General features: G+C 41.3%; 4 protein-coding genes and 1 non-coding gene across 7 annotated transcripts; all 5 read right to left on the bottom strand.

Moving 5' to 3' along the window:
- Nucleotides 1-1,420: 1,420 nt before the first annotated feature.
- Nucleotides 1,421-24,197, bottom strand: LOC149461412 (maternal DNA replication licensing factor mcm3). 3 transcript variants are annotated; one of them, XM_089678356.1, is made up of 16 exons: nucleotides 22,432-24,195; nucleotides 21,477-21,685; nucleotides 18,485-18,615; nucleotides 17,623-17,861; nucleotides 14,518-14,626; nucleotides 14,277-14,430; nucleotides 14,069-14,200; nucleotides 13,104-13,312; nucleotides 12,026-12,200; nucleotides 11,724-11,847; nucleotides 10,506-10,659; nucleotides 9,756-9,896; nucleotides 7,279-7,376; nucleotides 7,092-7,183; nucleotides 4,578-4,668; nucleotides 1,421-1,707 (listed from the first exon to the last, which is right to left on the bottom strand). In XM_089678356.1, the coding sequence occupies exons 3-16, from the start codon at nucleotides 18,590-18,592 to the stop codon at nucleotides 1,509-1,511; spliced, it is 2,025 nt and encodes a 674-aa protein (XP_089534482.1). In that variant the 5' UTR covers nucleotides 18,593-18,615; nucleotides 21,477-21,685; nucleotides 22,432-24,195; the 3' UTR covers nucleotides 1,421-1,508. The 3 variants fall into 3 exon arrangements, with proteins under 3 accessions (XP_089534482.1, XP_089534483.1, XP_089534484.1); XM_089678357.1 differs by lacking the exon at nucleotides 21,477-21,685; XM_089678358.1 differs by lacking the exon at nucleotides 4,578-4,668 and having other exon boundaries at nucleotides 1,571-1,707; nucleotides 22,432-24,197.
- A 52,530-nt stretch (nucleotides 24,198-76,727) lies between these two features.
- GAREM1 (GRB2 associated regulator of MAPK1 subtype 1) lies at nucleotides 76,728-275,964 on the bottom strand. Its single transcript, XM_089678355.1, has 6 exons — nucleotides 275,590-275,964; nucleotides 230,005-230,145; nucleotides 147,532-147,662; nucleotides 113,872-115,047; nucleotides 88,511-88,677; nucleotides 76,728-78,857 (listed from the first exon to the last, which is right to left on the bottom strand). The coding sequence occupies exons 1-6, from the start codon at nucleotides 275,699-275,701 to the stop codon at nucleotides 77,948-77,950; spliced, it is 2,637 nt and encodes an 878-aa protein (XP_089534481.1). The 5' UTR covers nucleotides 275,702-275,964; the 3' UTR covers nucleotides 76,728-77,947.
- Nucleotides 275,965-297,149: 21,185 nt separating this feature from the next.
- On the bottom strand, nucleotides 297,150-353,567 carry LOC149461410 (ras-related protein Rab-10-like). The gene is made up of 6 exons (XM_089678354.1): nucleotides 353,219-353,567; nucleotides 330,069-330,129; nucleotides 315,926-316,064; nucleotides 308,865-308,954; nucleotides 300,733-300,834; nucleotides 297,150-297,446 (listed from the first exon to the last, which is right to left on the bottom strand). The coding sequence occupies exons 1-6, from the start codon at nucleotides 353,343-353,345 to the stop codon at nucleotides 297,366-297,368; spliced, it is 600 nt and encodes a 199-aa protein (XP_089534480.1). The 5' UTR covers nucleotides 353,346-353,567; the 3' UTR covers nucleotides 297,150-297,365.
- A 5,712-nt stretch (nucleotides 353,568-359,279) lies between these two features.
- On the bottom strand, nucleotides 359,280-359,386 carry LOC149461409 (U6 spliceosomal RNA). The gene has a single exon (XR_016312871.1). It is a non-coding gene; the product is annotated as a U6 spliceosomal RNA (small nuclear RNA).
- Nucleotides 359,387-431,561: 72,175 nt separating this feature from the next.
- On the bottom strand, nucleotides 431,562-560,943 carry KLHL14 (kelch like family member 14). The gene is made up of 9 exons (XM_089678353.1): nucleotides 560,387-560,943; nucleotides 556,238-557,159; nucleotides 521,270-521,391; nucleotides 466,078-466,167; nucleotides 455,663-455,741; nucleotides 451,214-451,404; nucleotides 443,640-443,798; nucleotides 438,124-438,281; nucleotides 431,562-436,984 (listed from the first exon to the last, which is right to left on the bottom strand). Exons 2-9 carry the CDS (start codon nucleotides 557,125-557,127, stop codon nucleotides 436,844-436,846), a joined length of 1,830 nt encoding a protein of 609 aa, XP_089534479.1. The 5' UTR covers nucleotides 557,128-557,159; nucleotides 560,387-560,943; the 3' UTR covers nucleotides 431,562-436,843.
- Between the last annotated feature and the right edge of the window lie 1,130 nt (nucleotides 560,944-562,073).

The following is a 562,073-nucleotide window of genomic DNA, read 5'->3' as shown; positions in this document are numbered from 1 at the left end:
CCTAGGACGTCGTGACATTACACCGCCGGTGCCACGTGGAGGCCCGGTGGCCATCTTGGAATCTGGTTGGTCAGTCACTTGCACCTATCTAATGCTTACGCTGCTTACAACCCATTTATTTTTATTGTTTTGGCAACTTAATAAACAAGTACAATAATTACTACACTATGGGTACTTTCCTCGGTCTCCCTTGAGGAGCTTTAATATTTCCAGAGCCCTGCTGCTATCCATCCACCAGACCCAGAGATTACCTGTAACCCAGGAATCTTCACCCGCCCATCCCTTAAAGGGGACATCTGGCACATCGGATCCACTTCCATCCTATGAGGGCAGTTCATATACTTGAGATCCTGTCCAGACCCTGCCCAGAGAGAGGGGAGATCTTCATGATATTTACACATCACGTATTTTAAATACGCTTCTGGTTAGTGCACATTTATACCATATGCGCAGGGAGCACCGTCACAGGACTGGAATTTGGTGTTTTCTCACCAGAGATCACCCATTTGTCACTGCTTATTATTCACCATTGTGTATTTATTGCAATATCTATCGGATAGAGTTTTATTGTTTATTTGTGACACAGAAAAGTGATGTCATCCACCTTTGCAGTGTACACAAATGTGTCAGTCACAAATGTATTCAATCTGTTTACTTAACTGCTGGGCCAAAGTTCAGCTTTAAAACTCCAAATAAAGTGAAGATAAATCTAGAATGGTGCAAGATTTTCCATTTGTCGAGTCATAACATAACTGAAAGATGCAGATTATGGAGTTTTATCATTAATAGGTAATTTATGTGAAAGGATATACTGGGCCAAGGCCATCCAGTGCCCAGGATAAAGATGTCAAACTGCACCCCCCCCAATCATGGGTAGTAGTAGTGGATGGGCAGGGCTAATCACAGTGAAACATATGTGATGGTTGTGGCAAACTCCCAGTGCGCAGCCACCTCAACATCAGAACATTGCATCCCGTACACATGCCCTTCCTTACCCGCCTTGTCCTAGCCTTGATTGTACAAGCCTAAAGACATCTCACTGTCGCTATAGGATCTGTACATGGAAAGACACATGGATCAAATTCATCCATTCCTGCTGCTTAGTGTGGATGGAGGAAGTCTCCCACTGTAGGTTGAAGAAAAGAAATCTATGGTTGTATGACCAACTTAGATGCAAACTACCCATTCTTTGCATTGCTGTGTTCATCAGGAACTAAATCTGACAAAATCCTGCTTGGGTATCTTATTCTAGATAATTTGGCTCCCAGACAGCACATCAAAGCAAAACCGGCAGTTAACACCCACATTATATTTACAAATTTACACGATTTATCTGAAATTGCATTTTAAACATTTTTTTCAAAGTATATCTAAATAAACAATTTTCATCTCTACCATAATGAAATAATGAGACAGCACATTAGTATTATGGTTTATTTTATGCTATAAATACACATACAAAAACTAGAATATATTGCACTTTTACAAAAACAAGAAAAAGTTACATTTTAAATTAGGAATACTACATCGTCAGCCACCATCACTTGGTTATCATTCTGCATGTTGTCCAGGGCTTTCTTCACTTCAGATAACTCAAATGGCTCTGGATTTTCTTTATTTATCAATTCCAGTAACTGACCAATGCTAACAGACTGGGAGCGTGTGGTCTTGAAGGTTTTTAACAGGACAGCTTTGAACTGCTTTATCCTGAAAGGGATATTGGAACAAGAATTACATTTTAACATATGGTCTTTGCCACAGTGATACTTAAACCAGAGTTCCAGCCCTCGCCCCCACCCCAAAACCACCCCTGTCCAGGCATCCAATTGATTGATTCTTCAGTAGGTTGCTGGCGAGTTGATCTCGAACTGTCAAAACCAGGTACCCGCTCCCCCCTCCCCCCCCAAAAGGTGCCAAATGTGGCAGGGGAGGAGACAGATAAGCAGGGTTCTAGTTTTGGGTGGAACTCCACTTTAAGAATGCAGTCTATACCTGTTACACAATACGCCTCTTACAGACTTCACATTGTAAGGTTGGCTGTCACAGTTACAAATAGTTGAGGCCACTGACAGCCAGTCAATGTACTGTAGGAGCTCATCAGCCACAGCTAGATGCACAAAGTACCAATCCCACAGCAGGAATCAGAATCTTGACACTGGAATTCATAGCATGGCTAAATGCCTGTGCGAATGTAGTCTAAAGGCCCGTACACATGATAGGAAAATGAAAAATGTCCATATGAGAAACAATCACTCAATTATCTGATCATTGGCATAGTGCTTTTGACAGCCGAACTGAAGGTGCAAGCTAGAAAACCTCAATGTGTACATTAACCATACGTAAATAATCAAATAGAAAAAAACAACCCCACACTTCCTCCTCTACTACACTAGTATATAGCTACATGTGCCTTTGTCGGTTTTTCATACAAGTTAATGCCACAACTACACAACTTCATAGAAAATCGAACGATCATTCGTCTGATTTTCACATAGTGCATACTAGGCATAAGAGTTCATGCAGATGGGTGCAGACACCCATCCTACGTGTACCCATCCCTTTGTTATTGCGTGCCAGCATCCACCCCAGGATGTGAGCAGGCAGCCTATAGAGGTGAATGCAGATGCAGTGGCTGCATAGACACAGCCACAAGTAAAAAATTTGGCATGCAAAGAGGAGCATTTGCACAGATCTGAACTCAGACCGTGTGCATCTGATCGGTGCTCCTGCCAATATGTCAAATTTTGACGTGCGGTTGTGTTTGCTGCATCTGCATTCACCTTTACAGGCTGCTTTCATGTAACTTGGGGCAGATACAGGCACAATAAACAAAGGAAGCCTGAACATAGGAGGGGTGTTAGCACCCTTCTGAACAAATCCTAATACTGATCTTGGTATTTTTAAACTGGAGGTCCTTAATGTTTATATTCACATTCATCTAAGCTTCTAGTAATAGAAACGCATTGTCAATGAAAGATGTCATCAAAAATAAAAAAAAACCCAATTTACTTCTTAATGGGAAATTCAGCTAGATTTCTCATGTAATGTGCTAGATATTGCTGGAGAGGGTGCAAGAGATTATGCATGGCTGTGGGCAGAGCAAGGTGTACCAGCAGTGCCAAAGCAGTTACAGCAGCACAAAGGGGGCATTGCTACAGTGATTTCACTGCACAAGGAGTGTTGTCATGATACCAAAAAGAGTGTCTAGTGGCAGAACAACTGATATTTAAAAAAATACTCCAGTGCAAACTCAGAAAAAAAACAGAACAGACAGACTCAGAAAAGAGCCTAGTCTTACTCCACATACACTATATTGCCAAAAATATTGGGACACCCCTCCAAATCATTGGATTCAGGTGTTCCAATCACCTCCATGGCCACAGATGTATAAAATCAAGCACCTAGGCATGCAGACTACTTCTACAAACATTTGTGAAAGAATGGGTCACTCTCAGGAGCTCATTGAATTCAAGCGTGGTACCGTGATAGGTTGCCACCTGTGCAATAAGTCCATTCATGAAATTCCCTTGCTACTAAATATTCCATGGCCAGCTGTTAGTGGTATTGTAACAAAGTGGAAGCAACTGGGAACAAAAGAAACTCATCCACGTAGTGGTAGGCCACAAAAAAAACCCGACAGAGTGGGGTCAGCGCATGCTGAAGCGCACAGAAGTCGCCAACTGTCTGCAGAGTCAATAGCTAAAGACTTCCAAACTGTGTGGCCTTCAGATTAGCACAACAGTGCATAGAGAGCTTCAAGGAATGGGTTTCCATTGCTGAGCAGCTGCATCCAAGCCGTACATCAGCAAGTGCAATGCAAAGCGTTGGGTGAATGGTGTAAAGCATGCCACCACTGGACTCTAGAGCAGTGGAGATGTTTTCTCTGGAGTGACCAATCACACTTCTCTGTCTGGCAGTCCGATGGATGTGTCTGGGTTTTGCAGGTCGCCAGGAGACAAGTACTTGCCTGACTTCATTGTGCCAAGTGTAAAGTTTGTTGGAGGGGGCATTATGGTTTCAGGTTGTTTCAGTGGTTGGGCATAGCACCTCAGTTCCAGTGAAGGGAACTCTTAGGGTGTCAACATACCAAGACATTATGGAAAATTTTTTGCTCCCAACTTTGTGGGAACAGTTTGTGGATGGATTGCCACTTGCAGCTTCTGGTTCCAACATGACTACACACCAGTCCACAAAGCAAGGTCCATAAAGACATCGATGAGCGAGTTTGGGATGGAGGAGCTGGACTGGCCTACACAGAGTCCTGACCTCAACCCGATAGAACACCTATGGGATGAATTCGAGTGGAGACTGAGCCAGGCCCCCTCACCGACATCAATGCCTGACCTCACATTTGAGCTTCTGGAAGAATGGTCAAACATTCTCAGAGACACTCCTAAACCTTGTGGACAGCCTTCCTAGAAGAGTTGAAGCTGTTATAGCTGCACAGGGTTGGCCAACTCAATATTGAACCCTACAGACTAAGACTGGGGTGCCATCAAGATGGGGACTAAAAGTATAATGCTGAATCTTAATCTGAAACAATCTTTATAAAATGAGGCAAATAAAATGTTATCTACCTGCTCAGACTTAATGAACTCTTGGGGAAGAGTTCGCCTTGACTTTCAGACATCTTTCTGGGAGTCCTCACACGCTGAGACAGCGCTACAGCTAAAAAAGGAATTTATTTAGAAATTAAATGCAGACATTTGTTTGGGTTTAAAAATCACTTGTAGAATGCCATGGTTTATTAATATACAAGTGGATTTTTTAATATGAAAGCAAACCAGATTTTTAGCGGTCTGCATATGCATCATTTTCACTCTTGGCCATCTAGTATCTACACAGCAAGCATGGCCAGATCTAGGGGGGTGCTGGGGAGGGCTGTGCCCCCCCCCCCCAGCTGCCCGAGTTTCTTCCTCATCCCAACTTGAATGTGCAACCTGGTGCAGTGAACTGTGATTAGTAAAGCTCAGACAGCAGCAGTGATAGACAGGACGGAGGATATGTGCTATTAGGTGGAATAAGGGGGATATGTGCGGGGGGAAGAGGAAATATGCTAGGACTAGGAGGGGGTATTGGGATGTGTTTGGGGGGGGGGGAATGTATTAGGTGGGGGGAGGACGCATTAGGAGGGGGATTGGGGCAATATGTTCGAGGTGGGGGATTGGAGAGGGGGAATATCCTAGGACTAAGATGGGAGATTGGGGGAGATATGGGCTTGTTGGGGGGAATTGGTGAGAGGGAATATGCTAGGACTAGGAGGGGAGATTGGGGGAGATAAGAGTTAGGAACAGGGGAGGGGGGATTTGGAAGGAATATGTGCAAGGAGGGAGTTTGGTTGGGTAGGTGCTAGGAGGGGAGATTGGGGCTAGGAGGTATTTGGGCTAGGAGGGGGAATTTGGGTTAGGAGGAGAGAGCTGGGGAGGATTTGTGTTAGGAAGGGGGAATTTTGGGGGGACTTGGGTGAGGGTGGATTTGGGCTGGGAAGAGTAATTTGGAGGGGGTTGTGCTAGGAGGGGGAATGGGAAGGGATCATGCCAGGAGGAGGGATTTGGGAGATAGGATTTGTGCTGGGAGGGGGATTTGGCAGGGAGGATTTCTGCAAAGATGAGAAATTTGAAGATATTATGACGTGTGCTAGGAGGGATGATTTTTTTTTTTTGGGTGAGACGTGAAATGAGGGCACTCAACAGATCATATCCTCCCCTCATAGCACATAGCTGAGATTTGCTTGAATTTCCCTACAGACAGTTTCAATCTGTAGCCAGCTGCACAGTGCAGATAGATGCTGTGTCTGTAAGGGAATCCAATCTCAGGTATGTGCTGTGGAAGAGCTCTGAGTACAGAAGGCTGTTTGCAGAGTGGAGGAGGGGGGAGGATATCTGCCAAGTGCTCTGCCAGCAGTGACCCTGTCCTCTTCTCTGCTGATCAAGGTCTTCTGCCCTGCTGACCCCTGCTTTCTGCACTGCTGAACCCCGTCCTCCATCCTGTTGACCTGATAACCTTTTTTTTCCACCCTGCTGTTCCCCGTCATATGCTCTGTTGACCATTGTTGTCTACACTGCTCACCCCCTGTACACTACCCTACTATTTACACTGTCCAGCTGCACACTGTCCTCTTCTCTGATAATCCCATATAAAAACGGTCATACAAACTAATGGCTTCTGTAGTCTGCCATATAAACTGCTTACTCTATTCCTCTGCCCTGCTGACCCCCTGTATACTAACCCTACTGACCTCATATTCTCTGCCCCCCCGACATTTTTTACTGCACCCCACATCAGACAGGCTAGATCCGGCCCTGACAGCAAGCTACATACAGCTCTTTAATTTGGTGCATTAAAGCTCACGACCAAAATAAACGCTCCTAAGATGTTTAAACGTGTGTAAGTAGCATCATTTACAGAGAAGGGGTGTAGCTGGCTTTTGTTGCTTTAATATGTGTTCTATGATAACGTCACAAAGCCAGGAATTCCACATGTCACCTTAAAAGTTACCACCCTAGGTGTGGAGGGTGAGCTTTCATTTCCAGTACCCCCACGGGGAATGAGCATAGCAGGACAGATCCAAACAGATAATATAGGAATATCATACTTTTCAGAAAATAGAACCAATTGGAAAAGATATACATGAAAATTGCATTGAAGCTGCTGAAAATAGAAAGTTTATGTACAGTTCTGGTCAGTTTAGAACAGTGTGTATAGTTTGGGCATAAATACGGTCAGTAGAGTTTAGGTCTTTCTTGAAAAGATGTGTGTAGCATTAGTCAGTACATACTACTTGTAGTTAATGCAGGTTGAAGGTCTCCTACTTGTGGCTAATCCTGCACCAACAAAGTGTCCCACCACAATGATGGAAATCCTCCTCTACAGCCACTGGCTAAGTCTGCTTGTACATTGTTCACATTTAAATTATAGGGGCACATGATTCATAGTGACTGCGGTAACAGAATATGAAGACCCATGTGAAAGACTGAATGTGGAGCAACAGAAATACAGACCAAACTAAACACTTGTTTCTACTCTGAGCAGCTTTACTTGCAGCAGATTTAAATAGATACAACATATGTCAAAACTCAAATTAAACTTACACTCATTTAGACCGCTATCTTCTTGACTAAAACTATAGGGGTCCATTGATTCCTGAGAATCTGAAGTCTTTCCTGCACGCCTAGAGCTTTTCCTGTAAAACAAAAGTGTACCAACAACACAAGCCATCAATCTGCTGCACCACATGCTGCATATGAAGATAAAAAGATCTCCACTTAGTTTACAAACCTTATGCCCTCCTGACTTGGCTTTATGCCCTCCTGACTTGATGCTTCTTGGCTTAAGTCAATATCCTTCTCAACATTTCTCTTCTCCTTTGGCAAGATCTTAAGAACCAGGTTTAAACATCAGATACTCCAGAATTACCTCAATTTTAAAATGGCTTTACAATGGTAAACACTAAAGCATATATAAAAAAGCAATTTCTAAATATGGGGGCAGATATACAATTGACTATTACAAATAGAACACTTACCTGCACTAGCCATATAATGCATTAACGCACTGAGTGAAATGTCAGTCTAAATGGTTTATATATATATATATATATATATATATATAAAAAAAAAAGGTCCATGTCTGCCTCTTATATGGCAGCTTCATACTATGCATGGAAACCTGGCCCTTCATTTAACACAGGGCTTAAAATTTCTAGTCCTGAGCTACTAGCCAGGCCTTAGGAGTTACTCAGCACCAGTTGCTCCACCCAACTGCTACCCTGCCATGCCCCTAATTCCTCCCCTAAACATGCCCTCGTAAATTATCTCATTAAATGACAAAGGTTTTATGCAGAATACAGTTACAGAAATATATACCCTCCTTCACCCCCCCCCCCCATAGCCATGTCCTCTACCCACTTTTCAAAAAAAAAAAAAAAAAGGAGGGGGGAAGCGGGCAAAAAAAGGGGGTGATTGGTATTTCTGCTACTCACAATTATGGCACCATCCCCCCATAATTTGAAGTTATAATGAGCACACAACCCCCCTCTTAGAACACATGGTCTCCATTATGGTACAATGCGCCCCCCCAGAATACACACAGGCCCCCCTACTACATAAAGTGAGTACAGAGCCCCTCACCACACACACACACACACACACACACACACGCACACACGCACACGCACACACACGCACACGCGCCTCCCCTCTCTCAGCCTGTCACACTTTGTTTCTCAGCACTCCTCCCACTCCTCACAGACAGTTCTCCCCCTTCCTCCCACTGTTACATGCTGAGTTTTCACCAGTCTGTGGATTCTCCTCCTCCTTGGGCTCTGTCAGTCACTCTCCTCTCACCAGACTGGACTTGTAGCATGCTTGCAAAATCTACCCTGCGGCCCTCCCCATCCTTTTAGGAGCCTGTCATAGGACCTCCTAAAGACTCTGGGCCCTTGGGTAGTGTGTGAGTGCCTAAATGCCTGAAAGATTATTCCGCCTCCGGTGCCGGCACCCCACTCCATATCCATCGGCTGTTTGATAGATCTGGCCCTCGCCCCCATGTTATTTCCACTCGCGAAATGCGAGCAGGCAAGTGGAAATTTCAAGGCCTGATTTAGCATATATGTTAAATCTATATCAATGGTGTCCCGGGGGGGGGGGGGTGCGGGCCGCACCGGGTGACACCATCACAGGGGGTGCAGGAGCAGGATGCCAGTAGAGCTTCTGGGCTCTGTGAAGGTCCTGGCCAGATTGGGGTAATCCCAGATTCCTGGCAGTGACAGCTGCCCCTGGTGTAGCGGTAAAATGTGTATCCCGTGAAGATATGTATCCCCTGAAGCAACTGCGCATGTGACGGTTTTGAGCCGAAGAACCCAATCGCAGATCTCCTACTTTAGCACAGAGCTGCCACAGTTAACACCTTACAGGCTTTAAACCGCTGAAGCTGATCCCGTGGATCACTATGGGTTGCAAGATCAGTTAACCCAGTATAAGTTCAACCTATACGGGGTTGACTGATCTTGCAACCCATAGTGATCTGTGGGATCAGCTTCAGCAGTTTGCAGTCTGTAAGGGGTTAACTGTCGCAGCTCTGTGATAAAGTCAGAGATCGACTTCTTCGGCCTAGAACCGGCACATGCGCAGTTGCTTCAGGAGATACATATCTTCACGGGATACTCCTTTTACCACTACACCGGCACCACGTGTTACTGCACTGGGTGACACCAACCCTAGGGACGCCTCTGAGCTACACATCCATCAAGCCTGAAAGTGTTAGTGGTAGTAAACCTACCTTGTTTACTTGTACCTACAATAAGCACAAAGTAAGGCTTACCTGTAGGTACAGTAAATATCTTCTAAACATGCAAAGTTTAGGAGATATTTACTTTAGTGGCAGCCAGTAATATCACCAGAGCATGTGCACTGTCCTCTCAATGGACAGCGTGCCATGCCACAGCGCAGGAGCAACGTCATCGCAGCTGGGCCAGTCAAACAGCCAAAGCCCGCAAACCCGGAAGGAAGACCGGGTGAAGATGGAAGCCCTGTCAGTGGCGACAGCACACTACTGGAGGGCTCCGTTCTAAGGCAAGTCTTTCACAATGCGATGCATACAATGCGATGCATACTAGCACATTATATTTTGCAAGGGACCATTTTCTGTGAATTTTTTTAAAACTTTTTTCAACATACGCTAGAACACCAAGCAATCATCAAATATGGTGACTGACTCCCAATATTTAGGTAGGAAGTTGGCCACATTATACATACCTTCTTAAAATAAGCAAACTGGACAAGCTCAAGAGCCATTTCAGCATCCTGGAGATCAATGGTTTTGCTCATTCTAACTTTAGCATGAGCAGTGGCCAGTCTGATCATGGTTTCAAGTGCTCTAGCAGTAACAGGCATAGTCTGTTGAAGAGAACAAAATTAATTTTCTTTAAAATCCCTGAATACCAGTAAACGCCTGTGGGCAAGAATATGCGTGAAAAAGGACTATACTGACTAAAATCACCCCCCGTAGGAAAACAAAACACAAGTTGAGCACTAAGGGAGCTTGCAGTACATTTGCAGGCGGCAGATTAACTGCTAAAAAGCAGCTGCAATAATCAGCTACATTTACCATATTAATGAGAGTGTAAGCAAATTCAGAGCAGCATATGTATGTGCCTAGGCAGCTTTATACATAGGTCTCATAGCATTCTTGCATGTGCAAAGTCCTGAGAAAGAATTTAGGTTTTCAAAATCCTTGGGAAAAAAAAAAATGCAACCCTGAACAGTGGTCCAAATTGCAGCCTACTCCTACTGACTACAGGGGTGCTACGCAATTGTATTACTACCACTGCCAACCAAGCCTGAGGCATTATGTACTCCCATTGGCTAGTCTGACCCCTTAATGCCTAAAGGACGAAAAAAACAGGCTCTTTGTTTAGGTGGTTTGGAGACCCCTGGCTTAAGGCAATAGTGAAAAAATAAAATCATAAGTGGTGTAAAAAGTATACTCTAGCGATATCAACATACCCTCGCACGGTCATTATTCATTTCATCATGACTTCTGATTTTTGCATATTCATGAGAGATGAAATCTGCAGCCTCATGTGTCAGAGCAGGCTTTATCAACTTCGCAACATGGATATATTTCCGTATAAACTGCATGCTAACAATCTTTGCTTTGCTGAAAGATCAGAACAAAAATAATAAGATGCATGAACGTTACAAAAAAATTTAAAAAGGGAAAAAATCATCTGGCCCTAAATGTACACAACTATCAAAACCCCATATGAAAATAAAGTGTGAGGGGGCAATTTTTACAGGGTAGCACCTGCCATTGTAGTTTGCATAATTGGGCTTTGCTTCCCAGTTCCAAGTTAATGCTTGTACAATACAAAAGTCAGATAAGGGTGCAAACAAGTGTCTTTTGTAGGCAAGCATGCACAGTTATAATAATTTAATTGAAACCTGCACTAAGAGAAGTCTTTCATGGTTGCCAAACACTTTCTAAAGTCTTTTTTAGCTTTAAAGTATAAGATAACTTTTTTGTTTTGGACAAAGTAGAGATGGATTAGAGCACCTGTCAGGTTTTTATTGCCATCTCTGCCCCCATTAAAGATATTAACCCTCTCCATTTATCCTGTTTACCAGTATCAAAAGTAAAAAAAATCCCAAATCTTCGGTTGTCCCCAAAACAGTAATAAGAGGGTGAAATATTCCAATGGGGACTCTAGCTCTGGTGACCTGAAGGGCCCTAATGCATTCCCTTAATTTAGTTACTAAATTGAGGTACTAGAGCGAACAAGTGTTCAGCTTCTGATGATCGGCATACTTCCAGACTGGTAACTATTATTAAAGCCAGAGGATCAGGATCAAAGCCAAGGAACCACCCTTTATTAGGAGAAGTTGGCAGTGCAGGTTCTATACCAATAGCAGTTAAGGCTGCTCTTTGAAGCTTAATATGCAGTGCTGCAAAGTTCACTAGTCATCGTGATTTCATGTGTAAACATGTCTACAAACTGGAGGGAAATGGGCAGAAAAGCAGCAAATTTTGCCTTACTTGAACAATTGTGTCAGAAAATTGCAATGATTGTAAATTTCCCTAGCCCCCACAGAAAACAAAAAATTCTAAAAATGACTAAGCCTGTTTGACAAATTTTGAAATCTCGTAATGTTTAAGGAACAGCCCAGCTCAAACAATGAACCAAAACTACAGATAATACAAACTTTATCATCTAATCTACAAACTTTTTACGTGGTCCATGAAGGAGATGATCATGTTTTTCATAGATCTGCAACTCCTGATCTGTCACGTCACTGGCATTTGGGTCATCTGTAGCAAACATCTCAACACTGCACCCAAGAGGCATTGCTGTTAAAATATAAAAAAAAGGACTTTTTGCTTTCAGCACAAAAAAAAAAAAAAAAAAAAAAAAAAAAAAAAAAGGATTTAAAGCCAGGATCTATGCTATTTTTTACAATAAAGTGATTGCACAACAGAACACAGCAAATGCATTATCAATTATGCTATGAAATAATTTAAAACATACCATAACCATCCTGTTCCCCAGGAGTTCTGTATCTGTGTATTCGCAGTACATGGTCTGCAATTTCACGGTCATTGTCTGCATCCATTTGATCCAGAACAATAAAAAGCAAATCAAATCTTGACAGCAGTGAATCTTGTAAGCCAATGTTTTCCATAGGAGTCCTGTACTGATCATACTGGAGAATATATAGAACAGAAAAGTGTTAGAAAAGCAAAAAAATATTTGGTTAGCAGTATTCTCCTATTTTTATTTTGTAAATGTAGGAAAAAAAACTACATCACTACATAGACCAATACAACAAAAATGTTAAAAGCTGAACTCTGGGAACGAAAAACCATTTAGCCTTGTAGTGGGTCACCCCCTCCATTGCGAGAGTTAAAATATTTATAAAGGGTTTTTTATTTATTTTTTATTTTTTTTAACACACAAACTGGTCATACTTACCTGGACTGTGCAATGGTTTGACCAGAGAAGCCCTGTTCCTCCTTTTCTCAGGGTGCCCTGTCAGCATTTTTGGCCCCTGCCAAGTGTCCCCATAGCAAGCCGCTTGCTATGGGGGCTCTCGTACAGGCTCACTCCCAAGCCAGCGTTGTGTCCATAGACCGAGCATTACACAACTCTGCCCCTCATTCCCTCCTTAGTGGCTGTTATTGACAGCAGTGGGAGTCAATGGCTTCTGCTGCGGTCTCTGAGCCAGTGAGGAGGGAGAGAGCAGACAGAGCCTCAACCCTTGTGCACATCGCTGTATCAAGAGCGGGCTCAGATAAGTATAAAGCGGAGTTCCATGCAGAAAATGTTTCATCCCTTAATGCATGGAATGCATTAAGGAAAAAAAGCCCCCAAAAAACTAAAAAACTTGCTGCTTTCAGAACCACTTTAACAGCTCCTTTTGCCTAGAGAAGAATAAGTTAAATTCCTTACCCTGGAATTCAGCTTCAACACTGCAAAGCTGGAAAGCCACTTGCAGAAATCCTTTTACATAAGTGAGTTCTGAGCATATGAAAACATGTTCCCAACAATATAGTAATGGGGGAATTTTTTCAGTAAACCATTTGGAAGACTGTCCCATGGAACCTACCCTTCCATAGACTGGATTTGCAGCAGCCAAGACACTGCACCGAGCGTTTAGCCTTGCTTGAATTCCTGCTTTTGCTATGGTTACCCGTCCTTGTTCCATCACTTCATGGATGGCAGTTCTATCCATGTCAGACATTTTATCAAACTCATCAATACAAACGACACCCCTGTCAGCCAGAACCATGGCACCAGCCTCCAAACGCCTCTCTCCTAGAAAGCCAGAAAAAAAAAAATATTCACTCTAGGATATAGCATAATTAATTTTTTAGCCCAAGAAGATCTTATTCTATAAAAATGTTTTAAAAACTTGACTTATATTGAAAGCCAGATAAAGTTACAAAATAGATAGTGTTTGTATGTACATGATTTTCACATTTTTAACATTACTTTAATGTCAAACTGCAGAGTGTCCACATATGACTCAGTCCAAAAAGCAGCAGACGTTCCACAATGCCCAGTATAAGTTATCAAACCGTGTCAGATATCCATTCGCAAGACAATTCTGTCCAAAGGTTTGTGATAGGGGATGCCAGTATGCCTATGCCAGCATAAAGCACTGTAGCAGGAGGTCAAAAAGCACATTTCTAAAAGGAAAAAGGGGTATTTGAAAGCTCTTTTTTTTTTTTTTTTAACCAAAATCATTTACAAATATATGGTGGGTAAAGAATTATAAAGAGAAAATGCATGAGACTTTAACCTTCAACCTACCTGTGTGTTCTCTTTCCCAGAGCTGCTATACTGTGTTTAAAAGGGCAAATTATCCCACGTGTTGATGCAGGGAGTCAGAGTTTGGGGTAAAGACTCTTTCTTCCCTAGCTCTTTCACCAACGCCACAGCGATATTAACTCTTCCAAACTGGCATACGTCCCCTCTTGTTACTATAGCCTTCCATTTGCTTTCCCCAGCCTCTGCTCAGTGTTTAACAAACATCAGTTTAATATGTGAAGAGAAACTACAGTCACTTGCCGGTTTCCTGGTCGGTTGTCACTGCTGCGGTCAATCCCACTCCAGAGGATCCTCTACCAGTGGTGGGAATTGCTCTAGGAGCGGTGTGCAAGACATATCGTAAAAGCTGAGATTTGGCAACAGAAGGATCTCCTAGAATGTTGAAATGAACTTTACCATGGCTAACATTTTCCAGAAACATGTGTAATCATTTCTATTGTGCTTTTACCTATTAGTAGAACATTGATGTCTCCTCTTATACGTGTTCCATTTTCAAGAACCTTTTCATTTCCTCCAAGCAGCATGCATAAAATGGCTTTCTTAATATACTCATGACCATGAATGCTGGGAGCTAAGGATTTGCTCAACTGGTCAAAAATGTCCTGCAATAAGAACATGAGTAAAAAAAAAAAAACAGAAAAAAACATTGCTATCACTAGCTGAAAGGGTAAGATCTGATCTTCTATTACCTTAGAATGAGCTTTACAAAACTTCTTGATCTTCCCTACATCATTAGCTGAAAAGGTTGGGGCAATTTCTTTGCTCATCAGTTTGATGTTGTTGGCTAACAAGATTGTCCTAAAATAGCAAAAAAAAAAAAAAATCTAGCATTTAAAGTGGAACTTTACCCATAAAAACTTGATAAATGTTCTTTGGCAAAGAACATACATTCCATTAATTATGCTACCAAAATTAGTGTGTGCTGTAAATTGTCTCCAGCATTGTTCCGGTTTCTTCTTGCTGGAGGCTGCCATTTTGCTGAAGCCTAGAGCCCCTGAACAGCATTAAATCTTTAGGCTGTCACCAGACTGGCCTCTAAAAATTGGATACAGTGCCGGAAAATAGAGTGCACTTGAGCATGTGTATTACTGGATTTTAAACCATATAGGCACTTATTTTTAATGTTTTACATAGCTGTACCTGCAAAAGAGGCCAGCCTGAAGTTATCTAGCAGGACTTAATTATCTGACTAAAATTCCACTTTAAAGCGGTTATAAAGGCATATTTTTTCTAAAAACAACATAGTATACTTGCTCTGTGCAATGATATTGCACAGAGTGACCCTTTACCTCCTCTTTTGGGGTCCACCACTGGTGCTATCCACCGTGCTATGGAGGCACTAATGTGGGCAAGCTTCCAAGCCAGGCTGTGTGTCCATAGACACAGGGTGGCTTGGCCCCACCCACTCCCCCACAGAACTTTGTTCACAGCAGCAGAAAGCTAATGGCTCTCAGTGCTGCCTCTGTGTCCTGTGAGAAAAAGGAGAGAGCAATGCTGCTGAAGATGGTCAGAGCACAGGATTGAGGGAGGAGCTAGGTAAGTATTTAAAGGGGGACGGATCATGGAAGGTTTTGCAGAGAATGCAGTAAAGGTAAAAAACCTTATGCCTTTAGAACCACTTTAAAAACAAAAAGGCCTAACAAACGGGATAAAATGACAAGTTGTACAAGGTGTCCAGTTTATTAAAATGTTAAAGTGTCACTAAACCCACAACAGTACAATCAGTCTGCATATGCAGTAAAGCATGCTTGTTATGCTTACTGTGGAACCTAAGGGCTTAATCCTCTGCATTGTGTAAAAAAGTTGTTTGATTCGGTCTTCTCTGATTCTTCCCTTCTACACTGCCCAACCCATCTACTGATGTTAGGGAGCCTTGTGGGCAAGCTGCACAAGCTCAGTTTGGTGTGTATTGCTAGAATTTTCTTTTGGGAGAGTACATGTGATCACTATAGGGCCAATAAGCGCTGTCTAAACAGAACACTGAGGGTCCTGCAGCATTATAGGACAATCAGAGGAGAATTAAACCTTCTCCTACAAGCTTTAACCTGTGCTCTGCTGGACACTGATAGAAGTCACAAAACTTCTCTAACTGCTGATGAGAAAAGGTATTAAGCAGTTTATATGTACTAAAATAATTGCATTTCCACGTTGTGTGTACTGTGGGAGACCAGATATAGTGAATGCAGGGTCCTGGGCTAAGTAACACTAAGTGATGTTTGCATTTTTATTATGGCCAGGCCTAAAAAAATGTTTTAACATTGGCTTTTTTTGTCAGGTAATAATGAATAACTGAATATGAATTTTCTGCATGGTTATGTTTAGCCAGCAGTTAGAAGCCTTTTGTTTCTTACCTCAAATAAGTTGCCTACGAAGCTCAATAGTACATGCTGAACATTTACTCAGAGTAAACTAGTCAGCAGAGCTTATCCCACTCTCACCATACCATTCCAAGCCAGCTTGCTAGCCAAGATGAAGTTCTACAGCTTTAACAATTATTTGGACTAGTCATTAGAAAGTTGGACTTCTCAGACTTTCATTTTACCATGATTTTTTGCCTTTAGTATTGAACTAGACAAATAGCACTATTAACGGGTGGCCAGCAATGAGGGTAGGTCAGGACCACTGCAGAGAATTAAGAGTGCCAATGAAAATGCTGGCCTTGGTAATCCAGAGAACAGCTCATTTCTATAGCCTGCACTCTCCATGGAAAACAGTTACACTTAGGTAAGCAGAGCTGTAAAACGTATTCATCCACAGAGCAATTGAGGCACCTGATAGCTCAAAGCCTGTATGTAACCTAAATGTACAAACCTGGTTCAAATGTGAGAAGGTTTTTAGAAGCAAAAGTCAGAAGTATGGAAAAAGCATTACAAAAACCACCACACACCTAGATGGCTGCGGCACCAATCCCATGGTATCAGTAGATGGAATGGTGCTTCATCACTGGTGTCAGTTGGTGGAATAATGGCCAAAGGGCCAGATAAAGGCAAGCAAAGGGCCACATCTGGCCCCCAGGCCACAATTTGGAGACCACTGCCCTAAACTCATAACAATAGGCATAAAACATTTAACACAACCTACACCTAAAGCAGTGATCCCAAATATTTTACATTCATAGAAAACACTGATTCATAATATTAGACAAGCATTACCATGCAAGTCTCCAAAATAATGATAAAACAAAAATGTTCTTGCTTTCAAATGTTCTAAAATCACTCCAGACTGACATTCTCAGGACAATATTCTTTGCCAATCTAATCATTCGTCACAAATCAGCATCTTTCTGGCCACTATGGAAAGGCTTTAATACAAGAGGAGCAAGGAAACCGAGAACATTTGTCAACACTGCTGACTAGAGATCATCTTTATTCAATCCAATGAAAGATCTGACTGCCTATGGGCAACTGTTCCACTTCAAGGATCCTTGCTCAAGTTTTATCCATCCACCCCAACATGGACAAAAATAGGAACTGGAATTCCTGAAATCAGATAGTTGCTTGTCCTAATACTGCACATCTTCAGAACCTAGTAACTTCAGAAGAGAAGTATGAATACAGAGAAAAAGTGAATTGCTTTTAAGTGCAGGTAAGCCCATCGCAAAACACTAAAAAGAGCATGAAAATGGTAAAAGCCCAGGTTTGTTAAGTTTATCTGTAAGAGCATATTCACACTTGTCTGTTTTCCTGCAATAAAATATTAGATTTATAATTTATGCTAAAATGGATGATGACCCTAGATGCATCTCATTTTTGTCCTGCAACAAAAAGGTGGCATTTCACGTCAAATCTTTTTACCTGAATGTACCAGATGTGTACCCTCCCTGCTTGGAAGGAAGACAGCGATATATTCCCACTATCTGAATGCGATCACCCGGTTTACACTTGTCCACCAAGTCATCATCAGCAATTATATCTATAGAGCGAGGGAGCTGTCCTGCAGGGGCTTTTTCTGGCATCTCCTGTATAGTCAGAGTCTGGTGATCCTTATAGGTACTCAGCCCATATTCTGTCTCCAGAGGATTATTTTCTTCATCCTATCACAAACAGAGAAGATATTGTTTGTAATCAGCAGAGCATCAGGCTGAGCAGCGGGCACACAACCACTGAGACAGGCTGATAGGCAGAACATGACAGTAAGTCTAGTGACTGTTAGTAAGAATAGGGTGGACATCATATGATGGAAATACCAGGCATTTCCAAGGGCATTGACAGAGGATTGGGGGGAGCACTGCATTGGCAACAGCGGGAGAAGGCAGAGGCGGACTGACAACTCATGGGGCCCTGGGCAATAGGGGATCATGGGGCCCCTGTGTCCTTGCCCAAACTCAAAAAAGCCTATGAAAAAGGTACCAGGGGCATCTCATGGGGCCCCCTACTGACCCTGGGGCCTCGGGCAGTGCCCGAGTTTCTAAATGGTCAGTCCGCCCCTGGGAGAAGGTGGTGGGCTGTCAAGAGAATGCATCACTCTAAAATGTATTATTGTTGTATACTGCAACATGTTTAGAATTTAATCTTACAAGATTAGCAAAAGCTCATTTTAGGCAGTGGTGCCATTTTATTTACACATGCCTTGCTTGAAAGTGTGCCTTACGTGTTTCTTGCACCAACAAAAACAGATGTCGGGAACTCCCATGTACTTGCTCCAACAATGACCTACCTTAGTGGGGTAAATTGCATTAGACGGAAATGCCTCCAAGGTGGTAAGATCAGAGTATTTCCTCTCCAGAGTTTTCTTTGTAGCTGGGCAGTAATGAACACTTCTCATGACTTTAGGTCTTACCAAGGAACCTAGAATAAAACATAAAAAAAGATGAAACTATACAAAGCACACCAAGGAGAACATATGAGGAAATCCCCTCCAGACAATTTATTAAGGACCAGCACGGTACACCAAGCTGCCTTTACTGCTGCACATATTTAGCATATAAAACAGTGTATACTGTAATTACCGTGCAGAGCACTTATATAGCCATTTCTCCAATATTTTACAGCCTTTGGTAAAATGGTTTAGAAATAAAAACTGCATAAGGATAGTACATGACTACTTTATCCATCTAAAGATTTGAAGAATAGAAAATAGAAAACTATTACAAGTTACCATGTTCTATTACATTCCATAGTTTTAAAGCAAACCCTGAAGTCTCAAAACCAGTGCTCCAAAGCAATATAGGCACCTAAAAGGTAGCTATAGCTTCTTTAAGAATCACATTGCTTCTCAGAAAATGTGTTTAAAGACAAACTTTCAACTAGCAGGTCTGTGCTTTGACCCACCTGTTTTCAGCTACTCCACCTTGCTATTGGTCAAAGAGACCAACAATCAGAGATGGGCCAATAATGAGATGTGGAAGAAGCAAAAGTATGTCAAACACTGACTTCCAAGTGCCACAGCTAAAGTATTCATGGCTATGCCAGAATTCACATCAAAGTGAAATGCCAGTATAGCAAGTTCATCATCACTACTTGTCCCAGCCTAGCCACAAAATTTTGATCATCCCTATGATCTCTTGAAACCTCTATGGATAACCATTTTCATGGTGCATGGTATAGGACGTCTTTCCATTTTACAATGTTTTGCTTGGCTTTCACAGATTAAAAGAATCTGAGACATCCACACAAAACAGTCAAGAAAAAAAGGGCAGGATAAACTATGTGCTCCAAAAACAAATTAGCTAGAGGCAAAAAGATTGAAAGCGAGATGGAAAGTACTTTTAAATATGTATATATTCAAAATAATAGAGGTTACCAATATACTGAAGCAGACACCAGCTTTTTAAAGATATATCCCTACATTTTTACACTGTTTTGTTTCTTGAAATTCCAAGCGCTTCCTAAAACTGGCCATACATGGTTCATCTTTTGCTCAGCCAGTGGGTTGTAAAAAAAAAAAAAAAAAAAAAAAAAAAAGGAACCTAACCAATGTCCCCATCCACACAGTTGAGGTGAGTGGGGGAATCCTCCTGACTGTGCCATTGTATTCTGACAGCAGGGAGACTATTCTGCTGTAAGAACAGATCGGCACTGCAGCTGCTGATGGTATGGCTTTTATCCAACAGTGGCCACGCATGGATCAAAATTCATCCGGTCCCTGAAAACCAGGCAAATTTTGATTCATCTATTGCCACCTTAAAGAAGAACGATAGGCAAACTTTAGCCATTGTGGATAGGGATAGTTATAACCCCAGTCAGTTTTTTGCCAGCTGTACCCCATTGGGCCAACTTACCTTCACTTCCTGTCCCATAGCCAAAACAGGAAGTGAGAGGAAGTCCTTTGCCCCTTGTCACAATATAGGTGCTCTGCCAGCCCCAATTATTAATTCTCTCATTAATCCCATGTGCCCAGAAGAAGTACATCCTCAATTAATGTCCCACTCTCTTATGCCAAATGCTCCCAACTTCAATGTACTGCCTCCACTATCATCCTGCTTTATGTTCCCAAATTCAATTAATGCCTTTCCTCCCCTGCAATAATGCATTCCGACCCAAACTTCGTTAGACAATGTTCTCTCTGTCCTGGGGGGGCCAAAGGGGGGACCGCATGCCAGCTCTGCCTGAGACCCCAGCCAAAGGGGAGACCGCACACACCAGCCTGCCTGAGACGCAGCTAAGGGAGAGACCACTCGCCTACTCCGGACACAAACAGGTACCTGTGTCATACTACCTTATCCCTGGGAGACCGGGCACCCTGTCAGATTCGTGAGCGCATGCTTTCCCGTTTTACCTGAACTGTTCCCGTTACCTGAACTGTTCCTGCGCTGCCCCCCTACCCCCCATTGGATTACAATCTGCTACAGAGACTTTTCCTTTGCCCTTGGGGCTGGACTACAAGTGCTTTAGCCCTCTTCTTGCTTTTCCCCTATTGGCGAGATCGCCTTCCCTGCAATCCCCCCATTGGGTGACTTTCATTTTTTGTCTCAATAAAGCTTTGTGTGTTTGCCATTCGCTGTGTGTTCTGTCCTGCCTACCCTCCGTCACACCCCTCCACCCCCAAGTCACCAGAACTAGTTTCCCCATTTTTCTTAAGACAACCCACAATTTGAGATTTTATTTTCATTTTCAATGATAATGGTAAACAGGACAATGAGAATGAATCTCCCTACAGGGCACAGACAGCAATAGAAACCTAATAGTGTTCAAACACATTCTACTCTATCAAACTAAAAAACAACTTTGCCTTCAGTTTACCTTAACTCTAGTTAGGAGGTCCAACCTGCCCCTCTACTCTGACAAATCCGACAACCGCTATGAAAAGATGGACTTCTAACGGCAATCAATCTCAGCTCAGAGCACTTTCCCAGGACAAAAGGAATGCAGAGTGAGGGGGAATAAAAGTCTATGCATGCCTCTTGTGTCAGGAAAGTGCTCTCAGCCGTGTCAAGCTGCTGTTTTTAATGATTCTGTTCCTTCCTAGCTGTTGGATTTGCTGTGAGGGGATTGGGGGCAACTCTGATCCCATAATTACATTTGGGAAACACATAGTAACATTGGACTACATATACTTGGCCCTATGAGGGGCATAGCAGTGTAAAAAATTGTAGTGATAGATCTTTAAATACATCCAGTCCACAATCAGAGAACCAACCTCCTGGGTTGAACACTAATTCTCTGAATTATTCACAGAAAGCAGTAAGAGGAAAGGGGGGGACATTTACATTTTGTTACAATTCCTTCAGCACAGACTAAACTTCCCAAGAAGCCAGATGTCAAAGTACGAGGAGACACATGCTTTCCTCCAAAGCTGCCTTCAAATCCCACACTGAACTCTTCAAACTGCTTGGCATACGTGGCATCAATTGAAGCTACAAGGTCTTTTAACGCTCTTTGAAAGGCGATAACCTCTCCAAACGCATTACTGAGCAATCTGTGTAAAAAAAATAAAATCTTTGAATGCCACAAGTATAAAAAAGTAAAAAAGCAATGTCAGAAATTATATTAAAGTCATTGGTACACCAGTAAAATACAAAATTGTTAGAGATATAGAAATGGATAGATGCACTTTTCATGGCCATTTATGATCGTAGCCTCAGTTATGTTAGCATAAACTTGTCTAATCATTTTACCAATATAGACAGACTGCATTATTCAATAGTCAAACTGAACATTATCCAGAAATTTCCAGTAACAATTCCCAAGAATAACATTTATGCAAAACCTAGATCTTCTGTTTAAGGGGAGCACAACTAAATGTGGAAAGTGAAATACCAGCAATCTGGTATAACCGTATGTAAATGCACTTCGTCTAGTAGTTGGAACATATATTTTGCTAGTGCTTCTTCCTGGAAGCTATATACTCCGGCAAAAAATGTTTCTAATTTTTAGAGACTCTTTAATGACTGGCATTGTCCTGCCTTCTCTGCAGTTATGAAAGGGTTACAGAGGGTAACAGGCAGTATAACCTTTGATGTCCACACAGTAAAGAGTCGATGATTGATAACCGATGATCTTTTACTGATAACATGTGATCATAGTACATGAAATATGAATGAATGTAAATGCGCGTGAATAAATGGTAAAACTGAAATACAAACAGAATAAACAGACATGAGTACATATCTAACTACCTAGCAATATGCACAAAATACTTCAGTACATAGGAGGGATACTTACAGACTTTGGGGGTCTAATCAAGCCCATATATGAAGAGAGAACAGCATCCCACATCTACTTGCATAGTAGAATTTCTTCAGTCTGAAGAGATTAGGTCACTTCCTCCCAAGTTAGCAAACAGGAAGTCTCTGGCCTTAAGGGGACAGACACTGCTGAATGCTAAAGAATGCCTTGTGTAATACAAGGCAGCACACTCCCCACCTGGCATAATAATGATATGCCACTATTAAACTCTTGGAAGGAGTAAAACGACTTCCGTGATGGGTCTAAGGTACACCTTAGGGGTGCCCCGTTTTACTACTCTGACCTCTACTTTCCTGACTCTGCTATCACTACTAGCATCAGTCCCCACAATGAGTCCAATTGGCCACTCGTTCCTGTGGGCCTGAGAGTCTTTTAGTAGAACAACAAATCCAACTTGTAAGTTGGGCTTGTCGGCTTGCCATTTGTTGCGTGGTTGGAGGGTCATCAGGTACTCCTGTCTCCATCTCTTCCAGAAGATATCACATCTGATAATGGTGACATTGGCTTGCTCAAGATAGTCATTGTTACCCTGGTCAACACTGGCTGTTTTGCTGAAGGATCTGGCCAAGCAGATGAGTTTCCCTATGGCACAGATGAGTGACTTCCAGCTGGAAAACCTTTCGAACCTACATGAGCCAAGACCTTCTCTGGTGGTTAGAGTCTTGTAATCTGCAAATAGAGGTCTTACCTCTTTGTCTTGGTCTGGTTCTACAAGCTGAAAAGTTCCTTTCTGATCAGTCTCTTCAGTTTCTGGTCCAGTCAAGAAGGATGGACCTGTGAACCAGTTAGTCTGTTTGAGGACAGCAGCTGGTACCAGTCTAGTCCCATGGTCAGCAGGGTTCTTGTCTGTACTGATGTGATGCCACTGTTCTGGACTTGTACACTGATACGTGTTACTCTGTTTGACACGTATGTGTAGAATCTTCTTGAAGCGTTGTGGATATAACCTAAAACAATCTTGCTGTCTGTGTAGAAGTTCACTGCATGGATCTCGATGTCCAGTTCCGCAATGAGTAAGTCTGCTATCTCCACAGCTAGGACAGCAGCACAAAGTTCTAAGCGTGGGACCGTGTGAGCAGGTCTTGGAGCCAGTTTGGACTTTCCCAAGATGAATCCTGCATGGCTTTGTCCCTGAGTGTCTATGACTCTAAGGTAGGCTACAGCTGCTATAGCCACGGTGGATGCATCTGAAAACACGTGTATCTCTCTTCGTTTTGTAAGAGACAAAGAAACAGAGACGTATGGTCTTTGGATGCTAAATCGCTCAAGCTCCAGCAAAGAGTCTTTCCATAACTTCCACTGCATTTCTTTCTTTTCAGGTAGAGGTGTGTCCCAATCACTTTGTTCTAGCTCAGTTGTAATCTCTCTCAAAAGAGCTTTGCCTTGCATGGTGATGGGTGCTACGAACCCCAAGGGATCGTAAAGACTGTTGACCGTAGACAAGACACCTCGCTTTGTGAAAGGCTTCTCTTCCCTGGATACTCGGAAGGTGAAGCTGTCAGTTTTCAAGTCCCAACTAAGCCCTAAGCTTCTTTGAAGGGGTGGTGAATCTGTACCTAGATCTAGGTCTTTGAGGTCTTTTGCACGGTCTTCTGCTGGGAATGCTTCCATTACTTTGCTGTTGTTGGAAGCCACTTTGTGCAGTCTTATGTTAGAGTCTGCTAGCAAGTCTCTAGTGCTTTTCAAAATGTCAATGGCTTATCCACTACTGGAGAAGGAAGCAAGTCCATCATCTACATAAAAGTTTTTCATAACAAATTGTTTGGCTTCAGGGTTGTGTTTGTCACCTTGCTGCACTGCTCGTCTCAAGTTGTAGATAGCGACAGCTGGTGAGGGACTGTTCCCAAACACATGTACTTTCATCCTATACTCTATGATACCTTTGTTGAGGTCGTTGTCTTCATACCATAGGAACCTCAGGTAGTCTCTGTGGTCTTCACGGACAAGGAAACAGTAGAACATCTGCTGTACATCTGGTGTTACTGCAACAAGTTCTCTTCAGAATCTGATAAGGACTCCAAGAAGTGTGTTGTTCAGGTCTGGTCCGCTGAGAAGTACATCATTAAGGGAAATACCTTCATGCTTTGCACTGGAATCAAATACTACACGTATCTGACCTGGTTTTTGAGGATGGTACACTCCGAATATTGGCAAGTACCAGCGTTCTTGTTTTTCATGCAGTGCTGGTGCTTTTTCAGCTTGATCTTTGTCAAAGATTTTCCGCATGAATTCTTGGAAGTGTTCTTTCATGTCTGGCTTTCTTTCAAGAGTGCGCTGCAATAGCGCAAGGCGTTTCTCTGCTTGCACTCTGTTGTTGGGAAGACGATGCCGTGGTGTACGGAATGGTAGTGGGGCTACCCAACTGCCTGCTTTGTCTTTGAAGACTTCTCTGTCCATGATCTCAAGGAAGAGGTTATCTTCAACAGATGGTGCTAGTTTGTCATCATCTTGAGTTCTCTCAAACACTTTGTGGCCTAGCTAATCTGAATCTTCAGCTGAGGCTGTATCTTCCAGGAACCTCTGGATGTTCTGGGGATGTGTTGGGTTAGATAGTTTCTCTTTAATCTGCATGCTGTTGTTACATGAGCAAAGACATGATGTGCGACCGTTCTGCAGCAGATTTGTTCTGTAGACATTCACCTTTGTGGGTTTGTGAAGTCCGTCCAGACATAGATTTCCAACGATAACCCATCCAAGATCAAGACGTTGAGCAAATGGTGCATTGTGCGGCCCATTGTATTGTTCTCTGACCTTGTGCACGCTCAGTATGTCTCTTCCTAGTAGAAGGACGATTGCAGCATCTGGGTTGAGTGTTGGTATCTTGTCTGCTATTCGCACGAGATGAGGGTAGTGACGTGCCACTTCAGGTGTGGGAATCTCTGACCTGTCATCTGGTATCATGTCACATTCTATGAGGGTAGGAAGAGTCAGCTGCGTCTTTCCATCTAATGACTCGATGGTGTAGTTGTTTGCTCTTCTCCCTGATGTCTCTATAACTCCAGAACATGTCTTCAAGGTGTATGGAGTTGAACTTCCTTTGTCACCGAAGACGTCGAAGAACTCTGTCTTTGCTAGAGACCTGTTGCTTTGTTCGTCTAGGACTGTATACATCTTCACTGCCTTTTCTCTGAGACCGTTGGGATACACTTTGACTAAGCATATCTTGGAGCATGATCTAGAGAGTCCTGGTTCTGTACAGATCTCAGTACACTTTGAAGTTATCGCTGGTGTTGCACTTTCTTTTTGCTCCCCACCATGATCTTCTTGAGTTGCTGGAACTTCTGATCTCCATGGTGGTGGTCCTGGGTGCAGTGCTGACAGATGTCGGTCATTGTTGCATTCTGTGCACCGTATTTCTCTCTTACAGTCTTTTGCAAGATGTTGCATTGAGGCGCAGCATCTGAAACAAATGTGATTGTCTTTAAGGTAAGCCTTGCACTCCTCTGTCTTACTTCTGAAACTGCGACATTTTCTTAGTGGATGAGACTTGTTGTGTATTGGGCACTGTTTGTCTGGATCCTCAACTTCCTTGCTTGTGTTGTCTTCCTGATTGGCTGCAGCCTCAGGGGGGACTTCTGTCTTCCGCACAGACACTGTTGCTCTGCGTTCTTTGTAGTGTACTGGTGGCTGCTTCTCTGTCCTTGGGGAGCTTGCAACTCTCTTGTTCAGGAAGGCGAAGCTTGGGTCATTGCGTGTCTTAGCTTGGTCTACAACGAATTCAGCGAGGAAGACAAACGGTGGAAATGCAACTCGATAGTCTTTCTTGTATCTGGATGCTTGAGAGACCCACCTTTCTTGCAGGTTGAAAGGGAGCTTCTCGATTATGGGCTCTACTCCACGTGCTGTGTCTAAGTATAAGAGACCTGGCAGAGTTCCACTAGTCTTTGCTGCTTCTATCTCTAGGAGTAGGTCTCCAAGCTCTCTCAGCTTCTGATTGTCTTTGTTTGTCATTTTTGGGCAAGTTTCAATTTTCTTTAAAAGTGCTTCTTCTATTACTTCAGGTGACCCATAGCAGTCTTCCATTCTCTGCCAGACCATCGCAAGTCCTGCTGTTGCATCATGGACATGCACTGACCTGATTCTTTTGGCCTGCTCTGATGACTCTGGTCCTAGGTATTTGGCGAGTAGGTCGAGCTTCTCTCTGTCTGTCAGCTCTAAGTTTTGGGTGCTGCTTAGGAAGGATGACCTCCAGGCCCAGTAGTTTTCAGGACGATCGTCGAACTTCAAGAGACCAGTGCTCACCATCTCACGGCGCATCAGGTATTTCGACACGTCTGTAACCCTTGCTGTGTCAGGTGCGTTTGTTCTGGGTACAAACGCGGGACTACTGGCTGATAGTGACTGATTGGTTCGTTGAGGTATTTGACTAAGTCTATTTTGGTCAGATGGTTGCTCTCCTCTATTGTAGTCTAGATCTGGTTTTTCACGAGGAGAGGTTATATCGCCATCTACTTGGTTTCTTAGCGTGTTGGCGGTTTGGTATCTGAGCCCGTGATTGGTTGACTTATCACGTGGCGGTTCAGGTTCAGTCTTGTAGTGATGCGTAACATCAAAGCTGTCTGCTCCCAACTGGGTCCTTGATGGTTTCGGTGCATCACTAGGCTGTTTATCAGGGTACAGGGTTGCTTGTGATTGCACGTACTCACGGGTGCGTTGGAATGTACTGAGAGGTGTTATCAGGGTTTCCAGTACATCGCTTTCTACAAACTGAATATCTGCAGCTCTCGCGAGAACTTCGGCTTCAGCTATGGCTGCTGCAGCTATTTTCTGTTGCTTAAGTATGTGTAAAGAGGCTTGTACTTCTGCCTTTCTCCTAAGCATTTCTGCTTCCCCTTCGGCTTGTCTCTTCTTCTGCTCTTCATCTAGGTAGCCTTGCTCTTTCATAAGCTCTGCTTCCTGTATGGCATAAGAGGCCATGGCGCATGCGGCCTCGGCCTTGGCTTGTGCCCTGGCAGCGATAGCGCTGACTGAAGACAAGTTTGTGACGCTAGAATGTCTGGAACTTGTATGCTTACTCCTGGCTGCCCCAGCACTGACTGACGATAGGTCTGTGACGTTTGAATGCCTGGAACTTGAACGCTTAGATCTGGCGGTTTCTGCTTTGGATGACGACAGATCCGATTTGTTATAAGTTCTCGGCGTGCTGCATTGTGACCTAGTTTCCAGCGTACTGTGCATATTTTCTTCCCGTTTGCACGAGATTTTAGGAAGGGTTAATTTAGTGATATCTTTCATAAAGCGGAGTTAGTTTCACTTTGCTGTGCCTTAGACTGGCTGTGCTGTGGGGATTTCACACACGTGCTGCTGTATTAACAGTTAAGAGTCTTTTCTGTGTTGTGGGGCTTGCTGTAGATTTTTCACACAATGTGCTCTGAAGTAACCGTGTAAGTCTTTTTACTGTCCTGCCTTCTCTGCAGTTATGAAAGGGTTACAGAGGGTAACAGGCAGTATAACCTTTGATGTCCACACAGTAAAGAGTCGATGATTGATAACCGATGATCTTTTACTGATAACATGTGATCATAGTACATGAAATATGAATGTAAATGCGCGTGAATAAATGGTAAAACTGAAATACAAACAGAATAAACAGACATGAGTACATATCTAACTACCTAGCAATATGCACAAAATACTTCAGTACATAGGAGGGGTACTTACAGACTTTGGGGGTCTAATCAAGCCCATATATGAAGAGAGAACAGCATCCCACATCTACTTGCATAGTAGAATTTCTTCAGTCTGAAGAGATGAGGTCACTTCCTCCCAAGTTAGCAAACAGGAAGTCTCTGGCCTTAAGGGGACATACACTGCTGAATGCTAAAGAATGCCTTGTGTAATACAAGGCAGCACAGGCATTGTACCACTGGATTGGCGTAAGGCCAATGTGGTGCCAATATTTAAAAATGGGTCAAAATCTTTATCAAGTAATTATAGACCTGTTAGTTTAACATCTATAGGTGGGAAGATACTGGAGAGTTTAATAAAAGACTACGTAGATAACGTCTTGCTAGAAAAAAATATTTTAAGCAACAGACAGCATGGATTCATGAAAGACAGAAGTTGTCAAACAAATCTGATTTCTTTTTATGAGGCAAGCAAAACCTTGGACAGATGGGTGGCGGCGGACGTAGTATACTTGGATTTTGCAAAAGTGTTTGACACATCTCCACACACGGCTAATGTGTAAGGTAAAGTCTACTGGCTTGGAAAACTCTGTATGTAAATGGATAGATAACTGGCTAAAAGAACGTATTCAAAGTAGCGGTTAAGGATTCATACTCTGAATGGTCTAGGGTTGTCAGTGGCGTACCCCAAGGTTCAGTGTTGGGACCCTTACTTTTTAATATATTTATAAACGATATAGGGTCAAGCTGTGCAGTGGAATACCGATCTTACAGGATACCCACTTTGTGTACCTTTTTAATATGTCCCCTCTACTCTTCCTTTTCATATTACTTTCCTGCGTTCCCAAAAACTCACTTCTTTACCCCTCTGGTCCACCCCAAAACTTGTACATCTCACCCTCACTGCTACCATCTCCATACTACTGCTCTCATCACCTCCTGCTGAGAATTAACTCTCCTGCTGTCCCAAACACCAGGACTGGAAGGCTTGTGCACTCGTGTACATCCCGCTCCCATGTTACTTTCCTCACCCTTCTCCTAGCCTCTGGGGATATCTCCCCAAACCCTGGTCCTCCACTATTTCACCCCCACACCAGGCATCCTCTTTCTTCCGGGAATAGCCGCAATCCCCTCAATTTAATATCGGTCCCTGTGCTCCCAAAAACCCCCCTCCCTTTTTCATGTGCGCTCTGGAATGCCCGCTCTGTCTGTAATAAGCTCACCTCTGTCCATGACCTTTTGTCTCCCGCTCCCTTAACCTACTAGCAATTACAGGCACCTGGCTTCAAGCAGCAGATTCTGCTTCTCCCGCAGCACTTTACTATGGAGGCCTCCTCGGGACCCACTCACCCAGACCCAGTGGTCGGAAAGGTGGTGGAGTTGGTTTGCTTCTATCCCTACTCAGCACCTTTCAAGTCCTCCCTAACCCTCCCTCTCTATCTTTCTCTTCTTTCGAGACTCACTGCATCCGGCTGTTTTCTCCTATTTCTCTGAGGATTGCAGTGATCTATCAGCCTCCTGGACCGGTGTCCCGCTTTCTTGATGATTTCTCCATCTGGCTAACCTACTTTCTCTCCACTGAACTACCCACTATCATTCTCAGAGATTTTAACATCCCTATTAATGTCAACAACCCGGCTACATCCCAACTCTTCAACGTAACCTCATCTTTTGCATTAGCACAATATATACAGCCCTCCACTCCCTCTGATGGGAATACATTAGACCTTATGTTCTCCCATCTTTGCACTCCCTACCTCACAAACACCCCCTTTCCTCTCTCTGATCACAATCCCTCCAAGCAGCAAACAATTACCCACAGAAACCTTCACAACTTGAACCCTGCTCCTTTCCACTCTGCAACTGACCAACTCTATGACAGAATCTCTCCCCTGTCCTGCCCTGACCTGGCTACTGCTGTCTGTAACAGTTCGCTTTCATCCACATTAGACTCACTTGCTCCTCTAACACGAAGCATCAGGCCATGACCATTACAACCTTGGCAGACTGACGACACCAGAAATCTTAAACGACATAGTCGTGCGCTGGAGCGATTGTGGCATAAAACCAAATCTCAACAAGCATTCACCCTATATAAATCTGCTCTCAACATAAAAGTCCTCCCTTCATGCTGCCAAACAAGCCTACTTGGTCACTCTTATTAATACCTTGTCATCCAGTCCTCGTCGTCTCTTCTCTACTTTTAACTCTCTACTTTCTCCACCTCCATCCCCACCCAGTACCTCACTCACTGCTCACGAGATTGCAAATCATTTACTACTACGGTCACTCTCTGTGCGCTTTTTATTTTTCACGCTATAAACAAAAAAAGACCAAAGATTTTGAAGAAAAACGATATTTGTTACTTTCAGCTATAAAAAATATAAAGTTAGTTATAAATTTAGGCCAAAATGTATTCTGCTACATGTTTTTGGTAAAAAAAATCCCAATAAGTGTATATTGATTGCTTTGTGTGAAAGTTATAGCGTCTACAAACTATGGTATAGATACTGCAATTTACGCCATTTTTTGCTATACCGCGCTGCGCTAGTTTGACAATTGCGCGGTCATGCAATAAGGTACATAAATGAAATTTACATCCTTTTTTTCCCACAAATTAAGCTTTCGGTGTTATTTGATCGCCTGTGCGGTTTTTATTTTTTGCGCTATAAAAAAAACGCCTGACAATTTTGAGAAAAAAAAAACAACAAAACTATATTTTGGACTTTTTGCTATAAAAACATGACCAGTAAAAAAAAAAAAAAAAAAATGTGTAAAACATGTAAATGAATTGGTTTACGTGAAAGTTATAGCATCTACAAATGGCGGCGATCAGCGACTTATGGCGGTGATCAGCGATTTATGGCGGGACTGCGGCAGACATTTTGACACTGGGGGGGGAACTGACTTGGGGTCATTGACATCCCCAATGACACCAATACAGTGATCAGTGCAAAAAAAAAAAAAAAACACTGACACTGTACTAATGGCACTGGGGAGGAAGGGGTTCACTTTTTTATTCAATGAAAGGGTTAACTGTGTGAGGGGAGTGTTTTACTAGGTGGCAGGGGTGTGTACTGCACGGGAACACGCTGATCCAGGGAGATAAACTCTTCTCACTGGATCAGCATGTCAGGAGCTGACAGGGAACTGACAGAAAGCAGAGGTGCAGTGTAAACACTGCAGCCGTGCTCTCTGTCAGTGATTGCCGCTAATCGCTGGGACACGGCAGGTAATGACCGATCGTGACCCGGTGACTAACACCCGCGGCCACGATTGGCGGCGCAAGTAGGGCGGTGGCGCGCCTCGCGCGCGCTCCCTACCTGTTTTGCAAAAACACGTTTTAATACGTGGTTTTGCGCAGCCGTGCCGCCCTTCCACCGTATCTCTACAGTGGCTGGTCGGCAAGAAGATAATAATAATAATGTCTTCAACTTACAAGCTGACCTCAATGCACGGTTTAATTTGGCTAACTATGTGGCAAAGGAGGTTTAATGTTGATAAATGTAAGGATATGCACTTGGGGGCCAAGAATATGCATGTATCATACATACTAGGGGGGGTACAACTGGGGGAATCAATAGTGGAGAAGGATCTGAGTTCTGGTAGATCACAAGCTTAATAATGGCATGCAATGCCAAGCTGCGGTTTCTAAAGCGACCAAAATCCTCTCTTGTATTAAAAGAGGTATAGACTCCAGAGAGAGATATCATATTACCCCTGTACAAATCATTAGTAAGACCTCATCTGGAATATGCAGTTCAGTTTTGGGCACCAATTCACAAAAAGAACATTGAGGAACTGGAAAAAGTACAGAGAAGGGCAACCAAACTGATAAGAGGCATGGAGGAGGTCAGCTATGAGGAAAGATCAGAGGAACTGAATTTATTCTCTCTTAAAAAGAGGAAATTAAGGGGGATATGATATAATGTATAAATACATCAGTGGTTCATATAGTGAACTCGGTGTAGAGCTATTCACCCTGTGGTCATCACAGAGGACAAGGGAGCACTATGTCTGGAAGAAAAGAAACTTAATCTCCAAACACTGAAAGGTTTCTTCACAGTAAGAGCTGTGAAAATGTGGAATAGACTCCCTCAAGAGTTGATTCTGGCCACCCCAGTGGATTGATTTAAAGAAAGGCCTGGATTCTGTTAGATACACAGAATATAACTGGATACTAACATTTATAGGTAAAGTTGATACAGGGAATATCTGATTGCCTCTTGGGGGATCAGGAAGGATTTGTTTTCCCTGCAGGAGAAAATTGGATCATGCTTTGCCGGGGTATTTTTTTACCTTCCTCTGGATCAACTGTGGGTATAGGATTATAACTTTTTTTTCTTTAATGGTTGAACTGGATGGACTTGTCTTTTTTTCAGCCAGACTATGTAACTAGGAAACTACAACAGCTAGGTCATTGAATCCCTGCTTGCAGGAAGGAGCACTTTCAAAAGGCCAGTCATGTCCTTTGGTTTCTTGACAAGAGGCCAAAACACCAACCTTGCATTTCTAATAAAGTCTTCAGATTGCACTTCCAAAAAAAGGTTAACCTTTTATGCAACTCCACAGTACTTCTACAGGTTTTATTCCTTTAGGCCTCATGAACATTATCCACTTGGTCTGTGTGCATCATAACACAGTGTTTTTGGGTGCTTGGGAGGCACAGGAACAGCATCCACCCCTCTGCCATAAGCTTGTCAAAATCATTGAAAGGCCGCAATATGTGGCTGAGTACTGTACTGAGCGGTACTCGCGTTTAGAGCTGTATGCGTTCAGAACACATACCTGGAACACAAGAAATTCTGCATTCTGGACATATGTCCCTGAACGCATACAGCCCTAAATGTAAGGACTTCTGCTTGATACAGTGATCAGCTGCCATGTATTTCAGCCTGTCATATCAACAGGCTCCTGTGGGTTGGGTTGAATGCTGAGCCTGTGCCTCCTTAGGACCCACAACCTCTGGGATTTTATACACATAGCCTAAAACTGCTAGAGTAAGTGGTCTTGAAGTTCTGCAAGTATAGAAAAATATTTGTTGAAATGCACTCAACTCCTAAGCCCTCTTGTGGCCTGAAACAAGAGGGACCAATTGCTCTATAGTCCCAGGATAAGGACTAAGCCAGTTACATTCCTTAAAGTGTTACTAAACCTAGGACCCTGCATTCACCCTATCTAGTCTCCCACAGTGCACAGGACATGGAAATGCAATTATTTTAGGAAATATAAACTGCTAAACACAGTGAAGGAAATAAGTATTTGATCCCCTCCTGATTTTGAATTTTTGCCCACTCATAAAGAAATGATCAGTCTAAAAATCGAATGGTAGGTGTATTGTAACACCGATAGAATAGCAACAAAAAATTCAGCAAAAATGCATGTCTAACAAATGATGCACTGATTAGCATGTTCATGAGGGAAATAAGTATTTGATCCACTTCACAAAACATGATTTAGTACTTTGTGGCAAATCCCTTGTTGGCAATCACAGGTCAGACATTTCCTGTAGTTGGCCACCAGGTTTGCACACATGTCAGGAGATTTTGGCCCACTCCTCTTGGCAGACCCTCTCCAAGTCATTAAGGTTTGGTGGCTGGCATTTGGCAACTCGAACTTTCAGCCCCCTCCACAGATTTTCAATCGGATTAAGGTCTGGAGACTAGCTAGGCCACTCTAGGACCTCAATGTGCTTCTTCTTGAGCCACTCCTTTGTTGCCTTGGCTGTGTGTTTTGGGTCATTGTCATGCTGGAACACCCATCCACAACCCATTTTCAATGCCCTGGCTGAGGGAAGAAGGTTCTCCCCCAAGATTTAATGGTACATTGCCCCGTCCATTGTCCCTTTGATGCGGTGCAGTTGTCCCCTTAGCAGAAAAACACCCCCAAAGCAGAATGTTTCCACCACCATGTTTGACAGTTGGGATGCTGTTCTTGGGGTCACAGGCAGCATTCCTCCTCCTCCAAACATGGCAAGTTGAGTTGATGCCAAAGCACACGGATTTTGGTCTCATCTGACCACAACACTTTCAACCAGTCCTCTTTTGCATCATTCAGATATTCAGTGGCAAACTTCAGACGGGCCTGGACATGTGCTTTCTTCAGCAGAGGGACATTGTGGGCACTGCAGTCCTTGTCTGTGTAGTGTGTTACCAATTGTTTTCTTGGTGACTGATCCCAGCTGCCTGGTGATCATTCACAAGATCCTCATGTGTAGTTTTCAGATGATTCCTCACTGTTCTCATGTTCATTGACACTCCACGAGGTGAGATCTTGAATGGTGCACTAGACCTAGGGAGACTTACAGTTTTGTGTTTCTTCTATTTGCGAATGATTGCACTAACTGTTGTCACCTTCTCACCAAGCTGCTTGGCGATAGTTTGGTAGCCCAGTCCAACCTTGTGTAGGTCTACAAACGTGTCCCTGGCATCATTGGACAGCTCTTTGGTCTTTGCCATGGTGGAGAGTTTGGAATCTGATTGTTTGATTGCTCCTGTGGACAGGTGTCTTTTATACAGGTAACAAAATTAGATTAGCAGCACTCCCTTTAAGAGACTGCTTCTAATCTCAGCTTGTTATCTGTATGAAAGACACCTGGTAGCCAGAAATCCTGCTGAATGATAGGGGATTAAAGACTTATTTCCCTCATGAACATGCAAATCAGTGCATAATCTGTTAGACATGCATTTCTTTTGATTTTTGTTGTTGCTATTCTGTCTGTTACAATACACCTATCATCGATTTTCAGACTGATCATTTCTTTGTGAGCGGACAAAGGTTCAAAATCAACAGGGGGTCAAATACTTCTTTCCTTCACTGTAACTTTCCTCATCAGTATATAGCAGTCTTGTGACTTCTATCAATGTCCAGCAGAGCACTGGTTACAGCTTGTAGAAGGAGGTTTCATTCTCCTGTAGGAGGATGCAGGACCCCTGACCTCTGCCTGGACAGCGCTGATTGGCCCTGTGCTAACCACATGCACTCAGCGTGGGAAAAAAAATTCTAGCAATATACACCAAACTGAGAATATTTAGGAGACACTGGAAGGGGAGGATCACAGAAGAGGATGAAGCATCCTTTTTATACAATGTGGAGGATTAACCCCTTAGGTTCCACAGCGAGTATAACAAGCATGCTTTATTACATCTACAGACTGATTTTACTGTTGTGGGTTTAGTAACATTTTAAAGCCGTAGTAAACTCAACAGTTATACTTTCCTCAATTAAAATAATAATTAATGTGCACGGTGGTGTTTTACAAATCTTTCCACCCTGTGCCATTCTGTGAATAAAAAAAAGCAATCCTCAATCCAGTTACATCACCGGCACATGTGCCTTGTTACCACGATTCATAGAATGCTTTGTGTGCTGTTAGTCCTTTCCGTAGTGTGCCGTGCCTGTGTCATCCAGTCTCAGCGGCATTGTAATGCAATCCCCCAAGACTACATCCGATCACGGGACAAGCAGAGAGGAAAGAAAATTATACTCAATGAACTAGTGTGAGATTTTGTGTAGCACAGACAGAAAGGGCCGAAGTTACAGACAGCACAGATGCTAATAGTTAAAATGACACCGTCTTCGGATGGGAAGCAGGGAAACTAAAGTAAGCTGAAAAAAGTAAAAACATGAAGGGGGGGGGGGGGCAATTAACCACTTCAAGTCTGGACACTTCCACCCCCTTCCAGTCCAGGCCACTTTTCATCTTTCTGCGCTATCGCAGTTTAAGTGACAATTACTCAGTCATGCAACACTGTACCCATATGAAATTTTTATTCTTTTTTTTTGAGACAGAAAGAGCTTTCTTTTGATGCCATTTGATTACCACTTGATTTATTTTTTTTTATACAAACAAAAAAAAATACAGCAAATTTTGGAAAAAAATCTCATTTAGTTTTTGTTAAAAAATGTTGCAAATAAATAATTTTTCATCATAAATTTAGGCCACGATGTATTCTGCTACATTTTGGGAGGTAAAAGCCCCAAACAGTGTATATTAGTCTGTGTGAAAGCTATAGAGTCTACAAACTATGGGATATATATTTGAAAATTGATCAGTGGAGACCCTAAAATGCCAGATGCTGGTTTGACATATGGCAGTGATCAGAACGTTAGCATGAGGTATGGCGGTGGTCAGGACACTGGTATGGCAGTTGCCAGGATGCTGGTATGGGGCATGGCGGCGATCAGGACGCTGGTATGGGGGGTGCTTAGTGCACTGGTATGGTATACGGCGGCGATCGGGGCGCTGGTATGGTATACGGCGGTGATCGGGGAGCTGGTATGGTATACGGCGGCGATCGGGGGTGCTGGTATGGTATACGGCAGCGATCGGGGCGCTGGTATGGTATACGGCGGCGATCGGGGCGCTGGTATGGTATACGGCGGCGATCGGGGCGCTGGTATGGTATACGGCGGCGATCGGGGCGCTGGTATGGTATACGGCGGCGATCGGGGAGCTGGTATAGTGTATGGTGGTGAGCAGGGTGCTGGTATGGGGCATGGAGGTGATCAGGATGCTGATATGGGGGTGATCAGAGTGCTGGTATGGTGTATGGCAGTAATCAGGGTGCCGGTATGGTATATGGCAGTAATCAGGGTGTTGGTTTATGGTACGGCAGTGATCAGGACATTGGTATGGTGTAAGGGGGGGGTTTGTGTGCTCTGGGACAGGTGATAGGGGTTAGCTGCATGTTTTATTATGTATGCACTGGGACAGTGATCAGGGACACTGGAGTGGCTGGAACAGCAGTCTGGATGTACAAGCAGCCTGACAGACCGCTGTACACACTGCAGAATTGCTTTTTTCTGCTTTCGCACAGAGCAGAAAGAAGCAATCTTTACTTTCACTTTCTATTGTTTGCTATGAGTGTTGTGATTGGTCACAGCAGTCACATGGTAGAACACCATGTGATTGCTCAGATCAACGTAATGTGATCTGATGTGTTCAGGCGACACACCAATCGCTGGGCTCTGTGGTGCGTGCTCTGTGAGCTGCGCAGGAGCCATCGATGAGGACTGACTTACAGGTGCATTAGCCCGCACCGGCAAAGCTTCCCTTCCGCCGTCTATGTACAAGGGGCAGATGGGAAGAGGTTAATAAGGCGGAATGATACATAAAACTATTCTATAATGGCTATACTGCTTTCCACAAGTTGGATGGCTGCGTTTACTACCAATTTAACCCCTTCATGACAGAGGGTAAAACAAATCCTAATACCTGAACAGTTTTGCAACTTTGACAAGTGTTAGTAAAACCGTACATATGATTGCAACCACTATGTGCATCCAGGTGAATTAGAGTGTGTTTTTTTATTTAGGACAAATTGGGCTTTCATTTGATGGTAAATGGTAATTGATCTCGCCTGATTTTTTATTATCAAATGGAAAACTGGCACAAAATAGTAGAAAATTTTTTTTTTAGGTTTAGCTGTGTATTCCTTGCTATTACCATAACTTACCAAAAAAAAAAAATAAATTCTCCAGCTTCTAACAATTGCAGTAACACCACGTGTGTACATTTGTTTGTATCCACAGTAGAGCCCAAAACCAACAGTGTGCATTTTGCTTGTTTATCCTACTTAAAACACAGTGACACTCATTTTAGAAATTATATTTTTAGGCCCATCTAAAACACACAGACCCTGACCTTTAACCCTGACCTTGCTCAAACCCGGATCTAGTCATTTTATTTTTCTTTCAACACTTATGTATATTTCTCTCCATTCAAAAGGAGAAACCACAGGGGTGGGCTATATAGTGACTGATCCTTGTAATAGCCAATCAGATGCTATCAGTGATCAGGTGATTGAAAAGTGGGCCTCCTGGTTCCCAATCGTTAGTATGCACTCCCAGCACAAACACATATGCATATTTGCAGGCCCCATTTCCGTGAAGCCATATTCATGTGTACAATAGGCGGGAAGGGATTAACAAAAGTGGGCACAGGACAGCTCTGAATTTTTGACAAGATCAACAGTTAGAGTAGCAGTTTTGTTATCTGTTCAAGTACAAACAAATAAAGGGAGCAAATAAAAAGTTCATTGTTGGGGTTTACAAACTTTTTAACTTCCCGACCGCCCTATAGCAGAAGTAATGCTACAGGGCGGCATGGGTGTGCAAAACCTCATATATATTTATACACGTGATTTTGCATTTCTCGGTAAGGGGCGCATGCGAGCCGCACGCACCATACCCGCGCCACCATTCACAGCCGCGGCTGTCAATCACCAGATCCCGGCTGGTGATTACCCGTGATGACCTTCATTGTTTAACCACTTCCCCTCTACCCTATAGCAGAAATACTGCTACAGGGTGGCACGGGTGTGCAAAATCATGTATCTATATGTGATTTTGCCTTTCCAGGTAGGGGGCGTGTACAAGTCGGTCGCATGCCCTACCCACGCCGCCAATTGCGGCTGTCAATCACTGGGTCCCGGGTCGGCGATTACCCACAGACGCCCGATGATTACCAAGCATCTCCGACGGGGAGGAAGACTGTTTTGTTTACTAACAGTTATTCTCCCTGTCAGCTCGGGCACACTGCTCTGGATGGCTGTGCACAGCACAGCCATCCAGAGCAGTGTGACTACAATGAAGCACACTGACACAGCCCCCTAATAAAACACTCCCTGCACACAGTTAACCCTTTGATCACCCCCTCCCCCCTTACTGCCCAGTGTCATTAGTACAGTGTCAGTGCTTTTTAATTTTAGCACTGATCACTGTATTGGGGTCACTGGGGATGTCAGTGACACCTAGTTCCCCCCCCCCCCCAGTGTCAGAATGTCCGCTACAGTCCCACTATCAGTGGCTGATTGCTGCCATTACTAGCAAAACATTTTTTTTTTCAAATCCCAGTATATAAACCGCCATTTGTAAACGCTATAACTTTCACGTAAACCAATTAATTTACACGTATTGGGATTTCTTTTAGCAAAGACATGTAGCAAAATACAGTTTGGCATAAATTTAAAAGGAATTTGATTTTTAAAAAAATTTTTACTGGACGTAGCAAAAAGTAAAAAATATAGTTTTTTTCACAAAATTGTCACAAACAAACCCCACAGGCAATCAAATACCACCAAAAGAAAGCTCAATTTGTGGGAAACAAAGGACGCAAATTTAATTTTGGTGCAGTGTTGCATGACCGTGCAATTGTCAGTTAAAGTAACGCAGCGCCGTAATGCAAAAAATGGCCTTGTTAGGAAGGGGGGTAAATCCTCAGGAGGGCAAGTGGATAAACTGTAGCAACACCCATGTTCTCTACACTTTAAAGTGTTTGTAAACCCCAACAATGAACAAGTAAAGCATCTAAAACATATATGCAGCTTTGATGAAAAAAATGCAAATCAAAACCAAATATATAGCTATATGTGCTTAAAACCTATAATGCACGGAAATGTGCTCTATATGTACATTGCCATTCATTTCAAAAATGCATGTTGGTGTAAGTTTCAAGCTTTCATAAAATGAATGTGCTGCCCTAACACACTTGTCAAAGCATGCCAAGGTGCAGGGGCGGACTGACAACTCATGGGGCCCCCAGGCAATAGGGGATCATGGGGCCCCTGTGTCCTTGCCAAAACTCAAAAAAATCCCATGAAAAAAGGTACCAGGGGCATCGCATGGGGCCCCCTACTGACCCCGGGCCCTCGGGCAGTGCCCGAGTTTCCAAATGGTCAGTCCACCCCTGCCAAGGTGTGAATGGGCCCTCATTGGACTATTGAGCCAACAATGTCATCACATTGGTGCCCAAGATTCTGACCTAAAGGGCAACGTCAACTAAGGAGAGACCAATCAATACAAAATGTACTCACATGTTAGCTCTGCGCTCATTTTTCCGCCTCAGGTCATTCAAGTTAACAATGAGACGATGTTCATTTGCGCTAATCATATCCCTCACTTTACCATGATAAACACCTTGATCTTGCTGCAAGGAACCAGAAACATTTCAATTTTACATAAAACACAATGATCTCAAAAACCGCACACAATTCTGTTAGGCAATCCCCTAGACAGTGCCACAGCCACAATATATCACATTCCCAGTTAGCCCCCCATTCACACTTGAGCATTTTGGTTTCCCTACAACCAGGGGCGGACTGGCAATTCATGGGGCTCCCAGGCAATAGGGGATCAAGGCACCCCTGTGTCCTTGCCCACACTCAAACCACACCCAGAACAGCCTATGAAAGGTACCAGGGGCATCTCATGGGGCCCCCTACTGACTCTGGGCCCTCTAGCAGTGCCCGAGTGCTAGAATGGTCAGTCCGCCCCCACCTACAACTGACTCATTCAACTCAACATATACAATCGCATTTTTTCGAACTGTTCCTATTCAAAGTGATGAGCTCAGTTGCCCTGTGCTCTAGGCCAGGGGTAGGCAAACTATTCAATATTTTAAAACATGGAGAGTGCCCAACAGAAGAATACGAATACTAGTGTATCCTGAGAACTGAAGACGCTGAAATACAATCCAAGACCCAGAGTCTGGCTATACATATTGAGATCTACCAGCTAGTTCATTGTTTTACAACTGAACCAGTGCAACCTACCACTATCTCTGCCACACAGATATAAGGAAGGTGTAAACTTTTGGTAGTAGGTTGCCTTGCTCTGTCCAATTGTTATGAAGTGGGTTTAAACTGACAACATTGCAGAGTGTATGACCACTATAAAGTCAACCTTGGCCTCCAGATGGCATAGTATGCTTTAATGGGACTTTCAAACCTAAATACAGGTCAGCACCCACCACACATTTAGTATAGAAGTCCTCCGTGATACAGGAGTAGGTCTAGAAGTCAGTAGAACTAGGTGATGGGGACTACCTCTAACAGATCTCCCAGCCATGTGTATATGATCACTAAGACTAGGTGATGGTGACTACAACTGTCAGATCTCCTGGGATCCATCCCCTCTGATGTGTATATGATCACTAGGACTAGGTGATGGGGACTAAACCTAACAGATCTCCCAGCCATGTTTATATGATTACTAGGATTAGATGATGGGGACAACACCTATCAGATCTCCTAGGATCCATCCTGTCTGATGTGTATATGATCACTAGGGCTAGGTGATGGTGACTGCACCTATCAGGTCTCCTGGGATCAATTCCCTCTGATGTGTATATGATCACTAGGACTGGTTAATAGTGACTACACCCATCAGATCTCCTGGGATCCATCCCTTCTGATGTGTATATGGTCACTAGGACTAGGTGATAGTGACTACACCTATCATATGCCCTGGGTTCCATCCCATCTGACGTGTACATAATCACTAGGACTAGGTGATGGTGACTACATCAGATCTCCTGGAATCTATCCTACCTGATGTGTATATGACCACTAGGACTGGCTAATGGAGACTACACCTATCAGATCTCTTGGGATCCATCCTTTCTGATGTGTATATGATTGCTAGGACTGGTTAATGGTGACTACACATATCAGATCTCCTGGGATCCATCCTTTCTGATGTGCATATAATCACTGGGACTGGAAGTTAGTGACTACACCTATCAGATCTCCTGGGATCTACCCCCTCTGATGTGTATGTAATCACTAGAACTGGAAGACGGTGACTACACCTATCAGATCTCCTGGGATCTACCCCCTCTGATGTGCATATAATCACTAGGACTGGAAGACGGTGACTACACCTATCAGATCTCCTGGGATCTACCCCCTCTGATGTGCATATGACCACTAGGTCGGTGATGCAGAGAGAAGAACCGCACATCATCATCTATAAAGTCCAGGTATTCCCTCTGCGACTCCCGCAGCTCCTGATCCTCCAGTCCGCCCTGATAGTCCATTTTATGAGAGACGGACCGCTGCACTCTGATTCCTTTTAAAGTGCCGGGATCACATGACCGGCCGCTGACTCCGCCTACCAGTGTGTCCTGGGGTAGACCTCTGCAGGGTGACGGAGGGAGGAGAGCAGCCACCAGCGGTCTATGAGCGAATGAGTTGTAAGTGTGTGGAAGTGGAAAGGGACTTCTCAAATCTTGAATCTCACCTCCAGTCCGAACGTTTCTGTATTGTGGGAGAGATCTATCAGGTTGTATATGATGTGTATCCTGAGGTCTCTTGGTTTCCTATCATGGTATTAGGGGGTGAAGAGTAAGGGGTCATCTCCATATAAGATCCAGCCAATAGGGAAAACGTAAGAAGTTTAAAGAGGGGTTCCAGGTATGGATAGTTTTACAGAGCAACTATGATCCTTCAAGATCAGTCTTTCTCAGTCAGGGTTCTGTGGAATTCTAGGGTTCCTCCAGATATTTCTAGGGTTTCCTTGAGCTGTGGCTTATTGATCTCCTGTTTGATGTTGCCTACAGAATCCTGGGACCAATGCCACTTGGCAGAGCCAGCTGCAGGACGCCGGTGATCTCATTAGCTGTCTGTAATGTGGTCTTCTGACCATCACTGGAATGGGAGCATTACTCCCACTGACCACTAGTGATGGGCTGGACACCCCCATGTTCAGTTCACAGTCGACCGTTTGAACCTAATGTATGTTCAACCATAAATTTCAAAGTCATTGCAAGTCTATTGGACTTGAACTTGTAAATTAAAAAATGCCCATTTTGAAGGCTTATCTGCAAGTTATTGGTCATAACAGGGGTATGCGTACTCAGGTACTGCCCTGAGAGACATGAATCAGTGAAAAGGAAACATTTTTAAAAAGAACAGTTTTTAAAGGGGCAGTCATTTTTCATTGCTTAAAGTAAACATTATTTAAATATCATGTCTGGGGGGTCCCCTTAAACTACCTGCAAAGTTGCACATCTGTACAATGTATAGAACCTGCTGCAGCAGGACTGACATTAACAAAAAAAACAGTGTGGCATCCCCCCCCCCCCCCCATAACCTTTAGGTCTGGTAGGAAGGTAAGGAAGGACCGCACAGTAAAAAATGTTTTTAAAAAAGTGCATGGGGCTCCCCCTAAAAGCCTTACCAGGCCCTTTAGGCCTGATAGGACTTAAAAGGGGAACCCCACCTCCCACAAATGGGAAAAAGTGCGTGGGGTTCCCCGTAAAGGCCATACCATGCCCTTTAGGCCTGGTAGGGCTTTTAAGGGGAACGCAACCCTCAAAAATGGGGAAAGCATGGGGTCCCCCCTAAATTCCTAACGGACCATTGATCCGAGCACAGGCCTGGCAGGGCAGGAAAGGGGGCACCCCTTTAAATAAGGGGAAACTCTGATGCTGCTTCCCCTTGTGAATGAGTAAGAGGTACTTGTACCCCTAACCATTCACTAAAGGGTTACATTTAGAAAAAAATAAAGAGACCAGTCTTTTGAAAAAATAATTTAATTGAACAAAAAAAAAAAATAACGGTTTTTGACAAGTCCTTTAAAAAAAAAAAGCCAAAAAAATGGTTCCATCATTGTTATCCATTGTCAATCACGGCGTCCAGCGTTGTCGGAATGACTCGCCAAAATTTAAAAAAAACCTGACTCCCGCCGTCCTGTCCGCACCCTAAGTCCTCGCTGCAATCTGACATTTGCCAGATGTAAACAATAAGGCGGCACTAGCAGTGCCGTCACCACCAGTTCCGCCCAATTGTGCTGTGATTGGCCAAAGCATTGCACCTGACCTGTGGTCAGGTGCATTGCTTTGGCCAATCATGGCTCTCACAATGCACTGTGAGAGCGCAGTGCATTGTGGGACACAGCAGGCGAATAGCCTGTCAAATGCCGTTACCGTTTGTGTGTTCGGTGAACGCACGAATGCCCGATGTTCAATTCGAACTTATGTTCAGCATGAACATCAAGCCCATCCCTACTGACCACCAGTTAACTGGTTTTCACCAAGACCCGAAAATTATTTCAAGAGTTCCTCTGGGGTCAACAGGTTGGAAAAAGGCTGCTCTTGAAGCTGGACATCAGTGTAATAGACACTGCTACCCCAGTGATCTCCACCAACGTTCAGTCCCATACTGAGCAGATGGCCTGCTACATTGTGAACACGGGAGGTCGGCTGCTCGGCACAGGCACTTTTCATAGAATTCTTTCCATTTTCTCCATCAATGCAAAGTGTTCTCTGATTGGGCAAGGCAGTGCGGCATTGTCACATCACCATTCTACCAATACTTTTCTACAAAGGTACAGTTGTGCTTTAGGAGTGACTTCAGGAATATAGATCCATTTTGAATAAGAACCCAATACACCTAGCCAGAGCACACCAATGTGTGTGTGTTTTAGTGCACGAAGCCTGTGCATTGTGGTGTGCTGTGTTGTGGAAAATGTCTCAGGTCTAGTAGTCTGGTTTGTGGTGAGTTGTAAGCCAATTCAAAATGAATGAGCTGTGTGACATAAATGTACAGATTTGAGTAGCTGAGATGTGACCTGTAGCAATATGTAATTGTAAATGTAGTTTCATTCCTTGTTATTAAAGATGTATTCAGTCATAGGTATTCAGAGACTTCTGGTCACCCATTAGCATCTGAAAAGACAGAGCAGCTTCCTCAGGCTGGAAGTGACACCTATGTTCCAATAAGATTCGTCACCTTCGGGGAAACCTGGAAGGAAATGGCTGGAGACAGTTTGGCTGCAGATGACCACGGGGGCTCCGATCTGTCTGGGGAGCTTTAAAGTATATACATAGATCAAAGGAATATGTTTCATCTCTCATAAAAGCTAAAATATCAGAGAGATGAAAATACTTCCTTCTGATTGGACACTCTGTAGGCTACATCTGCATGTAAAAACTGTATTTGTGGCCTATGTAGAATCCCATGAAAATGCAGGAAATGGTTATGTATCATGACAGCTGAACAGTGATTGGTACTGTCGTGATTGGACTGATGCACTGATGTCGGAAATTCAATCCCCGATTTGGTGATTCAAACTGTTCCGGATCCAATCGAATTTGGGCATTTCAGGACCCAGAACATCCTGTGGGCGGGTACAGGAACACCCCCTAGAGTCAATAGGCCAAGAACTCATGTCCAGCCCACGTCCATATTCCAATAAATTGAGGACCCTGAGGTATGCACGTGGTGATTCGTATGGAGCTAGTTCGATCGACTAACGGATTGCTGACTTTCCCCGACTTGCTCCAGTCGCAGGATAAATCTTGGTAAAAGTTTTATTTCTGTTTTTTTATTCCCTTTTATAGTGAATAGTCAATTGTGAGTCTTCTTGTATTTTTTGTATTTTCTGTAACTTTTTATACTTTGTAAATATTTTATGCACTGCCCACTTTCGGGATATTAAATCTTAAAATTAATAAGTGACTTCTGGGTATTTAAGCACGGGCTCATATCTCCAGAGAGATTAGATTGTATTGTAGTTTAGTGTCTATAAATGCTCGGTCAAGTTCATTGCCTATCTGTATGCAATTGCACTGTGTGTTGGCAGATTGCGTGTAGATTGTAATGGTAGCAGATCTGCCAGACGGAGGATAGCTGAAGGAATCCTAGAAGGGTGTGTGATTGCTAGGCTGCTCCTCAACCCTAGTTAGTGCATCAGATTGTATGTAAGATTTGTATCTGCCAGTGTGTGGTCGGCCGGCTGGATTGAAGTGGAGTCTACCTCCAGTGGTGGCCAAGAGGTAGTGCGGGCTGTGAAAGTGTATTACAGCCGGTCTTATATACTTTATATGTTAGAAGTTAAGTCCTCTTATTCCCTCTTACCCCAAGTCATGGCCGCACGTGCACGCCTCGGATAGCTAGTTGCTGTGGGCGTGGCGCGTGGGTGAACCGTGACAAGCTTCCTTTCTACAACACATTTTAAAGTGAACATGTTACCCTTACCTGCTCTGTGCAATGCTTTTGAACAGAGCAACCCCAATCCTCCTCTTCTGGAGTCGTCCACTGGCAATCCTGGCTCCTTCAGTGAGTGCCCCTTAGGAAGCCACTTCCTATGTGGACACTCATGTGGGCTCGATCCTGAGCCAGGCTGCCTGCATCCATAGACAAAGACAGTGTGGCTCAGCCCCCCCCTCCACTCCCTCAGCACATGATTTGACAGCAACAGGAGCCAGTTAGGAGGGAGAGAAAGAGAGCTGCTGCTCTCAGGCACAAAGCTAGATCGAAATCGGGCTCAGGTAAGTATAAAGGGTGCCTGTGTACAGAAGGTTTTTTTGAAGAGAATGTACTTAAGTGGTTGTAAACCTCATATAGATTGTAAGCTCGAAAGAGCAGGGCCCTCGAACCTCTGGTATATTGTTTTGTTACTGTATTGTCTCATGTACTGTCCCCCACTATATTGTACAGCGCTGAGCAAACTTTTTGGCGCTATATAAACACTGTATAATAATAATAATAATAATATATGAAATCTGAACAGAGCACATATTTCTAGAGTGTTTACTTTCCTCTCCACAAAACGTGTCCTTTCTCTCTGCAGTCTCATTCCTCTGCTATCTGTGCAAGTCACTTCTGAGAAGTTTTTTTAAGGAGGTGATAGGGGAGGGATCTCCAGCACACAACCTGTGATTGACAGCCTCAACTCTGTTCCTGTGAGCTGTGTTCAGAGGGTTGTGTCTCTTCACTGCAGTCAGCTCTCAGAGCAGTGTGTAATTGCAGCTCTCTGCCCCCTGCTTTGTAAGTCTGTAAAAAATCATTTTGTATAGGATGTACAGGACACATTGCTTCAGATAAACAGGTACAACGTATGTAGGAGTTTTTGTTTTATCTCTGTATTAGAGGACTTTAGATTAACTTAACGTACTGTACAACATAGTAACATATCAGAATGGAGCAGACCAGTGTGAATATCTAATTTTTGTTTTTCAATGGACTTTTTACAGAAATTACATAAAAAACCCCCACAATCTTCCATACAGCAAACAGGAGTGACATAGTGGTAGTGATTGAAAATCTTGAGTGCAATGGGGGGGGAGCAGGAACCCTATACTCCTGGAAGTGACAGATTCTGTAAGAAATTCAGTCATCAAATTTTCTTACTGCTGCAAAGATCAGTGGTGCAGCAGGCAGGTGAACGGAGCAGACAATATGTCCTGTGCATGGAATTTTATCAACAGAGTCACTGTAAAGACACAATAAAAAGGTTTTTTTTTTTCAATTAAGTAACTTAGGAACCATTTGTTTTCTTCTGGCCTTCATTGTTTAGTCGCTTCCCGTCCGCCCTATAGCAGAAATACTGCTACAGGGCAGCCCGGGTGCACAAAATCACGCATATATATGGGATATTGCATTTCCAGGTAGAGCGCGCGTGCGAGTTGCGGCCGGCCACTGATTACTCGCCGGCGTCTGGTGATTTCCGACATTCTCCAACGGGGAGGAGAACTGTTTTTTTTACTAACAGTTCTCATTCCTGTCAGCTCGGGCACACTGCTTAGCACAGCCATCCAAAGCAGTGTGCTTACAGTGAAGCACACTGACACAGCACCCTATGTAAAACACTCCCAGCACACAGTTAACCCTTTGATTGCCCCTCATGTTAACCTCTTCCTGCCCAGTGCCATTAGTACAGTGCCAGTGCTTTGTTTTAGTATTTTTTGTCTTATTTTTATTGTGTCTTTACAGTGACTCTGTTGATAAAATTCCGTGACACCAAGTCAGTACCCCAAGTGTCGGAATACCCGCCGCAGTCCTACTACAAGTCACTGATTGCCACCAAGTAAAAATTAAAGGAAAAAAAAATTCCAGTATTTATACCACCATGACTCTATGACTTTCACGTAAACCATTTAATTTACATGTACAGTTGTGACCAAAATTATTCAACCCCCACTGAAATTGAGTGTTTTGGCCAGTTTGACATTGCTTTTGATCATTCAGTCATCTTGCTTACATTTACATTAAAGAGGCACTTGTAGGTCAGACAAATATAACATAACAGTTATAATGAAATAACCACAAATGTCTTTTCTGTGCTCACAGCATTATCAGTTTTATTCAACCCCCAAGTGACATTCAATCTTAGTACTTAGTACAGCATCCTTTTATAGTTATAACAGCTTTTAAACGTGAAGCATAGCTTGACACAAGTGTCTTGCAGCGATCTACGGGTATCTTCGCCCATTCTTCATGGGCAAAGGCCTCCAGTTCAGTCACATTCTTAGGCTTGCGCACTGCAACTGCTTTCTTTAAGTCCCACCAGAGGTTCTCAATCGGATTTAAGTCTGGTGACTGCGATGGCCACTCCAAAATGTTCCAGCCTTTCCTCTGCAACCATGCTCTAGTGGACTTGGAGGTATGCTTGGGATCATTGTCCTGTTGAAAGGTCCAACGTCTCCCAAGCCTCAGGTGTGTGACGGACTGCATCACGTTTCCATCCAATATCTCCTGGTACTGAAGAGAATTCATGGTACCTTGCACACGCTGAAGCTTCCCTGTACCTGCAGAAGCAAAACAGCCCCAAAGCATGATTGACCCTCCACCATGCTTCACAGTAGGCAAGGTGTTCTTTTCATCAAAGGCCTTGTTCTTCCTCCTCCAAACATAGCGTTGATCCATGGGCCCAAACAGTTCTAATTTTGTTTCATCAGTCCACAGAACACTATCCCACAACTTTTGTGGTTTGTCCACATGGCTTTTGGCATACTCTTCTTATTCTTTGGAGACAGCAAGGGGGTACGCCTGGGAGTTCTGGCACGGAGGCCTTCATTACGCAGTGTGCGTCTTATTGTCTGGGCTGAAACTTCTGTACCCACATCTGACAAATCTTTTCTCAGTTCCTCAGCAGTCACACGGGGACTTCTCTCCACTCTACGCTTCAGGTAGCGCACAGCAGTCGAAGTCAGCATCTTCTTTCTGCCACGACCAGGTAGCGTTTCAACAGTGCCCTTTGCCTTGAATTTGCGAATGATGCTTCCTAAGGTGTCTCTTGGTATGTTTAACATCTTTGCAATCTTCTTATAGCCATTGCCCTTCCTGTGAAGAGAAATCACCTCTTCTCTTGTCTTCCTGGACCATTCTCTTGCCTTCACCATGTTTGTAACCACACCAGTAAATGTCTAGAAGGAGCTGAGTATCACAGTCATTTTAAAGCTGCCTAATTGGTGCTTATTATGCTTGATTGCTGCTCGGTGACATCCACAGGTGTTTTCAATACCTGATGGAAAGCACCTGTATGAACCTCTGTTCTTCAGAGTGGTAGTCTTTAAGGGGTTGAATAATTGTGGCAATGAAGAAACCACATAAGAACCATTTACTACTGTATTACATAAACAATTGATGTCATTTTAGTTGCATTTGGGTAGTTACAACGTCCTTGTAGGATTTGATTCTGAATACAATTCCAAATGTACACTATAGTCCCTAAACCCCTTTACAGCATTGGGGGTTGAATAATTTTGGTCACAACTGTATTGGGATTTTTTTTAGCAAAGACATGTAGCAGAATACATGTGGCTTAAATCTATGATGAAATATGATTTTTTTTATGTTTTTACTGGACATGATTAATAGCAAAAAGTCAAAAATATAGTTTTTTTTCTCAAAATTGTCGCTTTTTTTTTTATAACTTATAGTTATAAGTAACGCAGCGCCATAATGCAAAAAATGAACTGGTCAGGAAGGGGGGTAAATCCTCAGGAGGGCAAATGGTTAATAAATAAAAAAGCAAAGAAACACCAAATAACTACATTTAAAAAAATCTACACATTTAGGCTGTGTGCACATGCACAGCTCTGACAGTGTACTGGTCCATAAATTGCTCAATGTGCACATGCAGGTCTGTATCTTTGAGTCAAATGTTAGGGTATGGGCGTTCGGCGGGTCCATGCCCCATAATACACTGCTCCATGATAGTGCATTGGGATTGGCGAAAGCAATGCACCTGACAATAGGTCACACTTTTTACTAAGCTGTCCTAGAACCTGTACTGTGCCCTCCTGATCCCAGTATTGTGCCCTCCTGACTCCCCCTGTACTGTGTCATTCTGCGCCCCCCCCCCCCCCCACCTCCCTCATACTATGCTCTTTGAAATGATTAATCTTTCATTTATGGCATGTTTTCTTATTGTTTAACCACTTGCCCTCCTGAGGATTCACCCCCCTTCCTGACCAGGCATTTTTTGCGTTACGGCACTGCGTTACTTTAACTGAGAATTGTGCGGTCATGCAACGCTGCAACCAAATTACATTTACATTCTTTTTTCCCATTTATTGAGCTTTCTTTCGGTGGTATTTGATTGCCTGTGTGGTGTTTTATTGGTGGTAAGGGACCCAGTGTGGCAGCAGGAGATCACAGCAGGATAAAGCTGGATTCCATGGGAAGGTGAAGATGTTTTCTGATGAAAATCCTGCATAACATGTAAGGGCGGTTCATTATACTGTTTAAAGTCCAGTAAGACTGTCTCACCCTGCTCTGCACACTTGCTCTCCATTTTCAGGCATCTTTAGGCGCCGTGCCAAATTTGTAGAGACCGATCTGATGTAAATCCACGGTCACACTGGATGTAAATTGGCATGTGATCTGCATGCCATGTGACTTGCAAATCACATGCCAAGTTGAACCCTATTGTCCACTATTAGAGCGGTCATATCGGTGTGGTTCTGACTTGGTCGGAGCCGCACCGATTTCTAAAGTAGTGCATGCACTACTTTTGGTGCGATTTGCATAGAAATGATCAGCCTAAAAATGGTAGGTGTATTGTAACACTGACAGACAGAATAGCAACAAAAAATTCAAAACAAATGCATGTCTAACAAATTATGCACTGATTTGCATGTTCATGAGGGAAATAAGTATTTGATCCCCTATCATTCAGCAGGATTTCTGGATACCAGGTGTCTTTCATACAGGTAACAAGCTGAGATTAGAAGCAGTCTCTTAAAGGGAGTGTTGCTAATCTCATTTTGTTACCTGTATAAAAGACACCTGTCCACAGGAGCAATCAAACAATCAGATTCCAAACTCTCCACCATGGCAAAGACCAAAGAGCTGTCCAAGGATGTCAGGGACAAGATTGTAGACCCACACAAGGCTGGACTGGGCTACCAAACTACCGCCAAGCAGCATGGATGGTGTATGCCATGTCTGAGCAGAGGTTGGGTCCATGACCCATCGGAGGCTCTCCTCCGCTCGCCAGCCCCGACTGAGCCACCCCGACTCTGCTGTGCAGTCCCTGGGCGCCCCCTGCTGGCTAGTTCGGGAACCCAGAGTCAGTGCAGCAGGCGCTGTCCAGCCTGACCTGCCCAGAGAGCACCTGTAGTGGAGCTTCAGGGATGGAGGTCATGAGGAGGCAGGGAAGACGGAGAGCATGATGGGGGACAAGTCGCTGCACCATGGGCCTCTGGAACACATACCGTAATGATTACTAAAACAGCAATAGGAAGTGCACTTAAGTTGTAAGTTGGTAAACACAAATGCAATGTGTATATGGGGACACGTCCTTAGATGACTGATTTGAGACAGGCAACGTTTGCCCCCTGGGCCAAACGTTGCCTGTCAGCCCCTGGTAGTAGTACATGTGGAATTTACAGAGGAGTTACTGCTCTAGGAGAAAAATTCCAGCTGGAATGTGCAGAGAAGATGCTGCTGATGGTGTCCTGACCACTGTGCTAACCACTAATCCACCCACCGTATACCCTCCAATGCAGTCAGACTGCTGAACAGTGATATTTGGTAGTTACAGATTAATGCACAATGTTTCTCTTGGGAACATTGTGCTACAATCTGAGCAACATGTCACATGTATAAAAGACTTACAACATGATCAGTACAGTACTGGTATATCTATTGGATGAAGCAATGTGTCATCCAAACTCTGCCACTTGGTGGTGCTGTTTAACAATACTTGATAATCTCAGTTCATTCTGTTAATTCCCTTCTTTGTCCAACAGATGGCAGCAGCTTCTGCACTAACATGGTTACCAGGAATTTATATAACTTCATGATATTTTCATTGGTGTCTCAAATCAGTCATCTAAGGACGTGTCCCCATATACACATTGCATTTGTGTTTACCAACTTACAACTTAAGTGCACTTCCTATTGCTGTTTTAGTAATCATTACGGCATTGATAAATAAATATATATATATTATATGTATACACTGCTCAAAAAAATTAAAGGAACACTTTTTAGTATAGCATCAAATCAATTAAACTCCTGGGATATTGATCTGGTCAGTTAAGTAAGCAGAGGAGGTTGTTAATCAATTTCAGCTGCTTTGGTGTTAATGATATTATCAACAGGCGCACTAGATGGGCAACAATGAGACGACCCCCAAAACAGGAATGGTTTTACAGGTGGAAGCCACTGATATTTTTTTCCCTACTCATCTTTTCTGATTGTTTTTCACTAGTTGTGCATTTGGCTAGGGTCAGTGTCACTTCTGGTAGCATGAGGCGATACCTGAACCCTACAGAGGTTGCACAGGCAGTCCAACTCCTCCAGGATGGCACATCAATATGTGCCATTGCCAGAAGATTTACTGTGTCTCCCAGCAAGAGCATGGAGGAAATTGCAGGAGACAGGCAGTTACTCTAGGAGAGCTGGACAGGACCGTAGAACGTCCTTAACCTCTCAGCAGGACCGGTATGTGTTCCTTTGTGCAAGAAGCAACAGGGTGAGCACTGCCAGAGCCCTACAAAAAGACCTACAGCAGGCCACTGGTGTGAATGTCTCTGACCAAACAATCAGAAACAGACTTCATGAGGGTGGCCTGAGGGCCTGACATCCTCTAGTGGGCCTTGTGCTCATTGCCCGGCACCATAGAGTTCGATTGGCATTTCCCTTTGAACACCAGAATTGACAGGTCTGCCACTGGCGCCCTGTGCTTTTCACAGATGAGAGCAGGTTGACCCTGAGCACATGTGACAGACGTGCAAGGGCTGGAGAAGCCATGGAGAATGTTATGCTGCCTGTCACATCATTCAGCATGACCGTTTTGGTAGTGGGTCAGTGATGGTCTGGGGAGTCATATCCATGGAGGGACGCACATACCTCTACAGGCTAGACAATGGCACCCTGACTGCCATTAGGTATCAGGATGAAATCCTTGGACCCATTGTCAGACTCTACGCTGGTGCAGTGGGTCCTAGGTTTCTCCTGGTGCACAACAATGCCCGGCCTCATGTGGCAAGAGTATGCAGGCAGTTCCTGGAGGATGAAGGAATTAATACCATTGAATGGCCCCCATGATCGCCTGACCTAAATCCAATAAAATACTTCTGGGATATTATGTTTCGGTCCATTCGACGCCACCAAGTTGCACCTCAGACTGTCCAGGAGCTCAGTGATACCCTGGTCCAGATCTGGGAGGAAATACCCCAGGACACCATCCATCATCTCATTAAGAGGATGCCCCGACATTGTCAGGCATGCATAAAAGCACATGGGGGCCATACAAACTACTGAGTACCATTTTGAGTTGCTGCAATGACATTTCAGCAAAATGGACTAGCCTCCTGCATCGTTTTTTCCCTTTGATTTTCGGGGTGTCTTTAAATTCAGTCCCCTGTAGGTTGATAATTTTAATTTTCTTCAATCGATGGGGCATCCTTACGTTCCTAACACATTACCCAGTCCATATCAGTATAGATATCCAGCATGATAATTTTCCCCATTGAAATCTAATGTGTTTTTAAAGTGTTCCTTTAATTTTTTTGAGCAGTGTACAGTATATACATATAAATATAGATTTAGGTATCCTCCAACGTGCTTCCACCCTGCTGTCATCCAACTTGTGTGCTCACAAATTCAGAAGCTCTTTTACTCTCTAGTCATCTCTCGCCTCAAGTACTGCAACTCCTCCGCATTGGCTTACTTTTATGTAGGCTATCCACCCTTCAGTCCATCATGAATGCTGCTGACAGATTCATCCACCTTACCAACTGTTGTTCAGTGTCTGCTACTCCTCTTTGCCATTGGCTGCCACTCACCCAAAAAATGTAATTCAAAATACTAACAATAACTTACAAAACCATCCACAACTTGGCCCCCCTGCTACATCACTAACCTAGTCTCAAAATATCAACCAAACTGTCTTCTTCACTTCTCCCAAGACCTCCTGCTCTCTAGCTCCCTTGTCACTTCCTCCCATGCTTGCCTCCAGGACTTTTCCAGAGCCTCTCCCATCCTATGGAATTCCCTACCCCAATTTGTCTGGCTATCTTCTACTCTGTCCACTTTTAGGGGATCCCTGAAAACCCTTCTCTTCAGAGAAGCCTACTCCGCCTCCACCTAGTAACTGTATTTCCACTTTCTCCATCAGTTCATCCCCCATAGTTATTATCTTTTGTATCACTTGACCCTCCCTTTTAGATTGTGAGCTCTAACAAGCAGGGCCTTCTCTTTCCTCCTGTATTGAATTGTATTGTATCTGTACTGTCTGCCCTTATGTTGGCACTATGTAAATCTTGCATCATAATAACAATATTAATAATTGACTATAGAGGCAGAAACCTATGTTGAGACATTGTTGCATTATTTTAAAATAATCCCGTGGACACTGGACTAATCATGCATGATAGTAATTAAAGTGGTTGTAAAAGCTCAAGGTTTTTTTACCTTCATGCATTCTGTGCATGAAGGTCAAAAACCTTCTGTGTGCAGCAGTCCCCTGCCCCCCTCCCAATACTCAACTGAGCCCCATCGGAATCCAGAAAGCAATGTGCACGAGAGCCTTGGCTCTCCAGAAACTCTTCCACCTCATTGGCTGAGACAGGAGCAGGAGCCATTGAGTCAATGAGGAGAGAGAAGGAGCAGAGCTGAGCCATGGCTCTGTGTGCGAATGGGCTCGCAGAGCAATGGCTCAGGATCTAGCCTGCTTGGGTGTCCCCATAACAAGCTACTGGCTCTGGGGGCATTAGGCCGGGGGGGGCAAAGAGCGCCAGTGGGGGACCCAAGAAAAGGTGGACTGGGGCTGCTCTGTGCAAAGCTACTGCACAGAGCAGGTAAGTATATGACATGTTTGTTATTTACCAAAAAATTGCCTTTAATATCACTTTAAGCCACCATACCGTGCTACATTCTCCACCATACTATCGCTTGAATTCTTTAAAAATACCTCTACTGTATTGTAAACCCTCATCTTAGTTTAGAAATACCACAGACAATGAGGGTGATAAGAAATGAATACAGCAGCCGCGTTCCTGTAAAGCCGGTATTGTGGGAATTTAAAGTGACACTAATCTCTGGTTTTAAAAAAGATAAATTCTCTTCAAGTATGTAAAGTACCTTTTATTGCTTCTTGCTAGATCTGGGGTATCAAACTCAATTTCATCACAGGGTGCATCAGCATTACGGATGCCCTCAAAGGGCCGGTTGTATCTGTAAGAATATATAAATGTATCTACTCTCCATCATAATAAATAATTCCCTCTGCATTCAATGTAACCTAAGACTAAGGCCTGGTTCATACCTATGCGTTTTCAGTTTTGCAGAAAAGCACTACAGTCCATTTAACATGATTTCCTATGGGTTACGTTTCTATCTGTGTGCTTTCCACTGGTGCGTTTTTTTGGAAAGGGTCAGGGACAGCAAAGCGCATCAACTGCAACCTGCATAAGTGTGAACCAGGCCTTAAGATGTGAAGGGAAGCAAGTCTGAAAAGGAGGGTCACCCATCGCTGGTATCACCCATAGTAAACCAAGGCGGAACAATACAGTGTTCTACCCGGGCAGTCTCCAATAAAGTTCCTTGTGGATGATACCAGCGGTGTGTGACCCTCCTTTTCAACTGACTTAGAATTGTATTATTCTCATAATAATTAGAAGCAGATGTCCAGAGCAGCCTTTGTAAAACAGGGTGCCCAGTCACCCTGGGGTGCAATCAGGTTTCTTCAGGAGTGGCTCAACAGAATGCCTACAATTTTCCCAAAAAGTGGATACAGGACAGTGGTTGGATCAAGCTTGCCTTTTAGTGACACAAAGCCACGGGTTTTCATAGTGCACCAATAGAACCTTCCTACAGCCTTAAGAGTCCTAACAACTAATATCGTCATTGGTTGATAAGGGGGACATCGGGTGTCTGCACAGCATCCTTTTTTGTCCCTCCCATGTCCTTCTTTGTCAGCTGAGCCAAGGAGAGAAAGATTTCAATACTAATCAATACCAATATGCAAAGGTGTATTTACTTTGGAAGAATAAATCACCTCTAATGTTGGAGGTCCTACGTTTGTGTGGATGTTGCTGCAATACGTGAAACTATTAGTTTAGGTTTTTTTTACATTTTAGAATGGGGCAACTCAAGATTGTGCATAATTTTAATTGGTGCCTTGACTAAAAGAAGGTTGAGAAACACTGCTCCAGAGCACCCCCCCCCCATACATCAGATGTCAGGAGTCCCTCCACCATCAGATGTCAAGAGTCCCCACCTTCCCTTACATCACAGTGCATCCCCTACCTTCTGCTGCTGCTGGGAAGAAGCTGGGGGCAGAGCTGGGAAGCAGAAAGTGCAGTGTCTGGAGGAGGACCAGAGGAGGGCTGGAGTCAGCTGCCAGAATCTGCTGAATGCTGAGACCAGAGGAGGTGGAGATGAGGGGGTGCTGCAGCTGTACAGGGAAGTGCAGGATCTGTAGGAGGAGTTTTGTCCTCTTCTCTGCTGCCAACTGCTGAGATGGGGGGGGGGGGGGGGGCAGAGATAAGCCTGCACGGAGAATCACAGGATCCGTCCTCCTCTGTGCTGCTGAGACAAGGTGGGGGAGAAGACAATAGGGGGTGCTGCAGCTGCAGTAGAGGAGCAAGGGCTACATAAAATGGTTTGCCAGGCTGGAATCGGGCCACGGGACTTATGTTTGACTCGTGTATTAGAGGGTGGTTGCTGTATGCAGGAACATAGCTACTCTTTCTAGCTCACTCCAAAAATGGACTAGGAACTTATGGGGTGCATAGGGCAGTGCACATGTTGTTAATTAACGTGCACTACTTGTTCCAAACAAACTGGAATGAGAGGGGAAAAGTGAAGTTTGGGAGCTCACGGAGGACGTTACAAGTAGGCAGAAAAACACAGTAAGAAACAATTTCATGAAAAAGAGATTACAGGGTTATTAAGTAGTAGATGTGTATGGATGATGGCTGATTTATGGAGAATAAGGATATTTTTAGTGTCACTTTAAAATAGACCTTTCCTCACTTTTCCTAAATTCCAATTTGCATGCTGATCTGGAATCACCTAACACTTTTTTTTGCTTTACTTACCTTTTTTTTTCTTCTGCTTCCTGGTTTCCCTGAAAGCAGTGGTCACATACCCCCATTGCACAGATGCCACCTGGGAAGCCAGTGACATCATTGCCTTCAGGTAAATCCCATATCTAAACTGCAAACTGCGCATGCATGAGATGGTGTGCATGACATCATGTGCTACAGCTCACGCATGCACCGTACGACACTACAGGCATCTGTTGTAGGGGGACCCCTCCCTGAAATCTTGGGGAAAGTTTTTTTTTGCCCCAACAGATGCTTGTAGTATCATATGGTACATGTGGAAGATGAATTGCATGACATCATGTGCTACATCTCATGCATGCGCAGTATGACAGTCCTACCATTTATTTTTTACAAATCATTCTGCCATATTTTTTTTAGAAATAGAACTGTGACTGTATTGTGGAAAACAATAGTGTCTGCTTATCCCACAGGGCTGAGTTTCCATCTCTCACTCCTAGGTCCATGTCACATGAGTGATTTTGTAGCTTCCACAGAATTGCTCTTCTTAGCATTTTTTGGCTTGAAAAAAAAAATGGCAGTCAATAAAAGGTCTGGATCACAGAAATATCAAGCTGAGTGGTTGACCCCTTTTCCAGGGTATGTAGCTAATTATAGAACTACCAGCTTCACTAGCTGCTCATTTTATCCGATGCAGCTGAGAATGACCATGACACACCAGCAGTTTGTAAGCTGCTTAGAAATGAACTGCTAACTGCTAATTGCTCTAGATCAGTGGTCTCCAAATTACAGCCCTTTGTTTGCCTTTTTCTGGCACATGGGGGAATATTCCTCCCATTGACACTAAAGCCTAGTACATACAACGAGAAAATCAGCCAAAAAAAGCGATCGTCCGATAATTTGATTGTCAGTACACAGCTTTGGTGAGCTGATCAGAACAGTAAATGGTTAGCACTTCTGCCTGGCAGTTCTAGGGTCGTTGGTTCAAATCCCAGCCACAGCGCCTCCTGCCTGGAGTTTGCATGTTCTCCCTGTGCCTGCGTGGGTTTCCTCCCACACTCCAAAGATATGCTGGTAAGTTAATTTGATCTTGTCTAAATTGGCCCTAATATGTGTATGTATGAATGTAAGTTAGGGACCTTAGCTTGTACACCCCTTGAGGGTTAGGGACTGATGGGATTGTACAATATACAGTTGTGTTCAAAATAATAGCAGTGTGTTGAAAAAAGTGAATAAAGCTCAAAATCCTTCAAATAGCTTTTATTTCCATACACACAAATGCATTGGGAACACTACACATTCTATTCCAAATCAAAACATGAAGAAAAATATATCAAATTTGTGTTGTTCCTCTAAAAAAATTGAAGAAAAGTGAATATTAGACTGTTCAACAAAATAGCAGTGTTTGTATTCTTCTTTACAAACTCAAACATTCACTATATAAACTGAAAAATGTTTGAAGATTTTGCTTTCCTTTGAATCACTTAATTAATATTTAGTTGTATAAGCACTGTTTCTGAGAACTGCTGTACATCTGTGTTGCATGGAGTCAACCAACTTCTGGCACCTGTGAACAGGTATTCCAGTCCAGGATGATTGGACTACATTCCACAGTTCTTCTCTATTTCTTGGTTTTGCCTCAGAAACTGCATTTTTGATGTCACCCCACAAGTTTTCTATTGGATTAAGATCCGGGGATTGGGCTGGCCACTCCATAATGTCAATCTTGTTGGTCTGGAACCAAGATGTTGCACGCTTACTGGTGTGTTTGGGGTCGTTGTCTTGTTGGAACACCCATTTCAAGGGCATTTCCTCTTCAGCATAAGGCAGCATGACCTCTTCAAGTATTCTGATGTATTCAAACTGATCCATGATCCCTGGTATGCGATAAATAGGCCCAACACCGTAGTATGAGAAACATCCCCATATCATGATGCTTGCGTAACCATGCTTCACTGTCTTCACAGTGTACTGTGGCTTGAATTCAGTGTTTGGGGGTCGTCTGACAAACTGTCTCCGGCCACTAGATCCAAAAAGAACAATCTTACTTTCATCAGTCCACAAAATGTTGCGCCATTTCTCTTAAGGCCAGTCAATGTGCTCTTTGGCAAATTGTAACCTCTTCAGCACATGTCTTTTTTCCAACAGTGGGACTTTGCGGGGGCTTCTTGCAGATAGCTTGGCTTCACATAGGCGTCTTCTAATTGTAACAGTACTCACAGGTAACTTTAGACCTTCTTTGATCTTCTTGGAGCTGATTGTTGGCTGAGTCCTTGCCATTTTGGCTATTCTTCTATCCATTCGAATGGTAGTTTTTCGCTTTCTTCCACGTCTTTCAGGTTTTGGTTGCCATTTTAAAGCATTTGCGAACATTTTATCTGAGCAGCCTATCATTTTCTGCACTTCTTAATATGTTTTCCCCTCTCCAATCAACTTTTTAATCAAGGTACGCTGTTCTTCTGAAAAATGTCTGGAATGACCCATTTTCCTCAGAATTTCAGAGAGAAATGCACTGTAACCAGCATGTACAACATTTGCTGCCTTCCTTCCTTTAAATAAGGGCAATAATTGCCACCTGATTTTCAAAGAATGAATGACCTCACTAATAGAACTCCACACTGCTATTATTTTGAACATGCCCCTTTCAATTAGTGTTTCAATTACACAGAATCCGCAGCATGCATGTCATGACTGTTGGGTCCGTTGGATTTCTATTACTCTACTACACCTGCTGGTAAATTATTTGCCATGTAGAAATATCATTTCTACCAAAAACAGTGATTGATCAGGTTAGTGATGTCTGACTGCTATTATTTTGAACACAACTGTATATGTGTAAAGCACTGCGTAAATTGATGGCGCTATATAAGTACCTGAAACAAATAAGTTCATTATTTGAAGGGACAAGCATGAAAATTTTTCTCGTATGATACCAAAACGAATTATTTTCAATGAATCAGTACAGTTTTCGTCAAAAAAAATACAGTGCCCAAGAGCGTGCATGCTCGGAAACGAAATAATACATTACAATACAATAGAATACATCACATCACATACAGGAATTTTGGTAACTTTAGTAACTTCTTTGTTTTTGATATGAGACTAGCATGCAAAAAAAAAAAAATATGGACGATCATTTATCCGATTTTCTCATTGTGTTTATGAGGCTTAACAGTGAGACACCATTCTTTTTTATGTCATTGACAGAGCAGCATTTTTCCTTCCACTTCCACTGACACTAGCAAAGGAGCACTATTCCTCCCATTAACACCAACGATGGGGCACTATTCCTCCCACTTATACCAACAACAGGGTCTATTCCTCCTACTGACACCAATGATGGGGTACTACTCTTCCCACTGATAGAAACTATGGGGCAGTATTCCTCCTACTGACACCAACAATGGGGAACTATTCTTCACACTGATACAAATGATGGGGCACTATTCCTCCCACTGATACCAATTATGGGGCACTATTCCTCCCACTGATACCAATTATGGGGCACTATTCCTCTCACTGATACCAATGATGGGGCACTATTCCTCCCACTTATACCAATTATGGGGCACTATTCCTCCCACTGATACCAATGATGGAGCACTATTCCTCCCACTGATACCAATGATGGGGCACTATTCCTCCCACTGATACCAATGATGGGGCACTATTCCTCCCACTGATACCAATTATGGGGCACTATTCCTCCCACTCATACCAATGATGGGGCACTATTCCTCCCACTCATACCAATGATGGGGCACTATTCCTCCCATTGATACCAATGATGGGGCACTATTCCTTCCACTGATACCAACTATGGGACACTATTCCTTCTACTGACACCAACAATGGGGCATTATTCTTCCCACTGATACCAATGATGGGGTACTATTCCTCCCACTGATACCAAGTATGGGACACTATTCCTCCCACTGATATGGGGCACTATTCCTCCCACTGATACCCACTATGGGACACTATTCCTCCCACTGATACCAATCATGGGGCACTATTCCTCCCACTGATACCAATCATGGGGCACTATTCCTCCCACTGATACCAACTATGGGACACGATTCCTCCCACTGATACCAATGGAGGCACACTACTCCTCCCACTGATATGGGGCACTATTCCTGCCATGATACCAACTATGGGACACTATTCTTCCCACTGATTCCAATGATGGGGCGCTATTCCTCCAACTGATATCAACGATTGGGCACTATTCCTCCCGCTGACACCAACGATGGGGCATTATTCCTTCCACTGATACCAATGATGGGGCACTATTCCTCCCACTATACCAATGATGGAGCACTTTTCCTCCCACTGACACCAATGATGGAGTACTATTCCTCCGACTGACATCAGTGATGTGATAGGGCACTATTTCTCCCACTGATACCAAGTATGGGACAATATTCCTCCCACTGATACCAACACTGGAACACTATTCATTCCACTGATACCAACTAAGGTGCACTATTCCTCCCACTGATGCTAACGATGGGGCACTATTCTTCCCACTGATGCTAACGATGGGGCACTATTCTTCCCACTGTTATCAATGATGGAGCACTATTCCTCCCACTGATACCAACGATGTGGCACTGTTCCTCTTAATGACACCAATGATTGTGCACTATTCCTCCTACTGACACCAACGATGGAGCCTTATTCCTCCTACTGATACCAGTGATGAGGCACTATTCCTCCCCCTGATACCAATGATGGGGCACTATTCCTTCTACTGACACCAACAACTGGGGCACTATTCTTCCCACTGATACCAATGAAGGAGTACTATTCTTCCCACTGACACCAACGATGGGGCACTATTCCTCCCACTGATACCAATCATGGGACGCTATTCCTCCCTATCATACCAATGATGGGGCACTATTCCTCCCTCTGATAGCAATGATGAAGCACTTTTCCTCCTACTGACACCAACGATGGGCCACTATTTCTCCCACTGATACAAATGATGGGGCACTATTCCTTCCACTGACACCAACGATGAGGCACTATACCTTCCACTGACACCAATGATGGGGCACTATTTCTCCTACTGACACCAATGATGGGGCACTATTCTTCACTGATAAAAATGATGGAGCACTATTCCTCCCACTGATACCAACTATGGGACACTTTGGTGGGACATTTATGAGGTTAAAACAGACTGTATCCCCACTGTCTCTTGACAGGTCTCTTTTAATCCCATTAGAGTAATCACTTACAAGTAGGCCCAGAAATAATACAAAATTAAAAGCAACAAAATAATTTTTTTTCTAGTTGCCTTGTCAATAAAGTGTGAATTCCCCTTCAGTAGGGTTTTATCCTTTGTACTACATTTCTTGAAAGTTCCCAGTTATGCAATATTGTAGACTGTGCCGTCCGGAAATTCGGGTTTTTTGAAGAGTAAGTGACAACTAAAAAATATAATTTGAAGTGGAAAAATACTTTTTACAAACAAGCAATTACACATAAATTCCTGCATAAGCGGGTTACATCGTATGTGATTTTCTCTGGTGCTGGAAATCCTTTTTACATTTTTCTTTAGATTTTCCATGTCAAAACAAAGAAACTGCAGACAATACAGTTGAGAGTGAAGCAAACAGAAAATGCAGCCTAGTAAGCATGTGCTGATGTTGCCTTGCCTGTTCTTGTTAATGTGAATCAGAGCAATATAAACTGAATGGCTTAAAATACTCTTTCAAGTATCAGGAAACACTTATTTATAAGAAACTTGCCTAGCAGTTCACCCAGTGAAAGTGAATGTAAATTTGTTCTGTGTGAATGGGGTGAAAAAATATCATGATACTTAGCATCATCTAGTGGCCAAATGCAATATTTTCAGATTAAATCTGTAAAAAACATTTGTCTTGTATTGGAAATTGCCTAATAACATTTGTTTTTGCCCATATCAGCAAAGAAGAAATGTACATGCACTTTTACTGAGGACAATACCATGCACATTTTCTTAGAAATACACTCCTTGGTGTGTCCGGAATGTACACTGTGCACTCAGTTGTGATAGTAATGTGTACAGAGCCTATGATAGACAGGAAAACAACCAAATTAAAGCTCTTTAACCACTTAAGCTCTGGAAGATTTTACCCCCTTCATGACCAAGCCATTTTTTGCCATTAGGCACTGCGTGATTTTAACTGGCAATAGCGTGGTCATGCAATACTGTACCCAAATTAAATTTATATACTTTTTTTTCTCATAAATAGAGCTTTATTTCGGTTGTATTGGATCACCACTGTTTCTTTTTTAGTTTTCATTATATAAATGAAAAAAGACCAAACATTTTGAAAAAAAAAAAACAATAATTTTTACTTTCTGCCATAAAACATATTCAATAAAAAAATTTTAAAAACGTCAAATTTCTTTATACATTTAGGCCAAAATGTATTCTGCTACAAATCTATGGTAAAGAAAAAATCGCAAAAGGTGTATAATAATTGGTTTGTGTGAAAGTTGTAGCTTCTACAAACGATGGTATATTATTATTATTATTATTACAGATACTTATATAGCGCCATCAATTTACGCAGCACTTTACATATATATTGTACATTCACATCAGTCCCTAACCCTCAAGGGGCGTACAATCTATGGTCCCTAGTTTACATTCATACATACACATACTAGGGCCAATTTAGACAGGATCCAATTAACCTACCAGCATGTCTTTGGAGTGTGGGAGGAAACCAGAGTACCCGGAGGAAACCCATGCAGGCACAGGGAGAACATGCAAACTCCAGGCAGGAGATGCCGTAGCTGGGATTCGAACCAACGACCCTAGTACTGCCAGGCAGAAGTGCTAACCATTTAGCCACTGTGCTGCCATATATATTCATATATACTTGAATTTTATTTATTTATTTTTTACTAGTAATGGCAGTGATCAGCAACTTATAGTGGGACTGTGACAGTGTGGAGGGCAATCTGACACTAACTTGACACTTTGTGGGAACTAACTGCCTCTGACATCTCCAGTAACACTAATATAATGACCGGTGATAATATTATACACTGTCACTGTACTAATGACACTGGCTGGGAAGGGGGCTAACATCTAGGGATAATCAAAGGGTTAATTGTGTTTAATGTATATAATATGTGCTGCTTTTTACTACAGACCAATTTGTTGGGCTGTGATTTGACACAGCTGATCAGCAGGTCCCAGCCATGAATTCAGTGGCAAGGATCTGCTGCCAAACTCCCACTGTGTCAAATTACAGGGGAGTAGGTGGGTGGGGGTGCACGTGTGCCCAAAAGCCAGATACAGGCAGTGATGTACAGGTGCATCACTGTGCCTGTAGGAACCATCCCGTCTGTAACAGTATATGTATTGCAGCAGGTCGGCAAGCGGTTAAACTGCAATTGCCACATTTTTTAAACACGTATCCTTGTATTATAATACAATCCATATACACTGGAGTTTGGATACCTAAGCTTTTCCCTCCTTGTCCACTGATAATATATGAAAAGCTTATTTTATTTTTTTCATTTTGGTTAGAGTAATAGTTATATAGTTAGTTCGGCAGAAAAAAGACAAAAGTCCATTCAGTTCAACCAAAAAAAAAGGTTATAATCCTCTACCCACAGTTGATCCAGAGGAAGGCAAAAAAAAAACTCAGCAAAGCACTACCCAATTTGCTCCTGCAGGGGAAACAATTCCTTCCTGATCCCCCGAGAGGCAATTGGATATTCCCTAGATCAACTTTACCTATAAATGTTAGTATCCACTTATATTCTGTGTATCGAAGAAAGAATCCAGGCCTTTTTAAAGCAATCCACTGAGCTGGCCAGAACCAACTCTTGAGGGAGTCTATTCCACATTTTCACAGCTCTCACTGTGAAGAAACCTTTCCGTGTTTGGAGATTAAATCTGTTTTCCTCCAGACGTAAAGAGTGCCCCCTTGTCCTCTGTGATGACCTCAGGGTGAATAGCTCTACACCGAGTTCACTATATGAACCACTGATGTATTTATACATGTTGATCATTTCCCCCTTAATCTCCTCTTCTCAAGAGAAAATAAATTCAGTTCCTCTAATCTTTCCTCATAGCTGAGCTCCTCCATGCTTCTTATCAGTTTGGTTGCCCTTCTCTGTACTTTCTCCAGTTCCCCAATGTTCTTTTTGTGAATTGGTGCCCAAAACTGAACTGCATATTCCAGATGAGGTATTACTAATGATTTGTACAGGGGTAATATGATATCTCTCTGTCTATGAAGTCTATACCTCTTTTAATACAAGAGAGGATTTTGCTCTCTTTAGAAACCGCAGCTTGGCATTGCATGCCATTATTAAGCTTGTGATCTACCAGAACTCCCAGATCCTTCTCCACCATTGATTCCCCCAGTTGCCTCCCCCCCCCCCCAGTATGTATGATGCCTATGGCCACTTAACCCTGAATGCACCCGATCTTGTCTTATCTTGGTCACTTGGTCATACACTATACAAAGTGTTTGTACAATCTCCTTTAAATCTACCAACAACTACATAAAGGGTTGTGTGATTAGAAAGAATTTGATTGAATTGTATAGAATTGTTTTCATATTACATAGTGTTGGTGTTGATTGTTCAATCAGATTGGAGTGTCTATGGCCACCCTTAGGTTTTTAATGCTTGATTCAGAAGGTTTGGAAAGAAGGTTCTGGATCCAAAGTTAGTCAAACTTCACAGAGTAGAGTAGGGTCTGTGTGGTGGAGCACAGTGTAGAAAGGCAAGAAAGCCAATGTTTATGGAGTTCTGGAGTATTTATTTAATTATAATCCCCTTTATTAGAGTTTATTTCCAGTGAGATTAAGATGAACTTGAGGAATTTGTTTAATTTCTTTCTGCACTTTGAACAGGTTTCATCAACTGTCTATCCAAAAAATAAATAAAGAAAACTATTTGCATTAGCCATACTTTCAATCCAGAGCAACAAATAGAGCTTTAATTTGGTAAATATTCTTCTGAGGTTTTATTAGGCAGAGATAAGGAAAATATGCACGTTGTTCAGTGCTTAGGAGTCCAGTTCCCCAGGTTAAGGGCCAACAAACATGCCTGTCCCTAATGACTTCAGTGAACAATATACAGTATAAAACAAAAGAAGACTCCTGCGCTACTTATATACAGTTGTGTTCAAAATAATAGTGTGTTGAAAAAAGTGAATAAAGCTCAAAATCCTTCTAATAGCTTTTATTTCCATACACACAAATGCATTGGGAACACTACACAATCTATTCCAAATCAAAACATGAAGAAAAATATATCAAATTTGTGTTGTTCCTCTAAAAAAATCGAAGAAAAGTGAATATTAGACTGTTCAAAAAAATAGCAGTGTTTGTATTCTTCTTTACAAACTCAAACATTCTGTACATCTGTGTTGCATGGAGTCAAACAACTTCTGGCACCTGTGAACAGGTATTCCAGCCCAGGATGATTGGACTACATTCCACAGTTCTTCTCTATTTCTTGGTTTTGCCTCAGAAACTGCATTTGTCACCCCACATGTTTTCTATTGGATTAAGATACGGGGATTGGGCTGGCCACTCCATAACGTCAATCTTGTTGGTCTGGAACCAAGATGTTGCACGTTTACTGGTGTGTTTGGGGTCGTTGTCTTGTTGGAACACCCATTTCAAGGGCATTTCCTCTTCAGCATAAGGCAGCATGACCTCTTCAAGTATTCTGATGTATTCCAACTGATCCATGATCCCTGGTATGCGATAAATAGGCCCAACACCGTAGTATGAGAAACATCCCTATATCATGATGCTTGCACAACCATGCTTCACTGTCTTCACAGTGTACTGTGGCTTGAATTCAGTGTTTGGGGGTCGTCTGACAAACTGTCTCCGGCCACTAGACCCAAAGAACAATCTTACTTTCATCAGTCCACAAAATGTTGCGCCATTTCTCTTTAGGCCAGTCAATGTGCTCTTTGGCAAATTGTAACCTCTTCAGCATGTCTTTTTTCCAACAGTGGGACTTTGCGGGGGCTTCTTGCAGATAGCTTGGCTTCACATAGGCGTCTTCTAATTGTAACAGTACTCACAGGTAACTTTAGACCTTCTTTGATCTTCCTGGAGCTGATTGTTGGCTGAGTCCTTGCCATTTTGGCTATTCTATCCATTCGAATGGTAGTTTTTCTCTTTCTTCCATGTCTTTCAGGTTTTGGTTGCCATTTTAAAGCATTTATGATCATTTTAGCTGAGCAGCCTATCATTTTCTGCACTTCTTTATATGTTTTCCCCTCTCCAATCAACTTTTTAATCAAGGTACGCTGTTCTTCTGAACAATGTCTGGAACGACCCATTTTCCTCAGAATTTCAGAGAGAAATGCATTGTAACCAGCATGTACAACATTTGCTGCCTTCCTTTCTTAAATAAGGGCAATAAGTGCCACTTGTTTTTCAAAGAATGAATGACCTCACTAATAGAACTCCACACTGCTATTGTTTTGAACATGCCCCTTTCAATTAGTGATTCAATTACACAGAATCAGCAGCATGCATGTCATGACTGTTGGATTTCTATTATTCTACTACACCTGCTAGTAAATTATTTGCCATGTAGAAATATCATTTCTACCAAAAACAGTGATTGATCAGGTTAGGGATGTCTGACTGCTATTATTTTGAACACAACTGTATATTTGCTATATAAATGAAAAAGTCCAAAAATTTTGAAAAAAAGTGTTTTTCTTATAAAATTTTGCAAATAATCTTTCTTCATAAATCTTGTCCAAAATGTATTCAGTTATCTTTTTTGAAAAAAATATAACCCAATTAGTTTATGACCAAAAATTAAATTTTTAAAAAAAATTCTTTTCAATTTTTATTTTATTTTTTTATATTATTTATATGTTTTTTTTTTTTTTTTTTACATACTGTCACCCTAGCAGTACAATGCCATCATAGTGACACTGTACTACTTGTAGGGGGTGATGAAGATTTTTTTTTTACACTGATTGCTTTTACACCCATAAAGGCTGTAAAAGCAATTATTTCTCCTTCTCTCTGCCTGCATTCTTGTAGCCATTGAGAAATACTGTGTAAGCTGTGATTGGTCACAACTTGTTACATGGTACAAGGCTGTTGTGAATAGCCTTGTACCATGTGACCTCTGTGATCATTCACAGATTTCACACGTAGTAAGCAATGATGTCAGAAGTGACATCTTGCTTACTACTATTCACGTGATCACTGATTGACCAATCAGTGATCACATGATTGGGACCTCACACAGAGGTCCCGTACAGCGATCAGTGCTCCGCTGTGTCCGGAGGACACAGAGGGCATCAGATCGTGGCGCTGCGTGCTCCCAGGGACCGCGCACAGTCCAAAAGTGGTTAAGACAGCACATGTTCTCCTTCACCATTCCACGTGTACCATATTTTAAATATCAAAAATAACAAGCCAACCGATGGAAAGATAATCCTAGTTCAATCTGCAAATTGATGGTAACATTTATTCTAAGGTTGGTGCTGCCATTTCTCAAACACTCTGTAGTGCAGGCAAGAAGTAAAGATAATCACTACTATGACTACTACAAGGTATACTGCTAAATGCAGTGTATTTATATATTGTGAAAGAAATCTGATTTTCAGATAGAAGCCCTATGAACAAATTCACGTCTCTTTCATGCTGAGTTACCGGTCTCAAATGTCCCCATTAGCGGACAGCCTGCTGCAAAATGAGCCAGCGAGTGGATGCTCTGCGGACCTGTCACTTGGGCTTTGAGACTGGACTGCTTGTTGTAATATAACAGACCACAGAGCCATGTGAATAAACTGATACTGAAAGCATTCAGGGTATGATGTATGAAGAGCATACCAAAGATAACATTTTTGCTACCCATCACCACCAATCAGCTTCTTTGATTTACTCTAAGCCTGGGCTTGATAGCTGGAAGCTGATTGGTTGCTATGGATAACAAGAAATGTTATCTTTAGCACACTCTTCACATAGCACACCTTCAGTGCTTTTATTCTCTGGTCACACAGTGCAAAAGCCAACTGTGTACATCTAAATACAAAATACAGTTCAACTGTATACAATGGACACCTATGAAGTCTTCACTAGCCAAAAACGCAGAGAAGAAAATGATTTGCACCCTCATCTTTGCACTGATATGGGATGCAGGTTCTTTAGGAAAATGATAAAATAACAACTCAAAACAAGTAGCAATGTAGTAGTAGTAGTTTACCCAGTATTGTTGGAGCCCATCGATTACATGGTGACAGAACTTTGAAATGTCGCTGCCTATTCAGCAAAGGGCAGGTAAGCCATGCTTCATTTTTACTCTAACAGTAACTGCTAGGATTTGCACTATTATCTTGCTGTCTCGCCCTTTCCACTTCACAGAAGGACAAGGCAAAGTGCCCCCTTTCCACTGGCTTGTTTGCTTCGGCAGTAGAACCACTTGCCACCCAAATTAGAGCTGCTGATACGATCCGGGGATCTGTGTTGGGATAGTAGAGGAGAAAGTGTCCTTGTATGCAGATGACACTCTCTTGTACTTTGGTGATGTTACCTCCTCCATACCTGATGCATTTCAGATCATAGATGCCTTTGGATCCTATTCTTGGATCAAAATTAACTAGGATAAGTCCCTTTTGTTTTCCCCATCCTATCTTAAAAGTCCTACGCATACTGGTTGTTGGGTAGATGAATTTAAATAAGAACTCCAGGATAGGCAAAACAAATCACCCAACAGTACACCCCACTACACAAAACACTAAATAGTTAATAACATTTTGAAAATTCTTTCCATTTAGAAGAAACATCTAATTGAATTTTAACCTCCCCTCAGTAATTCAAAAGATAATAGCATCTGTTCTGCCAAGGAGGAGGTGAAACAGCCGGGATTACATAAAATGTCTCCTCTCTTTCTACAGTAAAAGGAAACTACAGTTCCCATCATCCATAGGGAATTGTAGTGAATGTGGACGGGTAAACTAGGCCTGTACATGTTGAATGTGTCTGAGAGTCTTGGTCCGCTCATCAATGCAACTGGGGCTGAATTACATCACTGCTTACTGGAGAAAGAACTACAGAAGAGATGTGCTAAGACCAGTAGCTGAGTGAATAGGAGCACCTGTTTTACAAACAGGAAACCAAAAAAGAATTAACAGTTTGATTTTAAAATGAATAAGCTATTTCAGAGAAACTAATGAGGGAACCAGAAGATGGATAACATATTAATTGAAGGTAGGAAATCAGCAACAAGCACTTGTAAGTATCTTTTTACCCAGAGTTCTGCTTTAGGTATATGGGGATCAAAGTGGGTAGCTCCCTAGCTAAATATTATGATTTGAATCTTCCCCTGCTTTAGGAATAGCCTGATCCTTCTTCTGAAATATTTCTTTTTTTTTTTGTAATATTGGACAGTTATTATCACTTTTGTACTGGTGGGGAGGACCCCTTGTTTGGCCTTGTCAACTCTGCAGCTGCCTCTTACTCAAGGTGGGCTATCCCTCCCGAACTTCCAACTGTGGTATTGGGCGGCAGTGTTCGTCACTGTCAGACGGTGGTTCTCTCAATCCAAGGATAATTCAGCTGTAACTTTGGAAGGGTCTGTTGTAGGCTTGTACACCACGCTTAGCAATGTTTTTTTGGGGGGCCCTCGATCACACCCTGACATCATGTGCCTAAAGTGGACTACTGTCCTGACTTGGCATAAAGCTAGGGCTAAGTACCATTCCCCATATCTTTCTCACTGCATATTCCATTGTGGGGTAATCCTGCTCTCCCTCACCTAAATAGAATTCCGGACCCTAAGGTGTGGGCTACATGAGGAGTGGTGGGGGTTTGAAACATAGAGAACCTTTTGTGGACATTCTTTGACCTTAAAGGCCTTTTATAATCTCCATAACTGGATGTTTTTTAGATGCAACTTACGGTCATGCCTACCGTCAACAGTTTCCCTCTCGCTTTCTTTAGAATCCAATCCCAATAATTGGTTGTTGCTCCAGTGCATTGAACAATCCCTTATCCTCCCTCTATCACTTTATTTCTTTGGCTTAGTCTACCAAGACTGCCTGGGCATTTCAGATATGGCATATACTGTAGATTTCCCTGACTCGGCAGAGGACGATTGGGTGGGCTGCCTGAGCTTGTATATTACTGTGATTTGAGCTAGGGATAGGTTCCTTAAACTTAAGTTCCTTTACAGGGCTTATTATACACCCCAGTGCTTAGCTACTATGTATCCCACCATTCCCTCATGTCCTCACTGTCTTATGTCTGAGGCATCCTTTCTTCACATGGTGTGGCCCAGCCCCTCCCTCCAATCCTTTCGGATTGAGGTTGTGGCTGATATTAATAGTGTGTGTGTGAGTTGACCCTCAGATTTGATCCAAAGGTATTACTTCTGAATATTTTTGAAGACTCTACACTGGGGCGATATGTTATTTACAGTGTCTTGACAAAGTATTCATACCCCTTGAAATTTTCCATATTTTGTAATTTTACAACCAAAAATGTAAATGTATTTTATTGGGATTTTATGTGATAGACCAACACAAAGTGGCAAAAAATTGTGAAATAGAAGGAAAATGCTAAACATTTTTCAAAATGTTCTACAAATAAATATCTGAAAAGTGTGACATGCATTTGTATTCAGCCCCTGAATCAATACTTTGTAGAATCATCTTTCGCTGCAATTACAGCTGCAAGTATTTTGGGGATGTCTCTACCAGCTTTGCACATCTAGAAAGTGAAATTTTTGCCCATTCTTCTTTGCAAAATAGCTCAAGCTCTGTCAGATTGAACGGAGAGCATCTGTGAACAGCAGTTTTCAAATCTTGCCACAGATTCTCGATTTAATTTAGGTCTGGACTTTAACTGGGCCATTCTAAAACATGAATATACTTTGATCTAAACCATTCCATTGTAGCTCTGGCTGTATATTTAGGGTCGTTGTCCTGCTGAAAGATGAACCTCTGCCCCAGTCTCAAGTCTTTTGCAGACTCTAACAGGTTTTCTTTTACAATTGCCCTGTATTTGGCTCCATCCATCTTCCCATCAACTCTGACCAGCTTCCCTGTCGAAGAAAAGCATCCCCACAACATGATGCTGCCACCACGTTTCATGGTAAGGATGGTGTGTTCAGGGCAATGTGCAATGTCAGTTTTCCATAACGTTTTTCATTAAGGACAAAAAGTTCAATTTTGGTCTCATCTGACCAGAGCACCTTCTTCCACGTTTGCTGTGTCCCCCACATGGCTTCTCGCAAACATATACAATGCCTTGAAAAAGTATTCATACCCCTTGAAATTTTCCACATTTTGTTATATTACAACCGAAAATGTAATTGTATTTTACTTGGATTGTATGTGATAAACCAACACAAAATGGCACATAATTGTGAAGTGGAAGGAAAATGATAAATGTTCAAAATTGTTTTTAGAAATAAATATCTGAAAAGTGCAGCGTGCATTTGTATTCAGCCCCCTTTACTCTGATAACTAAAATCTAGTGGAACCAATTACCTTCAGAAGTCTCCTAAGCAGTAAATAGAGTCCACCTTTGTGTAATTTAAACTCAGTATTGACAAAACGTTGAACATTTCAAGGGGTATGAATAGTTTTTCAAGGCACTCTATGTGGTCTCCCCTCCTCCCTATATTTCTGTCACTACTCCCCTCCTTCCCTCTGTGCAATCTCTTCCTTCCTCTTCCCATCCTCTCCTTTATGTCCTCCCCCTCAGCCTGCTACTTCCCAATTCACTTCTCTTGTAGTACTTGGAGCTCCTTATGAGTGACTTATTTTTGGTGGTCTGATATCTGAATATGGATTACATCATTATTGTTTGTTGTACCTACTGCCTTTTCAATAAAACCTTTATTGGTAAAAAAAAAAATACTTGTTTCATTTAATATATTGCAGTATTTCGCAAGCTGTATCATTTCATGTTTTTTTTTCCCAACTCTCTCCATAGAATGCAGGTGAAATATGGAGCATTCCTAAACCTATGCATCCCACTAAAAGTCTGAAAGATGTGTATGGTGTTCTTTATAAAAAATGTTTTTGATTTTTTTTTTATTGAATGCATGATTTTTATCTTAAAGTGCTAGTAAAGGCTAATAACAATAATTCTTAAAAGTGTTGCCTCCCCCCTCCCCTTACCTATCCTGAGAAACCTGTATTATTAGAAGCAATGTAAATACATTCTTTTAATCCCATTTGGTTATGTGATCCAGCAGCTCCAGCTCCCCTGTGTAAGGGAGCGCTCAACAACGGCTGTGAATTCCTGGAGCCATGATATCACTCACTGGCTCCCATTGCCCTCCATTGTCAATGCTCTCTCCTCTCCCCTCAGCAGCTGCTGTCTGACACAGGGGAACCAAAGCTTCTGGATCATGTGACCGGACCAGACAGAATTGAATAAAAGGTGTTTCCATTGATTTTTTTTTTACAAGCTATGCAGAATAGGAGGATGGCAGTATTTTTAAGAGTTATTGTTATTAGCCTTATTTTCCACTGTAAAGTGAACTTGAAGCGTAAAAGCAAAGATTAGTTATGTTATGGAATCATTAACAGATATTAATTCTGCTTAAAGTCCAACTTTGCTCGCTCTATCAACATTGATTATTTTACTCCTTATGCTACTAACATTAGTAAATAGATAGTAAATAGATAGGAATGTATATAGTATTTCCTTGTTTTAAACTTTTTTTTAATGTTTCTTCAGTTACTTTCTGGTTTCTTGCCTAGGAAAATGATGTCATACATCCCATGAGCCTTCTGGAGGAAGGTGTTTTCTCAGCTAAGTACATCTTCCTGTTTGTATTCCTGAACTAAGGGCAAATGGATTTCAGGAAGTCAATGCTACATGAATCTGCCCTTACTCAAGATGTCCACGGCCAGAAATGCTAGGGGTCACTTTTCAAAGTGATATCTCAGCAAAATAAAGTATGGCAACAAAGATAGATGAGGAGTTTGCATTTAATGTTAAAAATGAATCAGATAGCATTTTTGCTTTGTGGTGTTCAGATGCAGTGTAGTTACCTTTTGTCTTCAATTCATCCTGAAAAATAGCAGTGTGCTTCCTGTGCCTTGAAACTCATAGCTATATATTTTCAGGGTGAGATCTAAGATACTTTGAATCTGATTCTAGTCTCACATGGTTTGGAGAGGGTTTTAGTAATGCCATTACTGTGCTGCTCAATGTTCTCCTTGCTAGAAAGAAAGATGTACCTGAGGACCTGCAGTGCAAAAGTCTCCCTGCTTCTGCTTCATTCAATTTGTGAATCTGTGCTTCATCCACTTTTCCTGTTGCTTCTTAAATATATCTCCGCTAGTCATAAAATCATAAGGGCAGCTCTCACATGGGGAAGAAAAGCCCTGCCTCTACCAATATTGACAGCAGGGAGCCTACAGGCAATACTGGTGATTTGTTGTTTGTCTTCTGTTTACCCTTTTTGGCACAGCGTCCAGCGTTCAAGTCCTTTTAAAGGGCCAAAATATTTGTACTAGAAAATGCTATAATACCTGAGGCTCTGTGTGTTTTTTTTTTTTGTAAATTTTGGACAGAGTGGAGGAGGATTAAAAATCCTGTCAATTTTTATTGCTGTCTGTGTCTCTGTTAGGAAAATTCACCCTCTTTATTTGTCCTGTTTACCATTATCATCAACAGTGAAAGTTAAAGAAAAATATCCAATTTTGGGTTGACATCAGAACACTAATAGAGGGGCAATCTTCTAATGGGAAAATTAGTTCTGGTGACCCCAGTGGCACACTGAGTTTTCCTCACTTTGGAGAGATTTCTTCTCACTTCCTGTTTAAACTATGGGACAGGAAATAAAGCAAAATCTCCCCAATGGGACACAGATGGGGAAAAAACTGAACCACGAGTTCTGGTGATTCTAGTGACAAACTGGGATTCCCTCACTTTGGAGGAGTTATATCTCAATTCCTGTTTAGGCTATGGGACAAAACGTGAATGGAATACTCCCCAATGGGAAACAGATGGGGGAAAAAAACTGATAGAGGTTGTAACCCTCCCTATCCGCAATGAAAAAAAAAAGTTTTGCCTATAATTCTACTTTAATGTTGCAATAGATAGATCAAAATTGTCCCCGTCAACAGAGACGGATTAATTTTGATCCATGTGTGGCCACTGCAGTTGAATAGAAGTTTATCTATCAATCGACTTCTGTCCAACTGCCCTGTCAGATAAAAGTTGCTCGATGACCAGCTGCAGCGCTGATCCGTGTATTCTGACAGAAAAAAAAATGGATGGAGACTATAACCCTCTCTTACTAAAATGCTTCCCATTTGACCTAAATGGATTCAATTTAATTCACATCTTGGATCACAAATGATACTTATATGATTTTAAGGAACAGCACATAACAGGATCATGGCCTGGAAGTGAGTCATATTGGGCCTTATCCTTAACCACTTGCCTACCAGGCACTTATACCCCCTTCCTGCCCAGGCCAATTTCCAGCTTTCAGCGCTGTCACACTTTGAATGACAATTGCGCGGTCATGCAACACTGTACCCATATGAAATTTTTATCACTTTTTTGAGACAAATAGAGCTTTCTTTTGGTGGTATCACCTCTGGGATTTTTATTTTTTCTTAAACAAACCAAAAACCACTGAAAAGTTTGAAAAAAGACGTTTTTTCTTAGTTTTTGTTATACAATTTTGTAAAGAAGTGATTTTTCTCCTTCACTGATGTGCGCAAATGAGGCTGCAGTGATGGGCACTGATAGGCACTGATGAGGAGGCACTGGTAGGTTGCACTGATGGACATTGACAGGCATCACTGATGGGCACTGAAAGGCAGCACTGATAAATGACACTGATATATGGGGCTGATAGGCGGCACTGACTGGCACTGTTAGGTGGCACTGATTGGCAGCACTGATAGGTGGAACTGATTGGCATTGATAGGTGGCACTGACTGGCAGTGATGGGTGACATTGAAAGGCAGCTCAGATGGGCACTGATATGTGGCATTGATGTGCACTGGTATGCACTGATATGTGGCACTGATGGGCACTGGCACGTGGCAGTGATGAGCACTGACAGGTGCACTTCTGGGGCCACAGTGATCATCAGGGCACACTGATCATCAGTGCCCAGATGATCAGTGTACATGTCCCCTCTGCGGAAAGCCGATTACCGGCTCTCCTTTCGAGCTGTCAGCATGACAGCTCGAGAGGAGAGAAACGCCGATAACTGGCATTTCCGTGTTTACATGTGATCAGCTGTGATCGGACACAGCTGATCATATGACTGAGCCGATATCTTCGGCTCTTTCTGTGACCCGCTGTGTCCGAGGGACACAGCGCACCGGCGATCGCCGCGCTGCGCACTCCCTGAGCCGCGCATGCGCAGTGAAAATAGTAGGACGTCATATGACGTCCTATCAGAACGAGAGAACCACCTTGCGCCCGTCATTGTACTATAGGGCGGGCGGAAGGTGGTTAAAAAGCTGTTCTCAAAATAAGGCCCACACTAACTAACACACTAGTCTTACCACCTTTAAGACCATCTGAGTTGAATTTTCTGTTACACAATGATTTTACTGGCACATTCCCATCATAAAAAAAGTTGGCTGCAAAGATATATGACCACACACATTGAGTGAAAATAAGTTTATATATTATACATATTTATATACACAAAACATGGTATATGAACGTCTATAGCTTTACCACACTTTGAGCTCTTGACATCTCAAGCAGTGGTTTTGTTCTGGGAGTTACACATAGCATTTTATTCAGAAAAATAGGAATTAAAAGAAGCTTCATTTTAAAAACAGCAATTCACCACATGGGGGTTAATCCTTCAAAAGTGAATTGGAATAATAATAATAACAAAAAAAAACAAGTCTTTTGAGAACATGGTTATCCTTCGGTAGGATCAAGTAAGTAAATAATAGTGAGATCACACTGATGGCCACTATCTGTAGCTTACTGCAGGGGGAAGTACCATTCTACAAACATTGGTCAGACCAATGCCCAAATAAGAGAACAGGTCCTCATCTATACAGCACACCTTGAGGCATTTTAATTGCATAAACACTACCAACAACTTTCATGGTCATTTTGTCTCCATTCAAAGCAGTGGAAAAATATTAAAGTGTCATTTATTATAATAATTTTCTGCAAAATGTTTCAAGTCTAATCATACAATACGGTACACAGAGGTCTTACAATTTGTGTAGGGGTAAGGAGTATCCATATGGTTAATAACTGATTAAGCCCTTACTTCCGTACTTGTAATCACCACATGGTTCATCAAGTACACAAATCCATAAGAGTGAATAAAACAAGATCTTCAGAGTGCAGGACTACAAACCTTTCTCAAGTTGAAAGCACTGAAATTGGGATTTTATTCCAACCTAAATACATTAACTATTTTCTCTATATTTACGAAAGCTGAATATAATTAAGTGCTCTTTCGTAACCTTTTAAAAGGGTTTAATTTGTTTCCAAAAAAGATAACTACATTAGTAAGATTTGGCTACCAATATATTACATTTGTAGACACTGAAGCTTATAAACTAAAAATTCCCTTTAACATTTCAAAATGGTTTGTAGCAGCGGCTGAACGTTCAGTGATGCGCAAGGCACACTGTGAGTGTTTTCATAAATGTTTGCATTGACGTACAGTACTAAGTGATACAACTACAACTCGTACCTTTCACTGCATAGTAAGATTTTCTTCTTTTGTAGGACTATATACAGCCAATAATATTGTTTTAGTGCAAAATAACAATTTCAGATTGTACATATATCGGCCTTAGAGTCGAGCTCTTTTATAGCTTTGTTCAGTACCATTTGTAATACTTTATTGTCTACATCTTAGGCCTCCAACCATTAATAAACTGTAATATTTTTTTGACCTGCAGTTTGCTTAATTTGAAGTCTTCTGAAAGAATCTCCTCTGTTAACTGGACCAGTAAATTCCCATCAATCTTTTCGGAAACAAAAAAAGACACAACATCTTCTGACAAACCAATAAATCGAAGCGATTTTGATACCTCTTCAATAGACAGTCCTGAAAGGTCAGAGGGCGGCTGCCAAGGAGAGCCATCTCCGCATGACCTGGGTGCTAGTTGCATGTGTAGAGGAGAAGAGAATGGGTAAGAAATAGAGAAAATATCCTGCATGCCCTTTTTAGCCAAATAATGTTCTTCCGTAACATCTGGCGAGCAAGTCTGGGACTCTTCTTCTGCTCCATCTATTTTCATAGACAGGGAGAGTGGCTCTTGGACTGTGTTAACATCACTTGACTTGGATGCTCGTGGGGGTAATGCTGGACAGGATATACTTTGTGTTGTGCTGTTATCAGGTAGAAATTTCTCAGTAGAACTTTCCAGCGAGTAGCTTGCAGACTTTGGGCACCCTGCAGAGATGTCAGTAAATTCATTTGGTGTCACTTGTGGACACCCAGTTAAAGAATCTCCCACACTAAAATCAAAGGGGGATGGGAAATTTCTCTTTGGTGTGGCTGGGGTCTTTTGTCGAGGATAGCTATAATAACTGCGGCACTGATCTGTGAGCAAGTCATTTGTGTTCATACCTTCAGCCCCACCACAATAACGGTTTGGCCAGGACAGGCGAGAAGGAAGGGTTTCAGATGGTGTTGTCCCACAAGGCAAGGTGCTTTCAAGGTCATTTATCTCATTCTTGATCCAGTTACAGGGATAACACGAAACCTGGGCATTGTCCGGAGAGGTGGCTACTTCATTCTCTGTGACACCTCTGGAAAGAAGAAATGAAAGTTTAGGTATACAAGTCTAAAATTATTATGTATATTCTGTTGGGGGCTTTTCTACTTATCTGCATATATCACTTATGGCTGTGCATGTTGTCTTATTGTAAAGCCATTCCTATGGAGCAATAGTCAACATTTTCTTCCCCATTTATGCTAATGTGAAGATAACCCAATCATTTAAAGATTAGCAAAAAATTGGAAGTGAAATTATGAAATTGCATTACTGATCGTCATCAAATGAAAACCTTGGATTTTACCCAATTTTAAGAGCCCGGAGTAAAATATATATCTGGCTGTGCATTAACACAAAAATAACATTAAGGGCTCCTGAAAATGGCTGTACATTAGGACGTTGGCTGTACAGAGAAACATATGCCTGGTATTGTGGCACCTGGAAGCCACAGCTGCAGTATGAGTCTGTCTATTGACATGCATTACAGAATACACTGTGCATGGCTATAAGGCCATAACCGTCATTTACACATGTACAGTATATGAATGGGCGAGAGCCTGCTGTTACACACACAAAGCATATTCTTTAATGCATGCTAGTGGGCACAATTACATTGCAAATGTGGCACTACAAAGCAACACAGGGTAAACCAGCTTAGCACATTACCGTCAAACTATTTTATTACCAAATATAACCAAGTGATATACAGTGGAACCTCAACTTACAAGTTTAATTCATTCCGTGGCCGAGCTCATAACTCAAAATGCTCGCTCGTTAAATCAATTTTCCCCATAAGAAATAATGGAAACGGCCGTAATCCGTTCCAACCCTCAAAATGGCACCTCATATTTTTCATTTTTCTTGTTATTTCATAAGGAAAAAAGCTTTTTACATAACTAATATTATATAAAAACAAAATAGTAAGAAAATATGAAGATATAATAAGGTTGTATACAATTTACTTACCTTGGAGATGATTTTTGTTTTCGCTTAATTCTCATCACTCTCTTCACTTTCACTAGTTCTTGGCCTTTTTGCCACACTTTGCTCACTTTGAGCTGAAGGCCTTTTCTTAAGAAACATGTCTAAGGAAGTCTGTTTCATTCTCCCTTTGAGAATGTTTCTGAAACGACGTAGGCACGTGTCGTTGAAAAGCTCTGTCGCACGACTCGTTGCAATTTTTTCAGGATGGTTCTTTTCAACAAAACCTGCCACCCTCTCCCACATTGCCAAAATATCCTTGAGGTCTTTTGTACTGATTATCTCTGGCTCTGTCTCCTCTCCCTCCGAAGTAGCTTCAGTTAATGCTTCTGTGTGCCGTTGCTCTTGTAACTCCTTTAACTCGTCAGTCGTAAGTTCCTCGGAGTGCTCCTCAACGAGTTCCTCGATGTCTCTTTCATCCACCTCCAGACCTATAGTCTTGCCAATGGACACGATCTCTTCCTCCACTGGCTCCTCTTCTTCCTCAATCTCAAACCCTTCAAAATCTCTTTCAGCCACATTTTCAGGCCACAGCTTCTTCCAAGCAGAGGTCAAGGTCCTTTTCGTAACCCCCTGCCAGGCAATATCGATGATTTTGAGGCCTATTGCTATGTTAAAATGCTCCTTCCAAAACTCTCGAAGGGTGAGGTTTGTGTTCTCCGTCACCTCAAAGCAACGGCGAAACAGGTGCTTGGTGTAGAGTTTCTTGAAATTTGATATTACCTGTTGGCTGGAGGATAGGGGTGGTGTTTGGAGGAAGGTAGAGAACCTTCACAAAATTATACTCATCAAGTATTTCTTCCTCGATCTCTGGTGGATGTGCAGGAGCATTGTCGAGGACGAGAAGGGCTCGCAGGGGCAGGTTGTTGTTCTTCAAATATTTCTTCACCGAAGGACCAAACACAAGGTTTACCCAGTCGATAAAGAACTGCCTGGTGACCCACGCCTTAGGGTTTGCCCTCCACATAACATGGAGTTTCTCCTTTATTATCTTGTGTGCTTTAAAGGCTCTGGGGTTCTCCGAATGGTATACGAGTAGCGGCTTTATTTTGCAGTCACCACTCGCATTGGCACACAGGGCGAGGGTCAACCTATCCTTCATAGGTTTGTGTCCTGGCATCCTCTTCTCCTCTTCGGTGATGTATGTTCTCCTCGGCATCTTCTTCCAGAACAGCCCTGTCTCGTCACAGTTGAAGATTTGCTGGGGGATGTATCCTTCTTCCTCGACGAATTCTGCGAAAGTTTTCACAAACTCCTCTGCTGCCTTTACATCAGCACTTGCTGCCTCACCATGCCTAACAACGGAGTGAATCCCCGTCCTTTTCTTAAAATTATCAAACCAGCCCCGACTGGCTTTAAAGGATTCCTCCTCCGTTGAAGTGCCTGGGGTTTGCTGTTGTAAATCTGAAAAAATACTGCGCGCCTTCTCGCAGATTATTCCCTCGGTGACGGTATCTCCGGCAAGTTGTTTTTCCGTCAGCCACACCAACAGCAGATTCTCCATCTTCTCATGCACATCTGTACGGCGCTTTGAAATAATCTTGACACCTTTGGCTGGCTTAATTTTCTTTAGGGACTCCTTCTGTTTTAAGATGGTGCAGATCGTTGACATTGTACGGTCGTAGTGCTTGGCCAGTTCCTTTACTCGCATGCCTTGCTCATGCTTCTCGACGATTTCAAGCTTTATTTCGAGGGACATCATCCTCCTCTTCTCGGTACTCGCACTACCACTTGCTTTCTTTGGTGCCATGGTTACAACAAAGTTAGAAGTTGGGATTTCAATCACGTGTAGACAGCGAGAGAGAGAGAAAGGCTCGGAGATGGGATGCTGTGACTCATACCCTCTGAGCTGCGCGCGCCTTGAAAATATACACTTAGAGCTGCGCGCGCCTCGAACTCGTATCTTAAAATTCTGCTCGCGTGCCGAAGCAAAAAAATCGTCCGAGCGACTGCTCGTATCTCGGAAAACTCGCACGTTAGTACGCTCGTAGGTTGAGGTTCCACTGTACTCACAAACACATGTGAAAAGTGAGTGTATCAAAAAAAACAGATGAGACTGCATCCATATTCACATTGCTCAACAGATAGCATGGGAAGACCCTTCAGCGTCCTATGCGGCTTATGCATTTCAAAGGCAAACCCTCTACTTCAGAGGATTTGTTATTTTGTAGTGTTGCAGGAAAGGGTACCCACAAGTCCTGAAGGGAGGCAGCAAGGCATGTCAGTGCTATATGTGGAAGCTGGGGAAGCGGCCAGAGTATTGAGTTCTTAAGCACCACACTCAAGCGCAGGAGGTTGTGTAGTTTTGGTGTCAGTTGCAAATGTGCCTCCTGGGTGCCACAACAACAGGCATACTTTACTCTTTACGGCTAAACACCCTAATGTATGGCTGAATGCAAGAGCACTAACAGGTTCCCTAGAGCATTAAATGTTCACTCGGCAACACATCACTAATGGATTGCCTTTGACTTATTAGTATATGGAGAAACTGCATCTGTGTGACATCTTGGATTGCTAGGCCACTAGTGTTTCTTAGACAGAATGGTTGTGTGGAAGATCATGTATTATAAGTAATGACAGGAGTGCAATGGGGGGGGGGGGGGTGATATTCCTGGAGGTGTTTGTAAAATGGAACATGATTTAGCACTGCTGTAAAATTGGTCACAGCAGTGGAAACTGCAGTTCACTGCTTTGAAATGCAAAATAATGCACATAGGGGAAAAATAATTCAGTGATAGAGCATAATATAGGGGGTACAGTGAATTAAAGAATTTGTGGGAGCTTATTTCAGATGATTGCAAAATTAGAAAACAGAGGGGGAAAGCAAATAAAATTCTGGGATGCATCACTAGAGGAATCACAATGAGAAGGAAGGAGGTCCTGACCCCTATATAGAGTTTTAGTTAGACCTCATTTAGAATATTGTGTCCAATTCTGGAGTCCTTACTTCCAAAAAAAGTAATGGCTCCATAAAAGAGCGAAAAAAACAAAACAAAAAAAAAAAAACGGTGAAAGGTTTGAGGAATAAAATATATCAGGAGAGACTTAATGAACCTTAATAAGCACAGTCCTATAAAAATAGAAGAGAAATGGGGGACATGATTAGACAGAGGAGTAATACTAAAGGCATTAGAATTTAGGAGACTGTGGAGTTGTTAGTTTTGGCTTTAATAGGAGATTACTTAGAATTTTTTTTTCCAAGCATGTGTCCTTTATGAAGTGCAATACATTTATAACATATTTATTACACAGTTATGTGAGGAAATTTGTAAAAGGCATACATTTTTAAAGCACACAAGTTGTCCTGTCTTATTCTATATACTTGCACTAATACAAATGCAGTTTATCTACTAAACCATAAGCCAACCAAATAAAATATTATCATTATTCTAGCCAAAACGGGTGCACTTTTGGTCTCCATAGCTCTCAGCTTGTCTGGAAGAAATATCAACATTCTAATATCTGCTGACCACACTCGTTTGTCTATATGGTAATGTATTAGTGGCCACTTCATATTTAATTTAATGAAGGACGCCATGATCAATAATGCACCAAGACTTAAAACAGCTTTACAAGTTATGAATAAAGCGGATTGGTCTTTAACTAAAAATATGGTTTGAGATGAGCTGTGCTTATAACAATGTACTGTGTGTGGACCTGTGGTTTTATTAAAGGGGCCATGATCTAAAAACATGGGTTGCATCTTTTAAATGTTAAATTACAGCTGTTAAAGATGAATTTGATTTATTTGCCATTTTCTCAAGGCTATTCCTGCTACAAAGCTAAGTGAGGACCATTTATCAGGCCTTTTCTTGGACAGTATGGGACCTGGTAGTAACCTTACTCCCTGTACATTGTAGAGGATAGTGTACAATGATGTCGGAACTATCTAAAGACTTAATACCCATCCTAAGTCATACAGCCCTGACAGCCATTAGTTTCCTCTGCCTAGGTGCAGAATCAGAACTTGTCCTGTGCTTATTAAAGGAGAACTACAGTCCAGGGGCGGACTGACCATTCAAGCACTTGGGCACTGCCCAAGGGCCCGGGGTCAGTAGGGGGCCTCATGAGATGCCCCTGGTACCTTTCATTGGCTTTTTTGGGTGTGGGCGAGGACATAGGGGCCCTATGATCCCCGATTGCCTGGGGGCCCCATGAGTTGTCAGTCCGCCCCTGTTACAGCCAAAGCTTTTTTGGCTGTACTTCTTCTGTGGATCACAGGAGTGTAGTTCATTTTGCACACGTGTAAACCGTTTTCAGCTGACAGAGGGCTTACGTCACTCAGATGGTCCAGGCTTGGGAAAAATCCTGACTTTAAAGTCAGGACCCACCCCCAGAGTCTGGAGTGGCACCTGGCTCAGCCTCTCAAGAGAGTCGCTGAGTGCCTGAGCCAGCCACAGCCCAGCGATCCAGTAAGCACGGGGGGGGGGGGGGGGGAGGCAGAGCAGACAGCGATCTGACAGTCACAGCTCTCTGCTTAGAGCGGCTGTGAGAACTCAGCGATCAGCGGTCACGACTGATGCTGCAACCACCTAGGTAAGTATAATTGGGGGGAAAAAAAAGCCTATATTTCTCTTTTAAGTTACCCTATGGTCCTTCATCATGTGACCTGTGATGTAAGAAGAGCCTAGTCAGGTCCAATGATAAGGAGGTAGTAGAGAAAGCATCATGCCTGCACTGCAACTGCAGCATCATACTAAATCACTCACACAGCCAGAATGGCCACAACACATTGTAGTAGCTGCACTGTCAGAGGTGCAACACTGAGCAGAAGTGCTACATTGTACTACAGTACTTTTACTGCCAGTGGTGCCACATCATACTACCGTACCCTCATCACCAAAGGTGCCACATCATACTACCGTACCCTCACCACCAAAGGTGCCGCATCATACTACCGTACCCTCACCACCAAAGGTGCTGCATAATACTACAGTACCCTGACTGACAGAGGTGCTGCATAATACTACAGTACCCTTACTGACAGAGGTGCTGCATCATAGTACAGTGCCCTCACCACCAGGAGTGCTACATCATACTACCCAACTCTCACCACCAGAGGTGCTGCATCATACCACAGCACCCTCACCACTAGAGGTGCTACATGGTACTAGTCACTTTCTCACCACTAGAGGTGCTACATGGTACTAGTCACTTTCTCACCACTAGAGGTGCTACATGGTACTAGTCACTTTCTCACCACTAGAGGTGCTATATGGTACTAGTCACTTTCTCACCACTAGAGGTGCTATATGGTACTAGTCACTTTCTCACCACTAGAGGTGATACATCATACTACAGTACCTTCACCAGAGGTGCTGCATCACAACTCAGAACCCTCACGACCAAAGGTTCTGCATCATAGTACTGTACCCACACCACCAGAGGAGCTACATCATACTATCCAACTCTCATCACTAAAGATGCTGCATCATACTACAGTACCGTAATGCCAGAGGTCCTGCATCATACTACAGAACCCTCACTGCCAGAAGTGCTGCTTCATACTAGAGAACCTTTACCTCCAGAGGTGCTGCATCATATTACATTACCCTCAAACCCAGAGGTGCTGTATAATACTACTTAACCCCTTACAACCACAGGTGCTGTGTCTTACTAAAGTACACTCTTTGCCAGAGGGTGCTGCATTATACTTCAGTACTATCACCACCAGAGGTTCTACCTTGTGTTACAGTACCTTATTTGCCAGAGGTGCTGCATCACACCACAGTACCCTCACTGTGCAAAGTGCCACATCATACTACAGTACCCTTATTGTCTGAGGTGTTGCATCATACAATGGTGTCCCCACACTCAAACAACCCCAGCTAGAGGTCTTTATATGGTGGTAATGGTAATTTTGTAGGTTGTTCCAATTAAGACTTCAACAAAATGGCAGCTGTCTGCATAAAGACACCAACTTCCTGTTGCATAAATGTGAATGAAATGAGTAAAAGATGGCTTCAGCTCCTGCTCTCCGCCTGTAGAAAATGGCTTGCCCTTTTTGGGGCTAATTAGGGCCTCAGAAAAGTTACGATTTGAGCTCATGTGAAAAGCTCCATTCAAAGCAAACATTGCTGGGAAATGTATGGACCTATTTCAAAACCTCTGTACTATACCTAAAAATTGTCTTTAGTTTACTCGGGGCATTAGCTTGAAATTGCAAGCATGAGCGCTCTAATATCAGATTAAGGCTAACAAATGAATCTAATATTGCTTCGGGAATATGCTAACTGATGGATTCATAATGTATTACTGATGTACTAAAGTCTTCCAAGTATTATTCTTAAATCCTAGGCTATATGCTACAAAAACAATTCAGAAAATCCTACTTTATTTAGATCATTTTGCTCATGAATACAGATATCATCTGGAAATATCTTGTAGTTGAGTCACCAAATTATTTGCAAGTACTCACTAAGAAAGCCTCACCTATCTAAAGCATGAATTAACCTGGCCTGAGAGATTTGCAGAAACTTGTTCAACTCCAGATTATAAACACTGCAACATGTCATAATTTGATGTTCTTAATTAATTACAGGTGCAGTAATTAAAATATCTCATTTTCTGACATGTGGGATTAATTAGAACGATACAAACCATGAAGGCTGCAATTGTGCTGTTCTACGTTATAAACAACTGAAGCCATAGAGACACATGGTTAGTTTTGTACAACCAGGTTGGGAGAGAATTAGAAAAAAAAAGCAAGTTCAAACATTTTTGCTTATTGCTTTCCTCACACAATATATGTAAATGTATGCCAATGCAATCATGACCTACAAATACATAGTAATTCAGAGAAAATATACTGGGAGAGGCCAATATGAGCTCAATGGCTTTACACAGGGATTTCAATCTACCACTTGGAACGTTTACAGTCTGGGAGAGCACCAGGGTGACTACATCAAAGTACTTCTATTCCTTCACTGTTCAATCAGTAAGCTGGGGTAAGAGAGGAAACCAAGGGAGTTCATTTTAGGGTGGCTCTTTTCTCTTGCAGCATCTTATAGAGCCACTTTCGCATGCAGAGACTAGAGTTGTATCTTCCTACATTGTGTGCATCAATAGAAACACACAGCTCCTCCAAGCTAACAAACTAACTCAAGACTGCACTGTCCACTGTTAACTTTTTCCTGTGAAGACCAGATGTTTAGGGAAGCAGCACTAAGAGAAGCCAGCAGTTTATTAGAGAAAGCTTATATTATCGTGCTCAATGTTTTGAGCTAAAAAACACTGATGGTTTAGTACTACTTTAAAGAGGATCTTCAGTATGTTTGACAAAAATAAACGTCAGCAGCTACAAATACTGTAGGGGAGGCTGAACTTCCACCTAGGCGATTTAACCGTAATTTCAGTCAAAACCTAACAAAGCTTAAACCTGCTCCCACTTCCCATTTTAGGCCTATTCTATTCTATCTACCCTGTAAAAGGAAAGATGCCAATACTTTCTTATTCTGAAGTTGCTCCTAACCAATCACATTATCTCCCCAGCTGCAGAGCTTGAACGGTGACGTCATCCATATGCTTACTATGGGGCAGCTGTTCCTCCTCCACACTGAAGATGGTGCTGGGACCCGATCATGTGACTGGACTGGAGCCACTTCAGAATAGGCAAGTTAAGGCATCTTTCCTTTTACACAATAGATAGAATAGGCTTAGAAAGGGACTGGAAGTAGCTTTAGGCTTAGTGGGGTTTTGAATGGAATTACGCTTTAAGATTTTTTTAATTTGGAGCTCCACTTTGAAGGGTAACCCATCAGGACCACTAACCCTGAGCCATCCTTTTAGGGGGTCCTTGCAATGACTCGCTATCCAGTGCTAGATGGTTGATTAGCTGTGAAAGTAACAGCTATCTTGCCAGGATCTATTTAAAACAGCACAGTGGCTTAGTGCTTGGCACTTGCAGCAAGTGTCCCTGGTTCAAATGCTGTCAGGACACTATCTACATGGAGTTTGCAGGTTCTCCCTGTGCTGGTGTGGGTTTCCTCTGGGTACTCCAGTTTCCTCCCACGCTCCAAAGCCATCCTAGTAAGTTAATCAGCTCCTATCCAAAATGGCCCTAGTATGTATGCATGTGAGATGGGGACCTTAAATGCTAAGCTCCTTGAAAGCAAGGGACTGGTGGTAAAATGCTGTGTGTAAAGTCTTGCGGAAATTGTTGGCGGTATATAAATGAATAAAAAACACACACATGCATAAAACGGGTTAAGGGGAAGTTTTATATTGCTGCAGTGCTGCTTCTAACCAGAAGAGGGTTCATTGCAGGAATCAAGCTATAGTGCTGAAGCAGATTTGTCTGAGATAAAGCAATAAAAGCTTTTTCTTTCCCTGCAAGGCAATGCTGCGCATTCTCGGGTGAACCTCTCCGAAGTAAACGGTTTTCAGACTGGAGCAGTTTTCTGACTGTAATTCATTACAATCTCTAGTGAACATTATTTCTATACATTTATTGCTTTTCGTACCATTCTGGTGACCTAATAAAGTCTTTGAAATCTTTTTTGCTGGATAAATAATGCTTTCTGACCTTCTCATGTTGCTTTGGTAATGATACATTTAATGCAAGCCTGACTTCAAAGGCCGTCTTAAATTCACCTCGATTGCTTCATTTCTGCTGAGCTTTACATTATAATGCAGTTCTCAGCTTTCTGGCTGAACTTGGGGAAAGAAAAGAAACAGACAGTGTTTATAGAGACTGGTTGTACTTACATGCTGTGCAGCCCTGAGGAGTAGTAGGAAAGCGTAGGACTGGGAGAGCGCGTTTGCTGCCGTGCTAGTTTTCCTGTTGGTGGTGGAACAGATGGGGTGGGGGACGATGGTTTGGAACTGCGTGGAGGCACAGGTGGAGCATTCAAAAGTCTGCATTCTTCTTTTACCTAGGAGGGGGAGTCCACATTTAAAAAATGATTGAAGCAATTCACTGGAAAAAATAACTTTTTAACTCTGAAAGTAATGTTATACAATGAAAGCATGTTACAGAAAAAGTGGCATTCATTTTAGTAAGTTTCATAAATGTAAGACATGGTGGCTGCCTTTCATGAATTCCTTGTTCAAATTGCTAGCGATCACATTACCTTGAACAAGGATGCAGATCAGGAAAGTGGGAGAAATGTGCAAAGTCCTGCATACCTGGTTTGAGTTAGTGACTCCAAGTGCAGAAACATGACGATCAGCATGACAGCCAGACCATTTGCATTAGCAGAACGAGAAGCCAGCGGTAGCAACCTCCCCGTATCTGCCAAGAAAGGTTTCCTTTAAGGAGGGATGGAGGCTGCCACTGTTGACCTCCTCCAGAAAACGCTAGCTGTTTGGTTTCGGGAATTTCAGACTTAAAGGACCTGTGAATGATTAACTAAAGCCAGCGACTGCGAGATCTATAATGATGTATGTGTATATAAATTATGTTACCGCAGTCTGTGAGACTGAACTGAAACATGTATGCAGCAAGTGACGTCAGGATGTCCTTGAAGCCTTTGATAGACTACAACAGCCATGCAACTATCATTTTCAGAACAAGAGGCCAGCAACGGCTGCCAGAATACACGAACAGCGGCTGCATCTAATTTTATGTGGACACTGTTTGGCCAACAATGTTCCATCTGGCTCCATTATTATTTCAATCAGATGTTCCATGGTTGGGTGACGGAAAGGCCACCCATGGAGAGAATTTCAGGCAGTTCATCAGGAACTAACTGAAGCTTGCATATTGTATGGCCAGCTTTATTACCAGTATCTATTAATACTTCACATTTGTGGTGCCCCTGACCCAGCTAATTAGTCCCACATCCTCTGATGATAACATACAAGTTACAATCTCACTATACAATCTTTGTGCAATGAACTTTAGATTTACCAAAATCATAAAATATGGTTTATTACATAGTTATTCATAGATGATTCCTTTCATTTAGGGTGGTTCTCTTTTCAGTTATGGTAGGTTTTTTTTTTGTATAATCAATTTTTATTAAAGGTATTTCAAAGATAGGAAAAAAATAAAATACATTTACAGTAAAAGAATTGTGTCAATCAATTCAGAATAAGATAAAGGTGAAAAGTCATGCTATACATCCATAACTTTATTACCGCCGGTAATATAATCAGTAGTATAGATTCGTTATAGGTTATCAAAGATCTCAGTTCCAGGATACATGGGGAAACAGAAGATATGCAGTGAAAGCTTACAAACAGTAGTTTGTGTGAGACTGGTCAACCATATAGAACATGTAGTTATATGTAGTGGTGAGTGCCAAAATAGGGTGCATCAATCAGTAGTAAGGGGCAGTGTCTATGAACTCAAGTCTACCAACTGGGGAAGGTGAGCCTGAAGGCAGCAGCCTGCCTGGTTAAAAGATTAGGAATGAGGTGTACTGTGTTGGGAAGGTGTGGGAGGTGATAAAAGGCCTCGTAATGCTCCAAGCTCAGATGGAGAGACTCACTCGCGTCCAAGAGTATCGACCTGGTAGTATTTTTTTTTTCACTCTCTCTCCAGTCTTCGTTTTGTGTGGGTACTTCTCTGTGTGGTTTACTATGAAAGTGGTTCTACCACATCACTCATCAGTGATGGTTTTAACTGCATTGTAATAAGCAACTTATATAACACCGTCAATAGAAGAGACATAGAAATGCCATGTTGTTTGGTGACTATAACCACTGCACCATTCCTTTGATGGTGACCTAATGGGTCACCAACATACTGACACTGCAATTTTGCTGTTTTTTTCAGTTAGTACGGTGTGATCCCAATTATAGATCAGTCTGAAGTAGGTCAACTCAATGAAGCATCGATTTAATACTTAGAATTGCATTCTTGGCTTTCCTCCAAGATGTCCTTTAAGGAGTTGTTCAAGCAGGTCTGTTTGTATTACAGATGAGTCACACGGTACAATTGTCAACCCGATTTACATGTGGGAATTGTGTCCTAATTGTGCATGCTATGAGAATGATTTATCTGTACAATAAGACATTAGTTCAGAATTATCTGTTGCTGACAGTTTAGACTTTAACAAAATTCTATGCATATCAACATATCTTTTGTCCTCTGTTCTGTATGTTCCACGTATGAAAGAGAACTGGTGACAAATAATTGAAATTTCTACTGGGTCACTTTGTATGTTAAAGCATACCTGTGACAGACGAGGTACTATACTTGCCTTTCCAGTCAGCCAGCTTGTTGATTGTCACCTCTTCACCACTCCCCCTCCACACATTTTGGTTTCTCCCACTGGCTCAGATGTCACTACAGCACATATGAGTTAGTGGGAGGTACCATTGATTGTGGTGGGGAAAACAGCTATTCAACCCATCTGTGCAGGTGAATACTTTCAGTGACTGGGGAGAAGTACAGAGGCAGCACATAAACAAAAGAAATTATTATTACAGTGATCTGTTAAGGTAAAGATTTTAGCAGTTGCAATCATGGCCAAAAATATTGGCACCCCTGCATTTCTGTCAGATAATGCACCACTTCGTCCAGAAAATTGTTGCAATTACAAATGTATAGGCATTCTCATGTTTATTTCTTTTGTTTGTATTGGTATGACACAAAAAAGTGGAGAAAAAAAAAGCCAAATCTGACACATTCCACGTAAAACTCCAAAAATGGACTTGACAAAATTATTGGCACCTTCGCAAACTTGTAAGAAATAATTGCATTCCAAGTTTGTGATGCTCCTGGAACCAGTTAAAATGGTGAAAAATTGACTCAACTTTTCTGTTATGTCTCTGTGCGCCACAAGGAGCACGGAGAAGAGGAAGAGCAGCAAAGAATTGTCTGAGGATTTAAGAACAAAAATTGTGGAAAAGCATGGACAATCTCAAGGTTACAAGTCCATCTCCAGGGATCTTAATGTTCCTGTGTCCTCTGTGTGCAACACTGTCAAGTAGTTTACAGCCAATGGAACTGTAGCTAATCTCCCTGGACGTGGACGAAAGAGAAAAATTGATGAAAGATTGCAACAAAGGATTGTTCGAATGGTGGATAAAAAATTTCGATCAACTTCCTGACAAATTCAAGCTGACCTTCAGGCACTGTGTCAGCTCACACTATAGATCGCAATCTGAATGAAAAAGGACGCTATGGTAGAAGACCAAAGAGGACCCCACTGCTGATGCAGAAACATAAAAAAGCCAGATTGCAGTTTGCTAAAACGTACCTAAGGAAGCCAAAATCCTTTTGGGAGAATGTGCTGTGGACAGACGAAACAAAATGACTGCTTTGTGGTAAAGCCCATCATTCTACTGTTTTCAGAAAACGTAATGAGGCCTTTAAAGAAAAGAATACAGTCCCTACAGTCAAACATGGTGGAGGTTCAATGATATTTTGGGGTTGCTTTGCTGCTTCAGGCACTAGATGTCTTGACCGTGTGCATGGCATTATGAAATCTGAAGACTACCAAAGAATTCTGGGATGCAATGTAGGGTCCAGTGCCAGAAAGCTGGGTCTCCGCCAGAGGTCATGGTTCTAACAGCGGGACAATGACCCAAAACCACACATCAAAAAGCACCCAGAAATGGTTTCAGACAAAGCGCTGGAGAGTACTGAACTGGCCAGCAATGAGTCCAGATCTCAATCCCATAGAGCACCTGCGGAGAGATCTCAAAACAGGAAAAGGAACCCTTCTAATCTGAGAGACTTGCAGCAGTTGGCGAAAGAAGAGTGGCCCAAAATTCCAGTACAGAGTTGTAAGAAACTCATTGATGGTTAGAAGAAGCGATTGATTTCAAGTTATTTTTTCCAAGGGGTGTTCTACCAAATATTAAATTGAGGGTGACAATAATTTTGTCCAGTCCATTTTTGGAGTTCTGCATCGAATGTGTCAGATTTGGCTTTTTGTTTCTCCATGTTTTTGTGCCATACAAATACAAACACACACAACAAACATGAGAATGCGAAATGGTGAATTATATGACAGAAATGCAGGGGTGCCAATATTTTTGGCCATGACTGTACCTACCTTTATTGCACTCCCACTTTATGATTTCTTGAGGTATTGGTGGCTTCAACCTCACAGATGCCCCCTGGGCAAGCTACATCAACAGTGCCTTTCAGGAAGAGAGCTCAACTCTTAACTCGGGGGGATCTAGGACTTTTTTATTGCCATTGTTTGGGGATCGTAATGACACTTATGCAGCCATAGCAATGTACAAACAACAGAGCCAGATCTCCTACTGCACATGTGCGAGATCTGCCGTTAACATCATTGGTAAGCAGCAGAGAAAACATGAAGAAGAAGCTAGACACTAATGATAGAGAGGCACATTGGGCAAGTATTCACCATTAAATGTGTTTACTGTACAATAATAATTACAGTATTTGCGGCAATTTTACTAAGGAGGTCTGCTTTACATACAATGTGACTCTGTGCTGCATACAAAGTGCCTAAATAAAGGGAATGTCCAAAAAATTGACACATAAGAAAGGTGTTCTTAAGATAACAGAAACCAGCTTTGGCATCGCCCGCATCCCTGCAAAAGTGCATATTACTAATTACAAGCAGGTCTGTGAGAGGCTTAGAGATGTCTTTTGGAGAAGTGTCACCTTCAGAGAGAGAATACAGCTAAATAACAGGTTCCTGAGCAGTAAAGTTACACTACTATAAAAATATAAAAGCAGTGGTACTTATATAAACAACAGCCCATACACAACTGGTTCTCTTTAAAGTAAATCTGTGCTCCATTTAAACTGGTAAAAGTAAATGTCCCATCTAGGAGCACTACACTACAGGATGCCTGCAACAATCTTTAGAAGTCGAAAAGATTTTGTGTTCCTCTGATTTAGTTTCAGTCTGATACTTGAGCTTGACCTTCCCTTACATCATAGCAAAGCTCTGCCACCTGACATTTCACTGGCCAACAAAAGTCTGCTTCCTGACCACAGAGACAATCTGATTGGACAGAGAAATGGCAGGAGGTAAGGCGCGCCACAGTAACAAAGTAAAACTAAATCGGAGAGGGACACAGGTGAGACTTTTCAGATAACGGTAATACCTGGCATAATGTGGTGTATAAAATGCAGTGCAAATTTACTTTAAAGCGGTGGTCTGCAAAGTGCGGCCCAGGGGCCCTTTGCTTGCTTTTACCTGGCCCTTGGGGCATTATTTCATCCCCTGATACACTGGTTCACATATACTGAACAATGGAACACGAACACACACAGACACACACGAAGGAGCATAATTTCTCTCAATGACATCAACCTTGAAATCTAATGATACTAATGATGTGGTAAAATTCCTCCTAATAGCACCATGAATGGGGCCCAATGATACCAACGATAGGGCACGATTTCTCCCAATGGCACCAAGAAGGGAGCCTAATGACACCAACAATGGGGCCCACTTTCTCCCAATGGCACCAAGTATAGAACCCAGTGACACCAATGATGGGGCACAATTTCTCTCACTGGCACCAACGATGCAGCCCAATTTCTCCCAATAGCACTAAGAATGGAGCCTAATGACACAAACGATGGGGCACAATTTCTCCTAGTGACACCGACAATAGAGCACAATGACACAAACAATGGAGTAAAATTCCTCCCAATGACACCAATGATGGGGCACTATTCCTCCCACTGACACCAACAATGGGGCACTATCCCTCCCACTGACACCAACAATAGGGCACTATTCCTCCCACTGACACCAACAATGGGGCATTGTTTTATCCCACTGATGTTGGGACCTTTTCTACTCCCAATGCCCACAGTCTGGCCCCCCTAAAATCTGAAGGACAGTAAACTGGCCCTTTGTTTGAAAAGTTTGGAGACCCCTGCTTTGAAGGATAAGATAACCTTTGGAACATGTTACATGTTCCAGCATCTGCAACCTCTCCCCCCCTCTCATGACAACAGGTGGGGGATCTTCTCCCTGCACCCGCTGTCACAATTTGAAAACAGAGTGGCTGCGGGGGGCTCCGTCCACACGGATGCTACAAGTACCATCAGCCATTGCTGCTGATGGTTTGAGGTTCTCAATGAACGATGAAGGCGCTGGTTAGAGCTCAGGTAGTCCATTGATAAAAAGGCAAACTTATCCTTTAACTAGTTAAAACAAAAGTATGTATGGTACCACACTATTTCTTCTTCAAAGATTCACTATGAGAGCTCATTCACACCAGACCACCCGGGAAACCAATGTTTCGTGTGCACTACCCATACCGCATTCAAAATGCATTTGGATTTGAGAACTGCTGCGGGTATCAGTGGAACCCTAATGATACCCCAAATGCAAATCACAAACACAGCGGGGGTTATTTACTAGACCTGGAGAATGCAAAATTTGGTGCAGCTCTGCATAGAAACCAATCAGCTTCCAGGTTTTATCACCAAAGCTTAACTGAAGTTTTCCTTTGATAATGAAATAAAGTCATGAGATATCCATATCCGTTCATATTACACCCCACATGCAGGCCAAATTTATCCTGAAAAAAGGTATAATTTACCTGGATACAAGCAGCTGCAAAGATATGTACCGTACAATTCTACTAACGCCTTGTTCACACTTGTGTGTTTTATATACGCTTTAGGAGAGCTGCATTAAAAAAAATCCTGCTTGCTGCATCCTTGATGTGCTTTCATCGAAACACCAGTTATATAGAGTTCAATGGTAACTCATCTAAAATGCATGAAGAACACACCACACAGATGTGAACTGGGCCTAACACGTGCCAAAGCTGCAAAACTGGGTTGGAGCTTTAAGCTCCATTCACACTAGGTTTTTTCAAATTGTGGGCAGAATCGTTGCGATTTTCCCCACAATTTGAATACGTGCTGTAAAAGTGTGAAGATGCACGATCGTGATCCGCACGGCAAAATCGTGGGTTGCGCGACGCCCAAAAAAGGTTTCTGAACCTGTTGTGGGCATGGCACGTCCCATGATTTTGTTTGCACGATTGCAGCTTTTTTGCCGCATGAAAAAATGAGCCACTGCATTTTCAGGTGCCATTGAAATGAATGGTACTTGAAACCGCGATTGCACATTTTCACACTTTTACAGTGCGTTTTCAAATCGTGGGCAGAATTGCGGAGCTTCCACCTGTGTTTTGAAAAAACCTAGTGTGAATGGAGCCTTAGGATTTGCCTAAGCTTTGTCATCAGGGGGTTATAATAAGGTGCTGTTGAAATGGCTAGACATACTCAGTTATCATTTACCTAATTTTCTTGTCATGGGGAAGAAGAAAACAGTCTGGAATCAGTCTTTAAAAATGCTGTCTCTGCACCACCCCCAGCATCATGGCCAACAAACAAACTGGACAATCCCCTGGTGCATTGTGCAAGCTGGACTTTATCCCTTCTAATCCAGGTATGCTCATCCATGACTATGACATGCCAAGGAGGAAAGGCTGACACACCCAGGTTCTAATTATTTAAATCTTCTACATAAGTCAGGAAGGCAAGGCGTAAACAGCACATAATATGCTTTTCCTGGAAACGTTTTTTTAATTTTTCAGGAATTTGTGCTAGAGAAATGTAAGGCAGCCAGTTCGGATGCCAGCAGAGATCAGTGGTGGTCTTCTAGAATACTGATCTATTAGACCTCATGCACACTAGGTTTTTTTTTTTTAACAATTTTCTCCTGACAGGAGAAAAGCAGCTTTATACACGTGGCTAAAGCCACATCTTTTGAAAGCATTTTAGTGGGTTTAAACACGTTCAGGAGCATCGAGCGTTTGCCCATTTAATCATTCCTTTGGCCAGAATATTAACCCCTTAACGCCTGTGCCTCCTGGCCCTGTAGTGTTTTACTAAACCCACAACAGTAAAATCAGTCTGAATATGCAATAAAGCATACTTGTTATACTCACTGTGGAACCTAAGGGGTTAATCCTCTGCATTGTGTAAAAAAGGCTGTTTGATCTTCTCTGATCCTCCCCTTCTTCCAGTGCCCCCCTCTTATCTCCTGATAAGACATAGCATGTGGAGTCATTCTGTACAGAGTGTATACTCAGTTTGGTGTGTATTGCTAGAGAGGGTTTTTTTTTCTTTGAGAGAGTGCATATGATCAACACAAGGCCAATCAGCACTGTCCAGACAGAGGTCAGGGGTTCTGTGTACTCCTAGAGCAAAATGAAAACTCCTGCTGGACACTGATAGAAGTCACAAGACTGCTCTAACTGCTGATGAGAAAAGGTATTTAGTAGTTTAAATTTACGCTCTGCAGTCTGCATTCAGTGCTGCCATACACTGGATGTTACCTCCTGCTACATTAATCCATGTGCTCCCACTCTCTACTTTCCCCCTCCACAGTCTGCATTCACTGCTGCCATACACAGGATATCCCCTCCTGATCCCGCCACGTGCTCACACTATCTGCACTCTTCTCAACATTGGGAAGATATACAGTACCTCCACCACAATATTGATTTCTGGTGGAACCCCATTTCAGAAGTCCTGTGTTAAGCATTTGCAGAGTGGTGCAGGGAAGCTCAGTGACATTTACTCCACTGTTGCCCACAGGTCATCCTCATCTGTCTATCCCAGGCTCTTGTATGTGATATCACCTGGGATAAACAAGAAGAGGGCTAGTGGGTGTCACGGATTCCCCCATACGCACACGCCCACAGCGACTAGCTAACCGAGGCACGCACGTGCAGCCGTGACTGGGGGTAAGAGGGAATAAAGGGGACTTAACTTTGAATATATAACCGTATATAAGACCAGCCGTGATGTACTTTCACAGCCCTCACTACCTTTTGGCCACCACCACAGGGAGATTCCACTCCAATCCAGCTGGCTGACCACACACTGGCAGATACGGTCTTACATACAATCTGGTGCACTGACTAGAGTTGAGGAGCAGTCTAGCAATTACACACCTTTCTAGGATTGCGCCAGCTATCCTACAAGCCAGAATCCCGGTGTTAATCACTCTCCCACTGTCCACACACCCCCACACCAGACACACCACAAAAGGTAGCCTGCCACCACCCAACAGTTTATCCGCAGAACGGTCTGCTAGCACACCCCACACACACAGATCTCCGTCTGGCTGATCTGTTACCTTTTACAATCTGCACGCAATCTGCCCACACATAGTGCAACTGCATACAGATTGGCAATGAGCTTGACCGAGCGTTTAAAGGCACTAAAATACGATACAATCTAATCTAATCCAATCTAATTTCTCCAGTCAAATCTCTCTGCAGATAGGAGACCGTGCTTAAATACACAGAAGTCACTAATTAATTTTAAGATTTAATATCCCGAAAGTGGGCAGTGCATAAAATATGTACAAAATATAAAAGTTACAGAAATACAAAAAATACAGGAAGATACATAAATGACTATTCACTATAAAATAAAAGGGAATAAAAGACAGAAGTAAAACTTTACCGAGATTTACCCTGCGACTGGAGCAAGTCAGAAAAGTCCGTAATCCGTTAGTCCATCGACCAGCTCCATACGAAATACAATGTCCCAATGCCCGGGTACTCAATTTATGGGGATATGGACGTAAACGGGACATTAGTCCTCGGCCAGTTGACCCTGGGGGGTGTTCCTGTACCTGCCCACAGGATGTTCTGGGTGCTGACCTGCCCAAGTTCATTCGGACCAAGACCGGCTTGAAACACCAAGTCGGGGATTAGATTTCTGACACCAGCGCATCAGCCCGATCGTGACAGTACCAAACACTGTTCGACTGTCGCGATCCAGCACCGCCTAACCATTTCCTGCATTTTCCTGGCCTTCTACCTAAGCCACAAATATGATTTTTATATCTTGGTGTGACTCACAGCGTGCCCAAACAGAAGGGAGTATTTTCATCTCTCTGCAACTAATATTTTAGCTTTTATGAGAGATAAAACATACCCCTTTGATGTATGTATATTCTTTTAGCTTCCCAGACAGATTGGAGACCCCCTGCTGTCATGAAGCTGAAATGTCTGTGTTTCTCTTTTCAGCTTCAGGAAGGTGGCCAAGTCTGATTAGGTATAGGTGACAAAATCTTATTAGCAACAAGGTGCCACTTCCAGAGGAAGCCAGGCTTTTCAGGTGCTAATTGATGAGCTAATTGATGACCATTTGTCTGAGTACCTATGACTGAATATTTCTTTAATAACAAGGAATGAGCTAAATTTACATTGTCATATTCTCTAAAGGTCACATCTTATCTACTCAAATCTGTACATTCATGTCACATGTACGTCACAGTGGGGATGAAGGGGAAAAGGCTTGTTACAACAACAGCTTCCCTGTGTTGCTCTGTTGTTATATCTACAGCTCGCTGTTCAGATTCAATGTTTCGTGAGCTGTAGATCTGAAAATTCTTTTCAGGGATTCCCCAAGGTCTCAGACTTTTCGCCAAGGGTTCCTCCATGGTAAAAAGGTTGAGAAACCCTGAATTAGACTGTCAACTGATTCAACCGAAAAAGACTACATTGCTAGAGAGTGAGCTCATGTCTATTGCCAGTTGAAGGCTGCCCTGTATTGTAGCAAAAATCAGACCTTCATGTCACCATTGCCCAGCACTCTGACATTTATTTTCCATTTCCAGGACAATCCTCAATAACACATACAGAGGTCTAGGTGAGGATGCTTTGGTTATAGCTGCTTTCAAATATTCGCTGCAGTCTCTTGACATCAGTGTGGGAGGTTGGTTGAGAACACATTAATATAAATCCCTGTAAGCTACCTGTAATTTGAAGCTTACGAGCATGTATCCACCCAGACTCATTGCAAGAGGTATGAGAACAAGTTATGTTAAAACCATGTATGCCATGAGTTGCAGACACCAAGACTGACTGACTGACTGACATTATATAATGTCATCCACCTATAGAAAATGTACCACAGAAACACACTGAACTCACAGGTGCCTTTAGGCAATTGTGCATCATTTCTTATTAATACACAGTTAGAGGCTTGAGAGTTGCTGATAGAGCAGCTTGGTGATGATGACAGACATGTTGTGGGTGCACACAGGGAAAGCTTTCTGCATGTATAATTGTTACTTTATGGCTCATTCACATTCATGAATGTGTCCTATTCCACAGCTAAAAACAGTGCTATCAGAACATCTGCCATTAAACCGGTGATATTCCATGGACAGAGGGAAAATGCACTCATCCCATCACTGTAAAGGTGCACACAGGTAAATGATGATGAAAACAATGTGACGGTCACTTCTCAGGCTGATTACAGTCCTGGTGGAAATTCACTTTGTATGTAGGTTGGCTTTTAAAATCATGGGTAGGAATAAGGTTGGGGCTCTTTACATGTTGGGTTCATGGTAGAACCAGGGAATTTCAGCCAATTTAAGGAGCTGTTCGATGTTTTGAATTTTAAAAGGACCCATAATGACCTGACCTGTCAGCTGTGGCCAGGAGGGCTATCATGGCCAATAACAGAGGCTTTTTAATGTGACAACCCCAGACTATAAAAGGGTAGGTTCCCAGCAGCAATTTGTCAAGGTTTGTTGAGTAATTTAGGGAGAGTTGAAAGTCTGTGTAGGGAGAGAGTTAGTTGCTATAAGGACATGTTCTATATTGAACACATTACCTGTGGACTGCAGTGTGGTGGGTTACATATTCCTGTGTTCCCCATGTGTAACCCTGTTCTTCAAAATTCAGAGACCCAACCGTCCATTTTAGGACTACCTTTATGTGTGTGTAGTTTCTGTTTTATTTTAAATTTACTTAGGTTAGGGTTTAGTGTTTCATGGTTTAATTTAAACTTTTTCATGCTAGTGCATTTTTTTTTAATTTTATGTTCTGCAACCTTCGACTACCCAGCACTAAAAGAAGTCAGAACTGTCAGGCAGAGTGACCTTCAGCCAACAGTTGAACAAAAGTCCTGGCTCAACTAAGAAAGAGAGCTCGGCCCAGGAGAACATGTTCAAATGCCAATGGCAGTTGGGCAGGGTTATTATTACTGCTGCAACCAACTACTGACCACCAATCCGGGGGTAGGGTGGTGGTTATTATTAAAATGTTAAAAACAAGCCACTGACCATCAATGCTGAGGAATGGGTGGGGGTTCTCACTTTCTGCATCTTCCCCCACTTTTATAACATTCTCCTATTGCATCTGCTGAAACGTATGTGGCCTGTAGTGACAGGGATGGAGTCTTACAAAGTTTTGAGCCTTAGGACACGCCACATCACATGGGAGGAGGGTTATGGGACCACACTGTGGACAGTCATGCATAGGCATGAACCTCTACAGATTTACTTTTTTCTGCTGCTGTGGTTTGTTGTCTTGTACAGTGCAGGGTAGTGGTCACATGACATCCCCCTTCCTCATCCATTCTATTCTCAGAACAAAGCATTCTGTGATTAGACAAGAGGAGAGGCAGGGTATATGAACAACAGGACCACCCCTTGTCCAATGACAGAATGCCTTGTATTCTGTGAATAGAATGCAAGATGTTTTAATAATGGGTGAGGGGGAGGAAGGAGAAGAGTGTAAGACCTCAACCCCTACACTGTACGGCAGGTCAAAGCAGAAGATGTCATGAAGTCAACTAAGATTTTTAGCTTTCCCAGCAGCCCTCTGGAAGTACTCTGGATGTACTACACACAGCTTCAGAGATAACTAAGCAAGACCAACCTAAAGTAAAAAAAAAAAAACTGGATTGAAAGCACTTCAGATTTTTCAACACATTTGTATACTTATAAAAGTCCAGTAAAAACTGATATTTCCTTTGTGGGAGGATGCGGGCAGTTTGAATCCCCCACCATCTTCTTATATTTTTCAAACTGTGTTGACTATTGTTTCCAACATCATTCTCTTTGCTATGCTGAGAGATTCAGTTCGCTGAACTCTACTCAGAACTGATTTATCTGTTTTATGCACTTGGCCTTTAATAATGGCTTTCAGACAATATTATCTGAACAAATAACAAAAATAGCACTAGCCTGATTAGCTCTTAAAAGGAGTTAAAACATAACAAATACCACCCAAAACCATTTACCTTCCAGTGGAGGTTTTTAAAGTATATCTAAAAAATAATCAAACTGATTTTCTTTATTTTTTGGATAGAATAGGTTAGAACCTCGAATGTTTTGGTTCCTGTCAGTATACTATTACAGAGCTTTCCTTTCACTTTCTGTCCTGAAAACAACAGGAAATCTCACTAATCTGAGGGGAAATCATTTTGTAGATAGTTGTCACTGAATAGGGTTCTTCACTAGAAGATTTCCCGTTCACTTCAAGTCCCAACCACCTTCTGTCTAATGACGGGCAGCACAGTGGTTAGGTAGTTCGGCAGCACTAGGGTCGTTGGTTCGAATCTCAATCACAACACTACCTGCATGGAGTTTGCATGTTCTCCCTGTGCCTTTGTGGGTTTCCTCCAGATACGCAAGTTTCCTCCCACACTCTAAAGATATGACGGTATGTTAATTGTCTCCTGTCTAAACTGGCCCTAGTATGTGTATGTATGAATGTGAGTTAGGGACCTTAGACTGTAGGGCAGGGACTGATCTGAACATACAATATAGTGTATATGTAAAGCGTGTGTAAATTGAAAATAATAAGAATCTTACAGGGGTTTTATCACTCCCTCAATTAAAAAAAAAAAAAAAAGGTTTTGGTTTTAGATATAGTTTATGATCAAACGAATGGCAAAATTATGTTTACCCTGACAGTTTCAATGAAAATCTCTCCAGATCAGCTTTGGATTTTTGTGCATACAACATGAAACCCACTGACTAATTTCAAATAACACGTGTCCACTTCCCATGCTGCCTATCATGTAAATGTACTGCGGAATTCAGACATATTTACCTGTTATGTAGAATTGTTTATCCTTCCGCACAGACTGCTGTTTTCTGCCACTAGAGGCCACTCTGTTCCTAACAGCTTGCCAGCAATAGATTTCAGGCTATTCCAAAATGGCTGCTGCACTTTACGTCTATAGGATGGGTACTGAAAAGGGGAATACATGTGTCGGCAACATGAAAAGGAGGTAGGATGTAACACAGCTTGAGAAGAAGGAGATCGGTGAGAATTTTTTCTGGAAGAAGGCAGCTATGAAAGACTTTACAGGGCATCCTGGTAGATTCTTTCAGTCAGATTTTTGTCACCCAGTGACTAGAAGGCAGGGCAGAGAAGCTGGAGCAAATTATATCTGTTCTTCTGTCTGCCTAAGAGGATTGAGGAGAACTGATCTCTGGATAGTAAGTTCCACATGGATCTCACAAGCAGCAAGTTCCTTGCAGGGAGTATCCATTTGTTCCTTTTTTTACTAAAATTCAGGGTTTAAAACAAGGCTGATTAAAATAATGTTACCAATGTACTAATCTACAGTATTAACCTCATTTTGAAGATTAAAGACAAAAAAATGATTACCATCTGGTATGAACAATCAAAGAAACGTTAAAAAAATTATCTAAAACGTTGAATAGTAATCATGATTACATTTTTTTTCATTTTTCCTTTTGAAGTCTTAATTTCTGTACAGACATCACAGTCCTTTGCATGCAGGATGTGGGATGCTACCAGTAAAGAGGCATGTGAGGAATGTACATTTTGATGCACGCATATGCATTTGTGGGGTTTTGGGTGGCACAAAATATGTATGTCCATATTTTCTTACTGGGTGTTCTATTAAATAAAGGATGTACAATTATAACCTTTGGGAGAAAAAGCCCACATAGGCATAAGACAGCAAGGTTATTCCAGTTTCTGGGCTCTAAGATTTTTCCCTGTGGTGTGAAGAATATTATCTATTTTGCCATAACTACAACTTGCAATCTTTGAGGATACTTTTCACATGTATGAGAGGCAAGGATTCTTGCCACCAAATGTTTATCTTTTGGTGCCAACAGCTTTGGTGCTCTATAAAAGGTAGTTAACAATGGTATTCATGGATTATTTTCAGGATGTTTCATTTTAGGGTTAGGCTTCAGGTCGGGGATGGAGTACTGTGTATGTATAATATATATATATATATATATATATATACACACATACATATACACACACACATTTTATATATATATATATATATATATATATACACACATACATACATATATACACACACACACACACACACACACAGTATCTCACAGAAGTGAGTACACCCCTCACATTTTTGTAAATATTTAATTCTATCTTTTCATATGACAACACTGAAGAAATGACACTTTGCTACAATGTGCCGTAGTGAGTGTACAGCTTGTATAAAAGTGTAAATTTGCTGTCCCCTCAAAATAACAACACACAGCCATTAATGTCTAAACCGCTGGCAACAAAAGTGAGTACACCCCTAAGTGAAAATGTCCAAATTGGGCCCAATTAGCAATTTTCCCTCCCGGTGTCATGTGACTCGTTAGTGCTACAAGGTTACAGGTGTGAATGGGGAGCAGGTGTGTTAAATTTGGCATTATCTCTCTCAGTCTCTCATACTGGTCACTGGAAGTTCAACCTGGCACCTCATGGCAAAGAACTCTCTGAGGATCTGAAAAAAAGAATTGTTGCTCTACATAAAGATGGCCTAGGCCAGGGGCAGGCAACCTGTGGCTCTCCAGCTGTTGCAGGACTACAAGTTCCATCATGCCTCTGCAAGTCATAGCTGTAACTGTCAGTTTTGTAATGTTGCAATGCCTCATGGGAAATGTAGTTGCAAAACAGCTAGAGAACCGCAGGTTGCCTACCCCTGGCCTAGGCTATAAGAAGATTGCCAAGACCCTGAAACTGAACTGCAGCAGAGTGGCCAAGACCATACAGCGGTCTAACAGAACAGGTTCCACTTAGAACAGGCCTCGCCATGGTCAACCAAAGAAGTTGAGTGCACGTGCTCAGTGTCATATCCAGAGGTTGTCTTTGGGAAATAGATGTTTGAGTGCTGCCAGAATTGCTGCAGAGGTTGAAGGGGTGGAGGATCAGCCCGTCATTGCTCAGACCATACGGTGCACACTGCATCAAATTGGTATGCATGGCTGTCATCCCAGAAGGAAGCCTCTTCTAAAGATGATGCACCAGAAAGCCCGCAAACAGTTTGCTGAAGACAAGCAGACTAAGGACAGGGATTACTGGAACCATGTCCTGTGGTCTGATGAGACCAAAATAAACTTATTTGGTTCAGATGGTGTCAAGCGTGTGGTGGCAACCAGGTGAGGAGTACAAAGACAAGTGTGTCTTGCCTACAGTCAAGCACGGTGGTGGGAGTGTCATGGTCTGGGGCTGCATGAGTGCTGCCGGCACTGGGGAGCTACAGTTCATTGAGGGAACCATGAATGCCAACATGTACTGTGACATACTGAAGCAGAGCATGATCCCCTCATTTCAGAGACTGGGCCACAGGGCAGTATTCCAACATGATAACGACCTGAAACACACCTCCATGATGACCACTGCCTTGCTAAACAAGCTGAGGGTAAAGGTGATGGACTGGCCAAGCATGTCCTCAGACATAAACCATATTGAGCATCTGTGGAGCATCCTCAAACGGAAGGTGGAGGAGCGCAAGGTCTCTAACATCCACCAGTTCTGTGATGTCGTCATAGAGGAGTGGAAGAGGACTCCAGTGGCAACCTGTGAAGCTCTGGCGAACTCCATGCTCAAGAGGGTTAAGGCAGTGCTGGAAAATAATGGTGGCCACACAAAATATTGACACTTTGGGCCCAATTTGGACATTTTCACTTAGGGGTATACTCATTTTTGTTGCCAGCGGTTTAGACATTAATGGCTGTATGTTGAGTTATTTTGAGGGGACAGCAAATTTACACTGTTATACAAGCTGTACACTCACTACTTAGTAGCGCTTCGCTTTCTGAATGGTCCCGTAGTCTTCTGGGACCTGTCACGCATCCCAGAAGGCTACGGGGAGGACCACTTCTGCTTGCCTAGACAATCATAGTGGAAGTGGGAGTGGGTACCTGTCAATTTCTGGTACCTGCTACCCCCTTATACCCCACAGGTGCCAGTCCTTAATGGTGGGGGACTAGTCCTTAAAGCAGAACTTCCCCTTTTGAGTGGAGCTCCACTTCAACTATCATTCTGTCTCCAAAAAGCAGTAATATAAACTAGGTGTGATCATTGTTTCTCCATAACCTCACCAGAGGCTGGAATGTCAGATAACAGAATGGAAATATGAGTGAAAATAAAAGAAAAACACGGTTTGTCTGCACTTTATGAATGCATAGCAAGTTATTAGGAGGGATAAATGTTTATAAGAGTTGTCTGTGTTTATCTCCACAGACAGACCATGTCACTTGTGGAAGTGTCTACAAGATATACATAGCCTAAGCCCTGGTTGACACTGATGCAAATGGTCATGCAATTTCACCATTCAAATTGTATGAAAAATCACATGCAATGATCGGCAAAGGAGTCGAACCGCTTAGGAAAGTAGTTCCTGAACTACTTTTCCCAATTTGGGGTGTGACTTGCACAGAAATCTGTTCATGAAGTCGTACAAATGTCTATGAAGTTGCACCCAAAGTCGCACTCCCATCTGACTTTGAAAACGTGAGACTTTGAGCGAAGTCAGACAATTTCAAAATCGGATCCAGTGTCAACCAGGGCTAAATATGTCTTTTTTTTACGTTAGGCATATGGAAGAGTTAAAATGCCTTTTGGGTTATTTTCTAATGTTCTCATTGGGAGGGTTCTCTTTAACTTCCTCCAGCTGGAAGCAAAAGAAAGCTCTCCAAATTAAGGCAAATTTCCCAAATAAATAAAATGTGAGAACAAGTGTTCTCACTGGAAGAATTCCCCTCACCTTTTTTGGCGACAGTTCTAAAATACCTAAATCCATTTTGGTGAATAGTCACCAGGACCAACAGAGAGAATGAATCTACCTTGTGATAACACAGCTATAAAAAAACCAAAAACGTCTAACCCTTGTTCACTTACTCAAGTTACATACATTTTAATTCAAGTCAAATTGGTGAACCATGGCACTAACCTCACCAGGGTCTTCTATGATCAGCTTTGATTAAAAGATAGCTAAACCCAAGAACAAAAATTCTTTCAGTCCTTAGATGTGGTGGGTGCATGAAGTTTCTTTTTTTTTTTTAAGCGAATAACTTTTTTCCTTTAAGTGGAGCTCCAGGCTACCCCCAAAAAATTAAAAGTCAGCAGCTGCAAATCCTGTAGCTGCTGATTTTTAATTTGAGGACACATACCTGTCCAGGGATCCAGCGATGTCCTCATCCAAGCCGATGCTTCAATCATCTTTGGGTGCAAGGATGGCATCTTAAATAAGAGAAACCAGCAGTAAAGCCTTGTGGCTACACATCCAGTTTCCAACTGCACATGCATGAGGTGCGCAGCACCTTGTGAATGGGCCCGCAGTCTTCTGGGACCTGTGAAGTGTCCCAGAATTCTGCAGGGGAATGAGGGGGGCCAAACTTATGGCTCAGATTGCTGTGGTGATCTAACCTAGAAGTGGGTACCTGTCCCAAAAAGTGCCAAATGTGGTAATGGATAGGGGGGGGGGGATGGGGAGGATACAAACAAGGAGAACTTTTGCTTTTGAGTGACATTCAGCTTAAAGTACAGAAAATACCTGCTGATCTTGCCAGAAATGCAGTGTCCTTGTCACTTCCTGTGAAATGCACCTTGAAACTATATTTCTTCCTAGCTATCTATTGTGAACTACCACTTGCCCTGCGCCGCCCCCCATGTAATGGAGACAATGAGAAATTAACATGTTTGTAGTTCATATCAGGAGAGCAGCCTAGAGTGATAATTAGAGATGAGCGAATCAAACTTGGCGAAGTGGAATTCGTTTCGAATATTAGGAAAAATTCGATTCGCATCGAATCCGAATTTTAGCAAACTTCGGATGCACGAATCGAATTTTCCCCGATCAGCCGGCAAAAGTGTCACTGCAGAGAGCTCCGCTATTTCTGACAGTTCTCTGACAGTTCTGACAGTTCATTTACAGCGGTTGAAACATTGTATCTATTTGTTTCCATTTAGGATACAGATGTTTTTATTCGGAAATAAATAGATACAATGTTTCAACCGCTGTAAATGAACTGTCAGAACTGTCAGAGAACTGTCAGAAATAGCGGAGCTCTCTGCAGATACACTTTTTGCTGTACTGGAATTCATCTTCTTTTCATTCTTCTTCTTCTTTTCATTCTTCTTCTTCTTTTCATTCTTCTTCTTCTTCTTTTCATTCTTCTTCTTTTCATTCTTCTTCTTCTTCTTTTCATTCTTCTTCTTCTTCTTTTCATTCTTCTCCTTCTTCTTTTCATTCTTCTTCTCATTCTTCTTTTCATTCTTCTTCTTTTCATTCTTCTTCTTCTTTTCATTCTTCTTTTCATTCTTCTTCTTCTTTTCATTCTTCTTCTTCTTTTCATTCTTCTTCTTCTTTTCATTCTTCTTCCTCTTCTTCTTTTCATTCTTCTTCTTCTTTTCATTCTTTTCATTCTTCTTCTTCTTTTCATTCTTCTTTTCATTCTTCTTCTTCTTTTCATTCTTCTTTTCATTCTTCTTCTTTTCATTCTTCTTCTTCTTCTTTTCATTCTTCTCATTCTTCTTTTCATTCTTCTTCTTCTTCTTTTCATTCTTATTTTCATTCTTCTTCTTCTTCTTCTTTTCATTCTTCTTCTTTTCATTCTTCTTCTTCTTTTCATTCTTCTCATTCTTCTTTTCATTCTTCTTTTCATTCTTCTTCTTCTTCTTTTCATTCTTCTTCTTTTCATTCTTCTTCTTCTTCTTTTCATTCTTCTTTTCATTCTTCTTCTTCTTCTTTTCATTCTTCTTCTTCTTCTTCTTCTTCGTCGTGCCCCGTGACTGCCCAAATGAGTGAAGTGTGCGGTGATTCTAAGATCGACGGCACTCATCTGCATGTCATACTGACTGACAGTATTATTTCTCTTCCCCAGCAGACTCCAAGGGCATTTAAATTAAAGGTACAGTGTTCTGCACTAATATAAAGGCTCTCTGAAGCCTAGAAACCCTTTAAATAAGTTAAATTCGCGCAAATAAATTCGCATCGAATCGAATTTCTCCCGCAAATTCGGCGAATCAGCCGAATCGAATTTTTGAATAATTCGCTCATCTCTAGTGATAATCATCGATTCCCCCACAGATACAGTGGAGGAGTGATATAGTCACCCAGGTGAAAGGAGTACTGTATGTTATTTGCAGGATTACTAATAGAGAGAAAGTCCAAAAAAAATGCAGCCACCACTCCAAGGACTAGTAATTGTCAATATATTACATTTTTGGTTTTGGGTTTAGATACAGTTTAACATCCATATCTGCTGCATGAACTTCTAACCGTTTATGCCTTATGCATACAGGACGTTTGCTCTGCTCCTCCGACCGTCAAAACTCCTGGCAGGAGAAAAGCTGCTTAGAAATTGCAGGTAAAGCCGCGCATTGCGTATGCGTTCAGGTGCATCATGTGCTTGAGCGTTAATGGATTCCACTATCTAGAAATGCTAGGTGCATTTAAGAGTGTTTACGCATGCAGAGGCTTCATGCACACGGGTATAAAAAATGCTGCTGCGAAGGACGTCTTTTTTTTTTTATGCCCATGAACGTATCTGCATGTTATTTAATGTGGTCATGCACATGTGGTTGTTTATGTCTGCATTTGTTACCAGCGTTCAGGGCATTAAACATGCCCCAAACCAGAATAATTATAAAGAAATGCCGAGCCCCTAAAATGAATTAATCTAACTGATTAATTATTGACTGTGTCACATGAAATAATAAATCTATATAATCATAAATAAATAAATTATATTTAAATCCACTTTCATAATTATTCTTAAATTAAATAAATACAATTAAATTCAATTATAGGTGGAATAATATGAACCAATATGTGTAATTGTTCAATGGTAATTCAAATAAGAAAAATAAAAAAAATATATAAAAAATGTCCAGAAATTGATTTATGTGTTCAAAACGTTGTTTGGATCTTTGCTTCAGTTATGACACTCCTATGCGCTCACCTTCCTGTAAGCCTAATTCTAGGCAAACAAAGCTTTAGATCCAATAAGATGATGACTTTTACTTGATTCTATGGTTGGATCCTTCAGGATGAGATGGACTGTGGATCTCCCGTGTTCTCCGGGATTACTCGCTGCTTGAGTGCTGGTATAAATATTAGGATCTCTCCCTCCTTACACTACAGGATTTTGCTCCATCCCTCTGCTTCTCTCCTCATTATAGCAGGGAAAAAAAGAACGGCGAGTATAGCCTGTGTGTGGAAGACACACAGAGGAGGCTTGTTGCAACTGCATTGAGCGGCTTTTTATATACAAGGTGCATTATAAATGTATATCATGTGAGTGCATCTATATTAAGGGGCATACAATAAACCTTTTAAAAAATGATAAGGCACTATATACCTTTTCTTTTTTTCACTGCTATTCACATTAATATAATTACGCATACCAATAAGGATGTGATTAAGTGCCAGTGAACCACATAAGAAAAAAAAGTTCATTATTTTATTTGTGGCTCACAAGTAATTCACACACATTTTGTTAGATATGCCCCAAACCTGCATTCGGAGCACAGGATATCAGCAGTTTTTTTATGCATGTACATGCATAAACGCGTCTAAACGTGCATAAATGTTGGCGTAAATTATTTCAATGGCCAGAATAAATTACTAGTCTGGTCAGTAGAATGAATTTACACTGGAAACAATACATGCGTATACACGCATACAAACGCAACATTAGAGGCATTTTTCTGGCAGAAATATTCCGCATATTTGGAGCATCACCATGTGCAGGGAGCCTTAAACGTTGTTACTTAGTTGTAAAATGATGTAACTATGACTCAGTGACTACCATTCTTGCCTGAAACCATTGAAGAGAACGGTTTGATTCCCTCCAGCCCTTCTGTCAGACTGACATGCCATTTGTGTTTGCATTTACAAGCAAGAAAAAAAAAACCTTTGATCTGAAGAAACAAGCTACAGTCTGCGAGATACCATCAGATGACATTGCTGGTGAGTTGTGATATTTTGGCTGATCATCATCATAACACACAGCAGCTAAGAATACCAGCAACCTGTGCGCGCTAAAACGCAGAGGAATATGCTTCATATTGAGTATTGTTACTGGAAACCTCATGTAAGGTATGCTTGTCACAATAGAAATATGGGGGCTGTTTTTGTCAATCTTCTGAAAAGGTTGCATTGACTGTCTCTGTCCTTGATCATTTCTGAGTTGATGACCCAGAACAAGTATGCAGCTATTGATGTCAGCTCCTGATCTACATCATTGATTAAAATGAAAACTGTGGCAGCCCACGTATTTCTCTTATAATTGGTCTTCTTTAAAGGAAAGCTTTCAGGATAGAAAACCATAGAAGCTTTTGTTAACTTGTCTCAAATGTACATGTTTTGTGGCTGCCATCCTGGTTGTGGCTTTACTACCTGGGAAGTCAGTGATCTGGAGCAAGCATGTAGGGCCAAAATTAAGTCTCGTAAGACCTTAATGGGCGCATGCTTAATCCAAAGCAATGAATCAGTAGGTTGTGAAACCAACCTAATAACAACAGCCCCAGACAGAAGGTTCAAAGCAAGAAAGCAATGGCAGCTTTGATATTGATATCCTTAGGCAGCCCATACATTAGTCAGTTGGTTTTTTTTTAGTTCAAGCAGCGGGCTGAAAAAAATAAAAGTGACCGGATTCTCCCCATCCACACATTTGAGGTGGATGGAGGAATCCTCACCGCTGTGCCATTGTATACTGAAGGCGGAAAGACTTTCCCGCTCTCACAATAAGCTGATCAGCGCTGCAGGCTATAGCCTGCAGTGCTGATCGAGCGGCAGATGTCAATTGGTAGATCAACTTCTGTTCAACCACAGTGCTATACATGGATCGAAATTCAGCCAGTCCACTAAAATGACTTAGGCCCCCTTTCACACGGGCGGTTAGATTTCAGCTTTTAGCTGCAGTTAGAGGAACTTACTTACCGCAGCTAAATGCAGTCAATGCATCCCTTTGGCTCCATTCACACACTGTTTAGCAACATTTTCATAACATACAGTTTTATACATTTAAGAAAAATAAAGTTGACTGTGTCCAGGAGCGATGTACTGCAGCTATCTGTACATAAACACAGTTAATCGCAGTACAAAGAAAAAATAAGTAAACAGTTGCATTAGAAAAGGCAAGAATTTACTACCGCAGCTAAAAGCAGCCGCATGTAAACGCAAGTAAACACAATGTACAAACGCAAGTGATCTCTGTGCCAGGAGTGTTGGAATTTCAAAATAAAAAAACCTGCATTTACAAGCGGCAGAACAACTGCCCGTGTGAAAGAGGCCTTAGTCTTGCAGGATGCATGTTTCAGCATCAGAAGTGCAGTGCAGATCATGTATACAAATTTATGTAATCTATCATCATACTTTTCTGATGTTTTTGGGAAGGGATGTCTTGTATAAGCTACAGAACTCTAAGACTGCTTTAAATGATAAGTTCACCTTTTAGACCATGTAACATGTACAAGCAGCTACAGCCTCTCCCCCTCTCACTGTGAAAGCGATCAGGGGATCCTCTCCCTGTGCCCACTGTCACTATTTGAAAATAACGTTGCCGTGTATGGCTCCACCCACATGGCTGCATCATTCAGTTTCCTATGAATGAACAAACTACAACTACCATCAGCCATTGCAGCTTATGGCTTGTAGTTCTGAATGGCCTGAAAGGTCGCTGATGTGTTGTAGGTTATTTCACAAGCCCTGCAGCTTGCAATCAGTCAGCCCATACGAACGTAAAGGCTGAAAGCTGCAGGCCTTGTCTGCAGGAGTCTGACATTGCACCCCTGATCTACTGATCATGGGTGCAATGCTTTCCAGGTTCCTTAGGGAAAAATAATAAATTCACTTTTTTTTTCCCTGCAAAAATGTGTGCATTTTTTATTTTTTCAAAAAAAAGTGAACTTATCCTTTAACAGAATGTAGGTGTAAGGTGAAAAGTGAAGCTTTAAGACACAGCCTCAGAGGACTTACACTTAAAGTGTTACTAAACACAGGATCCTGTATTCACTATATATGGTCTCCCACAGTACACAGTGCATGGAAGTGCAATTATTTTAGTAAATATAAACTGATAAAATACCTTTTCTCATCAGCAATTATAGCACTGTTGAGAATTATATCAGTGTTCAGCAGAGCACATGTTAACGCTTGTAGGAGGAGTTTTCATTTTGCTTTAGGAAAATGTAGGACTCCTGACCTCTGTCTGGACAGTGATAATTGGCCCTGTGCTGATCACATGCACTCTCCCAAGAAAAAAAAACAAACCTCTCTAGCAAATACACACCAAACGGAGCTTGTGCAAAGTGACTCCACACGATATGTCTTATCAGGAGATAAGAGGGTGACACTGGAAGAAGGGGAGGATCAGAGAAGTCAGGATCAAACTGTTTTTACACAATGAAGAGGATTAACCCCTTAGGTTCCAAAGTGAGTATAACAAGCATGCTTTATTGCATATGCAGACTGATTTTACTGTTGTGGGTTTAGTAACACTTCAAGGGCTTCTGTTGATAGGCTTTTGCTCATGTCAGAACTGTTTCTCTATTCAGATCCATGGGAATGCAAAAGCAACTGAATGCAGGTCAGAGGGAGGTCAAACTCACTTGTCATTGATCTTGAACGGTCTCAGAGGCATTGTAAACTGGTGTCAAAACAAGCTGCATTTCCCCATCAACACAGGTTCAAAATTCATTGAAATGGGCCCATATAACTGAAAAAGTTGCATTTCAAATTTTCATTTGTACCAAAGAACAGTAATAATATATTTAAAAATAAAATTGGTACATGCATAGAAGAAATTAGTGTAAATAAGTATATTTTATATTTGCCCGTGTCAAATGGTCTTTGTTTACATCAGAACTGCTTCTCTATCCATACAAGTGTGAAGGAATACAAAAAAAAGCTTAAAAGCAGGTCAAGAGCAGGCAAGAAGGAGGTCAACCACACGTCACTGCAGACTTGGATGATCTCAGAAGGCTCTCAAAGCGACGCTAAACTCATGCGCATCGATACAGCCCAAAGTCTTTCAACTCATTCCTTATTCAGTGTGTAGTATATTAATAACTTCAATTGTTTGCTTGTAAAACTTATAAATACATGTGCAGAGCTGCATAAACTGCTGCCAATTTAGAAATAAAACTCGTAAGGTACTTACAGCTTCTGATTTGGGAGGCACTGGAGGTGGAGGTAAGGGTATATCACAACACTTGCTGGTCAGAAGAGATCCGGGAGATGAGAGGGAGGATGTGCCACACTTGGAATGAAGAGACCCCCGAAAAGGATCACATTTGTTCTTTTCACTTTGTGAACGGGTAAGGGGTTGTCCTCCTCGTTTTACTGTTCCCATTTCTAGCCAGAGCTCCTCATAGGGAAGCTCTGGCTTGGCAGGTAGACTTACAGATTCCTCACCAGTTTCAGGGAAGAGGTAATCACTTCCACTGTCACCAGAGTCCTGGTACTGTGGGGAATCTTGGGGGTACACTGCCCAGTCCCCACAAATATCCCGACAGCCATGCAGGTTCACTTCACTGTTTCCATGCAGGTTGTTTCCATATACACAGACAGAAAGTCGATGGAAAGACTGAGTCAGCTCATCACGGGCATAGCTTAGCGAGTTGGGTATGTGACTATGTCCAGAGCAATAGCTCTTTTTCGGACTCTTACATTCTTCATTCCAGTCTGCTTTAACATCCCTCACCGCCCGAGAATATTCCTCAATATCAAACTGTTCTTGACATACGTTGTACCAATGCTGAACTATGGACTCTTGCCACGCTTCACCTTTCACTACGTTTTCAGGAAGACTAAACTTCGGGACAGACAAATGTAAGGGAAAATGCATGGGAATGATTTTGCTGCCACGCAGCACACAACAAACAACGACAGTCTTGGTTTGGATGTTGACAAACTTATACCGATGTCCCTCCCGAATGAAATGAAGGTCGTAAGGGTTTCGGGGAGGTGGGCTAGGCACAGTCACATTCACAGGCAGCCGTGTTTTCTCTACAATGTTGCGGATTGTGTGTTCCCCGTCTTGCATTTGAATCTCTAGAGGGCTGCGAGTGCTAAACCTTCCTTTACATTGGAATGGAAGGCTAATGCTTTCATTAGTTCTATGATTCATACAGATCAGGCAAGGCATTTTGCCTTTACCCAACTTGCTGATGGAGTTCAATTTTCCAATTTTCTTAAAAATTGTATTCAGACGTGATTTCTCCTTGGATGTTTTTGCATACAGAATTTCAGCCTGGCCCATTAACGTCAGTTCATCTCCCGTACACAGCGTGATGTTATAGACTTCTGTGTCTTCATTGCACTCTCCTGATGCAACCTGAAATTCACAACAAATTATATTACAAGCGTTACTATACACAGAGCATTATCATATAATATAAGCATTACATAAAACCTAACATGTCATAACAAAACAAGCAGCTAAGCTGATCACAAAGAATTCATATACAGAAATAAACTGTTCTAGATGCATAGCTCTGGATATTTATCTCTTGGCTTTAAGGGTTCTTTCCTCTGATAAGCTGCTTTCTTCAAAGATATTAAATGAAATACAGTATTCCTTTGTTGAGTTTGAGCTGTAATGTAGGGTCTTTTTTTTTGTAATCAAGTAAATATGTCTTAGAAATGACTTAAAGTGGTTCTAAAGCTTAAACATTTTTACCTTAATGTTTTCCGTGCATTAAGGTAAAAAAAATGATTAGGCATCGGAATTGCCCCTCTTATACTTACATGACCCCCTATTCGATCTAGAGTTGTGCACTTCTGCAGCTCTTCTCTCTCCTCACTCTTGGGTCTCAAAGGCTTTGCTGAGGCAGCAGGAGCCATTGGTTCCCAGTGCACTCAATCAATATTAGTGTCAAGGGGGCGGGGGGCAGGGCTGAATCCCGCACGAGTGTCCCCATGGGAAGCGTCTTGAAGGTACTTGGTGGAAGAGAGGCCAGCGGGGGGGGGGGGGGGGGCATGAGAAGAGGAGGTTTAGGGCCTCTGTGTGCAATTGTATTGTAAGTATAACATGTCTGTCATTTTTTTTCAATGTTTTCCTTTACAGCCACTTTAAAGATGAACTCCAGCCTTACCTTTCTTCTTACACAGTTGTAAGATTCTCACAATATACACTGGACGTCAAGTAATGTCCGTCTTATAAACAGGCTGGAGGAACATCATTATTATGATAGCATAGATCATTTCCCAGCCTTACTGTCCCATGGCCCAACCTCTTTCATTCCCTGGATTTCAGGTCTTTCAATTATTGCGGCTCAACATCACATGTGGGCGTTACCAATGTTTCTTATTTACAAGAGGCTATGTATAGCACATTGCTGGCCCCTCCCTATTTTTGGGAGGCTATGTAAAGAACATTGTTGGCCCCTCCCCCAGCCATGATCTGCCTGCAAACATACCCAGAGATGATGTGTAAAATTGTGCAATGAAAGCAGAAAGGTTTTATTTATTTCATTAGCTTGTTCATGAGGGGGCTAAGGGAACCAAGGAAGGCAAAGTATAATCAGATTAAACTTCAGCTTTAAAACAAATATATGTTAAAAAAAAAAAAAACATAAAATACCTCCTGACAGTGTTTATCAGCCACCTACCAGTGTTCTAAATACCCTAAGGCTGGGTACACAAGGATCAAAACTCAGCTAGTCCTGTCAAATTTTGATCTGTCAGTAGCTGTCTGTTAGACAGAAGTGGATCACTAGGCAGCACAGTGGCTAAATGGTTAGCACTCTTGCCTGGCAGTACTAGGGTCATCGGTTCGAATCCCAAACACGGCACCACCTGCCTGGAGTTTGCTTGTTCTCCCTGTGTCTGCGTGGGTTTCCTCCGGGTACTACGGTTTCCTCCCACACTCCAAAGACATGCTGGTAGGTTAATCGGCTCCTGTCTAAATTGGCCCCAATATGTGTATATATGAATGTGAGCTAGGGACCTTATATTATACGCCCCTTGAGGATGAATGTACAATACATATGTAAAGCACTGCGTGATTTGACGGCGCTATACAAGTACCTGTAATAATAATAATCAGCTTTTGTTGAACAGGATTGCTGGGAACCCTTCTTTGAGATTTCAAACAGCTGTAGTACTGATCAGTGAATTTTGACAGTAGAGAGTCCCCTCTGTCAGAATACGATGTCCCAGTGAGGGGGGGATTCCTGCATCCAACTTACTTGTGGGGATGCTGGAATTTGTTAATTTGTTTTTTTCAGCCGGCGGGCTGAACGAAACAATCCACATATGTATACCAAGTAAGAATGTAAATAAGGATCAGAAAGGCAACATTTTCAATATGAAGGCAAGATCAGGAAAAAAACACAGGAATATAGCCTCAAACTAATAGGAGGAATGTTCAAAACGAACCGAATAAAATGAACTAATAAATTATTATTTTACTGACAGAGAAGGTAAAGTTTGGAACAGACATCCAGAAGATTAAGTAGTTCAATTATGAGTCAGATAATTTAAACATGCTTGTGATGAAAACATAGGTACAAAAAGGGTAAAAATATTTTTTTGAGAACTCAAAATACTAAAAAAGAAGGGGACAGACTGGTTGGAGCAACTGGTCTTTTTCTGCTGTCACTTTTGAGTTTCTATGACCGAGGTTCTAACTTTTCCCCAATCTATCCCTTTACTCCTATAGCAGTTATACATTGTGTCTATGTACATACCAACAGGCTACAAAACAACAAAAGAGAGGGAGCACCAACCTAGTCAAGTCCTTAAAACGTGTTAGCCGTTTTTGGACGCTATGAAGTCTCCCCATGCCATCAGCTGAGTACTGCAGATTTGTAGACAATCTCATCTGTACCTTTAGAAATGCTTGTGCATGATATGAGTTTCTGAATATTCACTTGTTATTTATTTTTAATAAAATTGAGTTTTGGTAATGCGCTAAATCAGTACGCTCTCTCTTTTGCAGTTTTGTAGTATGCATAAAGATACCCACAGTCCTGAGAGGGCAGCAAAATATTTTTGTGCTGTTTCTGCAGGACAAGTCAAGAGGAACGTTCGTCCAAACTGTGGGCACCAAGCCTGAGCGTAGGAGGTTTTACTTTGGTTCATGGACCAACAGGCATCTGAGTTGGACCTCACTGCCCAGTGCACTCGATAATCTTACAGACCTGGTCAGACACATTCTCTCCTCAGTACTACATCTTGTGTGGGGACACTTGTGATGAAGGTTTGTTGTTACTGATTCTTGCCAGCAAAGAGAATTAGAATGGAACAGCAGGCAAAATATTTTACTAACAGAAAGGGGTATATTATGACATTGGAAAGTAAAATCTTCAGGAGGATTTGAACACTGACAAACATTTATCAGTGACCATCCTGGTATAACCTCCCCCACCCCACAATGGATTTTACAAGTACAGAAATTCTGTTTTCTTTCTTATTCATTGAGGGACACAAGATTCAGAAAGAATTGGGACATCAGAAAGGAGTCCAACTGAGGGGCGGGCAACGACACATTGAAACACACACATAGCATACACTACATTCAGGCAATGAAGGAGATCTCATACACTGGAGGCCTCAACACATCTTGTCCTTATAAAGACCAACAATTGCTCTTTACAGGAGAAAGCCACCGGCTCAGACACATCACATACCTTGCAGAGGTAATGGCAACAAGAAAGGTAACTTTGTGAGTAAGGACAAAAAGGTGAATGGGGCCAACATCAAACTGCAGGGCTCAAAGAAAGAAGAGCTGAATGACTCCTGTGCTGAAGATCAATTCAAACACAAAAGAGGGGGTGACTGTACACCAATGAATTTAAAACAATTCTTTGATGATTTGAAAGCATTACATTAAGGGCTAAAAACAGCCTAAGATTTCTTAAAAGAGAAGTGAAGTTTTTAAAAAGCAAACAATCATACTCACCTAGATGGATACAGCATTGTTCCAATGCTGCACCTGTCCCCCGCTGCCTCTAAGACCAAGACCTGAGCGATCACACTACCGCTTATTGCTCAGTTCTCAGACTTTTTTGAGCATAGAGCGGTGACCGTCAGTCACCGGCTCTCAGCTCTGACCCTCCGGCACTCACTGGAGTGCTGAGCTGTAGAGGGGGTGGGAACAACTTGATCAGGCTTTCAGTGGACTGCCAGTCAGGCATCTGAGTGGATTCCATCATTAAAGTCGGGATCCCTCCAGAGTCTGGACTGGATCAGTGGCGTCAGCCTATAACAGGCTTTAGCCTGCTGTTGGCTAAATGTGGGCCACAGGAGGGTGGAACTAAGTGCACTCCTATGACCCACAGAAGTATGTCCAAAAGTGCTTTGGCCATACTTTTCCTTTAAGTGTTTCATGCTCACAAGAGCTTAGTCAGACTGAAGAATTTGAATGAGTATAATAATAATAATAATAATAATAATAATAATAATAAAAGAAATAGAGGTTCCTCTTGATTTGAGCTTTGTCTAGAATAAGACCCAGATACTCCCTTTTCAAGTTCTCAATTGCCCATGCCACAATGTTGGCCAGAGCCTGTGCTGATTGCTCCCTCTTTAGCAGGTCATCCAGATATCCCTCAATGGGGATACCCTGGGAGCGTAGCCAGAGAAAACAAAGTTTTGGAAAGAATCTCTAAGCATTTGTCAATGGAATCCTTAAAAACAAATGCATCATACAAGGAGATCGTCAGTGCCTTATTAAAATCATGGTGAACACCCCAGCATGGGACCTGGAAGGCACGGAGGATCACTGTAGTAGTGGCGTCTACTACAGTGATTCTCCTATCCCCCAGGTATGGAATATACATAGTTACATTGGTTCAAACTAGATCAATATAACTATGCAAAAGAAAAAAAAACATACCGGAAATTCAGCTTTAAAGCAATATTAAACACAAAACCATAAAATAAATTGTGCAAAATTGCCTGTTGTGCTTGCGGTACCATTCATTGTTAAAGACACTTGAACACGCCACGCAAGACACATGGAGGTTTATTTACTAAAGCTGGAGAGTCCAAAATCAGACTCCCTTCTGCATAGAAACCAATCAGCTTCTAACCTCAGCTTGTTCAATGAAGCTTTGGCAATGAAACCTGGAAGCTGATTGGTTTCTATGCAGAAGTGAGTCTGATTTTGGACTCTCCAGCTTTAGTAAATAAACCCCATGGGCTTCTTTGCCATTTTGTTGCATGTAGGGCAACCCAGTTGAAATGAATGGGCTGCCCTATATGTGAAGTGTGTCAATGCATAGAAAAAACGCACCTATGTGCAATGCCTGACATTATGGGGTTTATTTACTAAAGCTAGAGAGTCCAAAATCAGACTCCCTTCTGCATAGAAACCAATCAGCTTCCAGGTTTCATTGCCAAAGCTTCATTGAACAAGCTGAGGTTAGAAGCTGATTGGTTTCTATGCAGAAGGGAGTCTGATTTTGGACTCTCCAGCTTTAGTAAATAAACCCCTCAGTGTCATAATTTGAAAGGAGGCTAACATGTTACATTACATTCACTGATCCTGCATGCTTGTTCATTTCCCAAGAGAGTGTTGGTACTAAAACTCTTGAAGGCAAATTTCATGTCAACCTCTCTTTCATATGTGATTTCTAGATCAATGGCCTTTCACAAAAAATACATTTTTTTTACATCATTCAGAACTTAAAGTGATGTTTTAGGTCATGCTCAACTTCTGTTTTTACAGTTAATACTGTCACTCTTTTTTGGCATGTGGGAAGATTATGCATCGACAGACGGACGAGCATATTTTCAAGAACAGATGATCACCTAAGAGTCATTACAACTGTCAAGTATTTTCAGTGGGAATACATTTTAATATTTTTTTGCCACTTTAAAATAGCATATAATAACTGAAACATATTAAACAGAATAGGAGAATTATTAAACCAACATGCAAATAGGAACACGAACACACACACTCTATATATCTATATATACACAGTATCTCTCTCTCTCTATATATATATATAAAATATACTGTATATATTTATTAATATTATACATTTGAATGTTAAGCCTTTGGTCAATAAATACTTATTTAACAAACACCCACGTGGTCTTTAAATTTTTGATTGGTGTAAGGGATTGTTACATTTATTTAGGGCCCTAGGGGATATAGATTTTCCAGAAAAAAATTATTCACATGCAAAAGAGCAGGCAGATTGAGTGTTCCTTGTCTACTGAATTATAACAGAGCTTCAAGGCTAGTCATATTATCTTTAATCTACAATATTGACTTTAAACAAGATTGAATCCTTTTAGACTCTTTAGCAGGTGGATCACTCCCTACGGAATTTGTCACTTAGCTTACATCCACACAATGATTACTGATATCGTTACCCACATTATCTCAATCTAAATATCTGGGACTCCACACATCAACTGTTCTCATTAAAATATCAACACACACTGTTAGCCTCTCTTGTTTAACAATCAGTTAAAACACATAATGTATGTATTTCAGTGACAGATAAATAAAAGGTTTATACAAGTCACTTTATGGACTTTAAAGGTATTCTCACAAAAGGTATTCTCACATAGTTATACTATTAAAATGCATGACTGCAAAATGTTTAGGATAAAGCAAATTCTGAAGTTTATACACAGGATTTATGAAATACAATCTCATCTCAGCAATGAAAACTTTTCATATGCTCAATCTACTAAATTGATTTCAGAAGACCATATATGGAACAGTGGGGGTCTGACATCAAGTAACTCCAGATATCAAAGTTTTGCATGAACGGTCTACACAAGCTCATTAGGGAATAATGAATTTCTCTTATTGAAGCAAACTTTGAAGTTATTTCCAGTTGGTATTTAGTTTCTTCTAAATCAGCAAAAATGTTTCCAAACATTTCACCAAAATGTTCCAGACAATACGGCTAACAAGGGACAATGTGTGGTAGATGTGATGGCAGTGTCCCATTATTAACCCCTTCATGCCTAAGGATAAAACAAATCTTAAAGCCCAAGCACAATTTTGCAACTTTGACATGTGTTAGCAAAACTGTACATATCATCACAACTACTTTGTACATCCAGGTGGATTATACCTTGTTTTTTTTAAGGCCAAATTGGGCTTTCATTTGTTGGTAAATGGTAATGGATATCTACTGTTTTTTTTTTTTTTTTTAATTATCAAAGGAAAACTGACCCAAAATAGTACACTTTTTTTTAATTTAATGTTGTAATATATTTATTGCTACTAACATAACCAACCACCAAAGAACAACCCAAAGTAATTTCTCCTGCTCCTGACGTATGCAGCGATACTACATATGTGTATGTTAATTGTAGCTTGTACCCGTAGTACGGCCCAGAAACAATAGTGCGCATTTTGCTTTTTTTTTCATCCTGCCACTAATTGACACCGATACCAATTAAAAAAAAAATCCTGACAAAAAATAAAAATACTGACCCTAACCCAAAAGCTGACCCTGGCATTGACCTAACTCAAACCTTGATCTAGGTATTTTTATTTATTTTTTTATTTTACTTTTTTATTATTTTTATTTATTTATTTATTTTACAAACACTTTTTTTCTCTCTGAAAGGACACATTACAATGCATCTCTCTCCTCCACTCAGAGAGAAAAAACAAGGGGGCAGGCTTCACAGTGACTGATCTCTGTGATATCCACTCAGAGGCGTTCACAGCAATCATGTGACCCGGAATCAGGAGGTCCCGGGTCCCGATTGTTACAACAGGACCCAGGGCTCTCACTGACACCCCGGTCTTTGTGCTGGAAGTGCGTTGTGCAGCACGCTCCCAGCACAAAGACAAGTACACATGTTAGCGGCCCCATGGAAAAAAGCCCAGTCCGGTGGGGCTGCTAATTTGCGTATGCTTGGCGCCATGGGGTTAAACAGTTCTAGAATGGAACACACACTCCTATTTATTGTATTACCAACCTTATTATAGCTAAAAATCCATACATATCGCTCCTTAATGAGAACTTGGAATACAGAGGCACTCTCAAACTCTGATATTCTCTATAGTTTAGGCAGGAAAAATATACATTTCAACTAGGGATGCACTGATACTTTCGGTCAAGTGCTCGCCAATACCAAGCACCAATACTTTGTAAGGATACAAATGGCACTGCAAAGACTGGCATGCAATTTGAACTAGAATGCTATTCCTGTCCAAATCGCATGAGTTCACACAGGAGCGGTGCTGGAAACTTTCCTATACCAATCCCAGGAAATGGAGAGTGGGAGAGAAGGGTGTGAGGGGATCTATACATTGGTGTCAGCCATCAGAGGATGTAGGCAGATGCTCCAGATTCTGTAGGAGAGGAGAGAAAGCCGCGGCAATGCTCCAGATTCTCAGCTGTAGGAGAGGAGAAAAAGCCACGGCAATGCTTCAGATTCTCAGCTGTAGGAGAGGAGAGAAAGCTGCGAGATTTGAAATCCCCGCGGCTTTCTCTCCTCTCCTTGCAGTGATGACAGTATAGGCTACACGACTTTTGATTGGTCAACACCATCACGGAGCTGACCAATGATAAGCCATATAGCCTGTACTGTCATCCCTGCTTGGAGAGGAGAGAAAGCCGCAGGGATTTCAAATCTCACAGCTTTCTCTCCTCTCCTACAGTTGAGAATCCAGAGCATCTGTCTCCATCCTCCGCCTGATAGCTGATACCAGTGAGTACATCCCCACACGCCCTTCTCTCCCACTCTCCGCTCACTCACTCAGCTCTATTGCTGAATTCGGTCTATCTTTATTTACATCACTCTGTAGAGTGTACACTAGCTCCTGTTACCTTTAAATGACCATATTTTTAACACAGAATATGTAAAATATACAAAGCAACACATGTAAACTATTCTTTATCTGAAAACTTCAATAAACATTTTTAAAGGGCCGCTGCCACTGCTAAGGCCATTAGATGGCAGAAGACAACTGAAAGCAGAGTGCAGTGTGTGAGTTCAGGCAGTTGACAGGTGGCAATAGTCAGCCTTCAGGACTCCTCTGACCCCTAACACATTAACCAAAGTGCAGGCTCTCTAACATGGCACATTCCAGAAGGTAAATAGTAATTCTGTCCAAAAGCTTCTCTAACATTTTGCATTCAAATCACCTGAGAGTTAGGCTGGCCATACGTTATACAAATTTCTTGAGAATTTTGCTTTAGATTTACCAAAAACCATATAATAGGAAGTCAAACCTAAACAACACTTTCAATTGTGTCCAATTAGGCAGGCCTTTGCACTACATAGTTGAAGGTAAATCTAAAGGAAATTGGGCAGAAATTTAACAGAAAATTGTATAGTGTATGGCCAGCCTTAATCCTTTGCAAGAGTTTATTGAGAGGCCTTTGGGAGTAAAGTATTTTGTACTTGTGGGTCCTGTATGAAGGAATAAACACGTTAGATTAAAAAAAAAAAAACAGCTTAAAAAAGGGAAATATAAATCTTTCATAAAACTGAACATTTGTAACAATTATTGACCTTTGGGAACATGTTGCATGTTCCACCTGTTTTTAGGATGGAATATATTACACGTTTTTGATCCTGCAGCCTCTCCCCGATCCCCCCTTCCCTGTGACAACAGACCAGGGATCATTTCCCCGCACCTGCTGTCACTATTTAAAAGGAGCGGGCCATGCGGGGCTCCACCCACACGGCTGCGTCGTTAATTTTGTGAAAGAATAAACTACAAGCCTTTTCAGCTGATAGCTTGTAGTTCTCAATGGACTATGAGGATGTTGGTAAGCGCTCTAGTAGTCCATTGATTCCTCCTGTCATTGTGTAACGAGGTACAGGCAGACAGCTAACACTGACAGGAGCCTGACATTGTACCCTCAATCTGTTGATCGTGGGTACAATGCTTTACAGTCTCCTATTAAAAAAAAAAAATAGTGAATGCAAATTTTTTTTCTACCTGCAAAAAAATGTGCATTTAAAGGTGAACGTAGCCTTTAAAGGACAATATTTACATTTTTCCCTAAGCCTAACTGTGAATGGTTCTTTCTCAATGGGTCTTTGAGAAACCTAACTGCAGGTTATAATGTGACACACATAAAACGGCTTTCAGAGTATGACCTTTTGGGCAAAATGGTACTAACAAAAATGACTGTTGCCCTATTTAAAGTGTAACTAAAGGCAAAATTTTTTTTTTTTTTGTGGAGAGTGTAACACCTATTTGGTTTTTATTGTTGTCTGTGCACCCATTAGTGTTCACCAAAAGTAAAGTAAAAGAAACCCCAAATCTTGAGTTGTCCCCAGAAAATTAACAGAGGGGAACTTTTCCAATTATTTATATTTTCCATTATGTTGACCTGGGGGTCCCCAAGGAATTCCTTTCATTTGCAGTGATTTTCTCACTTCCTGTGTTGGCTATGGGACAAGAAGTGAAGGCAAATCTCCCTGATGGGACACAGAGGGCTAAAAATAAATTGACAGGGATTATAACCCTCCCTTACTTTATCCAAAATGAGAAAACAAGTTATTAGCCTATAGTTCTACTTTAAACTGGATTGCTCCTCCATCAATTTGTCTATGCTGGCTAGGGCCATGAGTTTCACAAATTAGAGACTTTCCTACAGCAGCAAAGAAGGTAGAGCCTCAGCGGTTTGCTGAAATAATAATCAGTACCCAGGCTTCTTTATCTCATAGCTCCTTGTCATTACTATCACATCTGTCACTTTTGTGCCTCTGACAACCATTAAACCACAACTTGCTACTGAATATTTTATGAAGTGATGCAGTGTTTTGCAGTAATAATACCTTTTTCCCTGTAAGGCTGGATTTACACTGTTCCATGTGCATGCAGCACGTATTCTAATGCACATGTATAGGTGTGAATGGACCCACAGAGTTTCCCTTTTTATCTTTTATACTATACTGCACTGCATAGATATGATCTAGTCACATAATAAAGTTTGGGATTTCTATATGACATGCATTTTTATCCAGCACAATGCAAGAGTTCGGCTGCATCAAAATGGACAAGTGTTCTCACTGACTTGTGCAAGGCAGAACCTGAGCTTTAGCCAGAGGTCAATTTATGTCTTTATTTATTCTCTTTTTTCCCCTTGGGTTTGCATATGCAGGGGTCTACACAATCTAGATAATTGGAAAAAAATTATTATTATTACTATTATTAACATTATCAATACATGAAGCATTAGCGTCAGGTTGCTTCAAAATTGAAGCCAGTCAGGAGGAGTTGAAGCCTTTCAATGCCTCCCATTCAAGTCTATGGTGATGCTTCTCAAACGCCCTGGCAGGCATTAGCTAGGTGTTTATGGCGCGTTAATACCATAAGACTTTATTATAGGCGTTTGTGGTGCAATTTTAAAACTTGTAAAAAGCTTATAAAAAGCCTCAAAACCACACATAGGTCTTTGAGGGAGAGTTTTTAACGCTTGTGAAACGCCCATACTAAAGCTCATTAACGCCTGTCTAACACCCATACTAATGCTTTAGGGGCATTTTAGAAGAGTTAGAAATTTAGTCAAGTGTGAACAAGCTCTAAGGCTAAGTTCACATCTGTGCGGGTGGTGCCACTGTGGATCCGCACAAAAATAAGTGCAGCCGAATCACCTGTACAGAGGAATGCAGTCCCGCGGGTGGGTGCCATTAATTCTAATGGCACGCCACCCGCACTAGAAATTGCAAGCGTACTGGGAACCGAGGTTCCCGTGTGGGCTGTGTTTTCCAAAGAAGTGCAGGGACTTCTTCCCTGCTTGTCCCAGGGCACGGAAGTCCATTCAAGTGAAAGGGCTCTCGTGCCCGCGCAAAACACGGAGATGTGAACCTAACCTAATGATATGTTACAGAATATACAGTTCTACTTTTTGGTGTTTACAGTCCAAAAAAAAAAATCAAATGAAGTGTCCACGAGTAAGGGCATTACCAATCAACATTCAGAGAGCAGCTAATCTAATTACTTGCTGCAGTCATGATGTAACATTAGTCCACATTTGTAAATCCAGAGATAAAATGCCATAGCTGTGATCAGCCATGACTACATGGATAAGACAAGCAAGCTAATCATCTCTCTGATAATCAGGGTGCAGGAAATAAGTGACACGAGAAAGGCTGCGTCTACCCCATCCACACGAGCTGGTGTCATGGTAAATTGCAGCAGAACACGCAGCACACAAGTGTGGAAGTCTGGATATTAGTTGTGGGGCTTCCTATGAGGAAGTCATTCACATATTGTGCGATCTAAGCACCTTTAATCATTTCCTCTCCAACCATGCAGGAAACAATTGCTGCTTCATTATTTACACTCCAAGCTGCCTAGTGATAACAAGTCCACCAGCATTTCAACACTCATTCAACATGGTTTGTATTTACTCTGTCTGGTTTTCTTAACAGTTTTTTTTTTTTTTTTATTGAAAACCAGACATTAGACTGAAAATGATAAGAACATATCCGTACATAAAAATATCACAAAAAGTGAAATGATTATCAAAGTGAACCATGGACTTAAATTCAAGTTCAAGGAAGCAGGAAAATGACATTCCAGCCTGTGATCACATACTGTATATTGCACAGGTATAAGAGACAAGCAGTGCTGTAATATGTTGCCATCCATTCACCCTGCAGGCTTAGGCTCCATTCACACTTGTGCGTCTTCAAAATCGTGCAATTTTCATTGCAAGTTTACAGTGCGACTTGATGCAACTTTGAATGAGTGCGACCTTGACCAGAGATGATTGATTCGGCTGTACAAAGTCGCACGTATATCATTCAGATTGACGGATGAGGATTTACATTGACGTCTATGGCCCTAAAGTTGCATGTAAGTCAGACTAAAGTAGTGCAGGAACTATTGCACTATTACAAATATGAATGGTACTCACTGAAAAACAAGGGGTGTAACTTGTCATGCGACTTTTACCCATGACAAGTCGCACAAGTGTAAATGGGCACTTAAGCTGATGTTTAGTTACTTTTTGCTACAGCTGCAGTCACATAACTTGCTTGTATTGGAGTATGTTCCATGTCTTACAGACTTTCTGGTGATGCTTGGCCCTCTTCACAGCACTGAATAACTGAAGTGCATTGAAGATGCCCATCTCCTTTGTACTCTCATCCATTCAGAAAAGTCCTTCCATTGATTTCACAAAATGCAGCACCCTCTATGTATAGGAGAGAAGATCCTTTCATTCATTCCACTCTCCCATATTCATGGAGCATGTTGAATTCTGAAAAAAAAAATGCCTAGAGTCAGCACACCCTACGGCATTCTTTAAAAATTAATGGCACCATATTTTATTTCCTCCACTGCAAGATTCATTACAATACACTATCCCAGAGAGTTAAATTAGCCAAAGAAAAATCTAATTTCATCCGATTCAGCAGGGACTAGCCAAATTTCAATCTATGTGTGACGTCCCAGTTTGAAAGAAGTCAGTCATTAGATCAACTTCAGTTGAACAGATAAACTGGAAAACTTTTGTTGAACAGCAGCTGCAGCCATTGATTAACGTATTTATTTCATTTGTTTATTACAGGTACTTACAGTTGTGTTCAAAATAATAGCAGTGTGTTGAAAAAAGTGAATAAAGCTCAAAATCCTTCTAATAGCTTTTATTTCCATACACACAAATGCATTGGGAACACTACACATTCTATTCCAAATCAAAACATGAAGAAAAATATATCAAATTTGTGTTGTTCCTCTAAAAAAATTGAAGAAAAGTGAATATTAGACCATTCAAAAAAAAAAAAAAGCAGTGTTTGCATTCTTTTTGACAAACTCAAACATTCACTGTATAAACTGAAAAATGTTTGAAGATTTTGCTTTCCTTTGAATCACTTAATTAATATTTAGTTGTATAAGCACTGTTTCTGAGAACTGCTGTACATCTGTGTTGCATGGAGTCAACCAACTTCTGGCACCTGTGAACAGGTATTCCAGCCCAGGATGATTGACTACATTCCACAGTTCTCTATTTCTTGGTTTTGCCTCAGAAACTGCATTTTTGATGTCACCCCACAAGTTTTCTATTGAATTAAGATCCGGGGATTGGGCTGGCCACTCCACAACGTCAATCTTGTTGGTCTGGAACCAAGATGTTGCACATTTACTGGTGTGTTTGGGGTCATTGTCTTGTTGGAACACCCATTTCAAGGGCATTTCCTCTTCAGCATAAGGCAGCATGACCTCTTCAAGTATTCTGATGTATTCAAACTGATCCATGATCCCTGGTATGCGATAAATAGGCCCAACACCGTAGTATGAGAAACATCCCCATATCATGATGCTTGCGCAACCATGCTTCACTGTCTTCACAGTGTACTGTGGCTTGAATTCAGTGTTTGGGGGTTGTCTGACAAACTGTCTCCGGCCACTAGACCCAAAAAGAACAATCTTACTTTCATCAGTCCACAAAATGTTGCACCATTTCTCTTTAGGCCAGTCAATGTGCTCTTTGGCAAATTGTAACCTCTTCAGCACGTCTTTTTTTCAACAGTGGGACTTTGCGGGGGCTTCTTGCAGATAGCTTGGCTTCACATAGGCGTCTTCTAATTGTAACAGTACTCACAGGTAACTTTAGACCTTCTTTGATCTTCCTGGAGCTGATTGTTGGCTGAGTCCTTGCCATTTTGGCTATTCTTCTATCCATTTGAATGGCAGTTTTTCGCTTTCTTCCACGTCTTTCAGGTTTTGGTTGCCATTTTAAAGCATTTGCGATCATTTTAGCTGAGCAACCTATCATTTTCTGTACTTCTTTATATGTTTTCCCCTCTCCAATCAACTTTTTAATCAAGGTACACTGTTCTTCTGAACAATGTCTGGAACGACCCATTTTCCTCAGAATTTCAGAGAGAAATGCACTGTAACCAGCATGTACAACATTTGCTGCCTTCCTTCCTTAAATAAGGGCAATAATTGCCACCTGTTTTTCAAAGAATGACTTCAATGCAAAAACACCTGACCCATTGACTTCAATGCAAAAACACCTCCCATTGACTTCAATGCAAACACACCTTCCTTTGAATTCAATGCAAAAACGCCTTCCATTGAATTCAATGCAAAAATGCTTCCCATTGTCTTCAATGCAAAAACACCTCCCATTGACTTCAATGCAAAAACGCCTCCCATTGATTTCAATGCAAAAATGCCCTCCATTGACTTCAATGCAAAAACGCCTTCCATTAACTTCAATACAAAAACTCTTGTCAATAGAAATCCTATGTGAACACTAACCTCCACATGCCACTCTACTCTATCACTTGCGAGTCTGGAATGCACTGCTACAAACTTGCACATGACCCTTTTCGTAATGGCACTCAAAACCCATGGCATGTGGATCGTATCTGTTTGAACCACCTCAATAGGAACACATAATATGTAGCCTGCCATGCGAATCTATGAATTTGAAAACACATCCAGAATCGCATATGTGTGAATCAGGGGGGCTCTATTCACACCTGGCGTTCTGGGATCAAAGCAGAATTGCTGCGATTTTGCCTGCGATTCCAAAACTCAGGTTCAGGTGCCATTATTTTCAATAGCACCTAAAACATGGTGCGGTTTTTCTGTGATTGTCGCACAGTGCTGGAGACAGGAAGGGAGGTGAGTAGGAGATAAATAGCACAATATTAAAAACTTTAAGGGTCTTTTCACACGGGCGTTTTTTTTTTTTCTTCAGTTCAGTCACATTTTTTCAAAGAAAAAACAGATGAGTTTACATTTGTTTTTTCATCCGTTTACATTCGTTTTTTCATCCGTTTATATCCGTTTCTTATCTTTTAGATCCATTTACATCAGTTTTTGATTCGTTTAGATCTGTTATTCATCTGTTCCGTGTTTTTTTGCGAAAGAATAATAGAGTTTTCTTCCGTTCAAAAAAACGGATGTTAACGGATGAGGACATTAATAGACGTAAAAAGATGTTCATCTATTTACATCCGCAAGTCCATAGAAATACATAGGGGTCCATTTTTCATCCGTAAACGGACAGATGAAAAACGGACAGACGGAAGGCCCGTGTGAAAGGACCCAAAACGTTTAAGTCGACATTAAGGCCCTTTCATTTTTCAAAGCCCCAGAGATTCCTCAGATTTAAATAGGGTTTTGGTTACATTTTTTTTTGTATCAGGACAAGTAGCTTGTCATGAGGGACAAGTAGATTGGGACCCTGATTTAGTCCCTGGACAAGTAGGGCAGGTAGTAACCACCTTCAAATGATCAATATGTATATTAGAGATCATTGTAAAACTGGGCTGTTCAGGAAAGTTTAACATAAGAAAGCCATCACTTTGCTTTCGCCAAATTATAAGTATACACACATATCTAAGATCTGCTGAATCAGAATAGAATGTACACTAAATGAAACTCACAATGATTATAATTTACCAGCATTGACAGCTTGTAGCATATGACTGCACCTCCATTTATGCAAAAGGCACACCCTATAAAATGGGTTGTACTTCTATAAGCTGCCAAATTAATGAGCATATCAACATAATTATCCAATAGAAATCTCCAACTGAACAATAATATTACGTTTTGAGGACCACATCTACCTCCAAATAGAAAGTAATGACCTTCGAATCTACAGAAACATTGCACTGCAGTTTTATCACTCGCTTACTGATTACAAAACACTCCTGGCGGATTGAAATACACTGCGCCCTCCATAGACATTTACGCTTGGCTGACACAGCACACAGTATGCATGAATTTATTGATTAATTGGATATTACTGTGACAGTATGTTTGATTGAATCTCTATTTTTAGACTGTAAAAACATCACATTTCTTTTAACTCAATTGTCAATAATCTTGCAAAATTCAAATTGGCTGCTTAATTGTGTGAACCAATGTTCTTCTACAGGATTAACCTTGATATTTTTAACTTCATATATAATACATAGATCAAGAAGAATATGTTCAGCATGGAAGAGAAGATAAAAGAGCAAACTTTGTGATAATGTAGAACATACAAAAAGGTTTTTTTCTATACTCTAAACCAGCCTTTCTCAACCAGGGTGCCCAGGCTCCCTGGGGTGCCTTGAGGCTTCTTCAGGGGTGCCTTGGCAAAATGTATAAAAATTGCCCAAAACTTGTATACAAGCCAGAGGATGGAACAAGCCTGCCTTTTAGTTACACAAAGCCATAGGTTTTCATTGTGCACCATTACGACCGTCTAGCCGCTGGCGTCCTGACAACCAACAATATCATCAGTTGATAAGGATTATGTCAGCTGCCTGCACAGCATCCTAGTCTGACCCTCCCCTGCCCCTCTCCGTAAGTGCTGGGGTCACATTAGTTCAGTGATGGAGAAAAACTGAGGGAGAAGAGAAACAATGGAATACTAGTCAGTACCAGTGTGTGAAAGTGTATTTGCTTTGAAAGAATAAATCACCTCTAATGTTGGGTGTCCTACATGTGTGGATGTTGCTGCGTTATATAAAACTATTGGAATAGTTTTTCACATTTTAGAATGGGGTGCCCTTTTAAAATTATGGACAGTGTAGAGGCACCCCATTTTAGAATGGGGTGCCTCAAGACTGTCAATAATTTTAAAAGGTACCTCGGGACTGTCCATAATTTTAAAGGGTACCTCGAGACTGTCCATAATTTTAAAGGGTGCCTTGACTGAAAAAAGGTTGAGAAACACTGCACTAAACATGAAAATAATTGTATTGTGCAATTTACCCTCTTCCTGACCAGGCCGTTTTTTGTGATACGGCTCTGCGTTACTTTAACTGATAATTGCACAGTCATGCAATGCTGGACCCAAATGAAATGTATGTCCTTTTTTTCCCCACAAATGGAGTTTCCGTTCGGTGGTATTTGATCGTCTCTGCATTATTTATTTTTGGCACTACAAACAAAAAAAGACCGGCAATTTTGAAAAAAAACCAAAAAAAACATTTTTTACTTTTTGCTTTAAAACATGTCCACTAAAAAAAGGTTAAAAAATCAAATTTTGCCATAAATTTAGGCCAAAATGTATTCTGCTACATGTTTTTGCTAAACAAAATCCTAATACGTATAAATTAATTGGTTTCCATGAAAGTTATAGCGTCTACAAATGCTGGTATATATACTGGATTTTTTTGGTTTATACGAGTAATGGCGGCGATCAGCGACTTATAGCGGGACGGCGGAGGCCATTCTGACACTGGGGGGAACTGACGGTCACTGACATCCCCAGTGACACCAATACAGTGATCAGTGCTAATAAAAAGCACTGACACTGTACTAATGATGCTGGGCAGGAAGGGTTAACATCTGGGGTGATCAAAGGGTTAACTGTGTGCATTGCACATTATCTGCTGTTTTACTGTGTAAGAATGCTGCTTTGTATTGCTCTGCTATGCAGAGCAATACACAACAGCATGCTTGTGCTGACAGGGGAGAGATCTGTATTGTTTACATACAGACCTCTCCCCTGTCAGTGTTCCTCGGTGACTGCCAGGTGCCAGTGGGGAATCTCCGTCCAGGATCCGGAGATAAACAGCTGTAGCTGTCAATGGTGGCGCGGGTAGGGCGGCACGCGTGCGCGCCCCCTACCTGGAAATTCAAACTCACGTATATATACACGTGATTTTGTGCAGCCCTGTCACCCTGTAGCAGTAGTTCTGCTATAGGGTGGCCGGTAAGTGGCTAAACTGTATACCTGCCCAAAAATAGTTTTTCCTTTTCTTAATTTTTTTGCTGTCTTTATCCCATTGGGGAAATCTCCCTTTTACTTTCTGTCCCTGAGATACAACAGGAACTGATTAGAAATCCAGACAGTTGTCACCAGGTTGTGACCAGGTGCCTCCACTGGAAGATATCACCTCCCTTACTGTACCAGTGACAGCTGTAGAATTTTGGTTCTCCCGTCACTTACTGTCCCGGTGACTTTCATATATCCTGATAGAGATCTCAATTGTTCTCATTACCAGTAGAAAAAAATATAAAATTGTTGTGATCTCTGTCAAAAATGGAGAGCAATCCTATTACTTAAAAGTAAGTGACAGAAAAACTTCCCAATGGCAACACAACCATAAAATACTTAGAATTGTTAACCCTTCAACCACCCATTTAAAGCTGAATTCTGAGCACAAAAAAATATTCAGATAGAATTCTCAATAGCCACAAAAGGTATAAATCCACTCTGTGTGCACCAAATGCCTTTGCTAACCCATATATTACCTTGTAAAAGTAATGGTGACATTATCACTGTGCTGTACATAACCTGCGCAGAAAGCAGAGCTGTGAAAGGGACCAAACAGGCTCCACCTACTACAGGCTGCGTGCAGGAGGGGGTGGAGACAAGACCAGTCACCCCACACAAGAAAAGAGAGCAGTATTGACCGGTCTTTATAACAGGAGTCTCCTACACAGAAGCAACTTTTCACACTGGATTACTGCACAGATCTGGAATAAAAATATAAAGCACAACAGGATTCCAGTAAGACTTTAAAACTAAAATTTAAACTGTTTCGGCTGGATCTCAGCTTTGAGAAGCAACAATTCATTCAAATCACTGCACCACCTGCCTGGAGTTTGCATGTTCTCCCTGTGCCTGCGTGGGTTTCCTCCAGGTACTCAGGTTTCCTCCCACACTCCAAAGACATACTGGTAGGTTAATTGGTTCCTGTCTAAATTGGCCCTAGTATGTGAATGTATGAACGTAAGTTTGCCAACAACCATGTAAAAGTGAAGAATTAGCTTTTGAACACAAACTTAGAATGTTGTGGAATTTGGTTTCTGACTAGACTTCTGCTTTTAACAAAACAATTTAATAGCTAGCAATTATTTTCTTTCTGCAATGAAGATTAAAGTCTCATTCACATGGGCGCATAGACCCATACATTTATGAAGAGGCGTGTTAAAGATCAAAAAGAGTCCAACAGGCGTAGTGGCTATACAGGCCTTTACGTATATTTGAGCCGGTACTTGCGTACACAAATGGATGAGTGGCCCTGGACACAGACAGACTGCCTCCAGGGCCACTGGTCAAATGTGTGCAAAAATTTGCTGCGCCCGTCGGACTCTCATTGAATTTGAACTGACTTTAGGTTACTGATGTATGCTACTCCAAACGCATAAACAGACGCCTCTTTGCAGATGTATGGGTCTATGCGCCAATGTATATGAATCCTAATACAGAACATTCAAGTGTGCTAACATCAGGGATCTATAATTTTTTTTTGCTTTCCCTTGTAGATTGCTTACTGTATTTTCAGCAAATCATTTTATGTGCAGGCTGTTCTAAACACGAGCAGCAATAAGCAAGGATCTTTTTGTCTCCTATTACCTTGTCGTGAATAAGAAAGTTTACCGAAATACTTAGTCGTTATGGGAACCAGACTGCTTGACGTCAGATGCAAAATTGGTGGCATCTGACCTTTACTATTTAGAGAGCTAATTTCAATTGTTCTGTGCTTTGTTATTCTTTCACTACAACTATTAGTATGATGATTTTCTTCTTAGCTAACTGGATAGACCAGTACAGTGACCTACCACTACTCTCAGATGATTAATCATATACAGAAGGAAGATTTCAACCTATAAAAACAATCCCGGAAATTCATAAAGACGGTTGTAGATTCTCTTTAGAAAATCTAATGTACACTATTGCGACACATTGTGGAACTTGCGAAAGATTCATGTATGTGTCGGTAGGGTGTAAAAAAAATCTGTTGCACCTTTGAAAGAACTGTAGCAAGCATCTCTCCAGAGAATTTAGTTTTTGAGCCACAGAATGTATCTGGAAAAGTTGGGAGAATAATGGAAACTTATCAAATATCAGTTCCAGGGGAAAGTAAAGACAAATTTTATCCCGGATTCGTCTCAAAGACGTGACACAATAATTACATGTAAAACATTCAACAATTTACATCAACATAGAAGAGGTTAAATTTATCTCTATTTTCTTATCACCAGTATCGTGTTTTTTCCCTATTGGTGTTGGATTGGGTTCAGATCAGAAGACATACTACATACACCACTGAATCACTTTCACCCTGTTCTTCAGAAATGCAACAGTGGCCTTTGATATGTGTTTTGGATCATTGTCATGTTGGAAAAATGTATATGACAGCCAAGTACAAGGAGTGATGGTAGCATCTTCTCTTTCCATATAGAGCAGTACATCTGTGAATTCATGTTACCATCAATAAAATGCAGCTCCCCGACACCAGCAGCACTCATGCAGCCCCACAGAAGGACACTGCCACCATGTTTTACAGTAGGCACCATGCATTTTTCTTTGTACTCCTCACCTTTATGACGCCGTACAGTTTTGAAGCCATCAGTTCCAAAAACATTCATCTTGGTCTCATCATTCCAGAGTACAGAGTCCCAATAGTCTTCTTTTTCAGCATGGGCCCTGGCAAATTCTAGGCATTCTTTTTTGTGCATGGGCTTTAGGAGATGCTTCCTTTGTAGACAACACCCATGCATGTCATTCCTCTGCAGTGTACGTCGTATTGTGCCATGGGAAACAATCACCCGAGTCTGGCTTTCTACTTCTTTAGCTAACTGCAGTGAACTTCCATGGCGATTTTCTTCAACCCTTCTCATCAGAAGACACTCCTGTCAAGCTGTTAATTTCCATGGACGGCCTGGACATCTCTGTGAGATGGTTGCAGTTCCATCTTTGTTACATTTTTGTATCATTTTTGCTACAGTATTCTGACTGATAAGTAAAGCTTTGCTGATCTTCTTGTAGCCTTTACCTTTGTTGTGTAAAGAAATTATTTTCTTTCTAAGGCCTTGTGACATTTCTCTTCCGTGTGGTGCCATTGCTGACAGCATGAAATGAGAAGGGGTTTTCTTTGTTAAGTAATTCCCTTTTATAATCAGCTGTCTGTTGGACACCTGTTTAATGAATAATTAGACTCACCTGTTGAATTCCTGTTAATTAGGAGTAAAGCTAAATTTTAGACCACAAAATTCTAAGACTTTCATTGGGGTGTATTCACTTTTGCAACATGGTCTTGAATGAATTTATAAGGAAAAATACTTTTTGTGTGTGCAAATTAACAAATCTTGCATGCAATCAATGGTCCATATTTGTGGGAATATTTTGTAGTATAGTGTCCCATAGAAAATTTTGATTATGAAAGTAAAATAAAGGTTGTCTGAAAAATCTATTGGGGTGTACTCATTTATACTGAGCACTGTATATATTTTTTAAAATAAATGTATTTAATTTGTAAACAACTTTTGAATACTTTGTACCAGAATCATAATTGTAGTGTTATTTTAAACAAGACAAATTACAAAATAAAATGTGCACTTTTAATGTGCAGTAAACACAGGTTCATAGCAGAGATGTAAAAATGTATTTGGTCCACAAGAGGTAAACAGGTGTGGCAGCCAAAGTGGTTAGGAAACAGGGCCATCACATCCTCAATAACCGATCACTCATTCATCTGTCAGAGGGGTTCTCATACTGACAGCTGACGTGTAAACAAAACAGTTGCTGGCAGGTATCAGTAATGGGTATCGGTGAGTTAAAACAAAAAAAAAGTATCTGTATTTGTACTTGCTGTAAAACAAATTGGTATCAGTGCATCCCTACTTGTTAAGGCTTTTCGCAATCCTTGGTTCCAATACCACTGCTATGCAGCTGAACTGACCCCACCATAGGTGGTCAGACGAATCCAATAAGATATCAAGTCACGGACACAAAACAAGTATGCATATCAAGGACAAACTCAGAAGTCCTTTGCAGAGGGAGTTTAGCAATGGCAGCTTCCATGTTGGTGGCAGTACTGTTAAAATCTTTCCTGAAACAAAGATGTGACATGAAAAGGGGACATTTAATAGAGGGTTTTGGTTTTTAGTAATGCTTATAACCATAGTCAAAAAAGAGACATGGCTGAGATATTATAGTCCTGAAACACGGTTTATCAAAAAGTTTCAGGAGAAGGCAGATTTCCCTCATCATATTTGATGTATGATGCCTCTTGAGACTTAAGGCAATATCCTATCACATAATCACTCTGCAGGCTCAACACATGGTATTATTTTATGGATGGGGAACCCTAATACGAAGAGAAGGTTCCAGTGGGAGAAGAGTTAGGTGAAAGGATATAAAGCACACACATTCCTTTGGATGATGTGACTTTTAGCTTTTAGAATTCCCAGAAATTGGCCTCCCTTCATGGTCTCCAATGTGCACAAGAACAGAGACCGAGTGTGACTAGAACAAGAGGAATAATTCTACAGATATACATGTAGCGTGGACTTTGACTCTAGGGGGACCACAGGGTCTATATAAATATGAACAGGAATCTGAAGAAAACATGAGTCCAGCTGAGTCATGGTACTATCCACCTGGTCTGCAATTACATAAACCAACACTCTAATCTTTATTTCACATGTCCAGATTTTACACTACCCGTGCTCTGATTTCAGCAATAAAGCAATCCTTCTTTAAATATATAATATATTAAATATCATTTATATTGCCTTGTGCAGATTTATAGGCATTATTTCAATGGAAGACACCAATCACACAATTTTAACTTAGTTGAGCTTACTATATAATAGATATATCCATTTAAGGATTTCTCTTTCCATATTATGGTCCATTTAGAAAGATCTGAGTCTAGTACAAATCAAGTTCACATGAGGGAAAAAAGAAACAGCTGCCTAGAATGACTACACCAAGCAGATGCTGTAAATGTATCACAGATTTTTCATCCAAGTTGTTTAAAATCCAACATATTATTATTGACCCACCAAAGGAGGCATTTCTGACTAAGAGAAGGGGAGATAACTTTCAGATAAGGTCTTCAACTTTATAATCTGTAGCAGTACTGTAACTGGCATGCACATTGTATGTTAAAGAGGGTGTCTACCTAAAACTGATTGCCTCACTTATGCAAGCCGGTGCATTTACCCACCAGCTTGGAGATTGCAAACAAGAAACCTCCCTCTTATAATCATTAAAGTGGATGTAAACCCTTACATATACCAAAGTGACGTGACTGGCCTCAGGTGATACACGGACATGAAACAAATCCTCCTACATACATTGTATACGTTTATCTTCAGCCCTCTCTTCTACAGCCTTTAAAAGTACAGAATTTATACAGCATGTCTGAGCTTTCAGAAAGCAAGGGGCAGAAAGCTGAAGTTACACACTGCAGAGCTCAGTGAGAGCTGATCAATGGATTGCAGGTGGAATGTTAGGCTCCTGCTGACGCTTTCTCCAGCTCTATGTCTGTGCCAAGATACAGGCTCTCAGCTGGAAAGCTGGAGTAAGTGTCAATAGACTACGAGTGCGCGGATTACCGCAGTCATGTTCCATTGAGAACTACAAATCCGTTTGCTGTAGTGGCAGATGGGACTTGTAATTTATTCACAGATCTCTGTGAAGGAATGACGCAGCTGTACAGCCTGAACTGAAGACTGGTTTTATTCATTATCTACTGGATTCACCATAAAATCTTATAAAAAAGACTGAAATCAGGACTTTCCAATATAAAGCTGAGCTGGGGTCAGAGCTACCCAGTATAAAGCTGAGCTGGGGTCAGAGCTACCCAGTATAAAGCTGAGCTGGGGTCAGAGCTACCCAGTATAAAGCTGAGCTGGGGTCAGAGCTACCCAGTATAAAGCTGAACTGGGGTCAGAGCTACCCAATATGAAGCTGAACTGGGGTCACAGCTACCCATTATAAAGCGGAACTGGGGTCAGAGGTACCCAATATAAAGCTGAACTGGGGTCACAGCTACCCAGCATAAAGCTGAACTGGAGTCGGAGCTACCCAGCATAAAGCTAAACTGGGGTCAGAGCTACCCAGTATAAAGCTGAACTGGGGTCAGAGCTACCCAGTATAAAGCTGAACTGGGGTCAGAGCTACCCACTATAAAGCTGAACTGGGGTCAGAGCTACCCAGTAAAAAGCTGAACTGGGGACAGAGCTACCCACTATAAAGCTGAACTGGGGTCAGAGCTACCCAGTAAAAAGCTGAACTGGGGACAAGCTACCCAATATAAAGCTGAACTGGGGTCGGAGCTACCTAGCATAAAGCTAAACTGAGGTCAGAGCTACCCAGTATAAAGCTGAACTGGAGTCAGAGTTACCCAATATAAAGTTGAACTGGGGTCACAGCTACCCAGTATAAAGCTAAACTGGGGTCAGAGTTACCCAGTATAAAACTGAGCTGGGGTCACAGCTACCCAGCATAAAGCAAAACTATGGTCAGAGCTACCCAGTATAAAGCTGAACTGGAGTCAGAGCTACCCAATATAAATCTGAGCTGGGGTCAGAGCTGCCCAGTATAAATCTGAGCTGGGGTCAGAGCTGCCCAGTATGAATCGTAGCTGGGGTCAGAGCTGCCCAGTATGAATCGTGGCTGGGGTCAGAGCTGCCCAGTATGAATCGTAGCTGGGGTCAGAGCTGCCCAGTATGAATCGTAGCTGGGGTCAGAGCTGCCCAGTATGAATCGTAGCTGGGGTCAGAGCTGCCCAGTATGAATCGTAGCTGGGGTCAGAGCTGCCTAGTATGAATCGTAGCTGGGGTCAGAGCTGCCCAGTATGAATTGTAGCTGGGGTCAGAGCTGCCCAGTATGAATCGTGGCTGGGGTCAGAGCTGCCCAGTATGAATCGTAGCTGGGGTCACAGCTGCCCAGTATGAATCGTAGCTGGGGTCACAGCTGCCCAGTATGAATCGTAGCTGGGGTCAGAGCTGCCCAGTATGAATCGTAGCTGGGGTCACAGCTGCCTAGTATGAATCGTAGCTGGGGTCAGAGCTGCCCAGTGTAAACCCTAGCTGGGGTCAGAGCTGTCCAACATAAATCTGAGCTGGGGTCAGAGCTGCCTAGTATAAAATGCTGTACTGGGGTCAGAGCTTCCCAAAAGGTGAGCTGGACACGATTGGGTATTCAAAGTGACCACAGCTTCACCTTATTTACTAACATTCACGTTACAAAGTGAACACCTTACTAAATGAACATTTACTTTCCTAGAAAAACTTCTATTCCTTTAGAAAATCAACCCCGCTGACATAAAGGCTTGTCTGTATCTATGGAGTCAATGAATGTCTAGAATGTGGAAATTGATTGTAACAATGTACAACCTCATTTCCAAATAAATTGAGATGCTGTATAAAATCTATTTTCCATTTTGAATAAAATATGGGGTTATGAAATTTGCAAATCTTTTCATTCTGTTTTTATGTAGATTTTACACGGTGATTAAACTTTTTTGGAATTGGGGGTTATAATTACCAATGCTATGTTAATTTACAAGACAGTAAGCAATGACAATATATTTGTTCTCTCTTCATCCTCAAAAACCTCTTGTAAAAAAAAACCCAAACAAACAAAAAAAAAAAAAACTACACAAACAGTATGTATACTGGAGTGGGAACAGAGAACATGCAGTGTATTCATTCTCTGCTTTTTCTCCCTTAGCCTGGGTTCACACTGATGCAGTGCAGAATTCGCAGTGGTTTCTGTGAGAATTCTGCACAGCATCACAATAACACCCTGTTCATGTTAACCACTGCAGGTGTGTATGTTAAGATAACAACACCCCGAAATTGGTCCGTAAAATGCGCTGTGATGTGCAGAATCGGATCGAATAGGTGTGAATACCCATGCAATCCGACTCTAGTGTGGACCAAGAAAAGGGTCCTGCACCTTTTTGGTGCAGATGCGGTGCGATTTGAGCCATACAAAATGTAGTATGGCTCAAATCGTACCGCACAGAATTCGCATGTGGTTTGCACAGAAATGCGGTGCGGTTCCTGTGTGAATCACATGCAATATGCTGCACTGCACAAGTGTGAACCCAGGCATATGGCTCAAATTGCACCGCACAGAATTCGTATGTGATTTGCACAGGCATGCGGTGCAATTCCTATGTGAATCACATGTGATATGCCGCACTGTACAAGTGTGAACCCAGGCGTATGGCTCAAATTGCACCGCACAGAATTCGTATGTGATTTGCACAAGAATGCGGTGCAATTCCTGTGCGAATCACATGCGATATACCGTACCTTACAAGTGTGAACCCAGGCTAAAGCTCTTTCCTGAAAACTGCACTACGTTAAAAAACTACATTTGTCAGTAACAAATCGTTAGAAATATACAAACGTCTCTGTAATTAGGGGGAAAATCCCTGTAATTCTTAAGGTGTTGCAGTTTAGTTCCCTTTCAGGTCATACAAAGGAATAACAAAACACTGTCCTCCTCGTATGTCTACCAATTAAGCAAGTACAATTTTGTTCTAAATGTTTACAATTATTTTAAAGTGGTTCTATAGGCTATTTTTTTTTGTTTAATTAAAAGAATAAACAAGTTATACTTTCCTGCTCTGTGAAATGATATTGCACAGAGCAGCCCAATTTCTCCTCTTCTGGGGTCCCCCGCTGCAGAGTTGACATGGAAAGGTTTTTTTCCTTGTTTACCTTCATGCATTAACCACTTCAAAACTGGGCCAATTCTAACACTTCTCACATATGAAATAATCTACAATTTTTTAACTACAATTAAATTAACTAGAACCCCCATAACATTATATATGTTTGATATTATATATTTCATCAGCAGAGGCCCTAGAGAATAAAACGGTGGGTTTGTTTTTCAAATGCAATTTAAAAAAAAACAAATACTGTACACTTAAATTAATTTTATTGCACACAAACACTATATAATACCCCCTTTTTTTTGTGGAATATATAAAAGACGATGTTACTCTAAGTAAATAGATACCTAACATTTCACGCTTTAAAACTACGTATGCCTGGTGCCATACAGGTGCTTTTACAAGTTACCAGTTTACACAGGAGGTCTGGAGCTAAAATTATTACTCTCTCTCTGACAACAGCTCACATGTGTGGTGTGTTCAGCATTTACATCTGTGTGCAGGGCTTACATATGATTTTGCATTTGTACGTGAGCACAGGTGGCCAGCGGCCGCTTTAAATTTTTTTTATTATTATTATTTATTTTAGTAAAACTTTTTTTACACTGTCTTTTTAAACAACTTTATTGATATCACAATAAATGAACAAGAACCCCTTCAGACGCCCGCAGAAGTAATCAAGTGGCTATTCAGTCGAATCACTTCAGCTGTAAATTTTGATACCATGATGATGCTGCAGCTGCACGCATCATCCGAGTATAACCACTTCACTCCCATGATATATGATAAAAAACATTTTACCTTTACAACCACTTCATGGTAAAGAAAATGTTTTAGCTTTAACACCTCTTTAGGGCCAGTTCACACTATATGCGTTTCAGTGTGCTTTTTTTTCTGCATCCAAAATGCACACAAAGTAGACTGTAAGGTTGTGAATGTCATAGTTTACATCAGCGCTTGCACTTCCAGCGTGTTCCAGTTGCAGACAAAAAAGAAGAACATGCTGCATTTTTCCTGTACAGAACTGTACTGGAACACGGTAAAACGCATTAGAAACGCGCTGGAACGCGAATGTCCCTATTTAAATTGCAGAAAAAGAGAGGGGAGAAATGAACTGGAAAGCATCAAAAATGCACCGGAACGTGGCAAAAATGCATCAAAAAAGCACCGGAATGCATCAAAACTGCACATGCAGAAACACATCTGGACTGCATTTCTATAGTTTGAACCAGCCCTAAAGCTTATGCAACCCAAGCCAAGTAAATTCCCCCAAAAATGCATCAATCTGGAATATAAACAGATGACTCAATAAAATATTGGTAGGAAGAGGGTCAGGATGTTTCACAAATACAAGCCTACTACATAATAAGGCAGCTTTTGTACAGGCTGACAGAATCTACTGCCAATGTTGTGCAATTATGAGCCTTGCTCATTAAACGATCTAAATTATTTTTCTAAAGTCAAAAAATACAAATAATACAAAAATGTTGTTGATTAGAATGGGCAAAAGTTTTACTGAGTCAGAACGATTCCCAAGCCATCCTTGGACAGAGTACACAATTATTGGTATTGTTAGTGCCTAGACTACACAGTGTGTATTGTGACACTGAAGTATAAAGGAAAAGCCTTGCTTTGTAAAGCGTAGCAGTGCTTTGCCTTGGCTTTGTTATAGATCGTAAATACATGACCAAAAGAATAAAGTGAAATATTCCACCCCGACTCACAGAACCTGGTGGCTCAAATAATTTTGATGTTGTGATTAATGAAGTAAATTTAATAACAGTGAAGACTTGTCTGGCACATTGGTGTCAGTCCTATCCAATAACTCCCACTGTTCTATTACTGAAAGTCCTATTGGTGGCCTGCATCATTAGGCACTAGATGTTTGGATGAATTAACAACTGACACGGCCCCTCTTTATTGTTTAACTCTTTCTGTTTAAGCCTTTTACAACTACTGACAATGTGCACAAAGCTCTGACTGAAGATTTGTGGCAGCATAGTGGTTCCTACTTCTGCCTTGCACAACTGCGGTCCTTTCAAATCTTGGTCAGGAAACTGTCTGCATGGAGTTTGCATGTTCTCCCTGTGCTACGGTTTAATCACACACTCCAAAGACATGCTTGGTAGGTAAATTGGCTGTCTAGTGATGCATGGGAAATAATCTGCCCTTCCAAATAGATTGCAGGGCTGAATTCACTGCAAATCCAGCAAAGCAAATGCTCACTCTTCACTCAATATCTTCTGATTGAGGGCAACCATTATAATATATATGATTATCATATACATATGTTTTACGTTTTTACTTGTTTCTTGCTGAATAGAGTTTAAATTAGGGAAGGCAAGTTTCCCTGTGACAGATGGCTGTTATGTACTGCAGGCTATTGCCAATTGGCTACAGGGATCACCATGAGCTCACCTTCAGCTAAAAATAAATCAGCCAACCACCGATAAGCATGGAAGACTGAAAAGCACATAGCAATACAGAAGGGGAGGATTCACTTACATCTGTTTCATATGCTGCTGTTTCTAGGTATCACAGGAACTTGAGTTCTTTCCTAAAAATCATGTACTTCTGGGAGAAGCCCCTGAATCCAGGGGGAACAATATACTGTTTTTTTTAAAGCAGAATGAAAATCTCCTATCCTTAAACACTTCCCGACCGGCTGTTGTATATAAACGGCCGGAGGGTGGCACTGCAGGGTCGGTTGGCCATTTATAAACGGCCTCCCAGCACCCTGCTTGTGCACGCTCCCCGGGAGCTTGCAGCACCGCGAACCGGTGCTCGCTGTGTCCTCCGGACACAGTGGAACACCGAACGTTGGACAGAACCTCTGTACGAGGTCCCGATCATGTGATCACTGATTGGCCAATCAGTGATCACATGCAAAGTAGTAAGCAAGATGTCACTTCTGACATCATTGCTTACTACGTGTGAAATCTGTGAATGATCACAGAGGTCACATGGTACAAGGCTATTCACAACAGCCTTGTACCATGTGACAAGCTGTGACCAATCACAGCTCACTCAGTAGTTCTCAATGGGTGCAAGAATGCAGACAGAGAGAAAGAGAAATGATTGCTTTTACATCCTATATGGGTGTAAAAGCAATCAGTGTAAAAAAAAAAAAAATCTTCATCACCCCCCAAAAGTAGTACAATGTCACCATGGTGACACTGTATTGCTAGGGTGACAGTTTGTAAAAAAAAATAAAAATAAAATAAAAAAAAAAAATGTAAAAAAAAATGTTTAAAAATAATAATTTTTGGTTATAAACTAATTTGGCTTATTTTTTTTTTTTTTACTAAAAAGATAACGGAATACATTTTGGCCAAGATTTATGATGAAATATTATTTATTTATAAATAAGAAAAACACTTTTTTTCAAAATTTTTGGACATTTTCATTTACATAGCAATAAAAAATAAAAATCCCAGCGGTGAATAAATACCACCAAAACAAAGTTTATCTGTCTCAAACAAATGGTAAAAAATTCATATGGGTACAGTGTTGCATGACCGCGCAATTGTCATTCAAAGTGTGATAACGCTGAAAGCTGAAAATTGCCCTGGTCAGGAAGGGGGTAAAAGTGTCCGGACTGGAAGTGGTTAAGGGCCCATTCACGCAAGAAACTGCAATGGAATCACATGCAGTTCTGTGCAATCCAATTTCAGCCCATTCATTTTGAATGAACTGAAATCACACCACCCCAAATGTAGTGCATACACTACTGTTTTAAATGCACTGCAACCGAATCACATGGTACTTATGTACCATGCGATCTGGTACGGGCAAACGCACAGCATTTACAACTTTCATTTATTTATCACTTCAGTCCCTAATCCTCAAGGGGTGTACAATTTAAGGTCCCTAACTTATATTCATACATATACATACTAAGGCCAATTTAGACAGGATCCAATTCACCTACCAGCATGTCTTTGGAGTGTGGAAGGAAACCAGGGTACCCGGAGGAAACCCACGCAGGCACAGGTAGAACATGCAAGGCAGGTGGTGCCATGGTTGGGATTTGAACTTTGGGATTGGCATTTGGGGTGTCATTAACTTTGCACTGAAATCTGCTGCAGATTGCAAGGGCAATGCAATTGGAGTGTGGTGAGGAAAACCGCAAGAGAGTGTGGGTTTCCTGAATTGCATTGTAGTGTGAATGGGCCCTTAAAACCAAGGAAGCTGCCATCTTAGCCTCTGTCTGATCCGCAGTTACCATGGGTCCAAACATGTAGTCAGTTATGACACGAGCCATTTGATGGCTTCACTATTCAGTTGACAGCACAAACCACTGTGACAGTTATCATCTACAGCATGTAATTAAATCAATGGGTTTAGATCCCCTTTAAGAAGATAGTTGGATCCCGGAATTACAATACTGTGGGGGAGATTTACTAAAACTGGAACACTCAGAATCTGGTGCAGATGTGCATGACAGCCAATCACCTTCTTTGGCTTGTTCAATTAAGCTTTGACAACAAAACCTGGAAGCTGATTGGTTTTTATGCAGAGCTACACCGGATTTTGCATTCTCCAGTTTTAGTAAATCTCCCCCTGTATGTTCTTTAGCCATTCAACAGACTACTAGTTCTTATTTATCCCACTGCTGCCTGTACACATATATGCGGCCTCACTGAAGTGGGTCTTCTTCTGTGAGGTTGCATATATGCATACGTCTTTGTGCTGGGAGTGCGCTATACATTGCGCTCCCCAGCACAGGGACTGGGAGCTCACCGAAAACCCCAGGGTCCCACTTATGATCAGGAAACTGAACGCCCAGTTCCTGATCACTTGGCTATCATACTGATCAATCACTGTAAAGCCTGCTCCTGCGTATGCTTTCTCCCCTTGCTAGAGGAGAAAAATGTAAATAGACAAAAGTGTGTGTAATAAATAAATATTAAGAAAAAATAAAGAGATCAAGGTTTGATCTATTTCAGTGTCAGAGTTAGGGTCAATGTCGGGCTCAGAGTTAAAGGTCGAGGCCCAAGGTCAGGGTCAGTATATTTTAGGATGGATTAAAAAGAATTTCTATTAAATAAGTAATACGTATCAGTGTCAGTTAATGTCAGTGTGTTTTAGGTAGGACTAAAAAGCAAAATGTGCACTGTCGTTTCTGTCCCTTAATACAGGCACAAACAACAGATAACAAACATGTGGTATCAATGCGATCGTCAGGAGTAGGAAAATGTATTTTAGGTTGTTCTGAAAGGTTATGACAGTAGAAGAAAAATACAGCTACATTTAAAAAAAACAATTTTTTTAATTACTATTTAGGGCCAGTTATCCTTGGATAATAAAAAAAAAATCTGGCAATATCGATTACCATTTAGCACCCAATTTGCCCTGAAAAAAGCAAGGTTGCAATGATATGTACAGTTTCACTAAAACATGTCAAAGTTTCAAAATTGTTTTCAGGCATTAGGATTTGTTTTACCTTCGTCATGAAGAGGCTAAACTAAAACTAAATTAAATTAGTTATTACAGCTATGATAAATATTTTTCGGTAAAAGGATACCTTGACGTTGAATGTTATGTCCTCCATAACATAGACCCGCTCAGGAAATGCCTTAGCCACCTCCTCCACGCTGTTGAAATACTGCACTGGCTCCTTGATATCCCGGTCTTGCTCAAGCAACTTGAATTGCCCTGAAAACAAATCAAACAAAATCTTGTAAGATGTTTATGCTGGAATTATGTCAGTGTGGAAACTGAAGAGTATTTTCAGGATCTCCCACTCTCTATTGAGTAACTCCAAGTAGTGTATTGTGGGGCATTGTGCAAAGGAATAACCCTCTTTACAGTATCACTGCACATAACATACATACTGTGTATACATAACAATACATTAAAACAAACAAACCTTTCCTAATCCTATTATCTGTTGATACAAAACAGTTTAGTGTGTAAGCACATAAAACTCACTTGAGTTGTGTGCAGTAGCTCAGACATCCAGTGCATGAAACTTCAGTCACAATCAAGCACTCCGCCTTTTGGCTCTAGATCCCTTTTTATTTCAATAGATAGAAGGCCTAAATCTTTTACAAATGTACATTGTGATAAAATAAACTTGAGGAACGGAGTTATGGCTATTTGTCTTTAAGTGGTTCTAAAGGTTTAAGGGTTTTTATTTTTTTTTTACCTTAATGCATTCTATGCATTGAGATAAAAAAAACTTTCCAATATCAGTTCCCCCATCCCCTCCCCCCTTCCAAATACTTACCTGGCTCCTCTTTCCTGCATAGAACATCGAAACAAGGCTAAACAACTCAACTACTGTATGCATAAAAACATAGGAACTGGGGTGCAGTAAAATAGCAGCAGGTGCTCTGGACTGATGAATTAAAATTTGAAATATTTGGCTGTAACAAAAAGCAGTTTGTTCCCAAAGGGCTGGAGAGCGGTACATAAATGAGTTTCTGCAGGCAACAGTGAAACATGGTGGAGGTTCCTTGTAAGTTTGCATTTCTGCAAATGGAGTTGGAGATTTCATCAGGATCAATGGTGTCCCTCAATGCTGAGAGATATAGGCAAATACTCATCCATCATGCCATACCATCAGGGAGGCATGTGATTGGCCCCAAATTTATTCTGCAGCAGGACAGCGATCCCAAACATGCAGCCAATGTCATTAAGAACTATCTTCAATGTAAAGAACAAAGAATCCTGGAAGTGATGGTTTGGCTTCCATAGTACCCTGATCTCAATATCATTGAGTCTGTCTGAGATTACATGAAGAGACAGAAGAATTCGAGTCTACATCCACAAAGGATCTGTGGTTAGTTCTTCAAGATGTTTGGAACAACCTATCTGCCGAGTTGCTTCAAAAACTGTGTGCAAGTGTATCTAGAAAAATTGTTTTTGTTTTGAAGGCAAAGGGTGGTCACACTAAATATTGATTTGATTTGGATTTCTCTGCTGTTCATTTACTTTCCATTTTGTTCATTGATAAAAAATAAACTATTAATGGTCCTATTTCTAAAGCGCAGTAATTAATATATATATATATATATATATATATATATATATATATAAATAAAGCGCTGAGCAAACTGTTGCTGCTTTATAAATCCATTATAATAATAAATATATATATATATATATATATATATATATATAAATACACACACACAGTATGTGTATAAATACAATCTCCAAGTGTCCATAAACAAAACAAACTTCTTGTGCACCAAACTGTCACTTGTGCTCTTCCACCACTTAAGCTGCCACCTTACAAACAGATCCCCATATATTACAGGAAGTCTGTAAGTGATATATAAGGGTTTAAGCTGTATCAATCCACCTCCAAGTTCGGTTGTTAGAAAGGTACAAGAAATACGTATGCAGGGTTAAATCAAAATCCACTTCACAGGTAACAAAAGCTCAAAGAAAGAAGAAAGAACGATGGAAGAAATGGCCATAGTGCTCATTGTATCTCTTTAATAAAATCACCTCATTACAGTCAAACGCTCACATGTAAAAACAATTCATGGAGACATCAATTATACAGGTGAAACTCGAAAAATTAGAATATCGTGCAAAAGTTCATTTATTTCAGTAATGCAACTTAAAAGGTGAAACTAATATATGAGATAGACTCATTACATGCAAAGCAAGATAGTTCAAGCTGTGATATGTCATAATTGTGATGATTATGGCTTACAGCTCATGAAAACCACAAATCCACAATCTCAGAAAATTAGAATATTGTGAAAAGGCGCAATATTCTAGGCTCAAAGTGTCCCACTATAATCAGCTAATTAAGCCATAACACCTGCAAAGGGATCCTGAGCCTTTAAATGGTCTCTCAGTCTGGTTCAGTAGGAATCACAATCATGTTAAAGACTGCTGACCTGAGAGTTGTGCAGAAAACCATCATTGACACCTTCCATAGGGAGGGAAAGCCTCAAAAGGTAATTGCAAAAGAAGTTGGATGTTCCCAAAGTGCTGTATCAAAGCACATTAATAGAAAGTTATGTGGAAGGGAAAAGTGTGGAAGAAAAAAGGTGCACAAGCAGCAGGGATGACCACAGCCTGGAGAGGATTGTCAGGAAAAGGCACCATACAGCATCACCAGGGATGAAACCCAGCGTCTGGTGATGTCTATGCGTTCCAGACTTCAGGCTGTAATTGACTGCAAAGGATTTGCAACCAAGTATTAAAAAGTGAAAGTTTGATTTATGATTATTATTCTGTCCCATTACTTTTGGTCCCTTAACAAGTGGGAGGCACATATGCAAAACTGTTGTAATTCCTGATTTGAATGTAAATACCCTCAAATTAAAGCTGACAGTCTGCAGTTAAAGTACATCTTGTTCATTTCATTTCAAATCCATTGTGGTGGTTTATAGAGCCAAAAATGTTAGAATTTGGTCGATGTCCCAATATTTATGGACCTGACTGTATGTCCAGGCCTGACTGAAGTTTGCCACTGAACATCTGAATGATGCAGAGGAGGACTGGTTGAAAGTGTTGTGGTCAGATGAGACCAAAATCGAGCTCTTTGGCATCAACTCAACTCGCCGTGTTTGGAGGAGGAGGAATGCTGCTTATGACCCCAAGAACACCATCCCAACTGTCAAACATGGTGGTGGAAACATTCTGCTTTGGGGGTGTTTTTCTGCTAAGGGAACAGGACAACTGCACCGCATCAAAGGGACGATGGACAGGGCAATGTATCATCAAATCTTGGGTAAGAACCTTCTTCCCTCAGTCAGGGCATTGAAAATGGGTCGTGGAGGGGTGTTTCAGCATGACAATGACCCAAAACACACAGCCAAAGCCACAAAGGAGTGGCTCAAGAAGAAGCGCATTAAGGCCCTGGAGTGGCCTAGCCAGTCTCCAGACCTTAATTTGATTGGAAATCTGTGGAGGGAGCTGAAAGTTCAAGTTGCCAAATGTCAGCCACAAAACCTTAATGACTTGGAGAGGATTTGCCAAGAGGAGTGGGCCAAAATCCCTCCTGAGATGTGTACAAACGTGGTGGCCAACTGCAGGAAACGTCTGACCTCTGTGGTTGCCAACAAGGGATTTGCTTCCAAGTACTAAGTCATGTTTTGTGAAGGGGATCAAATACTTATTTCCCTCATGAACATGCAAATCAGTGCATCATTTGTTACACATGCATTTCTTTTGAATGGTTTGTTGTTATTCTTTCTCTCAGTGGTACAATACACCTACCATTCAATTTTTTGACTGATCATTTATTTGTGAGTGGGCAAACATTCAAAATCAGCAGGGGATCAAATACTTATTTCTTTCACTGTATATATATATATATATATATATATATATATATATATATATATATATAGTGTTGCACTTATTATTTCTTTTCACACCCAAACATTGCTTTTCTAACTGACATAAAAAAAGGATCACATGTATAAAGATCATCAGTCTACCCAAAGACACAGAGATTGTCATTGTACAAAATGAGACATGGAATCCTGTCTTCTCCTGAAAATGTTGGTTGCTTGACTGTCATGCTGACCTTGGGGTCTCCATACTAGACTTATGCAGATTATAATTATACAAATTTGAGCTCATCTAGTCAATTTTTGACACATACTTCTAATCTCCTGATATTTAGGGAGCCTCCATAAACACTTAGGATTTCTCCAATTCAGTCTGGGAATAGATTGAGATGTGTATTTCTCTTTAAGACAAAGCAGTGCATTTCCAAGTGTTACACATATGCTAATAAATGAAAAAGTGCTGAAATCTATTACAGTAAAAGGCAGTGCTGTTATAGACTTCTAGTGAAAGGCTGTATTTATCTCCTATTCTCATACACATGATGTCAAATCTTGATCTGTGACATCCAGTATTGAGGAAGAAAGAATGAATCTGTGTGCTATTAAGGCAATAAAATAAACTGTCAAATGAACACTAATCTAACTTCCTCCATCTGTTGGGGAACTTCAATTCCCAACATGCATTGCCAGCCAAACACTTTACTGTCCCATAGGAGAAGCAGCTGCTGACTACTTTTGGCCTGAGGGCCAGCGAGGCTGTGAACAGGTTATGGCTGCTTTTACATACTTAAAAACGATAGCATAATACAGAACAAGGCCCCTTTCTGGAAATGAACAAGCCATGTCAGGACAGGGGTGTGCAGAACATGCTATGGATCACCGAGGAGAGCAAAAGGTCTAAGCTAGGAAAACAAATTTTAGTCACGCACTAGAATTAATTTTTGAACAATCTTTTCTTGCAACTGCTTGTTTCTAAAATCTCATTCATGATTATTTCTTATTGGTCAGTGTGTATTTCTGTCTCCTCAAAGAATCAATCTTATCCACTGACCTTAAAGTATACATCTAAGATTTTACCCAAATTTACCCCTAAACCCTCCTCTCCCCAACTAGAGCTTGCCCCATCATATTTTTTCCTTTACCTTACTCCTGTGGAAGGAAACAAGAAAGTTCAGACTAATGCCAGCCATAGACGGGTCAAAAATCGGCTGATTTTTCGGCCAAAAAAAAAAAAAAAAAAAACGGCCGATTTTCTGTTAGTGGGGTAATTGGTCGTCCTTTTTTAGGTATTTTTTAACATTTTTTTTATCGGTCATGTTGGAAAATTCGAGGCCGATTTTGATGATTGGCCGGTTTTCCAAGCAATGATGGGCAAATCGGCCGATCGTTTTACCGATAAAAAAATCAGTGCATGAGCCGTGACCTGCAAGGGACAGAAGTTATGGGGTGAACTTGATGATTTTGTCGGCCGATTTTTTTTTTACCGTTGGCTGACCGAACGACTGATTTTTCTTTTTTTTTTTTTAAATTGGCCAATTTTTGACCTGTCTATGGCCTGCATAAGATCCAAACACCTGTGCTCATCCCTATGAACATTGCTGGTTGGGAATTCAGTGCAAAAAAAAAAAAATCACTGTCGTCAGCTTAAGGCTCCATTCACACGGAACGTTTTGAGAACGCTGGTAATGTTAGCTGTGTAAAGTCACATTAAAAACCTGAGTTTTTCAGCTTTTTTTAGCGTTTTTGCATTAGCGTTTAGCCGCGTTTTCCCGCATGTGCGGTTTTTAGCCTTTTTTTTCACCAAAAGAAAAATTTTGGTCAAAATAACATCCAAAAATGCCGGTTTGTGCCGTTTTACTGCATTTTGCAGCGTTAGAGTGTTTTTACAGCTCAAAAAAATTACTCTAGAAATCCACTAATCCTGGGGTTTTTTTCCAGCCAAAAAACGTCCCTGCCAAACATGTTGATTACAGTCAATGTGTGCATGGACACATATGATAACATGCTGGGGGGTTTACTGGCTGTAGGAAATACGTCAAAAGCCAAAAACAGCTGCTGGAAAAACGTCAAGTGTGCATGAGGACTAAATAGGAAGCTAGCAGCATACACTGGATTAAAGGTAGCCCAACAGGAATTGTTCCATACTTGCAGTGTTTTCAAAGGGATAAAACATGGGGAAAGGTGCATGTTTGGCAGAGATGTGCTAAACATGGTTTTATTTTACCCTAGCAGACACTTAATTGTAATGTAAATAAACAAGACATACCTCTAATCTCAAAAAAAGCTAAAGGAGTCCACCAACTTAAACACCTCGTATAGCTAATTTTAAGGCTCACCATGTAGTAGCATAGAGATGCACCTATTTTGAAGCACCCTAGTGAGCAGTAATAGTAAATTTCTTTGTGTCATTATGTTACCTTTACGTAAAAGCCTCCCAAATGCCAGCGTCCTGCTGGGATGGCTGTTGAGAGATCGAAAGCAGGGTGCTGTGACTTTTACAGCAGTGGTCTTCAAACTGTTGCTCGTGGGCTAGATACGGCCCTTTGCTTGTCTTATCCAGCCCTTGGGGCACTATTCTTCTCACTGACAATAATGATGAGGTACCACCAACAGTGGGGCATTAATTCCTCCTACTGACAGCAAGGATGGGGCAAGATTCATCCCACTGACACCAACAATGGGGCACTATTCCTCGCACTAACACTACTGATTTTATTGATACCAATAACGGGAACTGTTCTCTCCACTGACACCAGCGATGGGGCACTATTCCTCCCAGTAATACCAATGAGTGCTGCTATGCAAATTTTTATTCCCACTGACCACCAAACCTGGGGCATTGTTTACACCTAGTCACGCTGGGGCATTTTCTACCATCACATGCCAAGGTCGGGCCCACCTAACAGAAAACTGGACAGACCCATTGATGATGTCACTGGGTCCCAATAGGTACATCTTAAAAATAAAAATTGATTAAAAATGTATTGAAAGTTAACTGGGGGAGGGAGGAACAAGGGAAGGTATGAAATGCGTACATTACATTTCAGCTTTAAAAAGCTACTTCACTTTTGTATTAATCAACTGGTGCACTTCCAGTGTTCTGAGGAAAATCAAGGGCCCTTTGGGAGTATCTCACCAAAAATGAAAACTTTGTTGCACAGGGTGTCCATAATTTGACTTGTACCTTACGGCAAACTTCTGGGAAAATTATTGAGCCAATCACGCAAGTAGGAAATTACATTTCTAGAAAGTTCACTGCTGGTCTGAGGAACGTCTCCAGGTTGCCATATTGCATTGGATTTTACAGAAAATGGCAGCACTGCAGAATGAACAGGAAAGGTAATTGTTAATTATTTTTAGGTACAATATGGCTTGTGCAGCAATTGCTATATAATTTTTTTTTTTTCGCTATTCTTTTTCCCATAAAAGTGGGGTTACCCTTTGAGCTGAATTACACTGAAAATGGAGGTTATATATGACCAAAACACTAGTTAAATATAGTGGAAATTACAGGTTTTTGGAAGTACAGGTATGCAAGCAAGGATGTACTCTATAAGTATGTGATATTTATACAGGTTCTGATTTCATTGCCCAGTCAAATGTGTCACACAGATGTTGGCATTATTTCTCTGGCAAGAACAAGCTGATGTGGAAAGAGTTAAGAAAAACTATTCCTAGTCCCGAAATGAGATTTCCTTTACATCCGGAATATGTTGCAATAATTAGTGTAACACAGTGTGGAGAATTGTTGCTATTTGGAAGTAAAATGAGTTCAAAACAATTCCCGTGGGAGAAGGTATTTTATTTGTAGGCGCAAAGCAGTCCACTTCCACTGCCAATATTTTACTGTGTTAGCTGTCGCATAGCCTGACAACAAAACCAGGATAATTGCTGTCAAGTGGTCAAGGAAACAAAGTGGATTGCCAGGTCTCCATGATGCCACCTGATTCATAACTGCTAGACACAACAGGATATCCAGTTGGGGACAAACCCTTGGGCATATGCCTTAAAAACTATTTTTGTTGCCAAGGTTGAAAAATGAAATATATATTATAAGAGCACACATATTTAAAAAGCATCTAACAATGCAAGCATTTCCAGATGTAATTGATGTCAAAGTGCTCAGCATAAAGAACACTGAAAGGTCAACTCTATATGTTCCTGCATGACTATCGATCATCTCCACAAATTCAGCAGTGAAAAGTGGAGACCTTCCACATACTGGGTGACCCTTCTCTCTGTATAGTTTATCACCAGTCAGGGTTAGGACTAGGTCCCACTGGGGACATTTGGCTGAGATGGGCAGCCTTTCCCAACAGTCTCAATGCGTAGACAAGGCAACTGTGTGCTGAAAGACAGGTACAGCAAGTAACACTACCATTTATTACATATGACATTTCAAGAAAGTAAAAAAAAAAAGTTACAGTGTGATGCACTGTTTTCAGTACATCAGCACCCCTCTCGACACTAGCAGCTGCTAGGTGTGAACGAGCCCTTATGCTTCCAAGGCAAGTTTGGATCTGGCTGGTTGCTATAGGAAGTTTCTTGGTGCTGATACTTTGATACATCAGGCTTTCTGTATGTGTGAGACAGCAAAGAGCCATTGGCTCCTGCTATTAATTAAAGCATGTGAGCAGACAGCAGGGGAAAGCCACATGGTGTGTGTATATGGACACGCACAACAGAGATCAGGAGCACACTCGCATGTCTTCCCCAATAGGAAGCGGATTTCTATGATGGCACACGAAGAAGAGGAGGAGTCTAGAGTGCTGGCAAGGTACCGCAGAAGAGGAGGATCAGACCAGGCATTAGCATTGCATAGAGCAGGTAAGTATAAAATTGTTTATTATTTCAATTAAAAAAAACAAACACAAAAAAAAGTTTACAAGCTCTTTAAAGTATATAACCAGCGAAAAAATGTTTTTCTAACGGTTGCCAGGCTATGGGCTATTTCAGACATTTACATATTCTCAACAAGCTGTAAATAAACTGTTAAACAAACCTCACGAACTTCCAGAGTTGCAGGCATCGTGGAGTAATTAACCATCAAACTTTAGCTTTACTACCACTTTCTCTTGGTAGCCTGGCTCCCCCTGGTAGTTGAAAACGTTTCAGCCTACTAATTTCTAATGTAAACACAAAGCAGGTGCACAAGAATTGGGGAAAGTACCGAGTGATGAGACAAAACCTGAATTACTTCATGGCTTCTGTGCACTTTGAGTATGAATTTCTCCACAGTAGTCATAGCTGCAGTGGTCAGTGAAGGCCTATTTTTAAAGCAGTTGTTGTGTAAAGGCTCCATTCTATGCATGAAGGTAAGAAACTTTCTGCGTGCAGCAGTGCCCCAGACCCCTCAATACGTACCTGAGCCCCATCGAGATCCAGCGATGTGCATGACAGCCTTGGCTGTCCCGGGTCTCTGCCTCCTTATTGGCTGAAACAGCAAGCGGGAGCCATTGGCTCTCGCTGCTGTCAATCACAGCCAGTCAGTCAATGAGAGGGGGCGGGGCCAAGCCAAGGTTCCGTGTGTGAATAGACACATGGAGCAGCGGGTGCCCCTATGGCAAGCTACTTGCTGTCGGGGGACCCGAGAAGAGGATTCAGGCTGCTCTGTGCAAAACATGTTTGTTATTTTACAAAAAAAAACCCTTTAGAATCACTTTAAGCTTATTTACGGTTTGTTAAGAATATGGTAATATTTAATTGTCCATAAACTGTCCTACCTGATGTGAGATCACCACACCTCCTCTCCACTTCATCCAATCAGAAAGTGCTTTGCATTTATTCACACAATGCAAAGCAGTCTCTGAATGGCGCCCAAGGTAAGCGTCTGACTTGCTGTGTTCAAAATGCATTAGGTCGGCCTCTCAGCATGGGACCCAGAAGCTACTGAAGATCACTGGAGTAGCAGTGTCTACTTCAGTGATTTCCATCTTCCAGGGGCATCAGCAAGGTATGGTATATACATAATTACATTGGTCCAAGCTGTAAAAATATACCACGCCATTCATCTTTAAAGCTATTATAGAGAAGGCAAGGTCACAAACACAACCCCACATACAGTATCTCAAAGAAGTAAGTATACACCTCACATTTTTGTAAATATTTTATATCCTTTCATGTGACAACACTGAAGATATGACACTTTGCTACAATGTAAAGTAGTGAGTGTACAGCTTGTATAACAGTGTAAATTTGCTGTCCCCTCAAAATAACTCAACACACAGCCGTTAATGTCTAAACCACTGGCAACAAAAGTGAGTACACCCCTAAGTGTGTCCAAATTGGGTCCAAAGTGTCAATATTGTGTGTGGCCACCATTATTTTCCAGCACTGCCTTAACCCTCTTGGGCATGGAGTTCACCTGAGCTTCACAGGTTGCCACTGGAGTCCTCTTCCACTTTTCCATGATGACATCACGGAGCTAGTGGATGTTAGAGACCTTGCGCTCCTCCACCTTCAGTTTGAGGATGCCCCACAGATAATAGGATTTAGGTCTGGAAACATGCTTGGCCAGTCCATCACCTTTACCCTCAGCTTCTTTAGCAAGGCAGTGGTCGTCTTGGAGGTGTGCTTGGGGTCGCTATGTTAGAATACTGCCCTGCAGCCCAGTCTCCGAAGGGAAGGGATAACGCTCTGCTTCAGTATGTCACAGTACATGTTGGCATTCATGGTTCCCTTAAGACACACTTGTCTTTGTACTCCTCACCTGGTTGCCGCCACACATGCTTCACACCATCTGAACCAAATAAGTTTATCTTGGTCTCATCAGACCATAGGACATGGTTCCAGTAATCCATGTCCTTAGTCTGCTTGTCTTCAACAAACTGTTTGCGGGCTTTCTTGTGCATCATCTTTAGAAGAGGCTTACTTCTGGGATGACAGCCATACAAACCAATTTGATGCAGTGTGCGGTGTATGGTCTGAGCACTGACAGGCTGACCCCCCACCCTTCAACCTCTACAGCAATGCTGGCAGCACACATATGTCTATTTCCCAAAAACAACCTCTGGATATGACGCTGAGCTCTTTCACTCAACTGCTTTGGTCGACCATGGCGAGGCCTGTTCTGAGTGGAACCTGTCCTGTTAAACTGCTGTATGGTCTTGGCCATCATGCTGCAGCTCAGTTTCAGGGTCTTGGCAATCTTCTTATAGCCTAGGCCATCTTTATGTAAAGCAACAATTATTTTCTTCAGATCCTCAGAGAGTTCTTTGCCATGAAGTGCCAGGTTGAACTTCCAGTGACCAGTATGAGACAGTGAGAGCGATAACACCAAATTTAACACACCTGCTCCCCATTCACACCTGAGACCTTGCAACACTAAGGAGTCATATGACACCGAGGAGGGAAAATGGCTAATTGGGCCCAATTTGGACATTTCACTTAGGGGTGTACTCACTTTTGTTGCCAGCGGTTTAGACATTAATGGCTGTGTGTTGAGTTATTTTGAGAGAACAGCAAATTTACATTGTTATACAAGCTGTACACTCACTACTTTACATTGTAGCAAAGTGTAATTTCTTCAGTGTTGTCACATGAAAAGATAGAATAAAATATTTACCAAAATGTGAGGGGTGTACTCACTTCTGTGAGATACTGTACATGAATTGGTTATGTATATTTGTAGAAAGGTGAGATTTTTAGCCTATTCTTCTGACCGCTAACAAGCTGACTCAGGTGACCATTAGCAGGAGGTACAGATACCATAATTATTATTAACTACTGTCATACATCTAGTATGGTATATAAGCTTGTTACTACAACTGACAAGTGTGCTGCTGATCTGCCATTCCAATGACAAGCTAAGGGCAGACTGTAACATCTGTTCTGATGTGTTAATGGGAAAATGTTTGAGTGGGAGTAAGCCATATTGTCATTTTGCAGCTGGACAGTTATTTGGTTAAATCTTTCCACAGTTATTCACATTCCCAGTGGAATATGCTCAGGTTTATGCAACAATAAAATATCAACAGAATACAAATCAATACTTAGTACAACTAGAAAGAAATCAATGTAATTATTTTTGAACTTCTGAATTTAAAGGAAAACCACTTCCTTGCTAATTTACAAACAGCCAACCTTTTTCATAGGAGTACAGTGTTAGTTCACCTTTACATTTTTGCTGTGAAAGTGGACTAAGTGGACTGATTATTTTCCAGCAGGACTGATAATCTAAAAGGTCAAAAATCACGAAAAACGGCCGCCCAATTGCAGCACTAACGATCCGGAAATCGGCCTTTTTTTTTTCCCGGTCGATTTTTGGGCATTTTTCATCTCATCTATGGCCCGCATAACTCTTTAAAGCCTATCGGGGCTTGTTCACATCAGCTGTAGGGGGCAGTTTTGTCAAATGTAGTCTCAGCACAAGAACAAGGCAAATTGTCTTATGCCCTAGGGCAGGGGTCTGCAACCTTTAAGACATAAAGAGCCACTTGGACCCGTTTCCGAGAGGGAAAAAAAGACTGGGAGCCGCAAAACCATTGCAACATTTAAAACAAATCCGACACTGCATATATTGCGAAAAGCGCTCTGGTCATGAAGGGGGTTTAAGGGCCCAGTAAGCAAAGGGTTAACCAGGGCCACAGTGTATCGTCATAATCACAATCATAGCCTTAGGTCAGTGGTGGGCAACCTTTTTTTTCAACTGAGCCAAATCTCGCCAAAACCACGATTGAAATTTATTTTGAGAGAAACATTTTTAAAACTGAAAATACATCCCCCGTATAGTAATTCATCCCCCATATAGTAATTCATCCCCCATATAGTAATTCATCCCCCATAGTAATTCATCCCCCATATAGTAATTAATTCATCCCCCATAGTAATTCATCCCCCATATAGTAATTCATCCCCCATATAGTAATACATCCCCCATAGTAATTCATCCCCCATATAGTATTTCATCCCCCCTATAGTAATTCATCCCCCATATAGTAATACATCCCCCATATAGTAATACATCCCCCATATAGTAATACATCCCCCATATAGTAATTCATTCCCCCTGTGTCAATTCACTTACCTTTGCTCCGCGCGTTCCTCTAGCTGTGTTCCCGCGCTGTTCTGGTCTTCAGGGCGGACTGTGAGAGGAGAGGAGTTCGTCACGCTGCCCCGCCTACATCCTGACAGCCAATGTTTGGAGGAGGGAGGGGAGCGGGCGCCCGGCACATAGAAGAGCTGCATTAAAAGAGCCGCGGCTTGCCGACCCTATTGCCTGTCACCTGGTGGGCAGTGTGCTCCGGAGCCGCAGGAAAGGTGAAAAAGAGCCGCATGCGGCTCCGGAGCCGCGGGTTGCCGACACCCGCCCTAGGGCTACGGTTCACACAAATGCACTGCGTCCGTGTGTGCTGAAAAAAAGCATGTTGTATTTTTGCCCAGCACACTGCAATGTACTGTAATTCACTGTAATGCGCTGTAGACAAGTTGTAAAAAAAAAAAAAAAATCCAGCACTGCAATGCATTAAAACAACACAGTGCAGAGAACAGCAGCACATGTACAATGCACATGTTGCTGTGAATATGTACAAATTATATTATGCAGCGCTTTGGACATGTTGGGTGCCACACTTGAGGCCCTCTTTATTTACCAGGTTGACCACCATTGACGTGGAGCCTTAAAGCTGTATATCTGCAGTGTGCATTTATGACACTGCTAGTCACACGAGATTTGGAGTAAGATTTGGCAAGTTCATTTATTAAAATGTGGAGTAGATGAATCCAAGGCCAATAAAGAGCTGCCACTGTGAAATAGAGAACGGAGTATATTATAAGAGGATATATATGAAGACCACCTTTCTACCATCCTGCAAGATGTTGGAGTTGGTCCGCCAGGAAACATAACCAGGGATTGGTGCAAAAAGCCCCCCTTAATCATTTGGATATTTTAAATATTCATATTTAATTTTTGCAGGGCTAGCACCCCATATCAGGTCATGAAAAATCATACTAAGTTTCTTAAAATATTTCTCTAAAATCCAGCAGGGCGAGTTATATAAATAATATTTATATAAATAATAATTAATTGCGGCATGCAAATCATTTTCAAGAGATTAGTATGGCCTGCCACAGAGACTGGCAACTTACACTATACTTTATTCTGAAATCTAAATTTCTGAAGTAGTGGTAGCAAATTATGGGGGTTAATAACTGGCCAAATTTCAAGCCATCTATGGTCGGTTAAGGCTAGGATTACTTTCTTTACTGAAGAATTCTGAATGGGATTTCATTTTATTTCTTACAGCAAAACTCCAAAAAATGTTTTAGAATTTTGGTTAAGTGCGGAGGGGTTAAAGGTCCCAATAGATTTTTAATACCATCTGTACCTCCGTTGGGAAAATTCACACACTATTTGTTATGATAGCGTGTTCCACTGGGACAAACTAAACGTAGATCCAAAAGTAGTGACAAAAGGTGACATTTACCATATTTTGGGGAGTTTTCCCACTTTCTGTCACATCTCTAAGACAGAAGTGAAAGGAAGTCTCCCCAACTGGGCAAAAAAAACAATGAAAATCTAACTGAGGTTCTCTCTGTATTCTGTATACAAAACAAAACGTTTTAGTTTGAATTCTATTTTGAATACATGTAGCAGTGAAGAGGTCTGGTTTTTCCCATACCTTATTCCTCTTTTGACAAAAACAAGAGCAGCATGGAAAGCTTTTTTCTCCATCTGTCCCCTTTCCAGGCCTTCCCTGCCTGTCCTCCACCTAAAACAGACTATATATTATAGGATAAAATAAGTTGCTAAAATGGTGCACAAATTGTCCACATCCAAGAATTCAAATAATCGTCATTTCTAATGGGTCATTATAATCCAAAGTCTGTATTAAATACACTGAAAATAACAAAATCACTTTTCCATGTTAGAATTAAAGTGCCAGATTTCCATTACGGAGGTGTATCCTCATAATTTTTTCTGTGTTCCGTTTTCGCTCCTTGCGTGGGTGCTACATTCAGGAGATGACATATTCTTGGCTGAAACAGCCAGCTGGCCAGGATTTCAAAATCTTAAGTAATACAGCAAATAACTGCTAGCTAGACATTTCCTACATTGCAAAACTGACCTGGCTGGGGCTGCTGGCCTGGCTGTGACTGTCAGCACGACTTATACTAAGCACTGCTCTCCGCAAAACAATCAAACATCTGTGCAAATGATCAAGCCGATCACACAACGCTTCGGATTAACATAACTCAGCTCTTTCTGAGGTCCATAATGCCTAAAGACAACAAACACAAAGAATAGGTATTTTTAAGGGGCTGACTAAGCTGTTTTGTACATTGCATGTTACTATCATTTCAAGCTTTGTCCGGCTTGAAATGATATATCCAACCTACCAGTATAGGTAACAGGACAGGAAGTGTGAAGAAATCTCTTTCCTACTAACTAAACGTTTTTGACTGGAGCTTGAAAATGAAGTTATGATTAAAGGACTGTTTCAGTGCTATTTATTTAAATAAAAGCACCAAAGACATCTAGTTATCTTTACAGTTCTCAGCAGGATCCAAAGACAGGCAAAGCTATTGTGGATCAGTTTGCACAAAACCAAAATATCTGAATGCTGTTTAGCAGAACAGCCAGCTGGGTTCTAATATCTATTGTGGGAGTCTTATTCCTTTAGCCTTAACCAGCCTGCTGTTGTAATTTAAAAAAATATAAAAATTGAACAGGGTAGATGAAATCCCTTGTAATGATCATGGTGGTTGGAAAGGCCTGAGCTAATTAAAGCTAGGGTCTACATAAGTTGTAAAAAAACTTGCTTTGATGTCATGGAATCCCTCCATGGAGTGCAAACCATTAGACTCACCAATATATGCCTATATGATGTTCCATAGGGGAATATAAGCCCCCAATGATAGTGTTAAATGTATATAAAAGAAAGCATACACCCAAAACATACACACGTAACAAATTCAGTAATAATTGTAGGGATTTTGTTTTATTTAAACCCCAAACCAGTAAAGTAATAAATTACTTTAAAGCACATCACATTTTAATTTTTTTGCCCATTTATTTTTTACTGCTTTAAAAGTGTGCACCATTTTTTATTAGACATTTACGTTTAGTGACTTGAAAGTTTCATCTTCTCTATTTAGTATAAATTTTGGAGATTATATTTTTTGGCGTTACTTATACTTGTTTTTTTTAATTTGTTTTTCATTGAAATTTTAGTTTTGATAGCAGTGTCACCCAGATTATACAATATGCAAAATCCAGAACACAATTCTTTAACTGAAGTGTCGTTTTCTGAAAATACAGGGTCTGAAGTGAAGGAGAGGGCTTTAGTAAACATTCACATCTGTAATGTGTGTGTGTTCATTAACAAAAGGGTTACTGGTTGAAGGTTTGTTCTCAAAGCTCCAACCTGCTACAAGAATAACACCACAGAAATTGGCAGTTGGAAAAAAAACATTGACCGCCACTACTTCAGGGCTTCATGAAAAAGTGAAAGAATTTGGCAGGCACAGCTCCTTTCTCCACTGTGGCCACCATAAAAGGAAAAGAACTGTTGGAATTTCAATTGAAGTATAGGCTTGCTTAGTCAAATTCACCTGCTTCTAACAGAACTTTTGGCTCCAGGACTAGGTGACATTGAAATAGGTTAAACATCATTTATATATATATTACAATATCAGAACAGTTTTCTGATGCTCTATTTGCCATTTAAAGCTGACCTCCATACTTCTTAAACAAAAAAATCTTATTGGCATTAGGCAGTAATAGAGAAGAAGTAGATTTAAAATATTTATAGTGTAGTTTAGTGGTTTAACTTCTCAAATTAAGGCATGATACCAAGCTCCACAATTACTCAAAGATGCCAAACTGAAGTAGTATATAACAGTAGTTATAGTAGTATGTAACAGTAGTATATAACAAGCAAGCAGACACCTGAAATACATTTCCTAGCGTGATAAAGAATCATGAGAGTATGCATGAATCAAGTGGGCATTCTCATAGAAATACAAACAGTATCATTCAAGCAACTGGCCAGAATGCTTGTGCCAGTCAGTGGATAAGGGCTTTATTGGTTGGGATAGCTAGTGTACATAAAATGTGGTTGATTTACTAAAGCAAAGAGACTGTGCACATTGCAAATAAATGAGGAAAAGTGCTATTGACTTCCATCATCCAATCATGTGCTAGCAAAAAATGCTGTTTTTTTATTTTCCTTGCATGTGATTGGGTATTCTCTACAAAGAGAAGCTTTACCCCATTTACTAAGCTCTGGAGCAACTGCATTTCCAAATTAACAGTCTATTTGCCTTTAGTAAATCAACCCAATGCTTGGTTCTATACATGAATGGAATAAGGTGGCCAAGCTGAGTTGCTTTACACTGTCAGCTAAGGGGGTGGACTGTGGGGGCTGGATTGAAAATAGTTTAGAGGCAGTAAGATGCACAAAGAAATCCACTTACTTGCCCTAAAACATTAAACATGGTATTAGTTCTATGTTTCTAGTTTTCTCAAAGAGAATCGGTCATGAAAGGTAAGATTCCAATCCAAATTCTAGTTGTTTTGTTGTCATGCTTCAATTTTTGAAATCACTGACTCGGCCCCAACGCATTATTTAAAAAGTGAAAGCAAAGCTGAAGTTAGGCTTCAAGGAAAAATGCGGCATCAGAGTAAAGGTGTCCATAATAATGAAAAATGGTCACTTCATACATCAATAATAAAATCAGTCATTTTTTGTCAGAGCAGTTTTTATCTTTGCTTCACCATCACTAACACTATCCCTACTCTAAACCACTATATTATCTAGGATGCTACAGAGATAATCTTCCAGCATGGTTGTAAGAGGGACTTCCCTGACTTAATGAACAGCTAAAATATCATGCCATCTGCTCCCTGTAGGAGTCCCACCTCCACAACTCCACCATCACTTTTTTCATTTTTGGAAAGAGTGGGGAAAGATTAAAACTTCTCTTCATTAGAACGTCCTCTTCCTGGTTGCCATCTGTCAACAGCATAGATTAGCTCAGGGCATGAGTCCAAACCTGCCTGAGCTCATCCTAAGTCACCAGCAACAAAATCCCAAAATTCTGAAAGAGTGTCTACATTTCCTTACTCATCTAGAAATAAATAAATAAATATATATATATATATATATATATATATATATATATATATATATATTTACTTTGTTATGTCCCCTTTGGAGGATTCCTGCTCACACACTGTTCTGTTTGATGTCAGTCAAAGAGATGGAGGGAGATTTATTTACAAGTTAAAATCAGTATTTTTGTTAGAAAATTACTTAGAACCCCCAAACATTATATTTTTTTTAGCAGAGAGCAAATAAAATAGGGGTAATTGCAATTTTGTATGTCAATTTTTTTTGGGAAAAATACACTTTAAGACATTTTGATGCAAAAAAAAACCCCACAATATATAACCCAATTTTTTGGTAAAATATAAAAGTTGAGGTTACGCCGAGTAAAGAGATACCTACTTGTCAAGCTTAAAAACTGCACGCTCATGGAAAGGCAACAAACTATGATACCTAAAAATCTCCGTAGGGGACGGTTTATTTACAGGTTACCAGTTTAGAGTTACAGAGGAGTTCTAGCACTAGAAGTATTGCTCCAATTATAATGTTTGCAGCGATACCTCACATGTGTGGTAAAAACACTGTTTACATATGTGTACGCAACCTATGTATGTGTTCACTTCTACAAGCTGTCCCTTTAATTTCTTTTTTTAATCACTTCTATTGCTATCACAAGAAATATAAACATCCCTTGTGATAACAATAAAGCATGACAGATCCGCTCTATTGAGATAGTAGATGTCTATAAGACCGGAGATCTCTCCTCTACCCTGGAAAGCATCAGATAAAAAAAAAACAAAAAAAACAAACACCCTCGGACGAAGTTGTGTGCCGAAACGCATTAGAGTGTGATCGAGCAGTGACATCATCACGTACGCTATTATCACGTGGCCGGACAACATGACCGCAATTGCGTCATCTGTTGCAGGCTGGTGAGACGCCACTGTGTGTGTTGGGAGCAGTGCACTGTGTGCTGCAGGCTGGAAATGGCTTTTATATACAAAAGGCTTTATATTTACTTACACAATATGAGTGCAATTTTAAAAGGGGGAATTTTGATGAATAAACATTTAAACATTATTATGCTATGGCGAGTGTTTTCTATCTTCTCACATGAGGCTTACAGTTACCATGATGGAGAGTATTGAGATCATCTGATGAATGAGTATTATCGATATGCTGCTGAATTTTCCACATCCATTGATATTTGAAAGATATCCTGGTTTATCACCAGTATTTGGCGAGTTTGCACTTTGATGGGGTGTTGAGCACTGAAATATTGACGTTTGTGGAGGAATATTTTTTTATTCAAGAAAGATTCCATATCTTCATTGAAGAAAGATCATATATTTAATATGGACTTTATATATGTTTGATATACACTGATATGTTTTTTGGCACATAGCTGCACTGTATTTGGTGGCAGTTTAATTTATTTTATTTATCTTCGTTTTATGATACTTATATTTTGTTATAGTTGAAGGTTGAGAGCGCTGTTTTGTGGGTCTTTTCACACATTTTTTACATATAATTTAATTTATTTAAAAATAGCAGCTCTAATTGAATCATCTATTGGGATTACTACATTCATGATGCGCGATGTTATAGGCTCTGGGATATATTGATAGGTATATAGTTATTATCCTTTTGCCTATATATCTCACATTTACATTTATTTGATGTTTTCCAAAAAAAGAGTTTACATACGCCCTAAATCAAAAGTGCCGGCCTCCTAGATCATAGAGGTGGTCAGAGACGATCTGGTCTCTCCTCACCTCTATGGCAAGCAGGGTGAACCGCTGGATCATTTCCCAGGCTCGCCGGTGAGGACAATAAGCCCAAGAAACACCCGCAGGGGGGATGACCCCTCTCACTGCTTATAAATGAGATTGAGTGGCTAATCAGCTGCTCAAATCGCTTTCAGTGAAAAGAGAATCACAGGCTGAAAAAAAGTAAACCCTGCTGCTTACCCAGCATGTCACAGACATCAGGGGATAGGATTTGCGCATCCCTGAAACACCTGGGCAACAAAAGACTGTGAGGGAATTATAAGTATTAATTTATTGTAGGGGGGCTATATATGAGCAAAGTGTACTGTATATACATGGCAGTGGGGTGGGTACATAGGTACAAAGGAAATATGGAAAGTGGGGATTGGGGGGTGGTATATATCAGTGCTCAGTATATAGAGGGAGGGGTGAGATGTATATACAGTGGTGTTCTGGCTCAGTGATAATATATCTACAGGGAGGGGGAGGAGAACTCACAGAGGGAAGTCTATGAAGGGGGTGGCCAGCCGCGGGATGGCGCTTTCCTCCCACTAGGCTCTCCATAAAGTTCCAGCCTTCCTCTGCTCCATGTCCTCCTCTCAGTTCTCCTCCAGACTTCCGGGATGTCACCTGGGGGAGGAGAGTGGGAAGAGCCAGACTATGTGTCGACAACCCCTCCCGCTGCTTCGAAAAGCGACCCAGCAGCTAATCAGCTGCTCGGATCGCTTTTAGTGAAACAGAACCTCCGTCTGAAAATAAAGGAACCCCTGCTACTTGCCCACAGCAGGGATAAATGGAAAAAAACTACCTGCCCATTGCCCGGAACTGCATGTCCCGGACGTTGGGCGATAGGATTTGTACGTCCCTGAGGACTAAACACGACTATCTCATTTCTAAATGTTATTCTCAGAAAGAACACAGTAACTCACAGTCTTGGGACTTCTAAAGGCTCGCCAGATTGGTCCCAAACTGAGATCTACATTGAGCTCCATCATGTATCTGTTACCACTGTAGAGGACAATCAGTATGCTATTCACAACTTCATTTATTGCAACTACTTTGCACCTCAAATTATCAATGATTTCACTGGTTCCTGACAAATTGTGAGGCTGCTCCATTTAGGGAGATTAGGTGTAGAGAACAGCTAAAACAATTAAAACCCTCAGGAGCCTGCATGTACTTCTGCACAGCATCTGGAGTGTCTTGGGAGTGATGAAAACTTCTGCTGATAAAGTTAAAAGCTTCCCCCTCCTGCAACTTCAAACTGGTCATTAAGGCCATCTTTTCCACTGAAGGACCAACAAGCTGGAGAAGAACACCCTTCAACTTTATTGCAAAAAATCAATATTTGCAAACTAGAATTCCTCAGATTTCAAAGTGCATGAGATCCTATTCAAAAGTCTGTGCAGCCATCTGAAGGGTCCTACTGTTAAGATGTAAGGTTTGTTTATTTCGCGTTACATAGAGACAGGTATACTTTTAAAGAAGATTGTGGCCCAATACAAATATAACCTCGCTACTAAGCAGAAGTTCCAACTAAACAAACAAAACGACAGACAGATGGGAAGGAGTCTGGAATTCTGGGCACATTTCGATCTACACTCCTTTTAGAAACAGAACACTGTTTCTTATTCGTTCTCGAAAACTGATCTCAGGCAGAATTGTTTGTGAACGCCTACACTTGTACACCCACTCACCTTTGAGACCTGCCAATAGGTTATGCAGAGAAGGAACACAACAATTGCTTTAAGAGATCGTTTACAGTTTATGTTATTCAATACCAGGTGTTCAGCTGTGAAGTTCAGAGGAAGGGTAGAACATTTTCATGCCAGAGATAGAATGCCTGAACTTCTGGCAATGAGGCACATTCAGTTCTCCAGAGCAGAAAGAGGACATCGGCTACTGTGCTCAGGCTATACGCCCAAGAAGAAGTTATTTATTAGCACTCACCATTAACAACCACAACTAGTATCTACATATAACAAACACCATGCCTCAGGTGAAGGGATCCAAATTCCAGGTAACACAAATTGGGGGACAGGGGATTATTTCTTTTGGACTTTGTTTCTAAGGAGCTCCTATACAGGACAGCAGAAAGTGATCACTGCAGGCACTGGCTATAATAAATAACTAGATTCCACAGGCACTTTTTCCTAGGCAAGCAATAAAATACAACCTAACTCATAAATGTCTGATATAACCACTTAAGCTCCAGAAGATTTTACCCCTTTATGACCAGGCCATTTTTTACTATTTAGCACTTAGATACTTTAACTGGAAATTGCGCAATCATTGAAGTGCTGCATCTAAACAAAATTTATATAATTTTTTCCCCACAAATAGAGCTTTCTTTTGTTGGTATTTGATCACCACTGTTTTTTTATTCTATAAACAAAAAAAAACACCGTACATTTTGGGGAAAAAAAACAATATTTATTTACTTTCTACTATATTCAATAAAAATGTAGGCCAAAATGTATTCTACTACATGCTGTCAGTAAAATGAAAAATCCTAATAAGTGTCTATTAATTAGTTTGTGTGAAAGTTATAGCATCTACAAACTATGGGATAAATACTGGAATTTTTATTTATTTATTTTTAATACTAGCAATGGCGACAATCAGCACTTTTTAGTGGGACTGCGATAGTGCCGTTGACAATCTGACACTTTGTGGGAACTGACTAAATGATACTAACATCTCCAGTGATACTAATACAGTGATCAGTTCTAAAAATATACACAGTCACTGTACAAATGTCACTGGCTAGAAGGAGGTTAACATCTAGGGGAAATCAAGTATTGTGCTTACTGTATGCTACTTTGTACTACAGATCGATTGATTTCTTTTTCCTACTTAGCAGGGAAAAGACAATGCGATCACTCCCTCTGTATACAGCTCTGTGTTGTTTACCAACACAGAGCTCTAGGCTGTGATTTGACACAGCCGCTCAGCAGGTCCCGGCCATGAATCATTTTTCGGGATCTGTTGATGAACTCTAGCTGTGTGAAATCACAGGGGAGTAGGAAAGCAGGGGTGCACGCACGCACCCCAAACCCAGAAACAGGAAACAACGTAATAGTATGCCGTGCTGTACGCAGGGCAGCTACTGCCCTGATGCAGTAAAACTACTGTTGCAGGTTGGCAAGTAGGTAATCAACAGCATCACTGATCCTTCCCCATCTTTATAAAACACATTATTCAACAGTTAAGAGAAGTGTGGGATTTCAATATTTCGAAGACCGAGAACTGTGCAATCAAAGAGAGCTATTTGCTCAGTTAATGGTTTTCAGTGAGCAGGGACTGCCGGATGTCATTTACCAGCTCTCTCCTCTGCCCCTCCAGTGCTCAATGGAACACCAGGCTGTGGAGGGGGTGAGAGTAGCTGGCTCAGAGGCTGGGACAGCTGCCGCTCAGGCATCCGGAACAAACCAGACATTAAAGTTGAGATCCCTCCAGTGTCTGGACCGGCTGAGTTATGTCAACCAACAATGGAATTTAGCCCACTGTAGAATAAATCTGCTCACAGGAGTGCAGAATTAGGTGTACTCATGTGACCAACTTTTCTTCTAAAGTAACAGTAAACTTTAGTGTAACAAAAGATCTATTCTTGTATACATTCTTAACTCAGAAGGTAGCTTTTATCACTCTAAGCCTCCTCCAAATCTACAAATTCCTATTACTGCTGCTGTGACCCAGCTTCTCATTAGAGGATGGTTATGTTCAGTCTTCATGGATCCACTGTATGTAGGAACATTTCCACTCTCTCCCAACATAGACTTTGGGATTTGTAGTGTGCATAGAGCAGTCCACAACATGCACAACGTGTTCCAAATAGATGTTAGGTGGAAAAGGAGAGGTACAGAAGCTCACAGAGGAAGTTACTAAGAAGTACAAAACATTACTAAGAAACAATTTAATGAAACACAGATTACAATACCATTAGGTAGCAGATGTGTATAGATTATTTTTTGGAAAAAAAGGATACTGTTTATTGTCACTTTAATTTTTTAAAGGATAAGTTCATCTTTTGTAACATGTTACACCTATATTCAGGGTGTAACATGTTACACAAGAACCGGCCCTTGATCCCACGTTTTGACAGCTAGCAGGGGATCTCCTCCCCCTGCCTGCCCAGCTGCGTCACTCATTTACAGTGTTCTGGGAATGGAAAACTACATATACCGACAGCCTTTGTGGTTGTCAGCTTGTAGTTCTCAGTGAACTACCAAGGCCCTTTTCAACGCTGTGGTAGTTAATTGATCCTTCCTGTCAGAGTGTATCTGCTTGCCCGTACAAGAAACAAGCACACAGATGAAATGACAGGTCTGCAGGAGTCTTGCATGGCACCAGTGATCTGCTGATTGCTGGCACAATGCTTTACAGGCTCTCAAAACAAAATAGTAAATGCAGGTTTTTTTACCTGCAAAAAAATGTGAATTTATTATATTTTATTGAAAGGTGAACGTATCCTTTAAAGTAGTTGCAAAGGTAAATACATACCTGGGCTCGATCTTGATCCAGTGAAGTGCGCAAGAGCCGAGGCTGTCTGCTCTCATTGGCTCAGATAAAGCATCAGGAGCAATTAGCTATTGCTGCTGTCAAACAGAGCCAGTGACATGAAGTAAGAGGCAGGGGCCAAGCACCATTCTGTGTCTCTTAGAGACACACAGAGCAGGGCTCAGGAGTGAGAACACAGGGGTGTCCCCAGAGCAAGCGGCTTGCTGTGGGGGCACTTGGCAGGGAGGTAGAGTGTTGACAGGGACCCCAGAAGCAGAGGATCAAGACTGCTCTGTGCAAAACCATTGCACAGAGCAGGTAAGTATAACGTTATTTAAATAAAAAAAAAAAGCCTTTACAATCACTTTAAGGAAGACACTGGGGGGGGGGAATTTCCAGAAAAGCAAAGCTAAAGTACAGCTAATCATCGCTGGGCCAGAAAACAAAAAAGATTCTAATTATCAGGGCAAAGCTAGCTACAAACACCTAAAACAGGATCTAACCCTAGTTCACTCTATCCACTTTAAAACATGTCCTGTTGATCACATTTACACAAGCATGAAAAGTGCAAGGGTGGTACAATTTGTAATTCATATTGATTTTAATTAAGCCAATAAGTGCACTGTGAAACAAAACACTGATTTACGTAACAGAATACTGGGTCATTCAAAGTAATCGTTTTACGTAGGGCAGATTCACTGGAATTTTTCTGGTGTGTGGAATTTAACTGATTGCTGTATAAATACCATATATTTCATTCATAATATGCATGTAGGCTTTTGCTATAATGCATTCCACGACCATAACTGAAAGAAAGCCAAATAAGGCGATGAGTAGGCTCAAGTTCGGGAGTATTAAAGAAACAACTTTGAAACAAAACAAGATGAAAGATTATTTCTAATACACAAAACATGGGCACATTTTTATTTTTCTATATACATTTGCAGAAACTATTTGAAGCATTACGTGCTTATGGAGTGCAAGGAGTACGTATTAAAACCATTAATCGCAAATTCCAAAGGAATTTCTGTTTGTGTAACTGCCCTTGTTCAAACGGAACATTTGATTCCAACATCCTACACTTGCACCTCCGCCTGTTTAACATGGAGCAGGGTCAAGGCCACAAAAAGAATGCTCAGTAACCAAGAGCCAAGCGGAAAGAAGCGGATGAAGATTCATACAGAGGTGTTTTTATTTTATAAAGTTTTATCTTTGTTAAAATGTACAAAAGTTCATATAAACTTACTTGTAGCATATACTGTAGAATGTAAAGCAATGCCTCTAGTTATTGTGAGTGTTTTACACCCACAAACTTTTTTTTTTTTTTATAAAGCAGGGAAGGGTTAAAACGCTAGTCAGTTTATTTTTTTATTTCTTTAAACCATTGGGGAGTTTTTCCTTTACTTTCTGTCCTAGACACATAATAGGTAAGTGAGAGGAATTCCACTCTTAGCCCCAGGTACACATATATGCAAATTGGATGTGCTTTGAACCACATCCGATTAAAATGATATATGAACATGCAGCCTTTTCGACGGAGTCGATTCACATATGTGCGAGCCAGCCACAGCGTGTTTTCAAATAGAGTCTGGTATGATTTTCAGCACGGTTCAGGTGCGGTTTCCAAGGTCATACACTTTGACAATTTGCACCTGAATCGCTGAACAAATTTGCACTGGATGAACCTGGGCTTAGACGGTCACCACTGACCAATGTCCTTAGTGGAAAATTAACCTTTACCTCTTGTTTTTTGTGGCAAATAAAATGTTTGCAATTTCCGTCTCAGTGACATAGGTCACCAGGACAAACAGCAACTACCAAGCCAGGAAACAAAAAAAAAACTTGACCGGGGTTTTACTCAATACAAAATTCAAAACAAGTCCTAGCTATACATACAGTTGTGCTCACAAGTTTGCATACCCTGGCAGAAATTGTGAAATTTTGGCATTGATATTGAAAATATGACTGATCATACCAAAAAATGTTCTTTTATTGAAGGATGATCATATGAAGCCATTTATTATAAAATAGTTGTTTGGCTCCTTTTTAAATCATAATGATAACAGAAATCTGTTTTCTTTGAATCCCGGACAATTCTTCTGTCAGTTATGGCTGCAATCTTTCTTGGTCTATCTGACCTTGGTTTGGTATCAAGAGATCCCCAAACTTTCCACTTCTTAATAGGTGATTTAACAGTACTGATTGGCATAATTAAGGCAGTGGACATCTTTTTATGTCTTTTTCCATCTTTATAAAGCTCCATTACCTTGTTACGCAGGACTTTTGACAGTTCTTTTCTGATCCAAATGGCTCAGTATCTAGCCTAGTCAGTGCTTCCACATAAGAGCTAACAAACTCATTGGCTATTTATACACTGACACTAATTGCAATTTAAAAAGCCACAGATGTGGGACATTAACTTCTAATTGGCCTTTTAACCCGTGTGTGTCACCGTGTGTGTAAGTACCAAGGCCAAACATTCCAGAGTATGTAAACATTTGATCATGGCAATTTGGGTGATTTCTGTTATCATTATGATTTAAAAAGAAGCCAAAACTATTTGATAATAAATGGCTTCATATGATCATCATCCTTCAATAAAAGATCATTTTTCAGCATGATCAGTCATATTTTCAATATCAATGCCAAAATTTCACAATTTCTGCCACAGTATGCAAACTTTTGAGCACAACTGTACACTTTAACCCCTTGCCCTACAGAGAATCTTCTCCCCTTCCTGACCAGGCCATTTTTTGCGATACGGCACTGCATTACTATACCTAACAACTGCACGGTCATGCAACACTGCTCCCAATTTAAATTTATGCCCTTTTCCCACACATAGAGCTTTTTTTCGGTGGTATTTGATCACCTGTGCATTTTAAATTTTTTGCTCTATAAACAAAAAAAGACTGACAATTCTGAAAAAAACATATTTTTGTCTTTTCGCTATAAAACATATCCAGCAACTTATAGCGGGACTGCGGTGGGCATTCTGACACTGGAGGGAACTAACTGCCACTGACATCCCAATGACACTAATACAGTGATCAGTGCTAATAAAAAGCACTGACACTGTACTAATGACACTGGGAGGAAGGGGTTAACATCTGGCGCGATCAAAGGGTTAACCGTGTACTGTGTTTTACTGTATGTGCTTTGTGTGTTTTACTATGTAAACATGCTACTGTGTATTTCTCTGCTGTGCAGAGAAGTACACAGTAGCATGTTACTGCTGGCAGGAGAGAGACCTTTGTTGTTTACATGCAGGTCTCTCGCCTGCCACTGCTTCTAGGCGATCGCCGGGTGCTGGCGGGGAATCTCCGACCTGGATCGACATCTGTAGCCAACAATGGCGGCATGTGCGCCCCCTACCTGGTAATGCAAAATCACGTATATATGGCATCATTGCCTGTGCCCCCCACTGGGTTTTTCAAGATGTCCTCCTTGATGGAGTCAAACCAAGCAGTGTGAACTTCTGATCCTCCGTTAAAGTTCACAGATAGTTGCGGAAAACAGACTTTCAAGCAAAGAGGTTTATATTTTATATCCTGTATATAACCAGGTAACTCTAGTTGTGTTAACTCCACCTACTCATGTTACACCATAAAACGACCTATCTGAAAATAATGTGGGCCACTACAAGGGAAGAGCTGACAAAGGCTAAAAGTGATCCACACTGTAAAAATTTAGTATGCTGTCCCTTCAGAGTGCATGCACCGATGACGTCACCGCTGCTCATTGGAATATCTATACAGCGCATGTTTAGGAGATATTCATTTTACCTACAGGTAAACTTTATTATAAACTTACCTGTAGGTAAAAGTAGCAGAAACAAGTTTACTATCTTTTTAAAAGTGACATACCTGGCAGTTTATTGTATATAACACTACCATTATTTTGCATTTTACTCAGGGATTTGCTTTAAAGAGGAACTTCACCTTTTTCATAAAAATGACAATAAAGGTATCTGTACAAATGTTTAGTAATAGCAAACTGATACTTATAGATAATTAAAGGCTTTTTATTCTTTGTATATCTTATTTTTCTTTTCCTGCCGATTTTCTCATGGTAGCCATTTTTAAGAAGGGCAGATAAATCCAACTCCATTTACTTCTCAGAACTTTGCCTAGAACTCTGAGTCTGCCTCCTGAAACATGTGAAAGGAACATCCCATGTATCATCTTAGAGACCCTGGTTACATCACCAGTTCCTCACTCAACTAGTGTTTGTTTTTTTTACTGATCTATACATACCTGTTTACATGCCTGTGTGTACAGGCACATTAAAAATGATCTGCTATATTTAGATCAGTAGAAATAAAATGTTTGAATGCCTAAAATCATGGGGGTAAATTTACTAAAACTGATGCACTCAGAATCTGGTGCAGCTGTGCATAGTAGCCAATCAGCAGGGGCGGACTGACCATTCAGGCCCTCGGGCACTGCCCAAGGGCCCAGGGTACGTAGGGGGCCCCATGAGATGCCCCTTGTACCTTTCATAGGCTTTTTTGGGTGTGGTTTGAGTGTTGGTGAGGACACATGGGCTCCATGATCCCCTATTGCCTGGGGTCCCCATGAGTTGTCAGTCCGCCCCTGCCAATCAGCTTCTAAGCTCAGCTTGTTCAATTAAGCTTTTCAATTAAACCTGGAAGCTGATTGGTTTCTATGCACAGCTGCACCAGATTTTGCACTCTCCGGTTTTAGTAACTAACCACCATAGTGTTTTACGGTGTCCATGTGCAAGAGGCCTTGGAATGCTGCAGTATTTTTATTGTTTTATCATCAAACCATTATTTCAGCGTAATCATATTCATATGTGGTTATTTTGAACTGGTCCCTAGACGACCATGCATTATATTATGCCATATACACTAAACTACTAATATATCATTATTATATACAACTCTAAAGAAAAATCCTTTCACTCAACTCTATGCATTCCTGGAAGCCTGAACCATAATTCAATATACTGCCTAGGACAAAAACAGACAAGTATAATGTAACCACTTGAAATATTTTTTTTAGAGAGACGATCAGATAAACAGGTACATAGACGTCACTGCAACATACTTGTGGAGTACAAAAATACATTTTCCTATTGAAACAATAAAGGGAAGTAACAGAACATGCTGTACATTCTATATAATTTCCATCTGCTGTCCACAGAGACCAATATCATCCCTACAATTCTAAGGAAAAAAAAATTGCACAGCAAGTGCAACAACTGTGATGATAAAAAAGGATTGTCTCCAATATTCTGACTTTGTGTTTCCTGATCTTTGTGTATTGAGAATCTATTGTTAAAATAATTTAAATGTGATGAAATAAAAAGTGATATATGCCACCTTTTTTCCTCCCTGTACACTCCCACCACAGGGAAATATAGAGAACCTTTAAGAGTTAATTACAGAACACATCTAGTGCAGAATATGAAAAATTCATGCAAATTCTCTAGGAGGTATTATGTCATCCACCTTTCGTGTATTTCATTGCCAAGCTTACCACTATACCGGTAAAAAGATCCTTTCACGTAAATATTAAAACTGAACTCCAGGCACATATAAAAAACGTATTAATGCAGCTCTGTAATCATTAATACATCTTTACATGTATTTTGTTAAGCAAAAGCAGTGCAAATACCAGGGTTTGACAAGAGCCATGCTGAAAGCAAGAGAAAGCAGAATGACAGAGAGAAATTAGCTCATCACTATTATTATTATAATACAGGATTTATATAGCGCCAACAGTTTGCACAGCGCTTTAAAATATGAGGCCCGACAGTACAGTCATAATACAATTCAATATAGGAGGAATCAGAGGGTCCTGCTTACAATCTTGGAGAGAGGGTCAAGTGATACAAAAGGTAATAGCTGTGGGGGATGAGCTGAATGAGGAAATGAAACTCCAGTTGTTAGGTGAGGGCAGGATAGGCTTCTCTGAAGAAATATGAGCTTCTTCTCCTTTTACTGTCCAGTTACAAGTTGGGAGGATCCTGGGTGACCTGGGCTCAAGAGGCTTGAACGATGCTGGCTACCAGACTGAAGACACCTAGTGGATGGATAAAAATGTACTGCAGGGGAATTCTCAGGATTGAGGATGATTAATGCAGCGATAGCTAGTTTTGTTATTGTATCTTTTATTAATTCTCTAATAATAATTATGTATTTTTTTCTTTATTTAAGGTTTTCAGAATATATAGAAAAGGATAAAATTGGCACCAAGCCTATGGGGCTAGCATTAGGAGCAGGGCACACAAATGACTACTGGGCGGGGGGAGTTGGGATGGGGGGAAACGTTTGTCCATGAAACAGCGGTCCACCAGGAGCCTTCCAGATGCCCAACCTGTGTATGCTTCAAAGGCATCAAAGGTTTCAAGGGTAGTCTCCCACCACTTTGGGTCTCAAAGGACTCCTAATCCAGGAGTTCAGTAAGCTAGGTCAGCAATGTAATCTGCAGAAAAAGTATAGCCAAACCAGTAGAACCAAGTTCTGCAATATTGTTTTTCCTTGTGATTGGCAGAAGCCAGTATTTCTTCCACAGTACAGACTTCATGAATTTTGCGAAGCCAGACCCCCATAGGGGGTAGTATTGTCTGCTCCAGAAATGAGGGATACAGGCCTTGGCTACGTTAAGCAGTTGGAAAGTAAGAGAGTGTTTGTATCGCTTGGAGGACATGGGAGAAAGATGTAGCAGGTAAGCCACTGGGTCATCACCCAGTTCTACGTCAGTTATTTGTGGATCGGGTTATGGACCTGTGTCCAGAATGGTTGCAGGGCAGGTCCAAAACAAAAATGTAGAAGTAGGTACCCTCCTGGCTAAGGCATCGCCAACACATGGGGGAGGTTTGTGGAAAGATCTTGTGAAGGGCTGAGGGAACTTTGTACAAACGAGTCAAAATCTTAAACCTTGTTACTTGAACGGCATTGGAGATTGAGGTTGTATAAGTGAAGCAGTTGATGCGGCCCATCTGTTGTTCTGAAAAACTTACACCTAAGTCTGATTCCCATTTGGCAACATAAGATGGATGCTGGTAGTTGGAGGGAAGGGCCAACATCTTGTATGCCAAAGAAAAGCCATGTCTAATGGGAGAGGTGGAGAGACATAGCTTTTTGAAATGATATCTTTTAAAGGGCTATTCATTTTTATTGTGTTGATCTTGCCTGGAGTTCTGCTTTAAGTGTTCCCAGCACTAGTCCTTAAATCATGTAGCTCAGTACAGCTTCACAACAGTAAGCAACTGCTAAATGTAGACTAAATCTATAGCACTGCTATAAGCAAAGTATAACATGACAGCAGTTCAGTTCCTGAGTTGCATCAAATCCCTTTAACCAAAACATTGCCCAGTGCTGGATTAATACATGCTCTTGATTAGATTTCCTGGCGATGTTAAGTATCTTTATCCTCTCTCTGGATTATATGAGTTGAACAACTTCCTAAAGGCTGTGAGATGGAACCCAAGAATTGTAATATATTACAATATACAAAGCGACAGAGAGCAAAGGAAGATATCAGCTCACTAGATTTCTGGCAGGATCAACAGTTATTTTCAGCAGTTAACAAATATAAGTTACTATATAGTATAATAATTATTATGCATATCTCATGGTTTCCAGTTTGTTGAAAATACCATTTGTTTACTGATTCTGAACAAGCAGTAGAGTCAGTTTAGGTACTTAAAGTGATTGTAAAGTTAAAATGGTTGCAAACCCTTACCTATACCCAGTGAAGCTCCTAGCCTCAGGTGATACACAGAGGTGAAAAAAAATCCTCCTATATAACCTGTTTATGTGAGGCCATTTGTCCTGTACATCCTTGTAAAACTCAGAGATGAAAGGGATTTTTCACAGGCTCAAAAAGCAGGGGGATACAGTTACACACTGTACAAAAAATTTGAAAGCTAATTGGAGGGAAGGGACACCCCCCCTACACGCAGCACACAGGAACTGTGGCTGTCAATCACAAGCTGTGTACTGGAGCTCCCTCCCCTGTCACCTTTTTATCTCTGTGCCAGGAAAACATGACAGAAGTGACTGATAAAAGAGGAACTAGAGAGCAGAGAGTATTGACACTTGGTACTTTGAAGAGAGGCAAGTACACACTATAGAGGAATATGCTTTGTTCAGATTTTATGTTTGAGGTTTACAACCACTTTAATTTAACTCAGGAGAGATACTCACAGATAGGAAGTGAGCCCAGGCACATGATCTTTTTTTAATACTTTTATTCCTATTTGTTAGAATTACATGGCTTGCTTCATACTCTCATATCAATCACTAACCACATTGATAATGTGCACAGCAGTGCTTTATACACCTGAGCACCACAAAGCAAAAATGCGATTGTATTACTTTTTAATATTCAAAGCAAACTCACCCATCCATCCATGCTTTATTTTGATGAGAAAACACCCCATAGCATTTCTGGCCATGGTCACCTTGAGTAAGGGCAGATGAATCATGTAGCATTGACTTCCTGCAATCCATCAGCCCTTAGCTCAGGCACTCAAGCAGGAGAGCATGCTTTGCTGAGAAAAAAACTCCTACTCTCCTGCAGACTCCTGGGGTGTATGACATCATTTGCCTAGGCAAGAAACCAGGAAGTAACTGAAGAAATGTAATAAAAAAAATAGTTTAGCACAAGTAAACAGGATATACTTTCCTATTTACTAATGCTAGCATCAAAAGGATTAAAGATAGTCAATGTTGAGAGAGTGAAGTTCCACTATAAAGTAATTGACACAGGAAAAGCATGCAATAAGCAAACTTGCATCTCCCTATCTACAGTGAGGAACAGAAGTATTTGAACACCCTGCGATTTTGCAAGTTCTCCCGCTTAGAAATCAAGGAGGGGTCTGAAATTCACATTGTAGGTGCATTCCCACTCTAAGAGACAGAATTTAAAAAAAAAATTTCAGGAAGTCACATTGTATGATTTTTAAAGAATTTATTTGTCTTGCACTGCTGAACGTAAGTATTTGAACACCTAAGAAACAGCAAGAATTCTGGCTCTCAAAGACCTGTTACTGTGGCTTTAAAAAGTCCACCTCTACTCCACTCATTAATGTAACTTAGTAGCACCTGTCTGAGCTCTTTAAAGACACCTGTCCACCCCACAGTCAGTCAGACGCCAACTACTACCATGGGAAAGGTCAAGGAGCTGTCAAAAGACACCAGAGACAAAATTGTGGACCTCCACAAGGCTGGAAAGGGCTACGGGGCAATTGCCAAGCAGCTTGGTGAAAATAGATCAACTGTTGGAGCAATCGTTAGAAAATGGAAGAGGCTAAAGATGACTGTCAGTCTCCCTCGGACTGGGGCTCCATGCAAGATCTCACCTCGTGGGGTATCACCGATGATAAGAAAGGTGAGGAATCAGCCCAGAACTACAAGGGAGGAGCTGGTCAATGACATGAAGAGAGCTGGGACCACAGTTTCAAAGGTCACTGTCGGTAGAACACTACACCGTCATGGTTTCAAATCATGCATTGCACGGAAGGTTCCCCTGCTCAAGTCATCACATGTCCAGGCCCGTCTGAAGTTTGCCAATGACCATCTGGATGATCCAGAGGAGGCATGGGAGAAAGTCATGTGGTCAGATGAGACCAAAGTAGAACTTTTTGGTCTAAACTTCACTCGTCGTGTTTGGAGGAAAAAGAAGGATGAGTTGCATCCCAAGAACACTATCCCTACTGTGAAGCATGGGGGTGGTAACATCATGCTTTGGGGGTGCTTTTCTGCAAAGGGGACAGGACAATTGCACTGTATTAAGGAGAGGATGAATGGGGCCATTGATTGTGAGATTTTGAGCAACAACCTCCTTCCCTCAGTCAGAGCATTGAAGATGGATCGTGGCTGGGTCTTCCAACATGACAACGACCCGAAGCACATAGCCAGGATAACCAAGGAGTGGCTCCGTAAGAAGCATATCAAGGTTCTGGAGTGGCCTAGCCAGTCTCCAGACCTAAATCCAATAGAACATCTTTAGAGGGAGCTGAAACTCCGTGTTTCTCAGCGACAGCCCCGAAACCTGACAGATCTAGAGGAGATCTGTGTGGAGGAGTGGGCCAAAATCCCTGTTGCAGTGTGTGCAAACCTGGTCAAGAACTACAGGAAACGTTTGACCTCTGTAATTGCAAGCAAAGGCTTCTGTACCAAATATTAACACTGATTTTCTCAGGTGTTCAAATACTTATGTTCAGCAGTGCAAGACAAATTCTTTAAAAATCATACAATGTGATTTCCTGAATTTTTTTTAAATTCAGTCTCTCAGAGTGGGAATGCACCTACAATGTGAATTTCAGACCCCTCCATGATTTCTAAGTGGGAGAACTTGCAAAATCGCAGGGTGTTCAAATACTTCTGTTCCTCACTGTATATTGTAGTTCCAGAGTGAAGCACAATGTACTAAAGCCAGTGGGTATGCATAAAAACAAGGCAAGTATCATTTTCAGAAGGAAAGCTTAGCAATGGTGGACTCTGTACTTCCTCTGTAAAGGTGACTTTTATAGGTAGCATGTGATCTGCCAGAGCACTCCATGGTTCTTCCTTACGTACCTAAGAAACTCATTGCTTTTCTTTCTTTAAAGCCTTTTCCAACATTGCATGGTTTGCAGACATGAATAGAGATCATGGAAAGAAATCATGGACTGCATATGTTTCCTGCCTGAAGTCTGTATGGCTATTATAAAAAAGGGAATTTTTTTTTCCTGCATTACCTTCATGGTGTTTACAAGGACATAATACAATAAGTACAAGCAATGACAATAAATACAGGTGAGGGAAGTTCTCTAGAAGTAAACTGATTTTTACAGCCAGTATGACAACTACCTTGATTACCCGTTGCCTCCCTGTGCTGATCAACATACCTAGTATGTGATCCACGTGCTCGGACAAAGGGCGCGCATGCCCGCTGGCCCGGCTGTGCTTCATCACGGTACATGCTGATTACCAGGTCTCAGCCAATAATTGATTGCCGGTACCTGGTGATAGACTCTGAGCTTCACAGAACACAGCTCTGTGAATGTAAACAACACAGAGCCGTGTTCAGTGATGGGATGTCATTATTTGTTCATTCCCTGATAAGCAGGGAATGAAAACAACTAGATCCCCAGTAAAAGCAGCACACAGTACACACACAAACACTTTTTAGGCACACATTTAACCCCTTGATTGCCCTAGATGTTAACCCCTTCCTGCCCAGTGTCAATAATACAGTGTTATATTATTAGCACTGATCACTGTAATAAATGTCACTGGTGATGTCAGTGGAAGTTAGTCAAACCCCCCCAGCATCAGTTAGCATCAGACTGCCTGCTGCACAATCGCAGTCTTGTTATAAGTTGCTGATCACCACCATTACTAGTATATATAAAAAAAAAATTCCAGTATATATACCATAGTTTGAAGACTATAACTTTTACACAAACCAATCAATACACTTTTTGCGATTTTTTTCTTTTCACCAAAGACATGCAGCAGAATATATTTTGGCCAAAATTTATTAAGATTCGATTTTTTTCTATTTTTTTTATGGGATATGTTTTCTAGCAGAAAGTAAGATTGTCTATATTTTTTAATTTATATAATGAAAAATAATAATAAAAAAAACAGGTTATCAAATGCTACCAAAAGAAAGCTCTATTTGTGTGAAAAAAAATATATAAATTTTGTTTGGGTACAACATTGCATGATCTAGTCGGGGGGGGGGGGGGGGGGTTAATCTTCTGGAGGGCAAATGGTTAGTGAACATTTGTAACACTGATCACAGAGATGTGTCTTATGTAGAAACATGTAATAATGACAGAAGGAAATGCAGTGGTTCAGTCAGATCTGTTGTAGGCCATTGGACCCGTTACTTGGCAATTATAGCCAAGAGTTAAAACTAAATGTCAAGGAATCTGAATGCTCCATGGAGAAAAACACAGCCTGGCAAGTAGCCAAGAGAAGAGGAGCACCTCCTTCTATACGGAGGAAAGTCATTGTTGCTAAGGATGGGATGTAAAAAAGAGCAAGAATGCAGAACGGATATGATTTCAGGTCAGCACAATGCTCCACAATCAATATGTGTGTCTCCCAGCATACACTGACTGAGATTATTTCCAGATACCTTTGCTCTTCCATTGCAAACCCAAATAGGAAAGGAGGAAAATGCTTTTACTTCCTTAAAAAAAACACATTTGGCTTCAATTCTTGCATATAGAGAATGGGATTGCAAGTACCATATTCCTTTCAAGGGAAACTTGTACTAGGAGAAATGGAGGGCGTCATTAATTGACCTCTTCCGGAAAATGCTAATTTTATGACCTCAATGCTCATTATGTCACCAACTGATGAACATACTAGTTCTTGGTGAGGAACAAAATATTGTTTTTGAATCAGAATGATAATCAGGTTCTTAACATGTAGGCTGACAGGTCAGTTTTGGGTCAAGACTGGTGGGTCCAACTAGGAGGCTAGGGGGTCACTCCCAATACTTTGGACATGAGGCTAGGGGGTCACTCCCAATACTGTGACACAAGTTGCTTAACCAGCCAAGAACCAGGGCCACCATGTGGACAGAAGGGAAGTTGGTCCGAAGCTCCTCATACACAGAAACACTAATCCTGATAGCCGAATAGAGAGACAAGGGAAAGTATATGTCTAATGGGAGTCAGGTATGCTGTTGGCTTAGGAAAGAACAAGCTTACTTCAAGTGCACCAATTGTTAGCTGTTTTTTTTCCAGACCAACAGCTTGTCCTTTCCCCGACACATTTCTTGCTTGGCTTTATTCTACACTGACCATACCATTTTCTTCTACTGCTATTATGGATCATAGGGGAAAAGACAGCCACCCAGAAAGTAACCCAATTTACAAGAAAATTCTCCTATTAGCCTAGGTTCACACTTGTGTGGGTTGTGCAGCCTGCTTTGGCACAGGCATGAAAGCCCATTCATTTGATCTGGCTGCTGTGCTAGCATTTCTCGCAGAAAAAAGGTTCATGTACCTTTTTCAAACCGTGGCCACAGGGAAATCGCATGGTACTTTTGACCATGCAATTTCCCTGTGTTTCCCACACCTGCAAACACCCTGTGGGTTGAGATGTGTGGGGGTGCCATTAGGAATGAATGGCAGCCCCATGCATCTCTACAGAACAGCACAATGTGGTTGCGGGAACAGGAGCGATTCCCACACCCGCAACCACCCCTTGCAGGCAAGCGGACACGGCAGTTGGGGATGAAGCCCACATAGTACTTCCTACAGAGGCACTTGCAGAAAAAGAGGAGCCAGGGATGATGCAGGGGGACCCCAGAAGAGGAGGATAGAGGCTGTATTTTTTTTTTTAAATTACTTTTTTTTTTTAAATTATCGGAAGGGTACCTTTATGTTTTTAAGCTTGGCACTAGAAGATTTTTTTAAAGTAATAATGTGTTTTCTGAACAGTTTTTCAGTTAACAAAATAAAGACACATTTTGTAGTTTTTTCATACACAGAAATTAAATTATAGCAAACAATGTAAAGAGATAATAAGAGCCTGCGGTAGGAGGAGCTTTTGCCCATATAGTATACAGGCATACCTTGGTTTACGAACGCCTCGTTTAACATAATTTTCGGTTTACAAATGAAAATCCATTGAAAATAACGCCTCAGCTTACAAATTTTTTTGCAATACAAAGTAAGTTTCCCCAGGATGCATTGCACCTGGGAGGTTTATAGCGCTAATGCCATTAAAATGCACTTTATAAAGAGTTTTGAACAGATAAGACTTTTTTTGATTTTTTTTCTGACCTCTGGAACTAATTAATCTTTTTCAATGCATTTACAAATTTTTTTTAATCATGTCCCTGTACAGTATCTATGCCTTTAAAGTGCACTTCATAATGAGTTTTGAACAGAAAAAAATACTTTTTTTTTTACTTTTTTCTGACCTCTGGAACGGATTAATTGGTTTTCAATGCATACCTATTGGAATGGTATGGGTTGACACTTTTTTTTTTTTTTATCCATTAGGTTTATAAATGGGCAATGCCATACACAGAGCAGCTCTAAGAGCTCAAGAACTCAAGGTATTTTTTTTTTTCTATTTCTGCAATGCAAGCAGTGGATAAACGTTTTAAGCAGGAACCCCTCCCCCCCCCCCCCAAAAAAAAAGAGAGTCAGAAACAAACAGAATGCTGAGAAACTTTCTGCTTTCTTGAAAGCAGAGAACCCATAAAAGCATGTGAAGGATACATGGTAGTGGTACTGATAGAAGTGGTGTACACCAGACAAATATATAAAAAACATATTTAACTGAGAAAAGAACTTGTAAGCATGTGCAAATCCAGGACCTAAGCAAATGGAAGGAATTGAGCTGAAAAAGTGAGTAGGCGTCAAAGAATGCGTGATAAATGAAACTCCTGGAGGAAAAATAAATTGTGCTTTTACTGTCACCAAAACCACAAACTATCATTTACAATGTAAAGCACATCATATAGCATATTATTTCCTGTGTTTAGATACAGCACATCAGCATTATCTGAGTTTCTGAAAACAGCATTAGTAACTATTATGTACATTCAGTGCAATAAACGATGATGACATGCAAAGTATAGCAACCTACAAGAAATTAAATCTCAGTTTCTGGAATCTACATCAGAGAAATATGACTGTGAGGGGTTGCTCTGGGATACAGCACTTGGCTTTTGCCTTATTTAATATGGCTATATTTATAGAGGAACTCTGACCATTGTTTAAAGTGGTATTAAACCCAAAAACAAACATTTATTAAATGACAGCTATCATGTTGTACATACATTGTGGTTTGTTTGACTTTAAACATTTTTGTCCCTACCTCACTCTGTAGCTAGGAGATTCTCCATGCTAGTTAGTCCAACCCTTCTTCATGCTTCAGCCTTCATTATACACATGTACTGTATTCTACTCGAGCTAGGCACACAGTTTTATTACCTATCTGATGTTCATCTGTTAGGATCTGCACAAGTTTTTGGATTATAAAGCTTTCTATGGTCTGCAGGATGTCATTTGGATCAAGTCATTGTCTGCTAATACCACTGAGACCCAGCACCTAAGCAAAGCTTTTGTCCACACTGCATAATACAAACTGCAAAATTACAATAACACTAATGGATAGGTTCACATTTGTGCAGGAGCATGAGTATGTGTATATCGCACACATTCCCGCACCCACATGCAGCCGCACGAAAAACGCACAGCGGCACCATTAATTCTTAATGGCAACCCCATGCACTGAAAAATGCATGGTTACCGGCACTTAAATAAATGGGCTAAATTACCTGTGCAAAAAGATGTGGATCTAGTCAAAATACAAAAATGCCGTGAGGCAGAAAAGAAGCCTCGCTCTGCTTAATGTGGTCTCTGGATAGGTGGTTTGGACATAATTTAAATGACCATCAGTAAGGAAAACATGGAACTTTATGAGATTTACTGATCAACGGAAAATGTTATCAGGACAGCACTGCTTGATGCAGTCACTAAATGATTTGATCCTGCCAGTCCTGCTGCTTTCTATTTTCAACTGACCATGCTGGGCTTGGTAGCACATCCATCCCAGCGTGGTCAGTTTTCAGGCTGTCCTGGGAGCACAGCCTGTCCATCCTTCAGTGGTGACACACACACCCCTGCACAGATAATCACTGGGAAGATCAGTGTCCTGCTGTTTTTCTGCCTCCTGCTGACATTCCCCCCAATCCCCCCTCAGCCCCTTATACAGTTGAGAACAGAGATTATGATGTGATTATTTATAAAATAAAAAAAGGTATTTAAAAAAAAAATTATATTTGATTTTCTTATTAGTTTTGGAGAATGGGGAAGGGTTAGACCCTCTTTTTATGACTGTTTGATTCACCCTTCTATTTGTACTCATGATCATTGTCGCTGGAACAGAAAATTAGGAGAAATCCAAAATTTTAGCGTTGTCCCTGAACAAGAATTGAGGGGACACTTGTTGCAGGGACTTGTAGCACCTCAACCGCTTGCCCGCTGCCCTATAGTAGAAATACTGCTACAGGGCGGCAGGGCTGCGCAAAATCACGTATATATATGTGATTTGCATTTACGGGTAGGCGGCAGGCACGCTGCCCTAACCGCGCCGCCAATGACAGGTACGGATGTCAATCACCGGGTCCCAGACGGAGATTCCCTGCTGGCACCCGGCAATCGCTGAGTAACACAGACAGGGGAGAGACCTGTGTGTAAACAACACAAGTCTCTCTCCTACCAGCAAGAACATGCTGCTGTGTATTTTTCTGCACAGCAGAGAAATACACAGCAGCATGTTTCCCTAGTAAAACACACATAGCACATTATGTAAAACAGCAGACAATTAACCCTTTGATAGCCCCAGATGGTAACCCGTTCCTGCCCAGTATCATTAGTACCGTTTCAGCACTTTTTATCACTGCGCTGATCACTGTATTAGTTTCATTGGGATGTCAGTGGCAGTTAGTCAGTTCCCACCCAGTATCAGAATGCCCACCGCAGTCCCGCTATAAGTCGCTGATCGCGGCCATTACTATTATAAAAATAAATAAATAAAAATCCCAGTATATATACACACCGCCATTTGTAGATGCTAAAACGTTCATGTAAACCAATTGATTTACATGTATCAATATTTGTTTTTAGCAAAGACATGTAGCAGAATACATTTTGGTCTAAATTTATGACTAAATTTGATTTTTTACATTTTTTTTACTGGATATGTTTTGTAGCAAAAAGTCAAAAATATTGTTTTTTTTTCCAAAATTGTCAGTCTTTTTTTGTTTATAGCGCAAAAAATAAAAAACGAAGGAGGTGTTCAAATACCACAGAAAGAAAGCTCTATTTGTGAGGGAAAAAAAGGACATACATTTAATTTATGTACAGCATTGCATGACCGCACAATTGTCAGTTAAAATAACGCAGCGTCATATCAGATTGGTAAATCCTGGGGAGGGCAGGTGGTTAAGAGACATTTCTCCAATGGGATACAGACAACAAAACAACCTTTCAGAGGTTTAATCACTTCTCTACTAAAAAAAGGTTTGGCTTTACATACACTTTATAACAGATATTTCATGGGTTAACCTAATGAAAATAAACCGGAGCAGATTTCCAGGGCCGCACACAGGAAGCAGAGTTGGCATGTGCCAGAGAAATGTTTTAATTGTGGGCGGACAGGAATTAAAGAGCACTATGGATCCCTTTTCAGTCATTTCTCAAACAGAACCCTATAACAGAGTGGATAACAGCTGAAGACAGTTTGCACAGGGTATGACAAACAGAACATTGACATTTTTCTAGCATTGGAGGAGATACGCTTATAACTAAAATGACATGTTGTAATGTTCACGAACACAGTCCATATTGGCAGCGCATTCAGCCTTTTCTCTCCAAAAGCTCTTGCAGTGCCTATTTGTACTACAAAAACACAGATGACTCATTCGAGCAAACAAGACGTATAAACTGGTGCATCAATTAAATAGTGTCCTCAAAAGAAAAAATAAAAGTTCATTTGCCCTCATTCAGCAGACTGTACAAAGAATATGAACGCAAGCATTCGGGATCCATAGAGCACTTCTCTGTAAAATGGGAAGCCTGAACCTCTTATAATGTCAGAAAATAGCTGCAAGATACCTGTGGCCAGATGAGACCCAAAACTAATTCTCAAAAAACAACTGCAGTTTCCAAATTTAAAGAAACACCATAACTTGATGCACAAAACTGATTTGTTTAAAGGAATATTTGAATATGAAGATTTTTTTTTGTTTAACCACTTGCCCTCCGGAAGATTTATCAGCCTTAATGACCAGGCCCTTTTTTTTGCTATTTGGCACTATGCTATTTCAACTGGTAATTGCGTGGTCATGCAATTCTGTACCCAGACGAAATGTATGTCCTATTTTTCACACAAATAGAGCTTTTTTTTTTGGTGGTATGTGATCACCAATGGGTTTTTTATTTTTTGTGAAATAAACGAAAAAGTCTGAAAATTTTGAAAAACAAAAACACCACTATAATTTTTACTTTCGGTTATAAAAAATATACAGTGGACTCAAAAAGTTAGTCATAAATTTAGGCCAAAATGTATTCTGCTACATGTCTTTGGTAAACAAAAACCCAATACATATATATTAACAGCTTGCCTGCCTCCCTATAGCAGAAGTACTGCTACAGAGCGGCAGGGCTGCGCAAAATCACATATGTATACATGATTTGCATTTCTGGGTTTGGTGCGCGCACGCTGCCCTATCCACGTTACAGTTGGTGGCTAGGGATGTCAATCACTGTGTCCCAGCCGGCGATTGTCTGGTAAAGCTGAGAGGAGAGAGACCTGTGTGTAAACACAGGTCTCTCTCCTGTCAGCAAGGACATGCTGCTTTGTATTTCTCTGCACAACAGTAGTAACATTGTATTATTCTGGGGAGGTGATCAGGGATTTTATTTTTCTTTAACACTTTGTATAGCATGACCAATGAAGATAATTGCTCAGCAATGCAAAAGCTTGCTTTGAACTGTCATGAATGTGTTACCTTTTTGACAGTTCAATACAATAGTGATCTGTGATTGGCTCCAACTGGTCACATGGTACAGGGTGCTGTGACTGGCCCCATGTGTCATGTGAGAGCTGTGGACCAATCACAGTTCTACAGGAACAGAATCAGATTGATTCATAAAAGCTTTATTGTCATTGTGATCATCAGGTTTCTCATTCTACTGTGTCCAGTAGGCACAGCGGATGTGGGGGGGTTAGAGTTGCACACCCACCTGTTTTGGCAAAAGACCTGCAGCTGCCGCCCGTCCGCAGTACATTGCAGGCAGCCCGAAAGTGGTTAAAGCAAAGCCAAAAACAAGATAAAAATAAATTTCCCAGTAATAAGTTAAAACAAGAAAAAACTCACTATTGCTGCATTATTTATCTTAGATCCAGAGATTTCTTCTGCAGTACTTGATTCTGCTATGATCTGTCCTTAGTTTGCTGGCCAGCATCATTCAATCTGCTTCCTGAGCCTAGGTCACCATAGACCTACCCCAGCCTGTTAATGGGCAGTGAAAGGGGAAGCAGCACGGATGAGCTCACCTGTCACCCTGCTCTCTCCTTCTATAATGATGTTACTTGTCTGCAAATGATCAGATTGGCTCCTTGTACTGTTACTTTCTCACCCTCCAGCTTTGCTATACAATGACTGCAAGAGGCTGATTCCATCACATCCAGGAACATACACTGTTTGCATTAAAAATGTATTAAACTTAATGTGTTAATTAGTACAGAGCTGCATTAAATTTAACAGTATGTTACCCCAACATTTCATATTACTGATAAGAGTCTGTTGTACCATGTATTTGTGTTAAAACGTATCCTGTTCTCCTTGCATTGCTCCTTTGTGTGAAATGCCTGGTGATCCTGTATCAATATTTTCAAATTGACCACACTTGGCTTGGTTGCATATCCGTCCGAGCATAGTCAGTTTTCTGGCTGTGCTAGGAGCACAGCCTGCCCATCCTACAGTTGTCAGACTTGTGCTGATACACACATACCCCTGCATAGCCAATCACTGGGAAGATCAGAGTACTACTGTTTGCCTAAAAAAGATATATATATATATTTATATACACATATACACAGTTAGGTCCATATATACTTAGGCAAAATTTTTTCATACTTTTGGCTCTGTATGCCACCAGAATAAATTAAAACGAAACAATCCAAATGAATCTAAAGTGCAGACTTTCAGCTTTAATTCAACGGGTTGAGCATAAATATCAAGTACAAATTTTAGGAACTGCAACCTTTTATATACACATTCCCTCCATTTTCAGGGGCTCAAATGTAATTGGACAAATTAATACAATCATAAATAAAATGTTCATGTTTAATATTTTGTTGAGAATCCTTTACTGGCAATGACTTCCTGAAGTCTGGAACCCACGGACATTACCAAAGACTGGGTTTCCTCCTTTCTGATGCTTTGCCAGGCTCTAACTGCAGCTGTCTTCAGTTGTTCTTTGTTGACCTTTCTGCCTTTAGTTTTGCCTTCAGCAAGTGAAATGCATGCTCAATTGGGTTGAGATCAGGTGACTGACTCGTCCATTGCAGAATATTTCACTTCTTTTCCTTCAAAAGCTCCCAAAAAAAAATCCAGAACTTTTTCTGGAGCAGAGAACGGTGCATTACTGAAGCATTTGCTGTGTTTTCCGCACTTGGGGTCCCTTTAACACAGCGTTTTTCAACCACTGTGCCGCGGCACACTAGTGTGCCATGAGATATTGTCTGGTGTGCCGTGGGAAAAATTGCCTCGGCTCACAAATAGACGGGCAAACTACGGCCCGCGGGCCGTATACGGCCCGGCGGACCTTTTAATCCGGCCCACGGAGCGTGATACTGTCAGGATGATCTGTCCCCCTCGACGTATCTGCGCATGTGCCGGAGATTGCCGATCGGCTGCTAATGCCTGAAACTGGCACATGCGCAGATACGTCGAGGGGGACAGATCCTCATAGGAGACCTACACCGGAACGGCGAGAGGAACGCGCGGCGCAAAGGTAAGTGAATTGACACAGGGGGGGCTTGGGGACTTAATATGGGGGATGAATTAATATGGGGAATGAATTACTATAGGGGGGATGCATTACTATGGGGGATGAATTACTATGGGGGATGTATTACTATATGGGGGATGAATTACTATATGGGGGATGAATTACTATATGGGGGGTGAATTACTATGGGGGATGAATTACTATATGGGGGATGAATTACTATGGGGGATGAATTGCTATAGGGGGGATGAATTACTATGGGGGATGAATTACTATGGGGGATGAATTACTATATGGGGGATGAATTACTATATGGGGGGTGAATTACTATGGGGGATGAATTACTATATGGGGGATGAATTACTATGGGGGATGAATTACTATGGGGGATGAATTACTATATGGGGGATGAATTACTATATGGGGGGTGAATTACTATATGGGGGATGAATTACTATATGGGGGATGTATTACTATGGGGGATGAATTACTATATGGGGGATGAATTACTATATGGGGGGATTAATTACTATGGGGGATGAATTACTATATGGGGGAGATGAATTACTATGGGGGATGAATTACTATGGGGGATGAATTACTATATGGGGGATGAATTACTATGGGGGATGAATTACTATGGGGGATGAATTACTATATGGGGGATGAATTACTATATGGGGGATGAATTACACACAACAAAGAGGCTCCAAGACGTGTTTCCAGACGCATGGCAATCTGCACAGAAAATGCACACTTTGCATGTGTTTTAGAAACATGCTGCAAATGTGCATCCTGTTTGATTTTGTCATTTACATGTTAAAGCAGTGTTTTTCAACCTTTTTTGTGCAAAGGCACACTTTTTTCATGAAAAAAATCACGAAACCATTAGAAAATGTTAAAAAAATTTACCTCTGTGCCTATATTGACTATATATAAAGTAATTCTCTTGAATAGGAATCAAACACAAAGAAATTATTTTATAATTACTTTATTATGAAATAATAAAGTATTTTATAATTGGACCCGGGGGCCGGACCAAGAGTAGATGAATGATGTGTATGTGTCATCCATAGTAAGTATAGTAATATTCCCCCATAGTAAGCATAGTAATTAATCCCCCATATAGTAATTCATCCACCATAGTAATTCATCCCCCATAGTAATTCATCCCCCATAGTAATTCATCCCCCATATAGTAATTCAGCCCCCATATAGTAATTCATCCCCCATATAGTAATTCATCCCCCATAGTAATTCATCCCCCATAGTAATTCATCCCCCATAGTAATTCATCCCCCATAGTAATTCATCTCCCCCATATAGTAATTCATCCCCCATAGTAATTAATCCCCCCATATAGTAATTCATCCCCCATATAGTAATTCATCCCCCATAGTAATACATCCCCCATATAGTAATTCATCCCCCATATAGTAATTCACCCCCCATATAGTAATTCATCCCCCATATAGTAATTCATCCCCCATAGTAATTCATCCCCCATAGTAATTCATCCCCCATATAGTAATTCATCCCCCATAGTAATTCACCCCCCATATAGTAATTCATCCCCCATAGTAATTCATCCCCCATAGTAATTCATCCCCCCTATAGCAATTCATCCCCCATAGTAATTCATCCCCCATATAGTAATTCATCCCCCATAGTAATTCACCCCCCATATAGTAATTCACCCCCCATATAGTAATTCATCCCCCATATAGTAATTCATCCCCCATATAGTAATACATCCCCCATAGTAATTCATCCCCCATAGTAATGCATCCCCCCTATAGTAATTCATTCCCCATATTAATTCATCCCCCATATTAAGTCCCCAAGCCCCCCCTGTGTCAATTCACTTACCTTTGCGCCGCGCGTTCCTCTCGCCGTTCCGGTGTAGGTCTCCTATGAGGATCTGTCCCCCTCGACGTATCTGCGCATGTGCCAGTTTCAGGCATTAGCAGCCGATCGGCAATCTCCGGCACATGCGCAGATACGTCGAGGGGGACAGATCATCCTGACAGTATCACGCTCCGTGGGCCGGATTAAAAGGTCCGCCGGGCCGTAGTTTGCCCGTCTATTTGTGAGCCGAGGCAATTTTTCCCACGGCACACCAGACAATATCTCATGGCACACTAGTGTGCCGTGGCACAGTGGTTGAAAAACGCTGATCTAGTTAACTGAATTCTGGTCTTTTACATAAAACATCATTAATCAAGCCTCATAACAGGATGATGAATGAAACTCCTGTATCAAGTGGAAGGGTGTGCAAAGTGTGTCCAGGGCGCTTAAAATGTTACAATAGTTTGTGTGTCTCTTCTGCAATAAAAAAGCCTTCCTTCTAACAATTTTTTAAAGTATAACTGTGTATTTTTTTTTACATCAAACTAATAAAACCTTGTAATAAGAAAACAGAGTAAGATCCCCGGAATTCATTTGTACTTTTCAGATATCCAACACGACACAACAGGGATAGGAATTAAACTCACGCAGAGTTCTTGAGTGTTCCCAGATCCTATGAGATACATAATAAAACTACGCACATTCCATTAGGTAATGTTACTTTTTGTAAATGACGCAGAAAGCACAGACCCATTTGCGTTCTTCCCCCTTTTTTTGTTCAACAGCACCACATTTAAAGTGGTATTAAACCCAAAACCAAAAATGTTATATATTGCAGCTTACCAATCCTTACATGTGGTGGCTGCATTAGTTTTCTTTTTTAGGCATTCTTCCCTTTGTTTTCACCTGGTGATCTGAGCAGTAACACACCTCCCGTATTAGAGCGCCCTCACTCTGGATGGCAGAGCACAGATTCACCTTTGGACAGCAGCATTGTTAATCTGGGGAATTATAGCTGTACTAGCAGATTTAATTACAGTAGCACATTGAAGTAAACAGCATTTTTTTTCCTTGTGGGATAACGGTGTTACATATATAAAAGCTAAACATTTAAGAACCCCTGTCAATGTTGAATGGTCTGTCATCTCTGTAACAGATACATTTTGCTGGAGGGCTTGTTTATTTGAAAAACAACAGACTTACTGGCTGGATCACCAGATGAAAATAGAAAGAAAGCCTAAAAAAGAAAATGAATGCAGCCATCACATCTAAGAATTGGTAAGCCGCAATATATTAAATAATTGCTTTTGGATTGAATACCACTAACAATAAGTTTACATACTGAGAGCAAAATTTTTATTACTAGAAGCTATTTTCATGTCCAGGGCAGTAAAGTTTATTTTCATTTTGGATACAACATACTCCAATCATTATTAGAAGCAGTAAGAAATATTTTAATAATGAGTATAATGTTCCTCCAGATCCTTGACCCATAGCACCTCTGGGATTGGATCCCAATCCTTCCTTTTTCTGGCAGACACAGAAGACAGTGTCACGATAACTCTCTATATATACATTTTCAGCACTGTGTTTAGAAAATCTCTTTTAATTAGATCCACAATGACATATATTGCCTTGTGTACTTTCTGTACTAATATGTTTGTACAATGTGTATGAACATACAGAAATGTGAATAAAGATGTTGGCTTGAAAACTCGTATGGAGAAAAAGAAACCGCTAAAACACTTATTTGTGAACTGTTCCTGCTAGTCTTATAATGCCACAAAACACAGCCAGGTTTCTCTTTACAGACCAACCCAGCCATTGTCAACCAAGATTGCGTGAAACACTAGAGTTCCTCCAGAGGTTGCTAGGGGTTCCTTGACCTATTGCTGAATGACCTATCTGCAACGTTCTGGGACCAAAGTTATTTGCAAACCCAGCAGCAAGACGCCAGTGATCTTTTTAGCTTAGTTAGATGGTGTAATTTTGTTGTTTCTTATTTTTTTGCAGGTGAGTTGGCAAGTGTGTTGGAAAATCTCTTTGTTTTATTTGTGCTTTTGCAATGCCCTTCCATGTGCACCTTACTTCAAAGGCTAGTTTTAAATCAGGATAGTTGCCATTTTTAGAAACATAGAAAAATGATGACAGAAAAAAGTCAGAGTGGTCTATCGAGTCTGCCCGTTTTTGTATTTTATTTTGTGTTCTTTTGGGGGTTTTTTTTGTCCTTTTTAATTTCATTAACTTTTTTATGAGTGTAGATCTACTGTATGTTTCTCCCAAGCATGTTTGAAGCCATTTACTGTTGAATTGCTCACTACCTCTGCTGGAAGTTTATTCCAAACATCAACTACTCTTTCAGAAAAATAATACTTTTTATGATTAGTTCTGAACTTTCCTCCAGTTAGTTTGAGGTAATTTCCCCACGTTCTTGATTTTGGTTTCATGTTGAACATACTACCCTCCGGAACCTTACTCACCTCCTTGATGTATTTAAAGGATTCAAACGTGTCTCCCCTTCCCTCCAGACTGTACATATTAAGTTCCTGACGTCTCTCCTGATACGTTTTATCCCTCAGATCTTTCACTACTTTTGTTACCCGTCTCTGGACTCGTTCTATCTTACCAATATCTGTCTGTAAGTGAGGTCTCCAGAACTGGACACAGTATGCTAAATGATGTCCCACTAAATATCTATATAGGGGAATCAGGATCTCCTTTGTCCTGCTGGAGATCCCTCTAGTGATACATCCTAGAATTCTGTTAGCTTTCCCCACTGCCTGGCCACACTGTTTGCTTATTTTGCAATCATCAGAAATAAGTACGGTACCCCCAAATCCTTTTCCTCTGTAGTGCTGGCCAACACTGTACCCCCAATATTGTACTCTCTCAGAGGATTTATTTTTCCTTGGATGCATTATTTTACATTTAGAAACATTGAATTGCAGCTTCCACTTCTTTGACCAATCTTCCAGCAATGCCAAATCATGTTCTATGTTACAGACACCTCCAGGAATATCAACCCTATTACACGCCTTTGTATCATAAGCAAAAAGACATACCTTACCCAACAAACCTTTAGTTATATCACTTACATATAGATTAAATAGAACAGGAACTAGTACAGAGCCTTGTGGTACATCACTAGTGACTGGTCTCTGTTACGAGTAAATCTGATTTACAACCACACTGGGCTATCTATCCTTTAGCCCAGCCTTTTTCAACCAAGGGTGCCCAGGCACCCTGAGGTGCCTTGAAGTGTCTTCAGGGTGCCTTGGCAAAATGTCTAAAAATTGCCCAAAACTTGTATACAAGTCAGTGGGTGGAAGAAGCCTGCCTTTTAGTTACACAAAGCCACAGGTTTTCATTGTGCACCATTACGACCTTCTAGCTGCTGGCATGCTGACAACCGATGACATCATCAGTTGATAAGGAGGATGTCAGCTGCCTGCACAGAATCCTAGTTTGACCCTCCCCTGCCCCTGTCCACCAGTGCCCCTCTCCAGCTCAGTGATGGAGAAAAACTGAGGGAGAACAGAAACACTGGAATACTATTCAGTACCAGTGTGCAAACGTGTATTTGCTTTGGAAGAATAAATCACCTCTAATGTTGGGTGTCCTACGCGTGTGGATGTTGCTGCATTATACAAAACTATTAGAATAGTTTTTCACATTTTAGAATGAGGTGCCCTTTTAAAATTATGGCATTCTTGAAGCACCCCATTTTAGAATGGGGTGCCCTAAGGCTGTCCATAATTTTAAAGGGTGCCTCCAGACTGTCCATAATGTTATAGGGTGCCTTGACTGAAAAAAAGGTTGAGAAACACTGCTTTAGCAAACTGCATATCCACTGAACCACCCAAGTCCTAGCTTGTACAACATTTGTATTAGTCCATTATGTGGAACTGTATCAAATGCCTAGATGACATGAAGCTATGCTATGTCGACAGCACCACCATAATCTGCTCTCAGTAAAGCCATGCTGCTTTGGGTCCAGTAAGTTGTGTATTTTTAATTGACCAATGATTCTTTTTTTCAGGAGTGATTCCATTAACTTGACTACAACCAATGTTAAACTCACTGGCTTGTAATTGCCAGCTTCTACCTTGCTGCTCTTCTTGTAGATAGAGCTAATATTAGCTGTCTACCAGTCATCGGGAACCTCTCCTGTTAGAAGAGATTGATTAAAAAGATCAGTTAATGTTCCAACAACTATACCTCGAAGTTCTCTTAGAACTCTGGGATGAATACCATCAGGGCCCATTGCATTATGAAGCTTTAACCGAGCCAATTTATCTGCTACCTGTCTAAAGAAATCCTGGAAATGAACTGTCACTACTAGAACCAATATGATTCCCCAATCTTGTTATTGCTAGTACACTTTATTTCTGAGAAGACTGAACAGAAGTAATAGTTTAAGTGGTTTGTTACATCCAGGTCTCTCTCAATATAAATGTTGTCCCCAGTGCATATTTCAGTGATCCCATTGCATTTTTTCTTTCTTTCTAACACTAATGTAGCAAAAAAAAGATTTTATCTCCTTTCTTAATAGATTTAGCAATTTCTTCCTCTTTCTGTGCTTTGTCATTCTTGTATAGTTTATGTTCTGACCACTACTGTAAGGGTGACATCTTCTTACTTTTCCAATTGAAACCTGATTTTTTTTTAATAAGGGCTCTTCTAGACCTGAAAATGATTTCAGGGGTTCCTCTGGGGTAATAAGGCTGAGAAAGGCTGGACTGACATAAAAAGCACTGGCTGGTCCTGCTGATTGGACTTTGAATGAGAAGTATCATACTGAAATAGTCATTCCTCTGTTCTCCCCATCAGTAAGCATCTCTATGCAGAATAAAGCTCAGTCATAATAATGCCCCATTATGAGAAGATAGCCATCCCTGTGTTCTCCCTACCTATAAGTATGTCTGTGCAAAGCAATAAAGCCTTCAGTGAGTCCCACAGCTGCTTTTGCCTCTCCCATTGCAAGTGTGCTGTTCAGTTTGGCAAGTTATTTTTTTTTTTTGAACGCATAACCGGATTACATTTTATTTTTGAATAGCTGATAGGAGATCAGCTTTAAGATAATACAAAAGTCATGTCTGATTGTAGTGTATCATCAAAGTATATGTATTATGTTCAACTTTTAATATATAGGGCCATAGGATGGAACATGGAAGCAAGAAAGACATACTTGACCATGAAACAATCATTACGAACCTAGACCTTTGCTGCATCTACCGTGCCTCCCAACACAATATTTCTGTACTGCAATATTTCTAGTCCTAACGAAGGATCCATAAAACAAAGATTCAACGAAACCGTTATTTCCCTGTCAGTAGGCCTGGATTCATGTACAATGAGTGTAGGAGCACCAACACTATGCACTCCACAATGAACAATTGACACAGGAAGTGGAGAACAAGCAAAGCCTTATGCTTTATTATGCAGTGATAGGTGGTGGCCCATTACAAAGCCAAGAAGGAGGGAAATAAACACATACACATCAAAACAAAAATTCTTTACAGTTTTTCATATTTTTTATTTTAATGTTTCAACCTAATGGACAAGAGATCCCAACAGTAAGATATTTCTTCAACAGATGGTACAACTAGAAAATTAATGGCATTTATAGTACATTTCTTATCCACAATATGACTGTGCTTGAATTTTTGTTCTTTTTTTGGTAAAGATATGTTCACTTTATTTTATAAAAACTATAAATGCACATGTTTTTTGCCAGTAATGTGCATTTTTTTTCTCTTGGGAGCCTGTAAATCATTGCACCTACGATCAGCAGAGCGCGAGTGCAATGTCAGGCTCTTACAGACTGTCAGTACACTTTCTGCCCATAATGGGCAGGCAGTTACTGTAGTCAAGGAAGCTCCATGGACTACAAGAGTGGTCACCAGTGCTATCGCAGTACATTGAGAACTACAAGTCATCAGCCACAAAGGCCCGACAATACTTGTAGACATTCAAAGGAAACTGTGAATTAATAATGCGGCCCCATGGGCGAAGCTCCGCATGGCCGAATTAAACAAAATGTGACAGCGAGCACGGGGAGAAGAACCCCTACCCACTGTCACAGGGACAGGGGAGAGACTGCAGCAGCGGAAACATTTTACATGTTCCACCCATTTTTATTTAAAAATGGGTGGAACATGTTGCAAAAGGTGCAGTAATGCATGACAACTGATCGCGGTCCAAATTTCAATAACCTGACTTACAAGGACACTAAGATGGCTGATGAACTCTCATTTGAATTTTCATTGCCATGAATGCAATAACATAACTATGGCCTGGGGTATGGCCATGCACCACTAGCTCCCAGTCTACCCAAGCTCTATAGGTTAGTCAGTATGTGTGGCTAGTGAGGCATCTCAACTGACAGCTCCTGGAATCTCAGACACCACTGATGTCTCATGGTACAAGTTTACAAAGAGCTCTTTATGCCAAGAGGCACTGTAAATGCGTGAGCTGATAAGAATTCCCAATGGAATCACATCTGACTCAGATGCTCAGACTGCATCAAAAGGTTTTTCAGGTACAAATCAAATTCTAATCTGGCTGGGAGGTTTGAATGTGACTGGTGAAGCAGAAAAACAAGATTCAGGATGTACCATCCCAGTAATCCTCTGAACTGCTTTGTGGATTCTGACAGCAATGGACTGCACAGTACTAAAAAGTTTAAGTGGAGCTGCACCTGAAAAGAAAATAAATAAAAGTCAGCAGCTACAAAAACTGTAGCTGCTGACTTTTAAAATACAGACACTTACTTGTCCATCGGTCCAGCAGTGTTCTCACCATGGCTGGTTTCACCGGCCGTCTTCTCTCCCTGGCGCCGGCATCTTCAGTGTGGGCATTAGGCTGTGACAGCTTGCGGCTTCACAGCCGGGTGCCCACTGCACATGTGCGGGAAGTGCTGCGCTTTGTGAATGGCCCTGTAGTCTTCTGAGACCTGTCATGTGTCCCAGAAGCCTACGGGGAGGACAACTTCTGCTTCCGATCGCCTAAACGATCGGAGCGGGAACCTGTAAAATTCGGTTACCCCCCCCAAAGGTGCCAATCCTTAACGGGGAGCGGGGGACAAAGGCTTAAAGTGGAACTTCCCCTTCAAACTTTCTTTTAGCACAACTGCAGTGCCTTCTAGATAGCATTAGCAGCTCAGAGATTGCTTCCTAAAATCCAGACATATTGACCAAGTTGAAGACACAGGGGTTGATTTGCTAAAACTGTAATGTGCAAAATTTGGTGCAGCTCCGCATAGAAACCAATCAGCTTCCAGGTTTTTTTTTTGTCAAAGCTTAATTGAAGAAGCTGAAGTTAGAAGCTGACTGGCTACCATACAGAGCTGCCCCAGATTTTGCAATCCGTAGTTTTTAGTAAATCAACCCCATAGACTACCAGTATTCATTGCAGCAGTCTAGCACATCAAACCACAGGAACAAAAAACTCAACACTGGCTGCCTGATGAAAATATAAACTGATGCAAACCGAGAACTGCAAAAGATTAGCAACTTATGGCATTAGTTTGATTTAGGTTCTTTTAGAGCCAAGCCTGCATAAAGGAATAAAAGGAGTATAAAATATGTCCCAATTGGCTCAAGGTTGATGGGCTGCCCTGTAAATATCTTCCACATGATTAAAATGAATGGATAAACAAGGACAATTCCCTCTTGTGACTTGCTTGATCTAGATTCAGGTTGTTGCAAACGTCATTACTTCTCTCACTGCATCACAGACTATTTGTTCCACATTTTTGACAAGCCTCTAAGATCAGCGTATAATAATTAAACATATTAATAATGCAAAAGAAAATATGTTCAAAGCTAGCCTTTTAGGGCTTTTAAATCCGACATTGATGTTGTTTCATTTATTTTCAAAATCTGCTTTAGGACAATATCTGTAAATACAGATAAATAATAGACAATGGAAGAATAATAATTATAAAGCACAGTATTTCATGGACCAATGTGAAATCAATGGAACCACACACTGCGGCAAGTTTCAATTACTGCCAACCACCCCACAACCAATGTTGTTGGGGCATGCCAAGTATTCATTTATTTCAGCCACAAGGCATCCCCCATGTCCAGCCAGTCTTACCGCAAAAATGGAAAATGAGCCCTCATCCTGCCAACAGTGGAGAGTAGCAGGAGACTGATTAAAGTGTTACTACCCTGTTTCCCCGAAAATAAGATCTACCCCAAAATAAGACCTAGTACTATTTTTGGGAATTGCTAAAGAATAAGACCTACCCCAAAAATGAGACCTAGTTGTCAGCAGGGCGGTTTTTCAGCCGAAACACTGTTCCGCCACCTCCGGCACTGGCCCTGTGCACACCGATATCTACTGTCTCTTATAAACACAGATGCGCGGCTTTTGTATTTGTAAGTGATAGTCCCTCTTGTAAGTGACAGCACCATCAGCTCCCACAGAACCTCCCTACCTCTGCACTCAATGTGGGGCAGGGAAGGAACAGATATCTGCGGGCGCAGTGTGCTTAGGGGCAGGGTGGGGCATCTCATTCTGCAGCCTAATGAATGGAAGTCGATGTCCCAGGGGTGATCACCAGCCAGTGGGGAAGAGGCAAAGCGGTGAGTGTGGTTGGTGCATTGTGTGGGAAGATAGGACACAAAACGGGAATTACTATAGAGAGGGTCCAGCTGCTAACCATATGGGGCAGTGGGGGGGGGGGGGGGATATGCAAAGGTGAGCTGCAGTCAAGTGTTAACAGGTGAGTTGCAGACAGGGTGCATAGGTGAGCTGCGGCTGGGGGGGTGCAGAGGTGAGCTGAGTTGCAACCCACCTCTGCACCCCCCCACCCACAGCTCAGCTCTGCACCCCCCCACCCACAGCACACCTCTGCATCCCGTCCGCAACTCACCCCTGCGCCCTGTCTGAAACTCACCTGTGAATTCACCTCTGCAACACCTGACTGCAGCTCACAACTGTCATCAGCCGGCCCTCTCTATAGTAACCCTCATCTACAACTGCCTGAAGCTCACCTCTGCACCCCCTGTCCACACCTGTACAATAAAACACACAACAGTAAGATCAGTCTGTATATGCAGTAAAGCATGCTTAATATACTCACCGTGAAAGCTAAGGGGTTAATCCTCTGCATTGTGTAAAAAGGATGTTTGATCCTGACTTCTCTTATCCTCCCCTTCTTCCTGTGCCCACCTCTTATCTCCTGATAAGACATGTTATTTGGAGACACTCTGCACATGGTCAGTTTGGTGTGTATTGCTAAAGAAGTTTTTTTTCCTTTTCTTGGGAGAGTACATGTGATCAGCACAGGGCAAATCAGCACTGTCCAGACAGAGGTCGTGTGTTCTGCATCCTCCTAGAGCAGAAAGTCCAACTACATGCTTTAACATGTGCTCTGCTGAACACTGATAGTCACAAGACTGCTCTAACTGCTGATGAGAAAAGGTATTTAGCAGTTTATATTTACTAAAATAATTGCATTTCCATGTTTTGTGTACCGTAGGAGACCAGATAGCGTGCATGCAGGGTTCAGGGTTTAATAACACTTTAAGTTATTCTCCCTGCTCACTCTACTCATGTAATAAATCCAAGGAGGCTTCAAGGGCATTTTTTTAATCTGGAGGAGGGGCTATCTCAACTAAACACACCCTCCTGCATACATTCCTGAGCTAGTCTGCATCCCCCCTCCCCCTCCCATATTTGCTACCCGATTTATTTTTGGGGGTTGGGGGGAAGCAGGTACTTGGTTCTGACAGGTATCAGTTCCCACTTCTGCCCAGATCGCCTAGGAGATCTGAGCGGAGGTTCACACCAACTCCTTCGCCTGCAACCTTCCGGGACACATCACAGGTTTCAGAAGACTGAAGGACCATTCGCGAAGCACAGCATGACTTGCACCTGCGCAGTGGGAAGGCTTGCGGGTTCACAGCCGGTTTCCTTTAGTTAAGATGCCAGCGGTAGGGACCCAAAGTCCAGTGAAGAACTGTGAGGACAGCACTGGACCCCTGGACAGGTAAGTGTCCTTATATTAAAAGTTAGCAGCTACAGTATATTTTTTTTTTTTTTGGGGGGGGGGGGACTGAAGCTCCTCTAAATAGTATTTGTGGTACTCAGACACAGTTAAGTTCTGCTTTAAGGGCTGCAGAATTGGATTGGGTCCATCTGTCCTGGTAACTTCACCACCAGTCAGTGGTTGCACACACGTGGGGTGTACAGATTTGACAGGTAACAGAGGAAAACAGATAGCAGCACTGCACACAAAACATACTGAAGAACCTACAACTGTTTTTTGGAAAACTGTGACGCAACAATGATGGGCTCAAAGATAATCTATATCTTTAGATATAGATTTAGACACAGTACATATCTCTCTAGGTCAAACTTAAAGCATTACCTTTCAAATCCTTCCACATGGCTTTGTTAAGAAAATTCAGAAGTAAAAAAAAAAAAAAAAAAACAACATGTACTTAAGCCCTAAAACTGCTACGTATTTCCTATCTTCTATACAATGTGTTTAAATTGTAAAAATGTTAGCAATTTCCAGAGTGGTTGGCCTCAAATATACCAAAAGTGTGCTAGGGATCTACAAAATTAGATACTGTTACCTACCAATATTATTGAATTACTGTCAGAACCAAAGTCTATATATTCATTAACCAAGCACATTGTGCCACTAGTTGGTATGTTAATATTCAGTGTCCCCATATGAATCTATGGTTTTACAACGGGCGAGCTTTTGCATTTTACCAGGTTTAACAATCTAGACTTTCAGAGTACAAATCAATTACATAAGAACCACACCACAACTTCTGACTTCCCAGCAAAACGGAAATTCCATGAAAAATCATTGTTTGGTCTGGGAAAACTTTATTTCTGATGCCACATGCATGTTCAAGATCCATCGCGTCCAGGTCAACGATTCAGGCTGGTAGTTGTATAACAGGGTGGAGAATGTCTTCCTGGAGCACATGCCTTTTCATATGTACATGATACAAGAGGAAGATATCTGTACTTCAAAGTTAGTATCATCAGCAGAGATTAGCCCATACAGTCCTGATACATAGAAGAACAGGAACAAATTGTTACAGCACTTATAGTGAATTCAGGGTCTTGGGTTTAATATCACTTTATCTCGTCTCCCACAGTACACAGAACTTGGAAATGTAATTATTTTAGTAAATATAAACTGCTAAACACCTTTTCTCATCAGCAGTCAGGGCAGTCTTGTGACTTCAGCAGAGCACTGGATAAAACTTGTTAGAGGAGGTGAAACCCTTGACCCTCTGTCTGGACAGTACTGATTGGCCCTGTGCTGATCACATGCACTCTCCCAAAAAAAAACCTCTCTACCAATACGCACCAAACTGAGCATGTGCATGTGACTACAGATTCAGTCTCTATGAGGTGGCCATTTCAACAAGAGGAGGGGCAGAAAAGAAAGGATCAAACAGCCTTTTTATACAATGCACAGGATTAACTGCTTATGTTCCACAGTGAGTATAACAAGCATGCTTTACTGCAAATACAGACTGATTTTACTGTTGTGGGTTTAATAGCGCTTTACATTGCATAGACTGGAATGTGTGCCATTGAAATCAATGGGCTGTAAATTGTCATGAGACGTTATGTGCCCAAAGTCACATGACAAGTTGCGTTAGTGTGAACAGAACCTTAGGGCTCGTTCACACTTGACTATTTCTAACTCTTGCCAAACACCCCTATAGCGTTTGACAGGCATTTGGGAAGCATTTCTAATGCTCCTCAAATGCTCCCAAAACACCCTATGTGCAGTTTTGAGGCAGATGATAGGCATTTGTCAAGCGTTAAAACTGCACCACAAACTCCTATAATGAAGTTAAATGGTATTAACGCTCCGCAACGGCCTCGCAGGCACCATAGACTTGAATGGGAGGCTTCAACTCCTCCTGACTCGACGCGAGGCGTCAGTTTTGCCACGACGCAACGTGATGCTACCGCTTCTGTGTGAACAGCACTGAGTGCTGCCATGTGAACAATTTTCATAGGCGTTTGAGAAGCGTTAAAAACGCATCCCAAACGCCTGTCTGACGTCTGCTGACAAAGCTAATGGGAACCTAGCCTTATTGTAGGACAAATCTGTTGTGTTACAAAAAGCAAAGGCAAAATGATTTTGTAATGCAGCATTTGAGATTATATATATATATACATACATACACACACACACACACACACACACACACACACACACACACACACACACACACACACACACACACACACACACAAACACACAGATGAAAAAAAAAAGAGGCCACTGAAAATATCTGTAAAAGAAGTCCAACACATCAACAGCAGGGCTAATCACTCTGAAAGCAGGCGTGGGCTTGTACCATGCCTGCAGCAATTAAAGTAATAATGCCAGCAGCCCCCATTTGTTCTTTATTTTGTTCATCCTGCTGCTAATACATCCTTTTAGATTGGAAATGAGAGAAGCAATGTGTGTGTCAGGAAAGTGTACTCTTTTGACTATGTATGACACCCAATGCTTTGTACAGCTATACAATTTAAACAACCAATCCATTTCTTCATATGCGCAGCAGGAACCATTCTTTCTTTTGAATGGTGGTCATTTCTTTATGTACTGACGCAGATTAGGTGACGTTGGTGTATGCTATAGATATTACGCGGAAGCTGTGAGCACCAGTACCACTGCCATTCAGTATTTAGAACCAAAGAAGGATAAAAGGTACAGTCTAAGTTGGAACATTCTGCTTGTTTTGTGTCCCTTGTATTCCTGTGGCTTATTCCCTCCCAGCTATAGCAGTGCTTCTAAGAATAGCACATCATTGCTGGCAAGTACAAGTGCGTTTACTTCCTCTGTTGACTCATTACCAAAAATACAATAGTCATTTACCTAAGGGACCTGTATACTTCATTTGCACAGGATCATTCAGTAATATAGAAAGTACTGCTGTTATAGCTGCACTGTGAGTTGTACGCTTTATATGCGGCTTTATTAGCAGCATGAAGACACACCTCCCAATTAAGGTTCTTCACATAATCTACAATATCTTTAGATCTCAATGAGGCAATATATTATGAATTCGGTTTTGATTCTTTTAATTAAATGCTAACTGCAATACCACAGCACCCAGCTATATAAATGTATATAAAAAAAAAAAAAATCAGCATGCAAAGTAACAGTTTATGAAAAAGATCATTCACATAAGGCTGGCCATACACGATACAAATTTCTGTTCAATTTCTGCTCAATTTCCTTTAGATCTACCTTCAACTATGTAGTGCAAGGGCCTGCCTAATTGGATACAACTGAAAGTGTGGTTTAGGATTGATCTCATATTATATGGTTTTTGGTAAATCTAAAGCAAAATTCTCAAGAAAATTGTATAATGTATGGCCAGCCTTAGTTTTTGCCCTAGGGGTTTCTTTAGATTTAGTGAGTCCTGATCTAAGTACTGGTGTACTTCCTGTGTGCCAGCTCAGAATTAGTCCTAATTACCGCCAGTTTCCTAATCTGAAAAATGACAGATTCTTAAAGTGTTGTCATTGGCTCCTGCTGCTGTCAATCACATCCAGTGAGAAGGGAGAGGGACAGGGCCAAGCCACACTGTGTCTGCCTATGGAAAGACAGAGCTGGCTCGGGAGCAAGCCTGCATGACGGCCCCCATAGCTAGTGCCTTGCTATAGGCACACTGGGCAGGGGGGGAAGAGTGGACAACACTGGCAGGGGACCTTAAAATAGGATCGGGGCTTCTCTATGCAAAACCATTGTAGAGATCAAATAAGTACAAGTTTGTTATTTTTAAAATAAAAAGCCATCCTTTACAATCAGACTAGGCAAGCTTCAAGCATTTTATTCACTGAAGTCTGACTGGTTGTTTATCATCTGCTCTTGTGTTCGGCTGACTAGGACCCCTCTGGTCTGCAAATATATATTATGTGCTTCCTAATGCTTTAGGAAGTTCAATCACTGGTGTGGGTTGAAGTGATTTAATATATTTCAGCTTAGCAATCCTCAGATGCGGTGTCTGCTTTTTATTTTTTATCTTCTTTTCCTTTATTTTCATCTGGTGATTCAGCTACACTGGGGCTGATTTACTAAAACTGCAGCAAAATTCTCAAGAAAATTCTATAATGTATGGCCAGCCTTAGTTTTTGCCCTAGGGGTTTCAGTATGAGGCCTCTTTCAATGCCACACATCAGTGCCCATCAGAGCTGCCTTTTAAGTGCAGCCTATCAGTGCCAGTCAGAGCAACCTAACAGTGCCCATCAGTGCCGCCTATTAGTGCCATATAGGAGTGCTGCCTTTCAGTGCCCATCAGTGATGCCTGTCAATGCCCACAAGTGATGCCTGTCAATGATCATCAGTGCCACCTATCAGTGCCTCCTATCAGTGCTCATCACTGCAGCCTCATTAGCGCACATCAGTGAAGGAGAAAAATTACTTCTTTACAAATTTTATAACAGAAAAACTTTTTTTTTTCAAAATTCTTTTTTAGTTTGTTTAGCAAAAAATAAAAAACCCAGTGGTGATTAAATACCACCAAAATAAAGCTCTGTCTAAAAAAAAAAAATAAAATATTTGTTTGTGTACAGTGCTGCTTGACCGTGCAGTTGTCACTGAAAGTGCGACAGCACTGAAAGCTGAAAATTGCCTGGGCGGGAAAGGGGTAAAAGTGCCCGGTAGGCAAGTGGTTAAGGAGGATAATACAGGGCTGAAGTATGTATAGAAAGAAGGCAAAGGAAAGCTATAACAGTCAGTAAGAAAGGCAAAGAAAGAAGTCACGGCCAAGAGTCCATTCTAATTTAGCAGAAAAGCCCTGCTAAGAAGAACTCTACCTACAGCACATGGTACATCAGCACGATTAGAACATTGAAGAAAGTTACTTTCAGCAATATTCTTGACATTAATACTAGCTGCAGAAAAAAGGCAGGTATTAAAAACTGTGAAATTCTCTAAAAATCTATGCAAAAGTGACCTCTTACAATAATGGATAGTAGAAAATTGCCCCCTACATTGGTGTTCAGTGTAGGTAGGAGATCAATCCACCATTGTTCATTGCTGTAGGAACCTCTAGCAACCCCAGAAGGAACCCTAATGTTCCATGGAACCCTGGTTGAGAAACACTGCTTTAGGCCATTACTGTAAAGCAAGGTTTCAACCAAACCCATTGTTGTCATGTATGGTTTAGATCTGACTTATTGACCGACTATTTATTGTTTAGACTGGAAAGCATTATTGTCTCCAATTTGTGAGATTATGCTGTTAAGCATTGCCACTTTCATTTGGTTTATCCTGCTGCCTGCAAGATAATTTCCACATTATTGTAATATTAGACACTATTTTTGCACTTGCAATAAAGTGAAAGAAGGGTATTGGGACATTGTTTGAAGCCAAACTCTGTAAATATGCAATTACTGTCTCGTTTTCAACTGACATTTTATCAGATCTCTCAGGCTAAACAATTACAAAAAAAGGCGTTCAAAATCTGACACGAACTGAGCTGCTTTATGTTAATACACAATACTCTATTTTTGCTGTAACTATTTCAAGAGATACATAATAATATGCATGGGGAGGTTGCTGAAGCTAAAAATAGGTGCCCCGTGTATTTTTTTTAGCTCCATATAAATATATCAGCAGTGTTCTTAAGTCAATAAATACTAACCTGCTGTTTAAGATTTCAAAGTATTTTAATTTAGATTTGCTGTTACAAAGACAAAATTTTATAGAAATCTGAGTCAATTAAAAAAAAAAGAACAACTGAATTTCATTAACAACCTAGAAGCCCTGCCATCCTAAAATGTGGTGGATGGTGCATGTAAATACAACAAGCATATTATGACTGACCTGTAGCGAGGTAGTCCTATCCATCCGGTGAGTTCTGTGTGTTGGTGGTGGAGGAGCACCAGAGAATAGCAAAGGGTTGTTTTTTGAAGACTGGTGGTATATGATTCATTATTTTTTTATGTATTTTATCTCAAATATGTTTCTGGTTTATTAAGCACAGTGATTTATGACATCTGATTGATGCACACAGTGCTGTAAAGATTTATTTAGAAAATTCAGTAATATATCTGTGTCTGATTTATCTTCTGGATGTAATACTAAAAATAAAAATAAAGTCCAATAAATATATAGGAAATTAAGCTGCATAGCCCTGGAACACAATGCTGCTTAATTCACCAAAGAATATCACCCCCTCCTCCATTCCATGATTGATGGGCTGCTTACGGTAAGTGATGCATTGCGCATCACTTACCGTAAGCAGCCCATAGATCATTCATGGGCTTAATTCCCCCATCCACACATTTGAGGTGTATAAGGGAAGCCTCCCTGCTGAGCCTTTGCATTCTAACAAGGGGGAGAATTCCCGCCATCAGAATACACTGTTCAGTTCTTCCGGATAATCTAATCTAATTCCAATCTAATTTCCTGCTATGGGGACCAGGAATTTTTTCTCACTCGTTACCTTTTTGGACACTGGTCCCCTCACCCCACCAAGAGTTCTCCTGTCTCTGGAGGGTATAAGAGAGGACAGAACAGCTGGGAATATTGCCTCCACCAATAGGCGGTATCCACATGACAATCAAAAAGCAGGTGCTACACCAGTAGGTACATAAACCTAGAATAATTTCTCTGACTCACCATAAGTATAGATGTGGATTATTAACCGAACACAATGGCATAAGAAAAAAAGCAGCTGACAAGAACAAACAGCGGGCAGTGATGTGGACACCCAAAGAAGGACCCCATGAATTAAACAGAAGAGAATTAAACAGAAATTTGGCCAGCAGTATCACATGGATGCAGCTTCAGGTAGGTAAAATAGGCATTTGTATAGTTTTTGTTTTGTTTTTGCTTTTAAACAGTAGGGGTTGTTGCTAATATCCTAGAGTTGGACTTTAAAGGGTTAGGCCACTTTTCCAATAAAGGTTACCGTGCATTCAAGCAGCCCTGGCAAAAAAAAAAATTCTGTGTAGCTTTAGGAAAAAGGAGCTTTTTTGCTTTTTTTTTTTTTTTAAGGTCATACCTCTAAGGCCATGCCTGCCAGGGACACTGCCAGTGTGAGCAACCCTCCCCTTCCTGCCTAGATGGTAGGCCACACTGTACATTGGATGTGTGCCCCCACCACAACTGGAATGAGCTGGGTTCAAACCCTAGATGAGCAGTGCGCTCTCTCTCCCTGTCATACAACACTGAGCTCAGCCGCCGCTATACACATACTTGGGACGTTTTGTAACGTCTTATAACATCTGAAGTCTGAGACTCTGCAGTGGGTAGCAGAGGGAAGACAGTGCCCCAGCAGAGTGTTAGGGTCTGTGTCGACAGGCTTTGGGCTTGTGTGGATGACATCAGTTGAGATGTTTAAGATCCATTTAAAATTCATTGGGAGGCGCACTTGACCTGCAGTTGACTCCTTGCATTTCCATAGGCTTGTATCTTAAAAACCATCTAACATGAATAAATGCAAATTGGCACATCCCCGAACAGTGAATTAGGAAAATGACCAAAATATCAGTTTTTTAGGGGTTTGTTTTAATAATGACAGGCCTTTACATAGGCTTCAAATACAGTAATATGGTCACACAAAATATATATGTACAGTATGTATGTATACATGATGTATGGTATGTAAGTTTTGTTAAAATGGTTCTAAAGGCAGAAAGTTTTCTACATTTATGCATTCTGTAAAAAAAACCTTCTGGATGCAGCTCCCTTCCCCAGCCCTCTGTTATACCTACCAGAGCCCCATTTTATTCCAGAGATGTGCATGAGAGCAGCACCTCTCCCGGATCTCTCTCCTCATTGGCTCACATAGCAGTGGAAGCTATTGGCTCCTGCTGCTGTCAATAACAATGGACAATGTACATTCACAGGAGCACAGCCACTCGGCAGGGTGGAGGTGCCAGGACCGCCGATGGGGTACCCAAAAAGAAGAGGATAGGGGTAATCTGTACAAAACCATTACACAGAGCAGGTAAGTATTCCATTTTTCTCTTTTAAAAAAAAACCCCAAAAAAAACATGCGCCTTTAGTATTACTTTAACATTCATGAGCAACACAAAGACCAGATCAAAGGTGAGGCAGCAGTACAAAAAATGAAAAGTACCTTCATCCCTCCTTACACAGTGAGTATGTTCTACTGCCAGGTTATTATGTCCTCTACTCATTCTATAACTCCTGAATATTCTGTACAGCTGGATTCTGGATTTATACATCCACATTAGCTGTCTTTAAATTATCAACATGTCCAACAAGACCAGAATGAGAGAAGGGCTGTGGGGAATAAACTTTTATCATATTATTATTGACCTACATAGTGCATCATGGGGACGATGGGTGACCAGAGGGCAGTGTGTCTGGAATGCAGCTCATTGCTGTCAGAGAGTGGCTGGGGTATGGTGTCAGCCAATATCGGCAGTATAATGAACACTGTTGTGCTAGGAGAGGACAGGCCTGTCAGCTGGGCTGCTAAACGAAGCCTGCAGGCTGCTTGTATGACTCAGACCAGTTGTAGTCACACCATCTCTAATTCTCTAGCCATGAACAGCATTTTTGTTTCAAGTATCACCACTCTGTTCCAGGAAAATCATCAAGATTCAGTACATATGTAACTAAAACAGCAGGAACACTACAGCCCACGCAACTACGTGCATGTCTTAATTTCCCTTGGAATACTTCTTCAGAAACCTTTTATAGAACGGACAAAAGCATCTTCATAAGAAGTGCTCTTCGTAGAAAAGACAACTTTCTTAGTAGTCAAACATTGAGAAATGGCCTGTTTTCACATTCAGAGTGAATTGGAAAATGACATTAAACATCATGGGTTCAGTGACGTCACATTCGGCATTCTAGTAATAAACATTTAGCCACTTCTCTAGGACTTCCATTTCTTTCTGTGCATCAAGCGTCTGGCTTCCTGCCAACATCAGCCAATCTGTACTCTAGAAATCTGATAAATTAGCTAACTGGCTCTCTCTACCACTTGACTCCTAAATACAGTAGTAAGTAAAATACCAGCATGCGGCATTTCAGCAGGCAGTTTTTGCCAGGCTAGGACTCAGCATGTGCTATGGAGAACGGCTCTCAGGATAACCTTTCGAGGGGTTTGTATAGACAAAACATAAAACCACCAAAGGCTGACAATTTTAATATAGACATATTTGTCTTAGTGGTTTCTCGAAATAGGTCTTTATTCTCGCCAGGCGTTGGCCTCAATTTCTGCTGCTAGCAAAAGATACAAAATTACACAAGTATAGAAAAATAAAGGAGTAGGGGACATGGATTAAAAAAAGCATTAAAACAGCTTTTCTCAATGAGGGTTCCTTTAGAGCATGGGTGTCAAACTGGCGGCCCTCCAGCTGCTGCAAAACTACAAGTCCCATCATGCCTCTGCCTTTGGGAGTCATGCTTGTAACTGCCAGTCTTGCAATGCCTCATGGGACTTGTAGTTTGGCAACAGCTGGAGGGCTGCCAGTTTGCACCCTTGCTTTAGAGGTTGCTACGGGTTCCTTGAGCTATAGCTGATTGACTTCCCATTTGATGCTGTCATTCTTCCCACTGACCAATGTAAGGAACATTCTTGCCCCAGACACCCCCCCATGAATTAATTTTAGTAGGGGCTTTCTGAAACCTGAAAACTATTTCAAGGGTTCTTTTGAAGTAAAAAGGTTGAGAAAGGCTGTGTCAGAAAGTCTGTTTCTGAAAAAAAAAAGAAAAAGTTTAAAGCATATCTAAACCCAAAAGCAACAATTGTATATATTGAAGCTCACCAGTTCTTTGATGTAATGTCTACTGTAGTTTTCTCTTTATTTTCACCTGGTAACTCCACAAATAACGCACTTCCTTTTCCTGGCCAGCTCTGCTCACATCTGCACTGTATCCATGCAAGGAACAATGGCTGCCAACAAGGCTAGACTTTATTTGTTTATCTCCTTTACATGTGGGGGGATCACTAGTGTGAACACCCATGCGATCCGATTCTAGTGTGGACCAAAAAAAGGGTCCTGCAGCTTTTTTGGTGCGAATGTGGTGCGATTAGAGCCATACAAAATGTATGGCTCAAATCGCACCGCACAGAATTCACGTGATTTGCACAGGAATGCAGTTCAGTTCCTGTGCGAATCACATGTGGTATGTTGCACCGCACAAGTGTGAACCCAGGCTTACAGTTCTTTACAAATAGCTTAACCAATAAAAGAATCATACCATTTACAGATATAAATAAGAAAAGCTGTGTGCTGCAAACAAACCTTTGAAAAGTATTACAGAGCAGACTGGTAACATATCCTGGGCAGATTGTGCTGAACTCTGCAGCTCTTCGGTCTACACTGACACAATGGACATATTCTTACCCTAACCAGCGGTTCCTTTATTGCTGTTCATTGGGATCTAAGAGCAGGAAATGGGAGTGAATGTCATCATTAGATCACAGCCATCTCTCTATCAGGGTTTATACACTCGACAGCACAATTTAAAGTGATTGCAAAGGAATTTGTTTTCCTAATAACAAACATGGTATACTTACCTGCCCCGGGGGTTTTGAACAGAGCATCCCCAATACAGATTACATTATGATATGAATCTGGACAGACAGACGTGTCTATACCATGTCATATTTTCCAAGGACTTCAAGGCTGGATGTGCTTTTGCTTGGAGGGGATGTCCACTTTATAAAGGTCACTTGATTCCAAGCCCTCTGCCTCCTGCAAAAACCTTGGAAATTGAGTCACACACTAGAAATGCGTAGAAAATCCACTTTATAATGGCTAGTACGTTTTTGCTCTCCAGCATTCCCTGCATGCTTCAAAACAGAGTGGATTCACTGGGATGCCAGGGGACACTGGGCTGGGGCTGTGCAGGCAGTGTAAATGGAATTTAAAGTAAACCTTTCTTAAGAGATATATATTCGACCACCATGGTTACTCTCCTCTGAAAATGATAGTTACCTGCTCATAATGTTGATGCTCTGTTTTTATCAAATTTCAGTCACCCAGAACAAGCATGCAGCTCTGGAAAGAAAGAACAGTCAGAAACGTTCATCTGTGCACTTGTTTTGGATTAATGACTCAAATACTGAAGCCAAGACTCAGCATGACAGCCAGGCAACTAGCTTTTTCAGAAAGAGAAATCCATATTAGCAACTTTCATGTTTCTTTCAGGAAAGGTTATTTTAGCACACATCTCAGGTATGTGATCATGTTGCTCCTAACATAAGGCAAATTATTAAGTGTTCTTGCATGGCAAGACCACTTACTGTTATCTCACATATATTTTCTTATTATTATAGCCAAATTTATCACCCTAACTCCTCCCACAGTTTTTACACTACATAGACAGTAATATACCGAAAACGTGCGGATTGTTCCCGATTGGTGTGCTATTACTTTGTGGAACGTTTCGACGAATGGTTCACGAAATATCGGCGTTTTTGTGGTGAAATTGGTCCCATAGGAATGAATGGCGGAATGTTCAAAGCTAGAGTGGGAGCTGACAAAAGCTAGAGTGGGAGCTGAAAAATCAGGACATGATTTCTAAACTGCCATCACTCCCTCATTTTCAAGCCCACCTACACAAATCTTATATCAAAACGTTCAGCTATCCCTGCTGTCAATAAAAATGTCCACGGCTAAGCCATAGTCCTGATAGTTTTCACAATATGACCATTTGTTTGCAACTCACGCCGCCCATTGACATTCATTGAAACTCCACTCTAACCACCTCAAATTTGAAGGGCAAAATCTAAACTGCGAATGTGGCTTCATTTTTTATATTTCAGAGACATACTATGCATCAAAATGTAGGTCTGGATCTTGTGATTCTCACAATATAAAGCTCTTCAGTGTAGGATTTATAATTTTTAAACTACAACCGTTTGAAGATGGCAACCGCCAGTGAAGTGAGCAAGTTGGAGCAGTTTGTTTTTAACCACTCTTCTCTCCCCTTGCTGTAGAGTGAGTTGCTATAGGAACCCAGGTGTGTGAGCAGGCAGCAGAGTGACAAAAGCAGTTACTCCGCCCACTCCAATTATAGACTACTGGTGGAGGCAAGAACACTTCACACAATTTCCCCAGAAATTGTAGCTTTTCTAGTTATTATTATACAGGATTTATACAGCGCCAACAGTGTGCTCAGTGCTTTACAATATAACGGGAGACAATACAGCTCCAATACAGTTCAATACGAGAGGGAAAAAAACGGGTCCTGCTCCTTGGAGCTTACAATCCAGGCGAGATATATATATATATATATATATATATATATATATATATAGTGGCAGTACGGTATCCTGCCACGGTGATAATCACGGTGATAACCCAGGATTCTCAACTATACAGGTTGAGAAGCTCCAGGCAGTTCTCTAAGGCTACGTTCACACTAGCCTTGTATGCAGGCGGCAGAGAGGCGTTTGGGAAGCGTTTTTACCGCTTCCCAAACGCCTCTGCCAATTCTGCACATTACAGCACATAGTGCTGTTCTAACGGGAGCGTTTGCGTCGCGTCGCGGCAAAACGGACGCCTCTGGACGAGTCAGGAGGCTTTGAAGCCTCCTATTCTCGTCTATGGTGCCGCTCCGCAAACGCCCGGCCGGCGTTTGCGGTGCGGTTGCGACGCGGTTGCGGGGCGTTTGCGGAGCGGTAACACCACTCAAACTGCATTATAGGCGTTTGTGGGGCGTTATTAACGCTCGGCAAACGCCTAGCAACCGCCGCTAAACCGTGCATGCGGCGTTTGCGGAGCGTTTGCCGAGCGTTAAAAAACGCTCCGCAAACGCCGGACCAACGCTTGCCAAACGCTATAGGGGCGTTTGGCAAGCGTTGGCAAAACAGCCTAGTGTGAACGAGCCCTTAATGGTTTATCAGTTTCCTCTTTGGTTTGTAAAGCCCATTTTAAGACCTATGGCCTAGAGATTTCTAAGAGATTTGGGCATGATGAAATCTCCAATCCTGGGTCCAGGTTTTGAGAGCAGCCAGCACACTGATTGCACAGGTGTGTGCAGGTCTGCTCCTTGGAGCTTACAATCTAGGACTTATTACCAGATGACATTTCTGCTGAAGTCAAAGAAAATGCATCAAATGCAGAACAACGTCAACACAAAATCATGCATTAAGCCACACAAATGCTCATGTCAATGTGTGCTGACCAGGGTGGCTAAAAACAGATTTAATAGCAAAAAAAAAAAATGTGATTTAAATACAATTTTCTTTTTATTTATATCAAATTTTTTTTATTTTTATCAAATTTATTATAATAAGATGCTTTTGGAGTAAAAATCTATCTAAAGATAGTTTACTATTTAGGATACATTAATAATTTAGTTTATTCAGCATGAAATGGAGCTTAGTTCTGTAGCATGAGGCTGTATATTCTGCAATATTTACATTTTTGGTAAACTCATTCAATGAATGCAAGCTCTGCAAGCTGAGATAACATGCACTGCATTGATGCATTCACACAATTTCACAGTAACCATGAGAAAAAAACATGAAATAAATGAATATGAGTAGTTCTCCAGCTATGTGTGAATAACCTGAAATCTGTTCTGATATCGCTGTTTTTACTAACCTGACTGCTTATTGCTCTAAAAAGGAAACCTTCATTTATTTTGCAAATATTAAAGATTAAAACTACCAACAAGAATGAGTTGGATTCCTTACATTTAAAATCACCTGTCATTTCAGATCCATCATGGCAGCACCTGTTAGCGGGCATCCACTCACCTGCTGCCGCCACGTCCCTCACCTTGTTGTCACTGCCGCATCACTAGCTGTCCCATTAAAGTGAATGGGACTGTCGGTGAATCAACAGCGGGTCAGAGGAGGATCCGCTGCAGGACAGAGATGACAGTTGCTCTTTTAAAATTATGATTTAAATCGAGTCTTTTCACTAGTGATTTATATCATCAAATCCACCCTGGTGCTGATGTGCAATGAAAACTGCACTGCAACATGCAATGAAGCTAGACTCCGAGCACAGATATTTTCATTTAAATACTATAATTTCTTCTATAGCCACAAAAGATAGAAAGCACTTTATGTGCGGCAATTACATTTACAAATGTAGATATTAGCCTTTAAAAGTAGCAGTGACATGATCACTGTGCTAAACATAGCATGTGCAGAGAGCAGTGTTTGCAACCCAGCAGGTCTTCCTACCGCAGGCTGTCTGGAGAAAGCTAAGAAGGGAGGTGGATACAAGACCAGTCACCCTGCAATGGACAAGAGCGGTTCTGACCTAACGGCCTAAAATACAATATGGGCCCATTCACACTTGTACAGTATGTTAAGACCTGCTGCTGACAGTGAATCTGGTGCACCTTCATATACTACCTACAGTAAATGTGCATTGAAGGCGCCTACACAGGAAAACGGCAATTGTTGAACACATGTTACATACCACCAAGCACACGCAGTTGGAGCATTAATTCTAGGTCCGTGGCACATGGCTAACTATAAACTGATGACCTGTAGCGGCTTTTAAATCATTATCTATGGAAAATTTAGGGTACAGTAGTTTGTAGCCGTTTCCCAAGTGTGTGCGATTTCAGGACTTGGCATGTTGGGTTTTTACTCGACGCAACCTCATCTTTTTATATTTTCACATAAAACTGGATAGTATATGGTGTTTGTGAGCCCTAAAATTACCTTTAGTCTATTTTATTATTGACATTTTGTATGTGACATAAAACATTGGAACTATGACTATTTTATTCTCAAGGGTATCTGCTTTCAAAAAAATATAGAATATTTGTAAGGCCTGACATGATTTTTGAAAATATGTATGCAAAAACAGCACAAAAATAACTCTGGCAGGAACAACACATGTAAGCCATAACCAGTGTTTTATGTTGTTTCGCAAATGGTCTGAGGCCATTAACTGTAAATTCAAACTTACTTCAAGGAGTGATTAAAAACAATAAAGGACTTGTTTGAGATAATCATGTGATGTTCAATGAAACGATTTATCACTGGAAGCAGTACATGGTTTTCTTTGTTGCAAGGAAAATCACAGTTGTTGTTATAATAATGACTGATTTATATATCTCCATAACCTCCTGTGGTTCTGTACAAATTTACGGATAAAACAACATGTATAAAGATATGGTGAAAAGTTAAAATTATTACACAAAATAGACAAACTAAATGATAATCAGCCTTTACTAAATGTTAATAAGGCTGAAAGCAACAAAGGTCTATTAAGTGAAGCCTTTTACATATACTGCTAGTTTTGGTCCAGAGGGAGAATGCAAATCTTCACCCTTCAGGTGCACTTTAACTCTTTGAACCTTTTCTTAAGCTACTTTTTTTTTTTCAGGTAGGCGCATGATGGGTGGACCCAGTGCCACATCATCAGGGGTGGTTGCAGGGCCCAGAAGAGGCAGCTGGCTCCCAAAGATGTCAGAGAAGAAGTTGGCAGTTCTAAACCCTGGCTGTGGCAGCGAATTGGCAGATCCAAGCAGGATATTGCTGGATTCACTGAGCAGATGAGTATATGGATTGAGGACAACCTTGCATAACAGGTAAGAGGAGACAGGAAAGAATAAACCAGACGGGGGGTTGTGAATATTTTAGGCAAAGATGAAATCAAACCACATGGTAGATTTAGCCATTGGTTGTGGCAAAACCTCAGGTGACATCCAAGTCTTGAGACAGCAAAGTGGCACATTTGTGTCCTCAGAGGAATGCCACTTATCCTAATTTTGGCCCTAATTTTCATAGTGGCATTTAACTGTTATACACTGACACGTCTACTTACACTCACCGGTCACTTTATTAGGTACACCTTGCTAGGGCCAGGTTGAACCCCCATTTGCCTTCAGAACATTAATTCTTTGTGGCAAAGATTCAACAAGGTGTTGGGAAACATTCCTCAGAGATTGTGGCCCTCCAGCTGTTGTAGAACTAAAATCCCATGAGGCACTGCAAAACTGACAGTTACATGCATGACTCCCAAAGGCAGAGGCATGATGGGACTTGTAGTTCACCAACAGCTGGAGGGCCACAGTTGCCCACCCCTGCTCTAAACATATATGATTATAGATAATGATATAAAACCCTTTCCATCTTGTGACCCTATAACAATGGTTTACATCAGAGGTGTCTAACCTGTGGCCCACATACTGCATGTGTCCTAAGACGGCTATGTATATGGCCCAAGACAAAATCGTAAGCTTACCTAAAAATGTTGATTTTTCTTTTTTTTTATTTTAAATGTGTTTACACTTAGTGGACACATACGGGTGAAGAAAAACTTGACAATGACTTATTAGTGGACTTTTATTATTTTCCCAAAGAAAAATATCCCACTCTTCATAATCACGCTTTATTCATGTCATCAGTTTTCAGCAGCACCTATATTTGTGAGCAACTATTTTCAAGGAAGCACACAAAGAGAAAAAATAGAATAAAATATCTGTTGAGCACCTTGAGAATTCAATGAGAATTGCTACCACATCCATAGAACCAGATATTGATGTGTTAATTTATCAAAAACAATCAATGTCAAATATCACACTAGTTTTATGTTGCCCTCTTTTACTTTTATCCCCAGACAAAGAAAAATGCAATGGGCACAGGAGCATCAGAACTCGCAGCAATGGAAGAAGGTGACCTGATCTGATGAATTCAAGAATGGTTTGAGGAAAACAACAAGTTTGAGGTGTTAACTTGGCCTCCAAATTTTTCAAATCTCAATCCAATCAAGCATCTGTGGGATGTGCTGGAAAAACAAGTCCAATCCATGGTAGTCCCAACTCTCAACTTACAGGACTTAAAGGATCTGCTATGGATGGCTTAATGCCAGATACCACAGCATACCTTCAGAAGTCTAATGGAGCCCATGCCTTGATGGGCCATGGTGGGTGGTCATAATGTTATGGCTGATTGGTGTGTGGCTCCCACAGTCTTAACTTGGGAACTCCTGTTTACATGGCAAGAAGGTGATTATGACAGGGAACTGTTTATCCTACTCAGAATTTTTTCATAATATCCATTAAGCCATTTAAAGTAAGACTGCAATAAGCTAAATATGTGCGTATGAAGGCCTTGATTGCGTTGGAAAACATCACTCCTATGTAATAATTATATCTGTCTCATAGTCATCTGGTGTGGAGTTTTACCACCAACTATTTGTATGGATACACCGTAGTTAAGGAGAGGGGGTGGAGATTTTTTTTTTTTTTGGTGGTGGTGGTGGTGGTGGTGGTGGGGTTAGAAAAGGTTTAGGTTTGTAAGCCTTGTGAAACTCTTAATAAAAACTATTTGATTAACAAAATTGTGCAATATTCTCAGCATGAATATAAATTGCATTTACAAATGACCTGTCTTAAGGCTGAATTTTATGTTTGATTATAGTTAATGATCATAGTTACATTGTTCCAACTTGGATCAATGTAAGAATGCATGTGTCATACCTAGTAGATCCCTGTGAAAGCTGAAAATCGCTGTAGTATGGCACTGCTACTACAATGATGGCTGCGGATTTCTGGGTCCCATGCTAAGCTGCTGCCTGGTGAACACAGGAGGTCACTCAATTGGTACAGGTGTCATTCATAGAGAGCTTTGCATTTTCTCAATGAATGCAAAACATTCTCTGATTGGATAAGATGGAGAGGTAGTGACATCACAATCTTTAATTTCAGCCCCCCTCCCTTTCCAACATCCATTTAGGCCCCCCTTATTCCTATTCACATTTCTTTATTTCATTTTCTGTTTAAAATGCACATACTGTAATGTGTATTTTCAATAATCTCACAAACACCTGCAACCAATTGTTCTTGGGCACTAGGAGATATACTATGAGTATTGGATGTACTCCATTCATTTGCATACCAGAACATCTGCGAGTGCATTCTAGGACAGTCTAAATATAATCATCCATGTGATTTATTTGACCACTGGGTTGCTTGAACATATTGTATGTATTCTGATACAATCTTTGTGTCTGTGTTTCTTTTGCAAAGAATAAATAGTATACAGTATGCATATATAAAAAAAATGAGTTTTACTGACCTTTTTTCTCACTCCTCTAGGCTCCCTCCTCCCCATGCAACTGGTGAGCCAAAGTCGCTTCTCTTCAGTGCCCTTCTGACGTCATCATGTACAATGCAGGACCAGAAGTTCTACATGTAAGTGAAGATGTCAATGGCCTACCCACAACCCAGAGAGAGGGAGGAGAGCACTGGCTGCTGGGGGGAATCTTGGGATTAGGTAAGTAAAACTGCGGTTTCATTCCACAAATGAGCATCTAACCCTTGCTGTATAGAGGAGCCCCACTGTAAGGTCAGTTCTGAAATTCCTCTGGAGTTCAGCTTTAGCCCCTAAGTTTTACCAACTGCTAAGTGGTTCTCACTCCTTCCAGGAAGTTCTGAGGTTTTGGCTCTGTTAGACTGTAAGCTCCTCTGCACCAGAGACAGGTATGAATGATCATTTTGACTGTACTCTAGCTCTGTGTAATATGCCCTAAGTATATCAATACAAGAAACAAAATAAAATATAATACATGACCACCAAATTAATCTTGTACACTCTAGAAGACATTGGGACAAGACAATGAAAAGAGATGATGATTGCCATTGTTCATATGTACAATAAATAGGTTACAGCAGTCTAGAAGAAAATACTTTTACGTGGGCAGTGCCTCTGACTTATAAATATGTTGCGTAACAAAGAAGGAGTGAGTGGAAAAATGTAGCAAGGCCTGTACATTAGCAACACCATCCCATTTAATAACAGGATACAGCTGAGTAATGAACACCTATTAAAAAGCATTAACTAATCAAGCCAGTCTTAACAAGTTTTTAACAACCCACTCAAATCAACCCACAGCTGTTCCTGCCTTGATACACTGCAGATCCATGAAAGAGAACATTCGGCACATGTATGATGTGTTGTCTTGGGACATACAAAGTGAATCTTTGATTTGCCGATCCTGCTGCTCTGTATCGCCTCTGCACTGTGATGAGCCAATATGGAGGTGTGAGAGGCTGGAGAGGTCATGTCAACTGAGATCTAAGGTGTCCGTTTATGACACAGAGAATAGCTGCCATTCAGAGGATCGCAGCTATTCTCTGGTCATTCACAGTTTATGACACTCAGGAGATCAGCGGAGAACATGTTCAGCCCTTCACTGGAGATCTGTGTTCTCCCTCCAGATTCTCCAGCCCAGAGCTGGAGAATCGGACGGATCGCAAACTAAGCAGCGATAATTTACCTCTGCTTAGTAAACTGATCTTTTACTGTAATCTTGCGATATTATAGTAAAATTAGCCGTTTTCCAGCGTTTGTAGATCGGTCTCCCTTCGTTCAGAGAACTGATCTACACTGCTTCATAAAAGGCATTCACAGGAGAACTGTGTTCTCCGAGAATGCCGTAGAACTGAGCAGCGATCATTTACCGCTGGTTCATAAACGGACACCTAAACCAGCAAACATTGAAGAGTGAGTGAATTCGCCTAAAACAGCACCCAGTGAAGTTTGAGGATTTATGCAGACATTTCGGGGTGCCAGCATTGCATTCCTTTGGCTAGCTTACAGCGGAGCTCTAGTCTCCTAAGCAATTTTTTTTCCAAAAGCACCCCCGTGATACTTAGTACTCCTACTATATAATTAGGATATTGTAATAATAGAGGTCTTCATTCTTTTTAGTTATAAATCTGTAATTGCTTACACGATCCCGGCAGGCAGGCAGCGGCCATCATGGACAGTGGCATCTGAAGCCCGCTTCTATTTATTTCTGGGATTCCATACAGCTGGCTACCTAAAATGCACCTCCTGATCTTGCCCCTGAGCAGTAATGACACTATGCAGCGCACTTTGCTGATTACAGGTTGCCAAAGTAATGCCGGCAGAAGTTGCCTCCCCCGTTGTTATGGCAACCTGCCAATCAACAGAGAACCCAGAAGTCAAGTGCGTTTGGGGAAAGGAGCAAGACACCGCAAGACTTCACTATTAGGCTTCCCGAAGACTCCTGGGATAGAGGACACCAATATCCAAAGAGTCCAAGGGAATTGCCAAATGACAAAAGTGCTTAGGCAGTTGGGCCTGGAAGTGCGAGCAACCTATATACAATAAAAAAAGGTATTTAGAAATAATAATAAAAAAAAAAAAATATAGAATTTCCATTTCAGACTGTACTGCGGGTGGGCATTGTTACATAGTTAGTCTGGCTGAAAAAAAAGACAAAAGTCCATCCATTGTGATCCCAAGAACATGTCAAAATGGATAGAACTCCGCTTTAACATAATTTAGGAAGTGCCAAATGTACTTTAAAGCAAAATTAGGTTTAAAAAGTGCTACGAAAATCTGGTTTAAAAAAAAAAAAAAAAAAAAAAAACACCTTCTATTGCTCTCAGCCTTCTCAAATCTCCAAATTTCTGCTGTGATCTGACTTCCTGTTAGAGGGTGGCTACATTTGTTCTCCATGGTCCACTTTAGGAATGTAACCACCCTCTCTCTTCTTTTATAAGAAAGTTGGCATTCTGGTTTCTGGGTATCTTACCATTTGAATGGTACTTTAAGTAGCATCACTAACCCATTATTTTGATTTGTGACATATTCCTTTTAAAAAGTGTACCCTACCAGACCACAGTTGAAATTACACCTGTATTCATTTGGATCAATACAAGTAAAACCTCTCCTAGGGGCTAAAACACAGAAACCCAGAAACCTTCTATAATTTTTCCATGTACCCTTGTATACTCAGAATTTGCATACTTGGCTTACCATGTTCTGAGTCAAGGTCAGCCACATCCACTTGCAATGTAAGCCTTTCTACCACTTATTACATTGTGTTCTGGCAATGGCTCAGCCCATGCATCAGATCTGCAAGCAGCTTTCACATGTTCAGTACCTGGATTGCACTTGGTGCTATTTGGTGCAATCCCAGAGTTACAAACATGATTGCATATGACTTATACATAAAAACAAAAGCAGCGTGACATCACGCTGGTCCCAGTAACCACCAGGCAGCCATCTTGCTGCTTACCGCATGCTACCACCTACTGTCCAGCAGACCTGCCAGCAATCCCACATCACTGCATGGCCAGTTAACCCTTCCCTATGCTATCCAAATAATTATTTTTTGGTTGGCATTACACTTAAAAAAAAAATGACCTGTTCCTGTTCAACTTACATACAAATTCAACTTAAGAACAAACCTACAGAGCCTATGTTGTTTGTAACCCAGGAACTGTGTGTGTGTATATATACATACACATATACATATGAACAGGGCCCTGTATTGAATTGTATTGTAATTGTACTGTCCCCCTTTATATTGTAAAGCACTTCACTTGTAAACTGTTGGCACAATATAGATCCTGTATAATAATATTTTATATATATAGATAGATAGATAGATAGATAGATAGATGTGCGCATGCACACACACACACCGATCAGCCCTAATCTGTATGCTGTGGTATCTGACACCAAACCATAAGTAGCAGATCCTTTGAGTCCTGTAGGTTGCGAGATGACCCATGGATCAGACTTGTTGTTTCAGCACATCCCACAGATGCTCGTTTGTATTAAAATCTGAAGAATTTGGAGGCCAAGTCAACACCTTGAACACGTTGTTGTGTTTATCAAACCATTGTTGAATTCATCAGATCTGGACACCTTCTTCCATTGCTCCATGGTCAAGTTCAGATACTCACATGCCCATTGTAGGTGCTCTGGCTGTGAGCACGGGTCATCTTGAGCACTCTGACCAGTTTGTGGTTATGCAGCCCCATACGCTACCAATTGCAATGCACTGTGTGTTCTACATCTTTTTAATGATACAAGCAGTAACTATTTTCATATACAGAAAATAGTGCAGCGCTGCATTATTTTCTGTATCTTATCCATTTTTAGGTTTTTATGGTGCCTTTAGGTGTCCTAGCTGCTGTCACTTTACAATAGCGCTCGCATACTCCTATTTTGAGTAACTTCTTTCAGCAATTCAAGCTACAGTGGCTTTTTTTCTGGAATGGACTACTCGGGTCAGCCTTCGCTAACCATGTGCATCAATGAGCCTTGACCGCCCATGACGCTATCACCAGTTCTCCTTCCTTGGACCACTTTTGGTAGGTCCTGACCACTGCAGACTTGGAACATCCCACAACAGCAGCAGTTTTTAGTCCTCATGTACACTGGACGTTTTTACAGCTGCTGTTATTGGCTTTTGATGGTTTTTTCTACAGCCAGTAAACTCCCCAGCATGTTATCCTATGTGTCCATGCACCATCCTCAAGAGTTGGTTCTGGCCAGCTCAGTGGATTGCTTTAGAAAAGGCCTGGATTGTTTCTTAGATACACAGAATATAACTGGATACTAACATTTATAGGTAAAGTTGATCCAGGGAATATCCGATTGCCTCTCAGGGGATCAGGAAGGAATTTTTTTCCCTGCAGGATCAAACTGGATTATGCTTTGCTGGGTTTTTTTGCCTTCCTCTGGATCAACTGTGGGTGTAGGATTATAACTTTTTTTTTTTTATGGTTGAACTAGATGGACTTTTGTCTTTTTTTCAGCCAGACTAACTATGTAACAGACTGTTTTTTTGGCAGTGGCGTTTTTTGACTGGAAAAAAACCCCAGAACTAGTGGGTTTTTAGGAGTTTTTTAGCTGTAAAAATGCTCTAATGCGGCAAAACACAGTAAAATGTGGTAAATCGTAGCAAAATCGCGGCAAACCAGCGTTTTTGGTCTTTTTTTTACCCAAAAAAAATTTTTGGTGGGGGTAAAAAAAAAAAAAAAACTGATAAAAACTGATAAAAATGTTAAACGCGAAAGAACGTGGCAAAATACCGCTAAATGCTAATACAAAAACGCTGAAAAACATATGTTTTTAACGTGACTTTACACAGCTAACGTTACCAGTGTTCTTAAAGGACCCCGTGTGCATGGAGCTTTAAAGTGACTTTGACCCAGTCATCTACCCATTAAAATCTGGCCCTTGTCAAAGTTCCTGAAATCTTTTCAACATATCAACTTCATGTTCACTTGCTGCCTAATATATCCCATCCACTTTCAAATGCCATTGTAACAACATAATCAACGTTATTCATTTTAGCTGTCAGTGGTCATAATGTTATGGCTGATTGATGTACAGTTTATCCACTATTGAATTTTTAAATGACATTTATACGAACATTTGTACAAAACGTCTCAGTACACTCAATGGCAAATGTCATTTGAAAGTACGTCAACATTTTGTATGCTTTTAACATTTGATTTGGTTGCATGGCCTACTATATAGTGTATATTATAACAGTTTTATTGTAATATTTAATATATTGTTTGTTCAAGAAAATTTGGAATCTTCTTGTTACTGCAGTCAGAAGATGAACATTCATTTGATCCAACTAATGATTAGAAAATGGAATGAACATTCTTTAAAAGAAAACATTTTGCATATGGCTAGCTTAGGCCACTAACAGCCATGATCACACGCTCGCTGCTCTATGTACAAAGCAGGGTTAATGGAGAATACCAAGATGTGAATAACAATACTCTCGTGATAATGATGCAGTTTCATTTTCACAAGTCTAGTTTTCCCACACGGAGAGCTCAAACCGTGATACTAATGAAACATGGCACACAATGGAGAAGCCTCAATATTATGCCACACACCGCTGGCGGCAGGAAATGTCCAAGCATTTCAAATGTCATTACTGCATGTTACATAAAACGTTGCAGGGAAGGCTGAAACAAAATAAATGACTGACTGCTGAGACATAGGCACTGAATAAAATGTGCAATTATAGAGTGGGGGAAAACGGATTTTGTTACATTGTATGTATTATTGTGATGGTTGTCCTGAATCTAAAAATACAGACTATAAACTTTTTTTTCCTAAATAAAAGATGGTAGCGTAACTTGTATTTCATGTTGTAAAGCAGGGGTTTCCAAACTTTCAAAACAAAAGGGTCAGTTTACTGTCCTTTGGACTTTACGGGGGCTGGTCTGTGGCCTGTGGGAGTTAAAAATGCCCTGGGAGTTAACAATGCCATAAGCTTGTTGGTCAGTGGGAGTAAAAAAACATCATTGGTGTCAGTCGGAGGAATAGTGCCCCATCACTGGTGTCAGTGGTATAAATAGTGTCCCATAGTTTGTATCAGTAGAAGGAATAGTGCTCCATCATTGGTATCAGTGGGAGGAATAGTGCTCCATCATTGGTATCAGTGGGAGGAATAGTGCCCCATCATTGTTATCAGTGAAGAATAGTTCCCCATCGTGGATGTCAGTAGGAGAAATAGTGCTCCATCGTTGGTATCAATGAAGAATAGTTCCCCATCGTTGGTGTCGGTGGGGGGAATAGTGCCCCATCGTTGGTGTCAGTGGGGGGAATAGTGCCCCATCGTTGGTGTCAGTGGGGGGAATAGTGCCCCATCGTTGGTGTCAGTGGGGGGAATAGTGCCCCATCGTTGGTGTCAGTGGGGGGAATAGTGCCCCATCGTTGGTGTCAGTGGGGGGAATAGTGCCCCATCGTTGGTGTCAGTGGGGGGAATAGTGCCCCATCGTTGGTGTCAGTGGGGGGAATAGTGCCCCATCGTTGGTGTCAGTGGGGGGAATAGTGCCCCATCGTTGGTGTCAGTGGGGGGAATAGTGCCCCATCGTTGGTGTCAGTGGGGGGAATAGTGCCCCATCGTTGGTGTCAGTGGGGGGAATAGTGCCCCATCGTTGGTGTCAGTGGGGGGAATAGTGCCCCATCGTTGGTGTCAGTGGGGGGAATAGTGCCCCATCGTTGGTGTCAGTGGGGGGAATAGTGCCCCATCGTTGGTGTCAGTGGGGGGAATAGTGCCCCATCGTTGGTGTCAGTGGGGGGAATAGTGCCCCATCGTTGGTGTCAGTGGGGGGAATAGTGCCCCATCGTTGGTGTCAGTGGGGGGAATAGTGCCCCATCGTTGGTGTCAGTGGGGGGAATAGTGCCCCATCGTTGGTGTCAGTGGGGGGAATAGTGCCCCATCGTTGGTGTCAGTGGGGGGAATAGTGCCCCATCGTTGGTGTCAGTGGGGGGAATAGTGCCCCATCGTTGGTGTCAGTGGGGGGAATAGTGCCCCATCGTTGGTGTCAGTGGGGGGAATAGTGCCCCATCGTTGGTGTCAGTGGGGGGAATAGTGCCCCATCGTTGGTGTCAGTGGGGGGAATAGTGCCCCATCGTTGGTGTCAGTGGGGGGAATAGTGCCCCATCGTTGGTGTCAGTGGGGGGAATAGTGCCCCATCGTTGGTGTCAGTGGGGGGAATAGTGCCCCATCGTTGGTGTCAGTGGGGGGAATAGTGCCCCATCGTTGGTGTCAGTGGGGGGAATAGTGCCCCATCGTTGGTGTCAGTGGGGGGAATAGTGCCCCATCGTTGGTGTCAGTGGGGGGAATAGTGCCCCATCGTTGGTGTCAGTGGGGGGAATAGTGCCCCATCGTTGGTGTCAGTGGGGGGAATAGTGCCCCATCGTTGGTGTCAGTGGGGGGAATAGTGCCCCATCGTTGGTGTCAGTGGGGGGAATAGTGCCCCATCGTTGGTGTCAGTGGGGGGAATAGTGCCCCATCGTTGGTGTCAGTGGGGGGAATAGTGCCCCATCGTTGGTTCCAACTTAAAAACAGACCTTTTTAGTTCTACACAATACAGGAAGTACTGAAGACCAGGTAATCAGTTAAATAGAACATTTTAATTACTGATGAATATTTCATATTTTAGTACTTACAGCCAGCAGATGGCAAGCTGGAAGCAAAAGTCCCAGCAAGAGGCTCAGATAGCAGCTGCTGTTGTAAAACAGACCTGAAAAGCAGGGAGATTGGATTACACATACTGCAGAGAACCTGACAGGAGAGGGACACACCACTCTTCTCATTGAGAACAGTTAAACCTGAACTACAGGCTCCATTAAAAATTCACAGTGTGTAGACATTAGCTAGTAAGAGAAATACGTACAGATAGCATCGGCCTATTTACGGTCTATCAGTATACTGTCCCTTTAAATATGTATTTATGAGCTTCATCTCATATATACATCTGTTTTTCCAAAGTGTTACAGGTAGCCCATAAGTACATTACTATACGAGACGCATGGCATACCTCCATAGTGTACAGGAATCTCGATCTTTGGGCCTATGACATAATGCCCTTCTTCCAAACTGTGAGCGGTGATCGTTGTCCATTGCCGGCAGGAGTGTATCAACAGATAATCATTCTCCCGGAGACCTTCAATGTTCTCTCCTAAAAAATACAATTACAGAGCTCTTTAAAGGCAAAAAACATTACAACTGGTAACAAGGGAATTGTACAAAACACAAAGCACAGACATGGTGCATTCAACATTTGAGGAGAACCACCGTAATCAAATGACAGGTATACTACTACTAATTAAAGTGGAAGTAAAAGCAAAACCTAACTAACTCTAAACCTACTCTCAGCCACATTCTAAGCCTAACTTATCTAGCTCTGTAAAGAAAATAAATCGCTGTACTTGCCTATTCTGCAGCCACTCTGGTCCGATCTTCCGTGGCGCCCTCTGTGTGCAGGAGAAAGTTGACAACTGCTGGGAAATGCCTGGGAAGTGGCATCACCCACAGAATTAATATGGGGCTCCCGTTGTTGGCTGCCTCTCCTGCACACTGAAGCTGACAGCTCAGTGTAGGACCAGACCGGAGTGGCTGAAGAACAGGTAGGTATAGAGATTTTTTCTTTACAGGTCTAGATAGATTAGGCTTACAACGTGGCTGAAAGTAGCATTAGAGTTATGCAGGCCATAGATGGGTCGAAAATCGGCCAAAAAAAAAATCAGCAGATTTTTGCACCGGTAATGAGTTAATTGGTCAGTCGTTTTTCAGGGTTTTGGCACATTTTTTTTTTATCGGTGAAGTTGGAAAAAAATCGGCCGATTCTGCCGATTGGCTGATTTTCCCAGCAATGATGGGCAAATCGGCCAATCTTTTTACCGATAAAAAATCTGAGCATGAGCCATGACCTGCAAGAAGAAGAAGAAGAAAAGAAGGAGAAGAAAAAGGAGAAGAAGAAGAAAAAGAAGGAGAAGAAAAAGGAGAAGAAAAAGAAGAAGAAGAAGGAGAAGGAGAAGAAAAAGAAGGAGAAGAAAAAGAAGGAGAAGAAAAAGGAGAAGAAAAAGAAGAAGAAGAAAAAGGAGAAGAAAAAGAAGAAGAAGAAGAAAAAGAAGAATTCCAGTCCGCTAATATATTTGACATGAAAAAGTATTGCGGTTGCAACAATGTATCTATTTGTATCCAAATAAAACCATCTGTAACCGAAATGGATACAAATGGATACATTGTTGCAACTGCAATACTTTTTCATGTCAAATATAATAGCGGAGCTCTTTGCAGGGACAGAAGTAATTAAATGCTGGCTGTAGATGGGACAAAAATTGGCCGATTTTTTTTACCGTTGGTGGTAACGTCGGCCTATTGAATGACCGATTTTTCATTTTTTTTTTTTTTTTTTTTTTTTTTTTTAAACGGACGGTTTTCAACCCATCTATGGCCTGCATTAGTTAGGTTTTGCCTCCTACTTTAAGTTGACATTTTGAAATAGTGACACTACCACCGATTACTGCTGTCAAAACACCCTAAAGCTGGGTACACACAGATTGAATTTTGATCTGTGTGTAGCCCTTTTCATTTGACAGAAGTCATTAGATTGGCTTCTGCCATACGGTCCTACTGGTTAAATAAAGTGTACAATGGTCCTGCATCAATAGAACAATCTGAATTTTACATGTAAAACTACACATGCGACTGTGTTATGTGCAACCAGAGGAAAAGAACACCAGTCTTAGGAGACAACACCTGTACTTTCACCACTACTGCTCACCACCGCTGACTATGGGAAGCCGATATGGCAGTCCACCAACTATTCCGACGTGATGATGCCATGCGGGTTCAAGTGACAAAATCATATGCAGCTCTGGATTGTATGTGTAGTAAAGCATCAGCAACACTGTACACAACATAATGTTCTCTTATCTGTGTGTGTAAAACAATCTTCAATAAAATTCAATTAAAACAACACAGTTATATGAACGTGATGAAATACAGTCAAGGCTTCAGAGAGGGATCAGCCATTAACCTAATACACATTAAACATAATAGTTTACATATGAACCAGACGCTCTGCACACTCCAATGGATACTAATTTATTAACTACAGCAGGTTTCTTAACTCTATAATGCTCAGAATTGCACAATCTGGCTGACTTTACAACCTACACATCTAAAGACTCATCATTGATTTCATTAGATTCAAGCTGTTTTTTTAGCAGTCAAACTGGATAAATATAAAAAAAAACCTTTGCAAAGCCTGACATACTGTAATATGTTCTTCCATAAAAATCTACTGTATATGTTTGATGGGAGCAGAAACCTACCCATAATAAGGCTTAGTTTACACTTGAGGTTGGGGGGGAGGGTAAAAACAGGCAGTAGAACCACATTTTTACTGCCTAAAATCACCACCCCATCGCTCCCAACTGTCCCTGATTTTGAGGGACTGTCCCTGAGTTGAAACAAAGTCCCTCTGTCCCCCTTTCCTCTTCATTTGTCCCTCATTTTGGTCTGATATAGTTGCATATCAAATATATGAAACGCACTATTTATCTTTCAAAAAGTGTTTCCCAGTGCTAAACCTTTCATCCAATTTCTAAATTGCTGTAGTTATAAATTTCAAAAGCCAGTATAAAGGAATAGAAGTGGTAAAAAAAAAAGCTCTTTTGGGTTTAACTAATCATTTTTTTTTTTTGCATAATTCACATTTAAGGGGGCGTGGCAGGGGGTGTGCCCTATGCCTGCATACTTTTACTAATAGGGGTCTCTCATTGCCATCTAAATAAGTTTGGAGGTATGCCACTGTAAGCCTCAAAGGTAGCAGTACAGGGTATATACTGTACATGGTGGGGAGGCAATATTTACCATTTCATCTGGTGGGCAGTACTGCCCGCTGAACACGACTCATTCAAATGAAAGGAGCAGCGCGACAACTGTGTGTAATGCACAACAGAACACTTCCCCATAGCTTGTCAAATGCCCTCTAAAAAGCAGTCCACTGCAGATTGCTCTTCAGAGAATGACACATGTATTTATGTCTCCTATGTGTTTTTAATGGTGTGTTCTTTCTAAAAATATCGCAATAGTATACAGAACACATTTGTCACACAATGTCAAAATTCTAAAGCAACTCTGTATGAACAAAAAATGATTGCTGCAATACATGGCTCATTCTATAGGAACAGTCATTTAAAATTGATTTTTTTCTTAAGGGAAAAAAAAAAATCACAACACAAAAAATTGCATGCAAGATAAATTGACAAAACAACCTAACCACACACACAAAATCACAAATGCAGGGTAATCCCCTATAGCCAAAAAAAGGAGGGGGGGGGGGGGGCAAAGCTTTAAAGGATAAGTTCACCTTTCGTAACATGTTACATCCATATTCAGTGTGTAACATGGTACGAATGGAGTTTATACAGGAGCAGTGCGGGGAAACCTCCCTGCATGATGGCTTCCACCAGCTCTGGCTCCCGATCCTATCAGCGGCTGCAGCTTGGGCTCCTCCTGCCTCACCCATGGTTCTCTCCCCCCAGCCTCCTGCGGTTCCAGCCATCCACTGGACCCCCTCCCCACTCTCCTCCACATCCCTCCTGCCTGTCCCGCTGTACCAGATTGCTGATCCCCGCTGTCAGTCAGACAATGAAAAGCTGCTTCACAGATCCGGGGAATTGAAAACCCCACGGTTTTCTCTCCTCTCCTTGAAGGGCTGACAGTATGGGCTAGACAGTTTCTGATAGGTCAGTGCCGTCCATGTGACGCTCCTGTGTGAACTCATGCATGCGATTCAGACAGGAATCGCACAGCATTCCTGTTCAAATCGTATACAATTCCTTGCAGTGAGATTTGAGACCACTGACTTTGTATGGGCTCAAATTGCACCGCAAAGGTATCGGTTTTGGTATCGGGAGCATTTGCATGAGTACTTGTACAATACCAATATCAGTACCAATACCAATATTGGTCTAGAACCCTATGTTAACATGTATGCAGCCATGTGGACTGCGATTTGTGAGGGCATGGCAGCTCATTCATTTGAATAGACTACAGTGTCTCGTGAAACCAGAGGTGGCTGCACTATTTTTTAAATAGCAGAACACATGGGAACAGCAAATACAGTGCAGTTCCCAATACGGTTGCGATTTCCAGTGCAGGCAGCATACCAGTAGGATTAATGGCACCCGCCCGCATCTTCTGCATTTCAGTGTGGGTGGTTGTGGGTGCGGGAAGAGGTGCGGTCACGCAGCGCCAACCACCCACACAGGTGTGAACCTACGCTTCAAATTTTTTATTTTTAATAGCATAATGAACATTTTCCTTTTGCAGCCACTGAATTCCAGTGGGAGGGAGAGGAGGAGAAATTGGCTTTCAGTGGTTGCAGGAGAAAAATGGAGGAGATTGGTTCCTGTATATGCTGCCCCCACTGCTGCTTCTGTTCAACTGTAAAAGAGAATGTGATAGGGAGGACGCATAGGCCCCCCAAACAGCAAATGTAAACAAGCCCTTACTGTCCTGAGCCCCCTACAAGGCTGCTTTCACACTGGTGTGCTGCGGCTTACCTCCACTGCAGGTGCAGAACAGTGCACTTGTGGCTCTCCTGTGGATTAGCTGCGCTTTGCCATAGTCTTCTATATCTTGCGGGTGTGGTGCATTCTGGAGTTTTGGTGCGTTTTCAGAAAGCGCACCAAACCCCCAGGATATAATAGAAGTCTATGAGTGAAGCTAACCCACAGGAAAGCTACAGATGCACCGCGGACCAATGTGAAAGCAGCCTAATAGTTGTTAACTCTTTTATAGGTGCTAATATGAACACTGCAAAAGCAGGTATGCCCAGTGAATGTGTTGCTTACTACACTGATCTTCTTTTCCTCTTCTAGTTTTTTGCTGGCATCACTCTCCAGGCCGCTAGAAAGGTCCCAGGTACTTGGTATCACTCTGCCAGGGACAAGATTCGGTGCTACAGAGAAAGCATTGGCATAGGTGGCTCCTGCTTCCTCCTCTGTCAGCTTGATGCAGTCTTGGCTGGCAAGCCCAGATCACAATCAATAAATTACAGACCCCCGGGCATGTGCTTCCCTTGTTTGAGGACCATGGGATGAGCAACCCTGGGCTACAGCATAGTTTAGCTTTTTACCCAAAAAAAAAAAAAAGTTGAAATGTATAGATCATTTCAGCTGTCTATATTACTGAAATGTCTTATTTTGACTTTTGACACATGGTTTTTACTGCAGGCATTATGTATTTTTATCATATGTTTAATTAAAATGGACCAGGCTTGTGACAGATTTACTTTAAAGAGGTTCTAAAGGCTCAAGGTTTTTTTTACCTTCATGCATTCTATGCATGAAGGTAAAAAACCTTTAGTGTGTAGCAGCCCCTCCCCCCAGCCCCCCTAATATTTACTTAGCCCCCTCTCAATCCAGCTATATCCACAAGAGCCTCGGCTCTCCAGGGACTCTCACTCCTGATTGGCTGAGGCACTGCTGTCAATCACAGACAGTGAGCTAATCAGGCACAGAAGCGCTCCTGCTTGGGTGCCCCCAGAGCAAGCTGTTTGCTTGGGGGCGCTCAGCGGGAGTAATGAGCTAGAAGTGCCAGAGGGGGGACCCCAGAAGAGGAGCAAAACCACTGCACAGAACAGGTAAGTATGACATGTTTGTTATTTAAAAAAAAAATAAACAAGACTTTAATATCACTTTAAAGCTGAACTCCAGATAATCATCTAAATACAACAATGACATTTAGATATAAGGAAGTGGTTTAATCTCTCCAAAAATTTGAATTTATTTCTATACAGTCCAGAGATTCACAAACTCCTACCACAAAGCACAGCTAGGTAGAAAACATCACTTTCTATATTAAAAGGTAATCTATACAGTTGTACAATCTCTTCTCCCCCAGCTTGCTGAAAGGACCATGAAAGAGCAGCAGTTGACTGATGAAGTCACCCCTCTATTTCTCCTCTCTGCATGTCCTGTCTCTCTTCTTCCCAGTCTGATTATGGCTTTACATAGATTGCAAGTAGCAAATACCAGGTCACATTCACATACTAGTTGTATTTTTAATAATATATTCATTAGTTTATTAATAAATACGTAACTGCAACAAACTGTTTTATATCTGACTGGAGTTTAGTTTTAAGTCATCTCATCTAATATCTAGACCTATACAAATCAGTGTCCAGTCCAGTGGAAATGAAACAGATAGAAGAGAAAAAGAAAAAGTAACAAGCAAGAAAGATGGCAAAAAGCCCAGTAAAATCTGATGTAAAAAAAAGAACTTCAATGACTATCAAAGTAGTATTTGCTGCACTCATTTCTAGCAATACTCTTGTACGGAATACAATTCCTCTTTCCCAGATTTTGCCCACTATGCAGAAAAGTCTAGGCAAATTTACAGACAAGTCATCAATTAAGTCTCTGATTTCTTTATCTCTTCAGAGTCAGAATCAATAATTTGCCTTTGTGGGTGACCTTGAGTGCTGGGGGAAGAAAGGTACCACAAAGACTAAAGGTTTTCCTCTAAGGCTCTATGTACACGGGACACTTCTGAATGATGGAAACTGACTGCTGGAAAATGTAGGTTAAAAAACATCTGTTTAGCCACGTTTGCATACCACGTTTATTCGTGTTTATGAGTGTTTATGAGTTTTTACGTTTAGAAGCGTTTTTTAAAGCTAACCTCAGGAGACCTTCCGAAATGCCCAGAATGCACTGAAAAACAGTAAAAAAATTAACTATTTCAGACATTTTGAGACAAATAAAGAGAGCAGTATTTGTTGACATTAGCTGTCTTTTTTTTCTTTTTTGGATGTGTTCCAGCTCATTTCTGTGCAGAAATTATTGCAGCAGTGTCTAACATATTTTCTTTCATGTGAAAGCTCAAAGTATGGTGTACCGGGTCCATTTGAGTACCGGGAAAACGCTTTGCATGCATTTTTCATAATGAAAAAAGGCTCTGGATAGCATCTGGAAATGGAAGAGTTAAAAAAAATTTCCAAACGCAAACACTTATAAACGCGGCTAGCCGCGTTTACAAGCGTTTGAATCGCTGATAAAATCTACTCCTGAACGCTAGTTTGGTGCGTTCCAAAAAACGACTGTAAACTCATCTGCCTGTAAACTACTGTAAATGACTGCTAAAAAAAAAACGCAGAAAAGCTCCTGAAGGCGAGTTTATCAGCTGCAGTGTACATGGAGCCTTAGATCACCTTTCCTATCTGATTATTGGCTCAATGTATGGCTAGAAATAAGTTAAAGTGTGGACAAATGTAGATAGTACATGTAATCTTTCAGCCTCCTCCATAATCCCACCAGTTCTAGTCTACCTAAGGCTCACATTTACAGATGGACCATTCTCACAACTATGGTTCATAGCACAGGAGGAAAGAAGGCATGCATGAAATCAATGCACTTCAATTTTGCATCTGATGTAGTTTCCAGAACTAGAACCTTTTTTACTTTTACATATGTTCATAGATTTTGTTCGACTTGCACAAGCTGCACCATTTTTAGAAATGACTCCTGGCATCCCGTTTTGAATCTGGAGTTTCTTACAAAACATTACAATTTGATAATGGGGACACGTCATACCAATTCATATGAAATGTGAATTTTAACAACAGATCATCTTTTAACCTCTGGAATGTATGAAGTGTGTAAAATGCCATTACAAGAAGGACACTAGGGTAAGACAGTTCATTCCCAGATACCACTAGAAGCCCTCTTGCTTTATTCTGTTATTGTGAGTCCACCGCTCCTCGAGAGAACATATAATGTGTACTATTCAACACCACATACACCTTACCAAGCATCTTCACGTTATTCCTGGCTCAAGCAAGGTACTGGTTCTAGGAATATGCCAGACACAAGGATGAGGGGAGTCCAGTATATTTTCTAGGCTTTAGTTCAGAAATGGTATAGCAGGCAAGTTTATACAATTCCACCAGCAGTTATCAGTACCTATCCCAGGGCGAGCATGCTTCATGCTGTCCCTACACTACCTCCATCTAGGGTCCGCCCCAGACCTCCAGAGTACATCATTTCAAATAAGGGTCCAAACCATTGGTGGCCAACTCTATGCCTTCACACCTCTCTATCTCACATCTCCACCCAAACTTGTCAGCTCCCTGACCCAACTCACCATTTATATCCCAGGGGAGTGCACCACCTTCTGACCACACTAGTAAGCACTACTAGCACCCAAACAGACTCTACCCTCAGTCGTTAACAAGATGGAGTCTATACAACAGAAGGCATTATGTGCTCTCCCATTTAGCAAGACCGAGTCTGTAATAACGGTGTAGCATGCGTTTTGACAGTGTTTCGTGATTGATTCGCCAGTGGCAAAGAAGATTCGTCATTGGTATAAACAATTTGAAGAATCAGGGTATTATGTGAGGGGAAAGGTCCAGGGTGTCCAAACACTTCAGAGGAAAATGTGAAACGATAGAGCAATATTCTTCCCACTAGCACAAATGATGGGGCACTACTCCTCCCACTAACACCAGTGATGGTGTACCATTTCTCCCACTGAAGACAACGATGGAACCCTATTCCTCCCACTTACAGCAATGATGGGGCGCTACTCATTCCCCTAATACCAACAACAGAGCACTATTCCTCCCACTTACAGCAATGATGGGGCACTACTCATTCCCCTAATACCAACAACAGAGCACTATTCCTCCCACTTACAGCAATGATGGGGCACTACTCATTCCCCTACACCAACAACAGAGCACTATTCCTCCCACTTAGAGCAATGATGTGGCACTACTCATTCCCCTAATACCAACAACAGAGCACTATTCCTCCCATTTACAGCAATGATGGGGCACTACTCATTCCCCTAATACCAACAACAGAGCACTATTCCTCCCACTTACAGCAATGATGGGGCACTACTCATTCCCCTACACCAACAACAGAGCACTATTCCTCCCACTTAGAGCAATGATGTGGCACTACTCATTCCCCTAATACCAACAACAGAGCACTATTCCTCCCATTTACAGCAATGATGGGGCACTACTCATTCCCCTAATACCAACAACAGAGCACTATTCCTCCCACTTACAGCAATGATGTGGCACTACTCATTCCCCTAATACCAACAACAGAGCACTATTCCTCCCACTTAGAGCAATGATGTGGCACTACTCATTCCCCTAATACCAACAACAGAGCACTATTCCTCCCACTTAGAGCAATGATGTGGCACTACTCATTCCCCTAATACCAACAACAGAGCACTATTCCTCCTACTAACAGCAATTATGGGGCACTACTCATTCCCCTAATACCAACAACAGAGCACTATTCCTGCCACTAACAGCAATGATGGGGCACTACTCATTCCCCTAATACCAACAACAGAGCACTATTCCTCCCACTTAGAGCAATGATGTGGCACTACTCATTCCCCTAATACCAACAACAGAGCACTATTCCTCCTACTAACAGCAATGATGTGGCACTACTCATTCCCCTAATACCAACAACAGAGCACTATTCCTCCTACTAACAGCAATGATGTGGCACTACTCATTCCCCTAATACCAACAACAGAGCACTATTCCTCCTACTAACAGCAATGATGGGGCACTACTCATTCCCCTAATACCAACAACAGAGCACTATTCCTCCTACTAACAGCAATGATGTGGCACTACTCATTCCCCTAATACCAACAACAGAGCACTATTCCTCCCACTTACAGCAATGATGGGGCACTACTCATTCCCCTAATACCAACAACAGAGCACTATTCCTCCTACTAACAGCAATGATGTGGCACTACTTGCTCTCATTGACGCCAGGTCATTTTCTAGTTGCACTAGCTATAGTCCGGTCCCCTCAAAGTCTGAAGAACAATAAACTTTCCCTTTGTTTAAAAAGTTTGGTGATCCCTGCTCTAGAGGGAGAAGAATTAAGTGTGGGAAGTATGTAGGCAGTATGCCTTGCTGGATAAAGAAGTAGCAATGATTGAGAGTAGTCCTAGGGACACATGGTTTACCTAAGCAAATGGTGACCTTGGGTGTGCATTAGGTTTCAAGGGTTGGTGAGTGGCACATAGCATGTGCAAGGGAATTCTAGACAAAGGCAGCAGCTAGTGAGAAGTTCTAGATGTAGGCGTATGATGAAGCAAGTAAAGTGGAGGACAGGAAAAGAATATATACAAAGTGGATACTACATTTACAGGGATATCCAGGAATTTGAAAGGAATTGTATAGAAGGCCCAGACTGGAGAGGTCTTTGCAGATTGAATTCAAAGGTTTAAACTGAATTTTTCAGAGTAATTGGTAGTCGGTGCAGGGAATGACAGAGGAGCAGTATTTGAGGAGTGGGAACAGAAGCAGATGAGTCAAGCAGCAGATTAAAGATGGACTGGAGCAGTGCCAGTCTGTTTGTTGGTAAACCGCAGAGGGGAGTGTTACAATAGTTCAGCCAAGGATATGAAGAGAGCATGTACTAGAATTTAAGCTGTATAATGCCTGAAGGGAGGGATGTAGAGTGAAGAAGCAGATGACTGGATATAACTACAGAGTGAATGTGAAGTTTTAACAAGAGAACAGAATGAAGTAATACTCATAGGTAATATGTTTAGGAGTTAGGTCACTGTCAAAAATAATTATTTCAGGTAGGGGAGTAGGTTATAATGGATAAAAAATGCCTTACTCCTCTTTGCACATTATCTTATGTTAGTTTGAATGCCTTGAACAATAAAAGAAAAAAGTGGGCTGCCCTTAGAAACAATACTATAAATGCTTTAGTTTCTAACCCATTCCAGAAAAAAATAAAAACGATGGTAGATGGCTATACTGGGCAGCACAGTGGCTAAATTGTTAGCACTTCCGCCTGGCAGTAATAGGGTTGTTGGTTCGAATCCCAGTGATAGCACCACCTGCCTGGAGTTTGCATGTTTTCCTTGTGCCTGTGTGGGTTTCCTCCGGGTATGTTGGCTTCCTCCCACATTCCAAAGACATGCTGGTAGGTTAATTGGCTCCTGTCTAAATTGGCCCTAGTATGTGTATGTATGAATGTGAGTTCGGGACCTTAGATTGTAAGGGTTAGGGACTGATGTAAATGTACAATATATATGTAAAGCGCTACGTAAATCGACGGCGCTATACAAGTACCTGAAATAAAATATACTGACCTATCTTTTTGCTGTCACAGTTATGGTTTAAAAAAAATATTCTTTATGCAACAAAGAAACTGTATATTCAAGACACAGACTTATATCCTATGTATAACTTTGCATGGGCAAAGATGGCACGATTAACTTGGTTGTGCTGGATGGCACTGTAAAGGTGGTCAGTAGCTCTAGCCATCCAACTGGGTAGACGTTCAATAACCTCTTTTTCCAGTAAAGGAACTAGGTGATAATTCAGTATTAGGCTTATTCAAAAACATAGTGGAACACAAGGTTGATGTGCAAAGTGTAGGCCACAACCACCAATCACAAGCTTTTACTTGCTTGCTATGAGCTACTTGCACTTTGGATACCACTGGTCTTGGCAATTAATGATTAACCGTCCAGATTTGGCTGACAAATACTTTGCACCATAATAGCTGAGATTTTATTGTATTTTATTTTTATTTATTTCAGGTACTTATATAGCGCTGTCAATTTTTTTTTGTAGTTTTTTGCCCACCATTACAAAAGACTGACTCTGGTATGGTTTCATATTAAATGATACTACCTAACACTGAATCACCTAATCACCAATCTAGGTGCAACATGACAAAGCACTGTTGAGTGAATATGGGCCATACGTTTCTGTTCAGTTACAGCAAAATGGAAACCGAGTTGTAACAACCTACACAAAAATCAAACTTACTGCAACAAAAAGGAAACCATTTGCAACGTGCAATCTTTGGATAAAAAGTGTTACTATAGGTAAATCTACATTTGAAACCCATTTTGAGGTTAGGGTTCTTTTGTGCTTTAAATTATTATAACTATATTGCTGGAAAGGCGATTATGTTGTTTAAATAGTATGTCTGCTCCTCCCCATGCAATTTTATGCTAAATTGTAAGTTACCAAGGGAACAACACAGCTGTAGGCAAAACCCCACGCATTGTCAGAATACAGAGGTTCCATCTCCGACATCCTTTAAGTGAAACCAACACTAAAATGGCTCTTACCGCACATAAAGTGGTATTACACCCAACATTCAAAAATGCATTATATTGCAGCCTATCAATTCTTCAATGTGTTGGCTACACTAGTTTGGTTTTTTAGGAACTCTACCTTTATTTTTACCTGTTGAAAAAAAAAGCAAATTTTTTTTAAACTTCTCTTAACAGACCAAGCTGCCTAACTAAAGTAGCATTTAGGAGGATTGAGACAAACTATTGAAAACTAACAGAGGCACTTACAATGGTCAGCTTTTATTTATGTAAAATCTTTATCCCAAAAGAGAAGGGTGTTACAGGATGGATCACTGGGTGAAATTTAAGGGAAAAAAACCTAGAAAAAGAAAACCAATGTAGCCACCACATACAGTTGTGTTCAAAATAATAGCAGTGTGTTGAAAAAAGTGAATAAAGCTCAAAATCCTTCTAATAGCTTTTATTTCCATACACACAAATGCATTGGGAACACTACACATTCTATTCCAAATCAAAACATGAAGAAAAATATATCAAATTTGTGTTGTTCCTCTAAAAAAATTGAAGAAAAGTGAATATTAGACCGTTCAAAAAAATAGCAGTGTTTGTATTCTTCTTTACAAACTTAAACATTCACTATATAAACTGAAAAATGTTTGAAGATTTTGCTTTCCTTTGAATCACTTAATTAATATTTAGTTGTATAAGCACTGTTTCTGAGAACTGCTGTACATCTGTGTTGCATGGAGTCAACCAACTTCTGGCACCTGTGAACAGGTATTCCAGCCCAGGATGATTGGACTACATTCCACAGTTCTTCTCAATTTCTTGGTTTTGCCTCAGAAACTGCATTTTTGATGTCACCCCACAAGTTTTCTATTGGATTAAGATCCGGAGATTGGGCTGGCCACTCCACAACGTCAATCTTGTTGGTCTGGAACCAAGATGTTGCACATTTACTGGTGTGTTTGGGGTCATTGTCTTGTTGGAACACCCATTTCAAGGGCATTTCCTCTTCAACATAAGGCAGCATGACCTCTTCAAGAATTCTGATGTATTCAAACTGATCCATGATCCCTGGTATGCGATAAATAGGCCCAACACCGTAGTATGAGAAACATCCCCATATCATGATGCTTGCGCAACCATGCTTCACTGTCTTCACAGTGTACTGTGGCTTGAATTCAGTGTTTGGGGGTCATCTGACAAACTGTGTCTGGCCACTAGACCCAAAAAGAACAATCTTACTTTCATCAGTCCACAAAATGTTGCGCCATTTCTCTTTAGGCCAGTCAATGTGCTCTTTGGCAAATTGTAACCTCTTCAGCATGTCTTTTTTTCAACAGTGGGACTTTGCGGGGGCTTCTTGCAGATAGCTTGGCTTCACATAGGTGTCTTCTAATTGTAACAGTACTCACAGGTAACTTTAGACCTTCTTTGATCTTCCTGGAGCTGATTGTTGGCTGAGTCCTTGCCAATTTGGCTATTTTAGACAGGCAGAATAGCACTGTGTGTTGCTATGAGAAGCATTTAGAGTGGAAACCTCTCAGATGTCATTTAATTGAACGTTTCCGGCGCTGAGTCTATCTTCCATGTAGTCACATCTTTATATCAGTGTTATTGGGTGTCTGCACCAATCACAGCAGTTATCTTATCTGTGAAGTAAATGTGATTATTATCTGGGTGACGTCTTAGAGGTCAGTACCCCCCCCCCACATTAGATCAGAGTCCTCCTATATCAGGATCACCCCCTTAGAGACTTCCCATTAGATCAGTCACCTTATATCAACACCCACTCTTAGAGACCCCCATTATATCAGAGTGCCTTTATATTAGCACCCCCCTTATAGACCCCCTCTACATTGGATTAGAGTCCCTTCATATTAGCACCCCCCCTTTAGAGACCCCCCCATTATATCAGAGTCCCCTTTTATCAGCGATCCCCTTTAGAGATCAACGGTTGGCTATCTCTGTCACCAAAAACAAAGCCCTGGCAGTAAAGAAGAGAAAAAACCCAAAAAACTGGCTCCTAACTTTTTCGTTAGCTGGCTCTTAGATTCAAAGCAAACTTGTCAAGCCCTGGCTGGACCAATGTAAATATATTAAAATGAATTCCAGGTATGGTATATTTTTAGGTGCTTAGCTCTGGAACATGGCCAAAACATAAAACTTCTTAGTGATTAAACGTACATTTTAAAATCAGAACCAAAATTTAATCGTAGAGTAACTGATTTCACGTCTACACTTCACAGCTAATCAAGTCTTGACAAGAAACAATGATAGAATGGAAATAATCAAGTACTGTACTGCAGATCAGATTACTGAAATGAAAAGCAAACGAGAGTTTGGAGTAGAGTGGAGAAGGGAAGAACCTATGTTCCTCTTTGAGGATTTTATTACATTGTTCAATTGGGGAGGCCCAATATCACTTTCTGTCTTGAGGACTGTTGTCACCTGGACACAAATCGAGGGGAAATCTGAAATGATGTGCTTGGCACCAGAACAAGGAGTGGAAGAAAAATCTCACAAGAGGGATATCGGTTCTGGTGGCAGCTGTCAAAGGTTGGAAATCTATTCACTTGTGCAGGCCACAGACAGTGTGAATTTCTTTCCTGCAACCAAGGGTGTTGCAGGACAGTGTTGACAGGGGAATCCCTCCCACCAAGCCATTGTGTTCTCACGACAGGAGGGGGGGGGGAGCACTCCCCACCCACCGGGAGAAGACAGTGATTATTGCTAATGGCTATCAATCAACTTGATCGATCACCTTGGGTACATTCAACCTGCCCACTCATGGTTCTGCTGGGGGGGTGAAATCCAAAACAAAAATGGTTTGTGTTGAGTTCCACTTTAAATATCTTTCCAGTGGAAATACTTCTTAAACTACTATAGCCAAAAAGTAGGATCTTTTTGCTTCTGGTACAAAAAACATCTCACAACAAGAAAAGTACAACAGCACATGTCATCCGAGGCTGCTATCATGAGTAGAACAAAAGCGTTTGATGCCTGCGACAGGAAATCAGCCAAGTGAATCAGCAGCCACCAATTTAATCACCACTTACAGAGAGCTATATTATAATAAACCATTGTATTTAGCTAAATGTTTCTACTGCCTGAGCTAAAAAATCTAAACCATAAAATGTTCCTATGAACGGTATTTTTGTAGCACATATCAATACCATCCATGACAAATAAAACTGTTGACTATTTAGAAATCCCTGTACAAGGAAGAAGAAGAATGTGACAGGTGACATTCAAGTTATACTGGAACTCTAGTTCACACTTAAACATTTTAAATTATCCAGCCTGTTAAAAAAAAAAAAAAAAAAAAAAAAAAAAAAGGGATGCTTTGTTACATTTACTTCCAATCCAGAGCTGCACCCAAAGAAAGTGCTCTATGAGGACCACCAACTGTCTTTCAGGTTGAACAATGCTGGGAATTATTCAGTGCTGGTTCACACCACAACTTCTGCATTTCAGATGCAGTTTTTGCATGGGAATATTTATGCGTTCCGATGTGCTTTTGAAGCATTTTGGTGTGCTTTTTTCCCCATGTCAAAAACTTTTAAACACTGGAGATATACTAGGTGGTCACTTGTAGGAAAATGCTGTGTAATTCAAAGCACTAACTAAATAAGCATTCAGCTGAGTTCACTTTAAAAAGATGTGAACATTTGGATGGCAGCATTAATCTGTGATTAGACAGTAGACTTATTCTGTTCTCTGGATCCACAGCAGAACAATTCCTCATTAGACAATTAGAGCCAGTGTGTATTTACAAATGACAGTTTTCCATGCAATTTATATTTACTGCACATTCTCTTCAGAGAACTCATTTCATTTTGGTAATTGCCAATAAATTAAAGAGCATTTCATCTGGCTTGTTCTCCATTATTTGACAGCCCAATGTAATTTCAAATGAAGAAATTAATGCTACAAAGTGACACTGTTATACCAACATGAAAATGATCAGTTTTGAATGAAACCTTTGGAGAAGAATGTGAAATGTCATGTTTCTATACTGACAGGGTCCCTTTAAAATAAAGGGACAATGGTATAATATACAAGTTCCTTTACAGTCAAATGTAATCCACCCTTTAGTGGAAGCCCAACTCCATGGACTTTTTCAGCTATGAACCAAATGCGATATCTCCTGCGCTCCAGGACCCAGACCGGTGGCGAGTAGATGGAATCAAACTCCAAAAAAGGAAGGAAGGAACCACCGAAATAGACAAGGTCGTGCAGCTCCACACCAAGGCTGGGGAAGCCCAAACAGAACTGTGAGGAAGAACAACAAAAAGAAGCGCACCAACCATTCCGCATTACCTCAGTAACCATAATTTATTAAATAAAAGAATGGTACTCACAAACAGCGAATAAAAACAGGCATGTAAGTCCTCAAAGGGACTTTAAAGGCAAGATGCAAATGCGAATCCCATCATGGAGGAAGCCACTCAGTACAGCTGTACTGAGTGGCTTCCTCCATGATGGGATTTGCATTTGCATCTTGCCTTTAAAGTCCCTTTGAGGACTTACATGCCTGTTTTTATTCGCTGTTTGTGAGTACCATTCTTTTATTTAATAAATTTTGGTTACTGAGGTAATGCGCAAGGTTGGTGCGCTTCTTTTTGTTCTTTTTCAGCTATGGACAGAGCAGGGAAGAGTTACAGCTCCTGTCAAGTTAAAGCAGACCTTCATTCCTAAAAACATCTTCCTCTCATATGCCCCCCCCCACCCCGTCCCTGGGCCCCCTCTGCAAAAACTGCAAAAAAAACCAAACTATTTTCTAACAGTAAGTACGTTCTTTTTGAATCCTTGCCTAGGCAAAGGTGATGTCACATATCACAGAGGGTGGTATTGCGGTGTTTCAGTTACGTGATCTCATGATTGTGCAGACATACTGCAGTTCTCTGCCAGGTCACAAAGACCTGATGGAGACCAGCAGAGTGTCTGTGCATGTGGGAGAGTCCCTTGGTTCTCTACGCATGTGAAAGAATTCTGTGAATATCTGCCAAGTAGATTCAGCAAGTTTCCCCACGTATGCACAGACACACCACAGGTCTCTGCTCAGGCCTATGGGGCCTTGCAGAAAACCCTGTTGTGGCTGCGCATGCATTGTATCTCCTTTCAAGATGGTGGAACTGGAGCAGAGAACTTTGGATGCAAGTGAGACAACACTGGACTCCATGGAGTAGTAGGTATGTTTTTTTTATTTCAAAAATGGACAGTTGTGGGTAAAGTGAAGCTCCTCTTTAATTTTGATATCTGTGACTCTACTTTAAGTGGAACTCCACCTAAAAAGGGAAGTTCCACTTTAAGGACTGGTCCCTTGCTGCCCATGAAAAATTGGTACTTTTGGGGAGGGGGGGGAATGGGTACCTGATTTTGACAGGTACTTGCTCCCACTTCTACTCCAACAACCTAGACGATTGGAGGCAGAAGTGTGCCCCCCCCCCCGGATACTTCATTACATAGGAAGGAGGTGAAGTTTCATACAAACAGCAACATGAGAACCACGAGGGCTATGTGAACAGTAGAAAATGTAAAAGAAACGAATAGGAGAGTAGAGGAGCAAAGTCTAGATTTGAAGGTGTGAAATAGGAGAAACCGCCTGGAGAGGAAGATGGCCCATACTAAGCTGGTATCTGGAAAGCAGGTACACAACAAAACGAGATGAAAAGTGTCCGAGACCTTGATAGCAAAATTGGGCTTGGCACAGACATCAGGTACCCAGTGAACAAGAAAGGAGCAAAAAATTATGGTGGATAGTGGATGTACTATCTATGAGATATTAACCCCTAATGACAAGGGACATTCATCTATGCTCTAATTTGCCAAGGGAAGGTATGCAATATCCTGTATCTTGAGCAAATAAACCTTCAAAACCAAGAAGCCTGAAGCCGGTTTGTTGCCATTGGCAAGTCGTTGTGTTTCTGGGTGCAGCTACAAAGTGGGTCATCATTCCGAAGATTAGGAGAGCCTGCTAAATTCCAGCAACTACTTTGAGGATGAGTACTACACCTATAGAAAGGGGTGCTATACATACCTTTTTAGTGGCCTATGTCATGCAACGCTGATGTGATACTTCCCCTCAGCTTCAGCTATCCCAACTCTTCCGGGTATAAAAATACCCGCTACACCCACCATACGCAGTGGTTTCTCCCACCAGCATGTACGTCACTACAACTGCACATGGCGGAGAAACAGGTATTTGATTAATCTGATTGGTTAAACAAATGCAGAGGCGCTTCAAGACATGGGCCACTGGAAATGAAGTATACAGCATCTTCTTTTTTCATTATGCTGCTTTGACCCTATAGTGACGAGTTCAATTTAAAGCACATTGGAAAACAGATTGATAGCAGGGAGATGAAAGTTAAATCCTCTGCAAATTCTTCCAAGTACTATCCACAAATATATAGTAATTGTAGTGCCTACTGAAGTTGTTTTCCAAGGGTATAAATCAAATGTCGGCTTTAATTAAAATTAAAGACAGGTAGGTACTTGTGACTGATTGCTATAGGTCTTTGCAAAGCCATTGTTCTTTGCAAATCCTATTATAACAAATGTGTCACATGTGAAGCAAGATTATAGCATTTTAAAACCGGTTGAAACAATGTAGTTACTAATTTTACTTTCCAAACAACTCTGCTTAACCCCAGGTTCACACCTAAGCGTTTAATGCAGCCTTTTGCAGAAACGCAGTACAGTCCATTTAACATGATTTCCCATGGGATAAGTTCACATCTCTGCGTTTTTACCAGGTGCGTTTTTTGGAAAGGGTCAGGGACTTTTTTGACCGTAAAACATTGCGTTTTTGGTTCTATAGACTTTAATGGAAATGCTGCAGAAAAGCATGTATTGCGTTTTTTGCCACATTTTTTCTTTTAAAATCTGCCTAGCAGCAAGAAAATGACAAAAAAAATGAACAAGAAAAAATGCATCAAAAATGTGGCAAAAACGCAAATGCAAATACAAAAAACACAACGCAAAACGCAATACAGAAACACCTCAAACGGAACCTGCATAGGTGTGAACCTAGACTAAAGTAGATTGTTAAATCTACAGCTTTCAAAAAAGTAAACGATAGTAATTCTTCTATGAAGATCTTTGTGATGGGGCTTCCTATTAGGTGGTGACAATGCTTTCCCCCTCATTTTTCTCTTATGTTGTCATTCAGTCACATGCAATTCCAAAAGAGAGTTGCGCAGACATGTCTTAAGCCAACCACACATGGATTGAAATTCTGCTGGTCCAACAGGGAACGGACGAATTTCAAACCATTTATAGGCTAGCTGGTTCTACTGATCAACTTGTGTACAACCAGCCTGTTGGGTTTTCCCATAGCGATCAGTGCCACCAGTTATAGCCGGCAACACTGGTCATTTTATTCTTTTGGTGGGGATATACAGTGAAGGAAATAAGTATTTGATCCCCTGCTGATTTTGAATGTTTGCCCACTCACTCTTTGGTCTTTGCCATGGTGGTGAGTTTGGAATCTGATTGTTTGATTGCTCCTGTGGACAGTTGTCTTTTATACAAATAACAAAATGAGATTAGCAGATATCCCTTTAAGAGACTGCTTCTAATCTCAGCTTGTTACCTGTATGAAATATACCTGGTAGCCAGAAATCCTGCTGAATGATAGGGGATCAAATACTTATTTCCCTCATGAACATGCAAATCAGTGCATCATTTGTTAGGCTACATTTACACTAGCCTGGTCAGCAAGTGGCAGACAGGCGTTTGGGAAGCGTTTTTACCGTTTCCCAAACGCCTGGGAAAATTCTGCACATTGCAGCACATAGTGCTGTGTCGCGTTGCGGCAAAACGGACGCCTCTGGTCGAGTCAGGAGTTGAAGCCTCCTATTCAAGTCTATGGTGCAGCTCCGCAAACGCCCGGTTGCGGGGTGTTTGCAGAGTGTTAACACCCTTCAAACTTCATTATAGGTGTCTGTTGAACAAACTGCTGCTGAACCGCGTTAGCCGCTGTTAGCAATCGCCGCTGAACCGCGCATGCGGCATTTGCGGAGTGTTAAAAATGCTCCGCAAACGCCAGAACAATGCTTGTCAAACGCTATAGGGGCGTTTGGCAAGAGTTGGAAAAACATTCAAGTGTGAACGAGCCCTTAGCATTTCTTCTGAAATTTTTGTTACTATTCTGTCTCTCAGTGTTACAATACACCTACCTTTCAATTTTTAGACTGATCATTTCTTTGTGAGTGGGCAAACATTCAAAATCAGCAGGGGATCAAATACTTATTTCCTTCACTGTAGCTCCGTGTGAGCAATTCTCCTATCTACATTGAGTTTGCAGATGAGGGGAATTGGTTCATTTTTTTCATTCAGCATGTTTGTGGAAACAAAAAAAAAAATGAATCATGTATGGCCTGCCTTACTGTTGTCACCATCAGGAAACCAACACTGCATAATGACTTGCTACCTCAGCTAGATTACATGCATGTGGACAGGATGCGACACAGAGCCTTTATCTATCCCTTCAGATCCCATGTTCTCCACTTCAGGCCACATGATCACTTGGCGAGGATGCACAATTGTCAGTCATTCTCTTCTGGCACCTGTCACATGCATGATCAGTGGAAGGTGGGGATGGGGTAGGGGTGTATAGTACCATCAGTCAGGGAGAGGTCAGGTGGTGAAGGAAGTCAAAAATTGTATACAACTAAAACACAGATTATCTCTGCATACTGTATATTGTTTGTTTTGCCTAAACAAGGGTTGTCTGTGAAACATCCGACAACCTCTACACACAGGCATTTTTACTAAGTAGAAGGGATCATCCAATTTGCATCCAAACATAACCAACAAACATAACTACTTCTGTGGAAAAAGACACTTAGGGGCAGATTTCTAAAGCAGTTAAAGAACCTTCACCAAGCATTTTCTGCAGTTGTATCTTCCTGGTACATGTATTTAACCACTTCCCGCTGGCTGCTCACATATAGTATATGCAGCCTCTCAGCTGGTGGGCTTAAAGGATAAGTTCACCTTTTAGACAAGAATAATAAATGCACATTGTTCTGCAGGTAAAAAAATCTGCATTTATTATTTTTGTCCAAAGGAGCCTGGAAAGCATTGCACCAGCAATCAGTAGATCACTGATGCCATGCAGACCTATCAGAATATCTGCTTGCCGCACGGGATGTACAGGATGTACGGGATGTACAGCCAAGCAGCTATTCTGACGGGAAGCTTCAATGAACTACCACAGCGCTCCACAGTACCATGGTAGTGCACTGAATACTACAAGCCCACAGTTGTCAAGGCTGTAAGGACTTGCAGTTCATTAATTCACGGAAGTCCGTGAATGAATGATGCGGCCATGTGGGCGGAACCCCGTATGTCCACACTGTTTTATAAATTTGACAGATAATATGGGGAGAAGTCTCCTTGCACTATCTGTCAGAGGGAGGGGGCGGTGGCTGCGGCTTTGGGAACATGTTATATGTTCCACCCTAAAAATGGGTGACACATGCAACATGTTCCCAAAGGTGAACTTATCCTTTAAACGCCGAGTGGCTGCGTATATGTGTCTATAAATAGTTTACTGTGCTGAGGGTGGCGTCAGGAAGGGGTTAAAATTACAGTAACTGATTTAACTGCAGTGGATGTTTGGTTATATTACATTCACTGCTATATACATACTATAAGTCCCTCAGGCCTCTTTTAGCGTTTGGAGGATTTTTACTGTTTTTGAAGCCTTACAATGACCTGTTTCACTTGAATGGACAGCTCCTTTGAACGCATGATGTAGGTTCACAGCAATAGATTCCAAATGCAAATACCACACTTAGAATCAACTCCAAACCTTTTACCTGCTTAAATGATGAAGAAATAATGAAGGAGTAGCCCACACCTGGCCATAAAACAGCTTTTGATTCAATTGTCCAATTACTTTGGTCCCTTGAAAAAAGGGGGTGGCTACTCTTAAGAGCTGTAATTCCTAAACCCTTCCTCCAATTTGGATGTACATACCCTCAAATTAAACCTGAGAGTGTGCACTTTCAACCCATATCCATTATATAACTATAGCTTGAATATATTTTGGTAAATACTTGAAAAAATCTAAAATTGTGCCTGTGTCCCAATATATACGGACCTAACTGTGTGTGTGTGTGTATGTACAGTTGTGACCAAAATTATTCAACCCCCACTGAAATTGAGTGTTTTGGCCAGTTTGACATTGCTTTTGATCATTCAGTCATCTTGCTTACATTTACATTAAAGAGGCACTTGTAGGTCAGACAAATATAACATAACAGTTATAATGAAATAACCACAAATGTCTTTTCTGTGCTCACAGCATTATCAGTTTTATTCAACCCCCAAGTGACATTCAATCTTAGTACTTAGTACAGCATCCTTTTACAGTTATAACAGCTTTTAAACGTGAAGCATAGCTTGACACAAGTGTCTTGCAGCGATCTACGGGTATCTTCGCCCATTCTTCATGGGCAAAGGCCTCCAGTTCAGTCACATTCTTAGGCTTGCGCACTGCAACTGCTTTCTTTAAGTCCCACCAGAGGTTCTCAATCGGATTTAAGTCTGGTGACTGCGATGGCCACTCCAAAATGTTCCAGCCTTTCCTCTGCAACCATGCTCTAGTGGACTTGGAGGTATGCTTGGGATCATTGTCCTGTTGAAAGGTCCAACGTCTCCCAAGCCTCAGGTGTGTGACGGACTGCATCACGTTTCCATCCAATATCTCCTGGTACTGAAGAGAATTCATGGTACCTTGCACACGCTGAAGCTTCCCTGTACCTGCAGAAGCAAAACAGCCCCAAAGCATGATTGACCCTCCACCATGCTTCACAGTAGGCAAGGTGTTCTTTTCATCATAGGCCTTGTTCTTCCTCCTCCAAACATAGCGTTGATCCATGGGCCCAAACAGTTCTAATTTTGTTTCATCAGTCCACAGAACACTATCCCACAACTTTTGTGGTTTGTCCACATGGCTTTTGGCATACTGCAGTCGACTCTTCTTATTCTTTGGAGACAGCAAGGGGGTACGCCTGGGAGTTCTGGCACGGAGGCCTTCATTACGCAGTGTGCGTCTTATTGTCTGGGCTGAAACTTCTGTACCCACATCTGACAAATCTTTTCTCAGTTCCTCAGCAGTCACACGGGGACTTCTCTCCACTCTACGCTTCAGGTAGCGCACAGCAGTCGAAGTCAGCATCTTCTTTCTGCCACGACCAGGTAGCGTTTCAACAGTGCCCTTTGCCTTGAATTTGCGAATGATGCTTCCTAAGGTGTCTCTTGGTATGTTTAACATCTTTGCAATCTTCTTATAGCCATTGCCCTTCCTGTGAAGAGAAATCACCTCTTCTCTTGTCTTCCTGGACCATTCTCTTGCCTTCACCATGTTTGTAACCACACCAGTAAATGTCTAGAAGGAGCTGAGTATCACAGTCATTTTAAAGCTGCCTAATTGGTGCTTATTATGCTTGATTGCTGCTCGGTGACATCCACAGGTGTTTTCAATACCTGATGGAAAGCACCTGTATGAACCTCTGTTCTTCAGAGTGGTAGTCTTTAAGGGGTTGAATAATTGTGGCAATGAAGAAACCACATAAGAACCATTTACTACTGTATTACATAAACAATTGATGTCATTTTAGTTGCATTTGGGTAGTTACAACGTCCTTGTAGGATTTGATTCTGAATACAATTCCAAATGTACACTATAGTCCCTAAACCCCTTTACAGCATTGGGGGTTGAATAATTTTGGTCACAACTGTATATATAATTACATACACACACACATTTTTTGCTTACTAGGTTAACATTATGTTAATTAAAGTATGTCCCTTATCACTTGGACACGGAGTGCCTTTAAAATAGCTATTTGGAAACAAGCCATTTTGCTTTCATTCATAAAGCCACATATTAGATTTACAATTCCACATTTACCGCTCAGGATTCAGTAAGGTGACACGTGGGCACTGACACCCAAGGCTTATGAAGATAAATGTAGAACCTCGGCATAGTAGGACATCCTTGAGCTGGGAGTAATTGAATACCACCTAAACATTAGTAGTGTAGGTTACACTTCTACTCTGACAGCACACATTGATTATCTGACATTGAAGCTGAAATTTAACTTCAAGACAACATGAGACAATCGTCAATGACATTTAGCCGTTTCCCAGCAAGAACAACAATAAACATCTCTGTTACTACTACTAATACTACTACAGAAGAGAAACAATTATGGAGGAATAATGAATTAAAAGTATTTTCTTAATTCTTAAAGGTATAAAAATACTTCAGAGGGGATTTACTAAAATTTGAGCATTCAGAATCTGGTGCAACTCTGCATGGTAACCAATCAGCTTCTAACTTCCACTTGTTCAAGTAAACTTTGCCAATAAAACCTGGAAGCGGATTGGTTACTATGCAAGGCTGCACCAGATTTTGCACTCTCCAGTTTTAGTAAATCTCCCCCTTTTTGTGCACTCTACATATTCAGGCCCCCTCTGCAGCAACTTTGTAAATACAAAGCCATACCGACACTGAATGGGAGTGCCATCATACAGCAGGATATGGCCATGTCTGGTGCACACATTGAGTTATAAATGGAGATGGTCATTATTCTCTGAGGCGTCCCCCAAGGCATACAATATGTTTGGCAGTAGAATAAAAGTTTGGTTGCTTGGCAAGGGCACCATTTGGAGAATGCTTTGCATTTTCTGAATGAATGCAAAGCATTCTCTGATTGGACAAGGTGTATTGTAAACAATACAATAATAAATGAAATATGTATTATTTCCTAAATTGTCCCCGACCAAGGTACCAATCACAGAATCACTGTGGTGTCCGGTGCTCTGACTTGACTCCAGAATGTTTTACCCCCTTCATGGCCAGGCCATTTTTACTATTTACCACTGTGCTACTTTAACTGGTAATTGCAACACTGTACAAAAAAATTAATTTATATCATTTTTTTCACAAAAATCTTTCTTTTTTGGTGGTATTTGGTCACCGCTTGGTTTCTTCTTATTATATAAATTAAAAAAGACCAAAATGTTGAAGAAAAACAAAAACAAAACAATATTTTTAACTTTTTGCTATAAAACATATCCAAAAAAAAAATCTAATTTGTTTTTAAATTTGGGTCAAAAGGCATTCTGCTACATGTATTTGGTAAAAAAAAATCCCAATAAGTGTATATTGATGGGTTTGCGTGAAAATTGTAATACCTACAAACTATGGTATATATACTGCATTTCCATACTGCTAATGGCAGTGATCAGTGAGTTATAATGGAATAGTGTGGCGAGCAATCTGGCACTAACTGACACTGGGTGGGAACTAACTGCAACTGACATCACTGGTGACACTAATACAGTGATCAGTGATAATAATATACACGGTCAATGTACTAATGACACTGGGTGGGAAGGAGATAACAAGTGTTAGTATGTTGCAATGCTTAATTCCTCCTGAAAAATTATATCATTAAAAGAAACAGTCTCACATATACCTGCATGCCTTTTGTATGTCATAGAATAAAGCAAAGAAAATGTAACTATAGATAAAGGATTCCTTATTCTACAAAAGATATTCCAAGATGGCCTGGATAGTAGTGGTGCACGGAAATGAAAATTATGGTGCTGAAGCTGAAAATTCAAAATGCACTTGGCTGAAAACCGAAACCGAAATGTGCAGTTTTTAAAAATGGAAATATATTTTTGGGAAAAAAATACACTTTGATTAAAAAAAAAATATATATATATACCCCAATTTTTTGTAAAATATGAAAGAGGATGTTACAGCGAGTAAATAGATACTCAACAAGTCACGCTTTAAAATTGCGTGAAAATCTCCATGGGTGATGCTTTAAACATTTCTACAGGTTAGCAGTGTAAAGTTACAGTGGAGGTCTAGTGTGAGAATTATTGTTCTTGCTCTGACATTCGTGGCGATACCTCACGTGTGTGGTTTGAACACCATTTATATATGTGGGCATGGCCTACGTATGCGTTCACCACTATGTGCGAGCATGGGAGGGGGGGAAGGGGGCACTTTAAACTTTTTTTATCATTTATTAAAAAAAAAAAATTGTGCACTGTCCCTTTAAAATTTTTTTAATCACTTTTATTCTTATCACAAGAAATGCATGATCCCTTGTGATAGAAATAATTAGCGACAGGTCCTCCTTATGGAGAGATATGGGGTCAATAGGACCCCCCCCATCCTCTGCAATGCAAAGCATTGGATCAAAAAAAAAAAGAATTGATCTAGTGCTTTAAAAGATGAAAAAAATGGCCGGAACAGGAAGTGACATCGCTCCGGTCCTCCAAGGGCATAGAGATGAGTGGAGAACATATTTCCTTCACTAATCTCTTTGTCCAGCACCGGGATCGTTCGATGGTTTCTCAGGTAAGGCTGAGAACTACCGAGCGGTGGGCGGTGGCAGCAGGCGGTGGTGAGGTTTTTTTCGGCACCTGTATCGGTGCTTTTTTTTATATCTGCCGATGGCTGAAAGGGGTGTTTTTGGCCAACGAAATTTCGGTGCATCCCTACTGGATAGATTTGTTGGCACTTATAGAACCCATTATAAATATTAGGACCATAATGATATTTGAAACTTTTTTTGTAATTAGTATCACAGATTTTCAATCTTGAAATCAGTCAATTCAAATGGAGGTAAGTAGTCACTGGGGTTGATGTACTAAAACTGGAGAGTGCAAAATCTGGTGCAGCTCTGTATAGAAACCAATCAGCTTCCAGGTTATATTGTCAAAGCTTAATTGAACAAGCTGAAGCTAGAAGCTGGTTGGCTACCATGCACAGCTGGACCAGATTGTGAGTGCTCCAGTTTTAGTAAATCAACCCGACTGTGTGGTTTGGCATCATCATCATGTGCACCACATCTAAAATGGACCAGCAAAGTCGTGAGTTGTCCGAGGAGATCAGAAAGAATATTATAGAGGAGCATGGCAAAAGGTAAAGGCTTTAATACTATCTCCAAACTGCTTGATATTCCCCAACTTCAGTTACATATGAAGTTTATGGTCCAGAAGAACATAGCCAGCAACCCTGGATGTGGCCGCAAAAGGAAAACCGACCTCAGACTGAACAGACGGATAGTAGGAATGGTGGACAAGGAGCCAAGGAAAGTTGACAAAGGTCAAGCTACATCAGTACCTGATCACACTACCCGTACGATCAGACATGACTGTCACTGTACATACATTTTAAAAGAAATTAAATAAAGACAGCTGTTACAGAAGGATCCTACTAAACTTGTAATAACCAAAAAAGCAAGCCAGTAAAAATCAGCAAGTAACAGTTAGAACTTACTTTCATACTACAAAAAAAAAATCAAAATATGCGCACTACAAGAAATGATCCATGGCGTCTCTTTAAGGTATTGGAGTAAGTGTGATGATAACATGTTCCACATGCAATAGTGACCCTATATTGATTCCATAGAAAGGATCCGAAGAGACCAAGAACAGGAAACAGATATATGATAGCATTTTCCAGGAACGGCTCTTATAGTTATATCCGTTTTGTGACCCATGTGACCCACAAAACTAGAATTCTGTTTATATAATTGTGATAGTATGAGAAACAGGAGGAGTACTCATTTAAATAAAGCCAGGTCTGGAAAGTGAGCAGCCTATCTGGATTACAAGTAAACTGGTCAGTGTCCTGAAGCAAAATCCTTCACACCTATGTCTTACTGCACAAGATTACAGGCATTTACACGTGTAAGGACTCTTTCACAAGGGCCTTTTGTATGTCCCTTTTTCATTTGTCCATTTATGGATGAAAAACGGTCCCCCATGTATTTCTATGGACTTGTGGATGTAAATAGATGAACATCTTTTTAGATCCGTTAATGTTCACATCCGTTTACATCCATTTTTTTGAATGGAAAAAAACCCTATTTTTCTTCCACAAAAAAACCAAGAACAGATGCAAAACGGATCTAAATGGATGAAAAAAAAGGATGTAAACGGGTGAAAAAAAGGATTTAAATGGATGAAAAAATGAATGTAAACCGATGTAAAAACGGATGTAAACCAATTTAAACAGATGAAAAAAGGATTGAAAAAACAGATGTAAACGGATGAAAAACCAGATGTAAAACGGATGAAAACTCATCCATTTTTTCTGTGAAAAAATGTGACTGAACTGAAGAAACAAAAACGGAACGCCCGTGTGAAAAGACTTGCAGTGTATTGTCAATCCAACAGTAACCAAATTCCAAATGTGCATACATGGAGTAAAAAGTAAAAATAAATAAATAAATAAATAAACAGGAACCCTTGGATGCTTATTTTATATGGTGTTTATATGCCAAAAGCATAATTTGATTGTGTGTGGGTATAGAACTTCATTAATTACAGACCATAATTACCTGGATGGATAGATATTGATGGAAGCTGCCATTTAGCGAAGCTAAACGCATTCATGAATCTACTGCCTTGGACATACTGGGTGGCTCATGAGAAGGAGAAGAGTAGCTTCCTTGAACCTTAATCACAGAGATGTGTTACTCCACAATAGAGTTCCTTTAGCCCTGATTCACACCGAATGCGCCTTTGAAATTGAGCTACTTCTGCTGAAGTGGCACAATGTCAATCTCACCAGTCAGTGTGATTTCATGTGCAGATTGCTGACATCTGTGTGACTTCATGCATAGATGTCAATGCAAGTCGCACATGAAATTGCCAAAAACAGTGCAGAAACTTTTTAAAAACCTATGCAGGTCGGAGTCACTCTCAACTGTCAAACCACATGACAAATCACACTGGTGTGAACGGGGGCTAAAATGGACCATAATTATGGTTCAAGTGTCCAAAAAATTCTTGACAGATCACAGGACAATTTACCTGAGAAACCCCAGGTGTTTTTCTACACTCAATTCAATGGTTAACCACTTCCAGTCCGGACACTTTTACTCCCTTCCTATCCAGGCCATTTTTCAGCTTTCAGTGCTATCACACTTTTGAATGACAATTTCGCGGTCATGCAACACTGTACCCATATGATTTTTTTTAGCATTTTTTTGAGACAAATAAAGCTTTATTTTGGTGGTATTTATTCACCACTGGGATTTTTATTTTTTTTGCTATGTAAATGAAAATGTCCAAACATTTTGAAAAAAAAGTGTTTTATAAAATTTTGCAAATAAATAATATTTCATCATAAATCTTGGCCAAAATTTATTACATTATCTTTTTAGCAAAAAAAATTAACCCAAATTAGTTTATAACCAAAAAGTATAATTTTTAAACATTTTTTTTTTTTTATATTATTTGTTTTTTTTTTGTTTTTTTGTACATACTGTCACCATAGCAGTAGTGTCACCATGGTGACACTGTACTACTTGTGGGGGGTGATGAAGATTTTTTTTTTTTTTTACACTGATTGCTTTTAGGGGTGTAAAAGCAATAATTTCTCCTTCTCTCTGGCTGCATTCTTGCAGCCATTGAGAACTACTGTGTGAGCTGTGATTGGTCACAGTTTGTCACATGGCACAAGGCTGTTGTGAATAGCCTTGTACCATGTGACCTCTGTGATCATTCACACAGGACACAGCGGGCACCGGATCGCGGTGCTGCATGCTCTCAGGGAGCGTGCACAAGCAGGAGGTACAGAGGAAGTTTATAAATGGCCACCCGACCCTGCACTGCCACCGTCTGGCTGTTTATATACAACGGCCGGACGGGAGGTGGTTAAAGCAGAAATTCAGGGAAAAAACATTTTTGGCCTGTGCAGTGGGGCAGTGCCAGCACTGCACAGGTTAAATGCTCATTTTTTTTCTAGGGGAGAAGATATACGCTGAAGATATACTCACCTGACCCACTCATCCTCCCTGCACAAGACTGGTCCTCTTGGCTCCTGCCAAACCCCATGGTCCACCGGTCTTGTAAATGGGCTGTTCCTGATGTCAGCATACTCAATACATGCTGTGGAGACAGGAACAATCCATCGCTGGACCGCAGGGAGTGGGTTTTCCGTAGGACTAGCGAGTCAGGGGAGTATGAACTTAGTCCTTACCCCTAGAAAAAACAAGCGGCAGATTCAAGCAAGGGGGGGTGGAACAGCCCCACTGCATGGTAAACTAAAATTCTAATTGGAGTTCTGATTTAAAATTGATTGAAATATTGCACGCAGCTCATTGATTATTTAAAACCTATAAATGAACATGAAAGGCCTCCTTTAATGGCTCCTTCTGCTGTCTCAGCCAACGAGGAGAGGGAATCCCGGGATAGCCGAGACTCCAGTGCATATCGCTGGATCGAGAGGGGGCTTAGGTGAGGTTGGAGGTGATGCTACACACAAACAGTTTTTTACCTTCATCCCACTTTAAGGAGGGGAGGGAAGATATCCACAATGACACAAGAAGTGGGCAGCAAACGCAAAAGATGGATGCAAATGTGGACAGAGTGCGAACCCTCGTACACAGATTGAAGATGGAGTGTGAGAATGATGGCAGAATAATTGAACATGAACAGGGAAACAGTGCGGCAGATTCTAACGGAAGATTTGGGAATGAGAAAGAGTTCCAAAAAGATGGTGCCTCAAATCTTGACTGAAGATCAGAAAGAATGTTTCTTTACAGTCCATTCCGGAAATTACATTGTCACACCTTGTATACTATTAGACATTGGATTTGGTGGAAGAATGACATACAATAGACTGTTTTTGGTGAAGGAATATTGCACCGATCACACTAGTAGTACAGATGTCCAACGCTGAGAGTCTTTATATAAATGATGGGTCTTTATTTCTTTTGTCCATATAATAGCAGGGAAGTGAGATATGAATTCCATCCTGGTTGCTGTAGCAGTCAAGCCTGATAATGGTCAATGCTGTCACAATGGAGCCTACAGACACCAGAGCGTAGCTACAAATTGACTGAACGTAACCCATGAGAAGTTTTCAGCCAACAAGGACCCAATTACAGGAGTAGTTTTGCAAGGATTTTAGAAAAAAACCTGCACAAATGGGATATCGCTGCCACACTTTCATGAAAAAGAAAAGACCTTTGAATTGTTTGACAGGCTACGTTCACACTAGCTTGGTCAGCAGGTGTCAGACAGGCCTTTGGGAAGTGTTTTTAATGCTTCTCAAACGCCTACAAAAATTCTGCACATGGCAGCACACAGTGCTATTCACACTGAAGCGTTAGCGTCCCGGCAAAACTGATGTAGAGTCAGGAGAAATTGAAGCCTCCCATTCAAGTCTATGGTGCCACTTCTCCTGGCAGGCATTTGCGGAGCATCTGCAAGGTGTTTGCAGAGCATTAATACCAGTAAACTTCATTATAGGTGTTTGTGTTGCGGTTTTAATGCTTTGCAAACGCCTATCAAACACCTCAAAAAGCGCATAGGGCGTTTGTGGAGCATTAAAAACGCTTCCCAAACGCCTGTCTAACGTCTGTCAAATGCTATAGGGGCATTTGGCAGAAGTTAGAAATAAAGTCAATTGTGAACGTAGCCTAATGCAGGCCATAGACGGGTCAAAAACTGGCCGAAAAATTGGTCGTTCGGTCGGCTGACGTTACTAACCGATTTGCGTCCCGTCTACGGCCAGCATTTCATTACTTCTTTCCCTGCACAGAGCTTCGCTATTATATTTGACATGAAAAAGTATTGTGGTTGCAACAATGTATCCATTTGTATCCATTGCGGATACAGATGTTTTTATTCAGATACAAATACCCGTAGATACATTGTTGCAACCGCAATACTTTTTCCTGTCAAATATAATAGCGGACTGGAATTCTTCTTTTTCTTCTTCCTTTTCTTCCTCTTCTTCTTTTTTTAATCTTCTTCTTGCAGGTCACTGCTCATGCGTAGATTTTTTATCGGTAAAACGATCTGCCGATTTGCCCATCATTGCCGGGAAAATCGGCCGATTTTTTTCCAACTTCACTGATAAAAAAAATGTGCCAAAACCCTGAAAAATGGCCGACCAATTAACCGATTAACGGTGCGAAAATCAACCGATTTTTTTTTCGGCTGGAAAATCGGCCAATTTTTTTTTTGGTCGAAAAATCGGCCGATTTTCGACCTGTCTATGGCCTGCATAACAGAGACCAAGGCTTTAGGAAGAGTCAGGAATAAAGGCAACATGGATTTCATTGTAAAATAATAGTAATGGTAGAAAAATAGGCATTGGCAGATTTCTCCGTATTAGAAGCAATGAATTGGGACAAATCTATCAATATTGGTGGAACAATCCAGAAAGCGATCAAGCCATCCTGCTGTTGCGTCACGTCTGCAATGTAACTGGTCTCTGAGGTCATTGAAAACTGAAAGGTTAGCATAGTTCCATTGTTACATGGTGAGGTCATCTAATGACACAGGAAATAGAATTGCTTACATATTTCGCAGCACAAACTCCCACTTGCCTGCGTCACTTTATAAATCACTGTGAAATATTCTGGAAGCTTCCTCAGTAATGCTGAACTCTCTGCATCCGTGTTTAGTTAATATGAGTGCAGAGGCGTTGGGGAGACGACGTCTGTCTATGGTGTCGCATATCATTCTGCATTTCCAGTAAGCATACATAAGTAAGAGATTTCACTGGTGCAGACTTAAGCAGGGTCACATGATGTCCTCTTGGCGCATATTAGGAAGAACGCACCTAGACAGGACTGGGGAGATCATCACAGGGCAACCAAAGCCAACTCACCATACACAGGATGCACGAGCTGCCATGATGGTAGTCCCAGCACTGCACATTTGTCTTCAGCGTGTAGGATTTGTAAGCAGGGTCACTAAAAGTCCAATAAATAACAGATTTTTATGTGAGAAAGTAAAGGGCGAGTTCACCTTAAAAAAAACCCTATACCAGTGGTAGTCCTGAGGCACTATTCCTCCCACTACTACGAGACGCTATGCTGCTCAATGACACCACCAACAGGGCAAAATTCTGCCCACTACTATGAGATGCTATTCTGCTCACTGAAACTTCCAACAGAGCATAATTCCACCCACTGACAACAGCAACAGGGGAATATTCCTCCCAGTGACACCAATTTCAGGGCACTATTCCTCCCACTGAAACCAGCAATGGGGTACTATTCCTCCCACTGATATAAACAATGGGGCACTATTCCTCTCACTGACACCAACAATGGGGCACTAGTCTTCCCACTGACACCAACAATGGGGCACTATTCCTCTCACTGACACCAATGATGGGGCACCATTTCCCCCACTGACACCAACAATGGGGCACCATTTCCCCCACTGACACCAACAATGGGGCACCATTTCCCCCACTGACACCAACAATGGGGCACCATTTCCTCACTGACACCAACATTGGGGCACTATTCCTCCCACTGACAACAATGGGGCACCATTTCGCCCACTGACACCAACAATGGGGCACTATTCCTCCCACTGACACCAACAATGGGGCACTATTCCTCCCACTGACACCAACAATGGGGCACTATTCCTCCCACTGACACAAACAATGGGGCACTATTCCTCCCACTGACACAAACAATGGGGCACTATTCCTCCCACTGACACAAACAATGGGGCACTATTCCTTTCCACTGACACCAACAATGGGGCACTATTTCTTCCACTGACACCAACAATGGGGCACTATTTCTTCCACTGACACCAACAATGGGGCACTATTCCTTTCCACTGACACCAACAATGGGGCACTATTCCTTTCCACTGACACCAACAGTGGGGCACTATTCCTCTCCCATAATACCAAAGATGAGACGCTGTTTACTTCCACAGATGCCAGGAAAATTTGCACTCCCACTGGCCACAGTCAAGCCCCCCTAAAGCCTTAAGGACAGCAAACTGGCCCATTGTTTAGAAAGTTTGGAGACCCCTTCTCTATGCAGTCCATGTACCCTGCTAGGACCAGCCATTAGGATGAGTGCCCCCTAGTGGTAGAAGAGAGAGCTCTGTTCTTCTAAGCCTTCCGTAATGCATGTTGCAGCATTCTGTGACGCACTGCAAAGCGTTGCACTGCGTTTAAATGCAGCACTTACCAACACAATGTGGATCCTATTAGAAACAATGGACTTCAGCCTGTTATTGAACTGAATGGGCATTAGGCAACGCAGCTCAACACACATGCTGTGACCCCCTTAGTGGAAATGTAAGTGCTGAAAGGTAATGAATAGCGGCTGATTAACTTCAATACTTTCCAATTCACTGACTGGGAACAGCATGCAATTCAGAAAGTCAGCGCAATGTCAGAACATTCAAAATGCCCATTTATTCCAGCTCAGTGCCACAGAAAGCATTGAAGAAGCCAATGAATGAGCGAGCATTACAGCCAGGTAAGTAGAACTTTCAGCAATGGCAACCTCCATATTTCCTCAGCACAGCCTGGTCTTGAAGACACGGCTTCATCCTGTAGAAGAGAAGTGCTAAAAACCTGCTGAAAATACAATCCTTGCACATGGTAGAGCCCAGCATGTACAAGGCCTATGCTTTAAGGTGATCGATAAGGTGAAATGTATGTTTGATACAGGTACTCACTAGAAAATGAATCATTTGAAAAATGGAAGCTTGTGAGCTGCTATGTGAGTGAGGATTACTGCTGAGTGTTGCTTGTGAATCGCGTGCACCTAACATATACTCATACTCATTCCAAATATCATCCAAACTGTACTCTCTGCTCTTCGCACGACCTCCTGCTCTCTAGCTCCCTTGTCTCCTCCTCCCATGCTCATCTCCAGGACTTCTCCAGAGCTTCCCCCATCCTCTGGAACTCTCTACCCCAATTTATCAGACTATCGCCTACTCTGCTCACTTTTAGACGATCTCTGAAAACCTGTCTCTTCAGGGAAGCTTATGCTGCCCTCAGCTAATAAAGGAATCTTCTACTCTTCCAACCAGTCCATCCCCCACAGTTATTACCTTTTGTACCACTAGCCCCTCCCTCCTAGATTGTAAGCTCCAAGGAGCAGAGTCCTCCTATCCCTCTTGTATTGAACTGTATTGTTGCTGTATTGTCTCCCTTTATATTGTAAAGCGCTGAGCAAACTGTTGGCGCTATATAAATCCTGTATAATAATAATAATACTAGTGTGCCAAACCAATCCTATTTGCCAAAATGTTCCGCACTTCACTTATAAATGCTCAAAATAAATAATATATGCATACAAATTGCTACTATTTATATCAAAGAAATATGAAAATAAAATAAGTGAATCAACCAATATCAATTTCCAAAAACAGTGTCCATATAATTGTCAAAAACAGTCAAAAAAAAAAGAGGTCCATATATAAACTTCCTCCAACGTGCAAAGTTCACTGAAATAAAATATCCCGTGCCTCTTAATTGATTTTTTTGTGTGAAAAAAACTTGCATTTGTGTGCTCCCCCGCCGGTTGTGCTCTCACCTCAATATATGACCAAACCGTTAAGTAAGGTCATATAACGCTTGTGTCCCTTTAAATGGGCCAAAGTATGGATGGGATGGTATCTTGCTGTTTGGGGTCTTCCTCCACTCAATCGATGGGCTCCCCTTCCACGGTGGTTGATACAGAGGAATGCATCAAATCATAGTGTATCATCCTTTTAAAACCCTTTTTTTAATAAAAGTAATGCACTCACATATACTCTGTATATAATCTGCTTTGTGCACAAAATGTGTCCTCCAGATTTTTTTCAGTGGTGAAAATCCTAAAATTGCCAGCTGGTGTCAGTATGAAACAATCGAGGTCATGACGTCAAAGCCCCTCCCCTATGCGTTACGCCACCGGTCACGTGGCTTCAACACGGGGAATTACACGTTTGAAGAAGTTTATATATGGACCTCTTTTTTTTTACCGTTTTTGCCAATTATATGGACACTGTTTTTGGAAACTGATATTGGTTGATTCACTTATTTTATTTTCATATTTCTTTGATATAAATAGTAGCAATTTGTATGCATATATTATTTATTTTGAGCATTTATAAGTGAAGTGCGGCACATTTTGGTGAATAGTAATGAAATGAATCATTGCTGCTGATTCCGATTGCCCCGGAGGTGAAGACTAATGTACCAAATGAAGCTGTATATGCCCTTCTGCAGTTTGATTCTTTGTTTACACCAGTCAGTCAGGCAGATTTCAAATATGATGAATATAGATGAGAGATAACTTGTGCATACCCAGTATACAGTACAAATAGAATTCAGCTGTCCTTTTATCGTAGTAAAGTGTCAAAGAAAAAACAGTACAAGGAGCCAATCTGTTCACAAGAAGACAAGAAGCAGCCTGATAAAAGGAAAGAACACAGCATGAAAGATGAGCTTATCACTGTGCTCCTTCTCCTTTCATTGTCTACTCACAGACTGGGGCGGGTCCAGGATGACCTGGTCTCAAAGGAAGTGGGTTAAATGATGCTGGCTATCAGACTGAGGACATCTAGCGACAGAAAAAAAAAGTACTGCACGGGCATGCAAATTAGAAGAGTCAAAATCAAAAACCTGATTCTTCATACTTCCTAAGTCAATGACTTAATCCAGTCATAGATGGATCGAATCTCGATTTGATCCATCCATAGACAGGCTGGTTGTGCTGAAGTTGATCCATCTTCAGTAAAACCAGATTTTATTTATGCAATCACAGCAGGAGCTATGTCCACCTGTAGTGATCATTGCTTTCTGCTGGCAAGGAAGGCTCCTGACAGAACAAAATAGCACTGCGGGAGGGATCCCCCCCCCCCATCAACAACAAATGTGCTGATGGGGCAGTTGAGCAACATTCTTTGTTTCCACCTGTGGTGAAAATAAAGAAAACTGCATAATCTATGGGCCGCTTTAGTCCCTGGATCAGCATGTAAGCTAGAGAACTAGTATGTTCAGAGGCAGAGGAGCAATGATAGCCTCCATAAGTCATCATCATCATCATAGGTTTACTTTCAAGTGGTTGTAAAGGCTGAAGGTTCTTTAGAATGCATGACGGTAAAAAAAACCTTCTGTGTGCAGCAGTGCCCCCGGCCCCCTCAATACTTACCTAAGCCCAATCGAGATCCAGTGATGTGAATGACAGCCTTGGCTGTCCCTGGTCTCTGCCTCCACATTGGCTGAGACAGTCAATCACAGCCAGTCAGCCAATGAGGGGACAAGCCACAGCTCCGTGTTTGAATGGACACAGCGGTTGCCCCTATAGCAAGCTGCTTGATGTGGGGGCACCCAAAATAAGGGAGGAGCAAGTAGCGCCGGCGGAGGAACCAAAAAGAGAAGGATCCAGGCTGCTCTGTGCGAAACCACTCCACATAGTAGGTATGTATAAACATGCTTGTTGTTTCCCCCCCCCCCAAAAAAAGAACCTTTAGAAACGCTTTATAGATGCTGCAAACCTCAGAAATGAAATATGAACAAAGCATATCCTTCTATAGTGTGTGCTTGTCTTTATCCAGAGCACTGAGTGTCATTTCTGTCTGCTGCTTTGTTCCTCTGTTATCAGTGTGTGTTATCTGTTATAACTTGTCATTTCTGACAAGTTATCCTGACACTAATGCAGGCCATAGACGGTTCGTTTATCGGCGGATTTTTTGTCCGAAAAACGAAACATTGTTCGTTCTGTAAACAGATGTTGCCACCAATAATTGCGAAAATCAGCCGTTTTTCACAAACTTTCCAGCATGACCGATAAACGAAATGAGGAGGAACCGCGAAATTCGGCCGATGCCATTGCTCCGCTAACAGTGCGAAAATCGACCAATTATTCTTTCAGACAACAAATCGTCCAATAAACGAACAGTCTATGGCCTGCATAAGAGATCAAAAGGTGATGGGGAGGGAGCTCCAGCTCACATAAATCCTGTAAGGATTAGATCCAACATGCAGCACATGCAGTGAAGAATCCTTGTCTGAACACTTGCGTTTTTGCCATATCTTTACTGTGTTTTTACTGCATTTGTGGAGCTTTTTTTTTTTTTTTTAAAGGACATGTGATTTAAAAACCACTGCACAACATGCACCTGTTTTCCATTGATTTCAATGGGGAAATGCCTTTTTGGTGCTGTTTTTTTACAGCACCAAACCTGCAGCAAGCGGGACCTGCAACAGATCACTGTGAAAGTTCCATAGGAATACATGATCACACATTTTTCATCTGCTTTTTTTTTTTTTTTAACACAAAAGCAGAAGAAAAACAGATCGGTGTGAAAGCAGCCTTAAGCACGCCATAGACTTCCGATAAAGTTGACGAATTAGCGGCCGATATTCGGATCGTTAGTGGGCTGTTTTTCGTAATTTTAAGACATTTAGAAAATCGGCCCTGCTGGAAAATCGTTGGACGATTTGGTCGTTCGGCCGATTTTCACGGTAATTATGGTCAAATCGGCCGTTCTTTTTGCAGATTTTCAAGTAAATTAAATATGAAGAAAAAGAAGAAATAGAATATCAAAAAGAAGAAGTAGATTTTGCAGGAGTAGAAGAAGAAGAAGAAAAAGTTGCAACACTGTATCTATTTGTATCCATTTCAGATACAGATATGTCTATTCAAGTACAAATAGATACAATGTTGTTTCTTCTTCTTATGCATAATCTATTTCTTCTGTCAAATATAATAGAGGGGCTCTATGCAGGGACACCGCTATTATATTAATTGCCGGCCGTAGACGGGACGAAAACCAGCCGACTTTTTCTTACAATGGTAGTAACGTCAGCCGACTGAACAACCGATTTTACGATTTTCTAAAAAAAACCAGCCGGTTTTCTCCAAGTCTATGGCCTGCTTTACTGAAGTTTAGTGATTGGAAGTATTGAAATGGCTAACCCAGCATGACAGGCAGGCAACAAGCAATGGCAGCTTACATACAGTACTTCCTGCAGTACAGGTTTCCTCAACACAAACAGAAGGCAGCCAACAGAATAAACCGCCTTCATACAGCTCTTCCTGCAAAAATATTCATCTCAGCAACACCTGAACCAGTTTTTCACAACCTTTTTACCCAACAGGAACCCTTGAAATAATTATTATGCCTCAGGGTATCCCTGCGGGATCAGTGGGAAAATATCCCTTACGTTGGTGCCCATTGGAAAGAACGCCCTCCTTACAATGGTGGTCAGATGTCACCTTTCCTGAGAGCTAAAAAGCCCATGGGTTTCCTGCAGCTGGCTCTGCCAAATGGGATTGGCCCTGAAACCCACCAGGCAAAATCAAATTATAGGTCATTTAGCCACAGGAGAAAAGGAAACCCTAGGAACCTCAGGAGGTACCATGGAGTTTTACGTCACCTGGTTGGGAAAGGCCCTCCGTCAGTATCTCTCCAATTCTGTGTTGTGGGCATTGGACACCCTGGGCGACATTACAATGACTCATGCCGGAGCCAACTATCAGTGGGCTCCAACTATGATCTTGAATGCAGGGCCACCACTATGTTCATGACTGAGAGAGTGGCAGTTCACAGACACACATGAGGAGGCCTTAGATGGTCCTGAGGCCAGCTTCTACAGTCATGGCCATGTGCATGTTACTACTTCTATATAGGCCTCTGAGCCTCTCCTATCATTTCCACACACACTATGTCCTAATGTTGGCTTCAAAGTCCATGACATTAAAGTCCCCAGTGGGGATGTAAGCACTGGTGATCATCTTACAACAATGTACCAATTAGAAGTCTACTGCTACTTGCCTACACTTTCCACTGAATGAGTTGTTTATGACTGTCTTCAGGGCTTCATTCAAAGGGTGAGGAAAGTGACACCAAGCTAGGACATCTCACTTCCTGGGTTCATTAAGGTGAGGAACAAATGGTGTTCAGTCAGTATTGACTAATATGTATGTCTGGTAAGAAGGTCACTACTGAATTTTCAGACCAGAGATGTTATCGCTGCTGTACATGACTCCTATTATTAATTATACCAGGAACTCATTTTTGATCATCCCATGCAGGCCATTATTGATCATTTGTTTACATACAGATAAATACGTCCAGGCACCCATCTGATGTTCTGCACTCACATCACAAAGACTTACCTCGGTTTATGAATTTAATAGGTTCTCCGGAATGTTTGGTATTGAAAAAATTCATAAACCGAAACGCGGTTTCCCATAGGAATGCATTGAAACCCAAATAATCTGTTCCGAAGGTTAGAAAAAAAGTCTTATATCTGTTAAAAACTCTTTATGAAGTGCACTTTAAAGACATAAATACCGTACAGGGACACGATTAAAAATAAATTGGTAAATGCACTGAAAACCAATTAATCCATTCCGGAGGTCAGAAAAAAGTAAAAAAAAAAATTCTTATCTGTTCAAAACTCTTTATAAAGTGCACTTTAAAGGCACGGGGCCTGTGCTATTAACCTCTTAGGCGCAATGCATCCTGGGGAAACTTACTTCGTATTGCGAAAAAAATGTGTAAACCGAGGCATTATTTTCAATGGATTTTCATTAGTATACCAAAAATTATGTAAACCGAGGTACACCTGTATTCTCATTCAGGACTCCTTCACACCAGCCCCATGGAACTGCATTGCCACCTGTGTCTACCCATCATGGATGCCAGGAGGAAGGAGCCCCCTGTCCACAAATAGGGTGAGCTCTGTGCTAGTGTGCGGGACATGCATGGGGTGTCACTTTGTGCACTTTCAAAAACAAGAAGAGTGAGATGTGTTAAAATGCACAATGTCATGTGGGCAGCACAGGGGCTAAGTGGTTAGCACTTCTGCCTGGCAGCACCAGGGTCGTCAGTTTGATTCCCAACCATGACACCACCTGCCTGGAGTCTGCATGTTCTCCCTGTGCCTGCGTGGGTTTCCTCCGGGGCCTCCAGTTTCCTCCCACACTCCATGCTGGTAGGTTACTTGGCTCCTGTCTAAATTGTCCCTAGTATGTGTATGTATGAATGTGAGTTAGGGACCTTAGATTGTATGCCCCTTGAGGGTTAGGGACTGATGTGAATGTACAATACATGTAAAATGACGGCGCTATATAAGTACCTGTAATAAATAATCAATAAATAAGTTGATGGTGCTATTTAAATACCTGTAATAAATAAATAAATGTGTCACTGCGGGTCAAATGAAAGCCATATAAAGTAGAGTTTGTTATGAGGTGGGGGCTTATTGCTGTGTGCTAAACCCACTGAAATACATAAGGGTCTATTCACACATAAATGTGCATTAACATGATGAATATATGGATGTGCGTTGCCTTCCACTGGCATGCATTTTGATGTGTAGTGACGTGTTCTTTATGTGTTGTCTTGCTGTGGGTCCAATGCTGCCACCACCACTCCGACATGTTCTTGGACACCCCGAGACTCCGACATGTACTTGGACACCCCGAGACTCCGACATGTACTTGGACACCCCGAGACTCCGACATGTACTTGGACACCTTGACACTCCGACATGTATTTGTACACCCCGACACTCCGACATGTACTTGTACACCTCGACATTCCGACATGTACACCTCGACACTCCGACATGTACTTGTACACCTTGACATTCCGACATGTACTTGTACACCTCGACATTCCGACATGTACTTGTACACCTCGACATTCCGACATGTACTTGGACACCTCGACATTCCGACATGTACTTGGACACCCCGAGACTCCGACATGTACTTGGACACCTTGACACTCCGACATGTATTTGTACACCCCGACACTCTGACATGTACTTGTACACCCCGACACTCCGACATGTACTTGTACACCTCGACATTCCGACATGTACTTGTACACCCCGACACTCCGACATGTACTTGTACACCCCGACACTCCGACATGTACTTGTACACCCCGACACTCCGACATGTACTTGTACACTCCGACATGTACTTGTACACCTCGACACTCCGACATGTACTTGTACACCTCGACACTCCGACATGTACTTGGACACCCCGAGACTCCCACATGTACTTGGACACCCCGAGACTCCCACATGTACTTGGACACCTTGAAACTCCAACATGTACACCCCGAGACTCCGACATTTATTATTATTATTATTTATTTCAGGTACTTATATAGCGTCGTCCATTTACGCAACGCATAACATGTATATACAGTTGTGTCCAAAATTATTCAACCCCCACTGAAATTGAGTGTTTTGGCCAGTTTGACATTGCTTTTGATCATTCAGTCATCTTGCTTACATTTACATTAAAGAGGCACTTGTAGGTCAGACAAATATAACATAACAGTTATAATGAAATAACCACAAATGTCTTTTCTGTGCTCACAGCATTATCAGTTTTATTCAACCCCCAAGTGACATTCAATCTTAGTACTTAGTACAGCATCCTTTTACAGTTATAACAGCTTTTAAACGTGAAGCATAGCTTGACACAAGTGTCTTGCAGCGATCTACGGGTATCTTCGCCCATTCTTCATGGGCAAAGGCCTCCAGTTCAGTCACATTCTTAGGCTTGCGCACTGCAACTGCTTTCTTTAAGTCCCACCAGAGGTTCTCAATCGGATTTAAGTCTGGTGACTGCGATGGCCACTCCAAAATGTTCCAGCCTTTCCTCTGCAACCATGCTCTAGTGGACTTGGAGGTATGCTTGGGATCATTGTCCTGTTGAAAGGTCCAACGTCTCCCAAGCCTCAGGTGTGTGACGGACTGCATCACGTTTCCATCCAATATCTCCTGGTACTGAAGAGAATTCATGGTACCTTGCACACGCTGAAGCTTCCCTGTACCTGCAGAAGCAAAACAGCCCCAAAGCATGATTGACCCTCCACCATGCTTCACAGTAGGCAAGGTGTTCTTTTCATCATAGGCCTTGTTCTTCCTCCTCCAAACATAGCGTTGATCCATGGGCCCAAACAGTTCTAATTTTGTTTCATCAGTCCACAGAACACTATCCCACAACTTTTGTGGTTTGTCCACATGGCTTTTGGCATACTGCAGTCGACTCTTCTTATTCTTTGGAGACAGCAAGGGGGTACGCCTGGGAGTTCTGGCACGGAGGCCTTCATTACGCAGTGTGCGTCTTATTGTCTGGGCTGAAACTTCTGTACCCACATCTGACAAATCTTTTCTCAGTTCCTCAGCAGTCACACGGGGACTTCTCTCCACTCTACGCTTCAGGTAGCGCACAGCAGTCGAAGTCAGCATCTTCTTTCTGCCACGACCAGGTAGCGTTTCAACAGTGCCCTTTGCCTTGAATTTGCGAATGATGCTTCCTAAGGTGTCTCTTGGTATGTTTAACATCTTTGCAATCTTCTTATAGCCATTGCCCTTCCTGTGAAGAGAAATCACCTCTTCTCTTGTCTTCCTGGACCATTCTCTTGCCTTCACCATGTTTGTAACCACACCAGTAAATGTCTAGAAGGAGCTGAGTATCACAGTCATTTTAAAGCTGCCTAATTGGTGCTTATTATGCTTGATTGCTGCTCGGTGACATCCACAGGTGTTTTCAATACCTGATGGAAAGCACCTGTATGAACCTCTGTTCTTCAGAGTGGTAGTCTTTAAGGGGTTGAATAATTGTGGCAATGAAGAAACCACATAAGAACCATTTACTACTGTATTACATAAACAATTGATGTCATTTTAGTTGCATTTGGGTAGTTACAACGTCCTTGTAGGATTTGATTCTGAATACAATTCCAAATGTACACTATAGTCCCTAAACCCCTTTACAGCATTGGGGGTTGAATAATTTTGGACACAACTGTATATCGTACATTCACATCAGTCCCTAACCCTCAAGGGGTGTACAATCTAAGGGCCCTAACTCACATTCGTATATACACATACTAGGGACAATTTAGACAGGAGCCAATTAACCTATCTTTGGAGGGTGGAAGGAAACCGGAGTACCCGGAGGAAACCCACGCAGGCACAGGGAGAACATGCAAACTCCATGCAGGAGGCGCCATGGTCGGGAATCGAACCCATGACCCATTTACTGCAAGGCAGACGTGCCAACCACTAAGCCACTGTGCCGCCCTGTCATGTACTTGTACACCCCGAGACTCCGACATGTACTTGGACAACCCGAGACTACCACATGTACTTGTACACCCCGACATGTACTTGTACACCCCGAGACTATCAGATCGACTACATTGATATGCGTGATGCCTCCTGCGCTAAACCAACTTTGTGTACATTTTCTACAGTTGCATTCTAATCTTTCTTTTGAAAAATGTAATTCAATAAAAATTGTCAGTTTTCAAAAAAAAAAAAAAATTGCTATGGGTCCTTGTGAGGGCTAAAATAATAAAGTTTTTTTCCCCTCAATAAACTTGCATTGTGCTGTGTATTTACATGCATTGCAGTGTGTTATTATACATACATGCTGCATTTTAATACAATGCAACAAATTGCACATGACATCAGCAAGATACATAGACAGCAACTTTTTTCTATGCATTTTTGTGGTGCAGTAAAACAGAGGTCAATGCAGTAAGTGTGAACGGACCTAAAATGCACAGATGGAGTGGGACATGCTGGGAGTGGAACCAGCACCTGGAAAGAAAGCTGGTGGGATGATGTACAGGAGACTTGGATCAATGCTATATTTGTCATGTATTGTAACACTAACATGCATGCTCAACTCCAGGACTTCTCCAGAACCTCTCCCACCCTTTGGAGTTCCCTACCCCAGTATGTCCAGTCAGCTCCTACTCTGGCCGCCTTTAGGCAATTCTTAAAATCTTGTTTATTCACCACGCCACATCATCTCCCGCCATTATTACCTTTTGTACCACCTTCCCCTCCATTTAGATTGTAAGCTCCATGCACAAGGACCTCCTATTCCTTCTGTATTGCACTGTAAAACGCTGTGCACACTGTTGGTGCTATATAAATCCTGTATAATAATAATGTCCGATGCATTTTTGTGTGCTGACATTGAGATCTATGAGCCAAAAATGTGCACTGAGGCACCAAAAAAAAGACAAAACGCACACACCTGTCTCATTTTCCCTAACGCATGTCAGTGTGGTGCACAGAGGGGCAGGAATGGCAATCCTCTTGTTATCCATTAAATTGTAGAGATGTGACCGCAGCACTACAGCCCCCCCCCCACCTGGCTGATGACCCCCTTCCCCCCCCCTCACACCTGGCTGATGACCCCCCCTGACACTTGGTTGATGACCCAAATCCCCCCCCCCCCCACCTGGCTGATGACCCCCCCTGACACCAGTCATCTCTATGGGGACTGTAGAAGGCGCTGTACACTCCTAACCATCATCATCATTACATAGTTCCAAGTTCTCCAGCAGATGATGATGTATATAGAATCCCCCCCCCCATGGACGATCAGATAATGGGATGTCACGGATCTGTCACCCAGTCATGTGACCTGACCTGTCACTGACCGTCCACACACGTCACCCGGTCCGGAGTCATCTCATACAACAACATGGCAGCTGGCAATTCCCCGGCCGGTGGGGGGCGCTGTCCAGGCTGAAGTACACAGGGTGAGCCCGCACACACAGGGTCCTATCTCCTGGTATGATCACAGCATGACGTCACCGGTGTCCCCATACACCCAGCGCGGGGTAGGTGTCCCCAGCAGGCACTTACCGCACTCCAGCCGGACGAGTTGCGGCAGTCGGTAGGAGCTGACGATGAGATCCAGGGGGAAGGAGGCCGAGCTCCACTTCACATCCTTCACAGACGGGGCCGGAGGCTCCATCTTCTTCCCCCTTCCCCGTCCGGGGGGGGACAACACGATCGGGGGCTCCAGGGGGCTGCGCTCAGCTCATCCTCCCCCCGACTGGCTGCAGATGGTAGTGGCCGGCTCTCTCTCCGCTCCCCCGGACACTGTGGATGTTGTTGTGGCTCCCGGTCCGGAGTGCAGGAAGACTCACCATACCAGCGACTGATCGGCGGGGTGTACGAAGGAGCCGCCTGTCAGCCAGGAGATCCGCCCCCCCTCACCGCCATCCACACCGACAGGACACTTCCTACACCGGGAGTGACACACTGATCCCTACTGGCCGCTCCCGGTACTGCACCTCCCTGCCGGGATCCATGGGGATAGGACACAGAGAGCTGTCCGCTACACGTGGGGGGGCCTCATCCACACGACTCCCCCCCCAAGTCACACCGTCTATGGCTACAGTCACACTGCTCTGTAGGGAAACGCATATGAGGTTTCCCTACATTGCATTCATTTCCATATAAACGTTGCCTTTTCCCCATATCACTTCCCACCAGGGGCGGACTGACAACTCATGGGGCCCCCGGGCAATAGGGGATCATGGGGCCCCTGTGTCCTTGCCCAAACTCAAAAAAGCCTATGAAAAAGGTACTAGGGGCATCTCATGGGCCCCCCTACTGACCCCGGGCCCTCGAGCAGTGTCCGAGTTTCCAAATGGTCAGTCTGCCCCTGCTTTCCACTATTTTAAAATGCGATTTTCATACGATTTCCTGTGCAACTATTGATGCTCCTTTCCCCTGGTTCACATATGTGCGGGCTAAGATTTGCACAGGCATGAGAGCCCTTTCATTTGAATGGACCCCCGTGCTCTGGGACACGTAGGGAAGAAGTCCTTGCACTACTTTGGAAATCGCAGCTCACACGGGAATCGAGGTTCCCAGTACAGTTGCAATTTCCAGTGTGGGCGGTGTGCCATTAAAATTAATGGCACCCACCTTCTTCGGTGTGGGTGGTGCGGCTGCAGGTATTTGTGGGGGTCCCGCAGCGGCACCCCCCACACACGTGAACAGAGCATTAGATGAGATTTCAGTGCAACTTTTGAAGTTCTCAAGCCTGGGTTCACAGAATCGCAAGATAGAGGAAATCACATTATATTCCAGCATCAGTGCGATTTCAGCCCCATAGACTACAATGTTGTCTCACAGAAGTCGCATCAGCAGAGATGAGAAAAAGTCCTATGCAATGTTAATGGATCAGTGTTTGATTGTTGGGTTTTTAACCCTCACCTCTTCTCCCTCACCTCTTCTCCCTCATCCTTGCTGCCAGAGCCCTTGTTCATACCAGTGCGACTTGTCATGAGATTTGAAAGTTTCAAATCGCATGACAAATTGCGCCCTATTGTCCACAGTGCAACCCGTTGAAAGTAGTTCCTGTGTTACTTTTTGTGATTTCAGGTGAAACTTGCATAGACATCTACAGTATGCATGAAGTCGCACAGATGTCTTCCAAGTCACTCTTGAAGTCGCACTGATATGCGACAATGTAATAATGCGACTTCACTTGATTTTGAAGTTGGATCTGAAGCGTTTTTGATCCTTACTTTTATCAATCGTTCGACCTTTCCTTTGATCGCTTAATTGACCCTTCCTTCAATCAATCACTTGGTTGACTCTTTATTCAATCAATCACTCAGTCGACCCTTCTTTCGATCAATTGATTGTCCCTTCCATTGATTAATCAAATGAAGGAAGGGTCGATTGATCAAAGGAGGGATCGTTTGATTGAAAGAAGGGTTGGTCGATTGTTCAAAGGCAGGGTCAGTCCTTTGATCAAAGGAAGGGTCGATTGAAAGAAGGTTCAGTCAATAGAAGGGTTGGATGATCGAAGAAAGGGTAGGTCGATTGTTTGAAGGAAGGGTTGGTTGATCAAAGGAAGGGTCAGTTGAATGAAGGAAGGGTTGGCTGATCAAAAGAAGGGTACGTTGATTGTTCAAAGGAAGTTTTGGTCGATTGAAAGAAGGGTTGGTTGAATGTTTGAAGGAAGGGTTGGTCGATTGTTCTAAGGAAGGGCTGGTTGATTGAAAGAAGGGTCGATTGTTCAAAGGAAAGGTCGATCGAAGAAAGGGTCAGTTGACTGATCGAAGGAAGGGTCGGTCAAATGATGGAAGGATCGGTCGACCGAGCGAAGGAAGTGTTGGCAGAATCTATCAAAGTCGTATAGGGATACCTCTTATCTATGCTGATGCAACTTCTGTGAGATAACATAGAAATCTTTGGGGCTGAAATCACACTGACGTCCACCAGAAACCTTTTCCAAAATCGCATCGTGTTGAGTTGATTAGAAGGGCACCATTGAATGTTATGTGTTTTACCTTGTCATGGGATTCTGTAAACCAGGCTTGACAATTTCCCATAGCAGATGAGTGTGGCAGCAGCCTAAGATCTGATCTATACATCTCTAGAAATAAATCGACTCATCACATGCTAAGTTTAGTCTTTATTAACCCCTTCATGACAGAGGGTAAAACGAATCCTAAAGACTGAACACAGTTTTACGACCATGACGTGTTAAGCCTTGTACACAGGGTGAGAAAATCGAACAAATGATGGTTCTTTTTTTTTTTTTTTTTTTTGCATGCTAGTCTCATATTGAAAAGGAATAGGTTACTAAAAATAAGACAGAACACAGCTTCCCGCGATGATGTCATGTATTGTATTATAATGTTTTCTTGTGTATTCTTTGCATGGTCTCTCAATTTTTTTTTCATACAAATAGTACACTAGTTACACAAAAATTGTTTGTTCTGCTATCTTACAAAAAAATTTTCTGTGCCTGTCCTTTGAGATAATTTCCTATGAACTGTCATGATCAGCTCTTGAAAACTATGTGCTAACAATCAGATTATCGGCCGATTGGTTAAAATACATTTTTTTTGTCCTGTTTTCTCTTTGTGTGTACTGGGCATTCGTGAAACTGGTCATACTGGATCATCACAATGACTTTACCTGGATCAAAATTCGTCTGGTTCAGCAGGGGCCGGAGAAATTTCAATCTTTGTATGGGCACCTTGGTTGTACAGAAGTTAATCTATCAGTCAACTTCTGTACAACCACCCTGTTGTTTTTTTCCCCAAACGATCAGATCCACGGCTATAGCTGGCAACACTAATCGTGTTCTGATGGCAGGGAAGGCTCCCCCCTGTAAGGACACAATAGCACTGCAGGAGGGATTCCCCCATCCACCTTGAATGTGTGAATAGGGGAATCTAATGATTATTTAATGTTCAAACTACTGATTGACTGAGAAAAATGTACAATGTATGACCAGCCTTAGTGCAGCCTTTCTCAACCTATTTTTATATAGAGCAACCCTGGAAATAATTGTCATGCCTCAGGGAACCCCTGCAAATCTATGACATCTATAGCTGAGGGCATATTTGTGTGGTCTGTAAACTATGAATATAAATGATACATAAAAGAATAAAGAATGTTGAGTATCTAGCACATTTGAGATTTTTTTTAACACTCCCCCACTCTATAGGAAAGAATTTGTTTCAATAACAACCATGAAATGAAACAAATAATAGTGATAGAAAAGAAACACCAACAGTGAAGATTCTATGATCCTGTACATTGGTGGTCAGTGGAAGAAGGATCCCTTATAAAAATGGTCGGTGGGAGAAGGACCCCTTATATTAATGGTCGGTGGGAGAAGGACCCCTTATATTAGAGGTCAGTGGGAGAAGGACCTTTTATATTAATGGTCAGTGGGAGAAGGACCCCTCATATTAATGGTCGGTGGGAGAAGGATCCCTTATATTAATGGTCAGTGGGAGAAGGACCCCTCATATTAATGGTCGGTGGGAGAAGGACCCCTCATATTAATGGTCGGTGGGAGAAGGACCCCTTATATTAATGGTCGGTGGGAGAAGGACCTTTTATATTAATGGTCAGTGGGAGAAGGACCCCTTATTGTATATTAATGGTCAGCGGTAGAAGAACCCCTTATATTAATGGTCAGTGGGAGTAGGACTCCTTATATTAATGGTCAGTGAGAGTAGGACCCCTTACATTAATGGTCAGTGGGAAGGACCCCTTATATTAATGGTCGGTGGGAGGAGAACCCCTTATATTAATGGTCAGTGGGAGAAGAACCCCTTATATTAATGTTCAGTGGGAGAAGATCCTTTTATATTAATGGTCAGTAGGAGAAGGGCTCCTTATATTAATGGTCAATGGGAGTAGGACTCCTTATATTAATGATCAGTGGGAGAAAAATTCCTTATATTGATGGCCAGTGGGAGAATGATCCCTTATATTAATCACTTCAATAGTGGGCACTTTTACCCCCTTCCTGCCCAGGCCAATTTTTAGCAAAACATTGACAATTTTGAAAAAAAAAACAACATTATTTTTGACTTTTTACTATAAAACATCCAGTCCTGCATCCAGCAAAATGTATTCTGCTACGTCTTTGCTAAGAAAACATCCCAATATATGTAAATGAATAGGTTTACATGAAAGTTTTAGAGTCTACAAATGGTGGTATATATACTGGAATTTTTATTTTTTCTAGTAATGGCGGTGATCAGCGACTCATAGCGGGACTGCGGCGTCATTCTGACATTGGAGGAAACTGACTTGCTGCCACTGCCATCCCCAGTGACACTAATACAGTGATCAGTTCAAATAAAAAGCACGGACACTGTACTAATGATGCTGGCAAGAATGGGTTAACATCTGGGGCAATCAAAGGTTAACTGTGTGCTGTTTTACTAGGGAGACATGCTGCTTTGTATTTCTCTGCTGGCAGGAGAGAGACCTGTGTTGCTTACACACAGGTCTCTCCCCTGTCAGTTCCACACGGCGATCACTGGGTACCGGTGGGGAATCTTTGGCCAGGACCCGGTGATTGACATCCGTAGCCACGTGTGCCCCCTACCCAGTAATGCAAATCACATATATATACAGTGGGGATCGAAAGTTTGGGCACCCCAGCTAAAAATTTGTATTAATGTAAAGAAGCCAAGGAAAGATGGAAAAATCTCCAAAAGGCATCAAATTACAGATTAGACATTCTTATAATATGTCAACAAAAGTTAGATTTTATTTCCATCATTTACACTTTCAAAATAACAGAAAACAAAAAAATGGCGTCTGCAAAAGTTTGGGCACCCTGCAGAGTTAATATCTTGTACTGCCCCCTTTGGCAAGTATCACAGCTTGTAAACGCTTTTTGTAGCCAGCCAAGAGTCTTTCAATTCTTGTTTGAGGTATCTTTGCCCATTCTTCCTTACAAAAGTCTTCTAGTTCTTTGAGATTTCTGGGCTGTCTGTCACGCACTGCTCTTTTAAGGTCTATCCATAGATTTTCAATTATGTTGAGGTCAGGAGATTGTGAAGGCCATGGCAAAACCTTCAGTTTACGCCTCTTGATGTAATCCCCCGTGGATTTCTAGGTGTGTTTAGGATCATTATCCATTTGTAGAAGCCATCCTCTCTTTAACTTCAGCTTTTTCACAGATGGCATTGTTACCATCCAAAATTTGCTGAAATTTTATTGAATCCATTTTTCCTTCTACTTGTGAGATGTTCCCTGTGCCACTGGCTGCAACACAACCCCAAAGCATGATTGATCCAACCCCATGCTTAACAGTTGGACAGAGGTTCTTTTCATTAAATTCTGTGCCCCTTCTTCTCCAAACGTACCTTTGCTCATTCTGGCCAAAAAGTTCAATTTTAACCTCATCGGTCCACAGAACTTGTTTCCAAAATGCATCAGGCTTGTCTATATGTTCATTTGCAAAGTTCAAACAATGATTTTTGTGGTGAGGACGTAGAAGAGGTTTTCTTCTGATGACTCTTCCATGAAGACCATATTTGTACAAGTATCTCTTTATAGTGGAATAGTGTACCACAACTCCAGTGTCTGCCAGATCTTTCTGGAGGGATCGTGCAGTCAAACGTGGGTTTTGAATTGTTTTTCTCACAATCCTGCGAGCTGTTCTGTCTGATATTTTTCTTGGTGTTCCAGATGTTGCTTTAACTTCCACTGTTCCTGATGACTGCCATTTCTTAATTACATTCCGAACAGAGGATGTTGACATCTGAAAACGCTTTGCTATCTTCTTATAGCCTTCTCCAGCTTTGTGAGCGTCAACTATTTTCAGTTTCAGTTTTCTAGACAACTGCTTAGAAGAACCCATGGTGCTGATTGTTGGGGCAAGGTCAGATGAGTCTGGGCATTTAAAACCTTTGAGATTGACATCACCTGGTCTTCCCAGACGATGATTGAGAACAATCCATGACACTGGCAGGTCTCAGCTTGGCAAAGGGGGCAGTGCATGCTATAAATTCTGCAGGGTGCCCAAACTTTTGCAGACGCCATTTTTTTGTTTTCTGTTATTTTGAAAGTGTAAATGATGGAAATAAAATCTAACTTTTGTTGACATATTATAAGAATGTCTAATCTGTAATTTGATGCCTTTTGGAGATTTTTCCATCTTTCCTTGGCTTCTTTATGCACATTAATACAAATTTTTAGCTGGGGTGCCCAAACTTTCTATCCCCACTGTGTATATATATATATATATATATATATATATATATATACGTGATTATGTGCAGCCCTGCCGCCCTGTAGCAGTAGTTCTACTATAGGGCGGCAGGAAAGCGGTTAATGATAAGTGGGAAAAGGACTGCTTATATTAATGGTCAGTGGGAGAAGATTCTCACCTCCAATCCAGAGGTTTCTCCCCACAGTATTTCTTCCTGAGGGTGAACATCCTCATTGTGATCAGCAGCATAATTAATTAAACTTACTCTGAACTATGGTTGTCCTGGACCCGCCTCAGCCTGTAAGTGGACAGAGATGGAAAGCAGCACAGTGATAGGCTCTTCTCTCTGTCGTTCTGCTTTCTACTCCTATAACAAAGAATTGCTTGGCTCCTTGTGCTTCTTCATCCTCTCACAGTTCAGCCCTGTAATACAAGCACTGCATGAAGCCAGGGGCAGCACAGGCAGGGGTAGCATTGGCAACTATCACCTTGGCTAAAGTATTCATCTTGGATTAAGTATTGAGCATTGCACTTTGGCTCTGCACTTCACTGAAAGCACAAAGCGAGAAGCAGACAACTTCAAATACTAAACAGACTACAGGTGACCTGTTTCCCCATTCAGCTCTTTTTGCTCTTATCTAGTCTGCTTCTTTATCTCACCACTCTGTAACATGCACTCCCTACTCCTCCTTCTCACAGCTGTATCCTCTCTCTTTAAACTATCTCTCCTTCTCTCCTCTTCTTCACCCCACAGCTTATATATATCACTCTCACTCCTGTCTTCACCTTATTACTGCACTCATCAACTCCTGCTAATTCTGAACCCAAATACTTATAAAACCTCCAGGACACTGGAACCTGTCCCTACATTTAAGTCATACTCCCATATTACCTCCCTCACCCTTCTGCTACTCCTAACATCTGGAGACATTTCCCCAAATCCTGGGACGCCATCTTTTTCCTTTGATCAACACACCCAGCACCCCCTATCCAGCAGCCGCAATCTAGTTACTATTCTTCTTCTTCCTAGAACCAGCCTCCCCTTTTCCTGTGCCCTCTGTAATGCCCGTTCTGTCTGTAACAAACTCAGCTCTGTCCATGACCTTTTTATCACAAACGCCATTAAATTTCTTGCAATTATGGAAACCTGGCATAATGAATCTAACTTTCCCTCTCCTGCTACCCTTTCCCATGGTGGTCTCCTCTGGACTCACTCTCCCAGGCCTAGTGGATGGAAAGGAAGTGGAGTTGGAATCCTCCTATCGCCTCAAAGCTCTTTTCAGGTCCTTCATTCACCTCCCCCTCTGTCCCTCTTATCATTTGAAGTTCACTCTATGCATCTGTTCTCTCCAGTTTCTTTAAGAATTGCTGTGATCTATTGGCCTTCTGGACTGGTATCAAGCTTCCTTGATGACTTCTGTGCCTGGCTGCCTTACTTTCTCTCTTCTGAAATTCCCACTATCATTCTTGGTGACCTCAACATTCCTGTTAATCTTAACACTCTCTGCTACCTCTAAATGGTAACTGCCTCGACCTTGTATTCTCCAACCTATGCACTCCTTGCAACCTCACCAACTTTCATTTTCCTCTCTCTGATCTCTCCCTTATTAGCTTCACTCTTTGCTTGGCTTCCTTCTCCTTGTTTTTCAACTACCAAACAGTCCCGGCAAACAGACAATACCAGATGCCTCAAAAAACGTAGCCGTGCTCTTGAGCATTTATGGCGTAAGACTAAGACCCAGCAAGACTTTCACCAAAATAAATCTGCCCTTCAAAAATACAATTTTTGTCTCCACACTGCCAAATAGACCTATTTTATCACTCTCATTAACACCCTCTCACGCAATCACCGTCAACTCTTTTCTACCTTTAACTCTCTACTTCATCCTTCTTTACCTCCACCCACTAACTCACTCACTGTCTAGGAGATCACTAATCACTTCAAAAATAAGCTACTATAGAGGAGGTTGGTAAACTTTTTTCTAAAGCCCACCTAACCACCTGCCCCCTGGACCCTGTTCCCTCGTAAATACTATGGTCACCCTCTGGCTCTATCCTTGATTATTCTATCTTCAATCTCTCCCTTTCTACTGGCATCTTCCCCAACTCTCTAAAACATGCACTAGTCACCCCCATACTTAAAAAGGCCACACTGGACCCCACCAATCTTAGCATCCTAAGACCCATGTACTTACTCTCTTCTGCCTCCAAACTCCTTGAACGTCTAGTCTACAACCGGTTGAGCTTCCACCTTATTGAGAATAACCTTATTGATCCCCTTCAGTCTGGATTTTGCCCACAACACTCCACAGAAACTGCACTCCTAAAACTCATAAACGACTTACAGCTAAAACCAATGGTCACTATTCCGTACTCTTACTCTTGGACCTCTCCGCTACCTTGGACACAGTTGACCATCCCCTCCTCAAAAGAAAAACTCTATTTACTTGGTCTCCGTGACTGTACTCTCCGTTGGTTCAAATCTTACCTAACTCACCAGACCTTCAGTATTACTTACAACTCTACTTCCTCCTCTCCTACTCCTCTTACTGTCGGGGTCCCCCAAGGTTCTGTCCTTGGACCTCTCCTATTCTCAATCTACACTTCTTCCTTGGGTCAGCTGATAGCTTCCCATGGTTTCTAATACTATTTCTATGCTGATGACACACAAATCTATCTTTCTACCCATCAGCTCGCCCCATCATTTTCCTTACATATCACCGATTTACTAACAGACATATCAGACTGGATGTCACTCCACTTCCTAAAACTCAATCTATCCAAAACTGAGGTCATAATATTTCCTCCCCCCGAGTGCCTTTTCCCCTAATTTCTCAGTCAGGATCAATAGCACCACTATCACCCCATCCCTGCATGCCAGGGTGCTAGGGGTAATCCTGGATTCTGAACTATCCTTTCAGGCCCACATCCAATTCCTGCCCAAATCATGCAGCCTCAACCTCCGCAATATCTCCAGAATATGTCTCTTTTTTAACCAATGATACCACAAAGCTCCTAATTCACTCCATGGTTATTTCTAGCCTCGACTACTGCAACTCCCTCCTCATTGGCTTACCTGTACATAGGCTATCCCCCCTCCAGTCCATCATGAATTCCGCTGCCAGGCTCATCCACCTTACCAACTGTTCAGTGTCTGCTACCCCCCTCTACCAAGCCCTCCACTGGCTTCCACTTGCCCAATGAGTAAAATTCAAAATACTAACAACAATTTACAAAGCCATCCACAACTCGGTCCCCAGCTACATCACCAACCTGGTCTCAAAATATCAACCAAACCGCTCTCTTCGATCCTCCCAAGACCTTCTGCTCTCTAGTTCCCGTGTCACCTCCTCCCATGCTCGCCTTCAGGACTTCTCACAAGCTTCTCCCATCCTATGGAACTCTCTAACCCAATCTGTCCGGCTATCTCTTAATCTATCCATCTTTAGACAATCCCCGAAAACCTTCCTCTTTAAAGAAGCCCATCCTTCTTCTACCTAGTAAACTGCCATTTATTTCCTCCAGCGACTCATCCCCCACAGCTATTACCTTTTGTATCACTCAACCCTTCCTCCTAGATTGTAAGCTCTAATGAGCAGGACTGTCTGTTTCCTCTTGTACCAAATTGTATTGTAACTGCACTGTCTGCCTTCATTTTGTAAAGCGCTGCGCAAACTGTTGGTGCTATATAAATCCTGTATAATAATAACAATACCAGGTCTAATTCAGGTACTTACATTGATTGCATTTGAAAAATACATTTACTGATATATTAAAAATTATAATACTGAGTACATTTGTATCTTATATACTGTATGTGCCTGGAGTTCAGCTTTTAACCATTTGCCGACTGCAGATAAGCGAATGATGGCTTCACTGCGGCTGGCCAGTTCTGTGAGGGCGTCATATGACGTCCTCCCAGAACACACCCTCCCGTGCACCCCGGGGGCGCACACCCAGCGATCTCTGTTATCACTGTGTCCTATGGACACAGCTGATCATGTGATGTGGTAAAAGGCCAATCACAGCGGCCTTTTACCACGTAATCAGCTGTGTCCAATGACACAGCAGATCACCGGTATATGCAGTTTCAGGTTATTGGCTACACTTTTCTCACGCTGTCACAGCGTGAGGAAAGTACTGCCGATAACCGGCAATTGTCAGAGGAGGGATCGGCACCGATCATCAGGGAACTGATGATCGGTGCCCAGCAGTGCCACCCACCAGTGCCGCTTATTTGTGCCCATCAGTGCCACCCACAAGTGCCCTGTGCCCAGCAGTGCTGCCCAGCAGTGCCACCCATCTGTGCCCAGCAGTGCTGCCAGTCAGTGCCCAGCAGTGCTGTCAGTGCCACTCATCTGTGCCCCCTATCAGTGCCCATCATTGTTGCATATCAGTGCCAGCTCATCAATGCCGCCTATCAGTGCTGCCTATCAGTGCCCATCATTGTTGCATATGAGTGCCAGCTCATCAGTGCCGCCTATCAGTGTCACCTCATCAGTGCTGCCTATCAGTGCAGTCTCATCAACGCACATCACTGAAGGAGAATAATTACCTGTTTGCAAAATTTTATAATAGAAACAAAGAAATTTTTTTTTTTTAATTTTTGCTCTTTTTTTGTTTATAGTGCAAAAAATAAAACACCCAGCGGTGAGTACATACCACCAAAATAAATCTCTATTTGTGTTAAAAAAATGAAAAAAATTTCATATGGGTGCAGTGTTGCATGACCGCGCAATTGTCACTCAAAATGCGAAAGCACTGGAAGCTGAAAATTGGCCTGGGCAGGAAGGGGGTATAAGTTTCTGGTAGGCAAGTGGTTAAATACTAATATAAAAAATACACCTGTGAAAAATACCCCATGAGGTTTAGATGGTCATTCTCGTGCTTTAATTTGTCATAGTCTGCATCATAGGAGATGAGACAAAGGGCTATCATGTGCCTACATATTCTGTGCTGGAAGGTGACCCTCTTTGCCATCTCAGCAGGTTGGGAGGCATATACACACCCATTGTATACATGCAGCTGCAGGACAGAGAATGTCTCCACCACCTATAATAGGCTGCAGGGTTTTACAGCTTCCTGGTGGGATAGCTCAGGTGGGTGATTCAGACTCATGTCCAAACACACCTCAGTTTGTCCCTAATTGTGGAGATGTCCTGTGAGCAGCTGGTCAGGGCTAGGACTTTCATGTGCTGTTAGTAGCTGATCAGGACCTGGACTATCATGTGCTGTTAGCAGTTGGTTATGGTTAGGACTCTCATGTGCTATAAGCAGCTAGTCAGAGCTAGGACTCTCGTGCTGTGAGCAGCTGGTCAGGGGTAAGATTCTCATGTGCTATGAACAGCTGGTCAGGGCTAGGACTCTCTTGTGCTGTTACCAGCTGTCAGGACTAGGACTCTCATGTGCTGTTAGAAGCTTTCAGGACTAGGACTCTCGTGCTGTCAGGACTAGGACTCTCATGTTTTGTTAGCAGCTGGTCATGGCTAGGACTGTCATGTGCTGTATTCAGCTAGTCAGAGCTAAGACTCTCATGTGCTGTGAGCAGCTGGTCAGGGTTAAGATTCTCAAGTGCTGTGAACAACTGGTCAGGGCTAGGACTCTCTTGTGCTGCTAGTATATGACAGTGCTAGTCCTGACAGATGCTTACAGTACATGACAGTCCTAGTCCTGACAGCTGCTGTTAGGATCGGTCAGGAGTAGGACTCTCATGTGCTGTCAGCAGCTGCCATGTCTAGGACTCTCATGTGCTGTTAGCAGCTGCCATGTCTAGGACTCTCGTGTGCTGTCAGCAGGTGATCAAGGCATGGACTATCATGTGCTGTTAGCAACTGTCAAGACTAGGACTCTCGTGCTGTCAGGACTAGGACTCTCATGTGCTGTTAGCAGCTGGTCATGGCTAGGATTCTCATGTACTGTAAGCAGCTAGTCAGAGCTAGGACTCTCGTGCTGTGAGCAGCTGGTCAGGGTTAAGATTCTCGTGTGCTGTGAACAACTAGTCAGGGCTAGGACTCTCTTGTGCTGTTAGCAGCTGTCAGTTCTAGGACTCTCATGTGATGTTAGCAGCTGGTCATGGTTAGGACTCTCATGTGCTGTGAGCAGCTGGTCAGGGCTAGGACTCCCATGTGCTGTGAGCAACTGGTCAGGGTAAGCAAGGCAAAGGGCAAGTATATGGTCCTTCAGACTTTAGGAGAGCTGAATTAGGGCCAGTGAGGATAGAAAATGTTCTGGCCCCATCATCAGTGAGAATAAACATGTCCTCAGGGTTGATGGTCAGTAGTGCCCCATCATTGGTATTAGTGGGAAGAACAGTACACCATCATTGGTTTCAATGGAAGAAGTGCTGCCCCATTGTTGGTCTCAGTGGAAGGAATAGTGCCCCAAGGGCCGGATAAAGGGTAGTAAAGGGCCATATCCGGCCCTTGGGCTGCAGTTTGGAGACCCCTGCTCTAGAGAAACACAAGTAGTCATTTATACTTTACTGTTCTTGTAGAGTTTCTCTCAGTGTCTCATAGACTATACTGTGCTGCCACCTATTGCTCTTATTGGGAAACTGATCCTAGAAATACAGGCGTACCTCGGTTTACGAATTTAATGCGTTCTCCAGGACGTCTCGTATTGCGAAAAATTCATAAACTGAAACGCGGTTTTTCATGCATTGAAAACCAATTAATCCATTCTGGAGGTCAGAAAAAAGTTTAAAAAAGTCTTTTATCTGTTCAAATCTCTTTAGAAAGTGCACTTTAAAGGCATAAATACTGTACAGGGACATGATTAAAAATTTCCAGAATGGCTCCAAAACTCGATGCAAAAACCGCTCCAACACCTCCACACTCAACGCCACATGCTACCCACAGACTCCATCATGCACAGGGCCAGCACTATAAACCTCCCAGGTGCAATTCATCCTGGGGAAGCTTGCGAAAAAAATTCATAAATGCACTAAAAACCAATTCATCCGTTCCGGAGGTCATAAAAACCCGTTATAAAGTGCACTTTAAAGGCATGAGGCCGGCACTATTAACCTCTTAGGCGCAATGCATCCTGGTTAAACTTACTTCGTATTGCGAAAAAAATTTGTAAACCGAGGCATTATTTTCAATGAATTTTCATTCGTAAACCGAAAATTACGTTCACCGAGGTGTTTGTAAACTGAGGTACGCCTGTAGTTGAATTGTTATTGTTTGTTCTCGCTTCTTGCATACCTGTTGCCATGTAGTTTGCATTGTCATTTTATCCTGCGATCATTCAGTAATCCCCATGTTGCACAATGCTGTTTGTCTAATCATTTGGCTGATCTACACAGAATGTGTCCAGTTTTGCTGTCTGTGTGCCCGCTGCAGAGCTTCATTCTCTTTAAATATTCTGGTGAACATTGTCCCCAGTATAGGAGGCAATGGGAAATCCACAATTTTGGACATTTCACAGAAACAGGAGGTCAGAGGAAATCTTCCAATATCTAGCCAAGAGGGAATTTCTCCTTGCTGTGAAAATATTTCCTTCTGACACAGAGTGAAGTGAATATTCCTCCAGTAGGATTCAGGCTTAATTATTCCCTATTCTATCCAAAAATAAAAAAATATGGCTTTACATATACTCACTGTATAATATACAGTTGTGTTCAAAATAATAGCAGTCAGACATCACTAACCCGATCAATCACTGTTTTTGGTAGAAATGATATTTCTACATGGCAAATAATGTACTAGCAGGTGTAGTAGAGTAATAGAAATCCAACAGACCCAACAGTCATGACATGCATGCTGCTGATTCTGTGTAATTGAATCACTAATTGAAAGGGGCATGTTGAAAATAATAGCAGTGTGGAGTTCTATTAGTGAGGTCATTCATTCTTTGAAAAACAGGTGGCAATTATTGCCCTTATTTAAAGGAAGGAAGGCAGCAAATGTTGTACATGCTGGTTACAGTGCATTTCTCTCTGAAATTCTGAGGAAAATGGGTCGTTCCAGACATTGTTCAGAAGAACAGCGTACCTTGATTAAAAAGTTGATTGGAGAGGGGAAAACATATAAAGAAGTGCAGTAAATGATAGGCTGCTCAGGTAAAATGATTGCAAATGCTTTAAAATGGCAACCAAAACCTGAAAGACGTGGAAGAAAGCGAAAAACTACCATTCGAATGGATAGAAGAATAGCCAAAATGGCAAGGACTCAGCCAACAATCAGCTCCAGGAAGATCAAAGAAGGTCTAAAGTTCCCTGTGAGTACTGTTACAATTAGAAGACACCTATGTGAAGCCAAGCTATCTGCAAGAAGGCCCCGCAAAGTCCCACTGTTGACAAAACGACGTGCTGAAGAGGTTACAATTTGCCAAAGAGCACATTGACTGGCCTAAAGAGAAATGGTGCAACATTTTGTGGACCGATGAAAGTAAGATTGTTCTTTTTGGGTCTAGTGGCCGGAGACAGTTTGTCAGACGACCCCCAAACACTGAATTCAAGCCACAGTACACTGTGAAGACAGTGAAGCATGGTTGTGCAAGCATCATGATATGGGGATGTTTCTCATACTACGGTGTTGGGCCTATTTATCGCATACCAGGGATCATGGATCAGTTTGAATACATCAGAATACTTGAAGAGGTCATGCTGCATTATGCTGAAGAGGAAATGCCCTTGAAATGGGTGTTCCAACAAGATAATGACCCCAAACACACCAGTAAACGTGCAACATCTTGGTTCCAGACCAACAAGATTGACGTTATAGAGTGGCCAGCCCAATCCCCGGATCTTAATCCAATAGAAAACTTGTGGGGTGACATCAAAAATGCAGTTTCTGAGGCAAAACCAAGAAATAGAGAAGAACTGTGGAATGTAGTCCAATCATCCTGGGCTGGAATACCTGTTCACAGGTGCCAGAAGTTGGTTGACTTCATGCAACACAGATGTACAGCAGTCCTCAGAAACAGTGCTTATACAACGAAATATTAATTAAGTGATTCAAAGGAAAGCAAAATCTTCAAACATTTTTCAGTTTATATAGTGAATGTTTGAGTTTGTAAAGAAGAATACAAACACTGCTATTTTTGTGAACAGTCTAATATTCACTTTTTTTCAATTTCTTTAGAGGAACAACACAAATGTGATATATTTTTCTTCATGTTTTGATTTGGAATAGATTGTGTAGTGTTCCCAATGCATTTGTGTGTATGGAAATAAAAGCTATTGGAAGGATTTTGAGCTTTACTCACTTTTTTCAACACACTGCTATTATTTTGAACACAACTGTATATCAATGATATTGAATGACTTAGCCCAGGTTCACACTATGCGATGCAGGACACAGCATGTAATTCAAACAAGAATCGCACCACATTCCTGTGCGAATTACATGCAAATGTCTGTGCAGTGCGATTTGAGCCATACATTTTGATTTACATTCGTTTACAGTTGTTTTTTTGAACGCACCAAACTTGCATTCAGGAGTAGATTTTATCAGCGTTTCAAATGCCAAATGCTTGTAAACGCGTGTAAACGCAGCTAACCACGTTTATAAGCGTTTGTGTTTAGAAGCATTTTTTAACTGTTCCATATGCAGATGCAGTCCAGAGCCCTTTTTCATCATCAGAAATGCATGCAAAGCGTTTTCCATGTATTCAGTTGGACCTCATACACCAGTGCAGTCAGTTCCAGGTTTTGCGTGAAGGAAAAAATAGTAGAACGTGCTGCATTATGCTCATGATGGTATCCATAGTGAATACAACCAGAAAAGACAGCTCATCTCAACACATACTGCTCTCTCTGCTTCTGCTCTCTCTATTCCTCTCAAAATGTCTGGAATAGTTATTTTTTTACTGTTTTTCAGTGCATTTTGGGCATTTTGGAAGGTCTCCTGAGGTTATCTTAAAAAAAACGCTTCTTAACGCTAACATGCATAAACACGGTATGCAAACGCAGCTAAGCAGACTTTTTTAACCTACGTTTTCCAGCAGTCAGGTTCCATCATTCAGAAGAGTTTTCCAAATGCCCCGTGTACATGGAGCCTTAAACGCCATCTACTGGTTAAAGACAGAGTAAATCATTTTTTTTAAGCATTTTCAGCAGCTGATTTTAGGCTCATTCACACACACATCTGCATATTTTCTGCACAGAATGCAGATTCTTGCTGTCAGAGCTAGCAGAAGATCCTGCATAAAATGCACACCTAAAATTCTCGCATTTATATGCGTATAGTGTTCATATGCATACAATTCTTCTAATGGCTTATGCATATATGCGTGCAACCTTTTATGTGTGTACATGTGTAACATCTGCATATCTGTAAAGCCACAAATTCAGCTTTTTGTACATGGCTAAATGCAGCACACATGTACGCATGTAGACGCAACTACATGGGCTCATTGATTTTTTATAGTGCTACATTTAGATGCATACAAAACTATATGTTGTAAGCATCTAAACACATTGATTTTTCTACCCATCTAAATCACCCCTAATTACTTAGGCTTTCTACCCATGTAAATCACCCCCTAATCACTTAGGCTTTCTACCCGTGTAAGTCACCCCCTAATCACTCAGGCTTTCTACCCGTGTAAATCACCCCCTAATCACTTAGGCTTTCTACCCGTGTAAGTCACCCCCTAATCACTTAGGCTTTCTACCCGTGTAAATCACCCCCTAATCACTTAGGCTTTCTACCCGTGTAAGTCACCCCCTAATCACTTAGGCTTTCTACCCGTGTAAGTCACCCCCTAATCACTTAGGCTTTCTACCCGTGTAAGTTACCCCCTAATCACTTAGGCTTTCTACTCGTGTAAATCACCCCCTAATTACTTAGGCTTTCTACCCATGAAAATCACCCCCTAATTACTTAGGCTTTCTGCCCATGTAAATCACCCCCTAATTACTTAGGCTAAGTTTACATTTGTGGTTGGGGGGGTGTAAAAGCAGGCAGTTGAACCACATTTTTCCTGCTCTTTTCCATTAAGCTGCAAATGCAGCTGGATGAAGTTATATACTTGCTGTGTGAGTCCTTTAAATATAGATGATGAACTCCAATCCCTGTTGTAGCACTAACCTCATGAGGGCCGCTGTGTTGTGGGTACCCCTAAGCTTTGCACAGCCAGGCAACAGGTTATTTCTTCACACAGACTTGCATCCAAGACACAGTAACCAGTCCGTGGGCTTTGTTTTTTTATTAGAGGCAGGGCCGTGGATAAGGGGGTACCACCAGTCCTTCTGTACAGGGCCCAGGCCTGTAGGGTTGCCCAGTCAGCTGGGTGAACTAGATGTGGGCAGGAAGGGTTAACAGGGCAATTACTGGAACCAATCCTCTGTATGGCTCTCTCTGCAGCAGCTGAAAGTTGGGTTCTTCTCCTCTCCCCTCCCCCCGCCCCAGAGCTGGCTTTCAGCTGCTTCAGAGAGAAACATACAGGGGATCAGTTCCAGTAATTTACCAGCCTCTTACATTCCTGAATGAACACAATAAGTGATTGGTACCGATCACTCACTGTGTTAATTCATAACTGAATGAACTGTGCTTTTTTTGTGGGCATGGGGAGCCTTGTTAGGTTGGCTGTATGGGGCCCTGTAGTTTGGGGGGGCCCTGTCAGGTTGGCTGTAAGGCTGTAAGGGGCCTTGTGGTTTCTAACAGCAGCCCTGATTAGGGGAAAATAACTTGGATAGGGAATAGGAATTATGTTTGGCTTGAATCAATGAAGGGGGGACAACTTCCTTCCTATGTGCAAAGACATATCCTGGACTGTTCTTTTCCATAAAAGCCGTCAGTCTTTGCGGATCAGTAGCAGCTGGAACTAGCAGCTCCTCCAGAAATCAACTTGGCTTCTTATAACTACATGCAGAGATATCTTCTCTCCTCCTGTAGAGCTGCTCCCAGCTCCACAGCCTGCAGACACTATCAGCCCTCCTGGCTTCTCGGAAGATCTCCCGGGACAAGGATAAAGGATTGAGCCCATTGCTGTCCTTAGAAAGCTTGCTACATGTGCCAGTCTTTCCCCTTTTAGAACCCAGAGAGTGCTGCTGTACTCACTCTTCTTTGCTCCCTGCTGCTCCAGATCTTGATCTTATTGCTGAGTGTATCCTTCTGAGCCAACCCAAGTTCAGCCTGGAGGCCCCCCCCCCCAGATGTATGAGGCCCCTCCCAGGCCTTGGCAGTCTCCTCAGCACTCCATCTTCCACCCAACTCCTCTGTTAGCCTGACTCTCACATATTTATGGGCTAGTCCACCATTCTACCAGGGCCTCCAAACCTGGGATTGGCCAGATTCCCATGAAAATTGCTGTGCATATACCATAAACGGTATATTGTTATGTAAAAAAATTGCAGCAACTGCCATTTAATTCTCTAGGGTCTCTGCTAAAAAATATATATATAATGGTTGGGGGTTCTGAGTGATTTTATAACAAAAAAATATTATTCTTACATGTAGAAGAAAAATGCCAGAATTGGCCTGGTTGGGAAGTAGTTTTTAAAGAAGAACTATGACTTCATATATTATTTGATGTTCCAGTCCCCTAAGGTACTAACTGCATATAGCACTTTGTCTCATTTTTTAGGGGCTGTAGAAGCTGAGATCCAGTATGTGACAGTGCTTCCTAAGCTCCATATAGCAATTTCCCAACACTTTTCAAGAAGCCAGGTGTATGATTGACAGTTATTATGTCGTCCTCCATACACTTTCCTGACACTAGTGCCAACACTCTGAATGCAGGGGAATGGACTTATTAATTTAACACTGAACAATGCAGGCATTCCCACAGCAGCTCAGGAAGGCCCGGAGTAAGAAGAAAGAAGACCTGAACGAAGGGCTGGCATGACAGGGGTTAAAGGGGGTTGGGAGAGGCAGAGTTCCATTTGCATAAGAGGGATTATAAATAGTTTTTAAGGAAGGAGTGGGGGGAGCTACGAGGGGTGGTCTTACAGGGTATGGCAGGGGGTTTTCAATCTGAAGAGAGTTTTCACAAGGCAAACTTCCCGCCGGCCAGCCCATTGTTTTATGGTTTGTCTTGGTGGTGGTTGTGCCATATTGGTGCTGGGGGACGTCCGGCGGGGTGCAAGGTCCTCGTTGGTTAATGTGGGCACAAGAAAAGGCACTTTGTAGGAACCCGTCTGAGGTACGGCTTCCAGTTGTTCTGGTGGGGGTATCTGCGGTGATGTCTCCAAGTCGGTGATGTTGAGTCTGGAGGCCTAGTTAAGCATGCAGGTATTCGTTTTCTTGATGCCTATTGGCACCTTGAAAAAAAGTATGTTTATACTGTGTGTTTTCTGTCATTTAAAATGTTATTTATTGATGGTTGTAATAAAAGGCCGTTTTTGGGCCATTAACCCCATTTTGTTGTCAGTGTGGTTACTTACATTAAGGATGGGGGGTAGGTATTGGTTTAGTGGGACTTTACAAGCCATCTTTAGTCCCCTGGTCATGTTCCTGTGCTGCTCACACAAGTCCTGTCTGTGTACAAGATGGGAGCAGCTGTAGTCTCGGAACCATGGATGATTTTAACTTGCATTTGTTATGAAAGTCCTGTGCTGCGGTCTGTGTACAATTGGAAGTGAGGTCCTGTTCTGACACCACTGCTGCTCCCAGATGATAAACAGACCAGACATGTGTAGGCAGCACATGAACAGCACTGCTTTTAAACAGGCCATGAAAAAATAAATGGATTCCCCCATCCACAGATTTGGATGGGGGAATCACTCACACTGTGCTATTGTATTCTGCGGGCAGACAGCCTTCCATGTCAGCAGAATGCAATGAACAGTGTTGCTGGCTATAGATGAAGGCACTGATGGTATGAGAAAAAACAGACAGGCTGGTTGTACGCAAGATGATTGATAGGTGGACTTGTTTACAACCAGCTTGACCATACATGGATCATAATTGGGCCAGTTCCTGCTTGAAGCAACCAAATTTCAATCCATGTATGACCAGCTTAAGCATGCTTGTGTTGTTTAGTTTCGAACTGACATGCCCCCCCCCCCCCCCCTGCATTCAGAATGGCAGCATTTGTGTTGAAAAAGCACACAAGCATGCCACAGGTTGGGTGTCCGGGGTGTGGAGGAGCTTGGGGCACATTGTCACACACTGGATCTCAGCATCTACAGCTTCTTGAAAGATGGAACAAAGTGTTACATGTACTTTGTATGCTAGGAGACTCAAATAATCAAATAATATATGACTTGATGGTTCTTCTTTAAAGTGGAACTTTAGTCAGAAAATTGGGCCCTGATAGATCACTTCAGGATGGCATCTTTTGCAGGTACAGCTATATACAGTGGATATAAAAAGTCTACACACCCCTGTTAAAATGTCAGGTTTCTGTGATGTAAAAAATGAGACAAAGATAAATCATTTCAGAACTTTTTCCACCTTTAATGTGACCTATAAACTCAATTGAAAAACAAACAAATCTTTTTGTTTGTTTTTGGTTGCATACGTTGTTTTGGTTGCATAAATGTGCACACCCTCTTATAACTGGGGATGTAGCTGTGTTCAGAATTAAGCAATCACATTCAAAATCATGTTAAATAGGAGTCAGTACACACCTGCCATCATTTAAAGGGGTGTGTAGACTTTTTATATCCACTGTAAAATGATAAAAAATAAGTGCCTATACTGTTTAAAATTCATTAGTACACTGTCTCACCTTGTTCTGCTCATGCTCAGTTGTTCTCCATTTTTCAGCACTGTAAAAATCTAGAAGCCGATCTGCTGAAAGCTTAAAGATTTACTGCTGCTCGGGACCTATGGGCTTCAGCAAAATGGCAGCCTCCAGCGAAAAGAAACATGAATTATACTAGAGATAATTTACAGCACACACTGGTTTTGGTAGCATAATTATTAATGTGAAATGTATGTTTCTTGCTAAAGAACATTATTTTTTTTATTAAGTTGTAATGGGTAAAACTCTGCTTAAAGAATAATCTTGAAATAACCACACACATTTAATATTTTGTGTAATTTAGTTTTAATAAACGTTTACTATTTTATGTTCTGATTAAAATAAACACTAGGAAAGCAAAAACATATGTTCACACACATAAAATGGAATGTTGCAATAAATAGAATTGTAATACTGTGCAATTATACATAATACAATGTGGCTGGCTCAGCACCATGGAATGAGAGACTTCTTTAATGCAGCCATAATGTTACTGGATGTTCCTTCACCTACAAGGCACACATGAAGTGCTCTTCTTTTGCTCTTGTAAATTCACCAAATCTGGATTGATCAACAAGGATGATTTCTAAAAAAGAAGACAAACAAGGAGTATGATTTCCTTGATGAGGGAGACAGAGTACTATTTAAGGAGGTCTGTATTGGCAATCTAGAAACATTTGTGGAAGAGTTTAAACTCCATTGTTACACTTCAGCGAGATAAATGTAGAACATGTCCAGCAAATGTATATAAAAGGCAACTTTGCGTATTAAATTTAGTTTATGTGGATACTGTATCTAATACAAGCCCTTTGGAAAAAAACAGATTATAAAAGAAAGCACACAGAAACATATGGTCCTCCTGATTCAAAGGGCCTATTCACATTTTGCTGTTCTCTGTACGCTGTGTTAAAGCGTGTTAAATGTTAACATGTGTTGCCTTAGCCTGGTTCACACCTGTGCGACTTGTCATGTGATTTAACCGTTCCAAATCGCATGACAAGTTGCATCCTATTGCCTGCAATCAGTGTGGAGGCACACTGATTTTTAGAGTAGTTCCTGCACTATTTGTGGCAATTTCAGGTGCAACTTGCATAGACATCTGTGCATGAAGACTCATAGATGTCAGGCAAGTTGCACATGCAATCGCACTGACCTGCGGCTTTGAAATCATGCTACTTCAAAGTCGCATTCAGTGTGAACCAGGGATTAAGGCAGCCCATTGATTTTGACTGAGGTGCAAATGCATAAGAATGGGCAAAAAAATGGATATGCAGTATTTTTCTCAAAGTAGTGCATTAGCATGCATTGTGGTGTGCTGCAAATACATGTGCATCAGAGGTGTGTTGCCGTACTTTCTAAATGATTGGCACCACAACACACTAATGTAGGTAACGCGTGTTACTCACGTGCACATCACAGCAACATAGTGCATTGTATCAGCCCAAAATAATCCTTATAAAAGTTTATATACATAAGATTCTGGTATAAATCCCAAATACTTACATAAGAAGGCACCTATGCATGTGTTTTTTTCTGTTTGTGGAGTTCTTTTGTTAGCAGTTTAAAATGCTAATATTGCTCTGTATAACTGAGCTGGTAATGACATACATGTAAAGTTCCCATAATTCAGTGTATTATGAAGAAAGGAGTTACTGTATATTGTAAAGGCCAACCAGATCAAATTGAAATTAAAGAGGACACATTCAAATCTCAGTGCCACCCCCCAACCATTACTGGATGGCAAGACGAAGAAAGTCTCCTGGAAACAGTATTGAATATGATTTTCCAGTTCAAGGTTAATGGTTTTGATCATAAACAGAGCAAGAGTTGTCTCAGATACAGATTTGAGATAAAACGAGGGAACTGGCATATTCTTCACAGAGGCCTGAAAAGGTTAGAGTGGGTCCCTGGTAGATGGTATAATGCTGTGTCAGTCCTGGGTATTCATACGGTCATCACTCTTGGTAATGTAATATGGAAAATTATATAAAATTTGTATAGTCATGGGCAGAGAATTGTCAAAAGGATGATAACCAAAGAATATTGACTATGAGTGAGAGAACTACATTAGGAATGTCAATAAGTTAAGGAAAAGTGTGGTGCTCCTAAAAGGCACATGGTGAGGTAGCCTGGAGGTAACATAGGGGTTTTGTCATTCTGTTATCCTTTATGCAACCACTTGTTAAGTACTGACTGCAAAATCTTACAGCAGAATAACTGCTGGGTGTCACTAAATACACTTAACAGCCACTTTATTAGGTACACCTGTTCAATTGCTTGGTAAAACAAATTGCTAATCAGCCAATCACATGGCAGCAATGTCATGCATTTAGGCATGTAGATGTGCTAAAGTTCAAATCGAGCATCAGGATGGGGAAGAAGGGGGATTTAAGTGACTTTGAACGTGGCATGGTTGTTGGTGCCAGATGGGCTGGTCCAAGAATTTCAAAACTGCTGATCTACTAGTATTTTCACACACAACCAACTCTAGGATTTACAGAGAATGGTCTGAAAAAGAGAAAATATCCAGTGAGCGGCATTTGTGTGGATGAAAATGCCTTTATGTCAGAGGAGAATGAGCAGCCGGTTTCGAGATGATAGAAATGCAACCGCAACTCAAATAACCACTCGTTACAACCAAGGTATGTAGAATACCATCTCTGAATGCACAACACATCAAACCTTGAAGCAGATGGGAAATAGACACATGAGTGCTGCCAGCATTGCTGCAGAGGTTGAAGGGATGAGGGGTCTGCCCGTTAGTGCTCAGACCATATGCCGCACACTGCATCAAATTGGTCTACATGGCTGTTGTCTCAGAAGGAAGCCTCTTCTAAAGATGATGCACAAGAAAGACTGCAAACAGTTTGCTGAAGACAAGCAGACTAAGGACATGGAACCATGTCCTGTGGTCTGATGAGACCAAAATAAACCGATTTGGTTCAGATAGTGTCAAGCGTGTGTGGCGGCAACCAGGTGAGGAGTACAAAGACAAGTGTATCTTGCCTACAGTCAAGCATGGTGGTGGGAGTGTCATGGTCTGGGGCTGCATGAGTGCTGCCGCCACTGGGGAACCTCAGTTCATTGAGGGAACCATGGATGCCAACATGTACTGTGACATACTGAAGCAGAGCATAATCCCCTCCCTTCGGAGACTGGGCCTCAGTGCAGCATTCCAACATGACAATGACCCCAAACACACCTCCTAGAAGATCACTGCCTTGCTAAAGAAACTGAGGGTAAAGGTGATGGACTGGCCGAGCAAGTCTCCAGACCTAAACCCTATTGAGCATCTGTGGGGCATCCTCAAATGGAAGGTGGAGGAGCGCAAGGTCTCTAACATCCACCAGCTGTGTGATGTCATCATGGAGGAGTGGAAGAGGACTCCAGTGGCAACCTGTGAACCTCTGGTGAACTCCATGCCCAAAAGGGTTAAGGCAGTGCTGGAAAATAATGGTGGCCACACAAAATATTGACATTTTGGGCCCAATTTGGATATTTTCACTTAGGGGTGTACTCACTTTTGTTGCCAGCAGTTTAGACATTAATGGTTGTGTGTTGAGTTATTTTGAAGGGACAGCAAATTTACACTGTTATACAAGCTGTACACTCACTACTTTATATTGTAGCAAAGTGTCATTTCTTCAGTGTTGTCACATGAAAAGATATAATAAAATATTTACAAAAATGTGAGGGGTGTACTCACTTCTGTGAGATACTGTATATTAATTCTATGAGGCAGTAACTGGGCAGCTGCTTGAAACAGTAGTTATTAACTGTCTTAGCAAGGTTTGTCCACAATTTAGGTTTGACATTAAAAACAGAAAACAAATATACAAAATTTCTGGTTCTACCAATTCGTTCTTACCTACCTTTTCATAAATTGCATTTGACAAAAAGAGGAATGCTTTGTCAATATTAATATATTCTTTAGCACTTGTCTCAAAAAATGGTATCCCATACTCCCAAGCAAGCTGAAAATAAATAAATGGCAAATATATGAGATGTTTTAAAACATACAAAGTAATAGCACATCCTTAACCTGTCTTTTAATAATACAGTTAGATTAAAGCTGTAATCTGGGATATTGTGATATTAACTATAAGAGTCATGTGTAGTACACATTTGTGCAAGAGTTCATCATGAAACTATGCCTCAGGGCAGGGGCCTCTGGAGCATACAGTTTGAAAGTGTGGCGTGTTAGGTATCTATTTAATTGGGGTAAAATCATCTTTATTCTTTACCAAACACTTGGGTATTATATTGTGCTTGTGTGCATTAAAATTCATCAAAGTGTATTGTTCACAGAAAATTGCATTTGAAAAACCACTGTGCAAATACCATGTGATATAAAGAAAATACAACACCCACCATTTTATTCTCTGGGGCCTCTGCTTACAAAATATATAATGTTTAGGGGTTTGAAGTCATTTTCTGGCAAAAAATACAGAATTTTAAATGCAAACAAAAAGTGTCAGAATTGGCCTAGTCTTAAAGTAATTGTGTGCGGCACAGTGATGATATCACTGCTACATATATACGATAATAACTGGGTCTGAAAATGTGTTTGGTATACAAATAGTGGATTTATATCCTCTGTGGCTATTGAGAAATATATTTAGATGAATGTTATGCACTGTAGACCTGCTTAATCTGACATTTCGGAAATTCATACCTGATTTTGGCACTTCTTAACCTACATTATTTGTTACAGAGACACCATCACCTTGCTCATTCAGGGCAAAGTGGCAATGTCTGTGCAAAAGGCAAAGTGACAGTGACTGTAGGCAAAAGACCACCACTGATATTGCCAGAGCTCAATTGCTGTTCTTTCCTCCATCATAGCCACCTCTGAAATCCCCTATCTTGTCTGGTGTTGGATGTCATGATAATGTGACTTTCTCAGTCCTGTGCTCTGGGCCCTGCAACTGGCTGATAGCCCCATGCACATGGAAGGTGGATACATGCTTTCAGTTACCCAGAAGCACCGGGATGTTTTTCTGACTAAAGCAGCATAATGAGGGGGTGCTTTGCACGGACATGGTCACTTAAATAGGCAAGGTGACAGTGTCTATTTAAATAAGTTGTTAGTTATGTAAAATAAACACATTCATAAGGGCATTCTACACATTGCATGGAGTTTGTATCTATGTTTATATACAGTATTGATTGAGGAAGCCATTTGTATTGAGTCTAATTTACATCTGTGTGCAGGGCTGCTGTTAGAAACCTCAGGGCCCCATACAGCCAACCTGACAGCCCCCCCCCCCCCAAAAAAAAAACAACAGCTTACCATGCTTTGATTATGAATGAACACAGTGGGTGATGGGAACCAAGCACTCATTGTGTTCATCCAGGAAAGAAAGCTGGTAAAATGTGACATATTTACTGGACCCTTCCACTACTTTCCATCCTGAAGAATCCTTTTGTGTGCTTGAAGCTGCTGGTAGAAAGGAGGGGAGGATAGTTGGAAGCACTGCAGGGGTGGGGGCACACAGGGGGCCTGAGCAGTATGGGGAAATGTATGGTACACAGGAAGGATGATAAGGTGCGACAAGGGGCAATTACTGGATCCAATCCCCTGTATGACTCTCTCTGCAGCAGCTGAAAGCCAGTGGGAGGGAGAGGAGAAGAAGCCAGCTTTCAGCTGCTGCAGAGAGAGCCATACAAGAGATCAGTACCAATAAATGCACCCCCACCGTGCCAATCACTCTCTCTGCCCACATCCAGATTCACCCAATTGCCTGGGCCCCCCTGCTGGCCTGGGCCCCATATAGGAGGACTGGTGGTACCCCTTATCCACAGCCCTGTCTGTGTGTATCGTGGGACCTTTATTGATGAAGAAAGTACATTTGAATTGCTGCATAGCTTTGGGAATGAAGCAGTTCATGGTGTTGAAGAGTGGTGAAGTATGCTGTGTGGTGCACCCCAAAGTCCTCCATCCAGCAAAACCAAAGTAGTATTAGGTGTCCATTTGGGATACAACCACACTGAAAATGTATTTTGAAAACCATGGATAATTGTATGTAGCTAACTCAACATAAGCCTAGTCCTGTTTAGGAATAGACGTGCTACCTTTTTTTTCCAGTTTACCATAATAAAGTCCAGCCTTGTGACATGCACATATCCCTTCTAGAAATTAATATGTATTCAGGTTTTTCCAAGTCCTTACTAATGTGCGGTAATAGGTAATAAAGTATGGCATGTTATGCATTTTACAGCATTAAAGAATGTAAATAACAACTGTGCTTTGCTGTATAATCTGAAAGTATGACTGATTGTATTTCTACATTTATAGTGTACAGGGACAGGAGAAATGAAAGTGAATTATGTTGGGACTATAAAGAGGCTAGATATACTCCTATATATCAATGGGAAGGTTGGGACCTAATTCTACAGAGAATATGGATCTGTAGTTCTAGTGTGCTGGTACTTGTAGTTCCACAGAGACAAGACTTATCCCAGTGGCATTTGGTTTTACTGGGTGAACAGTGCATTTTGTCTGTTTTGTGTATGTTGGACTAGTGAAGGAGTACACTGCGTATGGGGTGGATATATTTATACCTATATTCTACACCAGTGACTAATATACAGTATATAGCCTGTGAGTTAAATGTACCATCAAAGACTACGGTTTCCCCCTTCTCAAGCACACCGCATGCATACAGTTCTGCTTCACTAAAAGGTGCTCTGATTGGATACTGGGTTGAAAGAGTATAGCTTCACCCAGTTTAAGAAGTTTAATAAACTACAAAAGACAGTATTCCCTGCAACCATTGCTGAAAAAAAAAACTGGGGGAGGGAGACTTCTCACTGAAAATGTCACTGCTGAACAACTACAGCACAAACACCATCTTGCAGCAGATCAGTGCAAAATGGATGTGCAACAAAAGCCTTCTGATGATTAATATTATTATTATACTATAATATTCTGATCATATTTAGTGCTTCTATTCAGTGACATCCCCTATCTCCATTGTACATATCCTGGGAACATATTTGACACTAATCACATAGCTGGGAACTACAAATCTTTAAAAATATTTGGCATCTTTAAGAATACACTTTTTATTATATTGTGTAATTTTAATGCACCATGTGAAGTAAACGCTAAGTCCAAAGGTTGCTTCTAAGTTTTAAAACTCTGGTAAGATAGGAAATTACCTTTTTTTAAAATATTTTTGCGAAGGCACCACCAAGAGTCAAACTCCAAGTGGAGTATGTCAAAAATGCATTTTCTAGTAGAATTGAACATAGTATTAAATTATATCTTCTGAAAGTGTGGTCATTCTGATCTCTTCCTTCCTCCCTAGTACATTTAAACAAGAACTCTGTATAGTTATAGTAGAACTATTAATGTGATATTAAACTCTCCCTTCATTCTCTTGAGCCTAAATTCAATGCAGTTTTCAAAGTATACACTTGGTGGCACAATAGTACTCCATTCTTCACAGCTTGACAAGGCGTAGTACAGTATTGTGTCCAAGAAACTGAAAAACACAGATGAGGCATCTACCTTATTTTCACAAACCTTCCAGCTTTTTACCACCTCCTAACAACATCCTAAACTAACATTACATGTTGTCATGCCAAATAATCGTGTCATTTAACACAACACATAAACTGCAGGTGAAGCTGCAGCCTGACAGCAGCTATCATTTGAGCTTCATCAAAGCCTTAAAGCACTCATATATGGGAGGAAAATATTGTTTGTGGGGATCAGACAGCTGTATTCCTTTTATTTGAATGGGGTACCCAAATTTTGAACAGCAAAATGGGATAAATTTTAAAGTCATTCACACACAATCAGAAAATTGTTGGTGAACAATTCCACATGGAAAAAAAATATATTTGAGATATATTTTTTAAAATATTCTTCCCAAATATATTGACATATATTTGAAATTCTACAATGTTGGCCATATTCAATATATTTCAAAATATATTTAAATAAATATATATATATATATATATATATATATATATACACACACATATATATATATATATATATATACACACACATATACACACACACATATATATATATATATATATATATATATATATATATATATATATATATATATATATATATATACACACACATATACACTGTGTGTTGAAATGCATTTTTATTACAAGATATATATGATATATATGAAAAAATATTCTTAAAAATAAATTTCAAATATCATATACCCCCTGATGAAGTCACATGACCCGGTGATGCAACGCGTAGGGGAGGGGCTCTGACATCACAACGTTGTCTCGGATAAGCACGGCAACTATAGCAGACACAGCAGGCTATGCTCACACTATTTCAGCTCATTGTATATTGCACAAATGTGAGTGGTATATTGATCAGCAATAAATTACAAATTTAAAAAGGATAAGGTACCATGGTTTCTGTTTTCTCTTATGATACTCATCTGTGACACATTGGAGAGAAGAGGTTACTAAAGGAGGAAGGAGACCCCTGGAGGGGAAAAGGGAGATATCCATCCATCCATCCATCCATCCATTCCTTTACACAGAAGACCAATTGATTGGAGAGAACCCAGGTGGAATAATACCTAACTACAACTATCCATATAATTATTTGGAGAAATTTTACACAGGAGGAATATGATTTCATCAGTCCTATGAGGACAAAAAGCGATTTTTGCCTATATTCTTAGGCAAAACATAAGGTGAGCGCATAATAAGACCACACTGCACTTGGGTTTTGGAGTGGAATTTATTTTTGGAATTGAATTGGAAGAAGACCTTGTGTTTATTTATATATTGACTTTGGTTCACTGATATTAATTTCAGATCTCACAGGGGATAATCAGCAAAGTAATAATTTGATTAATATAGGGTGAATTATGTGTTATATATTATACTTCTGATATATATATATATATATATATATATATATATATATATATATATATATATATAATTCATAACTTTGGAAACAGTATCACAAGATATATAAGGTATTTTATATGGGAGCGCGGCACTATTGTTTTAATTAGATTTCAAATATACTGTATGTCTTTAAAAATACAAATCTGCATTTTTGGATTGCATTTACAAATATATGTAAAAATATATGTTAAAATGACATTTTTATATGTTAAAAAAAATCTGAAGAATATATTTAAAAAAAAAATGTTTTTAAATATATATATTTTTAAATATATTCTTCAGGTTTTTTTTAACATATAAAAAAGTCATTTTGTAATAAAAAATGCATTTCAACATACAGTATATGTATATATATATATATATATATATATATATTATTTTTTTTAAAAAATATATTGAATATGGCCAAAATTGTAGCATTTCAAATATATGTCAATATATTTTGGAAGAATATTTTTAAAATATATTTCAAATATATTTTTCTTCCATATGGGATTTTTCACTCATACTCCCTGCCAATGTCACTAGCAACCCATACTCAAGCTGGATTGTTCATTAGAATATGTTGTGGTCTAGTCTCTACATGTGTATAACACATTACAAATGACATAACCACTGGAACTCTTACATTGTCTGACCTGTTATACAATATTACTGTGTCTTGCACTCCATTTCCCATTGTGTTTCTTTACACAGGTGCAGTAGCCTGCCCATTCAGCCACCATCAGTACTGCAGGTCAGTCCTGCCTGACAGGACTCATAAAGAACATTAAAAAGCGGAGCGTGATGAATCCTGTTGTTTGCAACCACCATTGTCATCATTGTCTATAGCCAGATGTTGTGAATCCTCCATAAACATCTATGGTGCCAAAACCTTGCAACAGAACCCTTTTTGCTAATAAACCCTTGAGAATTGCATGTCTATTTGCTATAGTTCATCACAATAATTTGTGCTTTGACCATGGTCAAAAAAAGTAATAACAGCTTTTATTGATGCTAACTTGATAAGAACTTTAAAGTGGTTGTAAAGTATTTTTAAATAAAATAATACACAGGTTTATACGTATCTGCCCTGTGCAATGGTAGTGCACAGAGTGGCCCCAAACTTTCTCTTCTTCTGTCTCCACTGACATCTGGGCTCCTCTTCTGTGTCTGCCCCATAGCAAGCCACTTGCCATGGGGGCAGATGCGAGTACTTGCTCTTGAGCTGGGTTGTGTATGTCCATAGACAGACACAGCGTGGCTCAGCCTCACCCCCTGCTTCCTACTCACTGGATTTGATTGACAGCAAAGCCCGTTAGACTAAAAAAAAAAGCAGAGGACCTGCAGCTAGGCACAGCGCTGGATCGATAAAGGTCTCAAGTAAGTGTTTGGGGGGGAGGGGGGGGGGGGAACAGAAAGTGCAAGGTTTTTACCTCAATGCAGAGAATGAATTAGGGATAAAAGGTGTTTTTATGTCTGGTCACATGATGTGATCTATGCATAGTACAATTGAACAAAAGCTGAATGTGTCTGCTCATAGATGCATCTGTTAAGCAAAGGATGGATCCCATGAAAGTGTCTTGTGGTGCGGCTACAAGCTGGATAGTAAGATAAGAATCCCCTCACTGGCAAGGAAAGGGAGCAGGTGTCCCAGAGCAATTTCCAGAATAGCTGATAGAAGAAGAAGGTGGACACTGCGGAACCGATCCCAGGAGTCAGACACATGGATGGTTGGGCCTCAGCCACTGCTCCAAGACTCTGTGATCAAGCCCCATTGGGCGGGGTGAAATGCATGAGAGGTTGAGGCTGGAGCGGTGGCTGAGGCCAAGCCATCCACGCGTCTGACTCCTGTGGCCAGTTGAGCAGCATCCACCTTCTCCTATCAGCTATAATGGATCCCATGAAGCCGCACATCTATGCAGACCCACTGGTATTGGAATGAATGGCAGTCTCAACCTGGGCTCCTGCCAGGCCATGCCCCCAAGGTGTTTCACTCCACCCCTCTGAGCTTGATCATAATTATAGATGCATGGTCCATCTAGGGGGTGAGCACAGTCCGGATGCTACATTCACACGCACAGGGGTCATGAAGAATAAGTGTAGCCACCATGGAACAGGAAGTCTGAGAGCAGCAGAAAAAAGTTTGCATTTAAGAGATGAAATGAAGGAAGATGGATATTCTACAATGTACTTTATATTTAAGCATATTGAATTTTTCTTTTTTTTTTTTAAATGCGTGTTTAGTAGTATCTAAGGATCCAGCAGACAATGTTAATCTGTATTTGATCAAACAGATCTTTCCTTAATAATTATGAAAAGCAGTAAGAGGTCTCCAATCCCTCAGTTAAACCTAGATGATAAAAGCAGAAGACTGGAGCATGAAGTTGATTAAAGAAAAACAATGAAGGGAATGTATAAAAATTGCAGCAAATAGAATCAGGAGCAGCTGTGCAAGGCAATCAATCATCTTCTATCTTTCATTTTGAATGCGGAGTGGAACATTTTGATGATAGAATCTAATTGGTTGCGATGGAAAGCTGATCTAGATTCTATCTGCTCCACCTTTAGTACATTTCACAAATCTTTAGCTGGTCAGTACAATCTTGGAGCCAGTAGATACTTTCAGGGAGTCAAGAGAACAAGTCATTCCACTTGCATTGGAAAACAGCAGAAAGAGAAATTCTGATCACAGATGTCATTTTTAGGAGCACTGATTACCTCGATCCTTGGATTCATCCTCACCTTCCCTTAACTTTACGCTCTGAGCAAGTTTGAGCAGAGCAGTCCTTAAACTGACACTGTTACAGCCAGGATTTAAGCATGATTTGCAAAGACATTACATTTCTAAGAGAGTAACAAATAAAGTTAACAGATAATAAATAAGTTTGAAAAGTTTGAACCAATGGATAAAAGTTTAATACGTAAATTAAAAGACATTTTTCAAACTTACAGCTTAAGAAAAAGGTGCAATCAATATTGCAGAATGAGAATTCCATTCTAAGCAACATTAGTTCCTAATGACGGAACTGCATGGTCAGGCACATTACAGATGCAGTGTACCCGCCTAACTCAAATACTTTTATATGCAGAGATAATCAATGCTTACCTTTTCCCCTCTCTCTTTTGAAACCTCACGTTCGTCTTCCTTGTCACACTTATTTCCCAGGAGAACTACCTCCACTTCTTCCCCAGCTTTCTGAATCACAAAAGCAAATTGTAAAGATGCAGTGACTTTGGGAATGGATAGATTCTGCAAAGCACTACAGCTCACATCCATTGTAGATGACAGACAGTCTTACAACCAAAAGCACCTGCATTTTGTATGGCAGTAATATGAGCGCTGACACTTTTCTGCATTTCCATTCAGAATTAATTTAGTCTAACAATAGTGAACCAGTTACAGGCTTTCAACTCTTGCCAGAGATGATTATTGGGAATGGCAAATAGAATATAGTACTAGGGAGACTGAGATAAACACACTAGTAAAGCATGTAACTGGAAAATACTTTAAATAAAAAGGCTAAATTACATTTAAACCCATGTATGAACAGATATGTCTGTATTTTCTTTCATGTATGTATTGTATTAATCAACATATTTTATTAAAACAGAAATCCAGGCCAAAACAACAATATAAAATGAATCACCCAGTAAAAGATAAAATAACTAAACCAGCTTTTGCAGCAATATTCACCTTTAATCCAAAAATTTCACCTGCAGTACTTTTTTCTGCTACTAGATGTCTTCAGTATGATGGCCAGCATCATTCAGCCCACTTACTGTAAGCACAGGGCATCCTGGATCCACCCAGCTTGTGACTGAACAGTGAAAGGAAAAGCAGCACAGTGATTACCTCATCCCCCTATTACTGTGCTATCTCTATCTGCATGCTCCTTGTTGCGAGCAATTAAAATGATTTGCTCCTTGTACTGATATAGGTCAGTGTTAAATATTTTGCAAGTAATGAAGTGTGTATTTTAAATAAAGTAAAGTAAGATCAGCTGGAAAAATCTTCCCAAAAGCTGGTGAAACAAATATACTGTATGTATCTAGCCATTTAGCTTTTGAACATACCTTTAAATGGAACTTCACCCACAATGGAAAGTTCCACTTTTTCTAGCTCCTCCTCCCCCCTCCCCTCAACTTTTAAAACTTTTTTTTTTGTTGGGGAATGGGTACCTGGTTCTCAGAGGTACATCTGCCCGGATTGCCTAGGAGATCAGAATGGAAGTTCACCTCCCTTCTCTTTGTGGGGCACACCACAGGTCCCAGAAGACTGTGAGACCATTCACATAGTTAAGTGTGGATCACGCATGCGCAGCGGGAACTCTGCTGCAAGACGTCACAGTTGGCTTCCCACACTAAACATGTCAATGTCAGAGACTCAAAGACCATAGAACACCTGGTCCAGGTAAGGACGGTGTTGGATTCTTGGACAGGTGAGTTTCCTTTATTAAAAGTCAGCAGCTATAGTATTAGTAGCTACTGACTTTAATTTTTTCTTCTTTTTAGGTTTTAAAAGGAAAAATCCTTTCTACAATCATGTGCATTTGCCAGAATATCCTCTTTGTCTCTCTGAAACTGCTTTCAATTTGTTTCTAAGGGGTGGATTTCTTTAACTTCAGTACTAAGCCCCATCAACTGACACCCCCGTCTTTGGAAAGTGTCCCAATGACAACTGCTCTTTTAAAGGTTTCAGGTTGGTTTAAAAGTACTAAACACTCTTTTATTTTATTTTTTTTCCAATAAATGCATTCTATTTAAACAGTGCAACATTCCCTCATACATTCTTGGTTTAGAAGTGTAGCACTTGTATTGTTTATGAACCACTGGCATCAGGTCACAGTGTTGTTTCCCTGAACTTCCAAGTAGAGGAGCGAATGCCCTATACACTTCGTTGGCATAACTCAGAAAGGACAGTGCAGGCACAGAAAGGTGGGAGCAGATTTCAGCCCTAGGTTTCAATGCTCTATGCTGCTGTGGATGCATGCAGTGTAGCAAGAGGAGTCAGCCAGCTAGAAAGCTGTAAGGGCATGCAGAGGTGGCTCTATGGGTCCCCATAATAAGGGAATAGAACCACTTGAAAGCTGGAACCTAAAAGGAGAGTATTTTTACAGAGGAAAATCTAAGAAATCACACACTTGCAAAGAAAGACAGCTGGCATGCATGTTACATGCTGAGGTCCACAACACTGTGTGCTATTAACTTTTGAGGATTTAATAACATTTTATTAATAGAAATGGGGGCAAAATAGGATGAAAAAAGTAAGACAGAAAAGCTAAGTAGTGTGACACAACATTGGTTAGTAACGGCACGAATGATTGGGGTTAGAAAGAATGGTAAGAAGTTGTTTAGAATGGACACGCGCTGCTACAAAAGTAAGATATGGTTGTAATACTATAAAATGAAAATGCAAGGTCTCCCAATAAAATTAATAGTTGATTAGCTGATATACAAATATTACAATATAGTGAATACAGAAACCTGAGTTGAAATCATAAATGCATTGGGAATTTAGGAAGCAGTGATGTGCACAGAAAGGTTGAAATAGCAGAGACATCTTGGTGGTTGCTCAAAGGGCAGCAAACAGAAATAGGGTCCTGGGAAATGGACTATCAACTAGATATAAATTGGGAAAAGGAAACTGGGAGTTCTTAGTAAAGGTTACAGATTTGTATTCCCTGTAGCGCCCTCTAAGAAGATCGTTTTTTTTTTAGTCAAATGCTTGTTAGAAACGTGGGATGAGCCAGCCTGGGAATGAGGCGATGAGGATACCTTAATCAGGCTGGGAGGCTCTACAGGTCAGGGCTTCTGAAGCCCTCCCACCCTTCTAGAAACTGGAGGAACTTTCTAGAAGAGGGGTGGAGGAGAGAAGGAGGCCTAGTCTTGCATGTTTAAGGGAACTTGGCTAATCTCCAGGCAGGAGGCTGGGCATGGTGGCTAAGAGCAACCTTTAAATGTGAGAACCTGTGCAGCAGTAGTAGTGCTTATGTTTGGGTGGAAGATGGACTGAAGGAGGGTGCTGGAGCGTGGAGCCTGGGAGGGGACCCCAGGGAGTGGGGCATGTTCACAGGCTGGAGCAGACAGAAGGATTTCCACTGCCCTACAGTCTCCTAGGGAGGACAGCCTGTCAGAGCAGGGAAGGAGCCATCCCAGCGTAAGGCCTGAAAGCAGATGCAAGCCACTAAGCTACAGGACAGGACAGTGTGAGTACTTATACACCCCTTGGGCCACAGAAGGGAGAGGGTGATCAGGTGCAATACCCAAATAGTCTTCATCTGGGACTGCTTTACAGTGGATTCTGAATTATGCAACTTTTATTTATTACAGGTACTTATTTAGTGTCGTCAATTTACACAGCACTTTACACACACACACACACACACACACATTATATATACACATTCACATCAGTCCCTAACCCTGAAGGGGCGTACAATCTAAGGTCCCTAACTTACATTCGTACATACATATACTAGGGTTAATTTAGACAGTTTTATAGTTCCTTGGGCATCCCATATACACCTAGACCCTATGCAAGTTGTTAACCTGAAATAGTAAAATACACAAATAAAAGCAACTCTGTTTTCATTAATACATAATTAAATGTATATTTAAATGCTAGCAGTGTAAGTATCTGAATTTGACCTGCTGTCAACCTCTCAGAACCCCCTGTACAGCATAGCTCAGACTGGGAGAGGCAGAAGTAGCATAAAGAGCAAATCAGTTGTGCTGCAATGAAAATGCTGATAGGATAGAGCAAAGTGACAGACAGATGATCTCATCAGTTTTCTGCTTCTCCTTTATTTGTATATTCACAGGCTGGGTGGTATTGCAAAAGGTGTTGAAAGGATGGGAGCACCATCAAAAAGACAAAGCTGCCTTTGAACTTTTCATCAAGATTAAACTTTTGAGGAGTTACACTAACCTGTGACACTATCATCCTTTCACACTTTGCTCAATCACAGGCTAGGAAAGGGACAAGACCTGTAGGTGTGACAGCTGCAGCAGATGAAAATCAGGTCTCCTGCTCTGCCAGACAAGGCTGTGCTGTATAAATCAGAGAACTAGGTGCTCAGAAATACAAATCCTTTAAATGAAAAAGATTACAGGAAAGGCTTTTCTAAGTTTAGTCATACAATTGTGAATAATCAGGTTCCGGAACATTTAGACAATAGCGTTCATTTATGCTAAGAACTATGTTGACATTCCAATGAATGTTAAAGAAGAACTTCAATTGTTTTATTAAGTCATCAGCTACAAATCCTGCAGTTGCTGGCTTTTAAAATATAGGTACTTACCAGTGTCTGGTGTCCAGCATTGTCTTATCCATTTTGGATATGGGAGCCTGCTATGGCATCCTGAGGAACCACACTGCACATGCGCAAGCTCACTTGGTGCTCTGTGAATAGCCCTGCAGCCTCCTGGGGCATATGATGTATCCCAGAAGGCTACGGAAGAGGGAGGGGACGGGGCACGAGGCATCATCTTTGCCAAGGCGAGGATTGCAGAAGTTGGAGCAGGTACTGATATAAATTGGTACCCATACCCCCCTTCCCCCCAAAAAACATGTAACTCAGTTACAGGCTGGGGGAGGGAGCAAACTAGTGGTACTTCACTTTTTGCACTAAGTTCTGGTTTAAACTGGAGGTGATAATAACTATAAATCTTGGAAAAATTGGAATGAAAACAAACCAATATATCTAAAAAAGGAATACTTATCTATGATAAGACATTCAAGGAGACCATGTATGTAATGTAAATCCAACATTTCATATTTCTGATATGTGCCTGCTGTACCATGTACTTGTATGAAGAAGTTTTAAAAACCGATTACGCTAGGCATGACAGCACAGTGTGGGCAGTTTGCTAAGCTTTGCTGGGAACCTGCTCTCCACCAATGATCAGACTTCTATTCACCCCCCCCCCCCCCCAGGAGGTTCAGTGTAAAGCTGTTTCTTGGTCCCCAGTTCCCAGCTGAAAAAGGAGCATAGAGAGTATGTGATCACTTATAAAACGGAGGGAAAATGTTTATAGTGTTTTGTAATATCTATACACAGTTTGCCTTTCATTTCTATTTTAAACTGAATGAGTTGTTTTACAAGGTGATGGCTTACATATACTTTAAATTCCTAATGGTCAACAGCATTGGAAGCCCTTATAGAAATATCAGGAATAAAAAGCAAATAAATAAAGTTAATAAACATTAAAACTGAACAAGTAATTGCTAATTACATTAAATTAAATCTCCAAAAAGATTTTAAAGTGTATGAAAGCAAGAGAAAAAAATCTAATGAATTTTGGTCCTGTAAAATTGAAAGGAGAAAATATCATTTACAGGGCAAAGTAAAGATTCAGATCTTAAAAGTGGTAAAAAAAAAAGTCATTTTTTTCACTTGTACTTACAAGTAAGCCTATAAGGCTTACCTGTAGGTACTGTAAATATCTCCTGAACGTGCCCCGTTTAGGAAATATTTACTTGTAAAAGACATCGGCATGCAGTGCGCTGTAAAGAATGACTCCCGAGTGCATGCCTGGGAGTGACGTCATCATGGCTCGGCCATTAAAGCTGCCGGAGCCCGTGAACCTGGAAGAGGGATGAAGATGGAAGTCCTTTCAGCGGTGACAGTGCGCCACTGGAGGGCTTCGTTTTAAGGTAAGTTTCACATAATGTGCTAGTATGTGATGCATATTAGCACATTATGACATTGCCTTGGAGGTTTTTGGGTTTTTTTAAAGGTCACGGTTTACTACCACTTTAAATGCCAGTTTTCCATCTGTCTGCACAAAGGAGTCAACAGTGCCAGATTACACTAAAGTTAACATTCCACTCGTAACACAAGGAGAGCTAGAGGAAAACTCAAAATGAAGCCAACATAACCTTGCCATGGCACCACATATATTTAATATTAGGCCCCTCCACGTATTGCATGTCAGCTGAGCTTTCCAATTCAGTCATTCATTGGCTGGAATCTTGGGGCTATGATGTGCAAATTTAAACAGTTTTTTATTGATAAGAGTGTGCCACTACTCCCTCCTACATCTTCCTACTGGCCCATCATTGTGATGGCCGACCTATCTGGCCAGTAGTGCCATGCAAATGGTGGGACTGGGCTCTCAAGCAGGGAAGCTGGTCAAAATAAGCATACCAGCATACAGGGATTTGAGGTGTTTAGAAGGAAAACTAGATTGAAGAACAAACACATACAGTAGATATGCCTGCTATAACTCAGCTATTAACTCAGCACTGCATACCTGCAGGGCCAGTGAAAGGATTTTTGTCAACTCAGGCAAAAATGCATTTTAGGCTCCCCCCCATGATCCTCCCACAACCCCCATCCCCTCCACAATGATAGTGTGCAATAAGGGCACCGAACCCCCCCAGTTATGCATTCCCTGCTTACCCTCACTGGCTACGGGCAGCTGGCAGGTGAGGCAAACTAAAGCTTCCACGCTGCACCCGGTAGGAGAGAGGATGCAGTGTTAGGGAATGGAAGACAGGTGTTTTAACCACTTCAGTACCAGAGCCATTTTTACAATTTATTATTTACAAGTTTTAAAAGTCATTTTAGGCTATAAAATTACTTAAAACCCCCAACACAAAGAAAAAACCCAAAATAATAAAACATTGGTATTTACATTTATTTTAAGTTACACAATATTAGTGCAATGGTTTATGAAACACAAAATTTCAGTAAAAATACCCTAATGTTAATTTTTGGGCACATACATGCAATTTAGCGCCCAAATTTTGGTAAAATATATTATACGAGGTTGTAAATATATACTCAACATGTCAGACCTTAAAATTGTGTGCGCTCGTGAAACGGCAAAAAGATTTAGTACCCTATATTTTTTCATAGGCAATGCTTAAAAGCCCCTAGAGGTCATCAGTTTAGAGTTACACAGGAACTCTGGTGCCAAAATTATTGCTCTCACTCCGTTGTGTGCAACGATATGTAACATGTGTAGGGCAATTGCCGTTTTCCTATGTAGGCATAATTACAATATGAATTATGTCGCAATTGTATATGCTATGTATATATTTTTTGATTTGCTATTTAACATATTGTTAGGTTATTTTCTACTGTAGTGAAATAGATCTATCGTTGTAGTATATTGTGCACTTACTCATACTAAAAATCCATTTGCTCACTTGTTACTTACCATTTTAATGTCCTTCATCCACAAAGAGATATTTTCAAATGAGCTTGTATTTGTGATATCATAAACAAGTACAAATCCTTGGGCACCACGGAAATAACTGACACTGAGGGTGTGAAATCTTTCTTGTCCAGCTGTATCCCTGAAACAGCAAATAGTTCACTTACATTTTAAAATATTTTCTGATAAAAATATACTTCCCCAGCAAAGCTAGGATAATTGTATCATATGTTATCACACCATCCCACTACAAGACATACAACATTGAGCCAGTTCATGTCCTTGGCTGCTCAGTGATGACTTGTGACACCATATTTTGGAACTTGCTATTGGCTTAGCTCAGAGGTGTCAAAAGCTAAACCTTCTTTACTACATCTGTTCTTTGAGGATGCAAAAGAACTGCCTAACATATATATAAAAAATGAGTGCGCTGTACACTAAAAAATCATAAACAATAATAAATCAAATAAATACTGTGGAGCTTTCTGTGACGTCACCTTGTTCTGACTGGTGGTCTGACACTGCGGGAATTTTAAATGTTTACACTGCCTTTATTATTATTATTATTATACAGTATTTATAAAGTGCCAATAGTTCACTCAGCGCTGTACATTACAAAGGGGGACAGAACATGTGACAGAACAATACCAATACAATGCAAAACATGAGGGGATCGAGGGCCCTGCTCTTTCGAGCTTACAATCTAGAAGGGATGGGATAGTGGTACAGGAGGAGATAGCTGTGGGGGATGGAGTGGTAGGAAGAGTGGAGGAGGTCAGCAAGTTAGCAGGGGGTGAGGTAGGCTTCCCTGAAGAGATGGGTTTTCAGGGTGTGCCTAAAGGAGAGGAGAGTAGGTGATAATCTGATGGGTTGGGGCAGGGAGTTCCAGAGGATGGGTGACACCCTGGAGAAGTCCTGGAGGCGGGCATGGGAGGAGGAGACCAGGGAACTAGAGAGAAGGAGGTCTTGTGAGGAGCGGAGTGTGCGTGCTGGGCGGTACTTGGATATTAGGTCAGTGATGTAGTTCGGGGCAGTATGGTGGACAGCTTTGTACGTCAGTGTTAGGATTTTGAATTTGATCCGTTGCGCAATTGGAAGCCAGTGGAGGGATTGGCAGAGGGGGGTGGCGGAAATGGAGTGGTTGGAAAGGTGAATGAGTCTGGCAGCCGTATTCAGGATCGACTGAAGCAGGGATAGCCAGCGGCGAGGCAGGCCAGTGAGGAGGGAGTTGCAGTAGTCGAGTCGTGATATGATGAGGGAGTGGATGAGCTGTTTAGTTGTTTCTGGGGTTAGGAACGTGCGGATTTTGGCGATGTTGCGGAGGTGGAGTCTGCACGAGTTTGTTAAAGATTGGACTTGGGGCTGGAAGGATAGGTTGGAGTCCAGAATGACACCAAGTACTCTGGCCTGCAGAGCGGGTTTGATATTGGCGTTGTTGGATGTGATGTAGAAGTCAATGGGGGGTGGGGTTCAGGCTGGGGGGAAGACAAGGAGCTCGGTTTTGGAGAGATTCAGTTTAAGGAAGTGGAGCGACATCCAATCTGATATGTCGCTCAGTAGGTGTGTGATTTGGGCAGAGACCGAGGGGGTGAGGTGGGGGGTTGAGAGATAGATTTGTGTGTCGTCGGCATAGAGGTGGTAGTTGAAGCCGTGAGAGTGTATGAGTTGGCCAAGGAAGGAGGTGTAGATGGAGAAGAGAAGGGGCCCAAGGACAGAGCCTTGAGGGACCCCAACAGAGAGGGGGAGTGAGGGGGAGGTGGTAGCATTATAGGTAACGCTGAAAGAGCGTTGTGACAGGTAGGATGAGAGCCAGGAGAGAGCAGAATCTTTATGCACCTTATCTATTTAAGTGCAATACTTTAATACATTTTTTGCTGGTTTATCGGGTCGCACTATGAAGTTTTCTTCTTCTGTTTTAAACCTTTCCTTGCATGATGTGGAGAGCTGTCTGATGTGATGGATTCATTCAAGTGAACCTGCAGTTCTCCATTCATCTTCCATTCATCTCCTTGATAAGGCTAACTAGGGTGTCAGTGTGGGATCTGAACACCATCTGCTCTTTTGATCTCTTGATTGGAGATTAAAGTGTCTGGTAAGAGGCTGATTTTTTCTTTTCTGTCAAGCATTTGTGGACACCTATGCACTTTCCATTGGAGGATTTCTTTAGCACACAGCACTGTGTTGTTGGATTTTGGGACTTTTAATTATTTAATATATGAATGTGGACTTATATCATTTGAATTAATTTATGCTCATTTTTTATGTAGCAGTATTTATTTGATTTATTATTGTTTATGATTTTTTTAGTGTACAGCGCACTAATTTTTTTATGTTTTGTATTTTCTGGTGTTCCAGGAAAGAGTAGCAGCAGTTAGCTAATTGTTTCAATATTGTTTCAGAATATATTTTTTTTCACACATTTATTCACATATTGTATTGTCTGCGGTGTAGCGCAGCAACACATAATGATAGACTCTGCAGGTCAAGATCCAGCAGACTTCTTATACCTGAAGGAAAAAGGACATCTGAGGACAGCGAGTTGCACACATGAGACAGAGAAGATAAATGGTTTACAAGAGGTGTGTAAAAGGCCATCCACTGTATTCTAAAAGGACCATACCTGAATTAGGGTGGGAGTCTTCAACACCATAATGCAGTTTTTACATCTTTACCCTGGTGTATAGAACACCAAGTCACACCTTCTGCCATGTAACTCAAACAATTGACAGTTGCCTTAGATTGACTTAGATTGACTGGATTGTGTAAACAGAACAGTGTGGTTTCACAAAACTTCCCCACCATCCCCCACCATCATGTTCTTGGACAATTACCATCTGCCTTGACATACAGTGAAGGAAATAAGTATTTGATCCCCTGCTGATTTTGAATGTTTGCTCACTCACAAAGAAATGATCAGTCTAAAAATCGAATGGTAGATGTATTGTAACACTGAGAGACAGAATAGCAACAAAAAATTCAAAAGAAATGCATGTCTAACAAATTATGCACTGATTTGCATGTTCATGAGGGAAATAAGTATTTGATCCCCTATCATTCAGCAGGATTTCTGGCTACCAGGTGTCTTTCATACAGGTAACAAGCTGAGATTAGAAGCAGTCTCTTTAAAGAGAGTGCTGCTAATCTCATTTTGTTGCCTGTATAAAAGACAACTGTCCACTGGAGCAATCAAACAATCAGATTCCAAACTCTCCACCATGGCAAAGACCAAAGAGCTGTCCAAGGATGTCAGGGACAAGATCGTAGACCTACACAAGGCTGGACTGGGCTACCAAACTATCGCCAAGCAGCTTGGTGAGAAGGTGACAACAGTTGGTGCAATCATTCACAAATGGAGGAAACACAAAACAACTGTCAGTCTCCCTAGGTCTGGTGCACCATGCAAGATCTCACCTCATGGAGTGTCAATGATCATGAGAACAGTGAGGAATCATCCCAGAACTACACGTGAGGATCTTGTCAATGATCTCCAGACAGCTGGGATCACAGTCACCAAGAAAACAATTGGTAACACACTACACTGACAAGGATTGAAATCCTGCAGTGCCTGCAAGGTCCCTCTGCTCAAGAAAGCACATGTCCAGGTCCGTCTAAAGTTTGCCACTGAACATCTGAATGATGTAGAGGAGGATTGGTTGAAAATGTTGTGGTCAGATGAGACCAAAATCGAGCTCTTTGGCATCAACTCAACTCGCTGTGTTTGGAGGAGGAGGAATGCTGCCTATGACCCCAACAACACCATCCCAACCATAAAATATGGTGATGGAAACATTCTGCTTTCGGAGTGTTTTTCTGCTAAGGGGACAGGACAACTGCACCGCATCAAAGGGACGATGAATGGGGTATTGTACTGTCAAGTCTTGGATGAGAACCTTCTTCCCTCAGCCAGGGCATTGAAAAGGGTCGTGGATGGGTGTTCCAGCATGACAATGACCCAAAACACATGGCCAAGGCAACAAAAGAGTGGCTCAAGAAGAAGCACTTTAAGGTCCTGGATTGGCCTAGCCAGTCTCCAGACCTTAATACGATTGAAAATCTGTGGAGGGAGCTGAAAGTTCAAGTTGCCAAATGTCAGCCACCAAACGTTAATGACTTGAAGAGGATCTGCCAAGAGGAGTGGGACAAAATCCCTGCTGAGATGTGTGCAAACCTGGTGGCCAACTACAGGAAACATCTGACCTCTCTGATTGCCAACAAGGGATTTGCCACCAAGTACTAAGTCATGTTTTGTGAAGAGGATCAAATACCTATTTCCCTCATGAACATGCCAATCAGTGCATCATTTGTTAGACATGCATTTCTTTGGAATTTTTTTATTGCTATTCTGTCTCTCAGTGTTACAATACACCTACCATTCGATTTTTAGACTGACCAATTCTTTGTGAGTGGGCAAACATTCAAAACATACATGCAGAAAAACTGATGCAAACTGATGCGCAGATTTCACTTGCAGAAACATCGGTTTACATCAGTTTTCATGCGTGTTTCAATGAGTTTTATACACATTGCAGATTCCTGCGCAGAAAAAATCTGCATGTGACACCAGTGTTGTGGTGTGAGCAGGGAACATAGAGAACAAATGATTTTGTTGAGACCTTGCAGAACTCGTGCAGAAAAACTGACATCTCTGCACCATGGTTTGAAAGAGTCCTGTTTCCTAGAACAGTTACATTCAAAGCATGTCATCAGTGGTAGCTGTCACACTTGTTAGTATTCTCAATCAAACCAGGCCATCAAATTGCTTAATTGATCACATGTGCAGCACTATGGCAACTGCAAATCAAGCAGAGGTTAAGATGGCAGCTTCCTTGGCTGTATAGGAGGGTTTAGTTCAAGTTTAAGATGACTGAGTAATCTGTGTGTCTGAAAATGTTGGGGTAGGTTTCTGACACTCATTATAATGCTTGAATAAGTAGCCAAATATCTTCTATATTACAGTTAAATGTGACAAAATTTTAAGCAGGCTCCTGATTGGCTGTTAGCAATTAGCATGCTGTTCCAGGGCACTTTCCTTCATCTTCCTGAAATATGAATGAGATGGGGTACCAAACACCTAACATATGGAGGAACCATCTTGGCTACTCATGTACTCCTGGCCTAAGGCTCATGTCCAAGGGCACATAGTTATTTTGGCCAATAAACGATGGTCCATAAAGTCAGCCTTTTTATATGCTTTACTAAAAAAAAAACATTGAAGCTGTATAGGTGGTAAAACAAACAAAAAACCTGTTCTGACGTACAAACCAGCTCTAACACTTTCTCCTGCTGCCTCTTTTCATAAACTTTGGCAACTCTTATATCAAACCAGGAAGTACTGCTCAGCTTTCCCAAAATCAGCCAAAAAAATATTTGGTTCAGACCCTGTTTTCTCTTGAGTACCTCAGGGCCTAACCTTGGAGGTATAATTATGCAAATTTCCTAAGCTTTGCATACTGCTAGCCTTAGGTCAGTACTAGAAAAAACAAAAACCAGAGGGCATACCAGCCTATTGAATTATCCCAGGGGTACTGTATTTGTACACAATAAAAAAACACTCGAAAACAATGGAGAAATTCCAGCATGTAGAGCCACCATCTCGTGGCACAATGGGTAGTGGGACCCAGAAAGAACCAACGCTGGATGGATGCCGACCAGGGTCCAAAAACGGCTTACGTGTTTCAAGGGTAACCCCTCTTCATCAGAGCCAAATGTGTACAGCCTGTCTGTCTTTTGGTTTTTTTTAGCTGTTATCTGACTTCTTTAGAGGGCAGCAAGGCCTGGCACCCTTTAGGAGGATGTCGTTAACAAGAGAGATGTGTGATTAGATCTAGGTCCACCACACTTATGTGCAGGAGGTGCTTTTCCTTTGAGCCTTAAGTCAGTATCCCCTCCTTTCTTTTCCTGCAAGGGAAGGATACACAAAATGAGGACCCACCTCCTAAAACTCTCAGGGGTGGAACTTAAAAGATCACTAACCCACTGCATACAAATTACTATTAGACACAGCTGGGTACTTTATGAATGTGAATGTGATTTGCACATTCTAATTAATATAAAAAAAAGTGCAGGGAGGAGCAGATAAACTGTCACATATTTCTGACAGGTCACGAGACAGGGCTTTCCTCCTATGCAGGAGTGTTCTCCGCAGGACATCCAAGGCTGCACACTGCACTCTCTATATACAGTGGGGCAAAAAAGTATTTAGTCAGCCACCAATTGTGCAAGTTCTCCCACTTAAAAAGATGAGAGAGGTCTGTAATTGGCATCATAGGTAGACCTCAACTATGAGAGACAAAATGAGAAAACAAATCCAGACAATAACATTGGCTGATTTGGAAAGAATTTATTTGCAAATTATGGTGGAAAATAAGTATTTGGTCAATATCAAAAGTTCATCTCAATACTTTGTTATATATCCTTTGTTGGCAATGACAGAGGTCAGACGTTTCCTGTAAGTCTTCACAAGGTTGGCACACACTGTTGCTGGTATGTTGGCCCATTCCTCCATGCAGATCTCCTCTAGAGCAGTGATGTTTTGGGGCTGTCGCTGGGCAACACAGACTTTCAACTCCCTCCAAAGGTTTTCTATGGGGTTGAGATCTGGAGACTGTCTAGGCCACTCCAGGACCTTGAAATGCTTCTTACGAAGCCACTCCTTCGTTGCCCGGGCAGTATGTTTGGGATCATTGTCATGTTGGAAGACCCAGCCACGTTTCATCTTCAATGCCCTTGCTGATGGAAGGAGGTTTGCACTCAAAATCTCACGATACATGGCCCCATTCATTCTGTCCTGTACATGGATCAGTTGTCCTGGTCCCTTTGCGGAGAAACAGCCCCAAAGCATGATGTTGCCACCCCCATGCTTCACAGTAGGTATGGTGTTCTTTGGACGCAACTCAGCATTCTCTCTCCTCCAAACACGACGAGTTGTGTTTCTACCAAACAGTTCTATTTTGGTTTCATCTGATCATATGACATTCTCGCAATCCTCTTCTGGATCATCCAAATGCTCTCTAGCAAACTTCAGACGGGCCCGGGCATGTACTGCCTTAAGCAGGGGGACACGTCTGGCACTGCAGGATCTGAGTCCCTGGCGGCGTAGTGTGTTACTGATGGTATCCTTTGTTACGTTGGTCCCAGCTCTCTGCAGGTCATTCACTAGGCCCCCCCCCCTGTGGTCCTGGGATTTTTGCTCACCGTTCTTGTGATCATTTTGACCCCACGGGGTGAGATCTTGCGTGGAGCCCCAGATCGATGGAGATTATCAGTGGTCTTGTATGTCTTCCATTTTTGCTCCCACAGTTGATTTGTTCGAACCAAGCTGCTTGCCTATTGCAGATTCAGTCTTCCCAGCCTGGTGCAGGTCTACAATTTTGTTTCTGGTGTCCTTCGGCAGCTCTTTGGTCTTCACCATAGCGGAGTTTGGAGTGTGACTGTTTGAGGTTGTGGACAGGTGTCTTTTATACTGATAACAAGTTCAAACAGGTGCCATTGATACAGGTAATGAGTGCAGGACAGAGGAGCCTCTTACAGAAGAAGGTACAGGTCTGTGAGAGCCAGAAATATTGCTTGTTTGTGGTGACCAAATACTTATTTTCCACCATAATTTGCAAATAAATTCTTTCCAAATCAGCCAATGTGATTGTCTGGATTTTTTTTTCTCATTTTGTCTCTCATAGTTGAGGTCTACCTATGATGCCAATTACAGGCCTCTCTCATCTTTTTAAGTGGGAGAACTTGCACAATTGGTGGCTGACTAAATACTTTTTTGCCCCACTGTATATATAAAATGTAAAATGAAAACACAGTGCGGAATAATTAGAGTGATATTCTGCAGAATATTTAATTACCATGACTATAGCAAGGAATAGACTTAATTCAGAAAGCTTACACACCAGGAAAATAATCCTTATTTACAAAAACGTGAGTTATGCTTAGCCTATCTTCAATAAGATTTGGAATTTACAGTCATAGCTGAAAATAAAAAAAACAACAACTAATCTTTGTGTTAAAGCTTTGTGAATGGAGACTATTGCTATCTAAAAACAATCTAAACTTCTCCTTTTCTCAGCACATTATTGGAGAAGAAAGATCACAACTTCTATTAGCTTGTCAAGTGCAACAGCCAGTATCTGCACCTGATGATAATGTTGTCTACTTTCCTGATGCTGAATTACTTTCTGTGTATCATAGGTTTATCCTTTTGTACTATGTGAAGCTAAGCTCACACAGACGGCAAACTGACGTTTTTTTTACCACCACCTGGTAGCATATCCAAAATTAATATGATGGCCACTCACAGTTCACATTGTCGTAGCCACAATGCTTTCCTGAGTGCTAAATTTAAAGCAGTATGTCTCATTTGGCAGGAGATGTTGCTTGCAAAATACACTCTTTAAGTCAATGGGACTGCACTGGTATTTTAATGTAAAATCCACCTTGAGATTGAAAATATAGGATGTGGCAAAATTGGCTCCCAAACACCTGTACATCATCACTCAACCTCTTCTGAAATCCACCATAAATTGCTTTTCATCGGGGGCAGTATAGACCTGTGTGAAAGGAGCCTAGACTGACAACTTGGTGTTTAAAACTCAATTCAAAGGTGAGTTGAGATCACAGTCTTAGTATACTGTACGTATACTGCTGATTCCTGGGATGAAATGTATTAAATATAACATATGAGGGTAGTCTATCTCTTTATGATTAGCACAGCTGCAATAAATTAAAATCTAAATCAAGTTATGAATGCATTTTGCTTAAAGTAGAAATATAGTAAAAACGTTTTTTAAATTTTGGATAAAGCAAGGGAGGGTTATAACCCTTGTCAAATTTTTACCATCTGTGTCCCATTTCGGAGATTTCCCTTCTCTCCCTGTCTCTGTCAAGGTCCTACCTTTTCCCTGAGGTTATGTTACTCCATGTGCTGGCGTCCATCTTGGATTCTGCTGTGCATGATGGGAATCCTTTTATGCCTTAAGGTTTCTGTGGTCCATCCTCCAGAGGGGTGTGGCTGATGACATATAAGCCTGTGGCCCGCACATGCTCTTTGCACTTGTGTCTTTGTGTTGCTATTACTCTGTTCTGACTCTCGTGACTCTCCTGGTATCTGATTCGGCTTGTCTTGACTATTCTTTGTATTCTCCTTTGATCTGACCCTCTGTTGCTGAACTCGGCTCGTGACCTGTGATTCTCGTCTGCTGTCCTGTACTGTTCTGTCCTGTTGTTGTTGACTCCGGCTTGTCTGACTACTCTTTTGTCTCTTCCACCAGCTACACGCCATTGGCGGCGGCCATTACCGCAGCTGAGGTGTCTCGGGGGCCGCGACCTGGTTCCTGGCTGCGTCAAGTCCATCCCCACCATCAGGGGCCCTGGTGAAGGGCAGCCTGGGACTTAGACTCCGCGCCCTGAGGGACTTTGGTCTGTGGGTGGTGGTTGTTGTCAGCCAGTGCGTTACATTGTTAGGCCTGCCTGTCCGTTCCTCAGCTCCTGCCCTGACAGTCTCATAGCCAAACAGGAAATAAGTGATAATCCCTGAAAATTAAGGGAATTCCTTGGGGACCCCCAGTTCACCAGAACTAGTGTTCCCACTGGAAGATTTCCCTTCTACTACTTTTCTAGGGACAACCCAAAATTTGGGTTTTCTTTACTTTCGTTTTCAATGATAATGATAAACAGGACAAACAGAGAGGTTGAATATCCTTAACCGGGACACAGGCAGCAATAAAAACTGACAAAAGCTCTGCCCTCTATCCAAAACTAAAAAAAAAACAAAAAAAAACAAAACACATTTTTCCTGTAGTTATAATTTAAAAGCCTACTTTGGAGATACTCTTTATTTCTGCCCAAATTTGCCATTTCTGAATGAATGGAGAGGTAATAATATAATAACATACACTTCTGACTTTTTACCATAAACAACTTACTAGGAGCTATCCTTTTTCAAGGTTAAAATATAAAATATATTTAAATTAAAAAAAAAGAGTAAAACAGTCATTCTGATTAGGCCTATGGCTACATGTTTTGCAGCATTTAGAAGCCAAATTCTCTAGAAAAGCTAAAGGGAAACGATCAAATTAAGATGGCTCTTGTAGCTCCTTTGGGCCATATATAAGAAATATTAACACAGTAGTTCTATTTCTCACTAAAGCAATGCAATTGAGAATGTAGCAGTAACAGTGTAATATTTTGCTTAGTCACCTGACTCATATTTGTTACAATGGAAAAGAATGTGACTTGACTCAAATGCACCACTTACTTCCCAATTTGCTTTTCTAATTTTAAAGCATCTGCTAAATAATAAAAAGAAAACCCTTAAAATATATGTAAACCATAACTGACTGAGATTTAGTTTGCTAAGGCACTGTGTATCAATAAATTTTATAAAATACTGTTTTGAAATGTTTTTTTATTTTTGTTGCATATCAGCACTGCTGATGTCCTGCAGCTTCTTTACAGCCAGTCCCTGGCTACATGCACACCCTTCAGCAATGCCTGTACACCATTCTCAGGGTGGCTTTAATTACGGACACAACAGTGGAACATCCCTGTGCAATGTGAGTTAGCACAGCAACTGTTAAAGTCCACTGGGACAACACAGAAGAGCAGCTGAGACCCAGAAAGGTAGTGCTGTCATCCAGCAAGTACTTGCACAAAGACCTTCATGGTTGGATCATCAACTATTTAAAAAAAAATATTGATGTGCCTTTTGAAATCACTTTTCCTTCAGGCTTATGGTATATGAGATTTTAGTTATTGGGTTTATATATACTTTTACAAAAATGTTTCTCTTGAACTGAAATAATGGCAACATTAGCTGCAGATCATGTGATTAAATGAGAAGTAAAGTCACATGCTCCGTGTAACTAAATAAAGAAGTCTTGTGATTTTCCTACCTATCAGGAAAATAATAATTCCACAATTCCATTGCTTACTTGGTGCTACAGAACTGGTTAGGGCTGCTAAGTGAACTGTTGAAGTAAATATGTTAAATAAATGATCTGTTTAGATTATTATACATTTACTTTGTGCACATTGAAAAGTAGCTAGTAACTGCTGCAGCTGGTTATGAGAAATATACATTAAAGGGTGTAGAGAAATTTAAATGGACAGCCATTCTCAAACAGGGTTCCATGGAACCCTGGGGTACCTCCGGAGGATGATAGGGGTTTCCCGAGCAGTGGGCAGTGGTGAATTGATCTCCTGCTAGTAAATGTGGGATCAGTGACCATCAATGTAAAAAGGGATTTTTTCTATTACAGCGATTCTAAAGGTTCATTTTTTTTTGTAAAATAACAAACATGCTATACTTGGTGTGTGTGTGCAGTGGTTTTGCACAGAGCAGCCTCGATCCTCCATTTCTCGGGTCTCCCACAGGCTCTCCTGGCTCCTCCTGTCTGTTGGGTGCCCCCACAGCAAGTAACTTGCTATGGGGGCACCTGCTGCTCCGTGTGTCCATTCACACACGGAGCTGTGGCTTGATCTCTTCTCATTGGCTGACTGGCTGTGATCGAAGAGAGAGAGGGAAGAGAGAGAGAGACAGAAGAGAGAGAGGGAGGGAAGAGAGAGAGGGAGATGGAAGAGAGAGAGAGGGAAGAGAGAGTGGGAGGGAAGAGAGAGAGAGACAGAAGAGAGAGACGGAAGAGCGAGGGAAGAGAGAGAGACGGAAGAGAGAGAGAGGGGGGGGAGAGGTGGGGGGGGGAAGAGAGAGGGGAAAGAGAGAGAGGGAAGAGAGAGAAGGGGAAGAGAGAGGGAAGAAAGGAGAGAGAGACGAGAGAGTGAGGGAGGAAGAGAGAGGGGGAGAAAGAGAGGGGGAGCAACAGAGAGATGGAGGGAAAAGAGAGATGGAGAGGGAGAAAGAGAGGGAGAAAGATAGAGGAAAGAGAGAGAGGGAGGAAAGAAAGAGAGAGGGGGGGGAGGGAGAAAGAGAGGGAGAAAGACAGTAGTTTGCTATGGGGGCACCTGCTGCTCCGTGTGTCCATTCACACATGGAGCTGTGGCTTGGCCCTGCCCCTGATCTCTTCTCATTGGCTGACTGGCTGTGATTTAAGAGAGAGAGAGGGGGGAGGGGGAAGAGAGAGTGGGGGGGGGAGAGAGACAGGGAAGAGAGAGGGAAGAGAGAGGCGGAAGAGAGAGAGGGGGGAAGAGAGAGAGAGAGGGAAGAGAGAGAGGGGGAAGAGAGAGGGGGGAGAGAGAGAGAAGGGGAAGAGAGAGTGGGGGAAGAGAGGAGAGAGAGAGATGAGAGAGAGAGGGAGGAAGAGAGAGGGATAGAGAAGGGAGAAACTGAGAGATGGAGAGAAGACAGAGAGAAAGGGAGGGAAGAGAGAGAGAGAAAGGGAGGGAAGAGAGAGAGAGGGAGAAAGAGAGGGAGAAAGACAGAGGAAAGAGAGAGAGGGAGGGAAGAAAGAGAGAGGGAAAGAGAGGGAGAAAGACGGAGGAAAGAGAGAGAGAGAGGGAGGGAAGAAAGAGAGAGAGGCAGGGAAGAGAGAGAAAGATGGAGAAAGATAGAGAGAGAGAGAAGAGAGAGAAAGGGAAGAGGGAGAGAGAAAGAGGGAGGGAAGAGGGAGAGGGGGGGGGAGAAAGAAAGAAAGAAAGAAAGAAAGAGAGAGGGGCGGAAGAGGGAGAGAGAAAGAGAGAGGGGAGAGAGAGAAGAGAATGAAAGGGAAAGAGAGAATCATATATACATACAAATACTTATTGTACTCCCTCGCTCTCTCACGGGGGGGGGCAAAATTTTTGTGTTGCCCAGGGCAGCACTAATCCTAAATACACCACTGCCTACATTAACTACTTTGTAAATACACAAAAAAAACCTGGGATGGGGACTTAAAAAGACTCTGCATGACCAAAGATGGCTGCCAGGATAACCTGGATGCAGTGTAGCCAACCGGAAACGCTGCTCCCCGGAACCAAAGAAACAACAGAGAAACTAAGTTTCCCAAGACTTCTTCTCAACCTGCAATACCACTCTAGACAAGCGCCACCTACAGTGGAGTAAATGGACTGCACCTGCCTACAGGCTTCTGTTGGATGGGCAGGCTGGAAAACCAGCATCCAACCAGCATCCAATCAGTGCTTGCAGCCAATGGCTGCAGATGCTGATCAGTGTGTTCTAGTGGGGGGAGTCCCCCTGTCAAAACACAAAGGCACAGCGGAGGAGATTGCCGCACTAACATCACATGTGTTAGTAAGGTGATCTTTTTTTTTTTTCTTCAGCCCTCTGGGTCGATCGAAAAAATGTTATACCCAGCTTAAGGGGGTCCTTCTCCCACTGACCACCACTGCAGGAAGTCGTTCACTGACTACCACTAATAAAGGACACAACAATTTTTACTGTCCACTTTTTACTCATTGCCAGTTTGTGAAATTACACCATATTTATGCAAAATAATATTGTGTAGAAAGAAATGATATATTTTGGGTATCAAATAGTTTACATTATCATGATTTATTCCTTTGTTTATTCTTATATCTATCCTTAATTGACCTTGTGACTGTAGATATGATTTGTAACAGGGGTGCCCTGAGATCTGAAAATTATTTCAAGGGTTCCTTCTTTGTAAAAAAGGATGAGAAAGGCTGCTTTAAAAAAAAAAGTCCACTCTGAGGTGCCTGAACATACTGTACTTCCAGTAGTTTTCAGTATTCTTTGCTTCACCCAAATACCAGATAATCCTAAAAAGGAAACCTCCAACACTTAAAGGTAGTGTCAGAGCTTAGCTGGCCCCATCCACCACTTTCCTGCTAACCCATTACTGACAAATAGGAGACATACCTAAAAAGACTTGCAGCTGTAAATGTAGCGAAAGGTGGTTTTACAAAGTATTGACTCAGGGGGGCTGAATACAAATGCACGCTACACTTTTGAAAACCATTTATAATTTTCCTTACACTTCACAATTATGTGCCACTTCATGTTGGTCTATCACATAAAATCCCAATAAAATACATTTACGTTTTTGGATGTAACATAACAAAATGTGGAAAATTTCAAGGGGTTTTAATACTTTTTCAAGGCACTGTAAATTCTCCATCTCTGATACTGAATAAATGTGTGGGACCAATCACAACTACATGCCGCACGCTGTGTAAAGTCAGTACATATTTATATGCAGATTAAACAACATTCAGATATAAAGCACAATCTTACCAGATCTGAAGTTTTAATGGTGTTTCACCAATATGGATTGTTTTAGTTTTGAAATCAATCCCTAAAAAAAAAAATATATATTTTGAAGCATTATAGTTACATAGTTAAACTGGTTGAAAAAGATCCATCAGTTCAACCAACAAAGAGAAAAAAAAACCACACAAATAGAAAACCTCCATATACACTATTCAATACCCATGACTTATCCAGAGGAAGAAAAAAAACCCCAATAAATCTTGATCCAATTTGCTTCAGCAGGGAAAAGATTTCTTCCTGATCCTCCAAGGGGCAATCGAATATTTCTTAGATCAACTTTACCTATAAATATTAGTATTCGGTTATATTGTGTACATTTAGGATAGAATCCAGGCCTTCTTAAAACAATCTACTGAGCTGTCCAGAACCAGCTCTTGAGGGAGTCTATTCCACAGAAGTCTTTCTGTATTTGGAGATTAAATCTCTTTTCCTCCAGACGTAAAGAGTGCCCCCTTGTCCTCTGCGGTGACCTTAAAGTGAATGACTCTACCCTGAGTTCACTATATGGACCGCTTATGTATTTATACATGTTGATCATATTTCACCTAATCTCCTCTTTTCAAGAGAAAATACATTCAGTTCAGTTTACCTTTCCTCATAGTTGAGCTCCTCCATGCCTCTTATCAGTTTGGCTGCCCTTCTCTGCACTTTCTCCAGTTCCCCGATATCATTTTTGGTGTGATGTCCTCAAAGGGAAATCACGTCTAAGAGGATACAGACCATGCAACCTTCCTCATTAGAGCCCTGCAGGTGCAGCACCTGATTGATAATTATAAAACCACTTCCATACAGATTCACTCCACATATGGCAATAAACAAACAGTAATTTCTTCAGACCACTAAAATCTGCAACAAAGTTTGTTAAAATCCTTGTACACAGATCATCCAGAGTAAAATGTTTTTTTCTCAACTAAAGTGGAGTTACTCTTTAAATCTATGATCTACCAGAACACCCACATCCTTCTCCACCAATGATTCCCCCCATTGTACTCTCCTAGTATGTATGATGCATGCATATTCTTATCAACATTAAACCTCACTTTCCACATAGTTGCCAAATTAAACAGTGCATTTAGGTCGGCTTGTAAATTGGAGACATCCTGTAACACCGTTATTCCACTGCATAGCTTGGTGTCATCTGCAAAGACTGAAATAATACTTATAATCCCAGATTCTATAACATTTATGAATACTGTATATTAAATAGTAAGGATCCCAACACTGAACCTTGGGGTACACCACTAGAAACCTTAGACCATTCAGAGTATGAATCATTAACGACTACTCTATGAATTCAGGTTTATAGCCAGTTTTCTATCCATTTACAAACTCATTTTCCCAAGCCTGTAGACTTTACCTTACACATTAGCCATGTGTGGGGAACTGTATCAAACGCTTTTGCATAATCCAAGTATATAACGCTCCTATGTCTAAGGTTTTGCTTACCTCCTCATAAAAACAAATCAGATTTGATTGACAACTTCTGTCTTTCATGAATCTTTCATGAATCTATGCTATCTGCTATTTAAAATATTTTTTTCTAGCACGAACTCATCTATGTGATTATACACTTCATTATTTTCTAACTACAGAAGTTAAACTAACAGGTCTATAGTTAATTGGTAAAGGCTTTGATCCCATATAGGCACCACATTGGCTTTATTAAAGAGTTCCTAAAATATAGATACATGGACTTTGAAATAACAGAACTTGTGGGTATATGCCATCTAGTCCAGGTGCTTTATTCACCTTTATTCTGTTTAAATATTTCTGAACCATATCAATTTTGAGCCACAGTGGTTCTTCTGGAGCTGTGTCAATATAATCCCCATTATGGACATGAACTTCCCTAATGCTCCTTTGTGTACACAGAGCTGAAGGAGGTATTTAATAAATTTGCCTTCCCTTTGTCCCCAGTCCCTCACTCCATATTTTGTAAGGGGCCTACATGCTCAGACCTGACCTTTTTTACTATTAATATATTTGAAGACGTTTTGGGGGTTTGTCCTACTGTCTTTTGCAATTTGTCGTTTGTTATGAATTTTTGCAGCCTTGATTTTTACATATTCTGTTATATTCTTTGTAACAATTAAATAATGATAGTGTTCATAAATTTTTATATTTTTAAAAGCTCTTTTCTTATTATTTATAGCTTTTTTAACTTTGGCCGTGAGACACATATGTTTTATTTTTACCATTTTACACTTATTGCCAATGGGAATATATTTCGCAGTGTGTTTGCATACAGTGGCTTTGAAGAATTCCCATTTCTGTTCTGCGATCATTGATGCCAATATTCCCTCCCAGTCTAAGGCCTCATGTACACGTGAACTCCCCTAGACATTTGGCTCTCCTGGCAGCAGAAACAAAAGCGGTATTGCGTTTAGCTCTTGGATGTTCATTCATTTGGCCATAGTATTTTGCATTGACATGAATAAACACCAAAGTGCTAAACGCAGCTAGCGTTTTTTGGCCAAAATGTTCATCTCCTGAATGTGATACTTCTGCATTAAGGAGAGAATGTGATACTTCTGCATTAAGGCATTAACTGCCCCTAAACTCTGCTGCTCCTAAACTCTGGTAAAAGCCTAGGCGTACATGGACACATAGGCTTTTATTGAGTTGAGTTCAGGGACTTAGGCAAAAAAAATTGCCAAAAGCTTCTAAACTCACATTTAGGAGTAGCAGTGTACATGAGGTCTAAGTCTTGCAGAGTAGCCCTCAGCGTTTGTTAAATTTGCTTTCTTAAAGTTAAGTGTTTTTATATTTCCAGCATGTGTTTGTTGTTTACAACATAAATTAAATGAAATCATGTTATGGTCACTGCTACCCAGATGTTCTTTTATCTTTTTATCTCAATACTTAGCCACCTTGATGTGAAGGAATCCAACTATCAACACAGCAGATCCCTATACTTTCCCCTGTTCACCTAATATCTTAACACACTGAGCACAAAAATAAACATTCCCCAGTAAAATTTTTGGTAAAAGTCTTACTCCAACACTTGCAGTTTACAACTGTCAATGCTGCTGTCTCCCGCTTTATCAGTGCTGCTTCCCTGAATGGACAGTGCAGACTCCAGCCAGTCTGTTAGCTTGGAGATAGGGAGCAGAATGGAGGAGCAGGGGAGTGTCTTACCATTCTAGAATATTGGGCTGTGTGTTTTTATTGATGCAGACAGTATAGAAAGACACAGTTCTAGTCCCTGCATGCCAGGATGGCTTCATAGGATGTTGCAGAAAGAAGGATCCACCCTGAAGTTGGAAACCTGGGGCAGTGATCATAGTGCCAGCTTAATCTGGAACATAGGCAAGGTTTAGCATACAGAAAAGCTGCATATTCAGTATGTGAAAAATCGCATTAGCATGCAGAGATGCATGTTGATATGAAATCATCCTACATTAATTAGTTAAACAAACATTTTTTTGCTTTTACTTACAGTTACTATTTTTCCACTTCCTGGTTGAGTGAGGTACTGGTGATGTATCCAGGACCTCACAGATAATTCCTGGGAAGGCTACAATTTCTTGGAAGGCTACAATCGACTACTAAGGGATGGGATCAGCGAACTAACCACTTGCTACTGGAGGATCCCTCCCCCACTCCAGGTACCACCCCAAGGACTTGCTGTTGTACACTTTGCACTAGTTCCAGTTACCCATAGCAACTGCATTCCTCCTACTACTTGTCTTGCTAAGTGACCTTTTGTAGTGGTCTTGCTTCATACCCCAAATGTGCCTTACTGACCCAAATTATTTTTGTATGTTATGAACCAACATGTACCCCTATTTAATTATCCTCGGACCAAGCTTGGAACTTTTAAAGAACTTTACTCGAACGTCTGCAGTGATACAGAATAAAGTGCACTTAGTCCTCCTGACTAACTACTCTTTAGCTGCCCAGGCATACCTCAATAGGTTGAAGTCCTTAAATGGCAGGCTCCAGCATCTGGTAGCTTCAGGGGACTGCAGGACACAGCAGTCCCCCTCTGCAGCTCATGGCATCACAGCATATTCACAAATCGGCTCCCAGCTGCCTTTCCCCCTAAAATATGAGGGGTGTTCAAGTCAAATTGGGACTTTTAATTTTTCAGGTATAAAAAGGAATGCTAGCGTGGCTAGTAAGTACCAAGTGTGTCCTTTATTGATAGGCAGTGCACATGTCGCAGTGCAGTCCAGTCCAGAGGCCGTTAGCCAAGATGGAAGACAACAGTGTTAGTGTATGCATGGAACAGCATGTGGTGGTGAAGTTTCTTGTGAACGATGGTGTAATCCCCATGGGTATCTACAGAAGACTTGAAGCACAGTACAGTGATGAGACACTCAGCTGCAATAAGACATTTGAATGGTGGTAACATTTTAAAGATGGTGAAACATCCGTCAATGATGATCCCAACTGTGGTGGTTCCAAGCCCACAGCAGTCATTCCTGTGAACATTCAGTGCATGGAACCCCTGAGCCTGGTTAATCGAAGCTTAACCTGTCATGAAATTGCACAAGAAAAAAAAAACTTTCTGTGGGAAAGGTGAGCACAATCACAAGTGAAGGAGGCTGTCTTAGGATGGTTCAGGCTAACTGACAAATCTTTCAATGCTAAAGCTTTCCAGGCATTAGTTAAACGTTAAAACAAGTGTACAAATGTATCAGGGGAGTATGCTGAAAAATAAATGCAGTCCACTTCTTGAAGTTTGTTCTTTTATTATATAAACTCAAAAGTCCCAGTTTGACTTGAACACCCCTCGTATATGCCACAGGGCAGGAAAGCTGGGTCCAGAAAGCCCGGGAAAAGAGCACAGAATTATTAACTCTTTTCCCAGCCTGGGCCAGCTGGCTCTCTATCTAATGTAGGCTACCTGCCTACACTCGCACTATCACAAGTTCCTGGAAGCAGACTCAAAGTTCCAGACAGAGTTCCAGGTAGTAAAGTGAAGTGGATTCATCTGCCCTCAGTGAAAATGGCCACTGTGAGAAGAATGAGGAGGAAAGGAAAATGAAAATAAAAAGCCTGCAATTATTTATAAGTATCTGTTTGTACATTGCCATTACTAAACATTTCTAAATGCACCTTTGTTGTAATATTTAAGAAAAGAGCAAAGTCTACAAGTTCACATAAAGAGTCTGAGTGGGTGGGGTGACAGGTCATTTTATATTCCTTTTCTTTTTATCCCTATAGAAGATAATGTTTACACTACTGGAAAGGAAATGTGAGCCAACAGAAAGGAGTTAAAATATTCAGTACCTGTGAGAAGAGCTGTAGAAGGCTATGCTATCAGCCAGCATTTATATATGGAAATATTGCATCTGTGTGGTTGCCTCAATTGATCTCTGTGTTCATCCTCACAATAAAAGGACGTTCTGCATAATCTGTTGCATTTTTAGTTATTCTTTGGAGCAACCCATTGGAATATCCCTTGTTTTCTTTTAGACTTCAGATCAGCTTTAACATAGTCTTGGCTACAACAGGTTTATCCTTACCTCATAAGACATCAAAGGTGGGACAATGTCACAAGTTAACCTGCAGTTCCCTGCTTGTGTATTCTTACCACCTTGCTGCAGTACTTTTCCTTGTCTGATTCCCTTCACTTGTGTTGTTAGCTGTGCTCACCATTGGGCATTGCCTGCTATTCTGTGGGCTTTTATTTCCTTCCCTTCCGTCACTTCCTCGCCAACCTCCTAGTTTTCTTGCCTATATAAGACATGCTCATTGTAGGCCGCATTGCCTGAGCAACTTCACAGCTCTCTGAGCTCCTGGTTGCTTGTTAATTGTGTGTCCTGTGCCTGACTACCCGTGTACTGACTCTGGCTTCATTTACCATTGTGCTTGCCCGCCCTGACCTCGGCTTGTCTCCTGGATTTCCTTTTGTCTCCTGCTGTTTGTACTCTGCACACGCGAGTGATCTCTGCATCCTCAGCTGGGGGGCAGCAACTTAGTGTCAGCTTGCTGCAAATCTATCCCCACCATCAGAGGCTCTGGTAAAGAAGCAGGCTGGGGCTTAGACTCTGCACCCTGGGGAACCCCGAGTTGGCGACCTACAAGGGCTCACTACAACAGACACACAGGGATGTTCAATTTGTATCGCCCAACGCTGGGCAGGTAGTTTCTCTTAACCGTTAGCCCTGTGGGCAAACAGCAGGGCTCACCTGTCAGGTGGAAGTATTTGGGCAGCAGTGCTGCCGCCCAAAGGCTTCCACACAACCCACTACAATGCCAGCCTGCTCCGCCGTCTGCCTCGCCCCACACACCGCCATCCTGCCAGCTGTCTCCCTGGCTTCGCTTGCCAAACTGCAGGCCCAGGACCTGTTCAGGGAGTGCCAGTGGGTAGAGGGAAGGGAGGAGACACATCCGCTCCCCTCCCCTTCTTGTCTTGACCCAGAAGTGACGTTATGATGAGCCATTGAGGTCATGAAAGAATGTAATGTGGTGCGATGTGCACTGCATTACATTCAGTGGAGTACAGGGGAGACATCCAGGGTCTTTTAGACCCTGGATGTCTCAATAAAGAAAACCTGTTACCAAAAATCATCACATAGGGGACTTTTTGTCTCATATCGGATGAAAAAAGTTGGGTTAAAAAAATGTATTTAAATTGTACAAAAATAAAGTTACACCCAAACACATAAACCCCACCCCTAAAAAATGTTTGAGCCCCCCCCCCCCACACCCACACATATTCACACATACAAACGTAAAAGCACACACCAGGGAGCCTATGAATGAAAACATCAATTGCGATACACATTACATATTGCCGCGCACACCAGAATGAGAGCACTAATTCTAGCACAAGACCTCCTCCATAACACTAAATGATGACCAAGAAGGGGCTTTAAAAGCATCACCTATAGAAAATATAGGGTACTAAAGTTTGTTGCCATTTCACAAGAGCATGCAAATTCAAGGTTTTACTCGGTGCAAGCTAATCTATTATAGTTTATAAAAAAAATGGGTAATTTATTGTACCTTTGTGGTAAAATCCTGTGACTTAAAAAATTGGAACTACCACTATTTTGTTCTCTAGGATACCTGCTTTCAGAAAATATGTAATGTTTTGGGGGTTTTATGTCATCTTCAGGCCTAAAATGATTTTTGAAATGTGTGAAAAAAAATGCAAAAAGGGCTCTGGGAGCGAAAGGGATAAAGGATAAGCCTGACACTCCCTTTTCCTGACGAGCATCCAATCGGTGATCATTACACTGCAAGGTCTCTCCCCTCCCTGCTAGTGGTGCAGTGCTGGAGACAGGCAGGGAGGGGAGGAGGAGATAAACAGCGCAATGTTCAAATTATTACATGTTTATGTCACCATAAAGCCCATTTTGTTTTTAAAAGCCCCACACATTCCTCAAATCACCTCCAATTTAGATACAGTTGTGGTTAAAAAAAATGTTTGTATCTGGACAAGTAGATTGTCATCAGGGGCAAGTAGATTGGGCCCCCGATTTTGTCCCTGGTTTTTTCAAAAATTTACACACCCCTGGACACATTCTGCAAGTTTTCCAGGTGGAAGGAGTCATGTTTGCCCTCAAAACCCAAATTAGACATTGAAAATACCCTTCCTTGGGATTACGCCTAACCTAAACAATGGACCCAATACACATTCAGCGGTCAAAAAAAGCTCAGACTGTAGCTTATGGTAAGCTAAATTCATGTACTGAGCCCATGGCAGCCCAAATTAGAACCTTACATAACTAAAAGTATATAGGAGCACCCTCAAATTGATTGAGTTCAGGTGAGACAAAGCCAAAGCTTGCAGCCCAAGGACTGCATATGGCCCTCTGGCACTTTTTGTGCAGTCCTCAGGGCTCTTACAGACACTCACCTGTGTTTCCCTATAGCCCTCTTATAGCAGTGATTTCTAGCAGTCTCATGTAATATGTCTTCAGTCAAAGACTTTCTCCTGAAGCACATCCCCAGACTCCAACAACTTCTACAGCATGTACACAGTCTTTGAAAGTATCCTTCAGCATGGCTCTCATGTATCATGTCTGCAGTTTCTGACCATCGCTTGTAACATGTCTGTGGTCTCTGACCATCTCTTGCACCATGTTCACAGTCTCTAACCATCTCTCGTATCAATTTTGTAGTCCCTGACTATCTCTTCTACCATGACTGCAGTCTCCCTGGCCATCTCTTGTATTATGTCTGCATTCTCTGACCACATCCTGTATTATGTTTGCAGTCTCTGACCATCTCTTGTATCCTGTCTGCAGTCTCTGACTATCTCTTGTATCATGTCCACAATCTCTGACCATCTCCTGTAGTATGTCCACAGTCTTTGACCATCTCTTGTATCCTGTCTGCAGTCTCTGACTATCTCTTGTATCATGTTCGCAATCTCGGACCATCTCCTGTAGTATGTCCACAGTCTTTGACCATCTCTTGTATCATGCCCATATTCTTTGACTATATCTTGTTAGATTGTCTATTGTCTGACACTGAATATTCACTGAATTTTATATGAAGGCCTTTCGTGATGTTGAGGCCCCCCATATCACGAAAGTTGACCACCACTGTTTACAGCCTATAGACGAAGCTCTGTCCATCCATCTATCTGTAATTCTATACTGTACTGTATTGCACTGCGTAGCTTGCGATTGCTATAGAATGTAAGCACTGTCAGAGGCATAGGAAGGTGCTATAATGTGGTTTGAAGTCTGCATTGACATGTATCATTTATTGAGAAGGATGCAGGAGTCACATTGGTTTGTTTTTTTTTAGTAAACTCCATTTGTCAGAGTCACTGAGGTCAAGATAGTTGAAGAATAGGGAGTGTGCCATTCAGATCAGCTGAAGTGGAAATACCATGTCTCCAAGACAGTCTGGATTTTTACTGAACTTCAATTACATCACGGAGCTCCTCACTGTGGTATGTTTGTCTTCATAAAGTTTGTTTGCACATTTACACCTATATGACACATGGAAAATGCAATAATGAGCCTTACTACACTATTACATTCTCTACATATTATTAATAAGAATCTCTTTTGCTGGTTTTATTTATAGTGTAGCTCTGGGAAAAAATTCTTTTTAGCTTTGGGCTAAAACATTTGTCAGCAGATTGTACTGTGAATGAAAGTACACACAAATGTAAAACTATGAAACCACCCTTAGGCTAGGTTCCCACTTGTGCGACCTGCATTCTGCATGTAGGCAGCCCATTCTTTTCAATACCCATAGTAATGCAGGGAAAGAAGTCCCTGACTCTTTTTTTAAACTTCTTGCTGCACCAATCTGCATTGTGCCCCAGCAGCATGCGATTTGGCGTGTGTGAAAATGCACTGCGTTTGTTGATGAGAAGAATTAATGGCACCCTGCATGTCTGCTAAAGAGCAGCGCATTATTCCTGTGGGTCGGGAATGCACACGATTTTGCGAGTACTCCTAACCTGCACAAGTGTGAGCCTAGCCTTGGTGTGCCTTCATTCAGAGAACGATCTCTCTCTAGTGCGAGGTTACAATTTATTTACATTCCTGAGCTAAGGTTGTATCATTACCACACAGATGCATTGTATACTTTTGAGTTACAGCCCACTGCAGAGTCCCGTTCTTGTTATTTTGTACATTCCTAAAATGTCAACTGCCTATAATACTGTAAATAACAAACGTATGGGTTTTTTTCTTTTTTTGTGAATTAACTTTAATAATTTATCTAATTTTTTGGGGTATTTTTGTGTTATTTACCTCACATTTGATGTTTTACTTTGATGAGATTTTTTACTATTGTATGTGATATTTCCAAAAAATACACAAATATCACATGCATTAATCATTAGTGAATTGACACCAGTGGAAACATCCTTTCACTGTAGGTCCCATTGGCAACATTGTTATACATAGAAATTCACTAGCACAGCTTGAAACTAGGCTGACCATATAAATGAACTATGATTTTAGAAAAGTCACATTCCATAATTATGTAGCTAGGTGCCAGCTATACCTTTATGCCATTCAGGGACATTTACAGTTGAGGGGCGGGCTGGCCATTTGGAAACTCGGGCACTGCTCGAGGGCCCGGGGTCAGTAGGGGGCCCCATGAGATGCTCCTGGTACCTTTTTCATAGGCTTTTTTGATCCCCTATTGCCTGGGGGCCCCATGAGTTGTCAGTCCGCCCCTGGTTTAGACTATGTTTAACCACTTGCCCTCCTGAGGATTTACCCCCCTTCCTGACCAGGTCATGTTTTGCATTACGGAGCTGCATTATTTTAACTGACAATTCTGCAGTCATGCAACACTGCACCCAAATGAAATTTACGTCCTTTTTTCCCCATGAATTGAGCTTTCTTTCAGTTGTATTTGATTGCATGTGCAATTTTTATTTTTTGCACTATTAAAAAAATAGCCGACAATTTAGAGAAAAAAACAATATTTTAAACATCCAGTAAAAAAAAATAAAAAAATCTAATTTGGGCCAAAATGTATTCTGCTACATGTCTTTGCTAAAACAAAATCCTAGTACGTGTGAATTCATTGGTTTACATGAAAGTAATAACGTTTACAAATGACGATGTATATAGTGGGATTTTTTTTTTATTTTTACTAGTAATGGCGGCAATCAGCGACTTATAGTGGGACTGCGGTGGGCATTCTGACACTGGGGGGAACTGACTTGGTGTCACTGACATCCCCAGTGACACCAATACACTGATCAGTGCTAAAAAAAGAACTGACATTGTAATAATGGCACCGGCCAGGAAGGGGTTAACATGTGGGGTGATCAAAGAGTTAACTGTGTGCTGGGAGTGTTTCACTGGGGAGAGGTGTCTGTGTGCTTCACTGTAAGCACACTGCTTTGGATGGCTGTGCTGTGCACAGCCATCTAAAGCAGTGTGCCCAAGCTGACAAGGAGGAGAACTGTTAGTAAACAAAACAGCTCTCCTCTCCATTGGAGATCCTTGGTAATCAACAGGTGCCGGTGAGTAATGAGGTGATTGACAGCCGTGGCCGCGAATGGTGCCTCCTACCCGGAAATGCAAAATCATGTATATATAAGTGATTTTACACACCAGTATACCTGCTATAGGGAGGCCGGGAAGAGGTTAAAGTCTTACTAAATCCAGGATCCTGCATTCGCTATATCTGGTCTCCCACAGTACACACAACATGGAAATACAATTATTTTAGTAAATATAAACTGCTAAAAACCTTTTCTCATCAGCAATTAGAGCAATCTCGTGACATATCAGTGTCCAGCAGAGCACTGGTTAAAGCTTGTAGGAGGAGTTTTCATTCTCCTTTTACTGCCCTATGAGATTGCATAATCCCTGACCCTGTGTCTGGATTGGCTCTGTGCTAATCACATGCACCCTCACAAGAAAGAGAAAAAAAGCTCTCTAGCAGTACACACCAAACTGAGCATGTGCAGAGTGTCCCTGAGGCTGTGTTCTATCAGGAGTTGAAATGGGGAATGTGGAAGAAGGGGAGGATCAGAGAAGACTGGATGAAATATTCTTTTAACACAATGCAGATGATTAACCTGGAGTTTTGCTGGCTCACATGTTATAGCTCATTTTACAAATCATGAGTTGAGACTGCTGTTTTCAGCTACCTCCTTTACTCATTCTGAAAGGGGAGGATCTTTAATACTGAATTGAATCCGATTCACTTTCATGATTCGCTTCATTCAAACTCTGTAGTGAGTTGATTCACTGATTCGAGTCAGTGACTCAGTAGCCAAGCCTACTCCCTTAGCGTGGAATTCATAGCTGAACACAGGGGGACTGCCGTTCCCCTCCAGAGACAGATTGCTGATCTACTGCTGCGGGACTCTGCATATAGGTTCAGCAGATCGGTGATGCCAATCGCCACATCAGGATCACATCGGTTTCTCTGCATTTGGACTGTCAATGTCCAGTCTTTACACAGACATTTCTGCTTGCCGCACTGACAGGCCATCAGGCAGAAAACTCTGCACTTTCCTGCAAACAGTCAAAAGCTTGCACAAGAACTTTGTTCATAGGATGCCGTTTACCCATAGGATTGGTGAGCGGGAGGATGTCTAACCTCTTTCTGTCATCACTCTAGAGACACTGCATGCAGACACCTTTACACCTCAGTTACCAGGAGACCTTTGCTTTGACCATTACCACACCTTATTTGTTTAACTTCATTGAATTACCAGTATTCACAAATGCTTATGGGCCCCACCATTGCTAGCAGATGAAAGTGCATACCAACATATCAGAAACTTAAACATGACTTTAAACATGACTTTAAACAGAACAGAACTTTAAACAAAACTGTACCCTTTCAGAAGGCTCTACATTGCAAGGGTGAATTTCTCATTTTGCCTAGGGAATAATGAAAAAAGGTGAAATACTTACCTTATTCCTCACTCCCAAAGGTTTCCTCCTGTTCTTGCAAATATCCCCCAAAGCCCCACCTCTTCACTACCTGACTGGTTGTAGCACTTTGACATGCAGGATCAGGGGTCCTGCATTGTACATGAAATAGCTGAAGGCCCACATCACAGTGGTAGCAGAAGCAGAATACCTAATTTATCATCCATAGGCAGAACTAGCATTATGCAGCTAACCTGATCAATCACTGTTTTTGGTAGAAATGATATTTCTACATGGCAAATAATTTACTAGCAGCTGCAGTAGAGTAATAGAAATCCAACAGACCCAACAGTCATGACATGCATGCTGCTGATTCTGTGTAATTGAATCACTAATTGAAAGGGGCATGTTCAAAATAATAGCAGTGTGGAGTTCTATTAGTGAGGTCATTCATTCTTTGAAAAACAGGTGGCAATTATTGCCCTTATTTAAGGAAGGCAGCAAATGGTGTACATGCTGGTTACAGTGCATTTCTCTCTGAAATTCTGAGGAAAATGGGTCGATCCAGACATTGTTCAGAAAAACAGCGTACCTTGATTAAAAAGTTGATTGGAGAGGGGAAAACATATAAGGAAGTGCAGAAAATGATAGGCTGCTCAGCTAAAATGATCGCAAATGCTTTAAAATGGCAACCAAAACCTGAAAGAAGTAGAAGAAAGCGAAAAACTACCATTTGAATGGATAGAAGAATAGCCAAATTGGCAAGGACTCAGCCAACAATCAGCTCCAGGAAGATCAAAGAAGGTCTAAAGTTACCTGTGAGTACTGTTACAATTAGAAGACGCCTATGTGAAGCCAAGCTATCTGCAAGAAGCCCCCGCAAAGTCCCACTGTTGAAAAATAGACATGTGCTGAAGAGGTTAAAATTTGCCAAAGAGCACATTGACTGGCCTAAAGAGAAATGGTGCAACATTTTGTGGGCTGATGAAAGTAAGATTGTTCTTTTTGGGTCTAGTGGCCGGAGACAGTTTGTCAGACGACCCCCAAACACTGAATTCAAGCCACAGTACACTGTGAAGACAGTGAAGCATGGTTGCGCAAGCATCATGATATGGGGATGTTTCTCATACTACGGTGTTGGGCCTATTTATCGCATACCAGGGATCATGGATCAGTTTGAATACATCAGAATACTTGAAGAGGTCATGCTGCCTTATGCTGAAGAGGAAATGCCCTTGAAATGGGTGTTCCAACAAGACAACGACCCCAAACACACCAGTAAACGTGCAACATCTTGGTTCCAGACCAACAAGATTGACGTTATGGAGTGGCCAGCCCAATCCCCGGATCTTAATCCAATAGAAAACTTGTGGGGTGACATCAAAAATGCAGTTTCTGAGGCAAAACCAAGAAATAGAGAAGAACTGTGGAATGTAGTCCAATCATCCTGGGCTGGAATACCTGTTCACAGGTGCCAGAAGTTGGTTGACTCCATGCAACACAGATGTACAGCAGTTCTCAGAAACAGTGCTTATACAACTAAATATTAATTAAGTGATTCAAAGGAAAGCAAAATCTTCGAACATTTTTCAGTTTATATAGTGAATGTTTGAGTTTGTAAAGAAGAATACAAACACTGCTATTTTTTGAACAGTCTAATATTCACTTTTCTTCAATTTTTTAGAGGAACAACACAAATTTGATATATTTTTCTTCATGTTTTGATTTGGAATAGAATGTGTAGTGTTCCCAATGCATTTGTGTGTATAGAAATAAAGCTATTAGAAGGATTTTGAGCTTTATTCACTTTTTTCAACACACTGCTATTATAATATTTTGAACACAACTGTATATATGCAAACCAACCATGTAGCGACTGTGCTGACTATCTATCTATCTATCTATCTATCTATCTATCTATCTATCTATCTATCTATCTATCTATATCTAGTTTGCACGTTCACCTAGCAGCACTAGGGGTGCTGGTTTAGATTCCAATCATGACATTACCTGCCTGGACTTGACATTTTTTGCCTGTGCCTGTGTGGGTTTCCTCCCACACTGCATACTGGTAGATTAGTTGGTCCTAGTATGACTCTGAATTTGTGTTAGGGAGCCTTGATTGTAAGCTCCTTCAGGGCAGGAACTGGAATGAATGTACAATTTATATGTAAAGTGCTGTGTAAATTGATGGCGCTATATAAGTACCTTTATTAAATATATACACATGTTTTGCCTTTAATTTCTATTTTGAACTGAATGGGCTGTTTTACAAGGTAAAGGTTCACAAATACTTTAAAGTCCAGCATTCTTGTCTCCCAAGCATGTCTCTCTTTCGGCCAGTGCAGGTGCTGACTGACTGCCACTGATATCTCCCTGGTTCTTGGTCATGTCTGCTCCTCCCAGTAGTTGACATTAAAGAGTTCTGACATGTTTACATCATGCTTCCTTCAGTGGACATGTATGATTGGCAGAGCCCCAGTTGGACAGCACCATCCACCCATAACACCACTGCATTCCCAATGACTCATGTAAAGAGTAGTTCTCCAGTAAGTACGTCAGTTGTGACTTGCAGTAACTCTTTAAATCTTCTCCTTGGTGCCCACCCATAATTTGGCTGCAAAACAACACAAACATTAAGATTTCAAAGTAAGAACTACACTATATGATCAAAAGTTTTATCAGGACACCTGATAATCTCACATACTACAGAATATGGAAACAATTATGTGACACCCCCTCCTACAGTAATTATTGAGTGCAGGTGTTTACAGTGAAGGTTCTTGTTAATGTTACAGCATACAAAGAAATATTAAACAACTGTGTACTTCCAACCTTGTGATAACAGTTTTAGGGCATGACTGTGCCCAAAAGTCAGGTCCAAATTTATATGGATTGATGAGCTTGGTGTAGAGGAAATTGAGTTGCCTTCACAGAGCCTTGACCTCAACACTATCTTTGGGATATACTCCAAATGCCTATTGCGTGTCAGACCTTCTCGTTCAACATCTGTACTAGACCTCACAAGTTCTCTTTTTACTAAATGGGCCAAATTCCCACAGACACTCTTTCCAGTGGAACCTGTTGTAGCCCCAAAGTGTTGTTCAGTTGTGCATCAATGCTCATGGTTTTGGAATGGCATATTTAACAAACTTGTATATCGTAGGTGTGATGGTTAGGTGTCCACAAACTTTTGATCATATAGTGTATATTATTATTATACAGAACTTATATATCACCAACAGTTTGCGAAGTGCTTTACAATAATAAACTGGTTCTAAACCCTAAACATTTTTTACCCTAATGCATTACCTGAATTAAGATAAAAAATGTTTAGGTTGTAGTATTGTCCCCTCACCCTCCCATACGTACCCGAGTCCTCTATCGATCCAGTACTGTGCACGTCTGTAGCAGCTCTCTCCACTTCTTCTCGTTCTCTCAGGCTTGTCTGTCAGTCAAATCCTTTGAAGAGGGAGCAGGGGAAGAGGCCAAGACGCATTGTCTTTGTCTATGGACTTATTATGGGGGGCACAAAAAGAAGAGGAGAAGTGTGGAGCACCAGCGGGGGACCTGAGAATTAAAGATTTAGGCCTGCTCTGTGCAATTCCATTGCACAGGACAGTAAGTATAACATGTTTATTATCATAATTTTTTTAAAGACTTCATCATCACTTTAAATATTTTTTTATGGTGGTTTTTAATGTGCATAGGGACAAGGAGCCATATTTGAAAAGTAGGCTTGATGCTGGAGTTAAAGGCATATTATACCCAAAAGCAAACATTTATTATATTGCAGCTTACCTATTTTTAGACTTTTAGATGTAATGGCAGCATTATTTTTTATGCTTTTTTTCCCTGTCACCTGGTGATCTGAGTAGTAATCTGTTGTTTTTCAGCAGACCAAGCTGTCCTGCAGATGTTGCAGTTAGTGGGTTGAGACAAACCATTGTCCACTGACAGGGGTGCTTACAATGATCAGCTTTTATTTATTTATGCAAAACCTTTATCCCATAAAGAAATAAAAACTGTTTGCTGTACCTGCTTCAAAAATGTGAGCTGAAGTGTGGCTTCAATTTGTTAGTGTAGCAACAACTGCTAGCAGAGCCAGGATGAGGTCATCCAGTGCCCAGGGTGAAATTGCCAAACTGCACACCCCCCCCCCCCTCCATCTCTTTCCCAATAAGAACATAATTAAAACATTATAAATTAATTGAGGTTTAATTAATTAAAAACAGAATTCACTCACACATTTTAACAGTGTTTATTTTAGGAGCTCCAATGCCCCACAATTTTCTAATCCTGTTCTACTTGTGTGGATGCATAATATGCTGTAAAATTTTATTCCTTCAGTATTTTTATTGCAAGGCACACTGAAAAGAAAGCAAGAGTAAAATCAGCCCCATTGGTGCAGTAATAGTAGCTCCCATTGTTGATGTTATAGGATTCAATAATAACACTTTGCACTGGTGTCAGTAGTAGCAATACCCCCCCCCCCCTCCCTTCCTGGCACTGGTGCCAGATTAAGCAATAACAACCTCAGTCATTGCTGCAAATTTTCACAATAATGGCTCCCAGCACCAGTATCAATTTCCACAATAATTCCACCCCCCCCCCCATCAGCACTGGTGTCAGTTTCTGCAATAATAACCCCAAACTTTGGTGTCAATGACTGCCTAACACCTACATTGATGGTCAGAGGTGGTAGTATGTAAAACATCCCTCCCCATTGGCAGCCTGTGGGAGTTTATATTAACTCCTTCATGTGCAGCATGTAGGGGTTAATTAACGCTGCCACTGGCCACTAATACAGCTTTGTACAAAGAAATGGTTAACCCCTTGGAGGAGTGAAGAGGTCAATTAACATTGCCACTAGACAGTGTTACAAGGAGCTAATAAACACTGCCATTGGCCACTAATGCAGCAATGGCCAGTGGTAGTGTTAATCAACTCCTTGCATTATTGGCTAGCAGCAATAATTAACCCTCCTTCCCCCAAGGGGTTAACTATTTCTCTGTATTTCTCTGTACAAAGCGGCATACCAGTAAATGTGTCTGACTGCATTGAACTAAATGACTTTCCTCAGCTTACTGCTCTAAGTCTACATTAAACTACCTTCCTCCACTCTCTTCCAAGCCTAGGAATTATATCATGTCATAGGAGCAAGCTTGGACCAACCTTCACCTTTTGGTCACTCTGCCTGACAGTAGTCTGGTTTCTTCCAGCGCTGGGTCCAAGAACGCAAAAAGAGATCCAGAACTTGGTACCCCACCACTCTGCTAGGTGCAGTGCTGCTAAAGACTGCCATGATATTATATTGGGCACTATCAGCGTAGAATTTAGCAGCAGTCTGATAGTAGCCACTCCTGAGGTTCACACTGCACCCCCAACTCCCCATTCAACTATGGCTCCTGGGGTTCCTGCCCCCTCTCATTATCCTGGTGCAGATCTGTCTCCTGCCCCTTCCACAACCTGGCGCTCCAGTGAGTGCTGAAAGAGCAGAGCAGAGAGCTGGAGCCTTACAGTCACTGGCTCTCTGCTTACTGATGACTGAGTGATTAGTGGTGTTTGATTGCTCAGTTCTCAGTGTAGACACGGCAGAGGACAGATGCAGTATCAGATCCATCCACCTAGGTGAGCATGTATGCTTTTATTCCTGAACTTCTCTTTTAAAGCTTTCAGCTTTAACTCTTGCAGTGCAGAGGGGGACCCATTGCAAGGACATTTTTTTTTTATTCCTTGGAGTTCAGTTTTAATACACTATGCCAGGGCACGATTTGTGTTGCTTATATGTTGTTTTCTTTTTGTAGCTCAGCCTTGGTAAACAATAGATCTGGTGATAATATGCACTTTCCATCATTTATTATTCCTATTTAGCTTTCTTATGGCATTGGCTCATTTTCAAGCAATTGTGATATAAATGCTTTATATGAATGCTGGGGTCCCCTGCACTGCAAGGTTTAAATGATTATGTCCAATGACGAAACGCGTCAAAGGGAAGTGACGTCAGACGTATACGAGAAACCGGAAGTGGATTGGCGGCCATCTTGGAGAGGGGAAAATTAGCTGTTACGAACGATCAGGACTCTCCTGGATCCTGGATGGCAGAAAGGTTTTTTTATATACGTTTATGCGATTGAAAGATGTATCTAATGTAAGCAGTACAATTAAAAATTTGGGATTTTAGTGTGTGGCAGTATTACACTATTATTTGTTCCTTATATATGGGCATCTGGATGGCGTATATGGTGGAAACACATCTGAAGTGCTAGTGTGGAAGGATCCACATAGTACTATGGGACCAAAGTAAACCTTGAGGATATCTGCAGGAAAATTTATTTCATCGTGCAATTTTTGGGGGATTGATATCAAAGCAAACGTTATTTGGAGTATTGGTAAGGGTATTCACTCCTTACTTTAGTAGAAGTGTACACTGTGTTGTGAGTTTTTGAGCACACAAGAGTGTTTTACATACACTGTTTTGCACTGGATATTGCATGTGTATGTGGTTATATATATACGTATACACTTGTTTTTCACCTGGGTGAATATTATTGGAGTGATTTCACTTGTTATTTTTGTTCTATAAAGGATAATGCACTATGTATATTTTTTGTTTTTGTTTTTGAGGTAATCAAGTTGTGCAAGAGACAGAGATTTTTTACACTTGAATGAATTTTGGACAACACGTATTTATTTATTTTTGTATTTTTTAAGAGGACATTTAATTTCTGTTTTCTTATATTTTTATATTTTGGACTTTAATTGAAACTTGTTATGGTTATAATTTAAGGAAGGGTTTTTATTATTTTTCACTGAGCATATTTATAATAAGGTTTAAAGGCTTGTTATATTTAAGGGTAGTGGAACAGACAGTATTAATAACCCTGTTTCCCACTCCACCAACCTCTGACATTACCGATGTGGAGAGAGCATACTGTACTTGCAACCACAGCCGTGAGTGGCTAAGAGAGGAGGCTGCAGGGACTGAGTGCTACAGATAAAGGGATCCTGCAGGATCATGGAATGAGTAATACTCCCAATGTACCCCCTAGACTTAAAGAATATGTAACCCCAACATTCTATTTTCCTGATATGTCCTGGTTGTATGTTTGTAAAAAAGGATCCTGCTCTCTTTGTATTGCTTCCTTTGTGTGAAATACCTGGTGATCCTTCCCAGAGTGGTCAGTTTTCTGGTTGTGTTGGGAGAACAGCCTGTCTGTACTCCAATACAACAAGCAGCAAAGATGCTGCAAAATTAGTAACAGATCAGAACATGCCCTAAACACTAAAAAGCAAGTAAGTCCTTAAAGAATCCAATCTTACGAGGAAAAACACTTGTCACGGCTGCAACGCTTCACTGAACTAGGAACTTAGGTGATCCCACTAATATCACAAAACAAAGAAAGAGAAAGAGAGGGTGCCAGCACCTACACTTAAATCATGGTGCCTTCTCTTTCTCATTCTTTGCTTTGTGATGCCTATCCTCCAATGCCAAGCCCCCTCTGCACAGCCATTCACTGGGAAGTTCAGTGTTCTGTTGTTTCTGCACCCCCATCTTTCTAAGCCTCTTATGCAACTGAGAACACAGATTATGTGATCATCCAGGGATGTTGAATTCCTATCGCCCAATGCCTGGGACATGTTCCAGGCGCCGGGCAGGTAGTTTTTTTTACCTTTAGCCGGCCAAGAAGCAGGGCTCACCTGTCAGGTGGAAGCAGTCGGGCGTCACCACTGCCACCCGATAGCTTCCACACAGTGCCAGCCTCTCCACCCCCCCCATCCCGTGTGAAGCTCCCACCCACTCACTTTCTCTCGGGCTCAGCTTGCCCATCTGCGGGCTTGGGACCGGCTCACCACCGGCGGCTAAAGGGGAGAGAGGAGAGTGGACACTCCCCTCCTTGTCTGACCTGGAAGTGACGTTATGATGTCACTTTCGGGTCCCCATTGTGAGATTTCCAGCAATTGAGGCCGGGAAAGAATGTAATGCAGTGCGATGTGCACTGCATCATATTCAGGTGAGTACACAGGAGATATCCAGGGTCTTTTAGACCTTGGATGTCTCAATAAGAGAACCGGTCACCAAAAAATCATCACATAGGGGACATTGTCCCCTATGTGATAAAAAAATAAAGTAAAAAAAAAAAAATAAAGTTTTTTTTTTAATTGTAAAAAATTAAGGTTATACCAAAGCACATAACATCCCCCCCAAAACAATTTACCCCCCCCCACACACACATATACACGTACAAACGTAAAAGCACACGCTGGGGCGCCTACACATGAACACGTGGATTGCGATATACAAGTCACATATCGGCACGCACGCCAGAATGAGAATAATAATCCTAGCACCAGACCTACTCCGTAACACTATACTGATGACCTAGAAGGGGCTTTAAAAGATTTACCTATAGAAAATATAGGGTACTGAAGTTTGTTGAGTGCATGCAAATTTTGATAAGTTGGATATCTATTTACTCGCTGCAACCTCATCTTTTATATTTTACAAAACATAGGGTCATTTATAGTATTGCTTTTTTTGTGCCCTAAAACTAACTAACTTTTGCGGTAATATCGTGTGACATAAAAAATTGGAACTACCACTATTTTATTCTCTAGAGTCTCTGATTTGAGAAAATATATCATATTTGAGGGTTTTGTGTAATCTTCAGGCCTATAATAATTTTTTTAATCTTGTGCAAAAAACGCATAAATGGCCCTGGGAGCGAAAGGGATAAAGGATAAGCCGGACACTCCTCTTTCCTGACAAGCACCTAATCAGTGCACTGCAAGGTCTCTCTGCTCCCTGCTAGTCCCCGGGTGCGGTGCTGGAGACAGGCAGGAAGGGGAGGAGGAGATAAACAGCACAATGTTAAAGATATGAAATGTTTAATCACCAGAAAGCCCCTTTTGTTTTCAAAACATTCCTAATATCACCTCCGATTTAAATACGGTTTTGGTGAAAAAAAAAATGATCTGGATAGGTAGATTGTCATGAGGGACAAGTAGATTGGGACACTGATTTAGTCCCTGGGCAAGTACTTTTTTTTAAAATGTCCACACCCCTGTGATCATTTATAGCAAAAAGAAGAAAAAAAAGAAGTTTATTATATGTATATGTGGGACCACCGAGGAAGTGGAAAATCACTGAAGAAGTCACCACTACAACATCAATTGCTGTGGTCTTCCAGGTCCTGCTTAGTGAAAAAGGGGGTTGCCTTATCTGCAGGGGTGCCATTCACAGAACACTTTGTATTTTTATCAATTCTTACATTCTCTGTATGAAGTGAAGACTGTGATGTCACCTCCCAGTCTCTGTTATCAGAGAACACATTGTATGCACTGAGAAAATACAAAGCATTCTGTAAATGGTGCCCATACCACGTGGGTGACCCCCTGTGTCCACTATGCAGCAGGACAGCCACTAGACAGCACCTGGAGCACAGTAGCAATCAGTGAAGCAGTGGCAACTACTACAGGGTTTCTCCACTTCCAAAGGAATCTCACAGGTATGCCATATGTATATTTACAATACTATGCAATACAAACCATACCTGGAATTCAGCTTCAAGGTGACACTAAACTCTGGTTTAAAAATAAATCTACACAAGTATGTATTCCTAAAGTGTTATTAAACCCACAACCGTAAAATCAGTCTGTATATGCAGTAAAGTATGCTTGTTATTCTCACTGTGGAACCTAAGGGGTTAATCATCTGCATTGTGTAAAAAGGCTGTTTGATCCTTTCTTCTCTGCCTGTCCTCTTGTTGGAATGACCAGCTGATACAGACTGAACCCGTGGTCACATGCACATGCTCAGTTTGGTGTGTATTGCTAGAGAGGTTTTGTTTTTTTCTTGGTAGGGTGCATGTGATCAGCACAGGGCCAATCAGCACTGTTCAGACAGAGGGTCAAAGGTTTCAAATCCTCCTAGAACAGAAAGAAAACTCCTCCTACAAGCTTTAACCAGTGCTCTGCTGAAGTCACAAGACTGCTCTAACTGCTGATGAGAAAAGGTATTTAGCAGTTTATATTTAATAATTGCATTTCCATGTAGTGTGTTCTGTGGGAGACCAGATATAGTGAATGCAGGCTCCTGGGTTTAGTATCACTTTAACTCCCAGCTTCCATCAAATCTCCTAATTCCTTTTTTTGCTGGTGTGATCTGACTTCGTGCTAGATGGTGGCTACGTTAATCCTTTATGGTACCACTGTTTATCTAACGTGCACTGCTTGTTGCAAACAGATGGAAGTGAGAGGGGAAAGGAGAGATTCAGGAGCTCAAGGAAGATGTCACAAGGAGGCAGAAAAGCACAGTACGAAATGATTTCATGAAAATTGAATTACTGGTAGTGGATGTGTATGGATTATTTTTAGACAAGGCCACTTTCACACTGCCAAAATGCAGCGAGGGCGCAGCACAGTGTACCCACTAATGTTTGTGCAGGTTACCCACAGACTTCTGTTATGTCCCACATTTTCTGAAAGTGCACAAAAAGTTCTGCATGCTGCATCTTTGATGCAACTTCAGAAAACACACCAAAAACACAGGACATAATAGAAGTCTATGGAAAACCACCAGTAACCCACATGAAAACCACAGGAAACACTGTGCTGTGGCCAAACCGCAACACAGCAGTGTTAAGGACTACCAAGCATTCAAAATGCCAAAAAGAATGGATTTTGTTTGAGCACATCGTCATTATTGATTTATGAGGCCATTTCCAGGATCTTATCAAACAAAATCGAGACTATCCCACCAAATCAGGAACAGCTGACATCGACATGAGAAGCATATCTACAAAACCTGTGCAATGTAAAAGCCCTACTACTACTCACCTACAGTGGAGATATAGGATGGGATGATGTTTTCTGTGTATCTGGTCATAATGCAGGTCTTCCCCACATTGGAGTCCCCAGTCATCACCAGTTTAAGTACCAGTTTGTCGGAGGATGTCCCTGCCATTCTGATCTGTCACTTGTGGCTGAGTACTGGGAGTGATCACTACATAGAGAAGTGTGAGCTGCACAGTATACACAGCCTCTTCCGCATTACACAAGGCTCTTCCTGATGTGTGGAGCTGAACACAGGATGCCCACATTCTCCCCACCAGCTGAACATCCCATGATCTCTATTACATGATCTGCTTCCTTCCTATAATAGCCTGCACTGGGCTCTGTACTGCTGGAAGGTCACTGACTATAGTTCAACTCCTCAGGCCTCACCCACTTCTGGTAGAACTTGTCTGTCCACTGACAGCTCACCCACAGCCACAACTATAGCCTGATGTCTGATCACTGCTCCACTGCAAGCAGGTCACTGTCACAGCTTCTCACTGATAACTAGTTATTTTTTCTTTGTCTTTGTTTAGTGTTGTTTAACCCTTTCATACCTGAGGCTTCACTTCATACTGAGTGTAGTATAATCACGGGCAAAACTGCATGTTTCTGCAAACACGTAAAAAAAGGCACAACTTGATTATGGCACAAGGATTTATTAATGGCACCCAAAGTGCACCAAAATTCAGCAAAAATGCGCATTACCAAAGAATGCCTGTGCCTAGGCAAAGAATATAAAAAGAATATATAAACACAGCAAATAAAAAAAATAATAATAATTTGAGATACAGTAAACCAGGGCTTGAAAAAGCCGCTCGCTCGCTCGACCGCCAAATGCGAGGAGAAATTTCTCTGTGGTGAGCGGTGAGCACAGATGAAGCATGGAGCGACTGCACCTGCGCTCCAAGCATCATTGTGAAGCCGAGTTCCGGTTTACAACTTTCGGTTTCCGGCTTCTGTGGCACCGCCGCCGAGGGGACAGGTGCAGGAGAGGTCCGCTCTCCTCCACTGAGAGGAGACACCCTCTCTACCACCGCGGGGGACTCGGTGGGACAGTAAGTACTGTATACAACATGTCCTATCACTATCATGGAGTACAGGGGAGCTGGGATATACATTACTATGATTACTGTATACATGTCCTATCACTATAGTGGAGTACAGGGGAGCTGGGATATACATTACTGTATACATGTCATATCACTGTAGTGGAGTACAGGGGAGCTGGGATATACATTACTGTGTACATGTCATATCACTATAATGCAGTACAGGGGAGCTGGGATATACATTACTGTATACATGTCATATCACTAAAATGGAGTACAGGGGAGCTGGGATATACATTACTATGATTACTGTATACATGTCATATCACTATAAAGGAATAGAGGGGAGCTGGGATATACATTACTGTTTACATGTCATATCACTATAATGGAGTACAGGGGAGCTGGGATATACATTACTAATATACATGTCATATCACTATAATGGAGTACAGGGGAGCTGGGATATACATTACTATGATTACTGTATACATGTCCTATCACTATAATGGAGTACAGGGGAGCTGGGATATACATTACTGTGTACATGATCTATCACTATAATGGAGTACAGGGGAGCTGGGATATACATTACTGTGTACATGTCAGATCACTATAATGGAGTACAGGGGAGCTGGGATATACATTACTGTGTACATGTCATATCACTATAATGGAGTGCAGGGGAGCTGGGATATACATTACTGTGTACATGTCATATCACTATAATGCAGTACAGGGGAGCTGGAATATACATGCTATATACATGTCATATCACTATAATGGAGTACAGGGGAGCTGGGATATACATTACTGTATACATGTCATGTCACTATAATGGAGTGCAGGGGAGCTGTGATATACATTACTATGATTACTGTATACATGTCATATCACTATAATGGAGTACAGGTGAGCTGGGATATACATTACTGTATACTTGTCATGTCACTATAATGGAGTGCAGGGGAGCTGTGATATACATTACTATGATTACTGTATACATGTCATATCACTATAATGGAGTACAGGGGAGCTGGGATATACAATACTGTATACATGTCATATCACTGTAATGGAGTGCAGGGGAGCTGGGATATACATTACTGTATACATGTCATATCACTATAATGGAGTGCAGGGGAGCTGGGATATACATTACTATGATTACTGTATACATGTCATATCACTATAATGGAGTACAGGGGAGCTGGGATATACATTATTGTATACATGTCATATCACTATAATGGAGTACAGGGGAGCTGGGATATACATTACTATGATTACTGTATACATGTCATATCACCATAATGGAGTGCAGGGGAGCTGGGATATACATTACTGTATACATGTCATATCACTATAATGGGGTACAGGGGAGCTGGGATATACATGCTATATACATGTCATATCACTATAATGAGTACAGGGGAGCTGGGATATACATTACTATGATTACTGTATACATGTCATATCACTATAATGGAGTACAGGGGAGCTGGGATATACATTACTATGATTACTGTATACATGTCATATCACCATAATGGAGTGCAGGGGAGCTGGGATATACATTACTGTATACATGTCATATCACTATAATGGGGTACAGGGGAGCTGGGATATACATGCTATATACATGTCATATCACTATAATGAGTACAGGGGAGCTGGGATATACATTACTATGATTACTGTATACATGTCATATCACTATAATGGAGTACAGGGGAGCTGGGATATACATTACTGTATACATGTCATATCACTATAATGGAGTGCAGGGGAGCTGGGATATACATTACTGTATACATGTCATATCACTATAATGGAGTACAGGTGAGCTGGGATATACATTACTATGATTACTGTATACATGTCATATCACTATAATGGAGTACAGGGGAGCTGGGATATACAGTACTGTATACATATCATATCACTATAATGGAGTACAGGGGAGCTGGGATATACATTACTATGATTACTGTATACATGTCATATCACTATAATGGGGTACAGGGGAGCTGGGATATGCAGTACTGTATACATGTCATATCACTATAATGGAGTACAGGGGAGCTGGGATATACATTACTGTATACATGTCATATCACTATAATGGAGTGCAGGGGAGCTGGGATATACATTACTATGATTACTGTATACATGTCATATCACTATAATGGAGTACAGGGGAGCTGGGATATACATTACTGTATACATGTCATATCACTATAATGGAGTACAGGGGAGCTGGGATATACATTACTGTATACATGTCATATCACTATAATGGAGTGCAGGGGAGCTGGGATATACATTACTATGATTACTGTATACATGTCATATCGCTATAATGGAGTACAGGGGAGCTGGGATATACATTACTGTATACATGTCATATCACTATAATGGAGTGCAGGGGAGCTGGGATATACATTACTGTATACATGTCATATCACCATAATGGAGTTCAGGGGAGCTGGGATATACATTACTGTATACATGTCATATCACTATAATGGAGTACAGGGGAGCTGGGATATACATTACTGTATACATGTCATATCACTATAATGGAGTGCAGGGGAGCTGGGATATACATTACTATGATTACTGTATACATGTCATATCACTATAATGGAGTACAGGGGAGCTGGGATATACATTACTGTATACATGTCATATCACTATAATGGAGTGCAGGGGAGCTGGGATATACATTACTATGATTACTGTATACATGTCATATCGCTATAATGGAGTACAGGGGAGCTGGGATATACATTACTGTATACATGTCATATCACTATAATGGAGTGCAGGGGAGCTGGGATATACATTACTGTATACATGTCATATCACCATAATGGAGTGCAGGGGAGCTGGGATATACATTACTGTATACATGTCATATCACTATAATGGAGTACAGGGGAGCTGGGATATACATGCTATATACATGTCATATCACTATAATGAGTACAGGGGAGCTGGGATATACATTACTATGATTACTGTATACATGTCATATCACTATAATGGAATACAAGGGAGCTGGGATATACATTACTGTGTACATGTCATATCGCTATAATGGAGTACAGGGGAGCTGGGATATACATTACTGTGTACATGTCCTATCACTATAATGGAGTACAGGGGAGCTGGGATATACATTACTGTGTACATGTCCTATCACTATAATGGAGTACAGGGGAGCTGGGATATACATTACTGTATACATGTCATATCACTATAATGGAGTACAGGGGAGCTGGGATATACATTACTATGATTACTGTATACATGTCATATCACTATAATGGAGTACAGGGGAGCTGGGATATACATTACTGTATACAACATGTCCTATCACTATAATGGAGTACAGGGGAGCTGGGATATACATTACTGTGTACATGTCCTATCACTATAATGGAGTACAGGGGAACTGGGATATACATTACTGTGTACATGTCCTATCACTATAATGGAGTACAGGGGAGCTGGGATATACATTACTGTGTACATGTCCTATCACTATAATGGAGTACAGGTGAGCTGGGATATACATTACTGTATACATGTCATATCACTATAATGGAGTACAGGGGAGCAGGGATATACATTACTGTATACATGTCATATCACTATAATGGAGTACAGGGGAGCTGGGATATACATACTGTGTACAGTTTTATATTTCGGACTATTTATTCTAAAGAAAAATGTAATTTCATAATCTTTAAGGGGGCGTGGTTGGAGGCGGGCTGGGGGTGGGGTTTGGGCTGGGCCAGGGGTGGGGTTGGGGGCGGACCTGGGCAAGGTTGGGTGGGGAAACTGGTGGAGAGTAAGTTTAGTGACCGGCTAGTAGGTCTAGATGCGAAATTTTAATGCCTGCAGTAAACAATAATGTGTTTTTCTTTTTTTTTTACACATTAAGCCTGGGTTCACACAGGCGCCGCATTCCTGTGCAAATCACATGCAATTTCTGTGTGGTGCAATTTGAGCCATACATTTTGTATTGCTCGAATTGTACTGCATCCGCACCAAAAAAGTGCAGGACCCTTTTTTTGTCTGCACCAGAATCGAATTGCATGGGCGTTCACACCCAGGCGATCCGATTCTGCACATCACACTGCGTTTTGCAAACTGATTTCGGATTTAAAATACACACCTGCAGCTGTTTGTATGAACAGGGTGCGATTATGTTGAGGTGCGGAAATCGCACAGAAACTGTTGTGAATTCTGCACTTCATCAGTTTGAAGCCGGACCTAGGCTTGGTTCACACTACTGCAACCTGAAAGTCACTTTGCCAGGTAACTTCCTGGTGATTTGAGTACGACTTTGATGTGACTTGCTGCGAGACTGTCATGCCATGCGACTTTGCCTGGGTAATCTTCCTGTAATGTTGGATCCTAATCACATCAATATAGATGAGCATCCGACTTGGAGGCAGCTTCCATTAAAGTCCATGGGCACAAGTCGGATAGAAGTCGCCTTGAGGTAGTACAGGAACCGTTTATAAAGTCGGAGCGACTTCAGTAGTGCTAATTAAGACAGCTCTCTTTAACTAACATGGGATTTTACATGTCATGTGTCTTGGGGGTCTCACAAGTCAGATCCCAAGTCATGGCCTTTGGCTCGGTTCACACTACCGCGACTTGAGATCAGACTTGGGATCCGACATGTGAAATCCTATGTTGCTCGAAGTTGCTCCGACTTTAAAGGCAAATTTGTCTTTATTGTTTTATATAAATTTAACAAGCAGAGCATAGCAAATATAAACAACAAATACAAATACAGAAACAAAAGAAAAACATCAGAGAGGTGGTTATGATCCATGTGGATAAATAAAGATAGTGCAATATAACAGTGGGAGGAAAGGATCGATAACCGATATTACGGAGGTAGAACATAACAGATTGCTGAGGGGGGGGTATCCCCTGGCATGGTGTATGGACCAATATGAAAGAACTCTGCACAAAAAGATGATAAATCGAACAATATGGAACGCTTCACGAATTTGCGTGTCATGCTTGTGCGGGGGCCATGCTAATCTTCTCTGTATCATTCCAATTTTAGTATATGTCCTGCCTAAGCGAAGACATTGCTCCGACTTTAGAAGAGATTCCTGTTCTACTTCTATCCAACTTGTGCTTATAGATTTTAATGAAAGTCGCCTCCAGGTCAGATCCTCATCTATATTGATGTGATTTGGATCCAACATTACAGGAAGATTACTCAGGCAAAACCACATGGCATGAAAGTTGTACATCAAAGTCAAGTCGCCAGCAAACTGCCAGGAAGTCGCATGGCAAAGTCGCAGTAGTGTGAACTGAGCCTTAGGCTCACGGATGTTTAATTTTAACTCCCCGAGAAGCCAGCAACATTTTGACCATAAAAACGCTTGACACTTGGAAAAGTGCGTACCGCGTTTACATGCGTTTACCCGCATAGAGTGTTTGGGTGTTAATTAATTTCATTGGCCAGAGAAAATAATTTATTCTGCCCATTGAAATAAATTAACGCTCAAACACTAAATGCGCCTAGTGTTTAGGCATGTTTACATGTGCTTAAGCACATCAAGCGGTTTTTCAGCCAAAACTCCACTGCTCCATGATGCCCTGGCAGTGGGTTTTTTATTCCTGCAACTCTTCTGCCATGAATTGCTGTTACACGCTTATGTGTGCAATGACACATAGGATAACATGCAGGGGGGGCTTGGGAGCAGAAACAAAAATGCCTGACGCCCCTAGACGTAGCTTTAAAAATTCCCAGTATGCTTGAGTCTTTAGATCCCTTTCAGACAAGGCGGACTCTGTCAAGCGGATCTGCCTGCTCAGTGGGGGATCTCTGCTGATCCCCACTGAGCAGGAGGATGACAGGTCCATGTCCGTTCCGTTATGTAGAGTGGACACAGACATCGCCCACTGTTCTCTATAGGGGTTCTTATGGAAACATGCCGTCTGTCTGTTTCCATTCGACTGTCATCTGAACCGATCTGCTGGATGGATGGGGAATGGATCCCCATCTGTCTGTTTTTAGTGGACAGGATTGGATGCCGACATATGTCCGCTGACATCTGCCGCTCCATAGACAGCAATTGATGGTCTGATCGAGTCCACTTGAAAAACGGATAGGCAAACTTGATTGGTCCGTCAGTGTGAAAGGGGCTTTATATGTGGAAAAACAAAGATACTGTACATTCTTGTTTGCTGTCTTTTAACATTTATGCTACTATGTTTTAAAAGTTTATTTTATCTTTTCAGAGCATATTGCATCATTAACCACCTGAGGACTTCCTCACTGCATTCTTAAAGCGGAACTTCATTCTCTCAATCAACATTGACTATTTTTAATCCTTTTGCTGCTAGCATTAGTAAATAGATAGAGAAGTATATCATATTTGCTTGTTTTAAACTTTTTTTTTTAATTTCTTCACTTACTTCCTGGTTTCCACATCCCAAGACTCTTCAGAAAGGGAGGAGGGGCTTTCTCAACTAAGCACACCCTCCTGCCTGCATGCCTGAGCTAGGAGCAGATGGACTCCCGTAAGTAAATATTACATGAATAATCAAAATAATATCAAATTTGCAGCACTAAAATAATAATATCAAATAGCAATATAAAGTGATAAGTGAGACAGAGCTACCAAGGAGCGCAACAAAGTGAAAATAGTGCGTCGTCCTATGTGGACGAAAACCAGTGACATAAATGCACAATATAAACGTATAGTAGTCCACATAGATTCTTCCATAGATATGTGCTTGTATCATCCAGTGTGTGCGGATAATTAGTAGCTCATTCACAAATTCAGATAAATATGGTGCTTGTGACTCCTTGTGAGTAAGGAAAAAGAGGTGTGCTTGCACTCACCGGACGCACAACAAAATTGTGCATGTAAAGGTATTTCTGTAGGGCACTAGTGCTCATCTAGGGACCCTATTCGGACCTCGGCCAAACAAAACTTTTAGTGACCGGACCTCCTTGAATTTTAATTCAATACCCCTGCTGTAGGATAATATCCACTCAATCAGCACTAAAGGCAATAGGCTGCAGTGATGATCTGTGTATTCTGGCAGCGGAGGAGATTTCTGGCCAATGACAGCTCCCTCAGTTCTTTTAACCCCTGCCACCAGAGAAGACAGGGGCAAAGAAAGAGTGGAAGTGGGGGAAGGGAAGATTGATGGAGGAACATTTCAAAGAAACCAGGAGCCAGCAGCACAAGGGACACAGCACATTAACCAGTTGCCGCCCGGCCTATAGCCAAATGGCGGCCAGGCAAACAGCTAGTCCCTCCGTGTGGACACCATATGGCGCATGCCCGCAGGACTGCTCAGGGCCGCTCAGTAGCAAGATCTGGCACCGGCCGTGTACCTCGGACACGGCCGATAACAGATCTCTGTACCGGCCCTGTTGCCAGTACCATGTGACCTGCTGTGACCAATCACAGCAGGTCACATGACAGTTGTAAACAATGGATGGCTTCATTTATGCCATCCATTGCATAAACGTGTGTCTAGCTGCACAGGCTGGGCCAATCACAACCCAGCTGTATTATGTGATTAGCCATGGCCAAATCACAGCTAATCACAAAAAAAACCCTGAATGAATCGATTTAATTCAGGTAAATGCTTCTTATAGCAAAGTAATTCTTTGCTATACGAAAATTGTGTAAGAAAAAAAAAAATAATCACTCCCCCAAAGTAGTACAATGTTACTATGGTAACATTATACTACTTTGGTCATAGTGCAATATGAAAAAAAAATCTTAAAAAAAAGAAAAAAGTAATAAAAATTTAAAAATAATAAAAAAATAAAAAAAATTTAAAACAATATCAATTTTTGTCGTATTGTCACCAGTCAGTGTCCCTGATCACCGCCATGCCAGTTATATGATGACGCTGTACTGCACTGGTGACAGTATGTTAAAAAAAAAATAGTGAAAATAATTTTTTTAATTTCTTCATTTTCCAAAAAATTATGACAAAAAAATTACAACTTCAAAAAACTTGCCATGCCTCTTATGAAATACGTTGGACTGTCTACTTTGCAAAAAGGGGTAATTTGGGGGATATCTGTACTGTTCTGACATTTTTGGACCTAAAGAAATTAGATTGGCTGTCAGTACTTGATCAATTTTCAGATATATACCATAGTTTGTGAACTCTATAACTTTCCTACAGACTAAATAATAAATACTAATTTGGGTTATTTTCACCAAAGACATGTAGCAGAATACATCTCGGCCTAAATTTATGAAGAACAATTATTTATTTGCAAACTTTTATAACAGAAACAAAGAAAAACTTGGGTTTTTTTTCAAAATTTTCGGTCTTTTTTTGTTAATTTAGCAAAAAATAAAAAAACCCAGTGGTAATTAAATACCACCAAAAGAAAGCTCTAGTTGTGTGAAGGAAATGATAACATTTTAGTTTGGGTGCAGTGTTGAATGACCGCGCAATTGTTATTCAAAGTGTGAGAGCGCTGAAACCTGAAAATTGGCTTGGGCAGGAAGGGAGTAAAAGTGCCCAGTTTGGAAGTGGTTAATAGTATGTTATGGCCTCTGTGCTTAAATTTTTATTTTATTTTTTCTTTATTTCACTAGGTATTAAAAATAACAAAATGTAAGTAACAATATAGTAGTTTTGGCAAGTTTTGTAAGGACTTTCCCCTGCTGGAGCAAACTAGACCATGCTTTATAAGGGATTTTGCCTTTCTCTTCATCAGCTGTGAGTTTGAAGTTCTGTGTATACACTGTAGAGTGTCTTTAAGCATTGTGTTCTGCGTGATCTATTTTATGCCTAAATATATTTTAGTACTCTGAGACAGAAAAAGAAACTAATGAGACTATGAGACCCAGCAATTCCTGCTATACAGGCCCTTGTATTTACACTACACCAGGGGCGGACTGACCATTTGGAAACTCGGGCACTGCCCGAGGGCCCGGGGTCAGTAGGGGGCCCCATGAGATGCCCCTGGTACCTTTTTCATAGGCTTTTTTGAGTTTGGGCAAGGACACGGGGGCCCCATGATCCCCTATTGCCCAGGGGCCCCATGAGTTGTCAGTCCGCCCCTGCACTACACACAGCTTATAATATAAATACACACTCATTTTTTCAATCACATTCTGGTGTGTAAATTTTTGTTACCAATCAGAAGCAAGATTTAAAAATTACAGGAGTTTCTATGAATAAAAGACTTAGTGATTGTTTAACCTTTGTGCTGTCCTAAGTCAGTTCTATTTCTTAACAAATTAAATTTAGGAGGAAAAAACATAACTTTTGTTGTTCTCAATGCTCTAAATTGATGAACATTAAAATCTGATTGGTTGCTTTTGATTGCTGAAGCCTGCGTACTGCACTTGCTAATAATAAAGCACAAGAACACAATGCAGATCAAAATTAAGTTGTAACATGCTGCATAATGCTGTGTTCTAATTTTCTCTAAACATTTCAAGCTATTTAATCTCATACCTGATGGGGCATGCAAACAGATCTCTCATCCAAAGCCAGAAAAAAAGTAGTTTTGTTACCTTTTCATTTGAAAGCTAGACTCCAAGCAAATGTTAAAAAAGACTATGTAATGCAATTGTGTATTCCTTTAAAAACAATTTAAATTCATTTGTATATGGAACTAATATGAATACCTGAATCTGTCTGCACTGTGCTAGGCATGAGGGAGGGGTAGCAATAGAGATCATGTTGACAGAAGGAGAGAAGGAGTGAAGAGAGCTGATGTAACTCCAGTTTTCTAATTAAAGCCCAACATCAGAAAACCTACACATTTTCCCTTGTAGTGGTGCTGTGCCAACACTGCAAGGGTTACTCAATTTGTCTAGAAAAGGGTAAAAGCAGTTTTACTTACCTGATTCTCTGCTTCCCAGGCAGACGGCGCTCTCCTACACTCTGGCAGTGGACTGTCCCTTGTCTTCCTCATATTGCCAGGTACTGGCACAAAGCCTCCGTAAGTAAAGACTAATTGAATTACATCAAACTGTTGTGGGAGAGCAAGTTCCAGCATGTCCACCTATTGTGTTCCTATTGGCTTTCATTGCTCCCTGATGATTGGCCCAGACAAGGTGCCAGGATCATGGGATGTGTAACTCCATCGCCTTCAGGAGTAAAAAAAAAACAACCGCTCCACAAAAACAACTTCCTCCACAAGGAAGAGAGAAGAACTTTTACAAAACTGCCCAGGAAGATTGGGGACACTTGGTGCCAGACTGGAGAAGGAACCAGAGATGGCGATGGAGTGCCGAGCCCATCTTTCACTCATCTGCCAGCTTGACCTTTCCTTAGCTGCTCCAGAGACACAGAGTGGAGTTGCCAGTTGTACCTCAGCTATGCCAAAGAGTGGAATCGCCGCTTTATCCCCTGCATTTCAGAGACAAGCTATCAGTCCATCCCCAGTGTTCCAAAGACACAGTACCAGATTGATAGTCTGATGCAGCTGTTCCAGAAGAGCCAAGCAGGACTGCCGGAGTCATTGCATCAGTCTATGAGGGGCCCTTCCACTGCCAGTATTTATTGCTGAAGCACAGGAGATTGGTGAGAGGATTGTTAAGCCAATTCTTGCACTGTACAGCAGATAGTTTAGTTCATCCTTACCACCCTTTGGGGGTTGTCCAGCCTGTCCACACCACTCTCAGGGCTATTGTCTTGACACCCTAAGACTGTACTTCCTGTCTCAATACCACTCTACTGATAATTCTCTCTCCCACCGCAAATGTATTGTAGTTCTGGGACTGATTTGAGTTGTTCTTTGCGATAAACACCTTCAGTTTCCTTTGCTACAGCTGCCTTACTGACTTTAAGCAGGTGCGGACCATTGTACTCCATCGATTATGCACCACCATAAGGGCCCCAACCAAACCAGCAAAACCTAAATTCTTTTTGCCTCATTCTCTAGGGAACTTTTTATTAATATCCACTTCCGCAGACTTTACCATTCAGGCATTATTCTTTTGTTGGGGGATGTTTAATGTGTGTACAGTATAGTCCTGCAGGCAGACTTGAACATAGCCGGGTCATTCCAGGGGGGTTTGATGGTGGTGTAGTCTTAGAGGTTTTTGCTACTCCACTTCTTGATGCCATCACTACACCCTTCATGTCCTTGTTACAGTTTAAGCTGATCAGAGTGGTTGGTGAAACCTAGGCCTGATTATTTTTTGCCTTATTGTTCGGTGACAAATGTAAAATAGGTCTATGTATGTGTTAGGGGTCATTGCATTCTTTAAGTCTTTGATTGCATTGCTTTATTCTTGTTTCAGCTGTTCTGATGTTAATAAAATTACAGCTTCTACTTGATTTGGTGTCATCTAACTCATTGAAAGGGTTATGTCAGAGCGATTAAAGGGATAGCATCAATAGTCCATATACCAGCTTAGTCTCAGGGGGCTTATTCACTAGTGGCTCCTATGGGGGTGTGCTACACTCATGTCCAGTGGAGTTCTTAATGATGTCAGAGGACCTTAGACCCATGGAGCATTGGGGAAAAGAGGCTGCTGGGACTGGTCTATCAGTGCAGAGGAGCTTACAGGAGCAGAGGATCTGCTAGAGCTAATGGGTAAATCTGCTTTTCCAAATGCTCTAGACAGAAATGTGCAGTTGGCCTTTGCAGAGAGGCTACAGCCCCATTGCAATGTAAAACTTTTAGGTTTCTTGGAGTTCAGCTTTAAAGTGCATGTTTAAAAGAGTTAAATATTCTAAATAACAACTTCCTCTTGTTCATGCCTTTATAGATTTGATTAATTGGACTATTCATAAGGATTTAAATGGTGAGAAATTCTCTCCCGAGGTTCCAAAAACCATCAGATATACTTTTCATTCCACTAGAAACAATACTTTTTTTGAATCCCAAAACAATGTCAAATTGACATTTGGGGGACACTCAAAGGGTACAGTAAACCTTGGGGCCCCACTAGTATATAAAATTAGCCTCTGAGATCTCATCTCTAAAACCCAACAATCATTTTCAACCTCCCAGTAACTTTCAGGTCTATGTAAAATATACGGTGCAGTTGAATAATATTGTCTATTTTGCCTGAATTTTCCATAGGAGATGTACTGAGACTGAAAACTACATTTAATAGTTTGTATTACAACTGTTTTGCTTTGCTTAAGTGTAGAGCTTAAAAATGGTTCGTATCATTTTGCTTGTTGTTCTTCCATGCATGAACAATCGTCTTGATGATGCATTCAATCTATGAGAAATTTCCAATTGAAAACAGCACTCTTGTATATTTTAAACACCATGAATCATGAAAAACTCATCATAGTATGGTAAAAGCATTAGCATCCGACTGCTCATAGCAGCTTTGAAAAAGGCATTTTGTTACAGTATTGCATGCTACAGATGAATGAAAATCTTTTTTTAAATGGGAAGTTTAGCTCTGTGATGCTGATATTTTCATGATTACTGGAAGCTCACAATAGCCACTAGCACTTCATTCTTATTTTGCTGATGTGTGTATATGTAGACCAGTCCCATTATCAGTGGGCTTTTTATTTGTCAGACATACTATCAATCCAATAGCTTCAATATGTTTATTCCACCATGTGTCCTTTAGGTACAGTGGCAAGAAAAAGTATGTAAACCAGTTGGAATTAACTGTTTTTTTTGCACTAATTTCCCCATAACACACAAACAATTCTGATTTCTTGTGTCTTTATTGAACACACCTATTAAGTATTCATAGTACTGGTAGAAAAAGTAGGTAATCCCACTTCAACAAAAGCTAATTGGAGTCAGTAGTTTGCACACTTGGAGCCCAATTAATGAATGAGCTTGGAGGTGTGGTTTAGAACTTCTTTAATTGATAAAAGACACTCAAACATTTTAAGATTGCTGTTCATAAAAAGCATCAGCTAACGTGAACCATGCCTTGCAAAAAGGAGCTCTCTGAAGGCATATAATCATGAGTAGTTGATTTTCAGGCAAGTGATACAAAACAGTCTCAAATTGTTTTGGCATCCATCAGTCACCAGCTAGACAAAATGTCTATAGAATGAAGCAGGTTAATACTGTGGTTACTCTTCCTAGAAGTGAGTGCTCTACCAAGATGATTCCCAAAACACACCGCAGAATCCTCAATGAGAACCCATGGGTAATAGCTAAAGGCTTGAAGAGATTACTGGAACTGGCAAATATCCCTGTTCATGAGTCTACCATACTTTAGTATTTAAACAGGCAGGGTGTTTATGGCAGAACACCACAGAGGAAGCCACTGCTCTCCAAAACAAATAGCTGCACACCTGAAGTTTGCCAAAGAGCACCTTGGCCAACCACAATGCTCCTGGGAAAATGTTTTGAAGACTGATGAAACTTGACTTGTTCAGGAAGAATACTCACCACCATGGGTGGACTGACCATTCGAGCACTCAGGCACTGCCTGAGGGCCCGGGGTCAGTAGGGGGCCCCATAAGATGCCCCTGGTACCTTTTATTGGCTTTTTTATAGGCTTTTTTGGGTGTGGGCAAGGACACAGGGGCCCCATGATCCCCTATTGCCCAGGGGCCCCATGAGTTGTCAGTCCACCCCTGCTCAGAATTATGTATGGCATAAAAAAAACACAGCTTACGAACATCAAAACATCATCCCAACAGTGAAGTATGGTGGAGGGAACATCATGATTTGGGCTTGCTTCACTGCCTCAGGGCCTGGACAGCTTACCATCATTGAGAGCAAAATGGATTCCCAAATTTACAAAAATATCCTACAGCATAATGTCAGGGTGGCTGTTCACCTGTAAGCAGGTGGATGGTACAAGTTTATGTGTGATTAAAAAGTTCTATCGGCTTTAATTGATGTCTATGGTTAGATTGTTAGAAAATTGCACTGTCTAGTTGTGTTTGACCAACTGAGGTGGTACTCCGTGGGATTAAGTAAGGGTTAAATCTGCTGGCCAGGTTTTCCCGGGCTTTTAGGGAAATACCACCCTCTGCTGGGGCAGACATATAAAAAGGGAGGGAACCACCTCTCAAAGGCTCTGTAGTTAGCAAGACAGTTGGAGATACAGTTCCAGGTCTCCCCACTCAAGAAACAGAACGCTGCTAAGGATGTAAAGTAGTACCCACTACGATTTTCTATTACATGTGTTCTATTTGATGGATGTCAGAAAAACATAGAACAGGGTTAAAGCTTCCCAACAGACAACAATAAAAGGACACAAACGAGAAGGCGAGAGGAAATTTCAGCAATGGGGATGTACTCCGCATTAAAACAAGACAGAGCCTCTGACCTTTACTCACTCTATCCCAATCTAAACAAAGTGTGGTTTAAACTTGGCTTTTATTGCTTTAATGCAAACTAAAATATTACACCAAGCAAAAGACTAAATAAAGAACAATCAGCGCAAAAGACTGCCACCATGCAAATGAAATAAAAGAAATGTCCATAAAGTCCAATATAAGGCTGCAAAAAGTCCATATAGCACTAGGGCAAGCCTCATTTAAGGGTAGTAGCAGAACTGTGTAGGAGAAAAGCCAGCCGGCATGTAGAGTCTCCTTAAGATGACATCTGAAACGCACATTGAGGCGCGACGTTGGCGGCAGCGTGATGATGTACATGGACCAGCACTTAGAGGTCTAGTGCATGCTCCAAAAAATGTCTCTATGCATGCTGGTCCATGTACGTCATCACTCTGACGTCCTGCCTCAACGTGCATTCCAGAAGCCATCTTTAGGAGACTCTACATGCTGGCCGTATTTTCTCCTACAACCACGATCCCCTGAGCGCAGGCACGGCTGTCATAGAATGGACACAGCCGTTCTCCTATCTTCATGAGCCTGCATTACACGAGCCTGTCTTACACATGATACATGTGAGTTGGTCTACATTTGTTACCCATTAAAGTTGTCTATACTGCACTTAGAGGCTCTTCTTCATTTTAAAATATTACACCAGGCTGGTTTTGATGGCATGTAACTAGTTGTGAAGGGGTTCTAGTTTGGTCTCAGTGTAAGTTGTAGTTAAAACGAACGATGTAGTCTCCTTCTACTTACAACTAAGTTTTTTTTTGTTCTACTTCTCCATAAATGTATTCAATAGTCCATTGAACCTCTCACTAATCATAAGATAAAAATGCTCTTATTTGCAGGACTGAGGTTATCATGCTATCACCCACAGTGTAAGAGGACACTTTTGTATTATATTTTTGTACTGGAAGGTCAGTAGTTTGCGTCAAGCATGTAAAATTCAATTTCCCGTCTTTCACTGTTTGATTTTACAGAAAAAAAAGGAAGAAATATTCCAGGTCAACCTTTTAACTTTAGATGTGTTGGGGGTTGACAGATGAAGCAGAGTAGGTCAGCTCCTGAAATTGCAGGTAATTATAGATGGGTGCATGCATGCTGTTTAATTAATCGTATGTCTGATAATTCTTTAGCCATTGCATTTACTTATATATATATACTATTCAGACACTTTCATTTATTTTGTTTAACAGCACAGTATACAGTATGTCTCTACAGAGCATGTTACAATCAATATTCATGTTCAACACAGTGCTTTCCAAGCCTGATGGTGGGAGCCACCTTGTGGTCACTGAGCTAACTTCACTTACTAATAACTAACAATGAAACTAGTGAATAAATCTTCCAAAGGTTTCAGTCGTTAGCTTATTAAAAGTCTAAAATCTAGTTAAATCACAGCTTAATTCTATATATCTATAGCTATTATATATATATATATATAAAATTATTATTATATTAAATGAAATTCCGCACATTTCAGATTTGTCTTTTCTGTTTATATACTGGGCATGATTATATTTTTATTTGAACTTACAATAGTAAATGACAGTTGAAGAAAAAAACTGAATTCAGTTGGTTACTGTAAACAGTTCAGGCAGTTCTTATTTCAGACCCTTTGATAGAATATATACAGTAGTGGCATCATTCTACAACTGCCGACTGCATCAAGGAGGTGACTCTTTTTGGTATTATGGTAAAACTGAACCTGTCAGCTTACCTTACCTTGTACAGTGGTTCCAAGTCCATAAAGTAAGTACTTCCAAGTGTCCACCTACATTTATCTTCAGAGCTCAGTAGAGCCTCCAAATTTTTATTATGTAAATATTAACCTCAACTTCTGTGGTTATTTGGCCTCATCTGCTTCTGCATGTTACTACTGGATGGCAATAGTGATTGCAAGTCTGATTGGTCAATAGAAAGTTAAGGAAGGGGTGCATCAAATATTATTTTTTTAAATATTATTTTTGAAAGTCATGGTCAATATTCTTTTTGAAAGTCGTGCATAATATACCCCCCCCCTTTCCTGTTTCAGGTATGCAGGTCTGTAGATCTAGGGCCACATTAGAAGATGATGTGAGTCCAAAGGATCACTTGAAAAATACATTGCTACAGTGGGGCAAAAAAGTATTTAGTCAGCCACCAATTGTGCAAGTTCTCCCACTTAAAAAGATGAGAGAGGCCTGTAATTGGCATCAGAGGTAGACCTCAACTATGAGAGACAAAATGAGAAAAAAAATCCAGACAATCACATTGGCTGATTTGGAAAGAATTTATTTGCAAATTATGGTGGAAAATAAGTATTTGTTCAATATCAAAAGTTCATCTCAATACTTTGTTATATATCCTTTGTTGGCAATGACAAAGGTCAAACGTTTCCTGTACGTCTTCACAAGGTTGGCATACACTGTTGCTGGTATGTTGGCCCATTCCTCCATGCAGATCTCCTCTAGAGCAGTGATGTTTTGGGGCTGTCGCTGGGCAACACGGACTTTCAACTCCCTCCAAAGGTTTTCTATGGGGTTGAGATCTGGAGACTGGCTAGGCCACTCCAGGACCTTGAAATGCTTCTTACGAAGCCACTCCTTCGTTGCCCGGGTGGTATGTTTGGGATCATTGTCATGTTGGAAGACCCAGCCACGTTTCATCTTCAATGCCCTTGCTGATGGAAGGAGGTTTGCACTCAAAATCTCACGATACATGGCCCCATTCATTCTGACCTGTACATGGATCAGTCGTCCTGGTCCCTTTGCGGAGAAACAGCCCCAAAGCATGATGTTGCCACCCCCATGCTTCACTGTAGGTATGGTGTTCTTTGGATGCAACTCAGCATTCTCTCTCCTCCAAACACAACGAGTTGTGTTTCTACCAAACAGTTCTATTTTGGTTTCATCTGACTATATGACATTCTCCCAATCCTCTTCTGGATCATCCAAATGCTCTCTAGCAAACTTCAGACGGGCCTGGACATGTACTGGCTTAAGCAGGGGGACATGTCTGGCACTGCAGCATCTGAGTCCCTGGCGACGTAGTGTGTTACTGATGGTAGCCTTTGTTACGTTGGTCCCAGCTCTCTGCAGGTCATTCACTAGGTCCCCCCGTGTGGTCCTGCGATTTTTGCTCATGGTTCTTGTGATCATTTTGACCCCACGGGGTGAGATCTTGCGTGGAGCCCCAGATCGAGGGAGATTATCAGTGGTCTTGTATGTCTTCCATTTTCTAATTATTGCTCCCACAGTTGATTGCCTATTGCAGATTCAGTCTTCCCAGCCTGGTGCAGGTCTACAATTTTGTTTCTGGTGTCTTTCGACAGCTCTTTGGTCTTCACCATAGTAGAGTTTGGAGTGTGACTGTTTGAGGTTGTGGACAGGTGTCTTTTATACTGATAACAAGTTCAAACAGGTGCCATTAATACAGGTAATGAGTGCAGGACAGAGAAGCCTCTTAAAGAAGAAGGTACAGGTCTGTGAGAGCCAGAAATCTTGCTTGTTTGTAGGTGACCAAATACTTATTTTCCACCATAATTTGCAAATAAATTCTTTCCAAATCGGCCAATGTGATTGTCTGGATTTTTTTCTCATTTTGTCTCTCATAGTTGAGGTCTACCTATGATGCCAATTACAGGCCTCTCTCATCTTTTTGAGTGGGAGAACTTGCACAATTGGTATAAAGCTTAGCATCATGTGACCCATACTATGCAAACTTTTAAACACAGTGAGGGTAAATTACTAAGACCGGGGCAGCCAGAAGCTGGAACAGCTGTGCATGGCAACCAATCAGCTTCTGTAATTCATTTTCAATTTTTTAACTAAACAAGCTGAAGTCAAAAGCTGATTGGTTACTGTGCTGAGCTGCTCCAGATTCTGTCTGCTCCTGTTCTAGTAAACTGCCCCAGTAAATGAGTAAATTAGGGTATATGTATAGATTACAAGACGTTGTTACTATAAATATTGTTGAAACTGAATAAGGTATTTACTGAAAGCTTGTGAACAATGCAACTCATTTCTCAACAGATTTTCACATTTATTCATAGCTTTGGAATCAATGAGTTGGAGATTAGTAAAATACTAATATTTCATAGTATACCTTTTATCATGACCAAGGGACTAAAGTTGGCCATAGATGTCTTGAAATTTGGCCAGTTCAGCAAGGATCAGACGAATTTCGATTCAGCTTCTGTCAAACAGGACTGTTGGAAAACTTTTGTCGATCAGCTGCTTGCATTCAATCAGCTTCAGCACTGATCAATGTATCCTGACAGCATAGGAGTCCTGTTTTCAGAATACAAGGGCACAACATGGGGGGTGGGGATGGAGGGGGAATTCCTCCATTCACCTCACATGTGTGGAGGAGGGAATACATTCTTTTCTTTTCTTAAGTCCACTGGCTGATCAAAAAAATTAACTGTATATGGCCAGCCTTGCTGGTATTACCTATTAACAAAAAAACTCCTCTGCTTTGAGATTTATTTTTATTTTGTTGCAGGGGGCTTACTTTTATTCTCACCTACTGCCTGATCATCTATTGAGAGTTCTTCCATAACTGTAAAGACTGTATAGCAGACGTCAGGGACATAAAACCTTTAATACTAAATCATAGAAGCACACAGAAGGGTTTTCTGGCTAATACAGCTTGTGGTGTCTGTTCTTAGACAAGACTTTTAATTACTAAAAAAATTAGAATGAGTGACTGGCACTTAAAGGACCATAAAATACAAAACCTACTGGAAGCAGTCCACTGGTTTATGCTTTAGGTGGTTTCCCCTTTGTATAACATACATTTGAATTTAGGTGCTTATTATTCCAAAAGGCTGCCAGCTAGGGGTGGATTTGTGAGTAAAGCACTCTAATGTAGCTTTGGCTGTGTGTTTAAAGTAATTGGCCTGCTAATGACAGACTTCTGCCCCAAACTCAGGTCTTCTGCAGGCTTGCACAGGTTTTTCTCTAGAAATGCCCACTGTCTGGCCTCATCAATCAGTTAGGTTCCCAGGCACAGCTGGTGGAAAGCATTCATGCTACAACTGTCATGCTATGTCATGGGGGATGGTATTGTTAAGTGATCATGAATATTGCTGGCTTTACACTACTCAGGCATTTTGTAATGTCAAATTTTGTCTTTATCCTACATTGCAATCTCATTTGCAATTGACAAACTCCAAACTTGATATATTTGTTAGGGGAGTGGCTTTCATCTCATCACACTTCTAGAAAACCCAGCTTTGAGGAAAGTTTAGATCAGGGCTACCTAACTGCTGACCGATTTGTTGGCCAGGCGCTGCTTCTGAATGAAGCTGGGGGAACAGGTGAGTACATTATCATTGTGGCATATTAAAACAGATAATTAAACTTTTGCAACCAACCAATGCTGATTACACTGTTCAACAGGTAAAAAGTTTTGGGCATAAAATTAGCTAATCTTACATAATTTTGGGGTGCTGAAAACGAAAATGACCCTAAAAAATGTTGATTGGCTCTAGTTTCCATGATATATTCACCCATCTAATGACGTAAGCCATTCAAAATTATGATGCAACTTCAGCTGCATATTGCACAATTGATACTGGTGACCAATAGAAAATTGCATGTATACTGAGATGATGCAATATTAGCCTTTAATTGCATCACTTCACTGCATAAAAGCTGCAGTATCTGTAGCTGATTGTAGTTCGACAGCGTCTTTACATTTTGTTTTATGCTTATATAGGCTACTCAGTAATGCCTCGAACTTGTGTGAATAAAGCAGATAATTTCTGCTATATCTGCGGTGAAATAACTTTTATCTCACAAAAAAGGAGGATAACAGGAATGATTAAGAAAGCCTACAACTTGTATTTTGGCTGCAAGATAGGAGACCAGGACAAGAGCTGGGCACCACATATATGCTGCAATTCTTCTGGGACGGCACTGGAGCAATGGTTGAATGGAAAAAAGGCATCTATGTCTTTCGCTGTGCCAATGATTTGGAGAGAGCCAACAGATCATGTTAGTAATTGTTACTTTTGTATGATGCCTCCAATTGTAAAAGGGTTAAATAAGAAGAAAAAGGTATCTGTGCACTATCCAAATATTCCATCGGCAATATGTCCAGTTCCTCATGGAGAGGGGCTACCAATTCCTAAAGCACCAGAATCCTTCGAGGTTGAGTCAAGTGAGGAAGAACCTGAAGCGTGTAGTCATGTGCAGTTGTAAGAGATAGCCCTTTCCTCGAATACAAGAGAAAAGCCAAGAGAAGCAAAACCGACACAAACTGAAGACAAAACTAGTGAGAATCCTAAGTATTAAAATGATTCAACTTAGCTTATGGCTATAATTTTTCTTGGTAATCCTATGCAATATATTATGCCATTTAGGCTTTGTTATGTAGTCAATATCACTTGCTTTATATTTGTGGAAAGACATCTATCTATATAATTATTGTGCATTATGTAGTCATTACGCCTATAGTAGAAAACTTTCCGTTTACAGAAAAACTAGAGCCAATTGACAAATTTCATTGTTATATTTGAACTCAGAATGTGAAATTCATTAAGAAATGGATCCTTTTGTTTCCAAAACTGGCAAAAAATAAAAATTTGTTGAACAGTGTTATGAGCTAATCGTGATGTATTCTAACTTACCAACCCACATAAGGCCTGTAATTTATTTTTCCCTGAACTGTCAGTCTGAATCATTCTACTGTCTCAGCCAGTAAAACACTGACCAGGTAGTAACTCTAAGAAAGACTGGGGGGGATTGTTTTATTATATGTATGGCCATTGCTATCATACTCCCTGGATTTTTTATGCTGTGCATAGACTTTGGATCTAAGTTGGTCACCAGTGTTCTAGGTTGATGTTTTCCCATGGGCTGCTTCACATCTCAGGTGTGGACCTCTATAGTGTCATCAATAGTCTTTCTTCCTTCTCTGACTTGTTCAACAAGACTTGTGGTATATTCTTGACATTTTTTAACAATGGGTGTAACTGTGCTCCCCCCGGAAAATTTATAGTTAGGATTATCTTATACAACCAAAATCCGTTTGGTGCCTCTCAAGAACTATATCCCAGACTTGTTTTAATGGCTACTCTGTGATCGTAAAGAAACAGCTGTGCACCCAGGTGCGGGCCATTTAAACTAATGAAGTCGATTTTGCAGGTAATTCATTAATCCAGAGCTTATTTCAGGTAAATATTTTGTAAAACCATGGCTTTCTCCCACTTTTCAACATTTTGGACTGCGACACACTGACCGTTTTGGTCTGGCAGTTTGATTCCAGGCTCCATTCCCTTATAGGCACATGACAGAGAGGCAAACATTTCTCCACACTTGAGTCAGTAAACAGGCTGTGCAGCTCTTTTTTTTAAATTTTTGGGTAGTAATTTTGGGGTGAGGGCGAGTCTATGGATACTCCAGTAACTGTACACTTGAAAGAATGAGGTCACAAACTCTGCTCTAAGACTTCAGGGTATAGGCCCTTTGGGGTGTAGACCCTTTGAAGTGCACAAAACAGGGACCCCTCAACAGGAATACTGTCCTGAATGTACAAAATAGTAACTGCTGATCTCCCAGTAAAGCTAAGGAAAGTCTTTAGATCCAGAAAGGCTGGTACTCACTGTTTCCTGATCTCAGTGCAACCATGTGCAAGGTCAGTCAACTTTTGTAGTTCGGTTGCCTGTGCCCTGGATCCTTAGGAACATTTCCATGAATGCAGTACTTTGGGACAGTAGAAGAGAGGTCCCCTGGTCAAACAATAGCCGGGACTCCAATAAAGGTGATTGCAGTTCCAGTCAGACTCCAGGGATTCCGCAGCTCTCAGGCTGGGTTTTACTCCCCCAGGAACAAGAGTCCTTTCTGTTCTGCATTTCCCTATAAATCCTATGTGACATTTCACATCACAGTGCTGTGTTTGTTCTGCAGGTTGAAAAGTCCTGCCTGCTGCATCTTTTGATGCACCTTCCATTTAAATCAGTGGAAAACACACCAAAAATGCACCCAGCGTGAATTTTAGGTACATATTTGGGGTCACATGGCAAAAATATGCCGGTTCTTAAGGAGCGGGCACCCACCAGTGAATAGCTGATTGTTAAATAATGGGTACATGTCGGCTTCCTGAACAACTAGCAGATATGTAAACAAACAATCCCCCCCCCCATGGTGATCACCATTATCCCAAGTCGGGGTAGTGGGGGAGTTCTCCAATCTCCCAGCCCTTGTGGAGGAGTTGAGCCCCCCTCTCCTCCCCTCACATTCTTGGAGCCAATGCTCCCTGCTGTCCTACCCGCTGTCTTTCTGCCTCCTCCCCCCTCCAATGGTAACATCGCTCCTGCACAAGAGGAGCTGGAGTATCCTGACCACGAAGGAGGTACTGGGAGGAGGCGTTATCACTAGTTGTGAAGGACACAGGCGGGTTCCAGCTCCTTAACAACCACCTGCTGGCATCCTTAACAACCAATAAATAGCTGGTTGTTAAGGAGCTGACACCTTGCAAGCATCCTTAACAACCAGCTATTCATTGCATATGCTCTGTAGTGCAATGGATTTAAAACTACCTCTGCATTTTTCAAAAACGCATAATGCGCTCTAGAAGCGCTGCTGTGTGAAAGCAGGTGGACTGCAGTGTGAAATCAGCCAAAGGCGGTTTTTAGTGGCAGAATATAGAGGTGCTTTTTGGACTTTGCAGGAGACTAATGTAGCACTGCCCCTTGGGACAAGCTGGAATATATTATGGGTCCTGCGCTCAATAGATCCAACCCTAAGCAAACCCAATCCCTCTGGCACAACTGGTAATGAATAGCAAATACCCCGCCAAGAAATTTGCTGACACAGGGTTAAATGAAACAAGAACAATTTTATGGAGAATGAAATGCAGTGTAGAGGGGTGGGGTTCCCCTTTCAACTTCAAACCTTACTTTTCTTCTTTGTGCAATGCAGTAAATTTGGTCTGCCACTAGAGGGCTTCACAGCCAAGAGTCTCCGGATGGCAGAGTCGCACTTTAAGCAGAATACAACTGATATCAAACAAATAAACTTACTTATGCTCTATCAATGAAATGTATTACCCACACCGGTGTATGATTCTGCTTCTGAGGGGCCTTAGCCAAAAATCACCTCAGAGTCAGAACAGAATGCAATAAAGAGGTACCTCTAATAAAGCTACTAAGCCAGATTCCCCCACTCTAGTCCTTGTAACGGTGGAGCTCTAGTTGGTGCACGTTTAGTCCTTATAATGAAGTAAATAGCAGCTGTAGGCTTCTTTGGAGTTTCAGCTGGTGTGGGTTACATCCGATTTCACTAGGTTTCTGGGTTGAGAGGGTCCAACCTCAGTGTCTAAACGCAACACGAAGCACCCCAAGACCAGGGGCAGTCGCAGGATGCAATCTCCCAGTATGTGTCAGTCCCCGGGGCAGACAGTCTCAATTACACTGGTGGTGAGGGGCAAAGCAGGCAGAGGGATCTGTGGCTTGCACAGGGCCCCGGATGGGTGAGATCCCAGCAGTGGGGTGCGGATGTCCCAGTCTATATGCAAAGTGTAAATGGTGTGTCTTACTCTCTCCAGGGGGACAGCTCACCAGACTCTGAACACACAGCAGGGTCCCTCTATCCGCGCTGGGTGCTGTAGTGCCTCCTCCTCTCCTTGGACAGGGTCCACATGTCCCTGTCTTTTCTCCAGCCTCGTGTCTCTCTTTTCTCCCCTTCACTTCCTGCTTCCTCCCCTCCCCAGCCTTCTTTGCTGTGTAGTGGATGAGTCATGAACTTGGCAGAATGCCCAGGTTTTACAAATAGGGGAGAGAGAGGAAGGACTGACTGCTGAATCCTCTTGTACAAGGAGCCTGCTACACTAATAAAAAACTGTAAGTACAGATGCACTTCTAACTAGGTGCTGCAGCATAAATATTTTTAATTTAATAGGAGGTCTTAGTTTTTCTTTTAAGATTCAATCGAGGATGCTTTCAATGAATGAATAGGGTCACAAATGGAGGGCCTTTTCCTCACATTTCCCAGCACCTACTATCACTCTGACATTCTATGTTTGCAGCTGTATGATCTGGTGGTGCCTGCACATTATTTGATACATGTGTAGTACCCTCCTAGTCAGGTGCTAGGATGTGTATAGTTACATTATGCATAGCTGTGTTTCTCTGCTCACCAGAGAGGCTGTCAGGAAAATTCAGTGTGGTATTCTGCTTAAAGGATTGCTACAATTGATTAGTCAGGTCTGCTCAAGATGCTCTGGTGGAGTTCTTCCCATCTTCAGGAAGCTATGAGAGCCTTCAAGAACATGGGTAGGGGCTAGGCAAATGAACAACATGAATATGGATACAGCCCTGGCCAATTGCAGGGGAGGATAGCCCCACTGCATGCTGGGGGCGGTATTTATATTTCGGGGAGCACATGGGTTCTTTCCCGGGAGTGGATTGTACCAAGCCAGGCTAGAGGCAGGCTTGCCTTACCTGGCACTTGCTGCTATGCGGCCTTAGGGGGGTCGACCTGAGGGTCTGAAGTTAGAGAGAGTGACCCTGGTTCTACAGTGTTTTGTAGCAATCTGAGCTTTAAGAGCATTTTTGGTGAATTCACATGAGAACGGAGAGCTGCCGGAGTGCTTTACTGGTCCAACAACTCTCCGTCTCAGGCTGTAGTAGATGGTCCTGCGCCATTCAGCGCATCATGTGGATTTTTTTTTCTACAAACTTTATATAAAACGTACACTTCATTCATGACAATGTACAGCAGTGTGATTTACTTCAGTGCTGTACATTGTCATGTGATAAAATGCAACAGGATGCATTGCAGTGTGAATGGGACACACAGAAAACAATTGTTTCCTGTATGTCCTTGCAGTGACAGGCATCTTATAATGCAGTAAAATGCCGGTCACCGCAGTATGCGTGAATTCAGCCGTTAGGCTTACCTAGAACAGTTTCAACACAAATTCAACATTGTAACATCCCAGTAGTAGTATTTGCAGCTAACTAAATGTCCCCAGGCTGACACACTTCTTTAAAAGAGCTCTATGGTCACAGCATATGCTTTCATTTTATAATCTCAGCATAATTTTAACAATACAAACAATAGTTATATTTGACAAGCCAATATAAGCTTACTCAAAAAATCTCTTTTCGTGTTGTGAGTTCTGCCCATCTCCTGGCCACCATTTTGGATCTCCTGCATGTCTTGAATCTACCCCTCTGCTGTTTGCTTTCGATTCCAGAGGACTACATATCCCATGGTACCTTGCTGCCTGCAAACAGTGATTTCTGTACTGACTGCGCATCTTAAAACTCCTCCTCTCAGCACCTCTGTAGTTCAGAAGGCAGGCTCTGTGAATTCTGTGACACAGCAGTGTCTACTCACAAGTCACAGTAAACATGTGTCTCAAAATTCAAGGAAGTAAATGTGTGGGGATCTTCTCAAAATTGGTTTACAAACTTCAAGATCTTTCAGAAAGACAGGAGGTGGAAATGTCAAACACTGGAACCCAGCCACTGTATATAAAAGGTAAAGATACATATGTGTAGGAGAGGAGTGCGGAGTGTATAGCAGTGGGTAGTATGTGCAGGAGAGGAGAGCAGAGTGTACAGCAGTGTATAGTATGTGGAGGAGAGGAGTGTGGAGTGTATAGCAGTGAGTAGTATGTGCAGGAGAGGAGAGCAGAGTGTATAGCAATGGATAGTATGTGCAGGGGAGGAGTGCGGAGTGTATAGCAATGGGTAGTATGTGGAGGGGAGGAGTGCGGCGTGTATAGCAGTGGGTAGTATGTGGAGGAGAGGAGTGTGGAGTGTATAACAGTGGGTAGTGTGGAGAGGAGAGGAGTGTGGAGTGTATAGCAGTGGGTAGTGTGGAGAGGAGAGGAGTGTGGAGTGTATAGCAGTGGGTAGTATGTGGAGGAGAGGAGTGCGGCGTGTATAGCAGAGGGTAGTATGGGGAGGAGAGGAGTGTGGAGTGTATAGCAGTGGGTAGTATGTGCAGGAGAGGAGAGGAATGCGGAGTGTATAGCAGTGGGTAGTATGTGGAGGAGAGGAGTGCAGAGTGTATAGCAGTGGGTAGTATGTACAGGAGAGGAGTGCAGAGTGTATAGCAGTGGGTAGTATGTGCAGGAGAGGAGAGGAGTGCGGAATGTATAGCAGTGGGTAGTATGTGGAGGAGAGGAGTGTGGAGTGTATAGCAGTGGGTAGTATGTGCAGGAGAGGAGAGGAATGCGGAGTGTATAGCAGTGGGTAGTATGTGGAGGAGAGGAGTGCAGAGTGTATAGCAGTGGGTAGTATGTACAGGAGAGGAGTGCAGAGTGTATAGCAGTGGGTAGTATGTGCAGGAGAGGAGAGGAGTGCGGAATGTATAGCAGTGGGTAGTATGTGGAGGAGAGGAGTGTGGAGTGTATAGCAGTGGGTAGTATGTGCAGGAGAGGAGAGGAGTGCAGAGTGTATAGCAGTGGGTAGTATGTACAGGAGAGGAGAAGAGTGCAGAGTGTACAGCAGTGGGTAGTGCGTGCAGGAGAGTAGAGGAGTGCAGAGTGTATAACAGTGGGAAGTATGTGCAGGAGAGGAGAGGAGTGCAGAGTGTACAGCAGTGGGTAGTATGTGCAGGAGAGGAGTGCAGAGTGTATAGCAAAAGGTAGTATGTGCAGGAGAGGAGAGGAGTGCAGTGTATAGCAGTGGGTAGTATGTACAGGAGAGGAGTGCGGAGTGTATAGCAGTGGGTAGTATGTGCAGGAGAGGAGTGCGGAGTGTATAGCAGTGGGTAGTATGTGCAGGAGAGGAGTGTGGAGTGTATAGCAGTGGGTAGTATGTGGAGGAGAGGAGTGCGGAGTGTATAGCAGCGGGTAGTAGGTGAAGGAGAGGAGTGCGGAGTGTATAGCAGTGGGTAGTATGTGCAGGAGAGGGGAGGAGTGCACATACTACCTACTGCTATACACTCCGCACTCCTCTCCTCCACATACTACCCACAGCTATACACTCCGCACTCCTCTCCTGCACATACTACCCACTGCTATACACTCCGCACTCCTCTCCTCCACATACTACCCACTGCTATGCACTCTGCACTCCTCTCCTGCACACAATACCCGCTGCTATACACTCCGCACTCCTCTCCTCCACATACGACCCACTGCTATACACTCTGCACTTCTCTCCTCCACATACTACCCACTGCTATGCACTCTGCTCTCCTCTCCTGCGCATACTACCCACTGCTATACAGTCCGCACTCCTCTCCACATACTACCCACTGCTATACACGCCACACTCCTCTCCTCCACATACTACCCACTGCTATGCACTCTGCTCTCCTCTCCTGCACATAATACCCACTGCTATGCACTCTGCTCTCCTCTCCTGCGCATACTACCCACTGCTGTACACTCCTCTCCTCTCCTGCACATACTACCCACTGCTATACACTTCGCACTCCTCTCCTCCACATACTACCCACTGCTATACACTTATCACTCCTCTCCTCTCCTGCGCATACTACCCACTGCTATACTCTCCGCACTCCTCTCTTCCACATACTACCCACTGCTATACACTCCGCACTCCTCTCCTCTCCTGTGCATACTACCCACTGCTATACTCTCCGCACTCCTCTCTTCCACATACTACCCACTGCTATACACTCCGCACTCCTCTCCTCTCCTGTGCATACTACCCACTGCTATACTCTCCGCACTCCTCTCCTCCACATACTACCCACTGCTATACACTTATCACTCCTCTCCTCTCCTGCGCATACTACCCACTGCTATACACTCCGCACTCCTCTCCTACACATATGTATCTTTACCTTTTATATACAGTGGCTGGGTTCCAGTGTTTGACATTTCCACCTTCTGTCTTCCTGAAAGATCTTGAAGCTTGTAAACCAATTTTGAGAAGATCCCCACACATTTACTTCCTTGAATTCTGAGACACATGTTTACTGTGACTTGTGAGTAGACACTGCTGTGTCACAGAACTCACAGAGCCTGCCTTCTGAACTACAGAGGTGCTGAGAGGAGGAGTTTTAAGATACGGAGTCAGTACAGGAATCACTGTTTGCAGGCAGCAAGGTACCATGGGATATGTAGTCCTCTGGAATCGAAAGCAAACAGCAGAGGGGTAGATTCAAGACATGCAGGAGATGCAGGAGTAATATGTGAGGGACCCCACACCATTTTTTTTTTTTGCGACAGGGTTCCACTCAAAATCCATACCAGACCCCCAAGGGTTTACATTCTGCTGTCAGCAGGTAATCCTAGCAGTGCTGCCCATCAGTGCCGTCCATCAGTGCTGCCCATCAGTGCCGCCCATCAGTGCTGCCCAGCAGTGCCACCCATCAGTGCCACCTATCAGTGCAGCATCATCAGTGCCACCTATCAATGCCGCCTATCAGTGCCTCCTATCATTGCCATCTCATCAGTAACAAGAAAAAGAGAGGAAGGCGCCTCTAAGTGCAGTATTAACAATTTATTAGTAGACAATGGAAAATGTGCACTTACAAGATAAACGGTTAAAAAGACTCATCGTGTGGTAATTGGATCCAGGTGGGACATCAAGCCGTCCAGCAGCAAGCTATGCCTATAGGATCAGGAAGTAGAGTCCAGGATGTGCCTGTGCATCAAAAATGAAGCTTGGAGAGCAGAGTCAGATGTAGCAGGTGAAAGGGGCGGTAATGCATTTCAGAGCATGCTCAATAGGCTCCTTCTTCAGATCTCATCAGTGCCCATCAGTGCTGCCTATCAGTGCCCATCAGTGCTGTCTATCAGCGCAGCCTCATCAACGCACATCAGTGAAGGAGAAATATTACCTCTTTGCAAAATGTTATAATAGAAACAAAGAAAAACTTTTTTTTTCACATTTTTTGCTCTTTTTTTGTTTATACAGCAAAAAATAAAACACCCAGCGGTGAGTATATACCACCAAAAGAAAGCTCTATTTGTATGTAAAAAATGTTAAAAATTTCATATGGGTACAGTGTTGCATGACTGTGCAATTGTTATTCAAAGTGCGACAGCACTAAAAGCTGAAAATTGGCCTGGGTAGGAAGGGGGTAGAAGTGCCCGGTAGGCAAGTGGTTAAGGACACTCCTTAACAACCAGCTATTCTGAATGAAACATTGTAAAGTGCTGAGCAAACTGTTGCGCTATATAAATCCTGTTTAATAAAAATAATGACACTAAACCAGTGCCAAAGATACAAAATTAATTTTGAAAACAATTCAGTACTATCAAAGTGGAGTTCTAGTTCGTTTTTGTATTTATCAAAAGTCAGCAGCTACAAAAACTGTAGCTGCTGACTTTTAATAAAGACACACTTACCTGTCCTGGGGTCCAGCGATGTACTCACCCGCACCATCCATTCTCTCCTGCACGGCGCTGGCATCTCAACTGTGGGCACCAGGCTGTGACAGCTTGCAGCTTCACAGCCTGGTGCCCACCGTGCATGCGCGAGTCGTGCTGCGCATCCTGATTGGTCTGGCAGTCTCCTGGGACCTGTGAAAGTTTCCAGGAGACTGCGGGAGGAAGGAGGGGGCCAAACTTCTGACTTACTTAGCCACGGCGAACTGAGCCAGAAGTGGGAGCGGGTACCTGTCAAAACCAGGTATCCGCTCCCCCCGAAAAGGTGCCAAATATGGCAGTGGAGGGGGGGAGGAAGCAAATAAGTGGAGATTCTGCTTTTGAGTGGAACTCCGCTTTAATGAATGCATCCAAAATGAAATTCTTCAGTAAACAAATGCATCCAAAATGAAACAAAATAAAAACGAAATTCTTCAGTTAACGAATGTATCCAAAATGAAACAAAATAAAACTTTGCGTCATGCACGTGTCTACTAAACAGCACTGTTTCTTGCAGTAGGCAAGGATTTTGAGCTCTGCTCACTGCTGGTAAAGGGATAAAGTTGGTTACTGAGGCTCCCTGTCTGTCTTAGAGGATAGAAGTTTGCAGAAAGAGGAGACAGCAGATGTTGTCATATTCATTCGCTGTATGCTACACATATGTACAGTCTGCTATGTAGTACATGCATGCACTGATCTCCAGTCAGGTTAAATACCATATTTGTTTACAACAACAGATGGTAATTTTTATATTGTGGAGCATATGCCTATTTAGAGAAACTTCTGCACCATGCCTTTAATTCCAAATGTCACTCCAGCAGAAATGTTTCAGATAGGTGATTTGTTCATTTATTCTGGCTTCACTGTCTGTGTTTTGGATTTGCAGAGCAGTCAGAAGCATTGTTGTTTTATTGTTGTTAATGGCAGACAGTATGCTAATTAACCAGATTAACAAAGCGGGTGAATCAAGCAGTAACCCTTCTTGAAAGCAAGTGCCCATTTTGAGATGCTAAATGAGAACATAAATGCAGCCAGGCATATAGTTCTTGAAGGATGAAAGAGGTATAAACCAGGCTGGTAATATAGCTAGTCAGATAAACCAAAACATGCGGCAGTTTGTGCTAAAGCTAAGCCGTTCAAGCTACAAGTACGTACGTAACTGACACAACAGGGTGTGAATGAAATCTATTAGAAGGCATGAGGCCAAAGGCGAAGTATCTTTACCAACTGCTATGTGCATCAAGATTCTTTAATCTACATCCTGGAGTGCCGCATTGTTATAGAGGTTTGTGACAGCAGTCTCATTAACCCCAGTCATTCCAAACGTCTGCTAGCAGAAAGGAAACAGTAATAAACACAGCTAATTTTTTCTTTGAACTTTCTTTGTAGGCTTCATTTCCTTGCCTAGTTCAGAACAGGAAGAGCATTTCGGTTGGAGTGAGATGGAGGTAGCGTCTTTGGTAGGCTCCTAAGGTATCTAAGCCATCAGCACTTTGGGCTGTCCTAACAGAGCTACACTTTGAGCACACATCAAACCACTGCCAACATTTTATAAATGAGATAAAATAGAGGTGCCAAGAAACCCCACCTATTCCTGTGAAGCACCACCACTTTTGCCATGATGTTAATGTAAATAAGAGCCAATAAACGAGCCAAAGGTGTGTTTTTCCTAGTGTTTCACTCTTTATAATAGGATTTGCAGTTCAGAAGCTCTGTTTCAAATAGTGACCTTTTTGGTATATAACATAATAAATAAATAATAACATAATAAATAAACAATAAATAACATAATAAATAAAGTTCAAATATCATCATCTAAGTGTCTTCCAGTATTTTTATTGAGTATTTACGGTATGAAAGAACCATATTTCAAATGCAAACTTTTGTTAGCTCGGTTTCTTTTAGCACACAAGACAATATGGTGCTAGTTAAATTTAGTTACACTAAAACAGTCCTAGTAAAACATTGGAGTTGATTTAAATAGGCTGTAGACTTTACTAGGAGAGTTGCAAAGCAATTTGCCCCAGAGCCTAATGAAGGCAGGGAAATTTCACTTTATGAAGAATACCCAATCACATGAAAAAAAAATAATGATTGCACATGATTGGGTGAATGAAGTCAATAAAGCTTCACCTCATTCACTACACTCTGGGAAATCCCATTCAAAGTGCAACTTCCCTAGCAAAGTGAACAATCTATTTACCTTTAGCAAACCAACTCCCCCCGCCCCTCCGTATAGTCTTTTATAGTATGGGAACTATTTAGTTATAACACTTTAGGCATTTGTAACTTTGCATCATTCTGATACAAACTAATCTCTAGGCACTTGTTATCACAGTGCTTTGGACCTAAAAGGAGAGAAAAGTTTACAAATAAAACCAAGGGGAAAAAATAAGGTCAAATATTTTGAGACATAATTTAAAAGCAGCTAAAACTTGGATTACATTTTAAAGCAGCAGTGGCATTCTAGGCAGGCTTCGTTGGCACACAAATCACTCCAGTGAAAACTGAATGACTGTAAAGAGAAAGTTCTCTCAAGCAATTGTCGTCTCCAAGAATCTGTCCAAGGGAAAGTCTGACTTGCTGGTGCTTTTCACGCTGGACCACAACAAGGATGTGTTCAAGGGCACTTATGCATATGGAGAGAAAAATCAGAAAGGAGTGAAGAGACCCCCTAGTTGGAAGAGGGATAACTCCATCCATCCATCCGCCTCCAGGAAATAGGTCTCTAGGAAGCAGCGATACCCCCTGCTGGGAAAAGGGAAACACTCCACTCATCCATCCATCCATCTGGGAAACAGGGATACATATATCTACTCATCTCTGAGTCCACTTAAAGGGACACAAGCTTTTTTTGACCTCACCTAACGGTTTGGTCATATACGTCAGGTAAGCACACAACTGGTGAAGGAACACACAAGATAAAGACTTGTGGACTTTATGACACATTTTACACTAGTGAAAGACACACCATAGTCACGGATTATTTAACCTTTACCCGCTCGGCCTGTGGCCGGCAAAATTCCTCAGCGTTCTGGGTGGACGCCACATGGCGTCCTCCTGGGCATGCACTGTTTGCGCGCCTGCAGAGCCGCGCAGTGGTGCGATCTGTCACCGGCCGTGTACCGCGGACACGGCCGATGACAGATCTGAGTACCGGCCCCCGTTGCCGGTCCTATGTAACCTGCTGTGACCAATCACAGCAGGTCACATGACAGTTGTATACAATGGACGGCTTCATTCATGCCATCCATTGTATACTAGTGTGCCTAGCTGCGAATGGTCACAGCGATCACATGCACAAGCTGGGCCAATCACAGCCCAGCTGTGTCATGTGATTAGCTGTGGCCAAATCACAGCTAAGCACAAAAAAAAAAAAAAAGCCCTGAATGAATCGATGTCATTCAGGTAAATGCTTGCTTATAGCAAAGTAATTCTTTGCTATAAGCAAATTGTGTAAAACAAAAAAAAAAACAATACTGATCACTTCCCCAAAGTAGTACAATGTTATTATGGTAACATTGTACTACTTTGGTCATAGTGAAATATGAAAAAGAAAATCTTAAATAAAAGAAAAAAAATTTAATAAAAAATTAAAAATAATAAAAAAAATTAAAAACAAATTTACATTTTTTTTTCATACTGTCACCAGTCAGTGTCCCTGATCACCAAAATGCCAGTTCTATGATGAAGCTGTACTGCACCGGTGACAGTATGTAAAAAAAAAATTGTGAAAATAATTTTTTTCATTTTTTCATTTTCCAAAAAATTCTGACAAAAAAACCCCAACTTCAAAAAACTCGCCATGCCTCTTATGAAGTACGTCGGACTGTATACTCTGCAAAAAGGGGTCATTTGGGGGATATCTGTACTGTTCTGACATTCTTAGACCTCAAGAAATTAGATTGGCCGTCAGTACTTCAGGATTGATCAATATTCAGATCTATACCATAGTTTGTGAACTCTATAACTTTCCTACAAACTAAAAAATACATCCTAATTTGGGTTATTTTCACCAAAGACGTAGCAGAATACATCTCGGCCTAAATTTATGAAGAACAATTATTTATTTGCAAACTTTTATAACAGTAAAAAAGAAAAACGTTTTTTTTTCAAACTTTTTGGTCTTTTTTTCTTAATTTAGCAAAAAATAAAAAACACAGTGGTGATTAAATACCACCAAAAGAAAGCTCTAGTTGTGTGAAGAAAATGATAACATTTTAGTTTGGGTACAATGTTGTATGACTGCGCAATTGTCATTCAAAGTGTGAGAGCACCGAAAAATGGCCTGGGTAGGAAGGGGGTAAAAGTGCCCGGTATGGAAATGATTAAAGACAAGCACGCAGCATTAGTAGGATTACAATATCATGCTGTTGAACTAATGTTGGACTCACTTATGTTAATTTGTTTTTATTAATTAATTTATTTCATTATATATTTATCCTATTGTGCATGTTTACATTTCACATTTTATTTTATTAGTGGAGCGCGACACGCTTGTATTTTGTTTAAACACAAAAATACTATTTTTGGTTGTAAGTATGATGAGTGGGTTCTAATACCTCTCAGGAGTGTATCTCCCATAGCATAGTTCATGGTTATGTTCCTCCCCTACTTGGTTGTTTGGGTATTGTAGTTGAACTAAGGGTGTTCCCACTTCTCTTGCTCTATTCTTCCTCATATTTTAAAATAAAAATTCAGTAGGGAATGCAGGAATCCCTTGTCATGGTAAAGCAGGTGTGCAGTGCAAAAGTCCCAAGAGATATTAGAAAGCCACATTTTTCAAACAAGATTAGACACATTTATATGCATTCAGGAGCGTCACGTGTTTGGGTGATCATTCATTTCATTGGTCAGAAAAGTAATTTATTCTGGCCATTGAAATGAATGAAGGGTCAGGCTTAATATTTAGGTGTGTTTACACTCAGTTAAACACGTTGACAACAGCAAAAGCTTCTGTTGAACCCGATTTTGGTGTGTTCAGATTTCTGCCCCCAAATGCCCCTGCCTTTAAATGCCTGTAAACACCTATGTGTGAATGGGCATATAGGCTAACATAGAGGGGCGTATATGGGCAGAAAAAAAAAACCTTCAAAGGCCTATAAAACAGGCATTTGACAGCTGCGGTGTGCCTGAGGTCTGATTGTTAGGCAAATTAACTACATATTCTACAATGTAGATTGAACCATGAATTATTAGTTTTGGTTGGACTGAAACCTAAAGCCTTTTCTAGCTGTAACAGCAGAACTGTGTACATTGGGGCTGTGCTCATCTTCTAATAAGCTGTTGTGAGTGACTGTGATTCATAGGTTGGAAAAGGTATATCAGAACCAGAAGATGGACACACCATACATTACTGATCAAAAAAATCTTAACTGGTATTATTGATTATCTCTACAGGGGAGGTGCGAGCTCTTCTGCATACCTCAAAAAAGTAGGCTGATCTGCTAGAGTGGTGTCTGATACTTACAAATGCCCAAATCTGACCCTGGCGTCACTATGGCTATAAATGAAATGTCCACTTAAAATGCTTTTATACATGTGTCTAAAATCTTTCAAATTTCAGTAAGGGCACAAATAAGACCTTAGAAAAGGAACACAAGAGTTGACCCCTCAGCATCGTTCCTTATCACCAAGCTCTTCCTGCTGCCCCAAGCATTTAACCATAAACTAATGAATTATTAGGTTGAATGAGTAAAGTGAGTTAACCTGTTAAGACTTTTGTAGCCTGAAGATAAGGCAATTATTAAGTGATGTAAAAGCAGCAGGGGTGGGCTAGAAGGATCATTGAGAGCTTCAGCGTTTCCTTGAATTCTTTTCATTTCGAGGCCTCTAAACCTATATTTTAATTCTGCTTGTAATGCCAATTTCAAATATTTAGAGACAAATGTATAATAATATTAATTATATATTATTTTTATATATCATGATTTTTACACATTTTTATAAAATTGCTGTAGTAGGAATGTCAGGAAAACAAACCATTCATCATCTTTAGCACTTGCCCCAGTTCCCCAGTATGACAATTATTTCATTAAGAAAAAGCAATTTGGCCAGTCCATTGGCAGTAACTAGACATAGATGTAAGGTGTCCACAATCTCATACCTTAAAGTGTACCTATGGGCAAAATTTAAATTGTATTGAAATTATATTTCAATTATTTGTAGCCTACTTCTATTAATCTGAATGAACTCCGAATAAACACTTTTACTTCCTTTAATCCTGGGACAAGTATTCACACTATGCCCTGTGATTGAACACTGCTGTGTTACAGACTTCACAGTGCCTGCCTTTTAAACTACAGAGGTACTGAGGGGAGGAGTTTCAGGAGTTAGTACATGAATCACAGCTTGCAGCCAGCAAGCTACCATGGGATATATAGTCCATAGAAATGGAAAGCAAACAGCATAGAGAAGCTGCAAAGTTTACAGGGGAATTCAGGAAGTTGGGGAAAGTGATGAACAGCAGACAGGCAGCATTCACATGATAAAAGGAGATTTTTCAATTAAGCCTATATTGTTTTGTCAAAAATGGTTATTGTTTGCATTGTTACTACAAAGCAGATGTTATAAAATTAAAGTGTATACCATGATCACAGATTACCTTTAAATTTTAAAAGTGGGTGCAGGTTATCACAATGTAGTTTATAGGGTGCCTTGTCACTTTAGTCATGCAGTCAGAGCATATACTATTCATGGTATTCCCCTGCTTGTCAAATAAAGCTCAGTCTACCACCTTAAAATCTGAAAAGGCCAATTTATATACAAAATGAGTGAGTTAGTTGTTTTGGTTTATTTAAACCAAAAACGTTGCTTAGTAACAATAGGGATACGTGATATAAACTGACACACAGCAGGTTGTATGTCTTTAAACATTTTTACAAGCTGTCACAATATAGAGATACATAATATTCCAGTTTCATTCATGGTCCCATGTAAATCTGACCTGCTTAGCACCTCCTTTATTGGTTCTTAATGGCTGCAGCAGTTGGGCAGCTCTAAGAGCTGAGGTCCAGAGATTTTTCTTTGTTTATATTTTTAGATACCTATGTGATCCAGAATAAAGTTTCTAATTAACCTAATCTTCAAAATGTTGAGAGCTCCCGTGTTGAACCAGCCTCTTGTAAAAATCCACCAATGAGTGCTTCCTTCCTTGGTATGTGCTCATCCTCGGGTGCTGAAGATATCTGGGCAACCTCAGTACTTTATAAAGGAGTCTTTTACTATCTGTCAGCTATACTGGGGAATAATATAATTATATGTTTTATTAGTTTCAGGTACTTATGTAGCACCATCAATTTACACAGCACTTTACATATATATTGTACATTCACATCAGTTCCTAACCCTAAAGGGGCATACAATCTAAAGTCCCTAACTCACATTCATATCCAAGGGCCAATTTAGACAGGATCCAATTAACCTACCAGCATGTCTTTGGCCTGTGGGGGGAAACCAGAGGAAACCCACACAGGCAGAACATGGAAACTCCAGGCAGGAGGTGCGGTGGCTGGGATTCAAACCAACAACCCTAGTACTACCAGGTGGAAGTGCTAACCATTTAGCCACTGCACTATCTAATAAATATCCAGATATGTAACTTAACTTATGCTTAGAATTGTCCTCTCCCTGATATCCTGTTGTTCTGAATTAGAACATGGATCCTGGTTTCTGTTGTCTGTCTACCACCTATCCCAGCCTTTGGCCTGTACCTGAACAGAACAGCACCTTACTATTTGGTTTTTGGCCTGATTCATTTGACTGTTAGCTGTAGCCATTGGGGCATTCCATAGGGTCATGCAGCTCAGCTCTGCCTAGTGATATAGATTGAGTACTTTTTAGATTCTGCATTGTCAAAACACTGGTGATACTGCAGCACTAATTATGGAGTGGGGGCAAGGAAAGCCATTTGTGGGGCCTGCTGTTTTGCCTGTTCTAACATGTGAATAAAATAAATCCTAGGTTTATTTTATTTTTTTTTTTTGTTGTTTTCCAAAAAGCAATGTGGTTAGTGGCTTGTATTTCTTATTATTCTTTTCTCCAGATAATATGATTATGTGCCCCCACATTACATCTTTACAGCAGAATTAGATGATAAGAGAATGTTTAGCCATACAATATGGAAAAATCCATCAATTGTGCAATGTGAGAGGTGTAGCTCAGTTAGTTGACTGCGTTTGTGAATGCTAGAATAAGTATCATAATGAAGCTTGCTCAGTCAAGTGAAAAATAAAAAAAAAATGAGGATCTCATGTAGAGCGAGTCTGCCAGAAAATGCACAACATATACTGAGAAAGGGATTAACCCATTGGCAACCCACCTGCCTAGCTTCTTTGAATTTCATATCCTAAGTATAAAAATATTAAAAAAAAAACCCTGCATACCATATAGGAACATATTTAAGGATACATTCAGGGGTTATTTATTACGGTAGTACAAAGTAACAATGATATGCAAAATTCAGTAATACAACTAAACATATGTCAGCTTTTTGTAGTCATCAATTAATGGGTTTGTGAAATTGTCACCTTCTGGCTTTTTGTCTGATTCCTTGCTACAATTACTTAGACTCACACATCCCCATGCGACATACCCCATTCATTGTCTCCTACCTTGTATGTATAACATTGCACAAAGGGTTGCTTAGTGATTGCCTGTAGTAATTATCTAAGGAAATGCTGTATGTGCACTTGCAGCCCATAAATGATTTCCTCAGTGGGGGCACTACTGTTTTCAGACATCTTGTTGCTGATTGTTATTAGATCTGATGTTTTCTGCCTAGATTCTTGACCTGTTCACTTTATGATTCTTGATTGGAACTTTTCCTGTATTTTTAATTCTCCCTGGTACTTTTGCACAGTTTTGTAACTCCTGGGTATGACCTTGGATTGTTCTGACCAGACTCTTCAAAGTCAGACACAGCTAGGCATCTAGCATTTTGAGTACAGTAATGTTAGGAATGGAACATGGCTACATATTTTTGACATACATTTTAAAGATCCTTTGTTGCTAATCAAAAATATTGTAATGGTAGTTCCACTTACTGGCTGCTATACCATTACTGTAACCTGTACTGATACAGCAGCTGTGAGGATTCTTCAACAAGCTATAGTTCTGAAAGAAATCAAAGATACGAATTGCTGGCAGGTAAGTACTATTATTCTTCTTTTGAAGGGTATCCTTGTATTTACTTATTTATTTGTTGGCTGGTGACAGAGTTACTGATGTTTCTTAGTATAACTTACAGGTAATTGTTCCTTCCCCAGCTTGTAAGTAGACAGCAAAAGGAGAAGCAACAGACATAACATCATGCTTCCTTCACTGCAGTTCACAACTGACTGGCTCCCTGTGCTGCTACTTCCTCCCCCAGTCTGAGTTTTGTTGTACAGGAACTGCAAGAGTCTAGTCCCAAGATTAAAAGAAAAAAAAGATTTTATATATATATATATATATATATATATATATATATATGCAGATATGCAGTATATTGCCAAAAGTATTGGGACACCCCTCTAAATCATTGGATTCAGGTGTTCCAATCACCTTCATGGCCACAAGTGTAAAAAATCAAGCATCAAGCATTTAAGCATGCAGATTGCTTCTACAAACATTTGTGACAGAATAGGTCGCTCTCAGGAGTTCAGTTAATTCAAACATGGTATCATGATAGGTTGGCACCTGTGCAAGAAGTCCATCCTTGAAATTTCCTTGCTACTAAATACTCCATGGTCAACTGTTAGTGGTATTATAACAAAGTGGAAGCAACTGGGAACAACAGAAACTCAGCCACAAGGTGGTAGGCCACGTAAAATGACAGAGCAAGGTCAGCGCATGCTAAAGTGCACAGTGTGCATAAGTTTCCACCTGTCTGCAGAGTAAATATCTAAAGACCTCCAAACTTTGTGTGGGCTTCAGATTAGCACAACAACAGTGCGTAGAGAGCTTCATGGGATTGGCTTCCATGGCCGCATCCAAGCCTTACATCACCAAGTGCAATGCAAAATGTCAGATGCAGTGTTGTTAAGCACGCCACCACTGGACTCTAGAGCAGTGGAGACGTGTTCTCTGGAGTGATGACTCACATTTCTGGCAATCCGATGAACGTGTCTGGGTTTGGCGGTTGCCTGGAGAACAATACTTGCCTGATTGCATTGTGCAAAGTGTAAAGTTTGGTGGAGGGGGGATTATGCTGTGGGGTTGTTTTTCAGGGGTTGGGCTTGACCCCTTTGTTCCAGTGAAGGGAACTCTTAAGGCATCAGCATGCCAAGACATTTTGGATAATTTCATGCTCCCAACTTTGTGGGAACAGTTTGGGGATGGCCTCTTTCTGTTCCAACATGACTGCGCACCAGTGCAAAAAGCAAGGTCCATAAACACATGGATGAGGGCGTTTGGGTTACAGGAACTCGACTGGTCTGCACAGAGTCCTGACCTCAACCCAATAGAACAATTGGGATGAATTAGAGCAGAGACTGCGAGCCAGGCCTTCTCATCCGACATCAGTACCTGACCTCACAAATGCGCTTCTGGAAGAATGGTCAAACATTCCCATAGACACACTCCTAAACCTTGTGGACAGCCTTCCCAGAAGAGTTGAAGCTGTTATGGCTGCAAATGGTGGGCCAACCCTACGGAATAAGACTGGGATGCCATTAACGTTCATGTGCGTGTAAAGGCAGGCATCCCAATACTTTTGGCAATATACTGTATATATATTACATAGTTTATTAATAAAAACAAAACTGCGTTCATTTGTTTTTTACATCTGTCTGGAGTTCAGCTTTGGTGGTTTCTAAGGTTCCCATTGGTATGGGTGCCATTATGCTCCATAACTTCCCACCAAACAAGAAAAGTATAGCACATACAGTTGTGTTCAAAATAATAGCAGCCAGACATCACTAACCTGATTAATCTCTGTTTTTGGTAGAAATTATATTTCTACATAGCAAATAATTTACTAGCAGGTGTAGTAGAGTAATAGAAATCCAACAGACCCAACAGTCATGACATGCATGCTGCTGATTCTGTGTAGTTGAATCACTAATTGAAAGGGGCATGTTCAAAATAATAGCAGTGTGGAGTTCTGTTAGTGAGGTCATTCATTCTTTGAAAAACAGGTGGCAATTATTGCCATTATTTAAGGAAGGAAGGCAGCAAATGTTGTACATGCTGGTTACAGTGCATTTCTCTCTGGAATTCTGAGAAAAATGGGTCGTTCCAGACATTGTTCAGAAGAACAGCGTACCTTGATTAAAAAGTTGATTGGAGAGGGGAAAACATATAAAGAAGTGCAGAAAATGATAGGCTGCTCAGCTAAAATGATCGCAAATGCTTTAAAATGGCAACCAAAACCAGAAAGACGTGGAAGAAAGCGAAAAACTACCATTCGAAAGAATAGAAGAATAGCCAAAATGGCAAGGACTTAGCCAACAATTGGCTCCAGGAAGATCAAAGAAGGTCTAAAGTTACCTGTGAGTACTGTTACAATTAGAAGATGCCTATGTGAAGCCAAGCTATCTGCAAGAAGCCCCCGCAAAGTCCCACTGTTGAAAAAAAGACGTGCTGAAGAGGTTACAATTTGCCAAAGAGCACATTGACTGGCCTAAAGAGAAATGGCGCAACATTTTGTGGCCTGATGAAAGTAAGATTGTTCTTTTTGGGTCTAGTGGCCAGAGACAGTTTGTCAGACGACCCCCAAACACTGAATTCAAGCTACAGTATACTGTGAAGACAGTGAAGCATGGTTGCGCAAGCATCATGATATGAGGATGTTTCTCATACTACGGTGTTGGGCCTATTTATCGCATACCAGGGATCATGGATCAGTTTGAATACATCAGAATACTTGAAGAGTTCATGCTGCCTTATGTTGAAGAGGAAATGCCCTTGAAATGGGTGTTCCAACAAAACAACGACCAGACCAACAAGATTGACGTTATGGAGTGGCCAGCCCAATCCCCGGATCTTAATCCAATAGAAAACTTGTGGGGTGACATAAAAAATGCAGTTTCTGAGGCAAAACCAAGAAATAGAGAAGAACTGTGGAATGTAGTCCAGTCATCCTGGACACAAATTTGATATATTTTTCTTCATGTTTTGATTTGGAATAGAATGTGTAGTGTTCTCAATGCATTTGTGTGTATGGAAATAAAGCTATTAGAAGGATTTTGAGCTTTATTCACTTTTTTCAACACACTGCTATTATTTTGAACACAACTGTATATGCATAAAACAGAACCAAAATACAGAGATATTCAACATTATATGTACCCCCTGCAAGTCCACATCTCACCAGATGTCTTTAGAGGCACCATGTAGCTGTTGTTGGAACAGATTACATGAAAAACATGAAAAATCTTGAAGCAAGCAAGACAAACAAAGCCTGAAACCTAGGATAGCCTAGTTAGAGGTGCACTGTACAAAGTCAGATCAAGAAACAACAAAACAGCTATTATACATGACCTTGTTGAATCATGTGTTGTTGCCTGTGGGTCCTCCAACAAAAATTACTACTCCATTCTATACTGTGAGAGATAGGACCATGAGGGAGAAGTTGTAAGCACTCTACTTCGAATTCAGTCTGAACATCAAATCTCATTACATAGGATCTGCTTTGTCCTTTGACTTAATAAATTAACAATTTTCTTCAGGGAAAAACATCAAAATTAGTCATGTACACTTTCTCTAGAGAAATTTGAACTTTCTCCAAGGAAATAGCAAAGCTTTTGTCCACATTACCTCTAGAACACCCATCATGCTTTTCAATTTCAATGTATGGGAAATAGGTTACATCAGTGAAGGCAGTGAGCTTACGCAGTGTTTTTGGCCACTTGCAGATCTCTAATATTGTGAACTTGTTTTTTCAAACAGAACTTAAGATTCCAAATAGATGAACCCAACCCCTTTCACCACTCACAGATCAGCCTGTTTCTTCCTCGACTCCTTGCAGTCAGGGCCAAGGCCCAGGATTCCGCTCTTATTCCAGTGTAATCCACCATCCAAATGAAGGGCAGATATTCAGCTCTAGCCAAGGTTTATTGCAATGAAAATACACTTCTAATGCCCAACCAAAGCCATGGCTCCAACTATGGCCATGTTTCACCCACAACAGGGCTTTATCATGGGGATTCCCCATTCCAATTGGGCTTTCGGTGGAAGTGAGCAGTGTGCTGTCATACAATAAAATTCCAATGTTACAGTCACATACTTGTATGTCATCACATCACCCATTTCATCCTCACCACTTCAGATGTTTAATACTGTAACATGTTGCTAAGTGCTGCTTTTTAAGAGAATCCTCTCAAGAAAGGGTGTTAGGGGCAACCTTTGGCTGTAAAGGCTTTCTGACACCCTCTCACACCCACCCTTAGTAACTACATACAACTTGCATATGTCTTCTACTTTTAAGTTAAAGCGGCGCTCCACCCAAAAGGGGACGTTCCGCTTTAAAGATTGTTCCCCCGCTCCCCATTAAGGATTGGCACCTTTGGGAAGCGGGGGGGGGGGGGGGGGGGAATCAGAAACGGAAGTTGTCCTTCTACCTTCCCTCCTTGAAGTCTTGTGGGACATGTGACAGGTCCCAGAAGACAACGGGGCCATTCAAGAAGTGCAGCGCTACTCACGCATGCACAGTGGGCACCCGCGTGAAGCAGCAAGCTGTCACAGCCGGGTTCCCACACTAAAGATGCCGGCCTCCTGGAATGCAGGATGGCCGATGAAATGGGCTGCGGCGGGGGAAACACGGGATCTTGGGACAGGTGAGTGGCTGTTTTTTAAAAGTCAACAGCTACAGTTTTTGTAGCTGCTGACTTTTATTTTTTTTACAAAGTGAGTGGAACTCCGCTTTAATAGTGCTTTGATGCACCAAACATCTTATTCACAACACCATACATATTTACTCTTTTCAATGCTTCCTGTCTAGTAGACCACAGAGAGTGTTCCTGGTTTTCCTTTCCTTCACAATATTACCACTAAAGTGTGACATGTCCCAAGGATCACTACTGTCTCCAGAGCTATTTGCATTATATGTGCAACCACCACAAACAATTCTAGAGTTATAGTTGTAGCAATACTAAGCAGATTATATTAAACTGTATTTATCCATTACAGTAGTTAAGTTCAGTTATTACATATACATTTTTGAGCACATAAATATATGCATTTTATACATCCATGTATTTTATTTTTTAAAACTTGACAGTTATTTGTTTTCCAGTTTGCATAGTTCAGGTCACGTGATCTCTGTTCTTGCCAGAGGCATTCACAGACCTGCAGGAGAGCGTGTACAAAGCAGGGCAAGAACTTTAGCTTGCTGCTGAGCATCCTCATTTTTAGGTTTCACAAAAAGGAGGGTTGGTTTGGTTGGCTGTAAAAGCAGCCGTCAGTCAAGGCAGAAGGGATGAGCAGGGGATGTGGTTTTACACTGACATGCCCATATCAAATAGTGAGGATAAACGGATCATGCTAGCACAGGTCGGCTGCCATGCTTAGTGTGATCTGTTTATTATCAGCACGTGGGGCACAGGCAGGATCAACCAGGTAATTGAGAAAAAAGGCAGGTACGAATACATTATTATTATGAAAAAAACACACAGAAATACAATAGAGAGTGCAAAGCTTTTTATTTTTAAGCTTACTAACACTTTAAAACTGGTCTTAAGACCCTATCACCTGACATAAAATCCTGCCTGAGTAACAGGAATAGATGATTATCAGCTAGCAGAACCCGGAAAAAATTAAGTTTTGTTATTAGAGGTCAGAGACACAGAAGGGACAGAGAGCTCCATTCGATCTTACTTACAACTTAGGTGTAATAATTGATGGGAGATTCACATTTAAGATTTTAATTTCTGCAATGATTAGACAGTTATACTGTAGTTTCCCCTGAGAAACACTGTTAGAATTAAATACTGTATCCTCCCAGAAGACATGTAGACTGCAGTTTGAGTTTTCACAATGTAGGGATCTCCTGCCCTCTACTGTCTGAATTTGTAGGTGCCTGTATGCAGGTCCTGTCTCTGGGTTGTTGGCTTTGAAACCCCAGAAAAAGGAAGTGGAGAGAGAGAGAGAGATTAAAAAGTCTCAGCCACATGTTCTGTTCATGTTGCTCCAAGCCAGAAGGAACTATTGTGCATATATTCCTATGATCTAATAATTCAACTGCAGCTGCTGCGGGTCTATCTAAATCCTTGTAACAGACAGTCACAGACAAAGTATCTCTACCTTGTCCTTGATATTATTTGACATGCACAGTGCCAGAAAGCTAGGTCTGTGCTACTGTATGTGTAGAGGTCACCTTTCAGTATGTTAGTAGGTGAACCTGTTTATTGTAATAGACTTTATGTGCAGCTCTTGTTATTTTATATAATTTTGTCCCTTTCTGGTCTAGGATTCTATAGCTAATTTTAGCTCAGGGCTCGATAACCAGCATAGGCTAGAGTAAGGTTAGGCTTACAGTGGCCACGTAGATATCATAAGGTTTCAGGTCCAGTGGCATGTCAGATTAGAAACTATTAGGGAGGGACTAAAGCACAAAGTAGATAGGCTGACTCTGAATTCCAGTGCCACATCACAGTTCTTGCTGCTGAGAATCTCTTTTCCAGGCTGGTTGGACAACAGTTGGAGGATCCCCTGTGACCACTGATTTTGTCTTCAGGTCTCTAACACAAAGATAGATGCCACATGATCCTCAGGGACTCTTGCAACTGGACATTGCTGCAACATCCATGTGGAGGTATCTCTATTATTAACTATGTATACCCAGGTATATGTGTACTATTCCACCAGGACTCATATTGAATAGTTGCCAACATTTAAAAAAAATTTTAGGGACACTTTTTGTTGTCTGTATGTCCATAAAGTCAGTGTAGGCAGAGTAGTATATTAATTAGGAGTGGGGCATTCATTTATGGGCGTGGATTACATAAAACTAAATATTCCCATTCCATGTATGACTGCTAATTGACACTGTTGTGCTCTATAGTAAATGTTTACAAGCAATATCCATCTGTACTATCACCCATGCCATGTATGACTGCTAATTGGCACTGCAGTGCTATATGGTAATCTATACCGCTTTCAAAATCCACCTTTAACTGAAGCTGATTCATTACTATCAATGTTCTTATTGGTAATATTTTCTGCTTCCAAAATCTTTAGCTCTGTCCATATTGCTGTGATGTTTATTTTGCTCTTATTGTCTAACCAAATTTATGAGCTGATCCTAATCTTTACAACTCTGCCCTTCTGCTCTCTTGTTGTTGCTTGTAGTCCTCCTTTTGGTGTGAAAAGTTTTCCCTGCTAGCCATGTGTCTTTCCTTTCTAATTGATTAATCGGCAATACCCTCACCCATCCCAGTATATATTTAGGCCTTTAGGGGAGGCACAGGCGGGGGTAGCATTGGCAACTATCATCTTGGGTAAAGTATTAATCTTGGATTAAGTATTGAGCATTGCACTTCGGCTCTGCACTTCAGTGAATGCACAATGTGAGAAGCCACAGCAGACAACTCCGAGAAGCCACAGCAGACAACTCCAAATACTAAACAGACTACAGGTGACCTGTTTCCCCATCCAGCTTTTTCATCTCTTACACAGTCTGCTTCTTAATCTGACCACTCTGTAATATGCACTCCTTACTCCTCCTTCTCACAGTTGTATCCTCTCTCTTCAAACTCTCTTTCCTTCACTGTTCTTCTCCAAACCACAGCTTATATATATCACCCTCACTCATGTCTTCACCTTATTACTGCACTCATCAACTCCTGCTAATTCTGAACCCACATACTAATAGAACACTGGGACCTGCCCCTCCAAATAAATCATACTACCATATTACATCTCTCACCCTTCTGCTTCTCCTGACATCTGGAGACATTTCCCCAAATCCTGGGCAACCATCTTTTTCCTTTGACCAGCACACCCGGCACCCCTGTCCTCTAACAGTGGCCACAATCCACACAATCTGGTTACTATTCCTGTTCTTCCTAGAACCAGCCTCCCCTTTTCCTGTGCCCTTTGGAATGCCTGCTCTGTCTGTAACAATCTCACCTCTGTCCATGACCTTGTTAACACAAACTCCTTTAAAATGTAATACACAACAAATGATTCCCACAGCACTATGAGTTAAGTAAGTCACTGCTGATGAGTCATATGTGTGTAATTGAAGCTTGAGCTACAGAACTTGTGAGCAAAAGGCTTATTTCAGCTATCTCTGAATAGAGTAAGATACATTTGTAAAAAAAAGAGCATAAAACTCCACCTACTGACTTGAAAAAATGTATGTTTACCTGGCTACAAAAATAAAAAAAAAACATTTAAAGCCCCACTCTGGGAACTGTGCTATGTGTATGGTCACTTTTTCTGCAAATTGGCCAACTACATCAACTTTATTCTAGAGATCCTGGCTTCGTGGCACATGCACAGTTGATGATACCTTAAGTTTACAGCACTGCCCTTGTACTACCAGGTCAGTATTTTGATTACAGAAGGTAATTTCATTGCTAATTGGCTGCTTCTGTGATACACGTTTAAAGCGGAGTTCCACCCAAAAGGGGAAGCTCCGCTTGTCTGCCTCCTTCCCCCTCCACTGCCACATTTGTCACTTCTTCTTTTTTTTTGGGGGGGGAGGTAGCGGATACCTGGTTTTGACGGGTACCTGCTCCCACCTCTGGCTCAGTTCTCCTCAGCGAACTGAGCTGGACGTTCGCCCCCCCTCCTTCCCTCCACAGTCTTCTGGGGCAGTTCACAGATCCTAGAAGACTGCCAGACCAAACAGGAGGCACAGTGGGCACCCAGGTGTGAAGCCGCAAGCTGTGACAGCTCGGTGTCCACAGTTGACATGCCGGCGTCAGGGAGAGAACAGGGAGAGAAGAGACGGTGTGGGCCAGCACATCTCTGGATCCTGCGACAGGTGAGTGTGATTGTTATAAGTCAGCAGCTACAGTTTTTGTAGCTGCTGCCTTTTAATAAACACGAAAAGGACTGGAACTCAACTTTAACTGTGTACTCATTGTTATTATAAAATAGAACTAAATGCAAAACTTGCTTTCATTCAGTATGATGTAGGCAGGGTTATAAACCATGTAAGCGGGTTTTTTTCACTTCCTGTCCCATAGCCAAAACAGGAAGTGAGAAGAAATTTGTGCGAAGTGATGGAATTCTTGGTTGTCACCAGAACTAGTGTCCTCTTAATTTAGGCTTTTCTATTATTTTCTCTCTGTTTTAATGGTAAACATGACAAATAGAGAGGGTGAACTTCCCTAACAGGGACTGAGATAGCAAAAAAACCTGAAAGGTGTATTATTCCCTTTCCACTCTATACACAACAAGGAAAAACAAAGTTTTGTCTGTAGCTATACATTAAAATGGCCACAGATATATCAATCACTGCAAGCAATGTTGACTTTTATTGCTTGTTACTATTAGGCTATTTTTGAACTGCTAGGTGGTAATAATCTCCCCAGAGGTGGAATCTAACCCTTTAATTCTCCATGATGAAGAAATAAGGATCAGATATACTACATACAGTATTGGGGTTATTTCCTAAAACTGGATGGTGCAAAATCTGGTTCAGTTCCGCAAAGAATCTTCAGCTTCCAGGTTTTAGGCTCCATTCACAACAATGCGTTTTTTAGTGAGAAACACACTACAGTCTATGTAACATGATTTCCTATGGAACATGTTCACATCCGCTTTTTTGAGCTGCTGCATTTTTGGAAAGGGTCAGGTACTTTTTTTAGGCAAAAAGCAGCATTTTTGCTACAATAGATTTCAATGTGCTGAAATGCATGGTATTGCGTTTTTGCCGGTTCATTTTGCATTTTTATTCTGCCCAGCAACAAAAAAAAATCCACTGAATTCCACTGAACAAAACGCAGTAAAAATGCATAAAAAATGCTTATAGAAAAATGCAAAATGAACTGCGAAAAGCACTGCAAAACCGACAAAAAGCAAACTGCATAGGTGTGAACGAAGCCTTATTGTCAAACCTTAAAGTGGAGTTCCACTCACTCTTTAAAAAGATAAAAGTCTGCAGCTACAAAAACTGTACCTGCTGACTTTTAAAAAACAGCCGCTCACCTGTCCCACGATCCTGCAGTGTCCCCCCCCCCCCGCAGCCCGTTTCACCGGCCGTTCTGTGTTCCAGGCACCGGCATCTTCAATGTGGCCACCCGGCTGTGACAGCTTGCGGCTTCACAGCCAGGTACCCACTGCACATGCTCGAGTAGCGCGGCGCTTCATGAATGGCCCTGTAGTCTTCTGGGACCTGTCACATGTCCCAGAAGACTACGGGGAGGGAGGGTAGGAGGACAACTTCCACTTCCGATATCCTAGGCCACAGGTGTTAAACTGGTGGCCATCCAGCTGTTGCCAAACTACAAGTCCCATGAGGCATTGCAAGATTGACATTTATAAGCATGACTCCCAAAGGCAGAGGCATGATGGAACTTGTAGTTTCGCAACAGCTGGAGGGCTGCCAGTTTGACTCTCCTGGCCTAGGCGATCGCAGCAGAAGTGGGAACGGGTACCTGCCAATTTCAGGTACCTGCTCCCCAAAGGTGCAAATCCTTAATGGAGAGTAGGGGACCAATCTTTAAAGTGGAACTTCCCCTTTTGGGTGGAACTTCGCTTTAATTGAACAAGCTTAAGTTACAAACTGATTGGCTACCATGCACAGCTGGTCCTGCTCATAATTCTTGGCTAGAAATATACCTGCCTTTGACCAGCCTTAGCCATTATGTTTAGTCTGCCTCAAAATAATATTCTGAAAAACTTCCAATTCTTATATTCAATTTTGCTTAAGTTGGAAATGTGGAGAGCTTTCAGGGTTACTGTGAAATATGTGTTTTAAGATGCCATTATACACATGACCTATTTCATTGCAGACGGCACTATGAAATATTTGCAGGCAATCAATCCAAATTGTTTTTCTAACTATTTATGTTAATGGACTTTGTTGGCATAACAGCTAAATTGCCAGCAATAGCAGTACAGAGTGACTGGGCAGTGATGTGGTCTGAGCAGGCAGATGCTATGCAGCAGGTAACAGACTTATGAAGTCTGGGTGTATATTCTTTGCAGATGGAGTTCAGATTACTCAGTTGATCATTCTTAGTCCGGCAACATATCATTTTCAGGTTATGCTCTCCCACCAAGCCTTTAACAATTTGATTTTAGGAGGTAGGTGAATTATTTCCATGAAAAAAATATAAGCATGAGGAAGCAATTTTTCCCCCAGCGTGCAATTCCTTTGCGAGAATTTACATTCTTCTAATTTCCTGGTTTACCGCACCACTTATTGCACTCCTGCAGAGGTGCAGAATGGCATCAGCACCAGAATCACAGGGATGTATGATCTATGCACTAAGGAAGTATCTTCACTTTGCTGACATTGTCTCCATTGTTTCATTCACTTACTGTGACAAACATCTATATGCCCCAATCAAGCTCAGTTAATCCTTATAATTCTAGACTAAATAAATAAAGAAATCTTTTAGACAAAGCAACGAATAACATTACAGTGATATGACAGATTGTGTACTGAAAGGACAGTGTACATCCACAGCAATGTCTATGCACAAGCTGTATTACTGAACTCCAGACAGATACAAACAACACTGTTTAACCACTTGCCCTCCAGAGGATTTACCCCCCTTCCTGACCAGGCCCTTTTTGTATTACGGTGCTGTGTTACTTTAACTGACAATTGTGCGGTCATGCAATGCTGCACCCAAATGAAATTTATGTTCTTTTTTCCCCAATAATTGAGCTTTCTTTCAGTGGTATTTGATCGCCTGTGCATCTATTTTTTGCGCTATAAAAAAAAAAAGACCAATAATTTTGAGAAAAAAAAACAATACTTTTGACTTTTTGCTACTAAACATGTCCAGTAAAAAAAATAAAAAAAATCAAATTTCAGCATAAATTTAGGTCAAACTGTATTCTGCACGTCTTTGCTAAAAAGAATCCCAATACATGTAAATTAATTGGTTTATGTGAAAGTTATAGCGTTTAAAAATGGCGGTATAGATCCTGGAATTTTAAAAAATGTTTTTTACTAGTAATGGCGGCGATCAGCAACGTATAGCGGGACTGCAATGGACATTCTGACACTGGGGGGAACTAACTTGGTGTCACTGATACCCCCAGTGACACCAACACAGTGACCAGTGCTAAAAAAAAAAGCACTGACACAGTACTAATAGAACTGGGCAGGAAGGGGTTAACATGAGGGGTGTTCAAAGGGTTAACTGTGTGCAGGGTGTGTTTTACTAGGGGGCCGTATCAGTGTGCTTCACTGTAATCACAGTGCTCAGGATGGCTGTCCTGTGCACAGCCATCCAAAGCAGTGTGCCCAACCTGACAGGGAGGAGGACTGTTAGTAAACAAAACAGTCCTCCTCCCCGTTGGAGATGCTCGGTAATCACCGGGCGCCGGTGGGTAATCAGTGGCCAGGACCCAGTGATTGGCAACCGTGGCCGCAAATGATGGCGTGGGTAGGACGCGCGCGTGGCTCTCGTGTGTCCCCTACCTGGAAATCAAAATTACTTATTTATATGTGATTTTGCACACCTATGCCGCCCTGTAGCAGTTTATCTGCTATAGGGCTGTGGGTAAGCAGTTAAAGTAGATGGAAACCATGCAAAATAATGTGGAGACATGTCATAATAAATAGTCATGATTTACATTTATTATTGTATTATGAATGCTTTTTTGGGCTTTTTTTTCTTCTGCAGGGCCAAAACTGTAGGTGGGCAGAAGGTGCGACACATTGTCACTGATTGGGAAATCACTGCACACCAAGGGACTTCAAGCCACACGTTATTTCCTACTGGAGGTAATTGATATGTGCTATGAGGAAACTATGGGTGTTATTTATTAACACCGGAGAATGCAAAATCTGGTGCAACTGTATAGAAACCAATCAGCTTCCAGGTTTTATTGTCAAAGCTTAATTGAACAAGCTGAAGTTAGAAGTTGATTGGCTACCATGCACAGCTGCACCATATTTTGAGTGCTCCAGTTTTAGTAAATTAACTCCTATATGCACAATGTGCAGCAGCACTCTGTTCTATAGGGAGCACATGAAAGGTTGATGGCACCACTGCTGCATTGCAATGCAGTGACTTAGTGCTGTCACCCTGTTACAAGAAGTGGCAGGATCTCCAGGTACATTTTATGGAAGCAGAATCTATATGCATAATTGCATGCTGCCACATATATTCATTTTTTATTAGCCTCATGTATTCCACTGTACGACATCATTGGGAGAGGGTGGAACATTATTATAAGCAAGTCATGCTCTACTACATTTTAGAGTGACTTCATCAGTGTGACGCTGCTCCTTCATTGTCCAGGCACCTGATGAGGAGGGAGAACTAGATCAGGCTGCATTTCTTAATTTTAGTCAAGTAGATAGGACAAAGACCTGGTTGCGGTATCTAGCAGGGGTGACAAGATCACAAGTCTGGCTGAACAGAATTGAAAATCTTTTTGACAGGTAAGGCAGTTAGTGTATTTCAACTGCACATTATCTGTTTGCCTGGAGTTGAGCAGTTTTTGCATTTAAACTGGCCATGCTGACATTAACCCAATGCAATTTGACCCCCATAACCTATTATGTGGGAAACAAAAAAACAATATATATGGCATCCCCCATACATTTAACAAGCGTGCAGTTATCACACCAAAAAATATTTTTTTTCACACTTACAAATAGAATTGAATTTAATCTGATTCATTCGTGTTTTAGATTACAGGGGTAACAAAGCAAAAGGTATACATATTTTATGTCAAAAAGTGGTCAAGTAAAGCAGTATTGTTATTTATAAAAGCATATGACACTTTTCCATATTGTTGTTTGGTAGTAAACAAGCATCTCCTTACCGTTGCAAAACACTGGAACGTACTGATGCAAATTATTTCTCACAGAATAGGTAACTGATAGAATGATCACACTGAGAGTATCTTGACCTGTCAGTTTAAAAAACAGGTTAAAAGTTAGAAGAAATAATGTAAAACTGCTTCAGAATGGCAAAGTGCTTGTATACGCTGCAGAATAATATAATACACATTATGAAAGCTGCACAAACATGGACTTCTCACAGCTATGTCTCTAGCTAAATCGGGGCATAGCATAGTCTCTACAAGAGTTAATGTAACACTCTGCTAGTGTAGCTAGGGGGAGCTAGTGTTTTATTTGTCATTGAGGAAGGATGAGTAGCAGCCTGGGTGTAATAGCCAGAAGGTCAAATTGTGATCAAGAGCTAAGAGGGTCTGCAGGCTGGCCCCTCTGGAATTTCCCCCTACTCTGGGGCTTTGGAGGAAGGCCCTAGAAGCAGTGGGTGGATCTGAGGAGTGGCTGGCTTGCACTCTTGAGGGGTCCTAGCCAATCCCCAACAGAAGGCTTGGCAAGGGGCTGGACACCTTTAAAAGTGTTGGAGCCTGGTCAGTAGCAGGTGAGTTGGGTGGAAGACAGAGAGGAGGATGTGAGGTTGAAGGAAGGAGGCTGCGAGGAGGCCCAGTGGGATGGAGCCTACCTGCAGGCCTGGAGCTGGAAAGGAGGAAAGCTCATGGCTTACCGGCCCCCTGAGAGAGGATCACCTGTATGGCAGGGAAGGAGCGGTCCAGCTGATATGCCAGGTAGCAGCCTCCAACCTGCAAGTGGTACAGGAGAGGATCTGAGTGAGTAAACCTACCCCCCCTGGGTAGATAGTGACAGGAGCCAGATCCCCTGATCAGGGATACCTCCAGATTGCGGGGTGAAGAGGAGAAGTTCATCTAGGGTCTATCCCAGTCCCAGTTCAAATCCCCTAAATAAAACAACAAAACCAAAGCTTGAGGACTGATTTATGACCCTGGATGCAAACTTTTGTGAAGATGTGTGATGCCTGGCTGTGCAAGACTATAGGGGGACCCAAATCTTCTAGCGACTCCTAAGATGGTAGTGCTACATTAACAACAGCAGAAACTCTACATAAGGATTGCTACTCTAGTAAAACAGTTCAAAACCCAAACAGCTACTTGTGATTATCCTTTTAAACAGTATCCAGCTCAGTGAAGTCCAGGATAGCTCTGATAACACGAGAAAACATGGCCCAAGAGCAATGGGGGGGTCACCTCACTGTAACTACAGTATTCTGGTAGCATTCAGGGAGGATCTCTCCACAGTAGCTTGGTGTTTTGGAAAAGCTGCATGCTATTGGGCTCTGGCCCAGTTGTCCATACAATGGTTCTGACAGTGGAAAGTCTCCCACGTGGCTGTAGTTTTCTTGCCCAACTACCTTTCATCTGTTGTGACCTATATGAGCTCCTGAGGGAGGAAAGCAGAGGAACGTATCTTCCTTGGGCGTGTCCATAAACTCAAGGAGTTTGGGGAAAAGAAGTTATAAAGCCCTGCACCTGCATCTGCATAGTGAATACATGGGTACTGTACTACAGACTCAGCATTTCATAGGGCAAGTAGACCAAGTCCGTTTAAGGCAGACCAAAAACCTTAATATATTTGGGGCTGGACAGATTAAGTGGGATAAAGCTTGAACTCCAAAGTTACGTCTGGAGAACTTAGACAACTTGTGATCAGGAAATGTTAGGGATCTAGACAATTTATATAAATTTTCACTATGCAAGTTTTTCTGCCAAACATGTTGTAAGGCTGACCATAATGTTCATTGTTTACTTTGATACTTTATGTCTCCTTTAAGTTTTCATTTAAAAAATGACAAAAGTAACAATTTACCACGTTCTGATTCTATACTCATACATACATATTAAGTTATAAAGAACAGTTCAATCACAAACAGCTGTGGATATGGAGTGTTTCTCAGTAAATGTGATTTGGAACCTGGCCTTATGAACCTTGCCCACTACATACACTAAAAAAAATGGAAAAAAATATATATATATACGCACAGTACCTCGGATTACGAATGCCTTGGTTAACGTAATTTTCGGTTTACGAATGAAAATCCATTGAAAATATTGGCTTGGTTTACAAATTTGTTTCGCAATACGAACGAATTCATTGGTTTTCAATACATTTACAATTTTTTTTTGTATTTCAATGTTTTTTATTAATTTTTAACAGTTTAACACAGGAGCAACAAATCATGCCCACGCAGGGGCTATCAATGGCACATAAAAAATTTGAAAAAACAGTGCTCTAACACCAACAGAGGAAAAGGTGCGCCCATGCAGGGGCTATCAATGGCACTTAAATGACAAAGCATTAGCATAACACTGATAGTAACTCAAACTAAAGGCAGCTATCCACTGCAACACCAAAAACAAACCATAAAAAAAGGAAAGGAAAGAGGAGCACAAATAAAAAAGAGAACAAAACCAAGAACAGGGTGTAGCAATCATGCACACAGAGATGGACGCGGTCATCCATTTTGCTCCAAACCCCTCCATCTTGTATCTCTCTCTCTCAAATCAGATTCCTCCGATATCCCCCCTCCCTCTCTGTTGAGTGACATGTGGTCTGGATGATGACAGAGATCACAGGCAGCAAACTCATTGGGAGGGCGTCATGGCTATAAACCCCAATTAGCAGTGCCCCTATGTCTGTGAGACTCTTGCTGGAGAAGGGATCGTAAAGCCATAAACCAAGCCCTCACTGAGTTTCAAAGACAGTCCAGGTAGTCGTAAACTAGATTTACATTTAAAAATCCACTTTTCCCCTATAATTACATATCTTGGATTATGAAAGACTTACACAAACATGGAGCACATATTCGGATGGCTCACTTTAATACAAATCGTTTGAGATATTACATCCCCTAGCTGAGATCAACAGGAGAGCAGAAAATAATATCTCCTTAACCATCCCAGCAGGTATGACATATTTCATATGTAGATGTTCAGCAGACGATTCTGCCTATTAATCTACCCGTGGGTGGAATGTACTTAGGAAAAGTTATTGACCAAATTATAATTTCTGAGGGCTTTGGTCAGAGCCTGAGCTCCCTGCCTACAACTCCCTCCCCAAATGAGGCGATTGGTTCTCTGCTTCAGGGAGACACCCTGCTGAGTTCCTAGAAAAAGCTGAGCTAAGCTGAGTTGAAGTTGAAGAATCTCCCTTTTAACATCGGAACTAACTTTGGGAGATAAGACCCTTTTGGCTCTGAAACCTGATCTGCTCAACCCAAGGCTGACGGCAAGTACTTTATCTCTCTAAACTTCCTTCTGTTATCTCTTTGCTGTGCTATTGTTCTCTGTATATATATATATATATATATAGGTTATATCTTTTTCTGTAAATATTTTTATTGCACCCTTTTGACCTTTTAGTAATAAATCTTACTTTCTGAAAGTGTTGAACTGTTTCTAAAGCTTTTTAATGCAAACTAAGCACCCCTGTCTCTGAAGAGCGCTACTGTGTGTGTGTTTTAAACTTTGTTATATCTCTGCCTGCAGTGACAGTGGTATACCGACGATTATTCAAACATCCATAGTGTTATTGCTGATATTGCCGAGTTTCCTCTTTCTCTGTACAAAAAGGAGGTGGTTGCAGTGTGAAGGGTTAATTGCGTAATCGCTCCCAGGCTGCCGGCACACGGGTTGTGGTCCATTATCTGGAAAATCTTTGTGCAGGGTGCCGCTGGGCGTGGCATTGTTACGCACATGACAGCACGGTTTTAGATTGGCTAGTCCTGCGGTCACAAGTTTGTTGAGAAGGGCTGGCGCCGCGATCATCACACAGGGGTCCAAGAATGCCAATACCGAATAACATCACATCTCTAGACTAGACGGGGGGGAGCGTGGGAAAGGCATATTGCAACCACGGCTCCCATATTTTCAAGAATTTACGTTGGGAGTCATTGCAGATACTCGACATCTGTTCATTGAGCATCATAGTGGTCAAACGGTCCCGCACCCCCTGAAGAGGGACAAACGGGCTCTTCCAGGTCTGAGCAATTGTTCTAGTGGCCGACAAACACAAATAGGAAGCCAACTTCTGCTGATGAGCCAAGAGGCCCAGTATGGGACAATGAAGCAAAGCATACCGAGCATCCCGGTGTATGAAGAGATGGAACAAGGTGAAAAAGAGGCCAAACACACGAGACCAAAAATGAAACAGTTTCGGGCATGACCACCAGATATGCAATACATCACCACAATGGCCACAACCCCGAAAGCATCGATAACTGCAGACAGGGTACGCCTGGGCCAAACGAGCCAGAACCCAATACCAACAAAACAATGCTTTGTATGCCGCCTCCAGCGTGGTCGTATTAAATGAACATTTCGCTGTAAACAACCAGGCCCTATCACAGTCCTCCAGATCCACGACTGCCCCCAGGTCACGCTCCCACTGAATGACATATGAAACAGAAGTATGCGTCATGCGTCTGTGTAGTGGATTGTGATAGACAGTCCACGTTTTATTAGATGATCGGTAAAATGACAATTTTATAGTCTTGCTACTGTCTGTTTCTTGCTCTTTAAATTCCTTACTCTCTTAAGTAAACAATCAGATATAGGTTGACAGAACAATGATGATAATTAAGATGGCGCCTTCATCTCACCCTTGGTGACTCATTAGGAGAAAAGTATCTTTTAATGTAAACAACCCCCATAAAAGGGAATGAGTCTCTTGGGGACAATGATTGGAAGATATCAACACGGATGGAAGAACACGCAGAAACCCAGTGGACTTTTCACCCAATCAATGTATATGCTTTGCCTGCATCATAAGCCCTATAAATGATACTGTTAGTTCCTCAATAAAACAGAATTTTAGGAAGTTGACAAACTGCAACAGTGTCAGTGTCTTTCTTCCACGTGCACGTAATTCTATATTAATTTGTCTCACTGATAGATCACGGTAAATGGTCTGTAAGTGACCGAGTCCAAAACATCTGTTCAAAGCTGCATAAAGAAAGGAAATAAGGCCGGGGCGCCCGGACGCTGCTGGTAAAGCAGTTCAAAGGCAGATTTCTGGTACGAGAAAGCAGAAGTGCCACGCAGTGAGATCAGCCAATGCTGCAATTGAAGGTAACAATGAACATCCCGTGACTCCCAAAGAAAATTCCAGGTAGGGAAGGACAGATAAGTCAAAAAGTGTCACACCTGCGAAAAACCATTGGCCACCCACCAAGAAAATGCCCTTGGTTGATCCAAACCTGGTGGAAAGAGAGGGATGTTAGTAATTGGGAGCAAAGGCAAGAAAGGTGACATCAGGCCACTGGAGTAACGTACTGAGTCCCCCACTTGTAAGCCATGGAGCATAACATGACTACCTACCTAATATCCAAAACAGCCCTGACATATTGAAGCATTGGCTCCACTAGAGGTTTGAAGGTATGCGGTGGTATCTGGCACCAAGCCATCAGTAGCAGATCCTTTAAGCCCTGTAAGTTGCGAGGTGAAGCCTTCAATGGATCAGACTTATTTTTCTAGCACGTCACAAATGCTTGATTGTATTGCGATCTGAAGAATTGGAGGCCAAATCAACATTTCAAAGACACCTTCTTCCATTGCTCCTTGGTCCAGTTCTGATGCTCATATGCCCATTGTAGGTGCTTTTGGCTGTGGACATGGGTCAGCATGGACACCCTGACTGGTCCGTGGCTACACAGCCACATGCACAACAAACTGTAAAGCACTGTGCGTTCTGACTTCTTTCTGTCAGAACCAGCATTAACTTTTTCAGTAATTTTAGCTACAGTAGCTCCTCTATGGGATTGGACTACATGGGCCAGCATTTACTTCCCATGTCCCTCAGTGAGCCTTGGCCGCCCATGACCCTGTTTCTCGTTTGCTGGTTTCCTTCCTTGGACCACTTTTGGTATGTCCTGAACACTGCAGACTGGGAGCATCCAGTCGTCTAGCCATTGCAATTTGTTGGCCCTTGTCAAAGTTGCTCAAATGCTTACGCTTGCACAATTTTTCTGCTTTCAACACATCAGCTTTACGGACAACATTATTATTATTATTATTACATCGAGTTTATATAGCACCAAAGGGTTTGCTCAGAGCTGTACAATAGGGGGGACAATACATGGCACAGTACAACAAAAACAGACAGTGTACGAGGGGTAAGAGGGCCCTACTCTTTCAAGCTTACAATCTAGGAGGGAGGGGGTAGTGGAACAATAGGAAGTGGCTGAGGGGGATGAAGTGGTGGGAGGAATGAGGGAGAATGGCCGTTAGGTGAGGGTGGGGTAGGCTTCCCTGAAGAGATGGCTTTTGAGGGAGCACCTGAATGTGGGGAGGGAAGGCGACAGTTGGATGGATTGGGGCAGTGAGTTCCAGAGGATAGGGGAGGACCTGGAGAAGTCCTGCAGTCTTGCATGGGAGGAGGAGACCAGGGAGCAGGATAGAAGGAGGTCCTGTGAGGAGCGAAGGGTACGGGTAGGGTGGTACTTGGGGATCAGGTTAGTGAGGTAGTCAGGGGCAGTGTTATGAACGGCTTTGTAGGTCAGGATTAGAAGTTTAAATTTGATGCGTTGGGCGATAGGGAGCCAGTGGAGGGAGAGGCAGAGGGGGGTGGCAGAGGTGGAGCGAGTGGTGAGGTGGATGAGTCTGGCCGCTGAGTTCAGGATGGTCTGGAGCGGGGAGAGCCTGCACTTGGGTAGACCAGTGAGGAGAGAGTTGCAGTAGTCAAGGCGTGAGATGATGAGGGAGTGTACAAGAAGTTTGGTGGTGTCTGGGGTGAGGAAGGCACATATCTTGGCAATATTGCGGAGATGGAACCTGCAGGTGTTTGTAAGTGATTTGACATGAGGGAGGAAGGAGAGGTTCGAGTCAAGAATGACGCCAACATGTTCATTTGCTGCCCAATATATCCCACCCACTTTCATATTCCATTAGAATGAGATAATGTTATTCACTTTACCTGTGAGTGGTCATAATGTTAAGGCTGATCAGTATAGATAGATATTTCTTGTGGTATGGTTCATATACAACAGAAAACAGAGACTATGATATCTAGCTAGCAGGGCCGTGAACTCATCTCTTAAACTGCTGACATATCAAAGTTATAGAGGTTCCATGGTTAATTAGATTCAGCAACTGCCTCACCTGCATTTACATTGCAACAGAACCTCTGTAATTTATGTGTCAGTAATTAAAGGGATGAGGTGGTAACCCAGATTACTGAACACAGAGAGAATCATCCAATCAGTAACCTACACTTGTTTAACCCGCTATCATTATCCATGTCCACAGTTTACAGAAAGAACCGCCAATAGCTTGTAGCGGTTTATATTAATGCAATGATATCTAAATAGTTACTACTGAAAGACCTTTAAGGATCACAGAAAAAAATAGAGGGGTTCAAAAATAAGTAAGTCATTTGCAAATATTTCCATTATGGATAATATATAGTTGTGTATGTGTGTGTATGTTAAAGCCTAAAAATGTTTTTGAGATCCTACACAAGTTTCATCCTAGCTGACCTTGACACACATCAGCAATAAATCTAGTCTGTCTGATTTTGGGAGTGCAGTAAAAAAAAATCAGGGAGACATACTATCAACACACCTTTTGTTTTATCTACTTCTCTTATTTTCTGTCTTTGCAGCTCTCTCTGCTGCAAACAGTATTCCCTGTGCACTTAGGCAGCTTTCACACTGAGGAGTTTTTGAAGCGTTTTTGCATTAAAAAAATGTCTGAAAAGCTCAAGAAAACTGCTTCCCTATGTATGTGAATGTATATCTATGTATGTTTTCACACTGAGGTGTTGCGTTTGAAGTGAGGTATAAAAACTCCTGCTTGCAGCTTCTTTGAAGCATGTTTGGGGAGTTAAAAAAACACCTAAAAAATGTCTCTTCCCATTGAAATAAATAGTAACTGCCTCAAACATGATCCAAAAATGCCTAAAAACTGCTGTAGCTTTTCTGACACACATGGAAACACACTGCCCTTAGTAGACACGCAGTACTGCCATTAATCCTTAATGGCACCCCCACACATCTGCATTTTCACATGCATCAACATGGGGACAAGGTGCTTTGTGGGGGAGCCAAGCAAATACCCAACCAAAAACAAAAAATCCATACCAGACCCTTATCCGAGCCTGGCAGGTCAGGAAAGGGGGGGGGGCGAGCAAGTGCCCCCCCCACCTGAACCATACCAGGCTACATGTCCTCAACATGGGGGGGTGCTTTGGGGCAGGGGGCTCCCCCACAAAGCACCTTGTCCCCACGTTGATGCATGTGAAAATGCAGATGTGTGGGGGTGCCATTAAGGATTAATGGCGGTACTGCGTGTCTACTAAGGGCAGTGTGTTTCTGTGTGTGTCAGAAAAGCTACATTTTCGTGCACATTTCTGACATGCAAAGGTGTACAGGGGCGGACTGACCACTTGGAAACTCGGGCACGGCCCAAGGGCCCGGGGTCAGTAGGGGGCCCCATGAGATGCCCCTGGTACCTTTTTCATAGGCTTTTTTGAGTTTGGGCAAGGACACAGGGGCCCCATGATCCCCTATTGCCCGGGGGCCCCATGAGTTGTCAGTCCGACCCTGGGTGTGAACCTAGCCTTATAATGGGCTCACACCAGTGCCCTGTGGTGTGACTGCAGTGTGATTCTATGTGTGCTTTACACGTGGTTTTAGGTGTGCTTCCACTGAATTCTATTAGGCAGTGCATTTTCTGAAAGCATGTCAAATATGCAGCATGCAAGACTTTGATTAGCTTTCATGAAAATGCATGTCCTAAAATAATTCATTAGGAGCGTACCCTAAAACCATGTGTAAACTTCACCTACCATTACACTGCAGTCAAACCATAGTGCACTGGCGTGAGTCTACTATTAGGTCCCTTTCACATGAGCGGACTGATGGGGTCCTTCTGTCAGTTTTTCAGGCAGACTGATTGGACTCTCCAATCTACAACCAAACCGATGCAATCCACTAACAACAGACAGAGAGGGATCTGTTCCCCTTCCATTTCGCAGATTGGATGCTAGTTGGGTGTAGACACACATCTCTGTTTACATCTGACCACCCATGGAGGAGAGCAGAGTGTGACTGTTTCCGCTCTGCATAGGTGGAATGGACATGGTCCTGCGATCCATTTGCTCAGTGAGGATCAGCGGACAGATCCCCTGATGAGCAAGTGGACTCCTGACGGAGCTAACCCTGTGAGAAAGGGGCCTTAGGGATAAGAAAAGAGTGAATCTGGATAGTAAGAGTATGAGTTCATGGAGAGCAGGGTGAAGGAGTGCAGAGAAAGTGCTAAGGTTGCATTATAGGGACAAGTCAAACACAAGATATACAACACAATCCCAAAAATACATAAGCAATTAGCTCCCTGATAAAACCTACATAATTAAAATGGAATACATGAGTTCATAATTGTCCATAATGATTAATATAGCCCATAGTGAACTTCTTACACAAAGCAGAAAGCTCCACTAACAGATAGGAATGGATCTCTGAAAAGACAGTAAGGAACGCAAGGGGGTGCCACTAAATGTAGTATTAGAAAACAGCTTTAATTAGGCATCCAAAATGTGCACTCAAATAAATCCATGAAAAGAGCGCTTGTATGAACAATAGCATCAGTAAGAAGGATTGTCCATGCATCAGGGGGAGATGTCAGCAGTGATTGGCAGCATGGATGGAAGAGCAGGGTGGCCACACTTCTGTTTGGATGGACTATCATCTGTAACCACTGTGGAACATGGAACCAGAAGTGACATCAAGCTGGAGTGATCTGTTGCATAGGTAACTCGTTTCGGAGGGGTTTGGGGGTTTGACAAAGGAGCTGATTGGCACTTCCAAACACGGAATGAAACTTGGAAGGGGGGGGAGTGATTAATAGTCGCAGGAAGAAATTAAGATAAGCAAAGTTGAAGTGACTGGAACAGAAGTGTTGGGGAATTGGTACATTGTGTATATGAGGAGGAATGACAGTCACTCCTGTCAGGCAAGAGAAGGGGCAGAAGCTCCCTGTGCACCCTCCTCACCACCTCTCTTCGCTGAGCATCCATGCTGCCCTTCCTGCTGTCTTGCCCTCCCACTTTGCCAGAACACCTGGGCCCGGTTGCAAGTACGACCTTTGCAACCCTGGTAGTTCCGCCATGGCACCCTTTAAAAGTATACAAAATCACAAGGCACCCCAATCCCAAACTGTATTTATTGAGCCGAAAACACTGACATCTTCAATAGAGGACAATTTCACCCTCTCCTTGGGGCTACATTATGATACAGTTACTGTTCAGGTATTCTGACACCTGCAGGTGCGGGCTTTCAAAATACAGCAGCCAGCAGATGATGATTCCTCCATCCACATTGTTTAACATGAATGGAGGAATCGTTGGACTTCTCTTGCACAAATCATTATGTGTATTGCCAGCTTTAAACTTTCTTAATTTGTGAAGTGTGAGGCACAGCCACCACACAAAACATAGAAGGGGGGGAGATAATGAGGTTCTAGAATGTACACTCGTCAGTGAAAACATTCTTTTTTTTTTTGCACAGGTAGTGTGGTGTACTTAAGCTTCTTTTCCAGTTGTAACCTTGTGAGATGGGGAAACAGCTCTCATTGTTTGAACACTGTTTGTGTGCAGTAAATTATGGTGTGGAGTAAATTGATGTTTTGACTGACATTCTGCGGTTTAGCCACAAGATGTCACTGTTTTTCTAACACAGCCTCAGACTGCATAGATATTTGTATATTCATGAAGAGTTGGGGTTTTCACACAGAGTTGGGGTTTTTAGTGAACAGGAAGAGGAGACTGCAGCCATGTTTTGGACGATGCTGAATGCAGGAGCCATGTTTTGGACGATGATGAATGCAGGGGCCGTGTGAGCTGAGAATCCAATGACATCCAGGTGTGAAAGCGTCCCTCACTAACCAGAGATTGCTGCCAGGAAGGCTGATGGGAGCAGAGGAACTAAGCAACATTCTTTCTGTTCAGAGTTACCAGCGGATGCAAAGCAGACCTCGGTCGGTAAGATCGTGCACGCACATCATTTCAGTGTTGGTGCCCAGAGACTGAGGCCAGGCCTGTAGTTAGTTAGTTAGGGTCTCTGTTTGTGTCAGGCCGCAAGTGTTGTTACTGATTATTGGAAGGACTCCACCACTTAAAGTGACATTTCACATTGGAGAACTGATAAAATCCTGCAAACTCAAGCCAGAATAATCAGGATTGTGCTACAGGACCAGTTATGGGAGAGGGAATACTGTAGATTTGTGTAAGATTGTAAGCTGTTGTGCTGCACTGCAGGCTAGCCCATACCATACACCCCTACACTGATTCCTGCTCTTTTAGGGTAATAACAGGTAAGGTGTGGCAGCTTAGTTGTGGCCGCCATTAGGTAAATTACTACACTTTCTACCTTCATCCATCAGGAGGCACCGTGCTGTGCAGCACAAGGGTCTCAGCCTTTGGGCTGGGTGTATGTAAATTTATTGTATGTTTCCAGCATTTCTGGTTGTGTTTACTTGCCACATCTAAGTACAATTCTGTTGTGGCAAAAGCTGGTGTTGGGGTTGCTTTCCTCGTTCGTGACTTCACTGTATCCTGGGGAGCCCACCCCGGTACACGGCTTACAACTTCTTGTTAGTTTATAGTTTATTTTAAAATATTTGGAGACAATCATGAGATGAAATGAATGTGTCAGTCATCAACAGTAAACTTCTATATAATTTAGTTGTGTTTCCTTTTATTATGTCTGAATAAAGTTAGTCATTTACTGATTCCACCATGGTAGGAATATATGTTTACAGTGGCATAAAATCCAATAGCTATGCACCTAAATGAGCCTGCTTGCTTTGATGTTACCTATGTGGAGAAAAAAGATGCAAGATGTCAGTCTATTGACTCTAAAGTTAAGTTCACACCTATGCAGGTTGAGTTTGAGTAATTTCTGCATTGCTTTTTTCGTTTTTTTGCACTTGCCTTTTTGATGTGTTTTTGACGCGTTTTGCATTTTTTTTTTCATTTTTCTTGTTGCTAGGCAGATTTAAAATGCAAAACACATCAAAAACACTTCAAAAATGCATAAAAAATGCAGCAAAAACACAATACATGCTTTTCTGCAGTGTATCCGTTAAGTCTATAGAACCAAAAATGCAACTTTTTGCATTCAAAAAAGTCCCTTAAAACGTACAGGTGTGAATATGTCCCATAGGAAATCATGTTAAATGGACTGTACTGCATTTCTGTAAATCGCTGCAAAAAACGCTTAGGTGTGAACCTAGGGTAAATGTACTTGGTCAATTGACAGAAGCTAAAGCTGGGCGTAGATGGTTAGTTTTTTTTTTTTTGTTCAGCCAGATTACTCCATCCACACAAGCAAGGTGAATGGAGTAATACCCCCTGCGGGGATATTGCATTCTGACAGAGGCTCCCTCTGCTGTCAGAATACACTGATTAATGGCTGTAGCTACTGATTGAAAAACGTTTTACAACTTGTTTAATCAACAGAAATCGGTCTAAGGAACAACTTCTGTCAAACTGGAAGGGTCACACAAAGATCGAAATTCCTCCGGTCCCTGCTAAACCTGCTAAATTTCTATTCATCCATGTCCAGCTTAACTTTAGGTTTCCCTCCCTGACTTCTGGATGTGTATGTCTCAGTGGTGGCAACTCTAGGGATGACTTACTAAAGGAAAATAGGCTGTTCACTTTGCAAGGAAATATTTATTTTGCAAGTTAATTTTCAGTTACTAAGTCATGTGCAAAAAATATTACTTCATTCACTATATTAAAATGTTACTAAACCCACAACCGTAAAATCAGTCTGTATATGCAGTAAAGCATGCTTGTTATACTCAGTGCAGAACTTAAGGGGTTAATCCCCCGCATAGTGTAAAAAGGCTGTTTGATCCTGTCTTCACTAATCCTCCCCTTCTTTCACTTTCCCCAATCCACCTGCTGATAGTACAGAGCTCTAGGGGACAATCTGCACACGCTCAGTTTAGTGTGTATGGCTAGAGAGTTGTTTTGGGTTGTTTTTGTTAGGGTGCATTTGATCAGCACAGGTTCAATCAGCACTGTCCAAACAGAGAGTCAGGGTTCATGCAGCCTCATAGGACAGTCATAGGAGAATGAAAACTCCTCCTACAAGCTTTAACCAGTGCTCTGCTGGACACTGACAGAAGTCACAAGACTGCTACAGTGAGGAACAGAAGTATTTGAACACCCTGAGATTTTGCAAGTTCTCCCACTTAGAAATCATGGAGGGGTCTGAAATTCACATTGTAGGTGCATTCCCACTCTGAAAGACAGAATTAAAACAAAAAATCAGGAAATCACATTGTATGATTTTTATAGAATTTATTTGTCTTGCACTGCTGAACATAAGTATTTGAACACCTGAGAAAATCAGTGTTAATATTTGGTACAGAAGCCTTTGTTTGCAATTACAGAGGTCAAACGTTTCCTGTAGTTCTTGACCAGGTTTGCACACACTGCAACAGGGATTTTTGGCCCACTCCTCCACACAGATCTCCTCTAGATCTGTCAGGTTTCGGGGCTGTCGCTGAGCAACACGGAGTTTCAGCTCCCTCCAAAGATGTTTTTATTGGATTTAGGTCTGGAGACTGGCTTGGCCACTCCAGAACCTTGATATGCTTCTTACGGAGCCACTCCTTGGTTATCCTGGCTGTGTGCTTCGGGTCGTTGTCATGTTGGAAGACCCAGCCATGACCCATCTTCAATGCTCTGACTGAGGGAAGGAAGTTGTTGCTCAAAATCTCACAATAAATGGCCCCATTCATCCTCTCCTTAATACAGTGCAGTCGTCCTGTCCCCTTCGCAGAAAAGCACCCCCAAAGCATGATGTTACCACCCCCATGCTTCACAGTAGGGATAGTGTTCTTGGGATGCAACTCATCCTTCTTTTTCCTCCAAACACGACGAGTGAAGTTTAGACCAAAAAGTTCTACTTTGGTCTCAACTGACCACATGACTTTCTCCCATGCCTCCTCTGGATCATCCAGATGGTCATTGGCAAACTTCAGACGGGCCTGGACATGTGATGACTTGAGCAGGGGAACCTTCCGTGCAATGCATGATTTGAAACCATGACGGTGTAGTGTTCTACCGACAGTGACCTTTGAAACTGTGGTCCCAGCTCTCTTCATGTCATTGACCAGCTCCTCCCTTGTAGTTCTGGGCTGATTCCTCACCTTTCTTATCATCAGTGATACCTCACGAGGTGAGATCTTGCATGGAGCCCCAGTCTGAGGGAGACTGACAGTCGTCTTTAGCCTCTTCCATTTTCTAACAATTGCTCCAACAGTTGATCTATTTTCACCAAACTGCTTGGCAATTGCCCCCTAGACCTTTCCATCCTTGTGGAGGTCCACAATTTTGTCTCTGGTGTCTTTTGAAAGCTCTTTGGTCTTGCCCATGGTAGTAGTTGGCGTCTGACTGACTGCGGGATGGGCAGGTGTCTTTAGTGAGCTCAGACAGGTGCTACTAAGTTACATTAATGAGTTGAGTAGAGGTGGACTTTATAAAGGCACAGTAACAGGTCTTTGAGAGCCAGCATTCTTGCTGTTTCTTAGGTGTTCAAATACTTATGTTCAGCAGTGCAAGACAAATAAATTCTTTAAAAATCATACAATGTGATTTCCTGAATTTTTTTTTTTTAATTCTGTCTCTGAGTGGGAATGCACCTAAATTGTGAATTTCAGACCCCTCCATGATTTCTAAGTGGGAGAACTTGCAAAATCGCAGGATGTTCAAATACTTCTGTTCCTCACTGTATATACTGCTGATAAGAAAAGGTATTTAGCAGTTTATATTTAGTAAAATAATTGCATTTCCATGTTCTGTCTACTGTGGGATATAGTGAATGAAGGGTCCTGGGTTTAGTAACACTTTAAGGGAAAGTTCCTATTTTAAAGTGAACATTTCCTTACAAAGTAAACAGTCTGTTTGCCTATAGTAAATCAACCTCCTGAGTCACTGAGGAGCACGAAAGGAAAAGACTTGCTGACAGTTAGTGGCAGCAAACAAATGTATTTGGATGAAAAAGTGTCGATGACGATAATATGTATCGGATGGCATGATCCATCTCACTTTGTGGCTGTTGTAGCAATGAGCAAGAGTACAAGGAAGTGTTGTGATCCAATGCAGTTTAAAATAATAAATGTGCTATTGCATTGCTTTTATATGGTTGTTGTGTCTACTGAAAAATCCTTCTAGAGTGGTTTGGGTGTGCAATCTTAAAGGACGATGGCAGGACATGCAAGACAATACGTAAAACCCTTTAAAAGTCACCATGGAAAAAAAATTGGCAGAAACTTTCTGCTGAAATCCCTAAAGCTTTGTAGCTATTCGTAGGAAAGAAATTGGCAGAATCTTGGTGAAATCCCAGTTCACTCATCTCCAGTAATAATACAAAGTAGCACTGAAAAGGATTATTAGTGGAAAATTGTCCATGGGTGGACTTCTCCTTAAAATCTAACAGCCAATTAACAGATACAAGTGAATTTGACGTGAAGAAGGTTTGTAATCTCAGAGCAATTAGATACTTTAGGTTTATCAGTTGTTTAACAAGCTTGAAAAGCAAATGTTTGCCCAGGTGGCCCTGCTTGGCAACCTTCCCATTCCCGAAGAGAATATTACGAAAAACAGAGGTCTCTGCATTATTACACAAATATGTGCAAATTCCAGTAAGAGTGTGCAGCTACTCCCTTTGAAAAGGTAATGTTATTGAGATTTTTCTCAATATGATAGCAAACTGTAAAAACTAAAGGGTGTAAAATACATTTTTCCTGTGTCTCGGTACAGTATTTTTTGCGTTTTCTCAGGAACAGCTGGAAAGGCCCAGCTGCGGTGTCAAAATGCGTATAGTGTACATGTGGTAACTTCATTTTTTCATAATGCATGGTAAAGCACAATGTGACATTGCAAAATACAATCCTATACTACTGCAAAGAACCAAGGCACTTACACTGTATGTTCCAAATAATAGTATTCTTAAGTGTGTTGCTTCTATTACATGTTGTGTTGTGCCAGGTCAATTTCTGAGGCCTCTCCATGTTATGGAAAAGGTTTTGTATTAATGCTGATCTAATTTTTTTTATGCTTAACACAGTTTATTGTATATATGGAAAATCTTTTTTTCCAATTGTAATACAAATGCTGGGTTCAATAACCAAAAGCAAGTCATATACATGCACACAATCAACAGGTACTTGCATATACACACGGGTACTTTTAATCAGCATTTGTACCATTTGTACCATTACAAATTCTACACATGTGAAAGACCCTCTACCAAATGAATACCTGCCCTGGCACATCATAGCATTCACTTGGCACTCCAAGAAATAACAGAATCCAACTGCAATATTCTTGCACTGTCAAAAACTCCACTTTTATTATCACATGACACACAGGAGGATATATCTTATAGTCATCATAATCTGCATAATAACACACACCAATAATAATGTGAGCATTACAGCATGAAATAGACACATCATTTGACAGTGTCACTGTATTAATACATTACCAAAGCTATGTTAGAAGCTGGAAGGAACAAATCCCATCGGAACCATACTGCCCAGGGGATCACGGGGAAGCCGTAAGCACTACTGATTGATGAGCCCATATAGCCTTGGCAAGAATCCCAGCGTCAGAGCATCCCCTCACGTGTGGAATGGCTTCCTAATCGATCTTGCTTGGACTCCCAGCTTTTAAAACATTTTTCTGGAAGCTTTCCAGTAGTGGGTGGTTGCCACACCCACCACAGGAGGAGCTAGCAGAAAGGTTCCGTGAGGATAACAGAATCACGCTCAGTCCACATTGTTATCTGAAAAGTCACACTTTTGCTTAAGTTCAGCTTATTATCTACCCTAAACTTCTTCTCATCTACCCTACACTTAAAGATTTCTAACTTCTCAAGCAAGTAGACGTCTTTAAACAGGTTCTTATCTTCTAATGTGACATTACTAGATGCCATAAACACTTTCGATTCCATAAACAAGTTTTTTTTATCTTACTCTAAGCAGAATATCTTGTGACTCTGTTCCTTTGGCTTATAGAAATTACATTAGTCACCTCTCATGCTCCTGGCATTTGGGCAACAATGCTTTATTGTACAAATTACCCAAGAAGCAAAGGTCCAAAGCCAACACATTTCATAGGCATTACACCAATTAAAACTGCATACAGATTGCGCCTATGATGCCCCCTTCTTTAAAGTAAAAGGCTTATTTTTGTGTGAACAGAGCAACTAAGAAATGATAAACATGTGAAAAAGAACCGTAAGCTTAACTTCCACCTGAAGCTAAAGATGAAAAGTGTAGCTGCTGCCCGCCCACAGCACCGGATCTGCAAATATGACCAGAGGAATATAGAGGTCACGTGACCATGTAAACAAACATGGATAAAGATATTTAACAGCTTAGTTTTTTGTTTATTGCTACTGAGTGTATGTGAAAAATAAATGCCTGAAGGATACCCCGTCTGACTGGGTTGGATAGGATTCACTTACTTTAACTCTTTTGCTGCCAGGGCCAACCACCCATTTTTCACCTTTACCATTTTTGTTTTTTTGCTGTTGTTTACTATTTTGCAATTCCAACTTTGCAAGTTAGTAAAAACAGTTTAAACCCAATATTTCTGAAAGCACAAGGCTTGAAGAATTAAAAGATGGTGCTAATGATTTTTTTGTTAATTTTGAATGGCACCCCAACAAACTTTGCCAACATATCCCAATGAACCATCCGTATGTAAAAGGTTCATGTCTGATTTTATGTCTCTTGTGGTGTGCTGGTACTCCATTAAAAGGAATAGGTTGCCTACGTACATTGCATGTTAAAGCAAAAATAAAGAAACCCTGTATTTTTGCCCATTTGAAGAGAAGTGACAAACTTGTAAAAAAGCCCTCAACCCACTGGACCGTTTCATTTATCCCCCACTGCTCCTTTCCTAATTGCAGCTACCACTAAAATACCCAGTGCCATAGCTTAGAGGTAGCAGTGACATTCCCCCTTAGTGATTGGCTCATAGGTAAGAGTACTGTCACATTGCAGGAGGTTACAGTGTATGCTCCCCCATATTTAGAGGCAGGATCAGCAGGGAATCACTAAATGATGAGTATTAGTGGTTTGGGGAGGGGAGAATTTTTACAGGACTGTCTTTTTGCCTTAAATGGGCCTTTAATGGCCCATTCACACTCGTGCTTAAGTTGTAGTAAAACAAGTGTTTTGCCATTTGCCACTGTGGTGCATATTGGTGCCAATGCATTTGAATGGCACCCCAATGCTCTAATACCACAATGAGCAATGTACCTCCACTGCAGGGCATCACAACACACATGCATTTCATTGTGGTATGCTGCATTGTAAACAAAACAAATAAAGATTGCAAGGGCCCATTCATACTTTCAACAAGTTTAATAGCCACAATCACGTGCATTCATAACTTCAGGCAATCCTGGACACTAGTTGGTGGTAAGTTTTTGGTCATTGAAATGAGCATCAACCCACAGACTGTGAAATTCCAGTGGAGGGTGCAGGCTACCAGCTGGTCTGCTGCAAGCCACTCTGTTCTGGCACAACCCTTGTGTCCATGGTGGTTACAGAGTTCAAGCAGGTTCCATGATTCAACTACTCATATTTGGACTAATACCAAGTATAGGCAGTGATATCATGGATAATTCCTTTTCCGGAGTACCCTGGACTGTGTTAGTGGTAGGAATTATCTCATAGGTAAAACAGAGTCTAAGAAGTGAAAAAGGTGGGTTATTTGCCAAAAGTTATTTGGCAAATGTAAGGTATTTCCATTAACTGGTAAATGTTCCCATTAGAAAGTATGCACATTAAAGTAAATATGCCACGAAAGAAATTTGGGGGCTGCCACTGTTTACCTTCTTATAATGTTGCCTAGCTGCTATATTTTATCTCTGGCTTCCAAAGTCACTGATCTGCAACAATTATGCAGCTCAGGAAAGTATAAAAAAAAAAGGGTCCTTAGGATCTATAAATGTGTATTGGGTCAGAGCAGGGGCGGATTGACCATTTGGAAACTCAGGCACTGCCCGAGGGCCCGGGGTCAGAAGGGGGCCCCATGAGATGCCCCTGATACCTTTTTCATAGGCTTTTTTGAGTTTGGGCAAGGACACAGGGGCCCCATGATCCCCTATTGTCCGGGGACCCCATGAGTTGTCAGTCCGCCCCTGGGTCAGAATATCATAGTGCTGAAGCCGGAGAGTCAGATTGCCAGAAACATGACAATTTTAATTTCAATACTTTTTATTAATAAAGCATAGCAATCATTTTTAAAAACAGGTGAAAAATATACAGTATGTCAGAAGATGAATCTTCAATGTGCTAAAGGAAATACAAAGTGAGATAAACCAGCATAGATCCAAAAGTGGATGTAAATTTTTATAATCATATATAATAGGAGAGAACAAATATAAGATATAGAAAATAGGAGGTAGGGGGTAGTAGAGAGACTAAAGGAAATATGAATAAGACTGGTGAAATATAGCATAAGATTCACTAATAATGCAGAAAAAATAACACCAGAATTCTGAAGGCACAGACAGAAGCGTCACGATAGGTAACCTCTGAGCAGCAGAGAAAACTTGTTCATAAAAAATTGAAAAAATTGATTCAAAGGTATAAAGGAGGAGGAATAAAGCATAATACTGCAGTTAGGGTTGTGTAGCCAAGGTGACCAGTGGCGAACGTATCCTGGTTGAAATGAGCCCTTGAAAACCTGTGTTCTAGATGGGCATGTTCATCCATCCTGAATTTGTACTGCTGTATAATGTGTCCGCGGAGTATCTTGCTTTCAGCCTGGAAAAAGCTCAGGGGATGTAGGAAGTGGTTCTGTATGAATTTCAAAGATAAATTTGTACCTTTTTAAAAGATACATTTAATTTTATTAAAAAAAAACACCAGTCCACCCTCCCTAGCCTTCTAACCTAGTTTATACCTCTTACTCAAGAAATTATTTACCTCTGCCTGACAACAGTGGCCTCTGTGGTGTTTACCCTTCTTTGGCTGAAAATCTTCACTGGTGCTGAGCCCCTATAGACTTGAATAGGCTCATACTCCTAGCATCCCCAGTGTTAAATAGTAGGACCCCATTTAAGTACATTGGTGGCTCACTGTGAAGGTGCAGCCTGTAACGGGGAAGACCTTGGGCCAAAGAAGCACATCTGTAAGAGGTAAGGAAGAACCTGGGTGGGGGATGTCTGGCTTAGATTACGTTAAGGGGCTAGGTAGGGTGGGATGTTGTTTTTTTTTTTTTTTAAAGTACACGTGTCTTTTAATGTTCATATATATATTGTCTGCTTGGATTTCTATACAGGTGTCACATAGTCTTTATTACCTAACCCTACAATATGGTGATCCATCCCAGTGTGTGACAGGAAACAAGCACTTTTATTTTTGGTGTCAGGCTCTTGTAAGTGTGTTGAATGCTTTGTGCAGTGGTGAAGGACTAAGACAGCAATTGCAGAAGTTAGCAGAGTTCACTTTGCAATTCATGTAAGCTTTATTAAGCAAAGTATGGCATATTCATTCAAGCAGGGAGGAGGGGATTAATCCTGCATAAGTAATTCTAAAACAAGTTCTTTCTTTCCCATTTCTGTAAACTATTTGAGTTTCCATTTTCAGGATTACTGAGATTTCCGTCAGTCAGATTTTAATTTTAGTTTCATCTGAAATGGCTTATGCATAAGGGTCCAAAGCCGTGCATGGAAGCGCCTTGTGAAAAATGTAATTGGTGTGGAACAGTGACATACACAGAATACATCTGACAAGGTCCAAGAAATGAGTTTCGGTTCCATAGTTCAGCATATCAGCTAGAGATTAGCAGAATCTTTATTGCAGATACAAACTATACAGCATTAACAGGGAAAAATATAACCTTTACATCAATAAGGGGCATGTGCTATTGTAACACTGTTTTAGGCCATGCAGAATGTTGTGAAATTAACACATCTATTTATTTTATTGCCATTGGGAATCATCTATAACTAAAAGTGTAATAAAACTAAAAGTGATCACAACAGCTAATATGTTTCTGGCTGTCATTCATGAGGACAAAAGACATCTTTTTGGTTGCTATGAACATTATCATCATTGTTTTCATTTACTTAGCTCTACTTAGAAAAAATTTAACTAGCTCAAAATTTTTTGTGATATTGTAAATGCAATAACAAAGTAAAGGATTTTGGCACTTGTGTCCACTTTGACAGCAATTAAAGAGAGTTATATAAAAATAATGAAGTAGAGTTTAAAGCTACTTACCTGTATTTGTTTTTTTTTTGGATGTACCATTTGGAAGAAAAAATGTTCCACGAAGTTTTGGGCCTGTGCCAACAAATTCAGCCAGATTTCATTTCCCTGGCCACTTTTATTACGCTCCTCCTTGTGATAACATACATCCATGTCTGCACAGTTCCATTTTGGATTGAGTTGGGAAAGGTTAGAGCCCTTGTCAGGTTTTATTGGTACGTTAGGTACCTCCACTCTTAAATTCTATCCTGGTGACCACTGGTGACCATAGTCATCATGGTAGAAAGTGAAGGGAGTTTTAAAATGCTACAGTTAAACAGAGGTGAAGGGGAAATCTATCAATATGAACATCTGTTTTAGTGACAGCTTTCAAGGGTTTAATTTCTTCTTCATTTTGTGGAGTTTTTTTTCCATTTCCTTTAATGCAGTTGGCAGGAAGTGATTAAATTCTCTCCAACTGGGACAATAAATGAAAAAACCCAACAGAGGTTCTAACTCTTCTCCACGCTATCCAAAATTAGAAAACATTATGGCAGCAGTTCCACTTTAATAATGTATTTAAAGGTGCTTATTATCCTTTCACAAAGGATTTCCCAGCACAATTGCCAGCCAGTCCGCAAACAACCAAATTGGCCTTGTCTAACCCTTTATGTTAAAAGTGGAGGGTTTTGTTTGCACACAATTGCAAATGTATGCGTCAGCCGCAGCACCCTCTGCATATCTCTGTATATACTGCGGTCCTAACACTAAATTTCCAGAGCCTCAATAGCGTCCCAGGACTAGCACACAATTATTGCCATAGACTCCAATTTTAGGAAAGAAATAGACATACGGTACCTGGGAAGTTCCCTGATATTTTGCCTAGTCTGTGGAGCTATAAAGCACATTGCATTCTACATTTACCTTCTGAAAAGCAGTTTGAGTAAGGTTCACAGCATTTGCTTTATGTGTGGGCAGAGCTAAATGTCAATGTCAGTAAATTAACAGTTTTAATTTTTTGACTGTGTAAGCTGATTAAATGTTTTAAAAGACATAATCTAAATAGGCATTCAATAGTATGGGTGAATAATAATAATGATGTTTAATCCAACAGTTATAGAATTTGACTTTCTATTTAAGAAACATGACACGTGAATGCCTAGTTACTGAGATTTACTAAAGGAGTAGAGAATGTTCACTTATTTTAGTGAATACAGTAGAACTGTGTGCATTTCAATCATACAGTCAAAACATTAACTTTTTTCCCATTGGGGGTCAATGGATGTCTTCAAAGTTTAAACATTTACATTGTCCTCTCACAGGCAAGAAGATTGGCAGATGTCTCAAATGGTCATTTAGTTCAGACTTACCCAGCTGTTTTAAAGATCTAATTGTCTAATTTTAAACTCCAGTCTGGTTGAGCAGCTGGATCACTTTATTAATGGCCATATTTTTCATGGCTAAATAAAGACAAGGAACAATATCCTTTGATACTTATCATTAATGTTATAACAGATGAACTCTTGACTGAAATGTACACAGCTGATCAACTGAGGTAAAAATAATTTTTATTCAGTGAGTCTTAACCATTATCTCTAGATTTAGACGTACTAATCAGATGACTCTACCACCTTTTTAATGGACATAGCAAAAAAAAACTCATAAGATACTTTGTTCTTTAAACATATATATTTTGTCTTTGAAGGTAAAGTATAGTATTTTCAATGTTATACAGTATTTAAATGGCATGTAGAATAGCTTGACGTAAATAGTCTCATGAAAATATGGTAATGTTTTAAAAGATGTTGCTTCTGTGTTAGCTATGGCTAAGTGGTTAGCACTTCCACCTTGAAGCACAAGAATTGGTGGTTCAAATCCCAACTACAATGTTACCTGTCTGGAGTTTGCATGTTCTCCAGAGACATGCTGGTATGGTAACAGGCTTCTCTCTAAATTGGCCCTAGTATGTGTATAAATGTGAGTTAGGGACCTTAGATTGTAAGCTCATGAAGGGCAGGGACTGATGTAAATGTGCAATATATATGTATATCGACGGCTCTATATAAGTACCTGTAATAATAATGCATTTGGAGCAGCCATGTTTGCTCATTATATAAGCATACTTAGTTGCTTGTTTGCAGTGCTACACAGTTATTGATCTTTCCTCACGATGATAGTATATGGGGATCAATTACTAAAGGCATATAGACTGTTCACTTCAAAGGAAGCGGCACTTTGCAACGGGATTAGCCCTAGAGCTTAGAAAAAGAGATGGAGCTCTGCTGACCTCCATCATCCAATTTCGTGCAAACAAAAATGCCTTTTTATTCCTTGCACATGGGTATTCTTTTCAAACAGAAACTTCACTACATTCACTAAGCTTTGGGGAAAATACCCCTGCAGAGTGCAACTTTCCATGCAAAGTGAACAGCCAATTTGTCTTAGTAAGCCAACCCCTATGAGTCAGCCAATTCACTCAAAACATAACGTCTGATATCTCATCTCAATACTCATTGTGGCAGACAGAATAATAGCACTACGCCACTTATAACTTTCTCTAGCAGCTCATGTACATAGTTTTTTATCTTATCTCTATAGTATAATACTGATAAAAATATTGACACATAAAAATGTGAAAGTCATGTGAAAGGTTTCTTTAAGAGCTGATTCTGACCTATGTGCTAATATAGTAAAATGTTCATTAGAATGTGCATTACTGCAAAGTCCATCAATACATGCCCACTAGTTCAGCGTGGTGTAATTCGTTTGTCATGTAATGGCACCACTGAAAAAATGCATCTGTGTTGCAGCATACCACAACACATGGTAGCACATTACCATGCCTAGTGGTGTACTGCAAAATAAAAAAATATTGCAGGTCCAATTTTAAGTGCATTGGCAACATTCAACTAAATGGTCTGCCTTAATGCAACATAGGTTAATGCAACATAGGTTAATGCAACATAGGTTAATGCAACATAGGTTAATGCATGTTAGGCAACAGACCAGAGAGTCTGAATGTTCCCAGATAGTATGAAGGTAAACACTACAATAATGACATAAAATACATGCTCACCTAAAATACACTATTCTTTCAGTTTAATAGCTAGCTTTTTATCTTACAAATGAACAAAAACTCCCATAATCAGTCCTATTAATGTTGGTAAAACGTGATCTGCTTAATGTGCTAAAACCTAAGCATTTGTGGTAAAAAAGTGAATTATCAAGTACATACTAAATAAAATCAATGTTTTTTTACATACTGAACATGACTGTTTATATCACATTTAGTTTCAGCATTGGCCTTAGCGCTAAACATTCATTCTACCAAATCATCTCTATTGTCTGTTGCCTTATTAGGGGGAATAGCTTGTTCCTCTGGTTTTCATATGTTGTCTAGAGCTACTATAAACAAAGACTTCAGAAGATATGACCTTTATCCAGCCTACTACATTCCGCTCTTTAATGACCATCCTGCTGAATGTTCATTGAAGGATTTCTTTTCAGCCAAGTCAAATTTAACCAAAAGACCACGACAACAACAAAAGAACAGATTTTGACATGACAAGAATGGAACACCAAAAGAGTAATTCTTACATAAAGTTTTATTTAAAGTTTTCTTCCTACAAGCAAGCTCAATTTATACATTCTGATACTGTACAAAATTTACATCCTTTTTATGATTTGTTCAATAACACCGCTTTCCTTGGTCATGCCTTCTTGAAAGATAGAAAGCTTTAAATTACCATGGTTAAAAAGGAACCTTTCAAAGGACAACAAATAGCCTTTTAAAGTTAGAATTCAGAAGATTGCACATTTCATTAGACAAGTCAGGTGACAGCTGCCGTAAATTGTTCCGAAACAAGTCTTCCAACAATTTTAATACTAAGCAGGGATGCCTCACTTTGTGCCGGAGTAAATTGCTTTTACCGTTTTCTTCCAACGGAAAAAAAAAATAATCTATCTCACCCAATGTCTTATTTTACAAGGAAATTGGAGTCCTTGGGATACAAAATGTAATTTTCCCTTTCACCACTTATACAAAAACAACATACATAGCACTTTACATTAATCATAATAGGGGTATTTAAATCTCACCAAATAACCTAATGTTTTCATTTATTTAAGGGGCTGGTTCTGCTGTGCAACAAGGTGGACAAGAGTAATTACCTTTAAATGCTAACGTATGCCCCAGACCAGCTTATAACATCAGTAAATTACAATTCACTCTTTCATTTAATGTACTTTTTACACTTAATTATAAAACAGTGCAAGGACATATTACAAATTATTCTTTACAATGTAAGATAAATTCCATGTGGGCTGCATAAACAGTGTACTTGCTATATAAATGAAAATGAATGCCTCAAATATTAATTTAATATAAGCAAATTAGCTTTGAAATGCTGTTAGTTGTGTCAAAAAAATATTGAAATGAGTACTCATATGACATGATCACTGTAGAAGGTGCCGTAAATGTGCTATTAGTCTGCATTACAGCTAAAATAGGCAGTAAAAGAAAATTACAATAGGCAAGCATATTTTGCAGCTGTTCACATAAGGTGGACTTTCCACATGCAGTCTAAATTATCCACTGGTCTTTCCATACATTTAGCTGTACATTTTCAGCAGTATATATTATATATAAATTTTAGCATATGCTTATGAATATTTTAAGTTGTTATGCATGCCCATCTGTAGGATGTTTTTGATGAGCACGGTGCAAAGTATCTGAAAAGGATATGTTCTGTTCTGGCCACTGCCTGTTGGGTTCAATAAGCCCTCTAAGAAGCAGGTGGAAATTCCTCATACAGAATTTGCCTATGGTTGAAGTTGAGAAAGTGATGCAAGGTAGTAGCTGGTTGGCCCTTTTACAGACAGGTAAGTGTTTGGGTGATGGGCAAGAGGAGTAATCCTAAATTCAAAAAATAATAAAGTAACTTTTAGGTCACATTAAAAAATAGTTTGCATTGGAAATCTCTCTATTTTGATCTGGAATTCCATGCAAAATGATACTCTGTGATATGTATATGTGTACTGTTTTACATGCCAAAGGATCAACAATTCTGTACAGCCAGTATTGTAATGTACATCCCACTGACATGCCACATAGCTTGTCATTTGACAAACTTATTTACTTGGTGAGCAAAGCAACTTGATATATATTCCCATATTGTACGCATTGCACACTGGAAAATCAATGAGCACCATCACATCTGCTCGTTTAGCATGGAGCTGATCTGGGAAGTAGTAGAACTGACCTAGTAATTAGTAAAGCTAAACTAGAAATTAGAGCAGAAGCAGAGTGATCTTTTTTTTGTTGTCTCTTGGCAGGGCGCTTCTAGAACATTTCCTGTTTTTTCTGGAAACACCCTTTGGAACTGTCTCACTTTTTTAATAACTGTATTTTTTTGTGAAGTACACCTACAAGCAATTGTAAGCCTATCACAGTTGCTAGAAGCAGTCAGTTCTGTTTGGCAGTCTCTTTACTAATTAAAAAAATAATTTGATAATTTTTTTTAAATTAATCAACTATCTAACCATTCTTTCTTTTTTCATTTTAAACTGTGGAGGGTGATTTTACATTTTTGCATGCCATATTTATGAGGAAGGTACAACAAAGTTAGAAACCTCTTTATGACAACAGAAAGGTCCTTTAACAACTATCAGTAGTATGTGTTAAAGTCACTGGGGAAAAGTGTGTATAAAAATGGCTGCCATGTAGTCATGATGGCGCCAGAAAGTGTTTTGATTAGTGAATCAAGGTAAAGTATTCATGCCTACATCAAGGATAAATATTTTGTTACTGCAAAAGTAACCTAAATCCATAATAACAGAACATGTTTGATGTCCATTTAAACACATTTTTATACATAAGTGACTGGTTCATCTTGTAGTGAACCCATGTCCTTAAAATAATTCATGATCAGATCGTCTCAGCACACAAAGGAGTAAGATGAACATAGAGGTTGATTCACTAGAATGCACTGCTGACATTCAGATTACATCCTGATGGTGAACCTATTAATACTTCATGGTTGTCTGCCTATTAAATTATATTTTTCCTTCAACCTGTAAAATTTGTGTGCATGTAGAGCCCTGTAGGTAAAACTGATTATATTCTGTAATTGTAAAAAGAAGGACCCTTTGCACTTTTATGCACATAATAAAATACAGTACATCAAGAACAGATGCTGGTAGATGATTGTCTTAGAGGAAAGTCAAAGGGAATTCAATAAGTAAGAAAGTGAACAAAGAATTATGAAAAATAAAATGATGAGGATTGATTTGATGAACAGTGTGAACATCAATTGCCATGTGAACTTTTTAAAAGAAAAATGAAAAGTATACCCCTGGAAAAAAAAAATCCACAAACACATTCCCCACTTGCTTAGCCATTGCTCAATAAGCAACCTAATATTGGTTACATCAAATCTCTCTAAAATAGTTAACTATGCAGGGGCCTGCTATGCTACATATAGCCTGGTACGCACAGGAACTCTCCATTTTCATCTTGACACATGTGCTGGGCTGATTGCCATCATGCTCTATGGCTGTACCATGTCTTCTGTGTGCAAAGTCCAGCATAGCAATAGAAAAGGCTGTGCTGGTTACAGACAGGTCACATGTCTATGCAAGTTTGTTATAGTTATTAGTGCAGTGGCCAAAAGAAGGGGGTGATTGCAGGCTTTTTCATGAAGATTAATTTATAAAATGTACACACTTACATTAATCAGAATGTGCAGTCTTTCCAGTGTTATTAGATATACTGTAAATATAAAAAATATCATTTCAGACTTCTAGGTATCATTTCGGGCTGTGCGTCCCCTATTGCAGTGCTACACAAAGGTTATGCTTTACTGCTCCTTCTCACAAAGCAAGTCTATGAGCCAGTTGACTCACTGAAAACAATGTGCTTCCTTGGTGGCTGATATTTTATCTCAACTGATGTGGAGACAATAACAAAAATATGGAAGATTACGCTTGTAAATATATCAAAGCCATATCACAATGTGCTAAAATACTGTATGTGCTAACCAAAAATGCATTTTCTTTTATACTCTTCAGTCAAATGTCAGTAGAAACAAAAACATTTCAGGGTGGTATAGCCAGAACCATCCATGTTCCCATGTTCCATGCTTTCATTTAAAATCATACAAAAACATGCTGCTATACTACTACTGAAGAGAAAGCAAGGACGACCAAGGACAACTACTGCAGACAGCGACCAGGCCACTACATTGCAGCACCCTGAAGCAAATTGTAAATTGTGAATGAAGATGTTCAACTCTGGAGTCAGAACTGTCTACTAATCATCCAAAACTGTCAGAAAAAGCTGCAATGTGAATGTTCACCTACAATACTGTACAGAGAGGAGTTTAATGAATTGGTTGTAATATCTTAATTTGGGACTGTATTGATGGGATTTTCTTTGCCTCAAACAGGTTTTGCATGCCCAAATAAGTCTATAAGAATGCAAAAACTACTTGAAGCAAGTCAAATGAAGCTTAGATGGAGGTCAAGTGCAATGTCCAAAGCCTCTTGACACAGGCCCTTACTTTCACTACTCCTGTTTCTGTTGAAGCAATGTAAAAAAAAGAAAAGAAAAATCCAGCAAAGAAGTGAAGACTTCATCACAATAACTGTGACAGTAGCTTCAACCTGACATTTCCAGCAAAAGCTTGCTTACTATACTCTAAACTTGCAGGACTCAGGAACAGGAAGCAGCAATAATTACAAAAGAAGACAATGAACCCAGCTGTCTGTATGTTATGTTATAAAGTCCCACTTTAAGGGCTCTATTTATAAAGCAAAAAATGGGACTTTCATCAAACATTCTCTGGTGGAAAATCAATCACTGCCATTTAAAACAAAGGAACCCAGACGAAGAACGGGACTATGAGGTTTCTTCACCAGAGAATGTTTGGTGAAAGTCACATTATTCACTTTATAAATGGACCCTAAGTGTTGGGTGGTCATTTATGCATAATTCATTTTATTTCGTAGCTCTAAATTATAAGAGATTGTGACATTTTGATAGCCACATGAAAAAAAAACAGATATAAAATCAGTACTGGCATATGTACTATTTTCTGCCTACTACCAGCTCTCTCAATATTTATGGACAATGGATTTTATATAAAAAGTACAAAAATTAAGTGTAAGAGCCCACAGCAGCCAATCAGATTCCAGCTGTCAGGTTTCAATGCAGAATAAAAAAGTAGAAAGTAGGAACCTCTTATAATACCCCAAATCTCTCTGTCTGGTTGCTTGTGGCAACATGGGAAGCTACCTTTGGACTAGCTTTTTGCATAAAGCTATGTATTTGCCTTCTCACATTAAACAAAAAAACTATAATAATAATAACTTTCCCGTGGAAGATAAATTTCCTGAATGCTCTATAATTTTCCAGAGCCTATACTGAGACATTTACTCTGTTTCATTACAAGACTATATTTCAACAAGGGGCTAAACATGCTTTTTATGTTTTGAAAAGTAATTCTAAAAGCAAAAAAAATGACAACCACAATCAGTTTTCAGCTTTCAATCTGCTGTAGGAAGGGAAATCTGTAGAAGGATTCTTTACTATAGGTCATACCTCCAGTTATCCTTTGCAATAGGTTTTCAACATCTGTGGCAGGTGTCCTTGTGAGATTTTTAAATGTTTGTCTATTTCAAAGTCCCCTGCTTTAAAATTACTACTTATTTGAGTAATTCCACCAACTTGGTGAAAGTTCCAGTATTAATAAATCTCTCAGACTTTGTCAAGCCTTCTTTTCCTTTTACAACCTTTTTAAGGAAGAAATGTTCCAAATAAAAGTAGTCCATTAGTCTCTGTGATGTTGCAGTGTCCATCTCTGTACAGTCTTTATTTGTTGTAGGGGACACACGCTGGTAATATGACAGTAGCACAAGCCGGGCCAGCAAGGGGCTCAGCAACATCTCCCTCCAGTTCTGTCCAGCTGGCTTTATCAGCACTGTAGCAAATAGTGGATGACTTGTAAGCTCCCTGGAAACACAAAAAACACACTGTTAAAGCCTGTTTATTTACAGAATACCATCAAAAGGGCGTAATAAAACCAAAACATTCAGTAACTTTACTATACTATAACAATTAACAGAAGACTTGTCAATAATATGGTTGGCAGTTTAGAAAGGTTTTATCCAATTAGGGACCCATGGTGTTTCATTCAGTTCCAACGTTCAGCTCTTAGACTATAGTGTTGAGAACTAATATGATGCAATTATATCTACAACTTATGCACTTTGCTACACAAAGTGTGGATTTTTCTGTTTGCTCACATTAATGCTTAGAGTGATATCAAAATTGCAAATAAAGTAATCAAACTTTACTGGCACAAATGAGAGTACACCTCATCTACTACAACGTACATGTGGAAGGTTTACCAATCATTATCTACCATAAAGAGAATATTATCTTATTTAGATGACTCCTTATCAGTCAATATGTTTCTCTGTTGCTTCCTCAGGACATCTAGAGGAAGACTGCAGTGATGACTATAGCTGGTGGATATATGGCTATGTGTACAGAAGATCCCCTGGGTGGGCACTGAGATGTCAAGGCATGGCAGGGACACAAACAGCATACAAGCCCACACTATCAAATTCCTAAGGCCTCAACCTAAGAGAACCAGGACATTAATTGAACCAAGTAGCTACCTTCACTATATTTTCAAGCAGTATGCACCCCATAAAAAAGGATCTACTAGGAAATCCCCATATAGCCCATAAATGAGACCCTCTAAATAAGATGTTTAATAGATGGCACAATGTACTCTTGAATCTGTGACTAAAATTCCCTAAGTGGATTACCCAGTGACAATATAAGTGGGCGCTAATACATAGGTCCTCCAAACTCTAGCCCTATTCCATACAAGTGATCTAAATTGCCATTACACAGTTCCACAATCACAGCAAGCCCATCCACCTAGGATACCAAATAGTGAGGTCTACAACCATCTACATCACCCATTAAAACAGCATTCACATACCTGAGGTCCCAGCTGAGGGACTTGATTCATTTCTGAATGTCATTTCTGAGTCATGCAAGCCTATCATGTTAGCCTATCTCTAGGTCTAATCACATACCAATCCAGAATATATTGCTGTTCATAATATAACACTTACCATACTCCAACTGTAGCCTCCAACAAGGTAAACTCGATCATCCAGTACTGCACACCCTGGGCCACTGCGCCCTTCAAGAATAGGTGTCTGTAGAATGTTCCACTGGTCTGCTTTTGGGTCATAACACTCCACAAGCATAACGTCCAGGTGGGAGAATCCTAAACATTATCAGACATTAATTTACACATTTTTATGGGAATGTTACTGATCACTAATGAACATTGGCAAAAATATCTAATCCACACTGCTAATATTTTTTGAGAGAGCAATGGCAAGGAAAATATAGTTTCACAAAATCACTTGCAAAAACTAAGTTTGAAAAGTTGATTCTTTTTCATTTTAATGTATGTACAGATAAGACCATGTAAGCTACACTGCTGTGCAATAAATTTATTTTAAAGCAATGGAAGGTGAAAGGGTTTTAGGAAAGTTATGGAGTTCATTCCATGCAAATGGAAATTATTATTATTATTATATAGGATTTATATAGCGCCAACAGTTTGCACAGCGCTTTACAATATAAGGGAGACAGTACAATTACTATAAATTTCAGTACAGAAGGAATGTGAGGGCCCTGCTCGTGGAGCTTACAATCTAAAGGAAGGGGGAGGTGATACAAAAGGTAATAGCTGCGGGGGATGATCTGGCGGAGGTGATTCAAGTACTGTTCTTAGGTGGAGGTGGGGTAGGCTTCCCTGAAGAAGTGAGTTTTCAAAGATAGCCTAAAGGAAGACAGGGTGGGGTCTGACCGAACCTGCTGTGGTAGGGAGTTCCAGAGGATTGGAGAGGCTCTGGAGAAGTCCTGGAGGCAAGCGTGGGAGGAGGTGATGAGGGAGCTAGAGAGGAGGATATCATGGGAGGAGCGGAGTGGGCGATTTGGGAGGTATCTGTGGATGAGGTTGGTGATGTAGCTAGGGGCAGTGTTGTGGATGGCTTTGTAGGCTGTGGTTAGTATTTTGAATTTTATACATTGGGTTAGTGGAAGCCAGTGGAGGGATTGGCAGAGAGGGGCAGCAGTCGTTGATCGGTTGGAAAGGTGTATGAGTCTAGCAGCAGCATTCATAATAGACTGAAGGGGGGATAGCCTGTGTAATGGTAGACCAGTGAGGAGGGAGTTGCAGTAATCGAGGCGGGATATAACCAAGGCGTGGATAAGTTTTTTTGTGGTGTCATTGGTAAGGAAGGGGTGGATTTTAGAAATGTTCCGGAAGTTGAGGCAGCAGGATTTAGCAAGTGAGTGGATGTGGGGCCCAAAGGAGAGGTCAGAGTCTAGGATTATGCCTAGCCCCCTGGCATGAGGGGAAGGACCAATGGTTGTGCTGTTGATCTTAATGGTAAAGTTGTGAGTGGGGGAAATGACTGGATTTGTAAAAAGCAACCCATAAGTTACTGTATAGTCCATTTCTGGACTGATTCTCTAAAAATTTGCTGCCATAAGCAATATAACCACTTTCTTCTTCTGAATGTACCCTGAATGATTTCCTAAATCTTGGTGATTAAATATGTATGGTGCACAATTCATATCTTCTTTTCCATTAATAAATTCATGTCCTGTGTAAAATCTTAATAAATATTATAGAATATTTAGTAAAAGTGGGTATTGTTTTTCAGATCTTGCTGAAAACCAACTGAGCAACTCCTAATTCTCTGAATACATTGACGCTAGGTAAAAAAGGGTTGGGATGGCCAATAAAAACCTTAATGCATATTGCCTGTGTAGAAGAGTGTACCTGCAGCAAGAAGCCTGTGACCATACACTTCTACGGCTAAATCTGACAGATAAGAGACTTCAACAGCCATGTTGAACCTCTATATGTGATAAGCAGTAGAAACAGATGGGCAATGACAGATGCTAGGCCCTATCACATCATCAATCTGCATAACTCTCTTAATGGATATTTAATTTCAGAATGTTATAACTGTTCATTGTATAATCAGAAAGACAAGAGAAGATGTTATGAAGTAGCTTTCTTTCTGGTCCTTGCTTCCATAGGCGTAGTTAGTCTCACCACCGTGTAGACTGGTTTACGCCATGACAATTATGATACTCTCATGCTGCATGTAAATTCATACTAACTGAAGTAACCTCTCTTTTTTGTTAGTTTTTCTATTCCAAATGCCTGTCTTGATAATGTATTTTGTCAAATGAAATATAAACTGGTAAAACCAGCTGCTATGCAAACTATTTTGTATTTAAATACTGTTAAAAATGTAATCTCAATATGTAGCTGCTTTACTAAAGCCACTGATTTTTTAAATGTCACCAATTCAAATGTCCTCTCTTGGAAATCATTGTATACTTTTACCCTATATCTCTGCTCATCTGCCCGAAACTCCATATAGAGCTTGAGGTAAAATGACGGGCATTCCTTGCTATTTGACAATTAATGTGACAGTATGTGCACTCATAAAGGGAAGCTAGGGATGTAGGTTTTCTTATAATAACATTGGGATTGATGTGAAGAGTTGACCCTCTTGGCAATTTAAAAAAAAAAGTACTCACAAGGCCTACACGTGTATCTACAGAATGGAAGCAAGACATTCTCTGCTACAGAGTTCCTAAATTTACCATTACATGCACTGATGCAATCATTGTGTGATCAGACATCTCATCCAGCTTCCCTTTGATTTTTGAATATAACAAATGAACACGTTCTACAATGGCTGAAATTGGTTGCTAGTTTGGTTATGTCAAGCAATTAAAGAATCTTTCCTTTAACTACCTCATACAAGGTAACAATCTCAAACATTGTCATTCTTAATACAAACATTTGAGATTAAAAACTTGTATTTGTGTAGTTCCCTCATCGGGTTTGGTTGCTAGGTAAATTTCGTTTTTGGCTCCATTGTAGTGAATGCAGCAGTGATTGATTATATTGGTCTGTTCAGGGTTTCCTGAGCTGCCAGTTTGATTACTCCCACCTGTTTCTGAAAGAGGCTTCAAGAGCATAGGGCTGGAAGATTCAGATGATCAGCTGAATATTTATCTTGCTCCAGCCAACTTCTGGAAGGAGGCATGCAGATGTTGGCTGGGAAGATGACAACTGTGTAGTAGGCCTAAGCAGATTGTTCATTCCCTCGATGGAGAGTTTCATTCTCCTCTGGGGCTGTTGCCCCTGAGAGATAGCCATAGAGATAAGAAGCTGCAGTCTATGCTGCAGCAGCTTCTGGGCTGTGGGCCTGGAGATTATTACTGGAGAGTACTGCACTGAAGTCCTCGGTTGCTTGTTATCTCTCTCACTAAGGATCTACCTGTGGATGCTGAGTGGCAGACAGCTCCTGGGATACTGTGTTTAAATAGCTTGCTGGAGACTGTTAGTTGTGAAGGTGCCAGAAGGGAACTAGATGTCAGAGGTTGCTATATGGAATGCTGTTGCGGGGTCCTAGATATACTGGCCATTACCTGCTACCTCCAGAAATCTGTATTTAAAGATTAGAGAAAAGCCTGACCTCCTATCATTGCTACTGATCATTTTGGAGTATCCTGTGACCCTAAACCCCTCTACTGTTAAAGTTCTTGAGCAATAAATGCTAAAATTAGGCTGAGCCTTACTTGTCGGTGTGCATGGGACTGTGTGTGCCTGACAGCCTCTGTACTGCTTGGGAGGACCTTTTTACATGAACAAACTGGTGATTGAAATTAATGAGCCTGCTGATGATAGCTACACAACATATAATACATAATATTACAATAGGAAAGTGGAACTTTAACACAACATAGCATAAAATTGTATATAGTTACTGAACATGAGTGATATTAAACAATACATATATACAGTATCTCACAGAAGTGAGTACACCCCTCACATTTTTGTAAATATTTTATATATCTTTTCATGTGACAACACTGAAGAAATTACTCTTTGCTACAATGTAAAGTAGTGAGTGTACAGCTTGTATAACAGCGTAAATTTGCTGTCCCTTCAAAATAAATCAACACACAGCCATTAATGTCCAAACTGCTGGCAACAAAAGTGAGTACACCCCTAAGTGAAAATGTTAAAATTGGGTCCAATTAGCAATCCCCCCCCCCCCGTGTTATGTGACTTGTTAGTGTTACAAGGTCTCAGGTGTGAATGGGGAGCAGGTGTGTTAAATTTGGTGTTATCTCTCTCACTCTCTCATACTGATCACTGGAAGTTCAACTTGGCACCTCATGGCAAAGAACTCTGTGAGGATCTGAAAAGAATTGTTGCTCTACATAAAGATGGCGTAGTCTATAAGGAGATTGCCAAGACCCTGAAACTGAGCTACAGCATGGTGGCTAAGACCATACAGCAGTTTAACAGGACAAGTTACACTCAGAACAGGCCTCACCATGGTCGACCAAAGAAGTTGAGTGCACATGCTCAGCGTCATATCCAGAGGTTGTCTTTGGGAAATAGACCTATGAGTGCTGCCAGCATTGCTGCAGAGGTTGAAGGGGTGGGGGCTCAGCCTGTCAGTGCTCAGATCATATGCTGCAAACTGCATCAAATTGGTCTACTTGGCTGTCGTCCCAGAAGAAAGCCTCATCTAAAAATGATGCACAAGAAAGCCCGCAAACAGTTTGCTGAAGACAAGCGGACTAAGGACATGGGTTACTGGAACCATGTCCTGTGGTCTGATGAGACCAAAATAAACTTTTTTGGTTCAGATGGTGTCAAGCGTGTGTGACGGCAAACAGGTGAGGAGTACAAAAGACAAGTGTGTCTTGCCTACAGTCAAGCATGGTGGGGCGAGTGTCATGGTCTGCGGCTGCATGAGTGCTGCTGGCACTGGGGAGCTACAATTCATTGAGGGAACCATGAATGCCAACATGTACTGTGACATACTGAAGCAGAGCTTGATCCCCTCCTTTCAGAGACTGGGCCACAGGGCAGTTTTCCAACATGATAACGACCTGAAACACACCTCCATGATGACCACTGCCTTGCTAAACAAGCTGAGGGTAAAGGTGATGGACTGGCCAAGCATGTCTCCAGACGTAAACCCTATTGAGCATCTGTGGGGCATCCTCAAAGGGAAGGTGGAGGAGCGCAAGGTCTCTAACATCCACCAGCTCCGGAATGTCGTTGTGGAGGAGTGGAAGAGGACTCCAGTGGCAACTTGTTAAGCTCTGGTGAACTCCATGCCCAAGAAGGTTAAGGCAGTGCTGCAAAATAATGGTGGCCACACAAAATATTGACACTTTTGGCCCAATTTGGACATTTTCACTTAGGGGTGTACTCACTTTTGTTGCCCGCGGTTTAGACAGTTTAATGGATTTGTGTTGCGTTATTTTGAGGGGACAGCAAATTTACACTGTTATACAAGCTGTACACTGACTACTTTACATTGTAGCAAAGAGTAATTTCTTCAGTGTTGTCACATGAAAAGATATAATAAAATATTTACAAAAATGTGAGGGGTGTACTCACTTCTGTGAGATACTGTATATACCTCAATAACAATATAAAAGGTAATATGCAATCTACAGTGCACTGCCTATTAAACCATAGCAAAACAGGCATGGAGATATAATATGTTAAACTGACCTTTTAAATGGTTTCCGCCAATTGCATATAGACGATCATTCATTACAGCTAAGGCATGGATTGCTCTCTTAGTGTTCATATCTTGCTTCCGAGCCCAAACATCCATTACTGGATCATAACAATACAACCATTGCACATACTCGCCATTATGAACACCACCTGCAGTTGGAATTATTAATTAATGATAGCCTCTGATATAGTCTGAAAATATTGATATTGGACAATAAGGCAATAAGATCCCTTTTTAAGAGCTTACTTGGTATTTTTAAAGCCATTTTCTGAAAAGAAAAGAAGCATACTGCCAAAAACATTATAACTTCCCAATCTCCTTCCCTCTTTATGTAAGCATTAAATTATGTTATCATATAGCAAAGGCCGATTACACATTATTTGGTTGGTTGAGGCTTCTATCATAAACTGATATTGTAGCATAACTCATCAAGGATTGCCTAATTTCTTCAAGCCTAAATAATCTGTACCTCCAACCTGAATATGTGTTCCTTTTGGTGCATAGGCTTCTCTTGTTGGTTTGTTTTTATTATGTGGGCTTTGAGGGCATTCCCCTTTTTACAGCTTTGGGCTCAACAATCCAACAATCAGTACAACAATCATGATTCATTAATTAAAAAACAAACAAACAATTATATATATATATATATATATATATATATATATATATATTGTATACACACACTATATTGCCAAATGTATTGGGATGCCTCCCTTTACACGCACATGAACTTTAATGGCATCCCAGTCTCAGTCTGTAGGGTTCAATATTGAGTTGGCTTACCCTTTGCAGCTATAACAGTTTCAACACTTTTGGAAAGGCTGTCCACAAGATTTAGGAGTGTGTCTGTGGGAATGTTTGATCATTCTTCCAGAAGTACATTTGTGAGGTCAGGCACTGATGTTGGACAAGAAGGCCTGGCTCGCAGTCTCCGCTCTAATTCATCCCAAAGGTGTTCTATTGGATTAAGGTCAGGACTCTGTGAAAGCCAGTCAAGTTCCTCCACCCCAAACTCGCTCATCCATGTCTTTATGGACCTTGCTTTGTGCACTGGTGAGCAGTCATATTGGAACAGGCAGGGGTCATCCCCAAACTGTTCCCACAATGTTGGGAGGCATGAAATTGTCCAAAATGTCTTGGTATGCTGACACCTCAAGAGTTCCCTTCACTGGAACTAAGGGCCCAAGCCCAACCCCTGAAAAACAACCCCACACCATAATCCCCGCTCCAACAAACCTTACACTTGGAACAATGCAGTCAGGCAAGTATCATTCTCCTGGCAACCGCCAAATCCAGACACATCCATCGAATTGCCAGACAGAGAAGCATGATTTGTCACTCCAGAGAACATGTCTCCACTGCTCTAGAGTTCAGTGGTGGCGTGCTTTACACCATTGCATCCGACATTGTGCCTTGCACTTCGTGATGTAAGGCTTGGTGCTAATCTGAAGGCCACACAAAGTTTTCAGGTCTTTAGCTATTGACTCTGCAGACAGTTGGTGACTTCTGCGCACTGTGCATGCCAGCATGTGCTGACCCCACTCTGTCATTTTACGTGGCCTACCACTTAGTGGCTGAGTTGCTGTTGTTCCCAGTTGTCAGGCAAGTAACATTCTCCTGCAAACTACCAAGCCCTGACACACCCATTGGATTGCCAGACAGAGAAGTGTGATTCATCACTCCAGAGAACACATCTCCACTGCTCTAGAATCCAGTGGCGGCATGCTTTACACCACTGTATCCGATGCTTTGCATTGCACTTGGTGATGTAAAGCTTGGATGCAGCTGTTCGGCCATGGAATCCCATTCCATGAAGCTCTCTACGCACTGTTTTTGTGCTAATCTAAAGGCCACATGAAGTTTGGAGATCTTTAGCTATTGACTCTGCAGACAGTTGGTGACTTCTGGCTGAGTTGCTGTTGTTCCCAGTTGCTTCCACTTTTGCAATATTGTGTATATATACATCTCCACGTCCACCCAACACCTCACTCACCGCCCTTGAGATTGCCAATCATTTCAAAAACAAGATTGAAACTATTGGCAGGGACATCGCTGCTGCTCAAACTTCCTCCCCACCTGTCCCCTCTCACAAAGCAACCCCCTCATCACCCCTCTCCCCCGGCCTCACCACTGTTCTGACCTCCACCCCACCTAACATTCCTCACACTGAAGCCCCCTCAACACTCCATTCCTTCAACCTCACTACTATTGAGGAGGTCACCAAGGTCTTCTCTAATGCCCGCCTCACCACCTGCCCCCTCGACCCTATCCCCTCACAACTCCTACGACCTCCCTCCTTCTCCATCCTACGCTCCCTCACCCACATCTTTAATCTCTCCCTCTCTTCCGGCGCAATCCTTTCCCCTCTGAAGCAGGCGCACATCAACCCTATACTTAAAAAGCCCTCCCTGGACCCCAATGACCCAAACACACCTTAGACCCATCTCCCTGCTGCCATTTACATCCAAACTCCTCGAGCGCTTAGTCTACAATCGCCTAAGCTCCCACCTCAACCACAACAACCTCCTCGATCCCCTACAGTCCGGCTTCCGTCCCCTACACTCCACCGAAACTGCCTTACTCAAACTATCCAACGACCTGCTAACCGACAAAGCTAACGGCCACTATTCAGTGCTCCTACTCCTCGACCTCTCCGTGGCCTTCGACACAGTCGACCACCCCCTCCTCCTCAAAAAGCTATACTCCCTTGGGCCTCAGAGATTCCGCTCTCTCCTGGCTCTCATCCTACCTATCACAATGCTCCTTCAGCGTTACCTACAACGCTACCACCTCACTCCCCCTCTCTGTTGGGGTCCCTCAAGGCTCTGTCCTCGGGCCCCTTCTCTTCTCTATCTACAGTTGTGTCCAAAATTATTCAACCCCCACTGAAATTGAGTGTTTTGGCCAGTTTGACATTGCTTTTGATCATTCAGTCATCTTGCTTACATTTACATTAAAGAGGCACTTGTAGGTCAGACAAATATAACATAACAGTTATAATGAAATAACCACAAATGTCTTTTCTGTGCTCACAGCATTATCAGTTTTATTCAACCCCCAAGTGACATTCAATCTTAGTACTTAGTACAGCATCCTTTTACAGTTATAACAGCTTTTAAACGTGAAGCATAGCTTGACACAAGTGTCTTGCAGCGATCTACGGGTATCTTCGCCCATTCTTCATGGGCAAAGGCCTCCAGTTCAGTCACATTCTTAGGCTTGCGCACTGCAACTGCTTTCTTTAAGTCCCACCAGAGGTTCTCAATCGGATTTAAGTCTGGTGACTGCGATGGCCACTCCAAAATGTTCCAGCCTTTCCTCTGCAACCATGCTCTAGTGGACTTGGAGGTATGCTTGGGATCATTGTCCTGTTGAAAGGTCCAACGTCTCCCAAGCCTCAGGTGTGTGACGGACTGCATCACGTTTCCATCCAATATCTCCTGGTACTGAAGAGAATTCATGGTACCTTGCACACGCTGAAGCTTCCCTGTACCTGCAGAAGCAAAACAGCCCCAAAGCATGATTGACCCTCCACCATGCTTCACAGTAGGCAAGGTGTTCTTTTCATCATAGGCCTTGTTCTTCCTCCTCCAAACATAGCGTTGATCCATGGGCCCAAACAGTTCTAATTTTGTTTCATCAGTCCACAGAACACTATCCCACAACTTTTGTGGTTTGTCCACATGGCTTTTGGCATACTGCAGTCGACTCTTCTTATTCTTTGGAGACAGCAAGGGGGTACGCCTGGGAGTTCTGGCACGGAGGCCTTCATTACGCAGTGTGCGTCTTATTGTCTGGGCTGAAACTTCTGTACCCACATCTGACAAATCTTTTCTCAGTTCCTCAGCAGTCACACGGGGACTTCTCTCCACTCTACGCTTCAGGTAGCGCACAGCAGTCGAAGTCAGCATCTTCTTTCTGCCACGACCAGGTAGCGTTTCAACAGTGCCCTTTGCCTTGAATTTGCGAATGATGCTTCCTAAGGTGTCTCTTGGTATGTTTAACATCTTTGCAATCTTCTTATAGCCATTGCCCTTCCTGTGAAGAGAAATCACCTCTTCTCTTGTCTTCCTGGACCATTCTCTTGCCTTCACCATGTTTGTAACCACACCAGTAAATGTCTAGAAGGAGCTGAGTATCACAGTCATTTTAAAGCTGCCTAATTGGTGCTTATTATGCTTGATTGCTGCTCGGTGACATCCACAGGTGTTTTCAATACCTGATGGAAAGCACCTGTATGAACCTCTGTTCTTCAGAGTGGTAGTCTTTAAGGGGTTGAATAATTGTGGCAATGAAGAAACCACATAAGAACCATTTACTACTGTATTACATAAACAATTGATGTCATTTTAGTTGCATTTGGGTAGTTACAACGTCCTTGTAGGATTTGATTCTGAATACAATTCCAAATGTACACTATAGTCCCTAAACCCCTTTACAGCATTGGGGGTTGAATAATTTTGGACACAACTGTACACCTCCTCCTTTGGCCCACTCATACACTCTCATGGCTTCAACTATCACCTCTATGCCGACGACACACACAAATCTATCTCTCGACCCCTCACCTCACCCCCTCAGTCTCCGCCCGAATCACAAACCTACTGAACGACATATCAGACTGGATGTCACTCCACTTCCTTAAACTGAACCTCTCCAAAACCGAGCTCCTGGTCTTCCTCCCAGCCCGCACACCACCCCCCATTGACTTCTCCATCACGTCCAACAATGCCACCATCAGGCTCGCCCCACAGGCCAGAGTACTTGGTGTCATACTTGACTACAATCTATCCTTCCAGCCCCAAGTCCAATCACTAACAAACTCATGCAGACTCCACCTCTGCAACATCGCGAAAATCCACCTGTTCCTAACCCCAGAAACCACTAAGCAGCTCATCCACTCCCTCATCATATCACGACTCGATTACTGCAAACTCCCTCCTCACTGGCCTGCCTCGCCACAGGCTATCCCCGCTTCAGTCGATCCTGAATACAGCAGCCAGACTCATCCACCTTAACAACCGCTCCGTTTCCACCCCCCCTGCCAATCCCTCCACTGGCTTCCGATTGCCCAACGGATCAAATTCAAAATCCTAACACAGACGTACAAAGCTATCCATCATACGGCCCCAAACTACATCACCGACCTAATATCCAAATACCACCCAACACGCACTCTCCACTCCTCACAAGACCTCCTTCTCTCTAGTTCCCTGGTCTCCTCCTCCCATGCCCGCCTCCAGGACTTCTCCAGGGCATCACCCATCCTCTGGAACTCCCTACCCCAATCCATCAGACTATCACCTACTCTCCTCTCCTTTAGGCGCACCCTGAAAACCCACCTCTTCAGGGAAGCCTACCCCACCCCCTGCTAATTACCGACCTCCTCCACTCTTCCTACCACTCCATCCCCCACAGCCATTTCCTCCTGTACCACTATCCCTTCCCTCCTAGATTGTAAGCTCGAAAGAGCAGGGCCCTCGAACCCCTCCTGTATCACATTGTATTGTTATTGTACTGTCGCATGTACTGTCTCCCATTGTAATGTACAGCGCTGAGCGAACTGTTGGCACTTTATAAATACTGTATAATAATAATAATAATATATATACGCACATGGAAAAAAAATATTTTAAATATATTTTTAAAATATTCTTTCCAAATATATCAACATATATTTGAAATACTACAATTTTGGCCTTATTCAATATATTTAAATATATATATGTACTGTATGTTGAAATGCTTTTCTTTATATATTACAAAATATATGAAAAATATTTTTAAAAATAAACTTTCAAACATACTGTATGTCTTTAAAAATACATTTAATCTACATTTTTGGAATGCATTTACAATTATATTAAAATTACTTTTTTATTTGTTAAAAAAATCTGAAGAATACATTTAAAAAAAATATATGTTAAAAAATGTTTTTCATATATTTTGTAATATATAAAAAACACATTTCAACATACAGTATATCAGTATAGATATATATATATATATATATATATGTATATATATATATGTATATATAAAAATATAAATTATATTTTGAAATATATTGAATACGGCCAAAATTGTAGTATTTCAAACATATGTTAATATATTTGGGAAGGATATTTTTAAAATATATTTTTCTTCCATGTGGATATATATATATATATATATATATATATATATATATACACATAGTTACATGGTTACATAGTTAGTCTGGCTGAAAAAAGGCAAAAGTCCATCCAGTTCAACCATTAAAAAAAAAATAAAGTTGTAATCCTGTACCCACAGTTGATCCAATGAACAAATTGTAGATGAAACACCACAGTCCGTGTTAAGAAGAAATCTGCCTCAATAAAGTTATGAAAGTGAAATTGCAAGGGAAAGGTGTATAGCTTGGGAGGAGTGTGATTGTTGTTTTTACCAAGATCTGTTTATTAAAAAAAAAATAAAAAAAACCCCCACCTTTATCCAGTACTTGGTGTCAGGATGAAACCTCCATCGGCAGCTTGGAGGAACCTCAAGCATGCTAAACCTGCACACAAGTCTTTGTCCAAATAAAAAACTCTTTCACTTTCTTACAAAAACATTGCGGTACAAAGCAGTCAAGCTCCCTTCACCCACAGCTATGTTTTCAGACCATGTCTTCCCCTATATCAAACTATACAAAAATGGAAAATATGGTAAAATGTCCCACCATTTATGGCAACATCCCACATATAGAGACCAAAGAAAAAATGTAAAGATATCCCCCTGGAACTTTGTAATGCACAAAGTCCCAAGGGAATATCTTTAAATTTTTTCTTTGGCCTCTATCAAACTAGGAGCAAACTGTTGGGAACTTGACTGGTTTGTGCTGCCATGCTTTTGTAATAAAGTGAAAGTGCTTTTAATACAGAAAAAGAGCTCTTTATTTGGATTGACATTCTGGCTAGCCCGTGATTCTTTTAATGATGAGTAAATATATAGATCTCAATACAGACTTCTAAAGTGACACATATTTGGTTAGACTGGAGACATTTAACCCTATTTAAATATATGAGAATTCATAACTTTTTCTCTTGACTCTCTCACTTTGTTGCTATGGGATAGAAAGAAAGATGATAGAAGAAATAGATCTCTATAAAATATAATGTAATACTCAGATTCAAATTAATTCAAAAACAGATTATGGGATTTTTTATCCAACTCATTGGTTTCTTTATGGCCATATTTTCATAATATTGCAGCTTTTCTGAAAAGGTTTTTTTTTAATTATAATAGGACTATAGCAGTCACCCTAGTACCTGGTACATGCCTTCCCCCCTTCCTAACCCCCTAAACCATATCTTGCCATGCACCTAACAGTACAATGCATGCACTGAGTAACCAATTAAGTGCAACTGCTTTGTATGATGGGAAGGATGGGTTGTTTTGAGGGATAACAAGGGTACGTGCAAGCACCTTATGATTTTTTTTTATCGATTTGGGACATGTCTTACCTATTTGACACTCATATACAGTAGTAAAATGCTCCTTTTAAAATTGTGAGCGATGTCAAAACTCCTTCCATTTTTCTCACCTGATATATATATTTTGCCATTGTGGACAGCTCCTGCATGGGCTGCCAGAGGCTGTGGTAATGGGGACACATAGCACCATTCATTTGTCTCTAGATTATAGCACTCAACACTTGACAAGTATCCTGTTTCGTTTCTTCCACCAATGACATAGAGGTGCTTATCCAGACGACAGGCATAGAAACTGGCTCTCCTGAATGAAGAAAAGACACAATATAAAGATTATCTCTGCTTTTCACAGCAGGTCAGACCTGATATATACAGTATATCACTAGAAGAGTGACTAGTATGTTTTGACTTAAACGTGCAGTTACTCCAGTGCTCTAAGTACAATTCATTATTGATCTAACATGTTTTATTTTCCTTTTTTATTGTGAGGAGGTTTAGGGACTGCTAGTTCTTTAGGAAGGATTTGCCAAAGTCTAAATGACAATGAGAAAGATAAAGAAGATACCTTAACAATTATAAATTATCTTGACATTCACTATCCTTATGGTCCTTCAAGGGTCATTGTTTCCAATTTACTAAAAGAAGCACATCATCAAAATTTTTTTCTTCAGTTAGCTTTTCTTTTCCTTGCAGTTAAGCTGTAAAGAACACAGCATTTATGTGTCCAGACACACATGAAAGTAGTAGATCGTAGAGCTACATTTGAGCTGTTGGTAGGCAATTGCAGGTATAGATTAGGAATGTAAATTGATTTGTTGGGATCTATGAATCTACAATTAACTCCAGCTCTCAGTTCTGGGGGGGGAAGAAAACTTTTGGTAGGTAAGGTGTTTACAAAATGTTATAATACAGGTGAAACTCGAAAAATTAGAATATCGTGCAAAAGTTCATTTATTTCAGTAATGCAACTTAAAAGGTGAAACTAATATATGAGATAGACTTATTACATGCAAAGCAAGATAGTTCAAGCCGTGATTTGTCATAATGTGATGATTATGGCTTACAGCTCATGAAAACCCCAAATCCACAATCTCAGAAAATTAGAATATTACATGCAATCAATAAAACAAGGATTGTATGTAGAACAATATCGGACCTCTGAAAAGTATAAGCATGCATATGTACTCAGTACTTGGTTTGGGCCCCTTTTGCAGCAATTACTGCCTCAATGCGGCGTGGCATGGAAGCTATCAGCCTGTGGCACTGCTGAGGTGTTATGGAAGACCAGGATGCTTCAATAGCGGCCTTTAGCTCTTCTGCATTGTTCAGTCTCATGTCTCTCATCTTTCTCTTGGCAATGCCCCATAGATTCTCTATGGGGTTCAGGTCAGGTGAGTTTGCTGACCAATCAAGCACAGTAATTCCACATCATTGAACCAGGTTTTGGTGCTTTTGGCAGTGTGGGCAGGTGCCACGTCCTGCTGGAAAATGAAATCAGCATCCCCATAAAGCTCGTCTGCGGAAGGAAGCATGAAGTGCTCCAAAATCTCCTGGTAGATGGCTGCGCTGACCCTGGACTTAATGAAGCACAGTGGACCAACACCAGCAGATGACATGGCTCCCCAAATCAACACAGACTGTGGAAACTTCACACTGGACTTCAAGCATCTTGCAGTGTGTGCCTCTCTTCCTCCATACTCTGGGTCCTTGGTTTCCAAATGAGATGCAAAAGTTGCTCTCATCAGAAAAGAAGACTTTGGACCACTGAGCAACAGACCAGGTCTGTTTTTCTTTAGCCCAGGTAAGACGCTTCTGACATTGTTTGTTGTTCAGGAACGGCTTGACAAGAGGAATACGACATTTGAAGCCCATGTCCAGGATCCATCTGTGTGTGGTAGCTCTTGATACACTGACTCCAGCCTCAGTCCACTCCTTGTAAAAGTCCCCAACACTTTTGAATGGCCTTTTCCTGACAATCCTCTACAGGCTGCAGTCATCCCTGCTGCTTGTGCACCTTTTTCTTCCACACTTTTTCCTTTCACATAACTTTCTATTAATGTGCTTTGATACAGCACTTTGGGAACATCCAACTTCTTTTGCAATTACCTTTTGAGGCTTTCCCTCCTTATGGAGGGTGTCAATGATGGTTTTCTGCACATCTGTCAGGTCATCAGTCTTTCCCATGATTGTGATTCCTACTGAACCAGACTGAGAGAACATTTAAAGGCTCAGGAACCCTTTGCAGGTGTTATGGCTTAATTAGCTGAATAGAGTGGGACACTATGAGCCTAGAATATTGCACCTTTTCACAATATTCTAATTTTCTGAGATTGTGGATTTGGGGTTTTCATGAGCTGTAAGCCATAATCATCACAATTATGACAAATCACGGCTTGAACTATCTTGCTTTGCATGTAATGAGTTTATCTCATATATTAGTTTCACCTTTTAAGTTGCATTACTGGAATAAATGAACTTTTGCACGATATTCTAATTTTTTGTTTCACCTGTATATAAAAGTGAGTGCTCTTATATCAGCAGCTAAAACACTAAAAGGTAATCACAGTAAACCTTAAAATATAACCAAATAAATAAAGTACAGCGCTAAAAGAATAATAAAATAATAATATATATATATAATAAATAAATATATTTATTCACCTTTTGGAGATATATGTATTTATTATATATATATTGTTATTTTATTATTCTTTTAGCGCTGCACTTTATTTATTTGTTTACAAAATGTGCTGCATTTAACCTAAAACACATTTTCAGTTCATACAATTTTTATACAGCAAAATTGTGTAAAAATGGCAACATTTTCATGATTTGTCACAAGCTACTTTTTTGTTTCACCTGTATATACTTGATCATACTACACTATGGGCACCTGTTTTTTGGCTCCCATTTGGAGCTAATTAACTTGCAGGACACCCTTTTTTGATCCAACAACCAGAGGGAGGGAGCCCTGTATCCAGGCTGAGCACCCATCGATCCTTAAGGGGACCTCTGGACCCAGCAGATTTTCCAAAATTTCCTAAGACTTGATGACCAACCCATAGATGGATGCTCACCCATTCATTCCGCCTACCTAAGAGATCCTGGTGGTTATTGATTATATGTGCATTATCCATGCGCGTCCGGTGAGTGCGCAATTCTATTATCGGTTCCTGTCACAAGCCTGTTTTTGAAATCTGCTGTAGAAGTGGATCATCACAATTACATACTACATGAACTATTCACCTTTTGGAGATATATTTATTCACCTTTTGGAGATAAATTTATTTATTATATATATATTATTATTTTATTATTCTTTTAGCGCTGCACTTTATTTATTTGTTTACAAAATGTGCTGCATTTAACCTAAAACACATTTTCAGTTCATACAATTTTTATACAGTGAAATTGTGTAAAAACTGCAACATTTTAATGATGGGTCACAAGCTACTTTGCTTGACTAACATACAATTAGTTCCCAGATTGCGTTTTGTTTCTGAAGCGCTGTACAGGGAACAGTGCTTCCATTAAACAAACTAGGTGGGCGCCTAGGATGCACTGCCACCTTGGGGTGCCTGGGCGCAGCTCAGGCCTTCACTCTCTCTGCGTGGAACGCCACATCATGAATGATCCTCTAGCTGAGGGGCAGCAGAGGGAAGGAAGAAAGGACAGAGGAAGATGCCAGGTGTCTGGGGTCAGTGTAGCAGCCGAGCTGCCACTCCTTCCAGTGTTCCTCTCAGACTCAGTCCCTTAGTGCAAGCCGGCTGGCGGCTGCTGATCACTGTAGAGTTCCAGCCCCTGTATTCCCATTCATCAGCGGAGATAGAGCTGCCCCTGTGGAGGAACTTAAAGTATAACTCTGATTTCTCGTGTCTGTGTAAGTGTGACCCGGCTGGACATCCATCACATGTGCAATGTGTCAGTGAGTGATGACATCCTCATGATCCCACAGCCTGCTCTTCTAGTGCCTGCTGGGCCTGCTGATCTGTGTCAGTGTTGGTGGTGGTGTGTTGTGTCAGATCTGTCACTGTGTGTGTTCGCTCACTTCAGTTGTTCTCTGTGTGTGTGGGTTGGGCTGCCTGCTGTCACAGCGTTATATCTCCCCCCACTGCCTGGGAAATTCTAGCCTGGGATCTGCCAGAGTGTGGATCCATCATCCTCCATACAGTCCATCCGTGACACTGATTTTGTCTTTAATATTGGTGCTGGCGACATCTTATGGCACTTATTTTTCCAAATTAAAAGAAATTTAGCTGTTTCATGTTTTGTTGATTTAATATTTTTTACTGTTTTAAAATTTTTTTTTTTTTTCCGGGGGCGGGGGTGCAAGTAGCTGGTCTTGCCTAGGGCACAAAATAGTCTTGCACTGGCCCTGACAGGGAGCACTATCCACATGAGAAGACCCAAAAATCTACATAGCCCTAGTCTCTTAATAATCTCTGAGACAAGAATTATGAAACAATCTAAGGAGTAAAAGTACATTTTTAATTTGCATTGAAGGATTGAAAAAAAAAACTTTTGTTTAATTTTACAATAAGGGGTGAGGAAGAAGCACCTACCTTTCCTGCATAGGTGGAAGCTGTATCCAGCTGTTAAATCTTGGATCATATCGACTCACAAAATTTGTGCTGTGTTTTCCTGCAAAAACAGAACTGTGTTATAAGTTATATGGACTTTGATTACATCTATAACCAGGGAAAGGTGAATACAATACAACAACAAAATGTGCAAGATGACAGCTTAGTTTGTGTATATTTATACCTTAGTCACATTAGCTAAATAAGCATTAATAGGTTGACTGGAATTAGAATTATGGGAAAATGCTCCAAGATGGTCCTCAGCTTTAGCAGGAACCCAAAGTCTCCGTGTGCCCAAGACTTCCTATACTTGCTGTTACTTTTCATCACACACTCAAAACACTTGGCAAGCTATTTAGTAAAAATATTGTATATTGGGTACAAGGGTTGGCAAGTCTCTGGAGCTGTATTTAAAGCCTGGAGCTAAAATATAGCTTGTAATTTTTTACGTAACCTCCAGAGCTGGATAGGATCTAAATTCTGAACGGAGCCAGGTTTTTAGCTGAATATTGCTCCTCTCAACGCTACTTCACAAGGCTGCTAAAGACTTAAAATTACTTTGGTCAATGAGTAAATATATACCAAAACAAGCAAATAATTTGAATTAAGTATTCTTTGAATTCACCTTAATCTACTGGATCTATAGCTGATTGTCATTTTATTCTTGAAAGATTGGCATGAAAATATTGCATTCTTTTACCCTACTCATACTATTTTGAGCATGACGTGCTTGGAAATGGAAAAATATGTTGATTTAATATGCTATATGATTTACACGTATCATATTATTTCAATGAAATAAAACATAGACTGAACAATCATGTGTTGTCTTTAATACTTCTTTAGCAGCTACAATGATAATATTTTTTTAAAAGTTGCTGTTGCATGTAGAATTGCGTTTCAAGAACTGTACCAATAATTTTTAGAGAATCCTAGAGCCAGATCTGGGACAGCTGGAGCCACTTGGACTGGAGCTGGATATTTATTTAGAATCTTGAATGGATTTGAAGCTGGAGATGAACTGCTCAAATGTGGAGTAGTAGCTAGAAAAAGTCGATACTGTCAGCTCTTCTAAGTATCTGTGTAAAGTTGACAATAAAGCTATATACCAGGTGTGGGCAACTGAGGCCCTCCAGCTGTTGGTGAACTACAAGTCCCACCATGTCTCTGCCTTTGGGAGTCATGCTTGTAACTGTCAGTTTTGCAATGCCTCATGGGACTTGTAGTTCTACAACAGCTGGAGGGCCATAGTTGCCCACCCCTGCTATATACAATAAACTGCCAATTATTGCTGTTAACAGACGTCTGTAGTAGTATGGACTTTATATTGGAGCTTCAAGTATCAGAAGGTCCTATGATGGTGTACTAGTTAATTATATTCAGTGTAATACAGTTATAATGTAACACCATCTAGCTTAGCTAGACAGCAGTTTATTGTTTCATTTTTCTTGGCAGAGGCTGAGTAGCAGCCTGTGATGAGTCAGCTATGACTGAGGCAGGAGTTCACCTCAGGACAGGCTAGGGAGGATCTTAGGTCAGAGCTTCTGGAGCCCTCCTACCTCTGCAGAAACCTGGAGGAGGGGTGGAAGAAGGGAGGAAGTTCTGATTTGCATGCCTAAAGTTACTAAACCCACAACAGTAAGATCAGGCTGTATATGCAGTAAAGCATACTTGTTATACTCATTGTGGAACCTAAGGGGTTAATCCCCCACATTGTGTAAAAAGGCTGCTTGATCCTGTCTTCTCTGATCCTCCCTTTCATCTACTGTCCCCAATTCATCTGCTGAGAGCTCTAGGAGTCACTCTGCACATACCCAGTTTAGTGTGAATTGCTAGAGAGTTCTTTCCTTCTTTGGGAGGATGCATGTGATCAGCACAGGGCCGATCAACACAGTCCAGACAGAGGGTCAGGGGTTAAGCAGCCTTATGGTAAAGTCAGAGGAGAATGAAAACTCCTCCTACCAGTGCTCAGCTGGACACTGACAAAAGTCACAAGACTACTAAATAAGGCTAAGAAAATGTACAGTTGTGTTCAAAATAATAGCAGTCATACATCACTAGCCTGATCAATCACTGTTTTTGGTAGAAATTATATTTCTACATGGCAAATAATTTACTAGCAGGTGTAGTAGAGTAATATAAATCCAACAGACCCAACAGCCATGACATGCATGCTGCTGATTCGATGTAATTGAATCACTAATTGAAAAGGGCATGTTCAAAGTAATAGCAGTGCAGAGTTCTATTAGTGAGGTCATTCATTCTTTGAAAACAGGTTATTGCCCTTATTTAAGGAAGGAAGGCAGCAAATGTTGTACATGCTGGTTACAGTGCATTTCTCTCTGAAATTCTGAGGAAAATGGGTCATTCCAGACATTGTTCAGAAGAACAGCGTACCTTGATTAAAAAGTTGATTGGAGAGAGGAAAACATATAAAGAAGTGCAGAAAATGATAGGTTGCTCAGCTAAAATGATCGCAAATGCTTTAAAATGGCAACCAAAACCTGAAAGAAGTGGAAGAAAGCGAAAAACTACCATTCAAATGGATAGAAGAATAGCCAAAATGGCAAGGACTCAGCCAACAACCAGCTCCAGGAAGATCAAAGAAGGTCTAAAGGTACCTGTGAGTACTGTTACAATTAGAAGACACCTATGTGAAGCCAAGCTATCTGCAAGAAGCCCCCGCAAAGTCCCACTGTTGAAAAAAAGACGTGCTGAAGAGGTTACAATTTGCCAAAGAGCACATTGACTGGCCTAAAGAGAAATGGCGCAACATTTTGTGGACTGATGAAAGTAAGATTGTTCTTTTTGGGTCTAGTGGCCGGAGACAGTTTGTCAGACGACCCCCAAACACTGAATTCAAGCCACAGTACACAGTGAAGACAGTGAAGCATGGTTATGCAAGCATCATGATATGGGGATGTTTCTCATACTACGGTGTTGGGCCTATTTATCGCATACCAGGGATCATGGATCAGTTTGAATACATCAGAATACCTGAAGAGGTCATGCTGCCTTATGCTGAAGAGGAAATGTCCTTGAAATGGATGTTCCAAGAAGACAACAACGCCAAACACACCAGTAAACGTGCAACATCTTGGTTCCAGACCAACAAGATTGACGTTATAGAGTAGCCAGCCCAATCCCCGGATCTTAATCCAATAGAAAACTTGTGGGGTGACATCAAAAATGCAGTTTCTGAGGCAAAACCAAGAAATAGAGAAGAACTGTGGAATGTAGTTCAATCATCCTGGGCTGGAATACCTGTTCACAGGTGCCAGAAGTTGGTTGACTTCATGCAACACAGATGTACAGCAGTTCTCAGAAACAGTGCTTATACAACAAAATATTAATTAAGTGATTCAAAGGAAAGCAAAATCTTCAAACATTTTTTAAGTTAATATAGTGAATGTTTGAGTTTGTAAAGAAGAATACAAACACTGTTATTTTTTTGAACAGTCTAATATTCACTTTTCTTCAATTTGTTTAGAGGAACAACACACATTTGATAATTTTTTTTTCATGTTTGGATTTGGAATATAATGTGTAGTGTGCCCAATGCATTTATGTGTATGGAATTAAAAGCTATTAGAAAGATTTTGAGCTTTATTCACTTTTTTCAACACACTGCTATTATTTTGAAAACAACTGTATTTAGCAGATTATATTTACTAAAATAACTACATTTCTATGTTCTATGTACTGTGGGAGACCAGATATAGTGAATTCAGGGTCCTGGGTTTAGTAACACATTAAGGGACCTTGGCCAACCCCCTGGCAGGAGGCTGGGCATGGTGACTAAGGCAACCCTGTTGGGTGGAAGTGAAAGGCTGGAGTTTGGAGCCTGGGAGGGGGCCCTAGGGAAGGGGCCTACCTATGGGCAAATGCTGGAAGGAAGGATCTCCTCTGTTCCACTGTCATCGTCAAAGAGGAAAGACAGAGAGAGTACTCCTACACCCCTTGGGCCAGATAAGGGGAGAGGGCGGTCAGGTGGAATACTCAACTAATCTTCATCTGTTCATTCTGTTCTTCTTCATTCTGTTCTAAATCCACAGTACTTGCCCCCACCTTGACCAGGGAATACCCACAAGCAGCTGGGTGAAGAGAAGGATTTGTCTGGGGTCTGAGGAGGTACACCAAAGTGCTTTGGATGCTCTTAGAGGAGAGACTATTTTTGTCCACATTTTTTGTACATAGTTGCTCTAAGTTGTCTTCAAGTTTAGAGTTTCCTTTGGCATCCCCTATACCCCTATACTCCATCCAAGTTGTTAATCCCTTAAAACAACAAAACCAAGCTCAAGGACTGTATACTGTTTCCAGTGTGCAATGTGTGGAAGAAAATGTGTGTTACCTGGCTGTGCAGAGCTTTAGGTGGACCCATAACTCAGCGACTACGAAAGGGGTAGTGCTACAATAATATTAACAACTACACTGTTTCAATGTAGGAACTCTGCATTGATGTCAATGTTGTAATTGTGATAACAAAATCTAGTTGAGTGTAGTGAAAGCATGGAAATGAGACTCCTCAGTAGGAATATGTATTAAGGGGTTTAGTACGTAGCCTCCACATGCCTTAAATGGGTAATGTGCCTAAGTATCAGGTTTTACTACCAAAGACACTTTTTAGTTGGTAGAGGGCTAGAACAGGAAAATATTTTACTGTTATCTGTGTCCCCATTTGGAATTTTCCCTCACTTCCTGTTCTGGTGACTTGGACACAAAAAGAGGGTTATTTTAACCATGAGGACCCACACAGCAACAAAACTCTAACAGAGGTTCTACCTTTCAGTTCCAGTTAGATATTAAGTGCTGAGTGTTAGAATGAATCACAGACATTACGTCTCTGCCTCCCTACTGCCATCCTGCCTTTTCAAGCTTGGCTCCACCTATACAACCTCTAAAATTGAGGAAGAAACTTTACACAGTGTAACAACATCTCCAGTATTTAAAGTGAAACTTCACTCTCTTAATCAGCATTGACTATGTTTAATCCTTATGCTGCTAGCATCAGTAAATAGATAGGAAATGAGATCACTATCAATATATACAGTATTTACTTATTTTAAACTTTTTTCTTTCCAGGTCTAGGCAAATGATATCAAAATCCCAGGAGCCTTCAGGAGGGGAGAAAGGGTTTTCCCAGCTAGGCACTCACACCTGCCAGCATGCCTGAGCTAAGGGCAGATAGATACCAGGTACCAAGTAAATGCTACATGAATGCTTTGAGTAATAAAAATGAACAATTAGCATTTTTTAAGTGGGGGCAAATGCAGTATAGTTGCACTTTAAGATTGAAATAGTTAAAGAGATTCTAAAGGTTAATTTTTTTTTAAATACCAAACATGTTATACTGACCTACTGTGTGCAGTGGTTTTGCACAGAGCAGCCTGGATCCTCCTCTTCTTGGGTCCCCTGCAGGCTCTCCTGGTTCCTCCCTCCTGTCGGGTGCCCCCACAACAAGCAGCTTGCTATGGGGGCACCTGCTGCTCCGTGTGTTCATTCACACATAGAGCTGTGGCTTGGCTCCTCCCCTCTCTCTTCATTGGCTGACTGGCTGTGATTGTCAGCAGCAGGAGCCAATGGCTTCCACTTGCTATTTCAGCCAATGAGGAGGCAGACACTCGGGACAGCCGAGGCTGTCGTTCACATCGTTGGATCGTGATGAGGTTCAGGTAAGTATTGAGGGAGCTGGGGGCACTGCTGCATACAGAGGGTTTCTTACCTTTTAAAAAAAACCTTGAGCCTTTACAACTGTTTAAAAAAGCAGCACTGTTTATTTAGTGCAAAGCACAAGAGTAATGTACAAAGTGTAATAACCCATAACTACCAATCAGCACAGTTACTACACTATTCCGTTTTATCACTGCTCTCTGCACTGCCTTATTGAATAGGCCACTTCTGTTATACAGCAATGCTACTTTTTGTTGATTTGTATCTTGAATACCAGAGATGCTATTACACTGTTTAATTTTTCCCCTTAAAGTCAATTTAAAGTGTTTTAAGTGTTCATATTTCTTTTTCCTTTTTCTCTCTGAGTCAACACTTTTAAATATTAATGTATTTTGCACTTTCAGAATTACTCAGCCCAGCATTAGGATGCACTGCAATTTAACATGGTCTGATAACTTTTCCATGTCTTTGGACGGATTTCATTTATTAAAGTAAGATTATTTAAATGTAATATCTTGGGCTGATGTTCCCCTGTGTCGCCATCATTTTAGATTATACAGAAAGAATAGATGAATAAAATATCAGTGCATGGCGCAACACTGATGCAGCGATATGTTTAACCCTGAAAAATACATGCAAGGTATTATTTTAATTATTTTTTCAGGGAATCACAGAATGCTGATATTTTTTTAATTCCATGCTATTGTGATAATGAAAAAATGAATATATTTTTAGAGAAGAGTGAACGATCAGTACAAATCCGGATTCATATGAAACATCTCCAATGTCTTATCTGGGAATATCAGTAAAGAGATGGGATGGCCTTGGTCATTTGTTTCTAATCAGCAGTACCCATTCCCAAATACAGTGCTCAAAAAAATTAAAGAAACACTTTTAAAACACATCAAATCTTAATGGAGAAAAATATCACACTGGATATCTATACTGATATGGACTGGGTAATGTGTTAGGAACATAAGGATGTCCCATTGTTTGATGGAAATTAAAATGATCAACCTACAGAGGACTGAAGTCAAAGATACCTCAAAAATCAAAGTGAAAAAATGATGCAGCAGGCTAGTCCATTTTGGTGAAATTTCATTGCAGCAACTCAAAATACCACTTGCTTGTATGCATGCCTGACAATGTCGGGGCATGCTCCTAATGAGATGATGGATGGTGTCCTATTGTATTTCCTCCCAAATCTGGACCAGGGCATCACTGAGCACCTGGACAGTCTGAGGTTCAACCTGGAGGCATCGGATGGACCAAAACATGATATCCCACAGATGTTCTATTGGATTTAGGTCGGGCGAGCGTGGGGGGCCATCAATTCCTTAATCCTCCAGGAACTGCCAGCATACTCTCGCCACATGAGGCCGGGCATTGTCATGCAGCAGGAGTAACCCAGAACCCACTGCACCAGCGTAGGGTCTTACAATGGGTCCAAGGATTTCATCCCAATACCTATTGGCAGTCAGGGTGCCATTGTCTAGTCTGTAGAGGTCTGTATATCCATCTATGGATATGCTTCCCCAGACCATCACTGACCCACCACCAAAACGGTCATGCTGAACGATGTTACAGGCTGCATAATGTTCTCCATGGCTGCTCCAGACCCTTTCATGTCTGTCACATATGCTCAGGATGAACCTGCTCTCAGCTGTGAAAAGCGCAGGGAACCAATTCTGGTTTTCAATGGCAAATGCCAATCAAGCTCTATGGTGCCAGGCAGTGAGCACAGGGCCCACTAGAGGACATCAGGCCTTCAGGTCACCCTCATGAAGTCTGTTTCTGATTGTTTGGTCAGAGACATTCACACCAGTGGCCTGCTGGAGGTCATTTTGTAGGGCTCTGCCAGTGCTCTTCCTGTTCCTCCTTGCACAAAGGAGCAGATACCGGTCCTGCTGATGGATTAAGGACCTTCTACGGTCCTGTCCAGCTCTCCTAGAGTAACTGCCTGTCTCCTGGAATCTCCTCCATGCTCTTGAGACTGTGATGAGAAACACAGCAAACCTTCTGGCAATGGCACGTATTGATGTGCCATCCTGGAGGAGTTGGACAGTCTGTGCAACCTCTGTAGGGTCCAGGTATTGCCTCATGCTATCAGTAGTGGCACTGACCCTAACCAAATGCAAAACTAGTGAAAAACAGTTAGAAAAGATGAGTAGGAAAAAAAATGTCTGGACCTCCACCTGTAAAACCATCCCTGTTTTGGGGTCATTTCATTTTTGCCCATCTAGTGCACTTGTTGTTAATTTCATTAACACCAAAGCAGCTGAAACTGATTAACAACCCCCACTGCTACTTGATGCTATAATCTATAATGCTGATTAAAAGTGTTCCTTTAATTGTTTTGAGCAGTGTATATTTATTTAGGATAAGCAATCATATTCCATATTGAGCGCTTACATTCCAACACTGGTATCATTCCTTTACTTTATTCTGGTTTAAAGCTTTAGGTGGTTGTAAAGGCTGAAGTTTTTTTTACCTTCATGCATTCTGTGTGCAGCAACTCCCCCAGCCCCCTCAATACTTACCTGAGCCTCATGGAGATCCAGCATTGTGAATGACAGCTTTGGCTGTCCTGGGTCTCTACCTCCGCATTGAAGTCAATCACAGCCAGTTAGCCAATGGGGGGGGGGGGGGGCACAAGCCGTGGCTCTGTGTGTGAATGGACACAAGGAGCAGCAGGTGCCCCCAAAGCAAGCTGCCTGCTGTGGGGGCACCCGACAGGAGGTTGGGGCAAGGAGAGCCTGTGGGGGACCCGAGAAGAAGAGGATCCAGGCTGCTCTGTGCAAAACCACTGTGCAGTAGGTAAGTATAGGCAATGAACCTGTAGAATTACTTTAATGTAACACACTTCCTTTTTAGTTTTGGTTGGAGTAGGGAAGGGTTGGAGCCCCTGTAAAGTTTTAATTCTGTCTGTGTCCCTGCTTCAGCAGACTCACTCTCTCTATTTGTTGTGTTGACCACTGTCACTGAAACGAACAGTGATATGAAATTCCAAAATGTACAATTGTCCGCAGAAGAGGTGGTGAAAGGACATCTGTTCTAGGGACAACTTTCTTAGAGGGAATATCACCTCAAATTACAGATTTCCTCTCACTTTCATCCCCCATTTTATTTTTTTGTAGTGATCAGTAGAGAATAATAATATACATTTTCAGCTTCTAAACAGTACAAGCAATACAAGCTAGGGAGCTTGGGCATAAAGATCTACCATCTCAAATCAAACACCATAATTGACAAGAAACTTACCACTATGTTGAACAACATAAAAAATGTTTGAGGACCAGTATGCCATGGATACATATTCCTGTCTATGGGCTCCCATACATGATGGTATATACAGTATCTCTTCAGGTTTTATTTTACTTGGATTATAAGTACCTATTTACAGTTTCTAACTTTTAGTCCCCTTTTGTGCAGATGTTTTGACAGTTCATGTTTGACTTGTACTTACACAGATCAAAGTCGTATGGCAATACTTCTCTCTGGGTGCTTGGATGTAGGCAAATCTCAGCCAACCTATATCTGCCAACATCCAGGTTCATTCAGGTTCCCCGGGCGTAATGAAAACAATTTTTCTCTATGTCTGATTTTACTGACCTGACCAGATGTGAGTGGATATAGGCGAATGTACATCCAGTTACATCTGGCCACGCATAGGGACAACATGGGTCTGCTTTTTCCTCCTTTACAAGATGGAGGAAAAAAAATGGAACAAACATGATTATCACATATACGATGATATCGGTTTCCTTTCAGACCCGACAAGTCTAGGACCCCCAATCTAATATATAGGAGTACATTTTTCATGGTTTAAAATACAAAAACGCAGAAGCTGCATAAGGTAAACAAGAAAACGCTCCTTTATCTTTGCTGACTTAATAAAATCTTCCTTCATTTGTATCTCAAAGACCTTCTTCTCAGACACTGCAACTCACAATGGGAAGATTTAAGAAACAGAGAGAGTGCTGCAAATACAGAAAGCAGTGTGGCCAGGTGCTGAATTAAAATCTATGGGTGAATCAGCAGTGACAATGCTGATGGCCACACTCCCTGCAATATTTTATCATCTCACTGCAGTGAAAGCAGGGACAGTCAACATGAGAGTGGCAACTCTGCTCGGAATTCAGGAGCAATGGAGCATTGTAGTCACACCATCACAGGGAGCTGCATTTGGTTGAACGTATCATCAGGATATAATGGCATATGTGGAACAAGGGCACTAAGAGAAACCTGTAAGTGTGGATGCACGTATAATTGATTGCTTTAGCACAAACCTTTTTATTGGAGACCGAGTTTTATTTTAAATTATTATTTATTATACAGACTAAAAAACAATTATTAATAAAAAAACATTATGGCAGCATTCAGATAGATTGTCATTTGTATGAAGGGCCAATGAAGGGAACAATGATATAGTTTTTTAGAAGCAGATCCATGGCTGGATTTGAACTCAAGTCCTCAGTACTGCAGGTTATCTATGCCAGCAGTTATGCTACTATGATGTGCTTAAGGAAAGTTTCACATTTATTCTCCAACTACAAAACACTGGAAAAAAAAATTTCTGAATATCACCTGAGTATTTGAAGTTCACACAGGCTTGGAAAAAAAACAAAATTAAACCCTGTTAGAATCATACAGCATTATAAAGGCTAAATAATAAAAAGAAGGAAGCAATAGTAAAGTAAATAGTAATATAAAGTTGAAGTTCTTACCATTAGGATTCCACTGGTCTTCTCCTCCTAGCACAAATAGGAAATTCTCCACTTCAACCACGCAGTGGTGAGCACTGTTGTATGGCATAACTGAGAAACAGACAAAAGTAAGATTGTGAGATCCGGAAAACAAATAGGATCAGTAGGGAATATTCACAGAGCAAGAAATAGGATACTGCAAGTTTCTCACAAAAGATCCAAAGTCACATTTTAGATTAAAACACCATCTGACTCTGTAAACTTCAGTGCTTATTTATTTTGTCCTGCTATACTTTGCTATAAAGAGCATGCTATGCTGGTGCCACGAGATATACAGTAAAGTGATGTGCAAGTGATGAGCAATCTGTGTAGTCATATGATTTTCAGATATGAATTGTAGAATAATATAACACCATTCAGAGGTCACTTACAAACTGGATCAAGGGCTTTTACAGCTGTAGTGATCAGCCATATGCTGGCTCAAAATTACAGGGGCAGGCTAGAGAATACAACAAACCACCTCTCCAGCACTCCAAATGAGTAGTCACTAGCCAAGAGGATGTTGGAAAGTCTATTTTCTCAAGAAAAGGCCTTGGCATCCCTCCTCAGACAGGGAAGTCCAACAAAGGACTGAAATAAAGCACACAGGGGGCGCAAACACTTAGCGCATTACCCAAGATTTGTTGAAAGAAAGAAATAAAGAACCAATTACATACTCACAAATGACAAAAGAAATAGTGCGTGTAAAAACCACCGATGGTTATCCAAGTGGTAGCAGAAGTCCTGACTGATGGTAATGTCAACACACTGATGCATTTCAGGGACGTATCCCCTTTTTCAGAGCTTCTGCTACCACGTTGGATGACCATCAGTGGTTTTTATACAAAAATGAACAATATGGTAAAATGTCCCACCATTTAGACTGTTTTTGCCAACATCCCAATGTGTAAAGACCAAGAAAAAATTGGTGGTTTTTACATGCACTATTTCTTTTGTTATTTGTGAGTATGTAATTGGCTTTTTATTTCTTTCTTTCCTACAATAAATATTGGGTAATGTGCTAGGTGTTTCGCCCGTGTGCTTTTTTTTCAGTTTTTGCAGGATAGAGAATGAATGTTTAGGGAGGAGTTCTCAGGTGAAGATAATCATGGAATGGCAGCAGGCACTTAAAGGCTCAATCACACCAGTGTCTGTTAAGGTGTACTTTGTGTATGCACACTGCAATACATTTGAAAATACAGTTCTTGTTTTTTTCTTTTTTAGCTTTATTTAACTGTATGCACAGCAGCGCATTACAGCACATCCAAATGCAATGCGCTTCACAAAACTACAACCTGTCCTACTCTTTTTCAGAGCACACCAATAAAGCTCGTTGGTGTGAACTAAAGCAACAAGACATAAGGGACTGGATTGGTGTTGCCCAATGCAGCCCAGTGGTTGGTGTGAATGAGCACTTAAAAATACATCTTCCAATGTACCTTTATTGTATCCATCAGAACTTTCAAAGTGCATCAAATATGAACAGTGCAACACACACCATTTCATTCATATCATGCTGCTAAACGTTAGGTCATACATGCTGAAGTTCAACGATTGATCTATAACTTGTGTTCTCCAGATGAGCCTTGTGGGGTGGGACACTGCACTTTTTACTTCACTCTCCTACACAGAGGAATGAACGATTGTATTGGCTTCCAAAGAAATTTTGCAACAAGTAGTAAATTCTCACTAAATTCTCACTAATTTGAAGTTAAGTCGCTCCTCCCATGGCGTGGGGGGGCATGTTTTCACCTACTGGTAATTCAGAAATGGTCGAGTTCTTACATGTAGTGCTTGGAAATTGAAGCACAATTTATTATCGTTACTTTCATGGCTGGCTTAAACATAATATGTTTTTCTAAACACTTTCAACTTTACTAGGCAGAGATTGTATTTGTAGCCACCATGCCCTAAGCACTCTGGGTGACTCTTAAATTTAGTTCTGCCACACTGTAGCCAGCCTGAGCTGAATTTATGTTTTTTCTTTCTGTTGGTTGTCCCCTAAGAGTTGGTTATTGTTTGCTTCTGCCTGCTGGTGGGGACTGTCCCTGGCAATAGTGCAAAACGATTCAATAACCATAGTTTTGAATACTTATATTTCCTTGGCCAACCACTAGAAAGTTTATTTCCAGTGTTATATGCTGGTGAAAGGTATAGTATAAATATTTGGGGGAAGCTCTTGTACCTCCCAGGCATGTACTGGTTGATGACAGGCCCAGTACTGGGATCTACAGCTTGCCTTGCCAGGCCAGAGGTGTTTGCCCAGGAGGAATGAAGCTGAATTCTTGACAAGAGTACCAGGGAGAAACTTGGGCTGCTGATGGTGCTTTGAGAAACTGGATGTAGCTTGGCCCTGCCTGGAAGTCTGGTGACCTATCCAGAGAAAGAGAAGTGCTGCAATTGCTTACAGATGGTAGGACCCATGGTGCTGGTCCAGCCTAAAGGTTTTTTTTTCTGTATGACTGTCCGTAGGGGTTGTGCTGATGTTAAGTCTGTCCAAACATATCTAGTGTCATTCTTTGCTTAAAGTAGAACTTTAGTCCTTCTAGATAACAGGCTGGACCCTTTTGCAAGTATAGCTATGTAAAACATTAAAAATTAAAAAGTGCCTATACTTGCTGGTTTCCTCCTGCACATTTACTGCTGGCTGGCAGTAGCTACAGACAGTTGTACTGGTACATCACTGCCTGTTTCCAGGTTGGGAGCACGCATGCTCTGTTGATCAGCTGTGTCAGATCACAGCCTAAAGCTCCGTGTTAGTAGACAACATGGAGCTGTATACAGCGGGAAAGACCGCTTTATTTCTAAATAAATCAATGTATAGTTAAAAGCAGCACACAGTAAACACATTAACACCCATATGCCCCAGATGTTAACCTCTTCCTACCCAGTGTCATTATTAGTACAGCACAGTGCATATTAGCACCGATCACTGTATTAGTGTCACTGGTGATGTCAGTGGCAGTTAGTCAGTTCCCACTCAGTGTCACTTATTGTCAGATTGCCCGCCGTACTATTACAGTCCCACTATAAGTTGCTGATCGGCGCCATTGCTAGTACTAAAAAAAGAAATAAATACAAATTCCACAATGTATATATTATTTGTAGATGTTTTAACTTTCACGCTAATCAATTAGTATACACTTATTGGGGTTTTTTTCTTACCAAAGATTTGTAGCAGAATACATTTTGGCCTAAGTTTATTGGGAAACTTGATTTTTAGGGATTTTTTGGATATGTTTTATTTTTCAAAATTTTCGGTCTTTTTTCTTTCATGTAATAAAAATAAAATACCTAGTGGTGATCAAATACCACCATAAGAAAGCTCTATTTTTTGTAAAAGAAAAAGATACATTTTATTTGTAGTTGCAAAATCACAACGCACACGTTCCTGCCTTGAACAACTCAAAACTCCTGTGATGAGAGACAAGGAGGAGAGTGACAGGTGGGATTGTTGCTTCTAGTACCGGATGGGAGAGAGCCTCTGTGAATTGAGGATTTGAGATGCTAGTGGGTTGTGAGAAACTGAGTTGCAATGGAAAGCTGTCATTGGTGATTCTGAATGTCTGAGCAAAAGCGATGTTATGGCATTTTTCTCCCCACTTTGTTGCAATGTCAGCCTGTAGGAGGTAAGACAGCACTAAATATTGAAATTTCATATTCTTATTCAGAATCTTTTATTGTTGTTGTTAAAATGACATTGTTTTATACCTGAAATCCAGGGGAAAAAACAGATTAAATGTTGTTTTGGTATGTACCTACCACAGTTTGTATATCTGTTCATCCTATTCTGAGATTTCTGCAAACCTGCCAGGTAGCAGAGCCAGGTTGGTGACCTCACTATTATATACTGTATTTAAGCAACACAGCTAGGTCACCTTCCTGCCCACAGCCCCTCTGCTCTTTCCTGCTGTCAGCATGTTCTATGCAAACATTAACGTGTTAATTAGTCCTTTAATTATATCTGTGGAAATTGCCTTTAACTCATGGTAAGCTGACATAGAGAAAATGCAACAAAAATGTTCCTGTTACAATGAATAGTTCTTTGAAACAAAGCACATTTTCCTCCACCTCCGGTTGTCATGGGAATCCTGTACATACTGATTTCTTTTCAATTCTGCCAACTAATATATGCTTCAATTTATTTGGATTAGTTTAACCATCCTAGAAGTGTCATGCGCTAGGCCGTATGTTATACCTGTCCATAAATGTCATGTCACATCCTTTGAAAAACATACAAATGTAGCTCTGTGGTATCATGTAAAATGAGCTGGAGCAATAGTCAGAAAATGATGTCCTTGCTCATCTCATCAAATGGACACCTTAAATCTAGGTGAGGACAAAGAGGGAAGCGATGTGCATGTTGAGGCTGGGAATTTATTGCTGGACACGGATCAACAGAGCACTTAGAAAACCAGAGCAGTGGGAAATCAATATGACACAGGGCCAGCTCTTTCTCTATAAACTTCTGCCAAAGAGAAAAAAAAAGCCAGCCGAACTCACACGTGAATTTTTTCAGTTATATATCTCTCATTGCACTTGATTTACTATCTCCTTCTTGCAAAATGCAGCAGTGCAATATGGAATGTTTAATGATAATTTTTATCATTTTGATGCTACTGGCTGCCCAAACTTGGCTACAGCTCAGGAAAGATTTATCAAACTTTAACTCACACACACAGCTATTCTGTTGTACATTTTTTGTTTCATTATATTTTAATGTAAGGTTATTATCAAATGGCACACAATGATGTCTATCATTAATTGACATCAGACTCATTTCCATATATCAAGAGAAAAGCACCTGCTGGATTTGGATAATGTCAGTTCTCTGGACACTGAATGTTCCACTTACAGATAGACTTTTAAAGAAAAACTGAAACAGTTTTGGCTAAATATCTTTTTTTATGTTTACACGTTTATCAAGTTATTGTTATATATTTTAATTTTATAAAAATCTTTAATTTAAAAATTAACACATCTCAAGATCTATACATGAGATTATGTTTGCAAAGAATGCTGTGCTTTCTCATGAGAAATCCCAGCACAACGTCTATGCTTTATTGTAGACTGCTAATCCACTAGTCAAAACGTGTTCATTTGTGCTAGCAGAGAAGAAGAATATGTGTCCCTACTCTGAGTTATTTAGGTCTTTGTTAAGCATAACTACTGCTCTCTGACTTTAGATGCTGTATCAGGCTTGCTAAGAGCTTCACCTGCTAGTTGCAAATAATACATATGAAATATTAATAAGCAATGTTTTTAAAAAATTAAAAGGAGTACATTTTTTTCTCATTTCTAGGTATTTAACATAAATAAAAATAGAAAAAAAACCTTTCTTTATAATTCAAAGAATGCTGCTTTAAAACCAATATCTTGCCATAAAATATTTAAAAATAAACCTCTCAAATTTCAATAGTTAACAGAAAATGAACAAATCTAAATAGATGCTTTGGGCAACAATGTTCTTACCAAGAAAACGTTACAAGTAGGTTGACACTGTGCATAATCAGATAAGATGCTAGATAAACTTGCAGCACATACACTTACAAAGTAGTTGTCTGTAGGAAATTTAGATTTCATGTTTCATTTTTCTGTTGCAAACTAAAGATGAAACCTAACTGTTGTATGCAAAGTGCCACCCACATGACTCAGGATTGTTTGAGGACTGTGTTACGGTAGGTTATGTGTTCAGCAGTCCTAACTTGTATGGCACACAGTGTATGAAGCAGATTATGGTGTCAACACACATTTCAACCCATACCTTCCATATGCTGTTTTTTTTTTCTAAGAGACAAGTTGGGAAAGGTTTTAGCAGTTTTCAAATAGGATGCAGTGTTTCGATGTATCTTGAATGCTATGTGAGCTGAACTTACATGGTGATGTACATTCACCTCTACACAACTGCCAAGCCCTAGACTTCCACATCTACTGCATTGTGGGTAATTTTGATCTGCCAAAAATACCTGAATCTACTCACACTAGCCTAGGTTGTCTTGTATGTCCCCAGTCCCCACTCGCCTGTGCACACATTGTCCTGGGCCAGCCAAACTACAGTAATCCCTGCTTCCATGGATCTGTGAGAGTTTTGAGTTTGGGCTAGGTTAGCGACCATGCAGATGAGTACCCAACCAAACTGGACTTTAGTGGTCAATTGTGCTTGGCATAGTAAGGATTACCTAGTATGAGTACACCCTAAGATATTAGTCTCCTGCAATGCCCTGCCAGCATCGCTCATACTAGGAGAGGTAGTGCCTGTACTTTGGCTTTGTTTTGTTAGTCTAACAGTACGAACATGTTATGAGCAGGGGAGAGTAAGAGTGGCGGCCTCTTCATCAAGCTGCTGCTTCTTCATTGCCCAGTTTTCCCTTTATTGGACAAAGGTTGGGGGCTAGTGCTGGACCTGGCTGCATTGCTAATCTGTACTGGAGAAGCACAGGACCTGGCTTTTGAAACAGTTGCCTAGATCACAAAATTGGCTTAATGGAGTTCTAGGTCCTTTGGATGGTATATTACGTTAATACACAGTAAAGGTATGTCAACTTTATGTTTAGCTGTTTATCTGCAATTTAGCTTTCTTTTGTTTCCTAGCTGATGGGTCAAATATACAGTACATTCAATTGCTAGTTGAAGAGCATTTGACAGTCATTTTCTTGATACCTTAAGCCTAATGTTTTCAGCCCATTCCAATAGTAAATCAGTCAGTCGTATGGCAGATGTGTTTGTTTGAGGAGATCTTTTGGACACTGCATTGTCTCAATCATCTTCAATGCTTGTCTGCTGATGGACCCAATTACTTAGCACTGCTATCACTAATCAGACTAGGAGAGTGAAAGGCAGCAATAGGGACCAGACCAAGGGAGGACTGACAACTCATGGGCCCCTGAGCAATAGGGGATCATGGAGCCCCTGTGTCCTTGCCCAGAATCAAAAAAGCCTATGAAAAAAGTACCAGGGGCATCTCATGGGGCCCCTACTGACCTTGGGACCAGACTACATGAATGTTACTTGTGCTGACAAGGAACATTTTGACTGGAGAAGAGTGCAGAGTGAGTGGAAGGATGAGTTCATTAATCTGATGCTACTTCCTTACTGTTCAATCACAGGCTAAGGTCAAGGTTGTTACCAATCTGTGGTGCTTTACTGCCATGCAGAAATGACAGGACTAGATGTACCGGAATACAAATCCTTTGATAGGTATGACAGCAACCATACACTTCAAAGACATTCTAATAGGTTACTTGGCTCCTGTCTACATTGGCCATAGTATGTGTATGTATAAATGTGAGTTAGGGACCTTAGATTATAGGCTCCTCGAGGGCAGGGACTGATGTGAATGTATAATATATGTGCAAAGTGCTCTGTAAATTGTTGGCACTATACAAGTACCTGTAATAAATATATTACAATATTTAGAGACCACGTCACCAACTTAAACAACTGCAAGTACAAACAGAAAAATCAGGTATTTAAAATGCTTACTTGCAGTGTTTTTCTTTTTTGAACTTATTTTTTTATTTACCTGCAATATGCCTTTGAACTTGCTAGCTAACTTGACTTCCTAAGGAAAGTCAATTTTCTAGCACAGTCCCCTCCTTCCTCCTATGTCATATCCCTTTCCTTTTCTGGGAATGTCTAATTATTGTCTCTGCTGGCTTAACTCACCCACTCCTCCCCTCATCTTCTTAAATAAACCTTTATGTAGCTGCCAAGGGAGGAATGAAGGGGAATACTTGATGACTTGATGACTTGACTGACAGTCTCCTGTGGCTACTGCCATCACATATAAAATGCAGAGCACCCAACAGCAGTCTCAGGATACCTATGCAAGGGAGTCTTTTATGTGTAAATAAATGTCTAACATACATGATATGCACATAAAATCCTATGGGTAGATCTTTGTTAGTTTGAATGGTTTAGTGGCAGGTTCTCTTTAACTAAGTTTTTTTTCTTTTCCTGGAGTTTAGCTTTTACAATGTCATTAAAATGGTATTAAATCATGGCATCACAGAAGCACCTATATTTACCTGTGTTATCATTCTATTTCTAAAATTATTGGCTTTATTTAAATTAAAACATGTTTGAAGCATTTTATGATGCTCAAAATTTAATATATTTGCAATCATACTTATTGGAAAGCTGGCATCTGTGTTATGCCACTTAAAATTATAACTACACGATCAGAAGCATATAACTATGTGATTAAGCAGAACACTCATTAATAGTCATGATGTCACATTCCGCCCATGTGCATGCTCATGAATTTACGCTGGAGAAAGTTGCAGCCAGATAACTTGAACATTTTCCAACTCCCACAGCCAACGCAAGTATATGTACCCAGCCTTGCTATATAATGTGCATATGTGCTTGTGCTCTGGAGACTTGCTTTGCAGCCATATAGTATAGTATACTACAAATCTATACATATAGTAAGTGTTACTTTAATAAATCTGTGGAAACATTTGCTGAATATGTTTTCGCATGTACTAAGGTAAACACATGCAGGTCCGGTGCTAGACTATTTTGAGCACTAGGCAAGACCAGCTACTTGCACCCCCCCCCCGACCAAAAAAAAAATTAAGCTGTACACACTTCTCCCCCTTCCTGCACATAAAGCCCCCCTTTAACCCTACACTTACCTTCTTGTATACATTGCCCCCCTATTTCTCCTGAACATACTGCCCTTCTTTAACCCTACACCTTCTTCCTGCACACATATTACCCCCCTTTAACGCTACACCCCCTTCATGCACACACTTCCCCCCTTCCTGCACACACTGCTCCCCTTTAATGCTACACCCCCTTCCTGCGCACACTGTGCCCTTTAACTCTACACTCCCCTTGCTGACCACAATGCCCCCCTTCCTGCACACACTGCCCCCCCCTTTATCACTACAACCCTTTCCTGCACACACTGTGCCCGTTAACCCTACACCCCCCTTTCTGAACATACTGCCCCCCTTCCTGTGCACACTGCCATCTTTAACCCTACACCTCCCTTCCCAGACACACTGCCCCCTTTCTAAACACACTGCCCCCCTTTAACCCTACACCCCCTTCCTGCACACACTGACCCTCTCTCACCTTTCACCCCTTTCCTGTACACCCTTCCCCCCCTTCCCCCTGTACAGGGGATTTTAAGGGGATGCGACTAGTAGTTGATTAGACTGCTACAAGATGGTGAGGGAGTGGGATCCTGAGAATAAAATATATGTGGAGTGAATTTACTGTGTACTGGGGTGTGAAGTGAAAGAAGAGCTGCGAAAGGTTCAGGGAGGTTGCCCTGGTGAATAGCAACAGCAAGTTCATGAAGCAGGTGACCAGTAATGATTGAAGAGGTGTGGCTTAGAAAGTGACATACGGGGTGGATGATCAATTTATCATAATTTCACAGTGACTTGAGATCTGTGATGATGGGAGAGTGACTTGGGGGAGTGGTAACTGAGAGTTATTTTATCGGCATCAGGTGCTGGAGTCTACATTCTTGCACCCTGTATCAGGACATGCGGTGGGTCTGTAGGGAAAACAGTGGCTGCCTAGTTTGCCTAGCAGTAGCGCCGGCCCTGCACACATTATTATTATTATACAGTATTTATATAGCGCCAATAGTTCGCTCAGTCTGGAAAATTTCAGAGCTGAAATCAATGGGGTAGGAAGGGGACATTCAGATCTATTAATGTAAAATGGATTATTAAAGACACAATAGTTTTTAATGTATACATGGAAAAATGATAAGCTTAAAGCAAAAATAAAGGTACATTTGCAAACGTTGCTGCAGGTAAATTTCTTTGGCAAAGGAGGCTCTGCATGTCTCTTCCAAAAACCTCTTTCCCTGTTTCTATTTGTAAATTGACTGCCACATATGTGCATCTCATTGTACCATTGCAGCATCTGTAATACACCGGAAGTACAAGCCAGGTGTGGGGATGAAGTTATTTTTTTGTGCCTTCATGGTCAGCCAACAGAGAAGAGAGAAGACTGCAGACCCAGAAGAAGACTGGGAGAAAATGTTGATGTTGGAGCAATGAGCACAATGTGTACATCGCGTTGCTGGTTGAGTGTTCCCAAATGTACTGTGCTTACTCACACATTATGGCAAGAATCCTGGGGGTCCAAAACAAGTTAAAGTGGAAGATACAGCTAATTGTCTTAAAATGCTACCTCCTCTGTCAGCGTACATATTCTGCATAATTCACTGTGGTGCGGTCACTTGATCCAGCAGTTCCCATCTCCTTGTGTCAGAGAGTGGCTGTTGCAGGAGAGAAGGAAGAGCCGAAAACAGAGGGGCAATGGGAGTTGGTAGGTGACTTTACAGCTCCAGGAATTTAGAATCATTGTTGACAATGGCTCTGGATTCTTGGAGCTGTTGGATCACGTGCCAACACCAAAGCAAGTTTAAAAAAGATCAATACACAAATCTTTTTACACAGGATATGCAGCATAGGTGGGAGGGGGGAGAGAACTTTTTTTAAGAATACTTATAGTTGGCCTTTACTAACACCTTAAGTTAAGTTTTAAAGAGAAACCATAATCTTTTTTTTTTTCAGATATCCATTAAAGGACTAGCCTGATGTAAATTATGTTATCAGTGGGTTGTAATATTTTAAAAGCCCTATCTCTTTGTAGAGTCTGTAATTACATCAGTACATAGGGGCAGCCATATTTGATCGATATAAATCCATGCCCTGCTTCCTGCTTAGTATTGCTATTTAATAGTTTTGCCAAAAGGTACTTATAAACATGAGCTGATCTTTTTCGCCACATTAGATGACATTAGGTGACACTTTAATGTCTATGGGTGAATGCCATCATCACTGGCTGCTGCTGGAGGAAAAGGCAACCTGACAGGTTAAAAAAACACTCTTGTTCCTCTCAATGCTGCTAACAGTATCCTTCCTCTCTACATTCACAAGCTTATGGGGCATTTTGCAGTGTTCTGAAGATTTTGTAGAAAAAATGTATTTGGATTGTGCCTATTTGTCTGAGCACCCTTCAAAATTTACAGTTTTACTGTTCCTTTTCCTCAATACAAGCCCTCCAGGCAGGCTTGTTTGATTCAAGATGCAGCAGAGATTTTTATCACTGCAGTTGTCAGTCATGAAAGATTACTAACCCTGCCCCACAGTAGGGAGATCCTAGAAATCTGTATATATGATACACTGAGAAAGAGGTGTAGCAGACGTGAAAAAATGTGTCCTACAAAATTATCTTAAGGCATATTTAAAAAACTCAAATCGTGTACATGCTCAAAACACAAAATTTTTCCTTTCACATAAATATTAATATCAATTGATTAATATTGATAGACTGTATAGCTTGTAGTAACATATTTTTGTAGGAGCAACCATATTTGGTAGTATTCAGACTCTGCATCTTGCTTGGAAGTGCAGTAAAGTGCTTGTATCTTGTGCTTCCTTTCCCTCATTGCAAGTCTACCAGTTAGGGCTGAATGACTGAAAACAATACCTTATCTATTTAGCTGAAATTTTACCTCGGCAAAAATGGATGCATGTGCTTTAAGAGATTACAAAAAAAAGGAGACAGATACTAGCTGAGAAATCTACAAATCTGTTAGTATTATATAATGAAATGATGGTAGAAAAAGCATGCAAAAATTTAAATGTAGCCTAAAAATAATTTAAAATAAACTGCACAAGAATAGCTCAAAATATCTGAAATGAAAAATTGTTTTAGAGATATTTTACCATTTGCAAATATAGAATTTAATCTTTTTTACATTTGTTCAAAAGTTAGCTTTTGGATTTGTTGCAAACTGCGGTAAATGAGCAAATATAAATGTCCTTTTTCATATTTTTACCATTTTTATTGTTATTCTATAAATACATTAATCACATTTTCATTCAGCATGGGCTATTCTTTAAATCAAGTAAAATAATCATTTTCAAGGTAGCTGAGTTTCTCTTATTTAATGACAAGATAGGCTTTGATCATTCTTTCTCTAGACATGATATCTTTAACAAGATTAACCCAACTGAACACAACTTTACATTATCAGATTGTCCTGTTCACCCATTCTCCCATAGGCAACCATTTTTGCAGTAGTTTGGTGTCAAAGTCAAACACTTAATTGGAACAAAAGACTGAAGTCTTGCTTGAAACAAACAGTGATGTAGTGATCTAGAAGTGCCTCAGGTTGTGATAAATATTTTTCCAGGCTGAGACTAATGCCACTGGAAGCTTTAGTCTACATATTCTGTCAGTAGAGTCCAGACTCGCCAATGGAATGAAGGGTAATTGCAGTTTGTGTGCACAGGGGAAGCAGGACCAGATAGTTCAGATATTGAAGAAGAGGCTGTGTGAGCACAAACAAGCCCCAAACACAAAGCTCCACAGAGCAGAACAGGTAACTGTGTAACTCGTGATAGTTGATCAGGAATGGCATTGACACCAAGTAAATGTAACCCCAGTAAAAATGGCATTACTTTTTAAAGCAAATTTTTAATTCACACAATAAAACTAAACATATTAACATATAGCAGGCAACTGCACTTACACTAAATAAAGTATAGTGTAGCGCTAAGTAATAGCAATGAATGTGAGAAGTATAAATGAATAATAAATGTCCCATAAAATATCTGGAAGCACAAATGAACCGTTCATAAAATATATAAGATGGTCGCCGGGCCTCCTCATGACTGTGACGTCACGCTCTGTTGGCTCCTCCTTAGACCTTTCATGCAGAGCACATCATCAGTGGGGAGGCCAACCTATGATGATGTGAGGTTGGCCTCCCCTCTGATGATGTGCTCTGCACGAAAGGCCTAAGGAGGAGCCAACAGAGTGTGACGTCACAGCTGCCCGGAGCCACGAGAAGGCCCGGCAGCCATCTTTACTAAGGGGTCAGTACTACTCTTCACTATTACAGACATTTTTAGAGTGTATACTACCCTGTTTTATATGTGCACCCTTTGAATAAAGTCTTTTTATAAATACTACACTATGGGCACCTTTTTTGCTCCCATTGGAGCTAATTGATTTCCAGGACATCTGATTGCAATCCACTACCACCAGAGGGAGGGAGCCCTGTACCCAGGCTGTGCACCCATCCAACCTTAAGGGGACCTCTGGACCTAGCAGTTTAATTTCACCAAGACAAGATTACCTACTTTTAGATGGAAACTCACGTACTCCGCCTTCCTAAGTGATCCGGGTGGATATTGATTACATGCGCAATATTTATGCGCGTCCGGTGAGTGCGCACTTTTATCATTTGTTTCTGTCACAACTTGCCTTGGTATACTGCCACAACAAGTGGATCATCTTATATATTTTATGAACGGTTCATTTGTGCTTCCAGATATTTTATGGGACATTTATTATTCATTTATCATTCATTTATAATTCTCACATTCATTGCTATTACTTAGCGCTGCACTATACTTTATTTATTATCTTATGAGGTTTGCTGTGATTACCTTGAGTGCATTTGCTGCTGATTTTAGAGCGCTCACTTTTTATATATTTATATCTAACTGCACATACACTGGTCAAAAAAATCAAAGGAACCTTTTTCATAGGCTTTTTTGAGTTTGGGCAAGGACACAGGGGCCCCATGATCCCCTATTGCCCAGGGGCCCCATGAGTTGTCAGTCCGCCCCTTGGATCAACCTACAGAGGACTGAATTCAAAGACACCCTGAAAATCAAAGTGAAAAAATTATGCAGCAGGCTAGTACATTTTGCTGAAATTTCATTGCAGCAACTCAAAATACCACCTGTTTGTATGCATGTCTGGCAATGTCAGGGCATGCTCCTAATGAGATGATGGATGGTGTCCTGCGGTATTTTCTCCCAAATCTGGACAAGGGCATCACTGAGCTCCTGGACAGTCTGAGGTGCAACCTGGTGGCGTCAGATTGACCGAAACATGATATCCCAGAGGTGTTCTATTGGGTTTAGGTCTGGCGAGCGTGGGGGACATTCTATGGTACCAATTCCTTCATCCTCCAGGAACTGCCTGCATACTCTCGCCACATGAGGCCGGGCATTATCATGCACCAGGAGGAACCCAGGATCCACTGCACTAGCGTAGGTCCAAGGGTCCAAGGATTTCATCCCAATACCTATTGGCAGTCAGGGTGCCATTATCTAGCCTGTAGAGGTCTGTTCATCCCTCAATAGACTCATTGCTCATTATGTTCCTCCTTGCATAAAGGAGCAGATACCAGTCCTGCTGATGGGTTAAGGACCTTCTACGGCCCTGTCCAGCTCTCTTAGAGTAACTGCCTGTCTCCTGGAATGCTCTTGAGACTGTGCTGGGAGACACAGCAAACCTTCTGGCAATGGTACGTACTGATGTGCCATCCTGGAGGAGTTGGACTGCCTGTGCAACCTCTGTAAGGTCCAGGTATCTCCTCATGCTACCAGTAGTGACACTGACCCTAGGCAAATGCAAAATTAGTGAAAAATAGTCAGAAAAGACGAGTAGGAGAAAAAAATGTCAGTGGCCTCCACCTGTAAAATCATTCCTGTTTTGAGGGTCATCTCATTGTTGCCCATCTAGTGCACCTGTTGTTAATTTCACTAACATGAAATCAGCTGAAACTGATTAACAACCCCCTCTACTACTTAACTGACCAGATCAATATCCCAGGAGTTTAATTGACTTGATGCTATACTCTGACTAAAAAGTGTTCCTTTAATTTTTTTGAGCAGTGTATTTTTAGATCAGTCTTCAGTCTTTGTAACAACACAGAGGAACCCTTGAAATAACTTCCCAGTCTCAACAGTCCCTGCTAAAATGACTAAATTTGCAACTCAAGATACATTAGTGTGATGGTCAGTGGGAAGAGTGCTCCTTACACTTGTGGACATTGGGAAAAATTACCCCCTTACAGATAGCTAAAAATATCTATGGTGTCAGTGGGAACTTATCTGAGAGGTAAAAATTTCTCATTGCTCGAGGAACCGTGAGCAATCTCTGGAGGAACCCTAGTGTTCAAAGGAACCCTGGTTGAGAAACCCTGCCTTAGATCAATGCCTATAATAGATAATTTGCCCTTACTGAAAACAAGTGGGGACTCTTGACCTGTTCCAACACATTGGTTTTCAGCAATAAATATACAAATTACATAGAAGCCAAGCTCCACCCTAACTACCTCTTGCATCTCACTATTGGTTTTGTAGTGAATAGCAGCCTAACGCAGCCTTTTTCAACCAGGGTGCCCAGTGTCTTGGGAAAATGCCTAAACATTGCCCAACAAATTGTATACAAGCCAGCAAGTGGATCAAGCCTGCCTTTCAAGTTCACAAAGCCATAGGTTTTCATTGCGCACCATTACATCCTTCTAGCTGCCAGCGACATAACAACCAATGATGTCATCAGTTGATAAGAAGGACATCGGCCACCAGCACAGCATCCCTGTTTGCCCCTCCCCTGCCCCTCTCCATTAACACTGGGGTCAAATTAGCTGAATGAGAGAGAGAAAAACTGAGGGAGAAAAGAGACAATTGCATACTAATCAGTATCAGTGTGCAAAAGTGTATTTGATTCAGAAGAATAAATCACCTCTAACGTTGGGTGCCCTACATGTGCAGATGTTTCTGCATTCTGTAAAACTTTTAGCTTAGTTTTTTGCATTTTGCAATGGATGCCTCAAGATTGTGTAGTATTTCAAAGGGTGTCTCAAGATTGTGCAGATTTGTAAAGGGTTCCTCGAGATTGTGCAGAATTTCAAAGCGTGCTTTGACGGAAAAGAGGTTGAAAAGCACTGGTCTAATGCACCAAATGTAGGGCATAGGACAAAGGAAGGGAAGGGCCAGGGAAGGGCCAGTGCTCAAATTCTTCAAAAAAGTTGAGAGTGCATAATAGCGCAATACAGGATTTCACATGACCTGGGTAGCTCCAGTAACCTGTAGCTGCCTGCTTTACAACTCAGAGGTTAGTTTATGTTAAAATGACATTTGTTTTAAAATGTATGTGAAAGAAATAAATTTGTGTGTTAAAATAATCACAGTAAAGTAATTAAATAACCTCTGCTGAAGACCACCGAGTTTTAACAGTTAGTGAAGGATATCATGATTCTGTAGAGTAATGCATATATATTCCCAATACACACATTTGAAATTTTACTTAATTTAAATTTTGTGTAAAAAGAAGTTGTGACCATCTTGTCATAGATAATGAATAGCCTGTATTTTAGGACCATTCTTGCACCATCCTTTCTCATTTGCCACATCAGACTAAACACAGAACCCCAAACAGGAACCATATGTATGTACAGAATTGATATCTATGGAGCCTGTGGCTCTCTAGAAGGGAAGGTGTTAAAGATAAGTTTTGTAATCCGCCCTGAAACACAGCACACTATATGAGTTTCTAGCGTGTCAGTCAGTGAGTTAGAGGGAAAGGGTAAAGAGAAGCTAATCAGGATGAAATGAGATTAAAGGCTGTCTAATTTTACAGCAACTGTGATCCATCAGGCACTGTGAAAGTGACAGTGGAAATGAGTGATGGAGACAGACAGGTGGGGCTGTACATTCCACTGATTTATCCTCAAATGCACTGGGCCTTATTTTATTGAGTGAACATGACCGCATTCATCATGACTGTCATCTAGGCCCACTTCCCTCCATTTAAAAAGGTCACTTTACTAGGAAGGAGTGAAAGAGTAGGGGAGAGGCTCTTTCAAAACAGATTTAAAATCTCATGCCACTTTTTTCTAATAGATCACGACGACTCCGAAGTTCTGCATACGTAGCTTGCAAACTGGCAGTGATCAGATAATTGTCTGACAAGATGGCAAACTGTCTCCTAGCAGTGTGCATATTGTATTTGATACAACCATAGTCACCCATAAGAATCCAAGCATTACACAAATGTTTACATATACATTTCATATTTACCCTAAATTATAGCATTACTATTATTGATACTTTTAGTTTACTTTTAAATATGCTGATTATCTTTGTTACTCTATATGTAATTAGAGCCAATAAGATTGATTACTAAAGGAAAATAGGCTGTTCACTTTGCAAGAAAACTTTCCCCAGAGCTTAAAGAATATATTGAAGTTTCATATGCAAGGAAGATAAAAAAACAGCATTTTTTCAATTGCACATGTTGGATGATAGAAGTCAGAAGAGCTTCATCTTGTTCACTAAGTTCTAGGAGAAAAAACCTTTACAAAGTGCAACTTTTCTTGCAAAGTGGACAGTCTATTTGCCTTTAGTAAATCAACCCCAATATATTTTTCAGAATGCAAAATCTGTAGGCCAAAACAACATATGAATGAAACTATATAACATGTAATACAGCAAACTGTAACAAAGACACAACCTTTTTACAAGCTAATGCTAAAATTGAGTAAGTGAAGTATAAGATAGAAGTGATTATTTTGTCCAGAGGACCAGTCAATACAATGTATTACTCTTTCTATTAATGTATTAGAAGCTACTTGCATGGAGTTTTCATGTTCTCCCAGTGCATGTGTGGGTTTCCTCCAAGAACTCCAGTTTCCTCCCACACTTCAAATACATGCTTGTAGGTCAATTGGCTCCTATCTAACGTAACCCAGAGATGGCCCCCTGAGCTATTGTATTCTGGCATTGGGAAGACTTCCATGTCATCAGGATACACTGATCAGCAAAAACTCAACAGGTCTGTTATAAACAAGTCGATCTGTAGTTCAGCTCCTGTACAACCTCCCTGCCCATGAATGGATTCACAGTCCCTGCTGCACCAGCCACATTTTGATCCATGCATGGTTGGTTGAAATTAGCAACAGTATCTGTGTATGTATGCATGTGAGTTAGGGACTATCTTAGTGTGTAAGCTCCTGAAGGGAGGGATTGCTGAGTGTATGATACATACAAAAAGCGCTTCGTAAATTGCCAGTGCTAGATAAATTCCTCTGACAAATTTTTTAAAAACTAGCCCAACAAGATCCTGTCCAAGGACAGCAATAAAAGGTTGTTGGATTGGACGGCTCTTGTTAAAAAGTAAAATCTGATTGGTTGCTGAAAGTAAGTTGCCCTTTGAACCTCAACTTTATGATAGTTTCTACTAATATCTAAATTGTTATATTAATAATAAATGATTAATGTTACAGTAGTAACTAACAGAAGTAGCGATATGTATATACAGCAAGACCGTGTGGACTGATTTACAGACTGCAGATAACTACAAAATATGTTTATGAGACCCACTTGGAGTATACTAATCTTTTCTTCTAGATTGAGTAAGAGAATCAAAGGAGACAACTCAGTACTTGCTATAAACAATACCACCATTACTCATTTTCTTCATCTATATGTAAATGAGACTCTTTATGAAGTAAACTTAATATGACAGTGATTATAACAATATATAATCCATCAGCATATCTGGAAATGTCTATGGTGTCAAAAATAAAGTACACAGATCACAGCTGGGGTTCAGGCTGTGACACCAAGGAGGAGATTTACTGATACTGGGGCACTGAGAATCTGGTACATCGGTGCAGGGTAGCCAATCAGTTTCTAACTTCAGCTTGTTCAATCTAAGCTTTAACACTAAAACTTGGTAGCTGATTGGTTTCTGTGCAGAGCTGCACCAGATTTTGAATACAGTTTTAGTAAATCTCCCCCTTAGGGTTAAATAAAAAAAAATTTTTTTTTTAAAGATTCACACAACTTTCACCCAGGATTCATAAATATTTTCATTTAGAAAAATGAGTGATTCTTAGGTGAAAACATTTATAACCCCTTAGTATATATGTAAACCCCAAATCTCACCTTACACTATGCTGTTTTCTTAAGCAAACCCTTCTTAGTAAATCTGTTGTAGTTTGCAGGTAGACCTGCCAGTACCGGCACTTCTTGCTGCATCCTGACAATAGCGAAGGCTGGCCATACACTATACAATTTTCTGTTCAATTTCTGTCTAATTTCCTTTAGATTTACCTTCAACTATGTAGTGCAAGAGCCTGCTTAATTGGATACAATTGAAAGTGTTGTTTGGGTTTGACCTCATATTATATGTTTTTTGGTAAATCTAAAGCAATTTTCTAAAGAAAATTGTATAATGTATGGCCAGCCTAAGCCACTACCTTGCAATTATCATCAGAGTTGTCAGCTGAGTTGAGCTTCTACTGTTGACTGTTGGACTGCTTATTTGATTGGCAGCCTAAGGAATAACTGAAGGAGTGAGCATGGCAGGCTGAAGACACACATGAAACTGTATATGGCGAGGCATGGTACAAAACATACTGAAAAATAGATTTAGAGTTTAAATACGCTTTAAAACCCAACCCCAGGGAAGGGTCTGAACCTTTTTCAAATTTGTATTGCTATCAGTGACCTCATTGAAAATATTTTTCTGGGGGGGGGGGTGTCACATGGACAGATAATAATACGAAAACTCCATAATGGAAATAACAAACAACAAATCGCCGTTTCTGGTAGAGTGACCCTGCCAGGACTTTACAGATTTCTGTGTTTTTCAGTATTGTTGACTTAATTTATTGAGCTGGTGACACAGGAAGATGCAAAATGTCCAAAATGTGGTTACAGACAACAACAAAAATTCAAAAGAAGTACTATCTGTTCCCTATTGTGTGCAAAACAAAAAAGGAATAAATTGACTAGAGTTGAGTTTCATAGCTGATCAGTTCTTATCAGCAATATTTTTTTCCAGAGAGCTCATATAGTTTAACTGCACCTCATCTTTGTTGACACCCATACTGACCATATTACCCTCAAACAAAAGTTTTTTTTTTAAGCCCGGAAAAAGAGTCAGTACATACTTTTGATTGCTGATGGAATATAAACTTTCTTTGTGATTTTAAAATCGTTAAACAATGGGACATTCAGTAAAGGGACTGGATGATAAAAATCCTAAAATGCATATTGCCATTTCTGCTCTATACTGCAGTCATATTCACTTGAACATTGTAATTTTAGGTATAATATTCAATGAAGTGAAGACAAAAACCAACAATATGCAATACAAAATAATGCTGTATTTTCCCAACAGAAGGTTTATTAGATTTATAGCAAGAAACAGAAATAAAGAGAAAATACTGCAATGTTTTTTTATTCTGTTCACACTCATCGAATCTCTCATCTTGTCCTGAGTGTTTCAATGCAGCGTCGCAATTCTACATTGAACCACTAGATGACATGCGTTACTCTCGCCTCTCAGATACACCAGACTGAAGTCAAACATACACCATGGCCTTATAACAGACTACATCTTTGTATAGTACCTTCATCAGTGTCCATATAGCCAACTGCTTATATTGTGGGAAGATGTTTCATATATGCATATTAGCATGGGTCATGCTATGGAACATCTTACTCCTCATTTTCAATAAAGAAGATTTAATCTACTTTTCACATTGTTGCTGACATTCCTTCACAAACATATTTGTATGGTACCTGCATCAGTGTCCATATATCCAACTATTTATACTGTGGGAAGATGTTTACATGTTCTTCCTGTGCCTGCGTGGGTTTCCTCTGGGTAGTCCGATTTCCTCCCACACTCCAGAGACATGTTGGTAGGTTAATTGGCTTCTGTCTAAATTGGCCCTAATATGTGTGAATGTGAGTTAGGGCCTTTAGGTTGTAAGCTCCTCGAGGGCAGGGACTGATGTGAATGTACAATGTATATGTAAAGCGCTGTGTAAATTGATGGTGCTATATAAGTACCTGTAATAAATAATAATAATGTTTGATATATGAAAGGGTGAAATATTCCACATCACTTTATAAGTTAGACACAACCATTCATATAACTCCTTATTTCAGAGGAGCTCCAGCCCAATGTTCCCCACCCATACAAGCATATATGAAGCTATACACAATAGGGTCAGAAGCCAGATAATCTGTAATTAGGATTTTGGCATAGAAAGCAATATGGTAGATGATCGCACTCATCACTCATCACCACACTCAGCATTTAGACTCCTTTATCAATACAAATCCATGAAGCTGGTACAGCAGGAGGAGTGAGACTTCTTATGCGTTTCATGCTAAAGAACGCCTAATCACAATCTATGACTAAGCACCCTTTAGTGTGAAAAAATAATCTCACTCCTCCTGCTGTGCCAGGTTTATGAATTTGTTTCAGTAGTGGAGTCTTTTTTACTAAAGTTTGGTCATGCACTGTCTTGCTTTCTGGATTTACAGTAATAAACTGGACGTGCACCCAGTATTTTGCTGCAAAAGTGGACCAACGTGGTTTACTATTACATATGTTTGACTAAGATTTTCAGCGGCGTTAGGAAATCAGAGACCTTAGAGGAGATCCACAGAGACTGCATACAAATAATTGCCTTTATAGTAGGTGATCCCAAAGCCCCAACAATGCAAGAAGTGTAAACCAGGCTAGAAATTTTACTTTCAAAACAGTGGCCGCAGAGGATATGGTAAGGCTATGGGACAGTTTTGACAACACTGCTGATGAATATCTCTACTGGATGGATGGGGCTTGAGCAACAAATGTTAATGCTTGCCAATCTGGAAGCTTCTCCATGCAGTTGCTGTACATACTGAGACTTCCGGGATAAGTGGAGTCACAGGAATAACAAGGTATTTTCCATTTACTGTCTCTGCCACCTGGCACCATCAAGCTTTTTCTGCATATAACAGCAGCATGGTGACTCTGAGGCTCCATTTAAAATCTAATAATGGTTATGAAGAAGCAAAAGCATTTGAAGAAATTACTACAGGGACTATGGGGTTGAGTTGCTAAAGGCAAATAGACTAAACACTTTGCAAGTGCACTGGCTACAGGAATTTATTCAATGAGGTAAAGCTTCACTTTACAAAGAATAGCCCATCACAAGGGCAATAAAAAACAGGAATTTTGCTTGCGCATGACTGGATGGTGGAAGTCAACAGAGTTTCCCCTCATTTACTAAGTTCTGGAGCAAAGTGCACAGTCTGTTTGCCTTTAATAAATCAACCCCTATGCTTCTTAAAGCAGAGTTCCAGCTGAAAAAAAAAATAAAAGTCAGCAGCTACAAAAACTGTAGCTGCTGACTTTTAAAATACAGCCATTTACCTGTCCCTCGGTCCAGCGGTGTCCTCGCAACGGCTGGAGGAAAAGAAATGTAATCTCCAAACACGGAAAGGTTTCTTCACAGTGAGAGCTGTGAAAATGTAGAATAGACTCCCTCAAGAGTTTAAAAGGATTGCTTTAAAAAAGGCCTGGATTCTCTCTTAGATACACAGAATATAAATGGATACTAACATTTATAGGTAACGTTGATCTAGGGAATTTCCGATTGCCTCTCAGGGGATCAGGAAGGAATTTTTTTCCCTTCAGGAGCAAATTGGATCGTGCTTTGCTGGGATTTTTTGCCTTCCTCTGGATCAACTGTGGGTGTAGGATTTTTTTTTTTTAAATGGCTGAACTGGATAGACTTTTGTCTTTTTTCAGCAGGACTAACGATGTAACTATGGTTTCACTGGCCGTCTTCTCTCCCTGGCGCCGGCATCTTCAGTGCGGGCACCCGGCTGTGACAGCTGGTGGCTTCACAGCTGGGTGCCCAGTGCGCATGCGCGAGAAGTGCTGCACTTTGTGAATATCCCCGTAGTCTTCTGGGACCTGTCACATGTCCCGGACGACTACAGGGAGGGAGGGGGGAGGACAACTTCCGCTTCCAATTGCCTGTCACATTCGGGCACCGGCTCCCCAAAGGTGCCAATCCTTAATGGGGAGCGGGGGATAAAGCATTAAAGCGGAACTTTCCCTTTTGAGTGGAGCTCCACTTTAAGGGTTATATTCTAACACTCCTTCCAGGCGTATCTCCTTTCACTTAAAATTGAACACAATTGTGATGTGTTCTTCAGGAGAACCTTTGCTATTGCTAATAAAATGATGCTGATATGGGATTGAGCTACAGTTATCCTTCTTTCCTTAGTCACAGGTCTCACCCTTGTGTTTAATTATGCATGTTGCCTATACATAGGTGAAAGTTGACCTGGACAGTTCTAGTCACAACTAAGTACAAAGCTTGTTCCACCAAGTGTGATGAGAATTAGACAAACCTTCAGATAATCTATAGAGCTACAGATACCAGCATTTTGTACAAGTCTATCACTCTAGCCTTGACGTACTGCAGTATATTCACCACACAGTGTATAGCAGCAGACATTTGAAAACTTTCAGAGAACTTTATGGTTTTTTAATCAAATTAGTTTCTGCACTATAAAGTGGAGTGAACATCTTTTTATTAAAAGCAATTATGTTCAATACACAAAAGTTAACAATTCAACTAGTTCGCTTGCTCCAAGCACATTTGCTCTGATTAGTCCTCAATGCTTAATTTGAAAGGTCTTTGCTAAACAGAACATATAAATGTAACAGCAATATTACATTTCTTTAATGAACAGCTTTATTTAAAATGTCACTTAAATGAAAATTTCTTTTATCCTTCTGACTGTGCATAACAATATACAGACCTAAGGGCATAGTAACAGTAGCTGAAGTGGTCACAAAAGTACTGAGCAGGAAAAGGAATTGCATTGTTCACTATGCTACCTCCCCTCCCTATATGTATACAGGATCAAATATTAAATATGTACCTGTAGGGCTTCTATGTAGTGTTGGCTCATTTAATCCCACAACCACTGGCCAAGGTAGAAACAGGCAGCAGTAGGACTAGAGGTCCCATCCTCATCGCCCCATGGTGTAACTTTGTGATGGAACCAAGTTTACTATCATGTTACCTCCTCTATCCTGCACCTGTTTTTATAAATTAAATATTTCTAAGGATTGTAATAGAAACTACACATCTGATAGCTTGGACGTATATTCCCTTATGCACATCTTCTTTGAATAAGGTAACTTGTGTTTGAGGTTTGATGGTCCTTTAAAGCAGCTGCTTTGGTAGTAACTGGAGGATAACTGATGCTTTGTTCAGCTACATTGCACCCGATTTCATAAATTACAGAATATATTTAAATATATTATGCAAAATCTATCTAGGCAGTTTATATTTCTTTAAAAAAATAGCAAGACATTTTAAATATTTGAGAAGATCCGGGTAATACAGAATTTCCTAGTGGCTGAGGGTACATGTTTCTTTAAAAAAGAAGCTGTGCACTCAGTCAGTGGCAAATTTGCTTCTATTTGCTGAATCTAGCTAGCATGGACTATGTAAATTAAATTTTGCTCACTAAATGAAGCATTTTGCTTACAGTCCGTAATGGTGCTATGTAGCTTAATGCTGAGAAGGGTGAAATTTTATGAATTGTGCTTTGTTGCATTTAACAATGGATGAGCAAATTTACTATGCAATTAGAAGGTTGCTTTCTTTTCCCTTTCAACTATAGACTGCATATCTATTTAATATTAGTAAAAATGATTACATTGATAACAATAATGAAATTATATTAAATTACATTTGTAAAGGTGTGTCATAATGCAGATAATGTGCATGTTATATTTCCATTTTAAAAACAATGTATTTATTAATAGATACAAATAATAAATTATTGTTTAGGTTTAACCTGAAAGATGAGTTTTCATTAGGTTTAACCCTTCATCATCAAATCTTATGACGATTCAGGGGAAAGCAAAAAAAAGCACTGTACATATAACCTTAAGTCCACAGTCATATCAAAGTCGATTTTCAAATCATGCGACTTACAGTGAAGTCGCACAATTTCAAAATCGGATGACCTGCCAATTTCAGTTGCGATTTGCAAGACATCTGACACAGATTTCTATGCAAATCGCAACAAAAGTAGTACGTGTACTACTTTAGAAATCTGTGCGGCTTCGACCAAGTCAAAACTGCACTGATATGACGCTCTAATAGTGGACAATAGAGTGCAAGTTGGCGTATGATTTTCAATTTGCCTGGCATGCAAATTGCATGCCAAGTCACACCCGATGTGACCGGGGTGTAAATTCAAACTCCAGGCAGATATCAAAACACCATCTAAATCAATTGTGTATTCTTTTACAATATTTAGATGTATTTTTACATACATCTAATTCTAGTACCTGGATCTGTTGACATCAGCCTCTTTCATTCCTTGCACAGCAGCACTAAGACTGGGAGAGGGTAAGACACTACAGGAAGCCAATCAGGCTCTGCTGCATGTACATGTGCTGACAGGAGCACTCTCACAGAAGAAGTGAGTATAGAACCTTAAAGTGTTACTAAACCTACAACAGTAAAATCAGCCTGTATATGCAGTAGAGCATGTTTGTTATACTCAGTGTGGAACCTAAGGGGTTATTCCTCTGCATTGTGTAAAAAGGCTGTTTGATCCTGATTGCTCTGTTCCTCCCCTTCTTTAAGTGACCACCTCTTATCTCCTGATAAGACAGACTGAACCGTAGGCATATTAAACATGCTCAGTTTGGTGTGTATTGCTATAGAGGTTTTTTTTTTCCTTGAGAGAGTGCATATGATCAACACAGGGCCAATCAGCACTGTCCAGACAGAGTTCACGGGATTTCCATCCTCCTAGAGCAGACAGAAAACTCCTCCTATAAGCTTTAGCTAGTGCTCTGCTGAACACTGATAGAAGCCACAAGACTGCTCTAACTGCTGATGAGAAAAGGTATTTAGCAGTTTATATTTACTAAAATAATTGCATTTCCAAGTTCTGTGTTCTGTGGGAGATGAGATAGTGAATGCAGGGTCTCGGGTTAAGTAACACTTTAACATTGTGTTTCTGCTCTTCACTGTCTTATCACCAGGCATCCCTGTATTCCTTGACTCTTAAAGTGGTAGTAAGCTTAACAAAAAAAAAAAGGGTACCCTTGCAGGTTTAAGCCATGAAGTGCTAGTATGCAGCACAAACTAGCACTAGGTCAGACTTACCTATAGAACGGATCCTTTCAGTGGCACGCTGTCAGCACTGAGAGCGTCAGTTTAGGAGCTATCCATTTTACCTACAGGTAACCTTTATTATAAGATTTCCTGTAGGTAAAAGGTGCAAAGCAGATTTTTAGACCACTTTAACTGAGAAGGTGATATCACTTGTTTAGCAGAAGTGTATGCATTACACAAGTGGAACCATAAATAGAACTAAAAATCCTTTAGCCAAAAAAACAGTTCACATATGTGTGTTGCAACTGTGAATTTTCCATTTGCCTAGTTAAAGATTATGGAAACCCAACATTTCATATTACTGATATGTGCCTGCTGTACCATGTACTTGCTTCCTTTGTGTGAAAACCCTGGTGTTCCTCCCAGTTCCTCTGCTTTCTTAATAAAAACTGACCACACTAAACAGGAGAACACACAGTGGTCAGTTCTCTAGCCATGCTCTCCAGTGATCAGACTTGTTCTGACACGCATCCCCCCACCTGCACAGCCTTTCACAGGGAGGATCAGCGGACTACTGTTTATCCTCCCCCAGCTGTTATGTGGCTAAGAACAGAAGGAATGTGATCATTAAAAAAAAGAGAATAAAAAGGTATTTATAATTTTTGTTTAAATGTATACACAAATGTTTTGCCTTCTATTTCTAATTTAAACTTTATGGGTTGTTTTACAAGGTGGGGGTTTAAAACCACTTAAACCTTTAGGATAAGCAGAGCTATTCTACCCTGATTCTATTATACCAATTAGACAAGCAACTAAATTAACATGTCAATGTGAAATTGTAGGCGGCTGCAGTTAGCTACTTTGCCACTAGGTTGTTCTGTATCAGCTTAGTGTCTGGTTACAGCAGATAGAGTGTCATCAGGTGCTAGGTCCCTTTAAGTTAGAGCCCTCCTGCAATGATGTCATGGGTGAGTCAGTGCCCAGATATAAGCCAGGTTAGAAGGAGCCTTTGCAACACATGGGGCATGGAAGATAAACACACTTGTATGGCTGTAACCAACACATGTAGGCCTCGGACAGGACTGGAGGCTAGGAGGAATAGACCTGCACCCAGGAGGAGCCGACTGTTGACTTTCTGATCCTTTTTGTCAGCCTTTTAGGCCAGGTCAAGAGTTTCCTGAGTGAGGCTGCTTCCTCGGAGGGTCCCAGGAGAGGTGTACCCATGGAGGAAGTGAGTACAGAGAGAACAGTCCTGTGAGTACTAATGACCCCAGGTGAAGGAGAGACTGTTAGATGGAGATGGCTGCTAAAGGTGCTACATATGCATTTACATGGGACTACTGCTGACCATCCACTAAATGTGACTGACTATACACTCACCGGCTACTTTATTAGGTACACCTGTTCAATTTCTTGGTAACACAAATTGCTAATTAGCCAATCACATGGCAGCAACTCAGTGCATTTAGGCATCTAGACGTGATGAAGATGACTTGATGAAGTTCAAAACCGAGCATCAGAATGGGGAAGAAAGAAGATTTAAGTGACTCTGAACGTGGCATGGTTGTTGGTGCCAGACAGGCTGGCTAATATTTAAAAAAATGCTGATCTACTGGGATTTTCACGCACAACCACCTCTAGAGTTTACAGAGAATTGTCCAAAAAAGAGCAAATATCCAGTGAGCGGCAGTTGTGTGGACAAAAATGCTTTGTTGATGTCAGAGATCAAAGGAGAATAGGCATTCGATTTCAGCTGCGACATTCAGATGGTAGGGTCAGAATATACCATAAACAACATGAAAGCATGCATGCATCCTGCCCTGTATCAACAGTTCAGGCTAGTGGTGTAATGGTATGGGGAATATTTTCTTGGCACTAGCAAGGTGTACCCAATAAAGTGGCTGATGAGTGAATAATGTCAAGTGACTCCTGAAGTCGATTAGTAAAGTGCACGAATCTACTTTTATGTGTGCACATACCTTCCTTGGAATATATACACCTGGAAATGTCATGTGGAGGCCTTTGCAATGGAGTGGGGAACAATATGGCAGAAGATTCAGCTTCACCAGGAGGGGCAGTGTTCTAGTAGAACAGGATCAGGGGTAGGGGCTTTTTCTATTAAACATATTTTTTTTTTGCATGACTAGTGAACATCAGATCCCTGTTCTTGCTGGCTTATGTCTTCAGTGGTGACCTGATACTAAACAGTCTGCATTTTTGTGGTATGTAATTGTAGTACCCTCCTAGTCAGGTGCTAGGATGTGTATAGTTAGGTTAAGCATAGCTGTGTTTCTCTGCCCACCAGAGAGGCAGTCAGGTAAATTCAGTGTGGTATTCTGCTTAACAGAGTGCTGTGATTGATTAGTTAAGTCTGCTCATGCTGGTCTGGTGCTGTTGGAGTTCTGCCCGCCTTCAGGAATCTATGACAGCCTTCCAGAACATGGGTAGGGGCTATGCAAAGAAACATCATGAATATGGATGCAGCCCTGGCCAATTGCAGGAGAAGACAGTCCCACTGCATGCTGGGAGTGGTATTTACTGTATATTCTCAGAGCACATGGGTTCAGTGTCTTTCTCAGGAGTGGATTGCACCAGCCAGGCTAGAGGCAAGCTGCCTCACCTGGCACATGCTGCCATTTGGCCTCAGGTGGGTCGATCTGATGGCCTGAAGTTAGAGAGAGTGACCCTGGTTTTGCAGGAAGCTGACTGAGGGGAGTTGTCTGCCAAGGCTCTGTTTGGTATCACTGAAGGGTTTCGCTTGGAAGATTGGAAGGAGGCAACCATTTTATCCTTGGGCCTTGTGAGTACTGATATTGAGGAAATTGGGGACGCTGTGTGCTTGCTACCTCCCCTGGTGCTTGATAGTCAGCGTGGGTCTGGAAAAAGGAAACACTGGCTAGTGTTCTGAAGTGCTACTACTGCAAAGGACTTTACTTAGTTATGTTACCTTTGGGCTGTCCCAGTCTGTCGTAACTGCCTTATAGTTGAGGAGCTCAGTCCTGTAACTACTATTACTGCTAAAGGGACGTTTCTCACTCCTAAACTACTTGCTGCTATATGTGACAAAGGGAAGTCTGTTATCTACTGCCAGTCAAGACTTCTACAGTGTTAAACTAAGTGATAAGCTAGATGTCCTCAATGTGAATAGTTCTGATTTGGAGTATCCTAGTACATTCCCCATCCCTATCCCTATCCTCAGTTCTACAATAAACTCCAAAAACAAAACATCCGCTAGACGGATCATTGAAGACAACGAGCTGAAGTGTGTGTGTCCTGGGGTATTTCCTCCCAGATCTGGACCAGGGCATTACTGAGCTCCTGGACAGTCTAAGGTGCAATCTGGCGGCATCAGATGACCGAAACATGATATCCCAGAGGTGTTCTATTGGGTTTAGGTCTGGCAAGTGTGGGGGCCATTCAATGGTATCAATTCCTTCATCTTCCAGGTACTGCCTGCCTACTCTCGCTACATGAGGACCGGCATTGTCATGCACCAGGAGGAACCCAGGACCCACTGCACCAATGTAGGGTCTGACAATGGGTACAAATATTTCATCACGATACCTTATGGCAGTCAGGGTGCCATTGTTTAGCCTGTAGAGGACTGTGTGTTCCTCCATGGATATGCCTCCCCAGACCATCACTGACCCACCACCAAAACAGTCATGCTAAACGATGTTACAGGCAGCATAACGTTCCCCACAGCTTCTCCAGACCCTTTTCTGTCTGTCAAATGTGTTCAGGGTGAACCTGCTCTCCTCTGTGAAAAGCACAGGGTGCCAGTGGCGGACCTGCCAATTCTGGTGTTCAATGGCAAATGCCAATCGAGCTCTATGGTGCTGGGCAGTGAGCACAGGGCCCACTAGAGGACGAAGGGCCCTCAGGCCACCCTCATGAAGTCTGTTTCTCTATGTTTCATCAGAGACATGCACACTAATGGCCTGCTGGAGGTCATTTTGTAGGGCTCTGGCAGTGAAAATCCTGTTCCTCCTTGCACAAAGGAGCAGATACTAGTCCTGCTGATGGGATAAGGACCTTCTACAGCCCTGTCCAGCTCCCCTAGTGTAACTGCCTGTCTCCTGGATTCTCCTCCATGCCCTTAAGAATGGGAGACACAGCAAACCTTCTGGCAATGGCACGTATTGATGTGCCATCCTGGAGGAGCTGGACTGCCTGTGCAACCTCTACTATCAGCAGTGACACTGACCCTAGCCAAATGCAAAAATAGTGAAAAGCAGTCAGAAAAGATGAGTAGGAAAAAAAATGTCAGTGGCCTCCACCTGTAAAACCATTCTTATTTTGGGGGTTGTCTCATTGTTACCCATCTAGTGCACCTGTTGTTAATTTCATTAACACCAAAGCAGCTGAAACTGATTAACAACCCCCTCTTCTACTTAACTGACCAGATCAATATCCTAGGAGTTTAATTGACTTGATGCTATACTCTGATTAAAAAGTGTTCCTTTAATTTTTCGAGCAGTGTATTTTTAGATCAGTCTTCAGTCTTTGCAACAACACAGAGGAACCCTTGAAATAACTTCCCAGTCTCAACAGTCCCTGCTAAAATGACTAAGTCTGCAACTCAAGATACATTAGTGTGATGGTCAGTGGGAAGAGTGCTCCTTACACTTGTGGACATTGGGAAAAATAACCCCCTTACAGATAGCTAAAAATATCTATGGTGTCAGTGGGAACTGATCTGAGAGGTAAACATTTCTCATTGCTCGAGGAACACTAAATTGCCAAAAGTATTGGGTCACTCCTCCAAATCATTGGATTCAGGTGTTCCAATCACCTCCATGGCCACAGCTATATAAAATCAAGCACAATCTAGGCATGAAGACTGCTTCTACAAACATTTGTGAAAGTATGAGTCACTCTCAGGAGGTCAGTGAATTCAAGCGTGGTACCATGATAGGTTGCCACCTGTGCAATAAGTCCATCCGTGAAATTTCCTTGCTGCTAAATATTCCACGGTCAACTGTTAGTGGTAATATAACAAAGTGGAAGCAACTGGGACCAACAGCAACTCAGGCACAAAGTGGTGGGCCACGTAAAATGACAGAGTGGGTCAGCGCATGCTGAAGAACACAGTGCGCAGAAGTCACCGTCTGCAGAGTCAATAGCTAAAGACCTCCAAACTTCATGTGGCCTTCAGTTTACCGCAACAACAGTGCAAAAGAGCTTCACGGAATGGGTTTCCATGACTGAGCAGCTGCATCCAAGTCTTATATCACCATGTGCAATGCAAAGCATCAGATGCAGTGGTGTAACGCACACTTCCGCTGGACTCTAGAGCAGTGAAGACGTGTTCTCTGGAGTGATGAATCATACTTCTCTTTCTTGCAATCCAATGGACGTGTCTGGGTTTGGCAGTTGCCAGGAGAATGGTACTTGCCTGACTGCATCGTGCCAAGTGTAAAATTTGGTGCAGGGAGGATAATGGTGTGGGGTTATTTTTCAGGGGTTAGACTTTGTCCCCTTAGTTCCAGTGAAGGGAACTCTTAAGGCATCAGCATACCAAGACATTTTGGACAATTTTATACTCCCAACTTTGTGGGAACAGTTTGGGGATGGCCCCTTCCTGTTCCAACATGACTGCGCACCAGTGCACAAAGCAAGGTCCATAAAGACATGGATGAGCGAGTTTGGGGTGTAGGAACTTGACTGTCCTGCACAAAGTCCTGACCTCAACCCGACTGAACACCTTTGGGATGAATTAGAGTGGAGACTGTGAGCCAGTCCTTCTTCTCTGACATCAGTGCCTGACCTCATAAATGCGCTTCTGAAAAAATGGTCAAACATTCCCATAGACACACTCATAAACCTTGTGGACCACCTTCCCAGAAGAGTTGAAGCTGTTATAGCTGCAAAGAGTGGGTCAACTCAATATTGAACATTATGGACTAAGACTGGGATGCCATTAAAGTTCATTTGCGTGTAAAGGCAGGCATCCCAAAACTTTTGGCAATATAGTGTATATACAGTGCTCAGCATGAGTACACCCCAATAGATTTGTCAGAAAACCTTTACTTTCCTTTCAGAATCGACATTTTCTATGGGACACTATACTGCAAAGTACTCCCACAAATGCAGGCCATTGACTGCAAGCAAGATTTGTTGTTGTTTGTTGTTTACACACACAAAAAAGTATTTTTCCTAACAAATCCATTAAAGACCACTTTGCAAAAATGAATACACCCCAATGAAAATCTTAGGAGCAAAGTTAAATTTTAGACAACAAAATCCTAATTAACAAGAATTCAACTACAGGTGAGTCTATTTATTCATTAAACAGATGTCCAGCAGACAGTTGATTATAAAAGGGTGTTACTTAACAAAGAAAACCCCTTCCCATTTCATGCTGTCAGCAATGGCACCGCATGGAAGAGAAATGTCACAAGACCGAGAAAGAAAATAATTTCTTTACACAAGAAAGGTGAAGGCTACAAGAAGATCAGCAAAGCTGTACTATCCAGTCAGAATGCTGTAGCGAAAGTGACACAGAAATTCTACAAAAATGGAACTGCAACCATCTCACAGAGATGCCCAGGCCATCCATGGAAGTTAACATCTCGACAGGAGCATCTTCTGATGAGAAGGGCTGAAGACACAATACGGTGTACACTGCAGAGGAATGCCAAGCATGGCTGTCATCGATGAAGGAAGCCTATCTTAAATTCCATGCACAAAAATGCCTGCTTAGAATTTGCCAGGTCCCATGCTGAAAAAGAAGACTACTGTGACTCTGTACTCTGGAATGATGAGACCAAAATAAATGTTATTGGAACTGATGGCTTCAAAACTATGACGTTGCAAAGGTGAGGAATACAAATAATCATGCATGGTGCCTACAGTGAAACATGGTTGTGGCAATGTCCTTTTGTGGGACTGCATTAGTGCTGCTGGTGTCAGGGATCTGCATTTCATTGATGGTATCATGAATTCACAGATGTACTACTCTATATTGAAAGAAAATATGCTACCAAGATGCTAACATGACAATGATCCAAAACACACATCTAAGGCCACTGTTGCATTTCTGAACAAGAACAGGGTGCAAGTGATTCAGTGGACAAGTATGTCTCCTGATCTGAACCCAATCAAACATCTATGGGGAATTCTGAAGAGACAAGTTGAGTATCACTCTCCATCCAGCATCCAGGCTCTAAAAGAGGTAGTTCTTGAAGAATGGAAAAAGATAGATATTGCAATATGTCGCCAACTTGTATCTTCCATGCCTAGAAGACTTATGTTGTCCTTACAAATCATGGTGGTCATACAAAATACTAGATGTAGTAGTTTTTGTTGTGGGGTGTATTCATTTTTGCATCAAATAATTTGAGTGAAACTGAAGATTTTGTAATCCAGGTTATATTATTAACCTTACTTTCATGTAATGAGCTAAACAAATGTTCTATAAAACTCTGTTTTGTCAAAATTTTGGAAATTGTTTTTGTGTTCATTGAGATATTTATTAAAATCTTACTTCTCAAAAAGGGTGTACTTTTTTATGCTGAGCACTATATATATATATATATATATATATATATATATATATTAAATATATACATATACTGTAAATATATTAAAAAGGGTTTGTCTTTAGATATATCAGATGACCAGACCTGGTATTGTATAGTGTATAGTAGGGGCTCATGCCTTGAATATTGTCCAGGGGCCACTTGGTAAGGAATGCCCCAGATGTAATTTTGATATACTCACTAGTGACTTTTAAATGTATCGCCACACATTAAGATGCATGGATAGCTTTGATGATCTCAACACTGACACCACTTCTAACAACTGTTTGAATGTAATTACTGACACTGACTTGCTATCTGCTTTGCTTGTCCTTTTCTTAGCTCACACAGACACTGTAGTGAAGTCGGGCTAGCATTTGGGAACATCTCAAACTGATTCCTGTTCAGCTTAGCACCAGGTATGAGAGCATACAGTGTTGCCACACTGCTAGGTACTTGGAAGTGCCAAATGTTATGCTCTGAATGACTGCTTACTATGCATATACACTGGCTGAAGAGCAATGTCTCTTTGCAGGAGGTGGGCCATACCTCTTTCAGTACTACAAATAACAGCTTGCATGCACAACTAGGTTAGGCAACTAACCTACTACTATTATCAGAGAACAGATGGACACATAATACAAGTGCAGTAGGCCTGAGAGACAGAAAGACTAGCTGCTTACGTGGTAGATGGCAAGATCCTCTTGTGGTTCTGAAGAACTAACTAAAGTAGATGTAAATCCAATTAAATGAAATTTAGTTTGCTAGAACACTGTGGGGTTATTTACTAAAACTGGAAAGTGCAAAATATGGTGCAGTTCTGCCTAGAAATCAATCAGATTCCAGGTTTTATTGGCAAAGCTTAGTTGAATAAGCTGATGTTAGAAGCTGATTGGCTTCCATGCACAGCTGCACCAGATTTAGTAAATCTCCCCCCATGTATCATAAACAATTGCCATTTTTAAATAGTTCTTTCTTTCACCTTTTCCATCCTTTTCTACATTTCAGTGCTACCAATCTCTGGAAATCACTGGAATTAGTTCCTGTATAGAGTGCAATCCATCACTGCATTGTATTTCTCAGGACAGGGTTGCTGATGGTGACAGTAGTGGACCATGACTGTGTAACATGTTAAAATGGTCACTTATAGACTCTATCTGAAGCCATTGTTATGTGGTGACAATGCAGGAGCACAAAATTAAAGCATAGACAAAGCACTATCACCAAACAATTTCAAGTGCCTGAACAAGGGCCTTCATGGTAGGATCACTAGCTATTGTCTTACTAAAAGCTGTAGATTTAAAAAGACTTAAATATATCAGTATATTTATACTATCCGTCAATATGGAACATTTGTTCTTAATATATGACCTGGTTTTCTGGGACCTTGGATGTGACAAACTCACCTGTCATAATTCTTCTATTCTGTTTTTTTGTTTAGATTCCTCTCAGCTGGGTATCCCTGCCCCCACTTTCTAGAAATAAATACCATACTCTACACTTGTAAACGGATGCATGGTCCTTTAACAGAGGGGTCCTACCAAGGTGGTTTCTAGGCAGCACTCACTCTTCATCTCAGTTTTTACCCCTGGGTATTTAAGGTCCCTGGGATGAATCTTGGGTTGGTTTCTGCAGTTGAGAGAAAGCTGAAGAGGAACTCCAGTTTGAGGGAGAATGAGATACTACACCACCATGTGAAACAGAGCTTAGGCAAAGCAAGGGGCTAATCCTTTGTGGAGAAGGGGGTAAAAGACAGATGGGCTCCAAGTTAATGGAGATAAAGGATATTTGTGGGTACAGAGGCTCTCACAACTATTTTTTTTATTTTTGCTACTTCCAAGAAAGGCATATGTAAAAGTGACCCTATTGTAATGGAAACCATGTACAGTATAATCTTTATTTCAGCAAGTAAAGAACAACTTTATGAAGTCAAGACCTGCTAGTTTGGACATGCTCTTTCTTTGTAAAATGCTCCTGATGAAAGACTTTGCATAAGGGAGAGTTGGGTTGATGCTTACTTATTTTTGGACTCTGTGATGGTGTAGATAGGCCATTGACTGGCTAATGTTCCCAAGGGGCGAGGCTTTTGTGACAACCTCTGTACCCAATGATGCTGCCTCAAGTGAGTTGACACTTTGGGGTTTATTTACTAAAGCTGGAGAGTGCAAAATCAGACTCACTTCTGCATAGAAACCAATCAGCTTCCAGGTTTCATTGCCAAAGCTTCATTGAACAAGCTGAGGTTAGAAGCTGATTGGTTTCAGAAGGGAGTCTGATTTTGGACTCTCCAGCTTTAGTAAATAAACCCCTTTGAATCCCCATCTCAGAAACATGAGGAACTCCACCAAAATTTATTAGGAGGTCACTGTGTAGTCCTGGGGTTCAAGCCCCCCCCTCGTAAGTAGATTCTTGTTGGTGCACCTATCCATTCACTGACACACTATTCATGTTGTGTACCCTTAAAACCCCACTATATAGACCCATATATTACATATCTTGCACTAAGGATCAAAAACTCAAAACAACTATATGCAAATTAAACTAAATTCAGTTTGTACTTGTGCTACCAATCAGCAGCTTTGAATATACAGGAGGATACAGGATCATAAAGGAATGATGTGTTCACTGTTCTATAATAATGAATAAGCACTTGTTTTTAAATTTGTGTTGGAAGTCATGATATCATCACTTTTAGCGCACTTGCAAGGTTTCCTCTATTCATGATATCATGAATACATTCTGTTTTAAAAAGGCATGCTGTATTTCTAAAATCGTCTCCAGTTTTTTAAATGAATTACTAATTTGGAAAGCAAAATCATTTTCTAGGATTTTAGAATTTGCACTAAAATTACAGAATTAGTAAACCTCTTGGACCTTCCTACATCCCTCTGGCACGGGTTAATTCCCATTATAATGGAGTCTATGCTAGACATGGTCTTATGCAACTGTTTGAATATGTTCTCCACATGTGTTCACAAATCTATGTAGGACTACCCCTACCCTGAGGACCCCGAATGCTGGTCTCCTGTCTATTTGGAACGCCTAACTAGAAGTTTGCTTGCTTTTTATTTCTTTTCTGTCAAATTTTGTATTTTATATATTTGGTTCTTTTATTGTAAACATTTCGTAAAACACATATAAAGATGGAAAGCAAAAAAAAGGATTAGTAAACCTGGCCCATTTACACTGAGCATATGAAGAAAAAAATGTATAAACTGAGATTACCTTTTGGTGAAAACGAAAACCAAATGTCAATACAATGAGCCAAGATAACAGCAACTAAACATATATGTAAATCACCAGTTTACCTACTGAACATGGCTACCCCCATCCCACTTTATTTGTATGGAGTAATCAGATTGAGAACAGACATTGACATAATTTTTACTTTAATGACATGGAGGCTCTGGCCATTTTGCATATGCCAGATAATATCTGGGACTTTTCCAAACCTTGGCCCTACACCACTGCTACAGCAAGATCAGGGAAAATAGAAGTAGAAGAAAGTGAATGCAGTTATCTTCAGTGTGCCTGACTTTTATTTAATAGAGACTAATTTCATAACACTTAACTTAGGGGTAGGTGTAGTAGAGTTTGATCCTGGTGAATAAACTCAATGTAAAGTAAATACAAGTATTTTACAGTCTGTTTTCAGATAAAATATAAGACCATCTTTTAGCAAAAAAGTGATAAGCTGAATGATAAAAGATATATGACACAGAAGATTCCGGTACAACTATCAAACAATTTCTCAGAGAATAAAATATGAGTGATGATAACAGAAATCCTCAAGAGAACTTTTCAAACAAAGTTAAACAAAAAACTAAGCGAACACTAGTCTTGTTATTCATTGAACAATGTATTGAATGTTCAGAGTGTAAGTATTGTATTCACCAGTATGTAAAAATCTAGTATTGTTGAGGTAACATAGCACACAAATAGACTGCCATCACTTCTGACAGAAGGACAGAAGGAACTCTGACTATTTCCTACACTTGTATCATGTAAGTTTTATAATGGGTCAACTTATTGTAGTTGCTGCATCATATTTGTAAAATATGTAAAAAGTGGGGCTTTTCTGGAAGGGGTGGCTTTGTAGCACTGCATGGTCAGTATATTTGTGAAATGTCATCATTTTAGCCAAGCAGTTTTTTCCTGGTACTTGGATCTCTGTGATGATTTCAACAAGGGATCTGCATGCTCTTGGTACAGGACAAGGAAAGTATGGTAAACTATAGAGGTTTTGTGTTAGGAGGTTGGGTTAAGGATTAAGTCTCAATTTAGGGGTTGGGTTATGAGTTTGCAGGGTTTACGTGTTAAACATGATAAGTGTTGGGGAGGCTTTAAAGTGTATGTAAGGAAAAAAAACAAATACAGTATATCTCCCCAATAAATGCATATGTTTCTTTAAAAATACGGTAGGTACAGAAAATATATGCTGATACTGCCAGAAATCTAGTAAGCGTTTAACTTTAGGTTTCTAGTGCACTGAAATCTCAAGTTGTGTATTTCTCTTCTGCTGAAGAGATCCCTATGTTATGGAGATGAGCAGAGCATAGGGCATGAAGTCTGTTACTTGCAGGATTGCCGGGTGGAAATAAAGGAAAAAAACTATGTATGTAAATTTTTTTCTAAAAAAAAAAAAAGAGAATAATACCATGGATATAAAAAGTATACACACCTCTGTTAAAATGTTAGATTTCTGTGATGTAAAAAAGTGAGACAAAGATAAATCATTTCAGAACTTTTTCCACCTTTTAATGTAACTTATAAACTGTACAACTCAATTGAACAACAAACTGAAATCTTTTAGGTGGAGGGAAGTAAAAATAAAAAACTAAAATAATATGGTTGCATAAGTGTGCACACCCTTAAACTAATACTTTGTTGAAGCACCTTTTGATTTTTTTACAGCACTCAGTCTTTTTGGGTGTGAGTTTATTAGCATGACACATGTTGACTTGGCAATATTTGCCCACTCTTCCTTGCAACAACACTCCTTGACTAAGGCCCCATTTCCAGCTGAAGAAAAATAGCCCCAAAGCATGATGCTGCCACCACCATGCTTCACTGTGGGTATGGTGTTCTTTTGGTAATGTGCAGTGTTGTTTTTGCGCCAAACATATCTTTTGGAATTATGGCCAAAAAGTTCAACCTTGGTTTCATCAGACCATAACACATTTTCCCACATGCATTTAGGAGACTTCAGATGTGTTTTTGCAAAATTTTTCCAGACTTGGATGTTTTCCTTCATAAGAAAAGGCTTCCATCTTGCCACTCTACCCCATAGCAGAGACATATGAGGAATACAGGAGATTGCTGTCACATGTACCACACAGCCAGGTATGTACTGATTCCTATTTAACATGATTTTGAATGTGATTGCTTAATTCTGAACACAGCTACATCCCCAGTTATAAGAGGGTGTGCACACTTATGCAACCACATTATTTTAGTTTTTTTATGTTTACTTCCCCCCCAAAAAGATTTCAGTTTGTTTTTCAATTGAGTTGTACAGTTTATAGGTCACATTAAAGGTGGAAAAAGTTCTGAAATTATTTATCTTTGTCTCATTTTTTTTACATCACAGAAACCTGACATTTTAACAGGGGTGTGTAAACTTTTTATATCCACTGTATATAAATTTTCTGTAAATAATTAACATTTTTTTTGTGCTTGAAAGGTGCAAGCTCTCGGACTGTTATTTTCATCCTTGCCTCACTACTTAGCAAGTAACTTATGCAGCTAGTGAGGTCAGAATTGCTGATCTGCACCCGTTTTCTATGTCTGTGACTCATTAACAGGTGTAAGGATAAGGACAACTCTGGAGCCTGCACTTTCAACAGCAAGTCTGCAATTGCAGCTTCCATATTTCTACATTGACAGGTCCCCTTTAAATAAATTCTGACCTTGAACATGTTTGAATCAATGCCATATTTTCCAGACAAACATATATTCAACCGTTTGTTTTTGTCTCCAAACCTGCAGTCCGGTCAATACTTGTATTATATATTTAATCTTACATGCACACATTACATTAAAAACGAGTAATTACCCATGGGTGGAAGGCATTTTGCTGTTATGCAAGAGTAGAAAGCGTATCGCCAATTCTAAAAGAGAACTATTGGAACCATTAATCACTGAGTGGGAATATAACAGTTCTGTATGATCATCCTTTGAATGCACAGTACAGCTAAATTAGGTCCTCTCAAGTGATGTACAAGAGTCTAAAAAATTGAGTTCTTTTCTTTCTGTTATAAAAATATGCATAAATAATCCTCGGAGCTGAACCTCACAACAGACAGTGAAAGAAGTTACAGGAAATAAAAAAAAGAAATAAGGTCAATGTGGAGCCTGAAGATGGTTATTAATCCCCCCTTACTTTTCAGTAAATCAAAAATATTATAAATATATAAAAGCATAAATGTTTAGCTGTTAAAAAAATATGTATACATTGTGAAAGCATTGTTTAATTCCTAATGCCAAAGTATGGTTTTATTATTTTCTTCCTGTTACAAATATTGTACTCTTATGACTCTTGCCGACCATTGTTATTTTTCAATTATATGTTCATATTCAAAGTTCTTTTATGGCAATTTATATGTTTTGCATCTAGAGATTGGACATGGAGACATACTGGGTGCATAAAAACTGTATATTTAAAACTAAGAGGAACTGAGTATCAGAATTAAGATGGCCCCAACCACAACCTTCAGAAAAGTAATCATAAAATACACATGAACTTGTTAAGGCACCAACAACAGATCTATGTTACATTCCCTCCTTTATGATTTTTATTTTTATTGTGTCCTTCTGGCCTTGCCCACTTTTTACAATTTTGCTTGTTGACCTGGGTTATCTGTACAAGAGACCCAATATATGTAAAACAAAGTGAAATCTGGACTCACATTAACCTTTTGTAACTATCAGTCATGCAAAGTCCTAGCACAACATGCAACATGCATGGAGGGAAATAGTATGAACCATATATATATACACTGAAGGAAAGAAAATAGTCTGAGCTTCTTATCTCATGTCATTTGTCCAACATAGGCTACATTATAAGGGATCATCTTCTTAGCTGCTGAAGGCAAAACTGGCACTTGTCTATTTGCATAACCATTTTACCTAATGCACCTAATATGTCGTATTCAGTTTGCATTTATATATTTCCTCTTTTATAAGAAACAACAGTTACTCATTTTTCAATATACAAAATGCAAAGTGACTGTTTAATCATACACTCCTTATAAATGTAGCTTTTTTACATTTCAAATTGGAAATACAAATGAGATATATTCATGCCATGTACTGAAAATATTTTTTTCTTTTAAAATGCCTGGTTGGGGCTGATCTCATTTGAAGTTGATGATATGACTTAAGCTGGCCATACGCAGCTCAAATTTATGTTGATTCTTGTTGAATAGCTGTGGGTGGCCCTATAGGTAACACGATTGTGGACTGATGATGCTGGGCTCCATTCACATCGATGGGTTTGTAGTCCCCTGCCCCCTGAAACTGGAAGTGGTGAGGGACCTTCAGGGGAAATGCAGGCGAATATATTTGGCATTACAACATAAAGGGAAAGAAATGCCTAATGGGATGGGAAAGAGGTGGGGGGGGGGGGGGGGAGTGGTAAAATAGTTTTAGCCCAGGGTGGGGTTTAAAGTGTTTTTATGAGCTAGGATGCATTATCTATATTTTTGAATACGCAAGCTCGTTGCAATTGCATAAAGAGACTTTTTTGATAATTACTGTGCAGCAACCTGTTTTTGGAATGCTTTTTTTGTGGCAGCTTTTATTGATCCTGTGGTATTGACCTTTAATATTGAGGGTTCAGTGAAAATGTATGGCTTTGGAGACCCTTAATGAACTTTTAGTTGTCTAATGAGCATTAATGGGGCACATAAATACAAAAAACAAAAACACAAGCTCAGCCAGGGGTGCTTTTAGTACTGAACTGGTTAAATGATAAAACAAAAATCAGTACTTGAGTTTGTCTGATGATTTTCTAATAGTATTTAGGCATTTCCATGTGCTTTAAAATTCAGACATTAGTAAATGAAATCATGTGTAAATAGTGATAAGATAAGTGCTCAATCAAATGGTAAGACTGCACACATCTATGACTTTTCACACTGTCATATTAACCACAACAAGACAAAGGCATTACAGAAGAATTAATCATGTCAGAAGATTTTAGCACAAACAAGTGAGATCAAGCATAAAGTATCGCTACGTCTAGTGTGAATTCATGCTCTGATTAAAGACATATAATGAAAGTGAAAGTGATACTTCATTGACTTAGCAATAGGGGTTTTACAAGTAGTATGCAAGTTATATTAAGTCAATCAAGTCTATACTTTACTTGTTCTCATACATTAACATACACATTTACAGATTTAAGAGGGAACTAGCACTTTTTTATTAATTGCATTATATTATTGTTATTATTATTATTATTGTTGTTGTTATTCGAAAACAGGATTTGTATAGCACCAAAAGTTTGTGCAGCACTTTACAATATAAAGGGAGACAGTACAATTGCAATACAGTTCAATATAGAAGGATTTGGAGGGCCTTTGCAATCTAATGGAAGGGGGAAGTGTTACAAAAAGGAGCTGTGGGGGATGCTTCGATGGGGGTGGCCAAAGTACAGTTTCTGGGTGGAGGTGGGGTAGATTTCCCTGAATAAATGAGTTTTCAGAGATTGCTTAAAGGGTAGGTGATAACTGGGTAGGGTGTTCCACATGATGGGAGAGGTTCTGGAGAAGTCCTGTAGGCAACCATGGGAGATGATAATGAGGGAGCTAGAGGAAGAGTCCTTGGGAGGAGTGGATTGGAGAATTTGGACAGTATGTCGGGATGAGGCTGGTGATGTAGCTGGAAGCAAATGTTGTGGATAGCTTTATATATTGTGGTTAGTAGTTACAATTTTTTGCTTTGGGCTAGTGGAAGCCCGTGAAGGGATTGGCAGAGAGGGGCAGCAGCCATGGATCGATTAGTAAGGTGTATTAGTCTAGCAGCAGCATTCATGATTGAAAGGAGGTGGGGGGGTTGCCTGTGTAAAGGTAGGCCAGTGAGAAGGGAGTTGCAGTGGTCAAGGTGGGAAATAAGCAGGGACTGAAAAAGTTGTTTTGTGGTGTTGTTAGTTGAGAATGGCTGAATTCCGTCAATGTTACAGAGGTACAGTATATCACATTTTCTATTGTTCTATATATGACTCTATCTCAAAAGACTGTATACTTTTGATAATATGCATCAAAATGATACAAGCAATGTTACAGCATTTGCCCACCCAGACCTTTGCAATATCACCTTGCCTTCACTCCCCTTCCTCTCCATCAGGAGGGAAGAAAAATAATCAGCATTTCTGGGTATGGGGGAGCATATGACTTTCTCATCTTCCTCCTATGTGACAGCACTGGTTCTTGACAAATACAGTAGCTGCTCAGGCACCCAGTTTTGTCGCAAGAAAGTAGAGAGAGAGTCTTTAACCTTGTATACGTTGTGACTTAGAACCTAAACTGGTGGGTCAGTAAAGGGAAAAAAGGAATACACTCCTTTGGGGGTCAGCATTAAAATGATCCTATTGCAGTGCCTTGCATGGGCAAAGTTCAAGTTCCCTTTAAAAATACGCTAAGGGCATCACACAATAAAGTATTTATATGTAAGCTCTTTAGACATTTTTCTTTCTCAAATTACATAAATAACCTCAATAATATTTATAATACTATACACTCTACTCATGCATAAGAACTTTTGCTACCGGACTCAATGTAAAAACGAATGGAAATTTGGCTAAGGAAGAGGTAATGGTTGTAAATAAACCCAGGATAGACAAAAGTTTGCACATAGAAAAAATTAATTTAACAAACCTTGGTTTACTGTGGAGTCAGTAATAATCTGCAACAATCCACCATGGACTATATATCTATATTACTATATATTTTTTAATTATTTATATTATATATTTTTTAAAGTTACTATTTTATTTTTTTGTTAAGTATTTCTTTTTGATATTAAACATACAACAGAACTACACTGCATCTGAGCATCACAAACCAAAAATGCTATTTATTTCATTTTTTAATATTCCAAGCCACTAGAAAGGAAATCATATTAACATATAAGAATATAAACATAGTAGATATATGTAATACAATAATGAAACATGAAAGTTATATATAAGACGTGAAAGTCACATAAAGATAATATTCACAAATTACAAAAAAAAAATCAAAATGCATATTAAGAGAAAATCCACTATCATTTTCCACAGAATGGAGATGTGTGTTACAAGGAAAATAAGATGCATAAAACACATGCCAGTCATAATCTCTACTTCTGTCACCAATATGACAGGGGAGAATGTTGTCATAAATATTTAGCTGTAACAAGCTAAAAGCAATTTTGGTGAAAGTTGATATTTTTAAAAACAAAGAATAAAGCATTCCTGTTTAGACTACATGAAGTTGTTGTCTGCAAACACAATGGAGCCAGATCCAGCCAATCACCAATACTGATCTACTGTATATACGAGTATGACTATGTAAGGACATTATTCCTTAGGGGGCAGGAAGAGGGAGCTTCTATTAGGTAATCATATCCTCTAGAGGACACATCTGTGGTGCAGTCAGCGCTCACAACACTGTGGCTAGTGTGCAGTCTCCATGACTTGAAAGTATGAAAACGTAACCACCCCCCCGACCAGCCTCTACCCTCTACAACAATGGGAATCGAATCAAAGGCTCACATTCATCCCAAAAAATATGTTACCATATACTGTAATTTTCTCATAAATATTCCATTTCCCATAAATTACAAGAGGCCTGGGTATAATGTTTTAACCAGATATTACAGAGTCCCTACAGTCCTTTAGAAAAGGTTCCCCACCAGCCCCACCACATGCTGGAGATACTGGAGATACCACAAATATCCAGGCACTCTGTTGCATACCGTTTGGGAATGTCCAACACTGAAATTCTTTTGACTTAAATTTACTGAATTTATTCACAAAATTGTGAATGTGCAATTGGATATGCAACCTGCAACATACCTGCTCCAATACCTGCATCTAAATAACTTCACAAGAAAGATCTATACAAACTTCTCACTGATCCACCTAAATACATCAAGGGTGTGTGTGCCAGCACTGTGGAAGCAACCTAATTCACTATAGATATATGGTTCCCCATAATGAGTGAAACCAGCTGATGGAAGACTTAATTGCCTGACCTATCCCTACTTTTCTTTTTTAATAATACCTGTCCTATCCATTAATATTAAACCCGAATCAATGATCATACCTAACATAAAACTAAAATAGCAAGCAGGAGGGGGAAATATACAAACCCACAACAAATTGTTCTCATACACTTGGCTACCACCTAAAGGGTGGTTCACTAGAACAACCCTAAATTCCACTGAACTGCATGTAAAAGTTATGCTGTTTGGAAAATTTGTCATTCGCTTGTTCAATATTTCTTAGGCTCAACCTAAAGTTTTTTTTACCTTACTGCATTCTGTGTATTAGCAGCACAGTGGCTAAGTGGTTTGCACGTCAGCAATTTCACTTGCAGCACTAGGGTTGGTGGTTTGAATCCCAACCACGGCACCCCCTGGGTACTCTCTGCTCTCTCCCTCTTCATTATCTCAGAGACAGCAGCAGGAGCCACGGGCACAGAGTAGGTAAGTATGACAAGTTTGTTTCTTTAAAAAAAATGTAATCTTTTATTATCACTTTAAATAAAGAATTTAAAGAAAGAAAAGTAACTATACTCAAAGACCCCATATGGACTTACCACAAATGGCAAGATGTCTCCAAATTATGTAGTGTAGAGTTTGTATAAACTGCTCATTTAATTTTCAGATAATGGAGGGAGTATTCCCCCAAAACGTTATGAATATGTGGCTGCTTTAATGTTGTTACCACTAATCCTTGAAAAAACAGTCACCACATTCTAATATTCTCTTAGTCCCATTGATTACAGAAAATGCTAATGTATAATTCAATGTACACTGTTTTCTTAGTACTGTATGTGTACAAAAACACTGAAGACTGTATAGCTCTTCCTATAAACTGATATTGCAATTATGTTTATGATCATGTACCCACCTCTCTTCATTAATGCAATTTTCATTTTTCAAAGACATTTTTTATACTGCTTTCTAAAAAAATGGATAGCGTGGATTTTAACTATTATGTCATTTGTTCAAACAGAGACATTAAAATTGTGAGAGAAATGTATTTTATACAGCCTGGCTCTACAAATAACATTATCTATTTTCCTCCTGATACTCCATATCCAGAACAACTCCTACAGTGGTGTATTAGTTATTTTGTGCAGCCAGCCAGGGCTGGGAGGGAAGTAACCGCTGTCACTGGATGTAATGATGTAATATTATGAGAATTTTCTGCTTGATACAGAGGTTTTAGAAAAAAAGGAGATCTGTTGACCTATACTGCACATTAAGTTTGCAGAAGACATTGACATATTCTTCGATGCAAAAATACATTTTGTATGAAGGTTGGATATCATTTGACTCCTTCACTTCCAGAACAATTAACAGCTTTATTCGAGTGATAAACAGTGCTAGCTAACTTCTTTATCTATAAATGTAAAGAAACAGTCCATATCATGCTGACTGAGGATATGGCACAAAGGGTGGAACTACCTTAAAACAAAGATAGAGTTTAGAACTCTCTAGTCCTATTTTCAAGTCTCAGTTTCTAGTGATAACATTCTTTGCCGAAGTCCCCTGTGCTATGAAAACTTTGGATCCTCTATTGCTCCTTATTATCATTCCACATACAGTATGTGTCTTTCTGGGATGCTACTACCAACATTGGCCCCAGTGGCTCCATTCATTGCTATAGCAACCACCCCACCTCTCCACCTTGTCAGAGAATACTTTACAATCACTCAGGAAATGCAAAGCAAATTCTGAATAGTACCTTTGCCAAGCAGGTGACCTCCTGTGTTCAGAATGAAGCAGAACAGCTGCTTGGCACGGACCTGGAAGCTGGTGAGCCACTGCTCCAGCTTCTACATGGATCCCACTAGTATGGAATATACATAGTTAGATTGGTCCAAGCTGGAGCAATCTAACAATGTAAAAATATCCATACCTGGGATTCTTTTTTAAATAGAATTCACCAAAACCTCTGATTTGAACCTGCCAATTACTGATGACACACAATGGCACCTTGCTACTAGAACGTAAATAGGATTTCTGCATTCCTCTCAATTCTGCTCTACAGAAAGATAATCTCTTTTCACATGTACTAAACACAAAAGGGTTTTAAATTTAAAAAACGGAAATCATTTTAAGCAATACATATTCCTATTTCAAGACCAAAATACAATATGAACATCCTGCATAGCACAAATATTTCTTCCCACACATTTGCATGGGTTTGGTGACATAGTAAGTGGAAATCTGGATATACAAAGTCTGGTAACAAGCTGCTCTGGTTAAAAAGTATATTAGTTCAATACCCCATTACTCAACTTATGGCTATTATGTGGTACCACTTGGCAACTAATGTGATTCCTCAGTGAGTCATTACTGAAGACAGGAGGATTTGCAAATACATTTTCCACTTTTGTTTTTTCGAACCATAATATTGACAATGTTACCGCAAACTGCATGCTGTGCATTACTGCATGCACAGTGGCCAATGTAGGGCTTCATACAGTGCTACAAGTGCCACAAAAGCACTTGTCACTTGAATTTTCGAAATTTCTTAGCAAAATTATACTCTATCCTAACCCATGATTTTTTCAGTTAGTCAATTTTCCATGTTTTAAAAGTCTTTCGCTTTAAATGTGTAGCTATCCTGCCATAAGCAGGAGTGCCTATCCAAATGTAGTGGTGCTAAACTGTAGTCAGCATACCTGAATTTATAGTTCAGCTTTCTTAGATTTCTCTGGTTACCATATGTGTGCTCCTGTCAGCAGGTGGTACTGTTGCCTTTAGCCACACTTACCAGAGTTACAAATATGTATCTCTCCTTAGCCAACCAGCAGGAGTTTCCTTGCCAGTGGTGAATGCTGGGAGACGGTATAAATATTCAGAGAGTGCTATTGGCAAATCTGTTTTCCCCTGAGACTCCTGCCTAAGGAGGAGTGTTTCTTCCTATTGAAACCCCTTTGGCCTGCAGCCTGAGAGGGTGACAATGTGCCTAGGCAAAGACCTGGTTTTGTGGCCTAGCTTGTGTGAGTCTACACACTTTATATACATCTTTGGAATAAATTATGTTCTTTTTTGTCCTCTTCCAAATATGTATTTTACTACACAATTGCAGTTTTGAAGCAGGCTTTAGCCCTTTTTAAGAAACCCTATTATTTAAAAGAGGATGAAACACTACATTTTGCCAATCTTTTGTCTTCTCTATTCTGTGCTTTTCTACTACAAATTGGTTTTATACCATCACCCGGAAAGGGAAAAATTATGGAATAATTAAAACAAATGCCAAGGGTAAATTTAACAAGCTCTAGAGAGTTTATTAATTCTTAAATAGTAAGGGAAACAAAATATTTTTATTTCAATTTTAGTTTTAATTATTAACCAGTTGTATAATTTTACCTAAAAATAACTATATTTGAAATATTGCTTTCTTCCATGATGTTCACAATTAGATGTATATTTATATTTCACAATAATTTATTTTATTTTACTTATCTGAAGGTTGGCAACTTTCATATGCCGCTGTAAAAGTATGCCTGTACTTGTAATCTGGGAAAGTAATAAGGGCATGTAAAAATATACCGATGTAAGGTATAATTTAAACTATTCATATTTTTACTTATTGTGCAAAACAATAGAAGCATGTAGATATACAGTATGTATAAATGGGTACTAATGCACACATGCACATCTATGGTGTAAATAGCCACAGCAGTTATTAGATTAAAAACAAAGTTAAAATCAATTCTGTAAGATTTTAAATGTATGTTATTGTTTCAAAGGGTAACAAATTGTACTTCTTTTAATTCCAGTTAATATTATTAAAACAATGGCGTGGATTAGCTAAAAAAAATGGAAACTGTTCACTTTGCAAAGTGAATGTTAGTAAATAAGGTGTAGTGAATAAGGTTCACTTTGAATACCCAATCATGTGAGCGGGAAATAAAGAAAATAATTTTTGCTAGTACATGATTGATTGGTTCAAATGTATCCACGTAATTTTTTTATTAAAGGGACCATGTCACATAAGGCTTGTTTTAGTCAATATATCACCTGCAAAGGAAGAGGGAATATACCAACCTTTCCAGAGTCCTTTGTATTAAAAAGCTACTGCCAATAGTTTACTGCTGAATGAGGGAGGATACATAGCAGTCAGGAGGGGAGCAAGTATTCTACACAGCCTAAAGTGCAGAATACTTGCAGTGGCTGAGGTGAGGAGATGTGATGGCTTTTCAATACATGGGCCACTGGAAGGTAAGTACGGGTATTCTGTCTTCTTTTACAGGTAACCTGAAGTGACCATGTGGTGACAGGGTTACAGTAAGCTATTTGAACAGTCCCTTTTATAAGTGAGCATCCTCCAATTTTTAGTAAAACAGCCCCATTGCAATTAATGTGTACCTTGTGGAATCGGAGAATTTGTTCTGGATTTCTTCATAGAATGCATTTTTACAGTTTGCTGATAATTGTTTAGAATATAGTATTTTCCACTTATTATCTGTTAATATATTAACCAAATCTAGTTGTATCCCATAGATCATCCACCAAATTGTTCTATGTTCAAAAGGACATGTATAGAGATGTACAAGGAAACCAGCATTATTTTGGCAGAGAAGCAGATTGAACATAGCTTCACACTTGCTGGCAGTGACATGGGTAAATCAGGCTCTTAATATGTGTGTTATCCATGCAGCATAGTTTATGTATATTCTCGGTTTCCAGGTCAGTGATTGTGCAGACTTTGGGTGTTTCAGAGATGACATCTTTTGACGTAAAGCAGGATAAAACAAGCACTTGTTACTGAAGTTTAATCCCCTGGGAATGTGAGAGGAAAATAAAGCATGTTACATAGCCACTGCTAAAAGTGTTTGGTCAGTGTGCCCACTGTCCCCGAGGTCCCAGTAACACCTAATTTTAAAGCTACTAAATGTCTGTGGTTTTTCTCCATCCATGTGTGTAGTCAGGGGACATTGGCTGCTCATTATTCAGTAGACCATGGCCAAGCTGACTAGAGATATGAGATGTTGTTATATTACACTGTCTAACACAACCTTTAGCTTCACTATTATAATTGCTTGTCATAAAAAGAAGAGTGAATTGCATTAATTCTCATATCACATATGTTTCTACCATTTTATGTATAACTTCCCTTTTTGGATCAGTTCTATTTAGTACAGATATTTCTGCACAATATCAGAGTCAGTTGCTTTGTGTCCTGTATTAGGGCATCAAATTTTGTGAGGAGCAGTCCCTGTTCATTCCATTGGATGGGTCAATACTCAAACTCCACATGAGGCACAGAGACCATGGTGCCATGCGTGGCAGTGGTAGGGCTTGGCCAAGTCTGTGGCTGGAGGTTACACACATCTAGTTGGGCTGTACTGAATTGTGATCAATGTGAGTTTTGTTTGTAAGCCTTGGGAATCTGAATCTAGCATTCTTTTTGACAATCTCTTTCAAGGACCGTATCATCTGATTATGATACATTTTTTATGGTGGTTCATACAAGTTGTTTTTATAAGCTGTGGGAATCTAAGCTTGGCATAAATTTATGGATTAGAGATTTATCCCACGTACTCTATCACCTGATTATAATATATTTGCATTACGTGATCTTGTCCTACTTATTGGTTCCTCCACACTTGGTAACGGAGAGTCAGTGCGATCCCTCGTGTACCCTGAAATGTGAACCCCCAAGCTGATAGTGATCCATAGGTCTGAGGTAATGATACATGGTTTTAAAGAGCTCTCATTCATTTTCATGTGATATTCTCTTTATGCCTTATATGCTGCCCCCTGAGGAAGAAAAAGTAATTGAAACATGTTGGGACGTATTTTGGAAGGACTTATCATTGAAGAAATTCTATTGTAAACTAATATGCACATACACAATATTGCCAAAAGTATTGGGATTCCTGCCTTTACACGCACAAGAACTTTAATGGCATCCTAGTCTTAGTCTGCAGGGTTCAATATTGAGTTGGCCCACCCTTTGCAGCAAAAACAACTTCAACTCTTCTGAGAAGGCTGTCCATGAGGTTTAGGAGTGTGTCTATGGGAATGTTTGACCATTCTTCAAGGAGCGCATTTGTGAGGTCAGGCACTGATGGACGAGAAGGCTTGGCTTGCAGTCTCCACTCTAATTCATCCCAAAGGTTGAGGTCAGGACTCTGTGAAGGCCAGTCAAGTTCCTTCACCTCAAACTCACTCATCCATGTCTTTATGGACCTTGCTTTATGCACTGGTGTGCAGTCATGTTGGAACACTAAGGGGCCATCCCCAAACTCTTCCCACTAAGTTGGGAGCATAAAATTGTCCAAAATGTCTTGGTATGCTGACAACTTAAGAGTTCCCTTTACTGCAACTAAGGGGCCAAGCCCAACCCCTGAAAAACAACCCCACCCCATAATCCCCCCTCCACCGAACTTTACACTTGGAACAATGCAGTCAGGCAAGTATCATTCTCCTGGCAACCGCCAAGCCCAGACACATCCATCAAATTGGCAGACAGAGAAGCATGATTTGTCACTCCAGAGAACATGTCTCCACTGCTCTAGAGTTCAGTGGTGGCGTGCTTTACACCATTGCATCCGACATTGTGCCTTGCACTTCATGATGTAAGGCTTGGTGCTAATCTGAAGGCCACACAAAGTTTTCAGGTCTTTAGCTATTGACTCTGCAGACAGTTGGCGACTTCTGCGCACTGTGTGCATGCCAGCATGTGCTGACCCCACTCTGTCATTTTACGTGGCCTACCACTTCGTGGCTGAGTTGCTGTTGTTCCCAGTTGCTTCCACTTTGTTATATTACCACTAACAGATGACCGTGGAATATTTAGTAGCAAGAAAATTTCATGGATGGACTTATTGCGCAGGTGGCAACCTATCATAGTACCACGCTTGAATTCAATGAGCTCCTGAGAGCGACCCATACTTTCACAAATGTTTGTAGAGGTCTGTATCCCTGGGTGCTTGATTTTATACACCTGTAGCCATGGAGGTGATTGGAATACATGAATCCAATGATTTGGAGGGGTGTCCCAATACGTTTGGCACTATAGTATATGTTAGCCTGCCAAAGGGGTGCCAATTTTAGAATTGGTTATATACCAGGGCAAGTGTTGGAAAAATGTTTGACTGCATTAAGGTCCCAAGAGGAATAAGATAGATGGATGAGATAAGCCCAACACATTTTATGTTTTTGCATTCTTCTACCACTGACCTCCTTTGCATCTCTCTATATTTGGTCACATAGCATTTCAGATCCACAAAGGAAATTGGTGCTATCCTAGGTCTGAATAATTAGCAGATAGCTATATAATGCTCAGCTAGTTGTCACTGACTTCAGGTCCTGCTCTAATGGAGATCAAAATGGGAAAGTATCTTCAATCAGGGAAAAAGCCCAAAATATATTTTCTGCAGCGGCCTGGGAGGAAAATGCCCCCACCCCCCGAACCCCAGCCCAGTACTTCCTTTGGTGTAGATGTAGAGTAAGGATGTGGTTTCAGGGTTATGTTTATTACTGTCAATAAATATAAGAATCTGTGTCAAATTAATGCCTGTGATGCAAAAATGTTGCTTTGATGCTCCTGTGCCATTTATCAGAAGCCAAAATTGATTTATTGGCATTTACAATTAGCAGATGGACCCCATTCATTCTCAGTTCATGACACCCTGGACATGTAAAAATATATTTCAAGGTATTGGTCCCGTGTGTTACTTAAAACAGTTTTGGCTTCTTGGTGTTCTTTTCCACTTTACCCTCATGCTTTATGTACAGGATCCAGCCAACAGTGTGACAGCTGCCTCATTTTCATTAATCAAATAGCCGGGTCTTATTAATGGCTCATTATAAAACCATCATTAACCCCTGATAATATACTACACAAATGAAAACAGTATATAAATGTATTTTGTTGATGTTCTTACTTCCTTGTAATTCTAAATAAGTGGAAGATGATCATAGGGAGCTTGACAGGTGCAGTGTTTTACATTATTTCAATAGGGTTTTACCACCATAAAAGAATATTTGGTTATCAAAATATCTCCTCTCAGGAAAACAATTTGGTGATCCATGTAATATAGAATACATTTTAGTGAGGACTAGAACATTTATGAAAGCCAGAACAAGGTTAATTTGTTTGTTAAATTTGTTTGCTAAATTTCCTTTGTGTCTTTTTAAATTTGGGTAAACTTGAGTCATCAACACATACACTCCATCAAATGACATTTCTTCAGTAGTGGGGATAAATACTTTGAGTAAACAAGTCAATCTACTTTTCTATTACTTCACTTCATATTTCTGACCCTGAAGAGTTTACTGTAACTTTGCAGTTATACAAAAAACACCCAAATTCTTGATTACAATGTATATTACATAACTGTTTTTAAGTTTCATACACACAGAATTATTTCTTGGATGTCAAATGACAATATAGTTCCACAATCAGAGCTCCCTTTTTCACTTTAGTATAGATATACTTTTGCAGGCAATAATTAATCTAGAAATCATAAGACAACAGAATATAAAGACTATTTCTCTTGCAGTATTACAGTTAGACACCTATAGGCAATCTATTAAGACAGAAATGTGGGAGTTGTCACTGTTTACGTGTATAACAACTCTGGAACAAGCTCCTTCAAAAGCAAGTCAGCAGTGACAGCTTCCATAATTTCATCCCTAATGGAAGTGATCTATTACTCTTCAGGTTCCAATGCAGGTGCAGGATTTGCAATGCCATTTTTTTCTGTCAATGGTGCAGCATGGCTAAGAGAATATGAAAATGAAATGTACTCCAAACAAATTAAAGGTAAGTATAGTGAGAGACATGGCTTGAGACATTTTTTGATGTTACTGTTTTGAAATTAAAGCTTAAAAATAAGTGCATTTTATAATACATACACAAATGGCAAGTAATCAAACTATAAATATTAAACATTGATAAGAACTACGCACACCTGAAATAAAAAATAATCAAACACATAACCAACTGATTTCATATATACAAATATTAAGGAGATGATGTATATCCTAATTGACTAAAAGAGTTTAGCTCACATGAGTTCAGAATAGTCAAGGTAAAAAAAAAGATTTGATTGCTTGCAATGATACAGTTCTCTCTCTAAGAAAGACTTTCATTGAGATATCTCCCTTTGCTTGTCTATACTTGTACAGAGCGATGTATTTTTGACTCTCATGCTCTATGCTCTTTTATGGCACATGAATATTTAAAAATTTGCTCCTTTTATATAAAGAAGAAAAACAATTGCTAGAAAATCCTAGAGATTTTACCAATTTGCTAAAAAAATATCTGTGTGATAATTAGCACTTCCATGCTCTTTTTGGTGGCATAATTTGCAAGTGTTGGGCTGTATATGTCAACATGCATTGTTGGTGTATATGAAAGAAGGATTTTTATTTTTTTATTTTATTATTATTTATTATTGTTTATACTGATTTGTATTTTCATGCATACCCCACTAATTATTTTTTATTTCCCGAGGTTGGGAGAGTTGCTTTTATGCACATGTATCTAGACAAGCAGAATTCATTTATTTTCCCTTTCTGTAGGATCATTGGAAACCAGTGGAAGCCATTCTGGGGGCAGTCATGCCCCACAAATGAATAACAATGGCCAACACATTAAGCACACAAAGAAAAATGCTACTGGTTCCTGTTAGGAGTTTTCTGTTATTGAATCAGACTTGTTCAGCTATGGCATACCTAAAACGGGGAAGGGCACACAAAAGTCGTCATTTAGCTTCTATATATGTATGACTTGGAACACCACAGAACTAATTTACTAAACAGTCCAGGAAGCTGGAATTGTGTTATCGACTACTACTGTGCTGACTGCTGGACTGCTCTGTTTTCTGTTGCCAGTATCCTTTGGGATCGTATTTGCATTGTACCATGTCATTATGTTACTTTCTATTCTGTGATTGCTTTTGACTGCAATAAAGCACAGACAAAAAAAAAACTGCAACTGCAATAAAAGTGCAACAAAAAACAGTCCAGGGAGACAAATGCTAATCCATAACTGCCAATCAGAATTAACAAAATTAAAGTAAAACTATAATGGGTATGGGTCAATTTTATTTAAAGTTTGTAAGTCATTTTTTTTCACAAATAAATAGTTAATACAGGTAAAAGGATTCACAAAGAACTATGGGTTAGCTATAAACACAGCACAGCAGTAGATGCTTGCCTTGAGGCTCACTTTGCCTGATTGAAATCTTACACAGATCCACCCAATAAGAAATGAATGGCTCCACTAATTCATTCATTCATGTTTGGAAATTTTAAATTCAGCTATTGAGCTCTGTAAACAACAGGATTTTTACAATAAACTTGCTAAGAAGACAGGGAAACAGGGAAAGCATTCAATTCCACTGTCAGTACAGAATAATATATAATATTCTCTCTTTTTGAATGTAATATATGCAATAGATAGATAGATAGATAGATAGATAGATAGATAGATAATGTGAAACCAAAGTGTTTTCTATTTTATTTTTGAGCGAGAGGAAGAAAGGATTAGAACCCCTGTCAGGTTTTTATTGTTGTCCCTATCTAAACATGTTGTGTTTTATACAGAAATTGTTGCTGTTTTTTCAACGGTTATGTTACTAGTAAGTGTATAGTGGAGTTCTTCTTTAATGGCAAGAAAATTGTTAACCACACAAAAAAAGAGATGTGGACTAATTGCTGTTTTACTTACTTGTGAGTATTTTCCATGTCTTCTTTTCATCATCATAGTATTGAACCAAGTTGCTGGGCAATCTGTCTGGTCCAGGAGGCAGTCCTCCGACTAATAACAACATCTTCTTGTTGGATCGAATTCTTCACCCGAAACAGAAAAGAAGAAAAATGAACCTTGTCATATCTCAAGCATGCTGGCACCCAGCTGTAATCTGTTTTAATGGGTCTTGCATCTGCCCATAATCATGTCACAATAAGTTTGAGGTAGGAGCAGAGCAGGAAAGTGCTCATAAAAGACTGCACATCACTTTCTGAAAAAAAGAAAAATAAGCTCCTCTTTTGCCATTTGTTTAAGGTTCCTTCCAGGATTGCATTTTTTCTCCTATTATCCCTATAAATCATTGCTCTCTACAGCTGAGCACTCATGAAATGCCCTGCAGTTGTGATAAGGTTAGGCATTAAAGTTACACATCAAAAATCATATTAGTCAAATCATTATTATAAGTCGTTTTACACCTACAGAACCTTGAAAAATGATAAAGGTTATATGGAGAGACAGGAGAGAAAGTTCTGACAATGCTCTCCTTCTATACATATATATGTGACCAGATTAATTAGCTGCATATTTGTGCTGGCCACACAATGTTCACAAATTGTGCAGTTGATTTACTAAAAGAAGTACAGGCTATTCACTTTGCGGGGGGGGGGGGATTGTCACTTAGTTTATTGAATGAGGTGAAGCTCTGCTGGCTGCTATCATCCAATCACATGCTAGCAAAAATAAAATTGTTTTCTTTTTTTTTCACTCACATGTGAATGGCTATTCTGTGTAAAGTGAATTTTCACCACTAAGCTAAATGAAAATGACCTTGCAAGGTGAAAATTCATAATGAAAAGTATCTTGCAAAGTGACAATTTATATTGCAAAGTAAACATGCTCTACTCCTTTAGTAAATCAATCCCAATGCAACATATATAAGTGTCACCTGCAATGGCTGGTTCATAGTGTATAAGGTCATTCACGGGTGATAAACTGCTGTCAAAGTGCACAATCTGCTCAAAATTACAGTGCTAACTGCTCAATGCAGAAGTGGAACATACAAGCTTTACAAGAACTTGCAATTAGTCTTAAAGAGGGGAAATTCCTGAGGCCTTAGCTATAACAGAACAATGCTTGCCTATGTGTAAGCACCTTTAAAGGTACAGTTAGGTCCATATATATTTGGACACGGGTACAATTTTAGATTTTTTTAGGTATTTACCAAAACATATTCAAGCTATAGTTATGTAATGGATATGGGATGAAAGTGCACTCTCAGGTTTAATTTGAGCGTATGTACATCCAAATTGGAGTAAGGGTTTAGGAATTACAGCTCTTAAGAGTAGCCATCCCCTTTTTCAGGGGACCAAAAGTAATTGGACAATTGAATTTAATCATCAATAAAATGTTCATTTTTAATATTACTGGCAGTGACTGCCTAAAGTCTGGAACCCACGGACATTACCAAAGACTGGGTTTCCTCCTTTCTGATGCTTTGCCAGGATCTAACTGCAGCTGTCTTCAGTTGTTCTTTGTGGGTCTTTCTGCCTTTAGTTTTGCCTTCAGCAAGTGAAATGCATGCTCAATGGGGTTAAGATCAGTTGATTGACTTGGCGATTGCAGAATATTTCACTTCTTTTCCTTCAAAGGCTCCTGGGTTGCTTTTGCGGTGTGTTTTGGATCATTGTCCATGTGTATTGTGAAGCGCCGTCTAATCAACTTTGCTGCATTTGGCTGAATCTGGGCTGACAGTATATCTGTAAACACTGCAGAATTCATACGGCTGCTTCTGTCTTCTGTCACATCAATAAACACCAATGACCCAGTGCCACTGGAAGCCATGCATGCCAATGCCATCACACTGCCTCCACCATGTTTTACAGATGACGTTGTGTGCTTTGGGTCATGAGCTGTTCCAAGCCTTATCCACACAGATTACTCTTAGTTACAGATTACTCTTAGATTCATCCATCCAAAGAATGTTTTTCCAGAACTGGTCTGGCTTTTTTTTCGATGTTTTTGGCAAAGTCTAATCTGGCTTTTTTATCCTTCAAGCTTATGAATGGTTTGCACCTTGTGGTGAACCCTTTGTATTTGCTCTCGTGAAGTCTTCTCTTGATTGCAGACTTTGACAATGATACGCCCACCTCCTGGGGAGTGTCCACTTGTCTGGATGTTGTGAATGGGTTTTTCTTTACCATAGAGAGGATCCTGTGATCATCCACCACTGTTGTCTTCTGTGGACATCCATGCCTTTTTATGTTGCTGAGCTCACCAGTGATTTCTTCTTTCCTCAGAATGTACCAGACTGTTGATTTGGCCACTCCTAATGTTGCTGCTATCTCTCTAATGGATTTGTTTTGTTTTTGAAGCCTTACAATGACCTGTTTCACTTGCATGGACAGCTCCTTTGAATGCATGATGTAGGCTCACAGCAATAGATTCCAAATGCAAATACCACACTTAGAATCAACTCCAGATCTTTTACCTGCTTAACTGATGAAGAAATAATGAAGGAGTAACCCACACCTGGCCATGAAACAGCTTTTGATTCAATCGTACAATTACTTTTGGTCCCCTGAAAAAGGGGAGGTGACTACTCTTAAGAGCTGTAATTCCTAAACCCTTCCTCCAATTTGGATGTACATACCCTGAAATTAAACATGAGAGTGTGCACTTTCAGCCCATATCCATTATATAACTATAGCTTGAATATGTTTTGGTAAATACCTGAAAAAATCTAAAATTGTGCCTGTGTCCAAATACATATGGACCTAACTGTACATTCAATGCAAAACTGAAAATGAAACCTTCATGTGCATACAGGGAGCACGGCCTACCTGTTGAGTAGTTACTGTAAGCTTCCAGCTAGACACTGCTGTGCTTGCAGTGGTCTATCCATTTTGTCTGTAATCTAGTGATCCTGGAACATACCTGCTGGCGATGCTGGAAGACTGCCCTTGCTGCCTCTCACATACAAAAAATCTAATTTACTGAATACAACACAGGTTTTGGGAAATAGACAGGCTGTCCTCTTGCTGATCCTGAAAAGAGATGTGCTGTGGGGTTTTTTTTTGTGCCGCCGTACAGAGAACTCACATTCAAAGTAACTGAACAAGCCTTCTGACTTTTAGCACAGTACACAGTAATATGAACTGTATTAGTGCTTTCACTAGCTGCCTGGACTGTTTGTTAAGCTAGCAATATGTAGCCTGGTTTATCTTGCAGATTAGGTAAATTTAGACAATTAGGTTGCATATAAAGTGATAGAAGATTTCTTGTTTGACTTACATTTATCAGATACTGAATGGAATGGGATGGAAAAGCTATTTCTATTGTTACCTGCACAGTTGAAAATTTTGGCATTGGTATGAATGTCCAGATTTTTCAGATTTAAGCACAAACATACATGAACATACATTAATGCTCTACATACTTGCATGTGTTAAGCTTTACAGAGCTGCACTACTTCAGGGCTCTAAACCCTGAAGTGTACTTGATGGACAGAGCTCCCGCCATGGGGGTGCCTTTAACCACTTACCTACCGGGCACTTTTACCCTCTTCCTGCCCAGGCCAATTTTCAGCTTTCAGAGCTGTCGTACTTTAAATGACAATTGCGTGAAATGCAACACTGTACCCATATGACATTTTTATAATTTTTTTTTCACACAAATAGAGATTTCTTTTGGTGCTATTTAATCACCAATGGGAGTTTTATGTTTTACTAAACAAATGAAAAAAAATCAACAATTTTGAACATAAGAAACATTTTTCTAAGTTTCTATTATAAATTTTGCAAAAGGTAATTTTTTTTCTTCACTGATGAGGCTGCACTGATGGGCACTGATATGCTGCACTGATGGGCATTGATGGGGTGGCACTGATAGGTAGCATTGATGGGCACTGATAGGCTGCACTGATGAGCACTGATGAGGCTGCACTGATATGCGGCACTGATAGGCAGCAATGATCAGCACTGATGTGCACTAATAGGCAGCACTGAAGGGCACTAATAGGCAGCACTGAAGGGAACTTATAGGCAGCACTGAAGGGCACTGATAGGCAGCACTGAATGGCACTGATAGGTGGTACTGCTAGGTGGCATTGACTGACATAACTGATGGGCACTGTTTTGCAGCACTGATGGGCATGGGCACTAATTGGCAGCACTAATGGAAACTGTTTAGCATGATGGGCACTGTTGGGGCTGCACTGATAATCAGGTAACTGATAATCAGTGCCCTGGTTATCAGTGTAGATGTCTTCTTTCACACTTTCTGGCTTGCCGGTTGTGACAGCGTGAGGAAAGTGCTGCCAATAACCAGCAAGTGTGTTTACATCGTGATCAGCTGTGATTGGACATAGCTGATTATGTGGTAAACAGATGCTGTGATTGGCCCTTTACCGTGGATTATGATCAGCTATGTCCAAAGGACACAGCGATCACAGATAGCACCAGGTGCTGGGAGGATGTCAATAGACACCCTCCCAGAACTGGCCACCCATGCTGTAGCCATCACGCCAATATACTGTGGTCAGCAAGTGGTTAATGGATTCACTTTCAAACAGCATTGTTGAGTCATATCAGTGTACACACAGGTGTTTAGGGCGTCAATAAACTGAAGAAGCAGCATTAAGGAACCCTGCTTCACTTACTTCAACTGAATCTAGATGAGGTTAGGGGCAGAATAGCGCCTATGTTAGCAGACCCTTTTGTAGAGCCCTTGTAGATTAGATTGCTAGAGTTGTTAACCCCCTTGCGCTGGCGCCTCCCAGCCCTTTAAGAGTTTCAGAAGCTGGGAGGCGGTCAGGGTTTTAGGGTCATGTGACCGCCGTGATTTGCTGTCACGGCAGTCACATGATCAGAAAAGGTCCTGAGCGCAAGGGGAGATTGGGACCTTTCCGTGAGCCACAGACATATATGCTGGGAGCGCGCGGGGCACGTGCTCTCAGCACATATGTATTTTCTAATGGAATGCAAATATGCGGCCAATCGGTGTCAATTCCCAGATGCCGAGATGCAGCATATTTGCGTGCGCTCGGCGTCTAGGGGTTAAGGTAAATTGAGTCTTTTTTGGATTCTCTGTAAACAGCAGAGCAGTGTGTGATTAGTTTTGGCTGCTCTGTGTCTCACTGGCTGCAGGCTCAACTACTTCCCACTGCCTTCTAGTAGGTTCTAGAACGTAATGAGCTGGAAGAGGCAAACACTAGGCTTGAATATTTATGGGATTCTAGCCAATCCCTGGGAAGGTGTGCCCAGAAGGTGGAGAGAGAGCCCATAAACAGTCTGAAGCCTGGAGCAGCAGGGTTCTTGTCCTGGAGGTGGAGGTCCAAGCCTGAAGGGCCACTGCCCTTCTAGACAGATTAGCTGAAGCCTGCAGAGAGCTCACCAAAGTCCCAGCTCAGTGGGAGCTGGGGCTGCCTATTTTTCCTGAAAGCATTCTGAGTCAAGTAAACGGGGTGCACTGACGAACCGGCTTGGAGATTGATGGTACAGTGTCTAGCCAATACTGGACAGGAGGTATCTAGAGACACAATGAGTAGAGGCCTGAAAGTGGGATCCTAGTGACTGTCTGCTGTTTAACCCCTTCTGTAACTGTGTTATTGCAGATAAAGAGGGATTTGCCCTTCTGGAAGTCCCAGAAGTGCCTGTGTCTTTAATCCCTGCAAAATGGGGGGGGGGGGGTGTCCCTGAAGACAGAATAGAGGGAGAGTTTCATATATTTTGTGCAATAAATATCAGAGTATCCCAAAGCTTCCCTGCTCTAATTTGCTCTATTTAGTGTTTTCTTTTACTTGGCACTAGAAGTTTTTTTTATTTAATTCGCCCAATCTTTGCCCATTTTGGAGAAAGTAACAGGTTCACTTAATAGCATGATCCCATGCTCCCAGTACTTACCTTTCTTCACTTCCTCCTCCTCCCACAGTGAGATATTGGATACCTGAGGGGCTCTCTACCAGGCTCGAGTGCTTGGAGGCATGGTACTTATCCTTTTGTAATCTCCAACCAAACAAACCGAAAGCTTACATTCTTTTATTCACTTGTCACTTGTGGAAGGTAAGTATAAACAACAAAATTGAGGGGTAGACTTTCAAGTAAACCTGATACTTTTCCACAAATTGGCATGATGATCTGCATAATAAAAATGGCAAACACAGCAAATATATATTTAAGGGCATGTCATAAGCTAGTCAAAGACACAAAGATGGGGTTTGAAAACTGGGATCAGTCTTGGGTGACTTGATACTATTCATATTTAGATTAGGTCATACATACATATTAATATCAGCTTCTGCCTTATCTGATTGTTTAGCACATCCACCAAACTTCAGAGTTGTTTAAAAAATGCATTTAATGAAGTATTAATAAATACAGTACTGTATTAATATGTGTCTTTTATATCGCAGAGATTTAATATGTGTGATGCTAACAGTATTTTAATGTATGCTATAAACAGAGTCAAAGTATCATCAGAATTTCTACAGCATAGAAAATAACTTTAACCCAAAAAAACTATGACCGGACAAATGGAAAGGCATAGAGGATCTAGAGAGACAGAAATTGCTGTACACCTCCAGTACTCTGTGTTTTACCAGATGTTTTTCCACTATAAAGATATTTTTTTACAGCAAGGCTAACAAGATATCTGTGCAATTGACAAGCCTTTACCCTGCCTGCAGAATTTTCTCACCACTTGATAAATAGAAGCCAGATAAGCAATATCCAAAGTTTTTCTCCTTCCCTGGTATACAAAAATACCAGGTTTCATTTTGCACAGGAAGGAAATAGGTGCCATACATCAAGCAAATAGTTTTAACATGGTAGCTGTGCTTTGTAGCTTAGAGCATTTTCTGTTATTGCCCCTGAATCCTTAGAATGTCTAATCAGACCTCCAAGCTCACATTAATCATTTGAATCCAGCACAAACAGCCCCCTATGTTTGTGTTGAACATGAGCAAAGTGAGCTATGCTTCTTTAAAGCTGAAGTTTAATCTGCTAAAAGTTTGCCTTTCTTGGTTTCAGCCCCATCCTTCATCAATGTGTTAATTATATTTTTAAATAAAAACTTTACATTTACATAATATACCTTATTTTAGACTCAGTGATGTCATTACTATGCTTATCTGCTTCTCTGTGCAATGCAAGCAAGCTGGTGGGGCAACCCGCAGGGTGCTGTACACAGCTTCCTAAAAACATCACTGAGACCCTGCCTTAGTACTTCTGTCAAGAACCCAGTGGCCTGACTTTTGGGAGGAGGTATGCAAATATGGTCTATGTCAGATCTGTAAATAAACAATGGTTGTAAAAGGGGTTTTTACAGCCATGTGAATGGGGCCTTACATTTAACAGCAAGTCATCTCATGAAGAATTGCCACACAGTTGTCCCCTCAGTAGTTGGCCCATTTTTAATTGACCTTCTATAGTTAAAATGGAGCTCCACCCAAAAGGGGAAGTTCCACTTTAAGGACTGCTCCTAATTAAGGATTGGCACCTTTGGGGGGGTGGGGGGGAGTGGGTACCCGAATTTAACAGGTACCTGCTCCCAATTGCGGTTGGACCGCCTAGGCGATCGGAAACGGAAGATGTCCTCCTTCCTTCCCTCCCTATAGTCTTCTGGAACACTTGACCGGTCCCAGAAGACTACAGGACCATTCATGAAGTGCAGCGCTACTCGCACATGTGCAGTGGGTACCCAGCTGTGAAGCTGCAAGCAGTCACAGCCGGGTGCCCACACTGAAGATGCCGGCCTCCAGGAATTCAGCACTGCCGGTGAAACAGGCTGCGGGGGACACACCACGGGACCAAGGGACAGGCAAGTGGCTGTTTTTTAAAAGTCAGTAGCTACAGTTTTTGTAGATGCTGACTTTTATTTTTTGACAGGATGAGTGGAACGCTTTGGTCAGATTTACAGTAAGTTTAGGGTTCCGTTTATATAAAAACTCTGTGGTCGTTAGCTTAGCAAAGGATAGAGAGAGGGGAAGGACTGGGTCTTGTACCACTTTGTCTCTTGTAAAGAGGAGAACGAAAGTGAGAAACAAAAGATAGAAGAGGAAGTTGATCCAAGGCATTCAGATCTGTTTGAACTTAGACATGGAATCCTTAGGGGGTCACTGCCATTTTTTATTAGGAAAAAAGCAATTCATTTTCTGTTTCACTTGGGTGATTGTGGGAGTAGATGACCATCTACTACACTCTGCAAGAACCTGTTTGGTTGCATAAAATGTATATAGAAAGGTCAATAGGCAAAAATGAGCATTCAAATATGTTCCTGGTTTTACATTAATTAGAGTATTATTTTTTTTAATGTAATAAAGCTTCTTTTTAGGAGGCCTCTGCCCAGGAGGGTGTAAGCTAGCTGATATACACCAGTCTAATGTCTTCTAATTTTGGGGGTATTCCCATCAAATATGTAGATGGGTGCCCTGGGTCTGACATCTCCTGGAGTGAAGTTCAGAGGCAACTGGGATTTGCCAAACACAGCTAGACCATGTACCACCAGATAAGTAACATGTAATTAGATTCAATTACTGTTGTATTAATTGCATTGAATTGATAACTCTCACACAGTAACTCAAGGGATGGCGTACTAAAGGTGCTTAGATTTTGCTAGACAAAGGAAACAGTGATGTTCACAGACATTCAGATATTAACCTAACTGGGTGTATGGAGTGAGTGAGTATTGTATTGCTGGCTTAAGGAGGGAGAAACTACTGATTGATATTTTTTATTTGGCTAGTGGTTTTTCAATAAATATGGATACAAGTGAATGTAAATTTTTTTGGAGAATGGAGAGATAAAAATGAATGTAGGTGGAGGATATGTGGAAGGAGAGTAAAAGTATTGGGTATCAAATTTAATGATGAATTGTATGAAAGAGAGAGTTGGGAAGATGTGTATGTGAAAATTCAAAAAAAGATTAACTTTTGGTCCTTGCAGACTTTAACCCTAGATGGGAAGGCCTTAATTATTAGACAGGCACTTCTGCCTATAATGCTGTATGTTTATTTTGTTTTTCCAGCGCCAAATAGGATTTTGAAAAGAATGTGTTTTACCTTTTTGTGGTCTTCAAAGATGGAAAAGCTGAAGAGGGAGAAAGTGGTGAAAGGGAGAATGAATGGAGGAAAAGGTGTGGTAAATGTTGAACGGCTCTTGGTTTTAAAGTATGTAAGTATGTGTGTAAAGGTTAGTAAGAAGGAGAGTTTGGCTGGGTGCATGTTGAGGTATGCCAGTGGGAGTATATTAACCTCCCTGGCGGTATGATTATTTCCGATTTTTGGTGCTGAAAGCGGTACCATTTTTTTGCATGGAAATATGTATTTTTTTTATTGTAGGCTGTAATTTTTAGGAAAAACTCACTGAAATCTGTCCGAACAAGAGTCTAGTAAACATCCCGGGTATGATAAAATTTGAAACACAAAATCATAAATTATAATTTAATAAATAATCATAAAAATAATATAAAAATAATAAAAAATTAAATTCAATAATATAATCAAACCAAAAACACTGAAATGTGAAATAGAGCGCCAAGTTCGCACATCGCTGAGCAAAGTCGCAAAATCGTTTTCAGTTTCTGATGACGAATTTCCCCCACTAATCATTATCACTCAATTCTGCAAGTGGTTCTGATTTACTATCGCTGTTCTCTAGCTGATCTAAACCGCTTTTGACCTAAAGGGACACTTTTTGGACGCCATGGACATTTCTCAGTTTCCAGGCAGAAAGAATAGACAAAATGCAGGCAGGGCGCAGGACAAAGCACTAGGGACAAAATGTATGTGAAATAGGTTGAAACAGCAATGTTTTACTGTGTAAAATGTAAAAAAAAAAAAATGACATTTTTTAAAATTTTTAAATTTCCCGCCGGCGGCGGCGGCGGCGTCCGTACGTCCCGACGTCACAGGGACAGGACACAGAAGCCGGATGCCGGCATCGGCCGGAGGAGATGGCCGGGGACGCTGCAGGGGACACATCGTGGGAGCGCAGGGTAAGGTAAGTGAAGAACACTTGCCGGAGCAGTGCCGCAGGGTAAGCCCGAGTGTAGCTCGGGGTTACCGCTTTTGGTACTGAAATGTTACCCCGAGCTACACTCGGGAATACCGTCAGGGAGGTTAACAAAGTATATGTTGTATGAGACTGATTTACAGAAGCTGGTGTGTTTTGCAGCACCATGGTTTTATATGAGACTGGAGAGGTGTATAAGGAGATAAGGAGATATGAACTGCAGGATGTGACTAAGGATGTGTGGTGTGATAGTAAAAAAGTGAAAAGTATATTGGAAGGAAGGGAAGAGATGGAGGTGGTGGGAGGTTTGAATGAGTCACAGAGTATTATTATTATTATACAGGATTTATATAGCGCCAACAGCTTGCTCAGCGCTTTACAATATAAAGGAAGACAATACAGCAACAATACAAGAGGGATAGGAGGGTCCTGCTCCTTGGAGCTTACAATCTAGGAGAAGAAAGTATGGGGAAATGTATGTAATAAGGAGTTATTATTATTATTATACAGTATTTATAAAGCGCCAATAGTTCGCTCAGCGCTGTACATTACAAAGGGGGACAGAACATGTGACAGAACAATACCAATACAATGTGATACACGAGGGGTTCGAGGGCCCTGCTCTTTCGAGCTTACAATCTAGGAGGGAGGGGGTGGTGGCACAGGAGGAGATAGCTGTGGGGGATGGAGTGGTAGGAAGAGTGGAGGAGGTCGGCAAGTTAGCAGGGGGTGGGGTAGGCTTCCCTGAAGAGATGGGTTTTCAGGGTGCGCCTAAAGGAGAGGAGAGTAGGTGATAATCTGATGGGTTGGGGCAGGGAGTTCCAGAGGATGGGTGACACCCTGGAGAAGTCCTGGAGGCGGGCATGGGAGGAGGAGACCAGGGAACTAGAGAGAAGGAGGTCTTGTGAGGAGCGGAGTGTGCGTGCTGGGCGGTACTTGGATATTAGGTCAGTGATGTAGTTCGGGGCAGTATGGTGGACAGCTTTGTACGTCAGCGTTAGGATTTTGAATTTGATCCGTTGCGCAATCGGAAGCCAGTGGAGGGATTGGCAGAGGGGGGTGGCGGAGACAGAGCGGTTGGAAAGGTGAATGAGTCTGGCAGCCGTATTCAGGATCGACTGAAGCGGGGATAGCCAGCGGCGAGGCAGGCCAGTGAGGAGGGAGTTGCAGTAGTCGAGTCGTGATATGATGAGAGAGTGGATGAGCTGTTTAGTGGTTTCTGGGGTTAGGAACGTGCGGATTTTGGCGATGTTGCGGAGGTGGAGTCTGCGCGAGTTTGTTAAAGATTGGACTTGGGGCTGGAAGGATAGGTTGGAGTCTAGAATGACACCAAGTACTGTGGCCTGCAGGGCGGGTTTGATGGTAGCGTTGTTGGATGTGACGGAGAAATCAATGGGGGGTGGTGTCCGGGCTGGGGGGAAGACAAGAAACTCGGTTTTGGAGAGGTTCAATTTAAGGAAGTGGAGTGACATCCAGTCTGATATGTCGCTCAGTAGGTGTGTGATTCGGGCTGAGACCAAGGGGGTGAGGTGGGGGGTTGAGAGATAGATTTGTGTGTCGTCGGCATAGAGGTGGTAGTTGAAGCCGTGAGAGTGTATGAGTTGGCCAAGGGAGGAGGTATAGATGGAGAAGAGAAGGGGCCCAAGGACAGAGCCTTGAGGGACCCCAACAGAGAGGGGGAGTGAGGGGGAGGTGGTAGCATTATAGGTAACGCTGAAGGAGCGTTGTGACAGGTAGGATGAGAGCCAGGAGAGAGCAGAATTTCTGAGGCCGAGGGAGTGTAGTTTTTTGAGGAGGAGGGGGTGGTCGACTGTGTCGAAGGCCGCAGAGAGGTCAAGGAGTAGGAGCACTGAATAGTGGCCATTAGCTTTGGCGGTTAGCAGGTCGTTGGAGAGTTTGAGTAAGACAGTTTCGGTGGAGTGTAGGGGACGGAAGCCGGACTGTAGGGGATCGAGGAGGTTGTTGTCGTTGAGGTGAGAGCATAGGCGGGTTTAGACTAGGCGCTCGAGGAGTTTAGATGTAAATGGGAGCAGGGAGATGGGTCTGAGGTTGTTCGGGTCATTGGGGTCCAGGGAGGGCTTTTTAAGTATGGGGGTGATGTGTGCATGTTTCAGAGGGGAGGGGAAAGTGCCTGAGGAGAGGGAGAGATTGAAGATGTGGGTGAGGGAGCGTAGGATGGAGGAGGAGGAAGGTCGTAGGAGTTGTGAGGGGATAGGGTCGAGGGGGCAGGTGGTGAGGTGGGCATCAGAGAGGATCTTGGAGACTTCCTCGATGGTAGTAAGGTCAAAGGTGCGGAGTGTGGGGGGAGCTTCAGTATGAGGAATGTAGGGTGGGGTGGAAGAGGAGGTCAGAGCAGTGGTGGGGCCGTGGGAGAGGGGTGATGAGGGGGTAGCTGAGTGAGGGTGAAGGGGGTTGGAGAGAGTTTGAGCAGCAACGAAGTCCCTGCGGGTTATGTCGAGGGGGAGGGGGGATAAGGGGGTAGCTGTGTGAGAGGGGACGGGTTGAGAGGATGTGTGAGTTGCGGCAATGTCCTTGCGAATTGTGTCAATCTTGTTTTTGAAGTGATTGGCAATCTCAAGGGCAGTGAGTGATGTGCTGGGTGGAGGTGGGGGTGGAGAGAGTAGAGAGTTGAAGCAGAGAAGAGTCGGCGAGGATTGGAGGAGAGGGCCTTGATGAGGGTCAAGAAGTAGGCCTGTTTGGCAGCATGGAGGGAGGAGGTGTAGGTGTGGAAGGCAGATTTGTAGCGGGTGAAGGCTTGTTGGGATTTGGTTTTGCGCCATAGTCGCTCCAGGGCACGACTTTGTCGTTTGAGGGTTTTGGTGTGATCAGTCTGCCAGGGCTGGAGCGGTCGGGGTCTGATGTTGCGTGTGGTTAAAGGCACTAGTGAGTCAAGGGCTGTTGAGAGCGCATTGTTGTAGGCGGTCAAAGCCAAGTCGGGGCAGGACAGGGGGAGGATGCGGTCGTGGAGTTGATCAGCTGCAGAGTGGAGGGAGGCAGGGTTAAGGTTGCGGAGGTTACGGCTGGTAGTAGTGTGACATTTGGAGGGGTAGGCGTTGGAGGACGAGGAGATAGAGAAGGTGATCAGGTTGTGGTCAGAGAGAGGGAAGGGGGTGTTAGTGAGGTTGTGGGGAGCGCAGCGGTTGGAGAAGACAAGGTCCAGGATATTTCCGTCGGAGTGGGTGGTGGATTGTATGCACTGTGCAAGTGCAAAGGAGGAGGTTAGGTGGAGGAGACGGGCTGTGTCTGGGTTGTCGAGGTTGACAGGGATGTTGAAATCCCCAAGGATGATGGTGGGTAGCTCAGAGGAGAGGAAGAAGGGTAGCCAGGAGGAGAAGTCATCCAGGAAGCGGGGTATGGATCCAGGAGGCCGGTATATCACAGCAATCTTCAGGGGGGTTGGGGAGAATAGTTGGACGCAGTGGGCCTCGAAGGAGGAGAAGGATAGGGAGGGGGGGTTTGGGAGGACTCGGAAGGTGCTCTTCGGTGACAGGAGCAGACCAACCCCACCACCTTTACGACCGTTAGGCCTGGGTGAGTGGGTCCAGGTGAGACCTCCGTAGGAGAGTGCAGCAGGGGAGGTAGAGTCAGTGGGCTGGATCCAGGTTTCCGTGATCGCTAGGAGGTTGAGGGAGCGGGAAACAAAGAGGTCATGGATGGCGGTAAGCTTGTTGCACACCGATCGGGCGTTCAGGAGTGCACATGAAAATGGGGGGGGAGATTTTAGGGAGCAGGGGGACAGATACTAAGTTGTGGGGGTTGCAGTAGGACGTGGAGGTGGGAGGGTGTTGAGCGGGTGAGGGAGGTGGAGGGCCAGGATTCGGGGAGATGTCCCCCGCGGCTAGGAGGAGGAGAAGGGTGAGAAAGGTGGCATGGGAGCGGGATGTGCAGGAGCGTGAGAAACTCCTAGTGGAGGTGTTGGGGTCAGTGGGAGAGTGGAGTAATAGGAGGAGGTGGTGGGTGCCATAGAGGGGCGAAGGAAGCAGTGAGGACACAATATACAATTGTTTGGGAGGGGCAGAGGGATATAGTGAATGGATTTTGGGAATGGAGGAGAGGAAAATGAGAATGAGGAGTGGAAGAGGCATTTTGGGGAGGTGAAGAGAGCAATAGTAGGGAGATGATAGCAGTGAGGGGGAGATGTACAGGTTGTGGGGTGGAGCAGAGGGGTAAAGAAATGAGATTTGGGAACAGAGGATAGTAATATGATAAGGAGAAGAGGGGTGTATTATATAAAGGTACACGGAGTGGGTCTCAGGCATGTAAGAGGTTTCCCAGGGTGTTTGCTTGCAGTCTTCCAGCATGCAGTAGAGCTTCTTGCTGTTGTTGTGTCTTCCTGCTGCTTAAGTTCTCCTGCTTTAGTTCAACTGCTGTGTTTAACTGCTTCCTGTTTTAAGAGCTGGGTGCTGTCTTTTTCCTGAGGGATTTCGAGGGCGTGGTCCGTGGATGGTGTTCGGACAGGGGAAGTTGTGCTATAACGGAAAACCCAGTGCGGTCTGGGTTCCGGTTCCGTTACATTGGATAAATACAGTTACAGTTGATAAATAGACAGAAGGATGTGGCATGGATAGCAGTGCATAAATGTTGAGAGTTTCAGAGGAGTTTGGCTGATAGTGAAGTATGTCTGAGGAAGGATGTAGGAGAGTGGAGAATATGGATCATTTGTTTTGGGGTTGTGGTTATGCAAATAGCGTATGGAAGAGTTTGGCTAAAATGATTCGAGGTTTGACTGGGGTGAAGAAAATGACGTTTCAAGTGATGATGTTTGGATTATGTAATATTGGTAAGAGGGAGTGGAGGTGTTATGGATGTTGGTGAATTGTGTAAAAGAGAGTTTGTGGGATGTGAGAAATATTTTTATTTTTAGGAAGGAGAAGATGGTAGTGAAAGACTGTGTGGCCATGATCCGTGGAAGGCTCTATGCACATAATTATAGAGATATCAAGAAATTAGGTTATAAAAATGCAAATTAAATATTGAAGTTTGATGGGTGGAGGGAATGGTGTAAATAGAGTATTTTATGGGTTTTTTCTGGAAGGCTGGAAGGTGGGTCTGGGGATTTATTGTTGTAAATATGTGAAGTTTGATGGGAGGGAATGTTTTGTTTTGTGAATAATTATGTGTAGAGGGAGGTGGGGGTGGGAGATTGGAAGGGGTGTGACGGTGTGATGTTTTTCTTCTTGGGAGGTTGTGTGGAAAATATGAGTGGAGGGTGGGTTTTTGGTGTCTGGGAGGTGGGAGTGTTTACGTATATTTGGGATGATTTTCTGGGTTGTGTGATACTAATGGTTTTGCTTTTTTTTTGTAGGGGATGTACAATATAACGGTGGAGGAACAGTGGTGGAGAGAAAGAACAGTTGTGTTATGTTTAATATTAGGGAACGAGGTTGATGAAAGGTGGTGCAGGGGTGTGTTATGGTGGGATAATGTGTGATGGTTTTTTTACATGTGATACTCGTGGAAATTATTGTTGTTGGATTTGTTTTTATGTAAATTTTAAGATATTTTAAGAAACTGGGTGTATGGGGTGAATGGTGATAATAAATTGTTTGAATATCCTGCACTGTAAAATAGTATTCAAGAATATATTTTTTTTCTTATTGTGTAATGTGAAAAATCAAATAAATATTTGGTAAAAAAAAAAATCACATTTTTGCTGAGTCCTACATTCCTACAGGACACAATAGCGGGCCAGTGGGTGAAATCACAGCACAGAGCAGGGACATAGGTACCGGTATTTGAGGAACCTAGACATGTGTCAGATGTAACCCAGATGTGTATCTTTGAGCAGCTTTATTCTGCAGGGGATGAAAGGTTCCGTAATAGTAAAAAAGGTTATAATTTTTTTCATTTAGTTATATATTTCTTGCTATGACCATAACCATTGATTTTTTATCCTACCTAAAAAGGCAGACACTGACACTAACGGATACTAATTTAAAAAAAGCTTTTTTAATTCAAACTGGTTCACACCTATTTGTGTTGCAATCTGCTGCAGGAAAAAAAGTCCCTGACCCTTTCCAAAATCCAGTGGCTGAAAATGCATAGATGTGAACGTGTCCCATAGGAAATCATATTAAATGGTCTGTAGTGAGTTTCTGCAAAATGCAAAAAGCACTAAAAAAAAGCATAGGTGTGAACCAGGCCTAAAATACATTGACCCTGGCCTTTATACTTGGCTGCGACCTTTGACCCTTGCCTTGATCCTAACCCTGACACTGACCTAGATCAAATCCTGATCTACTTTTTTTTTTTTTTTTTACACACATCTGTTTTTGTTTACATTTTTCTCCTCTAGCAAGAAGAAAAAGATATACAGTATCTTTTTCTTCATTCAAGAGGAGAAACAAACACAGGAACAGGTTGCATAGTGACTGACCAATAGTACAGGACCTGGACCTCTTGGTGTAAACATACATGTTAACTATCTTCCTTTGCAGAATTTTTTTGTATCTAATTTTAAATTTGACAGAGTTATTTTAGGAGTTAAGCTGGTCATAGAAGGATTAACATTCAGCTTGTGTAGAAGGGTCTGGCTTCATTTTAATCCACGAGTAAAACGTCTGTTGATCAGCAGCCGCAGCTACTGATCAGTGTATTCTGGCAGCAGATAGTCCCTCGGTCTAAGTACAATGTCCCCGAAGGGAAGATTCCTCTATCCACCTTGGTTGTTTGGATGGAGGAATCTGGGGTTCTTTTGCAGCGTGCTGGCTGAATGAAAAAAAAAAAAAAATCTATGGCCAGCTTTAGTTTATCCAAAATGTATATTTCAAGATAAAGTACTAGTTAGTTCCTTATTTTTCTCTGGAATTTTATTCATGAGATCTTAACACTTAAATTCATAGGTCTTCAAAGCTGCTCTGGCCCTCATAGGAGGTTTCTGCTCTAATTTTTGGGATTTCAATTATTTTACATTATGGAGAATACAAAGAGAGGTCCAAGAACAATGAAGGGTGAGTGGGGATACCTAAACTCCAATGTAAACAGGAACAGGAGGAAGATTTATGTTTTTTCACAGAAGAAGGCAATTCCAAACAGGAACAGTAATGCAAATTTACCATAAGACTGAAGCTTGATTCTCAGTTTTTTAATGGTGTGGTGCTACTTTCTAGCAGCGGAGACATCCCCTGCTGCTTTAATATAGCACCATACCAATATAAAACCTTCCCCTGACCACTTCTTAATTGTGAATTTGTTTTAAGTGACAATCTATCTCATCTACAGTAGTAAATTTGTCATAAACCACTGCAAAACTATTACGGCAATGATACTGTGCTTTTGGAATATCCAAGTAGCCACCCCCATAACTAAAACATCACTTTTGAGTGGATTAACTTTTTAAATACAGTAAAGTAAAACATCTACCAAAGCACACACGGTTTAGAAGTCTCTTTCACATGGGGCAGAATCTGATTTTCTCAGCAGGGGATCTGTCCACTGATCCCCTGCTGAGCAGAGTGGGTAGATGATAGGTCCGTATCTGCTCAGTTTATGCAGAATAGACACACACACACCCGCTCTGCTCTATGGGCTGCCCTCCAATCCGATCCGCCTAGATGGAGGGGGATGGATACCCTTTTGGTTTTTTTTAGCAGATCGGATTGGATTGGAGGTAAACGGACACAAGTCCATAGGTATACATGGATCATCTGATCAGATCTGCCTGAAAAACTGAAAGGTGGACCTGATTTGATCATGTGTGTGAAAGGGGCCTAACTCTTCTGTATGAACAGCCACTTTTTAACCATTCCTGGTGCTGCAGGCAGGCTCAAAAGCAACCAAGACATCCCAAGAGATCCCAAGAGATATCATTTTACACCACAGTAACAACAACGCATATGGAGTTTTCGGCAAGCCTTTCTCAATCGGGGTGGCGCGGCACCCCAGGGTGCCACCAGAGGTCTTCAGGGGTGCCGCCACACTGTACATTGGCACTGGGAGCCGTCACATCGCTGAGCAAAGTGAAAGCGAAGGGAAGGGCAGTGTCTTCTGCCCCTAGAGTGCAGTACCCGGCTGTGTGATGGAAGCTAAGGTACTGTAACTTTTCATAATGCTGTATACATGTGCCTGTGTGTGTGTATATGTGTACATGTATGTATGTGTGTGTGTGTACATGTGTGTGTACATGTGTATGTGTACGTAGGTGTGTGTGTACATGTGTATGTGCGTGTGTACATGTGTGTGTGTACATACGTGTGTTTGTATGTGTGTATATGTATTTTACTTTTAATCTCGACCCCCTATTCCTGTCCTTTCAGAACTGCTTTTTTTAGGACTTGTTCGTAATAGCAGCAAGGACTGCTGCTCCTCTGAAAATCAATCCATGCTCAGATCACTTTTCAGGGGCATTTGACGGGTAGTAAAGAGGCAATATGTTGCCTCCTCACCACCTGGTTTAACCCCTTAGAAATCAGCATCAATCACCACACTACAACTGTGTGCAATGCGCACACAGTTGCGGGGTGGTTGTAGTTCAACCCCATTCACCTGGAGGTATATTTCCAGCTGTGGCAACAGCATGTGTATACCCCCAGCTGCTGTTTCTGCAGCTAAAGGGGAGTGGTAGAAGCAGCTCAATTGTGTGGTTTTACCACCCTCGAACCTCACAGGTGAACAAACCCTTGGTTCACATCTGTGTGGCTGTGTGTAGGGCAGCCCATTCATTTCAATGGGCTGCCTTACCTGCAGAAATGCAGGGAAAGTCAGCCATGACCCTTGTTTTAAAATTGCACCACACCAAAAACACCCTGCATTTGCCAATGTATGGGGGTACCCCTAAAGAGTAGAACATTTGTCTGTGTGTCAGGAATGAGCACGATTTCACGTGCGTTCCGTGACACACAATAGCGTGAACCAAGCCTTGGACACGGGTGCCTTGTGACTGAAAATACTTTTCAAGGGTGCCCTAACTGGAAAAAGGTTGCTTTAGGCTACACTCTGTTAGTCAGAAGCTGACTTTAGTTCCTCTACCGAGTAGATGTTTTGCTTGTTTTATGCTATGGATTTGCTGTACAAAGCCCTCCTACATTGAAACTGTGTTTGCTTCCTTGCCAAATAAAAGTGCAGGACAACCTGTTTGGACTGTTCCTTGAGTGTCCCTGTCAAATATCTATACTGCATATCCTACATGAGCCATTTTGCTTGAATGAAATAATCTTATAAAGAATAACCTTTCCATTTCAATTGACAGGCACTATGACTCTGACTGCCTCAAATCAAATTTCACTTTCTTGCAAGCATGGCTTCAATGTTCTTGGTTCGTACAGAATGCTCCAGGAATCTCATTATTGTTTATGAGATTGGCTCACTGTTTTATTCCAAAAGCCTGGGGTAAACATATAGGCATTCCCTGCTCCTCCTGGAAGATAACTAGAGCTTGTCTCTAATCTTTGGTGGTATTTTGGCCATACGTCTATAACTGTGCTGGGGGTACAGTGATTCTCTAATAACAGCACTGGAACTGAACTAGTGATCACAGCAGGTAGGGCCTTCTACTCAACACTCAGTTTTAGGAAGTTACTGATGTTCCTTGTCTTGTTTTTAGAGTTGTATCTATGGTACAGTCACTTTAAACATTACCCTGGTGTACAAAAAACACCTATGAAAATTCGATTCCTACATCAGGGCTGGAACTTAGGCAAAGACATTCTGGCCCCTGAAGGGTCAGATCAACTTTACATACCTTTTCCAAAAATGTCCCAGTGCATTAGTGTCCTTAAAGTAGAAATGTGGGCTAAAAATGTTTTTGAACCATGCAGTGGGGCTGTTCGTTTTTGTCTAGGGATGATAATAGTGAAGATATATTGATGTGAATGTACAATATATATGTAAAGTCCTGCGTAAACTGACAGCGATATATAAGTACCTGTAATAATAATAGTCATAAACTTACCGAATCTGCCAATCCTTTGAGCACAAGACCAGTCCCTGCCATTCCTGCCCCCCTGCACGCTAGCGGTCTTGTAAATGGACTGTTCCTGACATCATCACACCCATAGACTGGCTCTGGATGTGAGGACAGAAGGAACAGTCCACGGCTGGATGTGGGGGAGCGTGGTTTTCCAGAGGATCGGAGGACAAGGTAAGTATAGCTCTTCCCTAAACCCCTGGACAAAACAAGCAGTTTTCGTATGCAGTGCGGGCGTACCCCCACTGTATGGGGAAAATAAAAAATTTACATGGAGTTCTGCTTTAACGCCTTGAAAGGCTGGTCTCCGTTTTGTAAATAAATGCTTACTTTCTCAAATGCTCATATTATTTGACTCTGCAGAATGCTGGGAGAAAGAGGATTGCACATGTGTGGGTAGAGAACAAAGCTGGGAGTGGTCATTTGTGTGTTTCTGGGGCTGCACATCCAACATTGAGTACATCCTGCCATCTACAGGACTAGAGGGGTCAATAATATGAGCAACTGAGAAAGTAAGCACTTATTTGCAAAACGAAGCACATCATTTTAGTGTATTAAAAAGAGGAATTTCCGCTTTTCTGCTGCCTGTCCCCTCCTCTTCAACTTTGGGATTTTTGTGGGGGGCGGGGAGGGGTGGGCACCTGGTTTGGAGAGGTACCCGCTCCCACTTCCTTCCTTCCATTGCCTATGTGATCTGAGCGGAAGTTTGCCCATCCTCCTACTCTCAGCCTCTTAAGACATGTCACAGTTCTCAGAAGGCTGCGGGACCATTCACACATCGCCACGTGGCTCGAGAATGCTCAGTGGGAAGCTGGTTGTGGAGCAGCAAGGAGTCACAGCCAGCTTCTCACAGTTAGCATGGGGGTGCCAGGGTCCCAAAGGCTGGCATAGAACTGGCACAGCTGAAGACAGCACTGGATCCCTGGACAGGTCAGTTAAAAGTCAGCAGCTGTAGTATTCATATGTTTTGGGGAAAGGTCACACCACAAGCTTCAATTAGTTGTGATAGACAGAGCAAAGAAAAGAGGGGGCGGTAAAGACACAGAACCTGCACAGTCCCTGCCTCTGAAAACATCAAGATGGAACATCTGTAGCTCTCCTTGGCATGTAGCCCTGTGCCTCTTCTCCTTTGTACTGACTTAAAGACTAAGCCTTCAATCTCCTGCAAACACCAGTTAGTTTGCAGGAAATTACTGCATGTATGGCATGTATTATGAATGACGGCAAATAGAGAGGTGTGCCGTCATCCACAATAACACACACGACTACCACATTTGTTTGAGAGAGACTAGTGTAGTAGCTGACGGTGTATGTTGTTGTGAGCTTGTGTTTTTGTGAATAACGGTGCTCCTCTTCATGCACCATCATTCACAATACAAGCTGCAAGAATAGAGGGCTGTGGTTTCAGTGTCACCTGTATACCCTTTCCCCATATGTAAGCAGGTTGAAATACTGGTTAGTGGGACAGCTGCTGCCCGAGCCGAGAGTGAAACCTGTTTCCGACACTTTCTACTGAGCTCTGCCTCTCTCCCTGTGCTATTAATAAAAGGGGATTCTTCCTACTCACACAGTCTGTTGCATGGAAAGAAGACACAGAAGACAGAGAAAAGAGAGGGGGGGACAGTTCCACCTCAGACAGCAAGCTTTCCTGCTGTCACATCCGCCATGTAAGGGGATTGCTGGGACCTGCAGACCTCCCTGAAGAACACCTGTTCTGGAGATCTGCCACCGTGCTTTGCATGGACTCTTGCCTGTGCAGGTATGCTGGGGCAGCCACAAGAGTTAGGGATTAGTTTATGGAAAAGACTCTGCACTTTGTTTTGGAACTGTTATTCTGAGAGTTTCTAGCAAAACTTTTGAAACTTTGTCCTTGCCTGATCTGAAGTTACTCAAGGGGTGTAACGTAAGTAACCAGCACAGATAGTTTACAGCGTGGATCAGCTAAGCACATTGGGGTACGGAGACAACAATGTAAGAGTTAATACAGTGTAATACGGTGAAAATGTGTACATGTGGGAGGTTGGATAGCCTCTTACAGGAGGAGTTGCTGTTGGCACTCTCTCTCCATGAGCATGTCTGCCTCCCATATCATTGGAAGCAGATCAGTGGCGCAAAGGTCCCCAGACTGTGCACAGGTACGGAAGAGGAACAGATAACTAAGTGTATGCCTGCAGTCCATTATATCTGTTCAAGGGTAAGGTCTGCCTTATGGTTGACAGGGATGTGGAAATTTTTGAAAAAACTACTTGTCCAGGGACAAAAACGGGGTTCCAATCTACTTGTCCCTCATGACAATCTACTTGTACAGATAAAAAAAATAGATTTTAACCAAAACTGTATTTAAATTGGAGTGATATTAGGAACGTCTGCGGCTTGCAGCGTAATGAGCACTGATTGGGTGCTCGTCAGGAAAGGGGAGTGTCGGGCTTATCCATTATCCCTTTCACTGCCAGAGCCCATTTTGCATTTTTTTGCATTTAAAAAACACAATTAAAAAATAATTTTAGGCCTGAAGATTACAAAAAAAACCCAAAACATTATATTTTTTCTGAAAGCAGAGACCCTAGAGAACAAAATAGTGGTAACTCCAATTTTTTATGCCACGCGATATTACTAAAAAAGTTTAGGAAACGCAAAATTTAAGTAAAAAATGCACTTAATTTTAGGGCACAAAAAAGCAATAAATGATCCATTTTTTTAAACTATAAAAGATGAGGTTGCACCGAGTACATAGATACACATGTTAAACCGTGAATTTGCGTGTGCTGTGAAATGGTAACAAACTTTGGTATCCTATACAGTATTTTCTATATGTGATGCTTTTAAAGCCCCTTATAGATCATCAGTTTAGTGTTATGGAGGAGGTCTGGTGCTGAAATTATTGCTCTCATTCTGGCACGTGCGGTGATATGTAATGTGTATCGCAATTGACGTTTTCATGTGTCGGTGCCCCGGTGTGTGCTTTTACGTTTTTACAATTGTAAAACATTTTTACATTTTTTCTTTCATCAGATAGGAGATAAAAAGATCCCTATGTGACTATTTTTGGAAACAAGTTTTCTTTATTGAGACATCCAGGGTCTAAAAGACCCTGGATGTCTCCCCTGTACTCCACTGGATGCAATGCAGTACACATCGCACTGCATTACATTCTTTCCCGGCCTCTTCACTTCTGGGTCAGGACAAGAAGGGGAGGGGATCGGTCTCCTCCCTCCCCTCCATCCACTGGTGCTCCTTGAACAGGTCTCAGGCCCGCATAAGGGCAAGCGGAGCCCGGGAGACAGCGGGCAGGATTGCGTTTTTTTTTGGGGGGGGGGGCAGCAGAGGAGACTGGCACTGTAGTGAGTTGTGTGGAAGCAATTGGGTGGCAGCGCTACCCCGCGAATACTTCCGCCTGACAGGTGAGTCTTGCTGCTTGCCTGCAGCAGGGCTAAAGGTTAAGAGAAACTACCTGCCCAGCGCCCAGAACTACATGTTCCGGGTGTCGGGCGACACAAATTGAACATCCCTGGTTGAGTTTTTCCCCAAGACCAGTCTCCACCTTTTCCCGGGGTATTGACAAGCAAGAGTAAAGGCATCCCATGTGCAGGGCAAGTGACCTGGTCTGCGGCGCCTGACGTAGCAGCCCCCATATCACCTAAAATTGGGCTTCTGCATATGGTGGGCAACAGACAGCCAGGATTTAACTGGCACAAGTGCTATATGCACTGGGTCCCCCGAGAGATATAACAAGTGTTTTTAAGTTCTGGTGAGAGTTCTCCTTTGAAATGTAACTAAAGGCAATATTTTTTTATGTCGATAGAGTGTAGAGAACACCTGTCAGGTTTTTTTTGCTGTTATGGAGATTCACCCTTTCTATTCATCGGGGTGATCATTACCAACAAAGTTGAAAGTGAAGGAATACCCCGGATTTTGAGTGTTCACCAGAACAGGAATAGAGGGGAAATCTTCCAATGGAGACACTTGTTCTGGCAACCCCTGTGACTATAGCCGGCTGCTGCCACTCTCTCTTTCTCTCTCTCTCTAAACCCTCCACCACCACCACCATGTTGTCAGTGAAAGTAGTACCAGGCTGTATGTTTTCCAAATGGTCTCTCTCCTCTCACTTCCCTGTTGTGCTGTGGGCAGACATCTTCCTCCTGCTGCACTAAGGATCAGAGCAGACTGTGTGATGTTCCACCTAGCTCCTGCTCCTACTTCTTTCTGGCAGCAACTAATCGACAGTGGAAGAGAGGACATGCTGTGCAGCAATGAGGATCATGGGGTAGTCCAAAAAGGAGCACTATGCAATGGAGGTTATGGGCTGCAAATTTTAATACTTAGGATTTCCTGCACATAGAAGAGGAGAGACCAGAACTTTACCTAGGCAAATTATGAAAGATTAGGGAAGACAGTGCAGGGAAACCAGTGCCTGCAGACCTGTTGCTGTGCACACGAAGAGCAGAGCCTAGTGTACTGGTGAGCGAATATAAGATACATCTGAATATGTCATATTAAATACAGTACTTGTATAGAATGTTATAGTAACTCAATATTAATCATCAGCACTGATAACTTGCTAAACAACATATTACACATTACAGGCTTGTGAGAGGTATACACTACAAATCATGTCCTTGCTGTGACTTAGTAACATACATCTAATAATGAACCAAATAGTAAATGGAATCACAATTATTCATAATAACATGACAGTAATATCCAATCAAAGTCATGAATCTGTTTTACTGCTTTGTGAATGCAATTTTCTGTGAAATACTACTGGTCTAAGAACATGAATCACAGTCAAGGTTTGCATATTATGTAAACTCCACTGTTATTGGACATTGATTAATAAGAACCAAACAACCAATGTCCAGAATAGTTTGTATGTGTACAGAAATGCCTGCAGCAGCAAAGTAAAATGTGAAAACAGGTTTATTTCTGTATTAGTAATAAGCATTAGACTTTCACTAAAAATCATATAATGTAATTTAAGATTTTATATACATACACGCACACTTTTTTTTTTTTTTTACAACTGCCACTGTGTGTTCTGTATACTATTTGTGTACAAAAGACCCCAGGATTACTTGGCTGCCTGATTGACTTTGTACTTAGCTACAAGCCATATTACAGGCATTCCTTAAAATAGTATTTTCATTTTTGGTGAGGTATTTTAGAAGGAACCAAAGACAAGCAATTTGCAAAATGTTTCCTAAAATCCATGTAATATCTTTAGAGAACCCCTTGAGGGAACTATTTTTTCTTCATAAAGTTGGAATTATACTGTATGAATACTATAAGGGCTCATTTACACTTGTTTTGACTTGTAACACACATTAAAGAGCATACCATGCTTTTATGATGTATTTTTTATGCTTCTGTGATGCATCAATTATGCTTTGGTGATATTTTTTTGAAGTTTGAATGAAGCTTGGCACATGCCCTGTATGTGTGATGAATTTTGGTTTGTTTTAAAGGGGCCCAGTAGAACCCCAGCTCAGTAGTTCCCCCACTCAGACGATCCCCAGCTTATTAGTACCCCTGTTCAGCAGATCACCAGCTCGACGGTACCCTCATTCCGCAGATCCCCAGCTTTTTAGTATCCTTATTCAGCAGATCCCCTGTTCAGTAGTACTCCCAGCTTTGCTCATCCCCCGCTCAGTAGTAACCGCCAACGGTGATGATCCCCTGCTTAGTAGTAACCTTCAGCTCAACTGATCCCCCACTCAATATAAACCTCCAGCTCTGCTGATCCTCTGGTTTGCTGATACTCCTCTCTCTGTGGTCCCCACTCACCTCCAGCTATATTGCTCCCCTGCTGCACACCACCTGTGACATTGCTAGTTTCTCCTGCTCTGGTGCCCTAGCTCTGCTGATCCTCTGCCAGTCATTTCTCCCTCTCTGGTACCTGCTCACCTTCTGATACAGTGTTCCAATGTTGCACACCACGCATGCCGTCTGATAGTTGCTCTACTCTAGTCCAGACCCCGCTCACCTTTCTGCTGCTCCTTGCTGCATACCAGATGTGACATCTGCACCGGACACTTCCAGAATATATATATGTATTCATTCATGAGATGCCCCTGGTACCTTTTTCATAGGCTTTTTTGAGTTTGGGCAAGGACACAGGGGCCCCATGATCCCCTATTGCCCGGGGGCCCCATGAGTTGTCAGTCTGCCCCTGGTGTGTATATATATATATATATATATATATATATATATATATATATATATTTACACATGAACCAGAAGTGACTGCTGATGATGTCTTTCTAGTTCTCTTGTTGGTTTCCCAGTTCAACCTCCAAAGTCTCCGTAGAAGTCTATGACAACGCTCACCACCACCTGCAGCTTTTGAGAGGTCTTTATTCAGCTTTAGGTATTGCAGGTATGAGATATCCTGTACCTGCAGTACCTACAAAACAAAATAAGCCTAAAGCTTAATAAAAGCCTCTCAAACACTGCAGGTGCTCGCAAGCTTTGTCATAGACTTCTATGGAGGCGTTGGAGACGTTTTGAAGCACCAAGAAAGCAGCAAGGGGTATACTTTTTAAAGCAAAGCAAACGCAAGGTGTAAACAGGACTGCAAGCTTACCATTTTGTTTAGTGACAGATGCTTTGATTGGCATTCAGAGTGCTTTAAAAAAGTGTGTCCAATGCCACATTTTGAAGCAAGTGTAAATGAGCCCTATTAGTCACAGGATAAGATTGATATGGTTACATTTTTACAGAGGAACTAAAGTAAACAAATTAAAAATTTGCTAGCAAGAAGGCTCTTTATTGCAAAAGAGACATGCTGGGGTAGATTTACTAAAACTGAAGTACTTAGAATCTGGTTCAGCTCTGCACAGTAACCAATCAGCTTCTAGGTTTTATTGTCAAAGCTTAATTGAACAAGCTGAAGTTAGAAGCTGATTGGTGACTATGCAGAGTTGCACCAGATTCTGAGTGCTTGCGTTTTAGGAAATCTCCCCTGCTATGTCTGCTCTCCAGTAAAACAAATGTACCTGCCTGTTTGCAATCTTCTTTAGAATGTACACAGAGATGCACTTGTGCAGCTCAGTGTACACTGTTGGCACATTTTAGTGCCAGAATGAATATACTTCTGTGTACATGCATGGGAACTACATTATTTCCCCACCAGCCAATCAAAACAGCCAAAAACCCTGGATCCGGAAGAAGCTGGGGAGAAGATGCTGGAGCCAGCAAGGGGTCACTGTAGAGAGGGTGAGTATCTGCAAACTTTAGTTCCACTTTAAAAGGCGTTGTTATAGCATAATACACAATGCAAACTTTTTTTTATTAGATATTGTCCTTCTATTATTATATGTTTGACAAATTTTCTAAATGAAATTCAGAGACACCCTACTGACCACACATTTACTTTTAACCACATCCCAAACTGTAATCACACCCCCAAACCCCCCCCCCCATTTTAACCTCCCTAGCGGTATGATTATTTCAGATTTTTGGAGCTGAAAGCGGTACCATTTTTTTGCATGGAAATATGTTTGTTTTTTTTATTGTAGGCCTGTAATTTTTAGGAATAACTCACTGAAATCTGTCCGAACAAGAGTCTAGTAAACATTCCGGATATGATAAAACTTGAAACACAAAATCATAAATTATAATTTAATAAATAATCATAAAAAATAAAAATATAATAATAATAAATGTAATTAAATAATATAATCAAACCAAAAACACTGAAATGTGAAATATAGCGCCAAGTTCGCACATCGCTGAGCAAAGTCGCAAAATCGTTTTCAGTGTCTGATGCTAAATTTCCCCACGAATCATTATCACTCAATTCTGCAAGTGGTTCAGATTTACTATCGCTGTTCTCTAGCTGGTCTAAAACCGCTTTTGACATAAAGAGACGCTTTTTGGACGCCATGGACTTTTCTAAGTTTCCAGGCAGAAAGAACTGTCAAAATGCAGGCAGGGGATAGGACAAAGCAGTAGGGACAAAATGTATGTGAAATGTTTTGAAACAGCAATGTTTTACTATGTAATAATCATTTTTAAAAAAATGACATTTTTTTTTTAAATTTCAAATTTGCCGCCGCTTCCAGCGCCCGTACGTCCCGACGTCACAAGGACTGGAACACGGAAGCCGGATGCCGGCATCGGCCGGAGGAGATGGCCAGGGATGCTGTAGGGGACGCATCGCGGGAGCGAAGGACAAGGTAAGCGATGCAGGGACTCCCTATGCAACGCTGCATGGTAAGCCCGAGTGTAGCTCGGGGTTACCGCTTTTGCTACTGAAACTCTACCCCGAGCTACACTCGGGAATACCGCTAGGGAGGTTAACAAGCACTAAATCAATTGGTCACAGACTTTTGAAAAAGAGGCAGTTATTCAAGTTATAAGGACAAAATGCCTTGGGTATCATGAGTAGAGAAACAATGTGGCACAGGTAGTGTGCAGTGGTGAATTGTGAGTGTCATCACATTGCAGTAACAGTGAGAGAGGCTTAAAGGAGCATGGTTAAATAAAACTTGAACTTGCTCTGCTATGGGACAAGAGTTTTTAACACACAGTGCAGAGGTCAGGTCTGTGTAAAGCACAGAGGTCAGGAGTAAGAAATGTACACAGTGCAGGGGTCAGGTGTAAGTAATGCATGAAGTGCAGGGGTCCGAGTATATATTACACAGAGTGCAGGGGTTAAGGTGTTCATAATGCATGGAGTACAGGGGTCAGGAATAAGTAACTCACAGAGCACATCGGTCAGGAAGGTGTAACATACAAAGTGTAGAGGTCAGGAGTAAGTAATGCATAGAGTGCAGGGGTCAGGAGTACGTAATGCAGTTATAGAGTCTACAAACTAAGGTGTATAAATTTGAAAATTGATCAACCTTGATGTACTGACAGCCTCTCATTTCTTGAGGCCTTAAAATGCCAGAACAGTACATATACCCCCCCCCCCCCAATGACCCCTTTCTGGAAAATAGACAGTCCAAGGTATTTAGTAGTTCAAGTTTTTTGATGTTTTAATTTTCTGGTCACAAGGACTTGGAAAATTAAGAAATTACATAAAATTTATTTTTATTTATTCACAATTTTTTTTTTTACTGGCACCCCATGAGCATTTAACCCTTACAATGCATGGGAGCCTGACTGCGATGCAGGATTTTTCTTTGCCCAAGAAACTTCTAGTGAGAAAGCATTGTGGTTGCCATTGGTGGCTTCTGAATCTGAAAATATCAGTTGCCTACCTATCATGTTGATCCTATGTCCTCAGTATATTTTAAGTCACTTAGAAGAAGTATGAAGGTTAGGAATTCCAACTTCTCTCACTTCTTTTATATGTGCAATTCATCCATCCAAGTAACTAGGCCAGGGACAGACAGGCAACTAGTATTTTTACAAGGAGGTCAACAATGGCTGCCCACACATTACTCTCATTAGATGTGCTGGCATACACCTGGCATTTATGTAAACTATTATAACATTGCAGCCATTGACAACAATGGTGACTGGCATAATGCTGTAGTTCCCACTAGTTTTTAAGAAATGCATTTTGCTTTTCGGAGCATTAATTTTTATGAAGGCATACATTTTGACATTTTAGTGTAATTGTGAGTGTTCTTTTTGGATATTCGAATGTAGAAGGCCTAAACATGGCTTTTTCTAGCCCATCTATAGTACAATTTAATAGGATAAGTGTCAGGGAACCAGCCATGTATAGGAATAAGTTTCCTCCTAGAATTATCACAATTTCATATTTGATATACAATGCAGGGCCAGGACAAGGGGTGGGCAGGAGGGACAGCTGCCCTGGGTGCTGTGGTATCATGTGAGGTAGGGGGGCACCACTTAAAGAGTTCTTGCTGCTACAAGCTGACAAGAGTAGTTTCAGCAGCATCACTACTACTGTCAGCTTAGTGGAGGAAGTGACGGGCAGAATCAGGAGAAGAGAAGAGATCTGGGAAGAGGTGCGGGCTGTGCTCTCTCTTCCCTCCAGCTCCTCCTCCTATCACTGCAGTGCTTCTGCATCTGGACTCTCATATTGGAACTGTGCAGGGTTTCCTTACCTGTCCCCATCTTTTCCTAGCAAAGAGCAGGTAAGGAAACCCTGGGCGTCAAAGATTTGTTTTGGGAGGGGGATTTCAGCAGGGTGGGGATTTGTACTGGGAGTAGGGGAATTTTAGTTTCTGGAGAATTTTGGCTTGCAAGTTGAATATATACCTAGGGGGTTAGCTTGCAGATTAGTGCTTAATTCTTTTTGGGGGGGTTCTGCTGACATATAATGCTCATACCTCTTTGGGGGGCGCAGTTTGGCATCTTTGCCCAGTGCGCTAGGTTACTGTGTCCCAGCACTGATACAATGTATTTACTAATTTTATACATTCCTGTTTTATATAAACCAAAGTTACTTTATAGAAACCAAAATCAACAGCGCAAAACAATACCCAAACCAAATTAATTACATAATAATAAAAAATATAAATTAAATTAAATATATTATAGTGTCCATAAAAAACTTAACGTTTCCAAAAAAAACTTAAAAATAAACATAAAGTCCTTTCTCCCAAATTCCAGAGTGCTTCAACAAAAAAATATTAATTTTAGGGTTATCCTCCTGTGATTTGTGCTTCCACCATCCACCAGTGCTGTGACCAACATAAACCGCACTCACCAGATATTGGTGAATAGTAGGCCTTTTAGGACTTTTTAGGGATCCTACACCCCCTCTACAGCCTCCAGACCTCCATTCCACCATACAGGGCTAGGATGATCCTTCCACTCACTTCTTGATAAAGACTTCCAAACCCGCTCCACAGTTGTGCTTTCTGCAGATCTGAAAACCTGAGAGCCTCCAGTCTGCTTGTCAATGGGAATTGTGGTAGGAACAGGCTTCGGGCTGCAATGTCCTTTCCTTGGCCTCCTTTTTCTATGATTTCCATCACATGTAGGAAGGGAGAAAGCAGGCTTCCTACATGTGATGGAAATCATAGAAAAAGGAGGCCAAGGAAAGGACATTGCAGCCCGAAGCCTGTTCCTACCACAGGTGGTAGGGGATTCCCATTGACAAGCAGACTGGAGGCTCTCAGGTTTTCAGATCTGCAGAAAGCACAACTGTGGAGCGGGTTTGGAAATCTTTATCAAGAAGTGAGTGGAAGGATTATCCTAGCCCTGTATGGTGGAATGGAGGTCTGGAGGCTGTAGAGTTGGTGTAGGATCCCTAAAAAGTCCTAAAAGGCCTATTATTCACCAATATCTGGTGAGAGCGGTTTATGTTGGTCACAGCACTGGTGGATGGTGGAAGCACAAATCACAGGAGGATAACCCTAAAATTAATATTTTTTTGTTGAAGCACTCTGGAATTTGGGAGAAAGGACTTTATGTTTATTTTTAAGTTTTTTTGGACACGTTAAGTTTTTTATGGACACTATAATATATTTTATTTAATTTATATTTTTTATTATTATGTAATTAATTTGGTTTGGGTATTGTTTTGCGCTGTTGATTCTGGTTTTTATGATTTGGTGTTTTACACTAGTGCACAGCAGCATCTGATACCTTCGGTTGGAGATTATCCCGTGGCGCAGGAGTGTGTATTTTTAATTTTTATTTTCAAAGTTACTTTATGCCTTAAAGTGGACCTCAACTCGAAAATGTTACAGAGAACATTTAAAAATATTAATTGCGCTTAAGCAACACTAGGGAAATATAATCTTATGTCTCAAATCCTTCCTAAAAAACTGAAAAACAACTGAGCACTTCCTGGAACGTGAGTGTGCCTAGATTCCCCTGTGCATACAGCCTTATAGCTGTATATCTACAGTGTGAAATATGAGGCATTGGAGCCTCTGACTGATAACCTCAGGTATTTTGGTGATGTCCTTACTTTGCTGCTCACACTTCTTTCTTCTGGAGACTCTGACACGAGGAAGCAAAATCCCATCTCTACAAAGATGGCCGCCTCCACATAGAGACACAGTGCAGAACAAGGCATTGTAAGTCATTACTGGGAAAATGCCAAACTGCAGGGAGACTACACTGGGGGCTATGCCTTTCTTCTACAATTTTTAAATGACAGCAAATGATTCACCACCAAAGAATGTTTGGAGAAAGACCCCTTCACTGTTTTTTAAATATGCCCCTTAAAGTAGAATTAAAACCTCAACCTAAGTAGTTCTAAAACTGCCCCTTCTCCCCTCCTAACACCTATGCTGACTAACCTGTGTAGAAAAGATGTATATACTTACCTTTTTTCAGCCCACTTGGCCCAGTCATGTGATCACCTGTGTCAGCCACAGGGGTGAGGAGATGGGAATGCCTGAACAGTGATGTCACCCATAGGCTCGTTATGGCCCATCCGTTTGTAGCGCTCCCTCATCTCACCTGCACAAGTGTTGGGAAGGGGACATTTTTATGACTAGTCATGTTTAGGCTGGAGTTTTACTTTAAAGTGTATCTAGGCTCAAAACTTTTTTTAAATTTTGGACAAGATGAGGAAATGCTAGAATCCCTGTCAGGTTTTACTGCTACCTGGGGCTCTGTAAGAGATTTTCCCTCACTTTTTGTTCTGGGGACAAACTTTTACCAGACAGGAAGTGAGGAAAACTCTGTCAAAGGAAAACAGACACTGGTGAACAACTAGCGGGGGTTCTAGCATTACCCTACCTAACTTGAAAGAGCATTTTTACTTCTGTGTTGCTGTTAGAGCGATTTCCCCTCACTTCCTGTCCTGAAGACAACCGTTTCAGGGAAGGAATCTCTCCAATAGAGCCTCTGAAAGCAGAAAGCAGTAAGACCTGACGGGAGTTCTAATCCTTCCCCACTGTATCCAAGGTAAAAAAAAAATTGATGTACACAGATGACATCTATCCAGTTGTTCTAGAGAATGTTCTTGTAAGATGGCATAACATACACAACAGGTGTTAGGGTAGATTCACACTATTGAGAGTGCAGTACTGCCTGTATGTGGCATGCGTTCTCAAACACGCAAGCATTCGAAGGCAAAAACGGTCACTAATTCTTAAAGCGGAGTTCCACTCACCCTGTCAAAAAATAAAAGTCAGCAGCTACAAAAACTGTAGCTGCTGACTTCTAAAAAACAGCCACATGCCTGTTCCTCAGTCTCGTGGTGTGTCCCCCGCAGCCCGTTTCGCCGGCCATCCTGTATTCCAGGAGGCCGGTATCTTCAGTGTGGGCACCCGGCTGTGACAGCTGCGGCTTCACAGCCGGGTACCCACTGCTCATGCTTGAGTAGCGCTGCGCTTCATGAATGATCCTGTAGTCTTCTGGGACCTGTCACGTGTCCCAAAAGACTACAGGGAGTGATGACACCCTCCGCTTCTGATCGCCTAGGCGATCGGACCGGAAGTGGGTGCAGGTACCTGTCAAATTTGGGTACCCACTCCCCTCCGCCCCACAAAGCTGACAATCCTTAATGGAGAGCGGGGGAGCAGTTCTTAAAGCAGAACTTCCCCTTTTGGGTGGAGCTCCGCTTTAAAGTGTTACTAAACCCACAACAGTAAAATCAGTCTATATATGCAGTAAAACATGCTTGTTATACTCACTGTGGAACCTAAGGGGTTAATCCTCTGCATTGTGTACAAAAGTTGTTTGATCCTGACTTCTCTGATCCTTCCCTTCTTCCAGTGCCCCCGTCTTATCTGCCTGACATGTGGAGTCACTCTGCACGTGCTCAGTTTGGTGTGTATTGCTAGAAAGGTTTTTTTTTTCTTGGGAGAGTGCATGTGATCAGCACAGAGCCAATCAGCACTGTCCAGACAAAGGTCAGGGGTTCTGCATCCTCCTAAAGCAGAATGAACACTCCTTCTACAAGCTTTAACATGTGCTCTGCTGTACACTGATAAAAGTCACAAGACTGCTATATACTGATGATGATAAAAGGTATTTAGCAGTTTATATTTACTAAAATAATTGCATGTCCATGTTGTGTGTACTGTGGGAGACCAGATATAGTGAATGATATAGATATAGTCCTCGCTTTAGTAACACTTTAACGGCAACCCCATGTATCGGCAACCCCAGAAAACGGGGTGCTGTTTTCATGCGCAAAATTGCACAGAACCACATGGTGCCAAAGCAGTTTCAGAAAAGGGTCTGCGACCTTTTCCCTGCGTTTCCCACAGGTACAGCAGCCCATTCAAATGAATGGGCTGCTGTGCCTGCAGAAAAGCTCCCTGCAACAAACGCCCAGATGTGAACCCAGACGTATTGAGACAAATTGTTAGACATGCATAATCAGCGTTAAACAGCATGTAAAGAAAATTGATGAAGCAAGATTTTTATATTTTATAAAATGTTTCATTTAGGGACAAGGGTCAGTACACACCAAAATGTGTCTTTTAGCTAGGAGCGGCTGATTTATATCCACTGGTTTATTTCTTTCAGTCACTGGAGTCTCACTGTTGCATTCCCCATAATATAGAGAGTAAATAAAGGAACACAAACAGTGAGATATCATAGCTATATCTGATATGGAAGCTCAGGTGGTAAGGCCACACTGCCAAAATCCCTAAAAATAAAAATACAAAGCTGATAATCCAGCAAATACAGAATATGACTTGAGTCTCTGGCTGACTGATTACTGAAGCAATATATTTTAATGGGGTCACTTTAGATCAAATTTTAGAAAGTCAACCACAACCGTTAATCACTTGTGAAATGACAATGGCACAATTATAACAAACGTGAAATACAAATCTAGTGCTGTCAGCATATAGAAGACACCCCTGGGAGCCTACATGTCAGGTCCGGTTTTTATATAAATATACTGGTTCACATGGGTTGAGTTCCTGCACCCCTAGCACATCATAAACCTCATTTCTGGCCTATTATGTGATGGGTAACCAAATTTGGGGGTGCCAGACTTTCAAAACATTGGCTCAGAATTATCTGTGCATGAGGACACTGACACTTATACAGAAAACAGACCTTATACGCAGGTCCCACTAAGGTCTTAGTTATGTGATGGTGACACTAGGTTAGGTGAGTGGTTTGCATTTCAGGTTCGCGTGAAAGAATATTCTGGTGTGGCTAATATTGGAAACATATTAAGAAAGGCCTCACCTGCTGGCTATGCTCTGCCTGCAGTGCTGTCTGAAAGGCATCAGGTGATAGTTCATAGCATCCAGCAGTAACTTTTGACATACAGGGTCAGACCTCATAAAGTCCACTGACTGCACCCTTTCCACCAGCTCTGGAGCTGGGATGAGAGCAAAGCGAAGCCTTTTCATCAGATCTGGTGCATACTGCATGCGGGTTTCCCTGTCATGCTCCAGCCATAGTACAGACATCTGAAAGAGAGCGAGCTCAGACTCCACTGGGGGTGGCAAAGAGTCCAGCATGGAACGCATCTCTTCAAAATTGAGCAGCAACACATCCTCCACCAGATACTTATTGGCCAGCTTCTTGGTTTCCTCCAGGCCATGCAAGGCAGCAATTTTGCACACCTGCTTGTAGTTCTGCACTGAGATTTGATCGTTCAGAAACTGTACACAAAGCTTTGTGACCTGAGGGATGTGCAAGATCTTACTGACAGATAATACCTCCTCGACTGTATCTAAAGACAAGGTTACATTTGCTGTATAGAGATACTCCAGCACCAAACGCAGCCCAATTGAAGAACAGCCTTGCAATACCAGGTTATTTATGGCCCTGGGGCTGACCAGCAGCTTATCATCAGGGGAGGAGGAGGGTGTCCCAGGCTCCTCTGACTGCTGTTGCTGATCCTTTGGGACAGAAGACAGACCATCCTGGACAGGGTGGCTAGAGAAGAGAGATCTGAAGTACTGGGAGCAGGATGCAAGCACTGCTTTATGGCAGTGGAACTGCTGTCCTTGTGCAGTCAATGTCACGTCGCAGAAGAGCTGCTTTCGCCACAGGAGGTTCAAACCATGCAGCAGATTGTCACTATGGCTCGGGTCAAATGTAGAAGTCCTGTCCCCCGATCTGGACATGGCCGGCCTCACGTTCTACCTGTTGATGAAACCTAAAGCAAAAATGATATTAAAACATTCAGTAAGAGATATAGAGAATATAAAAATAACCTTTATTATAACAGCAATAATTGGATGTTGCTGTGCTGCATATAAGTTGTTGTGATAGACTAAGGTGCTTTAATACTATGAACATGAAAAGTGTCATGACTGTCTAAATAACAAATGAACAAAATATTTTCCAAAAAACTGGAACCCGTAGGACAATAGTACAGATAAATGTATATTTTTTATCAAGCATCCTATTCTAAGTGTCTTGCTTCTTCTCTGTTATGCTATCATAGACGCTACAGCTAACAGGAAAGGACAACCCAGAAGATTTTTGGACATCCAAGAACAGTACTGCCATCAAGTAGTTTGGGGGTATGTGTATGGATTGTGTTTTTATGGACAATTATGTACGCTTCTTTTTATATGCACATGTACAGTATTTTTACAGCACTAAAATAAATGTAATGGTCACTGTGTGTACAGTCTGATTAACATAACATTGAGAAACTTTAGCTTTTCCTTTTCACTCCAAAAATCCTATTTTGGAGAGTACGACTGTTTTTTTTTTTATAATATAGACTTAAATATATCAAACGTAAACCCAGCAGTACATTGTTGAAAAGGGAACTCCACTTTTTAAACAATTCTGGTAAGTTACTAATGCAAGTCAGGACAGCAAAAAAATCAATTTTGTTAGTACCTTTCACCTTACCATTATTCTTGTACAGGTCCTGGAAGAATCAACAGTACACAGGAGGAAATATTATTTTTGATGCCATAATAAACCATGGATATGGAAGGATATGGTAACTATAGGAAAAGCTGACTATAAATGAATGTACATGAAAGCTATTGACAAACCACCAGTGCAACTGGCAGAATGTTAACTTTCATTAGGGCGTGGTGGATACTCCAAAATGCCATAAATACATAAAAAAAAGCACTTACACCTTTTACTATGCTGATGATTTCACTGTCCTGAATAATATTTCATGTTTCTCAGAAATGTGTACCAAATACAAGCTGCAAAAACACAGTACCCAGTTATGACTGACCGAATAGTTAAAATAACAAGAACATAGTCGTATTATAACTTATTAAACATAACCCAGATGCGTGCTGGAGTTGGGGCAGTTCTTATAAATGTGTAGATATTTCTACATTCTACTAATGTACAGCATACTGACAAAGCTAATTTGTTATTCTGGTCAATGAGGAGAAAAACATCAGGATGTGATCAACTGACAATACTGTGACAGTTTCCCAACAGCTTGCTTTACTAACTGACATTGAATACACTGAGAAACTGAGCGATCTGAACATTCCAACAGCTCTTAAAGCTGCCCAGAACTTTGAAATGTTTCAGTTACTTCTAAGTTTAGGTGTGATCAGAGAGGTGGTCCCTCCTATTCGTTCCTAGTAAGGATCCTGAATTGTCTGACACTGGAACCCATGTCTGATGGAACTCTGTATATTCACCTGGAACTCATCTGTCAGTTGTTGCCCCTAACCAGAAAAGGATGGCCCTGCCATTCATATGTGATTAATTAAATAACAATATCTTTATCTAAATACTTGCTTATTCTGAAAACCTAAAATGTTCTGCTATGCTCCCATGAATAAATCACACAGCACACTTTTTCTAGTAACATAAATAAATGCCAAGAACTGCAGGTGTCCTAGTCATTTCTGTGTTTACTTAGCATTCTAATTCTTGTATTCCTTGACTAAACAGATTAGGGATACCTCTTTTCTACTTTCACCCTTCTAAATCAACATCCTGGTCATCCAATCAATTTGCAGTTTGCTTCGCATCCTAATTCCGATAAACAGACTAGGGATACCTATTCTCTACTTTCACTCTTCTATATCCATGTTCTAGTCATCTAGTGAATCCCTAGCTTACATGCCATCCTAACTCTGGTATTCCTTGACTAAACAGACTAGAGACACCTCTTTCCTACATTCATCTTTCTAAATCCACATCCTGGCCATCTAATCAATTCCCTGTTTACTCAGTATCTCAATTCTGGTATTCCTTGACTAGTTTCATTCTTTCAAAACCACGTCCTGGTCATCCAATCAATTTCCAGTTTGCTTAGCATCCCAATTCTGGTATTCTTTGACTAAACAGACTAGGGATATCTCATTCCTAGTCTCATCCTTCTAAATCCACATCCTGGCCATCCAATCAATTCCCAGTTTACTTAGCATCCTAATTCTGATATCCCTTGACTAAACTGACTAGGGACACCTCTTTCTTAGTTTCACCTTTTTAAATCCACGTCCTGATCATCCAAACAATTCCCAGTTTACTTAGTTTCCTAACTCTGATATTCCTTGACTAAACAGATTAGGGATACCTCTTTCCTACTTCCATCCTTCTAAATCCACGTCCTAGCCATTCAATCAATTCCCAGTTTACTTAGCATCCAACTCTGGTATTCCTTGACTAAACAGACTAGAAATACCTCTTTCCTAGGTTCACCCTACTAGATCCATGTTACAAATTGACACCACATACGCTTTGCCTAGGCATTGGCTTCTGTACTTTCATGGACCAATTTTAAAGCAATCAGAAGCATCTCTGGCAGAGGAAGAAAAAAAAAAGACTTTTCAATTTCTACTGAAATGCCAAAAAGTTGAGCTAGAATCTCTGGGAAGAAAAGAGGGAACCAGACAGCAATCTGGCTATAAGGGAAGAGGCAGCCACCAGGCTCAGCTGCTCATCCCGTCTCCTGGATATTAGAGACCCACTCAGTGTAGATGCTTTACCGGTCCCGCTGCACTGCAGATCTGCCTTGGGTCCCATTGTTGTAACATTTTCCCTTACTCTCTGGACTGCAATGCCTTTTTTATGCCTTTAGTTGGATGAACTATGAGTATAGGATTCTTTCTACAGAGGTGTTCCAATTATTTTTTAACTGAACCAGTGTTTTTTTGTCAACCTAACAGCGTAACCAGTGCTGCTGAGGGGTTAATAGCACTTGTAGTATCCCATACTACTTTGGCCCCCTCTTCTCCGGCATGTGCCAGTGTATTAGCAATAGGATCTCCCCGGACACGGATGCTCTCCCCCCCCCTTTCCTATTCTTTGCCTGTATATTGTTTCTGTTTTTAGAGTTTAGTGGCAACAATTGACCCCCCTCCTCTCCCTTCTTCTATAGAAAGCAGAAGACAGCAAAGACACCCAACACAAACACACACACACACCAGGCCACAAACTTACCTGCTTGCCAACAGATGCCAAAGTCTAGGCTGACTTTCGCTTTTCGATGGAACTCGTCGTTCCTTTTTCGAGGGATGGCAGCTGGCTCCAGAGGAGGGGGAAGGAAAGGAATCAAGCCCCCTTGTCGCTTCCCAAACTCCAGGCAGCAGTCAGTCTACTCTGTTTATTTGGCTGTACATCATTTGATCATGGTGAATTCGAAAAAAGGAGCAAGAGGAGTATTGTGAGAGGGAGAGAGGCAGGAGAGAAGGAGAGAGGGAGAATGAGCACAGCTTTTCTGCAAGAGAAGAAGAAGGGAAAAAAAAATGTACGTGTGACAAATTATGCTACCAAGAAACAACACATCATTATCCTTGGGCCTGGGGCTCAGTGAGTCGTAACGAGAGTAATAGGAAATCCACGGTTGGGGAGAGAAACGGTCGTGCATGGCCAGTGGAGAGAGACCATGCAAGGGGGATGGATGCTGAGGAGCCTCGCAAAATTATGGCTCAAGGCTATTGTAAAAATTGTCGAGCGTAAATGACTGCGATTTCAAACATCTTTGGAAGAAAGAAAGGGGGGAACCATAGCCCTCCCCCCCTCCCCTTGTCCTCCTCCTCCTCCCTTTCCCCATCCCTCTCTCATCTCTCTCTCTATAAAGAACCGTCAAGTTTTAGTGCGCATTGCTAATTAGTCAATTTCTCTCTGCCTTCACAGGCTGGCGACTTTGCTGCTGAGCCGAAACTGCTAATTTCTGCGACCAGTTTTTTTTTTTTTTTTTTTTTAGCTGTGATCTGGATGAATGAGTAGCTGTCTCCTGAAGATGACAAAAAATAAACTCTTATCCCATCCCTCCCCGCCCCCTCCTCAGAGCACATATACACACACAAAAAAGCAGAAATTGTGCCCACATCCTTGTCAGGTTAGAGATGGATGAGGTGGAAGCTGCTCATGTTATGTGCAAACTTTCTGTGTGATAAGGGGAGGCAGTTGGAGGCTGATCTCCCCTCTACATCATGTCCTGGAAGACTCACCGCACAAAAACAACGCATCACTTTTCAGAATATGTTGCCTTACCTTTGTCCCAAGCCTGTTTAAGGCCTAGTTCACACCTATGCATTTATAGTGCATTTTGCAGAAACGCACTGCATTCCATTTTCCTATGGGACACATTCACATCTATGCGTCTTTCAGCTGCTGCATTTTTGGAAAGGGTCAGGGACTTTTATAAAAGCAACACGGTACATTTTTGGTTCAATAAACTTTAACCTCCCTAGCGGTCTGATTATGTCCATAATTCTGTGCTCAAAGCGCTAAATATTTTTGCATGGAAATATGTAGTTTTTTTTATTGTAGGCCTGTAATTCTTAGGAATAACTCACTGAAATCTGTCTGAACAAGAGTCTAGTAAACATCCCGGGTATGTTAAAATTTGAAACACGAAATAATAAATTATAATGTAATAAATAATCATAAAAAATAATAATATAATAATACATTTAATTCAATAATATAATCAAACCAAAAACACTGAAATTTGAAATAGAGCGCCAAGTTCGCACATTACTGAGCAAAGTCGCAAAATCGTTTTCAGTGTCTGATGGCGAATTTCCCCACGAATCATTATCACTCAATTCTGCAAGTGGTTCTGATTTACTATCGCTGTTCTCTAGCTGGTCTAAAGCCGATTTTGACCTAAAGGGACGCT

This window comes from Staurois parvus, unplaced genomic scaffold (genome assembly GCF_062004578.1).
Source record: "Staurois parvus isolate SC_StPar_1 unplaced genomic scaffold, SC_StPar_1.0 ptg000203l, whole genome shotgun sequence".
Lineage (NCBI taxonomy): Eukaryota > Metazoa > Chordata > Amphibia > Anura > Ranidae > Staurois > Staurois parvus.
The sequence above is the reverse complement of the archived record's forward strand: the minus strand, read 5'-3'. Positions and strand labels throughout refer to the sequence as shown.

Coding starts and splice junctions, on each gene's coding strand:
- LOC149461410 (XM_089678354.1), bottom strand. CDS start 353,345: ATGGCAGGGACATCCTCCGACAAACTGGTACTTAAACTGGTGATGACT. Junction 330,130..353,218: donor ATCCTATATCTCCACTGTAG/GTGAGTAGTAGT, acceptor TTTTTTTTTTAG/GGATTGATTTCAAAACTAAA. Junction 308,955..315,925: donor GGATGAAGGACATTAAAATG/GTAAGTAACAAG, acceptor TTTGTGATTCAG/AAAGCTGGGGAAGAAGTGGA.
- KLHL14 (XM_089678353.1), bottom strand. CDS start 557,127: ATGTCCAGATCGGGGGACAGGACTTCTACATTTGACCCGAGCCATAGT. Junction 466,168..521,269: donor GACATGGAAAATACTCACAA/GTAAGTAAAACA, acceptor TCTGTTTCTCAG/TTATGCCATACAACAGTGCT. Junction 436,985..438,123: donor GAGGCTACAGTTGGAGTATG/GTAAGTGTTATA, acceptor TTGTGTTTCCAG/GGAGCTTACAAGTCATCCAC.
- LOC149461412 (XM_089678356.1), bottom strand. CDS start 18,592: ATGAGAAGTGTTCATTACTGCCCAGCTACAAAGAAAACTCTGGAGAGG. Junction 11,848..12,025: donor TGGGGAACAGGATGGTTATG/GTATGTTTTAAA, acceptor ATATTTTAACAG/CAATGCCTCTTGGGTGCAGT. Junction 4,669..7,091: donor AGATAGCGGTCTAAATGAGT/GTAAGTTTAATT, acceptor TTCCTTTTTTAG/CTGTAGCGCTGTCTCAGCGT.
- GAREM1 (XM_089678355.1), bottom strand. CDS start 275,701: ATGGAGCCTCCGGCCCCGTCTGTGAAGGATGTGAAGTGGAGCTCGGCC. Junction 115,048..147,531: donor ACATAACATTCAACGTCAAG/GTATCCTTTTAC, acceptor TGTGAATTTCAG/GTTGCATCAGGAGAGTGCAA. Junction 88,678..113,871: donor TGCCTCCCAAATCAGAAGCT/GTAAGTACCTTA, acceptor TCCCCCTCCTAG/GTAAAAGAAGAATGCAGACT.